The sequence below is a fragment of the Lampetra fluviatilis genome, chromosome 26 (genome assembly GCF_964198595.1).
Source record: "Lampetra fluviatilis chromosome 26, kcLamFluv1.1, whole genome shotgun sequence".
NCBI classification, from domain to species: Eukaryota; Metazoa; Chordata; class Hyperoartia; order Petromyzontiformes; family Petromyzontidae; genus Lampetra; species Lampetra fluviatilis.
Genome location: NC_136300.1, coordinates 5,533,660 through 6,097,895, shown reverse-complemented (window position 1 = coordinate 6,097,895; position 564,236 = coordinate 5,533,660). Strand labels below are relative to the sequence as shown.

General features: G+C 45.7%; 11 protein-coding genes and 1 long non-coding RNA gene across 22 annotated transcripts; 8 read left to right on the top strand and 4 right to left on the bottom strand.

The window, feature by feature from the left end:
* Window positions 1-2,781: 2,781 nt before the first annotated feature.
* Window positions 2,782-37,373, top strand: LOC144942137 (uncharacterized). The gene is made up of 18 exons (XM_078868897.1): window positions 2,782-3,058; window positions 8,546-8,724; window positions 10,651-10,868; window positions 11,494-11,631; window positions 12,603-12,786; window positions 16,292-16,388; window positions 17,350-17,448; window positions 18,177-18,267; window positions 18,813-19,076; window positions 19,924-20,071; window positions 20,746-20,845; window positions 23,336-23,430; window positions 28,105-28,279; window positions 31,321-31,388; window positions 32,467-32,718; window positions 33,986-34,098; window positions 34,771-34,864; window positions 36,631-37,373. Exons 1-18 carry the CDS (start codon window positions 2,953-2,955, stop codon window positions 36,820-36,822), a joined length of 2,613 nt encoding a protein of 870 aa, XP_078725023.1. The 5' UTR covers window positions 2,782-2,952; the 3' UTR covers window positions 36,823-37,373.
* Window positions 37,374-37,386: 13 nt separating this feature from the next.
* LOC144942009 (uncharacterized) lies at window positions 37,387-97,344 on the bottom strand. Its single transcript, XM_078868612.1, has 12 exons — window positions 97,140-97,344; window positions 82,939-83,074; window positions 67,781-68,093; window positions 63,824-63,976; window positions 59,066-59,153; window positions 52,696-52,820; window positions 50,914-50,975; window positions 47,764-47,833; window positions 45,320-45,404; window positions 41,423-41,498; window positions 40,462-40,590; window positions 37,387-39,043 (listed from the first exon to the last, which is right to left on the bottom strand). Exons 1-12 carry the CDS (start codon window positions 97,317-97,319, stop codon window positions 38,778-38,780), a joined length of 1,683 nt encoding a protein of 560 aa, XP_078724738.1. The 5' UTR covers window positions 97,320-97,344; the 3' UTR covers window positions 37,387-38,777.
* Window positions 97,345-100,729: 3,385 nt separating this feature from the next.
* Window positions 100,730-207,978, top strand: SMPD3 (sphingomyelin phosphodiesterase 3). Of its 3 annotated transcripts, none has more exons than XM_078868607.1 (8): window positions 100,730-100,838; window positions 181,647-183,315; window positions 189,762-189,837; window positions 193,625-193,786; window positions 200,869-200,958; window positions 202,227-202,290; window positions 202,731-202,890; window positions 204,317-207,978. In XM_078868607.1, exons 2-8 carry the CDS (start codon window positions 181,948-181,950, stop codon window positions 204,416-204,418), a joined length of 2,022 nt encoding a protein of 673 aa, XP_078724733.1. In that variant the 5' UTR covers window positions 100,730-100,838; window positions 181,647-181,947; the 3' UTR covers window positions 204,419-207,978. The 3 variants fall into 3 exon arrangements, with proteins under 3 accessions (XP_078724733.1, XP_078724731.1, XP_078724732.1); XM_078868605.1 differs by having other exon boundaries at window positions 193,622-193,786; XM_078868606.1 differs by lacking the exon at window positions 100,730-100,838 and adding an exon at window positions 158,239-158,590 and having other exon boundaries at window positions 193,622-193,786.
* Window positions 207,979-219,323: 11,345 nt separating this feature from the next.
* On the bottom strand, window positions 219,324-244,256 carry PARP2 (poly(ADP-ribose) polymerase 2). Its single transcript, XM_078868604.1, has 19 exons — window positions 243,568-244,256; window positions 239,740-239,875; window positions 238,819-238,955; window positions 238,360-238,560; window positions 237,306-237,671; window positions 236,174-236,241; window positions 235,523-235,573; window positions 234,614-234,710; window positions 233,583-233,655; window positions 231,971-232,073; window positions 230,776-230,935; window positions 229,626-229,764; window positions 228,386-228,449; window positions 227,037-227,168; window positions 225,893-226,020; window positions 224,648-224,747; window positions 223,891-223,989; window positions 222,704-222,828; window positions 219,324-221,988 (listed from the first exon to the last, which is right to left on the bottom strand). The coding sequence occupies exons 1-19, from the start codon at window positions 243,590-243,592 to the stop codon at window positions 221,823-221,825; spliced, it is 2,370 nt and encodes a 789-aa protein (XP_078724730.1). The 5' UTR covers window positions 243,593-244,256; the 3' UTR covers window positions 219,324-221,822.
* Window positions 244,257-255,374: 11,118 nt separating this feature from the next.
* Window positions 255,375-277,394, bottom strand: PRMT7 (protein arginine methyltransferase 7). 3 transcript variants are annotated; one of them, XM_078868600.1, is made up of 19 exons: window positions 277,325-277,394; window positions 275,768-275,949; window positions 274,134-274,354; window positions 272,247-272,283; window positions 271,258-271,407; window positions 270,630-270,738; window positions 270,144-270,256; window positions 269,257-269,519; window positions 267,721-267,901; window positions 265,633-265,760; window positions 264,729-264,858; window positions 264,348-264,431; window positions 262,390-262,437; window positions 261,285-261,374; window positions 260,094-260,255; window positions 259,221-259,295; window positions 258,048-258,208; window positions 257,234-257,330; window positions 255,375-255,993 (listed from the first exon to the last, which is right to left on the bottom strand). In XM_078868600.1, exons 2-19 carry the CDS (start codon window positions 275,837-275,839, stop codon window positions 255,832-255,834), a joined length of 2,283 nt encoding a protein of 760 aa, XP_078724726.1. In that variant the 5' UTR covers window positions 275,840-275,949; window positions 277,325-277,394; the 3' UTR covers window positions 255,375-255,831. The 3 variants fall into 3 exon arrangements, with proteins under 3 accessions (XP_078724726.1, XP_078724727.1, XP_078724728.1); XM_078868601.1 differs by having other exon boundaries at window positions 274,134-274,297; XM_078868602.1 differs by lacking the exons at window positions 274,134-274,354; window positions 275,768-275,949; window positions 277,325-277,394 and adding an exon at window positions 273,088-273,112.
* Window positions 277,395-277,598: 204 nt separating this feature from the next.
* DAD1 (defender against cell death 1) lies at window positions 277,599-279,553 on the top strand. Its single transcript, XM_078868603.1, has 3 exons — window positions 277,599-277,942; window positions 279,057-279,202; window positions 279,397-279,553. The coding sequence occupies exons 1-2, from the start codon at window positions 277,732-277,734 to the stop codon at window positions 279,185-279,187; spliced, it is 342 nt and encodes a 113-aa protein (XP_078724729.1). The 5' UTR covers window positions 277,599-277,731; the 3' UTR covers window positions 279,188-279,202; window positions 279,397-279,553.
* A 5,410-nt stretch (window positions 279,554-284,963) lies between these two features.
* On the top strand, window positions 284,964-308,093 carry MLKL (mixed lineage kinase domain like pseudokinase). Of its 3 annotated transcripts, none has more exons than XM_078868609.1 (12): window positions 284,964-285,313; window positions 291,713-292,189; window positions 293,871-293,963; window positions 294,918-295,071; window positions 295,649-295,684; window positions 296,478-296,587; window positions 297,950-298,079; window positions 299,196-299,277; window positions 302,705-302,850; window positions 303,395-303,444; window positions 304,483-304,620; window positions 306,310-308,091. In XM_078868609.1, exons 1-12 carry the CDS (start codon window positions 285,301-285,303, stop codon window positions 306,354-306,356), a joined length of 1,476 nt encoding a protein of 491 aa, XP_078724735.1. In that variant the 5' UTR covers window positions 284,964-285,300; the 3' UTR covers window positions 306,357-308,091. The 3 variants fall into 3 exon arrangements, with proteins under 3 accessions (XP_078724735.1, XP_078724734.1, XP_078724736.1); XM_078868608.1 differs by lacking the exon at window positions 284,964-285,313 and adding an exon at window positions 287,738-287,804 and having other exon boundaries at window positions 306,310-308,093; XM_078868610.1 differs by lacking the exons at window positions 284,964-285,313; window positions 295,649-295,684 and adding an exon at window positions 287,743-287,804 and having other exon boundaries at window positions 306,310-308,090.
* A 2,502-nt stretch (window positions 308,094-310,595) lies between these two features.
* Window positions 310,596-322,717, top strand: LOC144942002 (protein NipSnap homolog 3B-like). 4 transcript variants are annotated; one of them, XM_078868598.1, is made up of 7 exons: window positions 310,596-310,709; window positions 315,060-315,156; window positions 315,852-316,065; window positions 317,792-317,953; window positions 318,963-319,112; window positions 320,184-320,270; window positions 321,844-322,717. In XM_078868598.1, exons 2-7 carry the CDS (start codon window positions 315,085-315,087, stop codon window positions 321,918-321,920), a joined length of 762 nt encoding a protein of 253 aa, XP_078724724.1. In that variant the 5' UTR covers window positions 310,596-310,709; window positions 315,060-315,084; the 3' UTR covers window positions 321,921-322,717. The 4 variants fall into 4 exon arrangements, with proteins under 4 accessions (XP_078724724.1, XP_078724721.1, XP_078724725.1 ...); XM_078868595.1 differs by having other exon boundaries at window positions 315,849-316,065; XM_078868599.1 differs by having other exon boundaries at window positions 310,607-310,701.
* Window positions 322,718-323,052: 335 nt separating this feature from the next.
* Window positions 323,053-341,313, bottom strand: BBS4 (Bardet-Biedl syndrome 4). 2 transcript variants are annotated; one of them, XM_078868593.1, is made up of 16 exons: window positions 341,275-341,313; window positions 339,284-339,365; window positions 336,857-336,936; window positions 334,720-334,783; window positions 334,056-334,167; window positions 333,600-333,672; window positions 332,878-332,931; window positions 331,555-331,682; window positions 329,985-330,039; window positions 329,537-329,605; window positions 328,786-328,938; window positions 328,004-328,175; window positions 326,961-327,030; window positions 326,279-326,423; window positions 325,184-325,388; window positions 323,053-324,059 (listed from the first exon to the last, which is right to left on the bottom strand). In XM_078868593.1, the coding sequence occupies exons 1-16, from the start codon at window positions 341,296-341,298 to the stop codon at window positions 323,950-323,952; spliced, it is 1,596 nt and encodes a 531-aa protein (XP_078724719.1). In that variant the 5' UTR covers window positions 341,299-341,313; the 3' UTR covers window positions 323,053-323,949. The 2 variants fall into 2 exon arrangements, with proteins under 2 accessions (XP_078724719.1, XP_078724720.1); XM_078868594.1 differs by lacking the exon at window positions 339,284-339,365 and having other exon boundaries at window positions 341,275-341,297.
* Window positions 341,314-357,616: 16,303 nt separating this feature from the next.
* LOC144942179 (basic helix-loop-helix transcription factor scleraxis-like) lies at window positions 357,617-367,359 on the top strand. Its single transcript, XM_078868937.1, has 2 exons — window positions 357,617-359,093; window positions 366,483-367,359. The coding sequence occupies exons 1-2, from the start codon at window positions 358,434-358,436 to the stop codon at window positions 366,519-366,521; spliced, it is 699 nt and encodes a 232-aa protein (XP_078725063.1). The 5' UTR covers window positions 357,617-358,433; the 3' UTR covers window positions 366,522-367,359.
* Window positions 367,360-403,036: 35,677 nt separating this feature from the next.
* On the top strand, window positions 403,037-476,913 carry CBFB (core-binding factor subunit beta). The gene is made up of 6 exons (XM_078868592.1): window positions 403,037-403,436; window positions 406,610-406,696; window positions 415,938-416,057; window positions 450,992-451,108; window positions 469,595-469,690; window positions 470,540-476,913. Exons 1-6 carry the CDS (start codon window positions 403,359-403,361, stop codon window positions 470,609-470,611), a joined length of 570 nt encoding a protein of 189 aa, XP_078724718.1. The 5' UTR covers window positions 403,037-403,358; the 3' UTR covers window positions 470,612-476,913.
* Window positions 476,914-488,132: 11,219 nt separating this feature from the next.
* Window positions 488,133-553,422, top strand: LOC144942000 (uncharacterized). The gene is made up of 3 exons (XR_013639305.1): window positions 488,133-488,153; window positions 515,484-515,537; window positions 553,185-553,422. It is a non-coding gene; the product is annotated as an uncharacterized LOC144942000 (long non-coding RNA).
* The last annotated feature ends 10,814 nt before the right edge of the window (window positions 553,423-564,236 follow it).

Here is a 564,236-nt window from a genome sequence, read left to right as displayed (position 1 = left end):
TAGGGAATTCCAACAAGACCTACATCTCTGCTTTATTGACCTGGTCAAGGCCTATGATACCATCAGTAGGCCTGGGCTCTGGGTTGTTCTTCGTGCTTTCGGAGTCCCTGACCCTCTGCTCACAATCATTAAGGACCTTAATGATGGTGAGCGGGCCCGGGTAAAACTAAGTGTCAGAGCCTTTCTCTGTACACCTTGGGGTGCGACAGGGATGTCCTCTGGCTCACACATTATTTAACATCTATTTCGACCACGTAGTTCGTGAAGCCTTCAGTAGCTGTACCGGGGGAATTTCCATTTGGTACAGATATAATGGGAGGCTGATCGATGCCCGGGTGCGATCAAGGGATGGCTCCCTATTGGTCAACCACGTTATGTATGCCGATGATTTTGTAATAGCTGCTCATTCAGAGGAGGAGTTGGAGACGCTGCTGCTGAGACTGGAGCGTGCCACCAAGAGGTGGGGCCTTACCATCAGCCCCACCAAAACTAAGCACCTGTCTGGGTATTTTGTACCATCGGACACTCCACCCCCACAACTCCCAATCGGTGATGGGGCAGTAGTGGAGAGAGTGGAGAGTTTCCCATACCTGGGCAATGTGCTTATGACCGGCTCCAGTTTAACAGCAGAGGTCTCACTCCGAATCAGTCGAGCAGCAATATCTTTTCATCGTTGTGTGGAAGCTACCTGGTCTGTCGCTCCGCACGAAGCTTCAGGTCTTCTCGGCCACAGTCATTCCCTCCCTTCTCTACGCTTGCAAAACGTGGACCCCCTAATGGAGCAACTTCACCAGTTAGAAACATTTAGGCTGGCCTGCCTACGATCCATCCTGGGTTTAACCAGGCTGGATTGGGTGAGGAGCTCACAAATCCTTTAAAGATCTGGACAAAGTCCCATCGGTGAGCTCCTCTGGCAGGCAGGGCTGCGTTGGCTGGATCATGTAGCCCACGTGCCCAGCCACCGCATGCCTAAACAGCTTTTGTTCGGCCGGATCGAGGGGGCTAAACGGGCGCGGCACGAGCTAGAGAAGAGATGGAGTGATGTGGTACGGGAGGACGTGGAGCTGAGTGGACTTGCCGATCACCGGTACCAGCGGTGTCAAGATCGGCCTCTGTGGAGGAGGCTCGTGAAGGACGCTACTGGGCAGTTGGGAGGCAGACGCCCTCCAACAACAACGGAGGGCGGAGGAGCGATGCTCACAACAACGAGCGGAGCGCCGGGTGGCTAAAGCACAGCAATTTGGAACAGTCGGGGGCACAGGTGGTGCATCAGCCACTCGTCTCAGTCAGTCGACCCATGGCACCTGGGTCTGCCCCGTGACCTCCTGCCAGCAGGCGTTCGACACTTCACGTGGCCTCAAGGTGCACATAGCCTGGCACAAGCGTCGTGGTCACGTCACCGCCACTTAGTGGCGAATGGCGGTTGTTGTGTGTCTCTGGGAGCCACCTGTCCTAGCCCTCCCCTAGGTCGACTCAGCCGCAAACGATTACCTGGTGTTACGTGTACACTTCGCAACTCGGCCGGCCGCGGTGCTGGGCACCCACCCCCTCCGTGTGTCTTCATAGGTGCTCGCAAACAGCACTTGCCCCAACAGTCTTAGAGCCTCCTGTGGAGTAGACACATATGATGTGTGCTATGTGTATTGTGTAGACTATACGAACCATATATACGAATAACATATACTAATACGATTGACTCTGTTCTTTCTCTAAGTGCTGTCAAGAAAGACCATTTCCCGAAACGTCCATTTTATGCTTTGTTTTTGCGTGGAGGGTTTGCTTTTAATAAGACATAAGTAACGTGGAGTTTTGTACACTTTGTGTTATTAAAGTTTTCAAGTTTATTTTGTTTATCCAGGTTGAGAACTCAAGATGCAAGGGTGGGTCTCATTTGCAAGAGGGATCTGGGCCACAAAAGACAAGCAAAAATATTAAGTAAATAGAACTAAAACAACTCACATGAGAAATCGCAAATATTACAAACATAATTAAATGCTAAATAATTATAATAAATAATGAAATTTCCCAAATCGGCTCGGGCCAGATTATCTCCAGATTACAGCACAATAACGAAATTGTGACGTACTGGATTGCAATAGATTTTAAGTTGTGAACAACGTAGTGCATGTGAAATGTTCCATGAATAAACCATAACTTTGTTTCAGTGAAACCAATTCCTAACACGTGGTATAAATACAATGACATGCAAAGCTGGTTGTCAATCCACTTCTGGATGAGATCCTCCCCGTGGGGGTTATTCGACCATACTTCACCAATCCGGTCAATGGGGTTTGTTGAATACGGTGAGCACACAAGTACAGTACAACAATTATGCGTGTTGCTGCATTGCCCACACCGTAGCGGTACAGTATATTCGCTCACCTTAAACACTACCCAGGATCAACCCTTGCTCAGAATCTGACATGTGACAACATCAGACACATTCTGAGTGATTGGCAATGGTGAAATCCACACGCACAAGTTACGAATGCACCATAGTGCAGCAAACCCGCACCTCCGATTTGCAGGGTTGGCTACATACGGTGCGAAAGAAGTTCAACATACATGCACACGTACAACTCGGTTACACATTGACGCCCCTGGCACACAGCACACAGGCACGCGACAAGATCCTGTTTCATCACAATGCACTAACCGAGCCCCCTAGCTCAGAGGGGGCATTTGCCTGCTCACATTTGCTGTAGGGAGTGAGCCCAAATCGTGGTAATAAATGCGTCTCCAAGGCATCTGTAGCCTTGACTACAGCACAGCTTACCAGCCAGGCAGTGTTTAACATCTCAGATAAACACAGTGCACAAACACTGCGGTTCAATAAAAGCAAAGCAGTGACATTTGTAAAGATAAGCATTTTTTTTAACAAATCACCGGTAATGTTTTTATTTTCCCAACATCCGTACAGATGGATTTAGCGAAAGCTTTGTGTTCTCAGCCATGGCCATGCAGCTCCACTTCGTGTCGCGGGACACGCACAACAGAGGGGCCATCACCGCCCTGGGATACCACCCTTGCAGACGGGAGATCCTCACGGGCCACCAGGGTAAACGACTCTGCGCTTTCTTTACATTTGTCTCTGCTAAGAACCAGCTATGTGGCAGCCAATGTAAAAAAAAAAGACACGTGGCAATAAGTAAAGAAATTAACAAAAAAAACGCAAAATAATTTTGTGCAGTGTTTCCTAAAAATCGTATTATTATTATTACGATTATTGCAGATGGCAGCAGTTATATGTTCAGGGGCTAAATGCTAATGTCGAGGTCTGCTAGCCACAATGAGAGAGCTTCAGGAGAGAGTCGTTGTGCTATTGCCCTGTTGACGTGAGAGCAGACTGCAGTCTTTTGCTATATGGTCCATTTTATTACTTTGTGGACTGCAACCGGATATAGCTTTGCAGAAATTTAAGATAACATGTTTGTTTGCCATCTCTATGGGCCAAACTGCTGCAAGGAAATACATCACAGATAATGACGATGCCATGTGTTTTTTTCTAAAGCGAATTGTAAAAGGAATTAAGAGGTCACATGAATGCAACCATTTTCAATGTTAACGATGTGGGAGAAAGGCCAGGCAGGTATCGTTGGCTGCTGTTGTGGCAATTTAATGTTTATGAGCCGGTTAAAGTGGTGTGTGTGTGTATTAATCGCGACCGAAAACGTCGTGAGCATTTTATTGTTTTATTTTTATAATTTTCCTTCTACATGACTTTACCGAAAGAACCAATAATACGTTTAGGTATGTGGCTGACAGGTCATGGAGGGCCATTTTATGATCTTGTGGGTTTTTTTGAGCAAACAAGAATAATTTTATTTACATCCATTTTCCTTTTTATTCAGTAATTTTCCTTGTAATTCTGAAAACTGAACTTGTCACTTATTGATATTCTTTGGGTCTTAAGTCAAGATTTGTCACTTATTTCGTGCACGAACAAATCTCGTTTATTTTAATGTAGTGTTGCTGAAGAGTGTATTGAGTTGTTTTTAGTTAATTATGCTATTACTACACTATTAATAACGCAGCAGCATTGCCCAAAAAAATTCTGCAAGGGTAAGTCTCGTTGTTTGAGTCTTGGCACAATGGGATTTGACAATACTGCACAGTATCTTGAACAGAGAAGGTAGATAAATGTCAGAAGAGGGGGAGGGAACTCGTGTCAACAGCACGTGTAGAAACGCTGAATGGTACTTGACGTTGATGATTAATGTACAATAGCAACGTTTAGTTTTATATGTAGCATTGTCCGTCGTTCGTGCAAAGTGCATCTCACAATCGCTAAGGAATGATAGACAAGACGGAAGGCAACTATTTTCTAAGGTCTGTAGTTCTTTATACATGAAGATGTTTTCAGACAGCGTACAGGCCAGTGTGTGTCAATGGAAAGGCCCTAGTTTTTTTTTATACATCATCTGAAATTGATTAACTTACTGCCGTAAATTTCCATTTTCTCCGAATGATTACGAATGCCATTATATTTTCTGAAACATCTTTGTGCTCAGGTAACGACGCCCTTGGGCATAGCTGCCATTCATATCTAACGATTTTATTGGTGTATATGTAGTGGATTAGTTGTAGTGGATTCAACTGAGTCGCAGACGTACTCTTTGGAGGCAACACATTTATTAACACCAACACATTAACACAAAGGGGTTACTGCCCTTTTACCAGATAACCTATGGTGGTGGACCACCAGGCCTACTACGCTCGCTACTGGGAGTAGCTACAACTGACAGGACCCTGGCTTGGGTCCTCGTCCACATGTTGGTTACTTATTCTTGGACGTCGAATGTAGATCGTAGATCTTCGGATGACAACAGCAACGCAGAACCCCGGTCCCTGTGGGGTCCCGGTTTATATGCTCCCTGGTCGTGGCTTGCCCCGCCCGTGGCCACGACCACCTTCCAGAAACCTCTTGTCGTTTCTCGACCCTTCCCGTAGGATCTCACCCTGACACGTGACCACCCCCTAGCCCCCGTCTGGGGCCCCTGTGTCGATCTTACTTGTCACGTGCCTTCCAGGGTCAACCAGAGTCTCCTGGCCTAGGGCAGGGGTGGGGAACGTCCGGCCCGTGGGCCGTATAAGGCCCGCAAAATCATTTCTTCTGGCCCTGCCAAGGCAACCGCAGGCAGGACTCGAGATTAAATAAATCTAGGAGCAAACCTGGAAAAGCAGTTGCGAGTAGCAACATCATCAAAACCAGCTAACATCACACGCCTCACCAAAGAGAAGCAGTTCCAGCCATCGCATTAGGGGTGAGTTAATAAAATGTTTGACCAAATATAACGGGCTAATTTTTAAGTTGATAATTTTGTATGGCCCGCAAATTATATTATAAATATCCAAATGGCCCTTGGCAGAAAAAAGGTTCCCCACCCCTGGCCGAGGGTAACCTCATCCCAAGGCTGACACTCCCACTCTCCCTCCTGTAGGGGTCAGCACTGCACGCCACGCATGGTGCCACTGAGCGCTATCCCAGAGCTCACCGAGCCCCCTCTAGGGCTGGTACTACACCCACCTACGGGGTGTCCGCGATGATGGTACATCGCACGCCGTGCCTCGCTAGAGCCGGCATTCATCAGTGACATCGGCGATGTCACTACATCTATATACAGGATGGTTAAAAAAAATATTAACACTTCTAAGAATTTGCAACAACACCACAAGAAATGTGCCTCTGGGCTCTGGAGACCACCTGGAGAAGATTCCAGGCTACGCGTTGACAATGATGGCGGAACAAGTGGGAGACTCTTTGACTTTTTGAAGTTATTAACATTCCATTTGTTATCGTGCTGCAGTGTATTATCCGTTCTTTTTCCATTAAAAACGAGCGTCCAATGTAAGTGTTAACATGTTTTTGAAGCACCCTGTATGTATATTCTTGGTTCTTTCGGTAAAGTCGCGTAGAAGGGAAATAATACAATAATAAAAATATAAAACAATACAATTCTCACGACGTTTCGACTGCAACACAATCATCAAATTTCACCCTGTATGTGTTTATTTTTTCATCCGAAATAATATATGTACATATACAGTCCTTTCATCAATCTACTGCTGGATGAGATCCTTCCCATGACATGTCGGTTGTGGGGGCTATTTGACGATACTGCACCACAATGGCCAGTGCAGATGTGGAAATGTGGGGGGCACAGACACGGGGGCATAGTAGAGTACAACATTGCATTTGCTCACGTAGCCCCGCAGCAGCTAACAACACCTATTTTATGCATGGTGAGCGCTCATCCAAGCAATACTCATCCCTGCTCGTCTTCCAAGATCCGATGAGATTAAATGCATTCTGGGTGATTCGCACATAGTAATTGAGTACTGTATCAATGCAAAGCAGCACCCTTGTCATTGTTATTGTTAACACTGCCTCCTAGGCTCCAATTATTTATGCATGATGACCTTCTTTCGCACCGTACGTAGCCAACCGTGCTAATCGGAGGTGCTAATTAAGGCAAATAACAACCATCTAACATAATGCCAATTAAAAGGCGCCTAAGGCAGCTTGCTGTTTAAGTAATCTCTGCGTTCGTAGAGAAAATGCCGATGAGGAAAACATCGCCACGATACTCATTTACTGGCTAACTATGTGTCTGGAGAGATTTTTGGGCTGAGCCTCAAATGATCCTCATGCTCACAAATAAAAGCCTCCATTTGCACTAATGAGTCCCTGGCACTAATAATCTCCGTTGCAAATTTCCAAAACGCTGTGATAAGCAAGGCACGCAGAGTAACATAGACAACAAAGCAAGGCAAGTGGATTTTTGTTTTGACAGACATTTCCATACTATGGTTTTTACATCTACATGCAATTTTCTCTTGTCAGTATTGCCATAAAGAGAGAGTATTTCTACATGTAATACATATTTTACTTGATCAGGAAAGCCTCGCTGAGCCTCTAGACTTTACCTGGGTCTAGCGTGGAATGTTTGGCCAATTCCTTACACTGTCCGATATGCGTAATGCTGTGCAGTAAAATCATTCACTTGTCTTCTCATTCACTCCTTTATTGTGTATTTAATTGTTTGATTATGTATTTACTCACTTCGGCTTTTCACATAATGCCCCGAGTACGGCATTCACTGCAATTGTAAGGGGCATGGTAGCCAGAATTGGCAATTCAGCGCTTTAGCGGTGAGCGTGGATTGTGTGGATTTGCGAAACTCTGAAGCGCACCGAACTGCCATGCATCAGACGGGTTCACAAAGCCGTTCCACTTTACCAATCTGTGTGGGAGACTTTGAATTGTATCCCCTCGTATGTGTGGATTTTCTAATTTTCTCCCATGAGAAAAAAAGTAATGAACAGAATATCCTCATGTAGGTCCCTCCTTTAAAAGAGTCGCAGAAATTATTGAGGCTTTCCGGAATAAATTAATCATGAACATTAAACAGATAACGCACACTAAATTTTGTGGCAGCGTGGCTCAAAGGGCTAAAATAAATGCACAGCATGGGAATTACAAAGATCCGGGATTTGTTCTATGTGGGTTTGTGCCACAACGTGTTCAAGTGGATGAAGGTCGTTGTCTCAACCCCATCACGAATAACTACAAAATGTCATAAAATCAATCTAAACATTTGTATTACTTAATTTGACTTATTCCAGCTCTGATAATAACAAAAAAAAGAGTTTGATTTAACATGTAAGCTTTCGCGACCAATGATATTCATGATAACATGTTTTTGTATTGCAATGTATAAAAATTTCTATGTAAAGCTTTCGTGACTGCAGGGATTCATCTTCTTGGTTCTTTCGGTAAAGTCACGTAGAAAGGAAATAATAAAAGAATAAAAATTCAATATAATAAAATACAATTCTCACGACGTTTCGGCCACAACGCAAGCACCTGAGGACGGCTGCTTGCGTTGTGGCCGAAACGTCGTGAGAATTGTATTTTATTATGTTTTATTTTGAATATTTCCCTTCTACGTGACTTCACCGAAAGAACCAAGAAGATGTATAAAAATGTCTTTTAAACGTGGGTCATGAAATTACTACATAAGTAGTTCCGTGGAGTCAAGTTCTCAGCCCCAATCCCCGGCACAGGATGGTTCTTCTTTTCCCTCTCATCAGTTCCCGAGCGAGGATGTAACTCAAACACATTCCTGTGGAGGGAGCTGGTAGGAACGTTGGGTTGCTCGGTCAATGGCCAGGGTCAACGGCGGCGTGGTGTATTCCGCAAATATGCCCGACTGTGAGGGCGGGCACAAGCCGGCGTGAGTAGGTTAAACGTTGAGTTTTATAAGGGCACCACGGGGTGACCAGCCCCTCCCCACCCAGCCCCACCCCTCCCACCCCCCACCCAGCTCCACCCTCCGCACCCAGCCCCTCTCCACCCTCCCCTCCCCACCCAGTCGACCTAGGGGAGGAGGCCCAGGACCGGTTCAGATAATTGTCACTGGTGTTGTTGACCGTGAGCGGTACTCAAACTCGTGTTGCCGGGTTCGTTGCGCAGCGCGCTACACAACCGCTACACCACCGCTCCCCACTCACACACACACGCACGCATCATCTCCTCCTGCAGACGGCGTGATCAAGTGGTGGGAGAGCGAGACGGGGCGGCTGCTCTTGACGAGCTCGGAGCACCAGGGCTGGGTCACCCACTTCGTCTTCTGGCACGAGGCCAAGTTGCTCCTGTCCTCCTCCAACGATGGCTCCATCGTGGCCTGGTCGGCAGCCGCCACGCTCCTCGACAGAATTCAGGTGGCCATTCGGGGCACTGAAACGGCAGCGAATCCGCGTCTCTCGTTCCCACACATGTATGCAATTTATATTTCAAGCTTTCGTGACTGCAGGGATTCATCTTCTTGGTTCTTTCGGTAAAGTCACGTAGAAGGGAAATAATAAAATAATGAAAATAAAACATAATAAAATAAATCTCACGACGTTTCGGCCACAACGCAAGCAGCCGTCCTCAGGTCTGTCGGGGAGACAGACCTGGTCTTCACCTGAGGACGGCTGCTTGCGTTGTGGCCGAAACGTCGTGAGAATTATTTTATTATGTTTTATTTTTATTATTTTATTATTTCCCTACTACGTGACTTTACCGAAAGAACCAAGAAGATTTATGCAATTTTTCTTTTCTTTTACCAGGTAAGGGCCACTGAGCTATATAGCTCTTTTTCAGAAGCGACCTGGCCACAAATGTTAGCTCAACGAAGTGGCTTATCGCGTGCAATTGTATAGCAGCCAAATACATGTGGAGGGGAAAACCAGAGGGCACGGAGAAAAATCCACACAACCACGGGAGAACACGCAAACTTCAAATATACAGCAGGTGTCAGGGTCGGGATCAAACCCACGGCCTCCCGTATACCGAGTGAAGTAGTTAACATCTCGCCACCGTGGTGCCTTGTAACAGCATACACTGTGCGGTAATGTATCGATAGACGAGTAGATGCATTCCTGGAGCTACGTTCGTATATTGAAACTTCGTATAATGAATAACTTGTAACAGTACGATGAGGATGCGTTCCCAACCTTCGTAACTTCCTCTTGCATACTCTTAACACTTAATAACTGACCATTCGTATTGGAAATTCATATTATCTTTTATACTGTACAATATAAAAAACTGACGTAGTTATAATAACTTAGTGAAGAAACCATGTTATGATTTATATAGTACCGGAGATCGACAATTTATTTTTTATTGAGTGATCTCATTGTTTACTTATTATTTTACTACATTTTTTTACCGTTAAAATAATGGTAATACATCCAAAGTCCGTTTTACTGCAACCTCGCATATCGAATATTTGCACACCGAGAGCATGAACACAATTCATCATCATTCATTCTCTCGCGGATTCATTTAGTCCCCGTTGCAGCGCGCAGAGTAAAGTAACAACACGGGTCACCTTGCTATGGAATAGTCCCTTCTTTTCTGTCCACTGCTGGATGGCAAGGGCCCCCCCACCCCCACCATGCCCTGTGAGCCATTGGAGCTATTTGACCGCTCGGTGCGGGTTGGTGGACGCAGGCAGCGTAGTGGTGGCAGCAGAGCGCAATAAAAGCAAAATTTATTTAGCTGCATTGCCTCTGCTGACGACGTAGCACTGCAACAGACTATTAGGCGCGGCGGTCGTCTAAACCGTGCGCTGTCTAGGCCAGGGGTCGAGAACCTGCAGCTCCAGAGCCGCATGCGGCTCTTCAAGGACTGCTGCTTCGTGACGTTATTCATCAAGGGCCACCTCGTGCATTGATATTTTAAAAATGCCTCTTTCTTGTTAATTTGGTTTCCCGACCTCTGATCTAGGCTCCACCCGGCTTAGCTGTCCAGATCTGATGAGCAGAATGGGCACTGTGCGAGCGATTTGGTCATTTGGCAGCTGACAGTATCACACACACACAGAACAATTTCCCATTTCCGAGCCACATGGTCTGCAGCCCCATAGCACCTGTACATGCCCTGCGACCGTCCTTCTGAACACTACCCTTGCTCAACTCGGCTCGGCATCTGGAGATCTGACGAGGCCATTGCCCGCGGGCGATTTGGCTCACGGGTCGTTTGAAGAGAATCCACGCGCGCGCACGCACAGACTGCCACGCGCGCATCGGTCCCATCCCTTTGCGTGATTCAGCACCCCCCGTGCGGCAAGCCCAGACGCAGGCGCGTGCCCGTTGCAGGTGGGCAGCTCTGTGTACTGCATGGCGGGGCTGGGCCACTGGCAGAAGCTGGCGTGCGGCACCCGGTGCGGCTTGCGCGCCGTGCGTCTCAGCGACGGCAAGGGCACGGCACGCGTCCTGGACTCTCCGGCCAACCTGAGCGTCGCAGCGGACAAGCACGGCGCCGCGGGCGTCGTGTGCTGCATGGCGAGCAACGACGGCCGGCTCTACACCGGCGGGTAACGCCGCACGTGTCGCTTCACCCCGGGGTCCATTCACACCTTCCCGAGGCAGCTGCCGTGCCGTGGGAAGTCTGCAGGTCTTTCGAGGACGTCGTGAAGCAGTGCTTTATCAGTTTGCGTAACGACGCATCTCTCGAGCATGGTTTGGATATGTACGGTGCGAACGAAGTTCAACGTACATACATCTACGCATCTTTTTTTTGTACCAATATCAACCCTTTTTGGCAAGAACATCGGCGTTACAATGCTCAAACACCCAATACACATACTCTTAGGTTTTTTCGGTAAAGTCACGTAGGTAAAAAATAAAATTAAAATTAATAAAAGTAAAATAAAAAATCACGACGTTTCGGAGGCAACACAAGCTTCCGTCTTCAGGTGGAACCGTCACAGCACGATTGCTGTATCAAGTAAAGAGGATTTATTTTACTTTTATTAATTTACATTTTTACCTACGTGACTTTACCGAAAAAACCTAGTATGAATCCTTGCAGTCACGAAAGCTTCAAATCTCGACCCAATACACACCAATTATTAAAGCCTTCAGATTACACAACTGTATGAGCCCAGGTCTAAACGTGCTCCCTCTGTGTTGTGACCACACACCGCGTGGGTTATGCAGCTACGGGGGGACGCTGGCCATCTACGACGTGAGCTCGCCGGCGGGGGAGTCCGACGTTTCGCTGCTGCACTGCAACCCCCGCGCCCACGACGCCGGCATCACCTGCCTGGCGCTGCCCACTGACGATCGCAGCACCTGGTGAGAACCGCCGCTATCCCTGCCAAAGACAAAGATCCCCCCTCCACGTATAGCCTGGATAGACTAAATGGGGCAAGTGCGGTTCGTGAGCAGCACCTATGTTTCACCACTGTTTCATTGCTTTTACGGCTTTATTTTGGTGATTTTCGAAAAGTTTTTTGGTTTGGCCATGTTTGTTTGTTGTAGTACAATGTTAGACTGATGGCCTTAATCTAAGTTGTCTTGTGGTTGTTGTTGTTGATGGACTTGCATCCCACTGGGATTTTTGCACACAGTGTTGGTGTACGGTGCTTTTTTTGCAATATTTTGCTGTCTTTTCTGTTTGCACATAGTCACTTTAACATGTTTTCTTGTTCATGTTTTTGTTTTCTGTTTGTTGCGGTTGCACCCGATGCAAGAGCCGAATGGCTCACAGGGCTCTACCTAATCAATGAACTTGAACTTGAACCTATGAAGGCCGGCACGGCACGCGATGGGGCGGGTGGTGGCCAGCATCTCGTCCCGACCTGCCCCTTTCCTCCCAAGTGGCGATGTGCACGATGTACTCATTTGAAGCTGAGTCGACTTAGGGGAGGCCCAGGACCAGTTCAGATAATCATAACTGGTGGTGGCCGTGAGCGGGACCCGAGTTGGTGGATTGTTACATGGCAGGATTCGTGAGAGGTATCTGCGGCTTTGCTCCAGCAGTGATGATGAAAGTGCCCTGCGCGATGCTCTGCGTGCTGACATGCTGTGTACATCTTCTTGGTTCTTTCGGTAAAGTCACGTAGAATGGAAATAATAAAATAATAAAAAAATAAAACATAATAAACATATTATTATTATTTCATAATGTTTTATTTTTATTATTTTATTACTTCTATTCTACGTGACTTTACCGAAAGAACCAAGAAGACAAATCCCTGCAGTCACGAAAGCTTCAAATCGAAAAATGCCGTGTACAAGCCGAGTGCATTGCTCCGCCACCGCAGGCTGCTCACGGGCTCGTTCGACCGCACGGTGAGGCTGTGGTCCCGAGAGGGGCAGCCTCTGCAGCGTCTGGGCCACTTCCTGAGCGGCGTGACGGGGCTCTGCTACGTGCCAAGCGCCCACGCAGCCTGGGCGCTCAGCGGAGCCTGTAGCCCCGTGCTCATCGACCTGCGGTCGGGAGAGAGCGTGCGTTGATGCGCGCGCGCGCACGCGCACACACTCATACATACACACATGCACATACACACACACGCACTCATTATACATACACACACATGCACATGCACACACATGCATTATACATACACACACATGCACACACACTCATTATACATACACACACATACACACACGCACCCATTATACACACACATACACACTCATTATACATACACACACACGCATACACATACGCACTCATTATACACACACACATGCACATACACACACGCACTCGTACCCATTATACAACAACAACAACAACCGCCATTCGCCACTAAGTGGCGGTGACGTCACCACGACGCTTGTGCCAGGCCATGTGCACCCTGAGGCCACGTGAAGTGTCGAACGCCCGCTGGCAGGAGGTCACGGGGCAGACCCATGTGCCACGGGTCGACTGACCGAGATGACCGAGATGACTGGCTGATGCACCACCTGTGCCCCCTACTGTGCCAACTTGCTGTGCTTTAGCCACCCGGCGCTCCGCTCGTTGTTGTGAGCGTCGCTCCTCCGCCCTCCGTTGTTGTTGGAGGGCGACTGCCTCCAACTGCCCAGTAGCGTCCTTCACGAGCCTCCTCCACTGAGGCCGATCTTGACACCGCTGGTACCAGTCATCGGCAAGTCCACTCAGCTCCACGTCCTCCTGTACCACATCACTCCATCTCTTCTCTAGCCCGTGCCGCGCCCGTTTAGCCCCCTCGATCCGGCCGAACAAAAGCTGTTTAGGCATGCGGTGGCTGGGCATGCGGGCTACATGACCCAGCCAACGCAGCCTTGCCTGCCGGAGGAGCTCACTGATGGGACTTTGCCCAGATCTTTCAAGGACTTGTGAGCTCCTCACACAATCCAGCCTGGTTAAACCCAGGATGGATCGTAGGCAGGCCAGCCTAAATGTTTCCAACCGGCGAAGATGCTCCACTAGGGGGGTCCACGTTTCGCAAGCGTAGAGAAGGGAGGGAATGACCGTGGCCGAGAAGACCTGAAGCTTCGTGCGGAGCGACAGACCAGGTAGCTTCCACACGGCGTTACGCAACCGATGAAAAGATATTGCCGCTCGACTGATTCGGAGTGAGACCTCTGCTGATAAACTGGAGCCGGTCATAAGCACACTGCCCAGGTATGGGAAACTCTCCACTCTCTCCACAACTGCCCCATCACCGATTGGGAGTTGTGGGGGTGGAGTGCCCGATGGTACAAAATACCCAGGCAGGTGCTTAGTTTTGGTGGGGCTAATGGTAAGTCCCCACCTCTTAGTGGCACGCTCCAGTCTCAGCAGCAGCGTCTCCAACTCCTCTTCCGAATGAGCAGCTATTACCAAATCATCGGCATACATAACGTGGTTGACCAATAGGGAGCCATCCCTTGATCGCACCCGGGCGTCGATCAGCCTCCCATTGTATCTGTACCAAATGGTAATTCCCCCGGTACAGCTATTGAAGGCTTCACAAACTACGCAGTCGAAATAGATGTTAAATAATGTGGGAGCCAGAGGACATCCCTGTCGCACCCCAAGGTGTACAGGGAAAGGCTCCGACTCCCGGCCACGTAGTTTTACCCGGGCCCGCTCACCATCATGAAGGTCCTTAATGATCGTGAGCAGAGGGTCAGGGACTCCGAAAGCACGAAAAACAACCCAGAGCCCAGGCCTACTGATGGTATCATAGGCCTTGACCAGGTCAATAAAGCAGAGATGTAGGTCTTGTTGGAATTCCCTACACCTCTGCTGTAGCAGACGGACAGAAAATATGGCATCTGTGCAGGACCGCCCTTTCCTGAAACCGCATTGGGGCTCCGCAAGCCTCTCCTCAGCGTGCCTAGCAAGGCGATGTTGAATAATCCTTGCCAGGACCTTACCCGGCACACTGAGGAGTGAGATGCCCCTGTAGTTGTTACAGTCGGTACGGTCCCCACTCTTATAGAGGGGGACCACCAGGGCATCCTTCCAGTCCTGCGGAACCCGTCCAGTGGTCCAGACTGTTGTTATGATGTCATATAGGGCAGTCTGTGCACAAACTCCACCCTCCCTCAGCATTTCGCTTGGGAGATCATCTCTGCCCGGTGCCTTCCCTGGTCTCAGACTCCGGATCGCCCTCAGTACTTCCTCAACAGCTGGTACCTCAGCCAGCCACTCACAGGGGGTGACCTCTTCCAATATTTGAAGCACCGCAGCTTCAAATATTGGACACACACACACATGCACATACACACACGCACTCATTATACACACACACACACATGCACATACACACACGTTACTCGTACCCATTATACATACATACACACACATGCACATACATACACACACGCACTCATTATACATACACACATGCACGCACGTACCCATTATACATACACACACATGCACATACGCACTCATTATACACACACAAATGCACATACACACACGCACCCATTATACATACACGCACACATGATACATACACATACACACGCGCGCACACGCACCCATTATACATACACACACCCACGATACAACAACAACAACCGCCATTCGCCACTAAGTGGCGGTGACGTCACCACGACGCTTGTGCCAGGCCATGTGCACCTTGAGGCCACGTGAAGTGTCGAACGCCCGCTGGCAGGAGGTCACGGGGCAGACCCAGGTGCCACGGGTCGACTGACCGAGATGACCGAGATGACTGACTGATGCACCACCCACGATACATACACATACACACACGCACTCATTATACACACACACACATGCACACACGCACCCATTATACATACACGCACGCACGCACGCATCCATTATACATACACACACAAATGCACATACACACACGAACCCATTATACATACACACACCCATGATACATACACATACACACGCGCGCACACGCACCCATTATACATACACGCACGCACGCATATACACACGCACGCGCGCGCGCACACGGTTACCCAGATTGGGCTGATAAATGTCACTGCATCCGGCGCTTTCGGATGGCTCTTCTGGGGCCGTCTGGAACGCTCTTCCCTTCCGATATTAGGAAGCCACTGGAGCTGTGTACTTTTAAATCATCGTCTAGGTTGAAAGCGCATTTCTTTAGGACCGCTTTTTGTGTTTAGTTTGCTGTCCTTCCCCCGCTCCTCCGATTCACGCGGTTGGCTACGGACGGTGCTAAAGGAGTTCAACGTACGTACATACACGCCACGAGCACAGGGCTCGGCGACCTGGTGCTCTGAGCCACGTGCGGCTCTTTAAGGATCGCTGCTTTGTGACCGTCATTTATTAAGGACTAACACCGTCTCGCATTCACGTGCATTGAGGCTCTTGGAATATTGAGGGTTTTATTTCTTACCGAACACGAAAAAAAATATCACTTCTTTGTTATTTCGGTTGCCGACTCCTGCAACTAGCAATAACAGCGGACGCGACCTAACGAGCGTTTGAATAGACAGAGCAGGACACCTGTGCGCGGTGGTCCGCGCGTGTGTGTGTGTGCAGGTGTCCGAGTTCGTGGACGTCTTCTCCGACCCCGTCGAGGCCACCAGACACCGGCTACAGCTGCTGGCTTACCTGCCGGAGCTGTGCCAGGTCGTAGGTGCGCGCGTGCACGCGTTTTACCGCACGTGCGCTCGCTCTTCGCAAATACAGAGTAGATGAGCGTCTCCTTCACGTATCTGTCTCTCCCACGTGTAAAAAAAATATATACAATGAAGGTATTTCTTACGCAACCTATATCGGGATCCACGGCCCTCTGGGAGTGCATAATTTCAGCAGCATTGATTCAATGCAAGCAATCTCTGGACCGGTCTCGACTCCCCATTGTCTCATCAGCAGAGTCAGGCTTGCTTTAATCAATGCTGGATTACTGGCAGATGTTAAACGCAAAGAGTGCAAACACCCTCTCTTTAAAATATGGGTCCTAAATCTTGACTCAAAGCTTTTGTGACTGCAGGGATTAATATTCTTTGGGTCTTTCGGTAAAGTCACGTAGATACGAATCTACGTAGATAGGAATATGTCTACGTGACTTTCGGTAAAGAATATATGGGTCCTAGTCCAGAGCTTGCCTCCACCGTAGCACTGAAATCGTGTGTTCCAGAATTGGCTCGTGATTTGTGAGTTTTTAAAGTCCAGTATATGTCATAGAACAGGGGTCTGTAACCAAACTAACTAAGAAGAGCATTTTTTTTTTCGAATTCGGTAACAAAAAACCCACTCAATATTCCAAGAGCCACAATGCAATGTGGATACGAGACGATGGTTCTTAATAAATAACGCCGTAAAGCAGCAGTCCTTAAAGAGCGGCTTACGGCTCCATAGCTGCTGGTTGCCAACCCCTGCTATAGAAGCAATAAACATTAGATTGCAAGCTGTACATGGGCTGCTAAATCCATAATTCATGGAAATAACGGGGTTCCTATTAAGAACACGGATATTCCTGGGTGGGAGGATGGGAGGGAGGGGGGGTTGCCATCGCTGAGTCACGCCGATGTTTGGAGTGAGGGAGACGCCGTAGTGAGTTCAGCTCGACTCGTGCCGCTGTGATCCCGTCGCAGCGTCCACAAGCCGTCGGCAGCTGCTGGTGTGGAAGTTCGTCGCCTCGGGCTGCCTCACGGCCCTGCGCTGCCTGCAGCCAGTGGAGAGCCTCGCCTACAGTGAGGATCACCGCACGCTCACGAACGCGACGTAAAAGCAAAGGTCCCCCGTGTAGCCTTCAACAGGCTGGTGGGGCAAGGGCTCATATTCTTAGGTTTTTTCGGTAAAGTCACAGCTATCGTGCTGTGACGGTTCCACCTGAAGACGGAAGCTTGTGTTGCCTCCGAAACGTCGTGATTTTTATTTTATTTTTATTTTACTTTTAATTAATTTAAAAAAAATTACCTACGTGACTGTACCGAAAAAACCTAAGAATATGAATCCTTGCAGTCACGAAAGCTTCAAATCTAGGGGCAAGGGCTGTTCGCGAGTTGGCACCGATGAAGGTCGGCACGGGCACATGAAACGGCATGTTTATGTGTCCGCAAAAAGCGGTTGTCACCAGATTGGTTTTTTTTTAATGCACAGAAAAAATTGCTAAATCGGAAGGAAATAGATACAATGTCCACCGCATGAATTAGGCCAGAAATATTTCGTAAAACTGGTACTAAAATATGGTCCAGAATCTACGAACGGCTTCTTTGGGACCATTTATAAAATGCGTATAAATATGTTTTTAAACAAACAAGCGCAAAAAGCCGGTGCGATATTAATCTCATGTAGGGGTGCTGTGAAACAGAGGGTATTTTTCACACGACGCCTCGCTACGGATTTCACAACATCTCAAGGGCGCTTCGCAGCGCCGCTGTCTTTTCACCGAATGTTTTTTTCGTCGTCGTTGTCGCAGCGCGGAAGGCACCCATGCTCATCTTCAGCGGTCTCGCTGACGGGTCGGTCATGAAGTGGGAGAGGCTGCAGTCCAGCCACTTCATCTACAGGTATTTGCCGCTGCTACTTGTCCGATTTGAGGACGCAGGTCCGTGTTCCCTGGTATGTGGAACCTTCAACGTGTCTACCTCGTGAAGAGTCGTCGCTCGCCCAGCAATGCGATCAGACTAACAACGGCAACGAAGTGGGTAGTGAACCGCTCTAAAAGCTCCGGAAATTCTACAGAGACATGGAATAGCTTTCAGGACATGCACAAAGGTGTGTATTGCCTTGTGTACGAGTGCTCAGCCTTTTCGCCAATTCATTGAGTTGTCAAGACGTGGTCACCCCACTTAAAGTAATGTACTACTGTGCATTAACTAAATCCATATCCTTGGTTGCCAAATCTGAACAAGTTGCTATTCATCCAGCAACGCATAATATAGATCTGCAGGTGAGTGCTAGGACCTGCTCAAAGCTTGGCCACACTCTAAACTAATCATTATTTTTATTTTACCAGGTAAGGCCCACTGTTATTGTGACCCGGAGGAGAGAGAGAGAGTAAAGACCTCTGTGCCCTGCCCCGCTGACCCCGCGCGCTGTGAACGCGTTGCAGCTGCGAGAAGTTTCCGCTGCCCGGTACGGCCAAGAATCTGGTGGTGGCCTCTGCGGCGCGTCAACGGCCACGGAGGGCACCGCCCGGGGGCCCCGTGCCACCGGGCGGCTCCGGCGGTGGCGGCGGTGGCGGGGGGACCCCCCGGCGGCCCGTGACTGCGCCGGGCGACCTGGGCGGGACGCGGGGCCAGCGCCAGTCGAGCCGCCAGAGCGCTCCGGGGCAAGCCGGCGAGGAGAGGCACGGCCGCAACGTGGCCATCACACGGTGGGGGGAGCAGCTCTCTCGTCGTTGATCGTCGTGATGCGTTCAATGGGTCGCGTAGCCCGCATTGCCCCGAGCACAGCTTCTGTGTGGCTTGATACGAGAGGGCTAAACAGCGGGCACGGGCTAGAGGAGAGATTTGAACCGATGTGGTTATAGGAGGATGTGGGGCCGAGTGGACCTGCCCGTGACCGATATCGGCGGTGTCAGGATTTGTCTGCGTGGAGGAAGGATTGCGAAGGACGCTGCTGGGCAATTGGAGGCAGACGTCCTCCAGCAACAACGGAGGGTGGAGGAGCGATGCTCATTGCAGCGAGTGGAGAGCTGGCCGATTAAAACACAGCAAGCTGCACAGGTGGTGCATCTGCCAATTATCTTAGTTAATTAACCCACAAACACTTGTGTCTGATCTCATGACATCAAGCCTTTATTAACACTTCACGTGGCTTTAAAGTGCACCTAGCCTGGCACAAGCGTTGTGGTAACGTCACAGCTGAGTTGTGAATGACGGCTGCTGTTGTGTATCTGTGTGTGTACGGCAGCGTAGTGGCTAGCACGCTGTGCTTATGACATGAACCCAATGACCCAAGTTCAACACCAGTGGCGATTATTGGAACCGGTACTAGGCCTCCCCTAAGTCGACTCAGCCTCAAATTAATACCTGGTGCGGTGTGTGTAAACATCGCCACCGGGGAGACAAAGGCGGCCGGGCGTGGTGCTGACCACCCACCCCTGTCCTCATAGGTGCTGCTGCCCGCTAACAGCACTTGCCACAGCTGTCTGGTTAAGGTTTCACGGGGTGATGGTGGTGGTGGTGGGGGATGTACGTGACCTTTGTCTTCGTGTGCAGGGCTGTGTTCGTTGAGGAGCGGGACCTGCTGGTGCTGGCCTGCGAGGATGGCCGTGTGTACGTGTGGGGATTCGACGAGACCGGCGTCAGCGCGCTCCAGAGAGCCCCCGGGCGGTCACCAGATGAGGCCACGGCGCACTCGCTGAAGGTGGACGCGAGAGATGACGCCCCCCCCCCCCCCCACCAGAAAATATCCTTCGGGTTGCTCGTAGATTGGGGTCGGTGTGACCCGCCGTGACTCGTATGTTGGATGTGGTGTGCCGGGCGTGGAAATGTATGATAACAACGAAAACTATAAATTTCGATTTAAAGCTTTCGTGACTGCAGGGATTCATCTTCTTGGTTATTTCGGTAAAGTCACGTAGAAGGGAAGTTATGTTTTATTTTTATTATTTGATTACTTCCCTTCTACGTGACTTTACCGAAAGAACCAAGAAAACGAGAACTATTTTTACTTTACCAGGTAAGCTCCACTGAGCTATGTAGCTGTCTTTCAGAAGTGACCTGGACACAAATGTATAGCCCAATGAAGTGGCTTATCACGTGGAAATGTATAGCAGCCAAATAAACGCATGTTGATTCTAAATGTGGAGGAGAAAAATCCACGTAACCATGGGCAGAACACGCAAACTCCAAATATCCAGGCGTCAGGGTCGGGATCGAACCCACGACCTCCTGTATACCGGGCGAGGTCGTTATCATCTCACCATCGTGGTCGCCAAAACTATTTTGTGTATCACCGGCCTGGACAGACATGGTTGAAAGTTGGCCCTGAGTCATGCTCGCGCTTAACTTAAGCGAGCGTCGTGATTTTCCCCGCAGCGCTTCGCGGTGCTGCTGAGCGAAGCGGAGCTGCGGTCGCTGATGAAGACGCTCAGGGACAACGGGGAGGACCGTGACAGCGTCACCAACCGCGTGGCCGGTAGCTCCCCCACCACACCGCACCGCGCAGCCTCCTGCAAGCGTAGCACAGAGGTCGCAACCGGGTACCCGATACCCGTACCCTACCCGTACCCGGCCAAGTACGGGTAGCCGTTTGCGACCCTGGCGCGGCCGGGTACGCGTACGGGTAGGCCGTGAGTCACTGGTGAGTAACCGTTTGTCACTCATTTCGGGTAGGGTACGGGTAGGGAACGGGTACCCGTACCCGGCCGGGTACGGGTACGGGTACCCATTTGCGACCCTGGTGCGGCCAGGTACGGGTAAGGAATCAAAACCCGTTTGCGACCTCTGGCGTAGCACCGAAGCGACATCACGATGTGCACTGCGGCACGTTCGACTACCCCGGCACATGCACCGGCGTGGGCACCCGTGGCACCACTGCAGGGCAGGGCTTCATTTCTTCCTAATGCTTTTTTTCCAAAGTAGCACAATTCCTGCTGCAAGTGGCACATGACAAATCAGCCATAGGCGTGGTGAGATGGTAACTACCTCACCTGGTATGCAGGAGGACATGGGTTCGATCTCGACCCTGACACCTGTATATTTTGAGTTTGCATGTTCTCTGTCTCCCAGGGGTCGCGTGGATTTTTTCTCCGGGTCCTCCGGTTTTTCTCTCTACATTTAGAAACACACATTTCCACATCATGATAAGCAACTTCATTGAGCTATCATTTGTGGCCTTCTGAAAAATAACTATATAACTAAGTGGGGCTTACCTGGGAAAAATACAAAGTTTAGTTTTAGTTGATTAAATAGCCATGCAAATGAGTTGACTTCCTACTTGCTGTGCTCTACCGCCATCTACTTACCACTGTTGTAGCCCTAAACTCTGGGAGTTTCACGTGCTTGTGATAACACTGGTCAACACACTTTTTCTGGCATAAGGTATTCCAACGGTTATAAGGTAATTTTGGGGTGCTGATTCCAAATCTGGCATCAGTTTTTGTCTATCACATCAGGTTTTTGAGATATCAAATATTGGATTTTCAATAAAAACTGCAGAAGAAAAATATGTAATAAATGTGGATATCTACATAAAATGATATTATAAACACACTATCCTAAAAATACAGCACCATATTTTAACACTAAAGCAGTCACTGACTCGCAACAACTTGCAATCATAAGTGACAGAGTTAATTTCGGGTAAAATCAATGAAAATGGGGTATGCCAATATCATAAACATGATGTGATAGAGCAAATCTGAGATCAGATTTGGAATCAGCACCCTGAAATTAGTCTAAAACGGCTGCAAAAGTCCAGGCCAGAAAAAAAAATGTTTTTTTTGTGTGTGACCAGTGATAATCGATGTGTGATCCACCAACACTGCTTCCAACTCGCTGGATGCGTCTCGAGTGGATTTTGATTCCCCCCTCCGCAGTTAAAATAATCTCCTCCCTGTCATAGAGTGCCCTCTAGCGGGTAACGTCACCCTGCAGAGACAACAACGACAATTTCACATTGAGGTGGTCAAGCCGGATCTCCGCGTCAGAAGCAGTGTAATCGCTGTGATGTCGCCTTCGTATTTGTGGATCAGGCATTGCGTCGTTACATGTTGTACGATATGCTCTGGATGGCCACAGGCGCACACGGGAGAGTTTAACATTTTCCATTTGTGCATCAGGTATCCGCATCTGCCATGGTTTGTGCAAGTGCGGTTTAGGATGGACCAGGGGCGGTTTCTTCATTAGGGCGATTGGGCGACGCACCACCAATCTCAGCCGTTACTGTGCCTCTGGATATAGTCCAATCAGCGTCATGTCACGTTCTGTGGAGTACCGCCTCTTTTTGGGCGATTTCACTCTGGCTGAGAATCGCCCCGTGTGGTCCCATAGACTTACATTCAAAGATGTTTTTTTTCGAAAGGCGGGCGCTGCAATGCATTCTCTATGGCTTCCGGGAGGGCTCGCACTAAAGTGCTTACGTCATCATACGTAAGCACGTTTCATCCAACAATATAATTTGTCGCCACCTAGTGGAATCTTTAATTAAAGAAACTTGAGTGGATTGTATTAATAGTGAGTATAGAAACAAACAAGATGTATTGTAAGAGTCACTTTATTTTTCATTAATATTAAAGAAGTGAAGTTGCCTTTACATGCTTAAGCTGTTAATTTATCCATTGCATAGGTGGACCTTATCCTTATCAATCATCCAGACATTTGCCCCCCCTGAGAGATTTTGCAGGAGCCGCCACTGGGATGGACCATGAGCTCCGTCGAATATCAAACCCAGGGGATCTTCTGCGTTTGATGTTTTTGAGTTCTTTTGAACTCCATTCCACTCACTAAGCTTCATCGGGGGTTGAGCTCGCATCGTTGAATGTTAAGCGCATGGGTCCAAAAGGGCTTGCGTGACTTCAAGCGATGACGAGGGACGTCATTGAGGTCCTGATGATTGTGAAGGCGACTGTCTTGGCAGTGGTGAGCGAGCGCGTGTTTTTGGCGTGGTGTGTTCTTGGCGTGGCAGGGTTTGTGTGCAAGTCCACGCTCTGCGCTCACACCGCCTGCGTGAGCGCCATCGTAGTGGTGGGACCGGACGGCGACGATGGGACCACGTATCTGGTGCGACGATGCACACGCGCGCGCACGCACACATGCCGACGGAAAACAAAGATCCCCCGTATAGCCTTAACCAGTGTTCATAATCAACGTTTTTGGGTTTAGATCGCGTTATTTATAAATGTGTCGTAACCCTCCACCACCCGACACGGCCAATCAGTAAAAAAGTGTCACGTTGACAAAAAGACAAATAGTTCACTGCTTTAGCCCACCGGTGTGTTGAAGCGTGAAACCACAACATTTACCATTTTTGAATAGCACGACGTTTCGCTGGTAATTGCATCCTGCATCATCGGGCAATTCGCCAGAATGGTGAGGCTCTGCTCTGTCTCCCGTTCTTATATAGAGCAGCAGCAGGGTGACGTCATCAGTAACCATTAACTCATGTTATAAATAACGCGATCTAAACCCAAAAACGTTGATTATGAATAATATTGGTCGCGAAAGCCTACGTGTTAAACTCAACCAGTGTTCTTCACACATTTCCAGAGAGGGGGCCACTTTTGCCGATAAGACGTCAGCGTGAGGGCCGCCGCACCGCCTGCAAGGGGTGGATTCAGTGGCCCACGGGCCTTGCAATGAAGAACACTGGCCGAAACAAACTGTTCGGGCAAGTGCTGTTAGCGAGTCGCACCTATGAAGGCCGGCACGGCACACGAGGGGGTGGGTGGCCAGCACCACGCCCGGTCGGCCTTTGTCTCCGCAGTGGTGATGTTTTACACATCGCACCAGGTACTCATTTGAGGCTGAGTCGACCTAGTGGGGGCCCAGGACCGGTTCAAAAAATCGTCACTGATGTTTGGCCGTGAGCGGGAATCACGCGTCGCGCTAACCACTACACTACCGCTCCCCACGCACATCCCCATCAACCAGGCGCGGTTCGTCCACTATAGGGGGGGCGTTGGGACGCCTCCCCACCCAGCAGATGGAGATGAGAAGTAATTTTTCTAATAAAAATGCTTTTCTCTAAATAGTTTTGCCGTTTTTAAATAAAATTTTATTTTTATAGCGATTATTTCAAAGTAAATTGCCAAGTGAAGAAAACATTTTAACATGTTCATATTAGAAACGGCTGCAACGTCACAGTCCGAATTGTGCCATGGGGAGGTCTCGGGGGGGCGGGGGGAGGGGCTGTGAAGGCGTCCGACTGAGAGATTTCCCCTTCGTCCATTGCGATTAGCTCCGAGCATGTTAACCACGTCGCTCGAGACACATTCAGGGCGGTGAAAAAGGTGCCCGTGGCTCTAATGACGATGTCACGAGAGGTTGCACTGTGCAAATATCGCAAGGTCACGGCCGACACGCTCGAGGAGGAAATAGCAACAGCGATGGCAGCGAACGAAGAATTGGCAACGGGCACCGTGGGGTCACTCCTGAATATTCCATTTGAAAGGATGACTATGCAGGAAGAAGAAGCTGATCAATGTAATTCCTTACTTCAGCAGACGAGTGATTGCAAAGTTTGCTTCTCAGGAGGATCGACGAGCCAAATTCTTGGACAAATATGCCAACGAAGAGGAAAGGTAGGCCGTTATTTTGAGTAGCCCATCTTGGGGATATTGTGTACAGTCAGCTATGTTAATGGAAACTTAATGGGTTGATTGAAATAGGTGTACGCATGTTGCCTAATAGCAATCATGTGGCCTTAAAACCAGAAATATTTGTGACATTGCACTTATAATCGTGGTTTAAACCCAAAATTCAATGTGTAGGCTAATGTCAGTATAGGCCCAGCTTTCCATTGAACAATGTAGTCAGTGTCAAGTGACGTTACAGTTGCCACACATAACAGTGAGTCAAACAGTGGCCACACAACGAAACAAGCTCTAATGAAACGGGAAGTAAATAGCAGGGCCTGTGTACATTGTATTAATGTCGCCATTGAATACTGATCAAACCTTTTTGTGTAGGCGGGTGTACGACGTTATGTGGCTGTTATTGTACAGTATGCGGTGTCTTGGTTGCCTTTGCTAATTTGTTGAGTCGTGTCAGCTGATCTTTAATTGTTCTTCAGGCTTTTGGCAGTGTCAAAGGGGTTGTGTGGTGTGGACTTGAGGGTCATGGGGACAGCATTTGAGTGCTTTGTTGTTTTGTTTAGTATTGTTTATAGATGGCTACCGTTGGTAGATGAGCCAGTTACATCACTTTTATGGGAAGGCCAATAACATGACGAGGTTTTTAAAAATAATTATTAGAACACCATCTTTTCAGAGGTCACTCACAACAGCCCCACCTCGCGGCAATGTCACGAGCCGTCACTGCCACAAAACCCCTTTGTCATCCTACTGGCTCAGGGAATATGCATGACGCAGGCTGCTACAATCCATGATCAGTATGTTGGCCTGAATCCATTACGTACAAAGACTTAACAGTCTTTACGCACACAGTCTTCATTACATACTTGCAGCAAGAGCGGCACGAATATATCCTAATTGTTTCATATTTACAAAGGGTGTGTTGCTGGCGCTAAAGTTGTGTAACTGTCAGCGGGTTTGAATGAACACTGTATCGTCTTCCCCATGCATTTGTTCCCGTAACAACAAATATACAGCAGTAATGCGTACACAATGGTTGTTCAATGCTTGTGATCACCAGGGGGCATTGTGCCCCTTAGAGCAAGGCCGTAGCCATGGAGTCAACATTGGGGGGGTCCTAACCCAGAAAAAAATAAATCTAAATTTGAAAACTAATTTCCTGCCATTTCCTGCCTAAAAATATTTAAAAATTCACTAACGCATGGGATGGAAATTTTATTAGATTTTATACAATAATGTCTAATAGTGCGTTGTATTACATTGCTCTGTTTTTACTTTTTTTTACCATTTCTTGTTTCATTGTATGTAATGTTTGAGATTAGGGATTGATAAAGTACAAACATGACCACAATCATATAAACAGACATTTATGCATTGATTTATATGAAGACAAGTCCAGATATTGTGGCCAAGGTTTAGAAAAGTGTTGTTTTATTTACATAGTATAGCAATTATTTTTATATTTTGTCATAGCAATATATTGGGGGGGACATTCTATATTATAATTACGGCCTTGCCTTAGAGTTTGGTGAAGCGACTACATTTGTTAGGGAAAGGTTAAGGCCAAAGAGGTTGCACAAGAAGGTGAAACTATGCTGAAAGGAAAACAATAACTTCGTGAAGCGTTCGTAAGGATTCATTTTGAAGTTAGAAATGCATGGATATAGCCTGTGGTGTGAATAAGGGTTACTTTTATTACGAAATAAAATAACGGGGTGAAAACATTTCTAAGGGGATACATTTCTCTGAATATTTGTTCCTGGGGGAACGGTAATTGGGGGAGCATATGCTCCTCTGACATCGGCGCACCTGGCCTGCCAAGCAATGGACACTGGGTTCAATTCCCGATTGTGGTTGATGGAAACCTGAGGGGAAAAATCTACTTGCACTCGCGTGTTATGACCAAGTAATGTTTATATTCTTGGTTTTTTCGGTAAAGTCACGTAGAAGGGAAACAATAAAATAATAAAAAACAAAAACAATTCTCACGACCTTTTGACTGCAACACAAGCCATCATCATCAGGTGTGAAATCCATAGCAAGAAAATTTTTCAAATTTGAGAATTTTTATTGTTTAATATTTTTATTATTTTATTACTTCCCTTCTACGTGACTTTGCCGAAAGAACCAAGAATATGAATCACTGCAGTCACGAAAGCTTTAAATAAAAAAATAAATCATATTTGTTTGTTTGACCCATGACCAAACGACCTGAAAAGCACCGGATATCATTAGATTACCAAAACTAAACCCACAGTGTACTCTTTGGTTATTTCGGTAAAGTCACGTAGGTATGAAATAAAATAAATGACGACGTTTCGAGTGCAACACTTGCGTTCATCATCCGCAACGGCGTCATGATCATCAAGTATGAATGTATGTTGAACGTCTTTCGCACCGTACGTATCCAACCGTGCTAATCGTAGGTGCGGGGGCGGGGGGGGGAAGGACAACAAAACAAAACACCAAAAAGCAGTTTTTAAGAAATAAGTGTCCAATCTAGATGACTTAAAAGTCCACACAGCTCCAGGGGCTTGCTAATATCGGAAGAAGCGTTTGGGACCGGCCACAGAAGCGCATCTCGAAAGCGCCGCCACCTTAGATCCCCGAGGAGCAAAAATACGCCGCTGCGAGGTTCATCAAGTTCAAGTTCATTTATTAGGTATAGCCCTGTGAGCCATTCGGCTCTTGAATCGGGTGCAACCGCAACAAACAAAAAAAACATGAACAAAAAACATCTTAAAGTGAATATGTGACTAAGTGCAAACAAAAAATCCAAGAAAAGACAGCAAAATATTGCAGAAAAAAACACCGTAAACCAACGCTGTGTGCAAAAATCCCAGTGGGATGCAAGTCAAACAACAACAACAACACCAACAACCATAAGACAACTTAGATTAAGGCCATCAGTCTAACTCTGTACTACAACAAACAAACATGGCTAAACCAATACACTTTTCGAAATCACCAAAATAAAGCCATGAAAGCAATGAAAAAGCAATCATAGGAACTGTGACGGAATTTTCACAATAAATGGCATAAACATGTATCACCACGGCCCACGGGCCAGATCGTCCCGTACGCATCCACTGAACATCTCGTCATTTTTGTTTTTTTTTCTCCACCCCCCACCCCCCCCAAGGTGAGCGGCGGCTGGGACCGGCGGCTGTGCGTGTGGCGGCTGGAGGAAGGCGCCCTGCACGACACGTTCCTCGACACGGCGCCCTACGGGGAGCAGGAGGTCGCCTCCGACGGCGTCATCATGGACATGGACTTCTCCCCCAAACGGCACGGTGCAGCTCGTACGCTGAGGGGCGGTGGGGGAGGGGGGGGTGCTGGGGGAGAGGGGTGGGCTGCCGGGGGGCTAAGAGGTCAGAGCGCAGAGCCAGCATAGCCCTGGGGTTGAATCCGGGTAGCTGCTCGGGGTTGAACCGGGGGCCTCTTGGGTTCGGTGGATGTGTACAGGTTGGTCCGGATGTCTTGTGACCCCTCCATCCCCCCGTTAAATCTCTAAAACGTTATGTATTTTTTTGGTACTCCAATGGGTGTGTCATTTAATGTGAGCAACATAACTTAATTAATTATCATAATTATGAAATTGTTCGCAAACATTTTTTTCGAACATTATTTCTTGCTGGTTTATAAGCTCACTCCAAGCGGTTCTACAAAAGTTTATGAACTCGTATCAGCCATCTGAAATTAACAAGGTTTATTTAAAACAGAAATGGATAATCAAAGGAAGAATCTTAGGGGTCAATTAATTGTGGTTCACAAGACATCTGGGGCCAACCCCGTATGTATGTATGGCTCGCATAGCGGAACCTGCGTTCCAGACGTTGCTGGTCTGACGATCTCCCTTCCGGCAGTCGAACCAATCGGCAGGTTTCTTAAAACCCCTCGGGCGAAATGCAATCTTAGAGAATCTCTCCAGAACTTCCACGAAGCAGAGGCCCTTCCGCCAGCAATGGCGCGAGCCAGGCATTGCACTAATGATTGCGTGCAAACATCTCATAAACATCGTTTTACGCATATTTTAGGTATATTTCAGCACCAACATTTTTCAATATTCGGTTGACTGCCATACGATGAACATTTTTCTGTAGTAGGGTGCACGTTCTCTCAGGGTGTGCACAGTAAACGTCACTTCAATGCAGCGTTCTTCAATGGAAGGTCCGCGGGACACTGGCGGTCCCTGGTTTCAGTTTCAGTTTCATTTATTTGGTATAGCCCTGTGAGCCATTCGGCTCTTGAATCGGGTGCAACCGCAACAAACAAAAAACAAAAACATGAACAAGAAAACATCTTAAAGTGACTACGCGCAAACAGAAAAATGCAGGAAAAAACTGCAAAGTCTTCCAGAAAAAAAGCACCGTACACCAACGCGCTGTGCAAAAATCCCAGTGGGATGCAAGTCAAACAACAACAACAACCACAAGACAACTTAGATTAAAGCCAGCATTCTAACTCCGTACTACAACAAACAAACATGGCCAAACCAAACAACTTTTCGAAATCACCAAAATAGTGGCCTCTAGTGCGGCCCCTGACAAGACACAACACGTGAAACACACCCCCATCATCATCGTGCTGTCAAACCCAAAATGGTTTCAAATGTTTTGGCGGCCCTCACACTGATGACGTCTCATCGGCGAAAGTGGCACCTGCTTTGAAAATTAGTGAAGAACACTGCTTGAATGGGATCTCGGTAGTATTTCTGTTCTCAAACGCGCAGGATATGCACTTCTCTGTGAGAATTCCTGAATTGACATTTCATCTCATGATGTGACGTCAGGAGCACAGCTGGATTAAAATTGGAAAAATGTCAAGAAAATCAGCTGAATTGTGCTTGACTCATTACTCTGCGTTTAGGGCGAGTCGGTCCTTCTTCTGCCTGACAGCTGCTAGGCAAAGCTCAAGAGAGGTTGTCCAGAGCGTATCTTTACCAATCCTACCCGAGGAATGTGGAGATTTTCAAAACTGGATAATGACTCTAAAAAGCAGATGAGTACTGCCCCAATTGAGGCTTCTTTTGAAAATGTGTAATCTGTACCCATGCAAGTTTGCGTTTGTGCGTGGGAAGAGGTGGTGTAGTGGTTAGCGTGGCAGGCTTCGAGCCGGGCAACATGAGTTCGATTCCCACTCACGTGCAACACCATTAAACGATTGGCTGAATCAGTTCTGGGCCTCCCCTAGATCGACGTAGCCTCCAGTGCGTACCTGGCGGGGGTGTGTAAACATCGTCACTAGGGAAACAAAGGCGGCCGGACGTGGTGCTGGCCACCACACCCCTCGTGTGCCATGTCGAACCTTCATAGGTGCTCGCAAACAGCACTTGCCCCAACAGTCTGCTAAGGCTACACGGGGGAGCTTTGTCTTTTTGTTTGGCGCGTGGGAAACCACTTTGATTTTGAGAGCATTCAAGGGCAAGGTGCTGTTAAATTCAACTCAAGACCACCTATTATGCACCAAAATAACCCAGGAACACCTGCTGGGCAGATTTTATGTGGGATGATATCGTGCTGTTATCCTGACAGGCCTGACTGGCGAGTTAAATGTTAATTTATTTAGGTGATTAAACAGGCACCTATATTATCATTCTTGTTGGCCACAGTTGTGAAACCCTCTCTAATGACCACAGCGCCTTCCCGTGTGCCATGACTCACAGTCAAGAGATATGTTGGTACTGTGTAGACAACTCATTTATTAAAGGGGTTACGCCGATTTGGTCAGTGGACCTTGATGTAAACATGCAGGCCTATTTAGTTTGCTTGTAAATAAATAACAGAGGTTGCAGTTAGCACGTATAATTGTCTTATATAATTGGTGCTCGGTCGGTGATGGCTTCAAGCTAATTACTGTATGCATGTTATATCCATGTGACCATGCTGCAAACGAGCCAGACACAATGCGTGTTTTATAATTAAATTTGCAGCAACAAGATAGTACACAATCAGCTCTCATGTTAAGCAGCCATCAGATATCCTGATGAGATTCATTTCCATGAAACTGGCCGACGACTTTCAAAAAATCTTCTCATGCACATTTAATTAAAACGTGGATGTTAACACACACGTGGATACGATACACAGTTATAACTCGTGTTACTAATCGTAATACATTTGTATTCATCCACGATATGTCCTGCATTTGAAGACTTTTTTCAGAAGGGTCCTACATCACCATGTTTGATCAATGCCGAGAAGAATGCATATATTACGTGGGAGGAAAGTGGTGTTTCGTGAATCTCATCATCGTTTTTCAATATTTGGCTAAAGTCCAATTTTGCCGAGGGTAACGCGCCACATTTATTTTGGCCGACATGTCACCGTGATATTGAGCGCTCTGCACGCGCATATAGTGGGCGGCATTCGACATCGGCGGATGAAGCAATCGCTTCGAGCTCTGGAGCAACTTCACGCGCACGCGGTACACAGGGATGTGTATTGTTGTTATTATAATATTCAAGAGGGATCGTTTATCTGGATTTGCAATGTTAATCCTCTATCATGAGATTGGAAGACAGCTGTCAAACGGTGATATGATTGATGGCTCCGCATTAAGACACAGCACTCTAAATAAAGGCAACATTTAAGTAATGTATCTTTATTACTGGACATTTGTGAAAAAAGCACTTCATCGGATTCCTCCGGTCTAAATCAAGATTGTGCATATATAGCGTTGTTCTTATTTCTCGTGGACATTTGAACAAGTGTTATTAGTATGGATTGTGTTTGGATATTTTTGGTTGGTGGAAATAGTACAATTATTATTTTAGGAGGTGGGTGGGGACCAGAGTGGAGAGGTGGGCAGCAAAGGCGTAAGATATTTTGTGCCCGGGGACGAACTATAAAATTGGCGCCCCCCCCCCCCACCGTGTAATCACATACCAAAATGTAATTACATGACATGTAGGCTGTGTGTGGCGGGATATATAAACTTTTAGGTTGAGGTGTAGATTTGTGCAGTAGTTTCAGGCTGCCGCGCCCGCCGCTATAAGTTATAATGTCACGTTTTGAGCCTAATTTTGGCGCCCCTTTACCTTGGCGCCCGGGGACATATGTACCCCCCTCACCCCCTGTCCCCCCCTAGCTAGCTATGCCTCTGGTGGGCAGTCAAATATTCGGCTTCGTGCCCCCAATGGGTTAGCAGCATTTTGCATGCATCCAGGACACATGGCTGAAGTACTTGCTAACTGGTACGTTTTGTTCAGATGACAACACCTTCCTAATAGGAATGTGTCGGATGGTGGTGGGTTAACGACATTTATATTTAACAATAATAATCATTTACATTTATAAGGCGCAATTCATCCCGGGATCTCAGTGCGCCCATGCACGAATTTCTGAAATATAAACACTACAAAGTCCAGAGTCCACGGGGTCATTCATGGGAAGTGTAGGCCCGGCGAGACAGGCGAGTCTTTAGAGAAGACCTAAACAGGTGCGAGTGCTCTAACCCAAAAGCCTTTCATCACGAACAACGAGTAACGCCGTTCGCTTGTAAGCGTTTCGTTTTCATCGCCATCATCGCCATCATCGCCATCATCGTCGTCGTCGCTGTCTTTGTCACCAGGCGCGAGTTTGCTTACGCGTCGAGCGATGGGGCGGTGCGAGTGCGCGCATTCAGACCGTGTGGGCCGGAGATGGAGCTCGTCGCGACGCTCACGGGACACGAGGCCGAGGCGACCTGCGTTCGCTGGCACGGGGTCACCGAGCGCTGGGTCACGGCCTCCCAGGACGGCACCGTGCGCGTCTGGGTACGGTGGCAACTGCGACGGGGGAGACGTTTCGAATTCGCAAATGATCAACGCACTCGCCGAGCTCGCGGTTGATTAATCATTATCGTCGTGATCATGTCACCATCGTCACCATCATTGTAATCATCACCGTCTTTCTTGTCACTATTACAATCATTATCGCTACCATCATGATCATTGGCAATATGGTAATTATTGCCATCACCTTCATCATCATCACTGTCGGCATAATTAACGAGACTGCAATTATTGTCACTATCATTGTCATCACTGTCATGTTCATCACCACCACCGAAAGGATGATCATCATCATCCAGTGCATAATTGCTGATTATCAGCATCATTATCATTACTCATAAGCAATATTTCAGCATAAAAGGACACTTCTGAAATGGACTCGCTCCTCCCTACATTCATGATCTCCTTCAGCCATATATTCCATCAAGATCATTAAGTTCCTCAGATTTTGCATTGCTCAGTCCCACAGTCGAGGCTTCACACTTGGGGTGGTCGTGCCTTTGCAATTTTGCTACCTAAAATCTGGAACTCCATACCCTTTGAGGTCATGACTTCCAAGACACGATACATCTTCAAATCTCGACTAAAGCATATCCGTTTAAAATGGCTTTCTCTCTAATTATTTTCAAACATCTTCCTCGGTTGATATTCAACTATTTCCGCCTTTTCATGCATAGCGCCCTACGAACTATTGTTTAAGGGCACTTTATAAGTTAAAATTAGGATTCTCTTCAACCGTTTTAAGGTTTGTGATGTGACCACGGGTGTTGTTTCTTTGTGTGCTTGTGTTTGTGTGTGCTTGTGTGTGTGTGCTTGTGTGTGTGTGTGCTTGTGGGGAGCGGTAGTGTGGCGGTTAGCGCGCTGCGCTATGTTACTGGCGACCCGAGTTCGATTCCCGCTCACGGCCAACACCAGTGACGATTATCGGAACCGGTCCTGGTCCTCCCCTAGGTCGACTCAGCCTCAAATAAATACCTGGTGCGGTGTGTAAAAATCGCCACTACGGAGACAAAGGTGGCCGGGCGTGGTCTTGGCCACCCACCCCCTCGTGTGCCGTGCCGGCCTTTATAGGTGCTTGCTGACAGCACTTGCTCCTCCAGTCTGTTAAGGCTATACGGGGGATCTTTTTTTTCTTTATTTTCTTTGTGTGCTTGTGTGTGCTTGTGTGTGTGTGTGCTTGTGTGTGTGCTTGTGTGTGTGCTTGTGTGTGTGCCTGTGTGTGTGTGTGCTTGTGTGTTTGTGTGTTCAGAGCGGGGACGGCTCGAGCTGTGAGCGGGTGCTGGTGATGCCGGGATCCGTCGGCGCCCTATGCATCGACGAGCTCAGTGGCTGCATTGTGGTTGGGGTGCAGAACACACTCCGGTGGGTGGTGACGAGCTGCCGGTTAGACGAGGCACACTTCACGACAATTCTGCCCGGCTGAAGCCTCTGAACCAATCCACCCGCAATGCGCCCGGGCTCGGAGCATCTCGGAACGGGGTCGTGTCCGGATAGCTCGATGAAGACCTCCACGCCACGTGGGCCGACAGGGTTACATGACCGCACTTTACCACGCTGGTCGGTGCGAATTTGTGAAGGCAGGGAACGCAGGCACGGGGGGTATAGAAGTATAGTACAACAGATGATTTTTGCTGCACCAACCACTGCTGTCCGCAGCATAACATATAACGCACGTTTTAATACATGCATTGTTTTGACATCGGATGTAACATAAGCTACGACATACATGACACGGATATAAATGTGAGCGAAATTACACAGCAGTTCGTTTGACATGAAACCATACAGAAAATACATTTTAGTGCAACTGTTCTGATTTCTTCATGTTGGTGACAATTTTCTTCATTGTGAGAAATGCATCATTTCGACAAACCGCTAGTTTTACAGAAGCGGCTCAATCGAAATCGGGATTCCATCAAGCCAGTTGATTTCCCCTCGCGTAAAGATGGGGCCAGTCACCTAAACCGTGACTCCCAATTCTCCGCTGCGTGTTTAACACTTGCGAATGGCGTCTTGTCCCCCTGTCATGTGCAGCGTGTTCGATGCAGAGACCTTCACGCAGGTGCAGGTCAACACAGGGCACAGCGACTGTGTCAGGTCCATCATCCACATCCCCGAGCGAGGACAGGTGGTGCTTTGCCCGCCAGAGTCTCCACGACTCTCGGCTCTGTATCTACACAATCGCTGCATTCCTATCCGTTACTTCATCCATCCATCGCCACTCCTGCCGTCATCTCTGCATCTGTTAAGATTCTAATCATATCTACGAGATTCCTGGTGAAAGTGAGTTTTCTATGTGCAGCAAGTTGATGGCATCAGCCCAGACATCAACTGCGCGACTTTGCTGGATGGAATCAAATTTAACACAATTTTCCAGATTGAAGCCGCTACACTCATTCATTCACTCTGACCATTGATTGGTCAGTCACTTCCTTATTATTTTATTGCTGCTACCAATCATCGTTCCCATGAACCTCGCACCCTTGACACCCCGAACAACACCAAGGTCTCCTTCTCCGAGGAAGACTCTGTTCAAACACCAAAACGTGGGATGTGATGTTTTCTTCATACATTTTTCCCCCAATACCACTCGACTTTGAAATGCCCTCCCATCGTCTCTTTTGCCAAATTCACGAGTGCTCTTTGTTGCTGCCGACTTACGGCATCGAAAAAATCGTATTCAATTTGATCTGTTACTTAATATGGCAAGTTCTGGCTCTGTGAATTAGGTTTTTTTTTATTTGCACAAAACTTAATCTGGGTATAGAGCAATCGAAAATACTTCATCGTGAGCTCTGTGATGGCATCGTCTAGGAGACATTTTTGACTACTTACTGCAAGAGTTGCACATGTGAATGTATCTCACAAATGGAACATAAATAATTACCCAAGAAAACCTTATCAAGTCGAATGGCTTTTTAAAAGGTTTTGAAGGGAAATTGGGATTTTTGGACCATTTATGAATCTGTCTTTTGCATGAAGGAGTAGTTTTGCTTATGACAGTTTATGATCATAGGCCCAAGGCCCAAACATCCAAAGGGCCAGCAATAAGAAACACTATCGAATGTCTAATAGATAAGAGCAGTCTGGAGGGTTCTCAAAAAAACCCCCACGCATATGAGGGGATAATGTAAAAAAATTGCAAACACTTTAGATGTTCATTTTCTTTACTACGATCAACTGGGCACATTCCAGCCTTGCAGGTTGGGCATCTCATACACATGCTGTTCATCTCCATGCAATTCACCAACCATGTTTGCAAGGTGCTGGACTAAATGAGTACGCCCTAAGGATGCTCTCCAAGCTACCCTCACACAAAGAGCCCTGGCTTGTCTCTCCAGGCTGTTGGGGCAAGTGCTGTTAGCGAGCATCTATGAAGGCCGACATGGCACACGAGGGGTGTGGTGGCCAGCACCACGTCCGGCCACCTTTGTCTCCCTAGTGCTGATGTTTACACATCACACCAGGTACTCATTTAAGGCTGTCAACCATGAGGAGGGCTCAGGGCCAGTTTAGATATTCGCCACCGATGTGGTTATTGCAGTATGCCAACTACCAGAGGTGTGGACTCGAGTCATGTGACTTGGACTCGAGTCAGACTCGAGTCATGAATTTGATGACTTGCGACTCGACTTGGACTTGCATAACAATGACTTTGTCCCACCTATGAGATGTGGACTCGAGTCATGTGACTTGGACTCGAGTCAGACTCGAGTCATGAATTTGATGACTTGCGACTCGACTTGGACTTGCATAACAATGACTTTGTCCCACCTCTGCCAACTACTACACGATCACATCCTCACACAAAGACAAAGCCACACTAACACGCACACCCACGTGTGTGCTCAGTGTAATGTGGTGTGTGCTGCTCTCTGTGGTCTGTGTGGGCAGTACGTGTCTGCTGGCTGGGACCGCACCGTGCGGGTGTGGAACGCGTACCACCGAGGTCGGGCTGGGCCATCCAGGGACAACTGCTCTACGACAGCCACTCTACAGAGAGGCACTCCGTCACGAGCCGGGGCCGCGTCTCCCCACGCGGTCACTCCAAACCGCGCGCCGCCACCTCATCTTGTCATACCGTAGAGCCCCTTCCAAAGTCGACAATTAAAACTGCTCTTGGTTAAGTTATGTGCGCGTCCTCGTGCCTTCGGGGTGGCTGAGTGGGATGATGTGTCTGATGAATCCAGTATTTGCTGGATGAGAAAAAAAAGACCCCCATAGTCTCCTGATATTGCACCATGAGATTATTAAACTATGGTATTCAGTAATTACGGCAAGAATATATCATGACATTGCCTTCCATAGTGGGTGGACCTTACTTGGAGAGTTATCCACAATTGCTGAATGGTAAAACTGTCTTTAATTAATGCTTCTTGGAGCTGTACACTAATATGCTAAGCTGGAAGGAAGCTCTTGATATCTGCAGGAATAAGTGGCATGCTTAAGATGTTGATGTACAGTTGTTTATACTTTATTCGCTGGTTCGTTAGATCCAAACCTGAGTTAAGTGAATTAGTGTAAACTGCAGCAGTGTTTACAATGACGCCACTGCATTTTATTAATAAATAAATAAATCTTCCACCAGCCATAAATGTTTAAAATGCTAATACCGTAATGAGAAATGCCAAGCATTAGTAAGCTAAATGCTGTGCTGTATCTCTGAATTAAAATACGGGGGTGCACTTTGACAATAAAACAGTGAGAAAGCTGATGTAGTTAATGCCATTGGTGCAGAGCCAAGACCAATGACTCATTGCCCTAGCCAGCACCTTGCCAAGCGAGAATGTATTATTTAAAATGACAAGTCATTTAGTATCACATTTTGGAACTATTTTTTATTATAATAATGTATGAAGTACATTTTAACCTTTTGCCTTTCAAGACCTTGTTTTAATTATGCATTTAAAACCAACCAAAACAATTTGCAGGCAAGTATTTTGTTTGGTATAATATTAACTTACAAAGACAAGACTAACTAAAGAACAGCAGACAGCTATCACACTTTTCACATTTTTCAACATTACAAAATAAAGTGACTTTAAAAAAAAAAGTTAAGGCTGTTGTCATATGGTGTTTCTAAAAGTCCACTCCCCATAGGATCCATTCTGGTGGACATTTCCATCTACACCAATCTACTCAATTCACATATAAATAAAACATTACACGTTGCAATACATCTGTAGGTTGGGCAAAGTCAATGTTGAATCGGAGTAGACGTTCAAGAACTGGAATTTGAACAGCACCAGCGTGGTGCTATATGGCCAGTCAGTTGCTGATCATTCAAATGATGTCCAAACTACCTATTTCAATAACCACTTTTATCCGGTTCACTGTGTCTTACCACAGTATTGATGTCTCAAGTGCATTATCCAATTTACATGCAAATGTAGTGAATGAGTAGACAAGCTGACCTTGTGGGTCCGATCCTGTAGTCTGGCACGCTGATGGGAACACCAGCTGTGAGCACTATAAAGGTTTATAAGGCCCATGTGAACTAATAATGGACACCGCGCACTCAATACAATTGGACCAAAGTAATAATTTACTGCCCTTTGTTGATCCACTGCAAGATGAAGGCCTATACACTGAATATGTCACAGGGGTTGTTTGACTGTGTTGCACTATGCCGGTCGCTGCAGGTCGGTGAAGGGGACTGGTTCAGATGGCAATTTCCACACTGATATTAGCCATGGTTAGAAATCACTCGGATTGGTGGGTTTACAGCACCGTGCAATAGCTACTAAACATAGTACCACATATTAATGCTGCTCGCTGTCACTTAAGAGCCATCCAGTCATCAGAAAGAGCTAGGGTTTCTGGTTTCGCTGATGGGGAAACTGCCTATAGTTAATAGTGCAAATCATTTCCCTGGAAGTGTAACTTTTAGCCACAAAATGGCACTCAATTATAGGTATCTCTGTGGGCGTTTTTTGTATGCTCCAAGTCAATAAATAAAACAGAGAAGACACTCAGACATTTCCTCAAGTTTTGTTCAAGCCACGGGAATGCATGGAGTTGTTTTCTGACAACTGTGCCACCTACAAAGCGCTCCACTTAAACTCATCGCAGGAGGCGTCCTCGCCCGAGCCGCAGCCGCTGTGACCCACCGCTGGATCCCTCGTTTCCACCCCGACTTCCTGCACGCCCGCCGCCTCGCCTGCGCCCGCTGTCATGCCCGTGCAGGTTGCTTCGCCTTTTTTCATCGCATCCCAAGTGCCCAGGGCCCCCATGAGGGCAGCCAGCACTCCGGCTTCTGACGGCGACGGGGGGGTCTCGTGTTCTGCCCCCAGTAGCTCCGGGTCGTCTGCGCACCCAGGGGATATTGGCGCCCAGGGCGAGTGCATCACGAGTTCGGACGAGGAATCCACAGAACAACAAGAGTAATGATAAAGGATTACACGGCATGCCTTTTGTCAACAGGGCAATCGTACATGCCTCAATATACACTGCATTTTCTTTGACATCAATTACCCTTTCATTTTTTATGATGTATTGCACAGCTGAGTATGCAATTTGACACATGATGGATTAAAAGCATTGAGACTTCTTTGAATGAATGGTACCCAGATGGAAAGAAAGTGGCATTATTTATTTGAAAGAGTAAATTTGGAATGTTGCTCCAGTTTCGTACCGTACGTAGCCAACCGAGCTGATCTGAGGTGCAGGGGAAGGAAAATAAACTAAACACAAAAATCAGTTCTTAAGAAATTTGTTTTCAATCGAGAGTTGAAAGTGTATAGCTCCAGTGTCTTCCTAATATCGTAAGGAAGAGCATTCCAGACAGCCGTAGAAGCGCATCTTAAAGCGTGCGATGTGGTGACCATCTTTGCTCGATGGTTAGCTAAAAGCTGCTGCGAGAATAAGCGGAGTTTGCATTTTGGTTTATGCTCTTTGACCAGATCAGCAAGGTATCGTGGGCCATTTGTGGCAAGCACTTTGTGTGTAATGAGTGCGACCTTTAATTTGACCAATGTTAATCAAATAAATTAACCTTGTAACACAAACAACACAGATAAAAAAATAGGGTGAACGATCCGATCGATACAGTACCACTCTGCTCCACCTTGCCCTCCTATCTATCACCACCAGAAAGCAGCCACTACATTTTCCAAAGTGTGCTTCTTAAAGACACTAATCATAAAGTCACCAAGACCTGGAGACTGGAGTGCACAGTTTCAAAAATAATTGGGTAAAAAAAGAAAATAACAACCTATTTTCACGAGCTTCGCATTGACAGAAAAAATAAAAAAAGAGAAAATGTGGCAAATTTTGAAGGAATAATTCTGGGATGTTTCAGCGATGATTTGTGAGTGAAGGAATGCTACTCTATTGGACAAGTCACCAGAAAATTGCCAAACATCCCAATGCAAACCCTCCTGAACAAACTTTCTGGATATATTAATTACATCCACGGTGATGTTTTCCTGGATAAATGTCGTTATTACTGAACTATTTCAAAGGTAGTTTTTCGCAACGGTAAAAAAATAACACGAGACAGTCGGTCTTAAATATGGATATTGGTCGCGAAAGTCTACGTGTTAAATTCATGAGTGAGTGACGAAAGCTGGTAAGTGTAGGCGCACAACACATCGATGCTGGACAATCCTCGATGCAACGGTACCAACAACAGGAGGTCTTCATCGAGCAGGGGGCAGATCACGGCTGAAAGAAAGGTGACAGTGATGGTGTACGTGTTTCCACCGGGGTGAAAGTTCCACCTACCCGTGTGCTGCGTGGACAACACAACACGCGCATTATCTTCTCCGTCATCCATCCACTCCCGAGAGAGTTGTCCGATTCCCAAATGCATCTTTTCAACCGCAAGCAATCTGCAACTCGCGGACTCCATCCCTAGCGTGCATGCACAAAGATAAAAACGAAAGAAAGATTCTCTACTTATCTGTACGACCAGAGAGACAATTGGTCATTCGAGAGCCTCTGTTAGGTCACCACAGCAGCATACGTGGGAGGTGATGTGTCAGGGTGCCATGTCCAGTAGCTTTTGTCTCTCCAGTGATTGGACACGCAGGAGGACAGGTTCAGACATCAAGTGTCACTGATTTGATCTCTGGACAGGAATCAAGGCCCAAAATCACAAGAAGAAAAAATCACTATAAGTGACTAGGGCGCTGTGAACCCTGTCACCGCATTCGCGTAGTTGCTGGCAGATGAGGGCACGCAGGTTGAATTGGGGTAAAACAATTCACCCACACGAAGCCCGTGGTGCACAGGAGCTGCTCTAGTCTTAACGCGGGCAGTGCTTGTAAAGCTTGTGTCAAGCGGAATGCACACGTGGTCATTTTAACATGGTGACACTACTGTGACTGTTGCCAAGGCCATTGTTCTGTTGCCATCCTGTGCAGCTTCACACGGTACGCTACCACTGTGGACATTCAGAGTTGTCTAATTACACTATACTCTGGCCGCTCGCCTGATGACGCTAGTTGTAATTACTCGTGAAAGATCGTGCTCGAATTGTAAACGTTGTGGGCTTTACTCTCCAACACACCGGTGTGGTGAACTAGGAACGAATTGGAATGTTTTGCTTACGTGACAAACCTTACGAATTGGCTGTGTCGGGTGGATGGCAGGTTGAACGACACATTTATATTTACGCGACCGAACCCAAAACCCTCTATTATGAACTCGATACTGTTTCTGCAAAACTTTATTTTCAACTCACGGAGTTGTGACTTCTCCTCGTGGCTTAGCTGAAGCTGAGTTTCCAGGGTTTCTATGTGCTTTTTCTGAGTCAGCAGCTGCCCCCAGACACGTGGAGAAAAAGACAGTTAGAGGTCAGGGTAGGTTAGAGATCAAGGCAGAGACAGCGGCACAAAGCAAATACCTTAAGATTTCATGAGAATGACAAAAATAATGAGCACAATGGCCAAAATTAAGTCCAAGTATCTTCATGTTCGAACAAATGCTCATCGCTGTTGATGGTCCTCAGCCCATTGGTTTACAGTCGTATTCCTATGCGCGTTATCTACGATGAGAATGTATGCTTGTACGTAATTTTTACTTCTTTTGCACCATACGTATCCAACAGTGCTAATCGGAGGTGCGGGGGAAAGACAACAGTGGTGAAGGAGGTGCCCAAAATTGGTGTAAATACCACCACTGATGTTATCTGCGGTCGGGAATTGAGCTCAGGACACGAGAATGCATACACAACTAAGGGACAGACCGCTTACAGAATTAAATACCTGGAGTATAAAACACCAGGAGTGCATGGTTTAAACGGCAGGTTAAGTGTCCCCAAGTTGTAAAAAAAGAATAAGATAACACAACCAATAAGATGCTGATGCTGCGTCAACTTAATTTAGTTACTGTTTTCGGGCTCTTATGCTTGCCAACATTGATTAGATGCATTTAAACTCTGCAGCTTTTGAGTCAAACCACGACTGTTTCGACCACACTTCCTTAGTGGAACCACAAACTGCAAGTAACTTAAAATAAATCACGCACTAGATATTTTGGTTAATGTAATGCTGATGCCTGCAGCGTCAAATTTTTGCACACGCAGCGAGAAGCACTTGCGACAGCTACGGTTCAACGCGTTGCGGCTGTCGAGAAAACCGATGCATTTCAATAGGTTGGCAAAAAAAACATCGGTCTGCAAGTCAGTGATTCACGTGTAACAATATCTTATACTTGTAATCGGCTGAATATTTCATCTGCTTTCAATTGCTTTAATTCGCACCACAATCCACAGAAGATTAATCACTTGGTGCTCTGACGATTAGGATTATATATTTGTAAGTGTTTAGCAAGGGACTGAAAACTATTTAAAGATTTAGGTGCGACTCTGGCCGATAATAAAAATCAATCAACCTCTGAGCCATTATTTAGTGAAAGCAAACTAATAATAATTGTATACTTATGAGAATAGATTTGGCTGTATTTGTGCCAAATTTCTTGAACATCAGTCACCATCGCCTGTATGCTGTACAAACTCAATACAAAAATATACTCGGAAGAAGAAAATAGTATTAAACGTATTGTCGTCACAGAAAATAATGACAAGTCCCTCTCTTAGAGGAGTACAAAATACCATGGCAAACTGATCAACATAAACAATATAAAAAAAACACTACCACTAAGTTATGTGCTAACTTACCAATCTAAAAAAATATTATCGTGGATAACGCATTTGAGCACGATAAAAACAGTCACGTACTTTTTCACGACATGAATTTTTTCCACCCAGATCAACAAAATGCTTATCAGATGTAAGGATGACCCAACATGAGGCCATGATGAGTCGTGGCGTGAGGTTTTCAGCAGGAGGCACTCTCCCCTCTGTAATCGTGATTCCTGTGTTTCTCACTGTTCTGCCCCTGCCTGCCCAATGTTCCAGCAACAAGGTAGAGGGGACACTGTTCTATGTTTGTGGTGAAACATCAAAAACTGTGATGCTTTCCACTTATGTGAATATTGTGATGTTCTAGGATAAAAAAAAATCATAAAATAGATGGCAATAAGGCCAGAGTGCTGGCTAAAATCCCAATGCTGTATTGATCAATACCTTGTCTGGCCACACAAGACATCTGATATCTGACTAAAGCACAAGTTAAAGTAATTTTCTTTAAACCGTAAGATCCTGATATCTTGTAAATAATGAGTATTGCTTGAATGATTTTGTCAGCACGCGACATCGTTTCATCACTGCATCTTAAAATGCTAATTTTGGTTTCAAGGTGAAGATCAGAAGGCCTTTTCAAAGGAACCGGTGATTGTCTCCCCCTGCTGTTCATGCTGGGGCCTTGAAAACCTTAAATGTCCTGCGCTTAACACTCCCATCCGCTGCTCCAACTGGAAAAAAGTAGCCGCTACGGCTGTTGCTTTTGTATTTTATTACCTTCATTCTGCTGTGCGAGTGCATTGTGTTCATTCCGTTCGCTTTATTACTCCTATCTGTCTTTGAGATCTCATTTGGTCAGCACTGCCTTTGTCACGCATTCTAAATCCAGCCCTGTAATTGAATCAGGTTAGGTGTGACCAATTTAACCAATATAATTCAGGGAGACATTTAACAGAATGTAAACCTCAAAGGTTTTAATTAAATTAGGAACGAGAAACTAAGAAAAGATGCCTGTCAGACACAGTACATTTTTCCACAGCACCTAGTCGATGGACGTTTGGGAATGCTCATAACACAGTTTTTCAGTGCGCAGCAAGCGGATTGGTTTGGATGGTTGGACAGTCTGACCCTCAGGGATATTTTTGATGTGCACTGCTGTCAGATTTAGTTTAATGTTTAATTTAAGATAATTATATTCAATCCAGCTTCGCCAAGTTTTATTTTAAAATGTAATGCTAATTGTATTATTTATTTTCATTACATATTCACAATGTCTCTTTAGACGTTTGTTTAAGACCTTTGAGATTGTCCAAAGAAAGTTGGAATTGTCCTTTCACCTGGATATGTCTTTAACTGAATTCCTGGCAATAATGAAGGAGACATACGAAATGCTGCAAGATAAATTGGAGCACGTGTCCAAGTACAGCCCTCTTGTCAATCCCCTGTTGGATGAGGCTCTCCCCAAGCCATGCAGAGTTATTTGGCCAGATTTCTCCATTCTTCTCAGTGTGCATTGGTCAAGGCTAGGAGTATGGATATGGGAACACAGAAGTACAGTCCAACAACACACCTCTACTGCCCACAACATAACTTCCACACTTGCTATAACAGCTCAGAATCTTAATTAGAATATCCAGGATTTGTGTTGACCTCTGATTAGCATGGTTAGCTACGTACGGTGTGAAAGAAGTTCAATATACATACATACAGGCTTAACCTTGTTTGTTTTCCGAGACCTGATGAGATCAGGCATTCCAGGTAATAAGAAACAAAACAATTTACTAAATATTCAATGTAATACACAAATGCTATTCGGTTATTTTCATTAATGTTGTGTATATCATGTATAACGTTTCTTTAGAGCTCCTTATAAGTCCACTGCTGGCTGAAGGCCTCCTCACAGCATGGAGGTTGTTTATAGGTTCAATATTTTTTTTTGGGTGAAACTTTCAAGGTGACATTAAGAAACAAATATACACACACACACACAAGCCAAAACCAAACATACACACAATTCGATACACCAACAGTGACGTGGCCTAGCTCAGGCGCTTTTGCCTCTTGTTGCAGAGGTCCACGGTTCAAATCCAGTGGCCGCCTTGATTTTAATATTGCGGGTTTATTAACAAAACAAAAAAATACAAGCGTCATCTGCTTTGCAATGGACGGTAAAGTTCCCGGCGATGCATTTGTGTAAGAGCAGGCCATTGTGCGCCGGTCCAATTTTGAAAAATAACCCACAATTGGATAGCAACCATCGCCTCCTCTTGCTAAAAAAAACTTGACAGGACCCTCCTGATTATATCATTAATAATAAATAACAACAAAACTAATCTTGCGTTCACACAACCAAAGATAACATCACATATATTCAGCATAGTAAATACACTCTTTGGATGTTTCATATCCACAAAAAACGCAAGAACGATGGTACATTTCAGCTGCCGATTGAATATTATGGGAGGGCAAATGCCCTTTTCACAACGATTACGCTACCTGATCTCTGAGAGACAGTATCTCTTTCTTCATTCGAGTTATGCACACAGCCTGTGCTTGGTAGGCTGCCAAGGAGCGGTCCCTCCTAGAAAGGCGCGGGGGGCATGCACACACATACAGACACACACTTACATGGCCGACACAGATGCATTATGCCACCCACATGCTGGCACATACAGTCAATCACCTGTTAAATGCTTACAAACGCAATGCAAATATGTGCTTGAATGCATGCACTTCGTTCCAAACACAACATGTGCACACAAGGGTGAACACATGTACAAACACACATGCCTATACACACGCACACACGAAAAACTCAAGTAAATAATCTTGCATTCGAACACATTCATAGAATACATTTACATACTCCGGTGGTTGAGCCTCAGATTCAGAAGAAACAATGTGGATTCCGGCAAGGGTCGTGGAATAATGGACCAGCTCTCTTCCCTCTCACAGACATTTGAGGGGTGATGGGAGTATGCTTCTCCAGTCTACCTCCGCTTTGCAGACTTGGAGAAAGCATTTGACCGTGTTCCCCACAATGTCTTGTGGAGTCTGTGTATAGTAATGTATAGTGTAGTGTATAGTAGTGTAGTGTACAGTAGTGGAGTGTATAGTGTATAGTAGTGGAGTGTATAGTAGTGTAGTGTATATTAGTGTAGTGTATAGTGTATAATAGTGTAGTGTATGGTAGTGGAGTGTATAATAGTGCAGTGTATAGTAGTGTATAGTGTAGTGTATGATAGTGTAGTGTGTAGTGTACTGTGTAGTAGTGGAGTGTATAGTAGTGTAGTGTAAAGTCGTGCAGTGTATAGTAGTGTCGTGTATAGTCGTGCAGTGTACAGTGCAGTATATAGTAGTGTAGTGTATAGTGTAGTACAATAGTATATAGTAGTGTATAGTAATGTGGTGTATAGTGTAGTAGTGTATAGTGTAGTAGTGTATAGTGTAGTAGTGTATAGTAGTGTATAGTGTAGTAGTGTATAGTGTAATAGTGTATAGTAATGTAGTGTATAGTGTAGTAGTGTATAGTAATGTAGTGTGTAGTAGTGTATAGTGTAGTAGTGTATAATAGTGTAGTAGTGTATAGTAATGTAGTGTGTAGTAGTGTAGTAGTGTATAGTAGTGCATAGTAGTATAGTAGTGTATAGTGTAGTAGTGTATAGTAGTGTAGTAGTGTATAATAGTGTAGCAGTGTATAGTAATGTAGTGTATAGTGTAGTAGCGTATAGTAGTGTATAGTGTAGTAGTGTATAGTGTAGTAGTGTATAATGTAGTAGTGTATAGTGTAGTAGTGTATAATAGTGTATAGTGTAGTAGTGTATAGTGTAGTAGTGTATAATAGTGTAGTAGTGTATAGTAATGTAGAGCTAGAGTCTGTCACCAGGGAAAGGGAGATCTGGACCGCCACTACTCAACACGCTGCCGCCACGACCCTCACCAGGACAAGCGGACTGAGAAACGATGGAACCAACAAAGTAGATACGTGTAACATCGGCAGCCACAATCAATCCATTGCTGGATGAACACCTTCCCAAGCTGCAAACATCATTTATGGTCTCGCGATACAAGAATCTGTGAAACACTTGCATGTGAAACATTTAATACAGGTAGGAACAACAGTTCCACACTGCCCACCAGGGATTATTTGTCTGTCTGTCGTGCATAGAGCGCTTCGGGCGGGCTCAGCACCACGTGACGCGCCGCCCCCCGCAGCTTGCGCCATGTGACACGGATCGCACGAATGCGCTGTCCAACCAAGTTCCTACCTGCCCACTCCGAAGGAACGTGTTCACTCTAATTCCATGGCAGATGTCCTTTTGGTCATATTCCCTTCGTGGGCTGCCACTTCTTGACATTAACCTCAACCGTTGGCCATCATTTCTTCGAGTGACATACCCTGCCCAAACTTACTTACTTTACTTAGCACTCAATATGATGTCCCTAACTTGTGTGTGCTCTCAACTGCACCGAGTTGAAACACACTTAGAAATGCATGCTTGACAGCTATCAAAAGAGTCACAAAAGATGGAGAGCATCTGTCAATAGACAGATGGCATGCAACTTCATGTGGATTACGGAAGTACACACACAGACACATGACAATCTCTCCAGCAGACTGTTGCGGAGAGTACTGTTGTGTAAGGTCAGCATGAGATGGTGCGTCTCCCTTCACACCCAGACGCATTTTTAACATAGCCACCAAAGCAAATTAACGTAGAGGACACTCGTGCCGATGATAACCATAATGAAATCTTTATGTCAACCGAGTGAAGGCACACCAAGGTAAAACGTCTCGTTTTTAAGGCCGATCCCGGTCACAAAGCAACACAACACATGTAGAAACATATTCATCACGCACATATAAATGGTTGACAGCTCAACAAAAAAAAGTAATAGAAAAACTCTTCAAGTTAAGCTAAGTCATTCACATCACTCACCAGAACTTTATATCCAAATCCATCTTCTTCACGTCTATGCTTATTTCCTCTTTTGTGATGGCATTCCGACCTGAAAGCACAGCCCCAGCAAACAGATTACTGAGCATTTTAAGAAAACATTGAGGTGCAAAAAGAAAAATCAATATAACGTTTCATCAATTTTATATTAAATACTAAAGTTAAACTGGCTCAACATGTATGCGCTACGCAGTTAACTATTATAAGGCAGTGCGTAAATTGTATCTAAAGCGGTAACGACTTAAAAGAGTAAAGGTGACAAGTCATTATTGAAATGAAAATCACGTTATAAAAATCACCCAGTACAGTGGTGTTCTTTTCCCCCAGTGTAGGTACATGGAGGTGGCAGAGTCCCTGAGTGATAGATGATGAGCTTGCCTCCTGGATCATAAAGTATGTTATGTGCGAGTCTACAGAAGAAGACCTGACGCAGGCAGTGATGGGAAGGAAACTGGAACTATTTGGTCACATATGTAGGATGGACAACAACAGGAACATTAAAAGTGTGTTGTTCAGTAAAAGGGAAAAACTGGAGAGAAAGAGGAAGACCTAACAAAGAATGGCTTGACAACGACATAAGATATGTGGCACTACTGGAGCATATTGGCACAAGACAGAGGGAAGTGGAAACAAATGATGAAACGTGCAATGGACAGCTACGGGCTATCTGCCCATGGCTCATGATGATGATGAATTGCTACATTGTAGTCAAATACAATCATAATAATTCACAGCCCCTTCAACCCACACCGTGCATCAGTTATGGGTGACATTTGACCATATTTCACCATGCTGGTCACTGCGGGTTGGTGACGGAGGAGGTTGAGGGGGCATGGGAGACGTGCAGGCACTGGTTTAGAAATCCCTTGCCACTGACATTGGTTGTGGCTGGGAATCAAAGTCAGGTGGCTGTGTTCACAGCGCAGTGTATGGACCACTGCACCATTGCTCCATCCCACTAAAGTGTAACCGTCTTTAATTCAGATTTTCCAGCTTTATAAAAGAGGGTCGGTCACATTCCAATAACCCGGGATTAGTGGGCGTTTACTGCACTGCACAATTCTGCTTGCTCGGTCAAAAGGTTGCTCAGAGCAGAGATGAAATGAGTGCCATGGTGCTTTATACAGTGTTGGTTTTCATCATAGATGCTATTGTGAGCTGTGGACACCACTGGGGTTTGCTGTTTCCCTCAAGGTATTTCAAAGAAAAAAATCCAGCAATAGGCACACATACACTGATTAGTGCAACACACTCTTGGCAATTAGCCTGGGCCAGGAACACAAACATGTATTCAGGAGAGCACTTTGTATATTTAGGTTTTTTAAACGCATCTAAAGGAACTCCCCAGAGTTTTATTAGGCTATTCATTCATCCATTCATTATTTTTCCACAGCGCATAGACTAATTTGCAGTGCAGTGTTTCTGGATAATTGGCCACGAAGTGCATTGTGGGTGCTAAGGTCTCGAAGACATGTTTTCACACAGGGGCCTGACAATAATAGGTGGTTTCATAAATTCACAATGTGTCCTCAAAACACATGGGCACCATCAAAATGAGGCTCTATGGGAGTCACATACAGGTTACAGAGGCAATGGTACCTGCTCCACATTTACTGGTGTCAGCCTATCTGCACTCTGGTTCTATGAAAACAGCCAAGGTTATATATATATATTTAAAATAAACTTGCATGCATAGGTGTCAGGTTTCCATTGTGTGTATTTATCAGCCTCCTATGGACAGGTGATACCATCAATCAATCAAGCCCTTTATTTGAGTCGCACGAAAACTCACCGAGAGAAACGTCACTTTTACAGAGGGAACCCTGGGATCATTTACGTTTGTTTAGGTTGCTCAAGCAAACATGATTTTTTTTACAGACATACTCAAGATAAATCCATGCAATAGTTATTGATTGAGATTCAAAATAAGCTAAGAACAACAAGCATTTACACATAATAACCGTCAGGAAAAATTTCGATTTAAAGCTTTCGTGACTGCAGGGATTCATCTTCTTGGTTCTTTCGGTAAAGTCACGTAGAAGGGAAATAATAAAATAATAAAAATAAAACATTACATTTTATATTATTATTTTATATAATAAAAATGTATTATAATAATAAAAATAAAACATAATAACATTTTATATAATAATTTTATATAATAAAAATGTATTATGTTAAATTTTTATTATTTTATTATTTCTCTTCTACGTGACTTTACCGAAAGAACCAAGAAGACGTCTGGAAATTTTTTAGCATCATTGAGTGAGACGGCCTTTGCTGAGAACAACTACTCAGCTTTCAAAATGAGTCCATGAAAAACAAAAATAATCACAATCTATATAAAATACAGTTCAGGATCCGTTTAATCCCAATAAGCGGATATCTGCCAAAGATGAAATTCATATTCCAGGCACATGGTGAGATCAAAAACATTAAATCTGACAGGAGGGCTGTCTATTAATGTTCTGCTCTCGTTTGAGCCCTAATGAGTACTGTAGAGAAACATGCACTCGAACCCAACATCAAAATGCTCAGTGCTCGCAAAACACCTACCACTCTGCACATCAATGTTATATTATTATCCCGCAAGTTATGTTATGATGAAGCCAGCTGAAATGTAACTGTGCGTGATGAAGACAATGGCAGAGAGAAGAGCATCACAGAACAACCCATAAGAACACTTTGATTGCCCCCTATCCATGCTTGGGGACCCTGCAAATTCCCACACATGCGCCACTGAAACAAGTGTTCATTACGCGGCAATAATAACTGCTGCACTGTAATCCTGAGAGTTGAAAATGTGGCAAATGAAGTGAAAATCTTATTTAGTATGAAAACTAAAAATGTGCAGTCATTGATAACAAAGTTTATACAATCAAGTCGGTACACTTGAGAACTCAAGTTTAAACAGCAACCAGGGATCTTTACTATCCCAGCTCAAGGACTCTGGCAGATAATTAGCCCGCTAAAATGTTTTCTTGCCAAACTTATATTAAGTGAAACTAAATATGGTAAGGTAAATGCGGGGTTTTTCTTTGCATCATTGTTGGTTTGTTTGTAGTTAAGACACTGCCCTCTATGTCACTGGGACCACGGACTGTCCCCTACCGAGTGTGTAGCGTGCACTACCTGCGCAGTACTCTGGGAAGTAGCTCATCATCGTGGTGTTGACCCAGTCGTCAGAATACTCCCTGCAACACAACACAACGGCCGTGTTTCAACAGTACACTAATGAGCTTTGAAAAACCAAAGCGGGGTTGGGCTGTTTCAGTTCCAAGTCATTTCATTTCATGCTTCCTGGACCACTTAAGTAAAGGGCATGCTGCCAGCAAAGTGAAAAATAATCAGCGATAATTGGAGAATCTTCAATGGCCCATTAACGTTCTCTAGTGATGCCAATGAACAAGTACGAACCATTGGTTGCCGAGTTGCAGAGTTGTGTGTTATGCCAGCAAATTCGACACTTGTGCAGGGGCAGTTTTAGGTAATTGCCGAACATGGCACACGCGGCAAACATAATAATTGAATCACCTGACTTTGAGGATTATTTAATGTCTCTAAAACCTTTTTAGAACTTTTCAAAACCTTTTGTCTTCGAGAAAGTGTCCTATTCTCTTCTTGCTTCTCCTCCCATTACTCCAACACTGCACTACCACTGATGTTTAAGAAGGAATCCTGGGGCAGTTACCTTGTTTATAGAATTACGATCGCACAAAAGTGGCATAATGAGAATGAACGTTGAGTCATAGAAGCGTGGCCAGTGCACGGTTTCCCCATCTCACCTGCAGTCCCTCCTGGGAAGCTGCACTCTGCACAATCCAAGCACTAATTGCATTTTTCCCGTAATTAAGACTCTCCGCTAATGTGTGCAAGTATTTGGCATTATTTCGCCAAAAGGCCATACGGTGTGGTGAGCAATTCTTTCAGTCGCCTTTCCAAAACGCTCTCCCCCTCTATGCCCAACCTTTGCTGGCACTTGTCTCGCAGATAAGGGCATTTGCACTGATGGTCCTGCAGGGCCCAGCGCACATAACGAGGCTAATTGGCTCTCATTTATTGGCTCGGCACGCAAGTAGATTGGAGGGTGATTCCAAAATGATGATCAAAGTGGCAACCAGATGCCCTGGCATTACATACATGGTGGAAATAGATTGTAGATGTGACTCAGAAAAAATATCTGGGAATAAATGCCCACAACACCAGCACCAAGGGCAGTGAATGCCCTACATGGGTCATGCATCTAAATATGGCTCTTTTAATAGTATAACTAATTCGTTAATGCATGTCCAGATATATATATTCCATATCGGTCCGAGTGTTGCAGAGTCCTTGAATCACAATTAGAGGCTGACTCAGTACATCATCTTTCCAGAGCCAATTTAAAAAACACCGTGTTTTTTTGAGAGTCAACCATGGTCGGCCTTTATACAAACTGGCCCCAACGACAGGAATGTGGAATTTCCCCCAATGGCTAAGGGCCAACAACAGAGATGAGCAACTCCCAAAGCTCGTCAGAGACACTGACCTTTTTATTTGGGGTTTTAAAAGGAAGCTATAACCCAAAAACGGCTGTCCAATATGCGTTTGAAGCTTCATTAATAAAAATGAAATTCTAAGCTACAGTCGAGTAAATGACGATCACGCTGTAATAAGGCAATTTCGTTGATGTATTTACGTGTATAGGACATCACGGTGATATTTCTATACTGCTACAATGACACAACCGGATCATAACTTCAGTCCAGCGACATCATTGTCATCTCACCAAAGTGCCACAATAGCACACATAACCGTAACTTTAAATATCTTTTTCTTTAACGAACAAATGCTTCAAACGAGTGTCGGACAGCCTAGGAAACACAACGGGCACCGTTTCTTTTGGATGGTGACTTTCTTTACAGTTCCGCTCACTTGAACTTGCTGTTGAGGATGACATCATCGCTGAAGCGGTGGTGCGTGAAGAAGCTCACGGCTCCGCTGTCGGCGTGCACCAGGATGGCATCGTACTGCCACAACTCCATGAGCTCCTTCAGCATCTGCCAACAAACAGCGATCAGTTTAAATGGCTTATGGATAACCATCGAAAAAAGACGGTCAACGCATCGAGCGCTTCTGCAGCCGTCTGGAACGCTCTTCGTTACGATATTAGGAAGCCACTGGAGCTATGCACTTTTAAATCTAGATTGAAAGCCCATTTCTTTAGAACTGATTTTTTGTGATTCGTTTTTTGTCCTTCCCCCCGCACGTCCGATTAGCACAGTTATCAATGTACGGTGCAAAAGAAGTCCAATATGCATACATAGGTACACACAACCAACAAGCTAGCCTGCGCTGTGGGGGACGACTTACTCCACCCTCTGCGAGACTGCTGGTCTACTGTCGAGGAGCTGAGGCCAGCCCATCTTGCCCTGGAAATGAAAGCCTTGCCCTTCCGTATCGTTTCATCCCAGCCAGAGATTGTAGGGATCAACAAGGTCCTCGCGGTCAATGACACTGAAGGTGCCACACTTTGCCATTGCTTCCGACTGATAGATTCCGCTCCTGTTGCCATGTCGCAACTCATCCTACAAGGTTTGCTCTTACGGTACCTGCCTTAAGGTCTTATCCCTCGGCAGAAAAGCGTGTACGGATTTGTCTCACCTTCCCTGCCCTTGTGATTCGTTGCACTCAAATGATGTGGGGTCACAACTCAACTCAGGATTTGATTCTTCATTTTCCATTGTGGTGAACCGATCACATACGATATGTGAAAATAAGAAAGGGTGGCCATGAATGTATCATCCATTGTTATATAATTATAATTAGGCCACTTGTTTCAACTATATCAGAAAACCATTCACATTTATGAATAAAAACACACACGTGTTATGAATATGTTATCGTACGAGTTTCATGATACTACCCACGTCATTTGATGCATGTATTATAAGCGAAATAATTAATATTATTTAATGAATTGATGCACTTGCATGCCTAATGGTTACCAATATACATGTGCCACCTGTCTGAGTAACCTCCCTTCCTCCACCCTGCACGGGTGCTCAACTCATCCAAAGCCTCATATTATTTAAACGCAGGGACAGCAGACTTTTGGCATAAAAACAAATGCAAAAATGAAAGATAACAATGACACGCTATCCTTTAACGATAGTCGTCCGCTGCAAATTCTGTAGAAAATATTGTAACAATGAGCTCCTGGACTTCATAGAAGTCACTTTTAACGTCACCATCTCCTTCAATAGAACTATTATCACTATGACTAACAATTGAACCACCAACACCATCAGTAAATCCAACACCACACTATAGTCGCATTACCAACATTACGATGGAAGAGCAATACAATGATACTGAGGATAATTCAATGCATAGTACAAATAACTACACATTGTTTTCCATAGGTGTGACTGACATTAATTCATACACTTTACTATATTATATGGGTAGAACAAAAGTACTGGGGTAGCATTGATCTATCTGATATTAGATTGCTGATATTTACTCTCAAAGCTTTTAAAAATATGTAACTTATACCAAACTCATTTGAATGTAATTTTATATCAGTCATTGCTTCGACCACACTTACCGGTGTTAATGATAATCATCATCATCACTATCACACCATTACAAAAACATTTCAACCTCACATTACTATGAGTTATTGTCATCATGAGCAGCTCAACACTAGCCTCCACCGGTGCCACCACTTGATCTGAAACGCTGAATAATCTTTAAGTGTCGGAATTGGCACAAGCGACTGGCTTGATTGAAAAAAAACGTTTTCAATTGCAGATAACAAAAATGTAATTAGTGACGCAGGCCATGACAAAATATTGATTACTAATCACAGCAATGGTATCATAGCAGCCAACGCTGTGTCCAACATGATGATACCAGAGTAAATAAATTAATAAAAATGTTAAAACAGGGGCAATATTTGAAAACGCCTCGTTTGACAATGTTTTAATAATGTGCTCCAGCCATTCAAACTGTTATTTCAAATATCTACCATCATTAGAGTTGCAGCATTGCAGCACCAATTATTACGTGGCCAATTACGTTACTACCAACATGATAAATGACTGCTTGGAAAAATGGAACGCTTAATTGTTGTTAAACATGTTTCATATGCAAATCAACATCTGCGATGCACTGGTGGTATACTGCTTAATGAGTGGCACACTGGTTTTTTTTATCATGTACATGTGCAGCCCGTTTGTCAATCCACTGCTGGATGAGGGCCTCCCCGTATCGTGTGGATCATGGAGGCTATTTGACCATACTTCACCACGCCGGTCATTCTGGGTTGGGCAAAGACAGGCAGCATATACCTGGGCACAGAGTACAGTGCAATAATGTTTTTTGCTTCACTGATTTCTGCTTCCCAGAACTGTTTTTTTTATTATAACATTAAATTAGTAAATGTGTATCTTCAAGGGCGAGTATGTTTGTTCAGGTGAGAGGTGCTTTTGATGATATAGAAAACTTCACCCATGGCTCTTACTACAATAAGGCAAATCATATGCTTGCAGATTATGAGATTTCAATGTGTATATATGTGTATTGGTATATATGTGTGTATATATATATACACACTAGCAGAAGTACCCGGCGTTGCCCGGGTGAAAAATATATTTCTTAATAACCTTACATATATACACAGATGGGCTGCTACCCCCCCCCCCCAGCCACGATCTCCTCGGCCGCTGTGCAGTAATATGTACGGCCTATAGTGTGGTGGGGTGTCAAGGCCTAGTACCGTGCAGAGCCTCCGGCCTCGCCTAGATTGCCCACCCGGCTGAGGCTGGGTACTGGGGCCGTTACCCCCCCCCCCCCGCGCTACAATAATACTGTCTAATCGCTATAATTTTATTATCTACCGACCCTATAATAGTAATTGCACACATTGGGGTGGGGGGGGAGTGAAGAGGACGTGAAACTTTGATGAATTTACCTCAGAGTCACGTGTTAATGCGTGCGCATATTTTTAACGGGAATTAAAAATGGCGTCCACCCCACAGCGAATGCGTTGCTAGCCGTTGCCAGGGGCAACCGCCGTGGAAAACCAAACGGACCAATCGTGTCTCGCAAATCCCTCACATTTCGACCAATGAAACTGCGTATGGTCCGGTGACACACAGACACACACACAGACAGACAGACAGATTTGCGATTTTATATATATAGATATATACACAACAACCGCCATTTACCACTAAGTGGCGGTGACATCACCACGACGCTTGTGCCAGGCTAGGTGTACTTTGTGGCCACGTGAAGTGTCGGAAGGCTGGCTGCCAGGTGGTGTACATTATGTATATTCACACGGCAATATTGATGTGCAAATAAAGTACAAGATAACTCGCTTGGTAGATAAATGGCTTCATGACAACATAGAAGTGAGTTACAATTCTGGTCAGGCTAAACTCGCTAGCGTCAGGCCATCATCCACCCATTCCCCCCCACCCTTCCCAGGCTCAGGTCAGTAAAATGAGAAGCACCTCTTGGTTCAGAAGCCAAAAGTGAGAAGTAGACTGGCATCTGCCGTAGAAATATCTGCCACTCACTCCAGAAGAAAAAGGGTGAGTGTGAAGTGCTGGCTGCCTTTGAGTGTATATTAATACTGCTACGAATAATAATTTATTAAAGCTCTTTGTCAATCCACTCCTGAATGAAGGCTTCCCACATCACGTCAGTCATGGGCGTTGATGGACCATAACTGCACTGTGCTGGTAAGTATGGCTTGGTGAAAGGGGGACCGATCACAGCTTCCGATATCACTTAACACTGATGTTAGCCATGGCCAGGAATTAAACTCAAGTCACCAGGTTCATAGTGCAGTGTGCCAACCAATTCACCAGCGCTACCAACAAAATATATGTAGTCTGTGCCAAATCACGTGAAATTAAATAATATCAAAACATTAATTAATCACGAAATTAATAAAACATAAATGTAGAGTTTTGGCACAAGTACACAGAGGGATAAGCATCCTCATGCATGAGCCTTTCAGAATTCTGAGAAAAAACAGCACTTTGAAATCCAAGTCTGCCCTACATACCCTAATTGTCAAATATTCCGTACATATGAAATATATAATTTGAGACGTTTAAATGCCACCCTTACGTGGCCTTTAATTTAGGGTAGCATGCATTTTCCAACCCATTATTCACATTAACCCCTTTTTAAGAATCAAACGACCTTCCAGTCCCATTAAAGTGAAGCACACAATCAATGAGTGCTCATTAACATGATGACAATAGCCATCCATTTGTGTATATATATATCCATGTGAGATGTATGTGCTTGCAAAGGTGTATAAGAACATGCCAGTATCGTACAAGCTGAGATATCGAGCACTCTGCCTTAAGACAGTGAAAAGCAAAGAATCGTGAATCAGAATTTTCAGAGAATAGCATCACATACAAAGCTCGAAGGCAAAACCGTTGTGTTGCAACTGGTCACAGAAACTCTGCAAAAAAGTGTTCCAATGGCCACCTACATTCAAATAATTCGCCAAGGAAGACACTTGCAGCAAAACCGACACCGAAAATGCGTGTTGTTGAAAGGTGGTTGACAAAAAGTAGAACGTCTTTTCTCCTAAATCTACAAATACATGTCAGATGGGAGATTACACTGTTTGATGTGCACTCAAATAATACGAATGTTCTAAAACACTTGCATTAGCATCACAAAGATGATTATTTAACCAGGCTATTTTCTCAAAGGAGACAAATTTTACTAAGTAGCACAACAATCTGAAAAGCTTTTCATATTTGGCAAAACAAATTGCACATCTGTTATCAAGAACATTGCCTGAGCTTCAGTAAACGCCACAACCATACCTTATCAAAGCTGAGGTTTGAGCATGCAAAACATAAAAACACATTAAGGTACCATTATCAGCATTTGAATCTTCTCCAAATGTAATTATTTTTCTCTCTCTCTTCATAAATTGTAGGGCTATGTCTCCTTCAAAGTTAATTATTTTGTATGTACTGAAGGGACTTATATAGACTTCAATTGTTATACAATTATCATGACAACCCTTTGTACAAGATAAACAAATAGGCAGAAATAATTACAAGAGATTGGTCTGTACGCCTATTGCCTAAACAACCCAGCAAAAACATCTTATTATTACAAGGGTTAAAACCAAGAGAACTCCAGATCGTTAATACATTGCCGCCAAATGATGAAGTTGCCAATGCAATTAATTTATATAAAAAATAGCAAGCTAATCAAATTAAAACTGTTGCTATGTTTTTATTAATCTGTTATTTTAATACATTTCCTATTCATAACTGTTAACATCTTCAGTGCAGTGTGGCCAATGTTCATGAACAATGCGTTTCAGTTTATTTAATTTGTTACACGTGTAACGACTCCAGGAGACACTGCCCTTGTGATGATTCTTTATTGAAGACACGTTCACTTGACAGGCGAAGACCCCGACGACAACAGCAACCTCGATCCTCTCCTCTCGACCCCTTTCATCCCCTGTGTGGCCATCCCTAGACCCTTGGCCACGACCCCTTCTCTCGAACCCTCTTGATGGCTCTCGGTCCCTGGTCCGCACCTGCCCCCTTCTATCACGTGGCCACAGCCCCTAATCTGGATCCTTCTCGTAGACCCCAGAAGATCGTTCCCCTGTCTGTCCCTTAACCTGTCATTATCCCCTGTGGTCCCTAGTTTCTTCCTATGCGAATTCCCCTGTCGTTACCCCCTGCGACCGCTAGTCCCCTGTACTGTCTTTACACACGGATTACCCCGTACTGTCTTTACACACGGATTACCCCATTTAGCCAATTGCCCGGCTATTTTACACGGGAGATCTGTGGTGCGTCAATGCATCAGCAACAACATCAAAAGACAAAATCATAACTAATGCAAAGAACGAATGCAAGGTCTTTACGGAATATTGTACAACAAAACGAGGTGTTTAGCGGTTGCAGACGAAGCACACGCGAATAAACAAAAAAGGACAGGGCACACAAGCGGCACTAGATAAAAAAAAAGGTTAGGTCCAGGTTCAAGTAAGCTTTGTAGTTTGGTCTAATCAAGACATCAGAATCAGAATCTGTATTTATCCTGGAGGAGAAATCCGATGAGTTACGAAGCCCTTTTCCACAGATGTCCAGTCGCATTGGATCAGAAGTGACAACAACGAAGAATGCAAAAAAACGAGAGAGTATAAAAAGGGGGTAGTGAAGGAAGGGAACCAAGGGGCGAGGGTCTTCCACAAACGCGGGGCAGCAGTGACAGAGTGACACATTCTCACCTGCAGGAGGAATCGTCCCAGTCCGTACTTGCGGAAACGCTTCCTTGTAGCCATGAGCTGCAGCAAGAACACCTTTTCGCCAGACGTCCTGGAAGAGCAAACAAAACTCAGCAATACAACTAGCTCAACTGATATAACACACTTTTTTTTTAAAATAAAGGGACTTCATCATCAGCCATGATCAATCCACTGCGAATGAAGGCCTCCCAAAGTTGCTGCCACCTCTCAAAATCCACTTAAGGACTTGCGCACGGGCTAATTTAATCATTGAAACTCCTCAGTGGACGAAACCCTCGAAGCACATTCCATTCCTTGGCTGCAATTCCGTTACTATGAAGTCAAATATAATTATACATCATTTTTATTATTCTACGTTGGACAATAATGATGATGGCCGTGTGTTCCCTTTCTATGTTCAAGCCCAGGCTTTAGAGACATTCCAATCATACTCGATGACCTCTCTCGATGCAGAATCTCACCCCATCTCCACCCTCGATACCCTTTCCTCCAGTTAAAACATCTATTCTCTCCCTTCTAAATCACCTACTCATGCCTTCTTAAAATGATACACCTTTGCTAAGGCACAACATCTTGAGACACTATTGTATAAACAATGTAATATTCGAAACATAATTGTATTTTATTGCACATACAGTACGTGTCTCTGTTGGTCTTGTAGCAGCAGTGCAGCGGTTAACACGCTGCGCCATTAATCCGGTGACCCGAGTTCGATTACCACTCATGGTCAACATCAGTGATGATTATCTGAAACGGTGCTGGGCCTCCCCTAGGTCGACTCAGTCTTAGATGAGTACCTGGTGCAGTGTGTAATAACATCACCACTGGAAAGACAAAGGTGGTCGGGCGCGATACTGGCCACCCACCCTCTCGTGTACCGTGCCGGCCTTCATAGGTGCTCACTAACAGCACCTGCCTCATTAGTCTGTTAAGGCTATACGGGGGACATTTGTATTTGTAAGAGGTGCTCGCTGACAGTACTTTCCCAACATCCTATTAAGGCTATACGTAGGTTCTTTGTCTTTTATTTATGAGTAAGCTTGTAGAGACGATACTTCTAGGCCTAGACTTAACATCAAAAGGACATATAATGATCCACAATAGTTTTTGGTATATACCTTCCAATGCATGCAGCTTTTGTTGATGCCCTTCATAAATCTGTTCCCCTTCCTCACATCCATGTAATAGTAATGCAATTGCATCTCAGAGTATGTCACTTTTAAGCAGATTTTGCATATTAAAACCCAATGGCATTTTCAAAGAAATGGATTGGTACTTAATGAGTGCCTTCTCTTCAGGGAGCACAATGGGAAATGCATTTAGCAACTGTTTAAAAGCGAATTAATAATACATACACGTGCATTTTTAATGAGGTGTGCCACAACGGCCAAACACAATTTTGCCGCACGAAAAACGAGTCTCTCCTTCAGCCAAAAATGAGCCCCAATTTTCGATTTAAAGGTTTCGTGAATGCAGGGATTCATCTTCTTGGTTCTTTCAGTAAAGTCACGTAGAAAGGAAATAATAAAATAATAAAAATAAAACATAATAAAATACAATTCTCACGATGTTTCGGCCACAACACAAGCAGCCATCCTCAGGTGAAGAACAGGGCTGTCTGGTGTTCTTCACCTGAGGACGGCTGCTTGCGTTGTGGCCGAAACGTCGTGAGAATTGTATTTTATTATGTTTTATTTTTTAAATCCTTTATATTAAGTTCGCTCGCGTGCTTGCTTGCGTGCTTGCGTGCTTGCTTGCTTGCTTACAACCGTGCAAATCTTTCGGTCGTTTTTTAACCCACTTCCCGTGATCCAATCGAGCTGACATTTTCCACACAGACTCGTTGTGCGTGACAATTAATTTTCGTGAAAAAATTTTTTCCTAAATTTTACACTGTTTAGGGAATTTTTTTTAAATATTTAATTACCAATTGCTTAATGCTGGCAGACAATCATCTGACCCATAGGTGGCAGCCATCTCAAGCCAGAGGACGAGAAGACTCTTGCCGCCACGCATATAAAGGATTTAGAGTGAAAAACTTTGTTTTTACGGGTTAATCTATATTATTTTATTATTTCCCTTCTACGTGACTTGCCTGAAAGAACCAAGAAAATGAGCCCCAAGTTACGTTTCAGTGGTGCGCAGCTCACAGACTTCCCGAACCTCCCTCTGGTGTCAAACTGCACACCGTGAAATACTGCACCGTCCTTATGCTACTCCATCGGTCCTTTCTCTGTCAGATTCTCTAAGAAGTTTGTTCCACCACTCTTTATTCCCTCTACTTAACCCCATCTCATTGCGAACTGTGAATTCTAGCACTTCGATCACAATCGCGAGTGTTATCAGCTCGTTTCAATTCACTGCTGTACGAAGCCAATTGTTTGATAACACCACAGAAATGTTGCACTCAGCGGTTGTAATGCTGCTCACTCCCACTTGTGTTTTGATGTTATCGCTCCATATCCCCTTGGGTCATTTGCTCTTACAATTTTCCTTCTCTTGAGCACCATTTACATAACCAACTGTGGCCCATTGTCCTGTATCCTTTTGAACTACACGTCTCTTGAAACCATAGACATCTTGCCAATGAGATGTTCCTTCTCAAGTGATTATTCAGAGTAAAATATTTGTGGGCTTTTTTTTTTACTTTACCCGTTTATGCCATGTTTCAGATTCATTTTACTTTAATCGCCGAAGCAATTCCTTTATTGTCTGCTCAAGTCATTTCAGAGGGAGGAGGTTGGTAGACGTTCCCCTGGGTTCTCATCCAGGGGCTGTAATCGGATTAACATTTAAAGGGCAGAGTACTTTGGCCAGTTCTTTGCATGAGTAAAAAAACCCTCTATATTGAACATAAGCATATATAATAGCCCAGATATGTCATTATTTATTTCATTCTGTGCCTGTGATTAACGCGGCACGGATTGGTTGAAGTGCGTCACGTGACCGCGAGCAAGCAGCCAACCAGAGGTGAGCCCCTCCCAAACATGTACGCCCCCCCCCCCCCCCATTGGTTGAAGTGCGTCACGTGATCGTGAGCAACAGACGGGTGTGTGAAAGTGAGGAGACGGGTGAGTGACAGTGAGGAAACGGGTGAGTGAGTGAGGCAGAGCCGTGCTCCGTCCACTGCTGCCCTGAGGGACCCCGTGCTCTCCACTGCTGCCGTGAGAGAGCCAGACGCGCTCTCTCCACTGCTGCCCTGAGGCAGAGCCATGCTCGGTCCGCTGCTACCCTGAGACAGAGCCGTGCTCTGTCCATTACATTAGTACTCGAGTTTTTTTGGTGCTTAAATCCACTGCTGGATGAAGGCCCACCGCACGCTGTGCGAGTGGATCGTAAGGATTTACTTGACCAGTCTGTTGGGGGCCGCCGCACGCTGTGGTTGTTGGGGGGCGCCGCAGTCTGTGGTTATTCGGGGATGCTGCAGGCTGTGGTTGTGAGGGGGCGCACAGCTGTTACCCTCATCAAATAAGGGCACTATTTACTAATTAGTTTGGATGCAAAATATTCAAAGACTGCAATTGTATCACAGCCTAATGCTAAGCAATGTGCATGGAGTAATTACATTTGTATCGAATTCAAATCTTAGATCTAATGGGCTGCGAAAGACATGTCTGGGTAAAAACTGCCATGTGAACGTTGTTTTGATTCGTGTTCTTTCATGAGGTGAGAGCCTAATGGGATGCATTACCTCTTACTATATACAAGGAAGACCAGGACACATCACACATGTGTAGTCATGTAAAATGGATCACTACGGCGCGTATCGCTTAGTGCAGTATAACAAGGAAATATGGGGACAGAGGTGAGCACACCGTGCAGTACTACAGTGGGTCACTGGGGGCGTGGTACCGGGTGCTCGCAAGAAAGAGGCAACGGACCCCTACCGACAGAATAGGGAATAGCAGCCACTCCGCCAGCGCAGCGAGTAATTGCCGCATAATTGGTCACGGGGGGACGTGGTGAGGTTTGCTGTGAGGACGAGTCACCCCGGCTCCGGGTGAAGCGCGTGGTGACCGAGGGGACACGGGCAGTGTAGCCGAGAAGCTTCTGGAGAGTTCCTGTGGGGGGCGTGGTTAAGGGCGGAGCCGGGCAGGTAGCATGTGCGAGGTTGTCGGAAACCTTCGGAAACGTTTGAGAAGGGGGCGCGGCCGAGGGTGGAGCCGGGTCGAGCCGAGAGGGATAAAAGGGGAGCCCCGATCGCATATCGGGGCTGTCCGTGGGTGAAGTGGAACCGAGGTGCTACGTCTACGACTTTGACATCGTGTGTCAGACAGCACGTGGCTGCTCTGACACGCTTGTAGTTATCCCGTGTAGGAAAGAGATCAGTGTATTATAGTCCCGTGAGTAACAAGTTTGAGAGACAGGCGTATTTGTCCCGTGTGTAACGGTGTCGTGTAAAGTATAAACGTCGTTGCCTCCTAATAGTGTCTCTGAAATGATTCACTACACATGCAAGAAAATATGCGATATTATATATTTTACAATGCATTTCAATTCTGGGATTCGAGTTGTAACACTATTCTGACGGCACAATTTGGCCATTAACGTGCGCCAAATATCAGAGGGAATGCTTAAAATGTACTGCTAAAGAGAAGGATAATTGCAAAGGTGCAATACGAGCTTATGAGAGCTCTTAATTTCTGCCATCCTAGTGCTCAATGTGCTGATTATTTGACTACTCAGTCTTGTTTACAGCACCATGTACTTGTGCATGGCTGCGTTATGAAAAGGCCATACGTGCGAGAAGTGGTGTAGGTGAGGGCTGAGAGTAGGCAGCACTCGACCCCGATGGTGGAGGGGCCGATATCGTCGGGAGCCGCTTCACGCTCTCTGCGCCGCCTCCTTACGTCGTGCAGGAACTGGTCGATGCTTCCTGAGAAATCCTCCTCCCTGTGTACAGAGCACAGACAAATGGAAGAATCATTATAATTGATAATGATGTCAGTAATATTTCTAGGAAAGCCTTACTGAGTATCAAGACCCCTTTTCAGCAATAGTTATACATTGGCTTTTTTTTTCCTTTTTAAGGGTTGCTTTTTTGCACGTGAGGAAATTGGAGATACCACACGCACACAACAACACTCAAAGGTCTGCACAGGTGGATTCAACTTGTTTTACTACCATAACCCCGTGGGTTTGGGAGTCTCAAAAATGTAACGTAACCAAGCGACCGTTGCCTCCAAAGCACAGGGGCTAGAGACTTGCACCGCCTCACCAACCTGAAACTGCACCATGCCACAACAGGAAGGGACAATGGTGTAGCTATCGAGCAAGCTGGAGGTGAAGCTGCATTGGAGCCCATGGGCCTAAATAAGGTGCAGACGCCTCGAACAAGGGGGGCTTCTCCTTGCAGCAGAGCCCTTGCCAACCACGTTACACCACGCCTCCAATTAGCACGATTGGCTGGGTACGAAGCAAAATAAGTTAAACATACATACACCACTGGGAGGGGAAACGACAGTATAGAGTGCATGGCTAGGATGCCAAAGTAGGGGGTCTTTGTAAAATGTAAATATAAATCCAGTAAATGCAGGCATTAATTCTGAGCAGTACTTACACTTCGCAATTTTGGCCAAATTAAAGCTAAAAGCTTTGCATCGTCCATAAATCGACGCAAACCATACAAGTCCTGTAGAATCACTTCATCAAAAACCTTAACGTGAAGATCCATTGAAATCAACTTTCATCGATCGGACACACTGCCTAACAAGATTATTTGGAAACCTGGCCTAGGCTGATCAATAATTGGGTTGAAGGAGCAAATCTTTACGGGTAAATATACTTTCGAGCATCGATTCTACTTCAAGGAATAACGTGCTCAATGAGGTCAGACTAACAACAGACAAGGGAATGAACTATAACCACCTATACTGTGAGGAATTTAATGAATTCACATAATAGCATTTTTTTTTACAATATCTGAAGATGATGTTCATTGGCATTACACGAATTAACAGTTGGATTAAAAAAATGTTAATAATTTAGCCAGTCCATTATAATAATTGTGCAAAGATTATAATGGAATAAAACATTTTAACATAATTTTTTAAATGAAAACAAACCATTAATACGTTTTCAGAATAAATAAAAAAGCAGCATGAACATTTTTATTAAATTCTGAGCGTTACGCTACTTTTGATTAACATTATTATATCAATCTCATGCTGAATAAAGATTAAATTGTGCTTTAAGATCTGGGCACCAAGACTAAAGGGCACATGGCCAAGAAGCCGTGACGACCTGCTGTGTCGTTAATTAAACCAATGAAGTAAGCCCGCAACACTACTCCTGGCCATATCCCCTATACAAATGCATAAACTCAGAAGGCTATGTCTCGCAAAAGGATCTATATTAAACGCAAAAAGGCCTGGACTGACAAACACAAATTACAGATCACAAACACCTAGAGAAAAGTAAAACTGTGATTCCCCGCAATCTTAATGTTTCTGCGTTCCCAACCTTTAGAGCGGCCATTTCAAGCAACAGTGTACCCTGCCACATACTTATACTCCACACACTTTAATCTCAAGCTGTTAAAGCACGAGAAAATACTGGCCTAAGCATCGTAATATATATATTTTTAAATAGCTTAGACAGCAACAATATGGCATTTGCTTGAGCCAGAGGTATATGAAATAATTACCTAATTTGTGAAAAGTACAATAGAGTCTGTTCTTGCTCTTGCCTTTTACTCTTGTAAAAGTAAAACTATCTAAATGTCTGTAGCATTAAAGACTTAAGGAAACTTTAATTTAAAAAGGGATATGTTTAAAGGCTTTTCGAGCTGCGCGGTGGGTTAGTTTTTCACTGGCCAGAATGGATAAAAGAGACTCATTACCCTCTGCCAGAGTGTTTCGCCTGCCAGATGGGCCTCATGACACCACAACGTGGCCAGTCGCTACAGGTGATTACTACAGACGTCACAATTAACCCCTCTCCATGATTAAATAAATGGTCATAATTTAACATTAATGACAAAATTATTCGTTTTTACATCCTTGTGGTGCATGTAAAATATATTCCGATTATAATTCCTCATACTGTATTGCAGAGTAAATTAAATGAGCATAACGATTAATACAGCATATATTCTTACACTTAAAGTTATATGCATGTATCATGAGTGTAAGAAATAATTAAATTGCTAATGATGAAATAAAAAACAATAACGGTGACAATAACCAAAATAAATATTAAAATATCACAAACTCGTACATTTGCAAAGCGTGATGATCCACACTTGTAGCATAAATTCCTTGGGGAACGGGTCGATGTTAAACAATGATTTCACCATGTGTGTGACGCTGCTGTTTTGCTCTGCTCATGAATGGCCACTAAATTTCAGTAAAGTGAATGGGTTTCCAATCCCCACAGCATATGCATGCATTCCTGAGGGTAATCTATGTATGGATTTACTCTGGGTACTATAGGTTCTTACTACAGTAGTTGCAAAATGTAAACATGCCCATGCAGGAACCCTCCGAAAAACACTTCGAAACTCAGCAAGGTTTTCTGAAATAAACAAATAAATCCAGAAGAGGTTTTTCCCCCAACATGTTAAAGAAGCGCTGCAAATGAACGGTTACAATGATGCACAAATCAACAGGGCATTGAATGTCAAAACCAAATCAAATAACACGAGCATTGAAATACCGTACATTGCGGGAGTAACTGATAAATTAGCCAGATGTTTGTAAAAACTAAAAACATCCGAGTGAGATTTGGCACGGTACATAAAATACAAAAATTAATATCTGGTACAAAAGATGTATTACCGAAGCTATCAACAGAAGGTTTGTACAGGATAAACTGCACGTGTGGGAAATGTTATGTTGGGCAAACAGGACGAATGATCAGCACGAAACTAAAAGAACATCAGAGAAATATTAAATACTCCCAAATGCAACTGTCAGCAGTAGCAGAACACACGTGCCAACAAGGACACTCAATTTATTTTGATAATGTTGACGTTCTGTACAAAACTAGCTACTACTGGCCAAGAATAATTAGAGAATCTATCGAAATTTAAAGAAATAAAAAAGAATTTTAACCGTTACCGACTTAGTGCTGTGTGGAAGCGAATCATCAAATAATACATTGTTTAAATGCATGCCTATACAGGGCACCATACTTCAATAAGGATTACCGTTGGTACGGCTATTTTAATACACACAATGGGCAGAAAAGACAAGATCAAAGGGCTCGCATAATGCCCATGCATAATGTACGTTGGCTCATTAATCCCACCCACCCCCTCTCCCACTTTGTGCAAGAGCGCAGAAGTGTGGTCACCACATCTACACCTCTATATAAGGAACGAAACAGGTGAACTTCTCCACAAATCTGGCTGTCGCCTGATGAAGCTAGTTGTAATTACTGGCGAAACGTCGTACTCAGATTGTAAATGTTGTGGCTTGGCACTCCAACACACCGGTGTGCTGTACTAGTGACGAGTTGGCACGTTCTGTTTACGTGACAACCCTTACTAGTTGGCTGTGTCGGGTGGTGGTGGGTTTTAATGACACATTTATATATTTACGCGATCTAACCCAAAAAAGAAAAATAACCTCTATTATGGATATTGGTCGCGAAAGCCTACGTGTTAAACAAACAAATAAATGCTGTTACTTTGACCACTGTTCGCAAAAGCACAACGATAAACATCCAGAGCCTCCTCAAGAGGCAAACGCTCACTCCTCTGAAGAGGAGCTGCTCCCTTCGCTGCTGTCCGTGTCGCTGTAGACCTCGGCGAACTTGCTGGCGGCTTCCTCGTCTGGTGCCGTGTTTCCGTCACCGCTGCCCCCTGTGCCGCACCCTCCGGTCGCCGGGTCCGCAGCCCCGGCGCACTCGCCGGAGTCGGCTCCCGCTGCCCGTACGGCCGTCACCTCGTCGGGAACGATATCGACGAGCCCGCTGTGAACGCCGGACGGGTCCCCGTCTGCGACCGTGCTGCCCGGGTTGTCCGCCGCTCCCTTCAGACTCCTCCTTGCGTAGCTCTCCGTGGCCTCTGCAGGAAAGCCGGGATTCAGGATGTGAGATTGGTTCTTTTTCTGAACGAGAAGCGTAGTCCCTGTGAGCAGCTTCCTGACTCGGGTCCTCATGGCCCAGTGGCCTGTTTCAAATGTCTTAATATTCGCGTGGACGCACACCGTGGACATTCATATTGATAATCCGCGTGTCAATTGATAGCTGGTCCACATGTGAGTGGAAGAGAATAAATTTGACAATCAGTGCGGTGGCAGATGCCATTAACATGTACTTACTGCATTCAAATATAAAACATTGAGATGGGCAACATTAGGAAACACTGGCCATGACATATAGTAACAAATACAATTATAATCTCCAGACAAAATACTTGTAGAGTACTTTGTAAGAAATAATTAAAACTAGTTTTAGGTGTTGATACACGTGACAATTTGTCATTATATGAACGTTCTTTTGAAAACCGGCACAACCCGTATCTGGTCAATGATGGCAAATATTTTATTTTCAGTGATCCATTACAGGAAATGTTACAATCGAATAATTTTCAAAAGCGGCACGCGGCTGCGAGTGCTACCACAAGGTCTTCAACACCCACGAGCATAGTGCTTCCCTCCAGAACGACTGAGTGCAAGTGGGATTTGTGCCAATAAAAATGTACATCCTTTGCCAATCCATTGCTGGGCAAAGGCCCTCCTTGCAACCATCTCGATTATGGGAGTACTTCACCATACTGGTCAGTTCAACTTAATTAAGGGGGAGGGAGGAGGGTCCCAGTTCATATATAACTCTCCACTGATGTTAAACATGGCCAGGCAATGAATATAGGTTGCCCTGTTTGCACGTGCAGTGGTCCAGCCCATTTATAACTGTAAAAAGGGGTACTGTACTAAAAAAACATCAGGATTCAAATAAATGTAAAAAAAAACATGAAGCTTAAGTTGTAGTATCCGATCGTTAAGCACTAAATATGTAAAAGTAATCTCTTTTGGGTGACTAAAAATAGAACTAATGTAATTGAAATAAGCATTAATCTATGCTTGTTTAATTATGCCATTCTCAACACATTTTGACAACCACTGCTTAAGTATTTCTAGATTTGAAGCTTTCGTGACTGCAAGGATTCATATTCTTAGGTTTTTTCGGTAAAGTCACGTAGGTAAAACATCAAAATTAATCAAAATAAAATAAAATAAAAATCACGACGTTTCGGAGGCAACACAAGTCTCCGTCATCAGGTGGGACCAGCTAATCCGGCTGTGACGGTCCCACCTGATGACGGAGACTTGTGTTGCCTCCGAAACGTCGTGATTTTTATTTTATTTTTTATTAATTTTGATGTTTTACCTACCTGGTGACTTTACCGAAAAAACCTAAGAATACTGCTTAAGTAACTTGAAAAGAAATGCAACCGTATTAAATCATTACCTCCCCACACCGACATCATCTAAACACAATTTCCCACTTCCCAGCTTGAACACCACACGCTCTTTGTTTCCGTGCCCATGTCAGCAGTTGCTATAGGCTACAGAGTGAGACAATCTGGCTTGGAGCCAGGACAAAAATAAAATAAATGACATTACAAAAGAAGTGAAGCCACTGCACAGATGCCGCACGCATCGGGTATATTTCGTGAAATAAATGTTTTTGTTCAGACAAGGTATGAAATAACAAGTATGTTGAACAAAGACACTAACAGATTGTACTTACTGTGGTAGGGCATTTAGAAAAACAATCAAGACCTGTCTCTCGAATGCATGGTGATAGACAGGTACAATTAGTGATGAAATAGCAGCCGCGATAGAATACAAGAACAGCAAGTCACAAAGAGGAGATAGAATGATTGACTAAGTCTACATATGGGAATAAACTTAAATTGCAGGCAGTATTAATGGTGCTAGCATGGGGTGACATTAATTCGGAGTTGATTGAAAATAGCCGAGGATGATATCAAACATTTTAATGTATTAAAATATGGCACAGCAAGCTGCTTGAACATACAGTACTGTTTCAGTGTTTCAGGCAGTTCATAGGCTGCATATTTCAACACCCAGGAAATATTATGACTGATCATCGATTTGTCCTAAGTTATTTCACAGGTTTTTTGCTAAACCTCCTGAAACCACCAATTTGCTAAACTTTCTGTGCGAGAACATTTAGTTTTATCCCTGGTGGTCAACTTAGAATCTGAATCCAGGATCACAACTCCAACATGGCCATTTGTTCCCCGGGGGACACCGATACACTCCACATATTGAAAGTAAAGAAGATGTTTTATATCTCTCCTTGCTGTCCATCCTATACTCAGTATACGAATCAGGACATGTATTTTATACTGGAGGAATCCAATGAGGTTCAAGGTCTTTTCACAGATGTCCAGTAGGGGCAGGTCAGAACGTCACAACATCAATACAAACATACGATGGGAGTGCAACGTATAGGAAAGATAAGCAAATCAATACAAAAATATACAAATAAAATGTAAAGCCCACTGAGCTATTTGCTTATTTTTCAGAAGCGACCTGGCCACAAATGATAGCCTCAACGAAATGGCTTATCATGTGGAAATGTATACCAGCCAAATAAACAAAATACTCTAAACGCATGTTTGTAAATGACTCAGGCCTCAAGACGGCGTGCGATTAATGCTGGTGCCCAAGACTCGCATGCTCTTTCCTAGTTTTATTTCTGGAAAACAAAAACGTTCTTTGGAACAAATGCTGCACTGCGTGCATACAAGAATGAAGTCACACACTCAGAATGACACTTACAGACGAAAAGAGAAGATACTGACTGTGAAGAAAGTAAGTGACTTTAGACAGAACACTAAAAGGGATAATGGCAAATGGAAAGACTATTGGTGGAATGGCAGCCAGAGGACGAGAAGCATACGTAGATGACCACCATGGACATCCAGCTCATTATGAGATAACTTTCTGTGTCGAAATGAGAATGAATTGTGGCATCACAAGACAGGAAAAATGGCGACAGTGCAGCAAAGGATATACAATAGGTGAAGATGATAACTCAGTAACAGGCTGAAACCATCAAACTCGGTGCACATAAAAACATTTTTCCCCCTGGGGGGCCGACTTTGAACATGAAACCAAGATCAGAAAGGTGCTGGCTCACTGCTCCAACACAGGCATGTGTCCCCTGGACAACCCGGCTGTTTAAATGTTGCCTTGCTGCCCTGCCCGGCCCAGCGTGACGTGCGCATCCGAGGCCTCTGGACGATGAGATTATCCCAGCTGTCCCCGACTCACATCCCACATCCCAGGTCGACGACAACAAACGTTCTCGTTAAAATGTTTTTATATATATATGTACCCACAACTGAGTGCAGCCTGTATTTGATCTCTGCTGTTGCAAGTCTGACCTTTGCAACCAGGTCAATGATATTTGAATTTTGGCATTATCAGGTCACATTTTTTTTTCCGATCCAGTTCAAAGCGCTGGTACTGGAACATTATGATGGAAAACGTTCCCCAAAGGCTGGCTCTTGTTTTCAAAACAAATTTCACAATGCCCTGGTTACAACATGTGATTGCTGTATACACTTAGGCCATGGAAGGAACATGCCTATTTTCGCTCTGTAAATATAGAAGTCTGATAAAATATGCTTTCCCCAGTGGGCCAGAAGAAGGACATTACCAGTCAGCCTCCATTTTTAAAATGCCCTGTACGCCAGTTATGAACAGGTAAACGTTTGGTTGATTTAGTTTTTTTCAGAAGCTCTGTTGTATTTTTCATCAAATTCACATTCACATAAATGTGTGGCTACTAGTCACAACAGATAGGAAGTCGCTGATAGCATTAATGATTGCTTGAAAATAATAACATAAGCCTGAGGCTTAAATACCAATGTAAAACATGACCCAGACACTGATTTCCAAATTGCTAGTAATGAAGAATATAGTTGTCCATGGGCTTATGGCGCTGTATATCTCAGCTCTTACTTATTTGAATGCATCTTTATTGAAATAATAGCTATGTGGGTATTGATATGATTTTCAATGTAAAATGTAGGCATCATAATATGAGAGCAAACAGTACACGTCAATAAAAACCACTGAAGAGCACGAAAAACTGTTATGCAATGAATATCTGCCCTACAAAATTTCACAACACACAAAGATGTGCATTGCATGTACAAAGGCTCTCAATCTTATCCAAATCACCATCACAAAATAAGTGACTGGCTATTTTGTCATTTAGACCACCATCTCACAGTATTGACAAGATGTGACCATCCCAACAGGCAGCAGTGAAACAGACACAACCATAGACCAGTTTCATCTTCTTCAGTACGGCCCAGTCATCAATTTTCGTGATGGCCATATGCCTCTGGGAGCCACGTACATGGAGAGGACTTGTGCCTTAACGCAATGGGAACCTGTTAGTACTTGCTTAAAGACAACAATAAATTGAAATCTGCTAATTTACTGATTGGGTTAGAGCTGCCCGACACAAGAAAATACACTGGGCTCATAGCCACTATAAGTGTAAAGACAGTACAGGGCGATAGAAGGGCAGTATGGCTCCCCAGGACCATGGTTACTAATTAACGTGCTAATGAGGATTGATGGGCCGAGCGTTGACAGGGTCACGTGAGGGGAAGCACGGGACCCAACGGCCATAACGCGTAATAAGGGCGGAGATTGACAGAGCCAGGTGCGGTGAGCGAGAGTCTGGGAATAGGGGCGTGGCCGGGTCGTGCGAGGGATAAGAGCCGGCGCGAACCGGACCTGGGGGCTGTTGTTGTGGGGAATCGCCGTCGCCGTCTTCATCTTGGAACGGGTCGTCTCCATCGTCTTCGAGTAGTCTTGAGGCTAGAGTTACATTTTCTCAGAATGGAGTCGTCTAATTACCCAAGTGTATATAGTCACTCGCGGTTACTCATTAAGTTGTCAGCGGACTTTATTAATAATAAATATACGTAAAGAATAAGATGGTGTCTCTGAGAGCTACATTACAGTGGTATCAGAAGTGGCTATTGCAAGATACCGAAGAGAGGAAAGCGTGGGAAACCACCTGTAGCTTCTTCAGAAGAGGAGGACTTCCAAGGGGTCCCCCAAGCAGCCCCGGGAGACGGGGTCCTGGTGACAAACCCCGCATGTGCAGGGAACGCAGCGCCGGGGACGGAGGTGGTGATCGCCTCGCCACCCCGGCTGGCGAGGGGGGAGGTGGGGGCCGCTTCTCCCCAGTGAGGCCCGACGGAGGGATGGCGCGAGCTGGTGGCGGAGGTGGATCGGCTCCGCTCGACCGTCGCTCAATTGGTGGTATCAATGGGTGCGGCGACGTCAAGGGCGGATGTGGCCGTGGACAAGTTGCTAAATCGCGCAGGGAGGGTGGAGCGGCCGCCTGCGGCCGGGATTCCCGCGCTGGAGACCACACGGTCAGGGGCCGCCATTTCGCGGGAAGTGACACGACCGACGGCCGCCATTTTGGAACCTGCGCGGGAGGCAGCTGAGGTGGTGTCAACTCCTGCGGCGAGGAAGAGTGCCGCCAATCGACCACGAAGATTGCCCCCGGTGAAAGAGTTTACAGCAGCAGGTGGAAATTGGAGTGCCTTCACCCCTCGGTTTGAAGCAGCGTACCGGTCAGTCGACTGGACAGAGGAGGAGGCGTTGAGGGCTTTGCCTACGGCTCTTTACGATGATGGCCTCGCAACACTTTGGGCCATCCCTGTGGAAAAAAGGGCTACGCTTCAGGATGCTTACAGAGAGATGACCGCTGTATACGACCCACCATCGGCCACGCGGGGAAAGTTCCTCCAGCGGTGTTGAGGGGAAGCTGAGACACCCCTCGCCTACTGCGGCGCGCTGATGGCATTGGGATTGCCGGCCTACCCGCAGTTGGATCAAGCAGCGCTCGACTCCCTTGTGATGGAGAAGATGTTGGAATTGTCTTCGAAAATGGGTATCGTGCTACCGGTGATCGACGAAGATGCTCAGACATCCTTGTGGACCGCCAGGTGCCTGCAAGCGCACGAAACCCTGCGTAAACGGACTCGGGTGGCTGCATGGACCGGGAAGCCGTGGCCTGGAAATGGATCAAACAGCCGACCATCACGGGGCATAGAGGAGCCGATGGAGGATGGCGCCGAATCGACGGGGGAAGGTGTCGGCAGCGGTTCACGGATGGGAGCGGCGGCGAGGAGACATGCCGCGACGGAACCGACAGTGGCGATCCCGGGTCGAGGCGGCGCCATTGCCGCGAGCGGCCAGGGCCGCCTGCTTCCGTTGCGGCCAACTTGGCCACTTCGCGCGGGAATGTCAGAAGATGTGTACCACCTCGTTAAGGGCTGCACCGCTTGTGCATGCCGGAAAACACCAGCCAGAAAGTGTCAACCCCCCTTGCAGTCCATCACCGTGTCCCGAGTTAATGAGCCATTCGCGCTTGACATTTTGAGGCCCTTCCCCTGTACGCAGAAAGGTAATAAATTCCTTGTGGTCGGGGTAGAGTATTTCTCCCGGTGGCCGGTGGCTTGGCCCCTACCCGACCAGACGGCGGCGTCTATAGCCGATACCTTTTTGCACGGTTATGTGTTGGATATGGGGGCTCCCGAACAACTCGTTACAGACCAGGACAAGAACTTCTCATCAAAGTTGTTACGTGAAGTGTGTGACATGCTAGGCACGAATAAAATTCGGACATCGCCTTACCATCCTCAGATGGATGGCATGGTAGAATGCCTTCACAAAACCCTAACGTCGATGCTTTGCCAAGCAGTCGACGAGGCGCAGACAAATTGGGACCTACACATCCCTGGGGTCCTGGCAGCATATAGGATGGCCCCTCATGCCTCCACGGGATTTTACCTGTTTTTCTTGATGTATGGTCGCGAAAGTGAACCCACTATTGATGTCCAATTGGGTCTGTCCCACAGAAGGAAGAAGCATTCTCTGCCAGCGACCTTGCAGGTCACGCTAGATCGGATTTCTGACGCACGCGAGGCAGCTAAAGAAAACACTGCCAGGGTGCAAGCCGCTAACAAAACGAACGTGCGTCGTCGCGAGCACGTGTTGCCATGGGTGGTAGGGGATAGAGCATGGCTGCACTGCCCACCGGTGCCGTTGCACACGTTCCCCAAATTGCACCGGCCATGGCAAGGGCCGGTGGAAATCGTTGAAGTTAGATCGCCGCAGTGTGTGCGTGTACAGGTAGGGCGCCGCCATAGGTTTGTCCATGCGTCGTGCTTAAAGCCGTACGTGCGTCCCCGATTAGAAATTTCATCTCCAGTGTCTGTGCGGTCGGGGTCTGGTGTGTCGGACAGGCCGAAGTAATCGGACGCTGAGGAAACTATGTTGTGCCGCCCGCAGTTCTCGAGCCCTTGATGTCGGGGGAACCCTGAAGGCCTGCCACACGCAAGGGGCCACCGGTAGAGGACCTGTCAGCCTCTCCCGGGCAGGCCTCCAAAGACTTCGACCCTCCCGGTCTAGTGACCAAGCCGTCGTTGGCTGAAGAAAGCTAAAATCCTACCCGGGGAGACGGGCCGGCATTGAGGACTCGGTCAAGGGGGTTGACATTTCGGTGACGGATCGCCTGTGAAATTGTGTTTTTGAGTTGTGTGTTGTTGGGCGACCGCATGTTTAAAATGTCCGATGCTTGAAGTAACGATCGCGGGGGTTGCGTTGCGTGCGTTGTTCACATTGTTATTGTTGTTGGTTTGGTTGTTGTCCGCACTGTTCTTCTTCTAAGTGGTTCCTTTTCATCCTCTTTGGTCCTATAACATTGATTGTGCAAGCATTGTGTTAAATGTATGGTTCGGCCTAGAAGTTGGTTTAAAATCGTTGTAGCAGGGGACGGCTATATTTTAAGAGGGGGGGGGGTGATGTAAATACAGTAGGGCGATGGAGGGGCAGTATGGCTCCCCAGGACCACGGTTACTAATTAACGTGCTAATGAGGATTGATGGAACGAGCGTTGACAGGGTCAGGGACCCAACGACCATAAAGTGTAATAAGGGCGGAGATTGACAGAGCCAGGTGCGGTGAGCGAGAGTTCGGGAATAGGGGCGTGGCCGGGTCGTGCGAGGGATAAGAGCCGGCGCGAACCGGACCTGGGGGCTGTTGTTGTGGGGAATCGCCGTCTTCATCTTGGAACGCGTCGTCTTCATCGTCTTCGAGTACTCTTGAGGCTAGAGTTACATTGTCTCAGAATAGAGTCGTCAAATTACCCAAGTGTATATAGTCACTCGCGGTTACTCGTTAAGTTGTCAGCGGACTTTATTCATAATAAATATACGTAAAGAATAAAATGGTGTCTCTGAGAGCTACATTACACAAGAACAATTCGGCAACTCGAATAGTCTCAACATTCCAATTATTACCCGGTAACCACTTTGACTTCGAGAAAGCGCTCCCAGCTCAACACAATAACATTTCAGTGTGCATTGCAACCAGTCAGAAATGGGAATTACCGTAATGTAGTATTGCATCGCAATTTTTCTCCCGCCTATGTAAACAATGTCATAGATTACATTATGTGCACACAAATTAGCGGATAATAATTTAACTTCCCAATAACCTCATTAGAGACACTCCAAGACTGAAGCCAGTGTTTGCATCTCTAGGTGCTATAGCTGTCCTAAGATGAGAAAAAAAAACTGTAACATAGTAAAAATGAATACTGTCAGCATCACTATTGTATTAAAAATTTATTAAAACAACAGGAGGGATCAGAGGCGTGCAGGAGGCTCAGGGATCTGATGTATTGAGCTGTGGCACAGTGCCAGCTCCACGTATCACTGAATTTCAAATTGCATAGGAAGACAAGATAAATGTAACAAAATAAAAGCTGGAATTATATTCTCAGTGTTGGACCATTGAGTATAGCAATTTCATATTTTTTTCAACATTAAATCCATAATTTACCAACTATTGCAGTCTTGCATCATTTATTATTTTGTTTCACTGCACTCCGAGTGACTGATGTGTGGAACAGTTTGACAAAATTGATTGTGGCAGCACACTGACTTGTCTCTAAGCATCGAGATCTCAAAGCAGTGTCTGTGCTGGAACTGCTTGAGAACATTAGCCATGGAGTAGAAACCACGAGATAATGGAAAACATTTTTTAAAAATCCATGATAAGTATTATTATACAATCCAAGTACATTTTTTGTTGAAATAATGTATAAACTGCATCTCAGGATGCTGTACAAAACAAAGGAAAATATTCATCATGGGGAAAAAATGTGTGTGTATAGGCTACATATATTTATGTATTAACAGACATTTTGAGGAGACATTGCGAGAAGAGATCATGGCCAGCAGTCAAGGGTAATGACAGAGTGGCAGCTAAAAAACAGGGAACACACGCCAGAGTACGACCCCCGTGGAGATGAGGATTGAATACAGTGGGATAGTTACATTGCCAAGACTATGAGAGATGGCAACAGCTTGGGGAGGCCTCTATCGAGCAGTGGACAGAACGTGGTCTCAATGACAATTATTAACATGACAATGATTGTATATCATTACCACTATCAACAAACAGCACTTACAGCAGTGATTAAAAATAAAAACTATCCCAGCCAATCTCTGTTCACTGCTAGATGTAACAATGACATTACCTCTGCAAGTGGGCAACTTTAATCCATTATGTTAACTACGTGAGAATAAAATGATATAATTATCAAAAAAACACATTCCTGCAGAGGGAGCAGGTAGGAACGTTGGGTTGCTCAGTCAATGGCCAGGGTCAACGGCGGCGTGGTGTATTCCGCAAATATGCCCGACTGTAAGGGCGGGCACAAGCCGGCGTGAGTAGGTTAAACGTTGAGTTTTATAAGGGCACCACGGGGTGACCAGCCCCTCCACACCCAGCATCACCCCTCCCACCCCCCACCCAGCCCCACCCCCCACCCAGCTCCACCCTCCCCACCCAGCCCCTCCCCACCCTCCTCACCCAGCCCCTCCCCACCCCCTCCCTACCCACCCAGCCCCTCCCTGCACGACGGACGGACACAATAATCCCCTGTGGGCTGGTGTAACCAGGAGGTTCCTACCAGTATAAGTGACCATGGGTAGCTGTCGTGAAGGAGGGCATGAACTGAGTCGTCTAGGTCACAGAGGACTAATTTTACATGTGGCTAAAGCAGTTACCCGTGGCTGAGAAGTCTTAACATATCTTAATGTCTTCTGAGAATCGTAGTGAAGAGTCAGATGACAAAATTTAGATGGCAAGGGTGTCTTTATTGCTTCAATATTGTTGACAAATAGACTAATATCTGCATTACAGTATTTTTTATTATTAGCACCATAAAACTGCATGGAACCAGTTTAAATTTGCATTAATTCAAAAGGCAGTTTTAGTCGTTCTGTACAATATGTCGCAGAAGAAAACGAAGCAGAATGAAGATAGAGTGTGGTTCAGAGACTGTTTAAATAATTCAACCATTTCCTATTGCATGTTGTTGATTTGTGCCTCAACTGCTGTGACCATTTTAATTCAAATTTCCCAGTGATGTGGTCGTTGCGGCCCACAATTTCTGAAGGTAATACATCTTTCCAGTTGGCCATTATTTGTACCATATTTAATTTATCAACGAAATAATTTTTTCAGCTATGCTAGTATTACAATTACTGACCAAGCAATGCTGGTACATATTGAAAATTACAATTAACGGACCTTAGTTTGAACACGTAACTTGACAAAATGAACACAAATTATTAGAGTGTATTCACAACTATATGTGCTAACCTGAGGGTGTTTTAATAAATTTAATCAGTTCCAATTTAATACAAGCTGCAAGAAATATAGAAGATTTCGATTTAAAGCTTTCGTGACTGCAGGGATTCATCTTCTTGGTTCTTTCGGTAAAGTCACGTAGAAGGGAAGTAATAAAATAATAAAAATAAAACATAATAAAATGAAATAATTCTCACGACGTTTCGGCTACAACGCAAGCAGCCGTCTTCAGGTGAAGCCGTCTTCAGGTGAAGACGGCTTCACCTAAGCCGAAACGTCGTGAGAATTATTTCATTTTATTATGTTTTATTTTTATTATTTTATTACTTCCCTTCTACGTGACTTTACCGAAAGAACCAAGAAGAAAAATATAGAAGAGTCAATGAAGACATGTATGCAGATCAGTTTATGCATTGTGCAGATATATTACTTTTCTCCGCTGTGCAATAGTTTTAAATATATGTATTTTTAACATATTAATTATTCATGTCAGCAAAATTCATTAGCCTATGTCCATGTAATTGATCTACTGGACTGTTAAGACATACTCACTGTATATACACCACACAAAAATATACTGCAAAGTATGTTTCCATTGTGGAAAACATGTTTTAATTAACCTATTAACGATTTACCAATATGAATAACCTATATAAAGTACTCACCAATGAAAGGCTCACCAACCTTGAATTTGTACACATTTAAGCATGTTCTGCATTGAAAGCATAGGAAGCATTACTTTTTTTTAAAGATTCTAATATACACCGATGAATACATACAGGACATATATAGTATGTTTACATATCAACAAATGTAACACATGCAAACACAAACAGTATACTGCAGCATTATTACCAGCCAGTCCCAGAGAGACCATTACTGCCTTGCACATCTGTTCTTCCTAGGAGTAATATGCCATTAGTTTGCTAACTTTTGTGTGGGGCTCTAAAACACAGTGTCCATATGCTAACTGGTCCTGATAAGCATGGCCAAAATGGGCCACGAGTGGCTGGTATCACAGCATTGTGAGCTAACTAACCACACCATTAATCACATAAAAACAACCGCCATTCGCCACTAAGTGGCAGTGATTCTGCAATGGTGATTGTGCCAAGCAAAGTGTGTCCATTCAACAAAACCCACACGCACATATATACACACAAATACGTGACTTTCAGATTACATAAGTTTTGTTCCGATATACTGATTATAAATGCTTTGGTTACCCAAGTGAGTGTGTTGGCTATACATACATATCTTAAATAAACAATATTAATGTAGGAGGGATACCCTGAAAGAAATACCTGCCATATTATTTCAAATATTTTTTGTTTCTTCCTTTTAAAATTGTATACACATACATTTCCCTCCAACATGAACATTCCAATCAAATATATAAATGACAAAAAGCCATCATAACAGAAACAATGTGCAGGCCAATTTGTGTATAATACACAAAGGTTTAAGTGCTTTTTATAACAACTCCAGGCTACAGAAAGCCTGAGAACATGAAAGGCCACAGTTGAAGTGGACTGCACTGCCCGATCCATAATATAGCCTAGTTCTGGCACCATCTGAATATTTTCTGTTTGGCCCTTTGAACGATGGCTTACCTGAGCAACATTTTGAAAATCACACACTGCCGCTGCACAGGATGCCATTCAAAAATCGTTGCGTAATATAAAGTCATACTTTTACCGTGATTGAATAGTGGTTGTGAATCCATCCACGTTGCAAGTGCATAAAGAGGGATTGAGACTGTTGAAATACTGCTAAATTAATGTTTGTGACGTTCCCACAAATGCAAATATATGATGAAAATTTAATTTACAGAAATATAGGGTGTCCTTTGTATGACATTGTCTTGTGTGGGCCAATAACTCATGCTGACTTCAGAATCAGAATTTTTATATAGCCAATTAAAGATAGTCTGCATAAAGGTGTGGATTTAAAATGATACCACACAAAGTGCACCACTGGCTCCTCAATATGGCACAAGTCAAAATGTTAAAGTGTACCCGTGCTGTAAAAGTGTATGATTCTATCCGTATTTCTGTTAAAATGTAAAATATGTGAATGTGTGTAAGATGGTCATATCAAAATGGGCATACAGTACTGTACTTCACTCGTTTATGTACAGTATGTTGAACTTCTTTCGCACTGTACGTAGCCAAACCGAGCTAATCGGAGGTGCGGGGGAAGGACAACAAACTGAACACAGAAAGCAGTTCTAAAGAAATGAGTTTTCAATCCAGATTATAAAATCCATAGCTACAGTGGCTTCCTTGAATGCGTTTTACACAGCACACCTGTTTTTGTGAGAGGAGAGGAATGTTTGACCCCCCCCTGCTGTTCTCATTCTCCTCCCAAACACAACTGTTCAGTTTTTACTAAAAAAGATTTCGCTTTTGTATACTGCTAAAAAAAAAGCAGGTGGAGTAACCAGTTGAACATCACTGTATGTGTATAATGTTGTTCCCCATCTTAAAGGATAATTAGCACTTCAGAGCTTTTGCGATTAATGTTGCATCGCATTGAAAATGGTATTAAATTACCAGTTAATCGAGCAAGGGTTGCATGAATGCTCTAGGAAGCAAACATCGTGATATCATTAATGATCATTAGTCTGTCCATAATTTCACCGACGTCACAAACGTTGCCACAGATTCATAATTAAGGCAAAGTCTTTTGTGACCTTTATAAGCAGACGTTGGAGAGATCACTCAATAAAACATGCATTAGTGGCCAGGATATTAAATTAGACTCCTGGCCATCTGCACAACACGACAATTAAAGGAAATCTATCAGAGGTTTCAGGTTGTATCGTTCAGCTGTTGCCAAGTACCAAGCACACCCTTTGAATGCAGCCTTTGGTGGTTTTCATAGTCACAGTTACACAGACCTGTTGGTATGTATGCATGTTTTTTTTTAGAAACAACTGCTTCACAGAAGTAGTTTTTTACTTGCAGATAATGCATTCGTCTTTACCAGGTCCTCGTATGTCACGATAAATTTACCAGTGGAAGGAGCTAAAGTTAGGTTAGATACCTCCACGTTGCCAACAGCACAAACTGAAAAACAGAAAAAGATGTAAGTATCATCAATATAAGTAATGACCTTAATCTGTATGTCTCATAAACCTCTAGGGTACTTCCCGACAAGGTAGAAAGCTGCAATTTGGTAAATAGATAGCTTTTACGACACAAACAACAGTACAAATCAGAAAATCCGATATTTTTCATCTTAAGGCCCCTAAATTTTTAAGTGCCCCATAAACATATTTGTGCGTGTCATTCAGAAACCATTAAGCAGCAAATACAATTAAAGCGAGAACCATTGTTCTATCTTTTGTTTTATCGATATTTCGAATTAAAGCGGTTTTGAACGAAAACATTTATTTCATGTTAATATCTGAATAATTAGAAAACAGTAAAGAATCGGAGCTCCCCTCAGAAAATTCAGTTCATAAATGCTTGTTCATTCTAATAAAAAAAGGATGGAATCTTAAAATTGAGCAGTTTCCGATGGGTACGTCTTTAAATATAAAAAGTTAGAATCAAGTCGTCAACAATGTTCTTTTTGCGGAAAAATATACATTTTTGTAGTTCTTAGTGTCTGATCGCAGATAAAATTGTCAAAAATCATATCAGGTTAATTATTGAAAACTTTTGCCTGGCGAAGACAGGCTTCATGAACTCGTAATATATAAATGTGATTAATCCTGAAATGTCCTTCGCTAAGGTAGATGTCACAAAGATCACAATAATTAAACTTGTTTTTAATCACCAAAAAGTTACTTTTTATTTTACCAGATAAGGCCCACTGAGCTATATAGCTCTTTTTCAGTAACGACCTGGCCACAAATGATCATGTGGAACTGTATAGCCGCTAAATACTCTAAATGCACGTTGATTCTAAATGCGGAGGGAAAAACCGGAGGACCTGGAAATAATCCACGTGATCACGGGGAGAGAACATACAAACTTCAAATATATAGACGTCAGGTCGGGATCGAACCCACAACCTCCTTCATACCAGGCGAGGGAAGAAACTCACCACCGTGGCACCCTAAGTGTACTTGGAAAAAAACAACAGGCACTTCTGTTTTTGAAAGGAAATTTTCAGTCCTAATAAATGGCCTCATGTTAACCTTATCTGGAGGGTAATTACCTTCCTTGTTGCGGAGAAGCATGATGGTTTGAGTTCCTTTGGCGCACACGGTCGAGTACAAGCCATCAGAGCCCACATTTGGCAGACCACTGTCGTACAACGCCACCACAGCATGCAGAAGTTCTTCGGTGCAAACCTACAGCACAAGCAAAAGTCGATTGCCACTTTACAATTCCCCCGATGTGTTTCCACTGAGGCATAGGGGCCATCCATTTAGTACGCATGGAGGGGGGAGGGGGGGGTTAACCCAAATGTGTACGCTTGCGTATGGGGGGTCTACTGACAATGTATGTACGCATAGAAAATGGGGGGGGGGGGCGGTTGAAGCTTCGATAATAATTTGTCTACATTGGCCTTCAAATGAGCCACAGTTCAGTTTCTTCAGCTGTCAGACAAGTACTACCGGGAGAAGTGGGACTGTGGGAGAGGTGTCACTTGCATGCCACCGTGCCCCTGACTGCGAGCTATCACGCTGCTGTGCTTCAGCCTGACATTGCGCGTGTTGACGGAATCCCGATAATACGTAATCTGTTCGACTGGGTTCAGTCGGCGTTTGAACCTAGCGGACACGAGACATTTTTTTTAAAGGTACGCAACTTAATTCTTTAATGCAGCCGGCAGGTGTTAATATTATTCATCCTTGATCGTTTCTGCGTGGATTAAATATCGGCCGTTCTATAGGATTCGGGGGAGAGGGTGCGTTAAGCGTACGTACGCAGGTGGGGGGGGGGGTGTAAAAAGTTCGCGTGCGTACAGGGAGGGGGGGGTCAAGTTTTGACAGATTTTTGCGTAACTACTAAATGGATGGCCCCATGTGCCGTGAAAGCTAGTACACCGCAGGGATTCGCAGCCTATCAAATTAGCCACAACCAAAATTACAGTACAAGGATCCCCCTGTTAGGGTGGACACTTGTAGTGACAGAAGTTCAAAATACATACATAAATAAAAAGGATTGTGGGGATGCCTGTGGTCCCCTTGGGTTGAGTCAATGGCCAATATGGAACCTCTGGGGAATTGGACTCAATTTTCAAGGACCCAGAAATCATGTATCAGTTTGTTGAGGCTGAAAATGCTGATTCAACACTTTAAACAATTAAAGGTGGCAACAGCATGAGGCCTTCATCCAGCAGTGGACACAACATGGCTACTGCTACTGATGATGAATACCACCTTACATCCCTTTGTCAAAGACTGTTGCATGAGGCCCTCCGACACTATTGGTGGCGATGTCACCCAAAGGGGATAACACTCCAGCCAGCGGTCCTGCCAGCCTAGTGCCACTCGGTTATCGAGGAGCCCTGAAGCACCTATCTGTGCCCCGTGTCGCCTATGGCTGCCAAAAGGAGTGCTTCGGGGGATATGGCTCCATCATCAGCGTTCACCCTCAAAACTGCACCACATGGGCTTGCCATCCCAGTGTGTCGGGGGTGTGTTCTGACGATGCAGCGAACGTGCTGAAAGCCTTATGTACAAAACACAAAACCATAATTCCCTGAATACCAAATAAAGTAGGGCAGCAAACATCCCAGTGACCTCAATTCCTCTCACCTGCTCTCAGCACTTGAACAGTTCAACAGAAAATGGTCATTTAATCTTCACAGCTTGTTCAGCATGAACACAAACGAAAAGTGTCACAACGACGCACTGCCCAACGTGTAACAAATGTGGCACAAGGCGTAAAGCAGAAGCGCAATGTGTGGACATAACGGCACCGAGTTCATACTGAAATTGCAAATAACGAAATGAAAGTACTTTAAATGGGAATACTGTAATGAGCTTGTGCACTACGGGCAATGATGAAAAATGCATGAGACACAGCCCTTCCAGGCTCCTTCCAGTAAAAGGGCCATGTTGCATTTTAATCAGATTGCCGCGCTTGTTTTATTGAGGATGGCAGACCTGCCTAGTTTACAATTGTCCACAATTGGGTGTGTGAGAGCCACGCTAACGTGTACCGAGTCTGCATCACCGGAGAGGAGGTATTGTACCATTACAAAAGATCGCAATTCCATATCAATAGGGCGTATTTTTGTTTACAATAATTTTATTTTCTTCGTGCATACGTTGATTGACTCATGGCCGGGCTCATTAATCTGTGATTTAATGTCATATACAGAACTGTACAGTAGACAGTGCGGCAGCAGTGGCACATTGGTTCCTTATGAGCCCAGTTTTCTGTGTTGGACACCTGGCCATGGCTAATGTTATTGGTGAGTGATATAAACTGGTCTTTGACAACCTCTCACAAAGACCAGTATGATCAAGTACGGTCAAACAATCTCAATAATTGACAAAGCCCCTGATGTGGGAAGGACTTAATCCATATCTGCATTAACAAAGGCCCACAACTCAGCAATCTCCGTGATTTGCCTTAGTTCTAGCCAAATGTATCTTACATTTATTTCATATTTATACACGAGAGGGCCTTAAATTACATACAGGAGGAAGAATATGTAATTAATATTTTAATGATTGTATATTTTTGTCGATCGTATTTTTTGCTGTCCTTACAGTTATTTAGTATAGTGTTGTACAAGCTATCACAATCTATATTGAAATGTGATTTGTGTGCAATGCACTCTCAACATTCATAAAGTAATGTCAAGTTTTTACTCTTAACATGAACACTACTGGGCTTTCCATTGCCACAACATGCATAAACAAAGGCTTTGAATAAAATGCCATTGCAGGCAGGCGATGCATACTAACACTGTGGCATTAATACAAAGAGCATTATAATTCCAGTGTGGGAAGCTTAAATAGTTAAAATAATGTTTGCGCTTTGTTGCCATTTGACACGAAAATGCCTCGAGACAATCAAACCAAGAACCATTAGAGTTGCAGTGCTTGATAAGAGCAAAAATAATGGCTTTTCACCTAAAATATTAAAAGAAAAATACGTCTACTCTATGTATTTTACAAGTATTGCAATAATACTGAAGTGTGAAATGTATTTTCCCAAGCATTAACGGGAGATAATGTGGGCTTTCTTAAGCCGAGTGCTAAGGCGACTTGAACAATTCACAATCTTATGCATAGGCCCAAGAAAGAAAAGAGCATGTGGGCATTTTTTCTGTGAAGGGGTTTTAGTTGTACTAATCCATAAACAAACTCAGCAATACATAATGCGACACCAGAATGGCAACTCAAGCTGAGAGGCAAGCAGGCTATTAGAGGACGTAGGTATGTACGTTGAACTTCTTTCACACCATACATAGCCAACGGTGCTCATCGGAGGTGCGGGGGAAAGAAAACAAACTAAACACAAAAAGCAGTTCCCAAAGAAATTAGTTTGCAATCTAGATTATTTAAAAGTGCATAGCTCACAGTGGCTTCCTAATATCGGAAGGAAGAGCGTTCCAGACGGCCGCAGAAGAGCATCTGAAAGTGCGCGATGCAGTGACCGTCTTTGTTCACTGCATCGCAAGCTTTCAGATTCACTGCATTGCGAGCTTTCAGATGATGGACCAACCTCTCCAGCACCGCGACATGTTACACAACGTTCAGTGAAACAGGCTGAGCCTTAGTTAAAAAGTGTTGATTGGAAAGTGTTTTTGTGCCAAGTGCAATGATTTTTCCACAGGGGCTTAAAATATCTTGTTACTGGAGAAAGTGTGTGCAGTCTTCAATGGCAGGCGAGCATGTGCTGTTGACAGGGCTTGCTGTAACATAAAATAGCTAATCCATCACATTCAAGCCTGGCAATTTTTTAAACTACATTGAACACGATATTCTTAGAATAAAAAAGCTCACATACAAGTAAAAAATGCAAGTACAGTGAAACTCCATTAATCTGTTAAATAAAACTAAAATCTGAAAAAACATATCCCAATATTTTGCCTGGTCAACAATAAATAGCCATGCATTTCCATTAATCTGCAGAAAAAATGCGGATTATAGGAGGAACGCAGTATGTAACTAGCGACTCCAATAATCTGTGAACAATTTGCAGAGTTTAGAAATTTAACGTTTTTTTTTATAAAACCATAATGGAGCTAATCTGCCACGGGGGTCTAAAGTAAATTCTTTTTAGCAGTTTGAGTCTTATATTTTTTTTAAATAGCAAAAATCCTTAACTATGCAACAAATCACATTAGCACATTGAGTCTGAGCGAAGTAAACCAATAAATGTTGTCTGTACTTGTTTCTCTGAATTACGATTTTACTCTATCTCTGTGTTGACTTAAAGCTTTCGTGACTGCAGGAATTCATATTCGTTGTGTCTTTCGGTATCTACGTGAATTTACCGAAAGACCCAAAGAATATCTATCTCTGTGACTCTCCATATCTTTATTTGCCTCTTTGCATCTCCATGTCTGTTTGTATCTCCATTTGTCAAGCAATATATGTACCCGTTTGTCTCTCTGTATCTGAATTCTTTTTTCTGAAGTGCAATCTCTCTCCATATCTTATATCACACAAATCGCTTCAGGCTGTGATGGGAATGCTTTTTTTTTGTTGCAGTGCAGCCGCTTCTTGGAAGCTCGCCACGCTGATTTTTTTTAATCCGCTGCAAAATTCAATATTTTAGAATCTCCGCCCCTACAGATTGCAGGAGTTGCTGCAAAATGTGGAGACGCTGGAAATGATAGGATTATGGATTATTGAACATTGTTTTTTTTTAGTTCTGCTGTACTATATCATCTAAATTAATTCATAAGTTCAACGTTTTAACATCCGCACCTGCAACTAGCACGGTTGGCTAGATGCAGCGCGAAAGAAATTCAACATACATATAAAACTGGGGCAATTTGTGAATTGTTGACAATTTTTTTGTTGTCAATGGTAAAATGCAATGTGTTGACTGATAGCAGTTATACATATAAATAAACAAATAGGTTGTACCATGGACATACTTTACCTTGCGTCAGTAGGTCATTGTATATGGGAGAACAAAATTGGTCAAATTCATCCCATGTAATGGCAGGTAATGTAGACAAAATTATTTCGAAGGCAATTGTTGGCTAAAAAGGTCCATTATTCCAATATGCTGCAGGTACCCAGGGTAGACAATATCATTGGATATGCACAGTATTTTAGAAAACTGATATTATTTCCATAACCTGTTTAAAGGAGACCAAACAAAATCACTAATCTACATAACCTGCCAACTCATAATAATAATACGTCTAATTTAAAATGCACACAAGACTTGCACAGCATGTCACTAGCACAAGTCAGTGGTGCCAACGGAAGGTGAAGAGAAGCAGAAGAGCAAATAATCACAATAATCAACCTCACCCATTGCTGATATTTGTATACAAAATGAAATTAATGCTTGAGTACACAGAAATTTTAAAAGCTCCCAGCTGACTAAATAAATACAGATGTGGGATTCCACCTGAAAACATTAAGAAATTAATGAATAGACCGACAGATGACTGCGTGGAGCAATAAATAAACTATGGGCATCCAGGAGAGAGTGAGCGCTCTCTCTCTCTCTCGTGTCCACACACACACACAGGAGCTGAGTGCGTGCACACACACGCCAACCCGGACACGCAAACATTATAGATTAGAGCTGTTCCATTAGCAACTCTGCAGGGCCTCCATCGTGGTTTTACTGCTCCACACAACGGCACTGACCTTATGTTCAGGCACAAACATTGCTCCACTTTGTTTATCAAGCACACACACGTACTGCAATATTGCCTGGGATACTGTGCAAGCACATTACTGATCAACTAAAAGGCAAGTAAACGAAAACAGCACGTATATATATATGACTGGCACAATGTAAACGTATATTAATGCATGGAATACATTGCGTTACATTATGTTATGATGAATATAAGTCAACTGCTAAATTCAGACTTAGCCATGTATATCTCGGTATCCATATCTCCTGCACAACTGCAGGAACCACCCCCACAATTTTACTGATCAAATTTAAGCTGAGGCTATCGTCTAGAATCACATCATATTTGTCCATTTCAAATATTTAGTTTTCACACATACACGTAAAAAAACCCTTTATTTAAATTTACAGGTTAAAAAAGATAGGACTGCTGCAGTAAATAGCTAAATAATTAAATATTGCGACATCTAAGAGCCCCCTCCTGCGCAAGTTCCTCGGGGATTTATTGTGCGTAGTATCGTATACAGGGACCCCTCTACTTACAAACGAGTTAAGTTCCAGAGGTCTGTTCGTTCGTCGATTTGCTCATAGATCAAACTTTACACCCGTCGATTCCAAACGTGTTGTACGACGTTTACACTAAACACGGGGAGTGGCTTTAAAAGTTGTATAATCTCCCGTAGATGGAGATGCCATTGGTTCTTCACGTTCTGCAGATGTAGATGCCACTGGTTCTTCACGTGGCATCTCCATGACACACGGACAGGTCTGTTCGCATCTCTGAAAGTGCTTAAGTCGAATGTTCATAAGTTCGAGGAGTCCCTGTCCACGTGTTTGCAGATATATGGTGAATCGGGACGCCGCCCCGGGCACCGCACTTTTGGAGAGGGGGGAGGGGGGCACGCTTTGACGTCACAGTGTCAGATGTAATACTTTTGGTTTAGTTTGAAAGCGTCGGGGGGGGGGGGTCCACGCAGTGGGATTTGCTCCGGGCCCTGCACACCCCCCCACCGCCCATTTCCCCCTATGGACAGCCTTGCATATACACTGCCCACCAGGGATTATTTGTCTGTCGTGCATATAAGGAGGGAAGGGTGGGGCTGGGTGGAAAGGGGAGGGTGGGGAGGGGCTGGGTGGGGAGGGAGGGGCTGGGTGGGGAGGGTGGGGCTGGGTAGGGGGTGGGAGGGGTGGGGCTGGGTGGGGAGGGGCTGGTCACCCCGTGGTGCCCTTATAAAACTCAACGTTTAACCTACACACAACACTGTACACGACACGATACACTACACTTATACAGGTAGGAACAACAGGTTCCACACTTCCCACCAGGGATTATTTGTCTGTCTGTCGTGCATGAATGCGCTGTCCAACCAAGTTCCGACCTGCCCACTCTGAAGAAACGTGTTAATGCGTGAATGTATGTGCTCCACAAAATACCAGAAAAGGCTATCGAGAGGTCACTGCAAGGAACCGAGTAAACCATTAAATCATTTTAGAATCCAGAGCATGGCAAAGCACAACACTTAAGTTGCATCGGCTTCTTTAGCTCAGGGATGGGGAAGGCGCTTCTTCGCAAGAGGCCATTTCCTTTATCCAAGGGCCAGGATAAAATCACACCATCTGTGGACTTGACCATTGTCAAAGTTGCTGCCTTTTTCCATGGGTCATGGAAACCAGAAAACTGTCATCAGGTGACGACCACTTGTGTTGCGATCGAAACGTCGTAGTTTATTATTTTCTTTGAACCTATCTACGTAACTTTATTGAAAGACCCAAAGAATATGAATTCCTGCAGTCACGAAAGCTTAAAAAATAAAAATTTAGCCCCCCTCATTAATAATCATGAACAGGTGATGTCCTCCAAATGGATACCCCCCCCCCCCATTAATAATAATTAGCAGGTGACGTCACTCCACATGGGGGGCGAGGCGCCTCCTCCCCCCTCCTTAGCGTCAACTTATAACCCTCACTATAAAGGCAGAACCCTCACGTCACGCCATCTCCGTAACGCTATTGAGACATCGAAGTAAAAAGGACGTCATGATGAACAAGGGATTATAACCTTAAAATGCAGTAGGTCTGTGTCACCGCGGCCTTACAAATTGCACACGAATGGATGCAATGAATAAATCACGTCGTGGTCTGCTTTTCACTTGCAAGTTCAGATTTACTGCAATACACCCGTCCTTGGACGGGCAAAAGGCTAGTATCCAAGAACTGGTGTGCAAATCGTAGTAATTGCCACTCTCTACCCACAATTAATTTCCATCAAAGCACTGGACTTACATCATTCCCAGAAGCAAATTGTCATTGACACATCAGATGCATCACGATTTCCTCGGCGCCATCTTTCTGTACACCGCCCATCATGAGCAGCCCAACTGTCTTGCCTCTCCTTCCCATCACCCTCGGTCTCTTCCGGGACCTGATATGCCTCGGACAGCGGTTTGGAGTCCTCAACCTGTCACAGCTGCCACTCACCCAAACAAGCTCCCGTGCAGGATGTAAACCAAAATCTTGTTCACGCGATCTTCCAGCTCGCTCGCTAGCATGTACCCCTATGTTGGTCTGCTCTGAGAGTGTTGTGTTTGTTTTGGGATTTAAGCTATTTTTAAGACCAGGCCTGTTGGGAGACATCAAGCAGATAAAGAAACTGTGTTGGGGTTCGGCATACACTCTAACGCACTCCTGGGGACAACAGACCCAGGAAATATCTACGGGACCATTTTGTACTGGCAATGCACACATTATAAACATACAACCAAACTTCCTTTGATAATTATTATCAAAGGACGTTTGTTTGTATGTTTTACCACAGGTATGTGTGGTTAATGCAGACTTGATGCATTGAAATGGGTGTCTATTTGGTGTTTGAACATCTAAATACCTCCTATATTATTGCCGGAAAGGATAAAATCCAAATCTTTTTCGTCAGATTCAGGAAAGGTCAGCAAGATGTTCCTGCCTACATCTACTTCCCGTCGAGCTTCATTCTGCCTCCCTGGGGCTACTGCCATCTCCTGAGGAACCTGCGGTGGTCTCTACTTCCATTTCTTATCCCTGTCAACATCCACTAGGACTTCATGACCTCTTCCCAGAGACAGATGCATCAGCTTTAGTGGAATGTCCTCCTCAGTTACTGAATTCAATGAAGTAAAAGCCAACCACGAGAGCCTTCCTAGGTGATAAAGAAAACGTGGCATGGCAGTGAGGAGAGAAACGGCGAGCCATGGCTTGCTGGGAAACGGCACACGTCTGTCACGGATCAAGGAGTCTGACAGGAGATTGCCCACAGGATGACACCACAGCTTCAAAGCCAATTCAGTTCTCGGAGAACTAAACAACCCTGCTCTTCTCGTGAGCCGACGATGGCTCGGCAGTGGTGTCTTGGCATATCCAGCGGCCGGTGACGAGGCAACCATATCGCTTCATTGCACTCGCAGGCTCCCTCACTCCGCAGGTAACTTCTCCCAGCCTCCTGTTTTCATCTCCGGCTCTGCCGCCCTCCTTGTGATGTACCCTTCAGTCTCGTATGATGCTCCCTACAGAATGTGATTGCCAGAAACCCGCATAGCTTGATCCAAGATCAGTCTCCCGCAAAAGGCTTACTAGAGACTACTTTCCACTGCCTGCTTGGTGTAATGTTGGCTTTCACTTCCGTATATAATTCCCGGGCGCAATGACGGGAGCTGCGTGAGGTCTTCTATATTGATATTAAGCCGCCTACTTCCCGCCAAAGCTATTTATCTCGTATCTTCAGAAAAATGAAATCACTTCATCTCACCCTCCCCTTAATGATTATCCCTATTCAGACACCTGTTTGAAAATACTTTACTACACTCCTTATTGTGGGTTGAAGGGGAGCCCAGGACCAGTTCATATATAACTTGCTGTTGATGTTAGGTGTAGATGAGAATCAGATGAGTTTATAGCACAGTGTACTAACCTCTCCAACACCACTCCACCCCTACAGTAATTAATTAAGAAATTATCATTTCTGGTAAGCAATTGCTTTAAGCAACTGTAAATTATTGACTTAAAGCTATCGTGATTGCAGGAATTAAACTGTAAAATGCATACTGGTAAATCACTCATTTACCCGACCACCCCTATGCAACTGCATAAGGCAGAGCGAGACTATAACAATGCCTTATCAGCTGATCAGAACAACTTTAATGGATATTTAAGCACTCACTGAATAGCACACTGTGCCCTGAACCAGTCCCTCACAAGAGGGTTATTAACTGGGCTATGAAATTAACAAAGTTCACGGATGAGTGAGCCTCATTGCAGAAGCTAGGTTTTTGTGTGTGTGGGTCAGACTTAGGGGACCATGAAATCCAGTGCTCTAAGGACGAAATCTCTCCCCTGGCATGCCACCTACCCCCTTATTAAAAAGATCAATCTTGTCTATAATCCTGAATAGAGTATATTTAAGCGTGCTGAAACAGCTCTGCTGTGGGGTTAGCTGCAAGGGCATTTGCATTTCCAGACTATCTCCTGCCTCTTGTCGAAGAACTCGAGGGTCAATCGGGAGTTTTGCAGAGTGGAGGGGCGGGATGACTCACTGCAGTGGATCCTTTGATGTTGCACTCCAAATGGCCTCCACACGCCTATCACTTGACATTCATCGTGTGGTTTGTCAACCTGCACTGCTGGGCTTTGGGAGGTAAATACTAAACTATCGATCGATTGGATTCAACAATGGTTATCGTCAATTAAATTGACATGTTCTCAATTACAATCACAAAGCTGCTTTGAAGAAAGTTAAGATAAAATTACATTCGTGGCAGGAGTCGCACTAATATGCCTGCATCAATTAGTGGACTATCGTGAAAGGTATACATTTGCACAGCTATGTTTATATAATTTACATTAATGCATGTCATGCATATGCTCCGCAAATGCATAATCATAACCTTGTACAGCTCTATTTAAAAAGGTGGAAGTAAAATTGTGGCAAGCTGGATTCGGGGTATGTCACAAAAAACACCAAATTGTACCAATACATCGCTCTGGACTTGCTTGAGGGATATGAAAATCTGGTGAACAAGATGGAAATACATTTTCATGAAGCATGTGAATTTTAAAAAGGCATCTAAGATGGTATTTTATATGAGGCTGTTAAAATACAAAGACAGCTCATGACATCAAAAGGTTTCTTGTACATTGACTATATTTTTTAGGATACCAAAGGGTGGATAAATATAGACGCTCCTCTGATTGCAGTGAAGTGGCTAGCAATGTATAACAATGATCGCTAGTGGTGGGTATAATGCTCACTTTTATAATGACAGTATTCATACCGTAAACGCAGCATTAGGGATAAGGTATTTCGCTGATAACACTAAGCTCTTCTGCAAAGCCTCAGATAGAACAGCAAAACGGATCACTGTGCAGTGGTTTGAATGGCAAAGATAATTTGTAAATACTCTTTTCATAAAGTTTTTGCATTGTGCATGGTCACAATAATTTAAATATTCGTTTCAGAGAGAAAACTGCCCGAGCGAATGTGGACCTGTAGACATTTTTGTGGATACATTTTATAGCCACAAGCAACCAAAGCTAATTGCATTTTAAGTTGCATTATGAAGTGTAGAATGGACATAAAATGGGCTGTGTTGAGTTAAGGGCCACAAAAGAGCAAAATGCTAAATAAAAATGTATTGAAGGAGCTAATATAACATAAATAAAAGGTAACCATAATAATTTGTTGTTTTCTGATAATCGAAAATGTCTCATTTCTTGCATCTCAGATAACAGTTCACTCTGCTGTGTAGGCTGTTTGCTCAAGAAACGGCACTGCTGAGGAAGGAAGCAATGGCTAGGGAGTCACTTTCCATAACTTCCCAATAACAAATGCATTGCCCCCGCAAACCCAGAGGTACTTTTAAGTTTTAATGAAAAACAATCAATACCTACACAGCTCGTTTTCTGAATCACAAATTCTTGGGGTCATCATAACTGGCTACTATCAATGTGTTAAAGCGTTATACAAGAGAATATAAAATCATGAGAAAACATTTCACGAAGTTTTATGTATCTCTAATGAACATGATACACTGTATGTGATAAATGGATGTGTTTTTTTTTACAATGGCTTCATTGGCTTTACACAGTGTCTATCGAACAAGAAGTGACAAGTTACTGAATTTTCCATCATTTGGTGACAGAGGTTCTTGCATTTAGTAAATATACTGTAATACAGGTGCAAACTTCATAATTCAAAAGGGATTCCAATAGGATCCTCTGGATTGTAATAGGTTACACAAATGAGTTACAATAAATAACCTTTGAAGTTATTTGTATATACATTGTATACTGGCCAGGGGAGGTTAACTCAAGAAAGCAATTTTAACTATTGTGCTGTATCTGGCTTTTCATGATGAAGGCACAGCTTATTATCCAAGCGGCCTCTCCGGTTTCATAAAGGTTTATATGGCTTGGGTAAGACATTAATTACTTTTGTCTGAATTATTTCATGCATAAGTCTGCATATGTTGTGGTCGGTACATAATTTTAGGTCTGTAAATGATACTCTGCAAATAAAATAGAGTAATAATATAGCTAATTTACAATTTCATACAATGCGAGTATTGTACATTGTGATAATTATGGGTGCAATGTCAAGACAAAATTACAAAATATAAATCTACGTGATATTCCATTGCCCATTCCCTTCCTCTTCCCTCCCGTTGCACCACCACTCCTTCGCGTCCCTCCCCTGTAGCCCTTTCATGACCCCCACGTGCCCTCTGTTACGGTTACTCATTCCTCGGCCCTTGCAGGCCCTTTCCATCTAAATCACTCGATTTTTGTTACCGCTGCTAAACCATATTAAGTGCCTTGAGCTAAGGCGCTCTAGAAATATGAAATAAGATATGAAAAACTGTTTGATATCAGTGATGTGATTTTGTTGAGACACGCATGAACTAATTTATTTAGTTTTTCTCCCTAAGGGTTATATTTATCAATCTTCAAAATCCGTTTTGCTGCTTCTCTGCTCCAATGTATGCTATGATGTCTTAAATTGAATGTGTTGTGTTCTACAATTTTAAAAAAAAAAATTTATCAACTCTTAAAAAACGCTGTATTTTCTTCATACGAAGCGGAGGAAGTATCCACGGTCACAAAGAGATTTAATAATGGAATAACTATGGACATCATCAAATGGAACCAGCTATTGGAACTAATTTAGGGGACCTATTTACGAAATGTTTACAAAAAATGAAATGCCTCGATCATGGAAGGATGCCTCTATCATTCTTCCATTTAAAAAGGAAGACAACACTGATTTTAAAAAATGCAGATCGATTAGCCCCCGACCACACGTATATAATCTGTTTAGAAAAACGATTGACATAAAGGTGGCAATAGACAATAATAATTACCGCCCTATCTAAATCCTCTCCCCTCACGTCAAGATCTTTAAATCCCAAATCGAAATTTTAATCTCATATGCCCGATTCGATTTGCGTATGGTTGTCACTCTTAAGACTAAAATATACAGCATACTTGCACATGTACCTAACTCTTTTTTGCACCTCTTGATCTCATATACTTGCAGTTTTTTTTTATCGTGTTTCGTTTACAACTGTTAAATACATTGTTTGTTACTTGTCCAATATTCCTGGATGACAGACTTGTTCTCTGCAATGTTGATGTTTTTTTCCGGTTTTCGCTGCTGCGCTTACGCACCGCAGATCTCCATTGCAAAATAGCCGAGCAAATTACTCAAATGGATCATAAGTGCATACCTGTCAACCCATACGGTTTACCCGTATTCTTGTACAGGGAAATATAGTTTTTAGGTCCATACGGCGTACAGCGGTTTCAATACGGGCAAACATGTTTTGGTCTGTAAAGTCACGTAAAAGGGCGCTGTCTTTCCGAAAGACCTGTTCTTCACCTGAGGACGGCTGCTTGCGTTGTGGCCGAAACGTCGTGAGAATTATTTTATTATGTTTTATTTTTATTATTTTATTATTTCCCTTCTACGTGGCTTTACCGAAAGAACCAAGAAGATGAATCCCTGCAGTCACGAAAGCTTTAAATCGAAATGTTTTGGTCTATTTGTGTTTCTCCCTTGTGATGGGATTTTGTAGGATGAACGTTGAGATTTTGTAGGGCACGGGGTGACCAATAAGGTCTGAATTTGTCTGTAACAAGTTAGGGCACTGATAATGGTTTGCCAGCTATGTAACAAATGCAAAATAAATTCAAAACTCTGAACCGTGAGCCTCTTGCAGCAAGCGGCGAACGCGCCACCGCTGAGAACCCGACACAGCCCCCACGTGTCGTCAACACACCCTCACGTAACAAACAACTCGCTGTTCAAGGCTTCCACCCAGCAGAGGAAGAATAATGATTCGTACCTCCGATTAACACAGTTGGCTACGTACGGTGCCAAAGAAGTTCAACATACATGACTCAACTATTATTGGACTGACAAATACTGTAAACTTTCTACATGTATTATTCACCAATAATATAAATACAACCCGCTTTTATCAATTGTATACGTGACAGTTTTTTTTTTCACCAAAACGTACAAGCATGCATAAATGTAATTTTAATAACGAGTGAAATGTCACGACATATATATATCTCAACGTGACCCCTCACCCCGGCCACCGTATCGCGCGGCCGTCTGTCGCGAAGTGCGCGCCCCAAGTTGAGCACGTAGGCCGCGGCGGTGAGGACCGGGTCGGCCTGGACGCGCCGCCGCGATTGGGGCACCGAACCCGGCAGAGAGTCAGGCTCGCGCCTCACGAACTTGTGCGTTGTCACGCACGCCGCCTCCATGTCACCCCGCGCCGTTGCTATGGGAATCGTCACGTGGAAGGCGGGTGACGTCGTTTTGAAATAGGCGGGGCCTCGGTGCTCCACGCCCTCATGAGCTGTCCATGGTGCTGAACCCATTGACAGCGAATCTCTCAACCAACTCTTTGGTTCTTTCGGTAAAGTCACGTAGGTAAAATAATAATAATAAAATATCTATCTACCTACGTGACTTAACCGAAAGGAACCAAAGAGTATGGATTCCTGCAGTCACGAAAGCTTCAAATCAAGATTGAATCCTCAACATATTAGTCAATAACACTGCAAGCCCTGAAGAAAAAAAGATATAACAGGTGACGTTTCGAGCAATTATCCTTCGTTATTATACATAACTCTTAGCCACTCTATCTCTCTGTCCTATGTATGTGTGATGAAGAAGGTTAACTTCCCTGAACGTCGCCTGTTGCAGTATATATTTTTTTCCAATTTAAGGCCAGAGTTATTTATGAATGTGTTTTCAGTTTTTGTGCTTGTGCACTATTGCCAACGCATTATGACCAACTAGTCTATATATACGTTTATAATTGGCGACGTTTCGGGCAATGACTCTTCTCTCTGGTACCACGTGTTTATTGACGAATGTGTTGAGTTCTTTGTTATTTGTGATTGTGGCACCACTGCCAACGCAGCATGAGAAACATTGTAAAATATGTTTGAGAAAATTCAGTTGTGTGTCTCCCCATATAAATAAAAATGTTATAATCCATCAGCCTATTTGCATCCCAGATCAATATCAAGGAGCCTGTATTTAAGCGAGAAAACTCTGGACTCGCTTCCACATTCTGGGTCTTATCAACAGTTAGGCTTCTTTGTGTAACGTACTCGATTCGTTTCCCATATATATAACATAGTTTCCAAAGTACTGGAAGCTAAAATGTAGCGTATTTCGGGAGATTCTTATAATCGCAAACATGATGTAACTTTAGATAGTTTACAATGTGATTGTCGCAGTTAAAAACTTTAATCAAATTAACACTTTCAGAGGAAGCGTGGACATTGCTATAGGGATGAAACACTCGATTCTAAGGGTTGCAATACCTGCATCGACTCGCGCACATAAAAGCTATATATTATTCTAAGATATAACATTCAAACTATATTCAAATGGTACATTTATGGAATTGGAGGAAAGATGCTTTCCAAAGCAGAAACTAGAAAGCATGGTTAAATAACCCAACTATGGGAGGCCCGTCATCAAGCAGCGGATTGACAAAAGGATGAAATATATGAACATGTTGGTGTACATGCATGCAACAATATGACATTTGCTTTGCATCTATAAACCATGAATTTAATGGGCTGCTATATCCTGTCTGACATTAATGAATGCACGTGTTATGATCTACACTGCATGCTTTTGTAATATTCACTGTGTAATTTGCACTAATGCATTCTGAATGTAATGTGTGTACATCTGAAATTATTTTTGCACCTTAGTTGATTTTTTAAAATGTTTTTCTCTGCGTCTTGTGATTGGGTATTTTTTTTATTTTGTTGTATCTTGTACAATACTTCATTGGCATGTTCCTCCTTTTGTAACCCAGACTACCTTTGCAAAATTGACGTTTCGTATCAATGGCTGTCATCGCCTTTGAATAAAGGTATTGATTAATTTAGGTGGAGAGGTGGCACAGTGGTTAATACACTGCGCTATGAACCCGGCGACCCTAGCTTGAATCCTAGACAACGCGAACATCAATGGCAAGTGATATCACAATCGGTCCTGGACACCCCCCTTCATCAGCCCTCATTGATCAGCATGGTGAAGTAGGGTCAGCCAGCACAGCGTGGGGAGGCCTTCATCCAGCAGTGGATTAATAAAGGGATGTTCATTACGACAATAATTATCGGTTGATTCAATAAATCGTGTTAAATGGTTAAACGATATCCAGTGTAATAATGAATACCCATCTCTCCGCCATTTCCGCCACGAGTTGTTGCGATTCATGTCACGATTTTGGAATAGGTTATTTTTTGTTTTGTTTGTACTGTCTTTGTGATGTCTGTAACTATCTGTATCATTTGTTACATCGAATATCTGTTCTGTGTTATTTGTGTTCCGTCTCGTTTGTACCCTTATTTTTTACGTCTTTAATTTGTGATGGTCATCTTTGTATCGTCTGTCTCATTTTATTTCGTCTATTGTGCTTGTACCCTATGTTATTTTGAAACTGCTGTATCTTCTGTACTGTCAGCAATGCTACTTGTCTGTACTATCCATCACGGAAATATTCGGCGTGTTAAAATATAATGTTTAAACCTGTTAAGGCAATAACAATCTTATATTCTGTATTGTATTGGCAGCATTTACACAATTTTTGGCAGCTTAATTGTAATTGCATTTTCATTGGCTGCGTGTGCAGGTGCCTTTACCACACTTGTAAACGTTAAACATACCGCAACGACTTTCTGAATTATTCCGTGCCACTTTTTATAAAGTATTTAGAATGTTAAACGTGCCTGCAGTCAAACTACGTTATGTATGTGGATGTTGGTGTTAAGCCTCATTTCATTCTCATTTGTTAGCAGACAATGCACAATGACTGCGAGTCATCATGATAAATACTGTATCACAATAGCACACGTGGCATACGTTCACGTGCTTGACAGCGTGATTAACAGCTGTGGACTACAGTAGCATACAGGTAGTGTTGTGCAATGCACGTGTGGAGTCGCATTTGTCACTCCACTGCTGGGTGAGGACCTCCGGGCACCGTGTGCGTCGTGTGGGTTAATTGACCGTACTTCACCATGCTCGTTAGTGCGGGTCAATGTACAGTACTGTACAACAGTGTATTTTGCTGTACTACAACCCAGCCCAGCTACAACCTAAGACACTGCTCTATATAACACGATAATCACCCATTCAAGCACTAGCCATGCTAAAACAATTTATGGGATGGGGGGCATTACGGCTAATTTAGTCACAGGCGGTGGGCTCGCATCTAATTATTAATAAACATCACGCTTTGTGTGTATGCACGCAACAGGTGTGATATCTCGCAGAGGGTGAGAGGCAGTGGAATGGAGGAGAAAGGGGATGCGAGTAAAAGAGATAAGGCAGTGGTCTTCATTGCAAGGCCCGCGATCCTGACAAAACACGACACGTGAAAACACCCCCCCTCCCGTCATCATTGTGCTGTCAATCCGCAATTGTTTAAAATGTGTGGCGGGCCCTCACGCACTGATGACTTATCTGCGAAAATGCCCACCCCACCCCCCTGAAAATTAGCGAAGAACATGAGCGTATGTGTGCGGATAGGCGGCAGGGAAGGGGAGAACCTGTATGAATGAGGGAGGGGAGTAGGAAGAAGGGGAGGGGAATGGGAGGCAGGGGAGGAGAGTAGGATGCTGGGTAGTGGAGTAGACGACAGGGGAGGGAATGGCAGTATAGGAGGCAGGTGACAGCAGCACCCGTTGCCTCGGCAACGCGAAGGAGGCATTTAAAGAGACGGAGCTCTTGTCCATGACTGCGCGATATCCGTAAGTTTATTGTTTCCCTTCCATCGCCGATTCACATTCCTAACGTTTGCCACTGGGTGCATCCGCATCATTCAGGGCATGGGGTTGCGAGGGATGGAGACAAATGAGTGTGCAACATTCCCTCTGCGTTGCCGCTTTGCTACTCACTGCTCACTGTTGTTGATTGCTCCTTATTCAGTTGCTTCGTGAGTAGAGAGGCTGCATGGTGCGTGCATTGCGGATGTGTTCTATTGATAGTGTGTTGCGCGTGTGTGGAGTGTGTGTGTGTGGAGTGTGTGTGTGTGGAGTGTGTGTGTGTGTGTGCACTGCATTCGTTGTACGTGCAGTGTCCGTGCATACCAGAGGTGTGGACTCGAGTCATGTGACTTGGACTCGAGTCAGACTCGAGTCATGAATTTGATGACTTGCGACTCGACTTGGACTTGCATAACAATGACTTTGTCCCACCTATGAGATGTGGACTCGAGTCATGTGACTTGGACTCGAGTCAGACTCGAGTCATGAATTTGATGACTTGCGACTCGACTTGGACTTGCATAACAATGACTTTGTCCCACCTATGAGATGTGGACTCGAGTCATGTGACTTGGACTCGAGTCAGACTCGAGTCATGAATTTGATGACTTGCGACTCGACTTGGACTTGCATAACAATGACTTTGTCCCACCTATGAGATGTGGACTCGAGTCATGTGACTTGGACTCGAGTCAGACTCGAGTCATGAATTTGATGACTTGCGACTCGACTTGGACTTGCATAACAATGACTTTGTCCCACCTATGAGATGTGGACTCGAGTCATGTGACTTGGACTCGAGTCAGACTCGAGTCATGAATTTGATGACTTGCGACTCGACTTGGACTTGCATAACAATGACTTTGTCCCACCTATGAGATGTGGACTCGAGTCATGTGACTTGGACTCGAGTCAGACTCGAGTCATGAATTTGATGACTTGCGACTCGACTTGGACTTGCATAACAATGACTTTGTCCCACCTCTGGTGCATATTATTGTGTACGGGTTGTGTTGCTAATGTGTTTAATGTACGAGTCATGTCTGTGTGTGAATACATTGTACATGCTGTGGTAACAAAAATATGTTGTGGTGTTATGTATGCGCAGTGGCTACGTATGCATGAAGGTTATTGTGTAGTGTCTGTACCTACTTAGTGTATAGGATATGTTGTTAATATGGTATAAGTATGTGTATATCTGGATTTTCATACGTAGTATTTGGTTTGTGTTGCTAATTTATTTCTGCATATGTATAACATCTCTATGTGGATACATAACATGTACCGAGTTGTATTTATGTATTATTTGGTGTTATTGTGCATGTGTAGTGTCTGTGTCTATTATGTCATGTCTGCATGTAAATACATAGTAAATTAGTTGTGTTGCGAATGTGTTTGCATTTATGTATAGCATATGTACGTGTAGACATTGTGCATGCGTTGTGCTTTAATGTATAGTTTGTGTGTAGAATAATTGTATGTCTATGGGCGATATCCTAGTCCGTATATGTTGCATATGTAGTGTCTGTATGGCCATTCATGACTGTCTTGCAATGTGTTGCGTGCGCATGCAGAGCGGTGGCGCAGTCGTTAGCGCGCTGCGCTACGAATCCGGTTGCCCGAATTCGATACCCGCTCACGGCCAACACCAGTGACGATTGTCTGAACCGGTTCTGGGCCTCATCTAGGTCGACTTAGCCCCAAATGAGTACCTGGTGAGGTGTGTAAACATCGCCACTGGGGAGATTAAGACGGTCGGGCGTGATGCTGCCAACCCACCCCCTCGTGTGTCGTGCCGGTCTTCAAAGGTGCTCACGAACAGCACTTGTCCCTAGAGTATGCTAGGGCTATAGGGGGGATCTGTGGCTTTGTGTACGGGCTGTGTTGCAAATGTGTTGGATGTAGTGTTTTGCTTGTGAATTATGTGAAGGGTGTTATTGTAAATGTGCTTGCATGCTCTGTATGTATGTTGTTTGTTGTAGCCACCATAGTGGGCCGTGTTAAATAGACACAACATCATGTTACGTGTGTATTAGTACGGTATAGCATTGCATTGTAGTGTGTTTATATTACGCTTTGCGTTGGGCTTCGTTCTAGACACAGTAAAGCATGTTAAATGTGACGGTGCATATACATCTGGATTGTAATATACATCTGGATTGTTGATAGCGAGTTATTTTGCATTAATATACTGAATGTGCGTGCCTTGTTTGTGTGCTATTTAGTGTTGTACATACTGGGTGGAATTGTGGTGCAGTGGTTAGGGCATTGCGTTACTATCGTAACGCGCAACCGGGTTTGATTCTTACTCAGCCAACATCAGTGACAAATATCTGAACCGGTCATGGGCCTCTTCTAGGTCAACTCAGCATTCACGTTAGTATCTGGTTCGGTGTCTAAACACGAGCACTCGGAAGACAAAGGCGGCCGGGCGTAGTGTTGGCCAACCACCCCTTTGTGTGCCGTGTCTGCCTTAGTCGGTGCTCGCGAACGGCACTTTGTCCCAAGTCTGTGAAAGAATATACGATGGAGTTTATGTGTGAAGTATTGCGCTAGTGTTTCCTTTATGCCATTGTAAAGGGAGCTGTGTTGCGGGTAGGGTGTTGGTATAGTTTACACATCTGTACAGAAGCGCTTCATAACTCATAGGATTCCTCCAGTATAAATACAGATTCTGATTCTGCAGAGGTGTGGACTCGAGTCATGTGACTTGGACTCGAGTCAGACTCGAGTCATGAATTTGATGACTTGCGACTCGACTTGGACTTGCATAACAATGACTTTGTCCCACCTATGAGATGTGGACTCGAGTCATGTGACTTGGACTCGAGTCAGACTCGAGTCATGAATTTGATGACTTGCGACTCGACTTGGACTTGCATAACAATGACTTTGTCCCACCTCTGTGATTCTGTTATGCACATTACACACGTGCAGAATAGATATGAGTCGTGTGTGTTTGTCGGGATTTCCACAACAGACACTGGGTAAATTCGGTAATAGATCATAATTAATAATGGTCCGCAATGTGGAATAGTAGACAAAACATCCTCCAGAGGGGCTCTCTAGAGCTCCCCTTTAGTGGAGGCCCTTCTACCAGCAGTGGCGTGAGCGGGCAATTGCAGGGCTGCACCTTTACCGTGAAATGTAAAAAGCGGACGTTCAATATTACACTGACGATTGTCTACCGGTGTCACAATTCAAGACTAAAATGTGAAACCTTCATTGTTAACTTACTGTGTTCCTGTCTACTTAGCAGGGCCTATCAGTGTCTCGCTCACAAAACGTACTATTTCCAATCTGGTTCAACAAATGACATCAAATTGTATGAAGGTCTATCCCTGTGTTTCATGTCTTGCTGTGTATCAGTTGGTTGCACCTGCTTATGTCTATGCTAAAGCTGGGCTGTCCGATTTATTAATTAACCCACGTGTCTATCAATTATCGTTCAATTATCAATAATAGATGTTGTTTTTGTGGTAGATCGCGTAAATATAAATGTGTCGTTAAACCCGCCACCACTCTAGTGGTGGCGGGTTTAACCACTATTACAGATAATATTGGTCGCGAAAGCCTACCTGTTAAACTATCGTTCAATTACTCGACTAAGCGGACAACACGAACATAGTTTGAGAATAAAGTCTCACCTCTGTTTCTATATGTGCCGCGAGACGGGAGGTAATGGGTGGGGCTTGATCACACGTCATCAGCATCATGAGCTGGGCCTCGCTGGGCGTGACTTCTTGGGGGTTTCTCGCCTTCAGGAGGTATGATTCTAGATTTGAAGCTTTCGTGACTGCAAGAATTCATATTCTTAGGTTTTTTTCGGTAAAATCACGTAGGTAAAAAATTAAATTAATAAAAGTAAAATAAAAATATTTTTTATTTTTTTTATTTTAATTTATTAATTTTAAAATTAAATTAATAAAAGTAAAATAAAAATGTTTTTTATTTTTTTTATTTTACTTTTATTAATTTAAATTTTTTACCTACGTGACTTTACCGAAAAAACATAAGAATAGGAGGCAGAATGTTGAGACAGCCATTTATAAAGGTTGAGGGGGGGGGCAGAGATATAGACCATGAAATAAAGTGGTTGATTACAATTGTTGTCAATAGACTGAATTCACTCATCACACCAGCTCTAGCCCGTATATCTCCCATTATTGAGAGGTCCTCTGTGTGTGTGTGTGTGGTGTTGGATTGCTGTATATCAGCTGGTTGTGCCCCGCATATCCGGGCATCTTCCACCGTTGAGTGAACCTCTTCTCCGTGGTTCCTTGCACACGGATACCTCCGTTCCATCAGCTGGGACAGCTGCAGATACAACCACAGCACACGAACAACACATGGAGTGGAGGAGAACAGGTAGGATAACTCACTGCCTTTCAAACGTGACCAAAGCCTTTTCACTGGCCACTTTAGCACATTACCACAATTACAGTAGCACTGATAATATTGTTGCACTCTAAATCCTCGCTAAGTAGCCCCAATTTTGCTGCCATACACTGCATTACAGATGTGCCGTTTTCACTTGGGACGGTCGGTATGGTTCTACAAATGTAGAATAAATGAAAACAAGGATAATTGCTACCCTTCATTCCTATTTGTATATGAGGCAGCTTTTTTTCTTCTAGAATGACTATAGATTTGAATTAGTTGGACTGTTTTAATATTAATGTGGTTTGTGCGTGTGCACACGTGGTTTTAATGTGCACCTAGCCTGGCACATGCGTTCTGGTGATATTTCCATCACTTAGTGGCGGATGCCGGTTGTTGTTACCATCCCATCAGCCTGGGTTCAATGCCTGGCAAATTAGAACATCACGAGTGGCCATCTGATATTTGAGCCTGGTCTGAGCTGCCGCTAACTAGTTCAGTCTGCTCGACCATGATTATCATCTGATGCAGTGCTCTCTCTCTCGTTCATATCTCCGACGGCGAGACAAACAGCCCATCGTGCAAAATGCTTTCTCCACCACCCACCCACCCACCTCATCATGTGTCATTATCATCAGCTACGGTCAAACCCATGCTGGATGAAGGCTTCACCAACTCGCGATCCTGTGGTGTAATATAATCCACGTGCCACCTGCACACCGACTGATATCGTAGCTCCATCTCCTTCTTGGATGGCCTTTCGGGGGCATTCTGTTCTTTGCCTGCCACTCCGTTATAATGCTGACATTATCGACCGTCATCCCTACAAGCGGCATGTCCTGCTCTAGCCCACTTAACATTTAGTGGCATGCTACCCTTAATAGGTGCTCGCTAATTACAACCAATCACTATATAAGCATCTTCTTGGTTCTTTCGGTAAAGTCACGTAGAAAGGAAATAATAAAATAATACAAATAAAACATCATAAAATACAAATTCTCACGACGTTTCGGCCACAACAGAAGCAGCCGTCCTCAGGTGAAGAAACAGAGCTGTCGGAAAGACAGCGTCCCAATGAACACCGCCAAGCTTGGCAGCGTATATTTAAGCTGGGTCGGGGGGAGGAGAGCGCCTCTGTTTCTTCACCTGAGGACGGCTGCTTGTGTTGTGGCCGGAACGTCGTGAGAATTTTTATTTTATTGTTTTATTTGTATTATTTTATTATTTTCCTTCTACGTGACTTTACCGAAAGAACCAAGAAGATGAATCCCTGCAGTCACGAAAGCTTAAAATCGAAACTATATAAGCATGTTTGTCTTGATCGATTTGGCTGTATAGCGGCTAAGTTTCTGCAACGCAAATAACATTTACAAGGTCTCACTTGCAAAAACTATTTGATTGGGCTTCAATATGACGATGTATGCGGGTCAGTATGTGTTTGTGCACATTTGTGGGTACCGGGAATGTAGTGGTTAGCGCACTGCGCTACTAACTTGGCAACCCGTATTCGATTCCCGCCCACAGCCAACATCGGCGACACTTATCTGAATCAGTCCTGAGCCTCCCCTAGGTCGACTCGGCCTTAAATGAGTTCGGAGTGTGAACATTAGTACTGGGGAGACAAACTCGACCGGGGCGTGGCGCTGGTCACCCCAACCCCATCGCGTACAGTATATATGTTGAACTTCTTTCGCACCGTATGCAGCCAACTGTGCTAATCGGAGGTGCGGTCTTCATAGGCGCTCGTTTACAGCACTTTCCCCAACGGTCCATTAAAGGCTACACGGGGGATCTTTGTCTTGTGCACCTCTGTGGATCTTGACGTGTTTGAGCACACTCACGTGAACACACTAACGCATGCATATCGTGCAGCCAGGGCAGTACTCGTGCGTGTGCGCACCCTTTGTGGCAGACACACAGGTGCGTGTTTGTGTCAGTGGGACAATTTCCGCCCAGCAAACAACAGGCGCGGGTGCATGCCAACACTTTCGTGTAACATGGATCAAGTGAAGCACGGATGTTATACAGCCGGTGCACAATTACAGCACAACGTGATATTGGGCTCAGGACAGATCAGCTGTTCAAATAGCGTGGTCACGCGTTCAATTGGACCGATCGGATTCCTGGGCTACGAGTGCGAGACTTGATACATCGCGTTCAGTTTGAAACATATTTGTTAAGTATTATATTGTTTCCCTTTTCTTTATACAGCATATCATGTGAAGTATACATGTAGGGACATGATCAGTGAAGATTATCTTCGATTTTATTTTGCCTCCCATTGGCTATTCGAGGTTTATCATTTTGTTGATTCATCGATTGCTATTGATTGTTAACCTAGAGGCACGTGCATTGAATCGCGTGAGTGCAGCACAATTTTTTGTTCGATTCAAACATGTTCTTTGATAAATTAATCACGTGACCCCCCCCCCCGCCGCGGCCACTTTCTTCGTAGTCACTACAATGAAGGCAATATTAGCAAAGAAACAAATCGTGGATACGCATGGACGATGTTAATACGTCCCAACTTGCATACAGGACAGTGCATACATTATCAGTTATGTTTTTTTTTTGCATTATGACCGCAGGTATTGTGGTCTATGCAAACATGACTCCTTGTAAAAAAGGTGTTAGTTTTGTTGCCAGATAGAAGGGTAAAAAACCAATTATCATATTTTTTACTGGCAAATGAGGTTCCAATGGTGTAAATGCTTCACCCCGAGCTCTCATACTCTGATGGTGCATTGTCTTTGAGTTGTGCGCCTTATGGCGTCATCTGGTCCAACCCATGTGAGACTAGGCTCTAAGGAAAGCTGCCTCGGGTGTGGACCAATCAATTTCAAGGACAGTGCATACATTATCATAGTTATGTTTTTTGTTTGCATTATGACTGCAGGTATTGTGGTCTATGCAAACATGACTCCTTGTAAAAAAAGGTGTCAGTTTTGTTACCAGATAGAAGGGTAAAAAAACAATTATCACGTCCCAACTTGTATGTTTGTCCTCGGAAGTATTGTGAAGCGACAATAATGGTAGGGACTCACGCCTGGCGCGCTGGAAGCAGTAAGTCCACCAGCTGCGATGAGACCTCAGGTCTTGGACAGCGACTTAGCGGGGGAGGGCACGCCACAACGGGCCGCATCGGGATGCTAAGACCGTGTCCTTTTAGGTCTGTGGTTGTTTTGTGTCTCCAATGTCTAGGCTGTCATTTCGTGAATTTGGCTGGTGTCCGTAGAGCAATTCCCTACATGCAGCCCAACATTATTCCTAAAGTCGAATCAACTTTGGGATCGTGTTATAAAGAGTTATTGTAGGGCCCCCGTTTTAGACAGACAAACGGACAGAGTTGGAAAGCATGAAAAAAGAGCGAACAGGAAAGCTGTGGGCATCTATCGTGGTTCGGCGGGTGCTCATGAATCCCACACAGCACACGGCCCAGCGGAAGCGGTCATGAAACAGGGCACGAGGCGCCACGCGTCTGACAGCCCGGTATTTATTCCCATTGCTCGCTTGTTCTTACACCCCCCCCCCCCCATTCAGACAGGCATGCAGGCAGACAAATGGATGAATGGACCGAACTAATACATGAACACATTACGCAGTAGCCGGAAAAGGTAAAAAAAAAACTTGACCTCGAATCGTGACCTCCGATTAGCACCTACTGTGCGAAAGAAATTCAACGTACAATACAGCACCGTATGTTGGAATTGGTGGTGAAAAATCCTACCTCCATAAATACTATCCACCTGTGGCTGTGACAACAAAACCTACCAGCAGCGATTTTCTATTTTTAAAACGTTCCATTTATTAGCAGCTCAGTCGCCCGAGACAAGCCGGGTGGCATGACGACAAGACAGCTTGCTCAGGCGTTCAAGTGCGCAATGTCCGCTCGTGCAATGGAAACACCCAGCGCCACGTTTTCCCCCAATAATGATTATATACCGTAGAGCAGTAGTTCCCTGCCCGTGCAAGAGACGTGGGGCGTGTAAAGTGAGCGTTCAGCAGGAAAACACACCGGGGGTGCGTGTCCATCCGCGGATAAGCACCCCCTCCGCACACACACCCCACCCCCTCGTGCAATGCAGGAAAGAAAAGTGAGCGGCCCGTAACAAGACCTCGCCAATGCCCCGTCCGTCACTAAATTAACCACGAGCTCCAAAAGGCCGCTGTCCAAATCCTGTCCAAAGAAAACTACGCGACGGGCGAAGATACCGCCAGACATCGGAGCGGATGGAAGAAAACAAATGTTGTCGTTGTTGTAATTTTAAAATGAGTCGCGGTGCGGTCAAGATCGTTCTCCAAATGCAATTTCCTGAAGGTTTTGTTTTTTGGAGTGTTGTTGTTGTTGCGTGGCGACAGGAATTGGCAGGGAAGAGAAGGCAGAGGCATTTCGTGACTCGTTTCGTTCGTTCACTGGGGAAACGGGAAGATGTCGCAACGTCAAACCTTTGTCTGTGACATTGGCAACTGCGCTCTACGGCATTGTGTCAACGCGCTGCGCGGGTGTTTTTTGGGCGTTTTTCGTTCACATTAAAGAGCTTGCGCCGAGCACCGATTCAGACATTGTGGTTGGTGGGGAAACGTGTCTGACAGAGAGAGAGAGGCCCTTTGCCTGCCGGGCAACCATATAATCAAAGCGCGCCTGTTCTCTGTACCCGAGGAGGTCTTGATGAGCGTGTAAGCTGTTTGAGGTGAGGGCATTTTCTCAAGTCGCTGTTTCGACAAACACTCATCCCGGCGCTCACGGCTGTGTGTGCAAGGGGCGGGCGATCCGCTTCGCCAGCATGGATCGGGCTGGATTTGAAGCCAGAGTCATGGTTACGTTAATCCTGAAATCCTTAACGCAAAGGGAAAAAAGAAAAACCTCACATTTTACCTGTTTTCCTTCTCCATTTTATATGCAAGTCTGCAGCTGCACAGTACTTTGATAAGTTGAAATTGAACTTTTTTTGTCGACTTGTCGATGTAATTCACCCTTTACGTACGATAAGATGAGCTCAAGTGCAGAAGCTAGATTGCTGATCACCGCAACGTGGTAATGTGAGGAGTAGCAACGACTTGGGGAATGCCTTGATCCAGCAGTGGATAAATCACGGCTGATATAGTGTTACTAGCATAAGTACCCGGCGTTGCCCGGGTGAAAAATATATTTCTTAATAACCTTACATATATACACCCACTCTCCCTCACCACTCATCCTCACCAATCACACCCTCACCAATCACCACTCACCACTCACCTTCAACACTCACCCTCACCACTCACCACTCACCCTCACCATTCACCCTCACCACTCTCCCTCACCACTCATCCTCACCACTCTCCCTCACCACTCATCCTCACCAATCACACCCTCACCAATCACCACTCACCACTCACCCTCAACACTCACCCTCACCATTCACCCTCACCACTCTCCCTCACCACTCTCCCTCAGCACTCATCCTCACCAATCACACCACTCACCATTCACCCTCACCACTCTCCCTCACCACTCTCCTTCACCACTCTCCCTCACCACTCTCCCTCACCACTCATCCTCACCAATCACACCCTCACCAATCACCGCTCACCACTCATCCTCACCAATGACACGCTCACCACTCACCCTCAACACTCACCCTCACCACTCACCATTCACCCTCACCATTCACCCTCACCACTCTCCCTCACCACTCTCCCTCACCACTCATCCTCACCACTCACCACTCACCCTCAACACTCACCCTCACCACTCACCCTCACCACTCAACCTCCACTCACTAATCACCACTCACAATCGCCACTCACAACCGCCCTCACCATTATATTTTTGCCCCAGTCAACGCCGGATATTTCCCATTCGTAGCAGTTTATATCAACTCTATAAGCAACTTACATTAAACAGGAAGCGCGATCCTAAAGTAATTTACAACCTTCGATTACTCCTTTGTGCGATTCAAAGAATCGATTCCTGGCATGTTGGGGGTTTACATTTTGAATGATAGAGTTTCATTTTCATTGTTATTTTATTTTTGTATTTTTTCAGGAGTTTTTAATTACATTTTGCCCTGGTCAGCCGCGGATATTTCCCGTTCGTAGCAGTTTATATCGACTTTAACCAACTTATAGTAAACGGGAATCGTCCGAATCTAAAGGAATCTACACCCTTCGATTCCTTTGCGCGATTCAGAGAATCGAGTCTTGGCGCGTCGGGTTTAAAAGTAATTACACGGTTGTTTTTTCATTGGTATGTAATATTTGAAAGTTTTCATAAGATTTTAAATGTATTTTCCCCCCGGGCAACGCTGGGTATATCGAGTTTATACCACAAATGCGTGCGCATATTTTTAACGGGAATTAAAAATGGCGTCCACCCGGCAGCGTTGCCTAGGGCAACCGCCGTCCAATGAAACTGCGTATGGTCCGGCGACACACAGACACACACACAGACAGACAGACAGATTTGCGATTTTATATATATAGATAGTGTTGCCCGTCATGTGGTGAGATGCATAAAAAACACAGTTGAGATGGAGCAGCACTGAGTCACGGTGTGTGATTACCTCTCAAGCAGTACACTGCAGGAGAGTGAACCACGCTACACAATGGATATACCGGAGTACTGTGTTTTGATTTGAACTCAGAGGTTTAGCAGACGGAGACGGTGATTCCCCTCATATGAGCATGTGTGTGTGCATCTGCTGTCCTAGAGGAGAGCAGTAGTGTAGCTACGAACCCGGCGACCCGAGTTCGATTCCAGCTCGCGGCCAACATCGGTGACGATTATCCCTTGGGTCGACAATCGTGCTAATCGGAAGTGTGGAGGAAGGACGACAAACACAAACAGCTGTTCTAAACAAATGAGTTTCCATCTAGATTATTTAAAAGTGCGTAGCTCCGGTGGCTTCCTCATATCCGAAGGAAGAGCGTTCCAGACGGCCGCAGAAGCGCATCTGAAAGCGCGTAATGTAGCGACCGTCTTTGTTCGATGGCTCAGCCAAATAAGCCGCTGCACGGATGACCAGAGTTTCGCGCAATGGTGTATGCTCCTTGACGAGATCGTTTGCCGTGAAGGAGAGTAAGTGTGCTTGGGCAGGGCATATTTAGATTTGAAGCTTTCGTGACTGCAAGGATTCATACTCTTAGTTCTTTCGGTAAAGTCACGTAGGTAAAAAAAATGATGACAGAGACTTGTGTTGCCTCCGAAACGTCGTGATTTTTATTGTTTTATTTTTTTATTAATCTTAATTTCATTTTTTACCTACGTGACTTTACCGAAAGAACTAAGAGTATACAGGGCATATTTCTCAGGTGGGTTGATGGTCGACGGACAACACTGGTGATGGAACGGCAGCTGAAGGAGTAGAGGACGATCGTCGTGGAGATGGGGGCGACGAGGAGCTGTTTGCCTTCATCCAGCAGTGGAGTGCTCGTGGATGTTTATGGAGTATGATGCTGCAATACAAAAAAAGAGAGCGATGTGGACAGATCCCAATGCTGATTACACGTTACGCGCAGCAGTACAGGGCATTGTTAATAACAATAGTGGTGGATTATTTCAGCACGTGTGCCCGTGCTATTATTACACGTTAATTACAGTATTCTCTTCTCTCGTCTCTATTAACAGTGGCGCACACCTTGGCCTGTTTTTTTAGAATGACGTCTTTTAGCATATACACTTTAATTGCAGCCACCTGCCTATGCTCACACCCGGCCTTCCTTTGCCTGGCTTTTGTTTTAAAATTGATAACAGGAGGGCGATGTCTATTCGTCAACTTACAGCAAACGAGTCTCTTCCAACATACCGCAGGCCTACCGCATCAGCCGCAGCGCTCAAAGGTTAATGCATTCGCATAGGCAAGCCTATCTTCAGAACTGTTTCACTACTTCCGTGTAGAAATGCTATTATATACGGCCAATGGTTTTCGGACGTTAAGCTAAAAATTTTCAAATTATTACAAAACGTGTTCATTCTGGTGCGACTTTTAAATACACGACACTTTCATTGGACGATTGTGGCTATGCGTGTCTCTAACTCAGCGCTGTGGAGGCGAGGGTTAGTGGATCACACAAACGTTAAGGAACTCCCTGCCCCCCCTGGATGTTGAGGTGCCCTACCCTGGCTTGCCAGGAGAAGACGGTACAGTATAGTGAAGACTATCAACATATTCCTGCGGAGGGAGCTGGTAGGAACGTTGGGTTGCTCGGTCAATGGCCAGGGTCAACGGCGGCGTGGTGTATTCCGCAAATATGCCCGACTGTGAGGGCGGGCACAAGCCGGCGTGAGTAGGTTAAACGTTGAGTTTTATAAGGGCACCACGGGGTGACCAGCCCCTCCCCACCCAGCCCCACCCCTCACCCCCCACCCAGCCCCTCCCCACCCAGCCCCTCCCTCCCCACCCAGCCCCGCCCTGCACGACGGACGGACACAATAATCCCCTGTGGGCTGGTGTAACCAGGTGCCCCCTAGCACGAGTGGGTTTTTGCCCGGGTGTTTGCGGTTTCCTCCCACATGCATAAAACAACTTAATATATGCAGGACTGCAGAGCTTTGGCAATTGTTGGCACCGACTCACTGCGTGACTGCCTTCCAGCTTGCGTGTGGTTCTCTGGTGACGTCGAAATTCCATTTGCATGAACGACGATGCTTTAGAAAACGAAACGTTACGTTAATACTCGTGTGTGCCCTTCGTTGACTTAGAGTGACGTACATCGGTTTTCCTAATTATTTCACGTGATTGTGTACGAAGCACGAGTTAGCCTTGATAGCCACTCTTTAAATGTCGTATTTCAAATAGTGAGGCTCGCTTGTCACCCAACTGATGGGTGTGTCCCAGAAATTATTACATCAAAAGCGTGGCACAAACAATTGATATTGCCTTCATGTCTGTGTCTGTTCCCGTTAGGGCTTCCGAATCCTCACGTATTCTGTTAGACTTTCAGATTGTCTTTCTGTCAACATGTTCGTGTCCAATCGTGCCTGTCGAAGATATCGCTTGAGCCGAATGATCCATTTCAACGGACACTTTTAAAGGATGGTCCAGCCGTACAACATCTCACGATGAGATCGATTTTTGGGTCAGACAGTCAGAGGTCAAGTTCACGGTGATCCTAAGTGCTGTCACGGGGAAATGGGTTTCAAAGCACCGGTCGTATCTTGTAATTGGAGATTTAGTGGCTGCATTACACCCAAATCTATTGAGCTGAATTTCATCTGCTTGCAATTTGACATAATTCATCGCACCAGAGATTGGCATGCAGCCTTTCTGAGAGCATCAATAAATAATCAGTAGGTATGCATAGAGCTTGCGAGCACGGAATTCATTTTAACATCGGCAGCATTTAAATGAACACTCTGCATGCACGGTCACACGTTGATTATAATAATGTTTTTTGAGATGACAAAATAGGGTGGAGTATTTTCTACGTTCATTCAGCAATTAAAACAAGCGACAAGACAGCCTCTGTCCCAAAACAGAATATAGTTGGCCCTTTATCGAATCAAATTAAGTACAAAAAAAAACCCTCGTGGTTGTGATTGTCCGATCATTATTCCGAAAGCCGCACAGCGTAAACATTAGCCGTGTCTTTATTGAAAGCCGCTGCTGAGAATGCTTTGTGTAAGACCATCACAATATATATATTTTTTGTAAATTACCTTTTCTATACTTTGCACTCCGATCATTTTTGTTGTGCTGCGTGTGCCACATTTTGACCTGCCCCTACTCGACATCTGCGAAACATAGCTCATCGGATTCCTCCAGTATCAATAAAAATTCTGATTCTGACGTATGAAGGCACAGCCGTGCAATTGCATGCTCTGCTAGCAGAAAGGCCGCCCAAGAGAGCACACACTCTCGGGAGCTCCTCGAGAAGACATTTGGCCTGCTTTCCCGGGGTGGCCAGGCGTCTTGGAAGAGGTGGTGGTACCCACACTTTACCCCACCACACGTGACCTGGCGATCAATCAACTTGTGGTTGTTGTTGGCCCATTACTCTGCTGGGTGGATAGAGGCGGCGGCGGTGAGGGCGGATTTAAGAAACCAGCGGCGTTGTTTTGACTGCCGCGCCGTGCCCTGCTGATGAACTGGCGACCTCTATTGGAAATGCAGTGTGCTGGCCATGACACCACGAGGTGTAGGGTGCTGGCCTGTGAGCCAGCACTCGTGGTGTGTGAGGTTCAACTGCAGGTTCCCCTCGCTGTTCGCGGTAGTAGATGCATTCCAAGAAAAAGGGCGCGCAAAGGGAAATCGCACGTGGAGACAGCTGGCTACCGAGTAGTACACACACAGTACACACAGTACACATACACAGTACACACCGTACGCATACACAACACACACAGTATACACACAGTACGCACACAGTACACACACAGTACACATACACAGTACGCACACAGTACACACCGTATGCACACAGTACGCATACACAACACACACAGTACACACACAGTATACATAAACAGCACACACCGTACGCACACAGTACACACACTACGCACACAACACAGTACACACACACAGTACGCATACACAACACACACAGTACACACACAGCACACATACACAGCAGACACTGTACGCACACAGTACACACAGTACGCACACACAACACAGTACACACACAGTACACATACAGTACACATACAGTACGCACACAGTACAGACACAATATTGTCCAACAGTCCGATCGCGTAGCAATGTTGAGTGATGTTTTGGGCAATGGCACATAGGAAGGCCAGTGAGGTAGAGTAGTGTGATGTTCTACCAGATCAAATCATTCAACTTTTCAAATACAGTCATCATACGTATATAAGAATGTACACGCGTATAAAATCTGGTACGCATACGTACGGTCATACATGTTTAACAAATCAATAAAAAATGTAACCACTGATGCTAAAAATAATCACACTCGGGCTTTGAACTTTTAGAAGTTCCACCATTTTTGCTGCTTTAATCATGAGAGAGAATAAGTGTTGCCTTTGGGGGTTGCAGGGTTGAAATGAAAGCACTCAGTCTGAGGCCATGATTCATTTTGTATATGGAGTTGAACCATTTTAAACAGTGGCGGCTCCTGCAAAATCTCTCAGGGGGGGCAAATGTCTGGATGATTGATAAGGATAAGGTCCACCCATGCAATGGATAAATTAACAGCTTAAGCATGTAAAGGCAACTTCACTTCTTTAATATTAATGAAAAATAAAGTGACTCTTACAATACATCTTGTTTGTTTCTATACTCACTATTAAAACAAACCACTCAAGTTTCTTTTATTAAAGATTCCACTAGGTGGCAACAAATTATATTGTTGGATGAAACGTGCTTACGTATGATGACGTAAGCACGTTAGGGCGATCCCTCCCGGAAGCCATAGAGAATGCATTGCAGCGCCCCCGTTCGAAAAAAAACATCTTTGAATGTAAGTCTATGGGACCACTCGGGGCGATTCTCAGCTGGAGGGAAATCGCCCAAAAAGAGGCGGTACTCCACAGAACGTAGCATGACGCTGATTGGACTATATTCAGAGGCACAGTGACGGCTAGCGTGACTTTGTGGTTGAATGACATTGGTGGTGCGTCGCCCAATCGCCCTAATGAAGAAACCGCCCCGGATTTTAAAGGCCCCTTCCACATGTTTTAATGATGACAGCACAGCGATGCATCCCTTCAGAGAATACTGGGAGTAGTAAAAAGAAGAGTTAGGTAACAAGCTGAGCAAATACGTTCAACACCAAATCAAAATGACAAACATATTGTCCACGTTTTAATGTTATTGCTCCAATTGGCGGCTGCCAGTCATACAGCGTTGCGTGAAAAGTCTACTTTTTCACTTTTATTTGCACTCAAAAGTAGAAAATAAATTATTTTCACCCCAGAAATTAATAAGATTGGATGTGCTGAATGAAAGTGGCTGGCTTCACTTCGGTATGTTCCATTTACATCATACAAGCCACCCACTTGTATTCAGCACATCAAATTAAATACATTTTTGGGGTGAAAATAAAAAAAAATCTACTTTTGAGTGCAAATAAAAGCGTGTGCATTGAAAAACGTGTTTTCTTTTACCATTTTTTTTGTCTTCTGAGCCAGAGATCTAGCAACAACAAAAACCAAGGAAGAAAAACCGTGCACGCGCACGGATACTTTCGCCTTTTCCCCGACGTGGGAGCGTTCGACGCGTAAGTGACAACGTTAGCGCTCCCAAACACGCGTGGCGAGGGTCGCGTCACGCAGCAGCAGCAACAGTGCACCGTCGCGAGAGTGGACCGGGAAGCAATGCGCGTGCAAATGCGCGGTTCAGTTTGTTCGACCCATGTGAGCGCTCAGGGAGAATCAGGTTTTTTGTTTTTTTTTACAAGAAGTGGAACCCCGGGTCGCCGGGATGACAGAAAGATGAGCGTTGCGCCTCGGCCGTTTACGACGCAAACACCAAGACGATTTAACACGTAGGCTTTCGCGACCAATATTATTCATAATAAACGTTTTTGGGTTAGATCGCGTCGTTTATAAATATTATGACCAAGACAATTGTTGTCTTTGACAATCTCCCCTAAGACAGACTACGTCCCTTTATAGCGTCACAACTTCACGCTAAAGTTGCGTTCGTGTTGGATCATCTTGTGCCCCTGCCCCCGGCTCGAACGCCGGGCGAAAGAGGCCGTGGGGCATTTCAGTGTCTCTTAAAAGTCGGTTGCGGATTGAACGCTGCTGCTGCTGCTGCAAATGAGCAGCAGCAACAGCAGCGCGACGGCGGTGGCTGCCAGGGTGACTACAGCCCCTGCTCCTTGGTGTAGCGAGGAAGAGGAGGAGGAAGGGTTGCGAGCAGAGGTCGCAACTGGGTACCCGATACCCGTACCCTACCCGATACCCGGCTACCCGTACCCGGCCAGGTACGGGTACGGGTACCCGTTTGCGACCCTGGTGCGGCCGGGTACGGGTAGGCCGTGAGTCACTGGTGAGTAACCGTTTGTCACTCATTTCGGGTAGGGTACGGGTAGGGAACGGGTACCCGTTCCTGGCGGGTACGGGTACCCGTTTGCGACCCTGGTGCGGCCGGGTACGGGTAAGGAATCAAAACCCGTTTGCGACCTCTGGTTGCGAGTCCAATGAGCTGTAGTGCAGGGGGACCGCGGAGCGGCGACGGACAGGGTGGACAACCGAAAGCAGAGGCGCGGTGGCACAGGCGGTGGACGATCTTGTAGCTGACCCTGCTGGCGATGGGAAGTCGGTCTTCTTCTTTCGTATGGCCGATGTGGATGAAGAGCAACCACTACAATGTCACATTCGGGTGGTCATGAAAGACAATCGCATCAGGAGCAGCGGAGTTTTGTATCGCCGTGATGTCTCGTTCGTGTTTGTGGATCGGGGCATTGCGTCGTCGCACCGTTGTACGGCCTGTTCTGGACGACCACAGTCGCACGCCGCTGGAGAGTTTTAAATTTTCCATTTGTGCATCGGGGTTCCGCAACTGCCATGGTTTGTGCAGCGGATGCGGTTCAGGGTGGACGGTGAGGTTCGTGGAAGATCAAATCCAGGGAGCTTCAGGGGGAAGTCAGTGGAGGGAGGCGGGGAAATCTTATCCGGGGATGACAGGCGCAGAGGACGATATGGGCGAGATGGTGTTGCAACCTTCGGCCTTTCTTGTGGTTACTCGATGAAGATCGAACATGAACGGAAATGTAATAGTCTGAGGTGGGACCCGATGAGTTACAGTATTGGCGATATCTGTGGTGATGATTTCTGTGGTGATGAGTGGACGTAAATGACGGCGGGTCCTGAGGTGGTAGTTGCAAGATCTGATGATGTGATTGGTGCAGCTGCCAAAGGATAAGGTGGAGTCGAGAGTGATGTCAAGGAACTCCGAGGAGCTTGATGCGCTTGGTGAATGTACACAAATGAGTCGATTGGGAGTCGGTGAGAGAGGACATATGCATTTTAGCATCGATTCAAAAAGATGGCCCACCTGGGTTGCAATTTTAATTTAAAGTCACCGTGATGTAATTGGCTTCCCTACAAGGGGCTTGGCTGCCTCTGTAGGGAGTCCAATTCTCTGGTGCACACTCAGTCACATACATTCAATCAGTGCACGATTAGTTCATCACAAAAAATTCCAACCTCCTCATGGGTCACAATGTCTGTTATAATCACAACAATAATGCCCTTTGTTTTTTTCGGTAAAGTCACGTAGGTAAAAAAGAAATAAATGAAAAAACAACTAAATAAAATCACGACGTTTCGGAGGCAACACAATTTCACTTACAGTGAATTTCACTTACAGTGAATTTCACTTACAGTGAGTTTTGCTGTAACGGTTCCACCTGAAGACGGAAGCTTGTGTTGCCTCCGAAACGTCGTGATTTTATTTAGGTGTTTATTTATTTATTTCCTACGTTATTTTACCCGAAAAACCAAAGAGTATGAATTCTTACAGTCACGAAAACTTCAAATCTAGAAATAATAATGCCCTGTACTTATGCCGGAAAAGCTTCACCGAGTTTCAAGACTTCATCAACAGATTGCTGAATTGGGATGTTTGGGCAATTCTACTAAAGGAGAGGTTGGCTCCTGGGAGCAAACTGGAGAATCCTGTAGAACATCTACGTACGGTGTACGAGGGGGAGTCTCTCAAAGCTCCCCACAGATTGAGTCAATTTCTAATACTGCCATATTCTCGTCACCTAGCAGCCCGAGCCGGCAAAATCGCCGTTTCCATCCCAAGTACTCGCCAGGCTCATCTATGCTTAGCGGGCTGATGGGCATTCATATGGCCATAGGCATTCAAAGTTATATAATTGTGATTTGTGAACCACTTTCATATGATGTGTAATGTACGGTTGATTTTATCAATCCCTGAGTTTTTATATTGTTATATTAGACCATCAATAAAGTGTGGCCCCCAGGTACAGTCCATGGCATTTCTCATTCTTATAGGGAATGGGGACCTGTCAACAGAAATTGATCTTTTCTAAAATTAGGGCCTCCTGTATTGCGCCGCACTAGCTTAAGTCACCTGTTCAAAGTACTGATCTGGTGCAATCAATCGGGCACACCGACACAGGGAAAGAGATCCTCATTTCGGTTACAACAACACAGCTGGATCATGCTTTTCTTTTTTTAAAGCGCTACAATTGGCTTTCTTAAAAATACGACAATTTGTTTCACTCGCGCGTCAGTAGCACTCACAAGTGTTGTGACCCACGGTTACAATTTTAATTAGAGACCAGGGCATTTTAATGAGCGATATCTCATTAAAACGCGTAGAGCAATTAAATAAGAAGAGAAATTAAAGAGAGGAATATGACTTTTCCTAATGTGTAAAAAGATTACCATTTCCTCTGGGACGTAGGCTGCCATTGAGCATAACTCCTCAGCGCAGAGTGTGGCAATTTATTAAAGCCCGTACTTGATGATAGGCAGTGCAATTTGGGGTTGGGTTGCAACCTGAGGTAGGACAGCAACACAAAAACATGGACATATCATGGGAATAATGGTATCTCACAATACTGGAAGAGGAGAGACCTACATGTCACATGTGCATGTGTAGAGGTGTAATTGTGTATGGGAGCGGATGGCAAACAAACACAAGGGGCGTGGTTAGGGCCGTACACATAGGAGGTGGCCACACCGACGTCCGCACCTGCATCCCCCACGGGCCCCTCCCGGGGGGGCCGCGGACTATAAGAGGGGGTGAGCCGGAGGGCTCGAGGTCGAGGTATCAGCTTTAACCAGCGAAGACGGAAGACCAGCTAGAATAGGCCCCGGAGCTCCCCTGGCTCGCTGTCCTTATAAGGGCCGACCAGGGCAAGCCGGTGGCGTGGCCCCGAGAGCCCAGACTGACGAGCAGGTCTGGGAACTCAGGGGGTCAGATCCCAGCTTGACCAGGGCTGGGACAGGTAGCCTCCCCTAGCTCCCTAGTGGAGGACTTGGGCTTAGGTTAGCGGGGCTTAGATGTTGTGTCTCCCTGTTAGCCGAGTAAGGGGACGTTACCCCTTAGGTCCTGTGTATACTCGCTAACTGTATACAAGTTGTGTTAATAAATAAGTGTGCCTCCGATCCCGTCGTCAAGCCTCCTGAGTAATTACTACATCTGGTGTCAGAAGTAAAACGTCCAAAGATGGACACACGAGGGACGACACGTACCAGGGAGTCGGAGAGGGAGGACACCGCGGCCGAATCACCACCAGAGATGGCCGAGGTCGGATCGGAGCAGCCGGGGCCGAGTACACCCGCGCCGCTACGACAGGAGGGGGGGGATGCGTCGGCCGAGGGACTTCGGCTGGCTCACTCCCGCCTGGCGGAGCTGCTCTACGCCGCGGCCGCCGTGTTGGAGGAGATCACGCGGCTGAGAGCTGGAGGGGCTGCGCGGGAAGACGGCAGCAGCCGACGCACGCCGGCATTTCCCGCCACCCCGACGCGGCTCGCGGTTAAATTTCCCGCCATCACTACAGTGCGAGCAGAGGGCGGGGCCGGCCTGCGTCAGGTGACTGCTGAGGGCCAAGCACGAGCCGTGACATCATCAACGCCGGCCAGCGCGTCAACAACGGAGCGACCGGCGATGCCATGCTCACAGCCCGCCCACACTGCAACGTCGGCTGGGAACGAGGGAGCGAGATCCGCAGCCACGGACGTCGCCTTACAACAGCGACTGCCGCCTCTCAAGGAGTTCGTGGGAGCGGCTGGAGATTGGGGTGGCTTCAAAAGGCGGTTCATCGCTCATCAAGAGATGGCGAACTGGACGGACGCCGAGGCACTATGCGCGCTGCCGGCGATGCTGGACGACGACGCCCTGGCTACCCTCACCTCGGCGCCTAAGGAAAAGCGCGCCACGCTGCACCTGGCGCTGCAGCTGCTGTCAGCCGTCTATGGGCCGCCTTCGGACTGCAGGCAGCTGTTCCACGATCGGCATCGGGGCGCCAACGAATCGCCCCTGGCCTTCCGAACGGCTCTCCTGGCCCTGGCAAAGGCAGCTTTCCCGCGGATGGACGAGGAGGGAGTGGACGCCATGGTGGCTGAAAAGCTGCTGCTACTCGCCGATGAGCTGGACATCGCCGTCTTGGCTCAAGACGACGGAGAGATGTCGTCCCTGCTGGTCGCGCGCCACATCCACGGGGGCTTGCGGTCCCTGCGTCGCAAGGCTGCCAAGGGGGTGGCCGGCCATGCCATGGCGGCCACCGCCCTCCCATCAGAGGAGGTCTGCGGGGTGGAGCGGCGGGGGGAATGGAGATCGGCGGCACCGCAGGCTCGGAATGGACCGAGCCGCCAGGAGCAGCCCAGGCCATCTGGGGCGCTCACACGTTGCTACAACTGTGGCCTGCAAGGCCACGTTGCGTCAGGATGCCGGGCTCCCCGTCAGCGCGGAGCGACACCTCGTCAGGACGCCACGCCGTCTCCACCCAAGCTCCAGCAGAGAAATACGGCGAGTCGTGGCACCTCACACGTTTGGCCCATGCACACATCCGACACACACTCACGCGCTCAACTGAACAGGGTTCGAAAATCGCCGCCCATCGCGCGCGATTGTTCTGAAATGCGGCGAGCGCTCCAACCGGGTCAGTGGTCGGAGCTCGCCCATCGTGTCGTTGCTGCGTCGGCGGGATCATCGGTTGTGGTCGGTCATATTGATGGGGTAGAGCTGCGGATTTTAATTGACACAGGGGCATCGGCGACCATTATATCTGATTTGATTTATAACATCCTTCCCGTTCAAAGTCGTCCCTTGCTCCCTGTTGACGTGCCATGCTATGCTGCTAACGGGGGCTCGCTGGGCATTATTGGGCAAATCCGCGCCAAAATTTGCATTGGAGACATTAAATTATCCGGGCCTGTTTTGGTTTCCTCCTCACTCGCGGTTCCGTGCCTGTTGGGGACGGATTTCTTGGCCAAAATGCCCATCCGTATCTTGATTGACCAGGGGTGCATCGAGCTCCCATCGGGCCGACGTGTTACATTTTTGTCTTCCCCCACCACGGAGCGTCGGGCGTTTGCCACCGTGCAGGCGCTCGTGACAAAAACTGTGCGCGTACCCCCGGGGGCTCAGATGCTCGTCCCTCTTAGGTTGCGTCGGCCGTTTGCTAAAGGGGTTGCGGATCGGGGGGTCTTGTTGGGACCATCTCGGGCCGGGGTCAATGGACCCGATTTGCTAGCGGCTCAGACCATGGTGAAAGGGGATGGGGACCCCTTCATTGCAGTCCTTAATGTAGGATCGCGAACGGCCGTGGTTCCTCAAGGGACCGTGCTTGCACACGCAACGCCGGCGCCCTATGAGGAACCACTCGTGGGTCAGGTAACCACCGATCCTCCGTCGCGACCGCATTCGGACTGTGATGACGGATGGCTGGATGCACTTTGCGCGGGATCTGTGGATCTGTCCGACACGCAGCGTGCGCAGCTGCGAGTTCTCCTGAAAGAATTTGCCGACGTTTTTAGTAAACACAAATTTGATATTGGTTGTACTAAATTGCTGCGACACCATATTGACACGGGTGACAGCGCGCCAATCCGCCAGAATCCCTTTCGGCTCAGTCCCGCCGAAAAGGATCATGTCAAATCGGCTGTTGATGACATGCTAGCCGCCGATATCATTTCCCCTTCCAACAGCCCGTGGGGCGCACCGATCGTTTTGGTGAAAAAACACGACGGCTCACTGCGGTTTTGTGTCGACTTTCGGCGATTGAACAAAATTTCTGTGGCAGATGCGTACCCGCTTCCTCGAATGGATGAGTCGCTCGATGCCTTGGCGGGGGCGCGATTCTTTTCCACCCTCGATTTACTATCTGGATTCTGGCAGCTTCCTCTGGATGACGAATCAAAACCTAAAACTGCTTTTCGGACACCGCAAGGTCTCTTCCAATTTAACCGCTTGCCGATGGGCTTACATTCTGCGCCGGCAACTTTTCAGCGGTTAATGGAACTGGTCTTGGCAGGCTTGCAATGGGATTCGTGTTTAATTTACTTGGACGATGTCATCGTCTTTAGCAAATCCTTCGAGGAACACCTCCAGAGGCTGCGTGCTGTTTTTCTCAAAATGCGGGCTGCCAATTTAAAATTTAAACCGCAGAAGTGCCATTTGCTCCGCGAATCGGTGCGGTATTTGGGTCACATTGTTGGGCGCTCGGGGATATCCACTGATCCCGCCAAAACAGAATGCGTCAGCTCCTGGCCGACTCCCACCTCGGTGGGAGAGGTCAGGAGTTTCATTGGGTTCGCGTCGTACTATCGACGGTTTGTGGCTGACTTCGCTACAATCGCGAAACCATTGCATGCCTTGACGTCCAAGGGAGTCAGGTTTCATTGGGGGCTGGAGGAGGAGGCTGCTTTTCACGCCCTCCGGAATGCCCTGGTGGGGGCTCCGCCGTTGAATTACCCCGACTTCTCACAACCCTTCTTGCTCGATACAGATGCAAGTAACACGGGCATCGGGGGCGTGCTGTCCCAACTCATTGGGGGCGTAGAGCATGTGGTGGCTTACGGTAGTCGGGTACTGTCTCCAGCGGAACAACGGTACTGCGTTACCCGTCGGGAATTATTGGCAATTGTTTATTTCATTCAGCAGTACCGCCCATATCTGTACGGTCGGCGTTTCACCGTCCGTACAGATCATGCGGCCCTACAGTACGCTCTGCGGGTTCAACAACCATCGGGCCAGTTGTCTCGATGGTTGGAGATTCTCCAGGACTACGACTTTGTCACCACATATCGTAAGGGCGTCCGCCACACGAACGCTGACGCCCTGTCACGGTTGCCACCCACTTCGGAGTGCGCTTGCCTCCTGGGTTCGGGGCGTTGTAGGCCCCCGAACGTCACCACCGATTCGGTCCTCGTGGCCGCCGCCGATGCGCCTTTGGCTTCGGGTCCTATCGAGCAAGAAGGGAGGGATTCGTTGCTGGGGTTGTCGGTCGCGGAATGGGGACGCCTCCAAATGGAGGACACCTCCCTCCTCGCTCTGCGCCGTCGCGCAGGGGGGGTTGGGCAGGGGGTGGCGAACATTGACTCGTGGGGGTTGTTCCAGGGTCTTTTAATGCACTGGGACGGAAAAACCCGCCGCCAGCAGCTCGTGGTGCCTGCAGCATTGAGGGGTAAGGTGGTATGGGCTGTTCATGAGCGGCTTCTGCACTTGGGGGTTCACAAGACCTTTGCCACGCTCCAGCTCGATTTCTTCTGGCCGGGCATGGCAAAGGACGTGGGGGATCTCCTGGGGTCGTGCACGCAATGCGCGCAGCGAAAGCCACCAGCTAGGGGGTCCAACCCTCCGCTGCAGTCCATAAAGGTTTCCCGGGTTAACGAGCTCGTTGCGCTAGACATACTCGGCCCATTTCCCGCTACACCCAGGGGGAATAGGTATTTATTGACAGGGGTCGAATACTTCACGAGATGGCCTATGGCCTGGCCCCTGGCCAACCAGTCGGCAGCAGCCATCGCGGAGGCCTTTGTCCAGGGCTATGTCCTCGACAAAGGTGCTCCGGAACGGCTGCTTACTGACCAGGGTAAGAATTTTTCGGGAAAACTCCTCCGCGAGGTGTGCGACCTCTTGGGTACGGAAAAAATTCGGACCTCCCCGTATCACCCTCAAACTGACGGGATGGTGGAACGGCTACATCGGACCATCACGTCTATGCTGTCCCAACAGGTGTCCGAATCCCAGACAGATTGGGACCTTCGCATAGCCGGTGTGTTGCAGGCCTACAGGATGGCTCCCCATGCGGCCACCGGATTTTCCCCTTTCTTTTTAATGTATGGCCGCGAGGCTAACCCCCCTGTGACGACCCAGCTGAAGCTCTCGGCGCCTCAGGCGAAGTCTACCTTGTCCGAACACGTTAAATTTAACATCAGCAAATTGTCTGAGGCGCGGGAAGCGGCCGTGCAAAATTCTGAACTCCGCCAGAAGGCGAACGAGAGGCTTCGGCTGGGGCGGGTACATGTGTTCAAATGGAAACCAGGGGACAGGGCATGGTTGCACTGTCCCCAGGTGCCACTGGCAACCTCGTCAAAGTTGGTACGGCCGTGGCGGGGGCCAGTGGAGGTCGTACAGGTCTTACGGCCGCAATGTGTTCGCGTCAAATGGGGGAGGCGTCGGTGGTACGTGCACCCCTCAAGGTTGAAACCGTTCATTGCGCCGGCCCGTGGTTCACACACACACACGCATGGCCAAACGTGTGAGGGGTCCGCCGACTCCCCGACGTCGCTGCTCTCGCCTAACATGACGTCAACTGTTCCATCTCCAGAGGCAACAGGAGTGACGGGTCCACGCCCGCCAACCCCTCCCGGAGGGGTCGGGGGTCACTCGGCAGCGACGCCAGACTCTCTTGCACCCGGACCGTCACCAACCACCACTGAGCGTGCCGGGTCGAGCCCTTGTGACGGGCCCGCCGCGAGAACGCGCGCCAAAACGCGCAGACTATTGTGAGGTCGGCCGTTGGGGGGCCCTTGCGGACAGTGGGGGAGGGACATCCGGAGCGCGTGTATATATGTTGGGTTTGCGGAATGGGGTATTTATTCGGGAGGGTGCGCCGGGTTATTTTTTTCTCTTTCTTCTTCTACCTGTTCCTGTTGTTGTTGTTGTTATGACTGTTATCGTTCTTGTTAAATTTACGCGAGGCACACACGGTTTTGGGGAGGCATGCACCTTTATTCTGGTTTTGTTGCAGCCGGGGACGGCTGCGAGCTGTACAGGGGGGGGTGATGTAGAGGTGTAATTGTGTATGGGAGCGGATGGCAAACAAACACAAGGGGCGTGGTTAGGGCCGTACACATAGGAGGTGGCCACACCGACGTCCGCACCTGCATCCCCCACGGGCCCCTCCCGGGGGGGCCGCGGACTATAAGAGGGGGTGAGCCGGAGGGCTCGAGGTCGAGGTATCAGCTTTAACCAGCGAAGACGGAAGACCAGCTAGAATAGGCCCCGGAGCTCCCCTGGCTCGCTGTCCTTATAAGGGCCGACCAGGGCAAGCCGGTGGCGTGGCCCCGAGAGCCCAGACTGACGAGCAGGTCTGGGAATTCAGGGGGTCGGATCCCAGCTTGACCAGGGCTGGGACAGGTAGCCTCCCCTAGCTCCCTAGTGGAGGACTTGGGCTTAGGTTAGCGGGGCTTAGATGTTGTGTCTCCCTGTTAGCCGAGTAAGGGGACGTTACCCCTTAGGTCCTGTGTATACTCGCTAACTGTATACAAGTTGTGTTAATAAATAAGTGTGCCTCCGATCCCGTCGTCAAGCCTCCTGAGTAATTACTACACATGCATCGTGCATGAGAGGTGTGTGTTTTTTTGCAACTGACAAAAATCAGGACTCTTAATGTCCTGGGAAGACTTACGGATGTTCACAGGACAGTGGTTATCCCGAGAAGAGGATGAACCTGAGAAAGCCAGGACAGGTGGAAAGCAAAGTGTAAGTTCCCATGGGCTGGAGGGGCCTAGGCTACGATGAGAGACGACATTGGACAGGGCATCCCCGTTTCATTCCTTGCGCATGGGCTCGTACTATCCGCGCTGTGCCACCGGCGATTGTCACTATACTTCCTTCTTGACAATATTGAAACCATATTCTTGGTTCTTTCGGTAAAGTCACGTAGAAGGGAAATAATAAAATAATATAAATATATAAAACAAACAAACAAAATGAACCAAGAATATGAATCCCTGCAGTCAGGAAAGCTTTAAATCAAAATATTGAAACCCATTTAACATTCTCAGACGTACCTCTTTCACAGTCGCTTGCATCAGATCCACCGCTCCAGCCAACTTCTTCATCACAAACATAGATCTAACAAAATATTCACTGTTGCTGTTGTTGCATGCATACTGGTTTGGAGTACAGCCTGGAACAAAATAGGAAAAACAATATCAATGAGAAGATGAATCCCTGCAGTCATGAAAGCTTTAAATCGAAAAATATCCATGAGATTTTATGTTGAATATCCATATGAAAATATACTGTGGAACATTAATGACAGAATTTAATTAATAATGAAAAATACTGCAGTTGCTATCATCAGTAAAATCCCCACAGTCGTTGACTCCATCACAATACTGACGTGCATGACAAACCTCTGTGTTTAATTCCATGTGCTTGATATTCCTGGATTAAGATTACGACTGCCATGACTCACATTGGTTGAAGTGCAAAATGGCAAAGGCAAGAAAACAAACACTTTCGCATCAAGCATTGACTTGCAAGGACAAAAATAGGCAGCAGACAAATTAGCCTGCCTGCGGAAAGTCAATATACACAGAACTAGTTTTTGCAATGTGCATTATCCCTTAGTGGATTAAATCAATGAAAACTTGGCTATAAATGGCGTTAAATAGGTTTTATAGACTCCTTCTCATTGCCACGTGTGCGGGTTTTTTTGTTTAATGATGTCTGGAGGCTTGTGGCAATGCACACTCACAGCCTTGAATGATGAGATATCCGTCACAGACAAATTCCAGTCCTGATTAACCTTTTGTCTAATCGTCTATATCTGGCTTCGTTTAAAATATCACTTTAACAGTTTGGATTATATATATATAGCACATGTTGCCATAAATATTATCGCCTGATATTTTTGCTCTTATTTTTTTACTCGCATAGCAGCAATTAAAAATAGATAGTTTTCAGTGTCTTGTGACATATTTTATATATTTTAAAGGACAACATCCTGTCATATGAATTAATTTGTGTAGTGGGTGAACTACATTTTTTTATTTTAAGCTCTAAACATTTCTCATTATAGAGACGCTGCCATATAGCTCTGCAATCATTTACTTTGTGCTCACATTTTTATATTACGGTGCCTTGGCCAGCCAAATCCAAAAAAACCTGATGTCTCACCAATGCTGGTATCTCATATCTCTAAACATTTTCATTGCATTCCAATTGACGCTGAAGCTAAAATAATGAATCATTTACGACCTTTTTATTTTACACAGTGGCTGAGCAAAGGGCCCAAAAGTTCACAAACGTCAAGCGGCCAGCAATGAATGATTGCGTAACACGTTTCTTGAATCGAGCGAGTTTATTATTATTATTATTCTAAGAGCTTGGGTAAACCCGATTATGGGAAGCAATTCCAACGTGGATCAGTGCGAGGGAGGCAGCAGAAACAGAAGCGTTGTGACCTGCGGTGCAGTGGTTGAACTCCAGGATGGATGAGACGAAGCAGTCGCTCTGATTGACCGAATCCTGAATATTGGTGGAACCAATGCACTGTTGTAGGAAGGCTTTCTCAAACCATGCTGGTTATTCGTATTATCCGACCATACTTCACCACGCTGGTCAATGATGGTTGGGGGAAGGGGAGAAGGAACCGGTTCAGCTGGCCGGCAGTCAAACTCAGGTGCACCAGTTTCATGGGGCATTTCGCTAACCACTGCACCACCCCTCGCTCCCGCCTTTGGAGATATAGCCGCGACAAATATCGTCTCCGATAAAGACACCTCTTCTAAACTGTTTATTTTATATTTAGTACTCAAGGGGAGAAGGGATATATTATCTCCAGCATATTAGCGAGCTATATTTAGTAGGGAAATGGGTTTTAACTTGTCGCTTGAAAATTATTCCAATGTCATGTTGAAACGTGCTATAATTTGCAACGCTCTATTTCATTATGCTTCTAAAACAGAAGTGGAAATATCGTCCGCAGCGTGGGTACCTAATATGAATTTAACTTCAAATGGAGGCTATATATTTTGCAGTACAGTATACACATTTATGGTGGAGTGGGAGGTGCACTGGATCGCACATTGCACTTTGATTTTTGAAACCCCCCCGCCCACCTCCTACGCATTTCCCATGAAAATGCTAAATTCCTCTTGATATGCACATTATTTTGTCAAGGCGCTCTTCTTCCACATCCAACCCAGCTTATATATAAGCTCCAAGCTTGGCAGTGTCTCATTCTTCACCTGAAGACGGCTGCTTGCGTTGTAGCCGAAACGTCGTGAGAATTATTTTATTATGTTTTATTTTTATTATTTTAATACTTCCCTTCTACGTGACTTTACCGAAAGAATCAAGAAGATTGCACTTTGAGACAAGCAACCTGCGTTCGATTCCCGACCAAGCCAACCTCGGCGGCAAACGATACCCGAATGAGTCCTGCTCCCCCACGGTGGCCAATCCCACGTTGACCAACACGGTGAAGTATGGTCAAACAACGCCCATGACTGAAAGGTGCGGAGAGTCTTTCCATCTCACGGTGTATTTACAAAGGGCGGAACATTCTTTCAATGCATTGTTCTACAAACTTGAATCTTATATTCGTGATCGGCTTGAATAATAGAAACGCAAACGTCGGTAGGACAGGTCAAGTGGGGTAGTCCAGCATTTATATTCTTAGGTTTTTTCGGTAAAGTCACGTAGGTAAAACATTAAAATTAATAAAAGGAAAATTAAATAAAAATCACGACGTTTCGGAGGCAACACAAGCTTCCGTCTTCAGGTGGAACCTTGTGTTGCCTCCGAAACGTCGTGATTTTTATTTTATTTTATTTTTATTAATTTTAATGTTTTACCTACGTGACTTTACCGAGAAAACCTAAGAATATGAGTCCAGCATTTAGTTGCTCACGGGACTTCTGGAGGAAGGGCCTCCACTCGAAAATGATTCTTTATTTTACCAGGTTAGTCCCACTGAGATGACCAGGCCAAAAATGATAGCTCGACGAAGTGGCTTATCACGTGGAAATTTATAGCAGCCAAATACTCGATGTTCATTCCAAATGTGCAGGGAAAAACCGGAGGGCCCGGAGAAAAATCCACACGACCACGGGCAGAACATGTAAACTCTAAATATACAGCAGGCGTCAGGGTCGGGATCGAACCCACGACCTCCTGTATACCAGGCGAGGTAGTCAACATCTCGCCCGAGGGATCGCCTTTAGAAGGTCGGTGCACAATCGCCCCGGGAAGACGTCGGCGGGCACGCATTTAATTAATTAACATGCCCATTGCTTCAACTTTCCGAGCCGGCAATGTAAACCTCATATAGGGGTATCTATATATGGACAATAGAGTTGATTGTTTAACCGAAGCCAAAGTGGGGGGCATTTGCGAACAATCATATTTGCACGTCAGTTGTCTTCAATCAATCGCATGCACGTGCCGTCCGTTTTACATAACGTCTCATTTTACTAGTTACAAAAATACCCTCCACAATTAACCAGAAGGATTGAATCTTTCCAAGTAGCGTTACCTACGTACGTGCTATACCTTACAGCACAGCACTCACCACACATATACCGTCAGTATGTATTATTGTTTTGGCTGTACACTCACGAGAACACACACAGCAACGGCACGCACCAATTACACGAATCGCGTGTGCCTCTACTTTTAGTTGAAATCGCACATAGCCGGATATTTCGAGATAGCCGGACCATTAGACCCCCCCCCCCAACCCCGATTAGCCCGACCAGCTGGAGTTTTACTCCTCTGCTGGGTGGTCCAGATATCTTGTGACCCCACCTCCCTCATCAATTAATTTACCCTTAGCATATTTTTTTTTGCACATTTATTTCTGTTTTTAAAAAAACCTTACTTAGAACAAAAAGTTTTTGGAAAATTCAACAGAGGGGCGTCACAATGCATCTGGACCACCCTGTTAGAATAATGAGATACGTCGGCGTTGTATTGAGCTTCGGTGGTGGCACAACCAGTCCAGATTTTCCTCGGCGACCGATCAATAGGTGGGGGTTGCAAGGGCCACGTGCGTTCAACATGAACAATGAGGTCGACTGGCGCTCTCAAAGAGTCGAAGCGGTTTGAGCCGCAGAGACCTGGATTAATGCCTCGCAAGCCTCGCCCATCATTCATAGGAATGGCCACGTTTATTTTTCATCATTAAGTACGAGGGCGACACCTTGAAAGGAAGGGGGGTGTGCGTTATATAAAAAAAAATAAGAATTGGTTTTACCCTTTCTGGCAATAAAAACAGTTGTGTTAAGATGTTCAAACACCGAACAGAAACCTTTTGTAAGGAATCAAGTTCGCATTAAGCACACGTACTCGTGGTGAACATGCAAACACACTTGCTCTGATAATAGATGTTGCATTGTCTTTGAAAGTGATTGTCCTACACCAGAGACAGCCTTCTTTAGGGCCTAGTCTGACCAGTGTCAGACCAGAGAACGCCAAAAGGCGACCAGCATTTATAGCTCTGGGTGAGCAGCTATCATCTTAAAAAACGTATCTTCCCGCAGCGACACAAACAACTTTGCGCACGACGGTATTCACGTTCGTGAAATAATCCCCTTCCGTATTCTTAGGTTTTTTCGGTAAAGTCACGTAGGTAAAACATTAAAATTAATAAAAGTCAAATAAAATAAAAATCACGACGTTTCGGAGGCAACACAAGCTTCCGTCTTCAGGTGGAACCGTCACAGCCACGACAGGAGGCTTGTGTTGCCTCCGAAACGTCGTGATTTTTATTTTATTTTACTTTTATTAATTTTAATGTTTTACCTACGTGACTTTACCGAAAAAACCTAAGAATATGAATCCTTGCAGTCACGAAAGCTTCAAATCTAGAATTAATCTTCTTCTGCTTTTTGCGTCAATTAGGCGAATCGATATTCTCTGCGGAATCGCACCTGCGAGCGCATTTACAGGGCAGCGCACGTGAAACGGAATGGAAAGAGGCGTTTTTTTAATTAAATTCCCCTTCTCCCCCCCCCAACCCAGGAGGAGGAACGTGGGTCACGCATTGTCCAAAGCGTCGCGGGTTTTCCACAGCTACGTGGATAATAAATTAGGCGGCGTAATATGCGGGCGTAGGACTCGACGACCTTGAGGGAAGCACGCAACGCGCACACAAGGAACACCATCACCCCAACGCATTCGGCGACGTCACAATGTTGTGGACACGCGCGCTGCAGAGAGGGGGTCCAATTAGCCGAACGTACCGAGTATGCGAGCACAAAAACTGCAGAGAATCTCAATGTTTTATTTGCTTGGCTGTTGCGTACAATGCATGCAATGTGCTCGTGTGCGTGTGTATATCTGGAGCGGTAGTGTAGCGGTTAGTGCGCTGCGCTACGAAGCTGGCGATCCGAGTTAAATTCCCTGGGTCTCCTCTAGGTCGACCCAGCCTCAAATGAGTACCTGGTACGGTGCGTAAAAACATCGCCACTGGGGAGACAAAGGCGGCTGGGCGTGGTGCTTGGCCACCCACTCCTTCGTGTGCAGTTTTGGCCTTCATAGGTGCTCGCTAACAGCACTTGCCCCAACAGTCTGTTAAGGCTATATGGGGATCTTTGTCTTTGTGTGGGGAGCGGTGGCGTAGCGGTTAGCGCGCTGTGCTGTGAACCCAGTGACCCGAGTTCAATTCCCGCTCACGGTCAACCCCAACGACGATAATCTGAACCGGTTTCTGGGCCTCCCCTACGTCGGCTTAGCCTCAAATTAGTACCTTGTGTGGTGTTTCAACATCGCCACTACGGAGACAATGGTGTTCGGGAGTGGTGTTGGCTGCCCACCCCCTCGTGTGCCGTGCCGGCCTTTATAGGTGCTCGCAAACAGCATTTGTTCCAACAGTGTATGTAGGTTATATGGGGGGGGGGGTCTTTGTAAACACGTGGATTCCAAGTTGTAAATGAAATAATCTTATTTATAAAGTGGATTTTTGTTATTGATATATGCTAATTGAAAATGTTGCTGTTTCAGCAATTTTTTTGGGATTTGTTGAATATATCAATTATATATATACAATTTGTGCTGCTGGTAAAACTATAGCTTTCTGCCAACTGACATTTTCAGACAAAAACACAATATTCCCTCCAGCCAAAACAGAATAAAGAGCACACGTGGTACCGAGATTCTGAACTTTATGGATTTGCGTTGGATTGTTTTTGTTTCATCATTATTCTCTTGCGTGTCTGGATTTCCCCCAGGTACCATATATCCACCTCCCACATGCAAACAATAGCCCAAAAAGGGATTAACTAATCATTCCAGGCTGAACCTTCTGTAGAAGTCCTGCTGAGACTCAGTGAGGCATTCCTCGATAAACAAGGACCATTTATAAACAGCCCATATTGGAAAAAGGGTAAAACATGAAAGTCAATTAAACTAAAAAGAATTGACACGATAATTCCAGGATCTACTCACGTGATCAAATTTAACGTGTGCATCTTGACTGAAAGCTTTCGTGACTGCAGGAATGGGTCTTTCGGTAAAGTCACGTGGAACAAAATAAATTGACAAAAAACTACGACGTTTCGATCGCGCTACACAAGCAATCGTCATCAGGAGGAATAAAAGGAGGGGGAAAGCTGCTGAAGCAGGCTGTTTTAAAGGTTTGAAATGGGTGTAGCCCAAGGGTCATAAACGAAGTGGGCGGGGCTCGTGATGTTAAAGTGAGAAATGTTCATGTTAATGTAAGATCGGAGGGCGACTTCCATGCCGAGGGCACGGAGCTGTCTATTGTATTGCGAGAGATTAGCGTGGTAATGTAAGATCGTAGAGCCGTCGCCACGTCGAGGACGCGAACGACGGTGGCTGTGTTAGTGTGAGACATTTCACCTGTTCATATAAAATCAGAGAGTCGAAAATATCAACGAACACTGGAAACTAGGATGGAAACATCACAGCCAGTTATGACTTAAACTGGTTAATAACGTCCTTCCAATTATTGCTCAGTTTTTACCCATCTTCTCGGTTGAAATTGTGTCCGTGTCTATATATCTGAAATTGTGTCTGTGTCTATATATCTGGATGGCTTCATGATAACGCCTACATTTCCATGCTAACCTCTCACATTACAATAGCCACCTCCGCGCCCTCGGCGTGGAAGTCGCCCTCCGATCTTACATTAACGTGAAAATGTATCACTAGCCCTGCCCACTTCGTCTATGACCCTTGGGCGACACCCATTTCAAACCTTTAAAACAGCCTGCTTCAGCAGCTTTCCCCCTCCTTTTTTCCTCCTGATGACGATTGCTTGTGTTGCGATCGAAACATCGCAGTTTTTTGTAAAAAAAAAAATGTTTACATGACTTTACCGAAAGACCCAAAGATTTTAAACGTATGCAATCAGACGCTAAACAGATTATTCATAATATAGGTTTTTGGGTCAGATCGCGTTATTTATAAATGTGTCGTAACCCTCCACCACCCGACACGGCCAAACAGTAACAAATGTGTCACGTTTTTCAAAGGACAAAATAATTCACTTCTTTAGCCCACCGGTGTGCTGTCGAGAGAAATTATGACGTCACCCTGATGCTGCTCTATTTAAGACCGGAAGCAACAGGAAAGCTTCACCATTCTTTCCCGATGAAGCTGATTGTAATTATCAGCGAAACGTCGTACTCAAATTTTAAAATGCTGTTGATTCTCTCTTCAACACACCGGTGGGCTAAAGAAGTGAATTATTTTGTCCTGTGAAAAACGTGACACATTTTTTACTGTTTGGCCGTGTCGGGTGGTGGAAGGTTACGACACATTTATAAATAACGCGATCTGACCCAAAAACCTATATTATGAATAAAATTGGTCGCGAAAGCCTACGTGTTAAGTTAAACAGAGTAATGGTCAAGAGTTTGAAGGGATGGTATTCCATATGGGTGTAACCAGGCATTGATTGGTGAATATAGATTCTTATGCTCACGTTGTCTGCAATGAATAGCAGTGGTAAGAATCAATGTTTTTCATATACGGTGTATATAATGGGTTTACCTGAGCTCTGTAGCTACTAATGCACTGCACTGTGAACTCAACAACCCGAGTCCGATTCTGAGCCATGGCTAATATCAGTGTTGAGTGATATCTGAACTGGCCATGGGCCAATGCCTTTATCAACACGTAGTGACCAGCATGGTGAAGTATGATCAATCAACCCCCATGATCGACACATCACAATGTTAGAAAATTGAATTGATGCCATTATCGTATCATGAATTGTGACAATTCATAAAAATTGAGGGGGCAGAGGGGAAGTGAATCGTTACGACACAAGTGCTCTAAGAAATCCAAAGAGCAGCGTCAACAATTTGGGGGGTAAAGCTGCCACAAGTGCAGGACTTGTCCGTCAGGCTCCTTTGCAGCAGTCTCTGATAGGGTCTAAAAATATCAGGCTTGGTGTTCACCAGAGGTCGCAACCGGGTACCTGATACCCGTACCCTACCCGATACCCGGCTACCCGTACCCGTTTGTAGCCCTGGTGCGGCCGGGTATGGGTAGACCGTGAGTCACTGGTGAGTAATTGTTTGTCACTCATTTCCCAACGTCTTGTCTCTTCTCACAATTCAAGTTCCTAGAATCAACCCACCCGCGCCTGCAACATGGCTTCATCCCAGAGGTCGCAATCAGGTACCTGATACCCGTACCCGGCCGGGTACGGGTAAGGTACAGGTACGGCCGGGTACGGGTACCCGTTTGCGACCCTGGTGCGGCCGGGTACAGGTACCCATTTGCGACCCTGGTGCGGCCAGGTACGGGTAAGGAATCAAAACCCGTTTGCGACCTCTGGTGTAGACTCATGGAAAGGTCACCGTCATCTGCTATAAGGTCATTCATCAAGTAACTGAAGCTGCAATAGAACCGTTTATAATTCATGCCGCTGGTGGCTCGGTTTCACGTAGGATCTCTTTTTACGCGCATCTGAAACACTTTGCGGCATCGTCAGTTCCCTGCTTCAATGTCCAAGAGTGAGCAGGAGAGTGAAAGCATACACAGATAAACATTTTCAACCGATACGTCTTAAAAAAAAAAATGGTTGTTAAGGTCTGTGGAGAGCTTGTGGGGTCAATTGCATCAGATCGTAACGATAGACTAACATATCCAATGATTCACGCCAATTGCGATTGCTTAAACTTTAATCGCAGCCGTAAAAATTAATGGCGACAACATGCAGACGTGTGTCAATCGTGCACTGTGGCTTCAGAAAGGAAAAACATAAAATAGCCCTTCTTCTTACTCATATATACGGCAATGCATTCTGTATGTGAGGGTGGAGCGGTGGGGTGGTTAGGACACTGCACTATGAGCTCAGAAACCCTGAGTTCGATTCCTGGCCACGACAAAATTAAGTGATGAGCGCTACCTGAACTGGTCCTAGGACCTACCCTTCATCAACCCGCAGTGACAAGCTTGGTGAAGTTTGGTGAGCAAAGCCCCACAACGAAAAGACACGATGAGTTGTTCATCCAGCAGTGGATTCACTTGGCATATAATGTTAATATTTAGTTAATATTAACATATATTATTTTCACAACTCCAATTAACACGGTTGGTTACGTGCGGTGCGAAGGAAGTCAACATACGTACATATTAAATACATCCAGTCCAGTTACTTATCAATACATTGCATCGCATTTATAATTCATACGAATGCGAAATGAAAATATAGGTTTTAAAAAATATAAATAATTACGGCTTATAGAAATCAATAATTCAGTATTTTAGTGTAGAGTGTAATATTGCATCCACAACATTTTATTTGATAATGACGGTAATTAAGAGAGAGAGAAAATTTACAGCTATGGCACGAGCACTGCCAGGAAATTTACCGCAAATTCATCAAGGCCCGGCGCCTTGGTTTGCTCGTGGGCCCCATAGCATCCAATGTCCCTGTTGGGCCACCACCCAAAGTTCATTCTTAGCGGCGCGTCACCGTTACGGTGCCACCCCACACAGCGGCTCTGCTGCCCCACAACATCCGTGATGAGGTGGCCTCGGACCTAAGTGGCGTGCAATTGCTCTCTGTTAACACCGCACCTCCGGTTAGCACGGTTGGCGACGTACGGCGCGAAAGAAGTTCAACACACATGCGTGCGTCTACGGTGTGTGCGAGGGGATAGTTCGTGTGAAGAGTGCGTGTCATAACAAAGGCAATGACAATGCAAAACACTGTACCGCATGCATACAATGGGAGTCGATGCGAGACAACGCGCTTCATGTGTTTGCTCTCATACGATCTCAGATAAGTTATGATGAGTTCAGCCAGGCCATTGCTGAGTTTGGTGGTTTTTTTTCCATGAGCGGCAGGTGTTGATGGCAAGTCCCGTGAACCTTTTGCCACATCGGCACACCTGTGTTGTACTATTGCAATGCCCGTCCAGGCGAATTTTTTGACACGTGTATGACGTTCCAAATAACGCTGCGAGGATACGTCGAGTGATCAGTGTACGCAGCATTCAACCAGTTTGCATCGAATTGGCGGCTCAATTTGTATGCAGCTGCACAAATTAAGATTTTGCATTCATTTTGAAATTGAGATTCTTTCATCGAGATGAATGGGAAATGCATTTATTATTCACAATCAAATGAAAGCCCATTGTAAAAGCATGTCGCTTTTGCGTGGGAGATCTGTTCGTAGATTTCCGAAACGTATGCTCCACTTAGAGGCCAGACCCCTTTTTCCAGTGAAATGTTGGGATAAAGTACAAGCCGAGAAATACAATATACAAAAAACAAGTAACAAAAGGCGGTTTAATAAGAAGTTGTTGCTATTTGAGCACGCGTGTCAAAAACAGGCGATATGAATTTCACGGCAAGATAGGATCAGCGATGCAGAAGACCAGTAGGGAACATGGCAGCTGCTACACAGTATCTGCTGTAATATACAGTGTCTGCTGTATAGCATCTGTGGGACCTGGCAGAAGGTGGTGACATCAAAGTCCTTGCCCATGACGATTACATCTTGATCCAGTTTACTTAAACAGCATGAAAGAAAACTGCCTATGAAAATGTGATAAATATTCGTGGCAATTTCGCTTATCTAAATCATGTAAAAAAAAAAAGAACACGTACATTGTAAATTGTGCTTCTGGGTCAGGGGTCGGCAACCAAAATAACAAGAAGAGCCAAGCTATTTTTTTTTATCGAATTCGGTATTTTAAAAAAAAACCCAAGTATTTCAAGATCCGCGGGGGAATCCGAGACGGTCCTTAATAAACGACGTCACGAGGCAGCAGCCCTGAAAGAGCCTCCGCCGCACATAGCCAGCTCCAGAGCCGCAGGTCGCCGACTCCTGTTGGAGGTTAACGCGGACATAGAAGACACCGGCTTCAGGCTTGCTTCTCCTTGCCGGCTTCTCCGAACGGGCCGTTTGCCACAAAGGCGCCTTTGTTTTATGGAAGAGACAATGGCCTTCTTTGTCCCGCTGGCCGATATTAATAGCGGTGGCCAGTCATTGTGATGAAAAGCAGTTGAACTTCTGTGAGGCCAAGACGGGGTAAATTATGATCAAAAGGCTCAATTTTCATCTTCTTGGTTCTTTCGGTAAAGTCACGTAGAAGGAAAATAATAAAATAATAAAAATAAAACATAATAAAATATTATATAATAGTATTTTATTATGTTTATTTTTATTATTTTATTATTTTCCTTCAACGTGACTTTACCGAAAGAACCAAGAAGATGAATCCCTGCAGTCACGAAAGCTTTAAATCGAAATTTAGGCTCAATTTTGCGTGAGGTTTCAATTAAAAGCTTTAAATGATCAATTGCCTAACAGATGTATGTAGTTTTTGTTGAAATTATTTCGCACCGTACGAAGCCAACCATGCGAATCCAAGGTTGCAAGATGGAAGCAAGCTAGACCCCACGTGTTACGATTTTAGAAATGTTGTAAATAAATTTCTCAACATATGCCATTCACCATACGCAACTATACGCGTCAATGAATCAAAAATGGTGTGGGTATATAATCTTTCATGAAAGTCAGAAAATTAACTCGACTTTCTAAACTGCTCATGCTGCCCCAAAGTCAGAAAATGAACTCCACTTTCTAAACTGCTAATGTTGCCCCATTAAACACCTTTATTTGAAGTTGGCAAAATAAAATTACAGCTCGTTTTTTTAATTATAATTTTTTCTTCGCAAGAGCCGGTCCATTTGTCTGCTTGGCAGGCAATGAGAGGGCATTAAGACGTGTGTAAATATAGCGGCTTCAGCCATCCGTCGTCATGGAAACACTGGTTTGTTGATAACCTGGCAAGGGAAAGAGCTCAGAGCCGACTGGCACTGCTCTTTTGACGCTCGATCAATAAAAAAAAATTAACCCGTAAAAAAAAGTTTTTCACTATAAATCCTTTATATGCGTGGCATCGGTTTTATTTTATTATTCATTTCTGTTTTTCTTGAGTAAGAGTTTCATTTTTACCACATTGGTATTTTAAATTAAATATGAAAAAAAAAATTCCTAAAAAGTGGAACATTTTGGAAACAAATTTTCACGAAAATAAATTGTCACGCACAACGAGTCTGTGTGCAAAATGTCAGCTCGATTGGATCACGGGAAGTGGGTTAAAAAACGACCGAAAGATTTGCACGGCCGTAAGCGCGCAAGCAAGCAAGCAAGTGAACTTAATATAAAGGATTTAAAAATGAAAGGACGTCCACACCTTCATTTCAAACCAAGGGAAAGCAGGTTTAATTCACCCGTGTTCATTGTTTAGCATTGAAATACTTAATTAGGCTTCAGAATATATATGTGTCAACGCTGAATGCGATGATGGTGGAATCTAAAGGGTAGGGATTAGATGGAATGAAGTGAAATGTGTTTTTGTATTCCTCTTCCAGACAGACTGATTTCTACGTATTAAAACAACACAGCAGTCTGAACTTACACGCGTACGCTTGTGCATGCCGAATATATTTATTAAATCCTTTATATTAAGTTCACTTGCTTGCTTGCGCGCTTACGACCGTGCAGATCTTTAGGTCGTTTTTTAACCCACTTCCCGTGATCCAATCGAGCTGACATTTTGCACACAGACTCGTTGTGCGTGACAATTTATTTTCGTGAAAATTTTCCACTTTTTAGGGAAAAAAAAATTCATATTTAATTTAAAACACCAATGTGATAAAAATGAAACTCTTACTCACGAAAAACAGATATGAATAATACAATAAAACCGATACCACGCATATAAAGGATTTATAGTGAAAAACTTTGTTTTTACGGGTTAATTTTTTTTTAAACGGCCTTGCGTCAATCCACTGCTGGATGAAAGCCACCCTACACCGGGTCGTCGTAGGGGTTGTTGACCATGCGTCTTCCGCATGGTCAAGACTCGTGTGGATATTCATTCCCCACTGATGTTAGCCACTGCCAGGAATTGAACTCAGGTCCTCGTATTCGTAGTGCAAGTCTGTCAACCACCGCTTCACGATTCCACGTTGTATAAATGTACTTGAAAATTATCAACCATTGCTAAACTGAACACCTTTATCATCCTAATCATTCACCTTTTCAGTGAGAAAGCTGTTTTTTTTTTACATTGATGGGCAATTCAAATACAGTAATGAACATTACATAAGCACATTTAACGAGTAGAGTAATTACTCGTGTGCACCCCAATCGATATTGTATCCTGAGCAGGCAAGTAGATTATGACATTTGCCACAATGTATGTGTACGTATGTACCTGGTGCGGTGTGTAAACATCGCCACTAGGTGCTCGCTAACAGCACTTGCCCCAACAGTCTGTTAAGGCTATACAGGGATCTTTGTCTTTGTCTTTATATAAAAAAGAGGCTCACTAACTGGACCAGATTGCACAGCTTGGCCCCATCCCCATTATCGCACACAAGTCAAGTGCACATTAATAATAGTAATGGTGCACCCATAGTCACCACTCGTGTAAAAACTGGTGCATTCTGGTACAATTTAGAGCTGCTGCTTTTTGGGGTCAAACTGAGTGCTCATTCAAAGTACCGTATCTACCATGACAGAGAAAAAAACAATTAATGTTGGACTTGGTAGCACAAGAGTTGTGTAAACTTTCTTACAATGAGCATACTTTTTGTTGTTGATATAAATGGATGTAGTAGTAGGTTTTTACCCTTTTAAACTGGTACAAAACTGACACCAGTTTAAAAGGGTAAAAACCTACTACTATATTTTGCCACTGGTAAAAGAGATCTCATAGTATAATGGATGTTTTTTTTATTATTCAAATGTTCACGTTTTAGTAAACAACCGCTTCTAATCGAGGGCAGCTGCATGCTGTACGGGTTATCATTTTACTTTGGAAATACAATGGACATGTATATAACTCTTTGTTCATCGTCATGCTGTATATACAACTCACTACATACGTGCATGCTATGTTATTGGTCTTGTATAAACGAGCCATTGTATAGTCGACGTGTAAACACTGAGCCCAGAGACGTCTTAGCTTATGAAATGCATGATGAAAAGATTAATGAGTTAATGATGACGTCACCCTGCTGCTGCTCTATATAAGAACGGGAGACACAGCAGAGCCTCACCATTCTGGCGAATTGCCCGATGATGCTGGATGCAATTACCAGCGAAACGTCGTGCTACTCAAATTGTAAATGTTGTGGTTTCACGCTTCAACACACCGGTGGGCTAAAGCAGTGAAAAATTTGTTTTTTGTCAACGTGACACTTTTTTACTGATTGGCCGTGTCGGGTGGTGGAGGGTTACGACACATTTATAAATAACGCGATCTAAACCCAAAAACGTTGATTATGAAGATTATCATGTTACTATATGTATAACACTTGGGGTAGGGGCAGCAGTGGCAAAGTGATTAGCACACTGCATTGTGAAGCTGACGATATAGGTTCGATTCCCGACCCAAGTCTAACATTAGTGATGAGTGATATTTAAACTGGCTCTGGAAACCCATCCTCCCCGAATAATACCAACCCACACTAACCAGCGTGGTGATGTATGGTCACAACCCCCAATATCAACATGGAATCGGAAGGCCGTTATACAGCAGTGGATGTACTAAAAGCTACAAATGACGTATACAATATTCCGTGTTTATTATAAGTACATTTCCAATTTTAATCTGTGACATCAGCAAACACCGATACATTTTTTTAATGAATAATGTCACGTGGTTTTTCAATTACAATGGCCTTGGTATTCCCTTGCATTGATGTTGAATAGGGGTGTATGGATGCATGTATGGATATATTCATATTGGTTATTAAGACTTGCATTACATGCATCGAATCGCGTGTGTAAGAATCAATGTTTTTTCATGTGTGCAAGGTAGAAGCCTAAATTACATGCTTATGGAACATGTAGGCTAACGCAGTGGACGAAAACGTACACATAAGAAAGAAAATAATACAAACGGCATGGTAAAAAAAAAACAATTCACCTGTGAATCGAATTGTGGCCCTGATTTGTGATAATTCATCAAATCAATAATGGGGGCAGAAGGGATGCATTGTTACACCCCTATTGAGGTGTGATCGAAGCCACTAAATTAGCACAAACACTTAGGATCCAACGATCCAGCATTGCCTATGCATATGTGACACAAGTAAAAATGATTACACTACGTAACACGAATTTTGTTCCTGGGTAGTAAGTGTTATTTTCTAAATGCTTATGCCTCAAAATTATTTTTTTTTAATGTGCTATTATTCCCCACAAACTTTGCTGTTGTGACCAGGACTTAATGTAAAGGAATGATACAAATGCACACCACGTTTTCTCATTGAAAATAGGTAAATTTAAAAATATCACTGTCCTGGTCACAAAAGCCAAGTTTGTTTGGAATAATAGCCATTTTCTGTACTTTTGAGGCATTAGCAATTGGAAAATAGCACTTACTACCCAGGATTAAAAAAAAAAGTGTTACACAGTATTATTATTGGTGTGGGACAAACCGATTATTTAAATGTGAGAGTACTCTGTTTACATATTTATTCATGACTGTTGTCACTGAAATGTGAACTTTCCCATTACAATTTATACGTGCGCGGAATAAGATTTTAGCAATTTCCAGGAAATCTCCACATGCAGGGAGCGCTATTTATAACAGCCGACACTCGGGGAGAAGAGTTATGGTAAGAGAGGAGTGTTTCCATGGAAACGCAACAATCAGCTTAAAGAAAAATACGGCCGCGCAAGATGTATTTATAAACTGTTTCCTGCATTGTTTGAGACGATAGGTAATTCGGCCTGTTCAGTACACACACGCGGGCGTTCAGTTATTTATCGTGGGCGTAACGGTTAGCCGCACTGGACTTGCAATCCAGAGGTCGTCGGTGCGATTCCATCTCCTGGCGTGGGAGTTGTCCACCCAGCTGCAGTGTAAATGGGTTCAAGGCGGTCAGTCGATCGGCAGATTGCGTGTGGTGGAATTAGAGTGTGGATTTAACACGTAGACTTTTCGCGACCAATATTATCCACGATGGAGGGGGGGGGGGAGTTTGGGTTATATTGCGTAAATATAAATGTGTCGTTAAACCCGCCACCACCCGACACAGCCAATTAGTAAGGTTTGTAAATGTTGTGGGTTCACTCTCCATCACACTGGTGTTCTTAACTAGTCGCTAAATGACATGTTTTGTTTTATGTGACAAACCTTACTAATTGGCCGTGTCGGGTGGTGGCGGGTTTAACGACACATTGATATTGACGCGATCTAACCCAAAGAATACCTCTATTATAGAGTGTGGATATTCCCACCTCTGTCGGAATGTCTGGACAGTGTAGAAGAGTAGGCCAAATACCCTCTGGAGAAGCTCTGTGTACAGAGCTCACTCCAGTGGGAGGCTCTTCCGCCAGCGGTGACGTGAGCGAGCAATTGCAGGGCTGCAACTTTGCCGTTACATATTTCGAACTTTTGAGTGTTTCTGCAGATGTCCCTAAAGCCTATTTGGGGCAGGCACTAGAAGTTTAGATCTGCGTTATAATGACCGCTCTTAGCGGGGTATTTTTGGCAATGAATGTGCTGTTTGAGCAGGACGTTTATGAAATAATAAATCTGTTGATAAATACTTTTACACTGATATGTTTATAATTATGTTATTTCAGTCAGACGTCATTAAAACTGATTTGCTTTTGTAAACAAAAAATGCTTTAAGTTTCTCATAAAACATTTTTATTCGTTTACGCCATTTAAAGTCGCAACATTTTACAACATACGGGCGGAGTGACAAAAAACACACACAAATAGTCACAACAAACTTCCACTGCTATGGCTTCCCACAAGTGGCGATTAGTAATCATGACAAATGGGCCACAGAGTAAACCAGTATAGTCTTCGATCCTTCAATGGAGGGGGAATGGCAACGTTGCACAAACTTTCTCTCTCTCTCCTGAAGCCCTCTCGTGGCTGCCAGATCTCGACGTTCGCATTTCTCTCCTGAAACATATTGTTGCCATTGTGCGCAAGAAATAAACTAGAATCATGAGAAAAAGTGAGCTTCTCCATGCCCAGTTGAATAATAGAGTACAGCTCTTCTGCATTCGTGTTACCGGACCAGTGGTGGAAATTGCACGCTCCCTTTCCAGGGCCAGTCTATCCACAAGACGATTGCTGTGGATCTCCCAAAAAGTAACGCTAATTTCTTTGGTCCCGGTTGGATGATGGGCTGAGATGTCCTTGTGTTGATGGTTTCAGCCTGGTAAACAATGCCGGTATGAAACGCCTGATTATATAAAAAAAACGTATTTGGTAAATTGTCTCATTTTATCTCTGTGACATAAACAGTTTGGTTAGATTGATATGCGACGAACACACTTTGCGAGCCATTTAAAATGTTTGCTTCTTGGATAAAGGGGCCCCCTGGGGCGCCACCATGGCGAGAAGTTAACTACCTCGCCTGGTCGTGGGTTCGATCCCGACCCGGACGCCTGCTGTATATTTGGAGTTTTGCATGTCTCTCGCCACGTGGTCGCGTAGATTTTTCTCCAGGTTTTCCCTCCACATTTAGAATCAACATGCGTTTACATCTTTTTGGCTGCTGTAAATTCAACACGATGATAAGCCACTTCGTTGAGCTATCATTTGTGGCCAGGTCGCTTCTGAAAAAGAGTTATTATAGCTCATTGGGCCTTACCTGGCAAAATAAGCAACTAAAAATAACTCTTTTGAAATCACCACAGTTCTACAATCTCTTATACTGGTAGGAACCTCCTGGTTATACCAGCCCACGTGGGATTAGTGTGTCCGTCCGTCCTGCATCCAAAAATGGGTGGGGCTGGGTGGAGAGGAGAGGGTGGGGAGGGGCTGGGTGGGGAGGGTAGGGAGGGGTTGGGTGGGGAGGGGAGGGTGGGGAGGGGCTGGGTGGGGAGGGGAGGGTGGGGAGGGGCTGGGTGGGGAGGGGAGGGTGGGGAGGGGCTGGGTGGGGAGGGTGGGGCTGGGTGGGGGGTGGGAGGGGTGGGAGGGGTGGGGCTGGGTGAGGAGGGGCTGGTCACCCCGTGGTGCCCTTATAAAACTCAACGTTTAACCTACTCACGCCGGCTTGTGCCCGCCCTCACAGTCGGCCATATTTGCGGAATACACCACGCCGCCGTTGACCCTGGCCATTGACCGGGCAACCCAACGTTTCTACCAGCTCCCTCCGCAGGAATGTGTTCTTGAGGCCTTTCTCTTCCACAGCAAAGTGCATTCTTGCTGCGAGAGTCTCAGATAATAATAATAATAATTTACATTTTTAAGGCGCATTTCATCCAAGGATCCCAATGCGCCATGTATGGAAATCAGGAAATAAGACAGAGCCAGCGTAAACGACCAGAGCTATAGGGGAAAAGCCCATTTTAAAGAGGTGAGTTTTCACGGCAGATTTAAATTGCTCTAAAGTGTCTGATTGTCTTATTAGCAGAGGCAACGCGTTCCATGGTCTTGGCGCTGCACTGGCAAAGGTCCCATTCCCATCAGATGGGGGTAACTTTGTCTCATGGGATGACGCCAATAGTGCAGTTGAAAATTATATGGGGGGAAGGGGACCCATCAATCAACATGAAAAGAAAGCCATTCATGTGTGTAGCTTTCTGCAATGCTTCCCAACATGCATCTGTCCTCATAAGCCATATAAGGAGGGAACAGCAATTTCACGTTCCAAGATGAACAATGAGATGATATCACGTGACGCGTAAAGTTGTGAGATAACATCGCGTGACGTCATCGTCACGTCCGGCATGGCGAATACTTTTAGCGCTGTGTTTTTGTTGTGTGTGTGTGTGTGCCAAGGTTTGGGCAGTTCTACCATTAATTTGGCCGCTATTCTATAGGCAAGTCTCCTGATAGCAACACGGCTTTATGCGAACATTTAGCTTACATTGGATAATAATCTTTACAAGAATCATTGTAGGGCCTTCGTTACAGACGGAGAGAGGCTAATGCATAAACGCTTTCAACATCGGTTTGAAAGCATTAAAAAGAACGAGCAGGCAACTTGTGGGCATCTATCGTGGTTCTCATGAATCCCACACAGCACAGGGCCCAGCGGAAGCGGTCAGGACGCAGGGCACGAGGCACGAGGCGCTGCGCGTCTGATAGCCCAGTACTTCTTCTCGCCGCTGGCTTTAAACTTATTCCTCACAATAAGGGAGCCATCCATCATACGTCTCCGAGCTGCCAATTATCGCTCTACTCGGAACTTGAGGGACACGAGGGGTTGTGGAAGGGTGTGCGAGGATACTGCCGAGGTGGGAAAGGGAGCCCTAAAGGAAAGGCCATTATGGGATTTCCGAGACGGTGATAGGTGCTGCTGCGGGCTTGGGCAGAGGTCTGTACAATCGTGCGTGTGAAAGTGATGCGGTAAAAAATTAACCCGTAAAAACAAAGTTTTTCACTATAAATCCTTTATATGCGTGGCATCGGGGCGGCTAGAGTCCTCTCGTCCTCTGGCTTGAGATGGCTGCCACCTATGGGTCAGATGATTGTGTGCCAGCATTAATCAATTGGTAAATACATATTTAAAAAAATTCCCCTAAACAGTGTAAAATTTTGGGAAAAAAATTTCACGAAAATTCGTTGTCACGCACAACGAGTCTGTGTGCAAAATGTCAGCTCGATTGGATCACGGGAAGTGGGTTTAAAAACGACCGAAAGATGTGCACGGTCCTAAGCAAGTGTAGGGGTGTTAGAGAGAGAGCCCGTTATGCATGGCAGCCTATGGTAAACAAACACAGTAGGCGGGGCTACATGTGTGCACAAGCAGGTGCCCTCTGCGACGTCCGCGCCAGACACCCTGGGGGGTCGATTCGGTCGTTATGATCCCCCGGGGCCCCACCCCTCAGGGAGGGGTGGGGTATAAAAGGGGATTGTATCGAAGGGCTCGGGAGTGATGTTTAGCTAAAGAAGAGGAGGCGGAAGACGTCTGAGATAGAGCCCTGGACTCCCCCTGGTACGCCGTCCTTATCAGGACCGCGCAGGCTCGAGCCAGTGGCGTGGTACCAGAGCCAGAGCCAGTGCTGGTCTGGACTCTGGGTACCGGGCCCGACTGACCAGTGTCGGGCCAAGATAGCCTCCCCTAGCCCATTAGTGGAGGACTCAGAGGCAGGCTAGGGTTAGCTAGAGAGGTGTGTCCTCAGATAGACGGGTGAGGGGGCCGATACCCCCTCAAATGTGTATGTCACAACGTTGGTGTAAAATAAACAAGTGTGCCTCCAACTCCGGTGTGAACGAGTCGTGAGCGTTACTACATCTGGCGTCAGAAGTGAAACAAAGTACGAACATGGATACACGCCGGACGACTCGAGTCGGAGTACCAGGGGCGGAGGACACCGCTGCAGTCGGAGGGCCCGAGATGGCTGAAGATGCCATCGAGCAGCCGGGGCTGGGTGCACCCACGCCACAGCAGCTGGAGGAAGGGGAGCCGTCGACGGAGGGGCTGAGGCAGGCGCACGCGAAGCTGGCCGAGCTGCTGTACGCCGCAGCCGCCATGCTCGACAACATCACGCGGCTGGGGGCTGCGGGACCGCCACGAGGCGACAGCAGCCAACGACCACAGCGCCTTCCCGCCATTTCAACGGAGCAACATTTTGAAACTCCCGCCATCGCCGCAGCTGCTGTTGAGGGCGTGGCCGCTCTAAGCATCGCGTCCAACGGCGGGAGTACAGTGCCTGCCGCGTCACCACGGGTGCGACCGGCGATGCCATCGCTGCTTCGGGCCGACGCTGAGTCGAGTGAGGGAGACGAGGGAGCGCGATCGTCCTCTGCAGCCGCTGCCTTACATCAGCGACTGCCGCCGCTCAAAGAATTTGTGGGCGAGGAGGGCGACTGGGGCGGCTTCCAGCGGCGCTTCCTCGCTCACCAGGAGATGGCACAGTGGACAGACGCCGAGGCTCTCCGAGCACTGCCAGCACTCCTCGACAGCGACGCCCTCGCCACACTAACATCGGCAACGAAGGAGAGGCGTTCCACGCTGCGGAAGGCGATGCAAGTGCTGTCCGCTGTGTATGGGCCACCATCGGACTGTCGTCAACTCTTTTACGATCGCCAGCGGGGGACGAAGGAGTCGCCCCTGGCGTACCGTACAAGCCTCCTGGCGCTGGCAAAGGAAGCCTTTCCACGAATGGACGACGAGGGGATCGACGCCATGGTGACAGAAAAGATACTTTTGCTGGCGGACGACTTAGACATCGTCATTGTCGCACAGGACGATGCAGAAATGTGCTCCCTCCAAGCGGCCCGTCTCCTCCACGCAAACCTGTCCTCTCAACGACGGAAGGCCAGCAAGGCGGCGAGCGGGCGCGCCGTCGCTGCGGCCACCCTCCCGGCGGAAGAGGTTTGCGCCATCAACCATCGACGGCAGCACGGAGCGGGAGCGCGGGAGGACCGGGCCGATTCAAGCCGTCTACAACGTCCATCGTCGCCACCAGCGCTTCCACGCTGTTATAACTGCGGCATCCGGGGCCACGTCGCCTCGGGGTGCCGCTCTCCTCGGCAGCGCGGAACGACACCTCAACGGGACGCCGGCCCTCGTCACAAGCTCCACCATCATAATCCGGCGAGTCGCGGCACCCCTCATGTTTGGCCCACGCACACGCCCGTCACACACTCGAACACCGCAGCGAAGGGGGGGCAAATATCGCGTACCATGGCACCAACACGCACCGCTCTGGGTACTCACGTTGAACCCAGCCAGTGGTCCGTGTTGGCCCATCGGGTTGTAGCCGCGTCATCGGGGTCGTCGGCCGTTGTGGGTCACATCGATGGGGTCGAGGTGCGCATCCTGGTCGATACAGGAGCATCGGCGACCATTATTTCGGAGTTGATTTATAACATTCTCCCTGCCCAGAGCCGTCCTTTGATGCCTGTTAATGTGCCATTCTTTGCTGCTAACGGGGGTTCACTTGGCATCATCGGACAAATTCGAGCCCAAATTTGTGTCGGGGATATTAAATTATCTGGGCCGATTTTTGTTTCCTCCTCGCTGGCGGTTCCGTGCCTGCTGGGGACGGATTTCCTGGCCAAAATGCCGATTAGGATATTAATCGATCAGGGATGCATTGAGCTCCCATCGGGCCGACGCATGGCGTTTTTGCCATCCCCCGCTACGAGCCGGACGGCGTTCGCGACGGTGCCGGCGTTCGTAGATAGAACGGTGCGCGTTCCTCCGGGGGCGCAAATGTTAATTCCTTTGAGACTTCGGCGGCCCTTCGCTAAGGGCATTGGGGCTCAAGGGGTTTTGCTGGGACCGTCTAGGGCCGGGGTCAGTGGACCTAATTTACTCCCGGCCCAGACCATAGTGAGAGGGGATGGAGAACCCTTCATCGCGGTCCTCAATGTGGGCTCGCAGACGGTGGTGGTCCCACAGGGGACCGTGCTTGCTCACGCAACGCCGGTGCCCTGTGAGGAACCCGTCGCGAGTCATGTCGGCGCTGCCCCTGCACCACGACCACATTCAGACAGCGATGAAGGGTGGCTCGAGGCGCTTTGCGCGGGATCGACGGACCTGTCAAATTTAGAGCGCCAACGTCTTAAGACACTACTGAGGGAATTTTCCGACGTTTTCAGTCGGGATAAATACGATTTGGGCTGCACTCATCTGCTGCGTCACCATATTGATACGGGTGACAGCGCGCCAATACGCCAAAATCCTTTTCGGTTGAGTCCCGCCGAAAAGGACCATGTCAAATCGGCTGTTGATGACATGCTAGCCGCCGACATAATTTCTCCCTCCAACAGCCCTTGGGGAGCGCCGATCGTCCTGGTTAAGAAGCAGGACGGTTCGTTGCGGTTTTGCGTTGACTTTCGGCGCCTTAATAAAATTACGGTTGCCGACGCATACCCGCTCCCACGGATGGACGAATCGCTTGACGCCTTGGCGGGAGCGCGATTCTTCTCCACATTGGACTTACTTTCGGGATTCTGGCAGCTTCCTCTGGACGATGATTCAAAGCCTAAAACTGCTTTCCGTACTCCGCACGGCCTGTTTCAATTCAACCGGTTGCCGATGGGCTTACACTCAGCGCCGGCAACTTTCCAGCGGTTGATGGAATTGGTTTTGGCTGGATTGCAATGGGAGTCGTGCCTGATTTATTTGGATGACGTCATTGTCTTTGGCAAAACTTTTGAGGAACATCTCCAGAGGTTGCGGGCGGTTTTCCTAAAGATGCGGGCTGCTAATTTGAAATTTAAGCCCCAAAAATGCCATTTGTTACGCGAGTCGGTGCGTTATTTGGGGCACATCGTGGGGCGCTCAGGTATTTCTACCGATCCCGCCAAAACGCAGTGTGTAAGCTCCTGGCCGACTCCCACCTCAGTGGGAGAGGTTAGGAGTTTTATTGGGTTTGCGTCGTATTATAGACGCTTCGTCGCTAATTTTGCGACTATCGCCAAACCCCTACATGCTTTAACATCTAAAGGGGTTCGGTTTTGCTGGGGTCAGGAGGAGGAGGCTGCTTTTTGCTCCCTTCGGGATGCTTTGGTAAACGCTCCTCCCCTGATTTACCCTGATTTTTCAAAACCGTTCTTGCTCGACACCGATGCGAGCAACACGGGTATTGGGGGCGTGCTCTCCCAGGTGGTTGACGGCGTGGAACATGTGGTTGCGTACGGCAGTCGGGTGTTGTCTCCAGCGGAGCAACGGTATTGTGTCACCCGTAGGGAACTGTTGGCAATTGTCCATTTCGTCCAACAGTATCGCCCATATCTGTACGGTCGGCATTTCACCGTCCGCACAGATCATGCGGCACTGCAGTACGCCCTGAGGGTTCAACAGCCATCGGGACAATTGTCCCGATGGTTGGAGGTCCTCCAGGATTACGATTTCCAAACCACATACCGTAAGGGCGTTCGCCACACCAACGCGGACGCTCTGTCACGCTTGCCAACCACCTCCGAGTGTGCATGCCTCCTGGGGTCTGGACGTTGCAGGCCTCCAGGGGACACATCGGTACCTGTCTTGGCGGCCGCCAACGACGACGATGCAATGGTTCCTAATTCAATCGAACAGCAGGGCAAAGATTCCCTGTTGGGGTTGCCCGTCATTGAATGGGGGCGCCTCCAGATGGAGGATGTCTCCCTCCTCGGGTGGCGACGTCGCGTTGGCGGTGCGGCGGGGGGAAAAAGTGGTGGTTCCGACGCATGGGAAATGTGCCAAGGTCTGCTAATGCATTGGGACGGGAAGTCACGTCGACATCGGCTGGTTGTCCCTACTGGGTTGCGGGGTAGGGTGGTATGGGCCGCTCATGAGCGCCTCCTACACCTGGGGACCCAAAAGACTCTCGCCTTGCTGCAACTTGATTTTTACTGGCCTGGCATGACGAGGGATGTGGGGGATTTGTTGGGATCGTGCCCTCAATGTGCACAACGCAAACCGCCGGCACGAGAGTCTAACCCGCCCTTGCAATCGATCAAAGTGTCCAGGATAAACGAGCTGGTCGCTCTGGACATTTTGGGACCATTCCCCGCCACCCCCAGAGGGAATAGATATTTGTTGACGGGTGTCGAGTATTTTACACGCTGGCCTATGGCCTGGCCTTTGGCCAACCAGTCGGCAGCAGCCATCGTGGAGGCCTTTGTTCAGGGTTATGTCCTGGACAAAGGTGCTCCGGAGAGGCTGCTGACCGACCAGGGCAGAAATTTTTCCGGTAAACTACTCAGACAAGTCTGCGATCTCCTGGGCACAAAGAAAATTCGGACCTCCCCATATCACCCACAAACTGACGGGATGGTCGAACGTTTGCATCGCACCATCTCGTCCATGTTATCACAACAAGTTTCGGACTCGCAAACGGATTGGGACCTACAAATTCAGGGGGTCTTGGCGGCGTACCGGATGGCACCCCATGCGGCTACGGGGTTTTCTCCCTTTTACCTCATGTACGGCCGAGAACCAGACCCGCCTGTTCGTGCCCAGTTGCGGATCCCCGTGCCGCAGGGAAAAACTAATCTGGCTGACCACGTTAAATTTAATCTGGACAAATTGACCGAGGCACGGGATGCTGCAATGCAAAACTCTGACCTCCGTCAGAAGGCAAATGAGCGCCTCAGATTGAGTCGAGCGCACATGCTGCAGTGGAAGCCGGGGGACAAGGCATGGTTGCACTGCCCCCAGGTGCCACTGGCAACCTCCTCTAAACTTGTGCGGCCGTGGCGGGGCCCTGTGGAAGTGGTGGAGGTGTTACGTCCGCAGTGCGTGCGCATCAAGTGGGGGAAGCGGCGATGGTTCGTGCACCCCTCCAGATTAAAACCCTTCGCTGCGGTACACAACCCCACTTCACACGCGCGTGGCCAAACATGTGGGGGGTCGGCCGACTTGCTGGGTCCGTCTCCGTCGCTCTCACCTATTGCCTTGCCGGCTGTGCCACCTTCAGGAGCATCAGGAGTGACGGGCTCACGCCCGATCACCCCTCCTGCGGATGCCGAGGGTCACGCGGAGTCAGAGGAATGCTCACTTCAAGACGGACAGTCGCCACCTGATGGTCCGCCACGCGGGGTTACCCCGTGTGAGGGGCCCGCTGCAAGGACGCGCGCTAAAATGCGCAAACTGTTGTGAGGCCGGAAAATGTGTACATAGCTGTTGTGTTTATTGGGTGTTGTGTGGATGGTGTGTTTCCCGCTCCTCGGATGTACATATGCTGGGTTCACCGTTTGTTGTGTGTGCGGGGTGGGTTCCCTGCTGGTTGTATATAAGCTGTTTTTTTACGGAATTCGTATTTATTCGGGGGGGGTGCGTCGGGTTGTTTCTCATCTTGTTGTTGCGTTCTTGTTCTGGTTCCTGTTATTGTTCAAAAATAGTGAGGCACACGCGCGGTCAGGGGGTGAAGGCACCTTTATTGTCAAATTTTTGTATGTTGGCAGCCGGGACGGCTGCATGCTATGCGGGGGGGAGTGATGTAGGGGTGTTAGAGAGAGAGCCCGTTATGCATGGCAGCCTATGGTAAACAAACACAGTAGGCGGGGCTACATGTGTGCACAAGCAGGTGCCCTCTGCGACGTCCGCGCCAGACACCCTGGGGGGTCGATTCGGTCGTTATGATCCCCCGGGGCCCCACCCCTCAGGGAGGGGTGGGGTATAAAAGGGGATTGTATCGAAGGGCTCGGGAGTGATGTTTAGCTAAAGAAGAGGAGGCGGAAGACGTCTGAGATAGAGCCCTGGACTCCCCCTGGTACGCCGTCCTTATCAGGACCGCGCAGGCTCGAGCCAGTGGCGTGGTACCAGAGCCAGAGCCAGTGCTGGTCTGGACTCTGGGTACCGGGCCCGACTGACCAGTGTCGGGCCAAGATAGCCTCCCCTAGCCCATTAGTGGAGGACTCAGAGGCAGGCTAGGGTTAGCTAGAGAGGTGTGTCCTCAGATAGACGGGTGAGGGGGCCGATACCCCCTCAAATGTGTATGTCACAACGTTGGTGTAAAATAAACAAGTGTGCCTCCAACTCCGGTGTGAACGAGTCGTGAGCGTTACTACACAAGCAAGCGAACTTAATATAAAGGTAGATTTGAAGCTTTCGTGACTGCAAGGAATCATCTTCTTAGGTTTTTTCGGTAAAGTCACGTAGAAAGTAAAATAAAATAAAAATAGTCTGATGAGCTCCCCCCTCCCTCTCCCTCCCCCCTCAACTCGCTTTTAAGGGATTACATCTTGAATCATTGCCTCACTTGATGCAGCTAATCTGGCTGTGACGGTCCCACCTGATGACGGAGACTTGTGTTGCCTCCGAAACGTCGTGATTTTTGTTTTTATTTTATTTTACTTTCTACGTGACTTTACCGAAAAAAAACCTAAGAAGAGGGGTTAATATAAAGGATTTAAAAAGCAGTCGTCGGAGCGAGCGACGTGGAGATGAAATGCCGGGGAACCGCGGTGTACATTACATTGGCGAATTTTGCCACGAGGAATGGCGCCTCAAGATCATAAATTCGAGGCTAAGTTGGAAGCGTGGCGAAAGGGCACGGCACGAATCCTCGGTGGATACCAAACGTTATGTCCTTGCGAATTTTTTTGGTAATGTTCACAGGAATAAGTGCGTCACGGCTGCCACTTTAACAATGATATAAACACCACCGCCCCTTTTAATATGAGAGCAGCATACAGGGCGTCAATGAAGGTGGCGTTCATTACACAGCAGTTAGAACTTCACGGTGGAAATACTGGCAAATGTATGCCTTGTACAAATTATTTGGTGATATTGCTGCGTTGGCAGTGGCACCTGAAACATCAACTATTATATACGCTTAATTTTTCAGGCAGTGTTATTGACAAATGCGTTGAGTTTATTTATTGATTCCATACACAGTTCACTTACGTTTGTTTTAACGCCGAAAAGCTTCGGTGATCTTCAACAGCACATGGCAGAAGTATTCGTGACAAACACAACCGGGATATTTGGCAAACGGCTGGGGCTCTCCAAAAGCCCCAAATGTGGCGCGTGCCGCAAATGCCGAATGACAAACGCGCGCGCGGAGGTGTAGAGAAGGGGCATGAAACTCGTCCGGTGACATCTTCATGTGACAAAGTGTGTGCAAAGTTCACGCTACGACGGCGCATTCACAGTTTCGCCGGCCTACCCGAAACCGCTGTCGAACACAAATTATTTTCCGCAATGTGATGATAACTTTTGTTGAACGCGCAGCCTGCGTTCGTGTGCCCTTTGTCGCCGTCGCATTCAACGCGCGGCATCGGTTTTGTTGTTGTTGTTGTTTTAATGCCCAATGCTTTTTGGTGCAGCAGTTCGCCTCTGGGGGGGGAGGAGGGGTGATTTGGCGACCTCATTTGAAGCACGGCCACAGATGCCCTGAGTGCTCGCAATCATTCACGCAGCGAGAATTGAACTCGCAAATTGCGGCTCGCCTGTCAAACACGCCGCACATTGGGCCAGTGCTCCCAGTCGAGCAGGAACGGAAGGCGTGTGCGACTCGTCTCGTGTGCGGATGAGAGCCACGCACGCGTTCACGAGCCGACGCGTTGTCCTGAAGTCGCTGTCGTGGATTTGCAGGGTGCTGCCGATTCTGTTTGCACCGAGGAAGGTTTCTTGTCGCGTCGGCGTTTTCCCAACAGCGGTTGACAAGAACAACATAATAACCGCGACACGCCTGCGAACGGAGGCAGTTGTTTATGTCTTCATGCCGTTGCCCCTATTTTATGTATTCTAGAAATGTGCCTGTAGACGATTTGGCTGCTTTATCATTCACTTCGTTGAGCTATCGTTTGTGGCCAGGTCGCTTCTGAAAAAGAGCTCTGTATAGCTCAGTGGGCCTTACCTGGTAACATAAACATAAATAGTTTGAATAAGTAAAATATCTATTTTTGTTTCGGTGGCAGTTAGCGGCCAAATTTATTTATTTATACTAATGAACCGAATGGACCTTATAAATTCCAGTAATGGAATGAGAACAAATTGTCTTCAAAATATATATATATTTTATTAATCAACGCATGACATCCATGTAAGTTTGAGTGCGTATTCGCATTCATGACTGCTGTCAATGTTACGCACTGAGGTTTTTTATTGGCTTATGTAGAAATGCGATATTTATGAAAACGTTAATTTTTTTCACACGACATACATACGTCCCCTGTTTGCCCAGCAGCAGTGCCGGATTATCCCAGTAGCAAAAGTAGCTACATAAGTAGTAGCTACAACACGTGTAGTAGCTACGGGCCCCTCATTTTCAAGAGCCCCGCGCTAAATACTTTCAAGCTATCAGTTCAGTGATTCTGCACTTGCTCTATTACTATAGTACTATACCGCCTTCAAATTTTATGAACGACTGGGTTATAAGATTAACGATTTGTCGTATTATATGGCTGTATAGCAAATGAAAAAATACAATTACATTACTATGCAAGTAAAAAATTTGTGTTTTCATATTTATGTTTTTATTTTATTTAGGGCCCCGTTATAACATATGCTACAGGCCCCACACTAGCTTGCTTAATCCGGCACTGCCCAGGAGTAGTACGGGTATTGAACATTCAGTCGATCGGCGCGTCGCGTGTGTTCGAGTAGATTGTGGGTACTCCCAACTCTTCGAAGATATCTGGCCAGTGTGAAAGAGTAGACCAAATAGTCTCTGTTAGACATAATAAACGGGTTTTTTAAATTAGATTGCGTAAATACTAATGTGTCGTTAAACCCACCACCACCTGACATGGCCAATTAGTAAGGTTTGTCACGTAAACATAACGTACCAATTAGTTTAGACTTCAGCACACCGGTGTGTTGGAGAGTAAACACACAACATTTACAATTCGAGTCCGACGTTTCGCTGGTGATTACAACCAGCCTCGTCAGCCGATAGCCAACGAGAGAGAGCTGCTTCTAATCGATGCCCTTCTGCCAGCAGTTGCATGAGCAAACAATGGCAGGGCTTCACCTTTACAATGTGTTCACTAAAATACGTGCAAACGTACGCACACACCTATATATATACAATGCATGTCATCAATTCTGGAAATTAACCCACAATTTAAGATCGCAGATAAACGCGGACGCTTGTGCCACATTTTCAAACAATATATCCACAGAGTGGGAGGGGGGAGTGGCAGATCCGACAACATCTGTCACGCAGAAGACACCCAGGGGAGTCACAGTCACACACGCGCACACGCAGTCACAAAGACAAAGTTTCCCCGTATAGCCTTGAACAGACTGAAAGGGCAAGTGCTGTTAGCCAGCATCTATGAAGGCCGGAACAGGCACACGAGGGGGTGGGTGTTCCAACACCACGCCCGACCGCCTTTGTCTCCCCAGTGGTGATGTTTACACACCGCACCAGGTAATCGCTTGAGGCTGAGTCGACCTAGGGGAGGCCCAGGACCGGTTCAGATAATCGTCACCGGTTCGTAGCGCAGCGCGCTAATCGTTAACCTACCGCTCCGCACAGTGACATACACGGGCACGCAGCCTGGGGGTGGAGGGGTGGACACCACTGACTGAACTCAACACGATGCGATCAGCGCGCACAGAGCAACGCGGGGAAGGGCTGTGGGAGCGCGTGATTATTTCCCGGCTGCTGGCTGAAGCCCGTCGCAGGGTGGGGAGTGGTCAGTGCCTCCGTAACAGAATTGATTCTTGTGTTCAGCGTCTCCCCCCTGTGCTGCTGCTGCTGCTACCACTACCATACCCACCGCCTCCCCATCCCCAACAACACCACCACCACCACCAACCCCGCTGGGTGCCACGATCAGCCCGCCCGCCCGCCCGCACGCTCTCATTCGCGACCGTGTGCGGCCGTGAGCTCTAACCACATCCGTCCAGCACTTGCGCTCGCACAAGGTACGACTACGACGAGGATTGTGATGATGGTGGTGATGACGATGTGCTTCGGTGTCAGTACCGTCGTACGCCGAGTGCGAAGCTGCTCGTCCGCGGTGAACCGCGTGCGCACAATGCGACTCGTGCCCATTGATTGTGCGGTGGCGCCGATGTGATTTTGCACGGTTTCTGAGTGGGTGCCTCTTTGTTAAATGCGGTATATATATACACACACACGCGTAACGTTTGATGTGTAAACACGCCTAAAGACGTGTAAAGGATGCGTAAAGGTTGTGATTTGTTCAATCGCTGAAACGTACGTCTGTTTTACATCGCACGTTCTGTGTGCGTCGACTTGCACATTTGTTTAGTCGAAGCCAGAGACCGCTTAGGGTAGTTGGGGCACAGCGTGCTAATGCCACGGCGAAATCTGGGGAATTTGCCACGACCACGAAACTTACCAGGCTGATCCGCAGCATGTTGCGATGAAACAAACCTGTTTGTGTCAAGCGAACGCAAGGGACATAATAATGGATCACTCTGAGCTTCGACACATTATTAGCAACGGTGGAACATGGTCCTGTTTGCGACGTGTTGTGTCACCCACATTTGAATATGGCACCGTAGATATTTCAGCCTTTGGTTTCGCCAAATATCTACGATCAACAAAAATGCAACAAATTACATTACTGGGACGTCTGTGAAAAATAACTTTGTAGCTCATCATATTCCTCCAGTATAAATGCGTAATTATGATTATAAAATTGCTATTAAATTCACTTGCATGTGTTTTTTTTTTAGAACTACATTGATATTCCGAGTAAACACACTTTGGAAGGATTAAGTCACTGCATCGAATATACAACATGAGACAATGCTACAGGGCATGAGAGTGTAAATTGATAGCATTTTCCAGACAATCTAATTTCATGGTCGGGGGAAATCAGAAGTGCATTCGCCTCTGTGTCCTGTTGCCAGGCTGACAGACCGTTCTGGTATTGTCAGAAATGGATCGATGGTATGGTATGCTGGTGGTTTACCTTACACAGACGCAATTGAACAGGGAGTTAGGCTGGCTTAGTAAACGCTTCAGCTCTTGTATTCGGCAAACACAATCATACCATGATGCAGGACAGATTAGTCTCATTGTCTCCTGTTAAGGGATAGGAGGAGTACCCAGCTCCATATGGTGCAGTCACAAACATAGATCCTCTGTAAATGTAGAGACTGTTGGCGCAAGTGTTGTTAGTGAGCACCTATTAATGTTGGCATGCTGCACAAATAGGTTACGTGGTGAGCATCACGCTTGGACAATCTTTGTCTCCATAGCGCTGATGTTTTTTTTTCCCAGACTGCACCAGGTGCTCATTCAAGGCTAAATCGACCTGTGGAAGGCCCAGGACTGGTTCAGATAACCACCACTAATGTGTGTATGTTGAACCTCTTTCCCAACGTACGTAGCAATCCGTGCTAAGCGCAGGTGGCGGGGAAAGGACAATAAACTAAACACAACAAGCAGTTCTAAAGAAATTCGTTTTTTATAAAAAAAAATTAAAAAGTGCAAAGCTCCAGTGGCTTCGTAATTTCGGATGGAAGAGCGTTCTAGACGGCCACAGAAGCGCATCTGAAAGCGCGCGATGATGCAGCGACCGTCTTTGTTCGATGGCCAGCCAAAAGCCGTTGCTGCGAGGATGACCGAAGTTCACGTGAAAGCCTTGGCCAGGATTTGAACTTAGATCACAGGGGTTTGTACCAGGGTGCACTAAACACTACGGATCCCACTCCCCACAATTACACGCACACACTGAACTTGGTGTAATACTCTGCACGCATGAGAGAACATACTAGCTCGCGTAGATTCATGTTTAAATATTCAGATCCCACATGGTAGCCGCACAGTCTGCATGGGTGAGTGCTGCTGAGATGAGTGCACGTTGAAGGCAGTGCTACACGCGAGGGTTTTGCTGTGACTATCACCCCAAAAACTTGGCTCCCTTTGTCTTCACCATCGTTGACTATTTTTTTTTCCATTCTACGTGACTTTACCGAAAGAACCAAGAAGATGAATCCCTGCAGTCACGAAAGCTTTAAATCGAAATTCATCGTTGACTACTCAAAGTGAATATACCTACAGGAAGCTCGGTCAAGGTTCAAATACTGTACATCTTTTCACAGCAAGGAAGTGAACCGAGGTCACAGTGATTATAGCGTAGTACACTCACCGCTGTGACACCGCTCCTGTTTAAGATTTTGTTGCAATGTGGGGGGGGGACGTGATAGAGATGGCTTGGGGAGACCTTCATCCAGCAGTGGAGTGAACACGTCTCGCGATGATGCTTTTTGTACATAAATCCATGTTCCAGTGAGTGTGCACTTGAGAACCAAACAAATGCAAGGCACTTTCTTTTCCTTTTTAAAATTAAAATTCATCCTCTTACAACACCAGAAATGTGCATGTCTTCATGTATTGAATCTTGAGATGCAATTGCATATTTTAAAAAAATCGGAGAACCCTCTGTCATCCACTGCTGGATGAAGGCCTCCCCTTGCCATGTTTGTCAATGGGATTGAAACGAGAAAGTACACTTTTTTATTTTAGCAGATAAGACCCATTGAGCTATATTTTTTTTTCAGAAGCGACCTGGCCACAAATGATAGCTCACCGAAGTGGCTGATCGTGTGGAAATTTATAGCAGCCAAATACTATGAACGCATGTTTCTAAGTGTGGAAGAAAACACCGGAGCACCCGGAGAAAAATACACGTGACTACGGGGAGAACATCCAAACTGCAACTATACAGCAGGCATAAACTATACAGCAGGCATCAACTATACAGCAGGCATCAACTATACAGCAGCCATCAGTGTCGGGATCGACCAGGCGGGGTCGTTGAGATCTCGCCACCGGGGCGCCCCATAATTCGCCATGCTGGTCAATGCGGGTTGGTGAAGGGGTCAGGTTAGCACTCGTTCAGATATCATTCATCAGCCACTAGTCCTGGCCGAACATTTCTACGTGTTTCTACGCATTTATTCGCGTTACGAATATTAATTGTGTTGCGTTTGTGTTTTGATGCACCTCTGTGTTGCCAACATAGGGTTCAAACTGATGACCTGCTTTTAAGTCCAACAATACACTGACCTATTCTCGCGATAAGATATATTGCATACAGTCTACACACACGTGGGAAGGAATGGTGGTGCATTTGTTAGCTCACTGCGCTGTGAAACCCGGCAACCTGATTTTGATTCTGGAGCACAGCTTAAAATGAGTGGCAAGCGATGTATGAACCGGTCGAATGTCCACTCCCACCAGTTTTTATTGACCGATCCGGTCAAGTATGGTCAAACAACCTCCACAAATAACACGGCATGGGGAGGGATGCACTCGTGTAGTGGATTGACAAAGGAGCTTTAAATTATGATAAATATATACAAACAAAAACACTCAACATCTGTACGTACCTGCTTGGTGGTTATATATGGACACGTGAAATGAACGCTGGTCCCAGGGGTATACGTGCGTGAAACAATGTGCGGTGGCGCGCGTGCGACGCCTAAAGGTTACGTTCACAGCTATCATGCGGAGGCTTCAGGGGTCTCTGGAATAAGAGTCACTTGCAGGGCAAGGCTTGCGTCAGTGCCACTTAAAGAGACACCAGCCGCTCGCACCACGTGGCACCGCAACGGGGATGCGCTGGGACAGAAGCCACTGTGCCGTTCCATTCCGCTTGGCCACCGCGAGAGACACCGCACAGCATTTGCATTCACATTCATTAATAAGTATAAACCGTAAAAACAAAGTTTTTCACTATAAATCCTTTATATGCGTGGCGGCTAGAGTCCTCTGGCTTGAGATGGCTGCCACCTATGGGTCAGATGATTGCATTGCACCATTAAGCAATTGGTAATTAAATATAATATTTTTGTCCTAAAAAGAGTAAAATTTTGGAAAAAAATTTTCACGAACATTAATTGTCACGCACAACGAGTCTGTGTGGAAAATGTCAGCTCGATTGGATCACGGGAAGTGGGTTAAAAAACGACCAAAAGATTTGCACGGTCCTAAGCAAGCAAGCGAACTTAATATAAAGGATTTTAACAAAAACCGGTCCGCCTCTTACATGCGCGCCACTCAATTAACGGCACGTTTGTTAACATCCTTGAGTAATTCAGTTTACAAATTGACGGTGAACCATTAGTACAGTAGTCTTGCGTGACAATCCACGTACGGTATTTAAAAGGTGTCGCTGTTGGCTGGACATCGAACAAAGACGGTCATCGCATCGCGTGGCGCTTTCAGATGCGCTTTTGCGGCCGTCTGGAACGCTCTTCCGATATTAGGACGCCACTGGAGCTATGCACTTTTAAATCATCTAGATTGAAAACTCATTTCTTTTTTTTGCGTGTAGTGTTTTTGTCCTTCCCCCGCACCTCCGATTAGCACGGTTGGCTACGTACGGTGCAAAATCATACGTACATACAAATAAGTGAAATGTTGTTACGAAATGAGGCGCCTCCAGTGGTCGGTCGTCCGGTCCAATTGAGAAATGTCTCTGAGTGCGTGTAAACTGATTGCCGAGGCAACGAGAAACGACTGGGAAGTCTATGAAGTGGCCACTTGCTATTCCGACCAATTTAATCAGTAGGCTGCCGAGTTTGAAACTATTTCACCCGCATGCCGATTTTCTTTTTCTAAATGGAAGCAAAAAAGAAACGTTCCGTGCATGTTTGATCTTGTACATGTATTTTTAAAGCGAAAAAAAAACCTAATTTGACAGGGCACATTCTACGCTGGGGACGGTTGGACCAATGAGCACTTCATGGAAGAAAGAATGGAAGGGGAAGGAAGGCCCGCCGAAGGATCATTGGAGGAACGGGGCGTTTAATGGGAATGAAAAGGAGGGCGGAGAAGAGAGAGGCGGATTGAGAAGATGGCAACCGGGGATCTGCCGTTAAAGCTGAGCACCGATAGAAGAAGACGTTTTATGAAGTGGTATGATTGGCTTTGAAATTCGAAACGAGGCTGTATAATAATCGTCAGTCAGCCGCTTAATACCTCCGTCAATGTCAAGAATGACCGATTCTTTTCGTCCACCACTGCGATCAACCACCTCCGATAAGCACACTTGGCTACGTTGCGGTGCGAAAGATGTTCAAATGTACATAATACTATGGGAACCTCATTTGCCAGTAAAAATATGATAATTGTTTTTTTTACCCTTCTATCTGGCAACAAAACTGACACCTTTTTACAAGGAGTCATGTTTGCATAGACCGCAATACCTGCTTGTATTATGACTGCAGGTATTGCGGTCTATGCAAACATGACTCCTTGTAAAAAGGTGTCAGTTTTGTTGCCAGATAGAAGGGTAAAAAAACCAATTATCATGTACATACATTTTCCCCTGCTTTTTCCCCCCCACTCATACTGTTGGAACTCCCTAACCCTAAACCTTCCCATCGCCTCGCGTCCACAGCTGCTGTCGCGTTGCTAAGTTCTATTAACGTGTTAGTTCTCACCCGCTGTACAGTGCCACGATTAGTGCCGTCCGCTGCTCCCATTCGGATCCTCCTCTGACCACTTCTCTCTCCAAAGTTGCCCCGCTTTCACTGCCGCACAAACTGGCCGTTTGTGGAGAATTGAGTCGATGCGAGAAAATCAATGCCGCAGAAATTATGCACTCTCAGGGAGGCCATGGTGGGGCGGGCGGTTTGGGACCCGTTGGGTTGTGTACGCAAGCAAAAAAAACACGTTCATATGATGTATTTTTACGTGGAGAGACAGAGATATATGAGGGAGATATAATGCCCGCTTGTCTGTTCCACACCCTCGTGAGGTCACTTAGTGGCTGCCAACTTCTGCGCTATATGGGCCACCGTGTCTGCGCTTCGGCAAGTGAAATGTTAATAACTCTTTCGTCTCGTTGCATAGCAACCCAGAGAGAGAGGGTCGTGTGTTTTTTTTCTTTTCTCGTGGGCCCTGTCGGTTCTGCGTGACGACGCTTGGACGAGGACTGACGACTGTAGCAGAACCCAGAGCCTTGGTTACCTGGGGCCGTCCAGAAGGTGGTCCCCTAGCCTTGGGGAGTCCCTCGAGTAATCGCTTTGATATTCAGGGGTGAGTTGGAATGTAGTGGGGAGACAGGGGAAATGGGGATGGGAAAGCGGCGTTTTTGTATGCGGATTCACAGTTAAACGATCTGCCACCGGTGATGGTAAAATGAATTAATCGCACAACATGTCGTGTGTGAATGAAGGCTGCATCTGTAATGCTTCACTTGAAGTGCCACGCTTCTACGTAGCCCGTGACGATCATTGCAGGGGCAGAGCCGATTTCACCTGGGACCTCATTTGAACATTTCTGTTTAAAATGACGGAACCTTGCGACGGTTATCCTTGCTTGACCTTTGCTAAGAGGCCGATGTGCGGCCCTTGCAGCTCTATTGCTCGTGCCACTGCTAGCGTGAAAAGGGCCTCCATTAGAGGAGCTCTAGACAATCTCTCTGCAGGGGCTATTTGGCAGAGGTGTGGACTCGAGTCATGTGACTTGGACTCGAGTCAGACTCGAGTCATGAATTTGATGACTTGCGACTCGACTTGGACTTGCATAACAATGACTTTGTCCCACCTCTGAGATGTGGACTCGAGTCATGTGACTTGGACTCGAGTCAGACTCGAGTCATGAATTTGATGACTTGCGACTCGACTTGGACTTGCATAACAATGACTTTGTCCCACCTCTGAGATGTGGACTCGAGTCATGTGACTTGGACTCGAGTCAGACTCGAGTCATGAATTTGATGACTTGCGACTCGACTTGGACTTGCATAACAATGACTTTGTCCCACCTATGAGATGTGGACTCGAGTCATGTGACTTGGACTCGAGTCAGACTCGAGTCATGAATTTGATGACTTGCGACTCGACTTGGACTTGCATAACAATGACTTTGTCCCACCTATGAGATGTGGACTCGAGTCATGTGACTTGGACTCGAGTCAGACTCGAGTCATGAATTTGATGACTTGCGACTCGACTTGGACTTGCATAACAATGACTTTGTCCCACCTATGAGATGTGGACTCGAGTCATGTGACTTGGACTCGAGTCAGACTCGAGTCATGAATTTGATGACTTGCGACTCGACTTGGACTTGCATAACAATGACTTTGTCCCACCTCTGCTATTTGGACTCGAGTCATGTGACTTGGACTCGAGTCAGACTCGAGTCATGAATTTGATGACTTGCGACTCGACTTGGACTTGCATAACAATGACTTTGTCCCACCTATGAGATGTGGACTCGAGTCATGTGACTTGGACTCGAGTCAGACTCGAGTCATGAATTTGATGACTTGCGACTCGACTTGGACTTGCATAACAATGACTTTGTCCCACCTCTGCTATTTGGACTCGAGTCATGTGACTTGGACTCGAGTCAGACTCGAGTCATGAATTTGATGACTTGCGACTCGACTTGGACTTGCATAACAATGACTTTGTCCCACCTATGAGATGTGGACTCGAGTCATGTGACTTGGACTCGAGTCAGACTCGAGTCATGAATTTGATGACTTGCGACTCGACTTGGACTTGCATAACAATGACTTTGTCCCACCTATGCTATTTGGACTACTCTTCCACAATGGCATTTAGGAAAATATGGCAGTGCCCACACTTTTCCCCCACCGCGCACGGACATTGGCAATTAACGAACTGCGATGCACACACTTATACTGCTGGGTGGACATCGGTTTGGGGCAAACACAAAAAAGTGCTCATTGTTTCAGCTATTGTCATGGGGAATTGAACGGGCGACCTCTGTATTACAAATCCAGTGTGCTCACCGTGACACCATGATAGCATCCATAAATCAGTCAATGAACTTAAACACCAGCGAGTGATCAACCTTTAGACACTGATGTGTTACAATGGTTGTTATTGTTGGAATGAGTTGATGATTATGATGATCGTACGTTTATGTGCAACCAGTTGCACAATCATGATAATTTGAGTTATTTCATGAGATAAAAATATATATATTCCAGCTCAAAGTGTCTATCCCATCTCATTATAGGTGAGAGGGAAAAATGTATTGCAGAAAAAAAGGATATAATCCAAGCTCTCAGACCTGACATCTCAGGGTGATAGAGGGTGTACCTGTTCCGTGTGGTTTTCCGCAGGGAATGTGACATGTTTAAATAAGTGAAATCTGAAATCGCATGTCCGAACTTAAAAAAATCCAATAATGAGACAGAATGTTCCACAACTCTGATTTCATAAAAAAAACACATTTCAACCCTGTAATGAGATAGCAGGGGGCAGAGAAAGTCACTGCCACATATATAATAGTATTTAGCCATTTGCTCAGAAAAACCTCACTGAGTCTACATGCTTTTTATTTTAAAGAGGCTGTTGCATTGGGATACTGTATATATTCCATTTCCATAATGGGTTTTTCGCACATAGTAGAAAAGCAGAGTGGCCAGAAGAAAAGAAAAAAAAACAACAGCCCACGTATATGATGGCATTATTGGCCTCACTACAACAATCCATACTGATAGATCAGCAAACTGCTTACATGATTTAAATATAATTCCCCCAAGTGTATCCCGATTGTGCTGTTGGCCTCGTTGTACTCTTGGCCCATTAAAGCAGATATCATAGAGCTACCTGTGACATTGTAAGGCACCTCAATTGTACACAGTAGGGGGCAGCACTAATCCACCCACTCTGCTATAGACTGTCACGTGACGCTCGTCACGTGACAGTCACACCGATGTTTCTCGTTCCCAGAGCTGGAAATTAGACAACATAAGAGCATATTCTTGGTTATTTCGGTAAAGTCACGTAGAAGGGAAATAATAAAATAATATAAATATAAAACAAGAAAATGTTCTTGCTGTGGATTTCACACCTGATGATGATTGCTTGTGTTGCAGTCGAAACGTCGTGAGAAATTTTTCTTGTTTTATATTAATATTATTTTATTATTTCCCTTCTACGTGACTTTGCCGAAAGAACCAAGAATATGAATCCCTGCTGTCGCGAAAGCTTTAATTCGAAACATAACAGCAGTCAATTGTCGACAGGCCACGACTATCAACTCACGACACTTGAGAACGCAGTTTAATCACGGGCCACCGTCTGGATTTCAACCCAAGGTGCCAGCTTCGTGCTCTGACCTCTGAGCCACCCAGAGGCACTTCCCTGCTTCCATGACATACCAGATGCTGCATCCAAAGTGCCGGATGACATATGTGTAGCACCAAAACCTGTCACATCCAAAATTCAGAATTCTACAACTTTGTCTGAAAAAATGGCTGACCAAAAACGTGTGCAGTGTGTCTTGCGAGCAAGGCTTGTAACGGACTGGCACGTTCAGCTGTTTGTCCCGCTGGTTTTTCAGACATGAAAGAGCTCAGGGCACGCCGGCTGACCCGGAGATCAGCACACCGTGTGCCGTGATGTCGCGAAATTGACCTTACCGATTGAGGTCTCAGTCTGCAAAACAAGAGACGGGATCCATGTAAACAACCTACCTGCAGCTTCAGGGTATTTCAATTACTATCATCAGCAGCAGCATCATCAGCCATGGTCAATCCACTGCTGGATGGAAGCCTCTCTATATCATGTTTGTTGGGGGGGGGGGGGTGTTTTACCATACTTCACTGCATTAGTCAGTGCCGGTTGATGAACGGGGCGTCCAGGATTAGTTTGTCGTGGCTGGAAATGAAACTCATTTCGTCAGATTCAGAGCGCAGTGTGCCAGCCGCTGCACCACTCCTCCATCCACATTTGATCAAATGCAAAGATCCCCCGTATAGCCTGAACAGACTGTTGAGGCAAGTGCTGTTAGCAAGTAACGCCGATGAAGGCCGGCACGGCACACGAGCGAGGGGGTGGGTGGCCAGCACCACGCCCAGTGATGTTTACACACCGTACCAGGTGCTCATTTGAAGCTGAGTCGACTTAGAGGAGGCCCAGGGCCAGTTCAGGAAATCGTAACTGGTGTTGGCCATAAGCGGGTCACAGGATTTATAGCGCAAGGTGCTCACCGCTACGCTACCGCTCCCCACATATTATATTGACACACACATACACAAGACGTGTACTCTACTACTAGATTTCCCCATTTCACATTTTATATTTTACGACTGCATTTGTCATCAGAAAATTGTGCGCACATTAGCGAAATGTGCCTTCACATTCCTTAACGCGATCAGTTTTGTGCATTTGTAAGTAAATTACCTGACCGTACAGCAATTCACAAGTTGCCATTATGAGTGATTGGTAAATTCCCCATAAATTGCTGGAATGTTCTTCACACTTTATTACGAGTGATTGGTTATTTATATGTAAATCAACCGCCAAGATATGATGCCACCTTACATATTAGGATGCAGATTTGGATTTTTTGAATGGAAAAGATCTTGTTGCTATCGATAATTTTAGAATTCTACCTTTGTACAGAATTTGTGTGTGAGGGGGGTTGGGGTATCGCAATGTGCATATTTGTGTGATTGTGTGGGGAGCGGTGGTGCAGTGGTTAGCGCACTGCATGACAAACCCTGCGACCTGAGTTTGAGTTTTTTAAAATCTGAACCAGAGTTGCATCTGCAAGCAGTCCTCGGCCTCTCGAACTCGCTCGGCTCACACGTGAAATGATGTGTGCTCTGTAAGCATCATGCAGCACGGGGGGGGGGGGGGGGACAAAGGTGGCCAGGCACCGTGCTCACAACCCCTTGTGTGCCATTTAGACCGGCCTGAATAGACGCTCGCCGCTTACAGGACTTTCCGCCAACAGCTTGTATTGCTGCATACGGTGGGACCTCGCTTGGTTTGTGCATTGTGTTACGACCCTAACAGTGACCTTCTTACGTTGGATTGCCAGCCGCTATGGACACCAATAGCATCTGGCGGCCATTGTAAACTTCGCCTTTTCGCTTGGTCTCCGAAATCCTCGTGTAACGAGACGTAAATAAATCACGTAAGCGGGCAGAACTCTATCTGAAAACGACACCTAAACACCGCTTCTTATGAATTAATCATTAACATACGGCCTTTTATCAATCCGCGGCCTGTTGGGTTCAATTACTCGAAGAAACTCTCCTGGCATGTGAAGCAAAACGTCGGACATCGTGCCGGACAGCGTGCAAGTACAACCAGATAACACATTGGAGAGCTATGCAAACGGACGCACAACGATGAGAATCTACGCCAGCGTTAATCACTAAATTTCAAAGGGGCGCCACTTTCATTGTTAAGACATCAGTGTGAGGGCTGCCACACATTTGAAACCATTGTGGTTTGACAGCACGATGGGGGTGTTTTCACGTGTTGTGTATTGTCGGGGGCCGCAATAAAGGCCACCAGGGGCCGCCAGTGGTCCCAGGGCCTTGCAATGAAGAACCCTGGTCTACGCCGTTGTACGGCATGAAGTCGCAGGCCGTGTCTACCCCACGGGCTCTAAGTTCAGCATCGTTTGCTACACGGAGGGTCCTGCGAATTAGGGGGTTGAATTGACCACCGCAACATGCAGCTAACCGTGTGCCCAGACGGCCTTGGGCCCAGATGGCCGTGGGCCCAGATGGCCAGGGGCCCAGATGGCCGTGGGCCCAGATGGCCATGCACCCAGCCGACCGTGGACCTAGATGGCCATGGGCCTAGGCGGCCGTGGACCCAGATGGCCGTGGGCCCAGATGGCCGTGGGCCCAGATGGCCGTGGACCCAAACGGCCGTAGGCCCAGCCGACCGTGGGCCTAGCCGACCGTGGGCCCAGATGCCGGCTCTCTTGACTGTGCGTGACCCCAAACAGCCCAGCAGCAGCGGAAGCTCCAGCACGGCTCTCAACAATGGAAACACACATGTTTACACGCAGAGGCAGAGCACATCATCATCATCCCGGGTCCACGACCGCTACGTTGACATTTCCATCCACCCGGCCGCTAAGTGTGAACACGTTTGTCGGGAATAAATAAATAAGCCAAACTAAACAAGATAAAATAACGTGGCCCTGCCCACCAGTAAGTGGGTTTTAAAGTGGCGTCCCCGGGTTTACATTCGAGTCATCAGCACACAGCATTAACATTTACATAAGCATTAGGTGGGGACATTTGTTTAACATGAGTGTTGGTAAAAACAAATACAGAGGTGGTAGGGTAGGTCCAGGGGACAGAGCACTGGACCGCCACCATGGGTTTGAATTCGGGTTTTCAACCGTGGCATGTTCTCAAGTCGAGTATATTTGTCTAAACCAGGTGAGAACTCAAGAGTCCGGGATAGAGTCTCGTTCACAAAGAGCAACCTAGGCCGTCAAATATTACAAAAGTGTCACGTGAGTTGATGGCCTCGGCCCAGTTACCAATGAATGCAAAACAACTCTAACCTGTTTTACTTGGACATGTGATGAGCAGACTGTGCACGGCGTATACCAGTTGCATCCTTCGTGTGGATAAAGAGGTCGATTGAAGTGGCTTTAGAAGTACTTTAATGCAGTCATCTTGCAAGTCTTTTCTCTGACATAGGGTGATGCACTTCTAGCTGCGGAATTCTGAAGGGAAATGTATCAATGTTATGACATGGTGCGGATCGCACAATTGCAATATTATTGGGGAAAAGCAATACAAATGTCTTCTTGGTTCTTTCGGTAAAGTCACGTAGAAGGAAAATAATAAAATAATAAAATAAAACATTATAATATTATATTATGTTTTATTTTTATTATTTTATTTAAAATAATAAAATAATAAAAATAAAACATTATAATATAATATTTAATGTTTTATTTTTTATTATTTTATTATTTTCCTTCTACGTGACTTTACCGAAAGAACCAAGAAGATGAATCCCTGCAGTCACGAAAGCTTTAAATCGAAACAATACAAATGTATTTTACGCGTAAAATAACACTTCCACGAACATAATGTTTGCTGTGGCATTACCGTGAATGTGTCGGAGTGCGGTGTTGGTATTGTTTTGCAGCGGTGGCTGAGAACATTTACAAATGCCCGCAGTGCCAAAGTGGCAATATCTTCCAAGTCCGGCTGATATATCTGAATCGCAGTGTCCTGCTCGTAGCCTGGCATGGTGAGACATTTATCTTCGCTGGACACACTCTCCCCGACCCAACGAGATGTCACTTCCAAGGTCCCCACTGCTCCATCGCTCTGCTGTCATCAATATACATTCATTTTGAACAAATGTCTCACAGTTCCCATGTTTCGGTCGTCATTTCTTTTTCAATGCATTAGAGGTTGATGTTCGTTTAAAAAAAAGATATAGTTGGAAAAATAGACAGAAACAAGAACACGTGGATCAGAGAGAAGTGAAAATCAGAGGCATCATCGTGACTGTTAAGAACAGTAAGGGAGCTTTTGAATGTCACTCAGTGAGGCTATCCTGGATAATGAAAACGCATCATCGTATTTATAGGGGCGTGTTTGATAATAATGATGGTGATGTATGTCCAGCCGACATCGAAAAAGCACGCCTGATTGTCAGTAGCGGAGCGGAGCTGGCATTGGCCCTGGTACATGGATGAAATGGGGCCCCCCGCTTTCATAACCATGAGTGCTGTGCCCTTCCTGTCCATGAGGTTCTTAGAGCACTTTCCCCGCCTGCGCGCTCGATAGCTACCACACTTGCATGTTGCTAAACCAAAGAGACACGAGGGATACACATGCTGAATTTCGTGGTATGCAGAGTCAAATGGGTTAGCTTCATCATCATCAACCGTGATCAGTCCACCTGCACACGAGTTGATTTCATTGCTCCACTCCCATCAATATTCTGGACTATCGGCCATCAGCCCTTCTCGTGCCGTGTCCTGCCCAAGTCGTGCATGAATGATGTAATTAACCATCGCATGTTCTGTAATCAAAGTGCCACTTACTCCGTAGCTCGAATGTAATTCCAAGCCTGCATGTCTCCTCTGCTGTTTTTGCACACTTTCAGATGTTTTGTTCCATCTGCTTCATCAATGATCATGTTCCTGAACCATGCCATGACATGGACGTACCGGCGAGCTGCACGATATTATTGCTGGGTAAAAAAAAAATAATTATATAAGGAATAATATTCTTTTATATATATATCTTTTTTTTTACCTACGTGACTTTACTTCTTGCAGTCACGAAAGCTTCAAATGTAGAATTATTGCTGGGATTTCGTCATTCGAGGCATCTCGGGGTCACGGTGCCAACACTGACCGAGTCTGGAGACGCTGCTTGGCCGTATTGCGAGTGACCGGGCGAGTGCTGTGTTTTCACGGGGAGATAAACCACGCTCAGGACGGGGCCACGGCTTTGTACAGAAGCCCCTTTTGTCGGCAGCTCCACCCACGTGTGTGGAGGCACTCTCACGACTGAGTTAGTCGATACATATTCAGTGAATGAAAGTTAATGGGATTGTTGTACTGGAATGTTCAATCTTGCCCGGTCACTTTGTATTTGCATTCCTTAATTTTCATTCCTGTACAGCTCTCTGTCAAAACACTGTGATATGAAGCTCCCACTTCCACATCCGTTGTGAAGGTTGATTGTCCATACTTCACTAGTCACTGCGGGTTGCTGGAGGCTAGAGGAAGTGCGCGATGTCAGCGGTGGCCGTGAATCAAACTCAGTTCGTCGTGTTCATGGTAAAGTGCACTAACCACTGTGCTACCACTCCCCCTCCTAGGACATGTACAACGTGATAGAGCTATAAGCATGATGGGTATTGGGTTGGCATGACTTCTTCACAGTCGGTGTTGTCTCACAACTTGTTTACACCCCTTTGTTGACCAACGCCAGTGTATGATTATCCTTGTGGCGAATCGGTCTTCACAGTACAAAATGAACTGGGAATTGAATAATGATTGCATTTGACATTTCCCCTCTACTGAGATGGCTGGGTGGCTCAGAGGTGACAGTGCTGAGTTGGCAGCCCTTAGATCCTGGTTGTAAATCCATGCAGATGCCTAAGATTAAATGCCACTTCTCAAGTGTAGTGGATTGATTGTCTCCGCTTGATCACCAATCCACAATATATTACATTTTTAAAGATTTCTTTCAACTAAATTCCATCCTAAGCATTAAAACTATTGGTTTAGTTATAATGCCACAAACGTCACTCTGCAGCAGGGTATCTGGTTAGGTGCTTCACTCTACTTTGTGCAACAGAGGTCACTTGAAGCGATCTCAGAAGTACTTCTATAATGGCTGCTTCCACGAGCCACTTTCTAACACGTGGGAGTTGTGCTGCTTTGCGAGAGTTGCGGATGGATTCTTTGACTCGTGGCGTGGTACCATATGACATCTGGGAAAAAAGACGATTAAATAAAACAATACACAGCACTCTCCAAGTCATTTCTGAGTACCCGATTCCCCCGTCGTTGCTGTCTCCCTTATCCCCTTAATTCTGTTTTGTATTTACTTTATTTTACCAGGTAAGGCCCACTGAGCTATGTAGTTTTTTTTCAGAAGCGGCCTGGCCAAACACGATAGCTCAACGAAGTGGCTTATCAAGTAGAAATTTAAAGCAGACAAATACGTTAAACGCATGTTTCTAAATGTGGAGGGAAAAAAAAACCCAGAGGACCCAGAGCGGAGCTGGCATTGGCAGAACATGCACGCACCAAATATACAAGCATCAGGGTCGGGATAGAACCCGGGCGAGGGAGTTCACATCTCCCCACCGTTGCGACCTTCAAATTTGTCTCCACTTTGTCCTTCATTCGTTGCCGTCCCCTTGACTGGTGTGTCTCCTGCTGAAGCCCTCTCTCCCCCGTGGCTATGGCACACTCATCTCCATGTGTCATCATCCCAAAGCCCCGTGGCTTGCACGCTCAGCAGGCACAGAGAAAACGCACAATTTTACCTTTTCACTGCACCAGGATTCCCCAACCTTTTATCCGTGCTTTCTGTTGCTGCCGCCAGCCGTTTGATGTATAATTTAATACAAATATGCCTTTTGTTTTTTCTCTTCTTGGTTCTTTCGGTAAAGTCACGTAGAATGGAAATAATAAAATAATAAAAATAAAACATTATAAAATAATTCTCACGACGTTTCGGCCACAACGCAAGCAGTCACGAAAGCTTTAAATCGAAATTTATGCCTTTTGTTCTTCTTTCATAGTTAAATTTGGAGAGAGACGCTTCTTTGTGGCCACGTTTCACCGATAATTAAAAGTGTCGTACAAAGCAAGGGTCCGGGATAGCTCACACAACTAATTCCTAACGGGATAGCCTTTGCTTTTGTGTGTGCCGAAAGTAATCATGGAAATATAGTTTTTTTTTTTCTAGATTTCAAGCTTTCGTGACTGCAAGGATTCATACGCTTAGTTTTTTCGGTAAAGTCATGTGACTTTACCGAAAAAACTAAGAGTATAGTTATTTTTGTTTATCTGTACCCACGTGTTACTGTGCAGGCATTCGTCGGTGGCTGTTCTGCTGTGTATGTGGCCGATGTGTGTTTAGGGTCATAGTACGTATTGTTGTGCGGCACGATGTCTGACGTTTCGCTCCACGTGCTGGGAGATTTATTCTCAATCTGTGTTCCTGCAGAAGGTCTCAAGCATGTGGAGCGAAACGTGGGACATCGTGCCAAACAGCATGCGGTACAACCCGACAGCACATTGTAGAGCTGTGTATACATTTAGTCTACAAGCGTAGCTCAGTTTTACTTAAAACGGTAAAATTATAAGTATTTTTCAAATCTGACAAAGCTACGTAGGTAAGAATCACTTGCTTGCAATTGTTATATTTTTATCGCATTCATAGAATGCTGTATTGGTGATGTTTATTTTCAATTTAGTTATCTCGACCAGAAATCGAAGCCCGGCTCTCTGGATTGCAAGTCAAGTGTGTAACACTTCACAGAACACCAAACAACAGACGTTGCTAATAGCACAACCAATCACAAATGCACATTTTAGGCATTGAAAATACTGAAAGTGCAACACGTGTTCACATTAATAATAATAATAATTCAAACTGTCAACGCGATCCTCTAAAACCCCGTGTGATTGGCTTTGCTATCTTGACGTCTCTCTGAGCCAGGACAGTAATAGCACACTCATGACCATCATTTAAAAAAGCACATCCTCACTCTCTCAAGGCACATAAACGCTTTTACTTTGCTCCTCCAGACTCTGCTATTACTAACAGCAGGTCTGACTGTTAACCAATCAAATTTATTTGAACAAACGCCACCTCAACCGAGTTCGACGTTCGTCGCGTTGGTCAACGTGGTGTGGCGACGGCGCGTTATAGGCCACTGGTACCCTGAACACGACGATCTGAGTTTGATTCCTGTTCATGGCTAGCATCTGTGGTGGTGTCAACACTGACTGAATCGGTCCCAGGCCCCGCTGTCTCCGTCCCACCACCCCTGTCGTTCACCAACCTGCACTGACAAGTGTGGGGAAGGATGGTTGGAATTTTTTTGGAAATGTGCTTGTAATTATTTATGTCTGTTGAACTTCTTTCACACCGTACGTAGCCAACCGTGCTGATCGGAGGTGCTTATTTGTCCAGGAGGGCCAAACTGAATCGTTGGACTCTTTTTCAGGAGGGTCCGAATTTGTTTTTCAGATGTTTTCAGAGAATTAATGATACGTGTTTTTATTATATTTCGTTTGTTGTCCTTCCCTCGCACCTTCAATTAGCACGGTATGCCACATACGGGGCGAAATATGTTCAACATACATACCTACATAGAAGTGTGAAGAAACCGGAGCACCCAGAGAAATTCCACACAAGCAATGGGGCAACGTTTTATCCCGTACAGATGGAAACAGATGACGAATCGACCACTTGCCGTACTGCCTTCTCCTGGCAAGCCAGAGTATGGCACCTCTTCAACGCCTAAGTGAAGCGAGTTTCACAACATTTGTTGCAATCCATCAGCCCTCCATAGTGCTGGATTTCCCGCTCCTTTGATTATCACGGTTGGCTATGTACGGTGCAAAAGGAGTTCAACATGCATACATAATTCCACAGCCAACACTGCGCATGACTGACACAGCACTGAGAGGCCTTTAATACCGTTGTATTTGTAAATAATATCGAAACTTTTTTCTTCTTCTACCAAGTGAAAGAGCTGATGTTTTCACGTACTGTCTAGTAGTAGGTGTAAACAATACGTACGCACGTGAGATATGAAGTCTGGTTGGACATAAACCTCCACAGGAATGTGACGACACACAAACATGCAGGTTAGTGCTTCATATTAGGTCACCAGGGAACCTAATTATAAACTGTGGTAATGGTTTGTTCATCATGCTGTCCTGTCTACTTATCTTCAAATGCAATGACAGAGGCGTGTTTGCAAAAAAAAAACAAGCATAATGCAACAAGGAAATATGACACTAATTGCCCCACGCATTTGTTGTATTCATGATGGAATTTTAACACATTTACTAACAAAGTGGGACGCTGCCAAGGTTAGGCGGTTTACACACTGGGGTTGAAATCCAGAGGCCGCCCGTTAATTTCAAACTCCCAGCGCATCGGTGCCTGATAACCTTAGTTATTCAGCGGGAGTGATTGATTATTATTATTATTTGCAATTGAGCTGTGATCAATCTTCAGGATTTCCATCCGGGCTGTTGTGTCACAGCACACATTTGTGCCGCTGTCGCGAATGCTGTCACAGCGCGGATGAGGTTCACTCGAAAGCGGATGGACTGCTTGATTTGTAATCCCAGCAGAAGTTACTGGGCAGGAATGGGAATAAAATAACTTAATCATCGAATCGATGTAAACCCCACGCATCGCCTAAATCCAGCCACACGTGCCAATAACGGAACTGCCCAAGCAAATTAAATTTCAGTATCGAACGTAATAAATTATCAGTTGAATACAACACTCGTGGCAAGACCTTTAGTCTCTTTAAACTCATCGATCAATGCTGTAATTAGTTCTTTAGTTACTACAAAGAGAGTACAATTTCAAATTGATTATCGGCATTTTTAAGTTATGAAATTCCTCCAGTGCCTTCTCCGTTAAGGCACCAATCGCAAAACGGAATAAAACGGCACCTGTCCAAAAAGCGTCTGACAAAGCGTTAACGGATGCCCCAAACAAAAGGTTGTTTGTGCCGAAAGGATTGCACATTCCCTCGTGGGTCTCATGAACTATTCAGATGCGCTAGAGTCACATCAAACCCATATGCCATGCCTCAAGCCTGTTATGCTTATCTCTCGGGCTGCGGTAGCAATGTATTTACGAATTAACTCGTCCATTAGAGGCACAGGGAATAACACACCGAGCCATACGGCAGCTGAAAGCCTTTTGATTGAGTGATCTTTGTTAATTGTGCGCGTGTGCATTCTCGTGTGTGTATTTACCTATGAGTTGAAACACAGCGGGAGCGATGTTCACTGTCTTTATTATATATTTTAAAGTGTCTTGGAGTGACCCTTCGCAAAGATGTTTTTAGTTAATAATTGTATTGCCAGTAGTATATGTTTATCATGGGTCCTTTTGCAAGTATCAAAGTATGAAGCATAACAAAAGGTTTTCCCCTTTTTTCTGGCAATAAAACAGTTGTGTTAAGATGTTCAAACGCCAAATAGATCCCTGTTGCAAGGAATCATGTCTGCGTTAAGCGCACGTACTTGCGGTGAACATGCAAAACAAACATGCTCTGATAATATGCGATGCATTCGTTTTGAAACTGACAAAAGGTCTCGTGATATAGCTGCTCCGATACGTGCATTGTCTTTGTGCTGTTCGCTTTTTGGCGTTGGTGGTGAGACGAGGCCATAACGAAGGCTGTCTCTGGTGTAGGCCAATCAGTTTCAAAGACAATGCATCATCTTCTTGGTTCTTTCAGTAAAGTCACGTAGAAGGGAAATAATAAAATAATAAAAATCAAACATAATAAAATAATTCTCACGACGTTTCGGCCACAACGCAATCAGCCGTCCTCAGGTGAAGACCAGGTCTGTCGGAAATACACTGTCGTGAGAATTATTTTATTATGTTTTATTTTTATTATTTATTATTTCCCTTCTACGTGACTTTACCGAAAGAACCAATAAGATGAATCCCTGCAGTCACGAAAGCTTTAAATCGAAATTTAATGCATCATCTATTATCAGACCACGTGTGTTTGCACGTGTGGTTAATGCGGACTTGATTCATTGCAAAAGCTATCTATTTAGTAGTATGCATCGTTTGTTCATGGACATCTATGTGAAAACCGAGATCTCACAATACCGTAGGATCGACTCTCTGCACAGGTTGTTGATGACTTTCCGCTTGGCCAGCGCGTTATAGGTCACCGTAATAAAACAAACGAAAAGGCGAATATTCTTCTCATTTTATTTCCAGCGACTAGCGGGTGACACACTTTGGCATTTTGTTCCCATGACCTTTTCTGTTGCACGAAGGTTAATAGATTGTAACAAAAAAAACTGTGTGTGCGTGCGTGCGCCCCGATGGATAGGAGGGGATAACTTCTGACACCTACAAATTATATATAAAAAAGCACAACATGACGTCAGAAAACATGATAACCCATTCATCTTGCTGTGTCCATTGGCAAAGCCTCCCAACTCCCACCCCCCCCGCCCCCCCAATGCCTCATAGGTGGAGTTTAACTTCTATAATGGGGGGGAGTGGGGAGGTGGGGTCATTAGGAATCGCGGGTGCAAACATTTTTTCTTTTGTTAAACATCTTCATTGTATTCTTAGGTTTTTTCGGTAAAGTCACGTAGGTAAAAAAATAAAAATTAATAAAAGTAAAATAAAAATGATTTTTATTTACCTACGTGACTTTACCGAAAAAAACCCACGAAAACTTCAAATCTAGAATCTTCATAGTGAACGACTGAAAATAAATGAATACAGATGTGCAGTTTGGGAAGGGCACTGCCCACCCGTGCCCTCCTTCCCGCACACCTCCGCGCATGCACCGTTGGCCCATTCGTTCAACAAACTGGGGCAGCTGAGTGCAAGGGCGACACCGCACAACGGGTGGGCTGCCCGGATTCTGACCTCCGCCTGTCTCGCAGAGATTTCGACAAAACTAAAAACAAAAAATCGTTGCCGAAAGTTTGTGCGTGCGTCCTTGCACTTGTGTCTGTGTGTGTGTGCGTGGGGAGCGGTGGTGTCGCGGTTAGCGCTATGTTGCTCTACGAACCCCGGCTACCCGAGTTCGATTCCCGCTCACGGCCAACACCTGTGACGATGATCTTGAACCGGTCCTGGGCCTCCTCCCCTAGGGCGACTCAGACTCAAATGAGTACTAGGTGCGGTGTGCAAACACAGCCACTCGGGAGACAAAGGCGGCCGGGCGTGGTGTTGGCCACCCACCCCCTCGTGTTGCTGTGCCGGCCTTCATAGGTGCTCGCTCGCTAACAGCACTTGCCCCAACAGTCTGTTAAAGGCTATACGGGGGATCTTTGTCTTTGTGTATGAGAGTTTGTACGTATCTAGATATATCTGGCCAGTCATCTCACCTGGGACTGTCCCGTGACCCTCCCAGCGAGCCTTCGACACTTCACGCTGCACCCAAAAGTGCACCCAGCCTGGCACGGGCGCTTGCGGTGACGTCACCGACGCTCGTTGGCAAAACGGTGGCCGTGCCGTTGGTTGTTTCTGCCGTACCCCGAAATCCGAGCCAATGAAACGGGCGTCCGCTTGCTTGTGAGAAGCGGCAGCTTCAAAGCAACACAAGAAAGGAATATCCCCCTCCCTGAGGAATATCCCAGATTTGCGGTGATGGGCGGGGGGGGCAGCGTTGCTGCGGGCATCGCTGGTCGTGCACGGTTCGCCCGAGGTTCTCATCTCTTGGGGTCGGCTATACGGTCACCACACGGCGCACGAGGGTTGCATGGGGGCGTGCATGCGTGCGTGCGCGTGCGTGCTCTGGACCTGTTTAGTCCACGTCAAAGTGTGCACAGCGGGGCAGCGTGCTTGCCATGGCAACGTTGGAAGGGCTGCCGCATTGTCAGACGTGGATGAAGTGGCCGATGCTTTCTTTTGAGGGCAGAGCTGACAAAGACCTTTGAACATCCACTCCAGGTGCTCTGTGACAGCTGAAAAGGTTTCCCGAGTATTTTCACGCGGGAATAATACCGGTGAGCCACGTTGCGAGTTGTTGAGTCTACTGAGCAGGCAAGTTAATTTAATTTCAAAGTGAAATTGAAAATTGTTCTTAGGGGCACGGAGATTCTGTGGCTGTTGGGAGAGAAATTCAGACCACGGAGGTAGCAGCAGAGATGGGACGACCTCCCATTGAGTAGAGGTTGGTTTTGCACCGTACGCAGTCGACCGTTCTAATTGAAGGTGCAGGGGAGGGACAATAAACTCTAACACTTATTTTTAGAATTTTATTTATGGGGATAACAGGATTATTTTGCTGTTATTTTCCGAAATATTCTCCGTTTTTTTCTTTGAACTTGCACAACGGATTCGTTATTGTAATGTAACCATTTGCAAACATCAGCCTCCACACAGAAGTGTAATTTTCAATATGTCGCCAGTCCCAAGGACATCCTTTAATGGAATGAAAAAAATTAATGGTCCCTGATGTTCTCAGGCTTGTGTGTGCGCTCTGGATTGGGGTGTAATAGGAGGGCTTCTGCCAATTGAAAAAAGGCTCATGGCATTCGTGACTTTCCCCCTTTTGATGAATATCTCAAATATTGTATCGGTTCAAATATTTTGGAGAAAAATGAAATTTCTCGTCGTGTGTGTGAATGTTCCAAAGGATTTATTTGCGGGAGTGAAGCAATGAGCGAGAGAGAGAGAGAGAGTGACAGCCCATGGTGGTCTAATTACCGCGGCAACAGACGGAGAAAATAAGTTCGCTCCGACGCGCTTTCCTGAATCTGTGCGGAGCCGCAATGCCACTTCTCCACGCGATTCGAGCCGCTCTGTAATGAGGTTGGATGATATAAATGATGTATACTGGAGTATTTAAACTTGTTTTCTTCTGAAAATGCAAGTAGCAAATATGCTGCACCTGCCATTCTTGGCATGCAATGGTTTGATCAACGATGCGTGAACTCTGTTGGCCTGCACTTAGGATGACCGGGTGGTGTTTGTGATGAGCCCGCTTCACGTTTTGCCTTCTTCTTCAGTGTGACTGAGCTTCTAGAGACTGCTGACTCAGGACCAGAGGAGACTCCCGGAGGATAGATACCAGGAGCAAGGAGGTAGACCCTGAGCAGGAGGAGGAGGAAAAAGAGACAACAGGAGAGGAAACACCAAGAGAAGAGGGCACTCGCAGCTCAGCACAAAGTCTGCAAGCAATGACGGCCCTCCGGCTTCACTCCGTGTGCCCGGGAAGCCTCCCCCACTTCTACTGACGAAAGCGCAACTCGGCATGTGAAGCCACCGGCAGCGGCAGCAGCAGCGGCAGCGGCGGCGGCGCCCGGGAGCATGGCGCTGCACACGTCGCCCTTCCCCAACGCGTTCCTGCGCGCGGCGCACGCGGCGGCCTGGCTGCTCATCGTGCCGTGCTACTGGCTGTGCGACCGCCTGCTCGCCGCACTCATCTCCGGCACCTGCGAGCGGCGGCGACGGCGCGACGGTGCCGCCGGCGTCGGCGCCGGCGGCGACGACGCGCGCTGCCCTCGCTTCCTCTTCGCCGTCGTGGTGGCGGCGCCTCTCTACCTGGCGCTGCTGGCCGCCTCGCTGCCGCTGGCGCTGCTCGGCTTCGCGGCGTGGGCCCCGCTGCAGCTGGCGCGCCGCGCCTACGCCTACGCCGGCCGCCCGGACCCGGCGCTGTCGGCGGCGGCGGCCCGCGCCCGCCTCGAGTCGCGGCCGCTCGCGTCCGGCCGCAGCTTCGCCTTCGCCACGGCCAACGTGCGCCTCCCGCCCGACTCGCTGGCGCGCGTCGGCAACCTGTCGGACACGCAGTGGCGCGCCCGGGAGATCGGGCGCAGGGTGCGCACGGGCGCCAGCCGCCCGCAGATCAAGATCTACGTCGACTCGCCCACCAACACGTCCATCAGCGCGGCGAGCTGGAGCAGCCTCCTGGTGGTGTCCTCGCAGGGCGGCGGCGCCGACTCGGCCGGCCCCTCGCCCGCCGTCAGCCTGCGGAGGGCCTGCGCGATGGACGGCGGGCCCCGGGGACGCGCGGCGGTGGACTCGGCGAGCCCGTCCCCGGCGATCGGGCACCGGGAGCGGGCGGACGCGGAGCGCGACGGCTCTGCGTGCGTCGACCTCTCGGGGATCCAGCTCGTGCTGGCCGAGCCACCCGCGGGGCCGGAGGCCGACGGCAAGAAGACGGTGACGTACGGCGAGGAGCAGCAGCCGCAGCAGCGGGGAGGCGGAGGAGGAGGAGGAGGAGCGATGACGCAGGATAGCCGCGCGTCCTCCAAGGAGTCTCTCTCGCAGCCTCCACGGTCGCCCGACTGGGCCAGCACGGACGCGAGCGGGTGGCCCACGCGCTTCGTGTACAAGCCCTCGGTGATGAAGAAGAGCTCCATGCGCAGGAAGAAGCCCACAGACGAGCCCTTCGACTACGAGATCTCCTCGTTCTTCCCGGCCAACCTGGACTTCCTGTGCCTCCAGGAGGTGTTCGACAAGCGGGCGGCCGAGAAGCTTCGGACGCAGCTGCAGGCGTACTTCCAGTACGTGCTGTACGACGTCGGCGTGTACGGGTTTCACGGCTGCTCCTTCAAGTTCTTCAACAGTGGCCTCTTCTTCGCCAGCTGCTACCCCATCCTGGACGCCGACTTCAGGTGCTTCCCCAACGCCAAGGGCGCCGATGTTTTCGTGTCCAAGGGAGCTCTCTTCGTGAAGGTGAGACGTGGGGAGAGAGAGGGGGAAAAAAGCTAAATCGGAAGCGTTTTGCGTCGTTGTATTCGGAGGCTTCTGCGGTTGGTTTTGTCATTGAGTTTGGAGAGGAGTTTTGGTCACGCTCTGGAATTAATTCACTCTCCAGGAAGTGCTCAGTTTTAATGAAAATTGCTGCCAGATGGAGAGAATGTTTATGCAGCCTCACGAATATTCACGTTGAGGTGGTGTGTACTGCGTTGCCGATTGATTGTTCACCGCGATGAAGTGAGTTTTGTACGACAGTTTTACCCGTTACCTGTTCACTCATTGGGACTACAGACAGCAGGCACGATCAAGCTGGTATATATTTATATATCAGGCAAGAGGATGACCAGACTAGACAACTGCAATTAACAAAAGAAATACACGCTTCATTTTGCTTCGACAAACATACTAAAAGACAAAGATGCCTCTGAGCTAGCATTACACTCTGTTGGGACAATTGCTGTTCGAGTGAGTCGCAGCTATTAAAGTGGGCACGTCAGTGGCGTGGGTAACACCAGGAGTGGCCAACGTAGTCTCTCCTCGTTGCCGAAGAAGTTCACACAACAATGGTCATAGAGTCACAGACACCCACTGTCGACAGTGACCTGGATAGACCAGTAATCGCACCTCCAATATTAGCGTGGTGGTTGGCTACGTACGGTGCGAAAAAAAATTCAACATACAAACAGATGGGACATGTACACAGAATAGAATGCACACTTGTATTGTTTTAAATACACACGTGCATGTATACATATCTCTGTCACTCGGCTGCAACGACCGCGCGAGGCATGCGTTCCACGACAAGCCACTGTGCGCGCAGTGAACGCGGAAAAAAAGAAAAAAAATCGAGAGGCGTGGAAACTTTCAAATGTTAAATAAACCTCATGGTGCATTTGCATCACAGTGTGAAGCAGCGGCGGCGTTTGCAAGTTCATTGAAAATGCACGCGCGCTTAACTAGAGCCGTGACAACGAGACACTTGTAATTAATAGCGTGATGTGTTCACGGCTTTTTTTCGCGAGCCTGTTTATTAACCGCTGATTCATGAAACCAGTTGTGACAGCACGCTGTCAAATATTTTTTGCAATAGCTGCAAATGTATTCGCACACTAAACGTCACATTCCTATCCAAATATTAAGGCAATTGACAAAGTAACCACAGGCCTGTCGCATTAGGCTTCTGGCTTGTTGTATTCCAGCTGATGTCCAATTTCAATAGAGTCTGTAGATTTCCAAAAAAGAAACCAAACTTCCAACCTGTATTCCCAGGCATCCATACCTAAGACAGAGCATGTGATGAGATGCATCAAACCCTACCGTGGACGAGGGGCAATTGAAGGGACCTCAGAAGTAGTTCTGTGAGTTTCTCTTCCAAAGGTAACAAATGTAACGAGAGTGATGTTCCATCTTAATGGATTTTGGAAGTGAAACAAGTTTTAATTTAATTAAATAACCTTTACACTGCTTCCTGGAAAAGTTTCAAATTGCTATTTTTTTAAGTCATAACAAGCAGATGCCAATAGCACGATTGGAATACGATTTTAGATTAAATGAATCTGTGAATGCATTTCGATTTAAAGCTTTCGTGACTGCAGGGATTCATCTTCTTGGTTCTTTCGGTAAAGTCACGTTGTCTCTCCGACAGACCTGTTCTTCACCTGAGGACGGCTGCTTGCGTTGTGGCCGAAACGTCGTGAGAATTGTGTTTTATTACGTTTTATTTTTATTATTTTATTATTTCCCTTCTATGTGACTTTACCGAATGAACCAAGAATGTGATTACATTATTCATTTAAAATGTTTACTTCTGGGACCAGCATTTATCTCATTTGGCGGAGCAGCAGGGTTCCCAACAATGAGATTTTTAGTTCACATTCAGCCGGGCTATCACTGCCCATCATATCTGCAAAGGTGAGTAACAATATAATAATGTCACGTAGAAGGGAAATAATAAAATACTATAAATACAAAACAATAAAAATTCTCGCGACGTTTCGACTGCAACACAAGCAATCATCATCAGGTGATGAAACGTCGTGAGAATTGTTTTTCTTATATATTTATATTATTTTATTATTTCCCTTCTACGTGACTTTACCGAAAGAACCAAGATTATGGATCACTGCAGTCACGAAAGCTTTAAATCAAAATTATAATAAAGGTTTAGTCAGGAAAGGCTGGTGAACTCTCATGACTCGTTTTCAGGAGGGTCCTGCCAAGTTGTTCCTAGTCGGCAGCGATGGTTGCTCTATATAATCCCAATTTAGTGATTTCTAGGTGATTTTTCGAATTTGAAACGCTCGAACGATGGCTCCCGCCACGGAATGGCCTCTTCTTTTCGCGAATGACATCGCGGGATTCTTCGACGTCCACCGCGAAGAAGACGCCGCGCGTAGCGGTATATTGTTATTACGGTCAGTCCAGCCGCAGTATTAACCAGCGCGGCCGCTGGTTTCACGCCGCGAACATCTGCAGCGAGTGGTGAACGCGCCCCCGCTGCTGCGGCCCATGGAACCGCCACGTGTGGCAACGGGAGCGTTGACTCGCGTTTAGATTATTTGGGTTATTTTGGCTGCTCATACATGAGCCACCTCGTTGAGCCATCGTTTGTGACCACGTCGCTTCTGAAAACTAAGTTCATTGGCTCGGTGGGCTTTACCTGGTAAGATAGAAATAGTTTAGTTTGTAAAATATATATTTTTAAGTTATTTGCTTACCTTTCCTATGCTTGGCATTCCGATCGTGTTTTTGTCCTGTTTGTTGTTTGTAAGATTCTGACCCGCCCCTTACTGGACATCTGTGGAAAAGAAGAGCTTCATAGCTCATCGGATTCCTCCGGCGTAAATAAAGATTCTGATTCTGACTGGGCCGAAACTCAGCCACGCCGGACACGTGAGCAGGCTGCTCCCGGCCATAGACACGTGGAATTCTCTCATCACAGACCGAGTGACGTGAGATTATTTTCGACCGACTGAACACACGCACACACAAAAGATCCCCCGTATAGCCTTAACAGACTGTAGTGGCAAGTGCTGTTAGCGAGCACCTATGAAGGCCGAAACGGTACACGAGGGGGTGGGTGGCCAGCACCACGCCCGACCGCCTTTGTCTCCCTGGTGGCGATGTTTACACACCACACCAGGTACTCATTTAAGGCTGAGTCGAACTAGGGGAGGCCCGGGACCGGTTCAGATAATCGTCACTGATGTTGGCAGTGAGCGGGAATCGAACCCGTGTCGCCGGGTTCATAGCACGCACACACACACACATACGTACACACACACACATACGTACACACACACGCACACACACGTACACACACGCGTACACACACACGCACACACACGTACACACACACACACGCGTACACACACACACACACGTACGTACGATCAATCCCCCGTGCGCCCGAAGCCTCGTCGAAAGTCAATCCACCACAAGCCACGCGTTTATGTTCTCTACTGTAGGTGGATTACACAAAGGGTCGGCAACTATAAGCCGCCCTGATTACATGATCTCTGACCTCTACTTTGATTAGCATTATGTACATAGAGGGGTTTGGGGGGAGAAGGAGGAGCAGGAGCAGCAGATGCGTCGAGTGAAATGATAATTGACGACACTGCACAATAGCATCGACTCCTAGTACAGGACTGATGGGTCAATCGAGATCGTGCCCAAGCTCAAGCCAAGCGTTTTGTCCCATTTGATGTGTCCACGCAACGTGCGTGCGCGCGTTCAACACTCGCACCTCCGATTAGCGCGGTTGGCTGCGTACGGTGCGAAAGAAGTTCTACATACACACATTGTACATTGTACCTCGTAACTACCAATGCACTAAAGCCACACACTGTCAGAGTTCGCCCCCTTGTTGACGGGGTGTGGTTGTCATCGTCGGATACCTGTCAATCCCTTATCGGTGCCCTTACCTTATTACAGACCAATTCAGACCGTATTGGTCACCCCGTGCCCTCATACATCTCAACGTCCATCCTACAAAGTGCCATCGCGAGCGAGAAACACAAACAAATAGACACGAAACTATGTTTTTGCCCGTATTGAAACGGCTTGTAACACCGTATGGACCTGACGATTATATTTCCCTGTCGCAAGAATGCCGGGGTAAACCGCGTGGTTTGTTGACACGGTATGTCCCACCAGAACTGGCGAGACTCCGATACCCGCGCTCGCAAAAAGAAAACGTCAGACAAATAATCCACTCGGGAGGGATTTGGCTAGGCCAGAGGTCTCGTTGTTCATTGACCGACAGTGGTTATCGTAGCTGCAACACACTCGGATCAACGCCGTCGCTGCTGCTGCTGCTGCTTCTCATCGTAGGGGAGGCACTGGATATTCGATGGCCCTCGCCTATGAGGTTGACCTCAGTGTAATGTCTCCATCTGCATGAAGGAATCCACCCCAGCGCGTAGCACTGAGTGACTGAGTTAAGTTCACTGGTAAGTCATTGGAACCTCATTTGCCAGTAAAAAAAATATGATAATTGTTTTTTTACCCTTCTATCTGGCAACAAAACTGACACCTTTTTTACCATCACCATCACCACCACCATCAGTGCATACAGAGTTATGTTTTTTTGTTTGCATTATGACTGCAGGTATTGTGGTCTATGCAAACATGACTCCTTGTAAAAAAAGGTGTCAGTTTTGTTACCAGATATAAGGGTAAAAAACCAATTATTCACTGGTAAGTGTTCACTCGATTGCACATTGCGTAATGTTCTACCTGGTGCGCTTCTGCGGCCGTCTGGAAAGCTCTTCCTTCCGACTTTAGGGAGCCACTGGGAGCGATGCACTTTTAAATCTGGATTGAAAACTCATTTTTGTTTTACTGTTTAGTTTGTTTGTTGTCCGTACGGTGCAAAATAAATTCAACATACCTACATATCCATAATAGAGCTTTTTCTGGGTTAGATCGCGTAAATATATAAATGTGTCGTTAAAACCCGCCACCACCCGACACAGCCAACTAGTGAGGGTTGTCACGTAAACAGAACGTGCCAATTCGTCACGAGTACAGCACACCGGTGTGTTGGGGAGCCAAGCCACAACATTTACAATCTGAGTACGACATACATATATACATACATGTTACTGATGGAACACTGTATGTTGAAAACCGCTCCAGAGTTTGATTCTATTTCACCAATGAAATGTTTGATTGTATGTCACCAATGAAATGTTGCACTCCTAGACGGCCTTGTGGGGGACAGGAAGGGCATGAACAAGATATGTTGTCTGCTTCATGAATTCCTACAATTAGCAACAGCAATGCTAATGATTAGAATTTGTATGTTAAAATTCTGCCACGCCTTGCAAAGCTTCTGAACGAAAGAGGTCTTACTGTTTTTATGTTAACAATGCTTTGTACAAATGCCCTCTTTGCTCCGCTGTGCTAATAGAAGGCTAGGCGAGACAGCCTGAGCATGAACTTCGTGTGCTGGCAATGGTGATGATTGTTATAGTCGATGGTATAGGTGGTAGTGATGATGGTTGTGGTGACAATGGTGGTAGTGATGATGGTTGTGGTGACAATGGTGGTAGTGATGATGGTTGTGGTGACAATGGTGGTAGTGATGATGGTTGTGGTGACAATGGTGGTAGTGATGATGGTTGTGGTGAGGTGGGGAGCGGTAGTGCAGCGGTTAGCGTGCTACGCTACGAGCCGGGCGACAATTCCCGCTCACGGCCACCACCAGTGAGGATTATTTGAACCGGTCCTGGGCCTGACCGAAGTCCACTCAGCCTCAAATGAGTACCTGGTGCGGTGAGTAAACATCGCCACTAGGGAGACAAAGGCGGCCGGGCGTGGTGCTGACTACCCACCCCCTCGTGTGCTGTGCTGCCCTTTATAAGTGCTTGCTAACAGCACTTGCCCCAGGAGTATGTTAAGGTTATACGGGGGATCTTTGTCTTTTGATGGTTCGTGACGGTGGTGGTGACGGTGGTGGTGACGGTGGTGGTGATGGTGATGATGGTGGTGGTGGTGATGGTGGTGATGGTGGTGACAGTGGTGGTGATGGTGGTGGTGGTGACAGTGGTGGTGATGGTGGTGATGGTGTTGGTGATGGTGTTGGTGGTGGTGGTGATGATGATGATGGTGGTGATGTGGTGGTGATGGTGACGGTGGTGGTGATGGTGGTGGTGATGGTGGTGGTGGTGATGGTGACAGTGGTGGTGGTGATGGTGGTGATGGTGATGGTGGTGATGATGGTGGTGATGATGGTGGTGATGATGGTGGTGGTGACAGTGATGGTGGTGGTGACAGTGGTGGTGATGATGGTGGTGGTGACAGTGATGGTGGTGGTGACAGTGATGATGGTGGTGACGGTGGTGGTGGTGACAGTGGTGGTGATGGTGGTGGTGACAATGGTAGTGATGGTGGTGGTGGTGATGGTGCGCGTGCAGGTTCAGGTTGGGACCACTCCTCAGGAGCGCCGGCTCGTGGGGTTCGTCTCGTGCACGCACACGCAGGCGACCGAAGGTTCGTGTGGCGCGCAACGCTGCACGTGGCACCAACACTCACGACGACACTCGCACTGATGCTCACGCGAACACTAAGCACCCTGACCTCAACGTTTACCCTTACACCAACCCATACTCTTAACACTCACGCTTTCGCTAACCCTAACACTCACCCTAGCGCTAACTCTAACACTTCTTCTTCGAGCGTAAGTCAAGTACGTGCACATCCTACGCCCGGGTTTAAGTCTTTGAGCCATGTGGCGATAGCTTCAGGAGCAGAGTGGGTCCTGCACTCTGAGTGCATCAGCTCAACGTGGAAGGCCTCTCGCGTGCCAAGTGTGGCGTGCTCGCCACGTGTTTACGTCGAGGAAACGTCCACGTCGTTTCGCTCCAGGAAAACCCATTCCCCAAGACAGCGGATTCGCAAACTACGTGGCCTCTAACCCGGCGGTGCACCCGCATGAACGTTTTGGAAGCAACAAAATACGATGAACGGTTTATGTAAAACGTTTGTTATTTATTTGCTATTTAAAATTTTTACATTTCAAAACCCTTCTATGGTGCACAATAGCTGCTGTCTAAACATTTTGGGGGAGGATGGAGGGGGGGGAGCAGGCGACTGCACTACCGCTCTGAGAAGGACTCCGCAGAGTTCATTCACAAGTGTGTGGTCTTGTGGCCAGTGTAGCTGCCACCGATTATTATTATTTTCATCGAGGCTATGCGTGGGCCCGTTGCATTGCGTTGTGACGCGCGTACACACCGTCAGCATAAACTAAACCGGTTATAAAAAGCGGTGGATAGAAATATGGGGAGCTGCCCCAAACCAGGCGGGACCCTACCGAAAGGGGTAAGGGTAGCTTTTCTTAATTTAAGGGAGAGGGAATGACAAGGGGAGGGAGGGAGGGATATAACCAAAACGCGCCCGAAATAAAGAAAGGAAAAACACAAGAGGCGACCTGGACGAACATGCTGGTGCCACCTATGAATGTAACAACATTTAGACAAATATCCTGGCACAATAGGTGTTCTGAGACAGGAATGTCAAAGCACGCAAGATAAACAAAAATATAAACTTTTTATGTTACTGGATAAGGCCCACTGAGCTATTTAGCTCTTTTTCAGAACCAACCTGGCCACAGATGACAGCTCAACAAAGTGGCTTATCACGTGGAAATGAATGCCAGCCAAATACTTCAAACGCACGTTTATAAATGTGGTGGGAAAAACCGGAGGACCTGGATAAAAAAAAATCCACGCGACCACGGGGAGAACATGCAAACTCCATACATACAGCAGGCGTCAGGGTCGCCTGTATATTTGAAGAGACTCCATCCGAGAAATGTCCTGTCCTTACCGGTGTAGAGGTGGAAAGCCACTTTGGTGGAGCAGAGGGCAGTGCCACAAACTGAATATGACCGACAAATCTGAACTCTACGTGAAGATCGCTGGTCTCCGATGACAGCGAATCGTCGTTCAAAAATTAAAGTGTCCACGATTTGAATTCAACCGTTGCCTCACTTCAATGTAGCCGGGTGGGCCCGCGGCCATCTATAATTTAAATGTGAACATGAACGGCATGTATTTTTAAACACGTAACCATTACGTGCAGTGCAGTGGCTGTGTTCAACCTGATTCATGTCCCGGGCCCAATAGAATGCTGATGAGCATCATCATTTACTTAGGTTCGCACGGCGGAATGGGAAGCTGCGATTAATGTTTGCGTTCGACGCGAGGAAACTTGGCATTCGAGAGATGCAAGACATAATTTTCGTCCTTGGGTCACGAAGGCCATCTATTACCTTTGTCCCCGCGTGCCGAAGATGCACGTCTCTCCATCTGTTGTGTCATTGCGAAAGCCAATGTCATAAAATTCCACGTTGCCATAACAGCCAGGCGGCTTGAGGTGCATCGTGAATGCAATAACGCAAAAAAACGCGTACGTAAAATTAATTCCCAGCAAATATTAACATTGTAGCACAACAATAACATTCCACTTTAAATTAACGCATGCCCTGCGTGTATATATCATAGACAGCATCTAACATTTAGCAAATAACCCTCAACTCATTTATCATGAAATTAATAGCATAACAACATTCTCGTCGTTATAAGGTCAAGGCTTGGTTCCAGCTCCACGGATGAGGGGGGGGGCAGCAGATCCGCTGTGGGGGGGGGGGCGAGAGGGGGGGCGGGGGGGGGCGGGGGGGGACACCGTAACGGTGACGCGCCGCTACGAAAGAGTGAACTTGGGTGGTGGCCCAAAAGGGACATTGGATGCTACGGGGCCCACAAGCGCCCCAAGGCGCCGGCCCTGATACGATCACGCAAAACCTCCCTGCATCTCATCATTGCCCTCGCCTGTACGTACGTATGTACATATGCTAAACTTCTTTCGCACCCTACGTAGCCAACCATGCGAACCGGGGGTGCGGGAAATCCAGCACGACGGAGGGCTGGTGGATCGCAACAAATGTTGTGAAACTCGCTTCCCTGATGCGTCGAAGAGGTGCCATACTCTGGCTTGCCAGGAGAAGGCAGTACTGCAAGTGGTCTAATCGTCATCTGTTTCCATCTGTACGGGATAGAACGTTGCCCCTGGTTAAGCAAACGACGGATGAACCGCACCGAGTTGACTTCCCCGTTTGTTATTCCCACAAATTGAGCGTCCCCTCGGCTATCGACTGGGCTGTGGGCGGGCGACACTAAATCAAAGGACGCCCACACACCTTAATCCCCACCAAGGCAAATGATGACATCAAACCCAGCCTGGTGAGCATGAGAGTGCACTGCATCCGCCTCGAATTCAAATGCACCCACAGATGTGCGCGGTGGCAGTGGCGTAGCTTTGGTTGACATGGGCCCTGGTACTGGGAATTATTCAATGGGGCCTCATGTCTCATTTGACCACCCACCCCCTTCGTAACCCGGCGTCTACGCTGCTCGTGCTCGTTGATTGTTATGCCACTCCATGGCCGGGGTGATTGGGCCGCTCAGGGGGCTCGTGTTATCGTCAGAGCACTGAGCTTGCCCCATCGAGATCACGGGTTACAAATCTGTGTTTCAGCATCTAGTGATTAAACCGGCTCAGCGAGTTGATGCTTTCAGCCCTGTTACTCGCGATTGCACAAAAAGAACCATGAAATGTGACGCCCTTTTCACTGTTCCAGGTCTGGGCATTACATATTTCAGTTTGATGAGGACAGAAGGAACACGCGTTGATTGCAGGGCGTCGAGAAGGGCGGGTACTCCAAGCGTAATTCTGTGCCACGAGCGAGTGCGCCGCTCACTACGAGAAATCCGAATCGAAATGATTAATCTCGTGGCCTGATTCTGATAACACAATTGGAAGAAGGTGGCAAAGCTGAACGCAGATTCACCGCCCGTCTGCGCAATTCGGATGTGCAGTGCGAGTTAATGGCACGCGAGATGCAATGACGCGTGAAGTAGTACGAGGTGCGTTATTACACCGCACAAGTGTGAGAGATGGCGGTGGTTAGGAGAGGCCTTCGGCCAGCAATGGCGATGACAATGATGACGACGAGGGTAACGGTGCATGCGAATATTCGCATTTGGTGAAAAATGGAACGGTAGCTCTACGTGCGCGGGGCGACACGTCGCGCCACGTACGATGCACGCAGCGCGATGCCGTGCGTCTGTGGCGTGCAGTCCAGGGCACGCGTGGAATGTCCAATGCTTGCGAGAGACGGTATTCGATGTGGTGGTGGTGCCGCCGCGCGTCCATCGCGTGTGGTTGACGCTGCGTCCGCGTGCGCGTGACGCCGTGGCCGTGCGGCGGCCAGCAGGCCACGCGTCGGTGCGGTGCGAGCAGCTGGACCTGCTGGTGCAGTGGCAGGCCGAGTTCCGCAAGGAGTGCAGCGGCGAGGCGGCGGGCAGCCCCGCCAGCCGCGACATCGTCCTCTTCGACGTCATGTGCGGCGACCTCAACTTCGACAACTGCTCCATGGGTGAGTGAGCGTGCGAGCGAGCGCGCTGCTAACGACGCGATCGAAAGGCGGACCAAACACATGAGAAGTCAGTCGGTGCGACGGGGGAGGAAGGATGAGCGGTCTGCGGGTGGAGCAATGCTCGGCGATCAAATGCTCGCCCCGCTCTCGATGATTACCGACTGACCGACCGGCCATCGCTGGGCTAGATCGCAGGTGTACTCGTGCCACGCCTGCTGAGCTACGAGGTCTTTCAATAGTTGGAGGTACGGAATCTAGGTTGTGTTACTAATCAAAGCGGCGTGGCGAAGTATGGTCAAACAAATCTCCATAGCAATCGTGGACTGGGGGGCGGGGCGGGGGGAGATGGGGGGGCTTCATTCAGCCAATGGGGCCGATGGGGCTGATGGGGCATTAAGGAGAAACATCTTCTTTATGCCGACCTGCTCATTGTAACAAAAATAAACCTCAACACACTCGTCAATAGCACTGTGGCCTTAAAAAGGAAGAATCTAATCGGTGGTGTTTCGGGGAATCGCCCTCGTCCGTAGCAAATCGTTTACGTGAAGGGCCATTGCCTGAAACATCGCCCCTTTCTTTTTTCCCTTCAAAGGCCACAATGTTGCTATTGACGAGTGTGTGTGTTTGTTTGTTGGCTGTGCTTGGGCACCGCTGCCAACGCAGCAGCACCACCACATATTTTTGCTCTCGATAAAGATTATAAAATACATTCACTCCCACCACCCCCCAACAGCTTCTCCCACCACCACGTCTCCCCCTCTGGCCGGGCCGCTGTGTCCGAGTCAGAAGCGTGTTGCATTATAATCCAGTGGTTTTAAAGCATGGGGAGATATTTACTTCGAAGGGGGCACAACATTTCATCTGTGACACACAACTTGATTTGCTCTGCTTTGTACTTTTATCACAGATGCAAATATATACGGTTTTGTGTCTTGCAGTTTTAAGTGATTGAGTTGAGGCAGTCAGTCATTAAATGATCTTGCCTCTCACGTGAGGGTTCTGCTCAGCAAGCCGGGGCCAGCAGAGAGAGAGAGAGAAGGCACGGGAGATGAACTTAACAATTTTTTTTATTTTACGAGGTAAGGCCCAATGAGCTATACAGCTCTTTTTCAGAAGCAACCTGGCCCCAAATGATAGCTCAACGAAGTGGCTTATCATCACTGGGGAATTTATAGAAGCAGTCAAATGCTCTAAACGCGTGACGTTGATTCTAAACGTGGAGAGAAAAAACCGGAGAACCCGGAGAAAAATCCACGCGACCACGGAGAGAACAGGCAAACTCCAAATATACAAGTGCCAGGGTCAGGATCGAACCCACGACCTCCTGCAGACCAGGCAATGTAGTTAACATCTCGCCACCGCGGCACCCCAAAGATCCTTGGAAGGTCAGAATTAATTGTACGAGCAAGGCGTGGGAAGCGGTGATAACGTTTTGCATCGTGCCCACGACAAACCCTGAATGCTCCCGATGTAACAAGATCATGGACGCTAAGTTGGTGTGAGCCTGATTGGTACTTATATTGGAGCCTAGCTGGAAATGGCAGGCATTAGAAGCTTGGGTTGCTAAAGGACTGCTGGGAGATGGTATTATAGCAAGTGGATCCTTGATTCCATCTGTGTGGAGCTTTGAGCATAATCCTGCCCCCCCCCACTCCCCCTACTTCAATGACTTTTTTTCCAGGTACAGTACTCTGGTTTCCTTCCAAGTGCCAAACACTCATTAAAGCAATATGCCAAACATCATAATGCACGACCCTCCTAAAATATGGCTTTTAGACTCGGCAAGGCTTTCTCCTGGGCAAAGAGAGGATTTTCACGTACAATATTGTATGCACTCGGACGTGTTCGGTTCACACATTCACGTTGACATATCAAGGTTCCTATCAACATTCCTTTCTTAAGCCGCTCTTTCTTTTCGTCCCAGAAACGATTCAAGTTTCAGCAAAACATCATCCGTCATCGTGATGACGAGACGTGCGAAGATGCACCGCGCTCCTCGCTAGCAGAACGCGCGGTGTTTTTGAAAGGTTACCCAAAAAAAAACAAAGTGTGTCGCTCGCTCGTTATTAAGTGAGAAAAACCGCACGGCGCGGCGAGGCGAATCCCGCGGCACCTGTCACACGCCGTGGTCATTTTCATAATGCTTCACAAAAGCTCCGGCCACGTGGGAAATCGTGGCATCGTGAGCCGCTCGTTGAATTTGAATTTGCCTCGGAACTGCGAAGATGCACGTGTGTGTGTGTGTCTCTGCGTGTGTGTCTACAGCGGTTAGCGCGCTGCGCTACGAACCCGGAGACCCGAGTTCGATTCCCGCTCACGGCCAACACCATCAGTGACGATTGTCTGAACCGTTCCTAGGCCTCCCCTAGGTCGACTCAGCCTCAAATGAGTACCCAGTGCAGTAAACATCGCCGCTGGGGAGACAAAGGCAGCCGAGCGTGGTGTTGGCCACCCACCCCCTCGTGTGCTCGTTAACAGCACTCGCCCCAACAGTCTGTTACAGGCTATACGGGGGATCTTTATCATTGTGTAACGGGGTATGGAGAGTGGTGGCATAGTGGTTGGCTTACTGTGCTACCAACTCAGTGACCCTAATTCCATTTCCGTTCATTTATTTCAGCAGAGAGGGCCCAATAAGCTGCCAGGCTCTACTTCATGGGTGTCCTGCGATGGTTCAGGTCTTAGTTACAGTCACGGATGCATAGGTCAGTGACAAATATCTTAACCTGTCCTGGGCCTCCCCTCGGTTCACTCAGTCGTATGGGTACCCGACGCGGCGTGTAAACATCAGCACTGGCAAGGCGTGCCCATCACAGCCCACAACAGCAGCGCACGTGGGAAGAGAGGGGAGACTTTTTTGCCCTCTTGTATTTTTCCTGTTATCGGATTAGTCGACTAATCAAACCCAGCAACGGAATCAATAATCGCGAGAGTAATCGATTGCTCGGATAATCGGGTAGCCCAGCCGAACTTCATTTCCAAGTGGCCTGTGGCCACAAGACGACTACCGCTTTGAGAGGCCCTGCGAACAACATTTACCTTCCACTGCTTGGCGTCTTAGCTGCACCAATCGGGTACGAGAGGGAAATATGCTAAAACCTGGCAACGTTTTCTAAGTTTGGCGCGCGAACTCACATTTGTTACTGCGGCGTGCGAGCATTCACGCGTGATTACCCTGTAAAAGGGATTTGAAACTCCCATTCGGACCTCGGTAAGGAAACGGTTTCACGCCGCTGGTCTATGCGTCGTGCGAGTGGGACAAGCGTGGGGTCGGCTGCATCAGGTGACGGAGAGAATTAAAGTTGCATTTCCATCCATTGCCAGGTTTGCAATTCATTCTTTTTTTTTATTTCGTGAGAATAACTGACATTTATCCCAATTAAATTTACTTGATGCATTGACAGGCTGGATACAAAATGTATATGTACTTTCAGTGCCGGATTATCCTAGTAGCAAAAGTAGCATATGCTACGGGCCCCGCACTTTCAAGGGCCCCGTGCTAAATGCTTTCAAGCTATCAATTCCGGTTCAGTGATTCTGCACTTGCTCTATTACTATAGTACTATACTGCCTTCAACTTGTATGAACGACTGGGTGTTTAAGGTTAGAGATTTGTCGTATTATCTGGCTGTATAGCAAATGAAAAAATGCAATTACTTTACTATGCAAGTAAATTGTATTTTTTAATGTTTACCTTTTTTTAAGTTAGGGTCGGTTTATAACATATGTTACAGGCCCCGCACTAGCTTAATCCAGCACTGTGTAAACTTTAAAAAACGACTCCCTAATAGGATAAATAACGGGCACGTCTGTTATGTTTGGTTGACGGATTGCACCCAATTACAGACGGCTTTAATTGGGAAGCTTCTGTAAAAACAATGCATTCATCAAAGTACACGACGCCACTAATGGCCGTTCCGAGAGAAATGGTTACATTTTGGAAAAAGTTAAGTTACTCAACTTGTTAGGATAACAACGGGGCAGTTTTGATTCGAATAGGTTGAGTGATTTCTTCTTCTTTTACGTGATGCAACTCGGGTGCATGCTCAAGCGAGTCACACTGATCTCCACTCGCACTGATCTCCACTCGCACTGATCTCCACTCGCACTGATCTCCGCTCGCACTGATCTCCGCTCGCACTGATCTCCACTCGCACTGATCTCCGCTCGCACTGATCTCCACTCGCACTGATCTCCGCTCGCACTGACCTCCACTCGCACTGACCTCCGCTCGCACTGATCTCCGCTCGCACTGATCTCCACTCGCACTGATCTCCACTCGCACTGATCTCCGCTCGCACTGATCTCCGCTCGCACTGATCTCCACTCGCACTGATCTCCACTCGCACTGATCTCCACTCGCACTGATCTCCACTCGCACTGATCTCTGCTCACAGCCCGTAGTGAATATTCCGCACTTCGTGACATTGGCCACCATAGGTGGGACAAAGTCATTGTTATGCAAGTCCAAGTCGAGTCGCAAGTCATCAAATTCATGACTCGAGTCTGACTCGAGTCCAAGTCACATGACTCGAGTCCACATCTCATAGGTGGGACAAAGTCATTGTTATGCAAGTCCAAGTCGAGTCGCAAGTCATCAAATTCATGACTCGAGTCTGACTCGAGTCCAAGTCACATGACTCGAGTCCACACCTCTGTTGGCCACGCATTAACAAAATGGGCCCCGGTGCATGGAATCAAAACGGGGCCAGCTACCGACCTTCTCGTAGCCCGGCACCTGGGCTCCCTGGTGGAGTTGCACTGCCTGCGCACTCGATAACCACACCACTATATTCTTGGTTCTTTCGGTAAAATCACGTAGAAGGGAAATAATAAAATAATCAAATTAAACAATACAATTCTGACGACGTTTCGATTGCAACACAAGTAATCATCACCAGGTGTAAAAATCACAGCCACTTTTTCAAAACAATTATTGCTGTGGTTTTCACACCTGATGATGATTGCTTGTGTTGCAGTCGAAACGTCGTGAGAATTTTATTGTTTTATTTTTATTATTTTATTATTTCCCTTCTACGTGACTTTACCGAAAGAACCAAGAATATGAATCCCTGCAGTCACGAAAGCTTTAAATCGAAACTACACCACTGTTTGGAAGGATGATGGCCCGAATTCAACGCTTGATCGGGATTTTGAATTACAACCTTCTCATTGAGTGTCGAGTGCTCTAACCACAGAGCTCTATGACCATAACATAGCATTACACAAATTAAGCATCTCTGTACCACAGGACCCACTGCTAGCCCAAATGCTGCTGAATCTGGATAAGTCACGGTTTCAATATATGGTCATAATATATTCACAGTGAAATAATTGTGCATTGCGACCCATTTACATTCGAGGGGTAATTCAAGGAGCAATTGTTGTCCGGGCAGAATTACAAACCCAGAATTTCAGCTGTGCTGTCTCGGTGCTCAGACATGGCCATCACGAGCCACCTATGGAAGCAAAATATAAAAACCCATGAGCTGGTGGAGTCGATGCATTTGGCCCGCCAGGCCTGTGACTGTAATTCTCTCTTTAATGCGCACTCTGAAGGGATGAGCTGTTTTTATATTTAATAGAGCTGTCAGCTCGAATGCTTTTCAGCCCAAGAGAGCCCCCCAACCCACCACAGCAGCTTTGGCGCGGACCAGACCAGGAATAAATGTGTGCAGGATTTTACACGGAAAGCTGATTATGCGCGAACCAGACAATTTTTGCCGGTCCTTCCCCCTTTTGTCGGCGCGTGCCATCGACTTCGCGCCACGGCGGACTGTACGAGGACTAGCGTCACGGTCGTCCACGCCAATCCGTCGCAGCGTTTGTGGAGTGGGCAGAATTCGATTTAAAAAATATTAAATTCGATACAGTGACGTGTCCAATCCCAAACGCGGCCCCTGCCTGGATGGGACAGTGATCCCAACTTCTCCCCCACCTTTCTTTTTTTTGTATTCAGGAGCATAGATTTTGGAATCTTTGTCCGTCGAGTTTCTGTGCTCCTCCTCGTGCCGTCGCGGTTTATGCTCCGTGCCGGGCTCTCGTTGAAGTACAATAAAAACATGAAACAACAATAAAATCGATATCGTGCAATGGGGGCAGTCGAATCTTCTCACCTACATTCGTCACAACACCCCACGATGCAGCAATTGCAGTGTGCGGTGGCTTAATTTGCATTGCGGTTATAAATGATGGGTGATCACAGAAAGGCAGACTGCGGGTGGTCGAGAGGACCGATGCAGAAATGAAAAAACACTGGATTATGGTACGACTCTGAGAGAGCGATCCGTGGGTTGAATTACATGCAACTTTGGATTGGTGTTGTGTCTAAATACTGCACAGTACCTGTATTCGGGGGGGTTATGATGATGGGTCCATGAATTGAGCCGTGACGCATTTTTAAACGGTCAACGATTGGGTTTTCCCTGCACTTTGCCAAATAAACAAAAAAGTTACGATCGATTTCGCCAGTCTACAGTGGTCAATAAGTCAGTTCCCCATGCTCCAATGAGCATCAACAGCAGTGACATCCATATTTCACTCCTGAGCCAATGGTGGAATTCCGATAGAGTATTCCTCTCGTGAGGCCCAGTCTCGTTATAGCGGCTCTCTCACGACGACGACAACAACGCACCGAGTGGCAGGTGGTGCTCGCATTGCTGATGAGTAAACGCACGTGGCGGTGATGACGACGCTGACAAAAATCGATAACCGATGATGAAGGTGATTATGATGATGGCGGTGATGATGATGCTGACAACATCAATGATGATGATGGTGGTGGTGGTTATGAAGGTTATGTTTGACGATGATGATGACACGGACCTTGTAAAGTCATATCATCACCACCACCACCACCATTTTCACTATCATGATCAGCATTTCAGCATCATCATCATCATCAATGATCATCACCACTTTGACAATCATCAGCAATGTCCTCAATGTCACCACCTACCTCAGCATTGTTATCATTGATGATGATTTTATCAAAATCATGATGATTTTATCAAAATCATTATTGCCGTCGTCGTCGTCATCGTCGTCATCATCCTCCTCCTCCTTTGTTTGATGTCCAACAGAGGACAAGTTGGAGCAGCACCACCCGCTCTTCACGCACTACCGCGACCCTTGCCGGCAGGGCCCCGGCGAGGAGAAGACGTGGGCAGTCGGTGAGCAGAGATCTGTGTAAATGCAGGCAATACTTAAATTAGAAACCATTTTTTTTTTATTTTACCAGATAGGGCCCACGTTACCTGTATAAAAGACACCTGGGAGCCAGAAATCTTTCTGATTGAGAGGGGGTCAAATACTTATTTCCCTCATTAAAATGCAAATCAATTTATAACATTTTTGACATGCGTCTTTCTGGATTTTGTTGTTGTTATTCTGTCTCTCACTGTTCAAATAAACCTACCATTAAAATGATAGACTGATCATTTCTGTCAGTGGGCAAACGTACAAAATCAGCAGGGGATCAAATACTTTTTTCCCTCACTGTACATAGCTCTTTTTTCAGAAGCGTCCTGATATCACAAATGATGGCTCAACGAAGTGGCTTATAATGGCGCGAAAATTTATAGTAGCAGCCACATACTCGCAACAGCGTGATGTTGATTCTAAATGTGGAGGGAAAAACCGGAGGACCCGGAGATAAATCCACGCGATCACTGAGAGAGAGACACGCAAACCCCAAATATACAAGCATCGAGGTCGGGATCGAACCCACGACCTCCTACATACCAGGCGAGGGAGTTAACATCTCGCCACCGCGAGATGGACAGTCATACAGAGAGGTAGTCAATCCACTGCTGGATGAGGGTCTCCCCACATAGCGTGGATCGTAAGGGGTGACCATACAAAGACCCCCCCCCCCCCACCGTGTAGCCTTAACAGACTGCTGGGGCAAGTGCTGTTAGCGAGCACCTATCAAGGCTGGCATGGCACACGAGGGGATCTGTGGCCAGCACCACGCCTGGCCGCCTTTGTCTCCCCAGTAGTGATATTTACTATACACTGCACCAGGTACTATTTTAATCAGAGCCGACCTAGAGGTGGCCCAGCATCGGTTCAGATAATCGTCACAGTTGTTGGCCGTGAGCGGGAATTGAACTTGGGTGGCCAGTACAACCCACTCACCGCTACGCTACTGCTCCCCACACACACACACCACCACAAAAAGACAATCACACACACAACCAGTATATGGTTCACGACTGATGTTAGCCCTGGTTGAGAACCAAACTCAGGTGTGAACAAGTAGGGGGTCATGATGATGATGGTGGTGATGAACTGCTTTTTGTGTCGAGTTTGTTGTCCTTCCCCGCACCTCCGATTAGCACGGTTGCCTACGTACGGTCCAAAAGAAGTTCAACATGCATACGTACAAACCCATTGGTGTAAATTTTGTTGCAAATTGGCCCTGCTGTGATTTCCACAGGCACCTTGCTGGACCAGGAAGGCTTGTACGACGAGGAGGTCGCATCACCAGAAAACCTGCAGAAGTGAGCATCTTGTTGAATAAACCTGGATTACTATCCAAAGACAAAGGTCCCCCCCCCCCATATAGCCTTTAACAGACTGTCGGGGCAAGTGGTGTTTGCGAGGAGCACCTAAACTAGATTAATATTACAAAGTGTCATGATTGAGTGTGCCTAATCTGATATGTATTGCTTTTACTGCTGTGAAGTTGTATTTATTTAAATTGCATTTCTGATTCTTAAAGCGCTTTTAAAATGATCGTGTTGCTATTCTTTCCGATGCAACTATTTCCAACATTTCAGTATTTTTCCGTGAATTTCAACGTTCATGCAAAGCACGTCGAGGCGATCATTTCCTTCATGGCGGAACGCAAAATCAAGATCGATCGAGTGATCGAGCGATCCTTTGACAACCTACGCGCTCGGCACACTCCATAATTCCGTTGTCGTTCCATGGCCCGCAGGGTGCTGGAGAACGAGGAAGGCCGCAAGAGCTACCTGGTGTTCCCGTCCAGCAAGAGCCCGCGCTGCGACCAGGGCGGCCGTCCCGTGCCGCTCCGGGGCAGCGGGCGACGTCTCGACTACATGCTGCACACGGAGGAGAGCTCGCTCGAGTGCCGCACGGTACGCTCACTCACTCGCTCGCTCGCTCTCCCTCCCTTGCTACGCTCGCTCGCTCGCTCCCTCCGCTCGCACACTTTCTTGGTCTCCCTCCCTCTCTCGCTTACTTTACTCCCCTCCCTCCGCTCCCCTTGCTCCCTCTCTCGCTCCCTCGCTCGCTCGCTCCATCTCTCCCTCACCTGCTCCCTCCCTCACTTCACTCACTTCGCTCCCTCGCTCACCTCGCATCTTCCCTCCCTCGCTCACTCCACACACTCCTTCCCTCCCTCAGTAACCATCATAATTAGCCCTGATCTATCCACCGCTGGATGAAGGCTACCCCTAGCCATCGCCACCCCCCCCCCCCATCACCATCGCCTGCCGTCCCCATGATCCTACGAAGCAATGATCCACCCAGCACCTGAGACGCGTGCCGATGTCATTGCTCCATCTCCGCAGTGGATTATATTCAATCTTGAGTAGGAGTCGCTATCTGACTTTGGACGGTGATTGTGGCAGTAGCGCCCGTGTCAGTGGCTGCTGTAATCATGGCAACACGATGGTGCCGATGTGGTGCGGGAGGTAAGCAGCAGAAACCAGTTGCTGCTGTGGGCAAGAAACAATAACCGCAGAGGCAACAACCACCTTCCTGGATATTCCGACACTTTTCAGAGAGAAAATTTAAATAAAGCGAATCGAATTACCGGATATAATTAGGAGCCAAGAAAGGCGGTGATTAACGTGGACAGGGCTGTAAATAATGCACCGCGCCGTGCGCTCCGTCGATGTGCAAATGGGGCAGATGATAAACGAGTGGGCCCGCTCGGGTGAAGCTTTAATAATTCAGCCACGCACAGCCATCCCCATTGCAAGCCACTTCCTTCGGCGCTGCTGCCCTGCCCCTATCGGGAACCACACGCGCACGTTCACCCACTGCTTTTTGCCTGCAACGGCGCGAACGAAGTGAACTCGCCCGTTTTGTTTTTGTTATTTCCACTCGTCAGATGTTCCACTTCGATCAAAGGCCAAGGTCCTGTGCTTCCCCGCGTTTGCATCACGCGCCACGTGTGCAACCGCGCGTGTTGACGATCGCGCCAGCCACAATGCAACGATTCACGTTGCGTCGTGGTGAACGCAGCCGTATATAGTCTACAGACTGTTGGGGCAGGTGCTGTCAGCCAGACACTATTAAGGATGGAACGGCGCATGAGGGGGGGGATGGTGTGGCGAGCGCAACGCCCATACGTCTTTATCACTCCCCCGACCCCATCGCACGAGGTACTAACTTCTAGTCAGCATTATCCTCCGGGAGGTTCAGAACCAGTTCGGACGTCACTCGCCACGAACGTTCGCCGTGGCCGGAAACCAAACTCAGCCTGTGGGGTTTTTATCGGTGCACGAACGAACCGCTCCACCGCTCTCCTTCTCCCCCTGTTCGTCTCCGTGCCAGGAGGTGGAGGAGTACTCGTTCATCACGCAGCTGGCCGGGCTCACGGACCATCTCCCCGTCGCCATGCGTCTCCTCGTGTCCTCTCTGGACGAAGAGCCCTGAACGCTGCCGGACGCCGGCAGCTGGGAAACCACCGCCGTTGCCGCCGCCGCTGCCGCCGCCGCCATCACCACCAGCGGCTACATCCGCACCGGCTGAACGTTGACGGCCCTGGCCCTCGGGAGCCGGACTCGCCGGCGATGGAACTCGGGAAGCTCTTTGAGCGGTTCAGCAAGGTGGCTTTGTTGGCACGGCCGCCCCGCGGAGAAGCCGGAACAGCCAGCGGTGCGATGCGGTCGGCGCGGCCTCGAATCGGCGCTCACTGGAACGCGGCGATTGCAGTGGCGGCAGCTGCACGGCCGCACTGACGATCGGCCGTTGGGAACGCGCGCTGATGGAAGTGCCGACGCTCGGCTTGCCTCGGGGCGAAACGTCGGTCTCGGCGTCGCGGTGAGCGTTTCAAGTTGCCGTGGGGTCGCCGAGATGTTGAAAAGGCTCCGCTCCTCGTTAGCATTCCTCAAATTGACCAACGGGGAGTGACGTTGACATTTGATCAGATGAAAACTGTGGTCCCAGCGGACGCTTTTTAAAAACCTGCCGTTTTAAATGTAATTTACATGTAGGCACTGTGTCTGATCACCCACTTAATGCCTTGAGTCAAACAGAAGTCAGTCAACTGTGTTGTCCTACGATTATATATTATGGCCATTCGCAACGTGTCTGAGGCTGAGGCTATTTTAGCATGGGACCTCATTTTAAAATTACACCTTATTACAAATCTTGTCAGTGTTTTGTCCGTGCATTTGAGTGCATAAAACCAGGAATGTCTCCGCACTACACTATTGTTGCTGGTGGATATCTCCCTCGACCACTCCCAGTCTCCTGGATCCCTCAAGTATCAACAGCATCAAACAGCGCCAGTGGAGGAGATGTGACAAATCCGAGCGAAGCCTGTTGAAAGTCCGTGTCCGATCCTCGTGCGTGAGACACATTCACAGCTGAAAGTGCAAGGGGTGTCGCGCTCGTGTTTTATCCACGCTACCCTCAACGCGGGCGTGATACATCTGCCGAGGTGCAGACTACCCTCCGTCGGTTGGCCTTCGTTAATTACTTTCAATGCTGACGACGTTATCGTGATAGTAAACATTTTGCGAACTTTGCAGGAGCATTTTGTAACGAGGAGTTGCTGATGACGTTACCAACTGTCGTGCAACTCCCTCAATGTTTGTGATTTTGAAAAGGTTGTTTATTTTGTGAGCGGGCATGATTGCAAGTTTGTATTGAAGTTATGACAAGTAGTAAACAATATTTAAAGGGACTACGTGTTTTTAATATTATTGCTCAGCCTCATAGTAGTAGTGGTACTTTTGAGGGAAAAGGGTTTTAGTGAAATCCAAATGTTTTTTAATTCCAAATATCCCAATCACTGCCACCAGCAATCGCTCCTTGGGAGTCAGTTTTTTTACAACTCTTTGCTATATTTGTTTTGTTTTGACACAACTAATTTATTATGATTCAGCCAAACGCATGTACGCATGAGGCATGATCCACTGGCTTTTTTAGTTGCGATTTCATTTCGTAATATGCTATGGGAGGGCTTATTCAGAAGGCAATTTGAGCCAGAGCGATGGAGCCTACGGCGTGACAAAGAATGGAAGAGACGATACTGGAAACATTCACTTGGGTGGCTTTCCTCAATCGTGTGGTGGCTTCTAAGTGGTGGTCACGATTGGGAATAAATGGTCGGCTCTTGCAGGAATAAACCATCGTTTAAACGAAATGCTTATATACATGTAAACAGTGTTGTGAATGAGTTACGGACCTGTAGCTTTCATTTTTTAATTATTATATTTTAGTAACCACTGACGTTTCAACAATGTAATTATTACACTTAATTATTTGTACATTATATTAAAGCAGATATTATAAGGTTAATTACATTGATGCACATTTCTCTTTTTAGTATCTCATTCTTGCACTGTTACATATTTTTGTTGGCACCCACGGTGTATTTTGTACGCTTGCCCGTCTCGTTTGTCACATTGGAGAGAAGTTTTCATGAGGCAGACATCGACATGACATGCTCAGCAAGTCTCCAGCAATGACGCAATCCTCGATTTTAAAAGTTACTCGTGATGTAAAGGTCTTTGACGATCCACTGCTGGATCGAGGCCTCCGCCTTCCCAGGCTGCGTCGGTCATTCGGATCTGTTTGACCATCCTGGTCAGACACGCTGGTCAGTGCGGGTCGGTGGATGTTGCATTCTGGGTGGCTGTCCTTCCCCCGCACCTCCGATTAGCACTGTTGGCTATGTAGGGTGCGAAAGAAGTTCAACGTACGTACAATAACGGTGTTGTCCATATTACAGCAAACGCCTCTTTGTGCCACAAAACAAAAAGTACAGAACACATGTCGTTACACGAGGATTGCCTTAAGCAAACCGAGGTGCAACCTCGAAATAATTACGATATAAAACGTTGTCACATGCACTATATGGCTAACGGCGAGCTGTGTATTTAAGTAAAGCTTGTTTTTTTTTTTAACGGCCAGTCAATTTGTTGACGCTCATTGAAAGTTGCAGCCAAAACATTGAAAGCGTGGCAATCGTCGGTTGGTGTGACCTTGTGGAGCTTCATGCTCTAGATACCTTTTCAACTGTCCTTCGTGTATTGACGCGTGGCTAAGATTCAGTAGCGGAGCGTGGTTCACATGGGGCCTTGGTGCAAGGAATTAAATGGGCCCCCCCCCCCTCCTGTCCCCCCACCCTCTTTGAAGCCCATCGCCTCGGCCCCCTGTGGCTTCTGAGCCCCGGTGTAGGGCACCACGGTGGCTAGGAGATGTTAACGACCTCGCCTGGTGTACAGGAGGTCGTGGGTTTGATTCCGACCCTGACGCCTGCTGCTGTATATTTGGAGTCTGCGTGTCTCTCTCTCACCATCATCACGGTGGCTAGGAGATGTTAACGACCTCGCCTGGTATACAGGAGGTCGTGGGTTCGATCCCGATCCCAACGATGCCTAATGTATATTTGGAGTTGGTATGTCTCTCTCTCCCCGTGGTCGCGTGGACTTTTCTCCGCGTCCTCCGGGTTTTCCCTCCACATTTAGAAACGCGCGTTTGGAATATTTGGCTGCTACTATAAATTTCCACACGATAAGCCACTTCGCTGGGCCATCATTTGTGATAGCCAGATCGTTTCTTTTAAAAAAAAAATACGTAGCTCTGTGGGCCTTGCCTGGTAAAATAAATAAAAAGTTTAATAGTTTAGTTTTTGGTCGCACCGCCTACACACTCGACAGGCACACTGCCGCTAAGATTATGGATTTCGAACTCATTGACAGTTAAAGCGATGACCCGCAGACCCATTGTCGGTGTTTTTTTCACGCACGCGATAAGCCTAATGGTTCGCAGTGAAATCGGTCATAACAACAACAAAAACGCAAATCGTCATGAATCTCCGCGCTGAATTACCACTCCTAATTTACGGCCGGAGGAAATGGCCCATCCCTGCAGCTGTTTTCATGGAGTGCTCGCGGTCAATCTCACGCAGCCCATCACCGGAGCCGCAGAACGACAGATCGCGATCTCGGGTGTTGGGGGCTGGTGGTGGGGCTGGGAGGGGGGCTGGTGATGGTGGGGGGCTGGTGGTGGTGGGACGGGGGGGGGCTGGTGGTGGGGCGGGGGGGGAGGGCTGGTGATGGTGGGGGGCTGGTGGTGGTGGGACGGGGGGGGGGCTGGTGGTGGTGGGACGGGGGGGGGGGCTGGTGGTGGTGGGACGGGGGCTGGTGGTGGGGCGGGGAGGGGGGCTGGTGGTGGTGGCGGGACGGGGGGGCTGGTAGTGGTGGGGGTCGCCAAAAACCGTAGTGTCGTTCGCGCTGCCACAATCGATAGAGATGCGTTGGAAGTCCCCATTTCCATGCGGTGACACGAGAATGGGGGAACTAGGATGGGCAGGGGGGGGGCTGTAGCCGTGGTCGTGTCTCTTCATGCCCGCCCTAGATTTAATTACCGCGCGGGTTGTAAAATACGAGACCGTGCACGTTTGCATGTAAATCTATACTCGTCACCCAACATTGTCTCCGGTCCTCTCTCTCTGTGTGTGTGTGCCAACCTTTCATTTTCAACCCTCTGGCTAAACACAACAGAGGTAACCATTGTTCTCAAGAGGGCGTCTCGCATAATGATTTTCACCAGCGCGACCACTGCAGGTGAGGTGGGTGGGCAGGGGAGGTGGGTGGGCAGGTTGGTGTGTAGGCAATACAACATAATTTGCGGCCTTTTGTCAATTCACTTCTGAAGGCCCTCCTCCCCTAGCTGTCGCTCATGGGGTATGTTTGACCGTAACTTGACTGTGCTGATCGTATGTATGCCTGTTTGTTGAACTTCTTTCGCACCGTACGTAGCCAACCGTGCTAATGGGAGGTGCGGGGGGGGAGGGACAAACAAGAGTGTGGGTTGGTGGACGAGTCGCCCTGGACTGGTTGAGATACCGTCACCGGTGTTATCTGTGGTCGGGAATCGAGCTCAGGCCACCGGGTCTAATTGCACAGTGGGCTAACAGACTGCGCCACCTGGGCAGCTTGTTGACATGTCCAGTGCACATGTAAACAGGTGACAGGGCAGGTAGGTGGGGACGCAGAGTAGAGACTGGGCGATTCAGCCACACACTCCTCTACGTTCAAGGCTCGTTCAATTGCCCCGACTCTGTTGTGTTGTTGTCGCTGTTGTTTTTTTACCGTCCGGTTTGCGTTGTTCGTGTCGATTGTCTCATTTGTTGTTTTTTAAGCAGACAAAATGACGTTTAAAGGGCGAGTGGTGGCAGTGGCTAGCGCCAGGTGCTGTTTACCCAACAACCCGAGTTTGAGTCCCAGCCAACATCGGTAACCGCTGCAATCTGAGCCCATCCAGGGCACTCACCTTCACAAGGCCACACGGACCAGCGCGGTGAAGTATGGTCAAACAAACCCCCCATGATCAACACAGCAGTAGATTGAGAAAGGGCTTAATTTGTGGCGTTAAAAATAACGTGTGCGTGTCATTTGCATACGTCGAAAATAATTGTTACGTGGAACATTCGATGCGTGCATAATGAGATGTCAAGCAGGGAGGGACGGTGCCATCGGACGCGTACGGCCCGTTGTGTAAATCCACTGCTGGATGAGGTCGGCTCCATCCCCGTGCCTCCTTGCAGGCCGAGGGATAATTGACCATACTTCACCATGCTGGTCAGCACAGGTTGAAAGGTGGCGTGGGAGTGAAAAACAACAATGGGGGGTTGCTGCGTTAAGCGAAGCGGAGCTCAAGAGACACAGGAAATATCTCGTTTGTTTGAAAGGGAGGCCGGGGAAATAGGCCGAGTACAAGACACCGAAGCTGCACGAACCTGCGATCACAACACGTGAACGTGTGTAAAGTCGAATTACAATTGTAACATTTCAAAGGGAAAACGTTAACGTTAATCGGCATTAAATTGCAGCGTGCAATGAAACTAAAGCAGGCTATTAAGGCACAATGGGAAACAATGTTCCTTCAAATGTATAAAAAAAAAAAACTCGTTACGAAAAATATTAGAACAATGTACATGCCATGAACCAAAAATCATGGACATTTCTTTTTGACGCTGCATTTAGCGATAAGCTTCACAGAGAGGGTAAGGATGATCATTCTAAAGCGTATATTTTGCCGGAGCTTGTAATCCGAGTGTTGGTTATTCCGGTTGGGCCTTGGGTTGAGCAAAATTTCTCCAAGGCTTTTGTCACGCACCACTTGCGAGCGCCTTCGCGGGTTTAAGAATCACACTGCCAACTTGAACTGATCGCGACGCCCGCAGTAAGTAGTGCGTGGCGGAAGTTTGAGAGAATAAACGCTGAACACGCAGCCCCAAATCTGGGAATCGCATACGTACCTGTCAACCCCTCGTCAGTGCCCTACCTTATTCCAGAACAATCCAGAACGTTGGAGGGATGCGGCGAATGTGTTCGAAATGTTAAGCTACTAGCTAATAGCAATGTTGATATTTGTGGATAACATACCTGTTAACCCCTTACCTTATTACAGACCAATTCAGATCCTATTGGTCGCCCCGTGCCCTTACAAATCTCAACATTCATCCCACAAAGTCCCATCACAAGAGAGAAACACAAACACACAGACATTCACCACTACATACCGATCAACCCCTTATCAGTGCCCTACCTTATTACAGAGCAATTCAGATCGTATTGTTCACCCCGTGCTCCCTTATAAATCTCAACGTGCATCCTACAAAGTCCCATCACAAGGGAGAAACACATATTTAAAAAATTAGCTTGCCCGTATTGAAACGGCTGCACGCCGTACGGACCTCAAAACAAAATTTCCCTGTTACAAGAATGCTGGTAAGACGTATGGGTTTGACAGTTGTGTTCTGTTCGTTAGCCATGCATCACCACTCTTGTCCCGGTGCTCTCACGGCCTTTGCACCGACTGCCACACATCCCGGCTAAGAGTGTCATACGGGAGCCGTTACAAACGTTGGGAAGAGTTGCGACCAATGGGGCGTTTCGCTACGTGTCTCTTAATAGGAATGTCGTTCCCGCAAGCACTGCTGTACACTCCGTGTGTATGTGTGTGTGTATATACGTGTTGAGTTGTGCACTCTGATTTTCTCAGCGTACATTGAATGCAAATGTATCTCGTTGCACGGTCCACATTGCTCAGCCACTTTTATCCCCGGCTACTTTGTTTTCCGAGTGCCGTAAACAAAACAAAAAAAATTGTTGCTTTTACATTTTTTTTCCCTCGTTCAAACGCTGTGCTGGCATTACTGTATGCCCAAAATGTTCTCAGCAGCAGGTGTTTAAGGCAGTGGGAATTCCAAACACCCACGCCATATACGCGCGTGCCTCACACCTACATTTGCCCGCAGACAGGTGTGCGGCGGTTTGCACCTCCTCCGAGACTGCAAGGTGGTGGCGGCGGCGTGCCAGAGTTGCGCTCCTGCCAAGTCCGTCGTGCGTTCGCGGCGCTTGCACCGAAGGCGTTGTTGTCGAGCGCGAACGACGCCTGGTCCCGAAAAAAAGCCCCCAGCGAACGTGGAGCCAAACGTCTTCACATCGCGCCGAACAACAAGCGCCAACAAAAAACCGACCGAAAATGGAGGGCTTTAGTTGCGCTAAACGGAAGAGGCCTTGCCGAGTAGGTCTGGCGTGATTACGCCGAGCCTACGCTGCCGAGAACTTGGGTTTAAACCCAAGACTCAGCCGCCCGTGATTTATCTAAGCTCTCAAGTGTCATGTGTGGGCCCAGTCACCAATAATTGCACACAAAAACGCGAAGTTAAATGTAGCTTTTTAAAATGTAATAAAAAAAAATACGGCTCTCAGACTTCAAACAAATTATGGGTTAAGCTGCCATCTGATGAACATTTCTCTCCAGGGAGACAAGTGTGAAAGTGCACCCCCCACCCCCCTCCCCCCCTAGTTTGTGGATTTTAAAAAAAGGTCAATTGAAAAGATCTCAGACGTAGTTCTTTCACGGACCATTCTCTCACACATTGGGGTATGCACTGCTCTGCGCGGGCTCCGAATGGGAACTTTGTCTCATTAAATAATACAAATGGGATAAAACTGAGAAGTCAGTGGGACGATCGGCCAATAATAATAATCCATCTCCCTCGTGATTCGATTATGAGCATTCATGGTTTTTAGCGATTAAAATATAGTTTTTTTGCCTTCGTAGTGCATGCGGAATCTATCGAGGCTGCAAGGGCTTACATGAAGCAATGCCACTCGACAACAAACACGATTGGACAATAATTATTTGAAATGCATGATGCAACGTACATTTTGCGAGCGTAATAATAAAAATTTTCATCGCCTACCCAAGAAATGTTTTTCCCCTACCAAATAGGACTTGTCGCAAAGAAGGTAACACTTGGTTTGGCACGTGGTTACTGTCAGCCTTGGTACACGGAGGCAAACAGCATCCATTGGCACGACGCACAATTTCCATTTTAGAGGGGGGGAAAAGCCTCAAAATATTAATCAATAACACTGTGGCTTTACGATAAAATATATTTGGTTACTTTACAGGAAACGGCCCTCTTCAAAGCACAAAGAAAGGCTAGAGAGACAGAGTGAATGATACGAGTTGGAGACTACACTGTACAAAATGGGGCCTGATAAGAATTTAATTAAAACATGTTTTCTGATATATTTTTACATTAGCATATGAATAGTTATTTAATACTAGCTATTAGGTAACAGACACATGCTTCAATAATCAATCAGTATTACAACATAAACTCATTTATGTAACAAAAAAATTAACATGTTGCTGACGCATGGCACTGTAGGGAGCTTTGTACTTAACACTCGGCACAATCCACTTAGCAATGCAGTCCGCAATTCTTAACACCCACTCGATCTCTCTAGCCCCTGTGTGTGTGCAATGAAGAAAAGTAATTTTCCGTAAAGTCACCTATTCTATTTCCTTTCAAGGACACAGTGTTGTTGACAAATGTGTTTATCTTCCACGAGACAATGAAATTCGTGCACAATTAGCAACAGCAGCTGTTCGCCTATGTGTGGCCAACCACGCTATGGTGGCTAGGAGATGTTAACTACCTCGCCTGGTATACAGGAAGTCGTGGGTTCGACCCCGACCCTGACGCCTGCTGCTGTATATTTGGAGTTTGCGTGTTCTTGCCGTGGTTTTGTGGATATTTCTCCGGGTCCTCCGCAGAGGTCGCAACCGGGTACCCGATACCCGTACCCTACCCGATACCCGGCTACCCGTAGCCCGGCCGGGTACGGGTACCCGTTTGCGACCCTGGTGCGGCCGGATACTGGTACAGGTAAGGAATCAAAACCCGTTTGCGACCTCTGGTCCTTCACATTTACAAACGTGCGTTTAGAGTATTACACATGATAAACCACTTAGTTGAGCTATTATTTGTGGCCAGGTCGCTTCTAAAAAAGAGCTATATAGCTCAGTGGACTTTATCTGGTAAAATAAAAACAAGTTTAAGTGTTGCCTGCATTGTGAATAGTCCCATTGGGCAGTAGAAAACATTTGGTTGAAAGTGTTCGCAAGTTTAAAACAAAAACATATTTTGCTTGTGCACCACTGCCAATGCACGATCACCAAACTGTCAAATATGTGTGTTTCATTCCATTTGAACTTTGATCAAGTTTTCAATTCCGAGTAGGAAAAAATAACTTACACTAACGCAAAAAACGAATTGTCCTTAATAATTGGATCATAAATGCATTAAAAAAAAGTCGGATTATAAATAATAAACCAGGTCTTAAGTTGCATGAATTGTTCTTAACGGAGGTATTATGTATTTATCCATCTTATAGATTTACAATCACTTCAGTCAAACAGTAAACAAAGCGAGATCATTGAAAGTTCAAGTTATTCGACATTAGAGGCATGGATTCATCCATTGATATTGATCATCACGCTCATAGTAATGTATCCAATCCCATGTGTAAATATTGATGCTTGCCCGGTTGGTACATGCTCTACGTATTGGGTTCACGTGACAATTGCAGCCCTGGGTAAAAACATAAAACCTAAACAGCGACAACCATATATATCTCAATGCGGGTGAACCGTTACACATTTACCAGTGATACACCCATGAGATGTTTTTACTTGTACAGCTGAACTGTTCATAGAATAAAATAGATAAGCAGACAGTATTTCTCCTTCACATAGCCGTTTCTCCACACACAAATATACAAGTATTTCCACGCAATCCCTCGGCCCCATGACATTCCGGGAGTGCATCATTTCAGCAGCACCAGTTTCAACATGCAGGCGTCTTATCAGCAGTCAGACCTGCTTGAATCAATGCAGGTGCACTGCCATATGCTGTAAGCGAGGACTATCTGAGATATGGGTCCTCGTTCAGATCTCGCAACAACTTGTTTGGCATCTGGTATTACCAGTTGGGACATAAGCAGTAATTGTGGACGTATAACCGAAGCTAAAACTAAACTATTGTTACTATACTAGGTAAGGATCACTGAGCTATATAGCTATTTTTCAGAAGCGACCTGGCTACCACAAATAATAGCTCAACGAAGTGGCTTATCATGTGGAAATGTATAGCAGCCAAATACTCTTGAACGCACGTTTCTAAATGCGAAGGGAAAACCCGGAGGACCCGGAGAAAAATCGACGCGACCACGGGGAGAACACACAAACTCCAAATACACAGTAGGCGATAGGTTCTGAATCGAACCCACAACCCTCCTGAAAACCAGGCGAGGTAGTTAACATTTCGCCACCAACAAGATGGGAGGGTGCATTTGTTATTCCATTGCCTAGCAGTTCCCCTCGTTCTCGCGGTGCCACGGAGTTCACATCGCTGGACAAGTCGCCCGTAAAACTCGGCCACAAAACGGCAAAAACTCCACGGACGAAGGCCCCCATGCCCTGGCGCTTGCACGCACGCACACCAGCTTCGCGTGACTACAAAGTCAACCAAATGCGGCAGCTGTGTAAATAATGGCAAGAGCGATAAAAAAAAATGCAGAGCAATTCGAGACCACAAGGAAAGAAGCCTCGTGTTTGGCGCACAGGTGGTACCGCCAACGTGACACCACCGTACGGTGGGGGTTTGGAGGCTATTAAAGTAAAATTTCGATTTAAAGCTTTCGTGACTGCAGGGATTCATCTTCTTGGTTCTTTCGGTAAAGTCACGTAGAAGGGAAATAATAAAATAATAAAAATAAAACAATAACATTTTATATAATAATTTTATATAATAACATTTTATTATAATAATAAAAATAAAACATAATAACATTTTATATAATAATTTTATATAATAAAAATGTATTATGTTTTATTTTTTTATTATTTTATTATTTCCCTTCTACGTGACTTTACCGAAAGAACCAAGAAGACGTCTGGAAATTTTTTAGCATCATTTTGAGTGAGACGGCCTTTGCTGAGAACAACTACTCAGCTTTCAAAATGAGTCCATGAAAGACATAAAAGATCACAATCTATATAAAATACAGTTCAGGATCCGTTTAATCCCAATAAGCAGATATCTGCCAAAGATGAAATTCATATAAAGAACCAAGAAGCTATTAAAGTTGTACGCCTGGAGGTTGCCACGTGGGTTCAGAGGTAAGTGCGGTGAGCTGGCACCGCTGAGATCGCGGTTTTCTTTTTTAAATGCAGGCAGCCCACCTGTGTTCAAAACGGGTTCCCAAGTGGTCTCAGCATGTGGTACAACAACAACAAAAAACAAGAACTTATATTCTAGATTTGAAGTTTTCGTGACTGCAAGGATTCAAACTCTTTTGTTTTTTTCGGTAAAGTCACGTAGGTAAAAAAATTAAATGAATTAAATCACGACGTTTCGGGCACCCGTGACTTTACCGACAAAACCAAAGAGTAAGAACTTATATTTTGGCACGACTCCAGCTCTTGAGATTTAAAAAAATATCGATTTGACTGCCGTCCGTCAAAACATCACTCTCGTGTGGCAGACAAGATGGGAAAGCAAATCCCCCCCCCCGCCCCAAATGTGGGAAAGCAGAATTCTCGTGAAGGGATTTCAGAAGTCGCTCTGCGACATTTCGCACAGCGCTAAGAGAGATCCGAACGGATTCTTAATCTCATGACTTAACGGCAACATGATTAGGGATAACATTTGGGGTGGGTGGTGGTGGGGTAAAGTGTGGGGACGACTCCCACCTCTCCTAAGGCGTCTCACCAGCGTAGAAGAGTAGGCCAAATACATTTTAGAGGACTATCTTGACGCTTTCTCTCGTGGAATGTCAAACAAATAAAAACAAAATACACTATTGTATCTTCTTGGTTCTTTCGGTAAAGTCACGTAGAAGGGAAATAATAAAATAATAAAACATAATTCTTTTATTGTTTTATTTTTATTCCTTTATTATTTCCCTTCTACGTGACTTTACCGAAAGAACCAAGAAGATGAATCCCTGCAGTCACGAAAGCTTTAAATGGAAATTGAATACGCTATTGTATTTTACCAGGTAAAGCCCTGCTGAGCCAGAATCTATTTTTCAGAGGCGACCTTGCCGCGCACGACGAAGCTCATGGAAGTGGGCTGACACCACCATCGTCACGCGGGCGAATTAATAGTCGCGCCTTTCTCAGACGTGGGTAAGGGGGCAAAAGCGGAGGAACCCAGAGAATGATCCACCCTCCCCTCTCCTCCTCCTTACCTCGCACGAGGTTCGACTGCCATGGCGATTCGGGATCCATGATCTCTCTCTCGTCATGCCGTCCGCTCGGTGGTCAGCCTCGTGTTTCTTCCGTGGGATAAAACTAATCTACGGAATTTTTTATTTTTGTTAAATTACAATTTTACCAGGGAAGGCATCAACTGAGCTATGTAAAGTCTTTTTTTTAGAAGCGGCCCTGGCTGTCACAAACGACAGCTCGACGAAGTGGCTTATCGTCACGGGGGGGAAATGTACAGCAGCAAAAATACTCTTAAACGCGTGATGTTGATTCCAAATGTGGAGGGGAATAAAATTAACCCGTAAAAACTAAGTTTTTCACTATAAATCCTTTATATGCGTGGCATCGGTTTTATTTTATTATTCATTTCAATTTTTCTTGAGTAAGAGTTTCATTTTTATCACATTGGTATTTTAAATTAAATATGAAAAAAAAAATTTCCTAAAAAGTGGAAAATTTTGGAAATTTTTTTCACGAAAATAAATTGTCACGCACAACTCGATTGGATCACGGGAAGTGGGTTAAAAAACGACCGAAAGATTTGCACGGTCGTAAGCGCGCAAGCAAGCAAGCAAGTGAACTTAATATAAAGGATTTAAAAATCGGGAGGACCCGGAGAAAAATCAACACGACCACGGGGAGAGAGACACGCAAAACCCCAAATATACAACAGGAGTCAGGGGTTGGGATCGAACCCACGACTTCGTGTATACAAGGCCGAGATAGTTAACATCTCTCCACCGACAAGGTGGGAGGGGTAAGTTGCAATTCCATTGTCTTGCAGTTCACCTTCGTTCTCGTATCGTCACGAGTTTCCATCGCTGTACCCCCCACCCCACTCTCTCCTCCTTTCGCGCAACGCTGCCGTGCCCTTAAGTTACAGTCTTCCGAAGCAATTTTGACCATCTCATGATGGATCATTGCGATACCAACCCACAGACTCATCATAGCCACGTGTGTTGAGATTAGCGTTACTGGCAGGGAATTCAAGTGCGTAAATGCTGCGTGACACATTTGGCACAAACGTTGCAGGTAGCGAGCGGTTAGCGCGCTGCGCTACGAACCCGGCGACCCGGGCTCGATTGCCGCTCACGGCCAACACCGGTGACGATTATCTGAACCGTTCCTGGGCCTTTCCTAGGTCGACTCAGCCTAAAATGAGTATCTGGTGCGGTGTAAACGTCGCCACTGGGAAGACAAAGGCGGCCGGGGGTGGTGTTGGCCTCCCCCCACCCCTTTGTGTGCCGTGCCGGTCTTCATAGGTGCTCGTTAACAGCACTTGCCCCCAACATTCTGTGAAGGCTATACGGAGGGGGGGGATCTTTGGTTTTTTTTCTTAGTGAAAGTTGAGCATTGTTTGGGAAGCAGCAGTGGCTCAGCTGTGGCCCCATGCGACCACGCCGCCACCTATCGGCACGTCAAGTGGTGGTGGTGGGGTGAAGTGTGGCGACTACTCCCAGCTCTTCCAAGACGTCTGGCCAGCGTGGAAGAGTAGGCCAAATACCTTCTAGAGGGCCTCTCTCGACGCTTTCTCTCGCCGAGGCCATTCCGTGAAGCAGTGGCACGAGCCAAGCAATTGCCGGGCTGCACGCTGGACTTTAAATGCAGAGGTCACACTGGTTCGATCCCCTGGTACGAATTAAAATAACGGTTCAATCTTGATTTGAAGTTTTCGTGACTGCAGGGATCCATACTCTTTGGTTTTTTCGTAAAGTCACGTAGGTAAAAAAATAAATCACGTTTCGATCGCAACAAGCGACTGTCATCAGGTGGAACAGATACAGATGACGGGCACTTGTGTTGCAATCGAAACGTCATGATTTAATTTATTTTCAAATAACGGTGCCAGTTTCTTAAATCCCCTACCCCACCCAGCATTGTAAATGGATTCACCGATTAGTCGATCGGCAGGCCGTGGGGTGTGGTAGGCTAAAACGTGGGTTCTCCCACACCTTCCTGGAAGAGTAGGCCAAATACCCTCGAGAGGTTCTCTCGAGCTCCGTTCCAGTGGAGGTCCTTCCGCCAGCAGTGGTGTGAGCGAGCAATTGCAGGACAGCACCTTTACATTTCGATTTAAAGCTTTCGTGACTGCAGGGATTCATCTTCTTGGTTCTTTCGGTAAAGTCACGTAGAAGGGAAGTAATAAAATAATAAAAATTCTCACGACGTTTCGGCCACAACGCAAGCAGCCGTCTTCAGGTGGAGAACAGGACGCTGTCTACTTGACAGACCTGTTCTCCACCTGAAGACGGCTGCTTGCATTGTGGCCGAAACGTCGTGGGAATTATTTTATTATGTTTTATTTTTATTATTTTATTACTTTCCTTCTACGTGACTTTACCGAAAGAACCAAGAAGATGAGCACCTTTACATTTTATATGTATCGAATTGTATACAGGAAAATCAATGACAAGTTCGAGAAGTTGCGTGCAAGTGTTACAATGAAATCTAATAATAGCGAATGCAATTACAAATTAGAGAGAGAGAAAAAAAAACAAAGTTAGATTCTTGAATCAAAGACCCAGATTTGTGACAATTCAATGTCAGATGCCATGTAGGAGCATTCTGGATGTTCCGGATAAACCTCCAAATACTGAGTAATAATCCTCAAACGGTGCGATGTAGGTAAGTCAGAATCTACTGGTTATATTGTTTCCCACTGGTACCTCGTTGTACCACAGTTGGATGCGTTCGTAATCATGGGGGTGTACTCACTTCAAAAAACAAGGCGTGAGAAGGTCGAAAGTGTTGTCTCGTAGCAGATTTATTGAAGGCAATAACTAAACGACAACCTGCGTAAGACCGCATCCTGCGAGAAACGCATAAACCTACCAAACACATCGATTACAAAGCACATTGTCGTCACGGGATAAGAGGAAGTACGTTTCTTTTCAGTTTTCAAATACGTTTCAAACAATCGCATGCCAAGGCCCCAGTGAAAGAGTCGCAAAACAAACGCAAACGAGCGCTCTCGCAACGTGCGGGAACTTAAATTTCGATTTAAAGCTTTCGTGACTGCAGGGATTCATCTTCTTGGTTCTTTCGGTAAAGTTACGTAAAAGGGAAATAATAAAAGAATAAAAATAAAACATACTTTTTTTTTACAATATTTGTATTTTATTATGTTTTTTATGTTTTTAATTTTTTTTCCCGTTCTACGTGACTTTACTGAAAGAACCAAGAAGGTGCAGGAACTTGCTTAGGAGCAGTTTAACAAAAAATTAAATTGTGAACTTTGGTGGTGGATGAGGTGCTGGGGGAAAAAAAATGCCTCCGTTATCAGTTGCTAAGCACAAACCCAAAGGTGTGTAATGAAATGTGGTCAGCAACAGAGAGCACCTGACAGTACACGCACAGGCCTTTCCTGCACGATGAGGGCCTACTCACGCTGTGCCGGGGCTGTGGGGGTTATTTGACCATACTTCACCACGCTGGTCAGTGATGGCGCATAGAATGGGAGCATAGAGTACCAGTACAACATTAGATTTCTGCCCTCTGCTGCACCGAGCTCGTTCATCCAAGCGTTATCCAGGCTTAAATCTGCGAAGCTTCCGAAATCTGACGAGGTTGGACGCAATGCGGGTGATTTAGTCAGAGGCAACAAAACGACCGACAAGCGTGGCAGATAAAATTACCGTAATACGTTCCTTCAATTGACAAAAAAGGCTATGCATCAGGAATTTGTGAAAATCAATTGCGGGAGGGAATTCCCAAGTCGGAAAAGAAATGCGACAGAAGAGCCGGAGACAACACGGCAGAGGTCGCAAACGGGTTTTGATTCCTTACCCGTACCCGGCCGCACCAGGGTCGCAAATGGGTACCCGTACCCGCACCCGGCCGGGTACGGGTACCCGTTCCCTACCTGTACCCTACCCGAAATGAGTGACAAACGGTGACTCACCAGTGACTCACGGCCTAACCGTACCCGTACTCGGCCGCACCAGGGTCGCAAACGGGTACCCGTACCCGTACCTGGCCGGGTACGGGTAGCCAGGTATCGGGTAGGGTACGGGTATCGGGTACCCGGTTGCGACCTCTGCAACACGGGCGAGTGTGATGAGACAAGCGTGCCGATGAGGGTAAACAGCCGCTCCGCTAGAATGGGACCTTGGCATTGGCGGAGGTAGCAAGGCATCGGATTCAGTTTAAACACAAGGGTCAACGAGAGGTAACAAAACACACAAACGTAACCGAGAAGGCTCAAAAAATTAACTGCAAATCCCTACATTTTGGATTAAACATTGCAACATCATCCTCAAATGTGAAAGACTTGGCTGGATCCTACTGAAAAAGTCTCGAGACTCGGCAAGGCTTTTCTCGCCAAACAAGCGTGAAATTAAAACAACATTCTTTATGCGATCGCTGGCTCACTTGTAATGCCGCCACCTCTGTTACTCACTCGAGCGTAGGGGTTGCCACCTCTGAGGTACAAAATCTGGAAATATAAATCTGCTCACAATACCATCAGCGGGTAGAACTTACACATAATAGCATCGACGATACACAACAACAAAAACAGGATTTTTTTTCTTCCTGGAAATATTTACAGATTTCCCAGGACAGCGACCTTCCTCAAAGAGAGGATGTTTGGGAAACAATCAAGATAGGTGGCAATGCGAGCTTGAGTGCTTACTGGCTGCACCTTCCCATCCCACCCAGCTCAAATAATCGAATCGTTAATACATTTGGTATCCGTGCCTTTATTGCACAGGGCTATCAAGAAGGCGTGATGACTCGCAGAAAATGGATTATAATAATCTGTTCATTTACATGGCGTTGCTTCAATGCCTCGAACTTCAAGAGCCTCTAAAAAATTCAAAGGCACCCCCAGTGGCAGATGTCCCAGTGCAGCAGGTGACTTGGCACCAGCCTGCAAATGAGCAGGAGGCTGCCAGTAGGGGGTGATGACTGCTACGTGTGATCCCAATTAGATAATTTGCGAGTACATTTTTTTTATTTGGAAAATTTGGACCGTGACGCTGGCAACACAACGGCCTACTCGTTTCGAGCGACGTCACGGGACCTTTGGAACGTCCAATGTGAGGCAGACGGCACGTTGTATTGCATTATTAACCAGGGCAGCCTGCCCGGTTCGAACCGTGAACCGCTACAAGCGATTGGCCAACACGCTACGGCTCGGCCACATCACTGCGCCTACTCGACAAAATCTCCCACAATCCTCGGCGCTCTCCTGCTGCACGCACCGCCGGGGGTCGACGCAGTCTTGCCGCTTGGCCCCTCGTCGTCACCACATGGGTTTGTAGTCGAAGCTAACCTTGAGGAGGTAGCGCATGCGCACCTGCTCGGGCCGGTACACCACGTACTCGTTGTAGTTGAGGGTGAAGCCGCTGGGGTTGGTGACATTGGTCTCTGTGGAGGGTCCGATCGGCACCGTCACGTCGCCGCCATCTCTGCACGCACCCACGCACCCACGGCAAGCGGCGCTCAAATCAGCTTTCTTGTTTTAACTTTTTCTGTAAGTAGTTGCTGACAATCGTGTCCCGATTGTGCTCTCTGCCGAGCGACAGCACAATTGCAATGTACCCCAGGCTGTGTGTCTTGGCCTCCCCAACATGGCTTCACATCATTTGCAAGAATAAAAATATATCAGACTTTATGGTTTGTTGCCACGGTGCTGCAACGAGATTGCTGCAGTGACGTTTTAGGAAAATCCGTAACCACACAATGGCAATTTCACGAGCAGGCGATAGTGATGCCACTGTGATGTCAATCCTATACATTTTAATGCAACAGCAACGCAGTGACATCACGAGTGCTATGACGGAGTGCCTCACCGTATTTATCACGTTTTTTTTTGTTTTTCAATAACTACACGAACAGCTCAAGATCCACAAAATAATAACTTTCTCTCTTAAAATGTCTTTCTCAAAGAAGCTCGGATTACTTAAAGACTGGCTTGCCTGGATTTGTGCGATTTCACCAGGTGGAAAAGCCAAAAATAAGCACATTTTAACAATTCTACGTTTCAGCACAAACACCCAAACATCAAACGTCTAAACCGAGACAACCCATCAAGTATTCCCACCGGCGGCAGGAGAAACATTTTCGATCCGGCCTTTCACGGCTGCCTAGTTCTCTGGTCACTCGGGAAGGTGGCACTCTTACATCTTGACGCTGTTGCTGGGGTCCGGAGCGACTTTCCCCAGCCCCTTGGTGGAGTGCTTCCCCTTGGGGAGCTTGTCTGCCTGATCGTTAGCCGCCAACAGCTCGGCACACTTGCCGAGGGCAACCTGACGGAACATCATCATCATTATCATCATCATCCTCACTTCATTTACACAGCAGTTACCACCTTGATGTGGGCAGCCTAGCCAAGGGGGAGCCCCACCCCCCACCCAATGGCAGCTGTCGTTATGCAGCACAAATTGAATGCAGCAACCGGCCTGCAAGAGAGGATTATGCTGCCAGGAGGGGGCGATGTTGCTAAGTGGATTCATACCCAAGCACGCAATTTGAAAGTCACTCATCAAATTTTGCTCAACTTCGGAACGTGACGCAGGCACACGCGACAAAGGAGATCGTAACGCAGCGCACTAACCACTACTTCTGTATGCACACACGTAAAAACAAGGATCTTGGACTGAAACACACTGAGACATTAAGTAGAAGGTGCCAGGAGTAGTGGTACGGGTGCCTGTAATCTAGCACACTGCAGGCAATGGTTAGTGCATCACATAGATTTGCAACCTTTGAGTGTATTCCTCCGAGTGTGTGTGCTGGGTTTTGTCCAGCTATTCCAGTTTCCTCCCACATGCCGAGCACTCATGAATGGAACTGCTCCAACATTCCAATTCAGGAAATTCTTACACGGGTCTTGAAACTCGGTGAGGCTTTTCTGGCCAAACCTACACCGACATAGCATAACGAATATTGTCAAATAACCTGCACGACCCGCAAGGCGTGGGGAGGGACCTCATCCAGCAGTGGATTGAGCAAGGCCCGTACATGGTCAAGCGAGATATTCATAATATAGGTTTTTGGGTCAGATCGCGTTATTTATAAATGTGTCATAACCCTCCACCACCCGACACGGCCAAACAGTAAAACATGTGTCACGTTTTTCAAAGGACAAAATAATTCACTTCTTTAGCCCACCGGTGTGTTGAAGAGAGAATCAACAGCATTTTAAAATTTGAGTACGACGTTTCGCTGATAATTACAATCAGCTTCATCGGGCAAGAATGGTGAAGCTATCCTGTTGCTTCCGGTCTTAAATCGAGCAGCAGTAGGGTGACGTCATCATTTAATTCAATCTGGTGCAGTGAGATATGGTTGCCCGTTGCGACGCTCACCTCAGAGAGCAGCACCAGGCCCACGTTCTTCTTCTGCGTTGTGTAGCAGTAGTTGGCGCTTTTTGAGCACATGTCTGCAAAGTATATGCCCTTCCCAAACTGGGAAAGTCCGACACACACACGACAAATGGAACCACACACACATGACATTGGAGGTGCGGGAGAAGGATAACAAACTAGCGACAAAGGTTGTTGAATATAGTCGGGTGTCGTCCTTCCCCCGCACCTCCGATTAGCACGGTTGGCTACGTTTGGTGGGAAAGAATTTCAACATACACGTGGAACTTGTAAAGAGCTGTACAACTTCGTGACTTCAAGGGCTGCAAATCTGTCGGTGTCATATATAACTTGGAATCTCCAACTACTTTAACATTTAAAACGAATAAAAAAGGGTCTCATTGAGCAAATTAATATTTCAATCAAGGGTTCGATTCAGTAACGGAGAGCTCAGTTGGAATGGAAACAGGAAGACACCAAGTGCCCGTGAGGACCAGAGTCATGCACTCCTGTTGTCAACACACTGGTGACTTTGATGAATGTGGCCGCTTTTCTCTAGCAGCAAAGGTTTATACTAAAGTGCTGTTTATATTTAACTTCTGTACGAGAGTTATTGTGCACCCGCATTACAGACAGATGGGCAAGGCTAGTGCATGAACACTTTAACCTCCATTGGAAAGTGTCAAACAGAGCATTTCCAACTTTTAAGTGTCACCGACGATAGACAGGGTGGGACAAAAAGGAAGGCAGAGCCACTCACCATGTAGCCAGTGACAGGAGCTTCTGGCGGAGCGATTTTAAGGCCCTGGCTCAGGATGCCGGCCCAGTTGGAGAGACGCGACCCATGCCACAGCAGCATGCTGCGTAAAAAAAAAAAATCCGAGCGATAATGTGAATGTGGAAGCAACGTGTGGTGAAGATGATAATCTGAATAATAATGAACCAGAGCTGGGCTTCCATCAGACACGTCATCCTGGGAAGCTGCATGGAATGTACCATTACCAACTTGTAGAGAAAAGTCAGATAAAGCCACTGGGCGATCGACATTCGAATTACGATTCATCATTTTAAGCCACCTGACCTTGAGTAAATAAACATTGCATTTGAGGAATAGATTGCTCTTCCAAAACAGAAACGTGGCCACGACACCAAGGAGTCAGGGCACAGCTGGACGTGACAGCAGTAGGAACCACCACAGTATAAATGCGTTTCGCACCTCCAGGGCCTAGAGTGGGCTCAAAACCACACCGAGGCCACTGAGTCGGGCAGATCACCCGGATTACCCAACCGCTTTTCGGAAACAGAAGCCTTGTGCGAATGTTGAGCGTTTGCCCCTGTAAATCCAGCCCTTTAACCCCAAAAGAGCAGGAATGCTGCAATTCTCACCACCAACCCCAATCCCTGCCACGATTCTATGAAGTGGATTAATTTGGGGTCATGATTTAATTCAAGAAACCATTAACTTTAGGGTCTTATTTTGTGAAACCTCAATTGTTATGTCTCAATTATTCCATTGGCCTAAAGCAGGGCTGGAAAACCCAAGACCCATGGGGATGAAAATGACGTGCGTTGAAACAACTTGCAAATCATATTTATCTCCACTAGCAAGCAACTTAGCCGCACTAATCGGGTACTAGAGGGGAATATCAGAATCTTTATTTAGACTAGAGGAATCCGAATATCGTTAACCTGGCGGCACTGCACAGCATATTTCTTAGTTTAGCACGCCAGGTCACTGCTGAGACTGAAGTCATTGACGTGTGTGGTAATGTGTGGCCTGCCTCGAAGGTGTTTAAAAGTCCTATTGGCCCTTGGTGGGAAAATGATGCCCACTCCTGGCATGAAGAGCACATTAGCATACAATTTGCATAACCCGTAAAAAAACCACACAATTCTGGAGGTGCCCGATTCGACGAGTGCACCGCGTGAGAATTCATGTCAATCGACTTGAATTGTTCGCCGAGAAACCAAACAACCCGCGAGCGCTTGAGGCGTGCGAACTGACCGGTTCCCGTAGTCGGCGAGGAATTTCTCCGCCTCTCCCTCCTTCTCCACCACGAAGGCGTCGAGGATGCTGAGCGAGTACTCGTTGTGAGTGCTGGCGTGAGTCGACGTCATGTACCGCTCTATCATCTGCGGTGGCGTGGGGTTGGGGGGTGGGGGGTGGGGGGTGTTTGGGGGAGACGAGGGGGGGCGATCGTACATCGGGTGAGCAGAGGCTGCCGTGCGACGGACAGCGACCATCACGTGGTAAAACCACGCACTTATTTTTTCTTAACGGTCAATATCACGTCTCTAATCCACGTTCTCCTCCATAGAACCACTGGCGGAGCCAGTGGGAGGTTGGGTAGGCACGTGCCCCCCCCCCAATGATCCGATCCAAATCGCTCATTTCGATCGGATCATTGGGGTTTATTAGTAATAAATCGGCATTTTGCGACCCCCACTGCCACTGTGTAGCATATTATTATGTGCCAGGGACTCTGAGGTGATAGAACAATAGTCTGAGTCCATAATTGGCATTAAGTAATGGCAATGCAGTTATAAGGGACTCAGAATTGTGTGCAGTTGCGTAAACAGCACACGACTTCCATGAAGGCCTTCATCGAGCACGATGCCGATCACACACGGTTCGAATTCGACCCTCGATCGATGACTGCGCCATCGCCGCACACGCGTCGAATAAAAAGCAAGGGACAAGTCCTTACTTACTAACAACTCCTATCATTTTTCATTGCTGGCGGGGTTGCCCCCCCTACCTCAAAATCCTGGCTCCGCCATTGCTTAGAACAACAAGTATTTACTTACCCACGAAAGTCATACCGAGTCCGATGACTCATGGGAGGAAACAATTACGTTGTTTGTTTTTAGCTAAGGGATGAAACTGGAGAACCCAGGGATAATCCATGCAGAACCGGGGGGGGGGAGAACATACAAACTCCACACAGAAAGGTGCCCAGGTCAAGAATCGAACCCAGGCCCTTCTTGTCGAGAGCCACAATTGTTGCCACCGAGCGCCACTCTGACGCCCTCTTATTTCTCTCAACGGTAATTCCAAGCACGCAGAGTTGTCTGTTAAAAACTATAATAATAGCTGTTGCACGTCTCAAATATCTGCCCGGCTGCCCTCTCTCTCTCTCGAGCCTCACCTTAAAGTCGGCGTGGTCTCTCTCCAGAGGAGTCATCTTGCAATGCAGCTCCTGGTAGCACTGGTCCAGCCTGTGCTCCGTCTGCTCCGCGGACCTGATGAACTTGATCGCGATTTCGATGTCGCTCAGCACCTGCGGTCGTCGACGCGGGCAGGGAGCTCTTAAGTCCGCTTGCCGAACCGAATAAATAAACCCTCTCCACCTCATCATCGGGGAGACTACTCTGACGAGGCAGGATGCGTGTTGCCTACACGTGTACAGTGCGGATTAAATAGTTGTCATCATCGTCATCGGGGTCGTCTCAACACTCAGTGGGATTCTGTGCAGGCAAGGGGAAAAAACGGGCCCTAGATACAAAGACAGCATCACAGAGAGGAGACACGCACAAACAGAAAGATCTATATATAGAAAAAAACAGAAGGAGCGATGTGGAAAATGATAGGGAGACAGAGAGATACAGAGATATGAACCTTATCGCAGTACCCCGGCTCTCGCATAATGTCCGTGATGCAGTAATTTTCTGTTGATGGTCGGCGATGCGGCAATCGACTCATCTCGACGAGCTGTGCACGATGCACTATTCAAAGTAGAATTTTTTGATAACGGATTTTTTTTTATGCCGATGTTTTGCGTTTCGACATCGCGTCGTAGCACTGATTTCGGATTGATTGGTACCCCAGTCGTGGAGTTAAGTACACCCCTGGAAAAAAAATAGTGTCCCAGAAATAAAATATTTAATTGCCTCGGCCATTTTGTATTATTTGGTACCCTGGGGTACCGCCATAAGGATCATATGCAGAGACATGGAGACAAAGACAGAAAACTGCACAGCAGACAGGAGCAGATTGGCATATTCAGAGACACGGAGAGAAACATATATTTGAAATACAGAGAAAGGAAAACAAAAAAAACACACTCAGGTAAAAACAAGAGATGGACAGAAACACCGGGAGACATGGAGAGGGACAGAGAAAGAGACAGACACAGGCAAAGAGAGACAGAAACACACAAATGCACAACAATTTTGTGGCCTCAAAACGCGTGTTGAGAAAACGCAGCCGCCCTGATTAATACTGCGGGTGTATTGACCATAAAAACACGGCACGCCGCCCCGCTTCACAGTTGGGGTTAGAAGTCCCATGACGTAATTTGCAAGAGTAGTCCACCGTGTGTTGGCAATAATGGTCCAAATTGACCCAATAAAAAAAAAACTACCCGCAAATCACGCAATTGGAATATGCAAATAAAGCATCATCCGCTTCTGCAAAAACTTTGCAGGACCATCGTGAAATAAAGAGTCATGAGACACCTGGTTAAACAAGCATAATAATACGCATGCCGCCACTCACCTCCAGAAGCTGAATTTTCTCCTTCAGTTCCTTCTCAGTGCGAATGAGTGGAGGGGTTTTCATGCTGCAGAGTGAGAGAGGTGAAGGGTCGGGTGAAACACAGACTCGAGATTTCATAACCACATCCACTCTCACAGCCACTCACTCAAGCGCACACACACACACTCGTTACACAAAGGCAAGACTCCCCGTGAAGCCTTTACGGACTGTTGGGGTGAGCGATTTTACTGGACACTCATCAAGGCCGGCATGGCACACGAGACGTGAGCGATGTCAGCGCCACACAAAATTAGCCGCCTTTGTCTTCCCACTACTGATGTTCACACACAGCACGAAGTTAAACTGCGAAAGGCCTTTGCAGCGAGCGGTGGATGTGAGGAGCAGTAAGGAGCAGTGGGTCTGAGGAGCAGGTGAGGAATGGTGAGCGTGAGGAGTGGTAGGGAGCAGTGGAAGGAGCGGAGAGTGCGAGGAGTGATGAGAAGCGGTGGGTGTGAGGAGTGATTGGGGGGAGACGTGGGAGTGTGGAGCGGTGATTGTGAGCGGGCAATGAGCGCGAGTGGTGAGCACGAGGAGCGGTTGATTGCAAGGAGCGGTGGGTGCATCGATTGCGAGGGGGCAGTGAGCGTGAGGAGCAGTGAGTGAGGAGCGGCGATGAGTGGATTAGTACGAGGAGCATTGATTGCGAGGGGGCAGTGAGCGTGAGGAGTGGTGAGTGCGAGGAGCAGGTTTGGTTGCAAGGGGCGGGTGGGTCTGATGACATTGGTCAACACACTTTTTTCTGGCATAAGGTATTCCAACGGTTTTAAGGTAATTTTGGGGTGCTGATTCCAAATCTGGCATCAGTTTTTGTCTATCACATCAGAAATCAAATATTGCATTTTCAATAAGAACTGCAGAAGAAAAATATTAAATAATTGTGGATATCTACATAAAATGATATTATAAACACACTATCCTAAAAATACAGCACCATATTTTAACACTAAAGCAGTCACTGACTCGCACCAACTTGCAATCATAAGTTACAGAGTTAATTTCGGGTAAAATCAATGAAAATGGGGTATGCCGATAGCATAAAAATGAGATGTGATAGAGCAAATCTGAGATCAGATTTGGAATCAACACCCTGAAATTAGTCTAAAGCAGCTGCAAAAGTCCAGGCCAGAAAAAAAAGCTTTTTTTGTTGTTGACCAGTGTAATCGGTGAGTGGGTGAGGAGCGACCAGTTGCGAGGGGAGCACCCGAAGTCGTGTGGGATGCGCGTGTAGAACTCGCTGCAGGCGTCCACCATCTCGCGGCCGAACACGTTCCTCTTGAGGCAGCTCTCGACCTTCTTGAGCGACTCGTAGCCGGCCTTGATCTGCGCCTTCGTCACCTTGCCTGCAAGCAACAAGCGCACGCGTCCCTCCTCCGCCAAGCTCTGTCTGCGGAACACACTGCTGCTGCTACCGCCTGTGTGTTGTTGGGGTTTGCTTTAACCATACTTCACCACCCAGGTCAGTGCATGGAGAGAAGGTGCGGGATAACAGAAGTGAAGTACAACAACGGGATGCTGCTCACCATCGCAAACTGCATCACATCTGCACAATCGTAATTATAGCGAGACTTGGCGACACGCCGTTTTCCGGAACTCCCACAGTCAATCGAGGCTGATATCACGTCATGTAACTGACCAGGACGATGTCAACACACAATTGCCTTCTCAATTCTCTTCGCTCGGCCGCTCGGCCACTCAGCTAATGCTCGATGACGCTCGTGCATGCTGTGAAGAGAGCGGCTGAAAGTCAGGTCTCGGCTAAGTCCAGTAACATTCTGAAACTCAATTAGGGTATATATAGCCATCGGTGACTGGGTTATATCCTTCAAAGTTTTTCTATTTTGACAAAACATTGCTAAAACGAGTGTAATAGCCCAGATTTAAACAGACTCTCAACGGTACTTGCTCAGAGGCTCCGGCACGATGTATATCCGAGGAAAACATCTCAACAAATATCACCTTCAATTGATTGAAATTTGCATTAGTGTCGAGATTTACATAAGTCAAACCAGGCCCAGTGGTGCCGTTAGCGGAGCGCTCGACTTTCACAAGGCAGCATCAGTCCAAGTTCCAGTGAACCCTCCATCCCTCCTTGGAAGATAAAATGAGTACCACCGGTGAAAAGGTCTGGCTCCCGACCAGGAGAATATGGATATTCTTCTCCTGGCCCTGTGAAGAGATAGATGGCCGCTATTTTACATCCACTTGAGCTTGGAACGTGATTTCGGCTTAAATTTTATTTAGATAACAAACGTTCGCCGACGTTTGCGAAAGTTATCTGCCCGGGGCAGAGACATCTCGTCCGCCGCTGTCCTCCCCGTCCGCCCCGTCCGCCCCGCGTGGCACCCGCGTACCGAGCGGGGCCTTCTTGGCGTCAAACTTCATCTCCAAGATGGTCTCCTCCATCGCGCGCACATTGCAGATCAGCTCCAGCAGGTTCTGCACGCGGAGGTCCAGGAGCGACTGCTTCTGCAGTGGCGGCGGCTTCTGGGCCCCGTCCGTCTCGCTCGTCTGCTGCTCGACAGGGAGAGAACGGAAAAGCCCAGCGCTCAAGTCTTATGATTTATTTCGTCTTGTTCACAAATTTAAGCGGTCATCCTCGTACGTAAAGGAACTTTGCTTGGTTGACATGCACGTCACTGGAGCGATTCTCATCGCACAGACAGGCGAGCGAAGGCTCAATTCGACATGAAAGTAGTGTTACGAGTCTGGTAGTATAAAAACACGCGACTTGATTGAAAACGAATTTCTTTAGAACGGTTTAGTTTGTTGTCCTTCGCCCGCACCTCCGATTCGCGCGGTTGGCTACGTACGGTGCGAAAGTAGTTCAACATACATCCTTACTAATGGCAGTAATGTATATTTTCTTCTGGCGAAGGTCTGATATTAATGCTAGTTGTAATTATGAGCAAAACCTCGTACTACCTAAATGTAAAGTGTCGTGAGATCGCTCTCCAGCAACACTGGCGTTGCTGCTGAAGCAGTAAGAATACATTAGCACGTTTGTACATCACGTGACAACTCTAATCATCACGTGACAACTCTATTCATTGGCTATCGGGTGGAGGAGAATGCACAACACCACATTTTACTCACACGGGCGATCTGACCCAAACATCAAATACGAATCACAATATTTGACACCACCGTAAGCGGGATGCTGCCGTGCTGTGATGTTTCCCGCACGGTACTTGTGGCAGCCATAATACGTTTCTGAAATCCCCCCCCACCTGTTTACACCCAGCAGTAGAAATGGATACAGCAGTCAATCGGCAACCATACTGGACGTTTGTGAAAAATAGCTTTACAGCTCATTGGATTACTGCAGGATAAATATTCTGATTCTGAGGTTTTGTGTGCGGTGCGGTAAAGTGTGGGTACTCCCCCACCCCTCTTCCAAGATGTCTGCCCAGTGCGGAAGATTAGGCCAAATACTCCTTAGAGAGGTTCTCCTCCTCCAGAGCGCCCTCTAATGGAAGCCGTTCAGCCGGCAGTGGCACGAGCAAGCGCCTTTATCATCACAAGCATTTTACCATTGTGGAATCTTACCATGGCGTCGGTGCTGTAGTCAATGGGTACAATGTCGTATTTTCCGGGCACCTTCTGGAATGAACTTCTTTGGCTCCACTCGTTTTTTGTCTTTTGGAAAAATCTGCGTGCAAACAAGAGGTTCGTATTTAACGTTCATCTGTTATTATGTACACATTTTATATTTCACAGCAGATTAAGTGTCCTGTCCCATTATACAACTCTTGAGATTTCTGGCAATAAAAGCATCGAGAAAGCAGAAATACAAACTGGCCTCAGTGGCTTAGGGGTCAAAGTACTGAGCTGGCACAAAGGTGAGATCCAGGGTTCAAATCTGGATTTCAGCTACCTGCTGCAAATAAACTGGGTCCTCACATGTAGCGAGTTTGTGTCAGCTTGGACACCAATTACTGCAGGAAAAAAAATCTGTTTGTGGTACGTTATCAAACGTACAGCTCCGTGGGAAATACAGATTATTTGTCTCAAGACAAGACACCAACCAACAGCAACATTGGACCAGTACTCAGATTGTAAATGTTGTGGATTTGCTCTCCAACACACCGGTGTGCTGTACTAGCAACGAATTGGCATATTTTGTTTACGTGACAAACCTTACTAAATGGCTGTGTCAGGGGGTGGCGGGTTTAATGCCAAATTTATAATAGGTTTTTCCCCTTTTATCTGGCAACAAAACAGGTGTTAAGTTGTTACAACACCAAATTGAAACCTTTTACAAGGAATCAAGTCTGCATTAACCACAATACTTATTGTCAAAATGCAAAAAAAAAACATACTTTGATAATAGATGCATTGTCTTTGAAACTGATTGGTCCACACCAGAGACAGCTTTATTTTGAGCCTCGTCTCAAACGGTGTTAGACCAGAGGACGCCAAAAGGCGTACAGCACAAAGACAATGCACTGTCAGAGTAATGAGAGCTCGGGGTGAGGAGGTCCCATGATGACACATTTATACTTACGCAATCTAACCCAAAAACCTTTATTGTGAATAATATTGGTTGCGAAAGCCTACGTGTTAAACATAACCGTGGTGTTTGGTCCTCTGCGCATATCCTGTGCCTATCCGTACATTAAACGAAGACATACAACCAAACACAAGCAGTTTTCATCATGTAGATACAACTACAATGTTGACTTAAAGAGTGTGTAAATGCCTCTGAAAAATCGCGATGCGCACTCCAGGAACGAAAAAGCCGTTTATTTATTTTTAAAGTGAGGTGCGATTGGAATTACTTTACAGATGGAGATATGGGTCAGTCATATGCGGAGAAGAGGAAGGCGGTATTAGAAACCTCGTTTTGGCCACAGGGTCCTGAACGTGCACCGGCAACGCAACTCTTAACGCGACTCCAACGCCAGGCGAGGGCAGCGTGTGTGTGCGCATGAGCGCGAGGGATTAGCGAGCGTGTTGAGTGAGTCAAGTAAATTTTACGTTTGCTTACACACGTGGTGGCGCCTTTACGGCACAAATCTGCACACTCAAAAGCACCGTCGTCACATTAATACTCAAACGTAAAAAATAGTAAACTCTACCGAATGGGAAAAAATCCATATAGTATTTATAGATGTTTAAAATATCAAAGAAAGTTGTGGCGTGCGTGCTCCCCACGTACTTATCCTCAAACAGTTCCTGGGCGCCCAACAGGTTACTGCAGTTCTTCAAGGAATTCATTCCGACCCTTCCGACTGCAAGGCACGCGCGCACGCAAACACCAAGGGTGAAGGCGACAGAGCAGGCATCGCACTCGCAGCCTCGCCGAGTCGTAAGTCAAAGCCCCGTTTAGCCGATGTCCCGTTGAAGTTGGTGACGATGAGATCAGCAAGGCCATCTGCCATCATCATCATCATTCACCCGTAATCAGTGCTCGATCTCACGGATCGTACGCAACGAGCTCGTGTTTTCAGGGCAGAGTTGACCGAGGCGCGACCGATGAAAAACAAGCGGTAGCGATTTCATTTTTTCGATGTGCACGGCTTGAGAATGGAACCCAAGCAGATGAGAATTGTTACACGACAAAGTGACCACCACTTAACTGCGCTGCCTGCAGTTTGAAAGTCAACATCGTGATGGGCCTCGCAATGCAGGCGGGTGTGTGCGGATGAATTTGCAACGTAAGGTGCGATGCACTCCGATGAACTAAATCATCATTTACAGCCCTTTGTCAGTCCACTGCTGAATGAAGGCCTCCCACTGGCATACGATACACAGGGATTGTGTAACCATACTTCACAATGCTGGTCAGTGCTGGTTTGAGCAGGGGCCCACGACCTGTTCAGATATCACTCGCCACTGATGTTCACCACGGTCGGGAATGAAACTCAGGTGCCTAGGTTTCAAGCGCACCACCACTCAAAGAAGACAAATATGCCCGTATAGCCTGAACCAGACTGTAGGGGCAAGTGCTGTTAGCGAGCACCTATGAAGGCAGGCACGGCACACGAGGGGGTGGGTGGCCCGCACCATACCCGGCTGCCTCTGTCTCCCCAGTGACGATGTTTACACATCGCACCAGGTACTCATTTTGAGGCTGAGTCAACCTAGCCGCTACCACTACCACTCCCACCATAACAGCGACTGCACAAAGACGAAAGCGAGGCGTGACGCAGAACGTCGAGCAGGACAGCGGTAAGAGCAGCTGCTCACCTCTCCCCCAGCGCATCCACACACTGAAGCTCTTCATGTCATTGTCCTTCAGCAGCTGAATCAGGTAGAACTTGTTGTTGTTGAGTCCGACATTTGTCTGCATGCAAATGAATTTATTTATTATTACGTGCCATGCTACGTGCAAGGCGCGTCACGCGCACTCGCGGCAAGTGGTCGTACAGGTTGGCTGTTAGGCATGCGACGCGTCATCAATTAGTTTGGTTAAAAAAAACATTATTATACTAATGATGCATGCACCTAAACAATAAAATAATAGCCGAGTATCTACGATGAATGCGAGTTAAGTGCAAACGTTACCTCTAGTCTAATGGAACCAAAGAGGCAGACGATATAGTACATACGAGACAGAAGAAATTACACCACAATACAACCGTCACCCCAATTCGTGAAAATGTATCGAATTGGGGGTGGGTGCAGGGGAGGTGAATTATGACATGTGAAATAATGTGCATAGAAATGATTTATTAGAAGATTTGTTATAGGACTAAAGCTTTCTCATGTTTAATATATGAACCAATGGCCCGTTAAGCTTAATATTTCACAGCAAGGCAAACCAGCAATAGATTCAACTTAACCGAGTCATATGAGCAATGTATGGCCTCTCATACCAATGCCATGAGCAATAACCAATCATTACCAATGTGATAAAAGGAAATTACAGGGCATAGTGATCTATGCACAGGAAGGTTTTGCTTGGATTTAATTTCCTTTTTTGTTCATGTAGAAGTGAACTTCAAAGTCCAGAGCAAGCCCACTAATAGAAGGGAGCAAGGCACATACATTGTTCTGGGATAGTATATCATAACCCTACTTGTTGTACTGCCTCACCCACCTGCCAGTTGACTAGATTGTTGGGTGAAAGCAGGAGCTAATGAGCGAGGGCCTCACCTGGTTCAGCATGACGTCGTAAACGTTGTTCCCCTCACTGTACACGTGCGCCTGAGACAGATTAAACATCGCCGTCACAAAACGCGGTACCGTTTTGATTTATTGTCCACTTTAATACAGATATAATAAAATGGATGGACTTCATCAACCTGAGAATGCCTCAGCGAGAGGTTTCTTTTCAGCAGGGCCCCGCATTGGCATATATGGACAATTTCCATGGATGAGCGTTTGGCATGCAAAACGAATCCAGAGTGCTCGCACGAAACTCACGATGCACACAAGGGGGGTGATAACTAAAGCTCTGCTCAGAGAGGTTCAAGGGTCCGCAACTCTACTGCCATCTCTAATAATCCCGGAGGGGTTCCAGGAACCGACTTGCTGTGCCGCCATCTGCCAGCCACATCACGACTCACACATTTTGGGAGTCGAAACATAAATGCAATCTGTGTGACCCACCAACTCTGCCTCAAACAAAACTCTGATCATATTTTTACATTCTTTTTTTTTGTCTCAAGTTACCTAGGACTTGAGCACACGTGGGATGCTGAGCGAGGCCGAGTTTTTTTTTTTGTTTGACCTCAGCGTGTGAAATATTCGACGAGAGGCACTGGCTGTAAGCGGATGTCGGTGAAATGGAGGTGTTTGTCTCACCTTGCCCAGCTTTGCCTTGCACTCCGAGTCCACGGGAGCCCTCCCGTTCATCACGATCGTCTTCACCACTGCTGGCAGCAACGGCCATCAGCATCGTCATTACCGACATTGTGACATTATCAACAATGCTTCAAAATTAACAAAATTGTTTATCGTAATTGACTGTAATGTATTATAAATTAATGAACACATTAACCTCCAGGTATTACTTCCTGCCACTTCATGCTCATATGTGTGTGTGAATCAAAGGACATTTTTACTACAGGTGTTGTAACATTGGCAATTGTCTAATGATGCTGCGTGTAATTACCAGAGAAACGATGTACCTGATTGTTAAACCACCGATCAACATACCGGTCTGTTGAAGCAATAAAAAGCTGGCACCTTTGTTCACATGACAACTTTATTTATTTGGCTGTGTTGAGCGAAACAGGCTCTATGACACAACACTGACATCGCACTCACGCGATCTGACCCAAAAAAAATTATGAATCATAACATTGGTCGTTAATCCGACGTATTAAATCAGCAAATCTGGTCAATCCAGGTGATTTCTGTAGTAATCGCTATCCTGCTATGGGTGATCTCCATGCTACACTATCCATTCAACTGAATTGGATTCTCATGGGATTAGTTTGCCATCTAGTGGCGATCCTTGGAATCCTTGCAATCGCTACTATGATCCCAATTATTTGAAAATGTATTAATGGAATTTTATTGGACGATCCTACGACTTTAAACAATTGCTGTTCACAGCAGGAACCGCTATTTCCATGAAGGGGATTCTTTGCCAGCTTAAAAATCATACATAAAAACCTCATCCATTTGAATGGCAATTCCTTGATGTCCATTCAAAATAATGGTATTTTAGTGGCAATTTCCAAGCATCACCGCGATATTGCACACTTTGCCAAGATATCATAGGAAATACTGGCAGTTACAATCGTCCCACTGGGAAACATATTCGATTCCAACTATTGATTTGGAATAAATCGCCTAGCAGCAATGCTGTACACCTGTACAGTGTACCTTTGTTTTTGTTCTAGTTGTCTCATGCGTTCAAAAATTACATTTTGGAAAAAGAGGAAGGATCTGACACTGGCATTTTTACAATGAACTAACGACCATTCACCTTCACTGGAAACAGTAGTGTCGCTTTGCCCCTCGCTCGTTTCCGGGGCAGCTTTGGGTTCCGATTTCACGGATTTCCTGCCCGAGCGCGGCTTCCTGCTGGGTGGAGCGTCTGACTCCTCGTCACCGTTGCCCAGACCTATGGACTCCAGCGGTGGCTGTGACGGCTGGCGGCCGCGCTTGACGCCGCTCCGCGTAGTGCGAGCGCCGCCAACCGGAGCTCCTCCGCCCTCCGTCGAGCTGGGCAGCTCCAGCTGCTTCTCCTCCTCCTTTGGCTTTGCCTCCTGCGGCTTTGCCTCCTGCTTGACCTCGATGCCCTCGGCTCCCTGGCTCCCGCCCGGATTGGCATCTGTATCTGTTTTACCGACTGCGTCGCGCACGCGGAGAAATATTAAGCGGAGAGGTGGCCTCTGGTTAAAAGGGGAGGGGTGGCATCTATTTACTTAAGTCGGTCTGTGTCGAGCGGTGTGGTTTGCGAGGAGAGCGACTATGGCGCGGCACTTTGAGACAGACCAAGCAAGAGGTCTGCAATTTGCAGCCCCGCGATGCGGTATTCATCAGCCCGTGAGAATCAGGGATGAGTGAAAACACGCCGAACGTATCGGCGAGCTGTTTGCTGTGAACAGGAGGCAATTGTGACATCACGTTCGACCTGTGGGGAGCTAGGATATTTCCAATACGGACTGTGCACATAACAGGCTGCACACCCCTTAGATAAGAGGTGGGCCATAAAGAACAGTCAGGGATGGTCGAGTAACTGTGGGTGAATGGCAAAGTCTGGTAAATACCCCAAAGTGTTAACGAGAACCACTGGAAATTGTCAAATTTGATCAATTACTCTGAATTTCATTGAAGCCTCATTGCAACATGCCACCTTACAAGCCGATGATGAGTTAAATTTGTGCTAGAGGCACAACTGCCACCGGGGGAACCCCTAAATAAATGCTCGTGAAAAAATACCACACAAGTGCAAGGACAGCCTGGATGAGATTGGAACAAAACTAGAACCAACAAATCCAGTGCATAAAGGCTCCGGTCCACGTTTTGCAACGAACCTGGCTGCCGCCGAACTACACGAACGGTGCCCGTGGCCACGTTTGTCTGCGTCAGGGCGTTCAGGTCCACCCGGTACGCGTGTCCACCGGTGCTCAAGTCCAGCGTCGCGCTCTTGGCACGGTGGGCGCCCTCCAGCTCCACGCAGCTGTGCGCATCGTACACGACCCACGTTGGGCCGTCTGCCTCCCACTCCCACACGTCTGCGGAGCGAAAGGGAGAGAAGGTGATGGCAGCGGGAAACCTTGGTGGCAACGGGAGGACGATGGGCTTCGAAGAGGCACGACGATGATAAACTGCGAAGCTCAAACGCGGTAAGCGTTGGCCGCAAATGCACGCGATAGGAATGTGTGTTCAAAAGCCAATACCACAAGTGTCGCGGTGCTTTTAAGATTAAGTTTTTTTTTGTTTAACCAGGTGAGAACTTAAGATGGTAGGAATTTGTAGAATCAAGTGCTTACAGAAATCTCCATCCTCCAACGCAAGCCGGATCCGCCTCTTGAATGCAGACTGGCTGTTCTGCTGTACCATGTTGTCGAAAATAACTTTGAAGGCAATGCCAGAGGCCAGCTTTATAGAGACAGTTTTCTTGCTCGTCCTATTGTGACAACAGTGGCAACACAACGCACCATGTGCTTATCAATCATTCATTTTCAATGGGTTATTTTCGTCTCATGAAGTTAAATACATTGTGACAGCATCACAAAGTGTCTGACAATGCATGAACTGTGCGCAACATCGATTCAAACCGCCCTGCATTGCACATGTTGTTTGGCCCACTACTGAGCGTGTAATTCATATAAAGGCATAGACATATTAACCAGCTGACGTCTGGTCAAATAATTGTAATTATGCTGTAATTTCAATCACAATGTAATTGTAACAGTGATTTAATGTCAAATTCTGCTGTTGAAATTGTAATCATAATTGAACTCAGGACTGTTCATCGGGGTTTCCATGTACAATAAAAAAATACGATATTAATCACCGCTCATTCTACTCTGCGAACCCCAATCTGGAAACTCCTTTCCCCCAGCCATCCATGCTGTCGACTTCCTGCCTATATTAGAGCTAAACAAAGGACCTTCCTTGTTTCCTCTAAGACTGACTGCCCGTCTCAATAAAATAACTATGCCCACTATTTTCTGTCTGGCATTGAGAGATGCAATCACATTTAAGGATCCAAATTATATCGTAACTGTATTGCTACAAGTTTTTATCTGGAGAAATAAACTCATATAATTGAGAATGGTGGCTACCACACAGCTTTGATTGCAATATTGCAATGCATGGGGTCAGCAGCCAGTGCAATGAGGAATCATTCTCCCCACCCTGCCTCATAAATTGGGACTCGCCACCACGACCGCTGCTGTACCACAAACCTGAAGGCGTTGCAGATGATCTCATTTTGCTCGTCCGAGTAGGGAGTCCAGTTCTTCCCATCGTCCTCCCAGTACCAGCGGCCAACCCAGTTCAATGCATTTCCAGCCGGGGCTTTCTTTGAACCCTTACTTGGGGCTGTGTCAAAACGAGACGTGAGAAACGAACAAAAGCTCCTCCAGGCCGGGTTACCTCATGGTCAGCATCCCCACATCTGGCGTATGCCTTGTCCATTCAAATCCTAACTTCAAAGCAGAGGTCGCAAACGGGTTTTGATTCCTTACCCGCACCCGTACCCGGCCGCACCAGGGTCGCAAATGGGTACCCGTACCTGGCCGGGTACGGGTACCCGTTCCATACCCGTACCCTACCCGAAATGAGTGACAAACGGTTACTCACCAGTGACTCACGGCCTACCCATACCCGTACCCGGCCGCACCTGGGTCGCAAACGGATACCCGTACCTGGCCGGGTACGGGTAGCCGGGTATCGGGTAGGGTACGGGTATTGGGTACCCGGTTGCGACCTCTGCTTCAAAGCAAGTGATGAGGGAAATAATGGACAAGTTGTGTAGATAATATAATTGGGGTGCAAGTGGTTGCGTAGTGGTTCGCGTATTACACCCTGGATCTGGAAACCTGAGTTAAATTCCTGATGAGATGTTTAATATTATTTTTGTATCCGAGTTCCCTCGAAGTAAAGCACACGTGATATATTGGCCTGGTTCTCCACTTCACTAACCCTGCATTGACCAGCGTGGTGCGGTATGGTCAAGCATCCATGGCCGACATGACATTCGAGATCTTATCGACAAAGGCCTGCAAATGTTAAACCCTAACATTTTCTATTTAGTCCTGTAAATCCACTGCTGGAGGCCTCCCCATGCAGTGTCAAATATGGAAGTTGGTCCAGTGTAGTTCCTTAAAAACACAAAGCACATCCTCAGGAACTCCAGATGGCTTACTCTTTGGTTCTTTCGGTAAATTCACGTAGGTATAAAATAAAATAAATCACGATGTTTCAGGCGCAACACAAGCGTCTGTTATCAGGTGGGTATTTGCATTTGGCCAAAAAGTGTTTCTCTTCGTGTGGAAGACAACCAGTTTAAATGAAAACACAATACTAAAGCACTCACGTTCACAAACGGGTTTACTATACCACCCGCTATACAGCCACCTGGTAAGCCCAGCAGGTGTGAAGGCTACACAAACCTCTACGTGACCCACCGACCCTTTCATCTAAAACGGTGGCCTGCAGGCGTTCGCCGCAATACAAACGTAAACCTGGTGACAGCGGTGTCTGTCGTGTGGCACAATGAGCCACTCTGCTGCTAACACGTATAGCTGTCAACCCATACGGTTTAGCACGCATTCTTGAACAGGGAAATTGCGTTTTCAAGTCCATACGGCAGAAAATCAGTTTCAATACGGGGAAATTATTTTCTCTATTTGTATCTCCTTTGTGATAGGACTTTGTAGGATGAACGTTGAGGTGTATAAGGGCACGGTGGTGACCAATAATGCCTGAATTAGTCTGTAATAAGGTAGGGCACTGATAAGGGGTTGACAGGTATGGACACGCGTCCCTGACAGGTCATCACCACCCTACCTGCTTTCTCAGGAAAACGAATTTCTTTGGAAATGCTTTGTGTTTATAGTGTGTCCGTAACTCCGATTAGCACGTTTGGCAACGTACGGTGCGAAAGAAGTTCAACATACAACCATGCACGACCTCTCTGATATCTACCTGCACGAGTGCGCATCAAAAGAATAGCCGCCACTCCGTTATACGGTAACTCAAAACGTACGCAATATCGCGATAACGTAACTTATAGGCAAGGTAACGGACTTCACTTAAAATTCGCATTTTAAGGAATTAAGAATCTCAAATGTGATTATTTATATTCTTTTGGGGGGGGGGGGGTGTGGGTGGGGGGAATAACACCGATTCGTGTGGTTTCAACGGCACGCTGTTGGCACAGTACAGGGTGGTCCAGATCAGATCAATTTTTATGGTGGAATCCGATGAGCTATAAAGCTCTTTTTCTACAGACGTCCAGTAAAGATGTCTTGTGACCGCTCCCCCACCCCCAAAATCCTCTTTGCATATGCATTTGTTTTAGATAAACCTTACATAAAAAAAATTATGTTAAGTTTTAGAGCATTGAAAACAAACTTATTGAACAGGTAGACATAACGAATTACCTTGGGCTCATAATAGATTCAAAACTGTTCCAAGATCATATTGATCATACTGGGAAAAAAGTAAAATTTAAAACTGAATTTATTTATAGGCATAAACATTGTTTGCCAGCTAAACTTCGTCTTGAGTTGGTGAGGGCTACTATACTGCCTTTATTTGATTACTGTGACATTGTTAATCAGTCTGCATCAAATTCATTGCTAAATAAGCTCAACCCAATCAATATATCATTCGGCTCTAAGATTTGCTCTGGATGTCGCCTTATAAAACTCATCATTGTGACTTGTATAGAGAGGCTGGCCTAACATCCATCCATGATCGCAGAATTATTCACCAGGCTGTTTATTAAAAATGTCCTTAGTTCGAATTCGGCAGAATATTTGTTGGATCTGTTGACATCACGGGATGCACGGGATGTCAGACCTAACCTGAGGAGCTCATCATTGTTTTTGTTTAATGTTCCCAGGTACAAAACAAGGTTTTGGTAAATGGGCATTCTCAGTGGCCGCCCCTAATCTCTGCAATAATATCAGCACATAACTTAATTTAGTCACCACCTTCGCTCAATCATCTTAAATCACTTCTTTCAAGTGCATTCCTACCAATCTGCCACTGCTGAAGCAAGTAGATGATATACGAAGTTGTTTTTATTATGTATATGGCTCCTGTTCTGTTGTGATGTGTGCAATGTCATGGTGATTGTTGATTACTCGTGTTAGTTTGAATTTGTCGTTTGCACAGGAAGACTATTTTACCAAAGGCGTTTCTGTTCCTCGTTTTGCAATATATTTTCGATTCTTATTCCTCATTCTAGATGCACTATTGTGCAATGTTTCTCTAATCTTAATGTTCATTTTAGTTACATATTTAATTTATAATTAAGTAATGTATTGTACCTTTTCTAAATTGGTAGACTTTTTTCATTGCTGTATTTATTGTATTCATCATTTTTATGCGACCTGTTGCAAACGTTGTTTTGAATTTTAGTTTTTCAGTTTTGTTGATGAAACCTGATTCAAAAGCTTCTTAGCTCACAGGGCAATGATTGATTTATTTATATATATTTTACCTACGTGACTTTACCGACAAAAACCTAAGAGTATAATTGTAAATAAACTGTTCAAAAGTATCAAATGGTAGAGGGGGTGGGGGTGACACAAGACATGTGGACCACACTGTATTGGTTTCCCGCGCTTTCCAAGGAAGGCCGACTCGTTTTGGCTCGGCCCGTGGCGTCGATCACTCGTGGTACTGCAACCGGAGAGGATCTCTCCCTCGTGCAACGTTCTTGCTCGTGGTCTACCCCGACGCACGAATGGCACATTAATAATTTTTAAAAAACCTCCAGTGGTGTGCTTGACTGTAGTCGTCCAGAACCGACGGTCAGGGCCCGATCCACAAATCCTCCTGACGACGTTTTTATTAATCCCGCTCGACCACCCCAATGTGAAATGGTAGTCGTCATTGCTCCGCATCCACCATACGAGTGAGACTTAAGTCATTCTCAGGAAGTCGCTCCACCACCACCATCATCACCATCAACCTCGCACGGCAAACAAACCACAAATTACTCAATCGGGGTTACGTCTCGCCAAGCAGAACACGCGCGGCACAGGACTTGGACTTACCACGAACACCGCGCACGGGCGGCATGATTTCACCAGAACCAACGACACCGCACGTGTAAAACAACAGCAGCAGCAACAGCAGCAAGCAAAGGCGACGATGTTTGCTATTCCGACTGCCAAAACGGTGCCCCCCTCCGCCTCGCAAGCGAGCGGTGTAAATCGCCCCCTTGGGATTGCGTACAATTACTATTGTACTTTGTATTATGTCGACGACGCGAGGTGTAACTAGCGCAGTTCGCGATTATGCTGAACAATAGCGTCAGCTGCTCGCTTGCTGCAGCTACTGCTGTTGTTATTGCTGCTATTGTTGTTGCTGCTGCTATTGTTGTTGGTGCTGCTATTGTTGTTGCTACTGCTGTTGTTGTTGCTACTGCTGTTGCTGCTACTGTTGTTGCTACTGCTGTTGTTGCTACTGCTGTTGTTGTTGCTGTTGTTGTTGTTGCAGCTGCTGCTGCTACTGCTGTTGTTGCTGCTGCTGCTACTGTTGCTGCTACTGCTGTTGCTGCTGCTGTTGTTGCTGTTGTTGTTGCTGCTGCTGCTACTGTTGCTGCTGCTGTTGCTTCTACTGCTGTTGCTGCTACTGCTGTTGCTGCTACTGCTGTTGTTGCTACTGCTGTTGTTGCTACTGCTGTTGCTGCTACTGCTGTTGCTGCTGCTGCCCGCAACCCCCCCACGTGGCTTCGCGCCAATCGTCAACTTCCGGGTGCGCGCCTGACGTCACCGCCCTGGCCCGACGATTCTTGGGTTTCAGGGGTGGTATCTCTGTTAACCAAGTCCCAGTGCCTGACACCCTAACAATAATTAAGACTTGCTCCAACATGGATTGAATTCGGATGTACCTGCGCTGGTTAGGCATTGCACCACCAACACTTATTTTACCTGGAATGGTACCTTCTACAAACAGAATGAGGGTACCCCTATGGGCTCCCCCTTGTCACCAGTTATAGCCAACATGTTCATGGAAAAGTTTGAATCAGACGCCATCCAGACGTCCACCCTGCGTCCTTCCCTGTAGAAGAGGTATGTTGATGACACTTTCGTCATTTGGCCACATGGCCTCCCAGCATTGAACCATTTCCTGGACCACATCAATTCCAGACACCCATCCATCAGATTCACCATGGAAGTGGAGAAAGATGGCAAACTACCATTCTTAGATGTTCTGTTTGAGAGGAGACCTGATGGATCCTTGGGACATTCTGTCTACAGGAAAGCCACCCACACAGATTCCTACTTGAAACCTGATTCCCACCACCACCCGTCTCAAAATAAAAATCTCATCAAAACACTATACCACAGAGCTCATGGCATTTCTGACCAACAACACCTGGCCAGTGAATTAAAACATGTACATCGGGCCCTTAAGATGAATGGATACTCTGACCGCACTATCCGCCAAGCTATTTCTCCCACCATAAAGAAACAACCACTTGAAACTCCGATCAAAACTATCACGTTGCCATACATAGCAGGCGTGACGAAAAAGATCTCCAAAATTCTAAACAAACATAAGATCCAAGTCCGATTCAGTACAGTACATAAAATCCGTGATCTAATCCCATCTGTAAAATGTCATTCCTGACTTGCAATACCCTGAGTTGCATCTGTGGTGATTGTTACATTGGGGAAACGAAACGTCATGTCTCTGATCGTGTCCGCGAGCACAAGTCAGATATGAAACACGGCAAAATTGAGTCTTCCGCCATTGCCGATCATTGCTACAACGCTGTGGGCTCTCATGATATTGTCTTTTCCGAGACCAAGGTACTCTGCAAACCTTCTGGCTACCATCAAAGGTTTGTACACGAAGCCATCCAGATATACAAACACAGACATAACTTCGACCGTGATGATGGGTACAAACTGAGTAATCATTGGAAAGATGTTATTAATCATGTAAAAAAAATTTAACTACACATATTTGGACCATCTTATTTGACAGGTACTATTCTACCTTACCGAGTTTTGACATCCCCAGCGTTTAACAGTACTCCCCCTTTTTGTTTTTTGTATTGTCAGCCAACACCGGTTACAACCCCAAGTGCACCTATTGTTCTTGTCATGCCGCCGCCACGAAGCCGTTCAGCAGGCGCCCCATCTAAGACCTCGCCACCACCAAGCGACGGAGCCGACCCCGCGTCCCCCTCACCTCACCTCACACGAACACACCCGCACGCATTCCCCCCCCCCCCCCCCCCCCCATAGAGCTCCGTGGGGAGGTCACCTGGCCGACCGGTTTTTATCCGAGAAGCCCTTATCGGGATTAAACTTTCACGGTTTCCGGCGACCAGGGAATTGGACGACCTCCCCCGACGCTACTTTGCACCGCGGCGCTGCGACCGGCCTTAAGGTTGCAAGGTCGCAGCGAGGGGCCACTCGGCCACCGCGGGGGAAACGCATCTCACACACCCCACACACGCAAGTATCGACGGGGCAGGCAGAGGGAATAAGCATTGTGATGGAGGAGCATCATTAGAAAACACGCAGGCACCATTGTTAGGGGAGTTAAAGGATAAGGCTGTTAGTATGAGTAATCGGGAGAGCGGGGTCACGCGGGGAGCCGTGCACAAATTCCCACGGCGCACCTTTGTGACGGACGCCGCCGCATAAACTGCGATAATGGGGGGGGGGGCCTGCGTGAGAAAGGGATTGATTGGAATTTGCGCCGCGCAGGTTGAGCATTAAGTAGCATATCAAAAGCGCCCGGAACGGCGGTGCGCATGCGAGAGGGTCGCGAGCCTATTGTCCAGAGTCGCATTCCCTTTGAGGTAGGGAGGATAAATGGGGAGCGCAAAGGGGAAATCGCTCTCTTGCTCCGAGAAGCCAACGTCCAGGACTGCCCCAGCTCTGCCCTCCGGACGTCCGTGCGACGTGTCGAGGCAAGCAGCGAGGAAAACCCACGGAACGTCGAGTGCCTCAAACCGTGAGTAAGGAGGTAAAAGGGTTTCGTGAACGATAAATAGGGAATAGGTTCCGGGTTAGTAGAGTAGGCAGCCTCGTCGATTCATACTGACTCAACAACCAGTCCCACGTAGCAGACAATAAATCATTAATAGCTGATCGTGGCCTCGTGTGATCTCGTGTTATAAGTGTGAACGCGTGTGGTACTGTGTATGCGTAAGCTCGCGGCGTGCGTAATCAGCGTACCCCAGGTGCGCGATCATAACGTGAGCGGCGAGCGCGGCGCAGAGCGGCGCAAGAGTGGGTATCGCGTGTGGAGCTGTATGTGTGTGTGCGCGCACGTTCACGACGTGTATAATACAGGTGCGCGATCCTAGCGTGAGTGGTCAGGGTTGAGTGAGTGCCGCGCAGAGCTGTGTGTGGGTGTGCGCGTACGTAATTAACCATGCCTACTACACGGACCCGCGGGGGAGGGGAATCCTGGAGCGACGGCTCTCACCCCATGGGTGAAGAACGCAGCAGCGGTTCGCCTAGCAGCGAGGGGGCGAGTAATGAGGTTAACCCGGCCGTTAGGGGTACCGAGGGAGGGATCTCGGGGGCTAGCGACCCTCACATATTGGTGTCAGAAACGGGACGATCCCCCGCACCCCCAAGGGAAAGAGGCCCCCCAACCCAGATTAAAATCAAATGCACATTTACGGGCAAAGGAATTCCAACATGGAAATCGTTTGCCCGCAGCATCAGGGGGGCGAAAAAGGTTAATGGGTGGTCAGATGAGGAGGCGTTGCAGCAGTTAGAGCTACATTTAGATGGGCGGGCAGCTGACTTTGTGGAAGCTTTGCCCGCAAGCGCACAAAATCAGTGGGAAAAATTAATGGGCGAACTCGAACGACGCTTCGGCGCCTATGACGAGGAGGATGCGCAGACGGCCTTAGAGGCACGCCGCCGCCAACCCGGCGAAGATTTACGAGATTACGCCGAGGATGTGCGCATGTTGACCCAGCTCGCGTACCCAGAGTACGAGGCAAAAATAATTGAGGGCCTCGCCGCCGGTAAAATCCAGCGATATTTGGCACACACCCCGTGGTGGCAGCCAAATGTAGACGGTGCACGACTCTCCTTTAACACCCTCGTCGAGCGCGCGCGCAAATGCGAGAAACTCTCGGGTGAGCGCGCGCAGCCTCGAGGGAGGGGACGAGAGTGCGCCGTAGCGAGCCTACTCTCCGACGAGGAGGAAGAGCCCGCGTTCGCAGTAAGGGGACGGGCAAGGGAGCCCCAGAGACCCAGCGAGACCACCCCGGGGTGGGTAGCCGGGTTACAGGCCGGCGTGGGAGATATGATAACCCAAGCACGCGAGGAAGCAAATAAAAATATGAAGGCACTCCAGTCTGAGATGGGGGAACTACGCTCGACAGTAGGGGGGCTAGCCGGGAGGGTGTCCCAATTAGAGTCCGATGTGGGGCAACTGCGTACTGAGGGAGGGAGAGGGAGCGGACAGGGGACCCGCTACGGAACCGCCCCCCCTCCCCGAGCATGTTACATGTGCGATCGCCGAGGGCATCTAGTGAGGGACTGTCCTGAAATCACCCGAGCTAGGCAGACGCGGGGGTTAAACTCCAACGCCCCCTAGAGAGCGGACCAACTAGGGGTGCAATCGACGCGGTCCCGATACAAATAGACGATGATGAGAATAATGGCGAGCGAGTGATCTCCACACAGGTTCCAGCAACAACGCCCACGGAAACGGTGACTCCTGGCGACTGGCTACGGGAGCTGGTGGCAGGGATCACGGGGGCCACGTCGCTGGTGGAAGGGGAGGTAAACGGAGTGTGTACCCGAATCCTGCTGGACACGGGGGCGGTGGCCTCGCTCGTGAGCGCAGCGCACTGCAGCGCGATCGGGGTCGACGTGCGTCACCTGCAGGCACCGGACCGCGCGCTGCACACGGCGAGCGGAGCCGGAATGGGGCTGCTGGGGAGAGCCACCCTAGAGGTCCACATAGGCAGTCAGGTGTGCACCCAGGAGTTCTACGTGTCGAGTGCGTTGTGTCACGAGTGTATCGCAGGTACCGACCTCTTAGAACGGCTAGGACTCAACGTGCAACCCCGCCAGCGATGCGCCACCATGGAGAGCAACGGCGAGCGGATACCGTTCTTGGGACGAGAACCGACGCGCCCCCGCTTCGCACCTGTGGCCGCTATCCTGGCGACGGCAGTCACCATCGGCCCGCTCACCGAGATGCTGGTGCCGGTGGCAACATCCCCCACCGACCCCACGCTCCGACCATCAGGAGAGGTAATGCTAACTCCTCACCCGGAGTTGGCAAAACGGTATGGGGTCGTGGGATCCGCCACGTTGGTAAACGCAGATGGGGACCGATTGTTTATGCGGATGTTTAACCCCCACAGTACCCCAGCGATACTGCGGCGGCGCACCCCGATAGCCACCGTACACCCCCTGCACGCACGCCACTCTAACGACTCGGTGTTCGCACTCTGGGCTGAGGACCCCGGTCGTTCTGAGGGTGACCAGGACCTGGCCTGGCGAGTCGGCCCGACTCCCCGAGCCGAGGTCATTCCCCTGCTCGACGCGTTACATGTACCATGGGCGGATTTACCTAAGGGAGAGGCCGATCGGCTGCGCGAGTTACTGCGGGAGTACGCCGACGTATTCAGTGAACACGACTCGGACGTGGGTCGGACCAATCTTGTTAAGCACCAAATTGACACCGGTGCAGCCCGACCCATCAAACTCCCTGCGTACCGAGTGGGCGCACCCGAACGCGCCCAAATCAAAGAGGCAGTTGGGGACATGCTTCGCGATAACATAATTCAGCCCTCGGCGAGCCCCTGGTCAGCCCCAGTGGTACTAGTGACGAAAAAGGATGGGTCAACCCGGTTCTGCGTCGATTACCGTAAACTAAATGCAGTCACGCTCGGCGATGCCTTCCCCATACCCCGCATCGACGACACCTTCGACAGCCTCGCTGGAGCGCGATATTTTTCCACCCTCGATCTCGCGTCCGGGTACTGGCAGGTGGAGATGGCGGAGGAGGATCGGCCGAAAACCGCATTCACCACCCCGATGGGGCTATTCGAGTTTCGAGTACTCCCGTTCGGACTCACCAATGCGCCCGCGACGTTCCAGTGGCTGATGGAGTTGGTGATGCGGGGCTTGCAATGGGAACAGTGCCTGATTTACTTGGACGATGTGATAGTGTTCAGTAGATCTTTGTCTGAGCATTGGTCCAGGCTTCGAGAGGTGTTCCAGCGACTGCGAGCGGCTCATCTCAAGCTCAAGCCACGTAAGTGTTACATCGCACAACGCGAGGTGGGGTACCTCGGGCATCGCGTCAGCGAGGCAGGTGTGCACACCGATCCGGAGAAGGTACGCGCCGTAGTGGAGTGGCCACGGCCAAGGAATCTGACGGAGATCAGATCATTTTTGGGGCTCGCCACCTATTATCGTCGATTTGTAAAGGGATTCAGCGAGATTGCACGCCCCCTCACCCAACTCACCTCCCCTAAGCACCCCTACCAGTGGACGGGGGCCTGCCAGACGGCCTTCACCACTCTCAAAGACCACCTCACCCACGCCCCCACCCTCGCTTTCCCCGATTTTACCACCGATTTTATTTTGGACACCGACGCCTGCAGCAGCGGGCTGGGCGCGGTGTTGTCACAGGTACAGGATGGGACGGAACGAGTCATCGCGTACGCCAGCCGGACCTTGAGTGGGGCCGAGCTTAACTATTGCGTGACCCGCCAAGAGTTGTACGCCGTGATTTTCGCATGTAAGCAGTTCCGGCCGTATTTGTACGGCAGGAAATGTCGCGTACGCACTGACCATTATGCTCTGCAGTTCCTTCTTACATTCAAGGAGCCGCGGGGGCAGATGGCCCGGTGGTTGGCGCAGTTGCAGGAGTACAACCTGCAAATCGAGTATCGGGCTGGCCGGACGCATGCAAACGCGGACGCCTTGTCGAGGCGACCCACGGTGGACGCCGAGACAAGGGCGGAGGAGGCCTGCCCGTGCTTCACGGGGGGACGCTGCCGGCAGGCAACGGACCCCCGAGCGGCCGCGGCCACTGACCCCCCCCCAGCGAAAGAGAGTGCAGTGTGCGCCACAGAGGCCCTCACAGGTGGCACCGAGGATCCCGTAGACCGCACGGCAAGCGCAGGACCCGCGGCTCGGGACCCGATCGGACGGATCCAGGAGGACGTCGGCTGCGCCTTCCCGGGCCTGAACGACGAGCAGCTGAGACAGACCCAGCAGCGAGATCCCGATCTGGCGGCAGTGGAGGCGGCACTGCGGGAGGAAAAGAGCGCCCTACCAGGACCCTGGAGCGGTTTGTATGCCCGGTTGTGTGTGCAGAACGGAGTGGTATGGGAGTTAACCGAGGCCGGCCAGCCGGGGTGCATCTGTGTTCCTGCCCAGGTGCGACCCCAGCTGCTTCGGCTGGTGCATGAAAACCCACTCGGGGGCCACGATGGGGAACGACGCACTCGAGAGACCCTGCGTCGCCAGTATCTCTGGCCCAAATTGGCACAAGACGTGGCGGCCTGGGTACAGGGCTGCCGCGCCTGTCAGCAGTGCGGGCCGAAACCGGCACGATACCAGGTACGCCTAAGGCCGTTCCGCGTCAGCCGCACGAATCAGCTGGTCGGGATTGACCTACAGGGGCCATTCCCGCGATCCCATCGAGGCAACCGATATATCCTAGTCGCAGTAGAGTATTTCACCCGCTACCCCGTGGCAGTGGCCCGGGCATTCGTGGAACACTACGTACTTAAGCACGGGATCCCAGAACGAGTCCTCACCGACCAGGGTAGCGAGTTCGAGGCCGAGTTGTTCCAGGCACTGTGCCGAGAGTTCGGAATCCAGAAGGACCGAACCACAGCGTACCACCCCCAAGCGAACGGTATGGTGGAGCGCATGAATCAGACCCTAGCGGGGAAACTCAAACGTATGGCGGCCGCAAATCAACGGGATTGGGACGAACATCTCCCCTATGCCCTTTTCGCCTACGCCACCACCGTACACACGTCGACGGGACAAACCCCGTTTTTAATGATGTTCGGCCGTGAGTCTCGTTTACCCGCAGATCTGCTATTCGGCGTCCCTTCCCCCCAGCCGGAGGAGGGAAGCCGCCCCGTGGAACACCTGTTGGAGACCCTGCGAGAAGCCCGAGGCCGAGCATACCCGCAAGGGGAAGCCGCGCATCGGCGGCAGGAACAGGGCACCCGACCCCGCATGGAACCCCCCTTATTCCTGACAGGCGCTAAGGTGTGGCTACACACCCCTCGCGTCGGGGCCGGGCAGGTGGGGAAACTGACGACCTACTGGCGGGGACCCTGGACCGTGGTGCGACAGTTCTCCCCCTGGACGGTACTAATTTATGGCGGGGAGAGGGATCGAGAGACGGTGGTCAACGTCCGCCGCTTAAAACCGTGGAAAGCGGCCCCGGCGAGAGAGAACCCCGTCACTCAAAGGCCCCGTAATCCCGGAGTACCCGCACCCCTCGTGTTGGGGGGCCTAGCACCCTACATGGGCCCCGCCGGGCCCCCGAGACGCCCTGACCCCGCCAGGGGACGGCGCGGACGACGGCCCCTAAACCCCTCCGCTTCTGAGTTTGTACCCCAGCCCGCAGGTACCGAGGTACAGGGAGAGCCGCTGGAGTGGAGGAGGAGGCCGCCGCAGGAGCTGCAGAGGACGGAGCCACCCACCCCGAGACCAGCCACGAGGGCCGGACGGACCCCCCGGACCCCGCAGCGTTTCCTCGTGGGCGCGGCTCAAGCAAGGTGCTCCAGTCAACCCGGGACGGAGACCAGCACCTCGGGGGGCTATGTCATACCGCCGCCACGAAGCCGTTCAGCAGGCGCCCCATCTAAGACCTCGCCACCACCAAGCGACGGAGCCGACCCCGCCGTCCCCCTCACCTCACACGAACACACCCGCACGCATTCCCCCCCCCCCCATAGAGCTCCGTGGGGAGGTCACCTGGCCGACCGGTTTTTATCCGAGAAGCCCTTATCGGGATTAAACTTTCACGGTTTCCGGCGACCAGGGAATTGGACGACCTCCCCCGACGCTACTTTGCACCGCGGCGCTGCGACCGGCCTTAAGGTTGCAAGGTCGCAGCGAGGGGCCACTCGGCCACCGCGGGGGAAACGCATCTCACACACCCCACACACGCAAGTATCGACGGGGCAGGCAGAGGGAATAAGCATTGTGATGGAGGAGCATCATTAGAAAACACGCAGGCACCATTGTTAGGGGAGTTAAAGGATAAGGCTGTTAGTATGAGTAATCGGGAGAGCGGGGTCACGCGGGGAGCCGTGCACAAATTCCCACGGCGCACCTTTGTGACGGACGCCGCCGCATAAACTGCGATAATGGGGGGGGGGGGGGCCTGCGTGAGAAAGGGATTGATTGGAATTTGCGCCGCGCAGGTTGAGAATTAAGTAGCATATCAAAAGCGCCCGGAACGGCGGTGCGCATGCGAGAGGGTCGTGAGCCTATTGTCCAGAGTCGCATTCCCTTTGAGGTAGGGAGGGTAAATGGGGAGCGCAAAGGGGAAATCGCTCTCTTGCTCCGAGAAGCCAACGTCCAGGACTGCCCCAGCTCTGCCCTCCGGACGTCCGTGCGACGTGTCGAGGCAAGCAGCGAGGAAAACCCACGGAACGTCGAGTGCCTCAAACCGTGAGTAAGGAGGTAAAAGGGTTTCGTGAACGATAAATAGGGAATAGGTTCCGGGTTAGTAGAGTAGGCAGCCTCGTCGATTCATACTGACTCAACAACCAGTCCCACGTAGCAGACAATAAACATATTAATAGCTGATCGTGGCCTCGTGTGATCTCGTGTTATAAGTGTGAACGCGTGTGGTACTGTGTATGCGTAAGCTCGCGGCGTGCGTAATCAGCGTACCCCAGGTGCGCGATCATAACGTGAGCGGCGAGCGCGGCGCAGAGCGGCGCAAGAGTGGGTATCGCGTGTGGAGCTGTATGTGTGTGTGCGCGCACGTTCACGGCGTGTATAATACAGGTGCGCGATCCTAGCGTGAGTGCTCAGGGTTGAGTGAGTGCCGCGCAGAGCTGTGTGTGGGTGTGCGCGTACGTAATTAACCATGCCTACTACGCGGACCCGCGGGGGAGGGGAATCCTGGAGCGACGGCTCTCACCCCATGGGTGAAGAACGCAGCAGCGGTTCGCCTAGCAGCGAGGGGGCGAGTAATGAGGTTAACCCGGCCGTTAGGGGTACCGAGGGAGGGATCTCGGGGGCTAGCGACCCTCACATTCTCTTTTAGCCCCCCCCCCCAACACGTTCCATTCATTGGCTACCACATTCAGATAAGCCCCTCCCCCCCTAACTTGTATTTAAGAGCTTGTATCTTGGAATTTTGCCTCACTTGATACAGTAATTTTAGCTGTGACGGTCCCACCTGATGACGGAGACTTGTGTTTACTCCGAAACGTTGTGATTTATTATTTAATTTCTATTATAATTTTTTACCTACGTGACTTTACCGAAAAAAACTAAGATTATTTCAGGGGTTTTGTCATTTCCAATTGAATTATAAAACACATTCCTACGGAGGGAACTGGTAGGAACGTTGGGTTGCTCGGTCAATGGCCAGGGTCAATGGTGGCGTGGTGTATTCCGCAAATATGCCCGACTGCGAGGGCGGGTACAAGCCAGCGTGAGTAGGTTAAACGTTGAGTTTTAAAGGACACCACGGGGTGACCTCAACGTTCATCCTACAAAAGTGCCATCACAAGGAAGAAACAAATAGACCATTTGTTTCGCCCCTATTTAAACGGCTGTGCGCCATATGGACCCGAAAACTCCATTTCCCTGTGACAAGAATACGGGGTAAACCATGTGGATTGACAGCTATGATTAGATGTTTTTTGTTAAGGTTACAGCGGTTTTTTTTTGGGGGGGGGGGTTCGAATGATTGTCGAGTTTTGTTTCTTCTCGTTGTGTACCACCAACTAGCGCAGTGACGCCAAAGAACTTGTTTCACGTGACCGACGGGTGCTGTGAAACCACGACTAGCCGGATGAATATTGGCCACGGTGAACTGGACTTCCATGGTGAACTTGGACTTCCACGGTGAACTGACTTCCATGGTGAACTGGACTTCCATGGTGAACTTGGACTTTCACGTTGAACTGGACTTCCATGGTGAATTGGACTTCCATGGTGAACTGAACTGTTTTGGTGAACTGGACTTCCATGGTGAACTGAACTGCTTTGGTGAACTGGACTTCCATGGTGAACTTGGGACTTCCACGGTGAACTGGACTTCCATGGTGAACTTGGATTTCCATGGTGAACTTGGGACTTCCACGGTGAACTGGACTTCCACGGTGAACTGGAATTCCATGGTGAACTTGGACTTTTACGATGAACTGGACTTCCATGGTGAATTGGACTTCCATGGTGAACTGAACTGCTTTGGTGAACTGGACTTCCATGGTGAACTGGACTTCCATGGTAAACTGGACTTCCATTGTAAGCTGGTTAATTAGCCATGCATAATTGTCCACTGCTCATAAATTACTAGGGAAATGATGTTGGTATTGAATCTAGTCTCGTGGTAAACTAGTAGTTCTTACTGGGTGATACTCAAATGTGAAGATTTTTTTTTAAAGTGCAGCCAAATACACTCACGTGTGCCCACAAAGAAATTGGCACTACCGTTCCTGGAATTAGTGTTGCATAATAATGAAGTCGTTTGTGAGTCACTTCTCTGACATTTCATAATTTGGGTTTTGGTTATTAATAATCATGAACCTATCGTGGTCTGTAAAGGCAACTGAACGAATGTGGATTGTTCCTTCCCGAGCATCATAATGCATTGAACAGTACACACAGACACAAATATAAGTCCACCAAAGATGTCAGATGAAAAAAAATATTTTTAAGCTGGAATGTAATAAACATAAATCAACTAGATCTGGCATACACGTATCAAACTTTAAAACGACAGCAATAAAAACCACTAATAATAACTCATTTCACAAATAACGCAGGCTGCAACTTCATAGATAATTCCTGTACGAATATTGTATATTCAGTTTATTGGTGGCCCATGTATTCTTGTCTTCTCTAAAGATGGCTCTGAAGCAGACTCATTAAACGGCTACCAAATTGAGAAAGCCACCGAAACTAAAAACAAAAATACACCCCAGTGAGGGCCTTGGGGGCAAGCCAGCTTGCCATGCTAACAGCTGATCTGCATGGATTTTCATTTCCATGTCTATAAAGCCTGTGATCACACTTTCACCCGACATCATTCGTAACAGTATCCTCTGTTAATATTATCAACAGGATTCAACAAATTCATTTTTCTTTGTTTTACTCGGAGGCTTTTGCCTCCACCGCAAAGACCGTCTTGAGTTCTCCAGTATTGGGATGGAAGTGCAAGGAAAAGTTGATGGCGTCGCCCTCTTCCAGGGAACGGGGGTTGCCGAGGAAGAAGACCGCTTGCTTGGTGTTGGGGTTCCACACACACTCCCCCTGCACACACACAACAGTCGACAGCCACAGCAGTCACACAAGCTCTACTGCCATTACCACCATTATCACCATCAGAGGTGGCGAGTTGGATTGCGCATTGAGTGCTATACTGAGGCTCTAAGTTCTGCAGTTTTCTGCAACAATTCTTGTGTAAGCTTTTAAAACAAACTTCCAGGCTTTCATATGAGGTCGACAAAGATAGCAGTAGGAGTCAAGGATTCTTGATTCTGTATAGTGCTTTAAAAGTCAAACCCTCATGTGTGTGGGTTTCCCCCCCCCCCCCCAAGTTGTCCCGTTTCCTTCCACATGAAACCAATTACGTATTAATGTAAAATAAACCAACTTGAAATTAAGAAGCCTTCTCAAAAAGAATATTGAGATTTGGTGAGTCTTGTCTTTTCTGAGTAAGCAAAGTACCCGATCTCATCAAATCTCAGAAACTAAGCAGAGTTGAGCCTGGCTCTTGCTTAGATAGATGACCAAGCATGTTGTCATAGGGCTTGAGGGGTGACGTGGTGGGGAGCAGATGGCAGTGCGGCAAAAAAACCATCATTTCACTGTACTTCTACGCTCCAACGTTTATTCAACTTGCTTTTACCAACACGCACAGACCAGTGTGGCCAAATAACCCCCACTACCCACGCAGGTGTGAGGAGGCCCTCATCCAGCAGTGATCGGACACATGAAGGAAAGGCCATATTTTTCTATGACGTATGATTGATCAGCAACCTTGGTACTCATGAAAGACGATGGCAAAATTACACGAAAACGTGCAAATAAGCATGAAGAGTTGTGTGGTGGGAATTACTGCGAATGAAATTACTTGGGCACAGGCAGAACACATCACTTGAATGGAAGATGGCCAATTGATGAGACTGGTGATAGAATGGCAGCTGAAGGAGACAATTTCTCGTGAGAGGATGAACACTATGGAAGAAAGACGTGATTTACTCATGCGTAGATGTGAAATGGATTATCGCATTGTAAGACTGTTAGGGATAGGAATTACATGGGGAGGCCTCATGCACGAGTGGATGGCTGATTATTTTTTTCACAGGAGAAAATGTAACGAACATAACTAATACAACAATAAGGTGCAACATTTGTCAACTAATTCATGCAAATCGAATACAGATTCTGCTGTAGAGTTCCCGCTGCCAACTGCGATGACTGACGGAGGTAGCAGAAACCCGAGAGGTGAATTGGCATGGATCGTCGGCGCTGTCAAGCGAATATGGACCTGCTGGGAAGGTGGCTGATTCAAGCCTGTCATGATGTGGAGCTCATCGGTGAGGAGGTATTCCATCCACAGCACCACGGCATGGCACGTGCCGGACCTGAACGCACAGGCATGCCCACCGAGATAAAAGTCAACGGAACATTTATGAGAAAATATAAACGTGTATTGACAACACGTTTTTGGAAGCCTAGTTGGAATGTTTACTTGCCCATGATGACATTTATAAAGTGAGTCTGTTGTTGCATATTATTCTATTGCCTGCCTCCGTGAAGTTACGGAATTGAAGTTTCACGGCGCCACTACAACACAGGATGCGTCGTGTCAACCCGTGCCACATAGATGCAGTTTAATTAAAGATTCATAAAATCAGACATTTCCAATTTATCTACGTGCACAAATTGAGTGTTTAATAATCAATTATTTAATATTCAGTAAGCTGATGTGAAAATAATATGCAAATGTTATATTCAGGGTGATGGAGTAATAAGACTAAAAATAAGACGAAAAAATCGTACTGTCATTGAATCATGACCCAAAAACACTCCAAATAATGAATTTCCATGCAGGGTGTGAATCGTTACATACCCTAAAGTCTTGTACATTTGAATAACTCCCATTTCCAGGTCAATTCCCATTAATCCAAATCGATTTTTATCCGTAAAACCATAGAAGGAAAACGCACCCAAAGTCTCTCTCTTACAGCCGCAGACTTAACGATTACCCCGTTAACTATGGCTTAGTGGACTACGGGTGGCGGGCACAGCACTCGCACGTCCCGAGTTGTGTACGTGGCAAGAGCCAGCGCCGTTCTCACCGGCACAGAGGCAGCGAGCCAGTGGCACCGAGGGGCTCATCGGGGACGAGCTCGGTGAAGGGGAAGTGGAGCGTGGCGAGCGGCGCCGAGAGCGCGCGGCACGGGTACTCCCACAGCGCGTGCGGCTCCGCCTCGGCGCTCTCGCGGTACGACAGCGAGCGCTGCACACGGGGGGGGGGGGGGGGGGGGGGTGGGGGGCACACGCGTGTCGCAGAGGAGAATTGTGCGTACAGGTACGGTCCTCCTCGTCCATCCGCTGCTGGATGAGGGCCTCCCCACCCCCCCCCCATTGCCTGCGTCAGTCCTAATGAGGTGGTTATTTGACCATGCTGAAGCACGCCTGCTCAGTGCGTGTTGGTGAAAGTGGGAGGCGTAGAAGTCAGTGCATAGTACAGTACAACAATGGATTTTTGCTTCACTGGCATTTGCTGACAACATAGCCACGCAGCAGCCTAGAGCACATTTTTTGCACATGGTGGTCACCCATCCAAGCATTATCCAGGCTCAATCCTGCTTAACTTCTGAGATTGAATGAGATCAGACACATTGCGTGTAATTTGGTCATCGGAAAACAATGCATATCATAATATTATAGATTTCTTCCACATGTAAAACGGCATTGAAAAGTTAATTGCTCAAATATCTCAATGCGGAACATCCTGAAAATAGTCTTTAGAAACCGTGAGCCCATCCTAGACAAACAAATGGCATGAATTAGGAGCAATATTCACTCCACTGCTGGATGAAGTCCTCACCTCACCATGTCAGTCATGGAGTTTGCTTGACCATACTTCACCACTCTGGGCAGTGCAAGGTTTGGCGCATGACTGATGCGTTAACCGCACATGGGCGCCAGTCACTGATCAACTAATAAATACATAATCGCACGTACGTACGCATGTTGGACGTCTTTTGGACCGTACGTAGCCCTACCGTGCTAAACAGACGTGCGGGGAAAGAACTAAACAAAAAAAGGTGCGACTGAGCACGGTTTATCCATACACAAATAATCTAGATCTTCTTGGTTCTTTCGGTAAAGTCACATCCCTTCTACGTGACTTTACCGAAAGAACCAAGAAGATGAATCCCTGCAGTCACGAAAGCTTTAAATCGAAATTTAAATAATCTAGAATTAATTGTATGTAATTTGTGCGGTAGAAACTGCACGAGCACCTGCACCATGTGGTCCATGACGCTGACGTCAAAGCCCTCGCACTTCCCGATGGGTGCTCGGATCCTCCACAGGTCCTACAAACGCACGCACAGAGGCGGGGGGAATAACAGCGGTCTCCAGCTGAGCATGCGACCTCAATACAATAGAACGGAGCACTTCACAAAAGGGCACTCCCCACTTCACAGATTCCAGATTTGGCATCACCGACAGGCTCATTAAGGTGCGAGGTACATGGGAGAGATTTATAGCAGGTGGGTAATGGGTGGGTGAGTGGGTGAATGAGTGAATAGGTGGATAGGATGATGAGTGGGTCGCTGGGTGGATGCATAGTTTTGTGGGTTGGCGAGTGGGTAGGTATATGGGTGAATGTGTAATTGGTATAAGTGGGCAGGTAGAAGTGTGAGAGGGTAGACGGGTGGGTGAGTAGGTAGAGATGGTGTGAGTGGGTGGGTGTGTTGGTGGGTGAGGGCATTGTGGGTAGGCGAGCGTGTTGGTGGGTGGACGAGTAAGTTGGTGGGTGGGTGAGCGAGCGAGCGAACAAGTGAGTTACCAAGCATGGTTTTCTGGGTGGGCGGGAGGATACGATGGTGAGTGGATGAGCGAGCGAGTAAATGGGCGAGTTGGCAAACAGAGTTTGCTGGGTGGGCGAATTAATAAGTTGGTTGGTGGGTGAGCAAGCGAGGAATCAGGCGAGTTGGCAAGCAGAGTTTGCTGGGTGGGTGCGTGGATAAGTTGGAGGGTGGGTGGTTAAGCAAGTGAATAAATGGGTGAGTTGGCAAGCCTGGTTTGCTGAGTGTGTGGATAAGTTGTTGGGTGGGCGAGCGAGTAAGCGGGCGAGTTGGCAAGCAGTTGTTGCCGCGAGCCGCTCCCACCTGGAACTGCACGGCCATGATGAAGAGGCGCGCGGCGCTGGGCAGCACAGTCGCATCGGGCCGCAGTAGCGGCGCGAGTGCCGAGCGCGCGTACCAGAAGTAGAGGCTGTGCCACGGCAGCAAGCTCGTGGTGAAGAAGGGCTCCCCCAGCAGTACCGACACCTGGGAGGAACAACCGTTGGTCGGCCCATACACTCGGCAAACTGTATCCATTTCAAAATTAGGATGTGTGTGTGAAATGTTGAACTTTTTCGCACCGTATGTAGCCAACCAAGCTAATCAGAGGTGCGGGGGGAGGACAAAAAACTTAAAATGCTTTTGTTTTTAGTTTGAAACTCACGGACTGATGGCTGTTTGGTATTGCTTGTTACTTTAAAGGTTGTGGGGGGGGGGGTGCTATCGTTTTTAGGGAGTGCTCATACCAATCACATCAGGTAATCCAGCAGCATTTTCTTAACAAGCATGACTTTGCTGATGAGACCCAGAAGGTTGAAACCGGTTGAGAGTTTGCTTGTTTGCACAAATGCAGCTTGAGAATATTGACCTGGAAAACCGTTGGGAGTTGGGACATTTTATTTGTATGTCAAGGCACAGAATGGAGTTCTGCTTATACAGTAAAACCTTGGATTGCGAGCATAATTCGTTCCGGAAACATGTTTGTAATCCAAAGCACTCGTATATCAGTTGTGATCAAGTGACGCTCGGCAGACAAAGCGTATACACGTACTACTCGTATTGCAAGACCTCGCTCGTTTATCAAATTAATATTTATTTAAAAAAATTGCTCGTCTTGCAAAACACTCGCAGACCAAGTTACTCGCAATCCAAGGTTTTACTGTATTTGATTTTCAGGCTGAAATCGACTTAAGTGTTTGGCAAGAAAACAGATGCTGGCCTCATTTATCTTTCTCTCCCAATTTACTGAGAGAGCATGAATTACCTTTTGCGATCAGTTTGGTTCTGTAAACTTTATTCCATATAGGGATAGACCAATGAGATAACGAGTCTCCTGTCCATGCAGATGTTAACCATTTAGCATTCTTTTTAGGAATGAATCTATATAATCAATATTCAAACAACTTCCACAAGATAAAAAAAACGGACCAAATTTTAAATGGGCAACAACAACAAATAACAGCACAAAAGTAAAAATTTTATATTTTTATTGTGTACGGAATATACATTTCATACCTCCTTTCCATGGAGGTCTTGGCGAGTAACCTGCTCCGGCCTTTTATCCAAGAGATGCACTTTGCCTTCCAGCCCGTTCGCTCGTATCACCTGTAACCAAGCAGCAATGAGAGTAAGAACACACACATGAGTTTCTACAACACGTAGCAGGGCAGCCAAGCAGGATGACTTGGGATATTTCTCCCACTCCTTATAGGGCCTTCGATAAGTTGCTTTAAATTGGTTATACTAAATCGCAAGAATCCTAAGCATGGTCTGGTGGGACACTTGAGCAATTTTCAGCAACCCACAGTTCTTCATTACACCAGATGCGAAGGTATTTCTTTCTTCATCTGGTGAAGCTCATGATAAAAAAATAACAACTATAAGTTGCAGTAGCAGTGGGTGAATGAGGCAAACAAAACTGCAGGTGAGACGTAACAAACCATAAACAATATATACGAGAATCGATTGCTGATTCACATTAAGACGCTGTTGTATTTTAACAAATCATCGAATTGTTACAATTCGTGAATCTGCTATCGCAAGGGACGATGGGGACTGTTGGTTGGTGATGGGGAGGTTTTGAAGTGGCAGCCATTCGTGTGATGCAGGTGGGGGGCAGGGGCAGGGGGGCAATGTGGTTCGTTATTTATTATCGAACTGGTAAATTCTAAACATTTTGTTGAACTGAAATTTTAATCCCTTGTTTTCAAAAGCTGTATTCTCAATTTGAATTTCTCCATTTCACAAGATGTGGTCAGCAACTTCTATTTCCTGTAAAGCTAAAATATGTAGATTACGTACAGCACGTGCAAAACCACCATCAACAAAACCGCAATGAAAGCAAGATTTTGAGTCTCGGTGAGGCTATCTTGGATAAATAAATAAAATAAACTAAATCTAGAGGTCAGAGCCCCAATGCGTGCGTGTGGTTAATGCAGACTTGATTCTTCACAAAATGTATCTATTTGGCGTTGTATTGCCAGAAAGGATAAAACCTATTCTTATTTTTCATATCTCATGTTATGTTTGACAAAAAAAACATCAACCAGCCGCCATTCAGCATGTTGTGCATTCCCGAATGCCGCAGATAAAATAACGATCAGATTCAAACAACTCTTACCTTTTCGATCACATGCCGTGACAGTGAAGAGATCTCTACAGAGACCACCTACAATATAACAACACGTTTTCACAATAGGGTCAATATATGTATCTGTAACAAAGCAAAACAACCCAAATCAATCTGATCAACAAGTGCAGTCTTGCCGATATGCACCTAGCGCTACAATGCGGAACGATAACTCACAAGGCTAGTCGTCGCTGCCGTAAAGTGGGCCACATTTACTCAAGCCGCCAATGAAAATATCTCCCGTCTTACACAGCAATGTACGAATGCAACTGCGGTTTTTATTTCATGTACAGAGAGCCCCTCCAGAGGATATCTGGCCCCCTCTTCCAAATTGACGAAGAGATATTGGAAGAGGTGGGAATACAGTACCCACACTTTACCTCACAACACGCAAACTGGCAATCCACTATATTCTTGGTTCTTTCGGTAAAGTCATGTAGAAGGTAAATAATACAAATTCAATACATTTCTCATGACGTTTCGGCCACAACGCAAGCAGCCGTCCTCAGGTGAAGAAACAGATCTGTCGGAAAGACAGCTCTGAGGACGGCTGCTTGCGTTGTGGCCGAAACGTCGTGAGAATTTTATTTTATTATGTTAAAATTTTATTATTTCATTATTTCCCTTCTACGTGACTTTACCGAAAGAACCAAGAATATGAATCCCTGCTGTCACAAAAGCTTTAAATGGCAATCCACTGTTTATTATGAGAGGCACAAGCATTTGGTCAAGAGGGAATCTTTACTGAAAGCTAATAACGAGTGATAAACTAGCAAGTTATGTCAAGCCTCTACAGATCAAGAGACTACATTCATGTTGGCCGGATTAATTCTAACATATCCGCAGAGAACCTGTTGTCTGTTATTACAGCTGCAAAGCAAGGTGCCTTCGCAACGCAAAGCAGCAAGCAACACAGAGGACTACAGGATGGAAATACGTAAGTGTTGACAAGTTGGATGAATTGAGGCCGCTTATGTGAGGTTGAAAACATAAATGAAGAATATTCCAATGCAGAGGTGTGTGAACGAATAAAAAGGATAACAAATATTTGTCCAACAGTCAGGCTAATCTTCAAGTGTGAAATTGAAAGACGAAAGTGGAGGAGTCTCAATTCAAAACAATGTGATTGATAGCAAAGGGGCTGTCCATAAATAACGTCACGCGATTTTCGACGATTTTTGACCCACCCCACCCCCCTTCGTCACACGGCGTCACAAAAAGTCAGACCCCCCCTCAAATATGACGTCAGAAAGCTCTGCCCCCCCCCCCCCCCCAAAAAAAAATATGCTTTAAACTATTGTCATTGTAGTGCGTATTTAATGTGGTGCTTGACTCTGATGTTCTAGAAGAAAACATTTATTAAAAAGTCTATTTAATTAAGTATAACGTGTTGTCTATATTAATTTAAAGCTGCGCATTTTTATGTGACGTCACATTTCTCAAACCCCCCCCCCCCCTCGTCACACATCGTCACAAATGTCTGACCCCCCCGTAGGTGCGTGACGTCATTTATGGACGACCCCATAGGAGTGATCCACGGAATCCCCATTCATTGAAGCACATATTCCTGAACCTCCATTCAAATGAGTGGGAATGAAGTGAGAATTCCAAGGATCACCAATCGATGGCACGCTTTCACAATTCCCCATAGAACGACTAGAATCCCAACGATACCGCACTCCCTTAAAAATCGTTACTAGGTGGCACGGTAACCCTGCTGGAATGCCATTTCAGTGAATGTAGATTTTCTCTGTGGGAATTACTATCTTGAAAAAAAAATCACACAGGATTGAATGACAGGATTTGAATACAATTCCTCTAGGAATCGCCCAACACTAGCGATGATGGCCTACAAAGACAGAGATCCATGTAAATAGACCCCCAGTGTGGACCCTGTGTCAATCTGACGTTGTGCCAGAAGCTGGGGGCAGTGTGCAATCCCCCCTTGCCTGTTCCGCGCTGAGCTGGGCGGCCAGGAGGGGTAGCAGAGAGCCATCGCTGACACTCACGCACACGCTGTCCTGTCGCACCACCTACCAGAAGAGAGCGGAGGCAGCGAGCGAGTTAGCAGCACACGCCGCAACCAAACGCACGTACTCGGGCAGGCGCACACGCACACACACGCGCGCGCGCACGCAACAACTTTCCTGAAAAGGTCACGAGACTCGATGATGCTTTCATGCATAAAACAAACGTGATAATTCGCGCAACCGTCACTGGTGGTGGCCACAAATGGAACAGAGAACGTTGTTCAGTCTGTGTGAGTAGCTCCTATAAGAAAGTACTGGTTAGAAGCAAGCGACGCGGCATGCGGGAAAGCGCCGGCGCACCTGCCGCAGGGCTTGTAGGTAGGTGGAGGTGCGGGCGGCGTCGTTCAACTCCCTGAAGCGCTGTCGATTCCACACCATGTGAGCCAAGCACTCGCACACCGGCCGCTCAATCTTCCCTTCACTACCAGGGCTGAAGGCGCGAGCGCACGCAGGCAACACACGGTTTCCCTTGTTAGGAAAAAAAGTCGTGCATAGGAAAAGGTGAACTGTACGGATGATGGATTATGTAATGCTTTCCAGCATGTTTGTCCTTGGAAGGATTTAATTAGCAGTACGGAAGAAAGATGTGTTGCTGACAGAAACAAAAAATATTAGCACATTTTCAAAGTCATTTTTGCTGTGGTTTGCATCTCCATGTTTTTGGCAAACTCTTTGATCTATTTGGCCAAATTTCAAGATGCTATGTCCATATCAGCAACGTTTCTCTATGCTACAGGTTCGTTCATGTTTGATCACCTTCATAAGGAATGATAGTGTGCCGCACCCCCCTTACCGGATGGAAACCACCTCATGGCATGAACGTTTTCAACCTTAGTTGGAAAGTGTTAATAAAAATGTCTGACACTAGGTGCACGTATGAATGGAACAGTGACATGAATAATAAAAACTGGACTTATTAGATGGCTTGAGGTATGGATTATAGAAACTGGAATAACTGGGAATATTTCGCCCATTAGCTGGGGGCATATGCAGACACGGTCCACCCCATCATGTTTTCTAGTTTCCAAGGCATATTCTGCACCCTGAAAACACATTTTCTAGAAAACCATAAATATGGAAATGCTGACTTCATTGTGGCAAGGCAGCAGTTTATTTATTCGGTGATGGTGGTCACAATGAGATTCAATCACATTCACAAATAAGATGTGTAACTGCACGTCTGCCGTCCACCCGGAACCCCCACCTGTGCTTGTCCAGGCGGTACCACACGGCGTAGTCGTCGTGGCAGGCCGACAGGTGAAGGGCTTCGCCCGCCTGGACTGGCACCGCTTCTGGTAGGAAGTAAACGCACTGCATCCAGTGGTCCCTCCACTGCACCACAGCGATGTGGGTACACGCACACACGCACACGCGCACACGCGCACACGCGCACACACGCACACACGCACACGCGCGCCAATCAGTACGCTGGAGGCGGGGGAGTGGGCCCAGTGCAGGTAGGAATGTAACGCAGCACTGATTGAACAATTGAGAACCGGTGTAATTGCAATAATTTTGTGATACTGCATTGGCAGTGGTGCATCAGTACAAGTAAAAAAACTCAACAATTCCCAAAAAATACATATATAAGCAGTGTTTCAGGCAATGCCCCTTCTTCATAGCAAAGAGATAGAGAGGCCATAGAGAGCCCTGATAGAAATTTCCATTTTATTAATGTTTCCAGATGAACAATTGAAAATGGTAAATAAACAGGGAACCCATTCATAGATATTAAACAACAGATAACACCCTGGGGTTTAATCACAAGTGGCTGAAACCCGGATGCCAACTTAGGATTCTAGTGGTGGCACCCCAGTCATGTAAGTATGTTCAACTTCTTTCGCACGGTACGTCGCCAACCGTGCTAATTCGAGGTGCGTATGGTATTGTCACGGTATTGCCCCTCCAGACCCATCCCTCGAGTCAAAGTACCAGAATGAATCCTGATGACCGTGTTACCCCCGAGGACAATACGTGAATGGAATGTTGCCAGTAACACACAACGATTTACACACTTTCTATGCCCACGTAGAATTCAGGATAATGGAACAAAACAACGGACCATACACACTTGTCAGACGGTGCGAACATGACGCAAGACGGTGCGAACAAGACACAGCGTGAAAATAAGCCGCACATTTTTTTAACTGTGCGTACCGGGTACAAACACGACAGACCCAACGTACGCAATGGACAAAACAAATGAGGCACGATCACGTCATGAATCAGACAGACAAAACAAACACGAAGATAGCACAAACACATGAAAAATAACTTCTAATTGAATGGTAAAACCACAACACTTCATCAAATTACTTGTTCGAGCGTTCTGTACCAGGACATGTAGTCACTCTCCATTAACAACGTTTTATTTCTAAGTTGGTCAACCCTTTGGCGAGACCTTGTTCACAAAGGGGGTGCGCGCATACGAAAGCTCGGGAAAGGCCACCACACACTCAATGTTAAACAAACATGACGCAAATAGCAAACACTCATTAATTGTCTGAAAACCTCTTGATATGTGTGTTAAACTTATTTCGCACCGTACGTAGCCAACCACTACCATCGAAGGTGCGGGTGAAGGACAACAAACTAAACACAAAAAGCAGTTATAAATAAATGAGTTTTCAATCTAGGTGATTTAAAAGTGCATAGCTCCAGTGGCTTCCTAATATCGGAAGGAAGAGCGTTCCAGACAGCCGCAGAAGCGCATCTGAAAGCGCGCGATGCAGTGGCCGTCTTTGTTCGATGGCGAGCCAAAAGCTGCCGCGAGGATGACTGGAGTTCACGTGATGGTTTATGCTCCTATATAGGGGACCGCATTGGCTCACCGCCTAGCTACTGCCTGTGGTGCCTCTTCACGCCTCCAAGTGGTTCTCTCTCCTAGAGATTAGTGAGCGACTACTGCGGGCGGCGGCGGTGGTGCGTTACAAGTTGAAAGCTATTAAACGCTAACGTGAGTAACGATACGATCCGCCTTTGTTCATCGTGCATTCTGGTCTGGATCTCACTCCGCTGTGTATAAGAGGGAAGGCTGTGATGCCCATCACTTAATTATATCAAATTTCGATTTAAAGCTTTCGTGACTGCAGGGATTCATCTTCTTGGTTCTTTCGGTAAAGTCACGTATTTTTATTATTTTATTATTTCCATTCTACGTGACTTTACCGAAAGAACCAAGAAGATAATTATATCAATTTAATCATTTAAAAAGGGCCCAGCCTCACCCTGCAGCCCCCCACCCCCCTCACCAACCACGACGCTACGGGTGGCACGTCGCAGCATTCATTACTTGCAGGGTGTCGGGGGTCGGATGGGCCCAGCGGGGAGCCATGGTGCACACGATGCTCCCCTCGGGGTCCATGTGCAGGTCCCACCAGGAGAAGACGCACTGGCCCAGCCCCGAGCACGCGGCCACCTGTTGCTGCGTGTGTTGTGCCGCTGCACTGCTCACCGGCTTGCTGAAGTCCAGGCTGCGAACGCGTGAGCACATGCACAGAGACAAAAATGCCCCCGTATAGCCTTAACAGACACATGAACAGAGTGACAAACATGATGCCTTGTATAAAGGTGTCAGTTTTTGTACCAGTTGAAAGGGTAAAAACCTATCACTATATTTTGCCACTGGTAAAGGAGGTCTCAAAGTGTAAATGCTTACCCCGAGCTCTCAATACTTTGATAGTGCACTGTTTTTGAGTTGTACGCTTTTGGCATCATCTGGTCCAACACCAATGGAGACTAGGCTCTAAGAAAAGCTGTCTTGGGTGTGGACCAATCAACTTCAAGGACAGTGCATATCATTATCAGAGTTGTTTCTTTTTGTTTGCATTTTGACTGCTTGTGTTGTGGTTATTGCAAACATGATGCCTTGTATAAAGGTGTCAGTTTTTGTACCAGTTGAAAGGGTAAAAACCTATCACTAGTGACAGTTGTGGACACATACACATAACGCAAAAGTGAGCACGCACACACACGCACGCAAAAGATAAAGAATCCATGTCAAGCAAGTGCTGGTAGCCAGCCTTCTGACCGCCTTAGTCTCCCAGCGATCATGTTTACACAACACAGCACACATTCATTCAAGGCCGAGTTGACCAAGGCGAAGCCCACAACAATTCGGAAATCACTCGCCACTGATGCCAGCCTTGGCCGGAGAATCCCGAGTCCATAGTGAAATGTGCGAACCACTAGACAAAACATACTCCCTGTAGCCTTCAACAAGACTGTTGGGGCAAGTGCTGTTAGCAAGCACTCTTTAAGACCACACGCATACACAAAGACGCACAGTTATACACCAATACAAAGGCACATATACGTGCAAATGCACACAAACACAAACATTATTCACCGTGGGTCACACGACACCACAACCATCATGCACTGTTAAATGGCGATCACAGCACGACAAGGTCACAATGAGTTGACTCAACACACTGAGACAACACAACCTCATGCCACGGTGACGAGATGTTAACTCCCTCGCCTGGTATGCAGGAGGTCGTGTATTCGATCCTGACCTGAACGCCTATATAATTGGAGTTTGCATGTTCTCCCCGTGGTCGTGTGGATTTTTCTCCCGGTCCTCCGCTTTTTCCCTCCACATTTAGACTCGGCATGTCTTTAGGAGTATTTGGCTGCTATAAATGTCCACGCGATAAGCCACTTTGTTGAGCTATCATTTGTGGCCAGGTCGCTTCTGAAAAAAAGAGCTACACAGCTCAGTGGGCCTTTATAATTTAACTCAGCCACAGCAGCCTCACCCAGGCCCCTGGCTTCACATCTCATCGAACCAAACCACAGCGGCGAGGCCCGTGATGCGAGGCCTCACCTGAACATGCGAGTCACGGCAGCGAGCGGCGTGAACTCATCGCGCGACAGCTGGCTCAGCTGAACGTCGTAGACGGACGGAGCGCCGCCACAGCGCACCACGTCCTCGGGTGGGCGCAGCGTTGGAGCGGACGCATCGCCGCCATCGCCAGGACCGCCCGTCACGGAGCTGTCGGGGAGCAGCTTGTGGCAAGCCCACATAGCGGGGCACTCCACCAGCTGTGCGTACACGTTGGCGCTGTGCGGCACGGCCTCACAGCCGCTCTGTTGGTTCGCATTCCACACACGCAGGCACGCGCGCGCGCACACACACACACATGGGCAAGCAGTTAGGAGTATAACAGGTGTAAGGCCATTGTGACAGTAATGCCCAGTTTCGATGAACCACAGATCTTGAGTTTGTACGTAAATTCCCACCCCCTGCCTCCCTCCAACTCCCCCGATCCCTTCCTCTGCCCCCCCCCCCTATTCCCCCATTGCAGCCCATTTTGATATTTTTGGAAAAATCGAGTTCGCCACCAATTCGTGCAGGAACTGAAATTCTCAAGGATGACTTCACTTCTTGGGTTGACCAATGCAGTGGCCCTCTCCATTGGTCAAGCAGAGACATCCGGGCCTAGCAGGAGTATAAATCATCTGCAAGAGATCTGCCCAATTCACCTGCTAATTCATGTAACTCGGGAAGGTCAAGGAAATTCTACTTTACTTTTGAAACCAACTCGTCCATCAACCAAAGTCGTCCGTGAAACCAAGGCGCAAGTCTCTTTGGCAAGCGATGGCGACACAGCCTGCTGGGCTGTAAAGCGAAAACGGCAAAGCGACGCAATATGCGTGGGCCGTGAACGTGACCGACCGCGGTCGCGAAATGGTCGTTCGTAGGCCCCTCACCTCCACCAGATGCTGGTGCGCATGCTGGTAGCTGGGCAGCGCACCCTCGCCTATCAGCTCCGTGTCAAACAGCTCGGTCACCAAGATGTTGGCGCGCTCCTCCATGTCTCCACCTGCAATGGAAGTACGCCGCCACACGGCAGTATTGGCCGAGTCACCCGCCGAATGGGATCGGAGCAAACAATCTTTTGATTATGAGCCAAGCACCACCCAAGTAGATTTGTGAAAAAAAATACCGTGAAGTTCACCGTGTCTTATGAGACCTCCGATTAGCACGGTTGGCTACGTACATTGCAAAAGAAGTTCAACATACAGACTGAGTAACGAGTGAACTGTATAGAGAACACACATCCCCGAGTAATATGTGTACACACAACTATAATTTTTATGGACGAAAGTGTCTAATGCGAGTGCAGGTAAACGGCTGAGTGGTGGGTGTACCAGGGTCAAGTTAACTGCGCACGTTAACAGGCACCACTCTCGTACCGGCTCCAACGGTTACAGACGTGGAATGCTTGTTTATCACTTTTATTTTGTCCTTGAAGCCATTCTTTTCCACGATTTTCACAGCCGCTTCAGCCATTGGCTTAAAGACCTGCGAAACCACACCCACCAGAATAAAACAATACATCTGAATAACAGCACGTGGCAAATTATCAACTAGCGATCAGTTGATTTTTTTTTTAAACACGAAAATAATTACGATTCTAGCACTTCCTTTTGACGAACAGTGAAGATAAGCAGAATACAATGCTCACTTATAGAGTGTCGGGACACACGTTAACCTTATTCCATGAGGGTTGAATGTCCGTTATGATATGTAGAGTTCACCATGGTAGCTTTAAAACATGTTAAAAGGCTACCACAGTATGTTTTCTTGAGTATACTCCTTTTGTAAGAAAAAAAATAACACATCCAATTACGGTTTTCTGGATTGCGCTGCATGATGTCCTCCATGTGCCCACAGTAGGGCGTGGCAAAAGATTGAGAGAGGAGATGCACAAAATGCAGTGCAACCCAGAAAACCGCTTGGATTACAAGCGAATGCAAACTACCTATGTGTTAAATTGGTTCGTGGGCTTGTGGTGGTGGTGGTGGTTAGGTTGGCGGACACCTCGATGGCGTAGCAGCGGTCAGCCCCAGCAGTGACGGCCATCATGGACAGCAGACCGGTGCCCGTGCCGATGTCGAGCACGACGGCACGCTGCCCGCGATCTCGAACACGCCGCACGGCCGCTCGGATGCCCGCGTAGTACTTCTCGTTCTGAGACGCGAGGACAACAGAGACCCAACTTTACAGGCTGCCCGAGCGGTGTTCACTTGAAAGTGAGTCAGAGGGCCTCCTTGCTCAAATGAGCAATGGACTGGCACTCATTTCCGTAGGTGGCTCTAAGCCAGCTGTGGAAATTGCACATTCCCACGGCGGTGACCAGTCAATCCGTAAAGCAATCACTGCCGACTTCCTTGCAAAGTGGTGCATACTTTTTGACGCTGATTAGGTGATGGACTGTTTGCAACATATACATTTGAACTCACAACCTTCAGATTGTGAGTCAAGTGCTCTAGCAACTATGGCACCTGCCCAAACAAAGTGCTAACAGCGAGCTACTCTTAAGACCAGTACAGGCCTACACTCTAGGTTTGCATAAACAGATATGCACACGAGCACACACTACTTAAGAGAATATACTGGTCATTATCAAGCCTTCATCAAGTCAACATGGTCTTGTTTGCACACGCAAAACATACAAAATTCCATTATGTGGTCTACTTTAGCGATTGAAACAGTAGCTGCAAGGGAGTACCTATTAAGGTCAAGAAAGCCTATGAGATCGTGGTGTGGCCAAGACCAAGCCATCCTAGTTAATCAGTCTTCTGTTGGTAGGCTGCATGTAGATGCATCACAATTCTTTACATATTAAGAAAAAATAAAATAATAATAAATGTATTGTTTTATTTTTATTATTTTCTTTTTTCCCTTCTACGTGACTTCACCGAAAGAACCAAGAACATGAATCCCTGCAGTCACGAAAGCTTTAAATCGAAAAAATTCTTTACATATTATAAATGGAGCTGTTTTTAAACACTTACAAATTTACTTACCCTGTCTTTGTCATGCAGCATATCTGCATAAGAAGACCTGGTAAAAAAAAAGTACAGCAATTGTCAAAGGTGATGTGTTTAATGTTAAAATTTTGCCTGTTATAATCACAATTTTACAGGCATGCTGTCCTAATGTTAAAATACCCGTACAAATGCACATGTTAAAGATACCACTCGTCCCACTGGACTAATCTTCTCATTTAAGTATTGTACTGTATATAATTTGTGAATCTGACAAGATTGGAAAAAGATAATGAGGGAAGCAGAGATATGTACCATCACAGGCGCTTCCAGTAAAACATTTAGCAACCAACAGTAAAACTCCATAGTACAGTAGAACCTCGGAGATCGAACGCACCAGAACTCGAACAAATCGGTGTTCGAACGATATTTCCGGAAAAAAATTGCCCCGGAAACCAAACGAAATTCGGAGGTCGAACGGGCAAACGCGTATGGCCAGCGTGCATGACGCTTGCCCAGACAAAGGTTTTACCGTATGAGAGGCTCAGTTAACGTGTAGCTCTTACCCAGTGCAGACCCGCAAAACATCGTTCCTTAACTTTTTCGTTAGTTTCCTTTATTTTAGTGTTTTTTGGTGTTTATCCATACACAATGTCTCCTAAGAAGGTTAGTGGTAGTGATGATTTTATGCATGTAATTACTGTAAACTTCGTGTAAAAATGCTTTATAATGAGAGATTTCTTGTGTCTGGAACCAATTAATGTTATTTACATTAATTCTTATGGGGAAAATAAATTCGGTGTTAGAACAAATCGGTGTTCGAATTGACCTTCTGGAACGAATTAAGTTCGATCTCCGGGGTACCACTGTACAGCTATACCTTGACTTTCGTCCACTTGACTTTCGTCGCTTCGCTCTTTCGGCCGTTTTCAACTATCACCACATTTAAAATTTCGTCCACGCGCTTTCCTCTTTCGCCCAATTTCATCCCAAACCTTCCACGACGTTCGCGTCACGCGCCATCTTTTTCGTTCAATCTATGAATAGAAGTCGTTCAGTGAGCATCTCTTATATTTGTGTTTATTTATATATTATTAATACTGTACTCATCACCAATATAGTCATCGTCCACTTACGCAAGAATACAAATATTTGAAGGTATAATTTAGCTTATTTAGTTAGGTTTATTTATTTAGTTTTGAGTATTTATTCTTATTATTTTTCTTTTATTTCTGTTTATTTAGGTTATGCATGCATGCGTTACATAGTTACTGTAGTTATTTGCAATACGGTTTTTATATTTACTGTAGTAATTTGCATGTACGTTTTTCGCCGGCCAAAATACATTTGCAAGCTAAACAAAGGCTCTGCTTTGACATTCGTCCAATTTTGACATTCGTCCATGCTCTGGTCCCTAACCAGACAAAAGTGCAAAGTATTCCTGTACTGATGAAAATAAAACATCAGATTTCAGCTTTAGGTTCAATAGTGTTGATGACAGTAGCTGGCACAAATACACAAACTTTACATGACCAATATGTCCTTCCAGCTAATGTGCTTTTTCGCGGCCAAATGCCGCCATAACTTGCTTAATTGCGCCAGAAAGGTTGCCACACATGACCCATTACATTGGGCTTTAAGCATAATTAATTTGTCTAAATCCAAATTATATGTGCATCATATTCTTAGGTTTTTTCGGTAAAGTCACGTAGGTAAAAAATTAAACCCCGGTGGTTGCTCGCATATATTATATTATTTTTATTTTACTTGTATTAATTTTAATTTTTTACCTACGTGACTTTACCGAAAATACCTAAGAATATGAATCCTTGCAGTCACGAAAGCTTCAAATCTAGAATATATGTGTATCACATGATCGTATTGCTAGTGTCACCGGCATCGATCGTGCACGCGTGCAACTCGAACCGCGCAATCTCCTGGTGGAAGTCATAGTCTTCGCCCTCCTGCTGCCACTCCATGGCACCCGTGGTCGGGTTGGCTCTGCCGCAGAACGTCTTCATTGTCCTCCTGCCCGGGGCAGGTGCAGCGACGGAGGATGTGCCGCAGGATGAGGATGTGAAGAGCAGCGTCTGTGCGGATCGCATGGACGAGGACAGCCGCTGCACTGCTCCGGCACCGCTGAGATTCTGGGTTCAAATGCGGGCAACCACCGGGGTTTAAACCGGGTTCACATTTGAGGCAAGTCAATTGTACGTATGTACGTATGTTGAACTTCTTTCGCGCCATACGTTGCCAACCGTGCTAATCGGAGGTGCTAATCAATTGTCTCAATGCCTGGCGTTAATTACAGATGCCATGCGTAATTAACTGCAATCAGAATGAGATTGTCATTTCAGATAATACAGTCGTAGGTCTGGTTATTATTATTCTCATTATAATTGACCCCAGGTCCGCTAGTCTCAGTCAAGTTGGCAGTCTCAACGATTACCCTTGAAACTCATGCATGGTATTCCCAATGTTGAGTGTCTTACGGCCGTGCAATGAATTTATCACGTTTTCTGTTTACGTGAAAATAAATACACTCTGCCCTACACAGTATATTGGTACGCATTGGCAGCCGTCGATGGTCAGCTCCAAAATGTCTTTACTTGCTGCATTTTTATGATAAAACAGTGGTAAACTGATACATATCCGAGGTTGTTATTATTTAATTTACTGTGGGGGTGTTCACTAAGTGGTGGACATCATTAGTCTCGTGCTGGTACGCAAACTCGTTTAGTAACCCCACCCTCGCTCCCCTCCAAAAGTTGACTCGCCTACTTCACATTTAAATATTTGTGCATTCATTTATTGGGTTTCTGCCTCATTCCTTGGGGTTTCGCAAAGGTGTTTCAGTCAGGGTCTCACTAATTTGAAACCCTCTGTGGTTGACATGTATACCAGCAATTTGGCATAGTTTCCGCTTTGAGGGCTAAATGGCGTTCATTTAAATTTTCATGCGACAACCACTTCTTCAGCAGGGCATATGCGAAGTCACAGCTCCCCTTGGATGGATAATAAGCAATTCAAGAAATCTCAAAGAGAGACCAATAGAAAACAGAAAGGAGATGTACATTGTTTTAGAATACTGCATATTCTTACTGTACACGTCCTCTAGTTACGTGATATCTCGTTCACGAGACAATTTTCTACAATTGGGCGTTGTGTTGCTTTGGGCGTGAGCTCCGAATGTGGATTTCTTTGTCATGACAACAACATGGCCACAAAAAGCGCGGCCGTAATATAACTGGGAAACATACAGCTCCTGTAACACAGAGGATGCATACAAGCGACCCGCGCTGCGAATCGCGGCACGAGCCAACACAATGGGCACACGCGCCGACCAAAATCTATTGCAGGGTACGAGCAAAAAAAGGACTGCAGCAAATGCACGCAAGGAGGGCAATGTTACGGTAAAGCATGGGCACACTGAACGAGAACGAATGTTTCGCATGTATCGACGTTTGACCGTGCAGTTCAGGCTTGATTCTGCACGGACAGCCGAACGTCAGCGGGTCATCACAGCGACAGTGCAGTTACAGCAGGAGCGCGTGCGGCACCTGACAGGAGGAGGAGGGCAGCGGCTGCACGGTGGCGAGAAGCGAGGGCAGCAGACGAGCGGGCAGCCTCATGTCACACTGCGGCAGCGCGCGGGCCACGTGGCTCCCCTGGGCGCCGCCATGACGCCAGCTGATGCGTGACCCTTGACCCCCCGACGTCGGCTGTGCCTGACCCCCCCTCCCTGTTGATGCAGATGAACGCGATTTGGCATTCCACGCGTGAACTCTTGTTTGCGATTATTCATATTGTACTTCTGCACCGTTGCTGTTGAGCGTGCATAGTTATGTTTGGTTAATTATGTTGATATATTTCAAACGATGTTCATAATCATATGCAGTACCGTTACAAAATTTAACAGGCTTACGTTATGGATTATTGAATAGTGTTTCGTGTTTATGGAGTTTATTTGTTAGGGTTATTAATAATGCATACTACTTTTATTGATGTAACACCTTAATTAATTGCCATATTTCAGAACCGGATAGAAATATAAATGTATCTAATGACGTGATTGCAATAAGCGCTACATATTTAAGGGAATTATTTTCAACGTTCAAAACGTCAGAGTAAATGCCGTGCAATTCGGAGCATAAATATTTTGTTTGAAAATAAAATGCAAATAACTCATTTATGATGTACAACACGGCTTTATTTTTTTAACGCATTCGCCGTTAAATATCGAAACGCTGCAATTTTTTCTAATTGCAATTTTTTTTTAACGCATTCGTTGTGGAGACGCCACCATAACATTTTTCGCTGCGACAATTTTGTAACAAAAATGTGTGTGTAAATAGCATCGCCCTTCTGTGTGTGCGTGTATAATCTCGCTAACTGTAAAATAATAAAAAATAAATATATTTGGCATTATAGCTGACCACGTAGACGTAATAAAGGTTAACGTTGGGGTGAGATCGCCTAAATAAAAATGAGTCGTTAACCCCAATACCTGGACACAGCCAATTTAGCAAGGCTTGTCACGGAAACAAAACGTGTGCCAATTAGTTACTGCTTACAATTATAGCATTATAAATGCACAGCTGTCAACCCATACGGTTTAGCCGTATTCTTGTAACGGGGAAATTGAGTTTTCAGGTCCATACGACGTACGGCGGTTTCAATATGGGCAACAAAAAGTCTCTTTCTCCCTTGTGATGGGACTTTGTAGGACGAACATTGGGATTAAGAAGGACACGTGGTGACCAATAAGATCTGAATTGCTCTTTAATAAGATGGGGCACTGATAAGGGGTTGACAGGTATGTAGTGGTGAATGTCTGCGTTTGTGTTTCTCCTTTGTGATGGGACTTTGTCGGATGAACGTTGGGATTTATAAGGACACGGGATGACCAATAAGATTTCAATTGCCAACCTCCCTGTCTGCACCGTCCACGTTGCACTTGACGTGAGCACGCGCGCGGCGTGACACTCGCACCGCCATGTTACTACGGGAGAACCCCACGGCTCGCAATGCCAAACAAGCGCCCTTAAACACAAATTATTCCCCTTCCACCGCCGTGTAGCCTGCAACAGACTGGACAAGTCGCTGTTAGCGCGCACCTAGGTGGATCAACAACAATCAGCACGCGCGGCCGCCTTGTCTCCCCCGGCGTCGATATTCACACACTTGAGGCCGGCGGCCCAGAACCGGTGCAAATAATCGTCGCTGGTGTTGGTGCACCGTGAAAATCATGAACCTCGGGGGGGGGAGTTGTGGGGTGTTGTTCGTAGCTCAGTGCGCTAACTGCAGCACCACCGCTCCCCCTTCCCACCCGCTTTCCCTTACCAATATGGCCGCCGGCGAGCCGCAGTGACGTCACCCGGTGACCCCCTCGTGACCCCCCCTCGCTAACGACGAGGCAGACGTGGCCTCATCGGACTCGAGTGGTCGACACCGGGCCTCTCTGCTTGTTCGTCGTAGACCATCATAATCATCATCGTCGCCTCCTCCGACCACGAAAGCAAACATGTCTTCGCAGCTGCTGACGGTCGTGTCCAAGTTCTACGACGAGTACAGGTCGACGACTCCGAGCAAGCTGAAGCTGGTGGATTCCTACCTGGCCTACGTGCTCGTGACGGGCCTCGCGCAGTTCGCCTACTGCTGCCTGGTCGGCACCTTTCCGTTCAACTCATTCCTCTCGGGATTCATCTCCTGCGTGGGCTCCTTCATTCTCGCAGGTGCATTGCAAACAAACACACGCATACACGCGACTCGATAACCTCCGAAGCCAAACGGTACAAGATTGGTTTTCACGAAGGGCCCGTGGGTCGGTTTGCGTGGTAATTGTCTTCGTTTAATGACGGAGACGTTTCGTCTTCTTATCTGTTTTTATTAATTAGATTTGACGCATTGATGGTAATTGTGATGGCGTGCTTTGCTGTTGCGTGCGTCTATTCTGTTGTCTTTTGCTCGAGTCACATCCGCCGTCGTATCTGTGTCCTCCATCGCTTCCTCCCCTCTCAACCAGCAGCATCTCCCATTTAACTTCTGACCTGTGGGTCTCTGTATGAGCCTCACGTTCTGTGTTAGTCTATGCATGTTTGCGGGTCTAAGTGTCTCTGCGAGTCTGTGGGTCTCTAATGTCCATAGGCCTTCTAATTGCATCGTGTTTGTAGAATATTAGTAACCCGCTGCTAAAGCTACAATGTATTCATTCCTCCTTTCTCTATTCCCAACATCCCTCCCAGCAATGAATCATCATACAATACGACGTCGCATATCCGACTCGCTGGGAATTGCTGATGTATAGACGAATATGTGAAAAGTTGGATATGCGAATATTCTAGAAAATTATAGCTACACCCTGCATATAAATTGCACTTCGTGTTGGCGCTTCGTTGGTTGTTGTGGATATCCGACGGTCAGATATGCTACGTTGTACTTAAATAATGACAATAATAATCTACGTGCTCCTTTTCCATGGCGTGGATGTTGTAATCGCAGTGTAATGGCTATCGCATTGAACTTGCAATCCATAGGTTGACCGGTTTGGTTCGATCTACCGACGCCTCTGACCACCCAGATATGTACATTGGTACACCGTAGATAATGAGGTTAAAGTGTGTTGTGGTAAAGTGTGGGTAACTTCCTCGAATTCCAAGAGGTACTGTATAATAATATTTAGTTTTCAAGGGAGACCCCATACATCAATCACCGGTCTGCATTGTGGCATGCAATTGGCACATGAGGCGCTGCTTTACTCTTGATACCAGTCTTAAAGTGTCAATGTGGCTTCAATTAATACTAATTCCACTGTGCTGTGTTTATGTGCGCGTGTGTGTGTGTGTGCAGTGTGCTTGCGGATCCAGGTTAACCCTCGCAACAAGGAAGACTTCGTTAACATCTCCCCCGAGAGGGCCTTTGCAGATTTCCTTTTTGCCCACATCATTCTTCACATAGTGGTCGTCAACTTCATAGGCTGAGAGATCCATCAGCATGTAAGTGCATTGAACTCGTAGGTTAATTTTCACGAAGAATTCCCGATACATTTTTATATTATGCATTTTAATGCATTTATTTTAAGTTATCGAGTGAGGGTTGTTGGTCTTGTAAATTGTTGCTTTATTTGAATATTTTGAATATTGATAAATGTGCAGCACACAGTGATTACTGTGTTTGTGCTTTGTTTCAGGCTCGGAGGTGTGCTGGTGCAAAACCCATGAAAATGTCCATTGGAAAAGACAGTTATGTCAGCGAAAATCTATCACAAATTAATTAGGCTCAACAAATGTAAAGTCACATTTTGTACACTAACATTTCCAAAATAAAAATTGAGTTTGTGACAACTACCCTTGAGTTTTTGTGGTCCACTGCATTTGCAAATCAAAACTAAACTATTATTTGTGGCTAAAGAGTACTAATAACCAGATCTCATGAAAGTGCGATTGATTACCATGAAGGTAATAGTTTTAATAGTTTGACTTGTGTGTGCAGATTTTTTCCGTGTTGGGGCAGTGACATGGCCGAGTAGTAGCGCAGAGCTTTGCCGCACGTTTGCGGAATTTTGCAGTTCAGGCCACTCTGGTTTATACTGCGCGTATAACAAAAAAAAGAATAGGTATTGTGTGCCAATATCAGGTTTCACATTTTCCAAACACTTCTCGCATATGAATTTTAAAAAGCAGTAGCAACACTTTCCCCTTCTGGCAAATTAATGCCCACTTGCAGCTCGCTGTGGTGTTCACCCTGTGTAGCACAGGGACAAGCTGTAAATAAGGATCCCCTCGGTGAAAAATAAAACTGCTCTAAACTTGAGTTACATTTTGGGGGCGATATAAATGCAAGAGTTTAGTGTGGTTGCCTGCGTACGGTGCGAAAAAAGTTCAACGTATATATGTTGAACTTCTTGCCAGTATCAGATATAACTGCTCAACCTGAGCAATGAATGCTTTGATATATGCATTACCTTCATGCTATTCGCCTTTTGACGTTCTCTGGTCTGACACTGGTGAGACAAGCCCATAAAGAAGGCTCTCTCTGGTGTAAGCCAATCAGTTTCAAGGTCAATACATATATAATCAGAGCATGTTTGCATTGTTTACCACAAGCATGTGCGGTTAATGCAGGCTTGATGCCTTCCAATAGTTGTCTATTTGGTGTTGAAACGTTTAATGTTCAGGGTTTTTTTGTCAACAAAAATATGTCCTAATAATGAAAAGCCAAAAAGGTTATTTATTAATCAGATGTACTTAAATGGAGCAATAATGCATGATAGAATCCTAAAATATAGTATACATTTTCTGCATGTCTATAACAATTCATATATATACGGAAATATTTTCTTAGCAGAAAATGCACCAGAAATAACTTTCCCTTTTCAGTCTGAAAGCAGCCAAACTTTCCAGACTAGGTGGAATGACTGTACATCATTGTGGGAGCAGAAGTTGTGACCAGCGGACTCGGAAATAAAAAATCTAAATTGTGAATAGATACCTTAATCTCTTCAGAAAGGGATACAACACTGATTTAAATATGGAACTATTTGCCTCCTATTACATGTGTATACATTGTTCGTGATCATAGGGAACCCAATAATGGACAATCTAAAGTCCAATAAACCACGGATTAACATTTATCACAAGCACAAGCTGCTTGGGGAAGCTGGGTGAAGCTAAACAAGTTGATGAGATTCTGGGAATCAACATTTCACTCAGGTTGGCAAAAGGAATGTTAAAAATATCTTGAGTACATTTAAAGAAAATAATTATTCCGCCATGATATGGTGGCACTCTTTGTAGATCCTATTGAAGTAAAAAAAATAAATTAGTATTTTCTGTGTGGTCAATCATGGATTATAGCACTTTCCGCTGCTATAATTCAGTTGGCTGCTATTACCTGTGAAAAAGCTGCGGGTAAAGAGAGTCGTAACATAATCATACGGTATCACTATCTGCCATCCAGCAGTGAACCATTGAAATTTTGCCAATCAAGGAATGTGCCCAACCATAATCACTGTCATCACAATCATCATCTCCACCAATAGCATCACTAGCACCATACTATTCACACCCATCACTATCATCCATAACATTGTTATATCACCCTCATGAATGCCGATGGTATTTATGTCTCTACATGCCAACGCCATCTCACGGCCCTAAGATGCTACAAAGTATTAACTGCGCATCAGCAATATTCCATCTTCAGGGTGGACGAGCCCTCGGGCGTATTTTATAGTGACGATTTCCCATAAACCAGCGAGTTGGTTTGGGGATATTAACGTGGCAATGCTAGCCTCTTATGATACATTACGTATGCAGAGGAGGGTCCTTGCCTGTCAGATCGGCAGTTCAGCATTGATTCAAGCAAGCCTGACTGATGGGACTGACAAAACAGGTCTGGAGTTTACTTGTCTGGAAACAATGCTGTTGATATGCACTCCCAGAAGGCGGTGTACGTGGCTGATGGGTTATGTAATAATGTTTTTGTGTGGAAAGACGAATACGTTAAGGAGGCATAGCATCTGTTTATTTATCTTATAATCTCAACGACGACGACGCTCACAATAATCGGTGTACTTTTAGTAAGCTTGTCCACTTGGGGCGCACTGACATGCTTCTGCATGGGACAGGAAATTCCCTAACTGCAATGGCTACATCATTGATGATGACCTCACTGTTGAGTTATTTCGGGGAAACCCACTGGGTCCCAGAGGCGAAGCCACGGATTGATTTATTATTCGCGCAACAAAGCACAGCGCGGGCACACAGGTCTAAAGAGAGGCATCAGGGAAACTCCGCAATTTGAAATCCAAGCACATGGCTTCATTGACGCAATTTACCCCAACCAAAGTTTCACTTCTATTTTTTGAGTATGTCATCAGTATGTTCGGGAGGCTAAATGCCAATGTCGCGCGGTTAGCTATTGACCACGACGAAGAGGGCTTCAAAAGAGAGAGAGTTCGTGTCGCTTTTCCATTCTTCCGTTGAAGGAGCATCGACTACAGCTGTTTACTATATGGCCCATAGTTTGGGTTGCATGGCGACAATCGAGTATTGATTAAACTTCCCTCTACAGTAATGAAGTAGAGTGTGTTCCCAGTTCGTTTTACATCACGAGTGTGTGTGTGTGGTTGAGTTGTACGTGTTAGTAGATATTCTGTAAAGTGAGGGCATTTGAGATAGTTCACTATACCTTGTATCACGAAGCCAGTTTACACCTCACCACTGTATTGTAATGCAACTTTATTTAGCTAAAAATGTACAGTATTTACAAACTATGTTATTTAACTTGCTGTTACTCTACAGTATTATTTCTGACATATCGCTGCAGTATAAGTACTGGACACATAGTACAGCACTGTAGTATGGCATAACAGGTCGTACGGTAAAATCCATTGTTGAACTGTACTTCTATGATTCCTATGTCTCTGCCTTCGCCAACCTGCATGGACCAGCGTGGTGAAAAATAAGTGAAATAACTAGATGTCTCCATCTAAGCAGGGCTGTACAGGTTCCGTTCATGTCAGTGTTGTATACGGTACCTTTTTTTTTAATGTATTACAGTCCTTGTAGTCTACAATCAAGTGCATAATTGATCAATCTTCCAAGGAGGCGTCTCTTGTGTCAGGCCATTATACAAACTCACGTAATGAACACGTCGGTCAAGCTGACTGGTGACTCACATCTGTCCTGGTCCGATATTCATTACACAAGATAGCAACATAGCCACCGTACAACACACATAGAGGTACATGCACGATCCGTTTGTCAATCCACTGTTTATTTGACCGTATTTCAACGACGATAGTCGGTGCGATTTGGTTATGTTTTGGTATATGGCATTGACGACTGAGCAATGGAGATTGTTCAACTGTCTAGTGCTGAAACGGTAGCCCCAAATGCCTTTAACAACAAGCCGTGATGCATGGTTGTCGCTCATCCAACTACTATCCAGGATCAACCCTGCCACAGCTTCAGAACATCTGACGAGATCGGGCACAAACCAGGTAATTTGACCAGATATATATCAGTACACCAACAGTTCGTTACCATCGTAGGAGACTTAAGGGACACATCCAATACCTATTTTCGGCATGTGTTCGACCACACTGCAGTATCAGGTGTGCTTGGAAAGGATTTTTTATACTTCAGTTTCAAAGGCTGTATAATCACTGTCGTGATGGTGTCACGGCTTCAAGAGCAACCAAATGACTTCTAAGTTGCTGGCATAGAGGACGTTTGAGGTTGGTAGATGTTGCTAGATTGACAATTCTAAAGTCAAAATGTAACTTTACAATGTGATCGCATACTACACAACTGCATATACCACTGTGCATGCATAAAACAGGGGCATTAATCAGTTTAACACATAGGCTTTCGTGACATTCATAATAAGGTGTTTTTAGTTCGATCGCGTATATATAACTGTGTCGTTAAACCCGCCACCACCCGATACAGGCAATCAGTAAGGTTTGTCACTTAAACAGAACGTGCCAATTTGTTACTAGTACATCACACCGGTGTGTTGGAGAGCAAATCCACAACATTTGCAATCTGACTACGACGTTTCGCCAGTAATTACAACCGGCATCATCAGGCGGCGGCCAGAATTGTGGAGAATTCCTCCTGTTCATGTTCTGTTTACGTGACAAACCTTACTAATTGGCTGTGTCGGGTGGTGGCGGGTTTAACGACACATTTATATTTACGTGATCTAACCCAAAAAAACACCCTTTATTTTCGAGGGCCATTAATACAGAATTAGCATCTGCATCGTGATGATGCCTGGTTTTGTCGGCACCCAGTAAACATGCCAACATTCCATGATGACTGGCTAAGTCGCTTCAACTAAATGTTGCTCGGAAAACCCAAACCACTGGCTAGACCCCATAGAGGAATTCTAGATTTGAAGTTTTCGTTACTGCAAGGGTCCATACTCTTGGGTTTTTCCCATGTCCCCACTTGATACAGTAATTTTGCTGTGACGGTGCCACCTGAAGACGGAAGCTTGTGTTGCCTCCGAAACGTCGTGATTTAATTTAATTTATTTGTATTTTATTTTTTACCTACGTGACTTTACTGAAAAAAACAAAGAGTATGGACCCGTAGAGGAAAGCAGTGAGAAGGAGGAGGGAGGGGAAGCGTTGGTGTACGGTGCTTTTTACTTAAATTTTTTCTGTTTTCTTTCCTGGATTTTCTGTTTGCACTTAGTCACATAGTTACTTTAAGATGTTTTTTTGTTTCTTGCGGTTGCACCCGATTCAAGAGCCGAATGGCTCACAGGGCTATACCAAATACATGAAACTGAAAATGAAACTGTTTGAGAATTGTGACGTCACATCAAAATGCGCAACTTTAAATAAATATCGACAACACGTTCTTACTTAATTAAGTAAAGGTTGTAATACATGTTTTCTCCTACAACATCAGAGTGCAGCGCCACATTTACTACGCACTACAATGACAATAGTTTAAAGCGATTTGAAGCATGTTTTATTTTTTGGGGGGAGGGGGGGGGCAGAGCTTTGTGACGTCATATTTGAGAGAGAGGAGGGGGGTCTGACTTTTTGTGACGCCGCGTGACGAAAGGGGGGGGGGGTCAAAAATCGTCCAAAATCGCGTGACGTCATTTATGGACGGCCCCTTAGTGCCTGTAGAAGGAGGGGGCGGGAGGAGAAGTGGGAGGAGGAGGAGTGTGAGTGGTGAATGGTTGCGCAGGAAGGAGACAGTCAGATGGGAGGAGTTTGCAAGGCTGTTAATTTCCTTATAAGAACGAGGGTCTTTCACCGGGTTCTGGAAGAACCCACTGGGCGTCTAGGGGTTGCGTGAACGTACAGTTTTCAGTGTTTTCTTTGGTTTTCTTTGTTTCCGCTGAGAAGTTGATACAAACCTTTAAATCGGAACGTGCAGCAGCACTTGCCCGGCAACCTTGCGTGGCCTATACGGGACACAGTTGTCTGTGTTTGTTCCATACGGCAGAAGATCGATTAAAGAACTGCTCTTGTCGAGTTTGGACTTGGCGTTCAACATCACCAGCATCTCATTCACCACCACCCACCCCAAGCGTTCATTTCATCATCAGCAGCATTGTTACAATGGATGCTTTCGGTGAGTAACACTTGTGCAAGAGACACATCGAGCCGCTTGCTCGGCTACATTTGCGGATACTGCGGTGCTTTAAACGCGACGAAGACGACTGATTCGTGGTGATGTTGGAAGTCTGCGTGGTGCACTGTAGAGGCGGCGTTGCTGTTTGCGCAACGCCTCGAAGTCTCGTCCACGGAGGGGGGGAAATCGCCAAACTCGCCGTCTTTTCTTTCCCCGTCCTCCTCCCACCCTCCCTATTTTTTTTTCTTATATTTTAATAATCAAAAGACAAAAGCAGGCGAGAATTTTGTGGAACTTTATCGCCATCTGGGTTACGCGAATTACGCGCGTTGTGGTAGCCGTGTTCACGCACGTGGGCGTCGCAGGTTAAAGACGGAGGGGGGAATGCGGCGAATGTGTTCGAAATGTTAAGCTACTAGCAATGTTGATATTTGTGGATAACATACCTGTTAACCCCTTACCTTCTTACAGACCAATTCGGATCTTATTGGTCACCACGTGCCCCTATAAATCTCAACATTCATCCCACAAAGTCCCATCACAAGAGAGAAACACAAACACATACACTCACCACTAGTACACTCACCACTGACATTCACCACTACATACCGGTCAACCCCTTATCAGTGCCCCATCTTATTACAGACCAATTCAGATATTATTGGTCACCACGTGTCCTTTATAAATCCCAATGTTCATCCAACAAAAGTCCCATCACAAGGGAGAAACACAAACACATAGACATTCACCACTACATACCTGTCAACCCCTTATCAGTGCCCCCATCTTATTACAGACCAATTCAGATATTATTGGTCACCACGTGCCCCTATAAATCTCAACATTCATCCCACAAAGTCCCATCACAAGGGAGAAACACAAACAAATAGACACAAACAAGAACGTGTTTGCCCGTATTGAAACGGCTGCACACCGTATGGACCTCAGAACTCGATTTCCCGGTACAAGAATACGGGTAAATTTCGATTTAAAGCTTTCGTGACTGCAGGGATTCATATTCTTGGTTCTTTCGGTAAAGTCACGTAGAAGGGAAATAATAAAAGTATAAAAAATAAAACAATAACATCACGACCTTTCGATTGCAACACAAGCAATCATCATCAGTAGGTGTGAAAAACACAGCAAGACAATTTTATTTGAAAAAAGTGGCTGTGGTTTTCACAACTGGTGATGATTGCGTGTGTTGCAATCGAAACGTCGTGAGAATTTTATTGTTTTATTTTTGTTTTGTTATTATTTCCCTTCTACGTGACTTTACCGAAAGAACCAAGAATATGAATACGGGTAAACCTCATGGTGATATCAATGTACATTGCACGTAGTTTTTGTCCTCGGCTTGTTAATGTGTCCCATATGGAACACCCGGCGTGGTAAGATAAAAACCTAGTTTAGTTTCATTTGTATATATATGAAGTAATTTGTTTACTTTTCATATACTTTGTGTTTGTGTGCATTCCTATCGTGTTTTTGTATTGTAACGTTCTGACCCTGTGCCGCTACTGGACATCTGTGAAAAAAATAGCTTTATAGCTAATCGGATTCATCGAGTGTAAATTAACACATTGTCCTGCGGAGGGAGCTGGTAGGAACGTTGGGTTGCTCGGCCAATGGCCAGGGTCAACGGCGGCGTGGTGTATTCCGCAAATATGCCCGACTGTGAGGGCGGGCACAAGCCGGCGTGAGTAGGTTAAACGTTGAGTTTTATAAGGGCACCACGGGGTGACCAGCCCCTCCCCACCCCCCACCCAGCCCCACCCCTCCCCACCCCCCACCCAGCCCCACCCCTCCCCACCCCCCACCCAGCCCCCCCCCCTCCCCACCCAGCCCCTCCCCACCCTCCCCACCCAGCTATACGGGGGATATTTGTCTTTGGTCAGCTTGCAGTTTGTATTGAAAGTGTAAAGTCTAGATTTGTGTGTGGTTATGACGGTAACCGTGTCAATCAACTGCCAAGATTGTGTGAAAGTGTAAGGGTCACACAAGGATAGCACCGCATATCACTATGCAGTACACTGACATTAACTCTTATGGCCATGTCCAGCCCTGTTGTCAAGCCAGTGCAGGATGAGGGTCTCCCCCACTCCGTGTTGGTCGTGAAGAGGTTGTTTCAGCATAGCTTGCCACGCTGGACTGTGCAGAGAATGTTCAACATTTGAAATGTGGGATTGGTGCACTGGCATTAATCAGCACGCACGGCACTGTTTTGAGCTTGTGATGATATGGTACGTGTGAATGGGTAGACACAGCACGAATGTTGCTGCATCAGAATGTTTATCTGAATATTTAGACTGGAGAAATCCGATGAGCTTATGAAGGTTTTTCACAGATGTGCAGTATGGGCGGGTCAGATGCGTCATACTGCCATCGTGGTCATACACTTGTTCTGTTTCAATGACAAGACATGCAGTCGAGTATTCGTAACACACGATATGTTGCTGGATGCACAGCATATCCTGGCCTGCAGTAGAAGGTACATACTTGATTGGTACTGTATTTGGTGGTGATGCTGCTACTGCTGCGTTAGCACTGGCATTCAAGTACAAATCATACAAACTTAATACATTCGTTAATAACATTCTGGGGCTTTACAGTAAAATATTTAAAATATCATAGCTCACATTTTGGGCGATGCCCCCTTGCTATAAATAAGGGTCATTGTCAAACACGTTGCAGTATAACGTTGCTTTAATGATTTAACTGTAGCTTGCAATGTATTCCACACCCTCTTATTCTACTGGGTTTACGCTAATGTCGCCAGAAACACAGCACACTATTGTGTTGCGTTTGAGTGCATAATAAAACATGCACGTACATACGTAATACATACACTGCGCTATACAGAGCTTTGCACATAAGTCCTGGAAAATAATACAGCGTTTCTGCTATGGTTATTGCACAATCGAGGTTTTTTTTAGTTAGATTGCGTAAATATAAATGTATCGTTAAACCCACCATCACCCGACACAGCTAATTTGTCAAGCTTGTCACGTAAACTAAACATGCCAATTAGTTTATAGTTCAGAAAACCAGCGTGTTGGAGAGTAAAACCCACAACATTTACAATTCGATTACGACGTTTCGCCGATAATTACTACCAGCATCATCAGGCGACAGCCAGAGTTGTGGCGAAATTCTCCTGTTTCGGTCTTAAATAATCTTAAATAATAATCTAACCCAAAAAAAGCCTCTTGTGGATAATATTGGTCACGAAAGCCTACGTGTTAAATGCGTCTCTTGCGCTTCACGTTTAATACGTCAGTTGGTATGATCACAATGTGCTAACAATTCACAAATCATGGGCCACACAAGTGGTGGACAATAACGGTTGAGAAGAACTGCCCTACGTGAGTTTTGCACAGCCCTCTCTGCCTGTGCATAGTTGACCAGACATTCATAACCGTAATGAACATGAATGAATGTCTGATGAGATATTCACTATTTAAATAGCATAATTGATTGACACCATTGGGACCTCCTTTGCTAGTAGCAAAATATGATAATTGTTTTTTTACCCTTTTATCTGGCAACAAAACTGGCTCTAAGGAAAGCTGTCTCGGGTGTGGACCAATCAATTTCAAGGACAGTGCATACATTATCAGAGTTGTTTTTTGTTTGCATTTCGACTGCAGGTATTGTGGTCAATGCAAACATGACTCCTTGTAAAAAAAAGGTGTCAGTTTTGTTGCCAGATAAAAGGGTAAAAAAACAATTATCATAATTGATTGATTCATATTATGAATGTTAAACGTGTTATGAATGCTATCCATGTTGTGAACGTTATTTTATAAATGTTATTTTAGCGATGCATGACTGTTTTTGAGCCCTGCGGATTATGTAACCTATATGTGAATAATCATGAGTGATGATAACACTGGCTTTTGCCGTCTGGCATACAGCTGTGTAACTTGAATGGTGTTTTTCTTAACCATCCAAACTCTTGCACTCAACTGTCAAGCTAATATCTTTAGGGGCCATCTGCAGTTTGTTTTATGTTGGCTGTGCAGGGGGGAAAAATGCTATTTCAAAAGAAAAACATTTGAAAAGCGTTATTTGCAGGAAAAGGGTGAACAATGTATGTATGTTGAACTTCTTTTGCACCATATGTAGCCATCCGTGCTAATCGTAGGTGTGGGAGAAGGACAACAACAATGCATGAAGATAACTCAAGCGAGATTTTAGATAATGTCCGATTGCTAAACAGATGGTAAATGCCTGCTCAAGCGTCGCTAGGCGTTTTGCACAAAGATTACTTTGGCCATGCGTCAGAGGTCGCAAACGGGTTTTGATTCCTTACCCATACCCGGCCGCACCAGGGTCGCAAACGGGTACCCGTACCCTACCCGTACCCGGCAGGGTACAGGTAGGGTACGGGTATCGGGTACCTGATTGCGACCTCTGGGATGAAGCCATGTTGCAGGCGCGGGTGGGTTGATTCTAGGAACTTGAATTGTGAGAAGAGACAAGACGTTGAGTGACAAACAGTTACTCACCAGTGACTCACGGCCTACCCGTACCCGGCCGCACCAGGGTCACAAACAGGTACCCGTACCCGTACCCGGCTGGGTACGGGTAGCCGGGTATTGGGTAGGATACAGGTATCGGGTACCCGGTTGCGACCTCTGCCATGCGTGCAGGAAATTAGCAGAGATTATGGCATTTTCTATGTGTGGAAATATTGTAGGATTCAATTCCATACATCCGTTTGACCTACAGTGGTATCCAATGCCCTTTTCATAACTTATTATGATAACTCAACAGACTGATTTGTTAAAATCGGAGATTATTGTTATAAGCTTTAACGACCAATATTTTGGTTTATAATGAGTTTATTTGGGGTTAGATCGTGTAGGTATGCCATTTTTTAACTATAATCCTCCATAACCCAACAGAGCGAATCAATATCGCATGGACAAATAATACATGTAATTTGGCTAACACCTGCTGATACTGCATGGAATCTCCAGTGAAACGTCCAAAATGTTCCTTCCTTTTCAACATATTTTCGGATTTGATAATAAACCAAATCAGTTGGCATATTTACACAAACTATTATTAAACTATTTTTGTTTACCAGCTAAGGCCATACTGAGCTATACAGCTATTTTTCATAAGCGACCTGGCCACAAATAGCTCAACTAAGTGGTCTATCATACGGAAAATTATAGCGGCATACCTGTCAACCCATAGAGTTTACCCGTATTCTTGTAACAGGTAAATTGAGTTTTCAGGTCCATACGGCGTACGACCGCTTCAATACGAGCAACATGTGTGTGTCTATTCGTTTGTGTCTCCCTTGTGATGCAACTTTGTGGGATGGACGTTGAGATTTATAAGGGCATGGGTGACCAATAAGGTCTGAATTGGTCTGTAATAAGGTAGGGCACTGCTGATAAGGGGTTGACAGGTATGTAGCAGCCAAAATATTTTGAACGCATGTTTCTAATTGGGGAGGGAAAAACCGGAGGACCCGGAGAAAAATCCACGCGGTCACGGGGAGAACGTCCACATTTGCCCGTGATGTGCCAACTTGACTTGATTGTCTGTGTCGGGTAGTGTACGGATTATAATAATTTAAACAATGCCATTGTACACCACAGTGATTTAACCCAAAATAAACTCCGCATTAACCGAATCGGAGGCTGTTAAAGATACTCATGTTGACATAAAATGCCTGGCTTCGTCATGCAGGACACTTGCATCCTCTTTCGGTATGGCTCATGCACTTGTTTGCTTAGAGGAAAACAAGTTGAAACACACACTAATGAGGAAGCGTGTGGGTTTCCGTTCAAGTCTTGAAGTTTGGAGAAACGCCGAATAACATTACAAGTGGTCTATTTGCTCAAAGTGAAAAGCAAACACTAACCCTTTCCCTAATTTATGATAGGTATTTTTTTTCTGAAAGTGAAAAGCCAACACTAACCCTGTCCCTAATTTATGATAGGCATTTTTTTCTGAATTTTTGCTAAGAATGAATGCTAGAACTGGCTTATCGGACACAATTACTGTTGGCTTTCAAATAGGAAGCATATTTACACACACTCAATCCCAGTGAATTGTTTTTTTATATATACGCATTAAAACATGCATTTACATCCACGTAGAACAATAGAAGGATTATATCAAATGAGCATTTGTACAGCACTGTACAGTGCTTATAAATTCTGGTAAATATTCAGCACACGTGCTTATTGTAATATTTAGTTTTTTTCGTGTAAAATATGGAAGCCTTAATAATTTGACGAGTAAGTTTTTAAGCAAAGTGCATAACATTAAAATGCTGCCCTTACTGGTGTATCCACTCGTGCTGTTGCGCTATAAAGTACTTGTGTGTATTCATGCACGCCTGTGTAATTGTGTTTGCGCTTGTTTCTCCTGCAGAAATTGTATCAAAGGTCTTCTCGGTAGCAGAGGAGCTGTACAAAACATTCCAGCAAGTAAAGTCCAACAGATACCAATGTCAGAGGTTGGTGGACAGGGTGAAGATGGTCATAGACTACCTCCAAAGGAAGGAGCAGGCGGCCTCGTCTGAGGGTGCCTCCGGCAAATCCAAACACCCTGACAAGATGCCCTGCAGGGCCCGTAGCAATGCTTTCGTACAGCTCATCGAGGTCATCGTGCAGATCAAGGAATACATCGAGAAGTATGAGAATTACGGGGCCATTAAGAAATTCATGAAGAGTAGCGATGCCCAGGAGAACTTCGAACTCTTCCACGAGCGACTCAACGACATCATTCCCATGATCACCCTGCAGGATATCAACACGCTGGACAAGACGCAAACCTACATATGCCCGCAGAATATCATGGACGCCACGAAGGACTTCCGTGAGGACCTCACACGGCTTATACTGAACGGTAGGTTTCAAATTATGAATTAATCTCTGTATACCATATGCTTTATATTCCTACGTGAGGCTTGGATCAGGACCACACAAGGATCTAAACTAGAACTTAAATTTTGACTCCATCGCACAAGTTTAGTTCAAATATAATGTTCAGAGTATTTTCTTTGTCAAGTATAAATTGAATAGCAAGGATATGGAAAGTGCAATTTGGTCATGTATTTTAATAGGGCATTATTTTACAAAATAGGAAGTTTTACGGCATACCTATTTGAGCGATTTGGATCCACATGCAAACATGTTTTTGTGACAATTCTTTATCACCTACCTTCCCTTACTTAGGATGCCGTTGCTATCAATCCTGTGCGACTGCACTTTAATCCTAAGTTATCTTCCATGTAACTTTGCTCCATCTCCACTTTGCCTGGCCTCTTATGCGTTTTTCCGTCCATGCCATTCCAATATTATATTAAAATTTCAAACCCTTGGGTATAACCTTTCAAAGTAAAGATGCAACCATGCAATTGCTTGTTCACACCGCTGCTGGTGGAAGGGCCTCCATGATAGGGACCTCTAGAAAAATCCTCTAGAGCAGGCGTCAGCAACCTGTGGCTTCAGAGCCGCAAGGAAATCTGCTATTTCAAATAACCAGTGGAGTGTGGTGGTCCGCGAAATATTTTGGAGGCTAAAAAGGTGTCCGCACAATCTAAGGTTTTTGGGAACCGCTTTATCTGGGAGGGTATTTTTGCCCCCCCACTTCTATGCTGGCCAGGTGTCTTTAATGAGGTGGGAGTTACCCACACTTTACCGCCACCACACGTGACCTGTAAATCAACTATCCTGTGCTTTTCCCATTTGAAGGCTCTTGCATATCGTTTTTACACTGCCATGCTGGAGTTAGACATTGAACTGGTCTTACCTGGACTGCTATTTCAAGCGTGGGGTAGCCATTACACCATGGCAACTTGAGCTATAAAATAACCAAAGGGAACTGAATTCTGTATGTGTGCCTTGAGCAGCAGAATATGCATTGCTTTCATGGCAGTATAAGTTATTGGTGCCCCTGTTTTAATACACGTCAGTCTTAAGGACAGCATTTTGTTTTTGCACTTTTTCAATTGACTAATATTGAATGAAGTGTCTACTTGTGGCATTACATAAATGTCCACCTATGTAGAAACGCTTTGAACTACTAAAGTAAGCATTGCATTTTTATGTGAAAGGGAAGGTCAGAACTTGATTACCTATGAGGACCTTCACAAAGCACTCATCCATACCAAAGCACTCAACCCACTGCTTCCCTCCTCTAAGAAGAAGTATGCCAACTATGAAACATTACTCATTGGTTTACCCCACCACGCACCTGCTAGCCAACTTCCAGTCTTATGAAACTATTTTACAGCTGTTCAGTGCCGGATTAAGCGAGTGCGGGGCCTTGTAGCATATGTTAAAAAGGGGCCTTAAATACAAAAAAGCACTTAAATATCAAAACGCAAATTTTGAACTTGCATAGTAAAGTAATTGGGTTAATTTTAAGATCTATAGGCTGAAATATCTGCAGAATACAAATAATAAACAACCTAATGCAATGCTCATTTGTTTTACTTCATGTCGTGCATTATATGTTGTTGGTTTACAGTACAGTATTTCCCGCCATTGATTTGTCTCTTCTGTCCTTGGTTTCGCTATTTCAGCTGTGCTCACAGAGACGGGCAGAGCCAGCGAATCCCAGCAGGAAGAAATGAAAAAAACAATCAGCACCATCTTAAACATTGCCAAGGATCTCGGTGAGGATGCTACATACAGCTGAGCTACAACAGAAGGGTCCATAACAGTCGGGTCAAAGTGCCTTTTTGTTCAAAGGAGCAATTGGCCGTTAATCAAGTTTGTGGTTGGTAATGAGGAATTGATTTCGATGCCTTTTTTTATAGAGACCACATTTGATTTCAAATCACCATCTTATTTTCTTCTGCACAGTATTGTCAAGCGATGACTCCTTAGCTTACAAGGGAAAGTCTTAAAATAACAAAGTGTATTTTCCCTATTATTTAAGTGGAGTCTCTATAAACGGGATCACCTTGTATTTTCCAGTTTCACACGTAGGCTTTCGCGACCAATTTCATCCATAAGAGGTTTTTTGGGTTAGATCGCGTAAATATATAAATGTGTCGTTAAAACCCAACACCCCCCCGACAGCCAACTAGTAAGGGTTGGCTGTGGCGGGTTTTAACGACACATTTATATATTTACACGATCTAACCCAAAAAACCTCTCATGGTTGTATTTTCCAGTAGGCCACAATAAAATGAACGTGTTCTGGCATGCCGTGTATCATCAAAGTCTTCCCATTTTACGAGTCGAGCACTCTGACCATGGAACCACACGATTGGGTGGAATAAGTAAAGAAAATTAGAGGGTTTTGTTAAATCCACTGCTGGATCAAGGCCTCCCAAGGGGGTGCTTGACCGTACTCTGCCACACTGCTTGGTGCGGATTGGCCGTGGCCAAGAAACTCATCTCGCTTGGTCATCGTGTAGTGCGCCACCACTCCACCCGCCATTGGATGTGATTTCATGTGTGGTGTATATTGCATTGTGGTATGTGGCGTGTTGTGTGTATTACGTGGGAGTGTGCATTGTGTCTACGTACGCGAAACACGACTAATACAGGAAAAGCAGGAAAAGTCCATTTGATAACCTTCATGTTTTTACACTCCCTGACTTTATTTATTGTTAACACAGGGAAGTCTAGACACCCTGTGGAAGAGCTCCGGGAGATAAAGCTGGATGAGATTGTGAACCGGAAAAAAGACATTACCACCATCAAGTACTCCATGTACAAGGGCGAGTTTTGCCAGTTCCCCGTTTGGATCAAGCATTTTAAATCTGACATGAGGTGAGTGCGCTCATTTGGGGATGGGCTGGACTTATGAGTGCATAAGAGACGCATGTGGGTAGAGTTTGTCGATTCGCACAATTCCCAGCTTGGCATCGCAATTCGATTTTTAGAATGAAATACATTTTCCTAACAGGATAACAGAACCAGTGGAATTGTGGGGTGTGGAGGAGGGGGGGTCGGATAGAGCCTAGCGTGGCATTCAGGCCTAGTGGAATTGCCATTGCAAGATATGGTAGATGCGTAAGTATTACATTTCAATGACGATTCCACTAGGTCGGCTAAGCCCCACCCACCATCCCATCTTGCCTTGATGCCACGGCAGAATAATGGTGGGATAAACTCAAATTGTGACAGCAAATCATGAACAAATTGTTTGTTTATTACGTTTTTGAAGCAGCTGGTCCAGGATTGGGCAAAACGTAGCCCACTTTTCACCCTGGTAACTGGAGGGCACAGACCAAGTGTTTCTGACATAATATTCAAAGTAACAATAACATAAATATATATAAACACCCAGGTCTGTCATTCTGTGATTCTGTAATTGTGTGATTAACGCGGCACGGATTGGTTGAAGTGCGTCATGTGACCACAAGCAAGCAGCCAACCAGAGGTGTGCCCCTCACAAACATGTACGCTCCTGATCATGGGCGGTGACATCAGCTCTCTTTCACAACACCTCAGCCACGTTCGTGTGTAATGACGTCATGCTTCCAACCTTGCCGTGAATTTTTTTCGAAATTTTCTAAAATATCTACAACTTTTTACACAAGTTCTTTTTTTTATCATTTCTTTTATATCGCAAGTGCCAAATCATGGGTTTAAAGCTTTCGTGACTGCAGGGATTTAACTTCTTGGTTCTTTCGGTAAAGTCGCGTAGAAGGGAAATAATACAAATAAAACATAATAAAATACAATTCTCACAACGTTTCGGCCACAACGCAAGCAGCCATCCTCAGGTGAAGAACAGGTCTGTATTTTATTCAGTTTTATTATTATTTTATTATTTCCCTTCTACGTGACTTTACCGAAAGAACCAAGAAGAAGGCACTTGGGCTTTGACAGATGCATGCCGGGAGAGTGACTGGAGAACATTGCTGCACTACAGTCTTAATAAGCCTGTGTCCATGCATGGCTATGGACAGCTGTGGCAATTGGTGTCTTCACTTGACCTGGGTCTCTTTAAGGTTTACTCGGCCTAAAACTATCACCGAGCAGAGATGTGTTCTTTCCGCCCCCAACCCTGCCACTGCGTCCTGTACCGTGCATTGCCTTGGTGGGCCTTGGTAGGCCTTAAGCACTTAAGTAAGCATTGCACGACACACAGGGAGACAGTTTTACTCACAGGCTTGTGCTGACATCACTGACATGGAGGATCTGTTTTTTTATTTTTTATTTGTGAGCAGTGCATATGCAGCGGGGTCCAAGAATGTCATGTTGGATGAAGCTAAGAAGATGCGGGAACTTGACTCTGAGAATATTATCAGGCTCTATGGGATTATCGTGGACCCTTCGGGTAAGTTTGCGTACGTGCAAGCCAGAGTGACGTTTTTTAGAAAGACGGCGTGTTTATGGAGTTTTATACAGCGTTGAATGATGTTTGCGAGCAGAGTGCACCGTGTCAACACGTCTAAATATTTCATGTGAATACGCTTACTTGTGTAAGGGTGCTGCAAATGTTCAAGAGCAGATACGATTGATATTGCTCCACCATTATTCGTAATGGCTTTTAGTTGATTGCCGACCACTAAAAATGCATTTGTTTTTAACAATCATGTACGCAACCATGCTGATTGTTTTCATTAGAGAAACAATTATGTTATTGCTTGATATTGGGCATTTCGCATGGTCACGTGTCTGTTGTACATTTTAGTGAACCACATAGATATACTTAACTGGGTCTAGGCCTCTGGTCAATTTACTTGGTGCGGATTCAATGATTCAATATGAACCAGCAGTGGGGGGGAGACCAAGGTGGCCAGTTATATTGGGCTGACTCCCTTGTATAGCGACCTAAATATACGCACACTAAGACCCACTTTGGAATTCTCTCACATTGTCTATTTTCCTAAGTTCTTAGAACTTTTTCTCAATTCAATATAATAACTGTTGTTTATTACACCTTCAGGAGTGCTGTATGTTGCTGGCCATTTGGCATTTTGGCCATTTCAGAGCCTCTGCTTGGCAACCGTGATAATAAAAAACAACGTATGTGTATGTCTGGCCAGCATGGAAGAGTAGGCCAAATACCCTCTAGGGCAGCTCTCTCGATCCTCCCCTAATGGTGGCACCTTCCGCCGGTCAGCGGATTGAGCAAGCAGTTCGCTGGGCTGCATTTGTTTACATATGTATGCTTGGTGTGTATCTTCTTGGTTTTTTCGGTAAAGTCACGTAGAAGGGAAGTAATAAAATAATAAAAATAAAACATAATAAAATAATTCTCACGACGTTTTTGGTTCACAACGCAAGCAGCCGTCTTCAGGTGAAGAATGAGACACTGCCAAGCTAGGAGCTTATACAGTATATAAGCTGAGTTGGGGGTGTAAGAAGAGCGCCTTAACAAAAGAATGTGCATATCAAGAGGAATTTAGTATATTCTTTTGTTAAGGCGCTCTTCTTACACCCCCAACTCAGCTTATATATAAGCTCCTAGCTTGGCAGTGTCTCATTCTTCACCTGAAGACGGCTGCTTGCGTTGTAGCCGAAACGTCGTGAGAATTATTTTATTATGTTTTATTTGTATTATTTTATTACTTCCCTTCTACGTGACTTTACCGAAAAAACCAAGAAGATGAATCCCTGCAGTCACGAAAGCTTTAAATCGAAACTTGGTGTGTATCTCGGTATCTCTTCCTCCGCATGCGTTGCCTGGCTGCAGCGAGTTTCTTTGCTATCGTGATGGAGTACTGCAGTCGTGGCACCCTCCGTGAGCTGCTGCAGTCTGAGGAGCCACTCAGCTGGCGCAGCAAGGTTCACATGGCCATGGAGGGGGCACGTGCCCTCTGCCGGTGCGTGCTGGCCATCTCCCGGGGGTCCCCTCTACCCTTTCCCCATCTTGCACCTTTAGGGGCCCACCTGTTTGGCGCATGGACATGTAATCGCGGATGCGTGGAACAGATGGGAGGAATTTAGCTGGCTTGGATGGATTAAGAATTATGATTTTTCTGCTTAGATTTTTCAAAATGTAAATGTCAATTTGAAAATATGCAGTGATATATGGCAGCCTGGTGGCAATTATGGAAATTAATTGGATGGACTCCACATGACTCTTACGTGACATATTCGCTTATAGTAGAAATTAAGTAATAATTTGGTACTCTTTGTCAATTCACTGCTGGATGTTATAGGCCTTAGTCATGGGGGTTGTTTGACCATATATTCCGACGTTGGCCAACGCTTGTTCAGATATCACCTGCTACTTTTAACACGTAGGCTTTCGCGACCATTGCTTAACGTTCATAATATATATTTATTTGGTCAATGACAATGTGTCGTACACTCTCCTGCACATCACACGGCTGAATAAGTTAAGTTGTCACGTACAACAAATGTCAGTTTTGTATTGCTTCAGCACAGCAGTGTGCTGAAGTGCAATCCACATGCATTTAACAATTATTTACGATGATTCACTGCTAATTGCATCCAGCATCATCAGGCGGTTTCCAGAGTTCAACTCCTGCAGGCTGTGTTGGTGCAGGAATGTCTCCGACACACGTAGGCATTGTACTCAAGCGATTTGATACAAAGATAGTCAATTATGAATCATCACTCGCTACTAATGTTAGGTCACTAATTTATCTGAATAAATCTCTCCGATAACCACTTGCGGTGGAAACATTCAGTGCGGGGAGGGGGTGGGGGATGTTAGACAGCTGGAGGTGTAGACACGCGCAAAGTGTCATAGCCGTTGTGGGCTCATTTCTAATTAATGTGGGTCCTTGAGAATTTTAACCGTGACACGGGAACACAGTGGTCCACTCTCGAAAATGAAATTGCACCTTTTTATTTTCAGCATCCGATCCTCTTCGGATGTTGCACACTGTGTCATGAGTCAGAGTCACGGGGCCGTGTGGTGCGGCAATTTTGATTGAACGTTCATGCTCTTGCCTGCTATCTCTTTGCAGAATGCACAGCATGAAGAGCCCAGTGTGCTACCGCAACGTGTGCACGGATAAGTTCCTGGTCAACGAGCACTACACCATCAAGGTGCCGGAGCCTCAGGGGTCGGGGTTACTTTGTGATGTTTGCAAATATAAAATGACCGTGAAATGAAAAAATGAATGATAAATTATGATAAAAAAATACAATAATCTAAAATTACATTCGTGTAATGAAGCTGGACCAGCATTATTGGTCAAAACTACATGCAGCCTCAGGGGTTTACTCAACAGCAATATACAGACTCAGAATATGTATTTATACTGGAGGAATCTGATGAACTATAAAGCTCTTTTCCACAGATGTCCATTGTACTGCCATTGTTGTTATTGATACAACAGAGTTGCGATTCGATTGCAGAAACGTTTTGCCATTAGAGAAAGTTAATGTGCAGGTGCTAGGTTGTTTATTTACATTAGAGAATGTTCATGTGCAGGTGCCAGGTGGTTTATTTACATTAGAGAATGTTCATGTGCAGGTGCCAGGTGGTTTATTTACATTAGAGAAGGTTCATGTGCAGGTGCCAGGTGGTTTATTTACATTAGAGAAGGTTCATGTGAAGGTGCCAGGTGGTTTATTTACATTAGAGAATGTTCATGTGCAGGTGCCAGGTGGTTTATTTACATTAGAGAAGGTTCATGTGCAGGTGCCAGGTGGTTTATTTACATTAGAGAAAGTTCATGTGCAGGTGCCAGGTGGTTTATTTACATTAGAGAAAGTTCATGTGCAGGTGCCAGGTGGTTTATTTCCATTAGTGTTCATGTGCAGGTACCAGGTGGTTTATTTACATTAGAGAATGTTCATGTGCAGGTGCCAGGTGGTTTATTTACATTAGAGAAAGTTCATGTGCAGGTGCCAGGTGGTTTATTTACATTAGAGAATATTCTTAGGTTTTTTCGGTAAAGTCACGTAAGTAAAACATCAAAATTAATGAAAATAAAATAAAAACAAAAACAAAAATCACGACGTTTCGGAGGCAACACAAGTCTCCGTCATCAGGTGGGACCGTCACAGCCGAATTAGCTGCATCAAGTGAGGCAATGATTCAAGAAGTAATCCCTTATAAGCAAGTTGAAGGGGGGAGGAGAGGGGGGGGGAGCTCATCAGAATGTGGTAGCCAATGAATGGAACGTATCGGGAGGGGGGGGGGGCGGGGCTCAAAGACAGCACGGGGCGCCAAGCACAACGCATCGGGAGGGGGGGGGAGCGGGGCCAAAACAATGGACGACGGCTTGGACGCGGTTGCCGCTGCACACGCCAACACAATGGACAGAGACGGGGGAGGGGAGGTCTGATACACATGATAGACAAAAGAACGAAAATGCCCATGCCTACACCAATGCCGGCTGAACAATGAAGAGAGCACTGCCAAAAAACATCGGGCCCTCAGGATGAACGGATACTCTGACCGTACTATCCGCCAAGCTGTCTCTCCCACCACACAGAAACAGCCACTTGAAACTCCGACCAAAACCATCACGTTACCATACATAGCAGGCGTGACCAAAAAGATCTCCAAAATTCTAAACAAACATAAGATCCAAGTCCGATTCAGTACAGTGCATAAAATCCGTGATCTGATTCCATCTGTGAAGGATGTCGTTCCTGACTTACAGTATCCTGGAGTCTACAAATTGAGTTGCATTTGTGGTGATTGCTACATTGGAGAAACGAAACGTCATGTTTCTGATCGTGTCCGCGAGCACAAGTCAGATCTGAAACACGGCAGAACTGATTCTTCTGCCGTTGCCGATCATTGCTACAACTCGGTGGGCTCTCATGAAATTGTCTTTTCAAAGACCAAGGTTCTCTGCAAACCTCCCGGCTACCATCAAAGGTTTGTACACGAAGCCATACAAATATACAAACACAGACATAATTTCAACCATGATGATGGGTACAAACTTAGTAATCATTGGAAAGATGTTATCAACCACGCAAAAAAGACTTGATTACACTTTTTTGGACCATCTTATCTGACAGGCACTATTTTACTTTACTTTACCGAGTGTTAACATCCCCAGTTGTTTTTTGGCTGTGCTCTCTTCATTGTTCAGCCGGCATTGGTGTAGGCATGGGCATTTTCGTTCTTTTGTCTATCATGTGTATCAGACCTCCCCTCCCCCCTCTCTGTCCATTGTGTTGGCGTGTGCAGCGGCAACCCCGTCCAAGCCGTCGTCCATTGTTTTGGCCCCGCTCCCCCCCTCCTCCCGATGCGTTGTGCTTGGCGCCCCGTGCTGTCTTTGAGCCCCGCCCCCCTCCCTCCCGATACGTTCCATTCATTGGCTACCACATTCTGATGAGCTCCCCCCCCCTCTCCTCCCCCCTTCAACTTGCTTATAAGGGATTACTTCTTGAATCATTGCCTCACTTGATGCAGCTAATTCGGCTGTGACGGTCCCACCTGATGACGGAGACTTGTGTTGCCTCCGAAACGTCGTGGTTTTTGTTTTTATTTTATTTTATTTTCATTAATTTTGATGTTTTACTTACGTGACTTTACCGAAAAAACCTAAGAATATGATTCCTTGCAGTCAGGAAAGCTTCAAATCTGGAATACATTAGAGAATGTTCATGTGCAGGTGCCAGGTGGTTTATTTACATTAGAGAATGTTCATGTGCAGGTGCCAAGTGGTTTATTTACATTAGAGAATGTTCATGTGCAGGTGCCAGGTGGTTTATTTGCATTAGAGAAAGTTCATGTGCAGGTGTCAGGTGGTTTATTTACATTAGAGAATGTTCATGTGCAGGTGCCAGGTGGTTTATTTACATTAGAGGATGTTCATGTGCAGGTGCCAGGTGGTTTATTTACATTAGAGGATGTTCATGTGCAGGTGCCAGGTGGTTTATTTACATTAGAGAATGTTCATGTGCAGGTGCTAGGTGGTTTATTTACATTAGAGAATGTTCATGTGCAGGTGCCAGGTGGTTTATTTACATTAGAGAATGTTCATGTGCAGGTGCTAGGTGGTTTATTTACATCGAAGGATTGTTTGTGGCAGCTTGGGGAAGCCTTAATCCAGCAGCGGATTGACCATGGCTGGTGTTGATGATAATGGGAGAATGTAAAAGCTATTGGTTGCAGAGTTTACATGAGAAATTTACATACAATTTACGTACATTTAAAATAATTATGCTTATACTTAGAATTCTATGTAAGATGAGCATAAGTATTAATTTTAATCAATAAGTTGATGCATCGTTGCATGCCTAACAGCTTCGCAGCTGGATACTGATACTAGAGCAAAGGTGTGCATGATTGTGGCCAGGCATTTGAGACCGCAGTGCCCCGTCTTCATTTGTAACTGCTTAGTGGGGTCTATTGTGGTTAAGTTGGCTTGAGACGGTCACAGAGTCTGAATCTCCGTGGAAAAATTAATACAGCGGTGGATGTATGTACACTTGTACGTGTTCCTAATGCCTGCTTCCTCGGTCCTGTTCCATGTTCTATATTTCATCGTGCTGTCTTGAGCAGCTCTCCGATCTTGGCTTTGCCAGGACCTGCACGTCCATCTGCCGCAGCAGCACGAACCGGAACTCTTCGGAGTCGATGGCATTCATCGCTCCTGAGAGACAGAGGGACCTCAACTACAAACCCATTCCCAGCTGCGACATCTACAGGTGCCACCCGGTTGCTGATGCAGCTGCTTTTCTTTGCTGGACAAACACTTGGTTTTTGTAACTGTCATCATGAGCCTTGATCAATCCACTGCTGGATAAAGGTTTCCCCAAGCAGCCACTTTTTCTTACTGAAAAGGGCTGAATATGACTTTAAGATGCCTTTGGTGGGCCACATTAACACACAGCTTAGCATTGTCCAATAGTTACGTGAAACTAGATAAACGAGGGCTTGCCTTCACTCCATTAATGCGATGCCTGCCTATTGCTTTTCTCGAACTCGACGATTTCACGTCGCAGTTCCGAAGACATCAAACGGCTAAGATGCTTATGAAAATAGAAAATATTCTTTGTGGGCCGATTAGAATGACTGGGCCCTCACTTGGCCCATGAGCCATAGGTTCCCCCCACCCATGATGTAAATAAATGTATTTTATAGGGTGCAAGTTTTAGCTAGTTGTTGGATAACAGGATAGTTAGTCTTTCATGAACAGAAGATGGTTGTATCCGTAATCTGATGGCTTTTGTTGGGGTGTTGTCTCTGCAGCTATGGTGTTGTGATGTGGGAAATTGCTGCACGCAAGATTCCTTTCGAAGGTGATATTTCTGAGAAGATCCACGGCCGTCGTTATCTTGAACATCTCTGCACAACACCTGCTTCTACATTCCCCTCGTACAACCACCACCAAACGACACATGCCACCATCGCCAACATCCACAGTATCACAATCGACACACAACCAACACAACTTCACCATCTGTACCGCAATTATCGTCACTTAACAATCACAACCCTAACTGCCACCACATTGCATGGAACGCCCTAGACACATCCACACCTCCCACTTGCAATCATTTGGTGCTATGTCCGTGCTGATATGGTATTTTGCAAATCATGGTGTATATTTAGTACCCATGTATTTTGGTGCCAGTAAAGCATCCAAGATATTCGTGGGAAATGTTTAGGGCTGCACCACTGGCACTTTCTAGCATGCAGCAGCTGAGGGAATACATATAGCAGTATTTATGGATGCTGAGCATATTTTATAAACTTAGTAGATAAATGCAAATTAATACCTAAGCAACTGTTTTCCAGCTTTCATCTTGAAGTTTATGATTGTGTCATTGAGCCCTAACTCTCTTACCATATATATCTCAACTCTGCGTGGTCTCATGCCTCCATCTATGCAACGTGTATTTGCATCTGCCATTTTCTTACCCCAGCTACCGTTCAAATCTTAATTCAAGTCTTCATCACGTTCCAACTCTACTACTGCCACTCTCTCTTATGCGGCTTCCCTAATTCCCCTATCTACAATATCCAGATGACCCGAAATGCTTCTGTGAAACTCTTCACATGCACCCTGAATGAGACCACTTCATCCCAATACTCAGATCCCTCCACTGTCTTCCAATTCAATCATTGATCAACCTCAAGATCGCACTCCGTGTCATCGAAACCGTCCATGGACTCGCTCTTTCCCTACCTCTCCCCTCATTTCATTCTGCTGCCCTTCACGCCCCACTGCTCTACAGAGCATGCTGAAATGAGACTGCATCTGGATGCTACATAAACCTTACATTGTAATTGTTAACATCGATGCTGATGGTGACGGTTGAAATTGTTCACGGCAGGCAAAGACATGAAGGCAATTCGTAACATGGTGATGAAGGGCGAGAGTGAGCCACTGCCGGAGGACTGCCCCGAGGCCTTGAAAACTCTGATCGACCAAGCGCGCGAGTGTGATTTTCCTTTGAGGCCAGGCGCCGCAGGTAACCCTTGATGCCATGGGGCATGCCCGACCTAATCTAACAATAATGCACCACATTTTGCATAATCCTGCTCCGAAAGCTGTACTGTGTGCAGGGTAAAAAAAACACTATGTAATATGTACATTCAGTATACACTTAAATACTGCTTTGTACATTTTTCACAAAATGATCATTTACAGCTCTTTGTCAATTCACTGCTAAATGAAGGCCTTCCGTGCCATTTTGCTCATCAGGGTATTTTTTTATGATTCTCCACACTGGTCAGTCCAAGGTAGTGGAAGGGTGGGGAGGGCAGGCCCAGTGCTGATATGCTGATATCAGCTTGCCACCAAAGTTGGCCGTGACCAGGAACAAAACTCAGGATGCTGGGTTGATAGTGCAGGCCATTAACAACCTCATCACTACTCCATCCTCAATGTGAAAAATATAATTGACAAAAATAACCAGTGAATCATGTGCCTCTTTCGATTGCGAATTGCACGTTGTATAAAAAAAATAATATAGACGTCAGTTTAAGACGTAGGCTTTAGCGACCAATATCATCCATAAGAGGTTTTTGGGTTAGATCGCGTAAATATATAAATGTGTCGTTACAACCCGCCACCAATATAGACGTGTAAAATTTATCTGAGTTACAGTCTTGATGTATTTGCCTGCGTGCATCCACAGGCATGTTGCAACATTACAAGATTAATCATTCAACTCTTTTCCAAAACAAGAAAACAAGTATTGTCTTCCTATTGTCAACAGTACGGTGTGATCTAGGGACAGTACAGCTCCCCGTGGCCATGGTTACTAATTAACGTGACTGGAACAGACAGGCTCACGTTAGGCTAATGTGGGACCTAAGTGGTCTAATAATGATTGATGCGACAGGCATTGACAGGGTGGCATGAGGAGAAGCACGGGACCTAAACGGTCGTATATTGTAATTAGGACAGACAGACAGGACCAGGTGCGGGGAGAGAGAGTTAGGGAAGAGGGGCGTGGCCGGGTCGTGAGGGGGATAAAAGCCGGCGTGGAACAGGGCTCTGGGCTGCTGTTGTGGGGGAAGCAAGGAGCTGTCGTTGCCGTCGTCATCTTGTAGCGGATTGTCTTCATCGTCCTGGAACGGGCACCTTGTAGTCTTGGAAGGCTAGAGTTGTATTGTCTCTGTGGCTACGCGTCCGCTCCTGTGTAGTTAGCCAACTACACAGGGAGCGTCGCGTAGAGTCACATAAGTTACCCAAGTGTATATAGCCACTCGCGGTTACTCGTTAAGTTATAAGTGAGTCGGTGGACTTCATTTATAATAAATATACATATAACCGAACAAGAAGGTGTTTCTGAGAGCTACATTGCACTATTATTCACAAAGGGTCTGTTGTAATTCGTACAAAGGGTTGCCTGCAACTTGGTATCCTTCAAAGCAATTTTTTATACCGCACCACAATACAATCGGAGCTGAATATATAGGCACAACTCTTGTATAAACAAGACATGCTTACATAAGACTTGGAGGGAGGGGAAGGCAAAGCGCAACTGCTAATAATATCACACTTGACTTTCTCTGGGGCATGCTGAGATCAATCAACTAGAATCTACTTTATGACTGTTGTGAATATTGGGGGAGATTGCACTGAACCTATGAACCTGCCAATCGTGTAACTATCTATGCTATTCTTGTATGTACACGTATGCTTATTTCAGAGCTGGTGAGAAAACTTCTTCATCTTCACGAGGACCTGGACCTTTGAAGATGTCAAGAGCAATAAATTCGCTGTGGACATACACTGATGCACACAAGAATAATTATGCATTTACACACAAAAACTATCCCATACACTCATATCAAGGTGGCATTTCCACCTATACAAATGTCCAGGTATGCAAATCACCTGACCATAATGTATGCACTAAATAAACGCAATGTATTATTCTACAGGTCCAAAGCCAAATTTGGAATTGTTGAATTATGTTTGTACAGCCATAAAACATGACTGTGCCAGTGTGTAATGGTTTAATAAGTTTAGCCTTTGTGCAAAAGATCATTTCTCAATGAGTTAAAAACATAACATTTTTCCTATTTTTTTCAAAATCTCGTGACTGTTGATTGTAATTACTCATTGATTTTATTGTAGTGTAGTGGGATCCTGTAAACTTGTTTCTATCAAAAACTATGCTAAACAAAGCATGTTGGTGGTATTGATACTAAACAAAATAAATGTGGCAACCAGAGAAACCAGTACTTCCCATTGAGGTACCAATAGGTGAACATGTCTCGTGGGTTTTCGGGCTTACTGCATGTTTTAGCACGGTTAGCTATGTACGGTGCAAAAGAAGGTCTACATACAAACATGTTTGGCCCGATGTTTGGTTGCTAGAAGCTCTTAGTATGTGAAACGAAAGTGTCCATACAAGCGCAAAAAGCCTACGCAATATGTGAAGTGTCAGATCACATGCTGGATGAGAGCTTCCCCACGTTGTGTGGATTGTTCGATCCGACTTGAGCCGCACCAACCATCCGCCCAGGTTGAAGGTGCAGAGCGTAGTTGTGGGCGTGTAGAATCATCGTACAATATATATTGCTGCACTCCCTCGTGCTAACAACGATGAACTGTGAATGGCAGTTCCATCGGGTTAATGCCACTTCGCTTCCAAGATCTAACAAGAATAAATCGGTGGCCATTCGAGGTTATTTTGACACACTCATAAGCTTAACAAAAATACAACACTTAAGTGAATCAGAGTGCGTTCTCTGGCGTTACAAATTGGTGTTCAAGAGTTTGTATTTGCAGCATTTTTATGTCTTTACTGCATGATAACAATTGTTTCAGCTGGGTGCATGTTTAAAATCATTTTATGCCATAAAATATTCGAGATTTTACAAAAGTCTTTTGAATGTGTTTTTACCGCGTGGATTTGTATCGTGGGCTGGTTTAAAATGTACTGTTTATACAGCTGTACTGTAATTCGTCGATATAAAATGCAACGGGCTCATGATTTTGGAATGAGGACATTACAAAGATCGACATTCATCTAATGCAAACATTTTCATTCTCACGGCTCTCGGTCTTCGCGGCACACCGAACAAGAAAATGTAAAATGAAAAAGACTACTGTCGAAGCATAACGATTAAATGGCTATGACTTAAAATACTGCAATTAAATAACTAGTGCAGGTTTTAAAAGTGTTCTGCAATTTAAAAAAAGGAATTAGAAAACCAAGACTACCTGAATCCATAAGAGGCACGATGGAATACCCACAACTCTCAAGCCACCAGGAAAACAAGATCATGAATCGAAACATCATTCCAAGAAAATGTTTATTATAAATACCTTAATCTGTATGTCTCAAAAACCTCTTAGGGTACTTCCCGACAAGGTAGAAAGCTGAAATATGGTACATATGTAGCTTTTAGGACATAACAGGAAAAATCTGGAAACGAGATTTTTTTTATTTTAAGGCCCCCAAATCTCTATTTTAGGCGCCCCATAAACATTGCGGGTTTCTTTGTTTGATGAGAGCATTAAACAGATAATAAAATTAAAGCGAGAACCATTATATCTGTTATTGTTTGAGATTTTCGATTCAAGCGGTTTTGAATGAAAAAATTACGCATTTTATGATCAAATCTGAATAATTTGAAAACGGCAAAAGATAGGAGCTTTCCCTCAGAGTATTACGTTCATAAATGTTTGTTATTTCAAAAAAAAACTACGGAATCTTTAAATTAAGCGGTTTCCGATGGGTACGTCTTTAAATATACCAAGTCAACTATTTTTGTGTTTTTTTTTTGCGGAAAAATACACGTTTGGAGTAGTCAGTGTCTGATTGTAAATACAAATAGTTTAAAAAATAGTAGGTTTTATGAACTAGTGAAACAATACTCTTTGGTTCTTTCGGTAAAGCCACGTAGGTATAAAATAAAATAATTTTACGTGAAACAATAATATGCTTTAGTACATTTACACGTACCAGACTGCGCACCACCTACCTATCCATCTATTAAACACTTATACCTACCTGATATCTGCGTATCCACCGAACTACCCCACTTATCGATCAGTCTGTCCACCCACTCACCTGCCTGCCTATACAAAGATCCCCCACAGCCTGAACAGACTCACAGTGCTGTTCGCTAGCTCCTGACGCCTACCTATGAACCCACATTCCTACCAACCCTTTCATATGCATACTGAGCTATTCACTCAGCCGTCAGGGTCTCTTGGTAAATCCAGACTTTCCTGATTCCTCACCGTGATGAAACAAATACACGCAATGTAAATTTACCTCCCTAGCACATACATGTCAACCCATCATCAGTGCCTTCCCTTATTATAGACCTTATTGGTCAGCCCGTGCCCTTATAAATGTCAACGTTAATCCTACAAAATACCATCATAAGAGAGAAATACCAGAGGTGTGGACTCGAGTCATGTGACTTGGACTCGAGTCAGACTCGAGTCATGAATTTGATGACTTGCGACTCGACTTGGACTTGCATAACAATGACTTTGTCCCACCTATGAGATGTGGACTCGAGTCATGTGACTTGGACTCGAGTCAGACTCGAGTCATGAATTTGATGACTTGCGACTCGACTTGGACTTGCATAACAATGACTTTGTCCCACCTCTGAGAAATACTAACATTTTACAATTACCACAACTCCACTCACCATTAGTACACTCACCACTACTACACTTACCACTACATACCTGTCAACCCATCATCAGTGCCCTTCCTTCTAACAAACAATTCACACTTTATTGGGCAGCCCGTGCCCTTATAAACATCAACGTCCATCCTACAAAGTGCCATCACAAGGGAGAAACACAAACAGATATAAAAAAAAACATTCTAGATTTGAAGTTTTCGTGACTGCCAAAAATAGGTTTAATGAACTAGTGAAACAATACACTTTGTTTTTTTTCGTAAAGTCACGTAGGTAAAAATAAAAGAATTTTTTTTTAACTAAATTATTGTTATTTCGCTGTTTATCCCCACCTGAGGACGGACGCTTGTGTTGTGCCCGAAACGTCGTGATCTAATTTAGTTGTTTTCATTTTTATTTTATTTTCACCTCCGTGACTTTACCAAAAAAAAACAAAGAGTATTAAAAATAACACATATTTTTGCCCGTATTGAAACACCTGTACACCGTATCGACCTGAACACTCCTTGTTACAATAATACGACATTAACCGCGTGGGTTGACAGCTATTGCTTGCTGCACGCACGCACGCACAGTACCCAGACTATGTCGGGTCTAACGACTCATTTATATATTTACGCGATCTAACCCAACAAACACTAACCACATTCCTGCAGAGGGAGCTGGTAGGAACGTTGGGTTGCTCGGTCAATGGCCAGGGTCAACGGCGCGTGGTGTATTCCGCAAATATGCCCGACTGTGAGGGCGGGCACAAGCCGGCGTGAGTAGGTTAAACGTTGAGTTTTATAAGAGCACCACGGGGTGACCAGCCCCTCCCCACCCAGCCCCAGCCCCCACCCAGCCCCTCCCCACCCAGCCCCTTCCCACACTCCCCACCCTCACATCCCCACCCAGCCCCACCCTCCAAACCCAGCCCCTCCCCACCCAGCCCTACCCCTCCCACCCCCCACCCAGCCCCAACGTCCCCTACCGAGCCCCGCCCCACCCGGCCCTTCCCCACCCTCCCCACCAGGCCCCTCCCCACCCTCCCCTCCCACCTAGCCCCTCCCCACCCAGCCCCTCCCCACCCTACCCGCCCAGCCCCTACCCCAACCCAGCCCCTCCCCACCCTCCCCTCCCCACCCAGCCCCTCCCTCCCCACCCAGCCCCTCCCTGCACGACGGACACAACAATCCCCTGTGGGCTGGTGTAACCAGGACGTTCCCACCAGTAAAAACAACCTCCATGTCTGCACACTCCACAGCGCAGCGCCTTGAAGCACAAGTTCCCACGTGCGACCGGGGGGGGGGGGGTATTTAAAAATCGCGTTTTGTTTATTCACGCGACAGCTGTTGATCGCCGCTTGATGACCCCCGCGCGGCTCCCGTCCGCCGTCAGCTGTGACCGCGACGGCCCCCTCCGGCTAGCGTTAGAGAACTCATCGCGTAAACACGTAATTACTAAATGCTGCTGCTGTTATTGTTGTTGTTGTCGTTGTTGTCTCGTCATGTTAACTTCGCCGAACTCTCTGCCCCTCGATGCGCACAGTCGACGGATTTGGCGACCTTGCACATCCGCGAAGTCAAAAAGTGATTGCGGTTGCAAATGCGTAGTTTACTTTGGGGCGGGTGGGTTACCCGCATTGTAATTGGTAGTTTACACGCCGCTGTTGTGTTTATTCTATAGAAGTTTAGAGATGTTACTTGCTGGTGAAACCAAGAAGATCAAAATTGCTCCAGCGTTCGTTCGCTTAAACGCATGCTGCTGGATAACATTTGGTCTTGGAAAGGCACCGCTACTTTAGACGTTTATGGACTAACCCCTATTTATTAGCTGTAGCTGCAGAGACAGCGGAGTTTTAGCTCATACAGCGTTTGCTTCTGTGAATTGTCATGGGTAGTAGTTCACGTAAGGCGTGAAAACAGCACAGTTTTAGTTTGAGGATGTCATATTGCAATAGATAGTTCACATGAGAGCTTCGCATTACAATTGACAGTCTGCATAAGCGTGCCGCTACACGCCTGCTGCAGTTCGCGTGTGGGGCGGGAGTCGTGTTACATTGTCTACGGTGGGTTAAGAGTGTGATGCTTGGGCTAAGAGTGAAGGACGTTCGCCAGTGAGTTTGAAGGGCATTGAGTTGTGAAGCTTCGTGGCACTTGGTTACGAGTTTGGTGGGCATTGCATGTGGAGGGTGTTTGCAAAATGTATTTTTGGGGGGTTTTGGTGGTAAGCGTTGGGGCAATGAGGAGTGCCGTAGCGTTTGTTACAAGGACATTAGTGTTGGTGGTGATTGGCAATCAGGAGGGCATATTGTGTTGATTGTGTGGAATTTAACACTGCTTGGTTTATTTAGTTTAATCTGGTGAAAGCTTAGGAGACAAGGCGAGAACTCGGAGACCCAGTATGCTGTACGCTCATTTTCAAAAGTGGCATGGGTCGGAAAAATGATAAAAGCAAGGAATATAACACAAAATACAAAAATGACAATTAAAACAATATATGAACAGAAGAACCAAATTACGGGAGAAATAAAAATACAGCTCGGTATTTTGCATCTGAGGTTGTCAATTTGCAAAAGAGATTTGCCTAGAAATGAACTCTTACCCTGGTGACATAGTGAATGGTGATGGCGTTGACGATTACGATTTCGCAGCTGTACAGGAATGCTAAAATTCCATTAAATGTATCATACTAACAAAAAAATACAGCCAATAAAAAATATGCATTTGTATGAATAGATTATTAATAGCTATATGGTCGTGAAATATACACAATTTACAAACATTCAAGTTAAACTAATCCTAACACAATTGCATCGTGTCGCCATTTGTGTGAAGTGTGATCTTAAAACCCCCCACAAACAGCATGGCGTGGGGAGGCTCTCATTTAGCAGCACGTTGAAGGCTGTACATTACCCTTGTCGATTACAAGTTGCACCTGCGCTACGAACCTGGCGACCCGAGTTCGATTCCCGCTCATGGCCAACACCAGTGACGATTATCTGAACCGGTCCTGGGCCTCCCCTAGGTCGACTCAGCCTCAAATTAGTACCTGGTGCAGTGTGTAGTAAACATCGCCACTCAGGAGACAAAGGCGGTCTGGGGGTGGTGCTGGCCACCCACCCCGTCGTGTGCCGTGCCAGCCATCATAGGTGCTCGCTAACAGCACTTGCCCTAAAAGTATGTTAAGGCTATATGGGGAATTATTTGTATTACCATATTACTGACTACATGCCAGTGTCGTAAATCATCAGGAACCTGCTGCATACAACTTTAATGTTGCCATTTATTTTTTTATTTAATAGGGTTATTATCGAGATTGCTTTTTAAGACTTGAACCTCAGCAGAATTGTATCTTTTGCGATAAATCTGCTCTTCTGTAAATGTTTAACCACACTAACTTATTAACAATCACTGGTCGCACAGAGTAACCTCTGGCTGCCCTAAAAGCTAAATAATTGTATACACTTTGCTGAGCATCCACATGCATCATGGCCGATGTACTGTGCTATTTCATACAGCTGGTATCACAGAAATCTTATCTGACCTTCTTGGTTCTTTCGGTAATGTCACGTACCGAAAGAACCAAGAAGATGAATCCCTGCAGTCACGAAAGCTTTAAATCGAAACTTATCTGACCTGTCATGTAATTACTACAGTTCTTGTATTACTGATCTCGTCAAGGAGACATCTGTGAAGCTCGGCTTTTTTTTCCATGCTCAAGACTTGCTTAAGGGCAGTAGGGGTGGCACAGTGGTAGCACATTTGCCACGCGGCAAGAAGGGCCTGGGTTCACTGCCCTACTCTGGCACTTTTCTGCGTGGAGTTTGTGTGTTTTCCCGCTGTCCTGCATGGGTTTCCTCTGTAGCCATAAACAACATGTATCATCTAACCGGTATTTGCCAAACATCCCAATGCTAAAAAACTACCTTCAGATTAATTAATTGGGATTACACTGTACAATATCGCCCATGACTGCAAAACATGGCATAACACTCATGAAAATGAGTATTATGACTCGGTGATGCGTTGCTGAGTAAACAATAATTTAAAAAATGATTCCGACTTTACAAAGGACAGATTCGGCCGAAGTTAGAAGGCTATTGTCATATCTGGGATGGAGCACAGAGTTTCTACCTCATTTATGCAGTGTGAAGCAGCAGCAGGGGTGATTGATGCTCCAGTTCAGTGGTATTCCCTTATTCACCCCAATCACTCACCACTGGTTAGCCAACATCGTTATCACTCTTCTATAGCTGCTACAATGATCACTGTTCCTGTGAACTTCACTCATTGATTGCTCTACTCACTCTGAGGGCTTGGTCTACCAGAGGGACTGTTTCGTCTCACCCATGCTGCAGTAGATGATCACCACACTGCAGGTTAAACCGCTTCTCTTTCTGTTTCTGCCCTCAAGCTGCCAAACTTCGGAAGACCCTCCCATCGTCTCCTTTTTCAAGTTCTTTAGAATTTTGCTCAATTCAAGAAGCACGTTTACCTCATTTATTCTTCTCTTTGGTTCTTTCGGTAAAGTCACGTATAAAGAGAAAATTATAAATTAAATACTAGCATACGACGTTTCGATTGCAACACAAGCAATCATCATCAGGTATAAATGAAATAGAAACACAAATCTAGTATACTTAGAAATGTTATGTAATACAACAGAGAGTCGGATAACATAAGTCAACACCCTACCTGGTTGATTACGTTCTTCCTGAGAATGCTCAATTTGAGAAAGAGATAAAACACAGTACCAGAGACATATAGACAGACATATCACAGAGATACCTAGAGAGAGAGACGTACATAGGCACACAGAGAAAGCACGTCTCTGTGTCGAGGCCTTAAATATATGTATTGCAAGTTTAATAGTGCTGTTTATTTGCTGGCCATTTAATGGGCTCCGTACCTTTGATGTATATATTTAAAAAAATGATCATTGCAAAATGCAAGTCGTGACACAGGTCTCAATAGGCAATTTCCAGGAACACCTTTACAGAAGCATGTGTAATGTACCGGAATGTGCCCTGTCTCATCGGATAACATGCCCAATTTGATTCATGTACTGAATAATGGAAATCGGAACCGATAACTTATTTTGTACCTTATGTAGCCAAACTTGCTTTTCAAGCTTATATAAGTATACGTGCTCTGCTCTGCTTGTATGCATATAGCACAGCAAAATATATGATGTATACACACATATAGTGGCATTATTTGACTTCAATGTGCAACTAATTGATTCTCAGAATTTCACTGAATTCTCAATACAGTAGTGTAATTAGGGAGACTCGGGGTTTTGTAGCTGGGGACACGGTAGGCTGTGGTCATTAGTAACGTGGGGATAATGCATTAGTGAGTGAGAATCGTCGTCAGCAATGATCAATTCGCTGCTGCATGAAGGCCTTCCCAAGCCATCTCCACCTCACAGCCCCGGGATATGACGTGGTCCAGCGATGTATAGCATGCTCGCCACTTCTTGTAGAGTTTCGCGATTTGTGTCTGGGATCCCACCCTGGTTAATTCTGCGGGTGTATTAAGCATAAGCTCGTTTGTATGTATGTACGTTGAACTTCGTTTCGCACCATAGGGAGCCAACTGTGCTAGTCGGAGGGGACAACGTGGAGAGGACGCAATCGCTGTTAATTTACCTGCATGGCCAAATCTTTGTGCTTGGTGGTGTTTTGAATATCCGGAGAAAATTCACCACAGCCTCTCGAACTGGAGAAACCTCATTGCCTGTGCGTTGTGTGTGTCGCTGGATGACTATAAGCGAACGCCTGTGTGGGTTGTGTTTCCAGATAACTGGTGAACCAAGAGGCAAACATGGCTTTTAGAAATCTGCTTCGGGAGGCCACATCACTGTTCAAGTCCTGCAACGTTCCCTTGGGGAGGCAGGTAATAATCATTCGTATGTATCGTCGCCATCATCATCATCAACCGTGGTAAATCCACTGCTGAACAAAGGCCATCCACAAGCCATCGCCATCCCTGATAGTTTCGCAATGCAACAATCCTTCTGCACACGAGCTGATTTTGCTTTATGCAGCAGACATCCTTTTGGGCGTGTTCCCTCCTTTTGATGCCACTCCATTGGTCTCAACCACTCGGTGGTTTGTTACATCACAGCATCATGAGAGATGGCAGCAGCTCAGGGAGGCCTTCATCCAGCAGTGGAATTACCATGACTAAGATGATGACGAGTAAATGAAACGCTGACAATAAAACACATTCCTGCGGAGGGAGCTGGTAGGAACGTTGGGTTGCTTGGTCAATGGCCAGGGCACAAGCCGTCGTGAGTAGGTTAAACGTTGAGTTTTATAAGGGCACCACGGGGTGAGCAGCCCCTCCCCATCCAGCCCCACTCCTCCCACCCTCGCCACCCAGCCCCTCCCCACCCTCCCTTCCCCACCCAGCCCCTCCCTCCCCACCCAGCCCCTCCCTGCGCGATGGATGGACTGACACAATAATCCCCTGTGGGCTGGTGTAACCAGGAGGTTCCTACCAGTATCATATAATACTGCTGAGGATGCTCATATAATACTGCTGAGACTCGCGGCTTCCCGTGCGCTTGACGCTCTGCGACGCAGCAGGCCACGCGGCGAATGGCCTCCATGACGGTGGGGCAGCAGCAGCACGGGCGGATGTACGAGTTGAGGACGTACACGGCACACCCGCACGCCTTCCCCGCCTTCCTCAAGCTGACCAACGAGTGCATCCAGCTGCGAACGGCGCACTCCCCGCTGATCGGCTACTGGACCGTGGAGCACGGTCCCCTCGTGCAGCTCGTGCACATATGGCAGTACGGTACGCACGGCACCCGCGCGCACCACCACTCCTGGGCTCGCTGTGGCCCTGGCGGTGAGTTGGCCGTACGCCAAGAGGATAGCCTTACGCCTGGTCGGCAGTTTTGTTTCCGCCACGTACCTACGTATGTATTTTTTTTTACTTAAAACTTTCGTGACTGCAGGAATTCATATTGTTTGGTTCTTTCGGTAAAGTCACGTAGATATAAAAAATAATAAAAATAAATATCATTTTTATTCACATTATTAGTTTTTCTATCTACGTGACTTTACCGAAAGAACCAAAGCGTATGTATTATGTTGAACTTCCTTCGCACTGTACCTAGTAGCCAACCGTACTATTCTGAGGTGCTGCAGCTGGGACACCACCCGAATTATTTAAGTAATTGATTGCTAGACTGAATCGGGACAATAATAGCAAGCGGTGAACTTCATGTCCGCTTGCCATCCTTCGTCAGTTCTGAACATTACACGGCATATTTTGGGCGACCATTACCCTAATACGAGGGATTGCCAAGGATAACATTAATGGGTTGTAGGTTCGTTAACCTGACTTTATTTGATAAAATGAAAATGGTTATCACCTTGTTCCTACACTTGCCGCTGGACAGGAGGTGATGGGCGAAACTATGGTGATGTCATCAACATCGGTCGTGTCGCGCTGGGCATGACTTGTAGGGGGACTCCTGCCTTCAGGAGGCAAGATGTGGGAGCGCCTTCCATTTTTTAATGGTGCCTGCGTAATCGACAGAGTAGGTGATTCCAAGTTTTCATACCTGTCAACCCATTGTCAGGGCCTACCTTATTAGAGACCAATTCAGACTTGATTGGTCATCCCATGCCCTTATAAATCTCAACGTTCATCCTACAAAGTCCCATCACAAGGGAGAAACACAAACATAACGACAAGAACAAAAATGTTGCCGTCTTGAAACGGCTGTACGCTGTATGGACCTGAAAACTAAATTTCCCTGTACAGGAATACGGGTAAACCGTGTGGGTTCACAGATATGAGTTTTGGTTGATTAATTTACCTATCTAATTGTCCCAGCTGTTGTTTCTGCCATCACCTGGTAACTTCTATGGAAAATGTAGTATTCCTCCTCGTAAGATAAGCATGCTGATGGATCCAGTGTCCGTTCTTATCACACGTAGCTGTAGCATTGGCGCCTGAATAATTTTATTTCACAACTTAAGTTCCCCACTCCCGTATTGTGACATTAAATGTTATTGTGTTGAACGCCACGTTACGAATTCTTTCATAAACGAAATTGTTCCCTTTGCTGCAAAATCAATGTTAAAACAGCGTCATGTGGTAAGAGTAAGCCCTTTTGAACAGGAACATCCATGTTACAAGTTGGAAAATTAGTCCTCTGTGCACACAACACCACCACCACTAGCTTGGTAATTGGTCATTAAAGTATAGAGGCCCTTATGGTCGTGGTGACATTGATGCAACTGCTGGTCATGTTTGCGATAGAAGTGGATAATGATGGTCGTAGGAGAAATATAATTTTGGTGGTGATAGTTGTGGTGATGGTTATGGCTGTGGTTTTAACAATCGTTATTACAGGGTGCTAGGTTTTGATGATGATGAACCTGGTGCTGGTGGCGCTGCTGCTGGTGGCACTGTTGCTGGTGATGAAGGTGCTCGCAATGCCTGATGATATTTCACGGTGGTAGCTTTGATAGTGCTGCTGCTGGTGGTGGTGGTGTTGTGTGCACAGAGGACTACGCACAGAGGACGGCGGTGCGAGCGGCACTGGCCAAAGACCCGGAATGGCAGGAGACCTACATCGCCAAGGCCATGCCCATGCTGTGCAGCCTTGAAAGCGAGGTGACCTACTTGGTACCCTGGAATGAACTCGGCGAGCCAAAGAAGCAGGGAGGTATGTCGTGTGATGTTTGGTTTACATATTATAGCTTATTGTTCTCACTTTACTGTTATTGTCTGTGAGTAAGGAAGATCGGCCAGACAATGAAGGAGCTGGTTTACTAAATATTGCGTGATTATTTCATGTATAGAGGACGTAAAATTAAGGCTAGTACAAAGACTTGTTTTAGTACGGTACATGCGTCCATTGTCTGTTCACAATTGATAAAGTGAGTACCGCTGTTTGGGAAGTCAAAGGTAGTCGTTCTTTGGAGACCCTGTCTCCTTTATGGGAATATTTCCCTGTCAACCTTAGCTCAATTGGAGATCACTCATTCACCTGTACTGCCTCTGTTGTCTGGAACCTACCTATGCTGTTGATTCCCTGCCCCTATTCCAGTCCAGTTACAAGGCCTTGCCTTTTTTCCCTGCCTATAATTGTCTGCATCTCTCACTATATATATAACAAAAATAGCTCCACTGTTTCTATACAGCGCCTCGATATACAATTACATTTAGATGATATGTAAATACCAACTTTATCGTTTTGTATTTCCACCACTGACTTTGTCACCAGTGGCTATGAATGCCATCCTATATCTCATTAGCAGGTAGTCATTCGATATCAGTAAAAGGTGGCTGGGAGGCTTATTTCAATAGTTGGGTGCCACGGTGACGAGATGTTAACTTCCTCGCCTGGTATACAAAAGGTTGTGGGTGCGATCCCGACCCTGATGCCTGCTGTATATTTGGAGTTTGCATGTTCTCCCCATGATCGCGTGGAATTTTCTCGGGATCCTCCGGTTTTTCCTTCCACATTTAGAAACAGGCGCTTAGAGTATTTGGCTGCTATAGATTTCCACACGATAAGCCGCTTCGTTGATCTATCGTTTGTGGCCAGGTCGCTTCTGGAAAAGAGCTGTATAGCTCAGTGGGCTTTATATCTGGTAAAAAAAAAAGCTTAGTTTTTATCGTTTAAGAGTGTGAGTGTTTCATGCGTGGCCTTTTTTACTTCGCGCTGGGAGGTGTGTACGAGCTCGTGACGTTCGACATGAAGCCCGGCGGGCCCGCACTGTGGGGGAAGGCGTTCCGTGCCGCCATCACCACACACCAGCACGTCGGATACGCTTCCCTCATTGGCGTCTGGCACTCCGAGTTTGGCAAACTCAACCGAGGTCTTCACCACCACCCCTGAGCTCTCTGTCGTGCGAACACACACACACACACGTTCCCGTAATAACCACTGGCTTCACTGCCGTGGTAATGGGAAGCGTGGTTTCGTTACGCTCATTCCACTGACACACATCCAAGGTTTTGTATTTACCAACCTCTGTGGTTTATCGGGAAACTGTTTGGTGAAGGGTTAGCATAGTTCAGAACATGTATTAAATAACACAGAACTAAGGGGCATCCTATCGACTGTTAAGTCTATGCTGGCATCAATCATGTGTTCTTTAAACCAACAATAGCTTTGAGGTGGATGTTTGGCTCAGAAGTCAGTGCTGAGCTGGTGCCACTAATTCAGTGGGCTCAAATCTCGGCAGTCACCTGTAATTAAACCCGGTTCTCAAGTGTAGCGAGTTTATTGTATTATCCCAGTTACCAACGACTACATAAAACAAAACCATCACATTTAATTTAGTTCTTTACTTAAATTGGCTTCATTTCATCTCCGAAAATTAAAAACATTGGTTTGACTGTCATGCAAGTGCGCCATTACTGTTATACTTTAGCCGGGCACTTGTGGCACATGCATCTGTGATCCTGCGCTGAGGAGGCGAGGGTTGCTAGATGACACAAGTTCGTGAAACTCCCTCCCAGCTTGTGGTCGCCATCTCCTGGCTTGTCAGGGGATAGAACTACAGAAAGTGGATCAATGTCCATTCTGTATGGGGATTGAGTGTGAGTTTTATCCCGCATGTACAGTCTAAACACTCATTAGTGGAGTTGGCCAAACATCCCAATATAAGATCACAGAGCTTGAACAATTGTTGGTGCCAGTACTTGCTGTCTGTGGCATTCCTCGTTGCAGAATCGTTCACTCTCGGGGAGAGTGAAAACGATTATAGAAGGTGTAGACCAGGTCCCCTTTGAAGGGGCCTCAGAGGTAGATCTGCAGTATCTGCTTCCATGGGTCATTCCCTAACTCAGAGGTTGACATAACCGGGAGAGATCGGCCAAGGGACACTTTGTCACGATGGATAAACAAACCTGAGGTGAAATTACATCTACTTTTCCTTGTGCAGTGCAAGTGCTGTGGAACTTCGACAGCGCAGACTCGCGTGCGGCCGGCAGGCACTTGGCTCACGAAGACGCACGTGTCGTTGCGGCAGGTTGGCTCACTCCCACGTGCACCACCAACCCAGTTCCCAGCCAAAAGCCCACACGGCAGCCCAACGCATTGTGCCCCGTTTACATGGTGCCCTTCCACACGTCTCATGTTGTATCCCTGCCGACAGACATACTGTACGTTTATAAATTTAATTGAACATGAAACTGGCAAATATGTATTTGAATATGCTTGGTTCTTTCGGTAAAGTCACGTAGATAGAAAACAAAAAATAAAAATAATAAAATTAAATCTTGACTTAAAGCTTTCGTGACTGCAGGAATTCATATTCTTGGGTCTTTCGGTGAAGTCACGTAGATAGGTTCAAAAAAATAATAAAAAAGAACAGAAAACTACGACGTTTCGATCGCAATGCAAGCGGTCGTCTTCAGGAAAAGGGGGGGGGGGTGAGCTTCCAAGGCAAACTGTTTGTAATGGACTACGCCCATTTCAAACCCTTACAAACAGTTTCTCTTGGAAGCGAACCCCCCTTTTCCTGAAGACGGCCGCTTGCGTTGCGATCGAAACGTCGTAGTTTTCTGTTATTTTATTATTTTCTTTGAACCTATATACGTGACTTTACCGAAAGACCCAAGAATATGATAAAATTAAAATAATAAAAAATATAAACATTTTGAAAATAATAAAAGGAAAAAAAACACAATAACGTCGTCGGTTTTTTGCTTTTATTAAATCATTTTATTCTTTTTTCACTATTTTTATTGTGTTTTTTGCTTTTATTATTTTAATTTTATTCTTTTAAATTTGTATTATTTGTTTTCTATCTACCTCGCTTTACCGAAAGAACCAAGAATATGAATTGCTGCAGTCACGAAAGCTTTAAGTCAAGATTTAACCCGATGTCAGGTCAATTCCAAAATATAGTCAAATTGCACACATCTTATATATGTTTATGTCTGTGTTGTAGTTAAAATGCTCGTAGGGTACACACCACCTGGCACATATGTTGGGATGCAGACTTGCATCCATAATATTACCCATTACCATAATCGCTATCCTAGCCTCGTAACATAACCTCGAACTTAATACCTAATCCTATTTAAAAGGCTCACCTTACCTCCTCACCCAGCACATGTTCCCGTGTATATCAATGTATGCTCAGGTGCATGAGCAGCTGTAATGAAAACAGCTTCTACCCTTGTACGTATGAGGCATGTGAAGGTACCTCCACTGCTGATCCGTAATCTACAGAGGTGGCTAATTATACACGTGCATGGTGGCCCAGCCACACTCAAGTCAAGTGTTTTATCGTAAATGAATTAGTCCACGCACGAAACAAGAATACCAATGTACAGTAAGGCTGCAGAAACCTGCTGCAGAAACCTGCTGCAGAAACTCCACCTCCTTACGAAACAAAATGATTTGGCGGAGGGCAAGCTTGAACTTGCCCGTGTGAAAGAACCTCCGTGCCTCGCTGTTCATTGATGTAGCCTCACGATGTCGTGTCACGCCACCTCCGGCTCGTGCCAGCGATTATTTTAATGTGCGAAGGCAGATCTTATTTGAATTCCACGGTTGGATCGGCCGCCCAACGAGCAGCTTGTCCTGTCTTGCAGTGCGGGAGAGCGTGAGCTACGTGGTGGCGCAGTCCAACAAGCTTCTCCTTCCCACTCCCTTCTCGCCGCTCAAGTGAGACGGGCGCAACGAACCGTGGCGGCGCCGCCGCCGCGTCGAAAGGACAAGCGTCACAATACTGGCGGGGACGTCCGCATAGAAACGACTGGCCTCACTTGCACCACGGGGGTGGTGGTTTAAACAAATAAAGCTCTCGTTCATTTCAGGTGGTTGGTCACGTCACGTGCCAAGCGATATTGGTATTTAAAGAAATGTAGTAGCTATATAGTCTCTGGCAAAAACACTAAAAAAACTCGCAATACGTTTAAAACAATTGATGCGTTAACGTTCAACTTTGAATACCTCTGGTACATTTAATTATATTAAAGCGAATTGAAGGTGATATAATCTCAAGGAATCTTGCCGTGAGCATATTAACATTAGATTTAAGATGACACGTGATATTAAAGAAATGCTGAACTAAAAAAGACTTAAAGTGTTAAAGTCTTTTCTATAAGTTACTCCAAATATGATTACACGTAAATGTAGCCAGAAAATAAAGAAAGTTTGGAAATGTTATGTTTATGTTTCAGTGATGAAATAGCCTATATTATTTTGAAACCTCTTAATTTGCAAATAATATTTATATTAAACCGTTTTCTGACATTTCAATTTGAAATGTCCTGCATGAATGTAATCAAGATATTTGACATATTTTCCTAGCTGAAATACACCCCTCAGTCATTGAGCATTAATTTGCATTAAAACGCTGCAAGATGCTTTATTGAGTACTGTACCGAAAGAGTCATTTGTGTTGCAATATTGGCAGCAAGTACCATCACTGAAGTAAAATAAATACTTATACTTAGAATTTTATTTTTGGAAATGCGTTATTCTTTTAAAGACTTGCACAGCTGAATTTCACGTCAGTATTCACATCTTACAAGCTGCAGTCAGTCCAAAATACAAATATGGATAGATACATACATTAAAGTGTTTATGGGTAAGGAGTAATCCCACCTTATAATTCCATGGAAGGCTGTCAAATTGAGAAACATTGTCTGCAATTTTTACCATCATAAATTCACTTCAGTACTTTCAGTGATGCTACATTTCAATACAATATTAGATCTTTTTACAAATTTGGATCAATTCTCGATCGGCTCTTTTCTTTAGCAATACATGTGTAATGACGACTTCCGAGACACGACTTGGAGAGGGCTCCTTGTTTATTTCTCAACACTTTACGGGCAGAGTCACTAACATACACACTGGGCTACGTATAGCTGACCCACTCATACAGCCACATCAACGACGTCTAACTATATCGCTGGCTGACTATACAGCGACGACGGGGACTGTACAGCGGATCGGCTATACGGCCGGACGACGATGAAGAGATGACGGCAGCCAGGACCTGAACCCCAACAGCCCCGAACCTCCGGTTACCGCCCTCATATCCTCCTCAGCGTGGCAAAGCGCTGCCTCTGGCGACGCCTCCCCCTTCTACAACTCTCATGCAGGTTTCAGGAGCTTCCCGGCTGATCCCCGCCTCTGACCCTTGGCCCAGTTACACCCCCCTTATGGTTAGCTGTTATATAGCGCACCCATGCCTGTAGTTATCCCTCATGGTCAACAGATGGCACCCTGTCACTACACGTATTAAGCGAGCCTTTTGTATTGCTCCAAAACATGTATTGATCTTCTTAGTTTCAAGGCTGTTTAAATTAATATATTCAAAGCAACACTGAACACAGATACAAAAATGAATTAGACAAACTGCACTGAAATAAAAACACTTACATTCAACTAAGGAAACTTAATTCATCAGGCTAGTGTCAGAGGACTATATAAATATATATTACATTTGGAGGTGCAAAGTCACACAACACTAAAAAAATATCCTTTAATATATAAATAGCACTTGCCTAGTGGACACCTTTGTCAGCGAGACATTGTTTTTTTTATACAGTACAGTACATAATCATACAAAGCAGATCAAAATAGGAAAATCTAACGGGGAATGTGCATGGCTTGGGTAGAGGACTGGTGGGACGTCGGGTGACAGCAAGTGGAGGTGGAATGGCAACTGTTCCCATGTGTGTCGCTCACTCCCGTGGGCACTCTGAAGAGGAAGAGCTTTCCTCTTGACCACCCACAGCTGATGGGTCAGGCTCCAGAGGCATCGCAGGTGCCTTGGTCTGCATGGAGCCTCCACCTGTGTGTGCCGGCATACACGCACGTACACCACGACAGTTAAAAGTTGACAGATAATTACTACATGTAGACATGCAAAGTAGGTTTGAGCCTAGATCTTGCACAGGACGTTTGAATAGACTGCTGGGCTATTTGGTGGGCAGCAGAGGGAAATGCTAAATCCATTGTCGTACTATACTCTATGCTCCCACATCTATGCTTACTATCTTCTATCTGCAGTATTGTGAAATATTGTAAAATAACCCCCTCAATCATCTGCACAGTATGGGAAAGCCATCATCTAGAAGTAAATTTACACAGGTCTGTGCATTTAAAAAGTAAGTTCCAGTCTTTTGTCCATCCACTGAAGGATGCAGGCCTCTGCATGCCGTGTCAGTCACGGAGGTTTATTTTGGCCATACTTGAAGGAGCTGAAGACAGGTTCAGATATGGCTTGTCACTGAGGTTATTTGTAGCCAGAAATTTAACTCGGGTCATCAGGTTTACAGCGCAGTGTACTCCTGTGCCACTGCTCTCCACATAGATGTGCACGCTTCATCAGTGCTAGAGTAAGTATTTTATTCAGCAAAAGCCTCAATGATTCCCAAAACTACTTTTATAGAGGCTCCTCTTTTCACGTTCAACTAGTTCCAGAGTATTTACCTTTCGTCATTGGGCAGTGCTCTTATATATTCGTGGTCTTAAGGCAGTGGTGAAAGTTTAAATTATTCTGGCAGGGCCCAGTTAGTGCACCATGACAACCACTGCTGGCTTTACATCAAGTGGCTGCAGCCCCACCAGATGGTGTGCATTATGTCAACTGTGGAAAGAAGATGCCGATTCAACCCTTGAAGTGAACTTGTGACCTTGATTTGCACTTATGACCTTAACGTTAAAGACAGCTGGTGAATTCACACGCACAGATGCGGTGTAATACACACAAAGGGTAATTGCTAGACAGAAAAAGGCAAGATTCTGACCGTTGAAAGAGTCCTCCCATTATACGCTGCATGATATTTGACGTCAACTAATTCCTCTTATTATTTCCAGCCTGCACTCCTCTTTTCCGTCTGATGAAGTTTCTTGTCATTTACAAAGTGTTAGAATTGGCTTTCACAGATATGGTGTGGTTCTGAAAAGTCTCACCACTGATGAGAGATTTGCTGTATGCAGCAGCTGAGGACATGGCCTGCCCCAGCACCTGGTTGGTGCCCAGGGGCTGCTGGGGGGCAGTGGGCTTGGCTGCAGCCGGAGCGCGTGCCTTAAGCCTGGCATCCTTGGCCGGTTTGGCCCAGATGGGGCTCTCAGCAACTTGCAGCGCACCTCCCAGCTTGTGGGCTGTGTCCAGCATCTGTATAGTCATATGCATCCACAAATCTTACCGTGAAAACACTTAAATCAAGCAACACAAAAGACAAAAGAGGTTAATATTTGTCGATACGTCCCCAAGCCGTCTGTTCTGTGTTGTGCCCACATGCATTTTATTCTTTGTTCGTGACAAAAACAGACTTTACAGTTAGACATGTGATTATCGTGCTCTAGTGATGCCACTTGCTGTATAACAATGCTATTATAACTTTAAACTAGTATTTTCTCATGAGTGAAACCTGAAACACATGTCAGCACAGCAATGTCAGCACAGCCTATTTATGTACAAAATGAGGGCAATGTAATTGATGGTTGTATGCTACTGGTCATTGGGGTAATCGGTGAAACACAGATTATGGATAGTCTATTAGTCTGATGACTCCTGGAGGAGCCTAATGCCATAGAAGACCTCGCCAAGGCTACACACCAGGGCATATCATGTGCCCGATATCAGAAACACGAATAACTGTGGTAGCAGGAAAGGAGACTGGGAAAACTAAAAATGGTTACAATTCATAAATAAATAAATGAGCTAGTCATAGCCCTTTTCTGGAACAGTAAGTAAAGTTCAGACGCTGTCTCCCCGACAGACCTGGTCTTCACCTGAGGACGGCTGCTTGGGTTGTGGCCGAAACGTCGTGAGAATTATTTTATTATGTTTTATTTTTATTATTTTATTACTTCCCTTCTACGTGACTTTACTGAAAGAACCAAGAAGATAAAGTTCGTATGTTATAAATACGAAGCTGTGTTGCACCATTTCTTTGGTAAGTCAATCCGTGCCACATCGGCCACATTTGTGAGTGACAGGGTTGAGCTGTGTTGCAGGGGTGTGGGGAACCCATGGGCTTCAACTGGGTGGTGAGGGGGGACCTCCGGGTCGAACTCGACGTTGGCATTTTCCTCCCTCTGCTTGGCCACCGTGGCCTCGAGTTCATGGAACTGTGCCAGCGCCGCCTTCTTGTCCCCCTGGTTGTAGAGGAACACTGCGAAGTTGAGGCTCGCCAGTGGATTAACTCTGCACGCATCGAAAGCGATTGCAGACACAAGACGGATATAATTGTAAAATCACACACACACGTTTCTTGCGCTTATTTAATCAAACATTTTTTAAAATAACATTAATAACATCTTCTTGGTTCTTTCGGTAAAGTCACGTAGAAGGGAAGTAATAAAATAAAAGAAAACATAATAAAATAATTCTCACAACGTTTCGGCCACAACGCAAGCAGCCGTCCTCAGGTGAAACCAGGTCTGTCGAGGCGACAGCGTCTGAATGAAACAGCACACGTGCTTGGAGCATATAACGTCGTGAGAATTATTTTATTATGTTTTATTTTTATTATTTTATTACTTCCCTTCTACGTGACTTTACCGAAAGAACCAAGAAAATGTATATACAATTCAAGTAAATATAACAGAAGATGAATTAAAACAAACTATATGGGTAGTTCCGCCATGGATGTTGAAGTGTCTGGAAAAACGTGGGATTTCATCAATTTATACACAACAGCAGGAGCACACTGCAGCAGTTAATACATGGACTTGGACTTACTCATCGAGCGCGACGGACTGCTCGTATGCTCGCCGCCCATTCTCTGGGTCGCCCAAGTTGTTGAGAGCCACTGACGGAAATAAAACACTGTGTTAGCAACACAGCGACAAAGACGAATGACGGCTTGTGCAGTAACCTGAGCAACAACGGGCAGCACATTGTGACCAACATGTACAACCTACAATTACACATTGTGCAGTAAAATAACGTGTGCAAGCTATTGCGTGCTCCATTGAAAATGATTATTTTAAGTCTTTTACCTGGTGATACATAAAGGATGAAAGTTTAAATCTGCTTGTGTAAATCTGACAGAAAAACTTTCGAGCACTGCCATCGAATATTCAAATGCGTGTTTGGAACATTTGAATATTTTATGGCAGTGCTTAATCTAAAAGCCACTTTAAGAGGTCGATGGCAGGTTTTTTTTGCTGCAACACATTGTAATGTTACACCACACTTTGGAACAAAACTGTAGTCCTGAGCCCTCCACCTGCCATTAAAAGTTATATGTTACGAGCATCACTAGAGGGTGCTGTGGCAGCACTTCCGAAAGTCACTTGGCATTTCTTTCAATTTTTGTTTTCATTTGCAAAATGTCACTCTCAGTTGCAGTCTAGGACACAGAGTAGTTATTTATCTGTAAGTGCCACTTTATATTTGTGTCTTTCTTTGCACGTATAACCAAATCAACCTACAATGTGCCCAAGCTTTTCAGATCTCAGAAACTAAGTAGGGTTGACCCTGGATTATGCTTGGATGGCTAACCACAATGCAAGGCAAGTTGTTATAGGCTGCATGCAGGGCTACGTTGCGGGGAGCAGACGGTAGTGCACTTTACTATGTACTCCCACCAAGTCTATCGTGACCGCCTTCACCAACCTGCACCGACCAGTGTGGTAAAGTCCAGTAAAATAACCCACGCGACCCACACAGGCATGGGGTGGCCCTTATCCAGCAGTCGGTTAGCAACAGGGCTGTACATGTACATATTTCTTGAAACTGATTGTGCAGCGCTCACGTACACACACCCCTGTGACTAATACCTGCCAGCAGCATGTAGAGCTCGCCCATGCGTGGCATGAGGCTTATAGCGGCGCTCAAGAAGTGGAAGGCAGAAGCGTGCTGCTGCATGGTCAGGTGCACGAGGCCCAGGTTGTACAGCACCTTGCCATCAAACGGTGCCAGGTAGTGTGCCCGCTTCAGGCAGCTGATGGCCTGGGAAGGACGGAAGTCAGGTAATTGATGTATAACCAGTGCAAGGTGGCCATGGTTAGTGGTGCATGGCATTCATTGGTTCATTATTGTAGTGAAATGGAAAAAAACATACAGCACTTTAGTTTTCTAAATAAGAAAAAACGATGTGACAAATCAAGATTAAACACTATACTATGGTACATTGATACTGGTGGCTTATGTCAAATAAACAGGACATTTATTTAAAATGTCCTCAATTTATATACGTGTATGGAAGGATGAACAACTACAACATTGTGTAAATGACAGTCATTTGCACGACTCGAAAACACACGGTGGAATAAATAAATCAGGAAGGGTGAAGCTCAGTAAAACTTTACTTTCACATGTCTCCACAGGTCCATTTTGGATTATTCATAAAAACAATTACCAACATTTTGATTTGTAGAGCAAGATTCCTTTGCATGAGGAAATGTTTCAGGGGGGAGGAGACAATATAGACTACAAAGTAGGGTTACATTCAGGAAAGACAGAACAAAGGGTCGTAAGCAGAAGAGGAAAAGGGGAAGAGAGTTAGCAAAGGAGTTATCCAAGGTGGGGCAACAATAGCAGCAGTGCCAGAGGTACTCACAGCCACGTATTTCTTCTTGCCGAAGAAGCACATGGCGATGTTGTTCCAGAGCGGCGGGGACTCGGGAGCGGAGTGCGCCGCCACACGGTACTTGGTGAGGGCCACATCGAAGTCGCCGTGTGTTTGCATCATGCTGCCCGCCGCCAGGATGGCCTGTGGGGCGCGACGTGCCGTCAACGCGGCGTTAGGGACGTACGGGCAGGAAGACAAGCGTGGCATAAAATGCAGTACAGATCCTCGTCGCGTGAATGAAAACATCGGTTTAGTGATACCGTGTCACCCACTTGTCTTAAAACAGATTTGATATGTGCCTACTTGTGATCCATTGCGAGAACATGTGTTTCATATAATTGTGCTGAAAGATTGTGTCACAACCATAGCACTTGTGTGTTTTATTTCATATATTATGGGCTGCTCTTGGTGGTTTTGTAGTGGAAGCCCCATGGCAGGTTGCCTGGAGAATATCGTGGCCAATTTAAAATTAAATTTTTCATGTTTTTATCGCTCAAAAAATTACTTCTTTTTTTTTTATAGACCTCCGTATTCTTTGTCAATTGCTTCACATTGTATTGTGAATTACACCACCATTTGTCATCAGATAATAACATAATAAATATACATTGTAATTCATGCTAAGCATCACATACTAAGTCACATATTGTTTTAATCTGCATTATTAATGATCACATTGTACCCTTAAATACATATACAATGAAATGTATACATACAGGATATGCAACTGGACAGTTACCTTGTAGTTTGTAGGATCATATGTCAATGCATTTCCAAGATGTTCAAAAGCCCTCTGGTATGACCCCATCTGCAACCACAAGTAATGCAATGTCTTTATGGTACTATATTTTTTATACAGACTGAAACACAAAGTGCATATCAAGCCAGTCAAGCAATGTTCTAACATAATTAAAATTGACCTCCAAACTGAGCATCTCTAAGATTTCATGTTGTGTCACGTTATTGGTGACTTGTAGATTTATTGTGATTTTCAAAAAACAATTGTTTTTAAATTAGTTGTACTGTATGTAGCACACGCCATGCCTCAAATCATTATAGAAAGCCTTATGATTTGCTTATAATAAATCTTGACTCGTGAGAAAATGCCCTGAGATAATGCATCCCAATTTCTTACAGAGGCATAGCTGCTCTAAAATTTACATATTTATCATAAAATGAATGCTAACCTGCAGGTATAGCAATCCAAGGGTTGTCAACAGTTCAGTGTTTTCTGGAGAGTGCCTGGTGAAGAAAAAGTCGAGTGATGGACTTTTCTGCTGTTAACTGTCGGCATTATTGAAACGTATCTCCACATTATTGAACACCAATAATTTGATTAGCAACATTTCTTTACGTAAAAACACGTGGCAAATATAGAGGGTTGCCCAACAGTCATGATACGTAACGTTTTCATTTATTTTAACACTTCCATTAACATTTTTAATTGTTAATTATTTCAGTTAATATTTTATCTATTAACAATATTAATATCTATTGTTCTTATTCCTGTGGGGTCACCTCAAATTCGTTGTTTACAAAACTTGATCAAAAACCCGGGATGAATTGCAACAAAACATAATTGATGAATGTTCAAAGACTATACCTGTAATCTTAAAAAAAAAAGTCCTGAATTATGCTTGCATTAATGTTCATGGGAAGTCCGTTTGAACATTTGTAAAATAAATTAAATAGCCCTATCTGATTTGTTAAAATATATATAATAAACCAATGTGTCCTTACTTTTGGGCCACCCTGTACAATAATGGAATTACAAGACCATGCAATCGTTTTAGACACGATTAAATGGGATATTTTATATATCATACTAATCTGCTCTGTAAAACAATTTAGAAACCAAAAAGCCCAAAACATTTCCAATGTTAAATGTTGTGTTTGTCAAGTTCTATGTTGATCCTGTAATCCCATTATGACTAAACAGTAGGCTGTACTTTTATTATTATTATATAGTTCACTAAGTTAATCTGAAATATTAAATGAGATATTTGCACGATATTTATGATCTTTATGTTTCAAATATGCACTGGTGTTCATTGCTCATTAAAAAATGTGATAACAGTGTCCAAGAAATGTGTTTCATTTAGATCCTGTTGCTAATATATACAACTCTTTTGTTAATCCACTGAAGGATATGGGCCTCCCCACATGGTGCGGGTTGTGGGGGTTATTACATGATACTTCACCACGCTGGTCAGTGTAGAGTGGAGGGGAGAATAGACATTGCAGCATAGTACAGTACAATAGTGGATTTTGCTGCACTGTCATCTGCCGACAACGCAACCCTGCAGCAACCTGTAACATCTGTTTAATACATGGTGGTCACCCATCCTATAAATATCCAAGCTCAACTCTGCTTAAAGATAACCTTGGGTGGATCGGTGGCAGTGGTTAGTGCACTGCACAAGGAACTGAGAATAAAAACATGCACTGCCCAGCGTGAAGTGAGGTCATACAATCCCCATGACTGATATGGCAAGGGGAGGCCTTCATCCATATTGGATTGACAAAGGGCCGTATATTCTTATTTTAACATAAGCATATGATCTGCATAAATTTGTAATATGCAATACCTTACATACGCATACCAGTGTAAAAATCTACACTTCTAATTATTACAACAGGACACCCACAGTCGGCAGGGCTAAAGTAGGGTCACTAGGATCCTGTTGTGATTAAAGCAAGAGATCTTTGCTGGGATCAGTGGCGGCCGACAGGGCAGTGCGATGTGCGAAGACTCACTCGATGGCGCGGCGGTAGACTTCGATGGCGCGCTCCGTGTCGCCCTCCAGCAGGTGCACGCGTCCTAGCACGCCAGACGTCAGGTCGTGGCGACTGCACTGTAACGCGCTGTTCAGGCACTCCTTCGCCTGCGAAGGGAACGGGGATTGTGTGACCTACGGACAATTCGCCCTCTCATACCTGCGTCACCCCTTGTTGAGAATGTCACGCGACGGATTAGAGGCAGCGCTGCTTCTGCTGCTGAGATTGTCGCTATTGCACAGCCTGAGCTGACCATTGTGATGCTGTGTTTATGTATGTTTAACTTATTTCGCACCTTACGTAGCCAACCATGCGAATTGGACGTGCAGGGGGAAGGACAACAAAACTAAACACAAAAAGTCGTTCTCAAGATATTCATTTTCTAAAATATGTGTACATGCTAAAACATATGTTCATATACAGCCCTCATGGCAATATACTGCTGAATTAGGACCTCCCCCCACCATGCGGACTGAGGTTATTTGACGATATTTCACTACACTGGTCAGTGCGTGTTGGTGATGGTGGGGAGCATAGATGTGGGAGCAGAGAAGTAGAGAGTGAAACAAATGATTGTACTTAACAACCTTCTGCTGCCCACCACGTAGCCCCGCAGCTTATATAAACTTGTTGTGCATGTTCGTTACCGATTCAACCACTCTCCAGGCTCAACCCTACTTGCATCGAGACTGGGCATATTCCGGTTGATTTGGTCAAAGGCGCTAAAACATAACCCATTTTTTAAATTGAGGCACTGCCTATATAACCGTATTTGCAAAAACATATCTTAATCCCAACCCAAATTCCAACCTTAACCCAGGTTCAGATATTATCCCCAATCCCAAACTACAACAAAGTATTTACAATTCTAAATCAATGATACTGATGTCCGTGTTAAAGATGTGGGCAACAAATTATGCATTAAGCGTATCGATATGTGCCACCGTCTAAGGGTGCATCATTTTTATGTTGCAATGTTCACTTCAAACCAGCATAATCCTTGCAAATATAGCAGCAGGTGACGTCATAGGATGCACATTGGGGGCATTTGGTTCTTTGTCAAGCACGCCGTTTGAACAGTTGCAGCATACAATTTAATAAGTTTACCAGCATGCAGGATCAGCAATTTCAAAAGCTTCATTGCCAAACTAAATTAAAAAATGCAAGTCTAAACAGGCTTCCAGATGATCAAAAACGCATTAAACTTTTATTTCGCAATAAATAACAGCTCTGCTTTTTTATTAAATGTATCTCCACATTACCAAAAGATACATGCCATCTGCGTCTACCTCGCCGCCTTACCTTCTCATAGTCTTTGAGGTACATGTAACACACCCCTTGGTTGTGGCTGATTTCCTGAGGGTTAAGGAGGATACATACCATGCCATGCTTAAAAAGAATTTTAATACAGTTTTGAACATTATTATGGGAAACTGTATGGTCACTCATACGTCAATTTAACATTTTTCATCAAATGGTTTCTCCATGATGAAATAAGATTTATTTTAAGTTTTCCTTCACAATAACAGGTGATCAGTTGGAGGTCGGGGTGTAATGTATTAATATAATAAAATACGATTCGCATGCTGTGTGTGTAATAGATAATTATTTTCCATTCATACATGGACACCCTTGCAAACAAGATGTTCCATTTCAAGTGAAAAATAATTTATATAATTAATAAATCATGTTTTTGTTGCATGTAATTAGATCACATGACCCTTGCAGCCAACAGAGATGCGACAATGCATTTATAAAACTCTATTGTTCGTTTTCATCTCCTTCAGTTTTGCTCACTGAAATCACATAAATGTAACCTAAGAATAACATCTGAAATCGAATTTGCATATATTAGAAATAACATATTCACTCATATACGACTTGATGCATGTGCTGTGTGCATCATAATCCATTTTAATCGATAATTCTGTGCATGCCTCCTCAGTTATGATTGATGCCACACTACAATTTAAGCACACACCAAGTTCAATCAGACATTCGAAATCGAGGGAAATGGCTCTTACCCAGTCCCTCTCATTCATTTTGGCTGCTTCATTGTAGACTTCAATAGCTGCCTTGTGCTTTCCCAGCAGGAACCTGCCAACACAACACATTGTCCTCATCAGCGGTGGTGCTGGATGGCATGTGTGTGTACCTATGCTCATTGGGGCACAGAAAGTAAATATGCTTACAGTGTCTTCTTGGTTCTTTCGGTAAAGTCACGTAGAAGGGAAATAATAAAATAATAATAAAACATAAAATAATTCTCACGATGTTTCGGCCACAACGCAAGCAGCCGTCCTCAGGTGAAGAACAGGTCTGTCCGGAAGACAGCGTGTATTGTGGCCGAAACGTCGTGAGAATTATTTTATAATGTTTTATTTTTTATTATTTTATTATTTCCCTTCTACGTGACTTTACCGAAAGAACCAAGAAGATGAATCCCTGCAGTCACGAAAGCTTTAAATCGAAATGCTTACAGTGAGCGAGCCACTTGTTTGAGGTTCTCTGCATTCTGTGGGTTGAGGATGGCGCACGTTTGAAACAGCTCCAGTGACTCCTGGATTTTCCCCTCCAGGCGAAATATCAGGGCTGTGAATATAAACGTATGCAACAGTGTGGCTACCATCTCCCATGACCATTGATGGAAATTACATAGCTCCCTCTGCCTATACTAGTCGGCAAGGATGCACATAGAGGTGTGGCCAAAATATTCAAGCCCTAAGCATGCACTTTTTTCATGAACGCCTCAGTTGTCATGTGATTTTCTCGATTCAAATGCATGTCTTCAATATCAAACAAGAATTATTCACAGCCCTTTGTCCATCTACTGCTGGATGAAGGCCTCCCCATGCTGTGTCGGTGTTGTTTGACCATACTAGCTGACACTAGTCAGTACGGATTGCTGAAGGCGGTACCCAGGACTGAATGTATGTTGAACTTCTTTCGCGCCTTACATAGCCAAACGTGCTAATCGGGGGTGCGACTGGTTCAGATAGCACTATCCATTGCAGTTAGATACGGCCGGAAATGAAACTCAGGTTGCCGGGTACAGAGTATAGTGCACTAACCACTGTGCCATTATCGTTTTTTTATGTATTCAGTTATTAAAGATATAAGTGACAAAAGTGTTGAGAGTATTACCTTGAACGTACACAGCATATTCACACATGCCTTGGGACTCTTGTAGCTGTTCTTTAATAATAACCTGAAATATACAAAACCAAAGAATAAGCACAAACTCATGCAAATGTCTGTTATTCCTATATAAACAACCTCCAATTAGCACGGTTGGCTACGTATGGCGCGAAAGAAGTTCAACATACATACAACACCATGTATTCAGGGTTTTAGAAAAATAAATAAATATACACGCAAGCTCTGAAAATCATAAACTCAAGATAAGCCAGAAAATATGATTTTTCACACAAAGGGGATTATTTTCAGTCCTCAATTTTTAAAATGTCATCATGGCATCATGGCAATCACGCTCACAACACCATGCAACAAAAGGTCATCATCCAGGGTGATTTTAATGCTACATCTGTCACAATATTCCTCAGGGTTGATGAAAGACGTTTTCTTCCAAAGTTCAGGTTTATAAATGTAGGAACAACAGGATGACAAGAAAAAAAATGAATTAAAATGACATTAGCCCATCAAAATGAATAGATGATTTATAAATGTTATTTAGGAAAAGTTTATTACGTATATGTGTAGTGTCAGAAATTAAAAAAAATACTTATTCATTGTTATTGTATTTTAATATTCATCCTTTCATTTAATGTTTTAAGTATATTTACCACTATTAAATAAACACACGCAACACAGAAGAGAATAGTAGTGCTATCAATTCACTGTCAGATCCACACTCACTTACTGGCAGCATTCAAATATATATGGGTGATTTCACATTGAGAGATTGGCAATGGATTTTGTTGTATTTACTGTTTGCTTTGCTGCTCCAGTACCCACTGTAAAAATATTGCATGTCATATGAGGAATGTATTCCTAGATAAATATGTGCAATATATAATGTAAAATTGACCGTGTAGCTGCCACAATTTAGAGGCCCTACAGTAATAAAAAGCAACGCTGAAAACTATCCTTCGACTTGTATATAAAATAAACTGTATCATCTGAATTTGCTTAACACTACAACTGTGTTGTTTGTTTAATGTTTCAGTTCAGTTTAATTTATTAGGTATAACCCTGTGAGCCATGCGCTCTTGACTCGGGTGCAACCACAACAAACAAAAACATGAACAAAGAACATCTTAAAGTGACTACACGCAACAGAAAAATCCAGGAAAAAAACAACAAAGTCTTCCAGAGGTGTGCCCTGGTTCCAGAAAATGATTTTATAAGCCTTGATGAACGCTTTTCTCATCTTATTTATTATTTCCTCTGCCACCACATGACGGTGCATACCAAAATTAATATGCTGGGCACACACCAAAATAAATCAAAGGTCTGTTATTGAATATCCAAAACAAAGGACAATGGCGTGTAATTATGGAGGTGGAAATGGCACATCGAGTCTGGAGGTAAGCAATGACTACCAAGCCAACCACCTATTAGATGTGATGTGGCCTTCACTAATTGGCTGCTCATGAGCAGTCTTGTCAAGAAAATGTGTACGTTACTAAGCCAGAACAGCTGAGGAATTGTGTCAAAAGTGCGTACACGTGTGCGATCATATACTGGGCTGCAGTATAAACTATGAGGCATATATAACTCACGCGACAAATCCTAAATAAAATGCACACAACTGAATTCAAATTCTGAAGAACCAGGTACAGCTATAAAAAGGATGCTGATGTTTTCATCCTGTGAATGTTGTGTGAAATTGTCAACATCATAATAACAAGATTTGACGTAACTACTGACAAGTTACTTAAAAAATTTATCCATTAAGTTATAACGACCTATTTTAGCACCAACATTCAAAGTATGCTTTTTACAGTCATACACTCAGTTACATGTTTTCACGAAGAAATCATGCAGTGTTCTCACTAAATTCTGGTAAATATTATACAGTCTATGCTTGTTTATTTCCTTGGTTTTCTTTTCAAAATAATACTGTGTAACATTTATTTTAGTTTTATATTAGATTTTTAAAATATATTTTTGAGCATATAAAACAACAAATGCTATTCTGAAAAGGATATTTGTACATGGGTGATGCAAATACTATCGGAAACTCTGCATTTGACAGATGCCTCTACCTCTTCCTCCTCCAGACATTGTGTCAGTGGTGAACGACTATGGTATTGCTTACCTTGCAGGTGTCGTAATCCTTGCGGACGTAGTGCTGGTGGATGAGCCAGTTGCGCCGCTCAAAGATGGGCATCTCGGGCGCTGTGTGAAAAATGTGCACAGAGCAAATGGAGCACTGAGCTACCAGCCGACAGAGCGCCTTATCTGGCCTGGACATGGCTTGTGGCAGCCTTCAAATGCTAGCAGATAATAACCTACATACGCTGGATCTGCAGCTGCAGTTGCTGGACATGTGCGAATGAGCCTTTCAGCCCGCTTCAGTGTTTTGCATAAATAGCAGTCTTTTTTTAAGAGCAAGTACTTGCGCTTCCCAAAGTCCAATTTCACAGGATTTGCTCAGTTGATGGACTTGGCGACGAGGATGTGTTATTTGAACGGGTGTTATTTCCGGCACACTGCACATTCTGCCTGCTTCCCCATAGCGAGAGCAGCCGCATTTGTGACAGCGTTGATTTCAATCCAAATTATCTTATGGTGCAGTCTCCTGAGTCTTGCACACTCAAAATGCAGCTTGCCAATCACGAAGAATAAACCTCATGACTAACAAATCAAGAGCCGGAGGGCCTGGACATAAAATATATTTTAAATATGCACTGCAAATTATCCTGGTGAGTATAAATAATTAAGCTCTTGTTGGACGCGTGTGAACAGGCATACCACATTATGCGCAGCCAATAATAAGTGTCTGGTTTAAAATATAGCAGGACATATTTAAAAAGCTTGTTTTATAAAAGCTAAAGCAGCACAGCAGCATGCTGACTATATACTGCAGCTGTGCTAAGAAGCTCCGATGGCTAAAACGTGGCTTGTCAAAGCATTCACCAATGGACAATAAGGCAATACAAGTACAACAGTTAACTTTGAGCATTTAATGTATTTGTGAGTCTGGTAGTTATTTGCTGCTCAAAACTGTGGAATTTAGTAAAAGCACATTTTTTATTAAGGTTGTACATTTCTATAAAAAAAATATGCACTTTATTCCTGGCCATCTAGGCAATAACAGTAATTAGTTGAACTTAGAATGTCTGGTCCCTGTTGAATCGACAAGAATTGAACATGGTCCATTCTGACTCTAAAGTTAAGTGATCAACGGAACTACTATAATGAGCCAAGAATGTCTGTTTGTGTGTAACGCGCGTGACGTCACTCCACATGCACCCCCCCCCCCCCGTCATTAATATTCATGAGCGGGTGGATTTTTACACTCACCAGAAGGTCGAGCGGAAATATTTTTTTTCGCAAATTCGCTTTAAGTTTGACGTTTCTTTATTGAAATTGAATCTAATAAATAATTATACGCAGCAACAAAGTGGATTTGGTGACTTTATTTCTTCAGCACTTGAGACAAAAGGTAAGTCTAATTTATGCTTCTACATTATGGTAAAAGACATTTCTCAGTGATTTTCCAGATATTGTATCGATTTCCAATTTCTTTTAACTCCAGCGACCGAAAGCAGAAAAGAATACAGTTTCAGGGCAGTGAATTTGAACAAATTGAAGGTTAGTTATATACAGTGCTACAGTGACATGAAGTGAGGTGTTTGATGACATAGTTTCGTGGCAGATTCACTGTCATTAATACAGTGCTACAGTGAAATGCAGTGAAGTATTTGATTACATACTTTCGTGCAAGATTCACTGCCATTAAATTTACACAAGATACAATTATACTCATTTTACAGCTTCCATCCTCGGACGGGCAAACAAGCTAGTGTAATATATTATATTTATTATCACTTTTCCTGCAAAAAACATTTTCTCTCGTGGTACTAGAAGTCAGCATTTTGTAAATGATTTACATGTTGCTGATGTAGACAAATCTATTATTTATGTTATTAAATAAAATATATATGAATGGCACCTTAACGGCATGCAACATCCTGCAGTAAGCAACCCCATAAAACATTGTCCATACCATAATCAATACTTCAAATAAATCACCCATCTGTGTACTCATCACTAAGAAGCATGTAGAGCTTGCTGTTTCAGTTATTTAATCAACTTTCCCATAAAAGTCGAAACACTTAAGTAAATTATATATGAAATATCATTGCATGCTGATACAAGTACATTTTTCAAACACACTACTATAATGCTATATATCGTAATTCCACAAGTCTTGAACAACCAATAAAGTATTTGTGCTCTCTTGTTTTCTTTAAACTACAGAACCAACAGCAAAAACTTGCCTGACTTATAGCAATCTACAGCCAGGGCCCCTGAGTGTACAGGGATCTATGCCCCGATACTGTTAAAACAGTGATGTTACAAGCGGTGACCTCTTCTGGAGCGCACTGCAAACAGCAACTCTTCATTTGCTGCTTCAGTGTTACCTTTACGTTATTGCACATGACATTGGATGGAAATTAATGTTGCCAAATGCAAGTGCAAAACGTGCCTGGCGTAGAGGGGAGTCAAGTGTTCTTACCCTTCTTAGCCCTGGCACGAGGGGCTGACATGATCTGTCCAGAAGACTTTGCCACCCCATGACTTTCGGACATGGCTTCGCTCTGTACAAAAAAATAATTCAGACTTTAATTGTGACTCTTTAATATTCACTGGACGTCTTTGCAGCCTATTGAGGACTCAACAAATATTTTAAATGCACGTTGTCATGGCAACATGGAATGGCTGTCCACACAGTGCTTGTCAAATGAATTGCAAAACCTATATGGTTCACATTGTAACATTTCAATAGTTTTGAAAGGTGACAAAGCATCTGCACAGTTGCACTATTTAGTGAATGTGGTACGGTAAAAGTATTTGACCACAGTGCGTTGGGAGCAAGAGGTTACGTAAATTGCATGGTATTAGTCATAAAAAATACATTTAGTTCATACAGCTGCTTCAAAATCTTATTTGGGCTTATCAGTGAGTAGATGTTAAAACTGATCATTTAGATCTTTCGCTAAAATTACGTACAAGAGGGCAAATACTAAAATAATAAGTACAGCGGGTGCACTAAATTGCTATTTACAAAAAAAATATGCATGAAAACATGTTAAAGGACTTCTATGAAATTCCTTAACTGTGGGGTATATGTGCACTTATAAACGGCCTACCTTCAGTTAAAAGCCTATCATGGAAATTTGCAAACATGTGGTAGTGATTCACTCTGGACACACTAATGTTGGTGATCTGTGGTGCATCATAAATGGTGTGTGCATTTGCTGCAAGTCAAAAGTAACTCCCAAGGGCATGTGTCAGTGAAACTCAACTATGGAAATGCAACCTCGGTGTTGTGGTTTGTCTGCTGTTTGAATTATTTGGGCGTTTGCAAGATGATATTTTATTAATATTAATGTATCCTCTCTTACAGGCCGTGGGCATCAAGATGTGTTCACATATCGTGGTGACTAATTGCTCTTGACTGACACGTGCGAGTGTGAGGCATGGATGAGTCTATGTTTTTTCCCTGTAGCTTGTGGTTTTCTGTTCCCTTCATCTGAGGTTACTTTCCATGCGTTCTAAATTTGCAGTCTTCAGGACGAAATAGTGGAGATAGTGGATTACAAGTGAAGGAGGTTGAGGAGGCAAGAATGTGTACATTATTATTTTATGCAGTTTATTATAGAGATGAGAGTGATTAAGGATAATGAAGAGATGTCGTTAGACAAGGAAAATGTGGAGATATAATACACAAATGGCACATGGAAACTATCGTTTGAAAAAAATGTTAATTTGAGGTTGGGTCAAAGGAAGACAAGAGGTAGTTTTAAGAATGTATGACTTTGAAGATTAGCGGTATCAGAGGCTGAGCAAATTATGTTATTGAAGTTTAGAAGTCTACAAAAATGCTGCCATTGGATCGCCACCATCCTCGTCACCACCACCATCTCTCATCACTATCACCAATCCTGTCACCACCTTATCATGACTACGACTGTCATCATGTCTCCATCAACATCACCAATGTAAACACCACCACCAACCACCATTGCATTGCTACCACCACTGTGACCATCACCACCACAACATTACCAATACCATCAACACTTCACCAGTCATTGCCTTCATCACAACTACTCGCATCGCCAGTTACCCCGGCCAGTTATCATTGCCAGCGCCACCACCATCATCAGCAACACGCCATGCGTCATCACACAATCACCACCCATCACATCTCCCACCACAAACACCCCACTTCGTGGAACACCATGCCGGGCCGAATATCCAACCCGTGCCGGCCCGTGCGCCTCTCCCCCCCCACCCCAAATCACTGCATTGCCGATTCATCGGCTGGTGCGTGTGCCCGCGATGGCGTGATCTATCCCCCCACCCCAAATCACTGCATTGCTGATTCATCGGCTGGTGCGTGTGCGTGCGTGCGTGCCCGCGATGGGGCGATGGCGTGCCGACGCCGGCTGCCCGCGATGGCTGTGGATGGTGCAGAGTGAGCGCGGCCGTCGCTCCACCGACCTCTGCATTCTCCTCGTCCGCCATCTTGTTTGTATGCGGTCGCTAAGGGTGGGGGGCGAGGACCCCTCCTTGGATACGACGCTTTAGGTGGCCGCGCCACTTTCCTTGCCTGCCTGCCTGCCTGATTCATTCATTCATTTTTGAAGACACTTGTTCATATAGGGCCCACACCAGATGCTGTGTTTCGCTGGTGAATAAATAGGGAATTACGTGGTGACTTTATAAAAACGTGTGGCTTTTCACAGCATTAACTCCTATAAGCCACGTGAATAAATCGGAACGGCTAAAGTCTTTGCTTGCTATCTTATTTGGTTCCCATCGACTGAGAGATTAAGTCCATGAGGCCAGATCAGATATTTCACTTATCGGTACCACCTAAGGTGACGCAACTTTATTGTTTCCTGTTTCTCTATGTGCTCAACAACAGAGAATTGTGTGATAGCAATAACAAAAATGAGTGGGTTATCAAATAAACCACTCTTATTTGACAATTAGTTAAATAAATACTGCGAGAGATGTGCTTCCCTTAAGGTGGCACCAATATCTGAGCTGGCTCATGAACTAATTGCAATGATATTCTTAGTTTTTCGGTAAAGTCACGTAGGTAAAAAATTAAAATTAATAAAAGTAAAATAAAAATAACACAAGCCTCCGTCTTCACCTGAAGACGGAGGCTTGTGTTGCCTCCGAAACGTCGTAATTTTTATTTTATTTTACTTTTATTAATTTTATTTTTTTACCTACGTGACTTTACCAAAAAAACCTAAGAATATGAATCCTTGCAGTCACGAAAGCTTCAAATCTAGAATTAATTGGAATTAATAGTGCGTGACGGGATTGGTTTATGTTAGATTGCTGTATTGCAAGTTTCGTGAACATTTTTTTTTTACTTTTCAGTTTAGGTCTTTATGGTACAAACAAAGGGAACAGCATTGGGGCCGTCCATAAATGACGTCACGCACCTAGGGGAGGGGTCAGACATTTGTGACGAGGGGCGGGGGAGAAATGTGACGTCACATCAAAATACTTAACTTTAAATAAATATAGACAACACGTTCTACTTAATTAAACAGACTTTTTAATAAATGTTTTCTCCTACAACATCAGAGTGCAGCGCCACATTAAATACGCACTACAATGACAATAGCTTTAAGCGATTTGAAGCATGTTTTTTTTTTGGGGGGGGGGCAGAGCTTTGTGACGTCATATTTGAGGGGGGGGTCTGACTTTTTGTTACGCCGTGTGACGAGGGGGGGGGGGGGGTCAAAAATCGTCATTTATGGACGGCCCCATAGAAGCATAATGAAAATGACAGTAGTCAAATATGTGAATGAGAAGAAACCCTCAACTTAACAAGAACAACAAATGAGACAGAACGAGACGGAGAGTACATGCGTGTACTGGATGCACGAATCACTACATAAACCCTGTACGGATCATTATAAAATGTATTGAACTCATCACAGTGATTATTGTGAGCAGCGTTCCTTAACAGCAGATGGGTTGTGATCCTTATTTAAACTGTTATAATTGTCCGAACCGGTTTTTATTGCAATCCACGTAACCGCATTGGAAAAATAACGGTTTAAACCGGTTACCGCTTTGCCACACGTATAGCATTGCCAAGAGCAATTAACGCAACGTACCCCCACCCCACCCCTCCTTTCAATTGAGAAATTAATCAAGTTGCCGTTTCTGAGAACCAAATCATTTGTGTGAATCAGGAGAGAATTCACTACTGACATTCCGATGACTTTCGTCTTAACAATACCCAAAAGCAGCTATTGTCCCAGTTTGTACTTGTGGATTTCTCACACTCCGAAGAAGACCATTCTCCAATGTGTATTTACAACAATGTGGAATGCATTTAAAATACTCCGCTCTCCTTCCCCCGCATAATAAATGGGCAATACCACCACAGTGAGTCGATCGGCAGGTTTGCGTGTGGTTAGGGTAAAGTGTGGGTACATCCAGTGCTGGAATAAGGGGCCGTCCATAAATGACGTCACGCGATTTTGGACGATTTTTTACCCCCCCCCCCCCCTCGTTACACGGCGTCACAAAAAGTCAGACCCCCCTCAAATATGACGTCACAAAACTCTGCCCCCCCCCAAAAAATATAAAACATGCTACAAATCGCTCTAAACTCTTTAGTAAAAAGTCTATTAAATTAAGTAGAACGTGTTGTCTATATTTATTTAAAGTTGCGCATTTTGATGTGACGTCACATTTTCACCCCCCCCCCCCCTCGTCACACATCGTTACAAATGTCTGACCCCCCTCCCTCTAGGTGCGTGACGTCATTTATGGACGGCCCCTAAGCTAGTGCGAGCCTGTAGCATATTTTATAAAAGGGCCCTAAAATAAAATAATAATAAAACACGTAAATATTAAAACACAAATTTTGAACTTGCATTGTAAAGTAATTGTATTTTTTCATTTGCTATACAGCCAGATAATACGATAAATCTTCTTCTTCTTTAGTGCTGCCTAACGGCGTGTGCGACTTCACGATGATATTGGTCCCGGTCTAGCACGGCGTGTAGAGTTTGTGCTGCTGTTGTTAATTGTAGCCATGTTTTGATGTTACTGAGCCATGTCGTTTTTGGCCGTTCTGGTCGTTTTTTCCCTTCGATTTTTCCTTCCAGGATTAGCTTTAATAGCTGGTATTTGTGGTCGTTTCGGGCAATGTGGCCTAGGTAGTAACACTTCCTGCTAATGATGGTCTTCAGCAGTTGCCTGTCAGTGCCCATATCTTGCAGAACTTGTGTATTGGTGGTTTTGGCTGTCCATGGGATTTTCAGCATTCTTCGATACAGCCACATCTCGAAAGCTTCAAGCCTTTTTGTTGCTGTTGTTGTCAATGTCCACGTCTCTACTCCGTACAGCAAAATTGACCAGATGTAGCATTTCAGTGTGCGCAGTTTCAGTGATGTACTCAAGTTGCGGTCTGCAAGGAGTGTTTTCCATTTAATAAATGCTTGCCTTGCTTGTTCAATTCTGCTCTTGATTTCGACTTCATGGTTCAACTGATCGTCAATGATTACACCAATGTATTTAAATCGGTGTACTTGTTCCAATTTTTCGCTGCCAAGCTTGATTGTTATTTCGCTTCTAGTTCGGCTGACCTTCATAACCTTTGTTTTCTTTTTATTAATTCGTAAGCCCCATATTTGACTCTCTGTGGCAACCTCGTCCAAGATTTGTTGTAGGTCTTGTTCCGAATCGGCCAGCAGTGCAGTGTCGTCAGCATACCTGATGTTGTTGATGTATTGTCCATTGACTTTAATACCAATGTTTTTATCTGCTAGTGTTCGATCAAAAATCTGCTCCGAGTAGATGTTGAAAAGACTGGGTGAAAGTGGGCAGCCTTGTCGTACACCTTTTTGTATTGGTGTTGGATCTGTCAATTCGTTGTCATATCGGAGTTGGGCTGTTTGCTTCCAATAAAGAGCAATGATGAAGTTGATGTCGTTTTTATCTAGTCCCAGTTGTTTTAATAGAGCAGCTAGTCGGTCGTGGTCGACTGAGTCAAAGGCTTTCTCATAATCTATGAAGCAGATGTACACTTCTTTCTGATGTTCGTAGCATCGCTGTAGTAGTATCTGTAGACAGAAGATTGCTTCTCTTGTGCCTAGTCCTTTGCAGAAGCCAAACTGTGTGTTCTTCAATGCATTTTCGCATGTGGAGCGTATGCGCTGTTGGATCACCTTCAGGAAGACTTTCAGCACGTGGCTCATCAAGCTTATCAGTCTGTAGTCCTCGCATTTCCGGCTTGTTGCTTTCTTTGGTATGGCCACAAAGATGTATTGTAGCCAGTCGGATGGAATTTTATTGCCATTGTATATTTGATTGTACCAATTAGTCAGTTATCGTATGTTGTTACTGTCTAATAGTTTGAGCAATTCTACATGGATTGTGTCGGGCCCGCACGCCTTGCCTGAATTAGTTGTTTTGATTGCATGTTCTACTTCTGATGTTAAAATGTGTAGAACGTCTTTCGACATCTGTTGGTCTTTTTTTGCAGATGTTCTCGCGGCGCCATAGAGCTTGTGTATATAGTTTGTCCAAGTGTCCATTTTTTCCTGTTTATTTAGGATTGGTTGGTTGTTGTCCGCATACAATGTAGCTGTTGAGGCTGGTCTGTAGATGTTACCAGCTTCTTTGAGCTTCTTGTGCAGAGTAAAATTGTCATGTTTTTTAATTAGTTCTTCAATCTCGGCGCATTGTTCTTCCATCCACTTTTCTTTTGCCTGTCGGATTGCTTCTCTGATCTTCTGTTGCATTTGTTTGTACTTCTCCAAGTTGTTATTTTTGTACATTCTTCGTTTGCTCATTAGATCGAGAATACAATGTGTCATCCATCGTTGTTTCTTTTTCGGTGGCTGATGTCCCAGCATGACTTCTGTTGTTTCTGTGATGCATTGTTTGAACGAGCGCCAGTACTCCTGAACATCTGCTGTTTCTGTTGATATTAAGCGGATGCTATCGTTGAGATGTTGCTGCACTTGTCTTTTATCGGCGCTGTTCTTCAGTTTCTCCAGGTCTGCTCGTCTCGTCTTTGTACATTGTATTGATCGCAATTTGAGTCTTATTGTAGCTGTTACTGGGTTATGATCTGACGATATATCGGCTCCAGGGTAGGTTTTTGCTGTAATCACACTGGACTTAAACCTGATGTTAATTAGGATATAATCGATTTGGTTCCTGACGATGTTGTTGTCGGAGTCTTGCGGCGAGGTCCACGTGTACAGTCGTCGAGGTGGTAATTGGAACCACGTGTTAGCAATACTGAAACGTTCTTCTTGGCAGAATTGAACCAGTCTGTCGCCTCGTTCATTCCGTGTTCCTAGTCCGTGTTCTCCGACAATGTTCTGCATTCGACCGTGGCCAACCTTGGCGTTGAAGTCGCCGAGGATTATAGTGATGTCTTGCTTCTTCAGCGGCTTCAGCGTGTTGGTTAGTTGCTCATAGACCGATTCGATTTCATGATCTTGTTTATCTGCTGTTGGAGCATAAACCTGTAGAATGTTCACGTTGACTTTGTTGCCTGCTAATTGTAGTAGTGCTGCTATTCGTTCTGATACTGGGGTAAAGTTGTTGACTTTATTCGCTAATTTCTTGTGTACTATAAAGGCGACACCGTATGTTTGTTTGGTGTTTTCTTCTCCTCCGGAGCAGAATATGTGGTGTTCACTCGATATAAACTTTTTTGTTCCAGGCCATTTAGTTTCGCTTAGACCGATTATGTTGATTTTAAGTCGATCCATTTCTTGTATGACATTGGCTAGTTTTCCTGCTTTAAGTAAACTTCTAACGTTCCAAGTTGCTACTTTGAAAGGGTTCTTTGACACAAGCTCGGAGATTCTTAGCACCCCTGTCCTATTTAAAGGACGCCGATACTCAGGGCCTTTGTTGATTTTGCTTGTCATCATTGAAGTTTTCAAGGGAGAAATAATCCAAGTAGTTTCCCGTTGCTTTCTTGGATCACAATTTATTTGAAAAGGTCATGTGGGGACCTTTCGAAACGGGTTTTGTCTGACGTCTCCACTGAAGTCTTCCCGCCTTGGGTGACCCTTCTGAGAGCACTAGGCTCTCGACGGTATAGCGATCAGCTTCTCAGACGTACACAAACTCTCTCGCCGCATTAAGGCACCGTTTCTTAAACACTCAGTCGTTCATAAAAGTCAAAGGCGGTATAGTACTATAGTAATAGAGCAAGTGCGGAATCACTGAACCGGAATTGATAGCTTGAAAGCATGAGGCCGTTGAAAGTGCGGGGCCCTTGAAAGTGCGGGGCCCGTAGCTACACATGTAGCTACTTTTGCTACACATGTAGCTACTTTTGCTACACATGTAGCTACTTTTGCTACTGGGATAATCCGGCACTGGGTACATCCACAGGCGGCCCCTGGTGGATTTTAGTGCGGCAAACGACAATACACAACACGTGACCCCCCCCCCATCATCGTCGTGCTGCTGTCAAACCCCCAATGGTTTGAAATGTGACGGCCCTCACAGTGATGTCGTATCGGCAAAAGTGGCCCCCGTCTGAAAATTAGTGAAGAGCGCTGCTTTAGATGAAGAATAGCCACGTGTATATACAACTATTAACCTGTAACGGCGGTCGCCTTTTTTTCTGTTGACTTTAGCGTCAAACTCAACGGGAGGTTAATTAATTGTTTGGCTTAGTGTCGATGGGTATCGTACATTATCAAGTGTTTTTCGGGAGACTTAAACTGATTTAGAAATGTTTAGACCAACACCGTCTGATAACTTTCACGCAAGGCCGCAATTATAATATAAATGCCCCCCCCAATATATTGCTATAAAGTAGATATATGTTTATATTATTGTGGTTATGGTTTTACTTTATTAATCCATAATCTCTGCCAATACATACAATAAAACAAGAAAAGGTAAAAAAGAAAAAACAGAGCAATGTAATACAATACACTATTAGACATTGTAAAAAATAAATAAAAAGTCCAACCTATGTGTTAGTGAATTTTTATTTTATTTTATTTTAGACAGGAAATGTCAGGAAATAGTTTAGATTTTTTTTCTGGGGGAAGACCCCCAGACCCCCTCGAAGATTTGGTCCCCCCCAATGTTGACTCCATGGCTACGGCCTTGCTTTCACGAGACGCAAAATACAGTAAAAATCACATTATTATCAACGATGTATACAAGAGACTATATTTTTTTTTTACACAGTCGGCTTTCTCAGCGTTCTCGAGTTGAGATTCTTGACTCATCGGCCATATCGCCCTTACACGCACGCGCTTAGGAATGAGTCAGTTTGTTGAATTGTGCTGGATTTATCGTTGGAATCCTGGGCATTCCCTGTGATACCAATCATGAATGTGCTGGTGCTGGCGGTTAGATGTGGTCTCGGTACTGATGCTAGTGATGATGCTGGCCGTTGTATTGATGGTTGTGCTGGAACTGGTGGCGGTGCTGGTGGTGGTTCTGTTGGTTTTTAGAGGTCATTTTGATGCGGTGTTGGTCATGGTAGCAACGGTGAGGATGTTTTGGCAGTGGTGGTTTTAGAATTGGGCCTAATGGTGGCGGGGTGGAGTGGTGACTGCGGTTCACGCACAACTTTGCCATGAATTCGACCACTTGAGTTCACTACCCGATCACGGCTTTCACACCAGCTGTGAGTGATATCCGGGACCAATCCTGACCACCCCCTTCATTGACCAGCGTGGTGATCTACTCGCGATCAAACAAACCATCATGACCGAATAGCCAGGGGCGAGACCTTCATCCAGCGGTAGATTGATAAAGCGATGCATATTTTTATTTAAATATATGATTATTGTTTCGATTTAAAGCTTTCGTGACTGCAGGGATTCATTTTCTTGGTTCTTTCGGTAAAGTCACGTAGAAGGGAAGTAATACAATAATAAAAATAAAACATAAAATAATATAATAAAATAATATCATATATATTTTATTATGTTTTATTTTTATTATTTTATTACTTTTATTACTTCCCTTCTACGTGACTTTACCGAAAGAACCAAGAAGATATTATTGTTGTTGTTTTTGGTGGCACTGGTAAAAGCAGGGTGCTTTTCTCCACCACCACCACCTCCTCCTCCACCTCTCCCTCCACCCGCTTTTGCTCTGAAGCCATGCGACCGGCCCAGCGGGTGGTGAATGGCCCCTAATGGGTCCCAATGACACGGTGCATTGCGGCGGCTGTAAAGTGGCAGCTGACCCGCATGGAGCCCTGCGGGGGGTGAACCCGTGGGGGGCGGGGGGGGTCTTCGGAATGGGGCACAGGTGCTCCTTCTTGTCCGCGATGCCTCTACTCTGATGCCACTACGCCTTCACGCCGCAATGTTTATGTTGGCCGGCCGTCACAAATGGATTGGTCACCGTGGCTGTGTATTCAGGTGGCCGTACCGGGCTCATTGGCCGTCGTTATATGTATACGAGGCTGTGGGGGTGGAGGTGGTGGTGGTCGTGGGACGGGAATGGCTGTTGAGACTTGAAGGAGATGGGTGAGAAAGCGATGCATGTTTGGAGGAGAGGTGGGGGGTGGTGGTGGTGGTGGAGAGATGTTTTCACGCACACGTGGCATCAGGACAACATGCAGTTTGTAGGCATACTGATGTGGCCGGATTCACATGTTGAGAAAAGTTTAAAATTGGTCCGATTTTTTGCGAAAAATTGGCAATGAAACAATGCGTTTTGATTATATTATTTGGCTGCTATAAATTTCCACATGATAAGCCATTTCGTTGAGCTATCGTTTGTGACCAGGTCATTTCTGAAAAAGAAGCGAATTGCACAATGGGCTTTACCTGGTAAAATAAAATAGTTTATTTTTATACGTCCATTATTTGTGATTTCCTTGCCTTTTCCTATACTTTGCACTCCTATCGTGTTTTTGTATTGTTTGTGGTTGTAACGTTCTAACCCGCCCCTACTGGACATTTGTGAATAAGAGCTTCATCGCTCATTGGATTACTCCAGTATAAATACATATTTTTATTATGACGGCTGCTACAGAATATATTTTTGTGTGGCTACGCAAACGCATTTGCGTTATAGGCTTGCAACAACGGGGTTAAATACCCGCAACAATTGACATTAAACAACGTTAAATAAATACGTGTTGCTACATGCGGAACGTAACTTGCTTAGATAAGTGATGTCTGATTATGAACACACATGTCCACTGTATACACACCATTATTGTACACATATAATTCAATGTCATTTAGAAGTCTTCTTGGTTCTTTCGGTAAAGTCACGTAGAAGGGAAATAATAAAATAATAAAAATAAAACATAATAAAATAAAATTCTCACGACGTTTCGGCCACAACGCAAGCAGCCGTCTTCAGGTGAAAAACAGGGCTGTCGGAAGACGCTGTTTTTCCGACAGCGTTGTGGCCGAAACGTCGTGAGAATTTTATTTTATTATGTTTTATTTTTATTATTTTATTATTTCCCTTCTACGTGACTTTACCGAAAGAACCAAGAAGATGAATCCCTGCAGTCACGAAAGCTTTAAATCGTCATTTAGAATATTTATGGTACATTATTATACATTAACCCACGTGTTTTTCACGTGTAACTAAACAGGTTATCGTGTACACATTTTTTTCTCACAATTTATCCGCAGCTGTCCTTCCGTTCCATGTCGTACTGTAGAGGCAATACGGTACACCTGGAGAACGCATCTCTTTTGTGGAGCCCATTGCACGCTCGGCCACGCTTCTCCTTGTACTGCGCTGTAATATGTATCGTCTATCGGTGTGCGAGCAAAGAGAAGGCTGATTTTCAGCAAGGTCACAGAAGGCCAACGTGTGAAATTATGGCCGTGAAATGTGGTCAAGGCACACAGAGGACTTACGCCACGAGTTTTCATTTACATCGAGTAATGCATACATCTTTTCGGCCATGGTTTTATAGCCCTTCTGTAACAGTCCCACCAACTGGAATTTTATTGTGTCTAGATCAGGGTTTACACCATTGGAACCTCATTTGCCAGTAGCAAAATATGATAATTGTTTTTTTACCCTTTAATCTGGCAACAAAACTGACACATTTTTTTACAAGGAGTCATGTTTGCATAGACCACAATACCTGCAGTCATAATGCAAACAAAAAACACAACTTTGATAATGTATGCACTGTCCTTGAAGTTGATCGGTCCACACCGATCAACTTCAAGGATTATGACTGCAGGTATTGTGGTCTATGCAAACATGACTCCTTGTAAAAAAGGTGTCAGTTTTGTTGCCAGATTAAAGGGTAAAAAAACTATTATTAGATCAGGGTTCTTCGCTGATTTTCAAAGACGGGTGGGGAGGGAGGGGGCATTTTCGCCGATAAGACATCAGTGCGAAGGCCGCCACACATTTGAAAACATTGGGGGGTTTGACAGCATGATGGGGGGGGGGGGGGGTCGTACGTCAGAGGCCGGACTGAAGGCCACCTGGGGTCCACCAGTAGCTCGCGGTCCTAGCAGTGAATAACACTGGTCTAGATGATATACACAGAGAGCACGTGAGGCCGTCCATCGTGGAGATGGAGCGATTAAATCAGTTCATGTGCCGCTTCGAGGTTGGGTTATGGCACGGCAGGATCGTCAGATGTGGTGCTGACTTGGGGATTCCTTCATCCAGAAGCGGATTGATCACGTCCGATGATGATATTTGCTGCTTGCAAAAATAACATTGTTCAAGATAAGTGCACACACACCTATGTAGCTTATACAATATTAACCAAATCTTTAAGCACTCTATCGTTAAAATTCATTATTGATAGGATGCGCAGATGACTTTATACAGCAGTGGAATGACAAAGGGAGTAAATTATATTTACTTTACAACAGGACCATAGTAACATATTATACGACACGACGGTTATTATTATAACGACGTGCTATTAAACTGTTCAGTGAAGAGGATTTGCATTCATAGCACAGGCTCGTGTTTGAATAGTATGACCCGTATGCAGCTTCTTCAAATTATTTTGTTGGATTATTTACGGGGGGGGGGAATGGGCTTTACGTATTCTATGTTGTGGGTATAAATATATGTATTGTATATGCCCTCTACTCGTATAATATAAGGTATTGCCACAAACAACAGATCATATATTCTGATTTAAAACCCACATGACTGTAATACTACTGCAGAGTCAATGCATGTGCAATGTTAAAGATATGCAGTTTAGTACACGTAGTGCATGCTAAGATAATCACAAAAAAATGTTACAGCCTTTTCTGTCCGCTGCTGCATGGATGTAGACCTCCCCCATGCCCCGTGTCTGTGGTGAGGCGGGGTGAGGGTTTCACCATACTTCACCACGCTGGTTAGATAAGGGGAAGGGGGTTTGTAATTGAAGACAAGAGCAGTTCGGATATCACTCGCTACTGATGTTAGCCGTCGCCGAGAATCGAAAACAGATGGCCGAGTTGAGGACTTATATTGCGCTAACCACTGCACCACTGTTCTACGCTGTATGTTAAACTATTCTTAAGATACTGAATATTAAATGTTGAAAATTAAATACAGTACACGAACGTTTTGAAAAATATATATTTCTGAACACATTCAACCCATATAGGCATAATTTAAGTACATATCTATATCTGCATAACATATTGTTATATTTTTTAAATTTAATGTATTGTATAATCGACAGTCGTGTGTAGCGTGCGACTGTGTGCATGTGGCACATCACAGTGTAAAGATCATCCCATTCGGGTCTGTACAAGCTGATTAATTAATTTATACCCCCACTGATTTCGAACGCCTGTCTCACTTTGAAACTGTGAAAGCGGCGACGTGGCCTACAGCGCGTTCACCACGTGGCTAGGCTCGCGGTTCGACTCAAGCGACCGCCCTGATTATTACTGCGAGTGAAATAACCGTAATTCATACGCGGCCCGTCTGTTTCACATTTGGACGTTAAAGATCTGCCGACGTCATTCGCAAGTTACTCAATCGTCCCAAATTTTCCGAAAATTACTCAGTGGGGATTATGGGAAGCTATCATAGCTCCCTGCTGACTGGAAGACTAATGCCCCCAGGTCACTGCAGCAACAGAGAGTAATCCTGGGTCTCTGGAGTTATGACCTGGTTAAACAAAATAAACTTACAGAGCAGAGTGTTAACATGTTGAATGTATTGAGATTAGTGGGAGGCGTGCAGATGCTTTTAAATAAAATGTTCTTTTATCTACACCGTAATTTCTTCCAAATAGTTTAGTAGGGTATCTATGAATGGATTGCCCTGTATTTCTTGTATATAATTTAGTCACGAATTTTGTGTCTCGAGCAATATTATTATCGGCTATACTTTGCATTACGAATGCAGGATATAAACATGCGTTTATACGACATTGAGTCCATTCTATGTACATGTAAAATATCGCGTGAAATTCGAATTGGAATGAAAACTATCGCGCTTTTCTATGCCGCGTGTATACGGAGTATGCGGTGAGCAGTTGCTGTGTGGATTGAAAGCAGCGAAATCAACTCGTGTGCATCGCAGGATCATGAGAGTTGTTGGCGGCTTGGGGAAGGCCTACATTCAGCAGTGGATTGACCTTGGCCGATTATGATGATGATGACGCAGCATATACGCCAGATAAAAAACGCGCTCACGATACGCTAAGAAATGCATCTTGCGCGGTTGTGACAAAGACCCCTGCTGTGTTCGACAAGGGTATCCTAAATCCCTTATAGTCGCCGATACACTTGTTTAAGTGGCATTAAGTCGACTACACTTGTCACGACAATTTACACAAACGTGTTAATTGTACCCAGCGCGTGCTCACGTTGTTTATGATACAGTACAGGCGACATACGGCGGTGGAGCGGTTGCGCAGTGGTTCGCGTGCTGCGCTATGAATTTTCTGCTACCTCAGAAGCGGAGTTTGATCCCCATCTGTGGTGAACATTAGTGTTCATTAGTGAATTGAACAATATACCGCACGGATGAGTTTGCTCGTGTTCGCTGTGCTTGTGCGCCACTGCCAAACGCGGCTGCATCACATCAACGAACAATTCGCTTCCTTAGAACGCTTTGAGTGAATGATTTGTAATATTCTACGGCGTGTGACAAGCATCGCATTCATCTTCTTGGTTCTTGCGGTAAAGTCACGTAGAATGGAAATAATAAAATAATTAAAATAAAAATAATAAAATAATTCTCACGACGTTTCGGCCACAACGCAAGCAGCCGTCCTCAGGTGAAGAACAGGTCTGTCGAGAAGACAGTCTGAATGATGAGGACGGCTGCTTGCGTTCTGGCCGAAACGTCGTGAGAATTATTTTATAATGTTTTATTTGTATTATTTTATTATTTCCATTCTACGTGACTTCACCGAAAGAACCAAGAAGATGAATCCCTGCAGTCACGAAAGCTTTAAATCGAAAAGCATCGCATTCGTTCAGGGGTCGGCAAAAAACCCGCGTCTCCAGAGCCGCATGCGGCTCTTGTAAGTTCTGCTGCTTCGTGAGCGTTATTTATTAAGGCCCGCCGTCTCGGATTTTACCACACAGTGCATTGCGCCTCTGGACATATTGAGTTGTTTTTATTTACCGAATTCGAAAAAAATGGCTCGTGTTATATTGGTTGCCGACCCCTTGAAATTTGGCCCCCTTCCACAGTTGTCCATTGTGAGTGACGGCACATCATTGGAGCGGAGCATGGAACAGAGAACTGAGCGGAGCGCTGAGTGTCTGTTTTGACAGGATTTGCATTCCACGGGCAAGGAACGTGTGACGGGGGTGTCGTAGTGGTGGTGGTGGTCGCTGATGTTGGTGATGATGTTTGTTCAGCTGAAGGGGCTCATCAACGGTACTTAACACGGGGGTCATAAAACGACACACGCCGTCAGAAACCACCGTGGATGAATTGGGCGAACTCCACTGCATCAAGGGAGACTTCATATGTGGGTCCCTAAAAGCAAGACGTAGCCTGAGATTAAATAAAACTAAGCTCCGGTAAGACGTAGAGGTTTTCGCGCTTGTGTTGAATAGCTTCTCTGCAGTGTCTTTTAGTTGTATCGCGTGTTGGTCGGAACGATATCCAATGTGATGAGAGCATCTTCAATTCCATAATGCAGGTTTTTTGGGTTAAATCGCGTAAATATATAAATGTGTCGTTAACCCCGCCACCACCCGACACAGACAATTAGTAAGGGTTGTCCTGTAAACAGAACATGCCAATTCGTTATTAGTACAGCACACCGGTGTGTTGGAGAGCAAAGCCACAACATTTAAGATCTTAGTACGACGTTTTGCCAGTAATTACAACTAGCTTAATCATTATGAGCGAAACGTCGTACTAATATTGTAAATGTTGTGGCATTGCTCTCCAATATACCGGTGTGCTGTACTCGTAACGAATTGGCAGGTTCTGTTTACATGACAACCCTTACTAATTATCTGTGTCGGGTGGTGGCGGGTTTAACGGCGTTAATATATTTAACAGCAAGCGTGCTGTGACGGTTCCACCTGAAGACGGAATCTTGTGTTGCCTCCGAAAAGTCGTGATTTTTATTTTATTTTACTATCATTAATTTTAATTAAAAATTTTTATCTACGTGACTTTACCGAAAAAACCTACGAATATAATTAAAAACACCCTGTATTATGGATGATTTTGGTCGCGAAAACCGACGCGTTAATCTTCAATTCCGTTCCCGATGGAGAAGCTCCCTAGCACGTGGGGCGAAACGTTGGATATAATTCGGAACAACATGCGGGGACAACCCGAAAACACATGAGAGGACATGTGTTATCTTGTACATACTCGCCTCTTGGTTGTCCAATACGAGTTCAAAGCTTCACTCATGGGATAAATAAATAAAAACATACTCTCAAGTTATCGTCAAGATATCAGCGCCTTAAAAGTAATAATTATATAATGTAGGCCACCCGCACGCTACGTAGAGTCACGATGCATTTTCAGTCCGTTAAGTTACTCTTGCAAGATACTCTGTCAATCCAAAGCTGGATTAAATACCTCCCCATGCCGTGTTGGTTACGGGAGTTGTTTGACCACTCATCACCAACCACGCTGGTCAGTGCGGGTTGATGAAGGGGTGGGAAAGGGGGGGTAGGGATGGAGGCAGCAGGGACAGGTTCAGATGTCACTCACCACTGATGTTAGTCGTGGTCAGAAATCTAATTCAGATGGCCGGGTTCAGAGCGCAGTGCCCCCCTCCGCCTTCAGGGACGCCACGGTGGTGAGATGGGAACTACCTCGCCTGGTATACAGGAGTTTCGTGCGCTCGATCCCGACCCTAACGCCTGCTGTACATTTGGAGTTTGCGTGTGTCTCTCTCTCTCTCTCTGCCCGTTATTACGTGGATGTTTCTCCGGGTCCTCCGGTAAGGTTGTCAGTGAAAGTTCAACTCTATTGTACCTTCAAAGGCTCAGCATCTTTCCTATGATGCAGGCATAATGAGACATTCATTTTCCTTTCTTTAACAGCATGAGCATCTTATCAAAAAAATTCATATTGTAGATCTGTAATACTGTATTATAATGACTCTTCATAATCCTCTGAACCAGCACTTCACAATCTACACTGAAGCGAGGCGAACGTGCGTTAAGTCCACGAAGTTGCCATTTCTTTTCAAGACTTCAAAAAGACAAATGGGAATTCTCTGGAAATTGGGAGCAGAGCCGTTCCTCTGGGGTACGGCGTATCAGGGCGACCGTCCTGGGCCCCGTGCTTTGGGGGGCCCCGCGCTTCGACATCACGGTGACGGCCCTGATTGGGAGCAATTATAAATATAATAATAAATTACCCCTAAATACTTTAAATATTTGAGACGTTGCTATAATACGCTTCAATGCAAGTGGCCCAGTGATACATTATATTTAATATTCATTATAAGTGATACATTCAACATTTTATAAAGTAGTGCGGCAGCGGCTTTGGGAGATGACCATCTAACAGCGGATTGAACGTGGTTGGTGGTGATTAAGGGGTGAATTAAAAAATACTCTTCACTATGAGCGTTAAGTGGCTCCAACTGACTATAAGTGCTGTACATGTACAGCCCTTTAGACAATCCACTGCTGGATGAGGGCCTCCCCACGCTGTGTGTGTCGTATGTAATCTATGTTGAACTTCTTTCACACCCCGCTTATCCAACCGTGAGGGCAATTTGACCATACTTCACCACACTGCGTAAGTGCGGGTTGGTGAAAGCGGGTAGCATAGACGTATAAGATATATAGTACAACGGCGTATTTTGCTGCAACTCTGACAACTTTAAGCATTCTACATGTATATTTGTTGTGTGTGTACGTTATCATGGTTAATTAAATATCATGGTTAATTAATCGCAAGCAAGGTGCCCTAAGAGCAGAGTAATAAAACACTTAACAAGTTAAATTTCGATTTAAAGCTTTCGTGACTGCAGGGATTCATCTTCTTGTTTCTTTCGGTAAAGTCACGTAGAATTGAAATAATAAAATAATAAAAATAAAACAATAAAATAATTCTCACGACGTTTCGGCCACAACGCAAGTAGCCGTCCTCAGGTGGAGAACAGGTCTGTCGAGGAGACAGAGTCTGAATTAATAAGTTATACATTCCAGCTGTTCTCAATCCACCACTGGATAAAGGCCACCCCGTGTCGTGTCGGTCACGGGGCTGTTATTGATCTTACTTCACCACGATGGTCAAGCGTGGTGGGTCTGAGCCCACCCCCTCCCCCTAGGACCGATTTAGATATGACTCAACACTGATGGGTCGGGAATCCAACTCTGCTCGGCGGTGCAGTGGTTAGCAACGCGCTAACCACTGCACCACCGCCTCTACCCCCCCCCCCCCCACTATTCTGCATACGTGCCGTGGGACATCTGAGCCAAACAATTTTTTGGACGAAGACTTCCGCACGCCGGATCCGTCGTGGGGGTGTGTGGCTGTTTGGCAACGCTTACCCCACTCTGGTCCGTGCGGATTGGCAAAGTGAGTGGTGGTGGGTGGGTGGGAGGGGGTGGTGCGCACAGAATCGGTTCGGATGATGATTGTCACCGATGACGCTCGTGGCCCTGATGCGGGTATCGAACTTGGGCAGTTTGGGGTTCGTTGCGCTGCGCGCTACCCCCCACCCCACCGTGCGTTCCGCCGCTCCACCGCAAAGCGATAGACGGCGGTGGAGGAGCGTACCGAGACGTCACCCCGTGGCTGGCCTCACACACGTGTCTGATGATGAATCCACGTGGAGCCGTGCTACGCTCGCCCGGCCAGCCCCATCTATATATTGACCTCCCCCCACTGAGCTCCCAGCGGCAGTGAACGCAAGCCCTCCCCGCCACCGGGACCCCCTCTCTCTCTCTTCACAATCCCTCTCTTAGAGAAAGTCTCTGCACGTGCGTGCGTGTGTGTGGGGCTAAAACCACGGCACAACCGGCGTCGCACCACTCTCTAGAATCGCACCGCGGATGCTCTATCGTTGAGATAATCGTCAACATTTACTATCGTTAACAGCCTCATCGTTATTGTCATCACTCCAACGATCGGCAGCAGTATCACGATCATTTGTGCCATCACCACTGTCATCATCAGCACCGTTATCGCTCCCACCATCAGCACTGTCATTATCATCACGATCAGCATCACCAGCAGCAGCATCATCCCTCTCGCGTTTGAATGCAGCCATGTTCCGCGCCGCGCTGTACCAAAGCCCCTTGCTTCAGAACGACCTACAGCTGCAGTCCGTGGCCGCTGCTGCAGCAGCTGCTGCTGGCTATGCGGGAGACAGCAACAGCAGCGGCGCTTCCGAGGAAGACATCGGTGACTGCAACAACCCTGGCCAAGACGACTTGAGCTGCAAGGAGTCGGCAAGACGCGCGCATCAGTGGAGCAGCACGAGCCTGCATCTGCAACACAATCATAACCATCATCATCAGCAGCAGCAGCAGCATCATCATCAGCAGCAGCAACAGCAGCAGGAGGTGATGGTGCCGTGCGGACCGCAGAGGCGAGCGGCCAATGCCCGCGAGAGGGACCGAACGCAATCCGTGAATTCCGCTTTCACTGCTCTGCGGACTCTCATCCCCACCGAGCCGGCCGACAGGAAACTCTCAAAGCTGGAGACGCTGCTGCTGGCATCAAGCTACATCGCGCACCTGGGCAACACCTTGCTGGCTGGGCAGCCTTGCGGGCAGCAGCAGCAGCACGGCGGAGGAGGAGGGGGAGGCGTGCAGGTCACCCGAGCGATGCAAGGATCGACAGCGGCGGCGGCGACCGCGGCGAGTATCTGCGCAGGGGAGCCGCGAATTATCTGCACCTTCTGTCTGAGTGACCAGCGCCGAGTGGTGAGATGAAGCCCTCACACGCGGTGCGGATTTCTATGAGTCGCTGTGTGCTGTCAGGAGTGCCGTAATGACGAACGGGAAAAAGGGCACGGGACCGGGTTCTGATTCATATTCGTAGGTTGTTTCGGTAAAGTCACGTAGGTAAAAATTTAAAATAAAAATAAAATAAAAATCACGACGTTTCGGAGGCAACACAAGCTTCCGTCTTCAGGTGGAACCGTCACAGCCACGACAGCTGTATCAAGTAAATGAGAGATTACAAGAGCTACCACTCCGTATATATAATGGTTGAAGAGGGGAAGGGCCAAGTGCGGCACACTTTTTATTAATATGGTAGGGTGAGGCTTAAGACTAAGAATAGACTGCATAACAAAAGACTGAGCCTTTGTTATGGAGAGGTGCGGTTTGTGACTACGACTAGCCTACATACCAAAAGTGTGAAAAAAGAAAAAACTAAACCTGGTAAAACAAAACTGGCTGTCTATCAATAACCTGTAATAGTTGTCTGTCAAATAAGATGGTCCAAATAAGTGTAGTTAAATCTTTTTTGCATGGTTAATCACATCTTTCCAATGCATTTGCCCACCGTTGATGTTGGCCGTGGCCTGGGGAATGTCGAATTCGGGTCACCGGGTTCATAGCGCACCGCGCAAAACGTCCCATCGCGCCACCGAGTCATCCCGAATTTTTGGTGTGCGAACATTTAGTGCTTGGAGGTTTAGTAATAGGGTTTTTACCCTTTCAACTGGTACAAAAACTGACACCCTTTATACAAGGAATCATGTTTGCAATAACCACAAGCAGTCAAAATGCAAACAAAAAGAAACAACTCTGATAATGATATGCACTGTCCTTGAAGTTGATCCCTTGTATAAAGGTGTGAGTTTTTGTACCAGTTGAAAGGGTAAAAACCTATTACTATATTTTGCCACTGGTAAAGAAGATGTCTCATAGTGTAAATGCTTGGAGGTTGTTTGGCCATACTTCGCCACGCTGGTCACTGTGGCTTATGGGAAGTTGGGCTCAGGAGGCGTTAAGTTATCACCGATGTTAGCCGTGAACAACCCCCGTGACCGACACGGCATGGGGAGGGCGTCATCTAGCAGTGGATTGACATTGGGCTGAAAGTGAGTCGTGCTTGCAGTAGAGGCGGTGGGGCAGTGGTTACCGCGCTGTGTTACGAACTCGGCGACCCGAGTTCGATTCCCCGCTACCGATAGAATCAGTGGTGAGTGGAGTGATATCTGAGCAAGGTCCTGGACGCATTGACAGTCGATTGAAAGGAAGTATGCAAATTATTTGTAAATGTGTTAGTGCTTGAGGTGAATGTGTTTGTGTGTTCACATGTTTTCACCTCTGTGTGCGTTCATGCTTAACTCAAACGGTGAACCTTGGAGGGCATTGCAATGGTGCACATGTTTTACGAACATTGTCTTTTACCACAAAATATACAACTCACGTTTCGAGCAATTATCCCGCTTCAGATCCTTCTTGGGACTCCATAGTCAGGGTCATTACCCGATAATGTTAAGCTGTTGTTGTTTCTTTACGTTACAAGACGGGACAAATCGTGTGCGATTTTTAATTGAAGGTTGAGTGATCGATGCATGTGAATGCCATGTTTGTGTGTACACCTGTGTTTAAATGTTTCAATACCACACTACTAATTGTCAGACGTTATACGTACACACATTATATAAGGTTGCTGACCGACTTGTCTCAAACTTTTTGATAAGTGCTTCGTATAATTCTAGTATTGTTGTTTACTAGTTCTTGTGAATGTGTATGCAACTAACACTTCTAAGCATATACATTTCACTAATTAACACAAATGTTACCACTTGTGAACACACGTTTTTGTGAGGCGTTAGATTCGTTGTAATAAGATACATAAACCGTGTAAAGGTGCTTGAGACTCATTCGTCATTCCCGCAATCTGATTGACAGTCTGTATGTTGTCGATGGTAGAGGAACCTTTTTAAACCTATGCCTGATCACCTGCTTGCAATGATGATGAATACGATATATACACGGTCGAAACAGTATAGGGCCTACGCAAAGAGGCTTTTTGTAATCTCATACAATACATCGCTAACTAATTGTTTTATAACAGTTAAGAGGTCTGTATGTCCTATCATCATCAGCAGCAGCCATGGTCAATCCACTGCTGCATGAATGCCACAATCCGTCTCGTCCCTCAATATAACAACAATACGTTCGTATAGTGAGTGGGTTTGTGTTTACGATGGACAGCCGGTAATACTTCAAATTTGGGAACTATAAAACGATCATGGAATAATGATGTAACTTTCAATGTAGATATATATGCATCAATATACAGTACACATCGTACACCGTTAAAGCAAAACAGAAATACATTAATTTCTCTGTCCCATCTCCCCAAAAAATTAAATGTTTGTTTAGCCTCATCGGCATTTGTTCTAAGTATAAAAACATGAAACATTTGATCGGTTTTGACCTTCTAGGTCTCATCAGCAGAGTCAGGCTTCTGGAACAAATGTCGCTGGTTCACCAGATGTTATTGGTCAGAGCACAATCTCTAAACGATGGGGCCCTGTCGATGCAACATGCAAGCATGTGAATAATACAATACCTACATTGTACATGCACATTTAAATATTAAAAGGGTTACGCAAAGTGTCCCGATAATTATAATTTGGCAGTTAAATCTTGACTTAAAGCTTTCGTGACTGCAGGAATTCATATTCTTTGGGTCTTTCGGTAAAGTCACGTAGATAGGTTCAAAGAAAATAACAAAAAACAAAGACTACGACGTTTCGATCGCAACACAAGTGGTTGTTTTCTTTGAACCTATCTACGTGACTTTACCGAAAGACCCAAAGAATATACTTTGGCAATTGACTACAACATTTTATGCGGTTATTGCAATTTGTAACGTCCTATTATATTTAATACATCACTGAACATATTGTCTTCTAATTTAACTTAGCTATATTCTTCACAACAACTCTAATGAATATTTAAGTTGTGTATCACGATGTGACTTTTTGCGCCCAACTGACAACCGATATTGTAAGGGGTTAGGGTCAAGGCCGTAGCCATGGAGTCAACATTGGGGGGGGACCAAATCTTTCAGGGGGTCTGGGGGTACATCCCCAGAAAAAAATTCGAAATTTGAAAACTAATTTCCTGCCTAAAATAACAAAAAATCACTAACACACAGGATGGACTTTTATTTATTTTTTACAATAATGTCTAATTGTGTATTGTATTCCATTGTTCTGTTTTTTTTTACCTTTTATTGTTAAATTGTATGTAATGGCAGAGATTAGGAATTAATAAAGTACAACCATAAACACAATCATATAAAACACAAATCTATTTTATAGCAATATATTGGGGGGGACATTTTGAGCATATTTGAATATGGGGGGGGGGGGGATGTGTCCCCCCCCCCCAATATATATTATAATATATATTTTATAATATTTTATAATATATTATAATTACGGCCGTGGTTAGGGTCCTTGCCTATAATGACAAGCATTTCACCAGCATTGATTCAAGCAAGCCTGACTGATGAGACACTGTCGAAACCGGCCTAGAGTTTGCTTGTCTTGTTGCTGCTGTTATTATTCACTACCATAAGGAAGGCCATGCGGCTGATGCGTTGTTTAAGAAATACATGATTTTTTATTTACAGAGACGGAGACATACTCCGTATTTATCTTATTATTCAAATGTAACGATTATACGAACAATATAGTGTGTTAGTATCACAGAGCTCAACATTACATAGTTCAAATGTGCGCCTGCTCAAGCGCTAAAGTTTTTAGCTTATTTTATAGGAGGATACGAGGATATTCGTTCCATTTAAAAGCGCTCTTCAATGTCCCAGCATGCTCATGGCAGTCGGGCTCATGACACGGTGAAGGTGCTGAGTGGTACACATGGCCACGTAACGTTTGGGAAGCCCTGTAAGGGATACAATATGGGCTGATATCATCAACATCATCACCACCACCATATGGGCTACTATCAATGTGGGCTGATATCATCATAATAATCAATTAGCAATCATCAATAATACACATTAATCGCCATCATCATTAGCGTCTTCATTAACATCACCATTATTAATAATACACATTAATTATCAGTAATTAATAATGCTCAGTCATACATATTCATATTAATCATAATAATACATGACACACATCTACCATGATAATCCATCCATCATCTTCATGATCGATTATAAAAATAATTATCAGACATCAATCATCGTAACACTCTACATCAAACAAAATCGTTTATGAACGATTGACAATCATATATCCGCATCATCACGTTCATATATCGATCAATAATCAACGTCATCATCGTCATCATCATAACACGCAATCCAATCATCATCACGTTCATATATCAATAAATAATCAACGTCATCATCATCATCATAACACGCAATCCAATCATCATCACGATCACGGCAGTCGGTTGGCACACGTGTCGACAGCTCGTTTGTCTTCACGTAACGCCAGGGGTTTTCTCCCAAACAACTTCCCACAGCTGCCACCGTGACACGGGGCACCCCATTAGCCCCGGGAGGGTGATGATCCAAACCCTCCCCTCCCGTGCCTAACCACACTCGACCCAGATCCATTGCAATAACAATTACCCAGTTATTAATTAGAGCCCCCGCCAAAGAGAGTGTGTGTGCGCGTGTTTATCTCTGTGTGTATCATTCATGGTGGGGGGATCTCAGAAACCAGTCTATGGATTTTTAAAATTAGCTCATTTGTGTTTGCCTCGCCTCAGTCGGTTCTCCGTCCATTGAAATCTGAGCTCAGTCTGTAGGATGATTTACATGCGCATTTGTGTGACCTAAGGTGACCCGTGGGGGTGTGCAAGCACTGCAGTGTCAGAGGTTAGGAATATAATACTGAGCGGCCAAGCGCTGCATGCCTATAGGGATGTACATATGTTTAATACATAACACCAACGGCGAATTACATGTATGTAGTATTATGTAAATATAACATGCATGGCGTATATAGTGTAATTCTCATTTGTTAATAAACTGCTGCGTCGGTTGTGGTCAGCGCAGGTTGGTAAAGGAGGAGGCTCAGGACCTGTTGAGACATCAACAGTTTGTTGTGGCCGGCAGTCAAACTCAGGTCGGCGGCTTTCATGGCGCAATGCGCCAACCACTGCACCACTGAGCCCCCTATAGCGTGACATACAAAGTCAAACATGCCTGGATGTCGTCGTCATACTTTTCAATGTGGACTCATGCATATGGTCAAGAATAATAACGGAATGACATCCAAGGAACGGAACACGCGTCCGAGCGGCCATACATTTAGGAGATAGAGTAATGAAATCGGCTCGTGTGTATCGCTTGGGTGGGCCCTCATCCAGCAGTGGACTGACCTTGGCTGATGATGATGACGATGGATGTATTAATTCATATCAGTATTCTGCTTGGGGAGCGGTGGTGCAGCGGTTAAGCTCACTGCGCGACGAACCCGGCCACCCGAGTTCGATTCCCGCCCACGGCCACGAACACCAGAGACGATTATCTGAACCGGTTCTGGGCCGCACCTAGGTCGACTCAGCCTCAAATAAGTACCTGGTGAGGTGTGTGTGTGTGGAACATAGCCACTGGGGAGGAGACAAATGTGGCACTTGCCCTCGAAGTCTGTTAAGACGATGCGAGAGTTCTTTGTCTTCTTCGTCATGAACATTCGGTACACTTTGTTGCGCCCGCTGCTTTGTCTTTCGTTCGCGGATCTCTCCCCTCGCTGTTTGTGAACCCCGCACTGGAACCACTATGGGCTGGGTTCACCAGGGGGCACTGACGACACGTGGGAGACACACCTTGCTGTGAGCTCCGCCGTGTATATCGTGCACAGGGCAAAGGGCAAAGCAATCGATCCAACTCTCTGTAGATCGATGTTCTTCATTGCCATTGGCGGCCCTTGGTGGCCTTCAGTGCGGCCTCTGATGTGCGGCCCCCCCGACGATACACGAATGTGAAAAGACCCCGCCATCATGCTGTCGAACCCCAATGGTTTCAAACGTGTGGCGGCCCTCACACACTGATGTCTTATCGGCGAAAGAGGCCCCACCTCTGAAAATCGGTGAAGAACACAGCTCTGTAGGGTGTTGTGAACATTGGGTTAGTTTCAATGTTCACAGCCGCCAACATGGTCACCATCATCATCGTCGGTCGTGGACATTTGCAAGCCAGCCCTCGTGTCAGTCGTGCAGGCAGTTGCACCGCCTGCACACTCGATAGCTACGCCACTCTAACCGGTCTCCCACTGATAAGTCAACGGTGCTTCAGTTTACACATTTACACAATGCGCATGTATTTTACGGAGTCGAGTACGGTGGTCCGGCTATAGACTGGACTCGCGTGTTTTGCGGTACAAGACCACCCGTAACGTAGTCTCACACCGCCACTAGACAATCTCAGGTCATACACACCCCATTCTCACGGGAGATTTGATAGTAACAAAAAAAATTGATGTACCAATCAATGAAAGCATTAATGATGTCTCACGGAGAACACACATTTCATGAGATGGAAAGTTTTATTTTAATGTCAAACGCAAAAAACATCAATCTCTTTTAATTACAACACCTGTTTTAAAGCAGGTAAATGCAAAATTGCTTTTATTAATTTGTCGTACAGTATAACGTTTACATAAGTACACGGGGATTGGAGCGGTGGTGCAGCGGTTGGAACACTGCAAGATTCAGATGGCGAGTCCGGTACCGTGCTACGGCTACCATCAGTGGCGAGTGAAATCTCAACGGATCTTGGCCCCTTTGCCACTTTCACCAGCCCACACTGACCAGCATGGTGAAGTATGGTCAAGCAACCCCCAAGACCGAAAATAATTGGAAAGGCCACCATCTTCCAGTGCATTGAGAAAGGGGGGGGGGGGCTGTCATTTAATAATATTATTGTTTCGTAAGTGTATTGGTATCTGCATCGTTCATTATAATGATGATTGCGAGAAAATATGTTTTTCGTGTTTGTAGTGTTCCTGTGTACATTTACACGCTCTTTTAAAACGCTAATTAACTCGCCGTACGTCAACAACAGCGATGTATTTTGCTTTTGCCATGTGATTGCTCTTCGTACGCGTGGCGCGGTGCGTTTGGGTCAGATCGCTTGAGCATCTGCGCTGAACTGATTGACACCGAGTTTTGTACAAGTCTTCCTTGCCAAAGGACAATTTGAAGGCCTCACTCTGAAACAATGGCATAGGAATGGCAACCGATAGCACAAGAGTCAAAACGCACGTCCACGCCTTTGGTGACACAACTGCAGCCGCGGTAAAGTGTCTTTGTGTCTGTTGCATGTGTGTGTGTTTGTGGGTTTCTTGGCAGGGCAGGGATGCTCCTAGAAAAGGCTGCAGCCAGCGATGACCTGGACGGACGCTACCTTTCTCGGAAACCCACGGCAATTTGCGTACGCTCGCAAATAGAGAGGAAGGTATAAAATGTTGACGCAACGGACTCCCGTGACACACGGTACCGCACCGCGGGTGATCGCGAACGCGCGTGCATCTTTGTCACCACCCAAGCGGCGTTGCTGCCGAGTGCGCAGGCGGTGCAATTGCACCGGGGCCCCGTGGGCTTGACGGGCCCCAAATTCTGAGATACGAAGAAGGGAAAAGGCGGACACATGGAGGGCCCCATTTCACTGCTTGCGCCAGGGCCCGTGCCAAACACGCTACACGCGCTACTGGGTGACCCCTAACGGTGCATTGGGTCAAGTGATCCTCCTGCCGTGGACATTTGAACCTCCGTCTGTTGGAGCCGGCACTAAGAACCCTTCTACAGTGAACGACACTTCCTGGAGGACCTCTGACGTGCGTGAGAAACCTGCCCTGCGTACCATCGCAGACTGACGAAGTACAACAACAACAAAAACCCTGCAACGCATGTTGGCCAAGCGCTGGAACAAAGTGTGCCCGTGCACGGCCGCGGATTTTTTCCTTCGTCTTCTGATTTATTTGCTGTTCCATTGTCGCCAGCGACAACTTTCCCCCGGCTTCAGCCGGTGGCGGTTATCCCGATGATCAGCTGGCTGATTTATAGGTCGCGAGGTTTTTAAGTGCTTCATGTTACCTGACGTGGAACGATGATTGACGTCGCTATTCAATCGTGTTGTTTTGAATGCGATGGTTCTGGTAGTCCAATGTTGTCGTGCCTGACTTGCCTCTGCAATAAAATATACAAGTCCTGTTTAGTACAAGAAGCTCTGCCACCTGCCAGGGAACACTTGCCCGAGTGTGCGAGTGGGCCTTAAAACGCCAGGTGCTCGGACCGTTTCACAGTAAACATTAAGAAACAAACTTGTCTGGGATTTTTGGCCCAACACTTTATGTTTGAGGTTTTATTAGGTTTGAGTGAAGTGGTTTACGAACAGATGGGTCACATATGCCCCTGAAGAGGCGGGACCTGTCATCATGGGGTGCCAGCTAATATATTGCGCAACGTCGATTCCCACATCATCATAAAAGTAAAAACTACCTTTTGGCGATAATGTAATCGTACACTCGGTTTAACTCCTCCTCCCTCATTCCGATGTCACAGAGTAGATCGAAGTTCACAGGTGTGCGGTTTGTCATCGCCTGCTTTGTTAAAGCAATACAAACAATACACGTGTCTTTTCGTACCGCTGAGTTGAGAAGCTTACTGCCGAGATAACTTGCAAACAGCTTAATTGGACTAACGTTTACCAATAATGAAAAACTAACGGAATTGATGGAAAGGTGGCTGAAAGTATGGAAAAGGAGAAGGAATTAATTTTTTAAAAAATTGGGGCGAGGGGGGGGGATAACAACTAGCCTCTCTTTCTGTGGAAATTTAAATACCCTTGGACCAAAGTTTAAGCTGAAAACGTTTAGTCTCCCTTGGTGATTGGGAAAAGAAAAAACAAGAGTTATGGCTCTGCTACCAAATCATCACAGCCCATTAAAGCCCGGAGCAGTGCTCTTTGTCGAAAGAATTCAAGCTGAAAACAACACGAATCTCAAACTGCTGCTGGGAATCCAAACTGCGCAGTGATAAATTGTGAGGGTTCTGGGAACAGAGGGATTCGGAAAGGCTCTGCCAGTGTGGCCAAGTATCGGACTCAGTGGCACACTGTAACATAAGTTTTCCATCTTGGGCCAAATTTTGAGAGATAAAAAAAATGAAGAGATGTCCTCAAGTGTGCTGTTAATATCTTTCCTGGCTTTACAGAACATTATTATTTTTATTTGGTTAAAAAGGATCCCTTTGGCAATATAGTTGAGGCAAATATCTTTAGCGAGCAGTCTCGCAATGGGATTTGAACGCATTGCTTTATGTTCACGAGAAAAACGGTTTGCTTACACAGGAATTCCAAAACCTTCACCACCCGAACATTGGTCTACCTTTCCATGTTTACCGATCTTTTCCAGCGAAATTGCCGAAGGTCGTTACAATCCCAACATCTGACAGGTGGTAAACGTGGGGGATAGAATGTGAAGCTCGTTGAGTTGGAGAAGCATTGTGAAAATTCATCCTGACATAGAAAACTAAAGTAAATTGTGCACAGGTTGCACAACTCGATTATATAAAGTGATTAAGCATTCATTAAAATATATTGTGAAATCAGCCAGGCCCCCATAGTTCTTCTTATGGGATAACACAATTACATTATTTACAACAACAACAACAAATCCACTTGCAACTACTTAAAACGTAACACAAATGGATTATGATCAATTAAATTTGTCAAATTCTTAGGTTTTTTCGGTAAAGTCACGTAGGTAACATTTTTTACGTTAATAAAAGTAAAATACAAATAAAAGTAAAATAAAATAAAAATCACGACGTGATTTTTATTTTATTTGTATTTTACTTTAATTAATTTAAATTTTTTTACCTACGTGACTTTACCGAAAAAAACCTAAGAATATGAATCCTTGCAGTCACGAAAGCTTCAAATCTAGAATCAATTTGTCAAAGTTGATTGACAGAAATGCATGCAATCATTTCAGTGCAACACTTTAGTTTGCCTCGAATAGTTGACTTTGGAATGTCCGCGCATTTATTTGCGCGCGATGCCCTAAACCTACCCAGCGCGTGACTTCATTTCAACACGGCCTCGACCGCCAATACGGGGCCCGACGCTTTAAAATGACCCGCTTTGTCTTGCTTTTAGCGCCCGTTCCACCAGAGTCAAATGCCCTTTCCAGCGCTCACAGGTCGCTCGCTGCGAGATTTTTGCACAGCGCAGGGGGACTTCGTCGGGCACGGTCGGCCTCCGCGCAGTCGTCCAGCATCGTGGCTCACCGCCACGTGGCCAGCTTCAACAACCCTTGACCTGCCGACTTTGGGTGCCGAAGTCGATGCGGGAGTCGATCCACGTGGTCCGCCCCGCGACTGCTGCCCCCCCCCCCCCCCCGTGGAGAGTTGTCCCACTCGTCTCGAGGCCCACGCCGATCTCAGCACACAGGGCGTCGTCACTGTCGCCGTCGTCGCTGCCGCGTCTCCTCTGGCGTGGTCGCGACCCCAGTTCCGTTGACGCTCACGGGCCAACACCGGTGACGATTCGCTGAACTGGTCCCGGGCCTCCTCTAGGTCGACTTAGCTTCCCTCGAATGAGTACCTGGTGTCATGTGTTAACATCGCCACTTGGGAGACAATTTTGACTGCGAGTCCTACGAATACGGTTCGCCAGGAAATATAAATGATCCACTAACTTTTTTTTTCCATCACTGCAATCATCTTATCTCGATTAATTGGGTACTCGAGGGGAATATTATTCACCTGGCATCAACATTGAGTTTATAATTTTAGTTCAACGCTCAGTCACTTTTTTTTCTGCTCTGGCATCTTGCAATGACTTAGAAGGGCCGACTGCAGTGACTACAAAGTCCTGTTGCAGTGACTTACAGGGGCCTGTTGCAGTAACAGAAGAGACTTGGGTGTGTGTGTGTGGTTGCCCACCAAAGGCATTTCAAAGTCCTCAATCAGCCCCTCAGCAAGGGAAATACTATTCAGCCAATGTTTAAACATTACAATGTAGCCATGGTATACAGCAAGACAAGCACACAGATTCCGGGTGAGAGAAAATACATCCAGGCAATGCGGAAGGTCACAATCAACTATTGGCAGCAGACTTTACAACATCGGGAGAGCAATCCGTAGTGCGCCGATGTTGGTCAGTCGCAAACGCACAGCAGCCCTCGGGATCGACGCCTTCCCCCACACTGCCTCGGGCCACGGGGGTTGTTTGACCATTCACCACGCTGGTCGTGTTCAGGTTGGTGGTGAAGGGGGCTGGAGGGGGGCGGGGCGCCCAGGACCGGTTCGGATATCACTCGGCACCGCCGTTAGCCGTGGCTCGGGATTGAACTGGGGTCAGCAGGTTCATAGTGCAGTGCGTGAATCATTGCGCCACCACGACTCCCCCTTGACATCTGGTCACGAGATTACATTTTTGGAACGTGTCTTTGACGAAGGGTTATTCTCTCTGTATGATGTGCAGATCTGTTAATGATTGATGTTGTTTTGTTTCAAGAGGCCTATTTTTTTTATTTTATTTTCATTCCTTGTTTTGATTATGCCTTTTGTTGCAGTTAAGATTATTTTGTGATGCTAATTGCTTGCAATAGCTTTATCGTTCAATGTATGTGAAAAAAATTCAAAATACTATATTTTACGAATGTTAAAATAAAATCTAAACTTTATCCTCATTTGAAATTGTATATTTTTTTAAATAACAAAAAGCATTATTTTAAGTATTGTATCATTTCACTGCTACATGAAGTCCTCTCCATTCCTTTCAGTAATGTGGGGGGGAGGGAGGGGGGGTTTGTTTGACCATACTTCACCACGCTGGCCAGTGCGAGGGGGGTGAAGGGAGGGGGCTCGGATGTCCAAAAATGTATTCATCTGAAACTTATCCCTGTATCTATATTTAAGATACAACACATTCTATCTCCATTGGCAGTCCGTACAATCCACCTGCGGTCGTGTTTAGGGCGCCATCTGCCCACGCGCACATTTCATCTTCCAACTCAACAGATGACGCCGTTTGGCCAATTCCATTTTTATGCGGATTATCAGGACAATTTTCGCTGAGCATCCCTCAAATCACGGCAGGTTGATTTGGTTTGTCACAAACTCCACGCAAGAGTCAACGTAGTTTTGCTTTCGCGAGCACCATCTCATTGTTGTACGGTATTGTTCATTCTCTTAGATCAAAAGGAATATTAGCATGTAAGGCAATGTGTACGAGTCATAAGTACCACACCTCCTGATTAACACGGATGGCCTCCGTAACGGTGCGAATGACGTTCAACGCACAAAAAGCAACCCCCCTTTGCGCCTGCAAAGTTTCCGCACACCACTTCCTAAGATCTCGCAGGCCACCAGCATGCCGCTGACCACAGAGGTCGAGAACCACTTCTCTAACCCACGTGTTCCAACTTCCCGTCCCTCGATAGAACTCCAACCACGCGCATCTCTCTCCATGCTCGCTACCCTTGCACGCTCCTCAGCCTCGCGTTACATATTCTTCCTCCACGTTCGTCGCGTCTTCGATCCACGTGGCGACATGAACAACATGCGCGCAGCTCACGGGCCAGCATCGCCAAACACCGCGTTCCTCTTCACGACCGCTGCAGGGCTGACGGTAGTGGGAAAGTGTGGTGATAGCACAGTGGCAAACACCACTCGCCGTCGTTGTCATTGTGCTATCACGAGGGTAAATATTACGCGATTCAGCGCAATAAACTCCCACTTAAATTTCGATTTAAAACTTTCGTGACTGCAGGGATTCATCTTCTTGATTCTTTCGGTAAAGTCACGTAGAAGGCAAATAATAAAGTAATACAAATAAAACATAATAAAATACAATAATAAAATAATAAAAAGAAAACATTATAAAATACAATTGTATATTATTATGATAATAAAAAAAAACATTATAAAATACAATTGTATTTGATTATGTGTTATTTCTATTATTTTATTATTTCCCTTCTACGTGACTTTACCGAAAGAACCAAGAAGATAAACTCCCACTTCTCACAATGGTGGCGTGTAAGGCAAAACAACATCTCAATAAATTGTTACATATATATTTAGATATATAAAATATAATTTTTTTTATGTATACACTTGCGTATATATTTGTTTAGTTATATATGTTTAATATTTTAGGAAGCCATGGAAAAAAACGTTTGGGAGGGGGGGGAAGCTGTCTCCTCTAAAAGGGGTTTCCATAACAAAAAAGTTGTCACCCTATCAGCGGCGTAGCGTGGCTGGCGTGGGCCCTGGGTGTGAGGAACGAAATGGGCACCCCCCCCCCACCCCCTGTCCACCTCCCACCCTCCACCACCCCCCTGTCCACCTCCCCCACCCCCTGTCCACCCCCCCACCCTCCACCACCCCCCTGTCCACCTCCCCCACCCCACCCCCCTGTCCACCCCCCCACCCCCTGTCCACCTCACACCCTCCCCCACCCCCCTTTCCACCCCCCCACCCCCCTGTCCACCTCCCCCACCCCACCCCCCTGTCCACCTCCTCCACCCCTTGTCCACCTCCCACCCTCCCACCCATCCCCCAACGTGCTCGTAGCCCAGCACCTGGGCGACTCAATCCCCTGGGCCCCACGGCGCAGCTCAACCGCCTGCACACTCAATATCTGCGCCACTTTATGCGGTCACCCGTTCATAATGATCATTGGCAGCATCATCACAATCGTCGCTAAGCAAACGTGATGCGTGTATCTACTTGGTCAAGTAGTTAGACCCGGGGGGTCAACAGATCTTCGGCTCCGGTGCAGCAAGCGGTGGTGGCTCTGCCATGACCGCTTCGTGACATGACCGCTTCGTGACATTATTTAGCCACTTCCTGGAGTCGTGGAGTTCTGCCACAATTAGTACATTTCATGAAAGCGTGTTTAATTTTTTTAATATTACTTATTATTATCAAGGATCACCGCTGTCTCGTATTCTAGCACTGAACGATTTTGGGAAATATTCTTTGGGGTTTTCGGCAAAAGTCACGTAGATAAGATCCTGCAGTCACGAAAGCTTTAAGTCAAGATTTGGGGAAAATATCTAATTGCGATTTCGATTTGAAATCGATTAATCGTTCAGCCCTATCGTATTCACCACACCGTGCAATTTTGACACGTTGAGTTGAATTTTTTGTTAATTTGCTTGTCGATCCCTGAGTTAGACTAATGGACTCGACTCGCGTGTTCAGCCGTGCGATGCTCACCCACCCATCCTCACACCCCAAGCCTGACGCCGCCACTCGGCAACCTCGCGTTACGTGAGAGGCATGGCGACATGCACGCTTCTTCAACTTACCGGTCGCGACCCCATTCTCGCCCTGCTGCGTGACGGCCTCCCAAACACAGTGCGAGATGTGAAGGCCATTTGACCATACTTCACAGGGCCGGTCCGTGAGCTTGTTGACGGTGGGTGACCACAGATGCGGCAACATTGAAGTGCGGAATTGAAATTGTTTTTCCACTGCCCTCTGCTGGTCAACCGCGCGGCGTGGCACGGTTGCTGCCTATGGCAACCTGGTGGTCACCCATCGCTGTCAATGATCAACGATGCTTAGCTTCAGTTTCAGTTTCATTTATTAGGTGTAGCCCTGTGAGCCATTCGGCTCTTGAATTGGGTGCAACCGCAACAAACACAAAACAAAAACATGAACAAGAAAACATCTTAAAGTGACTACGCGCAAACAGAAAAATCTAGGAAAAAACTGCAAAGTCTTCCAGAAAAAAGCACCGTACACCAACGCTCTGTGCAAAAATCCCAGTGGGATGCAAGTCAAACAACAACAACTACAAGACCCCTTAGATTAAAGCCATCATTCTAACTCCGTGCTACAAGAAACAAATATGGCCAAACCGAAAAACTTTTCGAAATCACCAAAATAAAGCCATAAGCAATGTAACAGTGATCATAGAAACTGTGACTGAAATTTCACAATAAACGACAAACAACATGTACCACCAAAACCCTGTAGCCATAGCTAGCTGCATGAGTCACTCCACAACAGCAGGCGCATCAGTAGGAGTATCAACATTGTTCAAATGCACCTTTAAAGATCAGCTTGCGAGTTCTTACGAATAGCTGGCGCCTTCTGGGTGACGCTGACAACAAACGCGAGGCTACTCCTGGCGATGGGCGCTGCGAGCAGCAGGAGGAGGAGGAAGGAGGAGGAGGAGGGCTGTCTTTGAGTCACCAAGACACCTGGAGCTTGTGCATCACCAACTCCGGACAATGGTGCTGAAAGGCTTGGAAGGCTTCCCCTCCATTTATCTCGCAGTCTTTTATTTGGCAGCTCCTCGCCGAGATTCCCAGAGCTGCCTCGCTGGCTCTGGCGGACGGATGCATCTCGCGGACGGCAGCCGTGCGATCGCTTTAGCATCACGAGACACACGAGACACACACAAAAAGAAAAACCTCCAGCCATCCTCTGCAAGTCCCTCGGCACGCACCTGAGTCTCAGCGGCACGCGCTGCCCGCGAGCGTGACGGGCGGAATGAGCGTGCGAGCAGACGCGCGGCGCCTCCGGCCTCGTTCGTTACACCGGAGCGGTGGCGAGATCATCTTCTTGGTTCTTTCGGTAAAGTCACGTAGAATGGAAATAATGAAAGAATAAAAATAAAACATAATAAAATAATTCTCACGACGTTTCGGCCACAACGCAAGCAGCCGTCCTCAGGTGGAGAACAGGTCTGTCGAGGAGACAGAGTCTGAATGGGTCTGTCGAGGAGACAGAGTCTGAATTCAGACTCTGTCTCCTCGACAGACCTGTTCTCCACCTGAGGACGGCTACTTGCGCTGTGGCCGAAACGTCGTGAGAATTATTTTATTATGTTTTATTTTAATTGTTTTATTATTTCCATTCTACGTGACTTTACCGAAAGAACCAAAAAGATGAATCCCTGCAGTCACGAAAGCTTTAAACGGTGGCGAGATGTTAACTCCCTCGCCCGATGTGCAGGAGGTTCGTGGGTTCGATCCTGACGCTGGCTGCTGTTTCTGTGGAGTTTGTGGTGTCTCTCTCTCATCATCATCACGGTGGCAAGGAGATGTTAACTCCCTCGCCTGGTGTGCATGAGGTTTGTGGGTTCGATTCCGACCCTGACGCCTGCTGCTGTATATGTGGAGTTTGCGTCTCTCTCTCTCTCATCATCACCACCGTGGCTCGGAGATGTTAACTCCCTCGCTTGATATACAGGAGGTCGTGGGATAGATCCCGACCCTGACGCCTGCTGCTGTATATAGTCTCTCTCCCCGTGGTCGCGTGGATTTTTTCTTCAGGTCCTCCGGTTTTTCCCTCCACATGTATAATCAATGTGCGCTTCGGGTATTTGGCTGCTATAAATTTCCACATCATGAGCCACTTCGTTGGGCTATAATTTCTGGCCAGGTCGTTTCTGGAAAAGAGCTATACAGCTCAGTAGGCCTTACCTGGTAAAAAAATAAATACGTTTTAGTTAAGTTATAAATGAAAGCGTCTCTCCTCTCAAGCGCTTTACTACGTATCGGTGATCCTGAGCCCAGGGGTGGAAATTCCACATTTCCATTTCGTGGCGAGTGCCAAACTCTCCACATGACAACCATTTAAATAAAAAAGTGATTTTTTTTTAACCAAACTTCATCGAGATTGTGCTAAAGGCGGATTGTCACTACATGAAGAATCTATTTAAATTGCTTGCGAAGAGATCAATTTACGTGCCTTAGTATTTGAGTTAGGCCCACGGAAGCAGGTACTGTATTATAGAACTACTTCTTAGAGCTCTTCAAGTGACCTCTGATCCAACACAGTAGGGAGTAGCACGTTCCCACCCACTCTTCCTGAGAAAGTAATGTTCGTGGCATCACAGTCAAGCCGACACTTCAATGCTCAGAGCTGGAATTTAACTAAGTTACGCGCGGAAGCAATGTTCATGCGTTGGTGTTTTCGCGTGCAGCAATCGGCTACTGTGCTGGGACCGTCGGCTCACTGCACACTTGAGAACTAGGCTAATTCGTGGACAACTCCCTGGATTTTTACCCAGGATCTCAGCGGTGCCGGCTCTGTGCTCTGACCTCTGACCCACCCGGCCACCTCCCACAAAGTGGGACTTATTTGATCAATGCCTGAGGAGGTGATGGGGGCCGGTCGACCCCTGACCGGGACTCAAACTATCATCCTTCCAGCTGTGAATTGAGTACTCTGCCAGCCCGATACGGAGAGGCGTAGAGAAGAGTTTCTGGGTAAACACATCAACTATTATTGTAACTGTGCAAATTGGCTCAGTGGCATCCACACTGATCACCAACTATGCAGCCGTCTGTGTCAATCTTTCTAAGCCCTGCCTGCCGTATAAAAAAAAACGATGCTACTATTCAAAAATTTGGCACGGTCTTAAAACAAAAAAATATGAGCAGGCTGAGGCGGTCAAACTGGCATCCTCTGAGCAGTGCAGCAAGGAAGACGGCCAGCAAAAGCCAGCAAAAGTGTGATAAAGTGAGGCAGCCAACAGTCGTATAAGCAAGTGTTTGAGTGAGCCAGTGAGCCAGCCAATGAGCCAGCAAGTTAGCCAATGATCCATGAGATGGTGAGCAAGCCAGCGAGCCAGTGAACCAATACACGAGATATAAACAAACCATTAGGTCAGCCAGCAAGTCAGTGAGCAGACAGCAAGCCACTGATTTAGCCAGTTATTGAGTCAGCAAGCAAACCAATTATTTAGCGAGCCAGCCATTGAGCCATCCATTGAGTTAGCAAGCCAGTCATTGGGCCACTGTCCCAGCGGGTGAGCTCACCGCGTGAGCCAGCCAAATGAGCCGGAGATCCAGTAAGTGACCATTACCAGCAAACCACGGTGGGGTCTGCCGTCCGGTGAGCCGGCGAGGGAGGCAGCGGGCCAGGGAGCGGACGAGCGAGCTGAGAGAGAGAGTGGACGATGAGCGGGCTGGCGAGCGGGAGCGCTCTCAACGCCATGAAATCCTGACGGCACTAATATCCCCGAGGAACAGAGGAAGCTTTCATTTCCCATCTCCCGAGTTCCAGACAGCTCTGTGTCTGCGCTATCTCCGGCCCAGTCGGCTCAGAGTCCACGGCGTCGTCTTTTATAGTTTCTCGACGTTGGGCGCTCGCGGCTTGGCTTCCTCTCCCCTCTCTCAATCGCATTTCATTTGTCTTGTTGGAGGGGGGGGGGACCTCATTTCTATCGTACATGTGTGGAAATGTAATATGAATGCGCAATAATATTTAAATAATAACAACACGGTTTTCTGCCAATTTGCAAGTCAATTGCTCAATTTAATATCGATTCATTCTATGTCCCATGCCAAAAGCATATTAGCGGTGCTTAGTTGATTTTACGTTCCAAAAAAAATAAAGTCAATTGTACAATGCTCAGCTCCATGTCAATCAACTGGTGGATGAAGGCCTACCCATGCAATGTCAAATCATGGGGTTGTTTGACCATACTTCACCAAGTTGGTCAGTGTGGGATTGTGAAGTTGTGAAGACTGGGCCGAGGATCAGAAATCACTCGCCACTGATGTTAGTTGTGACTTGGAATTAAACGCAAGTTGCCTGGTTCGTAGAAAAAAAGTGCACTAACCACTGCACCACTGTTCCGTACTCAAATGGTATGAGAGCATAGTAATCCTTCTAAAAAAAATATTGATATTGCAATGGATTATTTCCTGCTAAATACAGTTGTTGGCAATTATAATGATATTTAAATGAACGAGTGTCGCTTTGCCATGTGCCGGAGTCTTGCATTGCAATTCTGCCTACAGTCATTTGGGCTTCATCTTCTTGGTTCTTTCGGTAAAGTCATTTGGGCTGTAAATTAAAAGAGGTGGTTTGTCATTAAATTAATCCCACTTGAGTTTCGAGGGCTGAAAATGTAAACATATAAGGAATAGGGGTGGAGCGGTGGTGCAGTGGTTAGCGCACTCCGTTCTGCCTGGTCACGGGTGGCATCATCAGCAGCGAGTCGTCCCTCAACCGGTCCTGAACATCCGCCTCACCAACTTGAACTCTCCGGCTTGGTGAAGTATGGTCAAATAAGTCCTATTTCCAACAGGGTGTGGGAGAGGCTTCCAAACAACAGTGGATTGGCAAGGGGTGAAAATAATGTATTTTACTGTGACACAGAGTGACTGGGGTAAAGCGAAGCATGAGACCTGGGCGTGAAGCCGTTGGGTAGGGGATGTAGGTCTGTTCGGGATTGGTTTCGTTCTGTCAAGGGCACACGGTGGCGAGATGTTAACGACCTCGCCTGGTGTACATGAAGTCATGGGTTCGATCCCAACTCTGACGCCTGTATATTTGGAGTTTGAATGTCTCTCTCACCGTGGTCGCGTGGATTTTTCTTCAGGTCCTCCGGGTTTCCCCCTCCACATTTGGCTGCTATACATTTCCACATGATAAGCCACTTTGTTGAGCTATCGTTTGTGGCCAGGTCACTTTCGAAAAAGAGTTATGTAGCTCAGTGAAAAATAGTTTCGTTGTTAAGTTTTAATAGTTTAAAGTTTACCTCCTGGACGGGTTCCTGGTATGCCGTGTTGCTCTATTGACTAAAATATTTTCACCTCATCACGTCACCCCGAATGGCACGATCAGTCCACGTCAAAACGCCACCTAATCCCAATTAAAGCCAGTGGATTTACAAGTTTGTGACCTTATCCGTTTTTTTTATGTACAAAAATGTACTTGGCTTCTAAATCCACCCTTTCCTCCACTTTGTCAGTTGCTCCTTATTTTTATTGCTTATTTTACTTTTTGTTTCTGCCGTTTTTTTCCACTATTGATATTACGCTTTTTTTAAACAAATAATATTTATGTCTAACGCTTTTAAAATGTTTTTATTTTTCTTGCGTTTATACGTCTCACGAGGGCTCGCGTGTTATTTAAAAATGGGTGAGATTTATATGGGATTACATTTCATTCCTTCAGATGGGTAAAGTATTTTTTTTCGTTGAATCGCTTCAAGAAGGGTCACCCATGGCCAAACGGTACTTGGCATATTTAAAAACGCTTAAAAGTTCAGACCAATGTTAAACACACAAAATAGCAAATATCACGTGATATTTTGGAGCATACTTTTGCATTCAATTTGTTTTCCATTCAAGCGCTTAACGTGAGATTTGAGCGGTAATGCTTGGGTGGAGTGGGGGCAAGGGGGGGGGGATCAGAAAGGGGCATAATTTACTGTTTTTAAACATTTAAATGAAGCAGCTTTGCAAATGTTTGGCCCCAGAGGGTTGTGGGATAGCTGCTGTTTCCTCCCTTTGAGGCAGCCGTCACCTGCTATGTGATTGGCGGAGGACAGTGGGGGGTAATCTGGTGGTTTCTTTGGAAGTGGAACGGGTGGGGGGAGGGGGGGGAGATTCGCAGGGAGAGAAGGCAGTGGGGAGCAGGGGTGACCAGAGGGAAAGTGGTGGGGGGGGTAAGAGAAGATGGGATGGGGGGGGAGAAGGGAAGGGATGGGAGCGGCTGGGCCAGAGGAGATTCTTCTCCGAAGGAAGTTATAAATCAGTGGCTCCGTCTGCCTCCACATGCTCCCACCTGCTGAGGGCCGGATGAGTTGGCTATAGGAGGGGGGGGGGTCAAGACACATGGTGTGCCGCTCCAGATTTTTTGCCGATGTACTCACACACCCGGGGCACTAAAATGACCGTCGTGTAAAAACACACAAGCAAATAAATGAGCGGGGGCGCGCGCGGCACCGTCGCGTATATATTTATTGAAAATGATGCTTCGGAAAAAAAAACTCGGGGGGTGGGGGGTGGTTGTGGGGCCCTGTTTGCGTGGCAAGCTGAGACAGACACAAAGAGAGTCCTGATTAGACACGGTGAATCCGGCCGATCGTTTTACCCATGGGGGGAAGTCGACACTTTTACACGCCGTTGGTATTTGAGCGAGACTTGTGAATTTCAGGTTCGCTTAAATGTATGAAATATTGCGAGGAGCGTAATTTAATTAACATTCTATTTTGCGATAGACTGTGAAAAAATATTAATGTAATCTGAGAACCTCCCCCCCCCCCCCACCACGAACTCACACACACAGAATACTTTACAGCTTTAAAATTTGCAATATTTAATAAAACATCACTGGATCGTGGGATGTCATCGACGATGTGCTTCGCTATTTATTTGTAACATCTGAATGAGTTTGCGGACCGTTTGTAACACCAAGTGAGACATATTCGCGTAAAAAATGTAACTTGTTTGTATATAAAAAACAAAACACGCACGCACGTACTTGGTCTGGTGAAAACAGCAATCGCGAGTTTAGCAGCAAGCAAGACAAATGTGTTCGTGTGTGTATGTGCGTTATTAAAGCACAGATAGTTCAGTTCTGTCTAGATTCCGGAAGAATTTTTCAAACATCTGGAGAACAGCTGCACCCACTCTACAGGTCGGTGGAAAAAAAATGAGAACCTGGTGCTGTGGAAGGATTTACAGAGATATTACGCAGTTCAACAAATTTTCACTGTGGATTAGGCTCAGTTCCTTTTGCACTAACGCACATGTTGCACACAAGGCCCTATCCGCCCTAGCTCACACCCATTCTCCCAGAGAAATAGTCCCCCATGAACACTTCCAGGATCACAATATCCACCACCACCCACCCACCTACTAACCGCTAAACCTCCCGTGAAATGCTTACCATATGTGAAGAGTTAAAAAAAAGGGCCAGGTTTGCTGTTTCCGCGTGGGGATGCTCCAAGATAAAATGGAATGGGTGAATTCCCCGCAGGGGAATCACCGAAAAAACGGTCAATGGAGATAAACGTAAAAAAAATGTTTTTTATACACAAACACATTGTAGTCGAAATTACTGTTGGCCATTTTACACTGCTCCTCGTCGCACTGATGGTTTTACAGTCTTGACTTTTGGCAAAAAAAATCTCATGGCATCCGAGATGAATTTGATACTTTTTTTCTGGCGTTTAAAACTTTGGATCCTTTGATAATAAATGAGGCTGACAGTTTTGACATCTTTACGCCAAGTTTAGAGTTTGAAAATATGTTGAGTAAAAAAAAACACAAAATATTACATTACACATACATACAAAGATTACATTTATTCCACGTTGTAATCATACAACTGCATACAGTGAAAATATGTGCTTCGATTATGCCGTTAAATAAATACATATAAATATTGGTAAATGACAATCAACGGCCTCATCCAGACTGAAAATGTTTTGTGATACTGCAATGGCGGTGGTCGATAATCACAAATAACTAAAGACTCGACACATCAGTCAATAACACAGTCTGAAAAGGAAACATGTCATAGGCGACTTTTCAGACAACGGCTCTTCTTCATAGCAGAGAGAAATGTATTTGCTGACCTAATTGTCTGCACTGTTGAGCCATAACCCTTCATATGCGTGGGCTATCTCCGGGAACCGAGGAATATGCAAACCATTCGCGAGTAAGACGACTTCCTTGTAAAATAGTCTTAAAACTCAGCGAGGCTTTCATGAGTAGATACATAACGTATTAGTATCATTATCATACGACAAACAAAGAAGGACATCCGCAAACGATGATGCTGCTGATGATGATGCACGAAGCAATGCACCGAGAAATTGGAGGCGACACGCATGTGCTGTCCCAGGGTCTCGCGGCTCACAGCAGCTGAGCGTATAACCGATCGCTGCTCAAACCTCACATTCATCAACGTTCACCAACGTCGGAGCCGTGCCGAGGAAACCCTCCGCGGAAATCCGCGGAGGGTTTCTGGCTGTTGTGCAACCCCGGCGACGTAATTCACCGCCGGCGAATTACACGCACGCTCGGGTTCGCACGCATCTGCGGGTGCATTATCGTCGTGTGAGGTTACGGCTGATATTTTACGGGGGGGGGGGGGGTGGCATTCGTTCGTCTTGCGCCAGGGCACCGAACACGCACGCGACGCGGTGCGAGTTTTTCGTGTCCCGTACGCAGAGCAACTAGCGCGGGCCCCGGGGAAATGTAATCGCGACGCAAACACGGGGCACATCGACTTACCGCCGTGAGTGTGGGTTGTCTAGATTTGAAGCTTTCGTGACTGCAAGGATTCATATTCTTAGGTTTTTTCGGTAAAGTCACGTAGGTAAAAAATTCAAATTAATAAAAGTAAAACAAAATAAAAATCACGACGTTTCGGAGGCAACACAAGCTTCCGTCTTCAGGTGGAACCGTCACAGCCCGACAGCTGTAAAAAACCTAAGAATATGTGGGTTGTCTGTTTCTGACGTGACACCTGCACGCAACAGACTGGCCACGGTGGTTGTGGCCACACTGGAAAGTCTGAGCAGAGAGAGAAGGAGCGCAGGCTTAATAACTATTGGGAGAATTGGCATACGTTGGTTAAAGTCCATGAGCCCCTGGCGTTGTGCTGGGAGCATGCCGACTTTCTGGTTCTCTCTCACTCTTCGTGCGTTTTTGAAAACCTACACGTAGCTGTATTTTTTAGGAGTAACCCCCTTTACAGATATTTAATATCTAATACAGCTCCGGAAATGAAATTTTGGCTTGCACTCCAAGGTACATCTGTAGACATGCGTGGAGAAGAAGAGTAGCTCTGCATTTGACCTGTGTGGCATTTATGGCTTTGAGGTCAGTGCGAAAGGTCAACTTAATTCATTGTGAGAGCATTTTTTAAAGAACCACATGACAGTGCTGCACGTAATGATGTCAATACATAGAGCAATGTCCAGTTGTTGCCTATTCAGCAATATATCAATTGGATTGCCAATGCACTTATACATTCATTAGCAATCCATCTACCCATCCACCCACACATTAATTGACCCACCTACCAATCCATCCATTCATTACCTTGTGAAAGACCCAACGCAGATCCCAGGATTTGATCTTCCGCGAAGTTCACGGTCCGCCCTAAATCGCATCGGCACAAACCATGGCAAATGCGGATACCTGCTGCACAAATGGAAAATTTAAACTCTCCAGTGTGCGACTGTGGTTATCAAAGAACAGACCGTACAACATATATCGACGCAATGCCCGATCCACAAATACAAAGGAGACATCGCAGCGATAGACACTCCGCTGCTTGTCCTGACGCGCTTCTCCGGCTTGACCACCTGGAAGTGAAATCGTCGTTGATGCTCTGCATCTACATTCGCCGTGCACACATAAGAAAAAGGCGGCTTAATCGTATTTTATTAATTTACCCACCCAGCAGCATAACAAAATTCTAGATTTGAAGCTTTCGTGACTGCAAGGATTCATATTCTTAGGTTTTTTCGGTAAAGTCACGTAGGTAAAAACATTAAAGTTTATAAAAGTAAAATAAAATAAAAATCACGACGTTTCGGAGGCAACACAAGCTTCCGTCTTCAGGTGGAACCGTCACAGCCACGACAGCTGTATCAAGTATAACAAAAGGCGGCTTAATCCTAGCTGGCTTATCTACATATGCCATCTACATTACATAGGCTCAGTTCCAGCAGCAGTACTGACCATCTCACAACTCCTCCTCTCCCCTTAACCAGTATATAAGGTCGTACCTCTTGGGACTTCTCTCCACTTGATACAGATTTTTTGCTGTGACAGTTTCACCTGAAGACGGAAGCTTGTGTTGCCTCCGAAACGTCGTGATTTTATTGTTTTTATTTTTTATTAATTTTAATTTCATTTTTTACCTATGTGACTTTACCGAAAGAACTAAGAGTAAGAAGTAGATTACGTTTAAAATCCACGCATTCACCGGTCCATGCCTTCAAGAATATATCTATTCGTCCACCTATCCGTCCATCGCGTTCTTTCATCTGCCACAGCATGGCATAACCGCCTAGAATGTTCTCATTCACATTGTATTCCTTCTGGCGATACTGCCTCACACGCTGTACCGGCTTTTACCGTTCACTGCGCAAGCCCCTGGTGGGACAGACAGACAGCAACTGGCAGGAGTTCCCCGGGGCGAAAATGGTTCTCACACGTAGTGAGTTTGGTGGTGGTCCTCGTCCGTTCACAGATGGTTGCGCAACCACCTCGCCACCACCGTACCCTACTTGGTGTTTGCACCGATGTCCATTGCCCGAGAGGCCTCTCGTCTCAAGTTGTTTTTGGCTGCCGTTTGGAATTTCACCGACATGCAGAAAACAGCTCTGTTGTGCAACCTTTGTGGTTGATGGGAAGCACAATTTGGAAGGTTCAGTTGAGTTGTACGCACATATATGTGTAAAATAACAACTGAAAGGTGTACAAAGAAGCATGGGGTGGCATTGACAGACGTAAAGAGGAGCGCATGGATTCGAGAACATAGGCCGGTTATAAACATCATTAAGATGGGTGAGAAGAGTAGCGTGGACTTGGCCAGGACGCGTTGCCGAGGGGAATGATGGCCGATGTTCAAACAAGGCGATAAAGTGGCAGCCGAAGAATTGAACATGGAAAGAATGTCCGCCGAATAGATGGAGAAATACAATGAGCTTGTGTCCAGATGCTGGGTAAATTGTTACACCACGGATTCAGTAGCAACTTGAGAAGGTTTTCATCCAGCAGTGCCTGGCCATGGCTGATGATGATGATGGTGGGAAGATGCGTTAATAAAATAAAATGTACAGAACTTTTGGCAATCCACTACTGGATTTAGGTCTCCCCACACCGTGTCAGTTATCGGGGGTTGTTTGACCATACTTCACCACGCTGGTCAGTGCAGGTTGGTGAAAGGGGGCTCAGGACCGGTTCAGGTATCACTTGAGAATAAAAAATAATAATTTACATTTATAAGGCGCAATTCATCCAGGGATCTCAGTGTGCCATGCACGAAGTTAGGGCATATTATACATACTATAAAGTCCAGAGTCCAGTGGGTCATACATGGCAAGTGTAGGCCAGGCGAAAGAGGTGAGTCTTTAGAGAAGAGCTAAACAGGGTGAGTGAGCTCTCCTGTCTAACCACGGGTTTCTGTGTCTGCAAATCTAAACTCAGGTGGCCGGGTTCATGACACAAGCTTGCTAACCGCCGTGCCGCCCACCGCTCCACCACCTCTTGACATTACATATTCATACTCTTTGGTTCTTTCGGTGAAGTCACGTAGGTATAAAATAACATTAATCACGACGTTTTGGGCGCAACACAAGCGTCCGTCATCAGGTGGGAAAGCATGACGTCGTGATTTATTTATTTTTCTACCTACGTGACTTTACCGAAAGAACCAAAGAGTATGGATTCCTGCAGTCACGAAAGCTTCAAATCAAGATTACATATTTACAGGAGCAAATTCTTCCGGCCAAAACAAAAGTTATTTTGTATTTACGCTGGAGAAGCCAAACGGCATCACGCGCAACACAACATTTAATAGGCGTATGCTTTGCACATTTCGTCCGGACCAGTTCTGAGCACATCCGTGAAAGTCACCGTCAAGTTTCCATTGGAGTGGAAACTCCGCGGCATTGTTAATTTAGTGCACTCAAGTCAACGCGAAGACAAACATCGCTCACAGCCAATTAATCTGAGCCCCCCCCCGCATCCCCCCCCCATACTAATTAACCGTAATACCGAAATTGACACATCTGCTCACGGAATTATAGCGCGATAGTTTAAATTGATTTACAAACGGTGTGTGGGGGGGGGGGAGATCCTCTTGTCGATTTCATCTGGCTCCATGCGCTGTGCATCGATTTCCATCCACGTTTGCTTAGCCGAGCGATTTGACTTGATGTGATGAATCTGTGACTCGGGGATGGTGAAGCTCAGGCTAAGGGGCTCTAACCTCTTTTGTTTTGCAGAGAGATATTGTATCTCAGCGGGGCTGTCGCCTGCTGCTAGACATCATGTGAGTCAATGTGGTTACTGTTTATCTCTGGAGTTAACTGTTGTTGTTGTTGCTGTTGTTGTAAAATTACTCTGGCGTTGGGATATATATAGGCAGTGTGGGGTTACCGTCGGGATTGTGACGGGATTGTAAACTTCTGGTACGTGGACTCACTCGATGATGTCGGGTCATTGACACGGTTTTAGAATGCAGAGTTATTCATACAGATGACACAGGCAGATCATGCCCCCCCCCACCGCATTCACCCATTCATTTATTCATTGCTGCGTGCATGTACACGCATTCACAGCTCGATAGCGCAGCCAGGTCTCATCACGAAACAATTCAATCAGTGCACGCATTGGCTGCGGACGTTCTGAATGCGCTCCCCTGGAGTTTCCCCACCAGAACTCCGACGTGGCTTGCTGGCTCCCCCTCCTGACAACCACCAGGAATGGTATTCTTGGGTTTTTTCGGTAAAGTCACGTAGGTAAAAACATTACAATTAATAAAAGTAAAATAAAATAAAAATCACGACGTTTCGGAGGCAACACAAGCTTCCGTCCTCAGGTGGAACCGTCACAGCCACGACAGCTGTATCAAGTAAATGAGAGATTGCAGGAGCTACCACTCCGTTTATATAATGGTTGGAGAGGGGGGGAAGGGCCAAGTACAGCACACTTTTTATTCATATGGTAAGGTGAGGCTTAAGAGGGTGAGAATGTGCTCTCACGGTTTAAATAGCACGCCTGAGGTCCCGCCAAGCTTAAGAGAGCGCACCCCTTCTTCTTGGTTCTTTCGGTAAAGTCACGTAGAAGGGAAGTAATAAAATAATAAAAAAACATAACAAAATAATATAATTCTCACGACGTTTCGGCCACAACGCAAGCAGCCGTCCTCAGGTGAAGAAACAGAGCTGTTAGGATGCTGTCTTTCCAACAGCTCTGTTTCTTCACCTGAGGACGGCTGCTTGCGTTGTGGCCGAAACGTCGTGAGAATTATATTATTTTGTTATGTTTTTTTTATTATTTTATTACTTCCCTTCTACGTGACTTTACCGAAAGAACCAAGAAGATGAATCCCTGCAGTCACGAAAGCTTTAAATCGAAATTTAGAGCGCACCCCGTACAGATGCAATGCGTTCATCATCATCATCATCATAAGTAATGATCAAATCCTCTGCTCGATGAAAGACCTCCAAACGCTGTCGCCACACGGCCCACATCTCAAGATCCCACGGTGCAATCATCTACGCAGCACCTGCACACGACGAGATGATCTCACTGCGCGCACTCTCTCTCCGTGGTTGATGTCTCTCGTCGACATTGCCCCCCCCCACCGCTCCTTTACCTTCAATTCCGTTGCTCTTCTTTGCCCAGCGGCCATCACCCCTTGTAGCCACGCGTCCTGCCCAAGCCCACTTACTTTCCTGAACAGTTTAAGGCAGTGGCTCTCTTTGATGTGGAGTGCACGCACGCCCTGCGGGTGCGAAACGCCCTTTCTGGGGGTGTGAGACATGGGCAGATTTTTTTTTCAGAAGGTCGACAACTCAAATGAAGCAGGAGGCGCGTTAAGCACAACTTACTTTGTTTCATCAAACCCGATGTATTTATTAAAATTGTACTTTTTTGTTTACGATATAGAACCAAAGGGTGCGAGGCTTGCTGTAAAGGTTAAGAAGCGCTGAGTTTAAATGACGTAATTATAGATTTGAAGCTTTCGTGACTGCAAGGATTCATATTGTTAGGTTTTTTTCGGTAAAGTCACGTAGGTAAAAAATTTAAATGAATAAAAGTAAAAAAATATACGATTTTATTTTTATTTTACTTTTATAAATTTTAATTTTTTACCTACGTGACTTTACCGAAAAAAACTTAAGAATATTTAAAGTGACGTCTCTAACCTGCGCGTGTTCTCTAATCCGCGTGACTCCTCTAGCCGTCTCTCCGAGTCACAGAGCCGTTTTAATTTAATTACAGCAGCTCGTTGTGGCAGAGGGCCCTGACTCACGAATTTTTGAGGTTGAGAGATCTCATAAAGGTTCGGGGGTTGATCAGCCTTTTTTTTAATTCTTCTCGGGTAGTAAGTATATCATGAGCGCCAGCCACCCTGTGAAACTGTGGTACAGCTATCAAGTGCAGAGGATTTGAAGAGCTGCGGCGAGGTGGGGGGGGGGTACAAGTCAAAGGAGGCCCAGATGCCAGGGCTAGGAAGAAGGGGGGTGGCATTGGACAGGGGGTCCCACTTTAATTCCTTTGCACCACGGACCGTGCCAGCTATGCTCCATTGCTTTCTGTGGGATATTAATAGTGGCCGACCTATTGAGAGAATGGTCGCTTCCGTAAGAATGTAGACTTTCTACTATAGGATCAGGACCACCAATAACAGAGACGAGCAATGTCCACGTTTTGTTGTGAGCCTAGAGACAACCTCTTTTCGATATGCCGTACACAGCTTTTAGAGTAGTTAATGCCATACAAATTGCCGTACATGTTTAGTAGTGGCGACCAAACGGGGGAATGCACCGCCGAGGATGTCCACAGTGGAGATGGAGTGACGAAATAAGCTCGTGTGCACGTGCTTGGTGAGGGATGGCGAGACCTCCATCCAGCAGTCGATAGATCATGGCGGATGATTAGTACGTGTATTGTGCTGAGATTGGTGGCATAATGGTTCGTCCGTTTTGCAAAAAATCCCAGTTTCTTTCCCTGTTCATCCTCTAGATTTACTCAGCCTAAAATTGTGCAGTGTAAGAACCCTATGCACTAGGAACACAAAGGTTATGATGCTGCTCATACATCACTGTCTTGCGTAATAGGTGCTTGTTAACAGAACATGTCCTGACAAACACACGTTAGACTAAACAGTACATCTTTGTCGTTGTGCCTGTGCATGGATGTGTGCCAACTGGGCACAGTTAGCGCCAATGCCAATCATCTGAGCTAACCCATAACACCTGGGTCTGTCCCATGACCTCCAGCCAGCAGCAAGCCTTCGACATTTCACGTAGCCTCGGAGTGCACCTAGCCTGGCACAAGAGTTGTGGTGCCATCACTGTCAATTAGCAGCAAATGGCATCTGCTGCTGTGGTTGTGCGTGTGTGGGGAGCGGTAGCACACTGCGCTACAAATTCGGCGACTCGAGTTTGATTTCTAGCCATAGGCTATAACATCAGTGGCGAGTGACATCAGACTCGGTTCCGTCAATCCCCTAGGTTGACTCAACCTTAAAAGAAGCAGTGGGTCCTGTGTTGTTTTGGCCACACCACCCACTCTGTGCACTTTGCTGGACTTAATAGGTGCTCACTAACAGCACGTGTCCAAACATTTTTTCTGAAGGCTATATGGGGGACCTTTGTGTGAGTGTGTGTCTGCATTCATGTGTGTGTGTAATTCGGGTAGTCGTAAAACTTGAGTGTAATTTGAGAACACTACCCTGAGGATGTACAGTGCTGTATTTGAGTCTGGAACTCGTTGGCGAGATCAAAAGCAGGAATGTTATGATTTAAAGGCAGGGCAGTTATCTGCCGCATGTATTTTTTTTTACCCTTTTAAAAATATTCCCCATAATAGGTGGGACTATGGGGTGGAGGATAGAGGCAGTAGTTCGGGTTATGGTTACATCTATGAACCCAACGACCTGAGTTCGATTCCCGGCCACGTCTAACGTCGGTGATTAGTGACACATGAATAGATTCTGGATATGGTCGTCACAAAGACAAATATCTCCCCCGCATAGCCTTAACAGACTGTTGGGGCAAGTGCTGTTAGCGAGCACCTATGAAGGCCGGCACGGCACACGAGGGGGTTGGTGGCCAGCACCACGCCCGGCCGCCTTTGTATCCCCAGCGGCGATGTTTACACATCGCACCGGGTACCCATTTCAGGCTGACTCGGCCCAGGACCGGCTCAGAAAATCTGGACGCTAGTTCTCTCACCCACAGAGCAAAAATGAAATGAGGACTAAAAATAATGCGTACACGCATGGACGTTTCGCTCCACATGCTGGAAACGTGTGCAGCTCCTGAAGAAGGTCCCTGCGCGTGGAGCGAAACGTCAGACATCGTGCCGACCAACACGCGGCACATCCGGAGAGCAAAATGAATTGTCACAAATTTGGGGTCGCGATGTCATTGGAGAATCACTTCCTGTTGGCTTCCTCTCATTAGTGCCATGTCGTTTGCATTGTTTACAATCCGTCCGTCTCGTTCGCACAGTTTGTTGACGTTCGCGTATCGTTTGCCCTTAAATAGAAAATTGGCGACGTTGATGGGCGCGTCTCGAGCGTAAGGATACCGCACGCTTGAATCGATCAATCCGTGCGTTGCCTCGTTGCCTCTGGGAAAACCCTTCGCAAGCGTGTAACGAAGACCTCTTAGTTGACAACAAGGCTAAGTCGTGCAAAACCGGAAAGGTCGATTTTTAAAAAAAAAACCGCTGTCGTAAAAACAGACCGCTCGCAGGAATAACAAAAAAAACCGAAGATGAAAACTCACCTCCACTCCGCCTTCAACGTTAAAAAGCTTCGCTCTTTGACATTTTTCAGCCAGAGATGAGCCGAGCAATGCCGCTACATAATTTATAAATACGGATCAATATGAAGGCACTTTCACTTGATTGACCTTTTTTTGTGCTCAGACACCGTCGCTGGATTCGCGCGCAACGCGATTTAACGCTGAGAGGGACGAAAGTGTTTCCGATCGCCGTTCAAAGCAAATTCGGACCGATTCGCTTTTTCTTAATTAGGCCTTCCTCGCATTAATTGCGGTGGGTGGGGGGGGGGGGCTGAGTGGGGATAATTGGAAACGTGCTTCGCTCGCCCGTGTAATTCCCGAACGTTTGAGCACTCGCTGTGCCCCGTGCAGTTGACCCTGTTACCAGAACGCTAAACCTGCCACCACCACCAGCCCCCCTCCTCTACCAGAAAAAATTAACCCGTTAAAACAAAGTTTTTCACTATAAATCCTTTATATGCGTGTCATCGGTTTTATTTTATTATTCATTTCTGTTTTTCTTGAGTAAGAGTTTCATTTTTTTATCAGATTGGTATTTTAAATTAAATATGAAAAAAAAAATTCCTAAAAAGTGGAAATTTTTTGATTTTTTTTTCACGAAAATAAATTGTCACGCACAACGAGTCTGTGTGCAAAATGTCAGCTCGATTGGATCACGGGAAGTGGGTTAAAAACGACCGAAATATTTGCACGGTCGTAAGCGCGCAAGCAAGCAAGCAAGTGAACTTAATATAAAGGATTTAAAAAGCAAAAAAGATTTCAGCGTGATACCGTGCTCACGTGGGCTGGGTGGGCCCAGATCATTTAACATTTCGGCCACAATCATGCTTGCAAGTGTAATTGTGTAGCGCAGATCAACACAGAGCCTATACGTAACGAAAGTTGTTATTTATAATTATGTATATGTAAATATATTGCTGTTTTTGTTGTTGTTTAACAAATATTTGATCGATGGATGAGCGTATGAAATAATGATGCACAGAAGGTTTTATTTTGACATGCCTTGCAATAACAAAATTACTTTTAATAAATTAGTATTCGGAGGTTGCCTTTAAATGTATTAATTTATGTTATTCGCAAAACTGAGGTAGCTAAAATAATAAACACGTGATACAAAATGTACAAACTAAATAGTAATGTTTTTATTTGTATAACGCCGTGTTGCTTTGTTGAGTGGTTTCGTGGCATATGCGATAACAAAAACAATCTTACTTAGCAGGAAAGCGGGCCAAAAATAACTGCTACAGTTTATTCGGGTTTGGTAAAAAAACAATCTTATCAGCCAGCAGGAAGGCATGCCGAACAAACCCTGGGGTTGCCTTTGCTGGTTGCCTATTGATTAAACAGTGAAGTAATAGTGATTACCATTATATGAGAAACCCCCTGAACACACATTTTATTACAGCTTTGTGTAAATGCTTTATCTGACTAGAAATCCGCTCTGAGATGGCTTCTGTGCCCACGTAATGACGTGGCAGGTGACACTTTTGTTAAAACTGAAAGAAAAAAAACATTTCACATATTCGTATTGTGCATAGACATAATGCGTTACATTAATAAAAAAAAAGCACGTTTGAAAATAAGATAAGGATAATCACGTAAAATTGCAATAAACCACGCGTGTGGTTATGAAATCATGATCGTGCAATATCGTAAGACGCGAAATTATATTGCGCTGTTTTACGTTTCGAAAAAGGACGTTCAATTTAGATCGAAAATTTACAGCGCACGCGTTTGCATTGCGACGTTAACTGATGGTAACGATCACAGTGTGGCGTATATTTTGCTTGAATAATTCACATCGTACAGTACATTTGTCAAACCAAGTAATGCCTCTCCTTTTCTGCTAATCAATAACTAGCACAAACATAATGTGCCTGCCCATCCTAATTCATTTTCCATTGCTTTAAAGACAATAGTCGCATACCCTTACCCATCAAGGCGCCCGGTCCGTATTTTCCCATTTTTTCTTAGATGTTCTAGTTTATGGAATTACATTTATTTTACACACCAATGTTTGCATTGTCCACGATCAAAATTTGTGATGTTTTTAAAAGCAACAACTTACGAAGAGTTAATAAACAGGCATTCTGTGTAAGCAATGTTGTTTTTGTTACAGTAAGTATATGAACGTCCCACTGCACGTGTACAACAATTGTGTCAATCCACTGCTGGATGAGCTAATCTCATTGCTCTATCTCTGCGGTGATTTTCCTCTTGAGTTAGGTCCCTCCCCTGACTGTCATTCCATCACCAGTCTCGTCCATCGACCATAAACCCTTTCGGCCAAGTCGTGCCCAAGCTCGTTTACTTCAGAATCAGAAACGGTTTTAATCGCCATGTAAGTTTGCACAAACAAGGAATTCACTATGGCGGGACGGTGCATACATTGAACAAGTAGGAATCTTAACTTATATAAAAGGTATACACTCTAACTATACTAACGTTACAAAGTATAAGTAATACTAAAGGGCTAAAATCTTTAAAATTATGAATAAGTAGACCTTATAAAATGCGAAATGTAAAATGTTAATTAGCCGTATTAAACAATCTTAAAATACAAAAATACAAATAAGATTACACGTTGTAAGTATGGAAAGGTGTAATTATGTAGATAAAATGTTATAGTAAGTGTAACAGTCATTTTAAGTGTAAAAGTCATTTTAAGCCCTTGGCCTTGTTGAGGAGGCCAACAGCGGATGGGAAAAAACTGTTTTTATGACGTGAGGTTTTGGTCTTGATGGACCGCAGCCTTCTGCCGGAGGGGAGTAGCTGGAACAGAGAGTATCCAGGGTTCGAGGAATCGTCCGCAATCTTCCTCGCTCGCCTCAGGGTCCTCAACGTGTGCAGGTCCTCAAGGGTTGGTAGATTACAGCCAATCACCTTCTCAGCAGTGCGGATGATACGCTGCAGTCTGCTCTTGTCCTTGGCAGTGGCAGCAGCGTACCAGACGGTGATGGAGGAGGTGAGGATGGACTCAATGATGGCTGTATAGAAGCACACCATCATTGTCTTTGGCAGATTAAATTTCTTCAGCTGCCGTAGGAAGTACATTCTCTGTTGAGCTCTCTTGATAAGGGAGCTTCTCATAGTTGTCAATCTCACATGTCTCTGATTTGCATTAGTTCTCTGATCCACGCATTGCTCTTTCTTTTTCTCGATACAATTATTTGTGAATGTTCTGATTTTGTTCCATTGCCTTTGTCAGTGCCCATGATTTTGATGCGTGTATCAGAGCAGGTGGCATACTCAGCGGGCTGAAAACTGTCTTCTTTAGGTGCGTGACTACGTTGCTCTTCGTGGGCAAATACTATTTTTAAAAAGCACTCCAGCTTCCTCTTGCTTGCCCTTTTATTGAATCATTTTTATCCACCTTTAGTAGTTGCCTTTAATATGTGTAGTGTAACTGCGCCGACTAGCGGCCAGAAGTGGCAATTGCGGGTGTACCGTCTGAATGGGCACCACCGCCTGGTGCTGTCTTTCCGACAGACCTGTTCTTCACCTGAGGACGGCTGCTTGCGTTGTGGCCGAAACGTCGTGAGAATTATTTTATTATGTTTTATGTTTATTATTTTAGAAGAACACACAGTTTGGCTTCTGCAAAGGACTAGGCACAAGAGAAGCAATCTTCTGTCTACAGATACTACTACAGCGATGCTACGAACATCAGAAAGAAGTGTACATCTGCTTCATAGATTACGAGAAAGCCTTTGACTCAGTCGACCACGACCGACTAGCAGCTCTATTAAAACAACTGGGACTAGATAAAAACGACATCAACTTCATCATTGCTCTTTATTGGAAGCAAACAGCCCAACTCCGATATGACAACGAATTGACAGACCCAACACCAATACAAAAAGGTGTACGACAAGGCTGCCCACTTTCACACAGTCTTTTCAACATCTACTCGGAGCAGATTTTTGATCGAACACTAGCAGATAAAAACATTGGTATTAAAGTCAATGGACAATACATCAACAACATCAGGTATGCCGACGACACTGCACTGCTGGCCGATTCGGAACAAGACCTACAACAAATCTTGGACGAGGTTGCCACAGAGAGTCAAATATGGGGCTTACGAATTAATAAAAAGAAAACAAAGGTTATGAAGGTCAGCCGAACTACAAGCGAAATAACAATCAAGCTTGGTAGCGAAAAATTGGAACAAGTACACCGATTTAAATACCTTGGTGTAATCATTGACGATCAGTTGAACCATGAAGTCGAAATCAAGAGCAGAATTGAACAAGCAAGGCAAACATTTATTAAATGGAAAACACTCCTTGCAGACCGCAACTTGAGTACATCACTGAAACTGCGCACACTGAAATGCTACATCTGGTCAATTTTGCTGTACGGAGTTGAGACGTGGACACTGACAATAACAGCAACAAAAAGGCTCGAAGCTTTCGAGATGTGGCTGTATCGAAGAATGCTGAAAATCCCATGGACAGCCAAAACCACCAATACACAAGTTCTGCAAGATATGGGCACTGACAGGCAACTGCTGAAGACCATCATTAGCAGGAAGTGTTACTACCTAGGCCACATTGCCCGAAACGACCACAAATACCAGCTATTAAAGCAAATCCTGGAAGGAAAAATCGAAGGGAAAAAACGACCAGGACGGCCAAAAACGACATGGCTCAGTAACATCAAAACATGGCTACAATTAACAACAGCACAAACTCTACACGCCGTGCTAGACCGGGACCAATATCATCGTGAAGTCGCACACGCCGTTAGGCAGCACTAAAGAAGAAGAAGATTTCCCTTCTACGTGACTTTACCGAAAGAACCAAGAAGATGAATCCCTGCAGTCACGAAAGCTTTAAATCGAAATTTTACAAATAATCTCCTTTTTTTAACGGCCCTAAAATTGTTTTCCTGCAATATATTTAGACGGTGTTGGTGACAATTACTCTTGTGAATGTATTCAGCCTGTGCTTTTTCACCGTTGGTAAAGTGATACGTACTTGACATTTTATTTCAAGAAGTTGCAGTGATTAGTCACAGAGAGTGCATGAAGGCTCATTAAAAATTAAACAATGCAAAGTATTATTTCTGAATTTCCAACTTAGTGTCAATTCCCATCATGAGACACCAATACGATATGTTATCGAGTTTCGTTTTCAGTGAACTTATACGATTTTTTTTAACCTACCCTGCCGAATCCATCATGTGACATCACCCAGCTTCATGTACCGACACGACTGACACTATTTGTCTCTCTCTGTCTCGGTGAACTGCAATTTTTTTAAGCAGGCCAGTTGGCCAAAACATCGATACCTTCAATTGAACTCAGCGACAGCATAAAAAAATGTGGCATTTTAAAACAACCAAACATTACGTGGTTGTACAACACAACAAGATGTGATACGTTACCAACGGCGCACACTTTGAAACGTGCCTTCTCGGCCCTCTTCGTGAGCTCTGCCTTGGCAGCACATTCTGGCCTTAACTTCAGCATCATTGAAGCATTTCGTCTCTGACGTTTTACTCAAATTGTCTAACCGGTGAAAAATGAGACCAACCATTTCCGGTGGTGGGGCAGCAATCGACATCTTTGCATTCCACAACGTGTCGCCCGCCGTGCTCACGCCCTCCCACGACCGAGGAACACGCGTTCCATGAGCGGCGAGAATTCGGCGGCACGCGAGGATGGATGGAGGGAAACGATTCAGTGCCTCTTAGCAGCCGGGAATTCATTCATGCAGTGGCTTTAGGGACTGTGGCCCTGGGAATTGTGTTTTTATTTTTTAGGGGCCTCTGAAAAAATAAAAAAAACCGCAGCTTTTTAATGGCTGAAAAGCAAGCCTGTTGCACGATGACAAACGTGAAGAGGTAATTTAGTGAACTAACATCATGATGTGTAACCAACGCAAAAGAAGATTTCTTCACTTTGATTTGTCGATACATCGATGTATCGTTACAGTTCGTATATAAAATTAAAAAAGTACAGGACCGAAATAATCGAAGTAAATAACAAAGGATGTTTGGCATAGTGCAAGGGTGATGGTAAGACAGTAACGGGAAGAAATTAAATATAGAAAGAGCCCCCCCATCAAAGCGAATACTCCCAGAGCTCCCCTCGGAGGTTGTTGTGTTTGTCCGTTGCATACGGTGCAGGCATATCGTGAGAATGCCAACGTTAACACTAAATGTTTTGGGCCAAAATCCCATCACAGTATTATTATTATTCTGCTAAAACGATGCGCTCGCCTGTTGGGCACCTGGGGGCAAGTATGGGGCCGGCTTCAGGTGAGACATTTAACAAGACCATCTGCACAAGAGCGGGGCCCATTGTCCGCGTCTGTCACGGATAAATTAGCAACCCGCAGAACTAGGCATGCGCGTCTCGGCATCGTACAACAAAACCCCTCTCTTACTGCGTCTTAAAAAAAAAAGTCATCGTGCTGAAGATTTGCGTTTCCGTGGTGTGGGAAAGTGCACGGCACCAGAAGACGTGGGAGCGCAGTGGGGGTGGGTGGGGGGTGAGTGGCGGCTTCTTTTTATGCCTGCGCTGCCGTTGCACACAGCTGTTGGGCTAAATGGTGTTATCACGCGCTGGAGAGGGAGAGAGAGAGAGAAAAAAGGAACAAACTCTTCCTATGTTGGTCAGTCACGCACACCCCTTAAGGCACCTCATTACCAGCGGCTGACAGAAATCGGAGGAAGTCCTCGCTCCGTTTCACTCACTTGGTGTGTGCTCGTTCAATAACGACAAAGGCGGGGGGGAGGGTACTTCACATAAAACTGCAAGTAGCGCAAAAACGCCCGAGTGCCTTTGCAACTCAGTTTTTTTGTTTTGTTTAAATTGTAAAAAAAAACAACCGCTGGCTATTGTTTGGAATGAAAGCGATGTTATAACTTGCGCGGATCTAATTCCAGAATGCTCATTACTCTCTGTCTCTATCCACCCTAACGAGGCGTGCGGATGTTGTGTAATCCTATCAGACACCGCTGAGTGTCAGCGCCGTTACTGTTTGCGCACATGTGCACGCGTGTGTGCGCGCGTGCACGCGTGTGCGCGCGCGTGAATTATAACATAAAAATGGACAAAGGTTTTTTTTTGGTGTGTGTGTACTTTTTAACCCTTTCACATTTGACTGCAGCTTCTGGTCTGATTATACGGTGATGCCTGTAACCAACTCCCCCGCAATTTGCCCGGTCTCGCAAGCTAAGCAGGGTCGAGCCTGGATAATGCATTGACGTGTGGCCACCACGAAAAAAACAGGCGCTGCAGGTTGCGGGCGAGCTACGTTGAAGGAAAACACATTGTTGTATCACACTTCTATGCTCCCGGGTCTGTGCTCCCCTCCACCAACCTGTATGTATCCACATGGTGGCGTATGCGGCAAATAACCCCCACGATCAGCCATGCCATGGGGAGGCTCTTATCCAGCAGTGGATTGACAAAAAGGGCTGTACGTGTATATGTTATGATAGATACAGCGATGATGTATATTCTGGGGGACTGTAGTTTAGTATTTAGTAAACTTCTCTGATTCCAAGGGACCTGGGTTCAATTCTTCACAATGCACACTGCCAGCGGGCACGCAGCTTAATTATACGCCAACATCCAATTTCTTATAAACTTTTATTAAAATCTTCACCGTATGATAAACAAAACTACCCCATGTAAGGAATTTGATCGTGGCTCTAAGCTCGTGGCTGCGTGTGTAATTCCACTCGATGCCATTTTGAATAAATTGTCCACTGTTTTCGTCTGTCCAATTCTAGGAAAATAAACATGTACGTGGCGGGGTTGTTTTAGCATTCCCGTAGGCCACAATTTTGTGTCTGTTCCACACATTTAAAAAAATATACATATATATAAAATATATATTTTATTTTACATGCCTTATAAATATCTAAGCAGCCCAAGAATCTGCACAGGGCAAGCGTATAAGCAGCACATTCAGACAAAATAAATAATGAAAGAAAATTAAAAACGGGAGCACAAGTTTGGGAATCATTTGAGCAACCCGTCGCGACACGGGCCGTCTCAACGCTGCACAAATGGTGACTTATACTGTGATCGACTGCACAATCAAATCAATGCGTTTGGTATTTGCACCCTTAAATCGCGAGGCAATTGACTAAGGCGCTATGTTTCACAGGCATCGTCTGCAGTCGTTTCACAGTAGATTGCTATGTGCTCTTCCAATCGAGTACATCTTCAAATGTAGCAAAATTTGGAGCGTGGCGCTGGCACACGGGACCTATCCCTTTGAGAATGTACTGTATGTACGTTGAACGTCTTTCGCACCGTACGTAGCCAACCACGCTAATCGGAGTTGCGGGTTAAGGACAACAAACTAACACACACACACAAACAATTCTAAATAAATTAGTTTTCAAACTAGATTTAAAAGTGCATAGATCCGGTGGCTTCCTAATAACATAAGAATAACGTGACGGGAACTTTAACGTGTGCTGTGGTATATATGTTTACAACACACTGCCATATTAACCAGGGCGGCTGTGGGGCTCGAAGCACGAGCCCCTGCATCAAGGGGAAAAGACTCAACAGCTGGGCCACATCACCCGCCACGGCCATTGCTTCATTGATGACTTCAGGAACATCTCTTGACTCGCGACGGCGATTGGGCTAAAGATGGAAGAGTCAAAGGGGTAGCAGTCAAAATGAATCGACGGCATCGGAGACGAGGAAAGTGTTATATGAGGGACGAGAGAATCGGGAGTGCGGAGAGGCAGGAGGAGATAAAGCTCTTCGCATCAGTGGCAGCAGAGGGGAAGGAGCGATGTCCCACAGTTTGGAGGTTGATTTTGGGTTTCGCAAACAGATCTAGGCCGTTATGCTGACTGTGCAATCAGGGGAGTGAGATGGTATATATATCCTGTATTCTGGTATCGAGTTCGATTTCTGGCCACTGCTACCATCAGTGGCGAGTGATGTCTGAGCCGGTCATGCCCGCCCCCACCTCCTTCCACCAACCCACATAGACCAGCATGGTGAAGTATGGTCAAACAATCCCCATGACTAATATGGTATGGTGAGCACTTCATCCAGCAGTGGCTTGGCAAATGGCTCTCAAGAGACATAACCAACTCAAGTATAGGTGCACATGTGTGGGCTTTTACACAAAGGCACAATTTCATTCGGTGCATAAATTACACATCCTAATAATTTAATCCAGCATAAAGAGCCTTCTATTTTATTAACATAGCTATTTAACGGTTTCATGTATATGCTCACAATTACTGGCATCTGGATCATTATGCAGGCCACTTCATCATCAATGCCGATACAGTATTTTCAATTCACATGTATGCGCCACTCTGTACACTTTAAAGTGTACGTTTTGTGGATGAAATTTAAACCTGGCCTGGATTCATCGAGACAATGTTGTGCTTGAGACACACACGCATGCAACAGTAGCGAGGTAACTTTAAGAGGGAGTACAGCAAATTTGATTCCCACTTATCTGTTCGGGCGCATGATTTATTTGGTGATGCTGCATTGGCAGTGGTGCACAAGCCACTTAAAAAAATGATATGACGAAGGACCATTGTTTGAAACGTCGTCTATCAGTTAGTTTTCATTTAAAGTGTTCTCCCGGTGTGTGCGTGTTTTCTCCAGGAACGCTGGTTTCATCACGCATGCGTAAACACTCGCAACGGGATTAACTGTCCAAACATCACCATGGATGACACTCACGAAAACCGTCTCAAGACTCAGCGAGGACTTCGTCACCGTCTCAAAGGGTAATGGCAATCCTTTGAGCATGTTCCATCCACTGCTCGATGAAAGCCCTTCCCAGGCCGTGTGGGTGTTTGAACGTAGTCCATCTTGCTGGGTCAGCGTTGGTGGGTGAAGGGTTTCAGAGATATCACTCACCGCTGATGTTAGCCTTGGCCAGTAATCAAACTTAGGTTGGCAGGTTCATAGCTCAGTTCGTGAATCACTGTGACATTATAGCACTGTATTTGAAAAAAAATTTATACAACCCAACATGAATGCACTCTGTTAGAGCAACATTTTTTTCCAAAAGCAATTTCTTTCTATTTCTACCTATTTATTTTGTATTGCTACACAGTATACTACACAGTATACAGTATACTGTGCATACTACACAGTGTATACTACACAGTATACTGTGTAGTACATATACTACACAGTATACTGTGTAGTATATGTATACCGTGTAGTATATGTTTTATGTTTGTATGCTGTATATTTTGCATCCAATATCTCACGAGAAGAAGTGGCTCAGTTCTCAGTAGATTCTCACCTGGTTGTAAGCAGAGAAGTAAGGGTAATATAACTACATATACTTTGTTTTCCATCCACATATTATCGTCTACATAAAACGTATAACACATTTATCAATAACACTGCCTTGAAATATATGATAGGCAACGTTTCAGGAAATGGCCCTTTTGCAGAGCACACACAACAACGTAAAAACGAATATCTATTGCAGCAATATTCACCTCCCGTGTCAGCGTGATTGAGTATGCCCGACAGCACAGTTTTACGAACATTTTTCCCTTATGAAGTTGGATAACCTATTTCTCTGCCATAAAAAAAATAACGATTACAGTCCGAATCCGCCGACATATTATTCTCAAATAAAACAAACACTAGTGGTTAAACCATTACCCACATGCTGTATTAAAATTGTCTGAAAAGTACGTCTGCAGCCGTGCAACTGTCCATGGATAACGCCTATACCCAGATCACCCTCCGTGCGCTCCCAGGTCCACATAAACTAAGCAGGGGTTGGGAGTGCACGGGAAAGTGTCTCGCAAATGCCACGCGTTGTCGGCCTGCAAGTGATAGGTAGCCAGGAGATGGTAAAAGGTAGCCAGCAGATGTACAGCAAATGGATGGTTCAGTCCATGAGAAGCTTGGTTACATCACGTATGAACGTGTTTGCTATTGCTAATCTGATTTCTTCCCACGCCACTCTATGCAGGGCCCTCCTGCAGAAGAGTATTGAGACTCATTGAGACTTTTCTGGATAGAGGGCATTATACTCTAGATTGGGGACGTTACAATTTCTGTTGACATTGCTATTAATATTGCTGTGAAGGCCGATTGCCTGAAACGTCACCCATTATAGGGTTTTTTTTCTCTTTAGGGCAGTGCGATTGTGGAATGTTTAGATTTTGTTTTTGCCAAGGCAGTATCACAACTTTAGGGGTCATTTGCCAATTTTTTTTTGGGGGGGGGGGATTTAATGAAATATTTCACATGGATAATTTGTTGAAATGGAATACCTCGTTTGCAAGAGTGACCCAGACCAGCATGTCCTGAATAAAACAGTTGCATTGCGTACGAACATATTATTGCTCCTCATAAACATTTTATTTTTATAACAACCTAAAAGTCCTGGATAAATCTGCAGTGACTGTTGTAGAGGGTGATGGCATCAACAGACTAAGGTATGTAATAAACACACCGCCTATACGCATATGCAAAAACCATCAACAATTCCTGAACAACAGCATTGCCTTTAATCTCCATAAAATAAATAGATTTTTTTTATCAAGTGGCAACAGCAGCACAAACTTGCAGGACCGGTGTTTGTCGTCACTATAACTCATACCTACCAACCCATATGGTTTACTCCGTATTTTTGTGCAGGGAAATTTAATTTTCAGGTCCATATGATGTACAGCCGTTTCAATACGGGCAAAACAATGTTTTTGTCTTTTTTTGGTGTTTCTCCCTTGTGATGGGGCATTGTAGGATGGACGTTGAGATTTATAACGGCACGGGGTGACCAATACTGTTAGAATTGTTTTGTGATAAGGTAGGCACTGATAAGGGGTTGACAGGTATGATAACTTAATTATCAACTCAGTATCATCACCAATGCTCACCGATGCTAAATCTTCCCTCTGCAAACCCATATATGTGGAGTCCCCACTTTTTAAATAATATGGGGCCCATTTAACTCGGCCAATGCCAAAGATAATGGACATATATAAATGACGTGAAGACCATAGTTGTCAACCCATACAGTTTACCCCGTATTCTTTTACAGGGAAATTGAGTTTTCAGGTCCATACGGCGTACAGCCGTTTCAATACGGGCAAAAACATGTGTTTGTCTATTTGATTGTGTTTCTCCCTTGTGATGGCACTTTGTAGGATGAACGTTGAGATTTTATAAGGGCACGGGGGTGACCAATACGGTCTGTAATAATGTAGGCACTGATAAGGGGTTGACATTAATAACGTAATAAGAGCGTTAATAAAAGTAGTATTAATATTCTGTTGTGATGGGTGGGGGGGTAATGTTTTTTTATATCGTAAGTTATAGATATTTAACGAGAGTTCGGGGGGCATATGTATTTGCCTATCTTTGATAAACTTCGCTTTTATTTTTTAACCCGTTCGGCCACTCCCTTAAATAAGAAAAAATAAACGACACGGGCCGTGACGTCACCTCCCCCGCTGTTTGTCCCAAAAATCCCCCCAACCCCCCCCCCCACGAGCGGCGGTGTCCTTTTATGGTCAACATCCGCCTCCCACACTCAGCCGGGGTGGGGAGAGCGAGAGAGGTGGAGGAGGGCTCGTCCAATAGGAGCCGCTGAGTAGGGGTGTCGAGGGGTGGGCGGTTTGAATGGGAAGGGCGAGGGCGGTGTTGTCGTGCCCACGCCCCGGACACGCGCCAACTCGCCCCCCTCCCCACCGCCCAGCACGAGTTGGTATCGCCCGCGTTATGAATGGGGAAACTTTTCGCGTTGAGAGCGCGCGGTTGTTGCGGGGGGTGGGGGCAGCCGCTCCGACTGCACTCGCGCAGCGTGAATTTATAACCAATTAAGCAATTAACAGCGTCGGTTGTTGCTGTTTTGGTTAGCTGCGGTGGTGGTAGTTGTGGTTGGTGGTGGTGGTAGCGGAGAAGAGGCAGTGGAGACGAGGAGGAGGAGGTGGAGGAGGGCTTGCGCTTGGGTGTCAAGATGCCGCGCGTGGTTCCCGATCAGCGGAGCAAGTTCGACAACGAGGAGTTCTTCAGGAAGCTGAGCCGCGAGTGCGAGGTGGGGGGCACGGGGACACGCGGGGGGCCACTGGCGGGGACTGCCGGGACACGGGGACACGGGGGAGTACAGGGAGATAGGGGGTAGAGGAGAGACACTGGGGGGTACAGGGAAACAGGGGGTAGAGAGACACTGGGGGGGGGGGGGTATAGGGGGGGTAGAGATACACTGGCGGTACAGGGGGTAGAGAGACACTGGGGGGGGGGGGGTACAGGGGGGGTAGAGATACACTGGGGGTACAGGGGGTAGAGAGACACTGGGGGGGGGGGGGGGGTAGAGAGACACTGGGGGGGGGGGGGGGGTACAGGGAGACGGGGGTAGAGAGACACTGGGGGGTACGGGGAGACAGGGGGTAGGGGAAGGACACGGGGAGGCCCGAGGTGCACGGTGACACACAGCCATCAATGGTGATACAGCAACAAGAGACAAGAAGCCGTGGACTTGGGGACGGGGTGAGACACGTGGACACGGAGACACGCCAGGCGGGGTGGACAGAGAGAGACACAGACGTGGAGACACCACGGGGAGACACACGGCGGGGTAGGGAGATAGAGGCACTGGGAGAGAGACAGGACGAGAGGGGGATGGATGATGATGGACTGTCACAGGACGTGGAGGCATATGGACAAACAAGGACGCTGAAGGGGTGATAGAGATGGGGGACGGAGAGACACAGACACAGTGACACAAATAGAGACACACATTGACACAAACAGCGAGATGCAGTGACACGAACAGAGACGCAGTGACACAAACAGAGACACAGTGACACAAACAGAGACACACAGTGACACAAACAGAGACACACAGTGACACAAACAGAGACACACAGTGGCACAGACAGAGACGCAGTGACACAGAGACACAGTGACACAAACAGCGAGACAGTGACACAGAGACACAGTGACACAAACAGAGACACAGTGGCACAGAGACGCAGTGACACATAGACACATAGACACAGTGACACAAACAGAGACACAGTGACACAAACAGAGACACAGTGGCACAGACAGACGCAGTGACACAGAGACACAGTGACACAAACACAGAGACAGTGGCACAGACGGACAGCTGTTGTCCGTCTCCGCTGGCTTAGACGGACGGAGTTTGGTGGCCGTGAGCGGGAATCGAACTCGGGTCGCTGACTTCGGTAGCGCAGCGCGCTAACCGCAGCGCCACCGCTCCTCACGGGGAGAGCACGTGGACGAGCACGTGGACGACCATCACGACCACGTGGACGAGCACATGGACAGATGTCCACATCGCTACGGCTACACGCGTGCACTGGTGCTGGGTAGCGGGAACTCGCCCACTTGCAGAGAGGGCAGCGGTTGCGTTGTGGTTAAATTCTCCGTTCGGTTCACTTTGAGTTTACTTGGGGTTAGTGCGGTGGTTGCCACACTTGGGGTTAATTGTGTTGGCATCTGGTGGTGGGGCATTCATTCAACGCGGTGTGGTGGTTTATGTTGGTATCGTGGTGTGGTTCCGTGGGGTGAGCGGTCAGCTACGAACCCGGCGTCCAGAGTTCGATTCTCGCGCACGGTCACCAAACACCCAGTGACCATTGTCTGAACCGGTCCTGGGCCTCCCTCTTAGGTCGACTCAGCCTCAAATGAGTACCTGGTGCTGCGGTGTGTAAATATCACCACTCGGCAGCCAACCCCCTCGTGTGCCATAACAACACTTGCCCCAACAGTCTGTTGCAGGCTGTACACGGGGGATCTTTGCGTTTGTGGTGAACTTTAGGTTTGGTTGGGTTCAAATGTGTGGTCTGTGTGGTTGAGGATTCGGTTTCAGTGAGAGGTCCACTTAGTTTGGTGCGTTGGACACTGCAGACGTCAGACTTAGCACTTTAAATACATACTTTACATGTACTATCAAGCCATGTAAATACACGTGTAATTCAAACACGCGTCTCGAAGTTCAGGGCTTTTGTTTACACAACATCGCCCGTATTTTAAACAGATGAGATGGCGAACGCACAACCCACATCCCATGTATATCTCTCTCTCTCATCCTCGTGAAAGTTCAACTCTTGAAGTGCACGTCATTTGCAGAACAATTGTCATCACATGTATCGTAAATATATTGTTATTTACTTAATAATACGTAGTCATAAGGGGAAAGCATCCTTTTTTACCGAATGCAAAATATTGTAGTCTTACATTTACATTATGTAACATTTGTTTTTTCACCCCCTTTATTACTACCTTAAAGTATTATCTTATTCTCCATTAATTGCAACACGTGTAACACAACATGATAGACGTTACATGTCCTCTTTAATTATGTGAAATTGCCTCGTAGATTTGGAACAGAAAACGTCAACATTTAAACCATTGGTTTCGGAATAGACAAATGTGTACATGTATCTGCGCATGCGTATTATTACAAGGTAGACTTTACCACTACGTATGAAAATACATCGACAGATCCACATCTAAAAAACTTAACGGCTGAGCGATTTGCCCAATCCGTGGTGATGAAGACTTGGGCAGTTTTTGTTGCCAAAAATGTTACAACAAAAGTGACAACACAAATTGAGGCCCATCCTGTTACGGCGAATGTTGTATGCTATCCCACTTATAGGTTGTTAGTATTATTTTAAAATCTTAGCATTTTTAATGTACAGCATTCTGCTTACCTGGAGTGGTCTTGCAGTGGTTGGAACACGACACTATGAACATGATGAAATTAATGATGTGGCAAGTGATATCTGAATCAGTCCTCTGCGCCTGCTTTACCAACCTGTACTGACCAACATGGTGAAGTATGGTCAAACAATCCTCACATGCACCAGAGGTGAATTGATAAAAGACGTATACATCGCAATAATTGTGTATTATATTTCCAGTATATTTATGTAAAGCGTGGAATGCGTTAAAAACAGATATCAATTCAAATAAATGCATAAACACACACGCATGCACCAAAATTCGCAACTAAATTTAGCATGTTTTTGACACTACATGTTGCGCTTTATCCTAGTAAGTACCGCCACATTTAGCTACTTTAAAATATCACATCATTAGGGGTCGATCACTCCGACTGAAGCGTTTTCGGTGGAGGCAACCGCGTTGCCAGGCGCTCGCTTGACTGCGCGAAGGGCTCATGCGAGCGATCCTCATGGCTTGTGATTGTGCGTCTGTGCATGTGCGTCTCGGCCGCAGGTCAAGTACACCGGTTACCGGGACCGGCCCCTGGAGGAGCGACAGATGCGCTTCCAGAGTGCTTGCCGAGAGGGTCGCTCAGACCTGGTGAGTGTCGAGCGAGCGAGCGGGCACTCGGGTGCACGCGAAGACAACGGCTCCCTCCCGGTGTGGCCTCTGCACCGTTGAGGCAATCGCTGTTCGCTTGTGGTGCAGCAATGGAGCAAACGTTTTGGTTTTGTTGTGTGGGCGGTAGTGTACAACTACGTAGTGACACAAACGTAACACATTCGTCAACACTCCCCATATGAGGAAAAAAATATATATAGGTGATACTTTCTGGTTCTTTCGGTAAAGTCAAGTAGATAGAAAAACTAATAAAAGAACACGACGCTTCGGTCGAAACACAAGCATCCGTCATCAAATCTTCAAATCAAGATGTATAGGTGATGTTGAAGGCCATAACGCATCTTCATAGAAAAACTCCCATTCGCATGGTTGGCTACGTACGGCGCGAGAGAAGTTCAACGTACATACATACAAACTGTTTCCTGCAGGTGTGTTGTTAGAAAATGTGTTGCAGGAGAGGCGATTTTGTGGTTATCGCACTGTGCTGCAAACCCGGCATCCTGTGTTAGATTCCGTGCCACAGCCAACATCAGTGGAGGATTTAACAGAACCAGTCCTGGGCCTTTCCATAAGTTGGCAGTCTTCAGTAATTACTTGGTGTATTACTGAGAAGACAAAGGCGGCCAGGCATGGTTCTGACAACACCAACCTCTTATACACTGTGCCGGCCTTCGTAGGTGCTTTCTAACGCACACGCATACATGCAAATGCATGCACAAAACATACACACTCTTTATCTGTGTTTACTGTTTAGGTTTGTGCAACAAATTCTGCGCAGATGTCTTCAAGAATGCATTGCTGTACTACCATCTTCTAGCCACCTCTCAAATCTTGTCCACAACACTCGGTTTTCCAAAAATTCTCCCTTCCATGCCCCAATTTGCTTAGCTTCTGAGATCTGATATGAGATCGGGCATTTTCATGGTGACTTGGTCGTAGAATTCCCAGGCCTACGTTCAAGACACCAGTTGTCAATATTATTCAAGGTCAGGAATTTCAGCCAAGTCGTATTAATTGTAGAGCAGTGTTATAACCACTTTGTCACCACTCCGCAACACGCGCGTGCAGACACGCGCACGCACGCGCACACACGTGCGCACACGCATGCTTCTGGGCCTCGGGGTAGTCAGGCACTCGCGGACGCGTACACTCTCCTTCCTGCTTCAAACCTTTATCCCACCCTGCAGGCATTGCACATGCTCTGCCCTTACCACAACAAGGATCCTACTTTTAGCATGAAAGCGGAAAGTTTATAACTACGAGGATGAAGAACCCACAAAAAAAATGTGGGCCTCTGTTTTATCACGGTAACAGAGTATGTGTCTGTGTTATTAGATCTGCGTTCGTACGGTAGATGCAGGCACACGTAGTTGAAGAGTAAATAAAAGGAAAGGTTGGGTTTTTTTTCTAACTAAAAATACAAAGAATTGTATTTTCTTATGTTTTATTCTCATTATTTTATTATTTCCCTTACGTGACTTTACCGAAAGAACCAAGAAGAAAAAGAAAGCCGTTTAGGGTTAAAAAAAAACATTTTGACAACCAATGTGGTCACGTGGCTCGGATGAAAAAAAATCTAATGATCATAAATTGTGGGCAAATTAATCACATTCTGTGAAGTCACTTTCTCCAACATAAACAACTTCCTTATAACCAAGAATTACTCCATGTAGTTAAAAAAGTCCTCCACTGACAAAACTATTCTGAATGCATATTAAATAAAAAACAAGTCGTGTTTAAATGATACATCCCTATAAAATACGTAGTTTTATTGTATATATGCTTTGTAAATTGACATTTGAAGTGCAAAATATTAGAATTTCAGTTTAGGCTTCAATAGCACTCTTTGTTTTAAGAGCAAATATGTTTCCTTCACGAGTCATTTTATTGATTACGAACTTGGCGAAATGTATTTACTATTATGGCCTTTCGGTGTTTTGAGAACTGTGATGTTATGAAGCATTGTTTATAATCCAGCATTGCTGTTGAAAACACGAGCTCACGGCTAAATAAAACGACTGTACTACAACCATCAGGAATGTTGTGAATCGCACATGTGCAAGGAGTAGTGGAAACACACGGCAATTAAAATAATGATGTAGAACAATCGAAGTTTGGAAATATATTTTGCCCAATTAGCCTTCTCCAGGCCAAGGTCAAACGGTTACCAGCGATGCTATTTAACGTGCGTGTGTCATGCCTCCTGTTTGGAGCGGTGGAGCCCATGCCACCTGTGTGATGACGCATGCTCCTCTGATCCCCACAAAGTCCCTCTTGTGCACCTGGCAACAAATATTTTGAAATCCGCAAACGTGTTGGTAAATCAACACTTTAATATGATCGCTCGAGCCACTCGCATGTTTGTTACATTTCAAAGAATCGGCCCAAATTTATCACCAAGTTCAGGTGCCAATTTGAAAAAAGCACGCTCCACAGCAGTTTTGGTGCAGCTCTCTTACCGATAATTGCGCGGTCCGGAGGTTTTTGCACTTAACCTTTGCGGTGCTTGGCAAACACCGGCATTTGCTGTTCGGCATAACACGGCACTCGGACCATAGCATTTCGTTTTCCGCTCTTTCTCTCTCGGTGGCATCCGTTTGGTGGCTTTCAAGTTCATTAGGGCCTCGCGTTTCGTCCCGTAATTATTTCCATTCGCCCGTTAGGAGCACGCTCGAAGCGGCGTGCCCGCTTGCATTCGCATTATTTATAGAAACCGTAAACGCTCGCTGGCAGCCCTTCTGTCATTTAAAAAGGAGACATGTGCTCAGTTCGCCGGGTCGTGCGGTTAACTTTATACGAGGTCCTCCGCCACATGGAGCAGCGTCATGACCGGTCTGCGTGAGTCGTGTGCGTTTTGTGAGGGGTTTAGGGCACGATTTTCCCCGGCTTCCTGAAACGTCTTCAGTTTGCCCGGGCCTTGATATCAGAGGTTTAAAAAAAAAAATGATTATAAAATTGTTTTGGTTTTTAACGGTGCCGTAGCCTGCTTTGATGAGAACAGCCGCTAAAACACGTCGTCCTGTTTTCGAGTATATGGTGTGTTGTGTTCTATGCTTCGCTGTATTTGAACAACATTAATTCGACAACAAATACCGGAGTCGTGGTTCCTAAGTCTTCTCGACTTGCAGACCACTATATACCCTCGAAACATTTTCACAGAACCAACTTGCAGTAAAACAAATAGGTGTTTTGTGAAGGAGAAAAAATTGTATCCGACTTAAATTTCGATTTAAAGCTTTCGTGACTGCAGGGATTCATCTTCTTGGTTCTTTCGGTAAAGTCACGTAGAATGGAAATAATAAAATAATAAAAATAAAACATAATAAAATAATTCTCACGAAGTTTCGGCCACAACGCAAGCAGCCGTCCTCAGGTGGAGAGCAGGTCTGTCGAGAAGACAGAGTCTGAAGATGTATCCGACTTCCCCGAGGTCTTGCTGTGGCCCACCAGAGGTCTGCGGATGACAATTTGGAAGCCACCGTTGTACAGTTGCAGCATTTTAAAAATAGAACAGAGAAATAGGACTTGGTAGCATTTAGAAACAGCGATGTATTCACTTTGTGATTGGCCTCACATTTTGAAATGAAACGAGCATCCATTACGTAGCGCTGTTACGCATCCACATGTGGGCTTTTTACCATCTATGACATTCTTACCCACTGTGGACCAATGAGAAAAGAGTTTTGTATGCATGCCCGGTACCCTATGCTTCACGAGAATTCTACAATGAAGTTGCATGTTTATGACCCGCAGAAACTATTCTTCATTGTTCCTATATTTTCGTCACTTCTCCGACATCCTACTTGTTATACTGTAGTGCATTTTTGCGGTGTTTTCGATGGGTTTTGAATGTTGAGTATGCATATTAACGGGAAGTCTAAACGGCTGGGGTACGCGACGTAACATTCGTAGCTTGCATAGTTTTTCACTCCCCCCCCCCCCACACAATCCTTTTTCTGTAGTATTTGTAGTATTATATGGGCAAGTGCAGCGCGAGGAGTTGCGATAGCCTACTTGTGACTGCGAGGTTTACGGTCCGTGTGTGGAACGATGTGGTTGGTGTCTTCTCTCTCGAGTGTTTGGTCACTGGCTTGCCGTGTTTAATGAGCGATAGGGATGGAAAGTAAGAGAGCAGCAATTATCTATGGAAGTGCCCCCAATAACCTCCACTCCCGCACCGATTGCTGCTGTTTATGACACCAATAACGGGCTTCTGGTATCTTGGTGTTTCTCCCACGACTTTGTGAGCGAGAAAAAACAACGTTCAAAGGAGCGGTTTGAGATTTGCAGTGGAAAAGATGAACGCTTATTGCAGCTGGGCCGAACGGGCTGGGCCCATTAAACAATCAGGCGTGCCCTCGTTCACAAAAGGTCATCGTTAATTTCGCAATTTGGAGTCTTTCTCGGCAGAGATTAACGGATTGAATTGTAGGTGATGCGTGGAAATCAAGACGGAGTTTTGAGGGCGACATTATGAGTTCACACAGACTCATTACTGTTTTTCAATATTCAACACGAGCATCGCTAAACGTTTTTCTTGTGCACAAACGTCTACTGCTGTTAGATGTAACACATGCCACGTACATTATTGATATGCGTTTATGTAAATAGAAATTCTACAATATCGTATATTAGGGCTGTATTAGTCCAATACAGCATATTAGCCCTATAATTACGTATTGATTGAAATATATATGAATATTTTTTGCATTTACAATACATGCATCAATTGTTGCACGTGTAGTGACTGTTCTTGTCGAAGAACCACGTCGGGGAGAAGAAGCCTCTAGCCACGCGGTCCAGGATTCAGCTTGTGGTACAGGATCCAGCTTGTGGTCCGGGATCCAGCTTGTGGTCCGGGATCCAGCTTGTGGTCCAGGATCCAGCTTGTGGTCCGGGATCCAGCTTGTGGTCCAGGATCCAGCTTGTGGTCCAGGATTCAGCTTGTGGTCCGGGATCCAGCTTGTGGTCCGGGATCCAGCTTGTGGTCCGGGATCCAGCTTGTGGTCCGGGATCCAGCTTGTGGTCCGGGATCCAGCTTGTGGTCCGGGATCCAGCTTGTGGTCCGGGATCCAGCTTGTGGTCCGGGATCCAACTTGTGGTCCGGGATCCAACTTGTGGTCTGGGCCGGGATAGCGAACCGTGTCTAGTTCTGCCTGTAGCGTGACGAGATGGGAATTCGAGACCCGAGCGTAGGTTGTGTTATGTTGGCGCTGTTGCGTTAAATAAATAGTGTTGCTCCCAAGTTAACGTCTGCGACTCGGTTGGACTCACTACATGCAACAAGTTAATTTTCTCCGATTCACATGTTTTGTTTTTAATGAATGATGTGACTTCTGCAGCCACTTGAGGTGCTTAAAGTGCACCGCGACATTTACTAACAAAAGTAATAATAACAATCCATTGTTGAATGGAATCAGATCGCCTGGAATCAGATCGCTTTCACAGATGTCCAGTCGGGGCGGGTCAGAACGTTGCAACAACAAACAGTACAAAAGCACGATGCAAAGTATAGGAAACGTAAGAAAATCACGAGTAAAACATACAAATGAAATAACTACTTTTATTTGAACAGGTAAAGCCCACTGAGCTATTAGATTATTTTTCAGAAGTGGCCTGGCCACAGACAATAGCTCAACAAAGTGGCTCGTCACGTGGAGATTTAGAGCAGCCAAATAATCGAAATAATCGACACGGTGTATACATGTGCACGCACAGTGTGTACACGGGCTTCTGAAGAGTGGACATGAATACAATCTGTGCAAACTGGACTGCGTGCGGGGTGGTCCTTATCCAACAGTGGATTGACAAAGGGCTGTACATGTATAACTTAATTTACAAGTCGTTTTTTTTTACCACTGTGTACCGCTATTCAAATTCTTTACACCAGTATATATGTAGTAAAAGTATGTATATATGTAGCGGTTGCATGTAGACAACATAAACAAGAAGATGTCCAAAATACAAAAAAATATTGTACAGTTACGGGGAAAAAGTTGTTCACAGATGCTCATTATTGAAGTTGCATTGAAGATGGGTTTTTTCTTCTAAATATGCATTGCGTGCATACGAGTGGGAGTAGCTTAAAAAAATGAACCACAACATCTGGATCACAGCGGATTTGTCAGCTGAATTCCCTTTGAATTGAGTGACTGTATGGGCACACTGAGTCACTGGTGTTCTGAGCATTGACTCTCTGCGAGACACGAGCCCTTAAATATGACTCTTGTTGTTGCTTTTACTGTCGGCGGACTACACCAGGCTACTTCATTTTTGAAAATGTAAAATATATGTTAGTGAGGTACGTTAAATAGTTTTTTTTTAATGTAAAGACGGTAATTTAAGGCAGATGCGATTAATTACTTGTATACACGTGCTTTTCAGCAGCATTCACGTGGCACGTTGTGCTTGCGGCAGTTTTGGCCCCACAGATTCTCCCGCCAGCTCAACAAGAAGGGATTTGGTCTCTGGCAAGCATTCACGATGGGTCGATTTAACAATTGTCTACAGATTAACAACTGTGGATAATTTCACTGGTCAACACACTTTTTCAGGCATAAGGTATTCCAACGGGTTTAAGGTAATTTTGGGGTGCTAATTCCAAATCTGGCATCAGTTTTTGAGATATCAAATATTGCATTTTCAATAAAAACTGCAGAAGAAAAATATTAAATAAATGTGGATATCTACATAAAATTATATTATAAACACACTATCCTAAAAATACAGCACCATATTTTAACACTAAAGCAGTCACTGACTCGCAACAACTTGCAATCATAAGTGAGAGTTAATTTCGGGTAAAATCAATGAAAATGGGGTATACCGATAGCATAAAATGAGATGTGATAGAGCAAATCTGAGATCAGATTTTGAAACAGCACCCTGAAATTAGTCTAAAACAGCTGCAAAAGTCCAGGCCAGAAAAAAGGTTTTTTTTTGTTGACCAGTGTGATCATCTGATACACAACGGTCACATATCACACACATTGTCAAGGGGTGTACTAAGCTGTCGTCTGTTAGAAGGCGTGTTTGTTTGTCAATATTTAGTGGAATGATTAGGTAATTCATGAAAAGCATTCCTGTACTCAAAATGTGATTTGTCTCGATTGTGTACGAGGCAGAGTGGTAGCAGTAAGAATTAGAGTTAGGGTAAATTTTTCTTACCAAAAAATTATCTTCACCCACAGGGAGCTAGAGTTCGTACAGATCACCCATCAAATGTTGGGCAAAGAAGAATCCGCTGTAAGTGTACTTAATGCAGTAACTGAGCGAGGAAAGGTGGTGAATATATTTTAATTTATTATTTTATTTTTAGACGTGACTTAACCGAAAAGAACCAAAGAATAATTCCTGCAGTCACGAAAGCTCCTAAATTAAGATTGAACCACTTCTACGGGGAAGTTTTAAACTTATCCTTTTTCTTTCTGGCTATTTGTCCTCTCTGCCTGTGTGCTCTCCTTGGAATTTTCACACTTAAAATTCTAACTTAGCAAATTTTGAAACACGTAATCAACCAGGCTATGCGTTAATTGTGTGTTAACCGACTCTCTGTGTTGTATTACATCACATTTCGATATTTTACTAGGTTATTTAATTTTCGTGTGCCTGCCTCCTAATTTTCAGGCTTGCGTGCCCGTGCCGCGTTGTCAGCTTGCTCCTCTCTCTGTGTGCCGTTGTGATGTCTGTCTGCTTGTATGTCTGTCTATAGTTTTTTCTAGTTAGATTTTTGTTGCTATTTCTTTTATGCCTGATGATGATTGCTTGTGTTGCAATCGAAACGTCGTAATATGTTATTTTATTTTAATTTATTATTTTATTTTTAGACGTGACTTAACCGAAAAGAACCAAAGAATAATTCCTGCAGTCACGAAAGCTCCTAAATTAAGATATTTCCAAAGGTCTCCCATTTACCTTGGTGAGAGTTGAGGCAGGCATCGTTAGCGAGCACCCCATGTTATATGTGTACACGTGGACATATTCATGTGTTGTCATTTTTGAAAAGAGTTTTGTTTATCGGTGGGCATATCAAAACAAAACTCTTGCCAACAAACAACCAGCCCCAACAGCAACGTATCTTGTGCTTCAAAGTCACTGGGCAACTTCCAGAGGCAGTGTAGTGTACGCAGTGGTTAGGTAGCTACTCTCAAACACTAAATCCAACTACATTGCCGCACAGGTAATCCATCCGGTAATCCAGAGACAAATCTGTTACGCTGTTCTGACGAGTCATGTGATTGGTCATCGTTTCAAACGTGAGGTTAAATGGAACCTGCAACATTGTTACATTTTGAATGACAGCTAGGGATGTAACCAACGTCTCGCTATTAAAATCAAATCTGAATCTCACGATGCATACCTTGAATCATGCATGTCAAGAAGTGATTATATAAAATTGATGCAAATCATATGCAAGAAATATGCTAATAGTACATTTAGGCTGATGGTGCAAACAAAACTGGTCAAAGAAAACTAACCAAATTGAGAAACGCTGAAAAAATTTGATAAAAAAAGATAGATTCTTGAATGGATTCTCAACCGAAAATTGTGACAATTTATACGCACCATGGGGGCGAATTATTACATGCCTAATTACAAGGGCTGTACACCATGGGCACCCTTGCAAACGAGATGTTCCATCTCCAAGGGATTGTCCAAATAATAGTTTTTATAACAATAATAAATAAACTAAATTATACCCATCAGGTGTTGAACAAAGACGTATTTCCCTCTAAGCCAGACTCACGCCCACGGCTTCCCCCATTTAACGGTGCCACCAATTATTCGCAAACGTAATTACGATTGTCTTGTAATTGTTTGCCCAGATATACATATACAAAGATCCCCCGTATACCCTTAACAGAGTGTTGGGGCAGTTGTTCTTAGCGTGCACCTATGAAGGCTGGAACGGCACATGAGGGGGTGGGTGGCCAACACCACGCCCGGCCGCCTTTCTCTCCCCAGTGGTGATGTTTACACATCACACCAGGTACTCATTTTAGGCTGAGTCGACTTAAGGGAGGCCCATGGCCGGTTCAAATAATCGTCACTGGTGTTGGGCGCGAGCGGGAATCGAACTCGGGTGGTCAGGTTCGTAGCGCAGCGCGCTAACCGGTACACGAACGCTCCCCACAGATATCCATATTCATATATACACACATACGCACACACGTGTGTAAGGTTTGTCCATTTTTTTTCCTTTCCCCCCCCCACCTTCCAGGCGTTTGTCGCCACAGGCACGAACCTGTCGCTGCAGTTCCTGCCGCCCACCTTCCACACGGAGGGACAGCGGCCGGCGCCCACGCGCGATTACGTGGACTTTGAGAGGGAGCAGGGAAAGGTGATTAACGCGCGCGCACACGCCTGCGACGACACGCTCGCGCACAGGATGCACGTAGACTCTCTCCCCCGCCCGCCCCCACCGGGAGCTGCCTCCGTTTGACCACTGCCTAAAGCTGATGTGGGAGATATCTACCCTCGAGCAATCGGGGATCGTTGACGGGCTCGAGCAGGACTTGACTTGGATATAGGAGGACTCCCCATCATTGACTTGTTCTTGATTAGGCCCTCTCTCATCTACGTACGTATGTACGTTGAACTTCGTTCACACCGTACGTAGCCAACCGTGCTAATTGGATTAGCGGGGGGGGGGGGGGGTGGAGGACAACATACTAAACACAAAAAGGAGTTCTAAAGAAATTCGTTTTCAATCTAGAATATTTGAAAGTGCATAGCTCCGGTGACTTTCCTTATATCGGAAGGAAGAGCGTTCCAGACGGCTGCAGAAGCGCATCTGAAAGCGCGCAAAGCAGTGACCGTCTTTGTTTGCTGGCCAGCCAAAAGCCGCTGCTGTGAGGAGTTTATGCGACTATGTGACCTTGCCCCCCCCGCCCCACTTTTTTCTACTCTCCTCTTTGTATTCTCCTTACCCCACTCTTTCATTCTTCCTTGCGTCTCTACTCTTACTTATTTTCCGTAGATCACTGCCAACCGTGCTATCAATGTGTGGAGACGTAAACTCCGGTTCTTTTCTCTGTTTGTGCTGTTGTTCGAAAAAAAAAGAAATTCAAAAACGTGGAGAAAAGCCCAAGTTTATCCGACAATGGAATGCAGGGACAGGTGCTTTTAGCGCAAGTCGATTTGGATGGTAGTGCCAGCATATTTACATTCCTGCATGGCCACTTTTATCTCCGCAGCCGTTGATAGTGACCGTGCCCTGAGCAAGGCAATCTTATTAAGCTTGAGGCAACATGTGAAGGGAGCTGTGGGCCAGGATTAGATGCCGGTTGCTTGCAGCATGCACGAGCACGAATTAAACGCGCTCGCTGATTTTGTTTCTTAGCGCTGCTGTGCGTTCAAACCACCAAACCGGCACGCCCCCTCTATGTAAACAGACCCACACATGCCGTGGTTACAGGAATGTACCGTGCACACCGTTTGCGCAAGGGGCAATTAAATCGTCAGTTTAATTGCTTGTGTTGTCTTGAACACCGATATACGTCAATGATGATTCGGTTGGGTGAGAATGTGCAGCCGAGGGCTGAGAAAATCCTCAATCTCTCCTCGGTGCCATCGAGAGTATTAGCAGGGTGATACATTTATAGATACACCACTATAATTATATGGGGAAATTATAGAATAAACACTTTTTTTTTTAAAAGCCTCAACGTCTCTCACCAACCTCAGTACTCTTATCAAAATATGTAAACACTCTCCTCTATAAGATATGGAGCCAGCCCTTTCACAATATTGTACGTTAAATTATCCGATGAGAAGAAATTGTAGCACATTGATCATCATTATAAATCAGTGGGGTATCCATAATTGGGTCACCCCGTTTCCAGCTTAACGTCTCTCGGTTCAATCGAGACACAAGAGAGACACACCCACACACGGCACACACTTAGAGCTGATTAACAACGTGGACAAATTGCTGCAATGAATGCAAAATTATTTTGACATTTCAATGCACTCGCGTTTCACATTCACGGGCGGTAAAATGAGACTCTGAAAAAAAAGTGCATTGTTGCATATTCTGGGGAAATTTGGCAAATTTCCACCACACTGTTCCGGGAATTTGAAATGGTTTTCACACAGTCCGCTCAAGAAGCCTTTGCCATTTGACCTGCTGTATAATGCAACGTCAGCCTTTACCACTTAGCGTCAAAGCCTCTTGCGTGGGTTTTTGAAGCCTTGGGCTCCCACTTGGGCAGTATAAGGGCGTCGTATCTGTCGGACGATCGGCCCTTGCGATTAGTCACGCGCTTGCCTGCAAGAAACAACTGTGTGCATTGACACATCTGTGGTTGTTTTTCCTGTTGTCAATACATCCTTCGGCACTGGTGGCTAAATAATTATAACTTTAAAAAAATGACTTAACGAGTTAAATTGGGAATGGATGCAAGGGTAAATAGTTATTGAGGGAAAGAGTGTTGGTCTAACTGAAGCAATGATGTGTGGTGATTTGGTGGATGTATATGACGTTTCATGGGAAGTGTCTGGTAAGACAAATATTGATTATGCTGCCTGCACCCGTGATTTGATGAATCGTCATAGGTGCTTTCAAGGATCAATTATTTTTGTCTCGTTTGGAGGATAGTTTATACCGTCTTACTCAAATGTCCCATCTTGGTTTTTTTTCTTCCATGAGCCGAGTGATGTAATTTTCATGAATTGAGAACGATTGATTTTTGCATGCTAAATTCATCCTGTTTTTCCGGGGGATTAATAATAAGATGCAGTCAAAGTGGTGTAAAGACAATGCTATTATTGGTGTCTATCCACGGACGGCCGCGCGGATAACAGGAGTCATTTCCACAGATAAACGTGGATGTTGGGATTTACTGGTAGCACACACCTCTGCTGCCTCCCCTATCACGTGGTGAAGACACAAGATTCACTGCTTGCAGAACTTAATGTTTGATTGTTCAATTACATGTTCTGCTGGCTCGGGACCGGACCATGAAATCTCACGAGCAGGGTCCTAAGCGCTAGTGGAGGGGAACTTTTCCCTTGCTGGGGGGCCGAGTAGGGACCTTCAAACACCTTCCTTTGCCGGGCAACCCCACATGAACAAGCTCGCACCTCCGTATTATCCAGTAATAACGTGAAAAATAATGAGGGCTTTCTATATAACTGAGCAACACGTAGTATTGCCAGGTAAAAAATGTTCCTCTCGTATCCGAACAAGGTGGCTATTGCAAGGATGCTTGCAGTGACAAATAAATATTGTTTAATAATAATCATGTCAACTTGTAGCAAGCCGCACAGTGTCCGCTCTATCTCATAGAGAGAGAATGACTTGGCAGGGGTGAGGAGCCACAGACAAGCAGGAAGGCAGCTACGCGACGAGCCGGTGCCAACAATTGCCCAAGGTCTGTGGTCCCTCTATATATTGAGATGTTGTCGGCCAATGAACTTGTGTTTACACGCGAGAGGAAACCGGGGTGGGAGGCCTCGTGTGGCCACGGGCCGTTTGAAGTGAAGTCACGGGTCTCATTCGTCCCTTGGCCCGAAGGTTCCCCACCCCTTCACTCGTGGTTACCTGTCCTATTGTAACAACTGTCTGGCCTTGGCCATCGGTCAAGTTCGTTGCCGGTCGCATGGCCGCTGCTGTCGCTACAGCTGAGTCACAGGTGGCGTGGTGCTGCTTGCGGTGGCGGTGATCGCGGTGCAGAACGGTGGCCGCCGCGCAGTCGTGCTGTGAAGTGGCGGCCGTGCTCGCGAGCGGCGGGAGCTCCAGGGGGGGAGGGGGGGAGGGGGGGGGGGGCCCCGCTTAGTCACCGCCAGGAGCCGTCGTGACCGATCTCGCTCGGCGGCGGTCCCAGCTGAAAACCGCCCTCTGAGAACGCGCACGCCACTGATGGAAATAATGCCCGTAGGTACGCACCCTAGTACCGCAATGGTAATAGAGTGACGTTGTGTATTCGGTCGTGGCCATGTCCGCGTTACGTGTGTCAACGCGCATTGTATATGGGCAAAGGTAAATTAAGGAAAGCTCCGCCAGACAGCTGCAGATCACTCTGTTGGGAAAGCGCACAAATGTGGCGAGCGGTGTAAACCATTGCGCGCGTAATCGCACCCACCTTGATAGCAATGTGACTATCGGTGGTGTTGTACATTATTCTGTTATAGGCTATAAGTTATCGCAGTGCGGTGCTTGTGTTACACACGTACGTGGGTAATTTTAATATTATGTTTAAAAAAAAACCACACTCCCACTTGCAAACCGGGCCTTTGGGAATAGCGCTGATATTTTCAAGTTATAGTCCAGACCCTCGTGGTCGTCATAGCATAACAGCCGCATGTCATTTTTCTGTTATCGTAGCACAGTGCTTGAGAACGCTTACATTTGTGGGAATATTTATGCAATATATGTTTTGTATCTAATCGTACGCATATCAGTAATGAAAATATTGTAGTTAAAATAATAAATACTATGTTATAGCAATAGTGCATCTGTTACATGCACTATGTACACATATATTGTCAGCTGACAACTGCTCCTTTCAGAACGTTAATAACAGTGTTTATATATATAACAGTGCATTTACTCATAGTGCAATGGTACGATTGTGTTCTCTATTACTCTACCGTGATGTTGTTTAATGTAAAAGAGAGTTTTGCCCAAAATGGTCATAACCACCCCACAGTGCCTACATTCATACAACTGTCCGACTGATTTAAAATTGTATATACGTGGTGGTATTGGCTTGAGGATGCCTTCATCCAGCATTGGAATGATCATGGCTGACGATGGCTGCTGCTTTTCAAATCCGATGAGTTATGAAGCTCTTTTTAATGGCATTCACGACACGGGGGGGAGGGGGGGGGCAAAGGTTGCATGGTGCGTTGTTTGTTTACCAGGGAGACTAGGTAACTTGAACCAGGTGTCTGAACACTGGCTCATTGAACCTCTGTATTATTTGTTTACTGTTTTCTTGCCGACCAGACCATTGAACTAGAACTAGCAATCGTGTCCACTCATTAGCAATGCCGTGAAAAACGCCCACGTTCATGTGCTGCATAGGGTCGTACATATTTGCGGCGGTGACATGTCCTCGCGGGAGCGCGTTCATCACTTGCTGCAGAGGCTCACGGTTATAATCCAGCGGCAGCCCTGGTTATTATCGGGGGGAGGGGGGGGCATTAAGCAAAAACAAAAAAATACACGCCATCTGCTTCGCGGTGGGTGTCAAAGGTCGCGTGACGTCATTCGCAAGACTAGGCCATTGTGTGGCGGTGTCGTGGTCCAAAATTTGCAATATGTGAAAAATTACACTGGAAATTGGTCAATTGGTATATTCATTGTCCCCCAATACAAAAACTTGGCAGACCCTCCTCCTGAGGTGTTTCTGGGTAAAGAAGCATAATAATGATATTGTAATCGAGGGAGAATGTGAGCTGCTCCTTTCAGTTCTTGAAGAAGCTTCCATCGTGTCAAGTGAAACGTCAGACATCATGCCGAACGGCACGCAGGTCCCTCCGAAACCACATCTGAGAGCTATGTGAGCACATCTGGGAAAACCTGTACAATTTGCAAAAAATAAATCCTGATTTGTTGTTTCTCTCTTTGCGTGCTGTGTCACACATATGCAGAGAGCACACGATGAGTATGCTTATTGTAAATTATGAAATATGCATTGTGAGTGGGTTGACGATGCGTGAATCATACAACAGAATTTTTTTTGGCGATGAGTAATGTGCATTGTTGCTCATGGGAGTCGTCGGATTGTGGTATCATTGGATGTGCAGTGAACCTCAGTTTGCGTGATGGTTGTCGTTGAAAAGGTAACATAAGAGAAATCGGAGCATACTTGTACAAATTAAATTGTTAGTGTTGGAGAAACACAACAGAATGTTTAAATGCACAGCAGTTAGAGAGCACACCTGGAGCAAAATGATGAAATTGGCGGGCAAGAGAATTTGAATGATGTTGGACAGTTTAATATGATAATAAAATGCACTATACCACTGTGCCTAATGCAGAACGTTTTCAACTGGTGCACATTACCTGCAGGGACGTGGATCTGAAACACTGTCATCGAAGAAAATTGTACAAAAATTCAAAAGTGTGCAAAGAAGCATCATCAGTAGCATGGAGTGGGAGGACCCTGAGTCCACCGTTGAGTCCACTCAGGAGACACTCGGTGACACGGATCTGCCACTGACCACAGTTACGTTGCGAGACAGACAAAGGTACACGTGGATCAGAGGACACCGCAAATTAGAGACATCGTCGTGGATGTGATTGTACGTAAGTGGGGCTTGGCCAATGGACGAGGATGCTGATTGAGTGACAGCCAGGGGGGAGGGATTTGTGCCGGAGAAGTACAACGATCCGTGGAGATGGAGCGATGAGGTTAGCTCACGTGGAGTACTGCCATCACGGAATTGTGGGGAGTCACGATACCGCGGGGAGACCTTTATCCAACAGTGGATAGAACATGGCTGATTACGAACAATACTGCAGGCGTATTTACAGTAACAATATGTAACGTCTGCTTTACAGTGGACATTAACACCCCCCAAGATGTCATTCGCAAGAGTAAGCCATTGTATGCCGGTAGCATCTTCCAAATTATAAAAAAAGCCGCAAATTTCTCGATTTGGGATATACATAGCAATCATCGCCACATATCGCAAAACCTTGCCAGAACCCTCCTGTGAGGCGTTTGTGGGTAAACAAGCGTGAAATAATAATAACAGTGATGATTCATAGTTTCCTGCTTGTATGCAGACAGGATAGATCGCAGACAGGACAAATCACAGGCAGGATTCGGTCATCGGCCTTGCTGTTTAATAATAAATGCTCAATGTAAATGGTTGGACGATCATCAGATATGTTCATCGTGGCCCAAGAAAAAACTTGGCTTCGGTGTGTAGATTCTGGCCACCCAAGCCAGACTTGCTCCCCAATCAGGGGCCCGATTGCCGTGTAAGTGGTTACAATAGATTAGGAAGCAGAGCGTAATGCTGCTGTTGGTTGTGGTTTATTCAGATGGTGCACGTGTGTCCCGGCTGCCACAGTGCATCCAGGTCGGTCGGTTGGTCTTTGCAGGTGTGGTGCTAGGCATTATTGTACTGATAATTATTATTAGAATAATTATTCTTGTTTACCCAGGAAAGCCTCGCTGAGGCTCGTGCCTCTTTCAGTAGGGGGGCTCCTGTAAATTTGATTCGATATAATAAACTACTGTAAATTCCGTTCACTGATATGTAATTTTATAATGTACGTGCAATGTATGTACACTCATAAATCGTATAGAAAATGCTAATTATGCCATCTGTTAACCCAGGAAAGCCTCGCTGAGTCTGAAGACTTTTTTTCAGGAGGGGGTCCTGCTTGGGGATGTTTGGCCAATACCGTGAATGAGTGTTTGACATGTGGAAGGAAACCAGAATATCCGGAGAACACCCCACATACACGAGAGGGTGACACCCAAACACTGCCACCTCGAAGCTAAAGCCACACAACTGCTAACCTAGATTAGCTTCAGAGATCTGGTGACATCAGGTGTGTTTGCAGTGATTGGTGCGTAAGCATGTGAATGCTTTACAAAAAATAGTTGGCTGCACACATCGTTCAGGAGTGTTTATTTAACAATGGCTAGATCACAACACGACAAACTTTGACTCATCTTCTTGGTTCTTTTGATAAAGTCACGTAGAATGGAAATAATAAAATAATAAAAATAAAACAATAAAATAATTCTCACCTGTTCTCCACCTGAGGACGGCTGCTTGCGTTGTGGCCGAAACGTCGTGAGAATTATTTTATTATGTTTTATTTGTATTCTTTTATTATTTCCCTTCTACGTGACTTTACCGAAAGAACCAAGAAGATGAATCCCTGCAGTCACGAAAGCTTTAAATCGAAAATTAAACTTGGACTCATTGTTGGTGTTCCCAACACCCTGTATCTAGCTGTCTAAATGTAACTAGTGATGCTTGCAGACACCATGGGAGTCCAACCAATACGACGGAGGCCAAACAAAACCATTTACAAAATGTTTCCTCATCATCAGACATGGTGAATCCACTGCTGGAGAAATGCCTCCCCAGGCAATCACCATCTCTCTCGCCTCCTCCAATGTAATACATTCACCTGGCCACATGCGCACGGGTTGATGTTAACGTTCCATCTCAGACATTTCTCATACATCATGGGTATTGGAATAAAAGGCAGAGCGGTCATTGTTCTGAGTACAAGAGCCAACCGTGTTGTGTTAGCACGCTATGGGAGGTACAAGAGATAACCGTGTTGTGTTAGCACGCTATGGGAGGTACAAGAGCCAACCGTGTTGTGTTAGCACGCTATGGGAGGTACAAGAGATAACCGTGTTGTGTTAGCACGCTATGGGAGGTACAAGAGCCAACCGTGTTGTGTTAGCACGCTATGGGAGGTACAAGAGATAACCGTGTTGTGTTAGCACGCTATGGGAGGTACAAGATACAACCGTGTTGTGTTAGCACGCTATGGGAGGTACAAGAGATAACCGTGTTGTGTTAGCACGCTATGGGAGGTACAAGAGCCAACCGTGTTGTGTTAGCACGCTATGGGAGGTACAAGAGATAACCGTGTTGTGTTAGCACGCTATGGGAGGTACAAGAGATAACCGTGTTGTGTTAGCACGCTATGGGAGGTACAAGAGATAACCGTGTTGTGCTAGCACGCTATGGGAGGTACAAGAGCCAACCGTGTTGTGTTAGCACGCTATGGGAGGTACAAGAGATAACCGTGTTGTGTTAGCACGCTATGGGAGGTACAAGAGCCAACCGTGTTGTGCTAGCACGCTATGGGAGGTACAAGAGCCAACCGTGTTGTGTTAGCACGCTATGGGAGGTACAAGAGATAACCGTGTTGTGTTAGCACGCTATGGGAGGTACAAGAGATAACCGTGTTGTGTTAGCACGCTATGGGAGGTACAAGAGCCAACCGTGTTGTGTTAGCACGCTATGGGAGGTACAAGAGATAACCGTGTTGTGTTAGCACGCTATGGGAGGTACAAGATACAACCGTGTTGTGTTAGCACGCTATGGGAGGTACAAGAGATAACCGTGTTGTGTTAGCACGCTATGGGAAGTGGGCCGCAGTCGTACACAAAGTCGCTATGCTTGAATGAAGCCCTGTGGCGTACATCGGTTTCAAGGACAAGTACGTATGCTAGATTCATTTTTAGAGTTTTTTTTGTTGGGTACCATGCTTCCTCCATAACCACACTCTGGTAAAGATTAAGGATTGAGCTTTGTTTAAAGCTACGACTGAATCGAAACAAATGAAAATAACCAATACGCACATGGATAAATGAACTAAGCCACCGTTGATAATTACGGACGCATTTGTATTGTTTTGTTTGACTTTCTCGGAACGGTCGTGTTTAGTGTTTACATCTCGGAGCCAAGTCGGTGGTGACTCCCGGCGCGACAGATCCACCTATGAGCATGTTTATTTCATTACCGCCTCCTCTTCTGTGCGCCCAGCAGCAGCAGCAGCGTGAAAGGGTAAAGTGTGGGTAACTCCCACCTTTTTAGAGACGTCCGGCCAGTTGGTAGAATAGGCCCTGGTGCCCTCTCATCGATCCCTTCTGCAAACAGTGGCGTTGAGTGAGTGATTGCAGGGCGGCACCTCTACCGTTCACAGTTTATGGAATTGGCGAAACATCCAGAACTAGAACCCTTGTGAAACATAAGGGTCTTGAGAGTCGTTCATGCTTTCACGGAGATTTATTCAAGTGCTGTTACGATCCATTTGCACTGAACCCGGCCGAACTTTTGGCCCGTGGTTAGTCTTTTTTTTTGTGGAAAACGAAAAAAACATTTTCCAACCGCGGTTAAGGGCCGCTTCTTTTCAATTCGAGCGATAGCTGGAAATTAAATTACTTGCCTGTGCGTTTCCAGAAAAGTGGCTCAATTAGTCTAGACTGTGGCACTGTGCGTAAACAATTTACTGCAACGAAACTCGCATTGCTACTTGCGCACTTGCACAATATCTGGACAGCACGCGCACGGTAAGCACGGCTGTATCGTTGCAGTCATCCAAACTGGGGTGTGCTTTGTAGACAAAAGCCCTTTTTTGGCATTTACCTGATGGGGCTGCACCACCCATGTTGTTCTGTGTGTGTTTGTGAATCCCTACAGACTCGTTTTGTGCTGCTAGTGCATCTGGTGTATTTATTTATTGCAATGCACATTAGCCTATTGTACGATTTTATGTAATATTGTCAGGTGTTGTGCACCTAACTCAGTATATCACTGTCTTAATGGATCACCTGCATGGGAAGTTTTCTACGTAAGTCTTCGCACAACAGGATGGGGCGCTTCATCTCCGCTTCTGTACCTATGATCTAGAACATATTTCCGCTTCCATCACGAACAGTGCAGTACCTTTAACACTTTGTAACTATCAAATTGCGTCGCAACATTGAACATAGGTTTTTTTTTTAAACGTGCCCGGCTGTCTGTTCAAGAAAATCTGAGATGGATTGTTGACATTGGTCCTTCATTAAAACCTTTCCGGACAGCCGTTGGTGATTAAACCGGGAAATGATAGTCTCACCCCGGCCACCAGTGACTCATCAAAGTACCATCATGATTGATTTATATTCTGCATTTAATATGCTTAAATTCCAGCTCTGTTTGACTATTATTCCACGAACTTTGCTCTCAGTGGCAGAGCAGGTGGGAAACTGCAGCCCCCTGTTCATGTGGGGGCAAAGGTCACCTGAAGGGATCTCAAGAGAAATCTCCCCGATATCCGCTGTCGCAAATGGTCGCACTGCCCTGCGAGACTTCCGAGTGACGCAGATAGCACGATTGAGATAGCATTGAGGGGGAAAAGATTATCTGAGCTGAGTCCTGCAAATAAAAGGAAAAGGTGCGGCGCTGCAATCGTGTGCTCACGAGACTGCTGGAGGAACGGCCCTCGTTAGAGGGCAGCTCTTGGGAGCACCTTCAGAGGATATTTGGCCTACTCTTCCGCGCTGGCCAGAAATTTTGAAGCGTTGGGAGTACCCACATTTTATCCCATCACACAATTTTCTGATAGGCTGTGGTGTCGTGGTGGCGAGATGTTAACTACCTCGCTTGGTATGCAGTAGGTTGTGGGTTCGATTCCGACCTTGACGCCTGCTATATATTTGGAGTTCGCATGTTCTCCGTGGTTGCGTGGATTTTTCTCTGGGTCCTCCGGTTTTCTCCTCCACATTGAGAATCAACGTGCGCTTAGAGTATTTGGCTACTATAAATGTCCACGCAATAAGCCACTTAGTTGAGCAAAAATTTGTGGCCAGGTCGCTTCTAAAAAAGAGCTGTGGCCCTTACCTGGTAAATTAAAAATAGTTTAAATAGTTTAGTGTCCCGAATTTATACTGCAGGGTGGACAAAAGGTGGGGGTGGGGGGGATTCAAGAAACGTGGCCCATTGTTTCAACGGCCGAGCGTTGCGAGATTGAATTTAAACAATCCGACCCCTGGAGCAAGTCCAGTGTTGCTGAACCGCTGTGACATCGTCGCCGATGGTAGGTGGCCGTGAGCTTGCCCCGTCAAACTCGTGCCCCGATAAACTCGTGCCCCGTTCACGCGGAGGAGGCGGGGGCGCCTCCATAGAGTCCACCCCCCCCCCGCCCCCCCAAACGCGTCGCGAATTTGGCACGGGCGCGTGGCGGCCGTGAAAGTCGCCGCTTGTCTGCCTGTGCGCGGGGCAGCTCCTCTGCGTGCTGGAATGCTTCGGTCGCGATGGGCCCCCCCCCCAGTCTCCTGATAACAGGAATTTCTTGTTCCTCGTCAGCGGGTTTTAATGAGAACAAAAAAAATAACTGGAATGCACGCGCGCGTGCGAGCGAAACGTATATAAAATGAAATAAAAATGGAAGAGAAAACAAAACGCGAGTGTGGAAGTTTCCAGGGCAGACGCCGCCGCCATGCACGTGTGCAAAAATACAAAGGCGGTGGGGTTCGGGGGGTTGCCCGCTGTTCTTACGCGAACAAATGAAAATAATTCTCTGGCGCGTGTGTTTTTGTTTGAATGATCTTTAGTTGTTGGCACGTTGTCGTACCCCCCCTGCCCCCCCTTGTAACTGTTGCTCCTGAAATGCCCGTCGTTGTATTCGGTAACGCGAACATCTGGAAAGGTGTGGGGGTCGGTGCGATTGACGCGCTGCGCTACGCACACCCAGCCACCCGAGGTTTGATTCCACGTCACGGCTGACATCGATGGCGCATCGAGTGACATCTGCACCATCACTGAGCGACCATCCCACCCCCCACTTCACACAATCCCTCACAGAATCAAGGTGGTGAAGTATAGTCAAACAACCTGTAGTTTGGGGAGGCTCTCATCCAGCAGTGAATTGAAAAACGGCTGCAAAAATATGACTTCGCTAATTTCTAAAGTGCACCATATCTCTAATGCTTTCGGCTGTAGGTAAATTTTATGACCTTGACCGATTACATTTGACCTTGACTGACAAATTGGAAATACGTCTGACTAGCAGCGGAATGAGGAGGAGGAGGTTATCTACAAAGTGTCTTCATCGTAACCTCATTATTATTGCTGAGCATTTGTGATTATTACCTTGATCTTCGCAGACAAAAGCAAGGGGAGGGTATATTTGCTTAAGGCGTTTCACAAAAACCACGTGTGTGTGTGTGTGCGCGTTTTGTGTTTGGAGTTGGGGGTGAAGGGAGTTGTCGCATAAGTTGGGTGTCGGGCGTGAGACTGGAGACAAGTTGTGACATTCATGAATGGCTCGCTCCGTGGCCAGACAATGTGTCACTTTGCAGGCTCTCGCTATGTCTGCTCGGGGGAGGAAAAAAAACAAACAGAATCCGAGAGCGCTCCAATCAAGAGCTAACGGAATAACATAAAACCCCATCCTTGGCCACAACCCACATGGGGGGCAACGCATAAATTGTCTCTGCAATTATGATGAAATAGTTGTATGTCGGATTGAGAATGACTTGACGAGTCTAGAGAGATTGGAGTTAGAAAGATGTGGCACTGCTTTGAGCATATTGGCACAAGGGGGAAAGTGGAAACAAATGACGAAATGTGTAGTCGACACCTACGGGCCATTTGCCCATGGATCGTGATGATCATGATGTAGGTTTGGTGATGGGGTGGGGGGTTGGATTTAGAATTGCTATACTGTACGAACTCAAAAAAAAATATGGACCTCCGTTTTGCTGCGAAACTTGTTATACGAGGTCATGGTGACACCGCAGGGAAAGAAAACGCAATCTCGAACGTCCGATGCTTTTTTTTAGATGTCCACGGTGCGATGAGGGTATCCCGTCCGTGCAATACGGTATCACCGTACCTTTACATTGAACACCGGTCGATCGTCGGTTAATGCCGATGTTCGAAGGCTCGCTCGTTCGCTAGCTCGTGCAAAGTGTGGAATGCAGTCGGAGCAATAAACCTCCCAAGTGCCAGCCCAGCGTTGAAAAAAAATTCTGCCGCAGGTCGTCGTTGTCATCTGCCTGAATGGTCAAGTGCCTCTTACAAAGGACACCCCCCTCAGAGCAGCCACAGAGGCTGCTATGGTCCACGGGCTGCCAATGCATTGACACATTTGTCATCGTGATAATGAAATATCATGTCGATGCAATTGAACATTTGAATGTAGGGAACGAGTATTACATTATCTCTATTGATCCCGGCCTCCGGTCATGTTGCTGTAATCCTTTTCTCATATTGATACCGTGTATTTATAATATATATGTTCACGTGTATTATAAACTCATCCATATATATGCATGCATGTAGTATACCCATGTGTATAATGTATGCAGACTTGTGCAGAGTGTCTCATCCAGGGCATTGATATCACTTCAAACCTCCTTTATTTAAACATCAGCCTTTAATACAACTGAGCCATTTATGAAACCCAGCAGGCCTAAGAGAAATGTTGTGAGGACAGTCCTCCCCCCTCAACGACTCTAAACGAACACACGTGCTCATATAAAAACAAATTGGACACTGCAGTCCTTTAGAAGAAGTTCTATATGAATTTCAAAACCCTGCTTTTGCACTTCCACGGCCGTCTGGAACGCTCTTCCCTCCGACATGAGGAAGCTACTGGAGCTGTGCACTTTTAAATCTAAATTGAAAACTCATTTCTTGAGAACTGCTTTTTGTGTTTAGCTTGTTGTTCCCCCCCTCCCCCGCACCTGCGTTTAGCACGGTTGGATATGTACAGTGCAAAAGAAGTTCAACGTACATACATTTGAGTGTTCTAACCTCCAAAGTTTTAACACCCGAAGCAGGGTTTGCACGCTTATGACAGGGCATGACACCCTGTGCACATGGAGAAGTGGGTGTAGTTGAATCGCGAGCGTGTCGGTGCGTGCCATCGCAGTTTAATAAAAATGCCAACATGCAAAAGTGAACCCCCGTTGCTCGTGTGTCCGAAGGAGCCAGAATTTCCCTCCAAGTCGAATCGTGGTTATCTTTTCGCAAATCCCGCAGCCCGGGAGGTTTTTTTGCTTTCACGCAAGTGGTGAGTCTTATCGAGCGTTGTCATGCTCACAATCTGCAGTTGTGCACCCAGAATAATTTGCTTTCAAAAATAACCAACGCCATTGGCAGTAATTTTTGTTTACAAAAATAAACTTTTACTAAAATGCACCCACTCGTCTGTTTTTCCACACGGTACTGTGCGTAGTAGCATTGGGAGCCGTGTTTTTGCCTAAATTATTATTTTGCTGTTAAGCGATGTAAATTGAAATAAAGAATTCTATAGGCATGCGGCGGATTTATTAAGCCTAGATTTTCGTGACTTAAAAAAATAACTCGAGAAACTAATCCTGAAATGTGTTTTATTAATATCTAAAACTGATGCCCAATAACAGATCCCTTTCTCAGTCTCAATTATGTTATATAATGAAGGAAAACGTTTTTCTAGTGGGATAAGATTTGCAAATTCGCACTTTGTGGTCATGATACACTCCTTTGTAATCCACGGACTTGAAGGCGGGATTGGTGGACCACGCAGAGATTCGAGCCAGCTTGAGAAAATACTTGCAAAGTAGCAAGCTGGTGCCGATAAGGAAGCAGTAGAGCAACGAGGTCCCCACCCTAACTGTTTAAGTTTGAATGATATCCTCTCATGTAGGTGGGGTTTCTCCTGCAACTGTGCTTTTTCTCTCTCTCGCATACATTGACCAACCATCCCAAAGCAAAATGCTCCTTTTCGACGAGCCTTGGCACTCGGTGATACTTTCGTGGGTAAATAAATGAGTCTATGCAACAAACGAGGTATGTCATGGGACCTCCTTTGCCAGTACCAAAATATACTAATAGGGTTTTTCCCCTTTTTTCTGGCAACAAAACTGACACCTTTTGCAAGGAGTCACGTTTACATTAACCACAATACTTGCAGTCAAATGCAAACAAAAAACAATACTCTGATGTAGCTGCTCACCCTGAGCTCTCATTACTCTGATAATGCGTTGTCTTTGAACTGTGCGCCTTTTGGCGTCATCTGGTCGAACACCATATGAGACTAGGCTCTAAAGAAAGCTGTCTCTGGTGTGGACCAATCAGTTTCAAGGACAATGCATAAATTATCAGAGTATTGTTTTTTGTTTGCATTTGACTGCAAGTATTGTGTTTAATGTGAGCGTGATTCCTTGCAAAAGGTGTCAGTTTTGTTGCCAGAAAAAAGGGGAAAAACCCTATTAGTAAACGAGATATCCTTTCAATGCATGTCCAAACGTAGAGAGATGCATTCTCGGATCGCGAGAGGTTGCGACGGCTTGATGTATAAGGCCTTCATCCAGCAGTGGATTAACCATGCCAGAGATGGTGATGACGACGACGACGTCGAAATGTGGTCGGTGTGCTGAACGTTTCGTTTGGCCTCCGCGGAGGGAGGAGGGTGACGTGGCTTGCAGTGCAGCGAGGCGGATTCCGCAATTCATTTCCTGCGTTGCGTGCGATGCAAAGCGGCGGGTGCTCGTAAAACCGAGCCGAGCGGTGTGCGTGCGGAACAAAATGAAAGCCGTCCTATTCATTGACAGCAGCACCGCTCTTACTGTTGCCTCACTTACACGCATTGCAGGAATGGCACATTCTACGTAGGAAAAAGACGACGCGCCATAAACGTGTGCCTCGTGTCAATAAACCTAGACGCACACAAGCACCTAACCGGATTATAAGATACACTCTCCAGATTTTTGTTTTTAAAATAGAAAAAAAGTACGATAATCTGCAAAATGCGGGAGTAATAAACAAAAAGTCGACCCGTAAATTTGAACCATCCCCAATATATAAAAATAACTATTAGAGATTTATTTACATTTTAAAAATATTTGCCGATGTAAATTGAATGAAGCGCTTCTGAACATCCAACTTGCCGTTTTTTTCCCTTCCCCTCTCCCCCCCCTCTGCGTTGGAAAACATTGAGTCGCGCGTTGGAAAAAATGTTGTGTCGCGCATTAAGGCGCCCCCGCCAAAGCAGCAGCAGCAGCCGTCCTGGATCGAGAGGGAGGGAGGCAGGCGCGTGTCCGCTCCCACCGGGCGCGTTTTAACGGAGGGGGACGCGGCATTCGCGCGCAAAAGCCCTTTTGAACAAGCGGTTGGCGGAAATTACTCCGGGCTGCAATTGGCGCCGTGTTGAGTCCAGTGCACAAAGGGGGCTTCGACTTTCTTCCGGAGGGCTCTACACCTCAGTGATCGGTTGCGAGAGATCGGTTGCGAGCGATCGGTTGCGAGCGATCGGTTGCGTGCGACCGATCGCTTACGCATGGACGTCTCGGCGACCGGGAGAAGTCCATGTAAAAGCGGGCAATTAATTTGCCTGATTTCGTGAACGGTTACCTACGTGCAGTGCGGTGGCTTCTGAACCTTTTTTTTCCCACTCCGGCGGCACTCGAATTTGGGCCCGAGTGGTCTGGGTGAAGATCGTGGGGTGGGGGGGTGCTGACGGGCCTGTCTTTTGTTGCACTGCGCTGTGACCAATGGGGAGGGTGGAGGTGAGGGAGTGGATCGGCCACTGAACGGCACGGGCGAGGAAGGTTTGTCTGTCGCAGTTTGCGAACAGCGAGGTTCATTCCTTTCCTTTAATTCCATAAGCACCGCGGCACATCTGGCATACCGGTTGTGAAGTGCTGACAGCACAACTACTTTTTTACTCATTGATTGTCAATATAATACCTTCTAAAGTCTCATCTCCATCCGCCCTGGTCATTCCACTGCTAGATGAAGGCTTCCCGAAGTAACTGCCACCGCTCGCGATTCTACGATACATTGCTTGTACAATGTCTCATGTATAATATAAAAAACAGGGCACAGTAGCTGTAATAATAAGTAACATTTTTAAGGCAAAAGATGTGTATTTTGTACTATTCCTCGTAACCTCAGTTTAAAATTCACACTGCAGTTCTCTGTTCCATGTTTGTGCAAATTCTCATTTTGAAACTAATTTTGTATCAGCCACGTAGAGGCACCCACGTGTTTGTTGCTTGGACCCACTATGAAAACAAAAATTATAACTGTGCACAGTAATTACAGGCATGGGTGCAGACATTGGCATGATTGTTGTTCTTAGTTACAAAGCAGATAAGTGCGTGAAAAGCAAAATGCAATACGGAAAAGGAAAGTTGCTGATAAAGAAGAACTTCTGGCCCAGTCCATCAACCGCTACCGTCTTGGGTCGTGCAACCTCCACTCGCACAACACCCTCGAACCTCGCACACGTCCCGGCGAGAACACACGTGCAGTACAATACCCAAACTGCAAGGGAGACCTTGGGTTCATGCATGTTACACTTCACTGCTGGATGAGGGCCTTTCCTGTGTGTGTGGATGGATCATGATCCTTTCCTGTGTGTGTGAATGGATCATGATATTTGACTATACTGGTCAAATGCCGGTTTGTTCATTGTGGGGGTGGGTGGGGAGTACAGTACAACAACGGATTTCGTTTCCTTGTCCTCTGCTGCTCACCACGTGGCATCGTAAGCCCCATTATAACCCGGAGCTCACCCAATCTAAGCCCCATCAAGTCTCAACCCCGCTTAGCGTCCAGAGATGCGGTCGTCATCAGACCTTGGATATGAAACCTTGTATTGACGATATTCGGTGTACAATACAGTGGCTTTGTTAAAATAACCTCTGTGGCCCTGTCAACTTATTAGCCCTTAAACTTCGCTAATTCACAACCCACCCCCCACACCACACACGCAGCAACCCTCCCACCACCCCCCCTATGTTGGCTGCTTACGGATGTGGCGAGGAGTGATGGGGGCTGCGATAAGACGGGGTGGGAGCCAGCACAGGAAGGAAGTTGCCCTATGCCTGCGCCGTTGTTGCTAATAAGTGCTGTTTGGACGGGTTTCTAAAACAAAAAAGATTGCCCCGTAAAAAAGTGGAGCTTCGCAAATAAATTAAAAAAGTAGGAAAAAGAAACGCACACCCAAATGAAAATCTCCCAACCCGTGGCTCGCAATGACAACTCATCTTGAAGAAGACGGGCAAAACATCGCGTTAAACCTTTCCCCGTGCTCAAGCCATTTGTCCCTTTGTGCGATAGCGGTGCCGTGTTTTTTTGAAAATCAAAGTTTCCTTATTAAGAAAAGCCACAATAGCATGAATATTGTACACCACGCGTGTGCTTGCCATTTTGGAGCTCTGCATTGGTGGCAATAGACCACTCGATGGTTTAAACGAGGACTGCACGCGGTGCGTGAACATCGCAGCACTGGGGAGACAAAGGCGGCCGGGCGTGTTTCTGGCCACACCATTCCCCCGAGCCCCGGGCATTGTGCCAGCCTTCACATGTGCCCCCCAACAGCACATGTGCCCCCCAACAACAACAACCGCCATTCGCCACTAAGTGGCGGTGACGTCACCACGACGCTTGACCCAGGCCATGTGCACCTTGAGGCTACCACGTGAAGTGTCGAACGCCCGCTGGCAGGAGGTCACAGGGCAGACCCAGGTGCCTCGGGTCGACTGACTGAGATGACCGAGATGACTGGCTCGCCAACAGCACATGTGCTCACCAACAGGTTATGGGGCTATACGAGGAATCGTTGTGCGTGTGTGCGTACTCTGTGTGTCTACGTATCTCTCTCGTACCATTTTTCTTTCATTATTTGTTAATTTAATCATTTTTTTAAAATCCTTTATATTAAGTTCACTTGCTTGCTTGCGTGCTTACGACCGTGCAAATCTTTCGGTCGTTTTTTAACCCACTTACCGTGATCCAATCGAGCTGACATTTTGCACACAGACTCGTTGTGCGTGACAATTTATTTTCGTGAAATTTTTTTCAAAAATTTTACACTTTTTAGGAAAAAAAGAAAATTATATTTAATTACCAATTGCTTAATGGTGGCAGGCAATCATCTGACCCATAGGTGGCAGCCATCTCAAGCCAGAGGACGAGAGGACTCTAGCCGCCACGCATATAAAGGAATTATAGTGAAAAACTTTGTTTTTAAATCCTTTATATTAAGTTCGCTTGCTTGCTTGCTTGCGTGCTTGCGTGCTTGCTTGCTTGCTTGCGTGCTTGCTTGCTTGCATACGACCGTGCAAATCTTGCGTTCGTTTTTTAACCCACTTGCCGTGATCCAATCGAGCTGACATTTTCCACACATACTCGTTGTGCGAGACAATTAATGTTCGTGAAAAAAATTCCCAAAATGTTACACTTTTTAGGCAAAAAAAATTATTTTACATATATTCAAATAGAACTCATTCATGGCTTTGGCTGAACGTCACAGTATAAGAGCCCAGAGCGTAACCCCTCCACAGGCCGTGGCGGAGTAGCGCAGTTGGTAGTGCCCTCGCTTCCCATGCCAAAGGTCGCGGGATCAATCCCCGCGTCCTCCACAGGCGAATATATTTTTAAATCCATATATATTAAAATCGCTGCCACGCATATAAAGGATTTATAGTGAAAAACTTTGTTTTTACGGGTTATACTTATTACGGGTTAATTTTTTCTCTCCCGGCAACCGGCGCTCAAGTTGGTAATGAATCATGATGTACTCAATTCCGCCCCATCCTTTCCCCTTGTCGCTGCAACACGCGTGGATGCCGCGGCGACTATTATTTCTCGTTTCATGTTGTCGCGTTGCGAGAGACCAGCAGCGAACAGGGCAGCCGCGGGTGTAAGTCGCTTGGCTTCAGCGGCGATATCTCGTTGCTGATGATTTTTTTAGTTTCCATGTCGCGAAGGCTACTTAAGCTCACGGCAAATTGCGACAGCCTGGATTTATATAGCTCTTTGCGACGGGGCCTTTTAAATTGTGTAAATACAAATGGAAGAGGGATGGGTTTGGTGGGTGGGTGACATTCCATTGTTTATTAGTTTACAGCTGCACGGGAAACTTGTATTTCATTGGGTGGGGGGGTTACTCTTCTTCCGTTTGCCTGTTATTGTCGTGCGAGATGAGAAACGGATGGCACGGGCGAAGAAGAGGCCGCGGCAAATCGAGACACGGGTGGCGTGAGATCTTTTTGTAACTTTCGGAGGCTCGCGCGCCTCCTCCTCCTCTTTGCTCGACGTTTCGAAACGGGGGTCTCAAATCCGCACCGTCGCCGACAAAGGAGAGATCGGCCGGGGTGGGGGGGAGAGTCCGGCCGATGTACGCGCCAAAGAAATGATTTGGGGAACGCCCCGTTGCTGCACGCTGCTGCTGCTGCTGCAATTTGAATCGTCTGGCGTTCCCAGCCACTGAATCATATAGACGAAGAGAGAGAGAGGCGCCTTCAATTTGCCCCACCCCACCCCCACCATCTTTAAAAAAAACGCGACGCTCGCCCCCAAGAAGCGTGTACCATCGCGAACTCTACAAAGACAACTTCACGGTTGGATCGGGCAGCGTCGTCGTTGAATAATCAATAATGGATTTGGACGCTTTGAAAACGCACGCGGTTGCCTGCAAAGCACCTTTTAATAAGGGCACTCCTTTAATGTCACAGTGCGCGCCTGGGGTTTTTTTTGGGTGCGCGCGTGCGTGTGTTCGCAAACGGCTCGCAAATTGGCGCTAATCAGATTAACGGGAATAAAATTTAATCATCGCTGTTGTTAGAAGGAGAGAGATGGAGAGGGCTCGGGTGGTGGTGGTGGTAGTGGTGGTTGGGTGGGGGAGACACCGGGTCGCTGTACCCGGAGGCTTACTCATGCCCGCTCGGCTTGTAATTACCGTCTAGACCGCGTGTGTGTGTGACCGTGGGCCGAGTGGCTCTTCGCTCGTTAAGCCACGTGCAGGAGACGGGACGTCGGGGGGGGGTGCCGAGGTAGGGCGCGTGTTTGCGCCGTATGACTCAGTGGAGAGAGGGAGATCAAAGCGGCCGCTGTGGCGTTTGATGATGATGGTGGTGGCCTTTAGTGTGTGCGACTACGGCGGACGGACGGGGGGGGATCAGAGAGGCAGGAGTTTGGTGTGGATGCGTGAGTGGCTGGGGGTGGGGGGGGGGCTCATCGTCTTTGTAAGATGCTGAGGAGAGAGGTGGGGGGGGGCCTCTATCGCCCTGACACTTACAGCAAATTGCCTTGTCGCTACCGTGCGCTGCCCCCCCTCTCTCTCCACTCCCAATGGCAATACGGAGCGATGTGATGGCAAAAGAAACGGCGCTCCCTCGTATAGTAGAAACGGTGCTGCCTGCGAGCTTTCAACTCAGCATCGCCAATCGTGGTGGATGGGAGAGCGAGTGGGGAAGTCTGCCGAAGCAATTTGAGAATATCGAAAAAGCATTCGTTAGCGGTGGTCGACCAACTTTACAGGCCTTTGGTTCTTTCGGTAAAGTCACGTAAATAATTTTAAAATATAAAAAACAAAAATCAGTACTCTGGTTCTTTCGGTAAAGTCACGTAGGTATAAAAAATATAAAAACCAAAAATCCATCCTCCTTTGGTTCTTTCGGTAAAGTCACGTAGATAGAAAAAAATAATAGATCACGACGTTTAAATCGCCACACAAGCAATCGTCTTGAGGTGGATTGCTTGTGTGGCGGTCGGAACGTCGTGATCTTTTTATTTTTTCTACCTACGTGACTTTACCGAAATAACCAAAGAGTATAAAAACCAAAAACTCACGACGTTTATATCGCAACACAAGTGGTTGTCATCAGGCGGAGGTGATGACGACCGCTTGTGTTGGCTCTATGGAGGCCCGTCCTTTAGCGATGAGTCGCTAACAGGGCTGGTCGTTAAGAGGGCTTCTCCTGTATGCCTGAGATAATATTATTGGTTCTTTCGGTAAAGTCACGTATAAAACATAATACAATTCTCACGACGTTTCGGCCACAACGGCTGCTTGCGTTGTTGCTGAAACGTCGTGAGAATTTTATTTTATTATGTTTTATTTTTATTATTTTATTATTTCCCTTCTACGTGACTTTACCGAAAGAACCAAGAATATGAATCCCTGCAGTCACGAAAGCTTTAAATCCTGAGATAATGTTAATGTGGATATATAGCGCAAACTGTAGGAGTAGAAGCGGTGGAGAGGGGACACTGACTGGGTAGATCGTGGTGATGTGCGTCATCCAGGGTTTCGAGTAGAAGTTCAAGAGGTGTATTGTGCTCGTAGAGAAGGGTTTTTTTTTAAAATGAAATACGAAAACCACTTAGGAAAATTAAAGAGGGACTGTTATTAGATGGGCGTTTGAGACGGCACTAATGGCTGCATTACTGTACAGATCAGAGAGCTGGGTCCATCATACTGTTTGGTTCTTTCGGTAAAGTCACGTAGGTTAAAAATAAAATAATCACGACGTTTCGATTGCAACACAAGCAATCATCATCAGGTGTGAAAATCACAGCTAGAACATTTTCACTTTCGTAAAAAAAATTAACTTTAGTAAAACATTTCTAGCTGTGATTATTTTATTTTATTTTGTACCCACGTGACTTTACCGAAAGAACCAAAGAGTATGGATCCTTGCAGTCACAAAAACTTCTAATCTAGAATGAACAGAGAGCTGGACTTTTAACAGAGCATCCAGAAAAATAAACTTCGGTCCTTTCAAGAGAGTTGCGTTCGATGTTTGGTAACCGAACGGCAGTATACGTTACACAACTTTGATGTTCTGAACGAATGCAAATGATGTTGTTGACGTGATGTTCTGAACGAATGCAAATGATGTTGTTGACGTCATTAGAAAGAGGAGGTTTGCGATGGGTGGGTGGTGGGACACGTGATTGGCCTAAACATTCAAGAATAATCTTTTGTTGACAAGTCTGGAGACTCTGGAGATAAATGAATAAGTGTAACATGTCTCTGCAACTGCTGCGCCATCATTTCATGTCAGAGATGAGATGCGTTGGACGAGGTTTCCGTTCTAGACCTGCAAGAAAAACAAAATTTAATAAACTGCATGAAATAAGACCCTAACCCAAACCATGCTGAGAAAATAGCCATAGCTCAGGCCAAAATTACCTTGCAATAAGAGCACTGGCTATTTACAAAAATTATACGTCTTGAGTTTATTTTCTCAAACCAACAGTCGACGTGCAATAATTCAAGAGCTCTGTTCACATATTTGAGCCAGGGATACCTCTGTAAGAAGAAAACATTTTTCAGTATAATTTCATATCACTCGTGTGATGTACATAAATGATGTCACATTTTTAATCTGGGTCGATCGGAGCACGAGGCTCTGCAACGTTATTGTCCGTGTTTCCCATTGTGCAGCTAATCAATGTCAGTCGGTGTGTGAGCACGTGTGTGTGCACTCTAACTCACGATCATCAGCGTAATCGCTGTATGTGGAAACTTGTATAGGCCACCAGAGGTACAAGACCAAGGCATAATTAAGGCTTATGGGCTCTTCCCATTGATCTCATTAATGGCAGTTGTAAAGTAAGTTTGTATGTTTTATGGGGCCAAATGATTTCCGCAAAGTGAAACTCGCATGTTGTATTCCTTGTACCAAGCCTCCTGGAATTCTGCGTCATGCTAACTCTGACGAAAAATTCTGCCGTGCGTGCGAGTCTTGTGTGCACGATGAGGCTTAAACAAAGTTGCCACATCTGCAACAGCAGAAAAAAAAACACATTAGTCACGAAATAGCAACAGTGGAAATGATGATCACCAAAATTTGGGTAGAGGATCAGCTCAATGAGTGTTAATGTTTTCTTGCACACGATGTATTCCTAAACTGATGTTTACATATTATGCAATTCAAAATGGTAACTATTAATATAACGAGTATAATAATATACATTAGGAAACTCTATAATACAATGTGAATCCAGTGATATTGCTGAAATATTTTTGTTCTTCATTGGCATAAATACATTTCTGTAAATGTTTAAAATCAAACTGGCGATTAAATATAATGCAATATTACACCGTGAATGAAGATTTTTGTAACGGTTTTATTGTCCCATGTTATTTTAGAGCAGCAATTAACCAGTGTCTTTCCTGGATCGACTCAAAATGATTTCTTGCATCTGGGGTCATGACCTCCTGAACGTTATAATTTTCCGTTGATACGAAACACGTCAAGCCGTGGCTTGTAATTACACTACCCTCCAAACTAACTGCAATCAAGTGTCCAAAAATTACGATAATTATCATGAGTTATTCGACGTTTCCTGGCAAAAATAATGCATTCCACTTTTATGTTTCCTACATCCATAGCTAACCTCAATGTTGTTTATATTGTCCGTACTGCAGTTATTTATTTAACAATTACCATCGTTTATTAAATTATAAAAGATCCGGGAAATGTCAATTTTGCATCTTGTGCATTTCTACGGAGGATGACCCTAAAATTGCAAGAATAATTATTGCACATTAACATAATCCGCTATTTATAATTTCAGAATCGCGTCCACCTTTCACACGCGGAGCAACGTCGAGCGGCTAGCTCGCTGAACCGCTAATCTCAATAGGCCCGGTTTAATTCCTTTCGATGCACACCCATTGTTCACCTGTTCTGCGTCTCTTTTCGGCCAGCTCAGCCTAAAACGAGAGCCTGTTACAGTGAGCAGAGCATCAGCAATGTGAAGATGTACGTGGCTGAGCACACACCGCTGCGTTTGTCTCCACAGTTCCGCTGCTTACATGTGCTCGCCTTAATAGGTGCTCGCTAGCAGCACGTGCCACCTAATTTCACCTCTGAAAAAAAATGGCATCTTAGTCTACGTGTAAATCTCGGTGCGTTGGTTGCTGCTTATCCGAGGTGCCGTTCCTGACCGCAACCGCTCTTCAACTTGTATCAATGTTGGGTAAACACGATTTAATTTACTACTTTATCTACCCAAGAATGTCAGTGTGTAATGCGCGTGACGTCACTTCACATCGACCACCCCCCCTCATTAATAATCATGAACAGGTTACGTCCTCCACATGGAGAACCCCCCCCCCCTCATTAATAATCATGAACAGGTTACTCCTCCACATAGACCTGCCCCTCATTAATAATAATTAGCAGGTGACGTCACTCCACATGGGGGGGGGGCGAGGCGCCTCCTCCCCCCTTATTGTCAACTTACAACCCTCACTACAAAGGCAGAACCCTCACGTCACGCGATCCCCGTAACGCTGTTGAGGCATCGAAGTAAAAAGGACGTCGTGATGAACAAGGGATTGTAACCTTTAAATGAAATAAGTCTGTGTCACCGCGGCCTTACAAATTGCACACGAATTGATGCAATGAATATCAAGTCGCGGTCTGCTTTTCGCTTGCAAGTTTCAGATTTACTGCAATACACCCGTCCTTGGACGGGCAAAAGGCTCGTTTATTATAAGAGTGTACCTTTGGTCGCCACTGTTAATTGTCCGCACAATTAATTGGAAAATGAATCACAGCTAATAGTTGCAAGGCGACACGAGGTGCGTTCCTGCTGCTATACCCCCCCGCCCCCTCAGTGCTGGATTTCTGAGTTTTGGGTGTAAACGTTTGAAACCTACAAACCCTAAAGGTGCCCGAGTCTGGCACGCTGTGACTGTTAATGCCTTCATACACATTCGTGTCTATGATGTAAACGTCAAAAATGAAACGGTAACAATATCTCCCATTAGCAGCAGTTGCACTTTAACAACTCTGGCACCCCCCCCTCAGCCAGTCTACATAACAAAGGCTCAGTCCTTTGTTATGTAGACTAGCCGTAGTTTCAAGCCGCACCAACCTTACCATAATAATAAAAAGGGGGCCTGTCTTGGCCCATCCCCCCCTCAACCAGTATATATACGGGGTAGTATATCTTGGAATTTCTCATTTACTTGAAACAGCAAGCGTGCTGTGACGGTTCCACCTGAAGACGGAAGCTTGTGTTGCCTCCGAAACGTCGTGATTTTTGTTTTATTTTTTATTTTACTTTTATTAATATTAATTTTTTTACCTACGTGACTTTACCGAAAAAACCTAAGAATATGAGTCCTCGTGGAAAGCCAACGGAGGCAGTCAATCAAAAGTGCGTGTCCAGATCCCTCCCTTTAGTAAATATTGCGAATGTCCTCTCGTACCCCAAGTATCCCTTGCAAAAGAAACAGCCCATTGTATGTTCAGTGGCCCTCAAATGCTTCTGTTTAGAGTGAATGCAATCTGTGCCTTAAATGAAAGTTTAACCGTACAAGTGATAAGAAAATCTGACGCTGTAATTTTATCAATGGTGGTAGGGTTATTGGTGGACTTTGTGGTAGGCAAAGGTAGGCCCAGTGAAATAAACACTTTAGTTTATCTACGGTGGTATTAAACCGTGATAATTAGTCAATAAATAAATAATTCGCCATCCTGCTGGTCGGTGCGGGTTTGTTTAATGGGGCCCGGCACAGGACCCCTACAGATATAATTCGCACGTGACATCCTTGACTGGGAATCAAACTCAGGTGGCCGTGTTGATTGTGCAGTGCACCAACCACTGCGCCACCGGCTTCCATTGAAAGAAAATAATGTTATCACGTTGGAAATTAAATAATTGGCTTTATCTGTTATCACAATTGAGTCCAAAGTACACTTTTCATTTTCGCGTGGGAGAAGCTGTGCAAGTCACACACAGTCGCAGCATTCACTCGGGATGGTGACATTGTTTTACAGGGCAGTACTAGCATAAGCCACTTCTATACCAGCCTGGCACGTCACTCCACGTCGCACACATGTGGTCAGCTCTCGCTCCACACATATGTTCAACTCTTACTCCACACATATGGTCAACTTTCACTCCACACATCGGGTCAACTCCGTTTTCTGCGGTTGGATTATCCAGATTGAAATATGTGCTTGGGGAAAAATGTATAAAATCTCTATGCACGCCGGTATAATTATTAGCAGCTCCTGTCTTGTTAAGGGCCAGTGACCACAAACGGCCACAGCTGAAACGATGACTTTACGGAGTTTTAAAAACGAGACGGGACACCCCTGGTGTCGTCTGTACTCCCATTCTGTGTGAAAATAAAAATAACGATATACGTTTCGGCCTAATTTACATGTGTTTTGCATGATTCGAGTTGTGTTATCTGGACCACCCCTTCATCCCACCCCCTCCACTTTCACCAGATAACTGAGAGATGCCTGTAGTTGGTGGCTGTGTGGATTGATATCGCCAATACGCTGGATTGTTGTGAGCGACTTGTGCCAGTCAGTGGTTGATAATTAAAACTGTTTTGTTCAACAACCGCACACTAACCACACGGTTATCTGCTGCAAAGAAGCAAATTAAGTGTGGGTTTAACCTCTGCAATAACAAGATCACAAATGCGACGTATTACTTGATTTCACTTGCGTGGGTTTAATTTAATTCGGCAGCAATGCGTATAACGTACAATTTAATATGTGACATATAGGCTGGAGCAATGGTGTGTATATTATGTATGCAAGTGTGTGTATTATATTTAGTACTGCAGCAGTGTGAGAACTTAAACCGATGTCGTCTCCGGGAAAGGTCAGAACGGAGTGACTTGTTTCTTTTAAAGCAACGACTGTACAAGGTTTTCCTAATTCACACCACCACGACCCTGTGTTTATTTAACAGATATACTGTACGTGTAAGTCAAACAAATTATTTAACGCACCATCCAAAAATTTCTGAGCAGTGGAGAGATTACCTTTTCAGAGTCCAAATATTCATTTACGCTGGAGGAATCCGATTAGCTATGAAGCTATTTTTCACAGGTGTCCAGTAGTGGCAATCATATGAGAATAAGTACATTGATGTTAGGTTGGTTGTACTGAAAAATTAAGAAATACTGTGCCCGTGTGTGCAATAGTGTCATAAAAAAGAAAGACCCCGTGTAGCCTGTAAGAATGTTGGGGCAAGTGCAGTTAGTGAGTACCTATGAAGGCCCAGAACGGCACACGAGGGATTGGGTGGCCAACACCACGCCCGGGCGGCTTTGTCTCCCCAGTGGCGATGATTACACACTGCACCAGATACTCATTTGAGGCTGAGTCGACCGAGGGGAGGCCCACGATCAGTTCAGATAATCGTCACTGGTCTTGGCCGTGAGCGGGAATCAAACTTGGGCAACCGGGTTCGTCGCGTAGAGCGCTAACCGCTACACGACCGCTCCCCTCAAAGCACACACACAGGCACATGCACACACAAAGACAAAGATCCCCCGTATAGCCTTAACAGACTGTAGGGGCAAGTGCTGTTAGCGAGCACCTATGAAGGCCGCGACGGTACACGAACGAGGGGGTGGGAGGCCAGCACCACGCCCGACCGCCTTTGTCTCCCCAGTGGCGATGTTTACACACCGCACCAGGTACTCATTTAAGGCTGAGTCGACCTAGGGGAGGCCCAGGACCGGTTCAAATAATCGTCACTGGTGTTAGCCGTGAGCGGGAATCGAACCCGGGTCGCCAGGTTCATAGCGCAGCGCACTAACCACTACACACACACAGGCACATGCGCACACACACACAGGGTGAACCAGCCTCTTTAGCTTCCGTCATCTCACCGTACGATCCGTCTCGCAATCGCCTCAAGTGCACTCCTCCTTGTCTCACACAAGGCATGGCGAACGTCGCTTCTCTGGTGCAACTCCGGCCACCTGGAATTCACTCCCTCAGACTAATACTCATGAACTCGCAGAGACTCGCACAGAGACCCAGAGACTCACACAGAGACCCAGAGACTCACACAGAGACCCAGAGACTCACACAGAGACCCAGACACTCACACGGGGATGTGTAGACTCGCATCGAGACGCATTGACTCGCACAGAAACCCCTACAGATTCACACGGAGACCCAGAGACTTAAGTCAATGGCCATGAGTTTATACGTCCACAAGGACGAACAAATAAGACTTTGTGCATCTCAGAATGGTGACTCAAATGCAACTTTCGATCACGTCATACAATCAATAGGCTAGACTGCATGCATCTCTTGTTTACCAGTTTTAATGTATACGTGTGTATTTGTGTGTCATTCCTTGGGCAGCCCGAGTTACCCATTGCACGTTGTATTGCTGTTCTCCCATTCAAAGCAGCAAACCACTGCAATCTGCATTTTGAGATTGAAATGCACGCAGCCATTTTATCACCTTAAATTGCCTTGCCTAATCTTCAACCTTGTCTGGTGGTTGCACATTCACTCGTGGCAGGCTATCTATCCAATTGACTGCGACAGTATATCAGTAGGTGAATTGCATCAATAAAAGCACACGGGAACTTGCATTTAACAATCATTACTATCGTGAGTAAAACACTAAGGTGGGGTGTGATGGGGAAGGCCTTGGTAAAGTGGACAGAAAAAGGAACAGGGGATAAAGAGTGAATCAAGATGGGCAAGACAGTGTTGTAAACATAACAGGGAGGATGGTATTAGCAGTATTACAGCAAAGCCCAACATTACAGAGAGTGGCGTAGCTTCATCATCGAGGTCACCAACACTCAGGAACGATAAGAGACGGAGAGATTATTAGTATTAATGCAGCTCAGTGCTCTAACATGGACCTCGTAATGGCATGAACCTTGCTCGTTGTTCAGTGTGAGCGAGCCTTTACCCCTGGGTCCCCCGCCGTTTTTTGCCATCCACGGTGGGCTGGCCAGCGTTTCCCCCGCCTTCGAGAAAGCCGCTTTTTCGCAGGGGGAGATATTTTGCGGTGAGCGAGACGCCTTGCGAGTCGAGCGGAAATCGCAGATTGTGCCGGAGCTCGCGGCCCGCTGCCGAGTAACGACGCCGGTGGCTACGGCGGCGGTGGCGGGCGGGCGGACCGTGCCCCCGGAGGTCCCGTGGCTTCGTGCACGATGGATGGAGAGAATCCATGTGGCTGTGTTTGATAACCCCCACCCCTCCCCCGTGCGATTGCGGATTGAGCTGCCGGGCCGGACGCAAGGCCCGGCCAGACCGCTCAAGCGTCCGTGTGAAATTTAATGGAGTGCGTGCGTGTGTGCGCTCGCACTCGCACACACGTACCCATGTGTGTGTTTGTAACCTTTTTGTGTATTTGTGGAGTGGTCGCGCAGAGGTTTGCGCTCTGAACTGTGAACCCCAGCCGCCCGGGTTAAATTTCCAGGCATGGCTAACATCGGCAACAGTGTAGCATCAGAACATATTATGTGTCTCCCCACGGCCAACTCGGCCTTAAACAAGTAACTGTTGTGGTTTATAACCACCGCTCGAGGTACTGGGCCGGATGCATTGCTGGCAAAACCTCTCCCTCGTACAATGTTGCCCTAAATAGGTGCTCGCTAATGACACTGTTCCGCTAGTCTATACGGCTGCCTTTGTCTATTTGTATGTGTGTTTACCAGAGGTGTGGACTCGAGTCATGTGACTTGGACTCGAGTCAGACTCGAGTCATGAATTTGATGACTTGCGACTCGACTTGGACTTGCATAACAATGACTTTGTCCCACCTATGAGATGTGGACTCGAGTCATGTGACTTGGACTCGAGTCAGACTCGAGTCATGAATTTGATGACTTGCGACTCGACTTGGACTTGCATAACAATGACTTTGTCCCACCTCTGGTGTTTACGCACTTATTTTGCGTGTTATGATAATATACGATGGAGAGTTGGGTATGGTGGCGCATGGCCGTGTGATCCAGCACTGAAAGCAAGGTTTGGTTGATCAAACAGATTTGTGAAGACGATTGCTTGTGTTACGATCGAAACGTCGTGATATTTTTTATTTTTCTATCTATGTGGCTTTACCGAAAGACCCATAGAATATGTCTCCCAAACCCGTTGGGCTGTGATGTGGCCAGGAGACAGCAGAACATCCAGTGGGGTTTTTAACCCATCTGTGCAAACTTATCAATATTATCCTATTATATGAATGCGTTTTCTCCCAAGTTCTCCAATTTACTCCCATATGCAATGCAAGGACTCATCAAATAGGAATGGCTCAGACAATCTTGAGACTCAATAAAGCTTTTCTTGATAAATAAACGACCCTGCAAAAAATTTAAGATTTTATTTTATATTTCCTTCCCTTTCCCAAGCAAGACTCACCGAGTCCCAAGACTTTTTTCTGGAGGGTCACGTTCATTGTTTGCCCGATTGCCTTTCGAGTAATTTTGGATGTGGGAGGAAGTGGGACTTTTGAGCCAAAGCCCATGGGTGCAAGGTGATAACACTCGCACACCACACATGTGGCTTAAGGGTAGCAACCTTCTTACCAAACTGCCTTCTGCAAGCACGTTGCTGCCACGCAGATGCGGGCGTAATGCACGCATGAGCCGGATAAGGTCTCCACATGAGCCACCAATTCGAATTCCGGTATCCAGAAGAGGGGGTTGTATGCAGGCTGAAACATATCTTGGCATAATTGTGTTTTATATCCGTGCATTTAAAGGATTGCAGCTAGAAGGGGTTAATGTGCGAGCGAGCCAAGTCGGGCCGACGCCTCCAAGTAACTGCAGACCTCTCCCTCTCCCTCTCCACGCCTGCGCCCGCAGTTTCAAGCAACACGCACTCACGTGTAAAGGCACTTGGCCTTTGTGCATTGTGCAAAAAAGCATCGGCCTTTCCTGAAGAAGTGCATTGTGGTCCTCTTGTCGTCGGTCGCCGACAACATATGGTTAAGCGAATGTGACCGATTGACAGGCAGCAGTGACGCAGTGTTGGACAAGTGTGGACCGGTTTTGTCTTTGTTAGGACTCATCAGTACTACACAGTCACCGACGCTCACTGCTGGAAAGTCTGCTTCTGGGAACCGTGAATTTGGAGTAACCGTGGCGCCAATTGGCTTGGCAAATGCCAACACCAACAACCTAATATGTAAATAGGGAAAAAACCCCATGCCTGCACTCGCTCATGAAATGGATGACGGGCGTTAATTACACACAAATGTTAGTTACCGCGTCCGGCTTGCTGGGCTTGCAGGGATAGATTGAGGGGGCAGCAACTGAGGCTAATCCGCTCCAGTATATTGGTGTCGAAAGACGTCTGTCCGCTTCAATGAGCCTTGAATGGTTGGGTATCTCCGTTGGTGGTCCTGAGCCAATGGTTAAAAATCCTGGTCCATGTCACTCAGAGGAGTCTCTGTGACGTGGAACAGTTTCTCAAAATGACACACGTCTTCCAGAACGACACAGTGATCATCAACGTGTATACATTGACTTGCTGTGCAATCATTTAAGATATATTAATTCGCATCCAAACAATGCATCAAGTACACACACGAACAAAGGGATGCGTTATATGTTCATGCTCAGTACTTGTAGTCGTACACGCATGTGCATGTACTTACCTATGACTGAATCGCCCCGATCCTTCCTGATCTTGTCGGATTTTTTAAGTAAGTAACTTTGGAGGAAGACTCCCTGGGAATACCAGATGTTGCAGACTTTGGCTTTCAGATGGGACAGGAGTTTGCAGTACAGCAATGGATTTCTGACTCCGTCTACTTGAAGCTTTGAGTGTTATCCCCTAATATTTGTTGGGTTTTCTCCTACATACCAAACACTCATACGTGAAACTTTCCGGCGTAGGCGGCCCTCTTGAGAACGAGCCTTCAGCCCTGCGTAAAACTCTTCCCGGTAAATAAATAGTATCAAATTATTATACACGCAATCGTCATCGAATCAAATCGGGACATTAACTAATTTGCATGCGTACATAAGCTTTGCGTAAACTCAATACAGCACAAATATGCGTTGAGTGCTTTGTATAATCAAACAAGTGAGCACACTCCCCCCACGACGGGAGCATTTAAGTATAAAAGTTGCGGCTGCCGATGTTCAATAACAGAGCTCAGCCCTTCCCAGATATCTGAAACTAAACTCTAACTAAAATTTTTTTATTTTACCAGGTAAGGGGCCCCACTGAGTTCTATAGCTTTTTTATAGAAACGACCTGGCTACAAATGATAGCTCAACGAAGTGGCTTATCACGTTGAAATTTATAGCAGCAGCCAAATACTCCAAACGCACGTTTCTAAATGTGGAGGGATTTAGTTTTTTCCCCAAAGAAAAATCCACACGACCACAGGGAGAATGTGCAAACTCCAAATATTCAGGCGTCAGGTTCGTGATCGAACCCACCAACTCCCGTACATCAGGCGAGGTCGTTAACATCTCGCCACCGCGGCGCCCTTGCAATCTGTTTCCAATGAAAGCATCGGCGGGGAAGAGTGTACGACGAAGGCTGCGGGCAATGGTGGCCTGGCACACTCCATGATGAAAGGACGCTTAAAAACTGACGCGTGGCCGCTGCCAAGGAGCTGTGTCGCCTGAGTTTTAATTTCCGTCTGCTGGGCGGCGGCGCTCACCCTCCCTCTCGTCCGCCCGCCCGCTCGTCTGCCCGCCCTCACGACCAAACTCTCGCCCTTCCTTGCCTTCTCTCTTGCAGTTGTTGCTGCTGCAGCACGAGCGGACAGATTGGGCCCTCTAAAAGCAGTGGCCGTGGCGAAAAAGCGCAGGCTTAATTTCTGTTGGTGAACACGCCGGCAGCAGCTCGTTCACTGGCAGCGTTGTTTTAGCTCCTGGAATCCGTTTTGGACCCCGATATCCTGACGGTCACGTGGGGGGGGGGGGAGCAGCCTTGCGGCTAAACGGTTGCTTTGACGTCAGCCTCCTCGTTCGGTGGCGGCTACCGCCTCTCTGTCTGCTTCTGCCTTCAGTCCCACACAAACACTGACCCCCCTCCCCCCACAGCCATCCTCCGCCACCCACCGCCCTTCCTCACCCAAGCCCGCCTCTCTACGGTTCTTCTGCCAACCTGGGCCCATAAAGGGCAGTCTGCTGGCAAATTTTGATTTCGACTTGGCACAACTTAAGGGAGTTCAGAAATGTCTTTCCTCGGAAAGAGGCTTAGTTATTACAAGAGATTGGCTGTTCTTGATTTTTTTCATCTTTATATATTTTTTCCTCTCTCTTTTATTCTCCTTGGGGGGATTTACAGTAAAGAATTCTTTAATTCCTTAAGTGGCGTCCGCCCGCTAGTGTAAGTACTCTTCTATACGGCTACGTTTCTCGTTTTTTTGTTGCGTTCCGAAGCGGTACTGCGAGTAGAGTTGGTGGCACAATGACCGCCCATGGAAAAATCAGGACAGTTGAGAGAAAAAAAAACACTTAATAATATTCTCTTGAAATTTCAGTTAGAGGTAGAACTTTTATTTAAAAGGTACTCGTGTAAAATGGAGAAACAAAATGCAAACTGCGCCAAGCAGATTTTTTCGCCTCAAGTGAACCTTTCCAAGTTCCGAGCAATTTAACCTTCTGTCTGACGTGACAAATGCCCACAATGCTCCATTAACCCCCAAACTCTCTGAATTACCGTAATTGCTATGAAAATAAATGAACGAACTTACATGTCGCAGCAAGGTTAGTGAACCAAGCACCGATTGCTGACTTGGGCCTAAATCAATTTGGTAGGAAAATTACTCATTCAGGTTTCTAAGTGAGAAAGTGATAGATAAAAGGAAAACTCAACCATCTCTTAACATGCTCGTCACATATTCGTTATTATTGACATGATTTGAACTAATGAACCCGAAGAGTGCTTGCTTTGGCGAACATCTTGCCAGGGTGCAATGATGTATTGATTGATCGATTAATAAGGATTTTTTAGTTCAAGATACGTGCGTCAAATTGCGTGCCTATGAATACTCTTTTTTGTCAGCATCTCTTGTATATGAAGAGTTCACATGACCCTGGTAGCAATGAGCAGCCGCTAAATTTAACACGGTGTTAAAAAAAGTTACTAGTCCTTGAATCAAATTGCGGCCATGAATTGTGACATTTCATTGGATTGCCCGTTGCATGATCCATGTGTTGGCTCTGCAGGTTTTGGAAGGGAAAGCTTTTCTGCCACGCACGATGGAAACATGCTGCCTCCTGCAATCGCTGCCCTCTTTCCCTTCCCGGTGTTTTGGCGTTTCCTGATAGCATTCCCACCTCCCGTTTCTGTGCAGGTTCACCTGAAGGCGCCTATGATCCTGAACGGTGTGTGCGTGATCTGGAGGGGCTGGGTGGACCTGCAGAGGCTGGACGGCATGGCCTGCTTGGAGTTTGACGAGGAGAGGGCACGGGTAAGGGCTCAACCTTCTGACCTCGGGTTACGAGAATGAAAACAAAATCGCGGTCGATTGATTACATTGGTCAAAGAATGAAATAACTCAATTGTGTCCCTTATTTGATTACGCGGGGAGCTTGCGAAGCCGTTCGGGGCATTTATTCTTTTTGTAAAAACTTGCCTATGTTGGCTAAAAAGAAGCGTGTGGAAGGGAGAGGGAGAAAGCGAAAGAGGCCGTGGAGTTTGCATAGCCTGCCAGCGAGCTTGCCCGCCTGCACACCCCCAGGTGCATTGAACAAAACTCGTCTTTTTCCGACGGGCGTTGGTATCGATTTTGAAGTTCCTCCTGTTCATACCCGCCTGGGCAGCCCGCGGCTAAATTACCGCAGCCGTCCGTCACAGGCCGGGCTAGCGGCTCGCTGATGGCACAGTAATTGCATTAGGAGTTGCAGGGGTGGCGGGGTTTACGGAGTGGGGGGAGAGAGAGGAAGCAGGGAGGGACCCGGCAGCTGAGCACATCGGACACGACAACTGGGCCGCGTGGCGTCGAGTCGGCGCCGGTCCGATGCTCGTAGGGGGGGCGGCACCCCTTCTCCCGGCTCATTCCCCCAGACCCGATGACTCGCTTCATCTGGCGTGTCCCAAGTCCCCTCCAAGAACGATTTATGTGAATCAAAGATAATGAAAGCGTTTCGAGGTAGTGGGAAATGAATTAATGAATAAATATGAATTTGTTTACGCGGAATGGCCTAGTTTTTTGTAAAGCAAAACTCGTCGGTTTAAAAGCGGTCTGCTTTGGATTTTTTGTCATAAAAAAAAAAATGTAGTTATGGGAGAGAACTTGAGTACCTGGACAAAACATGTACATACGAGGGGTTAACAGACATCCGTGCATTGCCACCGTCACACGCCGTGAAACTGAGGTGGCATTTTGTTGTGTGCGTGCTTTTGTTGGCTGTTTACCGAAGGGTGCAGCAAGTTGTTTGCTTGTTACCGATTAATCAACACGTGGGTCGTGAGGCTGAACAACAAAAAACAGCGGCACACTTTCGCAGAAATTAGATGGCCAACTCGCAATCTCTGTGGCGCACTTTTGGACTATGTGGCCACGGCGGCTTGAAGAGAGTTTGATAAAAAAAAATCTTTAGTCGTTATCCGTTGAAAATAAAAATGTATTTTTTTTTGCGTGTGGACGAGCAAAAAAATAATTTAAAAAACCCCGATGCAATGCGGTTTTCGGAGTAATCGCTCACCTCATGACTCGGGTTCATGGAAGCATTTGAATGCAGAAATAAGTTTTGTTTGAAATAAATGAACCATTTCAGAAACATGGTACTTAAGGTCATGATGGAGAAAAACTAACTCCGTATACAAGTGCGATTGGGCGGGTCTTCCTGTGGAATTATTTGCTTTCTATCTTTCCATGAAGACACACACACACACGGTTTATATATCTTGGCTCTAAAGGGCACTTGAATTGATGGATGTTGCAATAAAAAAAAGACACAACGTACTGTATCTTGACTTGGGGCTCTTTGTAGTTGTCAACAAAATAACACCCACCTTGCATGGCGACTCTATAATTAAATGGTAAGAGGCATACACATTGCTCAAGAGTGTATCTAAAATTGTGAGAACCCGTACGAGATGACAGCTCAATTTTTTCCCCAGTTGAGACCTCGAGAAAAAGATAAACGTAAGGCTCTTTCGTCCATCCATTGCCGGATGAGGGCCTCCTGACACCGTGTGGGTTGTAGGGGTCAATCGACCATACTTCACCACGCCGGTCAGCGCGGGTTGGTGAAGGCAGACAGCATAGACACGGGAGCATAGAAGTACAGTGCAGCAATTGATATTACTTCACGGCATTCTGATGGTCCACCTTCACCCCCTCCCCCCACCCGGCCATGTGGCCCCGTAGCCTATAGCACCTGTTACGCATGGTGGTTGCTCATCCAAGCGCTATCCTTGCTCAAACCTGCTTAGATTTGAAAGATGACAAGGCTGCGTGCATTCTGGGTGATGTGGTCATGGTTCTCTGGTGGGAAATATGTATCAAAAATAGCATGAAATTCAGCACATTCATCATATCTAAAATGTTTACTTACAAAATGCAGTGTAAGGTGAGTTCTAAACAAAAATATAAATCAACAGCCCTTTGTCAGTCCACTGCTGGATGAAGGCCTCCCCCCCGCCACCGCATCGGCCATGTTTGACCATATTTCACCATATTTCACCACGCTGCTTGGTGTGGGTTGGGGAAGTGGGGGTGCCCCTGACTGTGTCACATGTCACTCACAACTGATATTAGCCATGGCCAGGAATCAAACTCTCATTTCCAGGTACGTAGTACAGTGCCCGTATCCTTGCACCGCCATCCAAACCAAAATATGTTGATATTCATTGAATTTTCCGATGGCCAAACCACCCGAAATGTGCCCGATCGCATCAGATCTCGGAAGCGAAGCAGATTTGAGCCCGGATAGTGCTTCGAAGTGCAACTACCACGTGTAAAAGGCAGGTGTTGTAGGCTTCCGTGGGGCTACGTTGTAAGCAGATGGCAGTGAAGCAAAATCAATCGTTTGAGTATTCTCCAGTGTCTGTCCTCCTACCCCTTCTTCACCAACCCACACTGCCCAGCGTGAAGTGTGGTCAAAAAACTTCTATAACCCGCACGGCATGGGGAGACCCTCATCCAGCATTGGATTGACAAAAGGGCTTTACGTATACATGAATGGAATGTTATTAAACACCTGTGAAAGAAGTTCAACATACACACACACACGAAGTTACTTCATTCGCCACCTGTATCAGTATAACATAGCATAATACCTGCAGCTATTCTACGTTCTTTCTTACTTCTCCTCCTCCAACCCGGACACCCTTGTGAAAATCCCAGAAAATGGCCCTGTGTGGCACGATCTCCAACGCTGGGCCAGGGGGCCCGGCCCTGCCGAGCCTTTGCGAAGCCCCACAGAGGGGTAATGGATCCCCTCATCTATAATTCAGAGGGCACCCTCGGAGAACGGCTCTCTCCTAAAGTCACATTGAGAGCCGGTCGCCATGTCCTTTCTTGTCCTGAGGCCCAAATGGGAGGACTGGAAACACACCGAGGCAGTGTTTTTTTTTTTAGTGCTGGGGAAATTATTCTGAAACTGCAATTGTGCAGTGGAAAAGCCATTTATATTTTATTTATTTATTATTATTATTGTTAAACATGGCAAACATATGCAGTGGAAATCCTGACCCACTGGCTGATGCACCCGCATATGCACGTAGGGCGTGCGTGTACGTGGAAACGTGCGTCCGTGTACCCAGCGATCGTAAGAACGAGACTTATTTTCGGTTGAGTTCTACTTGGCATATTTGGCCATTTTTATTTCGGGAGAGTTGCTTTTTTGTGTGAGGATGACCAGAGAAAGTCGATGCATGCAGAGGAATATGATACATTAGTAGATATTGCCATAATAGCTATACTGCCGCATTTATGCACAATATTGCCCAAGGTAGGAGTTTTACATCAAATATATGCTACTCGCGAGCGGGATGAAAGTTTACGTTTAGCTTGTCAAATAAATTACTTTAGGATGCATTGCATTTTTAAGGTGAAATTACTAACTGTCCTCATACAGTTCTGATCAGAACACTACTGTACACAAAATGCATTGGACATGGCAGACGATGCCGGTCGTAAGATACAATTCCGTTGTGGAAAAGGGTAACTTATATTATTTGAACACATTTTGATGAAACTAAGCTGGGGATTTCCTCCAATGTTTTTTTTATTGAAACCCAGAAACGCGCAAAGAGATTGGAAAAACTCTCTAGTTAATAACGGTAGCCATGTGTGGCTTTCGATGAGAATAATTTTCTTAACCTTTGCCTATGGCTGGCAGCTTCTCTCTCCGACAAACACATGCCCACTGTCTCTGCTGAGCATCTGGAGACGCGGTCGCAGTTACACCCCACGTAAATCCAAATGTCAACGTGTTGCCTAAATGTGGCGCTGTTTAACAAACGCGTAGAGCAACGAAACGATTTTCGAAGTTTAACACCGCAGCGGTGGCGGGGATAGGTAGACGTCGACGTTGGAGCTATAATTGCAAGCAGCCCAGAATGTGATTCCCTTCGTGCAAACATTCGCGACCGCGATTACATTTTTTTGTGCGAGCCGGCTGCCGACGCAGCGTTCCCGCGCGGCTGCTCGTTAAGCCAGCGGGGATCGGTTACGGGCCCCCATTGATTTGCGATCGTCTCCCGGAGGCCCCCCCCCCCACCCCGATCGGACGGACGCGGGGTCGCGTTTTGAGTGAGCGGGATTTTTCTTTGGGTGACGTTTCTGCCTATTTCAGCACCGCCCAAAAATAATTGCGCGCCGCCGTCTTGGGTCGCCAGCTTCGTCGCACGTCGCGAGCGTGCCGGAGTAAAAAAAGAAAAAATTCGAGTCGAAAAATAAAACAAGAACAAAAATCGCAGTTTGCACCACGTTCACGGTTATCTCTTGTGAACGATTTCATTCAACAAATCGATTGGCGCAACGTTGAACCGTCCTTAATGAATAGGGCGCGGTTAGATGCTTTTCCGTTTGGAGAAACGGACCGGCAGCCCACAGCGTCACGGTAAAGGTGCGCTCGCCCGCCCGCTCGATCGCTCCCCCACTCGCTCCCCTTCTCTCTCGCGACGGTTGACATTGCGATGAGCAAACAAGAAGTACGTGCGTGCCTGCGTGTCCATGTTTGACAGCGCCAAGTCGCTGTGCCGCAGGCAAAGGCGTCAGTCCTGCCGTCGGTGCCAACAAAATGCATTTGGCGCGCACACGTGCTCACGCACGCACACAAAAGACAAAGACAAAGATCCCCCGTTTAGCCTTAACAGACTGTTGGGGCAATTGCTGTTAGCGAGTCGCACCTATGAAGACCAGAACGGCACACGAGGGGGTGGGTGGCCAGCACTACGCCCCGGCCGCCTTTGTCTCTCCAGTGGCGATGTTTACACACCGCTGCACTACATGCACACACGCACAAAAAAATCCCCCATATAGCCTTAACAACTTGTAGGGGCAAGTGCTGTTAGCAAGCACCTATGATGGCTGGAACGATACACGAGGGGGTGGGTGGCCAGCACCACACCCGACCGCCTTTGTCTCCCCAGTGGCGATGTTTACACACCTCACCAGGTACTCATTTGAGACCAAGTCAACCTAGGGGAGGCCCGGGACTGGTTCAGATAATCGTCACTGTTGGTGTTGGCCGTGAGCGGGAATCGAACTTGGGTCGCCGGGTTCATAGCGCAGCGTAGTGCTAACCGCTACACCACCGCTCCCCACGCACGCACACAAGCACAACCCCACCGAAGATCACTTTACAGTGGGAGGGGCCCAGTGTGCAGACCGGTAGAATTAAAAGGCATTTGTGCAAATCTGTGCAGCTCTTTGCGTGCCGAACGGACGTGAGCCGAATTGATCTGTGGCGTTCGTTTGAAAAGGATTCTGCTGCTTTTAAAATTGGAGGTGTTTGTAAATGGACAATTTAATTACCGTGGGATGTGTTGAAGTGGATTTAAAAAAAGAGTTTAGTGGTTATGCTCGGCTGGACGTTAAATCTGAATGAAAGCGAAACTTTGCAAATGTGCAAAGAACACGTAATCTATTTTGATATTTAAGTCCCAGGTTGCTCGATCAAGATGATCCTGCAGTTGGAATGTTTATCATGTTATACTTCAAGGAGTGTTTTTGCACGTGATAGGTATAACCACCTCAAGGGTCAGAACAAGACAGATTCACAATTCCATTTGCTCTGCTTCCAGCCTCTTGCCCCACAGGTCAGCAGGTTCGTGAGATCGACAAATCCACATTGTCCAACCAACCGTCGCGGCCTAAGCGATGGCTTATACTGCACTGTTGGTCTACTCGACCGTGCCCAGCAGGAAGCAGAAGGGTTCATCCTGCTATGGATATCATTGTTAACGTTATCAATGTTCTACTGCGTAGGTGTTTGCGCTTGGACTGTGTAGCCCTCCGATGTGTTGTCGTGTTGTGGCGCTTCCTGATCGGTATGGTGTCTGACGTTTCGCTCCGCGTGTTGGGAGGTTCTTCAACTGTTGAGCGAGCTTGCCTTAAGGAGCTTCAAACTTACGGAGCGAAACGTCGGACGTCGTGCCGGACAACCACACGGTCCAAACCGGAAATACAGGAGAGCTGTTACGAAGTTAAATATCTCACAAATGCGGCCGATGCAATGTCCCCCTTCAATGTTCTAAGTGTTCAAATTCTGCTCGCTATCCTGTTCAGCCTTTTGTGAAGAGTCGCATTGATTAAAGCTTAGTAGAGTATAAACTTTGCTGCAATGCATTAGCATATGAGCCCTGTTAATAATTGATGAAGCGTTGGCAATTGACACCAGTGAGTGAAGGGTGTAATTGTAGCAGGGAATCTGTGTAGCTGCAATTACTGCCCCCATCAAGAATCCAATGCAATTGACAAAGTTTCATCCCTGGTAGGAATTGATGCTGCTTGACACGTAGCTTCATAAGAGGGGGGGGCGGTGCAGGGGGAAGTGCTGATGCAATGGTTATCAAATTGTGCTATCAATCCTGTGACCTGAGTTTGATTCCTGGCCATGGCTAACATCAGTGGTGAGTGATATGGTATCACCTTGCCCAGCCCACACTTACTAGCATGGCAGAGTACGGCCAAATAACGCCCCACGACCTGCAAGGGACGTGGGGATACCTTCATGCAGCAGTGATTCGACAAATGTATTTGCATTACAATAATTTTCACTATTATCATATATAATAGCACATTTCAACATGCCGCACAGTATTCGCTCACTCAAGTAGAGAGAGAGAGTGACTCAGAGACACGAGGAACCACCGAAAAGCGGGAAGGCATCATCCACGTAATGAGCCGGCACCAACAATTGCCCAAGCTCTGTGTTCCTTTATATATAGTCACGTGTTATCGGCCAATTAATGAGCATTTACATGTGGGAGAAGACCGGAGCATCCGGAGAAAATCCACGCATGCGAGGGGGAAACACTGTATCCCGTAGAGATAGAACAAGCGGATTCCACATTTTTGCTGGACTGCTTTCTCCAGGCAAACCCCGGGGTATGGTACATCGATGCTCATGAGTAGGAAGTTCCCGCAACATTTGCGCTGTAATCCACCAACCCTCTCATTCGTGCACCACCACCGTCCGGCTATAATATGAACTTAATGACATGGGTTGCATGCTGGCCATTTGTGCAACTGTACGTATGTTATTATGCCATAACAAGTTCCCATTGTATTGTGAGTTTTTGCCTCTGATGGAGTGGGCTGGCTACATTTTGATGAATCGACTCTGTTATTATCATCCTAATGGGACCTACAAGTAAACATGATACGGGAAAAAAACAACCACACGCTTTCAATGAAGAGCAAATTACGTCATAAATAAAAGAGATGCGTTAAATTATTTAGTTTTCCAGATAAACCTTGTGGAATCTAAGGACTCGTTTTAAGGGTGGCCCACCGTGGCATGTTTACCGGTTCACCGTACCGTGTTCGTCACCGCGTGGGAGGCAATCGGACGATCTCGGAGTAAACACGCGAATGGGAAGGGGGGTAACGCGGGAGCGCTGTGCAAGTCGGGGAGTTAACCTACTTGCTCTGGCTCCTCTAAGCACATCCGGTGGGCGTATGCAGTATTCCCACGTTATGCACGAACTTGCTATCCGGGATTTTGGTTCTCCACAAGTCGCATCTAAAACGCTGCACGACCGCATCGTGAGAGAGAAAGAAAGAAAGTGATGAGAGAGAATGTGATACGAGAAAGTGATGAGATAAAGTGATGATGGTGCTAATGCGTAGCATCATGATGCTACTGGGAAGTAAAGTGATGATGGTGCTACTGCGTAGCATCATGATGCTACTGGGAAGTAGCATCATAATTTAAAGTAAGTTAATTTCAAAACTATTATTTCATACTTGATATTCTTGTTTTAGTTACTTTATGTTTATTGTCACAATTTTTGTGTTGCGATAATGTTGTTGTATTTAATAGCGAATTTGTGTATTCATTTAAGGTAATTAATTTAAAAGATAGGTTTTAATAGGTTTCCACCTTCCACGCCGCCAATGGTCGACCATGAACCGAATCAGGACCGGGCATGGCCGATGCGCATCAAAGATTCGGTGGCCTGCAAGTGCGGCCAGGAATCCCAAACCATCGACCACGTCGTAAACACTCCGCCACTGCTGTTTCACTCCTTCAAAGGACGAGATCCACTCGGTTTCTGAACAGACAATTGAGTGGATAACACATCAAAAATTTCGTCTTTTATCCGCTGCCATTAATCCATACGAAAGAAGATTTTTCGCGAAATTCGCTATTTGCGAGCGTCTCCGCGAACGTCTCCCTCGCGAGTAACGAGGGAATCCTGTACCAGAAATGATAGACGTAACCTACAAACCCTGCCTCCAAGTGTCTGCTTTACGCATGTGCACCTCTACATGATGGGAATGTTTTGTGTGTGTGTCCATTAAAAACAGTTGCACTTCACAAGCTTTCAAATTCACGCAGTTATTCAAGTAAGTGCAGTTTATCCGAATACACATTTTGGAGGAGGAAATCCACGGAAGGAATAAAAAAGCATTTGTCCGTCCGAAAACTATGTCCGACGTGCGAGAATGGGTTAATCAATTTTTACATTGTCTTTATTTTGTTGAATGAATGCATTTAGGCTGAATAGGTTTGAAGTTATCCATAATATAGGTTTTTTTGTGGGTTAGATTTCGTAAATATAAATGCGTCGTTAAACCGGCCACCACCCTACACAGCCAATTGGTAAATTTTGTCACGTAAACAAACTTGCCGATTCGTTACGAGTTTAGCACACCGGTGTGTTGGAGAGTAAACCCACAACATTTACAATTCGAGTACGACCGTTTGAAGTTGGGGTGTTTAATCAGACAGCTCTACTAACTGTGAGGTTATTGTACAAACGTCGCATTGATCAATGCACACAAGGCCGGTCGTGGCTCCTAAAGGTACGTCATTCTTTCTCGGAGAACATGAAAGTTGTTCAACGTATTCGCGTAGAAACAGAGCGGTTTGGATTCAAACAAGTTTAATAATTTCCCCTGCATATTAACGGGAACCCAAATGACCGTTACCATTGACTGCCAGACATAACCGCGGCATGGGCCACTCCTTTTATATAATAAGAAATATGCGTAAATCAATGCACTTTTTTTCTCGAACAAAGTTTTGTACGGTCGTGGGAGGGGGGGAGTAAGTGAGTGAGAGGCAATAAAAAGGGGTAGCGGAGCCATTGTGTTGTCGCTCTGAGCGCCTGCAAACTTCTGGGATGGTGCCAGGTGGTCCATCTCCCGTTTGCTTTTGTTGGTGGCATGGGCTGCGTCACGACATGACGGTGCGGCGTGTCCCGGCACGGCGCTGGAGCGCGTTACTGAAACACGGGACTGGGCGGGTGAGTTAGCCAGTTATTCGGTGGGTGGGTGGGTGAGTGGATGGATGCGTGGGTGAGTGGGCAACGGCAGCGTAGCGGTTAGCACTCTGCGCTATGAACCCAGTGACCCGAGTTCGATTCCCGCTCACGGCCAATACCCAGTGACGATTATCTGAACCGGTCATGGGCCTTCCTTGGGTCGACTCGGCCTGGTTTGATGGGTAAACACCACCACTGGGGAGACAAAGGTGGCCGGGCGTGGTGTTGGCCACCCACCCTCTCGCGTGCTGTGCCGTCCCTCAAATGCTCGCTAACAGCACTTGCCCAACAGTCTGTTTAGGTTCTACGGGGGATCTTTGTATTTGTTGTGAGTGAGTGCGAAAGTAGTTGGGTTGGTGGGCTGATGAGTTGACTGGGTTGATGGATGCGTGAATGAGTGGGTGGGAGAGTGGCTAAATGAATAGAACGAGCAAGCGGTTGCTTTGGTCAGCCTGCCGTCAGCAACAATGTTTGAGGGCAATGGGCCATGGGGACAGAAGGGGCATCTTGCAACCCGGCAGCCTCACAGATGTAGTGACCTGGCTGTCGCTCCTAAAACAAAACAAAACCGAACACAGAGGTGGCTGGTGGCTTCGGGGGCTCGTAATGACTGGCGTCACATCACTGGGCCAACGCCATTAACAACCTGGGTTCAAACCCCAGCTTCCATAAAAACTATTTCCAGGTGTTCATTCGTAGCAAATGTATTGATCTCAGTTTCGTCACCATTTGAATTAAAAAAAAACTTATACAAGTGCATGAAGGTATACTCTGGCACATAAGCTGTTGTGTACAGTACATGCTTAGATGTTTTTAATGTGATGAAAAATATTGAACAAAGCGATCGTCTTCGAGGTTGGAGGCACGGTCGTGAGTGTGCGCTACGAGGAGAAACCAGGAGTCCTGCGATGCATCTTCCAGGGTCGTTCCCCAGCTTCATGATGTGTTGCTCTGCCGCCTGTAACGGGTGTATAGGTAGTGAGCTACTGAACAGCAAATTTTCCCTTTGTGCCGAGGCAACGGAAACATAAACAATGTCCAACATATTCTTGGTTCTTTCGGTAAAGTCATGTAGAAGGGAAATAATAAAATAATAAAACATAATAAAATTAAATTCTCACGACGTTTCGGCCACAACACAAGCAGCCGTCCTCAGGTGAAGAACAGAGCTGTCGGAAAGACAGCGTTCTAATGACCACTGAACGTTGTGGCCGAAACGTCGTGAGAATTTTATTTCATAGTTGTATTTTTATTATTTTATTGTTTCCCTTCTACGTGACTTTACCGAAAGAACCAAGAATATGAATCCCTGCAGTCACGAAAGCTTTAAATCGAAAAATGTTCAACATACGTGCGAATAAAACTCTAAACATCGAAAAGCAGCTGTGGATAGCAAATTGATCATTGTTAATTCATTTTAATATTGCTTTAACGTATTAAAAGCAATAACAATGCCCTCGGGTTATGTAGGTAAACCTCAATGAGTCCACATTTTTTTTGTAAGGGCCCTGCATTCAGATGACTGACCACTGCTTGTTAATGACGGTTCATATTTACATTGTACTATATTGTTTTTCACACCAAGTATACTTCTTAAATCTGACCGTAATTGTGTTTTTATTTTGTGCCATTGCCCTTTGAGTGGCTTTCAAACAACGATTGCCTTCTCGCCAAATCGACCATTGTGTGTATGTACGCTGAACATCTTTCACACCGTACTTAGCCAACCGTGCCAATTGTAGGTGCCGAGGAGATACAACAACCGTAAACACAAAATGCATTTCTAAAGACGCGAGTTTTCGATCTAGACCCATCCGCCTTCCGATTGGACGTCTCGCGCGCGCTCCGTGCGCGGATGGAGCCCGTCGGTTCGGGCATGCGCGCTCTCTCTCCCGGTTTTATCGCCGTGTTCTCCTACTCCCTCTTCCCCGTTCCCTCGCGCAAGCAAGCAAGCAAGCGCCGGGCTCGGCTATAATTAATTCATGCACCCGGGCAGCGACCACGCTCTGCTCAGGAACGTTGCCCGGGCCGCCGATCGATGGGACCGGGGGTGCTTTTTACCGCGAGCGGGGAAAATTAAATAATAAAAAAGCACTTCAGCATATTAGCCGGGGGGCCTCTAATGCGATTTGCATCGACTGCTTTAATGGAGTTTGTTTGGTACAAATGTTTTATGCCCTCTCCATGTTGGCCTGCTTGGTTCGGGTTCACTTTATATTTTGTGTTTTGCTATTTATTCGTAGCCGCCGTTTCAGAGATGACCTGAATATACGTCAAACCGGCAAACTTTGTGAGGATGTAACTTTTGTAACAGCTTCGGTCGGCGCCATGGCGCAGCCGTTAGTACCCTGTCCAATTAATCCTGAGACGTGAGTTTGATTTTTCACCATGGTCGACATGAGTTGCGAATATGTATGCAAAACCGCATCTTGGGTCCCCCCCACCTCACCAACTCACACTCACCAGTGTGGTGAAGTGTGGTTGAACGGCCCCTGTGGCGAAGCCTTCATCCAGCTGTGGATTGACAAAGACTCTGACATTTTTGAATGGTTACCTTCGGCTTAGAAGCTCAAAAACAGCTCCAACATTTTTCTTTGACTTGTTGTTGGAGACAGCATTTTGCAACGTAAAAATGCAATGTGATGAAAATATCGTACGTTCGGAGGTAATACGTCAACAAAATAACTTTTTGGTTTCATCGTCACACGTTGAATTTGATTAATAATGCAGTATCAATGTCGAAAATAAATACGTTAAACGCGTGATAAATTTACCTAACAATCTAGAGGATTTGAACTCGAAACGTAGCATTGTAGAGCGAGTTCAGATGAACGTGCTCAGGGGAACAGACGGTGTGACCACTCAGGTGTGGGTCAGTGGGTCTGGGGGGGAATGCACTTATTTGAGTCACGTGTGTTCTTAGTCCAGCCTTCGTGTCTCACGTGCATAGCCTGGCTCTTGATTTGGTCCAGACTTTCTGTGACTTGGATCTTGGGAGAGGGGACTGGGGTCCTGTGGGAGATCGGAGGGGGTCCTGGATTTACAGGTTTGGCTTTATTCTGCAGTTAAAACCGTCATGGCCATGAGGTCCTTTTAAGTGATTTGCGCTTGTTTGTTAAATATTTAGGGCCAAAGCCATGTTTATAGGAGGAGGGAAAAGTTTGAGTATTCCTTTCCAAGTAATGCATAATTTATTATGATGTGAAACTTGAATTACGCTTGTTTCAAAGCACACAGCATACAGTGTTATGTATAACGTGCAATTTTTTTTCTTTCCTGGGCCAAAATAATTAGTGGCTTTCCTTTAGCTTAACAGGAAGTTAGCTGTGTGTTCGGTTTTCCATTTTTTGCCCAAGTTGAAAATCTTTACCATTGAATACTGCTGTTTACAAAGAGACATGGGTCGTATCATTGAATTTGTTCATGTTGGGTGAGTTTGTGGAGCCTCCTAGTGATGTGTCTATTTTTAGTAAGGAGTGCAGTGTTTGATTATGTTTGCACAGCCTAACTTCATTAGGCCTATAACCGCTTGTTTACGAATGTCCGTGGGTTGTTTTACTTTACCATGGCCACGCGGAATGGCCCTGCTAAGCTGCTCACAGATGATTCATTCACAAAGAGGATCCCTAGTTGAGGAAAACGTTAGTTTTTTTCTATTATTGTTATCGAGTTATTTATTCGGAAAATCCTCACTGACTCTTAGGACTTATTTTCCGACGGTTCCTCAGTTGGGATGTTTGGCCACTCACTTGTTGATGAGTATTATTCACTTCCGAACAGTCTGTGTTTTCCGGTTGTACTCTGTGTTGCTTGGCATGATGTCCCAACGTTTCACTCGAGGTGCTGGAAGCTTCTTCAGGAACTGTCTTAAGCAGTTCCTGAACTGAAGAACTTCCCGTTCCTGAAGAAGCTTCCCAGCACGATGAGCGAAATCGTCAGGCATCATGCCAAACGACACGCAGTACAAAACACATCAGAGAGCTATCCTCAGTACAACCATGGAAACCTACACGGCTGTGGTTAATTTTCGAAAGCGCAGTAAACAAACGGCGAATAACGTCCCTTTCGGAAGATGAGACAACCTCTGCCGCAGTAGCCACGGATGAAGTCGTCCGAGATATTGGGGGAAGAGGGGGAGGTCCTGGCGATTGGCAAACCTTGGACCCGCGGATCGACGACCGTGTGTGCCGCCATTCTCCACGCTCGCTCAAGCTGCCAAAACCTTATCATGACTAAAAGTAAACAAGCGCGCTGGAATTTGCTCGGTTTAGATTCAAACAGGCAACAGGTGGTCGATGACGGGCATGTGTTGGAGGAATTTGATTGGTGGCGGCGACATTTTCCCCAGCGTCCGTCATGAAGCATTCTGGGAGGAATGGCTGCGCCGTCTATTGCCGTGCTCGAGTCTAAGAGGCGGCCTTGATTTGTTATAATTTTTCATCGCGGGCTACTGCAGACACGAAGGCGAGAGGCTTTTCTGATGATTCCTGAGATGAAACCGGCATACAGTTTGTTACATTGTCCTGCTGCTGTCTAAAAATAATAATGACAATTTTGACTCTTGTTTCAGTTGGTGGCCTAAAAGCGAGGCTGCGCGCGATACACACGCGCAAGTATGGGCGATGTCACGTGACATGCAAGGCATGATGGGAGGACCAATCCTATGGTCACAATCGTACCATTGGCTGTTTAGAAGTTGCCCTTTGTGTGTATGAATACTCTTAAAAGTGGGCGAGGGTTGTTATTGTTCTTAGAAATGTGATTTTTTTATGGCCTTTTCTACAATAACCTGTATTGTTATCATCAACCACTGTCTACTGCTGGCTAAAGTCCACCCCATGCCGTCAGAAATCCATCTCACTCCTCTGCGAGAGTCCTCCTCTTGGGTGCAAACATTCCTTTGGGGGTCGTACCACGTTGCTGTCCATTGGCTATTATCCCTTCTCGTGATGTATCCTGCCCAGGCCCGCTTACTCTCATGAACAGTCGATATGAAATCTTTGATTTGCATTTGTTCTGTGATCCATGTGTTCCTATTTCTGTCGCTTTGAGCGTAAATTCCAAGTATGCATCTCCCGATGCACCATTCGTGCACTTTTGAGCCGTCCCATTTTCTTTACTTTGTTTTATTTTTTAACTAAAATGGAATTATTACGATACACGGCTGTAATTATGATTTACATACTTTTTATTAGTCATACAATTGTCGGTTTACTCGTCATGCATTTCTTAAATATTCGCAGTAGAGAGGAGCAAAAATTACGAGAAAAAAAATAGACGTTTATTCATGTGGAACCTCAAAAAATAAAAATCTGAAAAGCATGTGGATATGACACGTGGCACGTGTGTGATTTCGCTGTGTGTTGTGAGTCAGTCCCCGCTCTTTTAAGTCTTTCATTCTGCCATGTCCTCGTCTGAATACGACAGTAACACCGATTTCAAATTCCACACTTTGTCAACGCACCTCGCATCTCAAGATGCTTTTACAAAAATTAAGCAAAAAAAAATCACATTCGCTAGAGAAGGGGCAATGGGGATGGTGGGGGGGGGGTGGAGATAGGGCAGGGTAACGCGGGGACCGAGGAGAGGGAGCGACGCTGCAGCACAGCCCAAGATGAAGCAACCAGGGCCCGTCGTCAACAGCGACGACGACGATGCTGATGATGAGCTTCGGGGGCAGCCGCGGCAGTCGGGGCAGCACCAGTGAGCCAGTGGGCAGTATACATGGACCAATCCTCATCGCGGAACGCTATTCCTCCAAACCATCCCTTAGCCTGACTCCGAGGTACAAACTTCTCCGCCGAACACGGCTGACGGTCAAAATAACGCGTGGACTGCGTAACCAGCTGAGAGTTCATTGAGACAAGTCACTGTCGGGAGGCGCAGACCGGCTGCGTGAGTGAGGGTGAGCAAGTGCACGTGGGCAAGCACCCACGGGTGGGTGCGGCTGCATATCTGCGTGTGTGTTCGTGCTGGTGTCCGTTACTATACAAGTCTTGCCCTGCATTCTGTGTGTACGTCTGTGTTTTGTGCGCGCACTGTGCATTGCAGTGAGTGGTGGGAGAGTGCTTTGCGCGCTGCGTTACAATTATGATGACCCGGGTTAAATTCCTGATAAAAGTGGCTGCCGAGTGTTGCGTGTGTGTGTGTATGCTACACTTCCATAATACAGGTTTTTTGGATTAGATTCCGTAAATATAAATGTGTTGTGAAACCCACCACCACCCGATACAGCCAATTAGTAAGGTTTGTCTTGTAAACAAAACATGCCAATTTGTAACTAGTACAGCACACCAGTGTGTTGGAGAGCAAATCCACAACATTTACAATCTGAGTAATCGGATTTGGCATGTTCTGTTTACGTGACAAACCTTACTAATTGGCTGTGTCGAGTGGTGGTGGGTTTAACAACACATTTATATTTACGGAATCTAACCCAAAAAAAAAAATCTGTATTATGGATGATATTGGTCGCGAAAGCCGACGTGTTAAACTATGTCCAACTTCCTCCGCACCATACATAGCCAACTGGCCATGGTGCTGGCCATGCTTGCCACCATCAGTAATGACCGCACTTGCCCACAGCACTCATGCCAACATCGCAACCAGATATGGGAACATTTGCATTCTCGTCAGAGTGCGTGCACACTGGCATTTGCGGCGCCGCGCGTTTGTGGGTGCGACTCCGCAATTCCGCGGGAGAGGCATTTCAAGAACAATCTGTTCACGTTTAGCGCGGTAATAAAATGGGCGCTTTTATGCGCGTCGCACCAGGCAGCTGCGTGAGAACGTTTAGGAGCTATCAAAGCCCAAACAAACCATTCTGTTAAATCGTGTGATAATGAAGCCTCATGTTTCTCGCTGCAATTTTCATTGCTGTAAAATTGCCCCCTTACCAATCCTTCAGGGCGCCATTCCCAGCCTTGCCAAAAGGGTATTCCCGAATACTTTATTTTACCTTGGAAGGGGATTTAGCATGTACACACTCCTACCCCTTTTTCCCACCCCCCACATCTTATTGCCAAAGCTTACAGATGTCATTTGTACACACGTAGCCATACGTACACGAATCGCACCTCGGTTGGGATTATACGTAGCAACCTTCGGCCGCAACTTGCGAAGTCCTTGGCGGGACTCTCCTGAAAGAAAGTTCACGAGCCTCGGTCCCTCCGGCGAAAGAAGAGCGCACAAGTGTTGTCATCACATCCACGCCTCTATTTAAGGAACGAAACAGGTGGACTTCTCCACAAATCTGGCTGTCGCCTGATGAAGCTAGTTGTAATTACTGGCGAAACGTCGTACTCAGATTGTAAATTGTTGTGGCTTGGCTCTCCAACACACCGGTTAGTGCTGTACTAGTGACGAATTGGCACGTTCTGTTTACGTGACAAACCTTACTAATTGTCCGTGTCGGGTGGTGGCGGGTTTAACGACACGTTTATATATTTACGCGATTTAACCCAAACAAAACCTGTATTATGGATGATTTTGGTCACGAAAGCCTCCCACGTGTTAAGGTTCTGTAATACTGCTTCTCGTGTCTTTATGGCACTGTGATGTGGTCAGAGCGCCCTCTTCGGTAACAATCCGCCCATTGCGCGGGCTTTGTGTGCCGTGCAGCAGACGGGGTGGGGGGGGTGTTGGGTTCGTGCGAGACTTGAACGTCGTTGTGCTGTCTCACGCGCCGGTGGCTGCGAACGTAACCCCACAACACGCGGCTTTGCCTTCGAAAGATCCCCATTTCCACACCCCCCCGCCCTTTAGATCCAAGTTAGCCGAACAACAACAAAAAATGCCCCGCGGAATGTGCGCATCCCTTGCACATTTTTTGGGTTGTCCGTTTCATGTTTTGTGTGCGCCGACGCCGACTGCCTGGGATGTGACCTTTGCTGCCAACCATTAAAGCGACGTTTTAAACGATAATAGTTTCAAAAAATTTAATTATTGTTCCCTCCGTGTCGGTGGTTGTCTGGACATTGCATCGAGAAGCATGTTTGTGTTCGCTAACGCAATGTCAGCATTTACGAGCACCGGGGTGGGTGTATGCATTGTAATGCATTAGGTGAAGGTGGCGAAATTTTTTTTAACACTTATATGGGACTATCGTTTTTAATGAAAAATAATTGATAATACATTGTAACATGATAAGCGCTTCAAAAAGTCAGTCTCTCACTTGTTCGCCATCATTGTCAACGCGTGGCTGGAATCTTCTCCAGGTTGTCTCCAGAGCCCGGAGGCACATATCACGAGGTGTTGTTGCAAATTCTCAGAAGTGTTAACATGTTTTTGAAGCACCCTGCATTATCAATGCCATTCTGCGTTTGGCTGCTCTTTGGCGGAGAGCTTTTGCAGGGTGCTAAGCACACGGTTTCCATTCTTGGCATTTGCAAAGCGGAGCAGTGACACTGTACCTGGGCCTCTACTACGTTGGCTTGGCTTGAATTGAGTACCTGGTGCATTACGTAAACATCAGCACTGGGGAGACACAGGAGGCTGGGCACTGCTCACCACAATACTCCCTCGTGTGCCATACCAGCCCTAATAGGGGCCCGCTAACAACATTTATTATTTGTCCCCAACTTTCTACGGAGGCTATAAGGGCGGCAGGGGTTGGGCAGGGGGGGATCTCTGTCTTTGTGCTTCTTTGTCCATTTGTACATGCACATGTGTACATGTGCATGTGTCTGTGCTTGGGGAGCGGTGGCGCAGTGGTTAGCACGCTGCGCTTCAAACCCACCGGCAGAGACCCGAGTTGGATTCTCACTCAAAGCCAACATCGGCGACGATTATTTGAACCTGGTCCTGGGTCTCCCCTAGGTCGAATTAGTGTTAAATGGGGAGAAAAAGGTGGCCGTGCGTGGTGCTGGCCAACCACCCCCTCATGCGCCGTGCCGGCCTTCATAGGTGCTGCTCGCTATAACAGCACTTGCCCCAACAGTCTGTTAAAGGCTCCGCGTGATGGGTGGGGTGGGGATCTCTGTCTCTGCGTGTGTCCGCATGCATGCAGCAGGAGGACCTGTTGGCCCAGCAGGCGTTTGAGGAGGCTCGCAGGCGAGCGCGCGACTTTGAGGACCGGGAGCGGGTGCACCGCGAGGATCTGGAGGTCAGATAGAGCTCTCGGCGACACACGGCGGCGTCGGCGCCGCCAGGCGTGGCCTCGGCCCTCTCTCAGTGCTGCATCCCCATCCCCCCCACACCCCCCCCACCCCCCCGTTGTCAGTGGGGTTCAACTGCTGACGGCAAGTGCAGTTAGTGAGCGCCCGTTACGGACTTGTCGAGGGTGCGAGCGTCGACGGGGTGCTTCTGAGTGTAACGTCCGAGGCTGATTCAATGTGGTGGGGAAGTGGTTAGATGGATTCGGATTGCCCATTGGGTGTGCGTGGCTAGGAATCTTGAGCCCCCCGTTGCACTGGGGTCCGCGAGAGGTCAGTTTGCCCAATGGACTCTGGCGCATATGCACGCGTGCGCGTGTGTACGTGAGTGTGTACGTGATCGCACGTGCGTTACACGCAGAACCGTACAAGATGGAATGCACCGTTCATCACGAATTACTAAATCTGATTGTAAAATAAAATTGTCATCTTCTGTTTCTGACAAAATGGTGCACGTTGTTTCTGTTAGTATTCAATGCTCAATAAATGTCTCTAGTACAACCACAATGGGCATAATCGCGTGTTCCTATGATTGTGTGCTTGTGGGTATATGTTACCGTGCCTGATTTGGCTTACGCACAATTGCACCTGCGTGTGTGCCTGTGTCAACGTGTGTTACGTAGCATATCTCTGTGTGCACGCGCTTGTTGTGTGTGTGTGATTGTACGTTCGCGTGCGTGTGTTTGTGTTCCGCGTGTTCCCGTGCGACTATGTACGTCTCCACCGGTGTGCGTTTTGAGATTGTGCGTGTGTGTGCGTGTCCGCATGTGTGGTGTTTTTATTTTATTTTTTTGACCCAGGGGAGGAGACACCCGGACACGAGTCCCAACTCTGGAGGCATGAACAGCGCAGACGAACTCAAGCTCCGCTAAACGAAACCAAGAACCCCGATAAATATCACTGCCTGAATAAAAACGGAAAAACTTACAAAAAAGTGTTTTATGGAGTTCGAAAGGAGAGCAAAAAAAGCTAACGAAACTGCGTTGGATTCTTTTAACTTTTTAAACAAGATGCCCTCTTGCTTCCTTTATATTCCTCTTCTTACAATCAAAATTTAATTTCGCGAATATAGAGAAACAGCGTTTAAGCAGCTGGCGGCGGGCACCTGGGCTTGTCCCACCAGCCGTCATCGTGTGGAGAAGCCTTCCGTGGGGCAGCTGCTCGACGTTTTGCCCGCTGCGTTCATCACACAGGGACAGGAATAAACTTGTGCACGAGGGGGAGTCATCTGATAGATGCATTGGCTTTTATTTCTTGAGGGGGGTGGCGGGTGGGGGAGAAAGGTGCCTAGAATCCATACGAGTGCATTGTTAACTGATAAAACGCCAAAAAAGATATACATAGAGAGAGAAAGGCATGTAACACGATGAAAGAAACGAGAAGGACTTAGCGTGCATGGAAAGTTTTTTTTTTCTCCTCCTGGAGATATTTCCGAGATGAGTAGAGTGACCCTGTGGAGGAGCAACAAAGGGCAAGCCGTGGCTGTGATGTCGGATGTAATTTTACCCCCACCCCTCTCTCTTTAGACTGCTCGTGATCAATAACTGGAAACCTTCGGGAATCTCGGTCCCTAGCATCCCCATGCGCTGCGACGTAAATAACCTCGGCAACTGACCTCGGCGCAGATGTGCAGATGCGTTGCAGCGATCTGTTTTTTTTTCTTTAAAAGTTGATACGAATAATTCCGTTTATTCCGTGACGCGGCGTTACAAATCGTCTCTGTATCACGCTTCGGACTGAGCGGCATTTCGCTGTGGATAATCGCAGCCTGTTTACAATTCTTGTTTCTCGGCAGTGCTCGGGATAGGGGGGAATGAGTTTAATCTTGACATCAAATTCACATGGGCAGTTTTCACCCGTTTTTGGAAATTAATGACGCAACAAATGAATTTTAGAGCGATGTATAAATAAAATAATTAGGTGTTTAGCGACGATCTGTATTCCCAGTTTTGCCTTGCTGCAGTTTGGCCAAGACATTAATCTTTACTGGTAACGGGGCCTTACACAAGCAAGCATTAGAGAAAGTAGGATTATTGTGATGTTTCCTAAATTTAGTTTTTGCAGGTACGATCAATCAAATATTTAAAAATGTATCATACCTGGCCCTTTTAAAAGCGAACACGACGCGTAAACATACACTTCACACGGGAATGTCTGATTATTATTTTGTGGTTATATTAACGTTTTTCTTTGTTTCAAACTCTCGGCCTTTTCAAAGCGGGTGTGAATCTTAACTAATCATCTCGTTCCAGGCTTTTGTCCCTGAGGAGAAAACCGTTTCCCCTATTTTTGTAGGGCCCAATTGTGCTTTAAGCGCGAGTAAACGTTTGGGATCAATGTGTATTTATTTTCTTTGAAAAATATTACCGAATATCACACGTTAAGTTAGTCTATCCCCGTATGCTCGGGTGGTGGTGGGGGATATATTTTGTGGGGTGGGATCTATGCTATCATCAATCGGTTTGTAATGTTTTTTTATTAGAACGAGATAGCATCGGTTTGTAAACGTAGTGGATGTAAATTATTCCCTTTTTTATGACTCCACAAACTTTTCTTTAAAAACGAAGAGAAAAAAATTTATCTTTTAAAATCAGTGATTATTGAACATTTCCACTTAATTCTTCACAGCCCAAAATACAACTCATCCAATTTCTTGAAACTTAATTGACTCTTCTTTCTCCATGCGCGGGGGTTACAGGAATTACGTTTTTTTGCGTCTGCTAAATTGTGGCGCTGCATTTGTTGATGATCTAATGCAGTTGGGTTAGTTTTACATTATCTCTGTTTGGTTTCCCCGGAAACCCCATTGGCTCCATTTATGGTGAAGTTTGTATTGACCCCCCCGCTCCCCCACTATTGACTAATGCACAGCAGATAACAAGTTTAATAACGAGCCTACAGTGCAAAGAGAGGTCATTTGAAGTCTAACTAATCATCTCGTTCCAGTGGGTGGTGTACTCTGACTTAACAAAGAAAAAATGCGAAATTAGCTTCGTTGTCAAAAAAAACAAGCAAATGTTCTTCAACGTTGAGCCTAAATTGTAATTCCTTTTTTGCGGGTTAAAATTAGCAGCCTTTGATCAATTAATTATTCTGAATTATGTAAACCACACAATTACTACAGCTGTGTAGTTCTGTATAGATATCGTGCAGCAAATTAAACAGCACCAACACATCCAATCACTTAGTTTTTTATAAATATTATTTTACGTGTCACTTCAAAGCAAAGTTCAGCTGTCGCTTTATTCGATACGTAACGTAAGTCCTAATTAGTTTATTTTATATATAGCGAAAGATGCCCCCGAGGAATGGAAACCAATCGTTCATAACCTCGAGGGGGGAGGCCTCGTTTCTCATCAAATGCAAACTGTGGACGGATCTTTGCCTCCAATAGTTTTGTTGTTGTTTGGCAATGGGACCTCGAGTTGTATGTTCATCATCACGTTTCACCTTTTTTGAATACCCCCAACGTTAATCCAACGTTGTGATGGTTGTCCTTCGTATTACCCCTCCGCATTCGCGTATCTCAGCTGTTACAGAAACTGCCATTGTCTGTTTTGCACTATTACGTTTTGTTTTTATACATGTGTGTGTGTGTTTATTATTATTATTGATTTGTACACTCTTTATTTTATAGGATAGATCATCGCCATGTTTGACCTATGATCAAAGCTTTTTCGTGCTCGTTTTTAAATAAGTCTCGTAGGCGGACGCTTTGCTGATGTTCTGTTTTTGGCCTCGTGTGTGTTGTTTTAACCCTTGCAGCTGCAGCAAGCATGGGCACCTAAGATGTCGGTGGAAACTTAACGCCACCACTTATTGCAAATCTTACTCGCGTACGCTTCTTTATGGGTCTCACTGCTGGAAAACAAAAGCACAATTAGTAGATTGTAAAACTGAAATATGTTGGTCATGATATTTTTTTATCAATTGTATTATTTTTTATTGTTCATCTATAGGTATGGGATGTGGCTTGAGCATTCATTGTTGTTAATTTTGCTTAAACTGTTGTACGGAATGCATTAAGTGTAGCCTGCATCTTATAACCACAGCGTTCAGGAAATATCCTTTCAAACAAGTTTTACGGGGAATCAAATGCAGTATTAAAATTCATCCTAAAGTGGAAAATTATACAATCCCTAAAGCTAGATCCGTTAACAGATATACAGGTCCAATACAAAATAGTACATTTCAAGAAACATTGAAGGAAACACGTAAATAGTTATCACTGTACAATATGATCTTTGGAAACATGTTTTAATTTGCTATCAGAATCAAAATACATCCCACGTGACACGGTAAAGCGTTTAAAACCACTTGAGGATAACAGTGATTGTGATACAGTACTATAAAGCCGAAACCATTTGAGAATGAGATAATCGACGTTTGCATTGCCTGGGTATAGGAATCGGAATTAAGCATCCTGCAAATATAGCAATGATGTAGCGGACTCGATTCGCTGCTGGGCACGCGGCTACATTAAAATAAAACGGAGTAGGAGTGCGAGCGAGTCTACAAATGCCACCAGTGTCCAATGAAAATCATATCACTGCCCCTCGTACCCATTAAGGCGTTTTACATTTTAAATTGTTTGGCTATTTTCACATCTGTTGCTCTTGCAGCGTTGCCCAATCCCGCCGGTCCAGTTCACAATATCTTCCTTTTCTTTTATCAGTTGTGCTCTCAACCTCAGACGCTCCATCGGCTGCTCCGTGAGCACGTGGCGGGTGTCTTTGGGCGAGCGAGCGTTTAGTCCGGTCGCAAATTTGGGCGAGTGTCTTTAAAACCGAACAAGCAGTAGAGAGGAGAGGTGAAGAAGGCTTCTGACGGAGCTTCGTCTTCCTCCCACCGCCGCCTGCCCCCCCCTCCCCCCGTCAGCTGCGGGAGAAGTCCCTGCGGCGAGAAGCGACGCTGGGACTGTCTGTGGCCCTTTGCGAATTACGGTTTTCAATGGGCTCCCCTCCGCCGTTCCCCTCCGCTTGTCGCCACGCAGTGTTATTTTGTTGTTGTCCAGTTTTTGCTTGGGTTTAATAAATTTCGATTTAAAGCTTTCGTGACTGCAAGGATTCATCTTCTTGGTTCTTTCGGTAAAGTTACGTAGAAGGAAAATAATAAAATAATAAAAATATTAATTAAACATAATAAAATATTCTCACGACGTTTCGGCCACAACGCAAGCAGCCATCCTCAGGTGAAGAATCAGAATTATTTTATTATGTTTTATTTTTATTATTTTCCTTCTACGTGACTTTACCGAAAGAACCAAGAAGATGGGTTTAATAAGTCAAAAGGTTCGTTTGACCGAGTTTTTACGATTTAACTTTTTGTGTGTTAGCACATTTTCAGTCTCTTTCTCCCCCCCCCCCCGATTGTTTTTGTATCCCATTCCGGGCTTGACTTTTTCTTTGTTTTGCTTCAGTGGTTATGTAGGCTCTTATTTACATGACTACAAAATACCGTATGGTATACGCAGCGTTGGGCGAGGGGTCGTGCACCAGTAATTAAACTGAATCTTTCAAATCACATTGCATGATACGAAAACATATTTTCCAAACATTTTTAACTCTTTGTTTGGTTTGCACTAGCAATATTTTCTCCGAGTCGCAATTCGTTGCCTTTATTGTTTGAGCTCTGGTTAACAAGAAGCATTACATTTCATTGACATTTTTTGCGCCAAGAAAATAGTGACCTGCTCCACGGGTTTTGTCGATAGCTCCCTAGGAGGTGGGGGATATCGTGAGAGGTGTGATGTAATAAGGAGGCAAAGTGCTAGTCTTTCTGCCCTCCTTTGCCAAACACATATCGAATCAAACGCAGCTCGCACGTACAATCATCACCTTAAGGGTTTTTTTCCCCTTACTTTTTAATTGCAAGTTCTGCTTAGTGGCCACGATTGTGATGCACTGTTGCCGTTCGCAAATGCCGTCAGGAATGTTTATAGGCATAGGAATCTATAAAATAAAAAGAGCATTTTTTTTCTCTTCTGCTAATGGTGTTGGACAATTAAAAGATAATTTAAATTGTGTTGATGGGGGGGGGGAAAAGTACGAATGTACGAGAGAGTCGTTCTTTCAGAGTTGCCTCAGCCATGTGAAAGCCATATAAAATCCCATTGACCCAAAACACGGACGAGTTTGTTATTTTTTCAAGTGATATCAACTTGTGTAGAACCGCGTGGGTCACTTTGCTGGCTTGCACTCGATTGCATGTGTGCTCGTTTGAAAATGTGCTTTTAAGAGATGTTTATTTAATAACATGGTTTGTATTCTTATTTAATTTACTTAACTTTTTAAATTCGAATGTTGGCTCCATTACTAAGGATATTGGAATTACATTTATTTTGAAAAAGATTCATGTCACATCATCTTTAATCCTTTCAGCTCCCTTAACGGAAAAAAAATCTACGCTGACATGATTTACCACTCTGAGCGTAATATAAATATAATTGTTTTACAACTGGTTATAATGACGATCTGGCTTTCATATCACCGACAGTTTTACATTTAACTATTATTAGCATAACCCGTTCAACAAAGATATCTGATAATGGATGTATCATGTATGGCTCTTTTTACGCTTGGATCCTGCAGGAAAATGTGTGGTGTTGTTAAATGTTACGCGAGTGAGAATGTGAATTCTAATGGTGACATTCAGCAGGTCACATGGGCCATTTTTGCTGGATGAGTGCAGTCTGATGTTCGTTAAGATCGCTCCTTGCAGGGTTTAAAATGAAACCCAGCGGTATTTACGTAAAAATCATTCTTTGAAATGTCGGATGTTTTTTTTTCATTTCTTTTTTTAAATATATGCACTATAAATTAATATTGCATGCTTGGTCAGTTCCAAATATGTTAAAATGTTTGATTATTATGGAAAGAAAAGTGAGCATTAATGAACGTTAATGGGTCTGTTTAATTGTTTTACATTTTATTTACTTAAATCTGTAAGATAACTTCAAAGTAGAACAAGCACCGTATCTGTTGCCACGTTTTTTCGGTGCGGGGGGAGTCGCGGCCCAAAAGATAAAAATGACACTCTGTGTTGTGCGTGCGCATCCCCAAATGATGAGTACCAAGCAATGCAAACATGCTTACAGTTTTGTTTTTTAACCGGAGCACCTGGAAAAATATTTAAACATTTTTTTCTCATTCTATGCTTGCAATAAAGTATCTTTTGACAAAAAAGTCTCGAGCTTGACCACTTTCTGCTAGCCAAGTGAATTGCACGCCTTCGCCTAAAAAGTCAAGGAATCTTTAAAGTCGTCGATAATGGGCATGCAATGATTTACCACCTCCCCCACCCACATCAGTTGTGGTGAAATGCAGTAACGAAAGCTTTAAATCGAAATGTCACGATTTGATTTAAAACCAGAGTGGAACCGAACTGTGAACTCACGTTAACCGCACATTTTCCTGAAATTAAACCAAAAAGCGAAACTTCTGTTCCGAATCAACCCCCTCCAACACCCCCCACCCCCTCCCCAAGAAAAATAAGGATTTAGTTCACAGTTTTAACCGGTTCAAAATGTTTTTGTGCTTATTAGCCGTGGTGTTAACACTGAAAGTGGGCGTAATCTCTGAGCCATATTGGTGTTCTAATCATAAGAGGGGCAGTCATGCGGGCGGCTCATAATCACAAGGTTGAGATTTCAAATCCGTCTGGGTTCAAAAAACATGTGTACCACTTTGTGGTAACTCTGACATTCTCCACAGATCTAATCATACACCAATCGTAACCGCTTCATTCGGTTTTACGGTAAACCCAACCGCTACCCAAAAAAATCAGTCGGTTGAACTTCCCAGATTAAACGATCAATAATGTTTTTTCTGTCTATATTTTTACGGTCTAATTTGTATCGCTTTTTATTGTTGTTGCCGGGCACAGTAGCCTAAATGGATCAGTGTATAGTTAGCACATATTGTGCATAGTAAATATATCCATGAACAATTCAGTGCATGAATCATTGAGTTTAATAACAGATTTCTTTTTTATTCAATCAATATGCATCATTATGCACCTCGTAAATAGAATCTTCTTTCTGGATGTACTAGGAACACACGTGCTGTAAAATGTGCAGTTAAACTAGGATACAAATCTGTTTTACCTGTCGGAGACCTGTAGCGAATCCATGATAAGCAATTTTTTTTTTGCTCAGGACATGACTGTATAATCAAATGGTTCCATGGGTTTTATTTATTTTGAAATAAATAACGTGGGCAGCTGCAGGTTGCGATGAACGTTGGCATTAAACAGCAGAACAAATGTTTGCGATATTAAAATAAAAATCACAGTGGCATTTACCACCCCCACCCGCCCCCACGTTATTGCTGTGTGTTTTATCTATTTCCCCTAAGAAAGCACTTTGCCCGCTCAATGCAACTCACTACTCTACGGGACGTCTGGAAAAAAAGATATTACGAATCTGCAGCGTGTACAAAATTCTCTGACACGTGTCGTGACGGGTACTTCAAGATCCGACCGTGTCCGTCCAGTGCTCGCCGAGCTGCTGAGTTGGTTTCCGGTTGCCGAACGAATTCATTGTAACGTCGTGCTCATTACACACGAAGTTACTGCCATAAATGAACCACAAATGATCTTGTTCATCTCGTCAAGGAGCATAAACCATCACGCGAACTCCGGTCCTCCTCGCAGAGGCTTTTGGGCTGACCACCGAACAAAAACGGTGGTCACCGCATCGCGGCGCTTTCAGATGCGCATCTGTGGCCGTCTGGAACGCTCTTCCGATATTAGGAAGTCACTGGAGTGTGCACTTTGAAATCATCTAGATTTCAAACTGATTTATTTATAACTGTGTTTAGTGTGTTGTCCTTCCCCCCGCACCTCCGATTAGCACGGTTGGCTACGTACGGTGCGAAAGAGGTTCAACGTACACACAACACCACACAGATGGTAATCGCAGGGCATTATGTGCTGATTGCATATATTATATTTGCTTCACGCTGTGTCTCGGGAGAGAAGCAATTTATTTGAAATGAAACGGTGTTTGGGATTTGGTATCATGTTTGAATGTCTCTGCGCTCTTTTACTGGTAGGAATCCACTGGTTCCACCAGCCCACAGGGGGTTATTGTGTCCGTCCGTCGTGCAGGGAGGGGCTGGGTGGGGAGGGAAGGGCTGCGTGTGGAGGGGAGGGTGGAGAGGGGCTGGGTGGGGAGGGGCTGGGTGGGGAGGGTGGGGTGGGGCTGGGTGGGGAGGGGCTGGTCACCCCGTGGTGCCCTTATAAACCTCAACGTTTAACCTACTCACGCCGGCTTGTGCCCGCCCTCGCAGTCGGGCAAATTTGCGGAATACACCACGCCGCCGTTGACCCTGGCCATTGACCGATCAACCCAACGTTCCTACCAGCTCCCTCCGCAGGAATGTGTTTAAACTCTGGCCGTCAGGTTGTGATGTTTGAGTGGCAGGAAACGAAAGAGAGAGAGATGTTCATTCTTGTCAAGAGTTCCCTTTGGGGCACGTATTGCCCACGTGGATCCACACGTGCTGGATTTGGCACCAGGCCCGGCCAGCCGTTATTTTGTTGGAAGCCCTCGCCTTGCTGGGAGAATCACATCTCTCTCTTGGGTGGCCCGAGGGAGGTTTTTTTTTTGTTGCAGCCAACTGTGTGAAGTCCAATTAAATTGTACAAGAATTAAATTCTGCGAAAAAATGCTTTTTAAAAAATTCAGTGACGTTCTACGAGAAATTAAATTCCACAAATAAATTGAGCCGCGAAAGCTGGAGCCCGTCCCATTGATTCTGTTCTCAAGTCAAGATGCGCACTTCTCATTTGCGGCGTTTATAAATCTGCGAACACAACGCTACGTTGTGTCAGCAGTAGTCACCGTACTGTACGTTTTGTTTGTTCTCATGCTCAGGGGTCGGCAAAAAAATAACAAGAAGAGACATTTTTTTGAATATGGTAAAAACAACTACAATTTTCAAGAGCCGCAACGCACGTGGTGAATACGAAGACGGTGGTGGTCCTTAATGCTAATTTAAATTAAATAACGGTCACAAAGCAGTCACTTAGAGCTGCATGCTGATCCGTAGCTGCAGGTTTCCGACCCCTGGGCTTGATGCTTGACTCACGCCAGACTTGGCCACTGCTTTGTCACCTTTTCATGGCCGCAGATGGGAGGGAGCACAAACTGAGCTGATGGTGGAGTGATGGGTGGCAGCACAAACTGAGGTGATGGTGGAGTGATGGGTGGCAGCACAAACTGAGGTGATTGTGGAGTGATGGGAGGGAGCACAAACTGAGGTGATGGTTGGGTGATGGGAGGACTTTTAATTTTGTTGGTGGCAGCCACGGAGGCTTGGGTGGAGGAGCAGCCATGGATGCAATCGTTGCCAGACTGCTAGGAGGCGATTTATGATGTAAGGGTAATGAACAATTGAATGTTCGTCTGCTTAAGCTAATGTTTAAAGCATGAATTGATTTAATTTGCGTGACTAAATACAGGCTGTTCTTGTGGTAATGCATATATTTATATTCAAGAAAACATTATTCAAGTAGGATACTGATTTAGTAAGGGTCCTACATCGGTTTTTTGGACAATTGATTTTTTAAAAACATACTTGCTGTACTGCCTCATATAAATGCATGGTCCTGCAGGTCGGTGACCCACCAACCCCACGACTAAGCATCACGAAGTGTCCACACCATCACCACCACCACCACACCTGCCGTGTTACGTTGTCTTTGGCTCTGAACAACATTGCCATGGTGGCCGGGTGGATGAAAAGTTAGCGCTGAGCAGCCACCACTGAGATCGCGGGCTCGGAATTGAGGCCGCCGCCTGTGGCGAAACGAGGTTCTAAAGTGCAGAGAGTTGATGGTCTCAGCCATGTTACCTCTCTGCCAGAGCCGGCCCAGCCACTAAGCGACCCTTGCAATTGCAAAGGGCCCCGTGGCCAGCAGAGGGCCCCCTAGAGTCACTGCTAGCTAGTGGGTGAAAAAAAATCATACATCAAAGGGGACTCCAACCAAATTTTGCTTAGGGCCCCCAAAGGTCCCAAAGGTCTAGGGTCGGTTCTGCTCTCTGCACACAAAAAGACAAAGATCCCCCGTATAGCCTTAACAGATTGTAGGGCAAATTGCTGTTAGTGAGCACCTATGAAGGCCGGAACGGCACACGAGGGGGTGGGTGGCCAGCACCACGCCCGACCGTCTTTGTCTCCCCATTGGCGATGTTTACACACCGCACCAGGTACTAATTTCAGGCTGAGCCGACCTAGAGGAGACCCAGGACCGGTTTAGACAATCGTTACTGGTGTTGGCCGTGAGCAGGAATCGAACCCGGGTCGCTAACCGCTACACTACCGCTCCCCACACACACACATAACTACAGTTAAGTTTGCTTTTCCACTTAATTTGTATAAATTCGAGCTTCGAGAATTGTGTGAAGGGTGGGAAAGTGCATTCTCCTTTTACGTGGACCAAACGTCACGTGAAGGGATCCCAGACGTAGATCTGTGGTATCCACTTCCGTTGCACGATCCTCTAAACAAGAAAGGTTGTATTGCTATGCGAGAGATCTAATGGATAATTTGTCTCTTGAGATGACACCACGAGTACAAGTGGCATCAAATCGGGGGCGAAAGACAAAAAAAATCAACAAATGTGGCGTTGTTTATTCTGTTTAGATCATAAGAATTTTGAGAGTGATATCTCAAAAATATGGATAAAAAACTTGTCATTGGTTAAATGTCAGTAAAATGTATCACAAAGTGGGGTACGATTAGCATTGTTTACCTCTATTGCCATTCCGTGAAAATGTGAAACCCAACCCAATTTTAGAAACACGCAAGCGGTGAAATATAATGTGAGGTTTCGGGTGATTAATTTGCCCGTGACACTCTGACAATGTGTCTTCAGCTGGGAGTGTCAAGGGACAAAAGAAGCCAAATTAACATCCTCTGGAAAGGATTCATAGGGGTGGCAATTATGTTTCAGCCTGGTGAACTCTCGGCCCGTGGGAGTAAAGTGTCTGTAGAAAGAGCCTGCTGATCGTAAAGAAGAAATCTCTGCTCACTGCAGCTCGAATTTACAACTTTATTCATGCAGAGAGCAACCATTACCCGTAAATGTCCTTTGAAAAGCAACACGTCGCGAGAGATGTGTCTCTGTTTCAAAGGAGCCAATTCTGTTGGTAGGAAAATAAATAGTCTAAAAAGTTTGCTGTATGACATGCAGTGCCGGATTATCGTCGTAGTAAAAGTAGCTACACGTGTAGCTACGGGCCCCGCACTTTCAAGGCCCCCGCGTTAAATGCTTTCAAGCTATCAATTCCGGTTAAGTGATTCTGCACTTGCTCTATTACTATAGTACTATACTGCCTTCAACTTTTACGAACGACTGGGTGTTTAAGGTTAGCGATTTGTCGTATTATCTGGCTGTATAGCAAATGAAAAAATACAATTACTTTACTATGCCAGTTAAAAATGTATGTTTTTCATATTTGCGTGTGTTTTTTTCATTTAGGGCCCCTTTATAACATATGCTGTCGCCCCCGCACTCGCTTAATCCGGCACGGATAACATTTGCAATACAGAATATACCGTAGTTCCCATTTAAGAGTCAACAGCTGCCTTTCGCCACGAGGTGGATGTGATGTCATCATGGTGCCTGCGCTATATTGGGATACAAAGTCATCGTCATTATCAGCCATGGCCAATCCGATGCTGGATGAAGACCCTTTTAAATAATATATTAATAATATAAATCACGTCCTTCATCCAGGAACGCCTCATCAAGTCTTACGACTCTTTCACGAGGGTCCTTCATCGGAGATATTTGGTCGATTGAAATAATGAGTGACATGTGATAGACATCTTTTTGGTTCTTTCGGTAAAGTCACGTAGAAGGGAAATAATAAAATAATAAAAATAAAACATAATGAAAAATTCTTATATAAAACATAATAAAATAATTATTATGCTTTATTTGAAATATTAAAATAAAAAAAAATATTATGTTTTTTATTTATTATTTTATTATTTTCCTTCTATGTGACTTTACCGAAAGAACCAAGAAGATGAATCCCTGCAGTCACGAAAGCTTTAAATCGAAATGTGATAGACAATTTAGGCACTCAGAGAATTCATGTGTTGAAGGGGGTAACAAAGTTCTGCACAGATAGATTCAATAATCCATAGTACTGCCATCTCCTTGGATACCTTGCAATCCAAATCCTACAACACTTTGTATCCCCAGACGATCTCCTACAATCATGCTCAGCCCCCTGCTTGGCTTCCAAGATTTGGCGAGACAGGGTGATTTATGGTCCTAGATTTGAAGCTTTCGTGACTGCAAGGATTCATAACTCTTAGGTTTTTTCGGTAAAGTCACGTAGGTAAAAAGAACAATAATCAAAAAAAATCACGACGTTTCGGAGGCAACACAAGTCTCCGTCTTCAGGTGGTACAGGTGATACAGTAAAGTTAGCTGTGACGGTCCCACCTGAAGACGGAGACTTGTGTTGCCTTTCAAAACGTCGTGATTTTTTTTACCTACGTGACTTTACCGAAAAAAACCTAAGAGTATGATTTATGGTCGTTTGGTGATCAGAAGAGAACGCGTGTGAAAGTCCCTTTCCACGTGTGGCGTACGTGTGTCGTGCCGAATTACATCGACCGAGAGGGACGGAGCCGTGAATTCAGCTCGTGTGAAGGTACTAGATGGATTACTCTCTTTGGTTCTTTCGGTAAAGTCACGTAGAAAGAAAAGTTAATTAAATAATAGCATACGACGTTTCGATTGCAACACAAGCAAATCGTCATCAGGTACAAATGAAAAAGATAACAAACCTAGTCAACTCAGAAATATAATGCAATACAACACAGAGAGTCGGCTAACACAACAGTCAACACCCTACCTGGTTGATTACGTTCTTCCAAAGATTGCTACATTTGAGAGAGAGACAAAACACAGACACGGAGACACAGACAGACACACAAGCAGAGAGAGATAACACAGAGACACAGAGAGAGACACACATATAGACACACAGACACACACACGCAGAGAGAGATGACACAGAGACATAGAGAGAGAGATAACACAGAGACACACAGAGAGACAACACAGAGACACACAGAGAAACAACGCCTCTGTATCGAGGCCTTAAATAGAGAGGGGGGGGGGCAGAGAGAGAGAAGGGGTAGAGAAATTAGCATGTCAATTAGAGATTTGGAGCTTTCGTGGCTGGAGGAAATACTACAACACGAGGAGACACACACAGAGAGAGAGAGAATTGTTGATCGTGGATTGTTGATCGTGAGAGATGGAAGCGATTTGGAGAGGCTCTTCATCCAGCAGTGGGTCGGCCGTGGATAATGATCGTGATGCACTCCCCGTGTGTAATGTGTACATGAACGCAACGGGCGTGTACAACTCTTGTAGAAAGTGTGTGTGCATGTTTATCTCAAATTTGTTCTCCTAAAAAATCCTAGTCCAGCCAGGCTCCCATATTTAAAAGATAAACTGAACGGAACGTGCAGCACAATGCAATCGGTTGATCCGAGCGCTCTCGCGCAATAGGAGTGAAACAGAACGTGGTGCTTCTTCTTGGTTCTTTCGGTAAAGTCACGTAGAAGGGAAATAATAAAATAATAAAAATAAAACATAATAAAATAATTCTCACGACGTTTCGGCCACAACGCAATCAGCCGTCCTTAGGTGAAGAACAGGTCTGTCGGGGAGACAGCGTCTGTCGGAAAGACAGCAATTAGAAAGACTGTCTTTCCGACAGACCTGTTCTTCACCTGAGGACGGCTGCTTGCGTTGTGGCCGAAACGTCGTGAGAATTATTTTATTATGTTTTATTTTTATTACATCCCTTCTACGTGACTTTACCGAAAGAACCAAGAAGATGCATCTTCTGCAGTCACGAAAGCTTTAAATCGAAATAGAACGTGGTGCTGTTAACATCAAACTCTTCGCATCCGCACAGGCTTGTGGCCATCAGAGGGCACTGTGGGCTCGGTAGAGTGTTCGTCTGCTGGCAAGACGGATCATGCACGAGTCTTCTTGCGGTCTGTGAAGGCTGCGGTGGCGTTTGCTGATTACTAATTACACTGGGACAGCCACACGGCATCTGATGTGAACAGACACTGAGTGGCACATGATGAGACTATAAAACAGCAGGCAGGAAAGGGGAATATTGATGTTGATTTATTTCGGAAACTAGGGTGAGTGTTACGTCGTCACCAATTGGCGCGTTCATGCAGCAGCAGCTTTGTCTATTCTGCCCATTAGCACTCGACGCTACACTAGGCGCTTGTCGAAACTGGAACGTTTCAAATTACACGGCATTGCTTGCGTCTAATTGCTCTATTGACATCACGTCCTGAGCATCATCAACATCAGGGACATGTATCAATTTGTGGGGGGAACAATCACATCTAGAAGGCACATTCTGCGATAGCATCTTCAGGATTATAATAAGCCACGCTGCATCCACTGCTGAATGATGGATGAAGGCCTCCCCAAGTCGTCGCCATCTCCCACAGCCCCACGTGGCTACCTGCACGTGCGCCGATTTAATTGCTCCGAGCCTTCTCGGAATCTATTTTGAATTCGTGTACAGTGTTCTCGCGGTCCACTCGGCATCGTTACGTAACGTTGCGGACGTGTGCACGCCTCGCGCTGCATATTGCTGCTGATTAGTCTCTCTCTCTCTCAGCAGAGTTGGCTGGCTGGCTGGCTGCTGACTATACTCAGTGTAGCTGCTTCAATTAGTTTTTATTGTGCGTTTGTCAAATAATTGTGGCGAATTCATGTCCAGGGCGGGATGAAGTTCTGCTGCCCCGCCGTGTTTTTTTTTTTATATTATCGGGGGCGTTTATCTGACCATACTTCACCACGCTGGTCAAGAGAGATGAGAGACACAATGGACGACTCAGTGGATATTGGGATAAGGGAAGAGAAGGAGAAGAGACCGGCTCAAGAGATGACAGCGGCGCAACGACGTCACCGAGTTTGGAGGCCACGACTTGACCGGAGCAACTCGGGGTCGACGACGCAGATGGGAGAAAACGGGGGAGGTTGTTTTGCCCAGCAGCAATCCAACCAAATCTGGCTGGGTGGCATGGTTGTTTGAGTGCGCAATTCGCAATCGCGAGTTCAAATTCCGATCAGTGGGCCAACTCAGACATTCATCCCATCAGGGAAGTCGAGAGTGGTAGTCTTATGGACAAAAATAAAACTTGCCCCTGTCATAGCAATGTGCAATGTCCACCACTGACTCAGGGCTTTAAACAGGAGGTAAGCGCTGGCCCCACGCTCGGTTGAGCAGAAACTCGCTTTGACCTTTGACTTTAACCAACGTGTGGATGTGGAACGGGTGAGGTGGAACATAACAGGACTTTGGAGACGTCTTGGCGTCCAAAATTCCCACTCGTGAGCACGTAGAGGTTGTTGATACAACATTTTCAGAATGGCGGTAGCATTTGTCCTTCCATTGTCCCCACGAAACAAATACGCTCATAATTTATTGTGCAATGAAAATTTGATGAAAGTGCTGATTTATGGGAATTGTGTGCTCTGTACAATGTATATCCAGTACATGCCTATATGTCGAAGGCTTTGGAGTTCCTTAGAGGCTGTTCTTGTAAAGTGCAATTATTTATGCATTGCTACTTGTATATTTTATTCTGACATTGGCAACTCACGTAATTAAAGATTAATTGTTAGACCGGGTACACTGTTTTTTTTCACATTGGATTACAGAATAAAAAAAGGAAGCAGTTTGAATTCATAGTTGACATCTATTTTGCGGGCAAATGAGCGTTGTACATTAATTTACATTTTATAGATCTGCTATGTATGGATACTGCACACTAACGTACAATTCATAGAGCATGTAAGAAAGCCACGTACATCCCACAGTGAATACAATAAGAGCAGATCTCGCTGCAGATCCTGAGGTCAAAATGCTGCTCAATCCATCAAACGGGAGAGACGTGCAGCTTACTTAACGACTGTTGCAACTGAGCATCTATCAGGAATATCCTTTTATCTGGAAAATACTCGAATAGAAACAAACAAATCAACGGCAGAACTTGGCAACAGCAACGGAAACGCATATTATACCATTGTTCTCATTTGTGTTGATATGCAAGCTTGCATTGCCCCCCAACCGTAATGCAATAGGATTCAAACGGTAATAGTTCTTGCGCAGTGAACCCATTCCTCTTAGCCAGTGTGGTTTCCCCAGATCTCGGCACTTTAATAATTTCTCCTCTGAAGTGCTCATCCATCCTCGACCACAAATGGGTGAGCTTGCAACAATCGATTTTGTAGTAGTTTCTGTTGTTGTTGTCTGCTGATATTAAAATTGATCATGTTGGTTATGTCTTAACTATATTTAAGGGCTATGTGTGTTTTATTTGCTTATATCGCCAGTTAAGCTGTCGGTCACAATTTCAGGATACACGGACTGGTTTGTGTGTGTGTGTCACTGGGCACTTGCAACAGAGTGCTGTTACTGCTCCGTAAAGAATCTCTCTCTCTGTTATAGGCCTCTTCTTTTGTAGGGCAAGATAGAAAAGCAAAAGTTTTTAAACTAAAATACAATGTTTCGCTCCGGATGATCGCTGCAAAGTATGATCTGTGTTTTGATTTAGTGTGCTGATCTTAAAGGTGCATTGAAAAATGTTGACACTCCGACTGATGCTCCTACTGTTGTGGAGTGACTCATGCAGCCAGCTATGGCTGCAGAGTTTGGTAGTACATGTTGTTAACGTCGTTTATTGTGAAAATTTGGTCACAGTTCCTATGATCACTGTTTCATTGCTTTTGTGGCTTTATTTTGGTGATTTTCGAAAAGTTTTTTGGTTTGGCCATGTTTGTTTGTTGTAGTACAGAGTTAGACTGATGGCCTTAATCTAAGTTGTCTTGTGGTTGTTGTTGTTTGACTTGCATCCCACTGGGATTTAAGCACAGTGTTGGTGCACGGTGCTTTTTCTGCAATATTTTGCTATCTTTTCTTGGATTTTCTGTTTGCACATAGTCACTTTAAGATGTTTTCTTGTTCATGTCTTTGATTTTTGTTTGTTGCGGTTGCACCCGATTCAAGAGCCGAATGGCTCACAGGGCTCTACCAAACAAATCAACTTGAACTTGAAACGCGGTGTAGCTGAATGCAAAACGCGTTCATCCGATCTCAAGGAGGCAGCAGTAAGTCGACTCTGCACGGATCGCAGCGGACACCGCCAGGATGCTGTACGGATGGCGCCACTCATCGCTGATGGGGGTTTCATCGGTTGGACTTCAACGCAGCCGCAGCTCGGCGAATCGTCGATCTCCCATTTGTGGGAGGTGCACGCGCGTGCGTTGGAGCGCGCGCGTGCAGCGACGTCCGAAGTTGACGTGGGGGAGAGAGAAGCGCGGAGTCTTGCACAGTCCTCGGTGAGTTTTTTTTAGTTTGTTTGCCACGTCCATCCAGCGAGCGCCCTATTGCCATCTAAGCGAGTGCCGATGCTTTTACTTTCGGCTGCATTAGGCATCATGGGCAATGCTGTTTTCAGCAAAAATGGCTCTTATCCACAAGCCGTTATTACCAACCATGCCCCTGTATCGACATCCGGAATGGATTCGTAAAAAAAAAAATCCGTGTTAATCGAGGATGGATTCTTCCTGTTTTATTTTTTTGGTGATCAGATAGCGGAGGCAAATTTGTCATATTATTCCCGTTTATTAATGTGTAAGAAGAACCGTACTAAGATGCACCATCTACTTCACAGTGGAAGTTAAAGATCCCCCTAACGTCATTCGCAAGAGTAGGCAATTGTGTGTCGGTGTCACGGTCAGCATTTTCCAAATTAAAACATTACACCGCACATTACTCAATTAGGATTATACACACGGTATAATTAATGCGCCCCCCACCCTCCCTACTGACAGACTAATATGCCGGCTCATTCTTGAAGACGAGGTTATCCTGGTCTCTTTTGAGTCCTCACCGGGTTAAACAAAATCACCTAAACCAACTAAACCCAGAAATGACCTCCCCAGAACGCTAATTTTTCCCTATTATCAGCGTCTTATCGCTGAAAGGAGGCGCGATGCGGAATCGCCCCTGTCAGAGGAGACATTTCCCCCCCCAGAATATTGCATTCCCTTGGGACCGAATATTCATTCTCTTGAATATTTGTTCCCTGTTGTTTTTCTTAAACAAAGTAGCCCTAAACCCTAATCTTAACTGGAAGTGTTTGAACAAATATGCATTCCCTCTGGGGGCTCAAGATATTCCCCAGAAAGCAAATAATACATATTCACACCGGCACACTCTCTCTGTTATCATTGTATGCCTAGATAACAGCGTGGATATCAGAAGTTATTTTCGCCAATGGGTGTGGATAATAATATCCCCCAAAGCCACCCCACCCCCCCGGCCCTGCCCCCCATATGGACGTGGATAAGAGGCAGTCTCACTGCTCCAGTCGACAATGCCCACTTTGCACCCATCAGTACCACTTGATCACACAGCACTTGGACACCGTATCACGTATGCAGGAAAATAGAATGATATCCCTGCGTTTCACTTATCACGTGAAGTTTTTATTTTTTTATTTACAGACTCCATTTGCTGGAGGCAACACACACTTGCGAGATAAACGCTAGTTTATCGGTAGTTTGTCGTGAGGAGTTTCTTTAGCACGTTGCTGTGGACTTACTGGGCCTGAGCTATTTTGCAGGGAAGGTGTTCCAGGCCATAAACATGTCTAAATTATCGTTGGCTTCATTTTAAAATAATGATTTTTACCTCAAATATCATTTCGATAACAACAATGCAAAGGCAGTTTCTCCACAAACGATTGGGAATTTCAAGCCCACTACAATAATGTTTACATTTTAGAGACGCCAAGCACATTATGGAACTGCAGGTATAAAACAGTGCAGACGTTTTTTTACGAGACTATGTTTGACTTCTCTTTTAAAATGTTGCCTTTTGATATGAACAGACCTATCCCACGTATTCCCTGTCATTGTGTTCTACACCCAAATTCACGAGTGACATTAACAATAATTGCGATACCTTAATATAAATTCATGACGTGTATGAACATCGAAGTAATCAAATCATTGCATGCAATGTGACTGTATAAACCACACCTTTATCATCATCATGCCATTTTAAAGGATATTTTGAAAATGCAACAAACAATTGTTCTGTGTGTTGACCCAGGGGTGTTTTAACACATTCCTGCGGAGGGAGCTGGTAGGAACGTTGGGTTGCTCGGTCAATGGTCAGGGTCAACGGCGGCGTGGTGTATTCCGCAAATATGGCCGACTGTGATGGCGGGCACAAGCCGGCGTGAGTAGGTTAAACGTTGAGTTTTTTAAGGGCACCACGGGGTGACCAGCCCCTCCCCACCCAGCCCCACCCCTCCCACCCCCCACCCAGCCCCACCCCCCCCACCCAGCCCCTCCCCACCCTCCCCACCCAGCCCCTCCCCACCCTCCCCTCCTCACCCAGCCCCACCCTCCCCACCCAGCCCTTCCCCACCCTCCCCTCCCCACCCAGCCCCTCCCTCCCCACCCAGCCCCTCCCTTCACGGCGGACGGACGGACACAATAATCCCCTGTGGGCTGGTGTAACCAGGAGGTTCCGACCAGTATTATTTCTCGTTGATGGCCAGACAGAGAGTCAAACTCCATCTTCAATCAACGGAGGCCATTATTGTCATCAGTGTCATCATCAACCTACTTTTGATTTTTCGGAAGTTTTTTTAAAACAAATCTGCGTATAGTACATGGACCAAAATTTAGCGCAAGAACGAGTAACACAAATTTCAGAAGAAGAAAAATTCCCTTTTACAAAATTCTCCGTGGATTTTTGCGAGGATCTGGACAGCATGATTGTGCTTCTAATGTAGTGTTTGGTTGGTTGTGATTACTCGTGAGGACACCTGTTGAAGGATGACTGAATTGTTATATATTTTTTTAATCATAATTGTGCCAACATTGATTTCGGATATTGAAAAATGTTTTGTTTGTTCATTATTCCATTTGAACTTGAGAACTAAAATGGGTACAAGGGTGAGACTATGCGTTCATTGGTATCCTTCCTGGGTACACCATTGTAGTGGCAAGATGGAACCAAAGGATGAATCATAGCTAAATAAAAGCTCTGAACTTGGAGTTTTCAGAGTAGGTGGGATAATGCCATGTCATAGGCACGCAGGCCTCAGTAGCCACACAGCCATTCTCGGAGCTAAACAAACACAGCTGATGTTTTCAGGGGCTGATGCATTACTTATTGTGCACGGTTAATATGGTCAGAGTATAATGATATCTTTAACATTTGCAAGCGGTGGCAAGCATATTAATGATGCGCCCATAATATATTATAGCGGGGGATAATAAATTCACGTATGTATGTACAGTATATCTACGACGAGTGTGCGTTTTAACATTGTGGTGAGCGGTGGAATAGTGATCATTGCAACTGCATTACCAAACCACTTGCCTGGGTTTGATTCCTGACCACAGTTAACATCCGTGACAAGCAGTATGTGAACCAGGGCCGGGTCTCCACTCGATCAAATTAGACATGGATGTGTATGTGATGCGGTGTGTAAAATCCGTGCTGGGAAGTTGAAGGCGGACGCAACTTGGATACTGATCCCACGATTCATCTCGTGCGTCGTATCGGTCTTCATAGGCACTCGCCACTTCCTAGAAGAGACTTGATTGTTCTGGAGGGGGTATTTGTATCATTGCGTACTAAATAATGCATATGTGTTCATCGTGTAAATGTGTATGTAAGTTCAGTATGCAGGGTGTCCATAAAGCTGTCATCCATTATTAAAGAATCATAACTCGACAGCAATTTGTGTTGGTCAATACAAAGACAAAGATCCCCCGTATAGCCTTAAGAGACTGTAGGGGCAAGTGCTGTTAGCGAGCACCTATGAAGGCCGGAAAGGTAGACGAGAGGGTGGGGTGGGTTGTATTGACCAAATTGATAATAGTTAAATAGTGAAAAAGAGTCAAATTATACTAATAGGGGTTTTCCCCTTTTTTCTGGCAACAAAACTGACACCTTTTGCAAGGAATCATGCTTACATTAACCACAATACTTGCGGTCAAATGCAAACAAAAAACAATACTCTGATAATTTATGCATTGTCTTTGAAACTGATTGGTCCACACCAGAGACAGCTTTCTTTGGAGCCTAGTCTCATATGGTGTTCGACCAGATGACGCCAAAATGGTGTGGACCAATCAGTTTCAAAGACAATGCATAAATTATCAGAGTATTGTTTTTTGTTTGCATTTGTGTGAATGTATGCTGGACTTCTTTCGCACCAAACGTAGCCGGCCGTGCTTATCGGAGGTGCGGTGGCAGGATAACACACGCCTGTGAGCGGTTTTCAGTTATGCCTTTTTATATTTCTATTATTTTTGGTTCTATTCAATTTTGTTTGTAAAGGTTTTTTTTTCTACCTCAGCTGTATTTTTCTGTGAATGTTTGGGTTATTTTTTGTGATGGCTTGTTTGGACGGAGCACTATAAAATCGGGGCCTGTTGAATTCTATGGGAATTTTTATTTTTTACATTTCAATTTAAACTTTATCTATTTAACCAGCTGAGAAACTCAAGAGACCAGGATAGTATAATTTGCAAGAGTGGTCCGGGGCATAAATCTGCCAGCGAGGGCGCGATGATTGCTCTGTTTCATCCCTCACTGAGTAATTTTCGGATAATTTCTTAGAATTTGGCAAAGTTGGACCGCGACGCTGGCACACAGTGCCTTGGTCGTACGGATTATGTCACGGGGTCTTTAACGTTAACTGTGAAGCAGACGGCGCGGATTATTGTGGTTATCACGTCCGCAGTAATAATCAGGGCGGCCACGTCATTTGAACCTAGAACCTCTGCAACAAGTGGCAAGCACGCTTCCTCTTGGCCACGTCAACCGCTTTATTATTATAATTATAATAAGTCCTTAATCATGGCTGATACTTGTATGCATACCAGGTAAATACAAACACGTGTATGTATGAAGCTACACCCATTTCCGGGCAGTTGTATGCAGGCATTTGCCGTATTTTAAATGGCAGTGAATGCGCAGTGGTTATCGCTCAATGGTTAACCCGGCGACCTGAGTTTGATTTCCAGTCACAGTTAAGATTAGTGCGAGCGATGTGTCATCCGATTCTAACCTCTCCCATTCACCAACCCATGCTGACAGCGTGGTGAAGTACGGTTTAACAGTTCACATGACTTACGCGGCATTGGGAGGCCTTCATCGGTAGCGGATTGGCAATGAATGAAATCAATCACGACGTTTCGATTGCAACACAAGCAATCATCATCGTCATCGGGTGGGAAAACCACAGCAAGAAAAAAGAACCAAAGAGTATGGATTCCTGCAGTCACGAAAGCCTCAAATCTAGAATGAATTAACCTTTACATTCTCATTCCTAGGTTTTTTCGGTAAAGTCACGTAGGTAAAAATTTTAAATTAATAAAAGTAAAATAAAATAAAAATCACGACGTTTCGGAGGCAACACAAGCTTCCATCTTCAGGTGGAACCGTCACAGCACGATAGCTGTATCAAGATAGCTGTATCACACTTGATACAGCTATCGTGCTGTGACGGTTCCACCTGAAGACGGAAGCTTGTGTTGCCTCCGAAACGTCGTGATTTATATTTAATTTTTTATTTTACTTTTATTAATTTTAATTTTTTACCTACGTGACTTTACCGAAAAAACCTAAGAATATGAATCCTTGCAGTCACGAAAGCTTCAAATCTTTACATTCTCGTTTACGATGGTCACTCTATACATCATGCCCTTGTGCTCGACCCAAGCCATTGATGATTCGATACTTACATTGCCTTTGTGCTGTTCGACTTTTGGCGTTCTCTGGTCTAACGCTGGTGATGAGACAAGGCCACAAAGACTTTTGACTTTTCAACAACTTCTATTGCCGCCAGCAGCAACAGCACTGGAGGCGATTTCGATATGAAATACACAAAGTCACCAGCAAACAATTGCAAATTAACGCTACAAATCCACGCGCTGTGGCGCTAAAAGCACCGCGCACAACACGAAAGAAAAGCCACGTGGTGGTGGTGGTGGTGGTCATCGCGCACGCCACGGTGACGAGCGAGCGCTTCAGAAGGTGAACACGAGGGTGCCGTCCACGCTGGTACAGAGGAAGGCCGTCTCTGCTATAGGCCAATTCGTTTCAAGGACAATGCATACATTACACTATGTAACACGATTTTTGTTCCTGGGTAGTAAGTGTTATTTCTAATTGCTTATGCCTCAGAAGTCTCGAAAATGGCTATTCTTCCCCACAAACTTTGCTTTTATGACCATGACCTTGTGAAGTCTTGGTCACAATGCACACCACGTTTTCTCATTGAAAATATTAAAATTTCAAAATATCACTGTCCTGGTTACAAAAGCAAAGTTTGTGGGGAATAATAGCCATTTTCTATACTTTTGAGTCATAAGCAATTAGAAAACAACGCGTACTACCCATGAACAAAAATAAATACATTTGTTACACGCTGTTATTAATGGAGTGGATTCTTAACTTTAGTTTTGTGTCATGTCACAAAAGCAAAGTTTGTGGGAAATAATAGCCATTTTCTGTACTTTTGAGTCATAAGCAATTAGAAAATAACATTTACTACCCAGTAACAATAAATAAATAAATGTGTTACACGCTGTTATTAATGGAGTGGATTATTATCTTTACTTTTGTGTCCTGGTCACAAAAGCAAAGTTTGTGGGGAATAATAGCCATTTTCTGTACTTATGAGGCACAAGCAACTATAAAATAACGCTTACTACCCAGTAACAAAATGTTGTTTTTGTTACACTGAATTATCAAAGCGCATTTCTTTTCATGTTTTACCACTAGCATGTGTGGTTAATGCAGATTTGATGCCTTGTGATGGGTGTCTATTTGGTGTTTGAACATCTGAACACCTCCTGTATTAAATTTCGATTTGAAGCTTTCGTGACTGCAGGGATTTATCTTCTTGGTTCTTTCGGTAAAGTCACGTAGAAGGGAAATAATAAAATAATAAAAATAAAACATAATAAAATAATTCTCACGACGTTTCGGCTACAACGCAAGCAGCCGTCCTCTTCACCTGAGGACGGCTGCTTGCGTTGTGGCCGAAACGTCGTGAGAATTATTTTATTATGTTTTATTTTTATTATTTTATTATTTCCCTTCTACGTGACTTTACCGAAAGAACCAAGAAGATGAACCTCCTGTATTATTTTCGGAAATGGATAATGCCTATTCATTTTAATATCATCACTTCCTTAACATGCAACACCTGTGATACTTGTGCCCCATTACTTCACGTGATTAAACTGCACCTAGCCTGGCACATACAGTCTGGTGACATCACTTCTAATTGGTGGCGAACAAGAGTTGTACTGTATTTGTGCACATTTTCTTCAGCCTCCTCCACTGCTGGATGAAGGCCTCCACAAAGCTGTGTTGGTCATGGGAGTCGTTTGACCATACTTCACCACACTGGTCAGTGCAGATTGGTGAAGGGGGGAGGGGTCGAGGTGCTGACCAGTTCAGACACAATTTGCCACCGACATTAACCGTGGCCAGGACGCCACCTCGAGTCGCTGGATTTGTAGCGCAATGCACGCACCGCTGCAAACCACCTCTCTACCCTGTGCACACACTGTGTACATCTAACCTATTTAAAGTGTACACAGTCCTGCACGGACGTTCTTGTAGCGTCAGTGGTGAACATCGTCAGTTGTTTAATTTCCTGCGTAGGCTTTCACGACCCATATTACGATTAACAACAAGTTGTTCCGTGTGGGTATTTTGTCACACAAGGTCTCACCCCAAAAATAACTCGTCGTAAATCATCCCTTGTTGTTGTTGTTGTTGTGGTGTGTGCAACTGTACTCGATGTATTATTGTGCGCGCATTGGTATGCACAAAATGCATCTGTGTCGTTAAAGATGCTCTATATCTGAAAGAAAGAAAAAAAACCATTCAGATCAGAAGGATCACAGGGGACATCTCCCCAGACCCTCCCGGAGTTCATATTCTTAGGTTTTTTCGGTAAAGTCACGTAGGTAAAACATTAAAATTAATAAAAGTTAAATAAAATAAAAATCACGACGTTTCGGAGGCAACACAAGCTTCCGTCTTCAGGTGGAACCGTCACAGCCACGACAGCTGTATCAAGTAAATGAGAGATTTCAGGAGCTACCACTCCGTTTATATAATGGTTGGAGAGGGGGGAAGGGCCAAGTACAGCAGACTTTTTATTCATATGGTAAGGTGAGGCTTAAGAGGGTGAGCCTTTGTTATGGAGAGGTACGGTTTGTGACTCAACCTGGCCTACCTAACAATAGTGTGAAAAGGAGAAAACAACTAAACATGGTAAACCTGTAATAGTTGTCTGTCAAATAAGATTGGCCAAATAAGTGTATTTAAATCTTTTTTGCATGGTTAACCACATCTTTCCAATGATTACTCAGTTTGTAACCATCATCACGGTTGAAATTATGTCTGTGTTTGTATATTTGTATGGCTTCTTGTCATTCCCCTTACTAAGACGTGGCAGTGTATCTGGGACTACGTTTGGGATGGACGTGCCAGATGCTGGCCACACGCCCAGCCCTTTCCACGTGCTCACGTGAGCCGGAAAATGGAATAAGCAGAAGGAGAAAATCCCCGCGGCGACGGTGGCACGATTCATCAGCCGTGTCAGCTCATTGTATCGGCGCAGACGAGGAGCACCATCCATCGTACAGTGATCGTAATTCACAAAGGCCCCCCCCCTCCCCTCTGCCACGGTGATTTACCGAGAACTCGCCGTGCTTATCAGGGGCCCTGTCGTTTTTTGTGCGTTCCCTTTTTCATCACTGGCAATTACCGCGGCGTTATGAAGCCGGCATCTATGCACGGCAGAAAGTAATGATAATCAAGGTGTTTAAACGCGCTGGGAAATGTGTATTAAGGAGGAACGATGTGGGAACGGCGCGTTGTGATTTTCATGAAAACCCAAAAATCTAAATAACAAAAAATAACCTATCCACGTGACTTTACCGAAAGAGGCAAAGAATATGAATTCCTGCAGTCACGAAAGCTTTAAGTCAATAAATAAATTTGCTTCGCCATGCTGCTCAGTGCAGGTTGTTTGAAGTGATGGGCATGGGTGGCTGAGGGCCAGTACTGGTAGAGATGTTAGCTGTGGCCCTGAATCGAACTCGGGTTTCTCGGCTCGCAGTGCAGTGGACGCACCACTGCGCCAAACCTCCAACCCCTGTGGGCTTTGAATGCTGAAACTGAGAAATCTTAGCGGTAAAGTACACGCAGCTCAAATAGTTATTCAAAATAATACATTAATAGAGCTGCGTGCACCCATTAAGTCTTATAGGCTTGCAAATAAATTGCTGATTTAATAGCATCATGGTCAGATTAATACATTTCATGGCCCTGGGCTTGAGTTGGTGTTTGAGGCTCCGCCTTTCTCGCTCTCTCCTGGGAACCAGAATATAAGCAACAGTTTCCTGTGCGTGTGTGTGTGTGGCACGAGAATAAATACACAAAGCCCTTCTGACGGAATTATTAATGGTACAGTATTGCTCCAATATGTTTGTCGCTACAAGATTTTTTTTACGGGTAAATTCGGAAAGCTGTGCTGCGGATGGGTCATCAGAAACAACATTTGAATATTGCATTTGTCCATGTGCTGTATGAATACACAACTGTAGAATGCCCTATTTTTTTAAATCACTCAATGCAGACAAGGCCGCACAGAATCCTTCACCTAACCAAACCACATTTTTTTCTGTGTGTGTGTACGTTTGAGGGTTTTTTCTGTGTGTGTGTGTACGTTTGAGGGGTTTTTCTGTTTGTGTGTGTACGTTTGAGGGGTTTTTCTGTTTGTGTGTGTGTACGTTTGAGGGTTTTTTCTGTGTGTGTGTGTACGTTTGAGGGGTTTTTCTGTTTGTGTGTGTACGTTTGAGGGTTTTTTCTGTTTGCGTGTGTACGTTTGAGGGTTTTTTCTGTGTGTGTGTGTACGTTTGAGGGTTTTTTTCTGTTTGTGTGTGTACGTTTGAGGGGTTTTTTCTGTGTGTGTGTGTACGTTTGAGGGTTTTTTCTGTGTGTGTGTGTGTGTACGTTTGAGGGTTTTTTCTGTGTGTGTGTACGTTTGAGGGTTTTTTTTCTGTTTGTGTGTACGTTTGAGTTTTTTTTATCTGTTTGTGTGTACGTTTGAGGGTTTGTTTTCTCTCTCAGCATTATGCTCTGAAAATGGAACACTACTAATTTCATTTAAGAGGCTTAGACTCCCACACGTCACCCATCGCACAGTGCCTTTCACAACCAACAAACGGAGCCTTCAAGTGCCAATCGTGAGCCTTGGCTACGGGAAACTTGCTTTAAGGAACTCGATGCATAGAAATAAGATATCAATAATATACAAAAAGCACCCTTAAAATATATACGTAGAGAGAGAGGGAGAGAGTGCCTCTTTTGATAATTAACGTGGCTGAGAGAAGGGGGGAGAGAGAGAGAGAGAGACCGGCTGCTAAATCAACGTCCAATGTGGTGCTGCTAGTTTTTCCGCAGATGGAGAGGCTGCATCGTGCGTGCGGGCGATGTTAATAACACGAGCAGAGCAAAGGTTGGTCGGTATTCATACATCTGCAAAGGGCCTAATTGCCCCGTGCTCGCAATACTTACAATGGCTGCAGGCGCGCTTGCTGCTCTATTGATCGCGGAGCGTTTCAGTGCCGTTGTGCCCGTGGATTGGTGGTGTTGTTGTTGTTGTTGTTGCTGTTTTTGTTGTTGTGTTTATGACATGCGCGACTAAGCGCTGTGACACGGCACACTTTGTTAGCGGTGAGGGTCTCATCGTTAAAAATAATTGTATCGTTGTAACGTGTACATTATATCTGCCTATGTTATCATCTGCGTGTACGAGAGCTGTCAGCACACGTGGGTGAAGGCAGGGAGCATAGACAATGGGAACTAGGACAGTACAGTACAACAATAGGTGTTTCTGCTCTGCCCTTTGCTGACAATGCAGCCCTGCAGCAGCCTACAGCACCTGTTTCATGTGAAGCAGGGTGGTCGCCTCATACGAGAATGATTTAGGCTCAAACACGCTTAGCTTTCGAGGCATGGGACGAGATCAAAGACCATTCCGTGTGATTTGGTAAAAAGGCATTGTATGTACATGTTTTTGTCTCCGGTACTTCATTGTTGTTAGAATTATAATTGGCACCATCACAGCTGTGCGCACACTCCGTATGCATCACCAGCAAGGGCCCCACACATACACAAAACTCAACGCAAGATCCACAAATATCACTCACTGCAACTGCCACCAGCGATTCGTATATACCATTAGGACTTAATTAGGACTTATGACCGAATTTCAATTTTGAAAAATGATTTTTTTTATGACAGACAACAAAACGCCATCCTGTGGCTTGATAACGCTGATAATTATGCAATGCAATTTGGTCAGCCGTGTTGATTAGTATTTCAGTATTTAATCAATGATTACACTTTGTTTTTCTTACCAAATCAACCTGCATGTACCACATGTCGCCCGGTTCTTACTGGCTAAGCAGACTTGAGCCTGGCCAAAGCATTGGATGGGAGGGCTGTGATGTGGCCAAGAGATGCCACCACAGCAGCAGTTTATTGTATTAAACATGTCAAATCCAATCTCTAAACATTATCTCCGAGTAAATGTTGATTTTAGCCAGGTTCTCCAGTTTCCTCCCACATGAATCCACCACACACATCAATCCACCACACACATGAATCCACCACACTCTCATCAATGGAATTAACAAAACGTCCTCATGCAGGACTCTTCTGAAAAAGAGTCAAAAGACAAAGGAGAGACTTCGTGCATAAATGGCATGCATGATGTCGCCTGCAAGTGGTAGGAAACCAATTCCATTCATTGGCTACCACATTCTGATGAGCTCCCCCCCCCCTCTCCTCCCCCCTTCAACTTGCTTATAAGGGATTACTTCTTGAATCATTGCCTCACTTGATGCAGCTAATTCGGCTGTGACGGTCCCACCTGATGACGGAGACTTGTGTTGCCTCCGAAACGTCGTGATTTTTGTTTTTATTTTATTTTATTTTCATTAATTTTGATGTTTTACCTACGTGACTTTACCGAAAAAAACCTAAGAATAGGAAACCAAAGCTTTTAAGGAAGGTCATGTACTTTGAGCTCATCAGCTTAATTATTTGTCTAAGTGTCCACATGAGGAGGGTTACAGCAGAGGCCGTTAAGCACTTAATATTCATTTTGCAGCCATAACATTGTCTCCCTTCACACGGCGCGGGGGATATAGCCGGCTGGCCCTCTTTCTGTTTCCAATTGTGTTTGACAGGGTGACCTGCATCCTGGTGTCTTTAATTGAGTCTCTCATTTTCTGAATGGATATTATTTAATGACACTTAATAGCAGCCGGCGAACAAAGCACTGGCTGCAATTAGCATTTGCAATTGAACAATTATGAGACTTTGCCACCGTAAGAGGCGGTTTATCTACTGTATTGCAGTTCGTGCCTCATATGTGGGGTGCTCAGTGGGCTCTGGACACTTTGTTGTTGTTGTTGCTGCTGCTTAATTTGCCTTCATATTGAAATCTGGGCCATTTTATGACATCGGCACGCGATTAAAATGTACCGTAGAGGAGGATCCGAGAGCAGTCCATCAGACAAACACACCACGACAGCTGTCGACTTGCCAGCGTGATAAACGATGGCGTTTATCTTGATGAATTATGTTAACGTTGATTACGTTTGCCGCAATTACAAATAATACCTTTAACATATCGGAATAAATTTGACAAGATTCACTCCTTAACGGATACGGCTCAATGTCTTGGCTACCGGGCCTTTCAGAAAGAGGTAATCAGCCTACAGTGTGCGCATGCAGGGTTGCCACATCTGAGATACAAAAAAATTACTTGCATCATCTCGTGGGAAGAAGAACATCTTACAATATCAGAAGAAGGGGAGAATTACATGTAGATTAGTTGTTCTAGATTTGAAGCTTTCGTGACTGCAAGGATTCATATTCTTAGGTTTTTTCGGTAAAGTCACGTAGGTGACTTGTGTTGCCTCCGAAACTTCGTGATCTTTATTTTATTTTACTTTTATTAATTTTAATGTTTTACCTACGTGACTTTACCGAAAAAACCTAAGAATATAGATTAGTTGTCTTACATGGTTGCATCTTTACGCACCTGATAACATATGTGACTTGTAAAGTCTTTGAAAGACTTACACATTTCTAATGACAGCTACCTCAAAAACTTGACGATCCTGGGAATCCCAGTGACATGGATTCTTTTCACGCTTCAAACAACCTTCAGTAATGGCGCACAACGAGCCTCGAACAAATTAAGAGAACCTATTTTTGGTATTTCATCAGGTTTTAATTGTGCTTACTATTTTAGGGGGGGGGTGTATTGTAATCCACACACTTATCACTTGCACGTTTAAGGGTTGGATTTTTCAGATAATTTTACACGCGTGCATATTTGAAGCTCTGTACGTGTTGAGTTGTTGGTGCCTCCTGTGCCATCTTTTGCCACCTCCACGTGATCCCTGGCCTCGGGAGATTTACCTCGTTTGGCAGCTCGCTCAGAAGTCAACACCTGGAAAATTTTCTGTGGCTGCATTGCAAGATACTTTTGAGTTTGAGAGGGAAGGGAAAAGTAAAAATTATAAAATAAACGTTTTATTGACTTAAAGCTTTCGTGACTGCAGGAATTCATGTTCTTGAGTCTTTCGGTAAAGTCACGTAGAAGGGAAATAATAAAATAATAAAACATAATAAAATAATTCTCACGACGTTTCGGCCACAACGCAAGCAGCCGTCCTCAGGTGAAGAACAGGTCTGTCGGGAAGACAGCGTCTGAATGAACGACAGACCTGTTCTTCACCTGAGGACGGCTGCTTGCGTTGTGGCCGAAACGTCGTGAGAATTATTTTATTATGTTTTATTTTTATCACGTAGATAGGTTCAAAGAAAATAACAATATAACGAGAAAAAATCTGAACCTATCTACGTGACTTTACCGAAAGACCCAATAATTAGAAACGTTTCATTATGAAGTGTGATGGCTTTGGAAGAAGATACATTACTACGTCTATTTTGAAGGTCAATGCAAGTTGAGTTAGCGGTAACAAGTTACACATGTCTCCTACGTGTGCATACACGTGAATTGTATTTGCATAAGAATACACGTGTCGCGAGCGGTAACAAATAATAGTGTACATTAAGATATTACAATACATTGGAGGCATTCTCAATGCCACAATGTGTGAACGCCTCCTATGTAAGTCGTGGGAATTGTTTCAACAAACTTGACTATGCTGATCAGTACATGATCAATTTTGATCACTTACTACTGATGTTAGCATAGCTGGGAATTTAACTCGTTACTCCTGATTCATAGCGCAGTGTGCTAACCACTGTACCATCGACGCTCCACTCCTTGAAATACGACAATAACAGGGGAAATATAATTATCATTTTTAACACTTTTAATATTTTTGTTGAATTTAAATGCATGTTTCTGTGTGATTTTTTTTATTGCCTCTTAGATAGCACTCCCATGAATAGAAACTGTATGAAATGAGATGCAATAATGCGGTTCTTTCAATTTGCCAAAGAAAACTAATCTCGAACTTTTGATTGTGCACAATCAATAAAGGCTGCGTTATGGTCCCAAGAGAAGCCAAAGTCATTCTGTATGAAACCATACAGAGTTTGATTATGCACATTTTTGGGGGGCTTTATTAGCCGTTTTGGTCAAATCGCTGTAAATAAAATCGCATCTCGCAAATAAGGAAGCGGTTGTGTGTAGTGAACCCGTGGACATGTGTTCAATTACTCACCACACGTCCAACATCAGTGGCAGGTGATATCCGAACCACTCCGAGGCAACAGCCTCTAGCACCTTACCTGACAAGTGCTCAGAGGCACTCCAGGTAGAGTCATTTGAGCCAAAGTAAGTAAACAAATCAATGTTTTTTTTTACATAAACCTCTACAAGTGGATTCCTTTGGTGGAGAATTCTGCTGGCAAAAGACATCTTCTGGAAGAGGCCCATGAGTGTGTCCACCATCTGAGGAGAGGAGTTTCATTTCGTGCGGAAAGAGGACTGGTGTTTCAAGACGAGGGTGCTGATCCCAACAAAAAGGCCTCCAAACCCAGAAAACCAGCCTGGAGAAACTGTAACAACCTTGGAGCCATCTTCTTGGTTCTTTCGGTAAAGTCACGTAGAAGGGAAGTAATAAAATAATAAAAATAAAACATAATTAAATAATTCTCACGACGTTTCGGCCACGACGCAAGCAGCCGTCCTCAGGTGAAGAATGAAACACCACCAAGCTTGGAGCGTATATTTAAGCTGGGTTGGAGGGGTGGAAGAAGAGCGCCTTGACAAAAGAATTTGCTTATCAAGAGGAATTTAGCATATTTATGGGAAATGCGTAGGAGGAGTTTCAAAGTCATATTATGCCCGTGCATTATGCAGGATTAGCAGCATCAAAGGGAGGGGATGGGGGTAGCATTAACAAAGGGAAGGAATGTTAATAGTATGCAGCTGCAGTTACTAAACAACCACGTAAAAAACTAAAGTATAAACTACATAGTATCATCAGTATACTAAATATAATCTCCAATAAGCTGAGCTACTAACCTTGGAGCCGTGGGTGACAATTCGAGAGCAACTGTTGCTGACATTGACCGATGAAGATTGTGCGAGGCTTCGTGCCATACGTCAGCGCAGACGAGGTCGCGTCTGCTCTGACCAGCGGCGGTGATGTCACCACGGTCACTTCGTGTGCTATGCTGGGTGCACTTTGAGGCCATGCGAAGTACAGAAGGCTCACTGCTGAGCCAGAGGGTAACGGGACAGACCCAGGTGTTATGGGTTAACTAATATGATTGGCAGATGCACCCGCCTGTGCTCAGCCTTTGCCACACATACTCGCCGTGTGTTGTTTGAGTTCCATAATTAACGCGCGCACACTATATTTTTAATTTTACCAGGTAAGGCCCACTGAGCTATGTAGCTCTTTTCCAGAAGCGACCAGGCCACAAATTATAGTTCGACGAAGTGGCTCATGTGGAAATGCATAGCAACCAAATACTCAAAACGCATGTTTCGAAATGTGTGAGGGAAAAGCCGGAGGACCCGGAGAAAAATATACGCAACCACGGAGAGAGCATGCAAACTCCAAATATACACAATTTAAAGGTTTTTGGGTTAGATCGCGTAAGTATAAATGTGTGACAACCCGCCACCACCTGACACAGCCAATTAGTAGGGGATTTGTCAAGTAAACAAAACGCCAAATAGTCAGGGTCCGGATCGAACCCACGCGCTCCTGTATACCAGGGGAGGTAGTTAACATCCCGCCACCTCACACGTGCGCACGCTCACACGTGCGCACGCTCACACGTGCGCACGCTCACACGTGCGCACGCTCACACGTGCGCACGCTCACACGTGCGCACGCTCACACGTGCGCACGCTCACACGTGCGCACGCTCACACGTGCGCACGCTCACACGTGCGCACGCTCACACGTGCGCACGCTCACACGTGCGCGCGCTCACACGTGCGCACGCTCGCGGGACGGAGGGGAGGCTGGGAAGAGAACGGGAGAATAATTGAGCAAGGATGTGGCAGTGGGGGGGGGGGTACGAGTAAATACACAAAGCTCGCGAGATCGGGTGAGTCGGACGATGTGACAGTCCCCATGCGAGTCGGGCTGCCGTTCCACTGGAAATGTGAAACGGCTAGATTTGAAGCTTTCGTGACTGCAATGATTCATATTCTTAGGTTTTTTCGGTAAAGTCACGTAGGTAAAAAAATTAAAATAATGTTATTTTATTTTACTTTTATTAATTTAATTACGTGACTTTACGGAAAAAACCTAAGAATACGTGAAACGGCGTCTTGGACATCTGTTGGGGGGGAAGGGGGGGAAGAGCTATGTAGCTCATCGGATTCCTCCCGTCTCTAAATAAAGATTCTGACTGCGACTTGAATCTCTCTGGCTCGCTGCCACGCGCGCGTCTCCCCACACCTCCTGAGAGCGCGCCCTAATGGGAGCTCTAATCAGCGCCGAGAGACAACATTCGCCACACGTGTACGCCCATCATCCCGCATACTGTATTATATTTATACACACACGCACACGTATGCCAGTTGTCGAAATGCATACGCAATTGACTTTGCGGCTGGCTTAGGTCGATTTGAGGAGGCACGCGGCTCACGATCATAAAGGCACGAATCCAATGTCTGGCCAGGGTTGACCAAGCGAAAGGTTCTATCGGTGGCAATAGAAAGGGGGGTTTTGATTTAAAGCTTTCGTGACTGCAGGGATTCATATTCTTGGTTCATTCGGTAAGGTCACGTTGAAGGGAAATAATAAAATAAGAAAAATATAAAACAATACAAATTCTCACGACGTTTCGACTGCAACACAAGCAATCATCATCAGGTGTGAAATCCACACACCTGATGACGATTGCTTGTGTTGCAGGTGTGAAATCCACACACCTGATGATGATTGCTTGTGTTGCAGTCGAAACGTCGTGAGAATTTGTATTGTTTTATATTTATATTATTTTATTATTTCCCTTCTACGTGACTTTACCGAAAGAACCAAGAATATAGGAAGGGGGATGTTAACACCCCTTGGTGGAAACTCTCCAAGAGTGTGTGCTATGGAGAGATCATGCCCACCGCATCACAATGTACAATTTTCAGTGGCGGTACAAGGACAAGAGGCAGAGATAAAGCACTGCCCACGACTTGATAATGAATACACTTTTATACATGTTTCGTGAATTTTCGATTACCGGCTCGGGCGCCTTTCTGCGTGGAGATTGTATACTCTTAGTTCTTTCGGTTAAGTCACGTAGGTGTAGTAGGTTCAAATTAGGTGCACACACACGCAACTTGGAGGCAACACTATTTATTAAACGGTAAATAATATAACACTCTACATGAGGTGGTGACCACCTTCCTCAACTCACTAACACTCTGGAACACGACACAGACTGGACCAGGCAGGCAACGGCCTGCCTGGCCAGGACGACGACTCGGGACTTGACGACCGAAGATGTCTTCACCTTGGAGTACAGTACAACAGCCGCCTCGCTCTGCGTTCACACCACGCTTATATTTGGTTTGGCGTGGCTGGCTCCGCCCCGGCGTGGCTGGCTCTCTTCAGGCCACGCCTCCCTTCCCAGGACACGCCTCACTTCCCCCACCTCTGGGAGGGTCCGGATCCCTCCACCACGTGACCCCCCAGGCACCCCCTTGGGGCCCCCAGCCTTCGTACGGGCCGACACAGTAGTGACCTTTCTCTGTCACTACATCACCCCCCCCTGTATAAACACACAGCCGTCCCCGGCTGTAACACAACTGTGAAACATCGAAAAGGTGTGCCTCCGAACCAACAACATCAATAAATGACCGGCGACCGATAAGAAATACAATCACGTAATATATACAGAATCGACGACGGTAAAAGGGAACCGCATAGAAAACGGGGAATTAACAACAATTATACATGAAAACTGGCTAACCCACTTACGCTCCAGCACAGCCCCCCCCCCCGTTAGAATCACGCATGCAATGACAGTCACCCGTTAGCACCCCCCCCGCCTTTCCGACGTGGCGTCACAACCAGTAGCACGCGTCGGCCATATCGGGGGGGATTTCCATGTTACCACCCCACCGCCTTTCCGACGCGGCGTCACAACCAGTAGCACGCGTCGGCCATATCGGGGGGATTTTAACCCAGTCTCTCTCCAAGACTCGCATCGCAGCATATAGCTGTACCGACCGAGCTGAGACGACCCAGTCTCTCTCCAAGACTCGCATCGCAGCATATAGCTGTACCGACCGAGCTGAGACGACCCAGTCTCTCTCCAAGACTCGCATCGCAGCATATAACTGTACCGACCGAGCTGAGACGACCCATCGTTCACTCATTGCACAACATGCACCCTAACAACTGAGGGATACAGTCTCAACGTAACAGGACAACTCCACCTGAACCTTACGAATCTCCAGCCCACTGTTTCAACGCGCCTCGGAGGGTCTCAACCTCCGAGCTGTCAGGTCAAGCTGTCAGCCATAGCATGACAGGACCACACTCCCCGAGCCATGTGAGCGCACAGCCCACAAGGCTAGACAAGCCACAGAGTGTCTCGATCTCCGGGCTGTCAGGTCAAGCCGTCAGACACAGCATGACGGGACCACACTCTCCGGGCCATGTGAGCGCACAGCCCACTAGGCTAGACAAGCCACGGAGTGTCTCGATCTCCGGGCTGTCAGGTCAAGCCGTCAGCCATTGCATGACGGGACCACACTCTCCGAGCCATGTGAGCGCACAGCCCACTAGGCTAGACATACCACGGAGTGTTTCAATCTCCGGGCTGTCAGGTCAAGCCGTCAGACACAGCATGACGGGACCACACTCTCCGAGCCCTGTGAGCGCACAGCCCACTAGGCTAGACATACCACGGAGTGTTTCAATCTCCGGGCTGTCAGGTCAAGCCGTCAGCCATTGCATGACGGGACCACACTCTCAAAGCCATGTGAGCGCACAGCCCACTAGGCTAGACATGCCACGGAGTGTTTCAATCTCCGGGCTGTCAGGTCAAGCCGTCAGCCATTGCATGACGGGACCACAACGTTCATGTTAGACACGCAACACTCACTGGGCCATCCTGGTCAGGACCTGCGCCCCAAGATAGGTGACAGCCAGCAGCACAATTACAAATCCCTGGCAGCATGTCACCATCGCAATTTAACACCATCACAACACATACCATTTGAATTATGATCCCCCACAGAACTGATCCAATGCCAAACAGGTACGCACAATTTGTGACGATCCCGAATATTCAATGGTCACAACAATACACCTCACATCCCGTATCCGTACACATCATCTCCGAGACTCGCATTGCAGCATGCAGCTGTACCAACCGAGTGGAGAGAGCAACGCAATTTGACGGCAATTAACGGAAACGCACCCCCGATCCATACAGAACACAAGGAGCATTCCCGCACAAAAGACATCATCTGTGCAACAACGGACAGGAACCAACCAGCGAGTTTGAAACAAACCGAACCTGTCATTTCTAAATCCCCTTCAACATTAACCATGGGACTCAGGGCATTCGAATTTTGAGAGCAAAAAAACTATACACAAACCCCAAGAATCGCCGAATTGATTAATACAGTATATGCAGTATACGAAGTTCGTACAGTAAATCGTTTGGCGCAATGCTCCATCCAGTCCCCACATGGCAACACACACAATCAATACTCCAGACAATCCGTACATAGTAAATAATCACAAGCAAGTACCCAACAGTCCCTACACTGTTAACAATTCCAAGCAAAGCTCCATACGGTCTGTACCTTGGCAACAATGACGATCAAAGTTTCCTACAGTTACACGTGACAATCACGAGCGAAACTCCATACAGTATACACAATAACAATGGCGATTTCGCAACAAAACGATATAACAACACGAGTCATTATCACGGCAACATACAGGATATCAACGGAGCTCGGGACACCAACACGAATTAATCATTAACTACACCCAGAAGATACCGATCTCGACGCCGTATTTAACCGTCCGCGAGGAACACAAAACCGGAGAGTCAAACTGAAAAAGTCCCTCCCAGCAGTGTCTCCAACGTCGAAACCCTCTCTTCAATCACGGGCCCCTCTCGCTCTCACCACCGATGCCCTCCCCCGCTCTTCTTACTTCAATGTGGGGAGGGAGGCCCGTAATCACAGGGCTGCAGCGGCGCGCCGCCAGGCCGGCGCAGCACACAAGGCGCAAAAGGCGGGAACGCCAACACGTTGAAATGGCGGGAACCGCCGGCATGGTGCAAATGGCGGGAACGCCGGCGCTGTGAAACTGGCGAGAACGCCGCCGCAGTGAAATGGCAGGAACGCCGGCACCGCCGAAATGGCGCGAACGCCACAGCTCCGTCATCTTGCAATTTCGCCATCACTCACCAACACCCGGCCACTCCCTTGCCACCAGCAGCTGGTCGAGTTGACGAGCGACGTCGCTCCAACTTGCCGTCGATGGCGACCAGCCCGGGCTCGCAGCCTCCTCCCATGCAGGCTGCAGTCGCCCATCCCCCGGGGCACATCACCGGGGCCCCAGACTCCGTGGTCGTCGCAGGGAGAGGCCAGGTGCAACCCACACCGTCCATCCGCACCTCCGGTTGGGTCTTGCACTCCACTGCCAGCTTTTACACCATGGCAGCGAAGGGTACAGCTTCTTCAAATTAATCAGCGAAAGTTCGATGACCACTTCTACACCAAATGTAGTAGTACCGAATTAGGTGCACACACACGCAACTTGGAGGCAACACTATTTATTAAACGGTAAATAATATAACACTCTACATGAGGTGGTGACCACCTTCCTCAACTCACTAACACTCTGGAACACGACACAGACTGGACCAGGCAGGCAACGGCCTGCCTGGCCCAGGACGACGACTCGGGACTTGACGACCGAAGATGTCTTCACCTTGGAGTACAGTACAACAGCCGCCTCGCTCTGCGTTCACACCACGCTTATATTTGGTTTGGCGTGGCTGGCTCCGCCCCGGCGTGGCTGGCTCTCTTCAGGCCACGCCTCCCTTCCCAGGACACGCCTCACTTCCCCCACCTCTGGGAGGGTCCGGATCCCTCCACCACGTGACCCCCCAGGCACCCCCTTGGGGCCCCCAGCCTTCGTACGGGCCGACACAGTAGTGACCTTTCTCTGTCACTACATAGGTAAAAAATGAAATTAAAATTAATAAAATAAAAATAAAATAAAAATCACGACGTTTCGGAGGCAACACAAGTCTCCGTCATCAGGTGGGACCGTCACAGCCAGATTTGCTGCATCAGATTTGCTGTGACGGTCCCACCTGATGACGGAGACTTGTGTGGCCTCCGAAACGTCACAGCCAGATTTGCTGCATCAAATCTGGCTGTGACGGTCCCACCTGATGACGGAGACTTGTGTTGCCTCCGAAACGTTGTGATTTTTATTTTATTTTTATTAATTTTAATTTCATTTTTTACCTACGTGACTTTACCGAATGAACTAAGAGTATGAATCCTTGCAGTCACGAAAGCTTCAAATCTAGAATGGAGATTGTATGTTCTCCCTTTGTTGTGCATGGGTTTTATCCGAGTTTGCCGGTTTCCTCCTATAGCTCATTAAACAAAAACAAAACCCCCGGTGAAATTTAACGGGCAGTGGCCAATAATCCCAATGCTGAAATATTACCTGCAAATTACTCAATTGGGATCACATATGGCAACAGCATCGCCCCCTACTGCGAAAACGTGGCAGGACCCTCCTAAAATTAGTCTTGAGACTCAGCGAGGCTTTGCTGGATGAACAAGTGTCGTAATAATATTATTATTAATCTGTTATAATATTGCAATAGTTTATACATTGCGCTATGAATCCAACAACTCGGATTGAAAATGTATTTCTTTAGAACTGCTTTTTGTGTTTAGCCTGTTGTCCTCCCCCTGCACCTCCGATTAGCACGGTTGATTCCGTACAATGCGAAAGAAGTTCATCATACTTACATTCCCGATCATGGCCAAGATGAGTGGTGATATCTCAACCGTTCCTGGGCCACTGTCTTCATCAACCCGCACTGACCAGCAAATATGGTCATAACAATTCCCATAACTGACATGGGGTGGCCTTCATCTGACAATTAGAAATTATCAACTTTCTGCTACCCTTTTTATTTTTTCAGTGTTATTGTTTGTGCGTGTGCATGTGCGCTTCGTACGAGGATACATGCGTGTGTGTGATTGACTTATTTTAAACCACGAGTTACTCGTGCCACAAATGTTAGTTCAACTAAATGGCTTATCATCGTGTGGAAATTTATAGCAGCCAAATACTCTGAGCGCACTTTTCTGAAATGCGGAGGGGAAAACCCGAAGGACCCGGAGAAACATCCACGCGACCACGAGGAGGACACACAAACTCCAAATATATAGACGTCAGGGTCGGGATCGAACCTACGACTTCATGTATACCAGGCGAGGTAGTTAACATCTCGCCACCGTGACTCCACTGCAAAGGGTACCCACACTTTACTCCACCACACACAAGCTGACAGTCTGCTAACTGTGGTGCACCCATTTATACACCTGGGTGGACAGGGGTGGGGAAATTTAAGATAATTTCCTTTTTATTTGTTATGGTTTATTCAAGGGATCGAGCTCGTGACTTCATGATTGTAGGTCTAGTTTGTTAAACATCATAGCTTGGCCCAGGTGAATTCACGAACTGGTATTTCTGCCAGTTACGTGTATTATAGTTCATGCTAGATGCGTGCATTAGAGTTACAGAACATTCATTTGCATGAATACATTCAATCTAGTTTAGTAGCTCTTTTGACCACGCATAGACACTGTAGTCGTTTTTTTAGGAAAGTCCCCTTTGTGTGTTTGATGATTGCCAATACTGAGTTGTGTTTATTCTCATGTGAGAATGAAATCCTTGTGTGTCGGGGTGTATTGGATCGAATAACCGAAAGGTCACAAATACCCTTTAAAAATATTAAAACGTTTATTTATCGCGCGCGTAGACGCAACCGCGTGTCAAGACACTGCAGAGAAGCAGTGGGTGTGTTTATTTTTGGAGAGGAAGGTAGCCAATTATAGGCGAAGGTTAAAATGAAGGTCTTTAGCCTGGGCTTGAGTAGGGGCATGAGGTCAAGAGAAGCGACGGCAGCGGGAAGGGAGTTCCAGATTACGCGGCCAACATAAGGGAATGAGCAACCTCCCCACACTGGCTGGAGGATTTGGCAGGAAGCATTTGTTGCTGGATTGGAGAGAGTGTGTCGAGATGAGAATAGAGTGACGTGGGGGGAGGGGGGGCCTTCCTGCTCTCCTGCTTCTTAATGGCGTCTCGCTGCCCTGCAGGTCAGAGTCTCGCACGGGTTCAGTCTCTGTGTAATCCACCCACCCTACCTTCCAAATTGGGCGCATCCCAAGTGTGTAATAGTACCCCACCTGGAATATGAAGACATATAATGGCGCTCTTTACATATTTCAAGTAAAAAAGGTGGAAAATTATCTTTGGGGCTTGAAACATGGCGCTTGAGCACTTAACTTGTGATGTCACGTGACCAAATCAGGGCATTTCAGCCGAACAGAACGGCCACACGTTGCGAGATATTGAAATTCAACGTGTGGCAGCGTCTGCAGTTAATCTGATAAATGCACAAATGAGTGGCAGGCTCTGTGTTCCAAGTCCCCAGTGGAAATATAACTTTCTCGTGTGCCAATGACCAAGCCTCATGGAACAAAATACTTATTCTATTGTTGTAGCTGTGATGAACTGAGATCACTGAGATAAGGCGGGTAAAAAAAACATCCCATCAGTGAATTGGCATGATCAACAGACGCTGTCTGTAAGCACAGCGCGTTCCTTACTTTTCTCCGTAGATTGTTCCATGTTATTCTTTCTTGTATTTGACCTTCTTACCTCCATAGCATCCCAAATAACAGATTCAAATCTGGCCATAGTGCAGGAATTGTTTTAGTTGGCACGTTTCGCATTAGATTAAGTGTGGGCTGAAATTTTTGTACGGAGTTTTCGTTTTTTGATTTAATGAAATGCACATATCTGCCAAGCAACATTGAGCTATGATTCATTTCACGCAACAAAGACAACTCGTTCCATAAAGAAAACTAAACTTCTAATGGAGTTGGCTTCAATGAGGACAGAGCACTGAAGTGTAGAGGTTGAAGACGGTAATGACTTTTACTAAAGTGGCTTAGAGTTATTTCGTAATGCTGCCAACCTGCCCATTCTCTATGCAGCTCGGCATTGTCTGAGGAAACAGGTCCTAAATAAATGTTGTAATATTTCTTCTCTCCGTTACTTAATGCCTAATATCAGTTTAAAAACAACGGACACATTTCTTAACCCCCACCTCTGTCCTTAGAGGGGGTACGCCGCAGTGCCTTGATTGGCAGGTCGCATTTCTTGTGGTCAAGCGTAGGACTCCCACTTTCTCAGTGCCGGATGATCCTAGCAGCAAAAGAAGCTACATATGTAGCTACGGGCCCCGCACTTTCAAGGACCCCGCGCTAAATGCTTTCAAACTATCAATTCCGGTTCAGTGATTCTGCACTTGCTCTTATTATAGTACTATACTGCCTTTAACTTTATTGAACGAGTGGGTGATTAAGGTTAGCGATTTGTCGTATTATCTGGTTGTATAGCAAATGAAAAAGAAAACGACTTTACTGTGCAAGTTAAAAATTTGTGTTTTAATATTTAAGTGTTTTTTTTTTATTTAGGGCCCTTTTATAACATATGCTACATGCCCCGCACTAGCTTAATCCGGCACTGGACTTCCTCCTAGACGCATGGGCCTGAAGTCTCTCTAGAGTAGGGCTCGGCAACCTGCAGTTACGGAGCCGCATGCGGCTCTTGAAATATTTGAGTTTTTTTATATCGAATTTGAACAAAAAAATGTCTCTTCTTGTTATTTTGGTTGACTTCCCCTGCTCTCGAGCTCCTCTAATTGAGGCCTTTCTACCCGCAGGGGCATGAGCGTGCAATTGCAGGTCTGCACCTTTACGCTTACCTTGTCAATAAATGGGTCCAACTTACTTGATGTAATTCAACGGTCAACAGATTGGAACGTGGCGTGCGTGTGAATTGATGAGGTGAGTCTGAAAATGAGGAATAAAAATGTCACTGAGGCTCAAGACTTTGTTCCAGAGGAACCCTACTTAGGACCGTTGTCCAATTGCAATTTGAAGCAATTTTTGTCGTTCAAAATCAGTGGCAGAGGAAAAATGCCTGCATCTCCACATTGAAATAAAGTTGGTCTGTTCCAATGATATAGGTAATGCTTCGTAATTGTGTTTTTTTTATTCAGAGATCCAATGGAAGACCTTAAACACTCATAAACAGGATACTTCCGTGTGTCAATTTAATTAACCTAATGAATATTCTTCTTGGTTCTTTCGGTAAAGTCACGTAGAAGGGAAATAATAAAAATAAAACAATAAAATACAATTCTCACGACGTTTCGGCCACAACGCAAGCAGCCGTCCTCAGGTGAAGAACAGGTCTGTCGGAAACACAGACCTGTTCTACGTGACTTTACCGAAATAACCAAGAAGATGAATCCCTGCAGTCACGAAAGCTTTAAATCGAAATCTAATGAATATTTTCGTCACGCTGTAGTATTTTGTACGCATGTATGTTGCACTTCTGTGTGGTAGTGTGGTTGGAAGACTGGGTGGCTGTAAAGATCAGTTGTCGGCTGGATACTTACGTGGCTGATTGGCATAGTCGCCCACAGTGTGACCTGCAGAGAGTCCAGGGTTCACCCGTCTGAATTCACCCACAGACTTCACTGATAACAATGACGTGCAAGGGAACAGTCCGTCGTCAAACAGGTTCAGTTCAGTTCATTTATTTGGTATAGCCCTGTGAGCCATTCGGCTCTTAACTCGGGTGCAACCGCAACAAACAGAAACATGAACAAGGAACATTTCAAGTGACTATGCGCAAACAGAAAAATCCAGGAAAAAACAGCAAGGTCTTCCAGAAAAGCACCGTATATCAATTCTGTGTGCAAAAATCCCAGTGGGATGCAGCAAGTCAAACAATAACAACCATAAGACAATTTAGATTAAAGTTATCAGTCTAACTCTGTACTACAACAAACAAATATGGCTAAAACAAAAGGTGTGTCGTCCGCAGAGCATTATGGCCCAGTTGATGATTTGTAGACCTTAAATATCTCATCACCCCATGAGCAATGGCACCATAGTGTGCTCGTTTTTTCTCTCAGGGCACATTTATATGGAACATTGCCAGCCACGACTTCACTGCACATGGCGAGCCAAAACTGTATTAGCTGTTCTTGGATGTGGATTTTTAAGCGGCTTAAAGTGTGCAGTTCTTTTTCAAGAATATAATAAACAATGTGATTATACGTGATATATACAGTGACGTTTACATCAGCGTTATTGCACTGGAAAGTACAAACTCTGAAGCCGATAAATGAGAGTGCATGTTATGATCAAGCTGCATATGACCAAATCACTAGGAATGCGCCTGTTCTCAGATCTCGGAAGCTAAGCGGGGTTTGAGCCTGCATAGTGCCTCGATCGATGACTGCCACGTGCAAGACGTCATATGCATTGTGGGTAGTAGAGGGCGATACGGCAAAATAACATTTTCGGCAAATCTCACACTCTAGCCAACCAGCAATGACCAGCGTGGTGAAGTATGGTCAAATATCATGGCGTGGGGAGGCCCTCTTCCAGCATTGGATTGAGTAAATGGGCTGTAATATTAATTTGAAGCTTTCGTGACTGCAGGAATCCATACGCTTTGGTTCTTTCGGTAAAGTCACGTAGGTATAAAATAAAATAAATCACGACGTTTCGATTGCAACACAAGCAACCATCATCAGGTGGGAAAACCACATCAATAATTTTTTCTGTGCAATCGAAACGTCGTGATTTATTTGATTTTATACCTCCGTGACTTTACCGAAAAAACCAAAGAGTATACATGGGCTGTACATATACATGTATGACCAAGCTGTCAATAGACTATCAGCGAAACATGGTTCGCTGTTTGTCAATGTTTTTACAGTAACTTCTCAACAGAAGATCCATGGGATAGCGCTCAAGGGACTTAGTCAATTGGGTGAGTATTGGTATTCTCCTGGTATTTTGAGATCGGGCGCGTGTGTGTGTGTGTGTGCTGAGCCACAGAGAACCGACATGAAGTGCTGTTCACATTTTCAATTACATTGCGGCGACATGTATTGTATGAACCCTCTGTAAGTCAATCCATTGAGTCAATTAATTCCTAAATATAGCAGGGACGTACATTTCTCAAATGTGAGATGAGAGCGGATATTAATTAAGACGTGTTAAATTTGTTTTTGATTACAAAATGTAAATATGTCATCAATTAACTCTCTCTTTGTATCTTCTACAAAACCTCTCCAACAAACACATAAAACACATGTTCCGATTGGATCTTTGTTCCTCTATTGCGTCGATAACGCGATGGACAATTACTTTCGTTCTTGTTTCACCGAACGAGCAATGCGTCTGACTTTATAAAAAGTGCAGCTGAAAGCACACGAACTTTTACTCTTCTCTAAAATGTATATTTTGGCTCAAGTCACTACTTGTTTTGAAATACAAAGTTTGTCTATTTTATAACATGAATGATGATTAAATAAATAAGAACACATTTCATTACGTTACTTGAATATCTATATGTGTGCTTCCTTGTTGCAATGTCACCTTGAGGTTCTGACCAAATACGTCCAGCTGAATACGATTTTTGCTCCGAACCACATTTAATAATTCGTGAGAATGATTTTATTATGTTTTATTTTAATTATTTTATTATTTCCCTTCTACGTGACTTTACCGAAAGAACCAAGAAGATCATTCCATCCTGTTACCGGAGCGAAGACATGAATCACCACGATGACATATGAGCTTTTCAGTACATTTGTTGAGCATAAAGAAAAGCGGAGAGCCTTTTTTTAAAGAGGGAGATGCCCAAGAGGGAGCCAAAACTGAAAACAAAATAGATACACGCAAGTAATAATATTATAACTCGCATTTTCAAGGCAGGCCCAAGAAAATACTTTCAGGGCAAACGTTAAATAGAAAAAATATGTGTGAATAATATAACATGGTAAAGGTGCAGCCCTGCAAGTGCCGGCCCACGGCACTGCTTGCAGACAGTCCTCCACTCGAGGGAGCTAGAGATAGGACCTCCAGCGGGTGCGTGGCCTACTCTTCCGTTGCGGTCAGAAGTTTTGTTTGCGAGTGGGAGTACGCTCCCACACTTGCTTCCACCAAACATGTCCTGCCAATCTACTCGCTGGGTTAACAATGAATTTGTGCCAAAATGAACGGAAAAAAAAGTGCAGATGATCATCGATTTTTCCGGCTGCTTCCAACATTATACCGGAGGTGGCCTCGGACCGATCCGAGGAAACCGACGAAACCGCTCCAAATGTTGTAACCCAGTCCTGGGGGTCGACACCGCGTGCGTGACAACTTCAAACAAACATCTATGACGCTTTATTTCATTGTCGAATATTACACAGCGGTACATTATACACACTACGTACAACAACTCAAATAATTAAAATACTGCACGTGTCTACATTTTTCACGACGAATAAATGCGGGCGTAAAAAGAGAATTGCGTTGTCCAATGCGGCGTTCGCCGGAGCACCGCTCTGAAGATTGCATTAGTCCGGCGATCGTCAAACACATGGTGGCTGTTGACACAAGAGCACAAGTACGTCCATCACCCCATGTAGAGTCTTCGAGATTGGAGTGGTAAGTACGGTAGAGTAAACGCAGCAAACGCTTTACAGTAAAATATTAATGTTTGTTCTAAATTGTACGTTTATTTATGCCCATTTCACATCGTAAATAATATTTAAACCACAAATAAGACAGACACGCAACACCTAAAACATGTTATCCATGAAGATGCAAAAATGAACTATTTTAAATAACGATGACGTGGTGATTATCCGACGTTTCTGAAAACCCGGCGTCCCCTTCCCTCCGAAGCAGCTGGATAATCGATGATCTTTTGTAATTCGCAAAATGAGAGAACATTATGAGTAGTGGAATAGTGCAAACACACACACAACAAAAATACATTTAAACACTTGGGCATAATTGTCTTCATTGTGTTTTTTTTTTACGAATTGCTCTAAAACAAATAATTGTGATATCACGGCCATCGAGTGTAATAATTCGATTTAACACAAACACGCGTTTAAAAAAAAAATTGCAATCGCCTATGCATTGCGCACACCACACACACACGCGCGCGCGTGCGTGCGTTCGAGAATCCCACATGGGGTTTTTTTTTGTTTTTTGTTCCTTTTAAGTTATTTGGCTGCGATTCGCAGCTGGGCTTGGCAGGGTGCCTGATTCACGGTGTGATGCCGGAGGTGGCGTGGGTCAACACGCAATTACAGACGGGGATAAAGCGGCCGTGCCGAGGACTCTTTGCATTAAAATGACATAATACAGTAAATAACACGTGTTGTGGGAGAGAAATGACCTATTACGGCCACGGAAAACATAAAGGTCATCATGGCTGAATCATTGGACTGCTAAGGGGCCCGCTTTGCAATAAATCATCTCGCGAGAGCAAATGTCTTGTTCAGCGCTGAAAATGGCTCTGGCGCTCATAAAGACACGTGACACGTCTGTTGAGACGAGTCACCCCTCCCGCATTGAGAAGGCGAAACGGGCAGAAGGCTCCTAACTTGATTTGGCGCTTTCGTGACCGCAGGAATTACTCTTTGGTTCTTTCGGTAAAGTCACGTAGAAAGAGAAAATAATAATTCAATAATAGCATGCGACGTTTCGATTGCAACACAAGCAATCATCATCGGGTACAAATGAAAGAGAAAACAAAACCCAGTAAACCTGGAAATATAATGCAATACAACCCAGATAGTCGGCTAACATAACAGTCAACACCCTACCAGGTTGATTACGTTCTTCCAAAGGTTGCTAAATTTAAGAGAGAGATTACGCGTCTGATTGTGTGTCTCCGGTTCTGTGTTAATCTCTCTTTTAAATTTACGGCGTATAACATTATTTAATTTATTATTTTCTCTTTCTACGTGACTTTACAGAAGGCTCATGTTTCTCACTTCTATTTGTGTACTACAAGGTGGAGTTAAAATAGATGCATAGGCTGCTGCTGTTGTTTGATACATATCCTGTCAAGCCGATGTCTCTGTTCTTTAATCATTGGCGCGATGCCTGCCTGCCGCTCTCTTGATTGCGATCTTCATCCTCGTTTAACACAGCACGTGCCAGTTCCATGTTCGACGGTGTATCTCCATTAACTTCAGGCATTTCCAAGTGGTGGCGTGGCCAAAGGTCTGCATTCACGAATCTTTACATCTTTAGAATCGTGTGAGTTTTCTACCAATAGGTTAATTGTGTTTGTTTATAGATTTGTTTAAACCAAGACCGCTAAGTGTTATTTTAATATTGACTCTGTTAATGATTTTGGTTTTTATCAAATTGAATTATTTTTGTCGTGTTATTTAATTATTGCGAATACGACCATGAACTGAATTGTTTGTGGTAGGCTACTCCACCGATTGTAGTTTTGAATGGCCTGTTGTTAAGGCATCGGAATTTTTCTCCATCAATACATATGTTGAAAGTGATGTTCTTATTGAGCTATTCAAATTTGAGTCTCAGTCGTAATAATCGGCATGAATGTAAACAATAAATCTGAAAATGTTGCTGAAATGGGGAAAAGCTTCCTTGAGTTGAGAATAAAGTATTGATGATGATCATGATAGAATAAATAAATCTGTAAATTATGGGAAAACCCCACCATAATAGAACAATGATGCAGGCCGGCAAAAACGTAAGTTTAAAACATAGTTTCCCTCCGGAAGCAGTGAATAGTGAACATTAGTGACTTTACTCTCCTGAAGACATTTAATAAGGACGAAACCGGTGCACATTTATGTATCGCTGCATTAATAGTGCTGTCGGTTGGTCACGTGTGCTCAAATTTATATTGATGGTGACTCAAGACAGTAGGACTACAATGCACTTCTGTAGGAAATGCTGATTTGTTTTTGCACATGCACAGATGCTGTGTGCTTTTGGACACATTTGTGTGTGTGGTTTGAAACCGATAAAGGAAGGGGGCATGTGGACAATCATGCCACAGAATTCATAAGCATTTGGTATTTCCAAAGCGATTAAAACAAAGGCATCTAAGAAAATAGCATGTGCTATTTGGCATTCAGTCCAAGTATATATGAGTCATTCAGAAAAACCACGTGCTCCTTAACACCTGTGCGTACCTGGCAGCTGTCAATACCAAGCAGGCAATCTTCGTTCTCGCAACTTAACATTTAGCGGAGAAGAAAGGCAGAGCTGGTGCATTATTTACGAGCACGAGTCTTGAATATTGCGCCCGTATTCGTAGAGAATACCTATGGATGTGCTAAGAACCACTACGAAGGGGAAGTCACAAACCCAGATAGAGGATATGACCATCCGTGAGCTCTCATGGCTGTCGTAGTAATGCAAGCACACAATATGCACACGTGGCAGGACGTAGGTGTACTCATCTAATGAATATAATAATAAAAAATCTGGTATGAATATGAACAGGAACGGATATGTTTAATTCATAAAATTTAAAACATGATAATTATAAAGTGTCCTGAACACAACGTGTACACTTTATATCCATAATACAGGTTTTTTTGGGTTAGATTGTGTAAATATATAAATGTGTCGTTAAACCTGCCACCACCCGACACTGCCAATTAGTAAGGTTTGTCATGTAAACGGAATATGTCAATTCGTTACGAGTACAGCACCCTGACAGCCAGATGTGGCTATCGCCTGATGAAGCTTGTTGTAATTACTGGCGAAACGTCGTACTCAAATTGTAAATGTTGTGGCTTTGCTCTCCAACACACCGGTGTGCTGTACTAGTAACAAATTAGCATGTTCTGTTTACATGACAAACCTTACTAATTAGCTATGTTGGGTGGTGGTGGGTTTAACGACACATTTATATATTTACGCGATCTAACCCAAAAACCTGTGTTATTGATGATATTGATCGTGAAAGCCTACGTGTTAAACGTACACTTTGTATGTTAGGAGTTTTCAGCATCAACAGGAAGGAAATCGTACAGATGAAGACAACAACGCGTCGAGTGAAGCAGCCACAAGATTAAAAAAGACACATTGCGATCGAACGCGTCACATACATGTGTAGTGACATAAAATTATAGAGACATATGTGTAGTGACATAGAATTGGTCACTATGTAGCATAGCGCTGGCTGCTGGCAGGGAAGGGGATCTGCAGCTTGAAGCAGCCCTGACTGACAGCAGGGCACGTGATAGACCCGAGAGGGATCTCGGGGAAAGGTTACGGAAGGGACACATCGAGAGCCCGCTAGTAGGTTCCAGGCCTGGCCGGGGCGGATCAAGGCCACGCTAACAGCGGGTTTTAACGACACATTGATATATTTACGCGATCTAACCCAAAAAAACCCTATATTATGCATATTATTAATTTATCAAATATTACACGATTCTTCTGCTGTTGAAAAAAAAGAGGATCCTTGACTCTAGCCAGGATAACTGACCTCCTCAGTTCCCAAGAAAATACAAAGAGCAGACAAAATACATAAACACACTGCGGACGCAACAAATCCAAACAGGGCAAATGGAAAACATTCCATTGTATTAATCGGGGAAAAGTAATTGGCTTCTAGACAGGGTCCCTCCATTCCATTCAGTTCGAGGCATGCACATAATAATAACAACTTATATAGCACCGTAACATGGCAAGCCGTTACAAGGGTACTCTAGCTGTTCCGGAGCTGCCATTTTATAGATGATTAACTTTGGTCGACGATGTTCCTTCCATTCTCTGAGTATGACGAGTCCAACCGCGACAGAGCAAATCTGAGGAGCGCTATCTGCTAATTGTAGGTATTGGAGGTGGAAGGCTAATAAATAAACTTCAGGTACGAATAACCAATGCACAAAAATGCACTTTTCAATAACGACAGAATACATATCGCCAACTTCTTGGCATGACCAGAAAGCATGTTAACATGTTTGCTGAACCAAGTGTGAGCATCTTGGACAAACTGGGTCCAAAATGTGTGCCTTTGTGATATATATATACACCGTAGAAAATTGAAAAAGCCTCAAGGGATATGGTCTGATGCCATGGAAAAGAGGCTTTATAGATGAGAGGCCAATCTTATTCCTACATTTTGGCAGGTAGGATTATTACCTATGAAGATATCGAATGATGTCTGCGTGGAGACCTCTCACCCAGGTGAATGAGTCTGTCTCAGAGATCCTACAATTACCTTCCGGTCATTGCAACCACCCCTCTAGAGATATTGGGAATGGTAAAGATGAGTATGAAGAGGACACTATCACGATCCTCGTTCATAGATATTGAATTGGTCTTGTACATTTATCCTCTTATGCTTTGAAAATAATTAAAAATCCATAATTCTGATCCAATATATCTCTGTGAATGTCTGAGTCCTTCTATAAGTGCCCAATAACTCTGCGGTGTCTCATCCTAATGGAGGGATTTTCTCAGATATAGGAGAATAGGTTTAAAGAGGGGTCCATTCCCATCAGTTTCAAGATATCCCCTCGTGATAGCAAGCCTATGCGCTACCGTGGTAATGCAACCAATGAATGAGGAATATCCCGAGGTACGCCGAAACTGGATTCTGAAAAAAAAGACAAGGGTTGATCACCTCTCGAGCCCAGTGCTTCCACGCGCAAACTCAAGCAGTTTGAGGCCAATTGAAGGATCGCTTGATTCCAATGTACGATAATAGATACGACAATCTGCGAGAGATAGACCACCTAGACCCATTCTGTGCATAGTGGAGAAACAATTTTACATTCAATACCCTAAATATGTGGTTTCCTCCTGTATACGTAAGTGTTGGACTCTCATGATATAGGCCATAAAGATCACTGCTACTTATTGAGTGTTGACCTATACAGGTAGTCCCCGACTTACGATGGTCCGACTTACGATATTTCGATCTTACGATGGCGATATTGATACGACAAAATTGTAAAATAATTTACATTTCGCGCAGCAGGCAAACGCAGCAGCGTACGAGGTACGATACTGTACGTTGGGACGCTGCCGGTGATGTACCGTACGCATATAGTTTATACAGTACGGTACTGTAAATTGCTCTGTTTTGCTAAATTATCACCATTCTTTAAGACTGCTGGGTAGGCTAGGTCATTTTCGGCTTACGATATTTTCGACTTACAATGGGGTCATCGTAACGCATCTCCATCGTAAGTCGGGGACTACCTGTATGTTAAACCAGTTTGATCTTCACCAATAATTGTGGGAAGGATTCTTTCCAGATGGTTGAGCTAGGGGGCCTCCACAACATCTTAAGTCAGCATTTCAAGGAGAGATTGGATGGTAGCTGGTGCATCGTTTACCTGCCTTATGAATCTACGAGATTGGGTGTCTCTGCCATTGAGGGTGGCAGATCCCCTGTCTGGATAGGCACAGTAGGGGGCACAAGTGGTGCATCAGCCAGTCATCTCGGTCATCTCGGTCAGTCGACCCGTGGCACCTGGGTCTGCCCCGTGACCTCCTGCCAGCGGGCGTTCGACACTTCACGTGGCCTCAAGGTGCACTTGGCCTGGCACAAGCGTCGTGGTGACGTCACCGCCACTTCGTGGCGAATGGCGGTTGTTGTTGTTGTCTGGATAGAACAATGTACAGTGGAAAAGAGGGTTTGCATGAGGGCATGAGCAAGTGAAGTGAAAAAAAAAACATTTTTTATTTTACCACGTCAAGCCACACTGAGCTATATAGCTCTATTTCAGAAGCGACCTGGTGATAAATGATAGTTCATAGGAGCGGCTTATCATGTGGACATTTATAGCAACCAAATACTCTAAACGCATGTTTCTAAGTGTGGAGGGGAAACCCGGAGGACCCGGAGAAAATTCCAGGCGATCACGGGGAAAACATGCATACTCCAAATATCAAAATATTCAGGCGTCGGGGTCGAGATCGAACCCACGACCTCCTGTACACCAAGCGAGGTAGTGAAAAGGCTATCTCATCCTGGTGCGTTATCGATGGAAGATACTAGCCACAAACTTGACAGTTTTGATAAAGGCAACGGGAATGAGAAGACGGTTCTATAGTCGTTTGTAATTTGAGGACTTGAAAAAAACAGTGAGGTACCTTTCAGTAAAATCAATTTAAGGGTTATTGGAAGAGCACATTTTCTGGTTATATTCCTGGAATTGAAGATTTTTTTTATTCATTTCATGAATATCCAGTCTAATCCCTTATGCCGACACAAAGCGTTGCACTTTTGAAAACTCCACACTCTTTTAGGAAGTACATGGTGAATGAATGTACATTCCAAGCACACGCGCGTGTGAATTTTCTGTTTACCCAAGATGTATTTTTTTTTCTATGGACGAATCAAAACTAAATCAAAATCCCACGGTCTTTTTGTCTCTCAACCAGCGCAGCCCCGTGATTCATTCGGTTGCCGTGCCTACGACCTTTTGACCCCAGCCCGCTCAGTGCTGTGCGCGCCTCTGCGCGGCACCGGGGTAGTGATGGGGGGAGGGCAACTCCTCAGTGCAGCCTTCCACAGCCTCCCGTCCACCACACGGCGACACACGGAGGGACACGAGTACGCCGCTCCCCACAAGCCGCCGATTTCACACCAAAAATCGCGAGCGAGGCCGCGTCTTTAAATACACTCGCGCGCAATGTCCCGGACGCCGCTGAGCAGGTTAACCTCTTTACTTTTCACATCGTCAGATTTGATACATTTGTATTATGACGTCGACGCTCGTTCCTTTATTAATGCCCTCATTTTCCGCCGAGTCTCGATTCGCTTTGGCATTTCGTTCCTTCAGCCGACCCATTGATTTTCCTGCCTTAAATGGTTGCTTTCAGTCGCGTGCTCCACTGAATTAAACAATGAAATGCGAACGGCCTTCCAAGTAAGCAGAGTTCGTATGCTTATTTGTTTTAATTGTGCAATGACAATAGAGCTTGCATGCGGTGTGAGGGGACTAGTGGCCACGGGAGGTAATGACAGGGAGGTCAGCTTACAGTACGAATGCACTAGTGGCCACGTGAGGTAATGACAGGGGAGTCAGCTGTGAGTGTGAAAGGACTGGTGGCTACGGGAATGTTCGAGAAGGGAGCGTGGTCAGGCGACGGAAGAGGACGGTGGAGTCTGCCGGTGGAGCGAGCGTCCAGAGTCAGCGAGAAGGATCGAGAAGGGGGGCGTGGCCTCGTGTCGGTATAAAAAGGGGAGACGCGCGGGAGACTCGGGGCTGTCGTAGTGGGGGTCTCCGCCTGATGTCAAGCAAACGTGTCTTCAATAAAGTGCCATCTCAAGAGAAGTGTGTCAATTCGTCATTACAATTGTAAACGGGATAATACACACCAATATGTTGTCACTCCGTTGAAAAGAGGACATTGATTCATTAAGGTCTACATTTCATCTCGCTGCACTGTTATTGGAATATCGTTCAAGCATTCGTCTTCTGGGGAATGAAGCGAATGCTACAGTCGCTCAGGATTTACTCTGCGGGGGGAAACCGCTGAACCGATTCGAGTTTACGGGTGTTAGAGGATCGCGACAGGGTGCCAAAGAAACTCCACACATAAGAATAGGTTTTACCCTTTCTGGCAATAACACAGGTGTCAAGAAAAGTCCCATGTTGTAGCTGCTCACCCCGAGCTATTAATTCCCTGAGAGTGCATTGTCTTTGTGCTGTTGCCTTCTGGCGTTTTCTGGTCTAACACTGGTTGAGACTGGGCCCTATATTAGGCTGTCTCTGGTGTAGATCAATCAGTTTCCAAGACAATGCATATATTCCCAGAGCATGTTTTTGTTTGTATGTTCACCACAAGTATGTACGGTTAATGCAGACATGATTCCTTGCAAAAGGTTTCTTTCGTTTGGTGTTTGAAAATTTTAACACCTAATTCTAGATTTGAAGCTTTCGTGACTGCAAGGATTCATACTCTTAGTTCTTTCCGTAAAGTCACGTAGGTAAAAAATGAAATTAAAATGAATAAATAATAAATAATATTATTGTTTTATTTTTATTAATTTTAATTTCATTTTTTACCTACGTGACTTTACCGAAAGAACTAAGAGTATTTTAACACCTGTTTTATTGCCAGAATGGGTAAAACCTATTCTTATAGCGGAAAGAAAGGTCCCATGTTGCAACTCCAAACAGCCGTGTGCACATTTAAGGGTAGAGCTTTAACTGCAAGTGGCGAGGGCGGAGTGTCATGGACAACACATTCCTGCACCCTTATTTGGAGGTCCATTAGCATCCCCGTAACTTTCGTGTAAATTGTGTCATAAGCCGTATGTGCTATGAAGCCGTGTGTTCGTTTGTCGTGCGAAAGAAAAATAATAAAGACAACGGTTGTATAATCACAAAGCAATTCCCTTGAACTCTGGTGACAACATGGAGGCAGGGTTGGTGGCTCATGCTGATATACAGTGTCGCCACATCCGAGGTATAAATACAAAACCTGGACATGTCACAGGACATGTTACAACCTGGACATGTCACAAAAAAACACCTGGACACGTCACAGTGAGAAGAATATTTCACAGCAGCAGAGGGAGACATACATGTAAATGCATGATCTTGAATGGTGTATGACTATTATTATTAAATAACTGACAAAAATGTGGACTTCACATTATCTGGGAGGCTGACAGATTCCGCAGGATAGCAGCTACCTCAAAACGACGATGATCCTGGGAAAACTAGAACAGGCGGAAGCCCAATGCAGAGAATACACCTGTGAGATGCCTACCTGATGAGAAATGAGGTACCTGTAAGAGGCAGTAGAGTAAGTAGGTCTTCTCTGCAATTTGCCTGGAGTTTTTAGTGTCTACCATAGTTGTAATCTCACACGAAATATTTTCAACGTGTCATTTTTTTTAACCAAACATCTAAAGCGGCGCCTTTCTGAAAAAAGATGCGACTCCGTTACGCTTTTGCCCGGATCAATGAAGACGCACGCATTGTTAATATTATAAAATCATGAGACTTAAGTTTGAAATTAAAACCCTGTGATGCATATAAATGATCATAGGGAGGAGGCATGCCAACGACTTTCAAAGACGCGTAAGGACAAACAGTCGTGTCTCCCTCCCTCTTGAGATTGATTGGTAAAAGGTGATTTTTTTTTTCTCTCTCTCTCTCCATTGTAGTTGATGTGTAAATGGGTTAGTTGGGGTCACTTTTAAAGGCTCCCTTGGTGGATCAAAGGAAATTGAGGGCGGGCTGGCCTTTTGTAGTCGATGGCTTCCGTTCGTGCAGTTCATTATGCCGGAAATCGAGTAAGCCAGTGCTGAGCTAAGGGAGAAACTAAGCAGAACAGTATTCTTAGGTTTTTTCGGTAAAGTCACGTAGGTAAAACATCAAAATAAATTTTGATGTTTTAAGAATATGATTCCTTGCAGTCACGAAAGCTTCAAATCTAGAACTAAGCAGAACAGATTGGACGACGACTGGATTTGTGCAAGATGATTGCAATAAACGGCTGAATGTTCTTCTTGGTTCTTTCGGTAAAGTCATCACGTAGAAGGGAAGTAATAAAATAATATAAATAAAACATAATAAAATAATTTTCACGACGTTTCGGCCACAACGCACCTGAGGACGGCTGCTTGCGTTGTGGCCGAAACGTCGTGAGAATTATTTTATCATGTTTTATTTTTATTATTTTATTACTTCCCTTCTACGTGACTTTACCGAAAGAACCAAGAAGATGAATCCCTGCAGTCACGAAAGCTATAAATCGAAATTCGTCTGATTGTTCTCAAACTTTTTTTAAACAAACGGCCGGGCCAACCACACGGGGGAGGGGGCTATTTTGAAGACCACTTGTCCGCGCATTTACATAAACGTGCGACTGCTTGCTTGCTCTCAACAGGCAATGACTTAAAGCCAGTTAGCACGGAACCCAATTGAACGTGTGGACAAAAATGAGCGATTATGGTCGAGAGATAAAAGTGCTACAGGCTAGACACCGTGCGTGACCTCGGGAAAAAGGAGGAACGGTCCAATTTACGGAGTTTATTCCCTTCAATTTCGAGGGCCAAACAAGGAGATACATTGGCAGTGTTTCGGAGTGATTGTAACGGCGATTCCTTGCGCTGGAGCTCTTACAAGTACAGTACAGAGCAACACGGGCTCAGTCATATATTCACGTAAGTATACAGCAGAGTGTTACATGATACGGAACAATGCACCGCAGCGCTCCTTCAGAGGTTTCCGCGGTTGTGGTGCGTGCACAGCTCTCTGATGCGTTATCGGCAAGTTGTCCGACGTTTCAATCCACGCGCCGGGAGCTTCTCCAGTAACTCAATATGCTGAACAGTAGACGGCGAGAATTGCAACTTATAAAGTTGGATGCAGAGCTGTAGTTGCCGCATTTATTACAAGCTATTTATAGATGTAACTCTGAACAAAGTCGGCTGAACACTGACTGACCACTTGGGTTGTCTCTAATTGTTAACAAACAAAAAATATTTGCTGAGGTTCTGCGTATCAGAGCTCGATGCCAGACACTGAGATTCACATCTTCGGTGCCCTGAAATCAGCTGCTGCTGCTGCTGCCCGAGACGCCTTCCCCTCCCCCAGCAGCGTGGCTGGGAGCGAGTCACGGGGGCCGACATTTGAATTGAAATGGAAAAAAACAACAACCCTTCTTTCGTGCTTAATCTCAAATCTGCACACACAGCAGCAAGTTAATGTGAAGGCCCAGACGTGTGTTGGGGGAGTCGCGGCAGCACGCCTGTAATATCCAGTGCTTTTGAGCTGAGTCGGTGCATCGTGTTCATACCAAAGACAAAGATCCCCTGAACAGACTGTTCGGGCAAGTGCTGCTAGCGAGCACCTTATCAAGGCCGGCACGGTGGACAGGGGGCTGGGTAGTCAAGCACCACGCCCGACCACCTTTGTCTCCCTAGTGGCAATGTTTAGACACAGCACCAGGTACTGATTTGAGGCTGAGTTGACCCAGGGGAGGCCCAAGATTCGTTCAGATAATTGTCACCGGTGTTGGTCGTGAGCGGGAATCGAACTCAGGACGCCGGGTTCGTAGCACAGCGCGCTAAACACTACACTACCGCTCCCCATGTTAATCACCATTGTGTGTGACACACACACAATTTGCAGGGCTACAAGTTGGCCAATAAATAGATGGACAGCAAACACGTTTCCCATATAGATATGACCGTATTTAATGATTTTTCTCTCAAATTGATGAGCTTTCATCAGATATTCTGGTTACTTTGCATTTGGAAAAAAACGATTCAGCAACGAATTGGTAAAAACATCCATTCGCAGGACCCTCTTGAATAAGAGCCAAAGCCTCGGTTGAGCAAATACTGTCTAGGGACTATGAAAGACATAGTCTGTATATTATTCAGTTTGCATGTTTTTATTGGACAGCGGTTTTTATTTTGCCTTTGTGCTTTTCCAATTATGTTCCAATTATCCCTTCTCACGAGATAAAACATGTTTTAATTAAAACACTCACCGAGGTGAAAAAAACCCGCAACACGTTCGTCAATAACACCGTGACCTTAAAAGAAAAATTATATAATAGGCGATGCTTCAGGAAATCGCCCTCTTTCGTAGCGCACAGCTCCTAGGCCGGAGAGAGAGTGGATTGCAGTTGGAACTGCTCACGGGAAAGCCTCAGCAAGATGACATCACAGAACTAGTAGGTCTGATGTCCTCCAACAGACCTCTCTATCCACACGATGGACAATCATTTATGGGCCTTTGCTTGTTGTCCTTCCCCCGCACCTCCGATTAGCACGGTTGGCTCCGTACGGTGCGAAAGAAGTTCAACAAACATGCATCCAGGCGCACAAACCGGTGTTCGTCAAATGTCTAGCAAGCCAACATTTTTATTCAAAGAGTTGAAACACGTTTTGTTAAAAGTTAAATCAGGTGAAAAACAAAACACACACACGGATTCGTGCACACGAGAGAATCCGCGTTAAGTACACTACACGTGGTTCAACCCCGGGACCTCGGTGGTGGCAGACCAGAGCCCCCAGACGACACCAGGCATTCATTCTAGATTTAAAGCTTCTTTTGTGACTGCAAGGATTCATACTCTTTGTTTTTTTCGGTAAAGTCACGTAGGTAAAAAATCTAATGAAATAAATGAAAACAACTAAATTAAGTACAACTGCTTAAGTGTGTCGGTTGTGCTTTCGCTACGTTGTTCCCACCTGAAGAAGGACGCTTGTGTTGCGCCCGAAACGTCGTGATTTAATTTAGTTGTTTTCATTTCGATTTAAAGCTTTCGTGACTGCAGGTATTCATCTTCTTGGTTCTTTCGGTAAAGTCACGTAGAAGGAAAATAATAAAAATAAGCCGTCCTCAGGTGAGGACGGCTGCTTGCGTTGTAGCCGAAACGTCGTGAGAATTATTTTTTTATTTCCCTTCTACGTGACTTTACCGAAAGAACCAAGAAGTTGTTTTCATTTATTTTATTTTTTACCTACGTGACTTTACCGAAAAAACCAAAGAGTACGATACCAGGCCCACGTGTTCCCGTTCGGGAGCGTTATTTAACCCTGGGGTCTACTTTTATTCCTCCACGCTCTATCCCGTTGGAACATTCGTGGGCCTGAATGTTGTCGTCTGGTTTCAACCACTTCACTCGTATGATACAACAGCCGTGACATTTGTCCATTTGCTCAATGGACAATTGTGTACGACAAAAAGAGAGGGGGAAATAAAACGCGAACAATTTCAATCAGTGTCCGACCAGAGCTGCACAAGTGTGTATCCCCCCCTCCAAAGTGAAGACGACGTTGAAATATTTGTGAGGTAGAGAGCCACGGGGATTCTGTACGCACACAGGGTCAAGTCTTCGCGTGCAGTGATTGCTAGCAATGGTTGTCTGGAGACGGACCGAAAGCACAAATACATCATCAAGCGACGTGCAGCTCCGCTTGTGCTGTGTGCTCGAGGGTCTAATACCGAAACGTCTCAATATTTCACAGTCAATTTAATGTGACTGTACTTGGTTTCACTACAAATTATTATCATTATTACCATGCTTGTTTTACCCAGGAAAGCCTCATTGAGTCTCGAGACTTGTTTTAGAAGGGTCCTGCCACGTTTGCGCAGTTATGTATGTATGCTGAACTTCTTTCGCACCGTACATAGCCAACCGTGCTCATCGGAGGTCCGGGAGAAGGACAACAAAGCAGTAGCGGGCTATGCTGCCACTGTGGAATCCTAAATGAGTAATTTAGAGGTTAATTTTCAGCATTGGGATGTTTGGCAAATACCAGTTACATTTGAGTGTTTTTTTAAAGGCGCTCGAGTCGGGAATCAAACCCAAGCATCTTGATGTGAGGCCAGTTCCAACTAATTTCTGAAAAGGCAGGAATTAGTCATTGCTTATATAATGTGAAATGAAGTTGCTAACAACATATGTTGGAATAACAATTAATGCTAATGTGATCTTAAATAATTTTAGTGATTCATAATTCGATTTTTTTGGGTGTCATAAACCCTCCTGCACCCGACAGCCAATTAATAAACGTGTCACGTGAACAAACGTGCCAAATTTATTACTGCTTCAGCTTCAGCAGCAGCACCACCGGTGTGTTGGAGAGTAATCTCACAACCACCGTGGCGCCACGATGGCGAGACGTGAACTCCCTAGCCTGGTATACAAGACGGCCGTGGGTTCGGTTCCGACCCTGACGCCTGCTGTACGTTTGGAGTTTGCGTGTCTCTCTCCCCGTGGGTTTGCTGGGTTTTCCGGGTATTTGCTCCACATTTAGAAACAACATGTGGTTAAAGTTTTTTGCTCGGAAACATTTCCAGGTGATAAGCCACTTCGTTGAGCTATCGATTGTGGTCAGATCACTTATGAACAAGAGCTATGTAGCTCAATGGGCCTTACCTGGTAAAATAAAAAGAGTTGATACAGGTAGGAACAACAGGTTCCACACTGCCCACCAGGGATTATTTGTCTGTCTGTCGTGCATATTTGTCTGTCGTGCACGAATTCGCTGTCCAACCAAGTTCCTACCTGCCCACTCCGAAGGAACGTGTTTTAAATGGATGCGACGTATTGCTGGAGATTAAATCCAGCATCCTCATGTTTTTAACAGGAGCTCCGATCCGGGTCCTTCAGTAAATGCCATAACGTCATCGGCACAATCATGCACGTGATCTAAATCGACGATTCCAGTTGATTGCTAGTTGATTGATTGTGATTGACAGATCAGGTTTGGCGTAAAAAGGTGAATCGATGTAGCGATTGGTGAAACTAAGCTATCCATAATTTTGTCAAGGTGTATTGCTTGAGTAATGAAGCCGGAATGTTAATGCTTTTGTGAGTCTAGTTGAACGTGAAATTATCACGACGAGGAATTCGTGATACAAAGAAAATGTCGATGTTTTAATTGTTATATTACATTACATTATAATAATACATTATCAATTGATCACATCTAAATGACAAGAGTTGGTTAGTCATTATGGATTTGGTTAAGTGATAAATGAACACAATGGGGGCTAGTACAATCAGGATGTGATCATAGGGGTTTATTGAAGAGGTTTGCTATGTTATTATGAATTTAGTTAAGTGTTACTTCATAGGTCAATTACATTTTTGCATCACAAAGATCATTATTTATAATTCGTTCCCAGGCAGAACCTAGTTTATAGCTATCGGCTCGTTTGACGTTATTTGGGTTTTTCTCAATTTCTATGGAGTCTCTAATGAATTCTCACAAGTAATAATTGGTTTTACACGGGACTTTGACATCATACAACTCACCTGTGTGCCATACATGTGTAAAGATGACAATTGATGTGGTGCAAGTCCATTGTTATAAGCACGTTTCACCTAGAGCTGGCCGGGTGGATCAAGAACCAGTCCCATATAAGAGCAATAATCCGGCACCATTGAGGACACAGCAGCAATACCGAGACATGCGGATAGTCGATATACGAATTACTAATGTTATACGCTATTCAGGATAACGAACTTTGGATTTATTACCATTATTTTAATGGTAAAAGATCAAGTAAAATGATACCTAAAAAATAAACAATACAATTGCCCATCTACGGCGCTATATAAATAAGAATTGTATTATAATAAGAAAAGGTTTATTGAGCGTCGCCCTTCGCGATGGTTGGTTTACAATCGTCTCGGCCAATCGGTGCGCAGTAACGCGCTGTGGACGGCGCTATGGTGTTTGAAAAATGCAACTTTATGACTGCACAAAAGACGACACTTGTGAGTGTGAATATATATTTACAAAACACTGATTATTTTATTAATGTACGTTTTAAATGTTAATACTGCACAGTATAACATAATATTTTTTTCAATTAAAATTGACTTTGTTTACAATATGAATGGCAAGTTATTTTGTGTTTATGGTACCATGTATGTTGAACTTCTTTCGCACCGTATGTAGCCAACCGTGCTAATCGGAGGTGCGATGAAAAGGCAACAAACTAAACACAAAAATCAGTTCTAAAGAAATGAGTTTTCAATCTAGACGATTTAAAAGTGCATAGCTCCAGTAACTTCCTAATATCGGAAAAGCGTTCCAGACGGTCGCAGAAGTGGCATCTGAAAGTGCACGATGCAGTAGGTTACGAAGGCTGAGAACGCATCCTCGTAGTACTAACGTTATAAGTTATTCGATATACGAAGTTTCAATATACGAAGGAAGCTTCAGGAACGCATCTACTTCGTATGTCGAGGTATTAGTGTACAGAGTTCCAATCTGGGTTTCAACCACCTGTGATGAAACTGGATGCTCGCGTGTTAGTGAGGTCATGGTCTCGCCCTGTTTACGAATGACTGCAGACACAAATGTCATGATTATTTTTGGTTGATGGACATGAAAAAAACACTCAATGAAAGGCATCTATTAATCATTGGAGTGCCCCTCCATCGTGGCACACCGAAGTAATGTCCGAGCTAGGTCTGTGTCATCTTCCCAGGTCTATTCACGAACACATGTCAGTGCACTGCTCACTGAATTCTAAATGCAGATGTCTTCATCTCATGAATTAACAACCGGAGCACTAGAATTGGAATATCGTCAATCCACTGTGGAATGAAGGCCTCCCAATGACGTGTCCAGTCACGGAGGCGCTGGTCCAGTGGTGAGTTAAGGAAGATTTGAGGGTGGTCCAGAATCCGCTTCGGATATCGCTCACCACCAATGCACATCCAGCCGTGACCAGCAATCAAAACGAGGTTGTTGTGAACCACTACGCCACCGCTCCCCCACCATAATTGGGCGCAAGACAAAAAACGCACGCATTCAAGATGATGATATATTTTTTCTTTAACGATAACGTTATTACATAATAATAATAAAAATAAAAAGCCAGAATTGCTCTGCAGAGCAGCGAGCCGTGTCTCTGACCGAGGCGCGGTTTCTTGAAGTGTGACACGGATTCCCGGCTGCAGGCAACTCGTGCAGCGGGATGTCGCAGCAATTTTAAGTTGCAGATCCATTCGTTTTGCACTGATTTCCCTGGTGGGGACGAGGAGAGAGAGGGAGAGCGATTTGTTTTGTGTACCCTGCACTGTATCTCGCCATTCTTTCATATTGCAGAGAATGCTGGCGACCTACACAACAATGTGCCGGGGCATTGCCTGCAAACGTGTGGGGCAGAGTCACGGTCCACGTTGCCATGCAGAATCCATGTGACACTGAACCTAATTGGCTTCTATCACTCGTGGTACGGACCCGATTTCTCAAGTTGCGAACCCGCGGTCTTGGTCAAATCGGTGTTTATTGTTAGCTATGTTGACGGCAAAATGCATGACTTACATCTTAGTCTGCGCAACCACTAAACCGCCTATCTCTCGATTTCGACCCAAAAAACAATGTGGTGTATATTTTAATTTGCTTCCATTCCTTAGATTTTTGTTTTACGTTTCCTGAAACCCTGGGATCACGGGGGGGGGGGGGGGGGTGTGGTATGCGCAGTGACATGTGAAATTAAATGCCACGTGGCCGATGTTCAGTGTGGGGATCGCAGCACGAACATGACTTTGTAGTTGCAGTTTTTCTCTCTCTATCCAAGTTTTCTTGGAGGTCACGAGTGCCGTACCGCACTCTTTCTCATATTCAATTGCGATTGTTAAAACTCCAAACACGCCCCGCTCAGCACGACAGCATTGCTGCACCATTCTCACCGGATCCACGCGACTGGTTGAATAAAATGAAGATAAGCTGTGGATTTTTCTTCGGAGCCGTTTTCGACGAGTGGGAATTGCGCCATGAAGAATGGTCGTTGAATTATTCAGCATCTGCTTCACTTTTTTGTTATTTCACGTTTATAGATTGGAGAACCTAGACCATGTCTGGAAATGACTTATGATCAACACTCAGACTTGGCTGTGCGGGCTCTCACTGGTTGCAGCCTGACGTGTTCAGAATCAGAAAGAATCAGAAACAGAATCAGAAACGGTTTTAATCGCCATGTAAGTTTGCACAGACAAGGAATTCACTATGGCGGGACGGTGCATACATTGAACAAGTAGGAATCTTAACTTATATAAAAGGTATACACTCTAACTATACTAACGTTATAAAGTATAAGTAATACTAAAGGGCTAAAATCTTTAAAATTATGAATAAGTAGACCTTATAAAATGCGAAATGTAAAATGTTAATTAGCCGTATTAAGCAATCTTAAAATACAAAAATACAAATAAGATTACACGTTGTAAGTATGGAAAGGTGTAATTATGTAGATAAAATGTTATAGTAAGTGTAGCAGTCATTTTAAGTGTAAAAGTCATTTTAAGCCCTTGGCCTTGTTGAGGAGGCCAACAGCGGATGGGAAAAAACTGTTTTTATGACGTGAGGTTTTGGTCTTGATGGACCGCAGCCTTCTGCCGGAGGGGAGTAGCTGGAACAGAGAGTATCCAGGGTTCGAGGAATCGTCCGCAATCTTCCTCGCTCGCCTCAGGGTCCTCAACGTGTGCAGGTCCTCAAGGGTTGGTAGATTACAGCCAATCACCTTCTCAGCAGTGCGGATGATACGCTGCAGTCTGCTCTTGTCCTTGGCAGTGGCAGCAGCGTACCAGACGGTGATGGAGGAGGTGAGGATGGACTCAATGATGGCTGTATAGAAGCACACCATCATTGTCTTTGGCAGATTAAATTTCTTCAGCTGCCTTAGGAAGTACATTCTCTGTTGAGCTCTCTTGATAAGGGAGCTGATGTTCAGTTCCCACTTGAGGTCCTGGGAAAGAATAGTGCCCAGGAAGCGGAAGGACTCAACATTGGTGACTGGGGAGTCGCACAGGGTGATGGGGGTGAGTGGGCTGAATTCTTCCTGAAGTCCACAACCATCTCCACGGTCTTAAGAGCATTCAGCTCCAGGTTGTTCTGGCTACACCAGGTCACCAGGCTGTCAGCTTCCCTCCTATAGTCAGACTCATCCCCATCAGAGATGAGCCCAATGAGGGTGGTGTCGTCCGTAAACTTCACGAGTTTGACGGACTGGTGACTGGAGGTGCAGCTGTTGGTGTACAGGGTGAATAGCAGAGGGGAAAGGACGCAGCCCTGAGGAGATCCGGTGCTGATTGACCTGGAGGCAGAAACTTGTGATCCCAGTTTGACACACTGCTTCCTGTCAGACAGGAAGTCTGTGATCCATCTGCAGGTGGAGTCTGGCACGTTCAGCAGGGAGAGCTTGTCCTGAAGCAGGCTAGGAATGATGGTGTTAAAAGCCGAGCTAAAGTCCACAAACAGGATCCTGGCGTAGGATGCTGCGGAGTCCAGATGCTGTAGGGTGAAGTGGAGGGCCATGTTAACTGCGTCATCCACAGACCTGTTGGCTCTGTAGGCAAACTGAAGGGGGTCCAGTAGAGGGTCTGTGATGGCTTTGAGGTGTGCCACGACCAGGCGCTCAAAAGACTTCATTACCACGGAGGTAAGGGCGATTGGTCTGTAATCATTTAATCCTGTTGGCCTTGGCTTTTTGGGCACTGGAATGATGATGGAGGACTTGAGACAGGCTGGTACATGACATGTCTCCATGGAGGTGCTAAAGATGTTGGTGAACACTGGGGACAGCTGGTCCGCGCAGTGCCTGAGGGTGGCTGGAGAGACAGAGTCCGGCCCAGCTGCTTTGTGTGGGTTCTGCCTCTTGAAAAGTTTTTTAACTTCTCCCTCCTGAATGGAGATAGTTGTCTCTGTAGTGTGGGGTGGGATAGGGGCCTCTTGGGTGGGAAGGGGTAGTTCAGGACAGTCCAATTGTCTTTCAAATCTGCAGTAGAACTCGTTCAGGTCGTTGGCTAGGCGGGAGTCGTTAGTGGTGTGGGGGCCTCTGGGCTTGTAGTTGGTGATCTGCCTGAGCCCTCTCCAGACAGAAGCAGAGTCGTTAGCAGAGAACTGGTGTTTTAGTCTCTGAGTACAATCGTTTAGCCTCTCTCACCGCCTTGCTAAACCTGTTCTTCAACTCCTTGAATCTGTCTCTATCCCCACTCCTAAACGCTTCCTCCTTCTTCAACCTCAACCTTCTGAGCTTTGCTGAGAACCAGGGCTTGTTGTTGTTGAAGTTCACCCTGGTGCGTGTTGGAATACAGCAGTCCTCAAAGAAGCTGATGTACGACGTCACAGCCTCTGTGAGTTCATCCAGACTATTGGTAGCAGTCGTGAACATATCCCAGTCAGTACAGTCCAAGCACGCCCGCAATTCCTCTATAGCCTCACTAGTCCACTGTTTAAATGTCCTCACAGCAGGTTTACAGAGCTTTAGTTTCTGCCTGTATGCAGGAATTAGGTGGACCATGACATGGTCAGAGTGTCCCAGTGCTGCTCTGGGGACGGCGTGGTAGGCTCTACTGACTGTAGTGTAACAGTGATCCAGAGTGTTCCCTTCTCTGGTAGGGCATTTAATGAATTGTCTGTATTTGGGGAGTTCGTGGCTGAGATTACCTTTGTTAAAGTCGCCAAGTACGATAACCAGCGAATCTGGATTTGCTCGCTCCACACTTAGAACCTGGTCGGCGAGCGTGCGTTGGGCCTCTTTAACCTGAGGTCCCGGCGGCAAATATACTCCGACCAAAATGAACGACGCGAACTCGCGAGGCGAGTAGAAAGGTTTACAGTTTATAAAAAATGATTCAAGGAACGGAGAACAATGTTTCAGAATCACTGTGACATCTACACACCAGCCACTATTAATGTAAAAACATATACCACCGCCTTTCGTCTTGTCGGAGAGTGCTATGTCCCGATCCGATCTTACGAGTTGGAAGCCTGCCAGTCGTAACGCAGTGTCTGGGATCAAATCACACAGCCATGTCTCTGTGAAGCATAAAATAGAAGATAAAATAAAGTCTCTGTTTTTCACCATCAGTAGCTGAAGTTCGTCCATTTTGTTACATAGTGAACGTACGTTGGAGAGGAAAAAGCTCGGAAGCACTGTTCGGATCCCGCGTCTGCGTAGCCGTACTAGAGCCCCCGACCGTTTACCCCTTCGGCGTCGTTTTGCTGCTTGAGTAAAGCCTTGCGTGGTTGTGACTAGAATGCCCACTAAGTCTGCCGCTGGAAGCAGAAAAGTGGGCAATAAGTCCACAGGAGTTGTTTCCCTGATGTTAAGAAGTTCGTCTCTTGTCAGAGAACTCCGAAAATCTTGGCAGAACACTGAATTAACAGACAAAACAAGACACAACAGGGCCCACCGACTGGCTGAGGCTACCATCATCAGCGCCATCTTCTCACCAGCATGGGTGTGTTGAGCAGCAGGCCTCTCTCACCGGTTTTTTTCGGTAAGTCACGTAGGTAAAAAAATGTAAATTAATAAAAGTAAAATAAAAATAAAATAAAAATCACGACGTTTCGGAGGCAACAGATTTTTACTTTTATTAATTTTAATTTTTTACCTACGTGACTTTACCGAAAAGAAATCTAAGAATATGAATCCTTGCAGTCACGAAAGCTTCAAATCTAGAATGTATATATGTATGGCTGTGTCAATGAGAATGTATCTGGCTCCTGACGAAACAACAAATTCTGTCTTATTAATTAATTTTTTGTATCACTACCCAACACGTTGTTCTACAAGTTACGTAAAAAAGTAAGTGTGCTTTGTTTGCTCCGAGTAGAACTTTTTTTTATAAGTTCAAACCGAACATGATAATTCTTGGGCAAGATGAATATCGGAACATTACTTATGAATGAAGTGGCACGCGGCAGTAAAGGCTCTATTGTTATTGCAATCATCTGTCAAAGTATGTACGTCCCAAAAGGAAGGTAAACTTCGGCTAAAGCTATAATCTGCATGCAGCCGGCGACTGACTATTTGTCCCTTGTTGTAACATACGGATGCTGCCGTGGAATAATGGTTAGAATACTGAAATGCAGTGCTCGCCGTTTTGATTCAATTTCCCAGCATGGCAGTTGAAACGATGATGTTGATAATGCAAGGTTTTTGTTTGTTTGTTTTAAATCCCTTTCCACCACCTCTGTCCACCGAGCAGTATAAATGTTGATTGAAAACTCATTTCCTTACAGCTGCGTTTTGCGTTTTAGTTTGTTGTCCTTCCCCCGCACCTCCGATTATCACGGTTGGCTAGGTACGGTGCGAAAGAAGTTCAACGTACGTACGTGCACGTGAGCTTGCCACAGTACGTTGGTCTGCTGGTCGCGTTTGGTGGGGTGGAGTGTGGCTGCTCACACCTCTCCTTCTTACGAGGACGTTTGGCCAGCGTCTAAGAATAGGTCAAATACTCTTAAGGCCAATGCTCTTAAGGCCTCTCTCTTAAACTTCCTCCGTAGTGGAGACCCCTTTTGGCAACAGTGGCTCGAGCAGCACCTTTCACCCTTCATTATAGAGCACGTCTCAGCCGCAGTTGGCAAGCGGTCTTCAATTTAAATCATGCGAATTTATTTCCAGCTTGATTTATATAGCTTTAAAACTTTGACCATTTACAGGCTAAATTGAATTTGTTTTAAATGCGATTTCGTAATGAAGAGCAACGTACCAATGTGCCTACGGCAGAAGGGGTTTGATAGGCACAGTATCACCTGCTACGACACATCGATTCGAAACATGGAAACTGGCAAGGGAAGTGAAACGCAAGCTGAGAAGTACCCAAAGAAGCGTGGAATGATGCATGCTGGGAATTGCAGTGCGAGACTGATGGAGGATACACGTGGGATGGAGAGCCAAAGTGATTTGTTAGGAACGGTCAATTTGCTTCGGCATTACTTGAAGAGATGACGGCCAGGGGTCGAGACTGACGGTGGAATGGCAGCCAAAGGCGCGAACCCAAGAGCACAAATGGCGATGGCGGTCTGAAATCGGCTCGTGTGCAGGTTGCTGGGTGGATTGTTCCATCGCAAAGACCCCGACGGATGGCATCGTCTTGAGAGGCCTTAATCCAACAGTGGATTCATCGTGGCTTCTGATGATGATAGCAATGCTTTTTAAAATAAAAAAGATGTGCAATAAATTCAAAAGAAAATATCATTAAATGAAAAATAACGGGACAGACAAAATGTTTTGCTAATGCTTACTCTTTGGTTATTTCAGTAAAGTCACGTAGGTTTAAAATAAAATGCTTGTCAGAAATTGATAAAATTAGATGCCCATGGGTCTCGTTTCCTCCAAAGCACAGGTGCGTAAATCACATTTTGGACAGGCAGAGCCCTTACTATGGGACTTTCATGTGACCAGCAGCCTGATAAATAGCAGGGTATATAGCTATGTGAAGAGACAATTGAGGAGATGGAGGGTACGAGGATGACATTTGATATATATTCATACAGAGAAAGATGCCAGCAAAAACACAGAGAGTTGTGGCTTAGGCAGTCGGCCTCACAGAAAATTGGACAGTAAGACGGATGAAGAAAGAGGCGTCCAGCTGAATAAACGAACCCACGGGCTCCGTTGGTTGGGGTGAGTGAGAGACTGGACAAAATGCGTTTGCGAAAACGGACACGGGTGACTGAAAAAGTTGTTTGCGGGCCAAAATAAAAGTACCCGGGCCTGCCACAATCCACAAGCAATCACAGCCACCAGCCTGGAGGTCTGCAGCTAATGGAAAGTCTTGCGGTGCAACCAGGGGTGACTGCAAGCAAGAGTGAGTAAGGGGTGGTGTGGTAGGGTGGGGGGGTGGTTGGGCACTTGGCAGGATTTTTTTTTAAATGTCTTAAGGCCATGGAGGATGAAGTTTCAAGGACGTCTATTGCTCACGTCTCAAGCAGGAGCGCTCTCCACAAATCAGGGGAAGTCGAGGTAGCAAGCAGCAGCACGGAGGGCTTGGAGGCGCCAGCTGTTTTCCAGGCCAAGTCACAAGAGGACCTCTCAGGGCTGCGTTGGCACGGCTCAAAGATGGCCAGGAGAGGCCCCAGCAGTGATTTCCTGCTGGGCGACGCATTTGGACCGCACTGAGCGAACATCCACACGACTCCATATCGAGTGAAATATTACGCTTTCGTCTGCACTGCCAGAAATAAGAGCGGGCCAAGACTCTCTGGGCTGAGTTTAATCTTTGAACAAGTTGCTGACGCCATGGTCTGCACGTGCAAGTCTTCTTCGTGTGGCAAATTAGATGCTGGGTAGATAAAATGCAGATACTCGGTCTTTTTTATTACGCGTTTTTTTTCTTTCCCCATTTTTTTTTATTCCGATTTTGTCATCGGTGTCATGTCATGAGGTGAAGTTGTCCGTCCGCAACTCTCGCAGAGCGGTGCGTCACCACAAGTGGGAGAGAACGGACGATGGGGGGAAATGTGACAGAAGTGTTTCTTAGATCCCTCCTAAGTGACCTCTGAGCCACACTGCACTTGAACACCTTACCCTACTTTAGATAATTTCATCACCTGGCAGCCATACCAATCTTTTAATAAACAAATGGAATTTTCCAAAATTACATTTTTTACGTGAAGTAAATGGTGACCGGACTGAGACCACCAACTCACTGCATCTCATAATCCAGTTTACTCACGAGTTCCTGTCTAGATTCAAACCCATAAATAATTGGTGGAAGGTACTGTGAGCCTATAGCTTACTCTTTCATTCAGATGGAGTTTAGACGTGTCTAGGCAGAGCCCAGTTACTTTATAAATTCTTCTTCCAAGTTGAATATTGTTCGATTTTATATTATTCTTTAGATGGAATTTATTAAGACACGTGACCTGTGCCACGACGACAAATGTCGTTACCGGGGATATGACCGGCAAGAATTGCCAGGGGGCATTCGCCTGGTTGTCGTCAGACCCAATGCAATGAGCCTCCAAGAATGTTCTTAGGTTTTTTCGGTAAAGTCACGTAGGTAAAACATTAAAATTAATAAAAGTAAAATAAAAATCACGACGTTTCGGAGGCAACACAAGCTTCCATCTTCAGGTGGAACCGTCACAGCCACGACAGCTGTATCAAGTAAATGAGAGATTGCAGGAGCTACCACTCCGTTTATATAATGGTTGGAGAAGGGGGTGGGGTAAGGGCCAAGTACAGCACACTTTTTATTAATATGGTAAGGTGAGGCTTAAGAGGGTGAGCCTTTGTTATGGAGAGGTACGGTTTGTGACTCAACCTGTTACTTTTATTAATTGTAATGTTTTACCTACGTGACTTTACCGAAAAAACCTAAGAATATGAATCCTTGCAGTCACGAAAGCTTCAAATCTAGACCTCTAAGAATGGTTCGTAGCCAAAGCGCATTTCACGTTTCTATAAAAATTGTCAGTCGTTGGCAGACTTGCTTCGTTGCGATGTACAACGCACAACATTTAGTGTGATTGGCTGCGATAAAAAAAATGCAGTCTCAGTGTTTTCTACATAATTTGGAGCATGCCCTGCACATTATGACCTACTGAGCGAGGAGACTTGTACGGGTTGCTTAATGAGGGATAGTCGTGATAATAAACCTAACGGACGGAAAGACAATTTTTGATGAACTCACGTAAAAAAAGTCGTACCACTTTCTCAGTAAATATATTCACAATAGTATTTCAGTATGAATGTAGAAGATGTAAAAGACCAGAATATTCAATATATATTCCCATGTTTTTTTTTTCTCTTAGAGCCAATAGGTTATTTCATGCAATGCCTGGGAAATAAATCTGTCCATCCACCTGTCTTATGACATTATAATGTTTTTGCACACAAAAATCACTAGGAAACCTACCACACAGTTTACCAATGCCAATGTCCACAACTGTGTAGTACAAACGTGTACAGTGACAAGAAAACCGATCACGGAAAAAAAACGTGTAGGCTGGTAAAAAAAAAAGTTTAAATATAGGCGTCGTTTTTTGTCAAATGGGACGTAAATTAAGCAACCTCACAGTCAAAATCTAAAGCATTCTGTTAATACATATGAGGTTTTATTTTAGAGGTCGTTATCTATAGGGTTAGAAAATGTGCCATTTATGGAACTTTTTTTCACCAGTATCCAAGATGATGAGGAAAAAAAAGAATAGGTTTGACCCTTTCTGGAAATAAAACAGTTGTGTTAAGATGTTCAAACACCAAATATAAACCTGTTGCAAGGCATCAAGCCGGCAATCACCACGCGTACTTGTGATGAACATGAAAATAAACATGCTCTGATAATTATATATGATGCATTACCTTTGAAACGGATTGGCCTACACCGGCTACAGCCCTCTTCATGGCCTAGTGTCACCACCAGTGTCAGACCAGAGAATGCCACGGGGCAAACGGTACAAAGACAATTCAAGTATCAAAACACGTATAGCTTGGGTCTTGGAATGAGTCAATCGAATAAATTTCGATTTAAAGCTTTCGTGACTGCAGGGATTCATCTTCTTGGTTCTTTCGGTAAAGTCACGTAGAAGGGAAGTAATAAAATAATAAAAATAAAACATAATAAAATAATTCTCACGACGTTTCGGCCACAACGCAAGCAGCCGTCCTCAGATGAAGACCAGGTCTGTCGGGGAGACAGCGTCTGAAAGACGCCGAGGACGGCTGCTTGCGTTGTGGCCGAAACGTCGTGAGAATTATTTTATTATGTTTTATTTTTTATTATTTTATTACTTCCCTTCTACGTGACTTTACCGAAAGAACCAAGAAGATCAATGGAATAAGTCAAGTGGGTGCACGTGGCCATCGGGGCGCAACTAGAGGCATGGGGGATTGCACACAGGGAGGTGCGGGGTACGATGAGCTGCGTTGTGGATGGTTGTGGTGAGGTGTTGTGGTTGTGTGCTGGTTGGTGTGGTGCTGGTGTGTGTGATGATGGGTGTTTGGTGGTGTCTGGGATGTGTGCATGCCTTAAATCACTTGATATTTGATTTTGTAATTTCATGTCTTATTCCAACTGTTAAAGATGAAATAATTTCGGTTTGGGTGAAATGCAAAATAACTAAAATGTCACCTTACTGTTGTATACAGAACTATTTTTAAGTTATTTGTGACATTTTCCAGGACCATTCTCCAAAACAAGGTGGAACACCTTTACCCGGGCAAATATAGAAACTCCACAAGGGGGTTGGCAGTCCTGAAATATCAAGCTTTTAAAATAGGGTTTAACATTCATTAAAAAAAAACATTCAATGCATTTTCTCTTGTAATTATCCATGAAATACCAATTTCCTGAGTCTCAATGGAGGGTGGGGGGCCGATCACTTGCATCGCCCCCCCTTGTATCCTCCACTGCATATAGTCACTTACAGATGTTTTCTTGTTCATGTTTTTGTTTTTTGTTTGTTGCGGTTGCACCCGATTCAAGAGCCGAACGGCTCACAGGGCTATACCAAATGAATGAAACTGGAATGAAACTGGCTTGAGAAATACACTATTGCTTGCGCCATCACTTCCAGCGTGGATGACTACGTCACCAGAGCGTGGATGACTACGTCACCAGAGCGTGGATGACTACGTCACCAGAGCGTGGATGACTACGTCACCAGAGCGTGGATGACTACGTCACCAGAGCGTGGATGACTACGTCACCAGAGCGTGGATGACTACGTCACCAGAGCGTGGATGACTACGTCACCAGAGCGTGGATGACTACGTCACCAGAGCGTGGATGACTACGTCACCAGAGCGTGGATGACTACGTCACCAGAGCGTGGATGACTACGTCACCAGAGCGTGGATGACCACGTCACCAGAGCGTGGATGACCACGTCACCAGAGCGTGGATGACTACGTCACCAGAGCGCATGCCACACTTTGACGTATTACGAACGTTTTCCCCTTTTTCAAAGAGAATAGACAATAATCTCCAGTGCGAATTACAGTCCTGATTGGTGGAAACCACTTCGTGATTATGCTAACGCTTACAAACATCTTTAAAGTGTAGGATATATATGTTCGAAATCGTGGAACTGTCCAATGCTTAAACAAATGTACGTAAACTATTTCATACTGTATACTCAATTTATTGCATGCCAACGAAATTGCATGAGCACATGTGAACAAGGACATAGGTGCATCTGTCCATCCACACCTCTTCGTGTTAGTCCACGCTCTGAGCAAAACCGGGGCTGCCTAATATGGACTGGTTTTCCAGCTTGGTTACAGTCAAAAATATCAACATCAGCATGTTATCATGGTCAAAGACGTTGATTTTTCACCACACCTCGCCAATGCTTTCCATCCTCTCCCAGGTCCCCGCAGTCTTTTACACGGTGGAGATGCAACCTTCAAGATCTGTCCGAGTAGTATCCCAACATTTCTGGTTTTTGGGCCATCCCAATTGGTCACCAGACTCGAGGAGACCATTCCAATGTCTATCTTGGTAACCAGCACCTCCATCAGCTGTCCCAATTTGCAATCCTCATTTGCCTTATCATATCTACGACACTTACTTGCAATGTTCTCTTCTGGACTTCTGCATTGCTTATCTTTTCCTGCCACAACATTCCTAGCGTCTGTGCACAAAAAACAACTTCATATCCAGTTCAGCTGATCCATACAAAATGTTCCTTACTTTTTTCCCCAACAATGCAATATTTTAAGTGGGTTATTTGAATCTTCCAAGGGAGCATACATGCGAAGTGTGTTTCTATTTTTAAATTGTTTATTTTTAAATGTTAATCTTGCCGACCTTTCGCCCGGAGGATGGTTTTGCTGCCGAGCCACATACCACAAACATGTCTGTGCTTAACTCGAGCATACGTGCACAGAAGAAAAAAGCGCAACGCCGAATATATTCATCAAAAACAAAGCAGAGAGAACGTGAAGGTCCATTGCCTAAAACATTGCCTGTTATATATATTTAGCTTTTTTTTAGAGCAGTGTTATTAGGAAATGCGAGTTTTTGTTATTAGTGCCCTGTGCACCACTGCCAACACAACTGTTTTTTTTCTTCTGTTTTTTGATGAGCTCTTTCAAGATCAAAATATTTCATTGGTAATCCTAGATAGGCCTGTGGACTGAAAGGTCAACAGCCTATTTGTTCCCAGCAGAATTACTACTATAATGAGCCAAGAATGTCTGTTTGTGTGTAACGCGTGTGACGTCACTCCACATGCCCCCCCCCCACCCTCATTAATATTCATGATTTTTACACTCACGCAGGTCAAGCGGAAATATTTTTTTTCTTTCACAAATTCGCTTTAAGTTTGACGTTTCTTTATTGAAAGTGAATCTAATAAATAATTATACGCAGCAACAAAGTGGATTTTGTGTCTTCATTTATTTCTTCAGCACTTGATACAAAAGGTAAGTCTAATTGATGCTTCTACATTATGGTAAAATAGACATTTCTCGGTGATTTTCCAGATATTGTATCGAATTCCAATTCATTTCAACCCCAGCGACTGAAAGCAGAAGAGAATAAAGTATCAGAGCAGTGAATTTGTACAAATTGAAGGTCCGTTATATAAAGTGTTACAGTGACATGAAGTGAAGTGTTTGATGACATAGTTTCGTGCAAGATTCACTGCCATTAATTTTACACAAGATACAATCATACTTTGCTCAAATTTTTGGGAAATATTACAGCTTCCGTCCTAGGACGGGCAAACAAGTTATGTAATAAAGCCCATTGTTGTTAATGCAATAGAGCAGCAATTAAAGTGTTCCGTGCCATTAAATAAATGTGCTTTTCAGCCATTCACTCTGGCAGATCATATCAAATGTAATGAGCATACTTTATAAGCGGTACAGTACCGGTTGTGTTTTATTGCAAACGTGAATGCTGTGCGCACCATCGATTTCGGGTCCCATGGTATCTGTTCACCAATGGGCATCCCAAGTCTGGATATTATTTTGCGACTTACCGCCTGGGAATGGGGAACGTGAGGTTTACCATTTTTTTGCACCCGTCCTGGTGCCACTGTTACCATTGCCGGCACTCGAAAGACAGATTTGTATTCTTATGAAGCTTACGCGTGTTTCCCCCCCCCCCCCCAATTATTTTAGTTGTATTGTCGCTGTCCATATTATGCGATGCCGACTCCTCCCAACTTTGTTGACCCGTGTGTCGCCGGTGCTTTCGTTGATGGCTAAGAAGCCCAATCCTCGAACGAACGATATGTTCATAGACCTCACCGCACAGAATTCTGCCCCATTTCATCAGATCTCCTGAAGCTAAGCAGGCTTTGAGCTTGGATATTGCTTTAGGTGGGTGACCACCATGCAAAAACCAGGTCATTTTACAGGCTGCTGTGGCGCCAACATCGTGAGCAGCCGAGGGAAGCGTGGGGATAATCCATCTTTCGTACGTCAGCGAGCGCGCTTCCTTCGCGTGGTTCGGGGCGTTCCACCTGCACCGAGCGGCATGCATCGCGTATTGACGCAAGTGTCGATTTGACAGAGAGAGAGAGAGGACCAAGTGAGAGACTCAGGTGGGTGACCTGTTGCCACTCAGAACGGAGGCCGTGCAACGTACTGCCTCGGTGTAAATACAGATATGCGATTAGTACTACTAGTACTAGATTTCCCATAAATATGCTAAAATTCCTCTTGATATGAAAATTATTTTGTCAAGGCGCTCTTCCTCCTCCCTCCCAGCTTAAATAGACGCTCCAAGCCTGGGTTGTGTCATTCAGACTCTGTCTTCTCGACAGACCTGTTCTTCACCTGATGACGACTGCTTGCGTTGTGGCCGAAACGTCGTGAGAATAATTGTATTATGTTTTATTTTTATTATTTTATTATTTACATTGTACGTGACTTTTACCGAAAGAACCAAGAAGATGAATTCCTGCAGTCACGAAAGCTTTAAATCTAAATGTCATTGTTGTCCTTCGTGTGAACTTGGTGAGGACACGGCACGTGAGACTGGCTCCACGCGGTGATGCCTCAAAGCCAGGGCTATAATTGTATCACGGTCACTTTTGGTAAACTTCCCAGCCGAGATTATGCGGGTAAAACAATCAATAATTCAATGGGAGGTCTCGGGTTATGATCGGGGCCCTGCCTTGCATTTAAAATAGACATATCGTTTAAAAAAGTAACACGTTCATTTTTACTTAAATAAAAACTGATAACATAACCGTACAAATTGTAAACTGGTAAACTTAGTGACGAGCCCTAATCTAGATCTCTCCCGCTGGATGCACAGCGTGTGACGTACGCAATGTTTTAAAGGAAATAAGGGAAGTGCCCGATCGAGAGTTTTCTACAACCAATTCCAAGATTTCACGGACTTCATTCGAATTCAGGAATTTTGTGACCACCATGACCTCCGTGCCCAAATCGTGGCTTTACGGGAAAAAAATAGCGAAATGTTCTTCCATCCGCCTAGTGGCGAAATAAGCGCCTTGCAACGAGACGATGAGCGGACCCTCTTGTTTGTTCTGCGGCAAAATATCGAGGTGTGTCCAGTCAATCGCTATCAATTCCCGCCCCGTACAGCCATCGTGGCTTTATTCCCATTTCTTTTTTGTAAACGGCATGCTTTCACTTCCGTTTATTGTTTATTGCGTATGTGCGAAGAGGATTCCCCATAATCTACAATAAGATTCAATTTTGCCGAATGCTTTGCCGTGAACGGTGGGGGCATGATGTGCAAGAGATGGAGGAAGGATGAACGCGGAGCGATTAGGAGAGCGAGAGAGGGAGGGGACACCGCGGTTGAGGTGGTGAAAAGAGACACGTCTCACGCATGTTGTTCTCAATGTCGAAATAAAAATTGACGCTGCAATAGCAACACAATTTTCTGCTGGGCACAATGGGTTACATTTGTGTGTGATTTTTTTTAAATTGTGTTTTGGTTTCCACGAACTCTTATCTAGATATTTTTTTTATTGTACAATTCTAAGCGATCTGTGTTTTTAATGGAACTATTTACATTGGCTTGCAATAGCACTGTGCTGTTTTGAAATATACAGCTTAAAGCAGCTATAAAAGCACTGCATGCAGATATGAATAAATCATTCAAAGGGGTACGTAAATAATTAAAACATCTGCTAATACTCAAGCACGCGCACACACACACGTATACTTTAGTGATCGCGCATAGCAAGGACGCACCCACACATGTGCTTAAATGGCACTGTACCGCACTAATGAATAATGACTTGGCCTGTTGGGGTACATGATAAGTAGGGAGCCATGATAAGGCATAAATGGTTTTAAAATTAACCAAATTCTCTTCATGACTGGTCAAAATATTATTTTTTGAAAATTGCTAACCAAATTTTGAGAAACCTGCCATGTTTTTGTTACGTGATTTTTTACGTGATTTCACAAGCCAGCCAAGGTTTGATTTAAAGCTTTCGCGACTGCATGGATTCATCTTCTTGGTTCTTTCGGTAAAGTCACGTAGAAAGGAAATAATAAAAAAATAAAACATGTGCTTAAATGGCACTGTACCGCACTAATGAATAATGACTTGGTCTGATGGGGTAAATGATAAGTAGGGAGCGATGATGTTTAATTTTTATTATTTTGTTATTTCCCTTCTACGTGACTTTACCGAAAGAACCAAGAAGATGAAGCTAACCAAGGTTTGATACCTGCAACTGTCCGGTCATCAGTGCGAGTAATTACAAAAAAAAGGATTCCAAGTGAAATCAAAGTGGAATTGGGTAGGAGACGTTATTTTAGAATAGCTGACGAGAGACGAGTGACAGCCTTTACTATGGAGCGGAGACCTAAAGAGTCGGTCAAAAGAATCGCGTAAAACAATTATCTTCGCTCACCAGCTTCCGTCCCTCCCTTTAAAAAGATCCCAACCTCGTCTCCCCGAGCCCATCCTTGCTACTCCCTGCCCCCACCCCCCTAGCCTTGGCCAGGCCAACCTCAGCCCCCTGCCTTAACCACCCCCACCTGTTCTCCTAACGGGCACCGTAACTACACCACCACCACCACCACCACTTTTGATACCAAAAAACAGTCATATTTAGTATATATTTATATATTCAAATATGCTCAAAATGTCCCCTCCCCCCCCCCCCAATATTTTGCTATAAAATAGATTTCTGTTTTTGTGATTGTAGTTATGGTTGTATTTTATGAATCCCTAATCTCTGCCATTACATACCATGAAACAAGAAAAATAAAAAATAAAAAACAGAGCAATGTAATACAATACACTATTAGACATTGTAAAAAATTAATAAAAAGTTCATCCTATGTGTTAGTGAATTTTCTAAATATTTTAGGCAGGAAATGAGTTTTCAAATTTTGGTCCCCCCCAAATGTTGACTCCATGGCTACGGCCTAGGTAAAAAAAGTGTGTAATTGTTGTAAAGCGCCTTTTTGGAATACGGCGCTGTGTACATCCACATATAAGGGAAGAGATCAGAGGTGGGACAAAGTCATTGTTATGCAAGTCCAAGTCGAGTCGCAAGTCATCAAATTCATGACTCGAGTCTGACTCGAGTCCAAGTCACATGACTCGAGTCCACATCTCATAGGTGGGACAAAGTCATTGTTATGCAAGTCCAAGTCGAGTCGCAAGTCATCAAATTCATGACTCGAGTCTGACTCGAGTCCAAGTCACATGACTCGAGTCCACACCTCTGGAAGAGATAGCAGAGGCAGAGAGCTGAGAGGTCAGCCGTGACGAGAGGAGGTCGCAGAGTTGGGAGGCCGCGACTGGAGACGGAGCAAATCAGGAGAGGATGCGAATGGGGGAGGCCTCTGACCAGCAGTACAAGCTGACAACAACAACAACAACCATTTGTATAATTAAAAGAACATCATCATCAATGGATTGCTAATCATTTGACAATGGCAACATTTCCTGATTCTTTTTTTTAGAGAGCCATCCGGTTTATTGTGGTGGACATATGTTTCTAATTGAGATTTATGCAATTTCCATGAATTATCATAAATAGATTTTTTTTTCTCCGAATCAGTTACTTCATTATTGATTCAATCCAACGATTTCAGCTCATGGTTAATGTACGTGAGATGTATTTGCGTTAATGGCCACCGTCCATTATTGTTACATCTTATCCTCGCAGCAGCAGCGGCTTTTGGCTAACCATCGAACAAAGACGGTCACTGCATGGTGCACTTTCAGATGCGCTTCTGCGGCCATCTGGAACGCTCTCTTCCTTCCGATGTTAGGAAATCACTGGAGTTATGCACTTTTAAATCTAGGTTGAAAACTCAATTTCTTTGGTACAGCATGGCAGTTGAAACGATGATGTTGATAATGCAATGTTTTTTTTGTTTATTTAAAATCCCTTTCCACCACCTCTGTCCACCCAGCAGTATAAATGTAGATTGAAAACTCATTTCCTTACAGCTGCTTTTTGCGTTTTAGTTTGTTGTCCTTCCCCCGCACCTCCGATTATCACGGTTGGCTACATAGAAGTTCTGCATACATACATACACACGTACCTTATTCACTGTAGATAAATTATCTCGTGATTTTTTTTGGTATTTTCGTTATCAGCGTGGGCATTGCTCTGGGGATGTGTGGTTTCAGAAACGAATGGTTTGCGGTGGCCGAGAACAGCGCATATTTGATCGCAAGCTCCTCCTCTCGCCTTAGGGAATGACAAACAAATTAACAAAATCAAAGTAAAATTTTCTGTTGTGTGTGAATCTGGAAGGTTGTTCGCAAGTAGCCCATGTGGATGTTTTCATCTATCCAGGCGTGATCACAGAAGAAGCAGAAGAAGATCCCAAGTTCATGTTTTCCATCACTCTACTTGTTCAATCCTCTGAATAATCTGTCGCATGCACATCAAGAGCAGTAATTACCGACCCAGTGCAGTTTTCGTAACAAGTCTCCAGTTTTTTTTCCCTCTAAATTTATAAGTGGTGGTCCTGTAATGCCTTACATTAGTGCTTTGCAGTGCTCAAAGTTGAGCCTTGAAGCGTAGCATTTTAAAATGGTGCCCACGAGCCAATAATTTTGCCTGTTGCCATTTAATGGGCTCGTCTCTAAATTTAGGCCCAAAATATAAAAATAGAAAAGAATAACTGAAAAGTGTCTTTTGCTTTTACCCTGAGTGTAGAGATTTATTTCATTAAAAAAAACACCTGTTTCCAGATTTAAAAAAAAGTGATTTAGCTCCTAAAATTGTGATAAATAACGGCTTGAGCGTTGAGTCTCTTTCAATTGAAACCGCAAATGACTGACAGCCCTGACGAATAAAACGTTGGGGGGAGAAAATACACTGAAGCCAGCATATAAAATCAATGGAAGGCTATACGTGAAATAAAAGTTATGTAATGACTCGTACAATGTGTTCTCAATTGGGTAACAGTCTGTGGATTGGAATTGAGACGTCTTTTTTTAAAAAAACAGCCCAATATGAGCATTCCTTGAGTACCTCCACGAAGATCTCCGAAGCAGAAATGAGCGATTTAAGGCCCAGGTAAAACTCCACCTGAAATACGTTCATTTTGGTGATGGGCTCTCTCAAACTTGCCTCCTTCATAGCCGTTGAAAATGTACCTCGCTCGGGTCAGCTCAGCCTGAAGTGAGCGTCCGTTGCTGGAGGAGGAGGAGGTAGAAGGGATTGCTGTGAATGGCTATGCGCAAGTTGCACTCGACCTCGTGGTCTTTTAGCATCACAGAGTAAGAGTCCATCCAAACATTTGAAAACCGGACCTAGATGCGAACGTTCGGATGATCTGCACAAACGCACGTTTTGGTTTGAGCCACAAGATGTGGCGCACTTGTAAAAAGCTCTGCGCGCTATGAACCCAGCGAGATTCAAGTTCGTTCCTTGCCCACGTCTAACATCAGTTTGTGAATAATACTATCTGAAGCGCGTACAAAAACTTGGCATCACAGGAAGCGACAGCACTTTTGCGGTGTCACGTGTGTGCCCCTCCTGTCAAAGGTTCCGTCACCTGACTTTGTTTTGATATTCTATGACGTTACCGTTGCTTGATCTACAACAATATGAAAATTAACGTTACTATATATTTTTTTAAATTACATTATTTATATTTAAAAAAAATTCAACGATTAAATGCAGTACACACAAAGGAAAGTTATTCATATTTAATAGTATATTAAAATCTGAACATGTGGAGTAAAATACATCTGTCATAAAAATGCTGAATCTAAAAATAATAATCCTAACCCCATCCATTTATGTCCTGGAAAGTGAATCAGTGTCGCTATTGTTAACAACTACGTATCGTTACCCCTGCTGGCTTGGTGCTGCGTGTCTGCAATGGCAATCGGAAACGGTGGTGGTGATCACGCTTAAATACAGGGAAACCAAGCAAATTGTATTTTTCACTAAACCGTAATAGCAAGCATAAAAACAAATGAAATATTTATAAAAAGGAAATAACTGTCTTTGCAGATTACCGCTGGCCCAGCAAATGGAAGATATTACCGGCACGCCACGTGACCCTTCTTGCCTGCTGCTTGAAATGCAAAAATACAAATCTCCAGCGGAACAACAGGAGACACCACACACGCACACTCACCATGACGGACACATTTTTCTAGTCTAGCCATCAAGAAGACGACCGATCCGTGATAGCGAATTAGGTCTTCGTGTCGCACGCAATGGCCAGGGCTGTGAGCTTGGTTGACAATGTCCATACCTCTTGGTTCTTTCGGTAAAGTCACGTAGAATGGAAATAATAAAATAATAAAAATAAAACATGATGAAATAATTCTCACGACGTTTCGGCCACAACGCTGGTTGCGTTGTGGCCGAAACGTCGTGAGAATTATATGAATCCCTGCAGTCACGAAAGCTTTAAATCGAAATTTCCATACCGCCGCTGATGAATATGTGAACGCGATGCTGAATTAATTGGCTGGGCAAGCAAACTGTGCTGGCACGTGACTTCCTCCTCGAACGTCTGTCTCTCGAGACGACAACACCTCTCTCCGATGTCGACAGAATTAATTTAGAATTTAAAATACACGTTTTTATTGATATGCATGGCGACCTAAAAGGCTGTGTGCTATAAAACACGCAGTCGCATCAGTTTCTCTTCAGTCGAGATTATTAAACATCATACATTTTACAGATCTCGATTTAGAGCTTTCGTGACTGCAGGGATTCATCTTCTTGGTTCTTTCGGTAAAGTCACGTAGAAGGGAAGTAATAAAATAATAAAAATAAAACATAATAAAATAATTCTCACGACGTTTCGGCCACAACGCAAACAGCCGTCCTCAGGTGAAGAACAGGTCTGTCGAGAAGACAGAGTCGTGGCCGAAACGTCGTGAGAATTATTTTATTATGTTTTATTTTTATTATTTTATTACTTCCCTTCTACGTGACTTTACCGAAAGAACCAAGAAGATGATTTTACAGATCTTTATTAATCCACTGTTGGATGAATGCCTTTCACATGATGTCAGTCATGGCTGGTTGTTTGACCATACCCCACCACGGTGGTCAATGCCGGATGGTGAATAGGGCTGTTGAGTCCAGGACCGATTGAGAGTGTATTCACGACTGGTGTTTGCCGTGGTCAAGTAATGAAGCCGGATCGTCGGGTTCATAGCGAGGTGCACTGACCACTGTGCCACTGCTTCACCCATTATCGCTCTACTGCATTATTAATACAGCAGTCTGTAATAGAGGCCATCCTATGCGGGAAAACTGGCACCTGCCAGAGAATTCTAGATTTGAAGCTTTCGTGACTGCAAGGATTCATACTCTTCTTTCGGTAAAGTCACGTAGGTAAAAAATGAAATTAATAAAAATAATGCTTTTTATTGTTTTCTTTTTATTTATTTCATTTTTTATCTACGTGACTTTACTGCCAGAGAATCTTCACGAATTTTCACCGCGAGCTCAGGTTAACCGATAGAGCGCGAAGACACTGTGACCTGAACTGCTTTAAAACCTCCTGTCTCACGTACGGGGTTAAGCAGAAAGGGGCAAAGGGGCAGTACGTACTCTGCCCCTGTACTGCTTGTCCCGGTGAAAACAGAAACGTGGATTTAAATTAATCAACAGACTGCTCAAATGTTCACAATCAAATTTCGATTTAAAGCTTTCGTGACTGCAGGGATTCATCTTCTTGGTTCTTTCGGTAAATTCACGTAGAAGGGAAATAATAAAATAATAAAAATTTAACATAATAAAATACAATTCTCACGACGTTTCGGCCACAACGCAAGCAGCCGTCCTCAGGTGAAGAACAGGTCTGTCGGAAAGACAGCGTCAGCTTGGTGGTGTTCATTCAGACGCTGTCTTTCCGACAGCCCTGTCCTTCACCTGAGGACGGCTGCTTGCGTTGTGGCCGAAACGTCGTGAAAATTGTATTTTATTATGTTTAATTTTTATTATTTTATTATTTCCCTTCTACATGACTTTACCGAAAGAACCAAGAAGATGCTTACAATCAACTTTGTTTAAAGACGTCTTGGGCGCTGGGGCAAGCATGCTTTAGTGATTATATATATTTGTTTAATTTCTAATAAAATGTATTTTTCAGGAAATTCTAACAAACATCACTGGGCTATCTCCTACCACCAATTATATTTCTAATAACCCACGGTGTGACTCCAGGCACCAATCTCAAACCATGGACCACACGGTAACGCGACTACTGGCTTCTATCATTCGCTGGACGCTTGTCGGATATTCACAATGAAGCCACTCCTGGAGCCGTCCACTGGCTCACAAACCGTCACCATAAAAAAATAAGAATGCGAACCAACAATATATATTCCATATTATTTTCTAAATATATTTGGTTTCATAACAAGGTAAAGCCCACTGCCCTATTAGCTCTTTTCAGAGGTGACCTGGCCACATCTGATAGCTCGTCGAAGTTTCTTACATGATCACGTGGGAATTTATAGCAGCCAAATAATCTAAACGTGGAGGGGAAAAACCGGAGGACCTGGAGAAAACTTCACGTGATCACAAGAAGACAACACATGGACTTCATATATGCAGGCGTCAGGGTCGCACCCATCAGCTCCTGCATATCAGGCGAGGGAGATAATATCTCACTACCTCAGTGCCCCATTAATGGCACGTGAATTTGAGACTTAATATTTAAGAACATTTCCTTAAAAATAAATGTTTTCCAAAAGTTAACAATTTCATTACTATTCATAAGTGTACACATGAATCTGGATTTGACATCGAATTCAATATATTCCGAGTAAGCGAAATGTTAACCGCTACAATGCAAAAATATGCTGAAGCGATAAGGTGTAACTTTATAAAAATGCACGAATAAAAGAACGGATGAGATGATTTACACGATCATTGCAAAAATTTACTTGAGGGGGGTGGGGGGTGGTGAAACTTGCTGTGAATATTGGAATTAGAAGTAATTATGTGAGACCTGCACTGGCACGATACAGCAACAATGTCCCCAATGCTCTGGAGAGTGCAATTAAAGCACACATATTGTTTCCTAATCACTAAAGTGATCCAGGTTGTCACTAATGAAGTTTTACATCCCAAAACAATCACTGGCTTCATTTTTATTTCTTTCTCAGCATCATTTTGATTCCCTCGCGCATTGTAATGCATTCCGGGCAGTGGACTCGACACTGAAGAGAATGCTGACAATGCCCAAACCCCAAAGTTTATTGTGCGAGTTGCTGAACGCATTCGATAAGGACAGGGCTGGAAATGGCAAGAAACTACCGAGGGACTCATAAATGACCCCCCCCCCCCCCCACTAGATCTGAGGAGGAGGAGGGGTAGTTGCAGGAATTTGGCTCCGTCTGTGGGTCTCTGTGCGTGTCTGTGGGTCTCTGTGTGAGTCTGTGGGTCTCTGTGCGTGTCCGTGGGTCTCTGTGTGTGTCCGTGGGTCTCTGTGCGTGTCGGTGGGTCTCTGTGCGTGTCTGTGGGTCTCTGTGTGAGTCTGTGGGTCTCTGTGCGTGTCCGTGGGTCTCTGTGTGTGTCCGTGGGTCTCTGTGCGTGTCGGTGGGTCTCTGTGCGTGTCTGTGGGTCTCTGTGCGTGTCTGTGGGTCTCTGTGCGTGTCTGTGGGTCTCTGTGCGTGTCTGTGGGTCTCTGTGCGTGTCGGTGGGTCTCTGTGCGTGTCTGTGGGTCTCTGTGCGTGTCTGTGGGTTTCTGTGCGTGTCTGTGGGTCTCTGTGCGTGTCTGTGGGTCTCTGCGCGTGTCTGTGGGTCTCTGTGTGTTTCTGTGGGTCTCTGTGCGTGTCTGTGGGTCTCTGTGCGTGTCTGTGGGTCTCTGTGCGTGTCGGTGGGTCTCTGTGCGTGTCTGTGGGTCTCTGTGCGTGTCTGTGGGTCTCTGTGCGTGTCTGTGGGTCTCTGTGCGTGTCTGTGGGTCTCTGCGCGTGTCTGTGGGTCTCTGTGTGTTTCTGTGGGTCTCTGTGCGTGTCTGTGGGTCTCTGTGCGTGTCTGTGGGTCTCTGTGTGTGTCTGTGGGTCTCTGTGTGTGTCTGTGGGTCTCTGTGCGTGTCCGTGGGTCTCTGTGCGTGTCTGTGGGTCTCTCTCTCTGTCTGTGTTAGTCCAGGGGTCGATCTAGGTGATTGGGCAAGGCGAGTGCGTACTTGATGAGAGTGGGACAATTGGAAAAGGGCTTTTACAATGCTCCATGCAGATTTATCTCGCAGTGCAACGATAGGGCGCGTCACTGCCACGCACCTGACGGTGGATTTTCCTTCCACCAATAGAAGCTCGGCTCACTGGCCACCCACGATCTACAAATGCATACATTTCAATGCTCTTCCCCTCCCTCTACCCCCCCTATACATAACTTGGTAACTGTCGATTTATATTCTTAGGTTTTTTCGGTAAAGTCACGTAGGTAAAACATCAAAATTAATAAAAATAAAATAAAATAAAAATCACGACGTTTCGGAGGCAACACAAGTCTCCGTCATCAGGTGGGACCGTCACAGCCGGATTAGCTGCATCACTTGATGCATCACTTGATGCAGCTAATCCGGCTGTGACGGTCCCACCTGATGACGGAGACTTGTGTTGCCTCCGAAACGTCGTGATTTTTATTTTATTTTATTTGTATTAATTATGATGTTTTACCTACGTGACTTTACCGAAAACACCTAAGAATATGAATCCTTGCAGTCACGAAAGCTTCAAATCTAGAACTGTCGATTTACTCCGACAATGACCACGGTCTTCGGTCCAAACATCACAACAATGCAACTGTCGCTGGAGTGATACCCGGACGGACACACTTGCTGCTCAGACACAGAGAGGGCTACGCTAGGGAACGATCTCCCCAGGTGCGCTAACATTGCGCCACCAATCTCGACTGATTTACATCTCCAATTAAAACTCAGTCGCACGTAATGTGCAACTGTTGGCAGCCAGAGTACATTCCGCATTATCCGCTGAATTATTTAGGAGTTTTATTTATTTTCTCATGCGTTTTTTTTTTGACTGGGCATGATTTTTTGTTACACGCGCTTACTGTGTAAGTGGTGAATGTAAAATGTTGTTTACGTGTCGTTACGTGTTTGCCATGCGTCAATAGGCACTCTTGAAAATGACTTGTTCCATCACAAGTGGATTCTCCATGTGAAATATTGAAATATAGAAAGTTCCGGTCCTTAATTCTGAACATGATGGAGCATTTCACATACGCAATGGATAATGTGTGACAATTATAATAATTCACAATCCTTTGTCAATTCATTACTAAAGGTCTCCCCACACCATGCCAATCAAAGGGGTTATTTGACCATACTTCACCACGCTGGTTAGTGCGAGTTGTTAAAGATGGGGAGGGAGCAAGCCCCGTTCAGGTATCACTCGCTACGGATGTTAGCCATGGTCAGGAATCAAACTCAGGTCACTGGGTTCATAGTGTAGCGTGCTAACCATTGCGTCACTGCAGTGGTAACATTATTGTAAATAAAAGATATATAGGGAAATTATGCATTTTCAATTTTAACAATGTTGTGTGTATTTATGAAGTGAACACTTGTCCGTTTCAATTCCATCGCTCTGCGCTGAATAAGATGAGCCTATTACAATATCGCATATCCGACCGTCACATATCTGCCCTGGACAAGGGACCACCCACAACGCGGCGAAGCAAACACATTGTCCTGCGGAGGGAGCTGGTAGGAACGTTGGGTTGCTCGGTCAATGGCCAGGGGCAACGGCGGCGTGGTGTATTCCGCAAATATGCTCGACTGTGAGGGCGGGCACAAGCCGGCGTGAGTAGGTCAAACGTTGAGTTTTATAAGGGCACCACGGTGTGACCAGCCCCTCCCCACCCAGCCCCACCCCTCCTACCCTCCATCCACCCCCACCCTCCCCACCCAGCCCTTCCCAACCCTCCCCTCCCCACCCAGCCCCACCCTCCGCACCCAGCCCTTCCTAACCCTCCCCTCCCCACCCAGCCCCACCCACCCTCCCCACCCAGCCCCTCCCCACCCAGCCCCTCCCTATCCATCCAGCCCCTCCCTGCACGACGGACACAATAATCCCCTGTGGGCTGGTGTAACCAGGAGGTTCCTACCTGTATTATGCACAGATGTAACCCTCCCTGTCTGTTCATATATCCCACCATTTCCACATTCGCCTGCACCTCTCTTCCCAGCAAGTTGGATATGCGGTCGTCCGAACGAAAGGTGTTTGCCCACGGTCCACCGCAATAAGCAATGATGTGGATTTGCCACCAGTGGCTCTGTACGATTGCTGGCAGTCATGCTCACGATCCCATTCCCCGTGGAAGCAGCAGAAACGCCGTTTGTCTTCAATAGCGTCGCTGCCTTGCCCTCGCCAGAAGTGGATGACACCACATCGATGTGTGCCACGTTTTGTCCGCTTTGTTCACCTTAGTGTGTGGCTCTTCGAGCCTTAGGCATTTTCCAATGAATTCTAAGGCATTCAAAGAGCCCCCCCCCCACACACAGCGACGCAAAGAACACAACGCACAGCGCTCGTGCTGTGCGCTATTAGCAGAGGTGTGGACTCGAGTCATGTGACTTGGACTCGAGTCAGACTCGAGTCATGAATTTGATGACTTGCGACTCGACTTGGACTTGCATAACAATGACTTTGTCCCACCTATGAGATGTGGACTCGAGTCATGTGACTTGGACTCGAGTCAGACTCGAGTCATGAATTTGATGACTTGCGACTCGACTTGGACTTGCATAACAATGACTTTGTCCCACCTATGAGATGTGGACTCGAGTCATGTGACTTGGACTCGAGTCAGACTCGAGTCATGAATTTGATGACTTGCGACTCGACTTGGACTTGCATAACAATGACTTTGTCCCACCTATGAGATGTGGACTCGAGTCATGTGACTTGGACTCGAGTCAGACTCGAGTCATGAATTTGATGACTTGCGACTCGACTTGGACTTGCATAACAATGACTTTGTCCCACCTATGAGATGTGGACTCGAGTCATGTGACTTGGACTCGAGTCAGACTCGAGTCATGAATTTGATGACTTGCGACTCGACTTGGACTTGCATAACAATGACTTTGTCCCACCTATGAGATGTGGACTCGAGTCATGTGACTTGGACTCGAGTCAGACTCGAGTCATGAATTTGATGACTTGCGACTCGACTTGGACTTGCATAACAATGACTTTGTCCCACCTATGAGATGTGGACTCGAGTCATGTGACTTGGACTCGAGTCAGACTCGAGTCATGAATTTGATGACTTGCGACTCGACTTGGACTTGCATAACAATGACTTTGTCCCACCTATGAGATGTGGACTCGAGTCATGTGACTTGGACTCGAGTCAGACTCGAGTCATGAATTTGATGACTTGCGACTCGACTTGGACTTGCATAACAATGACTTTGTCCCACCTCTGAGATGTGGACTCGAGTCATGTGACTTGGACTCGAGTCAGACTCGAGTCATGAATTTGATGACTTGCGACTCGACTTGGACTTGCATAACAATGACTTTGTCCCACCTCTGAGATGTGGACTCGAGTCATGTGACTTGGACTCGAGTCAGACTCGAGTCATGAATTTGATGACTTGCGACTCGACTTGGACTTGCATAACAATGACTTTGTCCCACCTCTGGTTATTAGTCACTCACTGGTCGTGGCAGATTAAGAAGGTGGGAGCCTGCAGGGACGTATACAGCGAATGGGCAAAAAAACAAAAGGCGGCTCTCCAAAATGATCCAATAAAGACCCCCCCCCCCTTCAGAAAAAAAAATGAACTAGCCCTTCACCTCTGCTCACACATGAAATAGTCAGCATTGATTGCACAACACATATACAGTGTAATAAGTTGTAGAATGTACCATTTGGGTGGGGGGGGGGGGTACGTTTACAACAATATTACCTTTTTGCTCACTACACATGTACTTCATCCGGTGTCTGATTAACAAGATCGATGGGCCATAGTGATTGAATTATACCCGAGACAAAATATATATGAATTGATATTTAATGATTATTGTTCACATCCAGTACAGTATAATGCATGTTATCGTTTATATCGCAATAAGTATTTTAAAATAGCGTCACTTTGAAAAAAAGACGTTACGTGCCATGAAGTGCTCTGATTCGTCAATGAATCGCATTCCCCTCTGACCATGGATTAAGTTGCCCTCACTGGGTGCTGCTCCCTTGAACTTAATCTATAATTAGGTTAGATACCAATTAACCCTCAATGGGAGGTTGTATTCACAACCTTATCTAAACGTACCCTAACAGCAGTGAATGTGTGCTACATTAGCTCCCGAAAGTGATATCTTGCTGATTGTGCTGATAATTGCATGCGAATGTTTTTTGACTATTCTGTTTTTTTTTAAAGATTGCTTTTTATTATTGTGTAGGCATGTAACTTCTCGCGGCTAGGGAAACGCCCCCTCGCCCCCCCCCCCCATCATTTTCCATTCCCTACATTCCCTCCAGTCGTGGCCCCCCAAAACTTTGTTGTGTTGCCATCTCTTCCCCCCGTCTCTCCTCTGTGTTTTTTGTGTCTCCCTTCCCCTTGTCTCGGTCTCTCATCTCTACGTCAGCCACGTGTCATCGTGATGTGTGCTGCCCCGTTTCCACGTTTTGCTTTCACAACAGCATCGACGGTCAGCTGTGTTTTTTTCACCCCCTATTTTTATTCACTGCTTTAGCTATCTCTTCCGCCTGCTCTCAACATCTTACATCAATCCATGGCAAACTCCATTGCACGCGAAGCGATTGACGTAAATGATCTCGTCCAGAAGCATAAACGATCCCGGGAACTCCGGTCATCGGCCAAAGACGGCCACCGCATCGCGTGGCGCTTTCAGATGCGCTTCTGCGTCCGTCTGGAACGCTCTCCCTTCCGACATTAGGAAGCCACTCGAGCCATGCGCTTTTAAATCGAAATTAAAAACTAATTTTGACTTCAAACTTTCGTGTCTGCAGGAATTCATAGTCGTTGGCTCTTTCGGTAAAGTCACGTCCCTTGTGTTGTGATCGAAACGTCGTAGTTTTTATTTCATTACCTTTTATTTTTTCTTATCTACGTGACTTTGCCGAATTAACCACAGAATGTATTTAGAATTGCTTTTTGTGTTTAGTTTTGTCTATCCCCCCGCACCTTGGGATTAGCGCGGTTAGTGACGTCCGGTGTGAAAGAAGTTCAACGTACGTGCGTGCGTACGTTCAATCTGCGAGCTGTGAAACTTTCACAAAGGTGACACCTGGCCGGACCACTGACACAACGGTTAAAGGATGCCGCGATCAACTATTGAGAATGTCACATTTTACGGACACTTGTCCACACCTTTTCGTAGTCCCTGGAGAGATATGGCTGTGTAATACAAATGCAATCTGCCCTTCAGGTGTGTGTGTGTGTTGTTGCTTCATTCTTTTGCTCGAGCGACCTCGCATTCTCACCGCGTGTAAACATGACACCCTTTGCATTAGCTAATGCTTTCTTGGCTCAGATCCCAACGTGATTGTAATATCGAACAACCGCAGCTAATTATTCACCATCACTGAAACAAAGTAAGTTATTTATAAATGATAATAAACATTTACAAGAATTGAACATCTACACTGACATTGCATGAATACATTGTCAAAATGCAGACCGTAGTCAACGAGCGAGCGGTCGTGTGTCCGTCGCTAGTTGTAGACGGTCGTGACTTCGAGCAGATGGAAACATAAGTGAACTGTGCCCATATGTTCAATATACATTTATCTCAATTGCTCCATAGACCGCATGCAAATAGGATAATGCATGCTAATCATTGCACTCGAACACGTCATCATCATCAACCATGATCAATCCACTGCTGGATGAACACGTCCCCACGCCCGCCGCCACCTCTCGCGAGCCTGTGATGTAACAATCCACCCAGCACCTCCGTGTGAAATGATTTCATGGCTGAATCTCTTGAGGTGGGCGTGCTCTCTCTCGGACCCTTTCCATTCCTGGGCTGTCATTCCGTTATTAGTCACCATTGGACATCATTCGTCATTTCGAGCGACGCATCCCGTCACAGCGCACTCGCTCTTGTCAATCGGTTGGATCATGTCATTAGTCTGCTTAGTAGGCACACATACAGTACCATTTAAAATGTATGAGGCATCTGCTAATTTAAAATATTGCATTTGTAATTGCATTAAATATTCAAGAGCATCTTGCTGAAAGTGCAAGATTTAATTTTAATATGGGCTCCAGCACTCCTTTCCGCTATTATAATACCGCTGTGATGTGTGATGTGTTATGGATACTGCCATTGCTATGGCGCGGTGGTGCGGTGTTAACTCCCTCGCCTGGTATACAGGAGGTTGTGGGTTCTATCCCGTCCCTGACGCCTGCTGTCTATTTGGAGTTTCCATGTTTTTCCCGTGATCGCGTGGATTTTTCTCCGGGTCCTCCGGGTTTTCCCTCCACGTTTAGAAGCGCGCAATTAGAGTTATTGGCTGCTACGCATTTCCCCACGATGAGCAACATTTGTTGAGCTCTCATTTGTGGCCAGGTGCCTTCTGAAAAACAGCTACATAGCTCAGTGGGCCTTACCTGGTAAAACATTTTCTTTTTATTATAGAATGCCCACCACTGGTTCAGGGCTGCCAATATCATTGAGCTCCACTACATTTAGTGCTACGTACTGCATATGCACATCTATGAGTTATACACCGGAATGTAGCAGTGAGATAATATGGATATGTAACGTCCTCTGAGAGCCTTCCCACGCCACGTGGGTCGTGAGAGTTTTTTTTTTACAATTATATTTCACCACGCCAGTCAGTCTGGGTTAACGAAAATGGGGAACTTAGAAGCCCCCGTTGCCCACAATGTAGACTCGTTATGCATCGCGGACACTCATCCAAGAACTATCCACTCAACTTCTGCTTAGCTGCAGATATTTGATGAGGACGTGTGCACTTTGAGTACAGTGTGAATACATTTATACGTGTATGTGTGTGTGTGTAAACATCCCATTGAACATATCACACGCACATATACACTGTTATATCGTCAGCCATGTGTTA

Excerpts from the sequence above, each read along its gene's own strand:
- LOC144942002 (XM_078868595.1), top strand. The coding sequence starts at position 315,085 with ATGGCTTTTAGAAATCTGCTTCGGGAGGCCACATCACTGTTCAAGTCC. Across the intron at positions 315,157-315,848 it reads ACGTTCCCTTGGGGAGGCAG|CAGGCCACGCGGCGAATGGC; the intron begins GTAATAATCATT and ends TCTGCGACGCAG. Across the intron at positions 320,271-321,843 it reads CGCACGTGTCGTTGCGGCAG|TGCGGGAGAGCGTGAGCTAC; the intron begins GTTGGCTCACTC and ends CCTGTCTTGCAG.
- SMPD3 (XM_078868605.1), top strand. The coding sequence starts at position 181,948 with ATGGCGCTGCACACGTCGCCCTTCCCCAACGCGTTCCTGCGCGCGGCG. Across the intron at positions 189,838-193,621 it reads GCACACGCAGGCGACCGAAG|CAGGCCACGCGTCGGTGCGG; the intron begins GTTCGTGTGGCG and ends TGCGGCGGCCAG. Across the intron at positions 200,959-202,226 it reads GGAGAAGACGTGGGCAGTCG|GCACCTTGCTGGACCAGGAA; the intron begins GTGAGCAGAGAT and ends TGATTTCCACAG.
- PARP2 (XM_078868604.1), bottom strand. The coding sequence starts at position 243,592 with ATGCCGCCCGTGCGCGGTGTTCGTG. Across the intron at positions 235,574-236,173 it reads GCAAGGCAAAGCTGGGCAAG|GCGCACGTGTACAGTGAGGG; the intron begins GTGAGACAAACA and ends AATCTGTCTCAG. Across the intron at positions 226,021-227,036 it reads GAGACCACGCCGACTTTAAG|ATGATAGAGCGGTACATGAC; the intron begins GTGAGGCTCGAG and ends ACGCCACCGCAG.
- LOC144942009 (XM_078868612.1), bottom strand. The coding sequence starts at position 97,319 with ATGGAGGCGGCGTGCGTGACAACGCACAAGTTCGTGAGGCGCGAGCCT. Across the intron at positions 83,075-97,139 it reads CGCGCGATACGGTGGCCGGG|GTTTGCACCGAAGAACTTCT; the intron begins GTGAGGGGTCAC and ends CTTGTGCTGTAG. Across the intron at positions 63,977-67,780 it reads AGCAGCTCCTCTTCAGAGGA|GGAGGAGGATTTCTCAGGAA; the intron begins GTGAGCGTTTGC and ends CTCTGTACACAG.
- PRMT7 (XM_078868600.1), bottom strand. The coding sequence starts at position 275,839 with ATGAGGCTGCCCGCTCGTCTGCTGCCCTCGCTTCTCGCCACCGTGCAG. Across the intron at positions 265,761-267,720 it reads CGACCCCCGACACCCTGCAA|TGGAGGGACCACTGGATGCA; the intron begins GTAATGAATGCT and ends GCTGTGGTGCAG. Across the intron at positions 257,331-258,047 it reads GGCTCGCTGCCTCTGTGCCG|GTCCGGCACGTGCCATGCCG; the intron begins GTGAGAACGGCG and ends CTGTGCGTTCAG.
- LOC144942179 (XM_078868937.1), top strand. The coding sequence starts at position 358,434 with ATGTTCCGCGCCGCGCTGTACCAAAGCCCCTTGCTTCAGAACGACCTA. Across the intron at positions 359,094-366,482 it reads TGAGTGACCAGCGCCGAGTG|GGCAGGGATGCTCCTAGAAA; the intron begins GTGAGATGAAGC and ends GTTTCTTGGCAG.
- DAD1 (XM_078868603.1), top strand. The coding sequence starts at position 277,732 with ATGTCTTCGCAGCTGCTGACGGTCGTGTCCAAGTTCTACGACGAGTAC. Across the intron at positions 277,943-279,056 it reads GGGCTCCTTCATTCTCGCAG|TGTGCTTGCGGATCCAGGTT; the intron begins GTGCATTGCAAA and ends GTGTGTGTGCAG.
- CBFB (XM_078868592.1), top strand. The coding sequence starts at position 403,359 with ATGCCGCGCGTGGTTCCCGATCAGCGGAGCAAGTTCGACAACGAGGAG. Across the intron at positions 416,058-450,991 it reads TTGAGAGGGAGCAGGGAAAG|GTTCACCTGAAGGCGCCTAT; the intron begins GTGATTAACGCG and ends GTTTCTGTGCAG. Across the intron at positions 469,691-470,539 it reads TGCACCGCGAGGATCTGGAG|GGGAGGAGACACCCGGACAC; the intron begins GTCAGATAGAGC and ends TTTTTGACCCAG.
- BBS4 (XM_078868593.1), bottom strand. The coding sequence starts at position 341,298 with ATGGCGGACGAGGAGAATGCAGAG. Across the intron at positions 334,168-334,719 it reads ATATGCTGTGTACGTTCAAG|CCCTGATATTTCGCCTGGAG; the intron begins GTAATACTCTCA and ends TTATATTCACAG. Across the intron at positions 327,031-328,003 it reads GCTCTACATGCTGCTGGCAG|TGGCTCTCAACAACTTGGGC; the intron begins GTATTAGTCACA and ends TATTTCCGTCAG.
- LOC144942137 (XM_078868897.1), top strand. The coding sequence starts at position 2,953 with ATGGCCATGCAGCTCCACTTCGTGTCGCGGGACACGCACAACAGAGGG. Across the intron at positions 11,632-12,602 it reads ACTGACGATCGCAGCACCTG|GCTGCTCACGGGCTCGTTCG; the intron begins GTGAGAACCGCC and ends CCGCCACCGCAG. Across the intron at positions 20,846-23,335 it reads CGTCACCAACCGCGTGGCCG|GGTTTGTGTGCAAGTCCACG; the intron begins GTAGCTCCCCCA and ends TTGGCGTGGCAG.
- MLKL (XM_078868608.1), top strand. The coding sequence starts at position 287,774 with ATGCACAGCATATCCTGGCCTGCAGTAGAAG. Across the intron at positions 292,190-293,870 it reads CACACGGCTTATACTGAACG|CTGTGCTCACAGAGACGGGC; the intron begins GTAGGTTTCAAA and ends TCGCTATTTCAG. Across the intron at positions 299,278-302,704 it reads ACGAGCACTACACCATCAAG|CTCTCCGATCTTGGCTTTGC; the intron begins GTGCCGGAGCCT and ends TGTCTTGAGCAG.